General features: G+C 38.1%; 2 protein-coding genes across 6 annotated transcripts; one reads left to right on the top strand and one right to left on the bottom strand.

Moving 5' to 3' along the window:
• Window positions 1-193,679: 193,679 nt before the first annotated feature.
• LOC120516625 (cytochrome P450 1B1) lies at window positions 193,680-199,775 on the top strand. 2 transcript variants are annotated; one of them, XM_039738417.1, is made up of 3 exons: window positions 193,680-193,951; window positions 195,667-196,692; window positions 198,719-199,775. In XM_039738417.1, the coding sequence occupies exons 2-3, from the start codon at window positions 195,674-195,676 to the stop codon at window positions 199,254-199,256; spliced, it is 1,557 nt and encodes a 518-aa protein (XP_039594351.1). In that variant the 5' UTR covers window positions 193,680-193,951; window positions 195,667-195,673; the 3' UTR covers window positions 199,257-199,775. The 2 variants fall into 2 exon arrangements, with proteins under 2 accessions (XP_039594351.1, XP_039594349.1); XM_039738415.1 differs by having other exon boundaries at window positions 193,681-194,060.
• A 23,287-nt stretch (window positions 199,776-223,062) lies between these two features.
• LOC120516521 (regulator of microtubule dynamics protein 2) lies at window positions 223,063-453,085 on the bottom strand. Of its 4 annotated transcripts, none has more exons than XM_039738249.1 (11): window positions 453,050-453,085; window positions 370,538-370,989; window positions 311,067-311,265; window positions 309,079-309,181; window positions 303,128-303,188; window positions 262,996-263,071; window positions 250,233-250,310; window positions 237,660-237,758; window positions 235,465-235,518; window positions 226,274-226,354; window positions 223,063-223,929 (listed from the first exon to the last, which is right to left on the bottom strand). In XM_039738249.1, the coding sequence occupies exons 2-11, from the start codon at window positions 370,978-370,980 to the stop codon at window positions 223,876-223,878; spliced, it is 1,248 nt and encodes a 415-aa protein (XP_039594183.1). In that variant the 5' UTR covers window positions 370,981-370,989; window positions 453,050-453,085; the 3' UTR covers window positions 223,063-223,875. The 4 variants fall into 4 exon arrangements, with proteins under 4 accessions (XP_039594183.1, XP_039594181.1, XP_039594180.1 ...); XM_039738247.1 differs by lacking the exon at window positions 453,050-453,085 and adding an exon at window positions 435,732-435,832; XM_039738246.1 differs by lacking the exon at window positions 453,050-453,085 and adding an exon at window positions 385,089-385,185.
• Between the last annotated feature and the right edge of the window lie 123,631 nt (window positions 453,086-576,716).

The following is a 576,716-nucleotide window of genomic DNA, read 5'->3' as shown; positions in this document are numbered from 1 at the left end:
CTTTGGCAATTTGGCAAGTACTTGCTGGATTAAGCATGTTATGCTCCTTGCTATGTAGCACAGATTGGGTACTGACTGGGACAGACTGTAAGTATATAACGCTGATGTCTTGCATGACAGACATTATGGGTGTTAGATGTATAGAAAGGAGCTCAGTAGGTGCAGTGAGAGATAAGAGTATTGTGGATTCAGAGTATAATTTTTATCTCAGAGAGTAGTAGATAGAACTGCTACCTCACAGCTCAAAGTGAATGAAAAGAGGTTCTGTCATCATTAGTCATGAGCTTGAATGCAATCACAAGTATTTGCAGTCAATATAAGACTTCTATTCATATTTTGAGTGTTTCTGTTCATGAAAAGACATGGAGTTTAACAATCCAAGAGTACCTTGGAAATGAACTGTTATTGTTTTGAATTGAAAGGAACATTTAAAGAGGAAGATATAGTAGAAATTAGAATGTTGAAAAGAGCATCTACATATGCTTTATTATATCTTGCATACAGTATAATCTTGAAAGTACCAGGTAGATTTCTGTGAGAAGCTCAAATTTCTTGCTCTTACCTTTACTCCCTTCACTAGGTCAAAATCATAGGAAATGAGATAAAATGAGAAGAGATGGGCTTGTCTTCATGGCAGTTTTCTTACCTGCAGAAATTCAACCTGAATGTCTGCTTCAACAAGAAGATAAATGCCCTAAAAGAATGAGCCCTGTCCGCACCATCAAAACAATTCAATTAATTCTCAGTGCACATACAATTAAATTCTCAGTAAGTGGGCCACTTGTTACAAATGAAACCTCACGACTGCTTAAATAATTTAATGATTACATCTTGCCTGAAGAAGGGGCCTGAGTTGCCTTGAAAGCTTGCATATTGTAAACTTTTTAGTTAGCCAATAAAAGGTGTCATTTTGCTTGGCTTTTCTGTACAGAATATAACAAATTGAAGTACGTTTACATAGTCTGTGCTTTTTGAATATTTCTAGTTACCCTTTATGAACTGGATTAAGGGAGTTCAAGGATGGATGCGTTTAGAAAGGCTTCTTGTTTAATAAAATGTTGAATGAATTTAGCCTCAAACATTGGAAAAAAGTGCAGCTAGAGAGCAGAGTCAGACATCACTGATTTTGTGATCACTAACTCTGCCTTTGCAACTTTAGATTTTTCAAATAAAAAGAGAAATCTGACAAAATGATGATTTTTGTATTGGATGAACACATTATGTTTGATGTATAAAAAAAAAGAAGATAACTTGTTATGGGAACTGCAAAGAAACCTAATTTCTGCAGCTTCTACTCACAATCTCAGTCTTTCAGCCATTACCTACAGCTCATGACCATAGCTGAGGTCAGGTCATGTTTAGGTCAGGTTGGGGAGCTTGCACTGGTACAGCATTTTGCTGCACCCACCACACGATAAAACAGCTCGGGATCCCTGTTGGCAACCCCCCATGCAGACATGCAATCCAGTCCCCGCCCCTGGGAAATGACCATCTATCTGCTGCAGCCAGGAATTACATGGGTGTCTCCTTTGCCAGGTAAAGCTGCTTGAGTCCTCAATAATGAAGATGCAGCTAGCCAGATCACCCTTGCAGAATCACACCACGTGCTCGTAGTGCCGTAACTGACACTTCCTCACAATGTACTCCCTCACAATGCAGGTAATGCGCCTCACCCAGGACTCATTTCATTTTGGTTAAACCAGCAGTATCCAAAGATTCAACGAAGAGAGACAGTACCGAAGGAGTCCAGTCTCAGTTCACTGGTTAACATCCATGTCTCTCAACCATATAGCATAATAGGAAGCACCAGGACTCTAAAGACCTGGACCTTCATCCTTTTGCAAAGATATCAGGAGCATCACACAACCCTTTCCAGCAACATCATGACCCCCTATGCGCTACCTTTCTATCTACTGACTTTATGGGAAGAGTCACCAGTGACATGAATGTCACTGCAGAGGTAAGCAAACCTCTCAATGAGGTTGACATTCTCTCTGCAGACAGACACACTGCTGATGTATGTAACCAAGAGGTCATTAAAGGCTTGTCTTTAGACTACGCTCCTTCTTCACCACCACGGATTGGTACAGCAGCCACAAAACAGCTACAGCCAGTCCAATTCACTTATTAATTTGATGTTCCTTTTTACCATCACTTGTGAACAACATCGAGAGACACTTTAATTTTTCCCCAAAGGGTAGCTGTTCCCCACCTCACCTGAAGAGAGCAATTTACTCTTGCGAACAGAGAGAGAACCATGACTTTAGACTTGGAGGTGCTGATCCTCATCCCAGCCACTTTGCACTTAGCAGCAAATTGCTCAAGTGCATGCTGATGGTTACAGTCAGATACGGCAAGGAAGACAACATCATGTGCAAAAAGCAACAACACTACTTCTAGCCTCCTCAAATGGATACCCTGGTATACTGGCTACTGGTATTCAGAGATGGCTGTCACTGCATTCATATAGGGAAAGACTAGCATGAATAAGCAGCCTTGTTACCCCATTTTCCTGCAGCACCTCCCACAACACATAACAAGATGTGCGGACCTCATTAGAAGAAATTGTTGAGCAATGGAAGGATCACTTTGCGGAACTCCTCATCTCATTGGACATACCCTCCTACCATGATGGATCATTGGACACATATAGTGGAAGCGGAGATCCAAACACTTTTGTCACAGTCACTATGGCAGCATGAGGATTCCATGGTAGTAAGACTGCTGGGGTGGATGAAATCCGACCAGAGATGTTGAAGGCACTAGATGTTTTCATTATAACATGGTTAAAGCATCTACTTAATGTCACATGGAAGGTGGGTAAAGCACCTTGGAATGGTAGGCTGGTGTGGTGGTCCCCATATTCAAGAAGCGTGACCTCCTCAGCCTCCCAGGTAAGGCACATAGAAGGAATACTCCATCTGATGTTAAAGGAAGAATAATGTGAATTTTACTTTTATGTAAAGAAGTAACAAATTAAGTACAATTGTTTCATGTTTTGTTCAACACCATTGATGAAATGCAACACATGTTAATGAAAGACGACACAGGGAAATGTAATATTTTAATAAAAGATTTTTACAACCCTTGTGAGCAGACAAGTAGAGCCTTGTCAAATGCCATCTAAATGCTAAAAGTAATAAAAATAATTTATGAACATTAAAAACTATAATGGCAGTGTATTGTAGTATAAACTTGGTTTGTATTTTAGTAAACATTACCAAAGAAAAAGTTGAACTGACACATTTTTTGCTTCTTACCTTCTTTCGTTTTGGAACCTATACTGCAGGAAGTAGTTCTGGACAAATTGGAGTTGAAATCAATGCACAAAAATCAGGTCAGTGAAAGATGTGAGGAGACAGTGAGGGTTTAACAACAAGAAGATGCAGAATTGTACATCTCTGGAAAGGGTGTGAAATAACAACCGAGTAGATACACAGTCTTCTTTTGGCCAAACCTGACTTATACAAACTGGTTGAGCCTTTAATTCACAATTCTGCAATGTTCTCAGGGAAGTTTGGTCCTCAGAGACAGTCTTATTGCCAGCAATGAATTCCTACTGACCTGGGAATGATTGCTAATTACGTAAGGGCAGCACCAGAGGTAGTCCTGGGTCAGACCTTAAAAGGGCCTCCTCTTCGCAAACCAGGTGAGCCTGGAATTGGAAAGAAATCAGAGAAAAGACCACATCTGAAGTGAAGGAATGGAGGCCAGACTTAGAGAAAAAGGGTATGGAGGGGTGACAAAGACAATTGTGGTTAAGCAGGCTAAAGGATCATAGCGTTTATTGTTTTTGCTTGTTTAAATTCCTTACTAATTATCTTTTATAAAAACTTCTCTTGTGTTACCTTTATTATGTCAATAACCCCTTTTGTTGTCTACACTCTGGACATGCCTAGAGATTGTGCTGGGTATGGGATCTACTCAAGAACAAACCCCATCACTCACAAAGGTTAGTGGTAAACTTGCAGAAGTGTATTTATAGTATGTATCGAAATGTTAATTTTGTTTGTTTACTTAGTCAGAATTAACTCAATAGAAATATAGCAAAGGTAGGGTGCTCTTTTTCTTTTTAATACCTTTGTTAAAATATTGTTTTATAATGTGATTGTTTTAGTATTTAACAAAACCCATAATCAATATACAGTGGTACCTTGGTATACGTCTGCTTTGGAATAAGTCCAACTTGATATACGTCCTGTTTGGACATGAAAAATTTTGCTTGGTATACGACCTTTGTTTGGAATACGACTCGCGTGCTAACCTTGTTTACCTCTCTCGAGACAAAGCCACGACTGCCCACGAGCATTAGTGCGCCAGTTGCTAGCATTCAGTGAACAACCTGCACTATAACTCTCTGTGAACTTTCACTTGTGTGTGGTATAGCAGGTCCACGGCTCCTGTCAAAGTCCAGCTTTAAAATAAATAATCACCGCGCTCACAGCTTGGTGAGGGGGCGTGGTGGTTATGTGGCTGAAGGTTGTCAGGGCGATTCGCAATGTGGGTGTTTCTCACCAAAGTGCACTTGTGAGGGAACCGTCCGCATTCATGATTGTTCCTGGGGCTGCTGATCTTGATAAACAGATGCGCGAGTCGGCTAGAAGGGGAGTAAAAAGAAAGAACGGATGGGAGGTTGAGTAAGTGAGTGAGAGAGAGAGAGAGAGAGCGAGCGAGCGAAGTAGCTGAAGTAGGCAGAGTTAACGTCAGCTGCAAGTAGGGCGACTCCCCTGTTGGGAAGCAAGGGGGCCGCCAGGTAAAAAGGCACCGGGCTTCTTCTTGTTTTTTTTTTTTGTTTTTAAAGAATACTTCTTGCTCAATTTTTACTTTGTTGTTTTTAAGAAGACTTTTTTCTATTGTTTTTAACCTCCACGTTTCACTTCTGATTTTATGGATTATTTATTGGAACTTTGGAGACTGCACTTTAATTTGAACACCTTGTTTTGTTAATTGTTTTAATAAAAGCACTTTGCACTTTTTCACCATCCCCTTGCTTTGTTGTTACCGATGAGGTTAGCAGCGAGGCACATTACCGACAGTGTAGGGTTCAAGGGTTCCCCGGCAGCAGATGGGAGCATACAGCAAATCCCCATCGTCACAACATGATTTTGTGTTTTTTTCATGTAAATTTGAATTGATTGTTGAAAAGTATGAAGGTGGCATGCGTATCCGGGACATGGCTGTTGCATACTGTTTGCCGAGAACGACGGTATCTACGATTGTGAAAAACAAAGATGTTGTCAAAAAGTAAAGTGAGGTAAAATTTTCATTTATTTCATCTAATTGCTTTTGTACTTATGTATTTTAGTATTAAGCAGTGTTTAAATTATTTTATACAACCCCATCAATGTATAATATGCCAATAGCAATAGGATTTTTTTTTTCCATGGGAACGGATTAATCATTTCCCCATTATTTCTTATGGGAAAAATTTGTTTGGTATACGTCCTGTTTGGTATAAGTCCAAGGGTCTGGAACGGATTAAGGACGTATACCAAGGATCCACTGTACTGTAATATAAGATGATTTCTGTTAATGTATGACCATTTAAATCAGTGTGTTTGATAAGTACTCATTCACTCCTGACAATATAAGTGAGCCCCCCACCCTATCCCCCTTTATCAGGTAATGTATGTGCCACTGTTAGTTTCCATTTCATAAACAAAATCAAGTCATCTTTTTATCTTTTCTGCTTAGATATTTCTTTCCTCTCAATGGTGGGATTATATCCTGTTTTTTGAAATTTTGTCCTTGTATATAAGAGGTGGTAGCTCTTTAGTGCCCATCATTGTTTTCTTGTTTACAGTCAAATTTGATCTTTTACATCAAGCAAATTAATTTTAGATATTTTTTCCAATATTCTTTCCTTAGCAGATTGTTTTATATAGCCCTGAAGAAGCAGGCTTTTAGCCCTTGAAATGCGTTGGCCCCGCCCCCTTCCTCAGAAATTATGAGTAAATGAAAAAGTGAAAGTCAAGTTCTGCTATGAACACAAAGGACTTTCATGTTTCATGAGTTCTCAATTGCAGAAAATTATATTTTTTCTTCACTTAGTTTGTCAGTTTTTTGATTCAGGACTTTTTTTCTTTTTCTTTTTTCATATTACTGTTGTGTTATAAATATGTATGTGTTATATATTTACATTAACTAATTGAAAGATTAAATTATTGTATCCTACACTCTACCACTTCTTTGTTGCTATCTTTATATTAATGTATGCTTGATTTAGCTTATTAATTTTTTGGGATTCCCTGTATTTTCACATTATTGCTTTTATTTATTAATTTTCTATTTATTATATTCATATTTGTTTATGTCATTAAAGTCTTGATTATTGTACCTTGTCTTTGCACATTTATTTGAATGTATTGTTTTTGAATTATGTCTTTGATATCATCGTGAGGAGTTGTAGCGCACGGTTTGATGGCTACTCCAGTTTATAACGGGAACTGAAAAGGATGGCTGCGAGGGCTCTGAGTGCAGAAAAGGAGGCGTTTGTTAGAGTAATCAGCAAGCTAGAGACACACCATCAATGTTCTAGTGACCCATGTCTTGTGATGGAACGGTCCTTATGGATGACGCTGCCGTTGTGACCCACTAGGCTAGCTACTTTGAGCAGCTGTTTAAAGCTGATCCTCTAGCTAGGACATTGGACATCTCGGGTTCAATGATTCTTGAGGCTGATCCTCATATTAGCTGTGAACCACACAGTCTCACTGAGATTGCACAGGTGGTGAGCCAGCTGAGGGTAAGGAATGCTGCAGGGATCTGTGGTATACGGAATGAACTTCTCCAGGCTTGTAATAAGGTTGTCCTCCTGGGATTGTGAGCAATCTTTTTTTCCATCTAGGAGACGGGTGTCATCTCAACTGACTGGAAAACAGGTCTTGTCATCCCAATTTCGAAAGGGTGATTACCTGGGTTGTGGCAGCTATAGGGGGATAACACTGCTCTCTGTGCCTTGTAAGGTCCTTGCTAGGGTCGTTCTTAATAGGATCCTTGATCACTTGCTCACCTACCAGCGACTGGAACAGTCTGGTTTTACACCTAAGAAGTCTACCATCGACCACATCTTGGCACTGAGAGTTCTCATCGAGCACAAACACAAATATTGCTAGAGTTTCTTTTCGTAAAGTGATTGACTTGGTTGATTGAGCTACCCAGTGGGACCTCTTGAGACTTCATGGGATCCCCCTGAAGTTGCTGGATTTCATGACCGGCCGTACACTATTACTGTGAGAGGTGTGCAGAGTGGAGGCAGAATTTTTGTGTTTTTCCCAGTTGATTCTGGAGTTCGTCAGGGGTGTTTTCTTGCTTCTACCCTGTTCAATGTTTGCATGGATTGGGTGTTTGGCAGGGTCATGGGGTCCAGCAGTCTCTTGGCCATGGAGCCCCTGTAGATTTTGTTTTTTTTTTTCCTTCAGCTCTCTGGAGTATTTTTTTTTTGTTTTTTTCTGCCTCCTGGCCATCAGACCTTATTTTATTCTTTGTTACTTAATATTGTCTAATTTTATTTTTATATTTTTCTTTTTTCTTTCTTCATCTTGTAAAGCACTTTGAGCTAAATCATTTGTATGAAAATGTGCTATATAAATAAATGTTGTTGTTGTTATTACCTGCATTGTGAGGGAGCGTCAGTTATTGTACATCAGTCACTATGGCCATGTAACACGTTTCCTTGGGGATGATCCAGCTTGTAGGATCCTCATTGTTGAGGAGCTGCACAGTTGGACCAGGACAATGTGACACCCACGTAATACCTGGCTGTGGCAAATAGATGGTCCATTTCCGGCAAGTGGGACTGGACCATGTGTCTGTTTGGGGGGTTGCCAACCATTATCCCAATTTGTTTCGTTGTGTGGGGGGTGTGGTAATGCACTGTACCAGTGCATGCTCTCCAACCTGACCCGACATCTTATAATTTTGCCATCTGCTACAAAATATTACTTTATATTATTATCTATGTAAATCCCTGCTTATAACTACTATCATTAGTAATAACAAGTCTTCATTATAAGCAGAATTTTAAACTTCTTTGATAGTGTATTTTGATAATAAATGTTTATGTAAATGTTGGAATAAACCTTGTAATGCATATATTAATAAAATGAATTGCATCTTTCATTCCAACAGATGGTGCATCTCAAACCTTAGTACTGCTATTGTGAATACTAGGCCAAATGCTATGCATTTATGGCAACAGGCAAAATGACACTATAATTTAATAAAGGAATATTTAAATAGAAAATAAAAAAAAGAATGATAGCCGGGGTACAAATTCCATTCAAGTGAATTAAACATTCTGGTAATCTACCCATGTTAATGTAGCAAAATGAAAGTGAGAAAAAATCATGTAAACAAATTACACATTTCATTAACAGCATTAAAGAGGGTATGCTGCCCTCCCAGGACTCAGATTTCAGACCCTGTATCTTTCTGTGTGACAGTCAGTTGGCTCCAATGGGGTTAGTGCCTCATAATAGCTTCACAATACAATAACACGGTCCATCTTGAGAGGAACTGCCATTTCTCTAGAATTATAAATAACAATGCTAGTAATCCCAGAGTCTTATTCTCCACGATTGATCATCTGCTAAACCAACTCAATGGAATGCCTCCAGAATACTTCCAGTGAAACTTGTGAGGCTATTGCTGTATTTTTCAATCAAAAAATTAATGATATTAGAAATAATGTAGTACATCTCCCCAATACTGCGCATCCTCTTAAGCACCAGTATTCCGTTATAAACAAATTACATTCTTTCACCAGGATAGATTTACCTGATTTATATAAAATAATTTCTCAACTGAGACCCTCCACCTGTGTCCTTGACCCAATACCAACAGGTTTTTTCAAAGAAGTATGCTATTTATATAAATAAATGTTGCTGTTGTTGTTTATTTATTTCATACCATTTTTGTCTTCGCAAAATGTCCTTTATTAAGTTAGTGCTAGTTGTACACTTTCTTTGTTTATACCCAATTACGACTGCTAATGAAACATATTTATTTTACCTTAATTTTAGTTGACTTTCTTTTTAATGCTCAAGCAATTTGCTTCTTTTTTCTTAGTTACAGGTCAAACAATAATAAGATCCAAAGAGTGCTCAATGGAGTTTGTTCAGTTAGCAGCAGTAGTTGGTCACCAATTAAGAAAGTTTCTGAAATAAAAACCTGCAGCTACCGCGGCCCCTGAGTTTGACAATCCTACCTTGAATGATCCTTGTGCAGATATATCCACTAACGTTCTGAATAACAGAAAACCTTCTAGTTCAATATCTGCCAAGTACACAATACAAATCTTTCATCAATTTCACATATATCTCATTTAGAAATGTCTAAAATGTCCTCAGGGCAAGGTCCAACCTGTGAGCATTATCATCTAGCACCAGCATCGATTGGCCATATGTTTTTGGAATGCCCTAAACTAACAAAATTTGGGGCAAAAACCTTTGCGTATTTCTCAGATTAACTAGTAATAGAAGTATTTGGTGTACTAACAGATGGGATTAGAATGTTTAAGGAGAAATCAGTTGTTATATATTATACCACACCAACAACAACAACAGCAACTTTTATTTATATAGCATATTTTCATACAAATAATGTAGCTCAAAGTGCTTTACATGATGAAGAAAGAGAAAAAAAGACAAAGTAAGAATTAAAATAAGAGAATACTAATTAACATAGAATAAAAGTAAGGTCCGATGGCCAAGGAGGACAGAAAAAACAAAAAAAACTCCAGACGGCTGGAGAAAAAATAAAATCTGCAAGGGTTCCAGGCCATGAGACCACCCAGCCTCCTCTAGCAATTCTACCTAACATAAATGATCAGTCCTCATTGTATTCAGGGTTCTCATGGAAGGAGTTGATGATGACGGTCATGTGAACTTCTGGCTTTTAATCCATCAATGTGGGGACATCACGGTGCTTTGATTAGGTGGTGGTGGTGCAGATCGCCACCACAGACAACCGGAAAAAGAACAGAAGAGAGAGTAGGGGTTAGTATGGATTTTGGGGCCACCATGAATAGTAATGATAATTAATTGAATATACAGAGCATCAGGATTAAACTAAAACGAAGCTATGAGAAAGCCATGTTAAAGTAATGTGTTTTTAGCAGTTTTTTTGGTGAATTTCTATTGGCAGGCTAATCCAAAATTTTAGGTGCATAACAGCAGAAGGCTGCCGCCTCACCACTTTTTTTAAGTTTAGCTCTTGGAATTTTAAGCAGACACTTATTTGAAGATCTAAGGTTACGATTTGGAATATAAGATGTCAGACATTCCGAAATATAAAATGGAGCGAGATTATTTAAGGCTTTGTAAACCATAAGCAGTATTTTAAAGTCAATTCTGAATGACACAGGCAACCAGTGTAGTGACATCAAAACTGGAGAAATGTGCTCAGATTTTCTTTTCCTAGTTAGGATTCTAGCAGCTGCATTCTGCACTCGTTGCAAATGATTTATGTCTTTTTTGGGTAGTCCTGAGAGGAGTGCGTTACAGTAATCTACTCGACTGAAAACAAAAGCGTGAACTAATTTCTCAGCATCTTTCAATGATATGAGAGGTATAACATTTGCTATATTTCTTAAGTGAAAAAATGCTGTCCTAGTGATCTGATTAATATGCAATTTAAAATTCAGGTCACAGTCAACAGTTACCCCTAAATTGTTTACCTCCGTCTTGACTTTTAATCCTAATGCATCAAGTTTATTTCTAATAACCTCGTTATATTCATTATTGCCAATCACTAAAATTTCAGTTTTCTCTTTTTTTAGCCTGAGAAAATTACTACTCATCCATTCAGAAACACAAGTAAGCCATTGGGGTCATCAGGTGCTATTGATAAATACAGATGTGTGTCATCAGCATAGCTGTGGTAGCTCACATTATGCCCCGAGATAATATGACCTAACGGAAGCATGTAGATCGAAAAGAGCAGTGGACCCAGGATAGAGCCTTGTGGAAAATCATATAGAATATCATGTGTCTTTTATAGTATAATTACCACAACTAACAAAGAATTTTCTCCCTGCCAGGTAGGATTCAAACCAATTTAAGACACTGCCAGAGAGGCCCACCCATTGACTAAGGCGATTTCTAAGAATATTGTGATCAATGGTATCAAATACGGCACTCAGATCTAAGAGGATTAGAACAGATAAACGGCCTCTGTCTGCATTTACCCGCAAGTCATTTACTACTTTAACGAGTGCAGTTTCTGTGCTGTGATTTGTTCTGAAACCCGATTGAAACTTATCAAGAATAGCATGTTTATTGAGGTGGTCATTAAGCTGCATAATGACTGCCTTCTCTAGAATTTTACTTAAGAAAGACAGGTTAGAAATAGGTCTAATATTTTCAAAAGCAGAGGAGTCAAGATTATTTGTAAATTTATTTTGCTCAACTAGAAAACCCCAATCCACCTTCTATAACTCAGTGGGAAAATTATATTCTATATTACCTTCAATTGAAAAAAAATCTAATTCTCTTTTAGAGGATTTGTAAACAATTCTTTATCAATATAATTTTAAAATAAGCATGTTGGTCCTCTTACACTATTAACATTTTAAATTAAATATAGAGAACTATGTTAAATGGAATCTCTACTCTCCTGATTTTTTGTGGGGGAACCCTAGTGTTGATTTTTGCTATTTTGTGTGTTTTTTGGATTGATTTTGAAGCACATTGCTGTATCTGTTACGTTATTTTTATTTGTTCGATTGAGCTGTATATTGTTATAATGTTTCAATTTTGAATAACAAATAAAAAATAAAACTATGAATCTGTCTTTTTCATTTTGGAGTCAAGGGAAAACAATGCCAGTCAGCAAAGACCATACGATATGGCAAACCACAGCAAAAAAAAACCTGTTAGACATTCTGAAGTTTACAACTGTGATGTCTCCAGAGAAGAGGTCATCAGAAAGTGGGAGGCAACTGGAATCTCCAAAATGAATCTAAATAAACATTAAGATAACTAGAATACTTTCAAGAGAGGACATGCCGGACTGGAAGTGAACTGATGTCTAAGTGCTGTTTTGTTCAGAAGAAATTAATTTGGTTTGTCTATTGTCTCTGTTTTTCTTTTTCCTTTCGTGTACTCTTGCATCACACTGTCTAGGCTTATCGCTCTGGACAATTGTTTTCAAAAGTTTAGTTTTCCTGAAAAGTTTTTGGGGATGATAGACAGCTTCAAGCTGAATATAAATATAATTTCAGATTGACTGTGTAGGAATTGACGGCACGAAGGTGCAGTGGTAGCACTGCTGCCTCGCAATTAGGAGACTCTGGTTGACTTTCCGGGTCCTCCCTGCGTGGAGTTTGCATGTTCTCCCCGTGTCTATGTGGGTTTCCTCCCACAGTCCAAAGGCATGCAGGTTAGGTGCATTGGCGACCCTAAATTGTCCCAAGTGTGTGCTTGTGTGTGTGTGTGTGTGTGTGTGCCCTGTCAAGAGTTTGCGGCCTGTGTTGGATGGGATTGGCTCCAGCAGACCCCCATGACCCTGTAGTTAGGATATAGTGGGTTGGATAATGGGTGAGTGGATGGATGAAGTTAATTTTATTGAATTTAGAGTGTTTAATCTCATAATGATGCTGACACATTATATTAACGTATATACTCGCTTATAAGTCGAAAAATCGATCCTAAATTCAGATCCCGACTTATACAGCCATTCAAAAATACGACACTTAATTTTTTTTTTTTTTACATCTTCTTGCTTCCACCAGTTTCTCAGACACATCGAATTTTGTTGCAGCAGCACAGTTACCAATTTCTTTCACCACTTCAACGATTTTTAATTTAAAACATCGAACGCTTCATTGTACATAAGTAATGCTCTTACGATAAAGGTGCGTGAAGGTGTGAGATACAATAAACAGAAAACAGTGCAATTGTTGCTTCAGAATAGTTTGAGTATTACTGTGTTGTCATGTAGGCACAATACATAAAAAAGGCAGTGTGCTCCGTGGTTACTCTCACAGGTGGGTGCTAGAATATCATAATCTCTTGGACATTATAAAATACAGGAAATTATACGGTAAAATCAAACCCCATCTTATCTGCAGGAGAACTTAGACGTGAGTATATACGGTAGTTAAATTAAGCTAACAATGTCTTGCTGCTGATTTTTATTTATATACACCATCTGTTGCTTCATGTTTCAGGGCTCAACAATAGTTGAATAGCACTAATGTGCAGTGTAATTATGGCTACTAAGAGGGTGGATGGCACATTGGTGCAGTGAGTTACACTGTTACCTCACATATCAATTGTCTTTAATTTAATACCTGTGTTCAGTCGCTGTCTGTGCAAGCTTTATACATTCTCCCTGACTTAGCATTGAATTTCTTGCAGGTACTAAAATTTCTTTCCATATTCACAACGGTATACTGATTAGGTTGATTGATGATGACAAATTGCCTTGTGTGAGCTGACATCTTGTCCAATTTCCATTCCTGCCATATACCAAGTGCTTCTGGGTTCTTGTCCAGCCAACTGTGACTCTGAATTTGTTTAAGCTTGTTTGATAATGAATGTATGCAACAAGAATATAAGTTAATGGATCAAATGTATCCAGACACACGTCCACATTATTAAGGTCTGGTGTTTCAACTTAACCCATCGGGTGCATAAAATCGAGCACATAACCATGACTTCATATGAGATTTTTGCTCTGCTGTTTCTCATGAAGTGGTAGACCTCACAAATGTACAGATTACTGAACTACATAATGTATAAAAATCACTGTGATTTGTTGCATCACTCATAACAGATTCTGGAAGCAGCATCAGCACAAGAACTGTGCATCAAGATGCTTCACAAAGTGGGTTTCCATGTCAGATGACAGATGCATACAAGCTTATGATCACTATACTCAATGCCAAGAATCAGCCAGAGTGGTCTAAAGAATGCTGCCAATGGACTCTAGAGCAGTGGAAAAGTGTTCACTGAAGTGATAAATCACACCTCACTGTCAGCCTGATTGTCCAATTGGGGTTTGGCAGATGCTAGGAGATGCTACCTACTTGCATAGTGCCTAATATAAAATTTGGTGGAAGAGGGGTAATGGCCTGGGGCTGTTGTGGGGCTAGGCCCCACGGTTCCAGTGAAGGATACAGGAAATGCTCCATCATAAAAATACTGGCAATGTACAGTATCTCACAAAAGTGAGTACAGCCCTCACACTTTTGTAAATATTTTATTATATCTTTTCATGGGACAACACTGAAGATATGACACTTTGATCCAATGTAAAGTAGTCAGTGTACAGCTTGTATACCAGTGTAAATTTGCTATCCCCTCAAAATAACTCAACACACAGCCAGTAATATCTAAACTGCTGGCAACAAAAGTGAGTACACCCCTAAGTGACAAATGTCCAAATTGTGCCCAATTAACTATTTTCCCTCCCCAGTGTCATGTGACTCATTAGTGTTACAAGGTCTCAGGTGTGAATGGGGAGCAGGTGTGTTAAATTTGGTGTTATTGCTCTCACACTCTTTCATACTGGTCACTGGTTGTTCAACATGGCACCTCATGGCAAAGAACTCTCTGAGGATCTGAAAAACAGAATTGTTGCTCTACATAAAGATGGCCTAGGCTATAAGAAGATTGCCAACACCCTGGAACTGAGCTACAGAACAATGGCCATGACCATACAGTGGTTTAACAGGACAGGTTCCACTCAGAACAAGTCATGCCAATGTCGATCAACGAAGCTGAGTCCACGTGCTCAGTGTCATATCCAGAGGTTGTCATTTGAAAATAGACGTATGAGTACTGCCAGCATTGCTGCAGAGGTTGAAGGGGTGGGTGGTCAGCCTGTCAGTGATCAGACCATACGCCGCACACTGCATCAAATTGGTCTGCATGGCTGTCATCCCAGAAGCAAACCTTTTCTAAAGATGATGCACAAGACACCCTGCAAACAGTTTGCTGAAGACAAGCAGAATAAGGACATGGATTACTGAAACCATGTCCTGTGCTATGATGAGACCAAGATAAACTTATTTGGTTTAGATGCAGTCAAGCGTGTGTGGCAGCAACCAGGTGAGGAGTACAAAGACAAGTGTGTCTTGCCTACAGTCAAGCATGGTGGTGGGAGTGTCAAGGTTTGCGGATGCATGAGTGCTGCTGGCACTGGGGAGCTACAGTTCATTGAGGGAACCATGAATGCCAACATGTACTGTGACATACTGAAGCACAGCACGATCCTCTCCCTTCGAAAACTGGGCCGCCGACCCCAAACACTTCTCTTAGACAACCACTGCCTTGCTAAAGAAAACGAGGGTAAAGGTGTTGGACTGGCCAAGCATGTCTCCAGACCTAAACCCTATTGAGCAGCTGTGGGGCATCCTCAAACAGGTGGAGGAGCGCAAGGTCTCTAACATCCACCAGTTCTGTGATGTCGTCATGGAGGAGTGGAAGAGGATTCCAGTGGCAACCTGTGAAGCTCTAGTGAACTCCATGCCCAAGAGAGTTAAGGCAGTGCTGGAACATAATGGTGGCCACACAAAATATTGACACTTTGGGCACAATTTGGACATTTTTCACTTAGGGATGTACTCACTTTTGTTGCCAGCAGTTTAGACATTAATGGTTGTGTGTTGAGTTATTTTGAGGGGACAGCAGTTTTACACTGTTATACAAGATGTACACGGACAACTTTACATTATATCAAAGTATCATATCTTCAGTGTTGTCCCATGAAAAGATATAATATTTACAAAAATGTGAGGGGTGTACTCACTTTTGTGACATACTGCATATATATTATATATATATATATATATATATATATATATATATATATATATATATATATATATATATATATATATATATATATCCATCCATCCATCCATTGTCTAACCGCTGAATCCGAACACAGGGTCACGGGGTCTGCTGGAGCCAATCCCAGCCAACACAGGGCACAAGGCAGGAACCAATCCTGGGCAGGGTGCCAACCCACCGCAGTATATATATATATATATATATATATATATATAGTAAGAAAGGTGCTATATTGTGCCCGACCCGACACAGATTTGACACGGGAGGTACATATAACATAAAGAATCTTTTATTTTTTTTCAGCTGGAGGGCACGTCTTCCCCACAATCCCTCCAGCTACAACACAGTCCCAAGCACCAAAACAACACTGCAACACTCCTTTCTCTGTTCCACCACCACTCCTCCACAAGCTTTGTCCTCCTCCTCCCGACTCTGGCTGTTGAGTGGTGGTTTCTGGATCCTTTTATGGCCCACCCAGAAGTGCTCCAGGTGCTTGATCACCTGTTTCCAGTTTCACTCCTGGGTGGGGCTGAAGATTAGTCCAGCTAGGCTCAGGGACCCATGCCGCTACCCCTGGCGGCCACCCCAGATCCCAACAGGGCTGTGAAGGACTCCATTTCCAATGAAGCTTTGCGAGAAACTGAGGCATCACTCCAACCCAGGGGGGTGGCCATCCAGCTGTACACTGACTAGTTGACTAAGCCAGGATTTGGGTTCCAGTTTGGCAAAATGCTCAATGCCAGTCAGTCCTACAAGGGAACTGTTAATGCTGCAGCATACAAACACATTTTAAACAATTGAGTGCTTCCAACTTTGTTTGGGGAAGACTCTTTTCTGTTCCAACATGACTGTGCCCCGTGCATAAAGCCATGTCCATAAAAGACATGAAGGAGCTCAAGCGGCCTGCACTGAGCTGGATCTTAACCCTACTAAAAACCTTTTGGGATGAATTTGAACACAGATTGTGTGCCAGGTCTTCTTGCTCAACAATCAATACTTGATCTCACAAATGTTGTTTTGGTTGAATGGGCCCAAATTCTGAAAGACACACTCCAAAATCTTGTGAAAACATTGCCAGAAGAGAAGAGGTCATTATAGCTACAAAGAGGAGGCAAACTCCATATCCATGCATGTGGTTTTTGAATGGGATCATATTGGTATGAAGGTCAGGTGTTCACAAATTTTTATCATAGCTTATAGACAACTTATAAATGTTTGAAGTTGACCTAACTTCAGGAAAAAGTATGTCGTTGAGATGTAGCATCATGTCCTTTTCACTTTAAAAGATTTGAACCTTTAATTATATAATACTCTGAAACAGACTCTTATATCACTTTATAGCTAAGCATGTTTTGATATCCATCTGAGTAATGCTAACTTTAAAACACTTGGAGATACAGTGCTGCTAGAAAGTATCAATATAATATGTTATGCAATGCATATCATTATGTTCCCAGAAATTCTTACTTAAAGATTCCATTTGCAGAAACATTCTGGTATTAATTGGTGTTTTGTAAAGTAAAAATGAGACACATGAGCCGTGGTGCACTTGTTTGTATCAAAGTGATTCTGTTGTGTAAAAGCTTGCGAAAGCATCAGACGCCTTAATTATTCAAACACAATTCCAACGAGAGGTAAACAATTAACAAAGCTGCAGGAAATTGTTGAAATAAAAGGACAGCCACTAGTCTAAACAAAAACAGAACAAAGTCTGGGATTGTACAGTTCATGCAGTCCCTGGAGTGAAGTGGTGAACATGACAATCTCAACTAAAGTGACTCCTCATTGAAAATTCTTATCCATTCCTCAAATGTTTCTAACTTTCCTTCCTGCTTCTTTATCAATGCTTGCAATCATGCTTCCTACTTTATTGGGACCTCTCCTGAGTTACCCCTCCGAATGTGGGATTTTTGTTAGTGAGTAGAAGAAACCCACACAAGTGAGTGATACCAAGGTAGAAAATAAAAACTCATAGTAACTGGCTGGACAAATGGTGTTTTAGGTATATTTAACAACACCCCACAGTTTCGTCTTAGAGAGTAGTACAGAGCTAAAGAGGGCTGGAGGGGCTCGTTGCAGGTTTTTGGTCATGTCCCTTATGCTGACAGGCTGTAGAAGTGAAGTCAATACACAAAGTACCTTCAGACTAGAAATCCATCCCTTATTGCCCTCCGTGTCGACTGAAAACCTTAATTTCAAGGTTCAGATTCTCAGGCTGTTGCACTGAACAATGCTACTCATTTTGAATGGAGTCTTATGATGTTACTTATTGTAGCTAATTTAAAAGCAATATCACATTTATTTGGGAAAGGTAAACAAACCTAAGTTTGGGCAACTTCTTTTCTAACTATTTATTTTTGAAAAACTTTTAGAACAGAATATTGCTTTAAAACTGGAGTGAGTTTCTGAAATCGGAGCATATTTAGAGATTAACAAGCAAGATGTAGAAATGTGACGTACTGTAGATACTATTTTTTTAGCTTTTCTCAAACAGCCATTCTTCATCTGAGTCAGTATAAAGTACTTCTCTTTTAATCTTGTCTCTGAACGTACTTAACAAAAACCATCACAGGTTGACTTGGCAGTTGTTTCATTAACTGGTGATAATTTTGGTCCTTTGATGGAATAAAATAATTTTTGAAATGCAGTATGAAATATAAATGACATCACAATTTAAAGACCAAACAGGCACAAAACTGGACATCTATAGTTTTAATACAAACACAAAAACAATTGGGCAAGAGGCATAAAAGAAAGCCACACATTTCTAAAAGCAAGTTTGCTGTCATTTACTAAAACATGCAGCAAGAAAAACAAAAGTAGGACGAGAAAAGCAAAGAGAATAAATGTCATGAATATCGCTTGAAGCAAAAGACAACTTGTTTCTCCAGTTTTATTTTTTGTAAGTTTAATTTTGTGTGAATCATTTTGCTTATCACAAATAACTAAACTTATTGTTTTTCCCTGAATTAAACTTTTATCTATTACTAATGTTATCAATTATGTATAATTATTATGACTATATCTACAGTAATCACATCTGTGAAGATTTTGTACTAAATAGAATAAATCAAGAGAAAATTGTTGCGTATCGGCTCTCTTAACAATATGATTTTGGTACTACCATTAAGCACTTTGATCATGAAAGAGACACTTTATAAATGTATTACTGTTATTTCAAAAATGAGGAGAGAAATAAGGAACTCAAAGAACTGGTAAAAAAATGTGCAAACTTCATTTCTGCGAAAATAGAGAAAAGGTATGGTTTCTTCAATCCACATTTGTGGATCAGTTTGTGGTCAAATTTCATGCCATTTTTGACCTTTTCCAGATCTTTGATGTACTGTAGTATTATTAAAAACTGTTGAATGTTTAAGCATAGGGTCAATATACCTGTGGTTGATTTTAAATTTGTGTTTTGTGATGTATAGTACAGTATTATTGCTTCACAGTATTTTATTAATAATAACTCATCTCTGAAATGAATAAAGCATTACATGTTATTTACTTGGACTCTCTCAGTGCAAAGTCTGACTTCTATACAAAAACTAAAAAGGGTTTTGAAAGTCCTCAGCAACCAAACTTGTTTGTAGCCCGAGGCATGCCTGTATCTGAGATAGATGCCAAGATTAAGGAAGGCATTTTTGTTGGTCCACAAATCAGACATGTCATCAGTGAACACAAGGCACTCAAGGATGTTGTTGAGAATTTCCTTGGCAACTACAGAACATCTCACTTCGTCCAGGTGGTTGACATGTTTCAAGCACACACAAGATACACCCTAAATACAAAGAGGACTGTTTCATTTATCTTAGGTAGAATGCCTAGAGGAGGCTGGGTGGTTTTGTGGTCTGGAACCCCTGCAGATTTTATTTTTTCTCTCCAGCCGTCTGGAGTTTTTTTGTTTTTTCTGTCCACCCTGGCCATCGGACCTTACTCTTATTCTATAATTAGTGTTGTCTTGTTTTAATTCTTACTTTGTCTTTTACTTCTCTTTTCTTTCTTCTTCTTGTAAAGCACTTTGAGCTACATTGTTTGTATGAAAATGTGCTATATAAATAAATGTTGGTGTTGCTGTTGTTGAAATACAACAGTATGTGATAGGAAAATGTAATGGTGATTTTTATAATCAGCAGGCCAAAATCCATACAATGCACCCAAAAGCATTCAAAAAGCAAACTTTTCATTGTCCATCCATCCATCCATCCATTTTCTAACCCGCTGAATCCGAATACAGGGTCACGGGGGTCTGCCGGAGCCAATCCCAGCCAACACAGGGCACAAGGCAGGAACCAATCCTGGGCAGGGTGCCAACCCACCGCAGACTTTTCATTGTCCGGCATACAAATACAAATGAAACAGTAATCATTAAATATCTAACACAAAACACCACAATCAAAAACAGAAAAAAGACATTACATTTGTCAGTGGATCGAATGGCTTTGAATCCTGGGTCTGGTTGTTGTCCATGTGGAGTGTGCATATGTTTTGCCCTTGTCTACATTGCTTTTCTTCAGAGTACTCCACGTGTCATACTAAAGAAGGGAGAAGCCTTCTCTGTTAACTGTGTATTGTCTGTAACGGTGTCAGGAGGTGCGGCACTTCACTTGCCTCACAATGCAGTAGTGGAGCCGTGCTTATAAGGTGCTTCTCTGAATTCAGCTCACCCCAATCTGGAAAAAGGCCATGTGAAGAACACACTGAGCTTTGTTGTTTCCACTTAACATTTACCAATTAATATCAGGTATGGCTAGAAGATACATTAACAAGGTACCAGCATATATCAAATTAAACTATTTTATATTTATTTACAAAACCATTTACCAGCATCCTTGTGTAGCAAATTAAATGTATCTGCTATATAATAAAACACTAAGGGTTGTGTGTCCAGTTCATCATTTTTTTTAAATTATTTTATTGATTTTAGTTAGACCCAAGAGAAAAAGAGAGGAGTCAGCAACCAAAGGTACTTTATAAAAGGAGCAAGAAAAGAAGAGTATACTTTTCCCCGAAATGGAAACTTATTTTAAAATGTTATTGATTAGATTCTGCCATATTTTTTAAAAAGTTTTGAACAGACCCTCTAAGTGAGAATTTGATTTTTTTCCAATTTCAAGTAGTATAGAACATCGGTGACTTAAGAGTGGTGGGGTGGGATTCTTCCAGTTGAGCAAGATAAGTCTACGTGCTAGTAGTGTGGTAAAGGAAATTTCAGTTTGTTTGTCCTTCTCCCCTTTTCAGAGTCCACCAAACACAGCTGTTAATGGATTAGGAGTGATTGTGATGCCCAGGCTGTCTGATAGACATGCAAAGATTTTTGTTCAAAATGTTGTTAATTTGGTGCACATATGGCCCAGTGAGGCTGGAGACAGATTGCAATGTTCACAGGTTGAATCTTGTCCTGGGAACATTTTGGACAATTTTAAACGACATAAATGCGCTCAATAAAAGATTTTAAGTTGAATAGCTGAATGCTTTGCACATATGGAGCTTGAGTGTATTCTGTGCATGGCTGCCTTCCACTCCTTTTCTGAAATACTGAGTGACAGATCCTTTCCCCAGTGCACTCTGGGGTCCATCAGAGCAATCTTAATGATCAGTTTGGTGAAATTATAAAACCAGACAGGAGAAGAAAAAGTTGTCTCGAAAATAAGGGCAGAATCTGAAAAGCAAGTATTGCGGCAATGCACTTGAGAAATGGAATGCCAGTGAAGTGAGGTTCAAAAATGCAAACTCAGAGGAAAGGTGCTGATGCTGAAGGATACACATTGGACAACAGCTAGCAAATATTTTTAAATTATTCTATTACCTGTCTTCAATGGCTAGTACAGTATATAGATTTCGAAGGTGGCAGTAAGGAGACCAGGGTTGGTGTCCCGGATTCTCCCTCTTTGAAGTTGCATGCTCTTCCCGTGTCTGCATGGATTTCCTCTGGGTGCTCCTTTTTCCCTCCACTGTTCAAAGACATGCAGGTTAGATGAACTGGCAACGATAAATTAGCCTTAGTGTGTGTTTGGTGGGTTCACTCTGTGGTGGACTAGCATCCTGTCCAAGGGTTTGTTCCTGCCTTGTGCCCTTTGCAAGCTGAGATAGTTTCCAGCTCCCACATGACTAGTCCGGATTACAGTAAGTGGGTTAGAAAATGACATGACAATATAATTTCTATTGTATTTGTCTACTTGCTCACAAGTTTTAATTATTTCACGAAGAACTCTTGAGAAGATTACTTTCAACAGTGACATTGAATTGAAACTTGTGTTCTCCCCTTGTTTCAGTAGATAACTAACAATTCGAATTAAAAGTTCCACTTCCAAAAATAGTGTATAAAGGCAGAATAAAAGTATTGGCAGGTTAACCTATACCTAACATACCCCTCTCTCTCTCGCTCTCTCCATTCTGTTATTTTAAAACTAAAAACAATTTATTTATGAATTTATTTAAAAAGACTAACAGTAAAGTGGGTTACACCTTGAAATACAGAAAAAGAATAAGAAGAACAATTTGTGTGTTTTTACATTGTTTCACTAACAAATGGTTCCAGAATGTCTGGAAGAAGTATACATTCATGGGCATTGTACTTTGGTTTGCATAGCATCTCCTAGCAGACACATATGGTATGTACATTTACACCCAGGCAGAAAAGGGAGGATTAAACAAAAAGAAAATAATAATTTTTTTATAACACTTTCATTCGCACACACTCACAATAAAATAACATTAGAGTCCAGATTTATAATGGTGATTAAGAAAAGATGAGTAAAGATTAACATTTCAAAGTTGTTCGTTACTTGTGAAAATTGCAGTTGTCAGTCATAAAAGGATACAGTGATAAGATAAAGGATATACTTTCAACCATAATAATTTGTATCTAGTAAAATAATTGTATTTAACTAGGAGACAGGCATACATGATAAGACTGAAATAAGCAGTGCAATAATCTGCGACCCTGAATGGAATATTGTAGATACAGAAGATGAATGAATGATTTACTATTTTAGACTTCTACCAATAAGAATGTAAATATAAAAAAGTAAAGCATGATTTTGAAGTTAAATTATGTCAAGCATATACAGTAGAAACATCTAATTTTATTTTTCATTTTATATTTGACAACATACTGTACGTAAGACAATACTATTTAAAACTGTGAGGCAGGTGCCACTGGGTCATGTGTGGATAATTTAGAAGGAACAACAGGCATGAATAAAGTTTTAGGTGACTAGGAATAAAGAAAGGCAGTGGGCACCAGAAGTGCTGACATCTCTAAGTCATGAAGTAGTAATCCTACTTAAAGAAAAAAAAAGTTCAAACAAACACAGTTCTTTTACCAACAACAAACCCTAAGAGTACAATAAAGCTGGCATGATTTGTAAATTCTATAGTCAATCAACTCACATTTTACTACTTCAAAGGTCATGATAGACGTTTATCAGAATCCATTCCCTGTCATACCTTATCACAGGTGGGCTATTGAAGATGCAGACCAAACTGAGTTTCACTGCTATCAGCTCAAAACCAGAAGGCAGAAAGGACCTGAGCTACTCTATTTGCAGGTTTTGAAAAAACCTTGCATGGCCTGATGCATTCAAGTTGTTTTTGATTCAATCTAATGGAAGGATAGCAATATGGCAGAAACACTTCAAATCCATGAGATCATACCACCAGTTATCAGCACTGAAGGTAGAGTGTTTTTGTGGGATAAATTGTGTTTTAATGGTGTGTCACAAACTTTGGGTGTGAGACCTCCAAAATGCTACACAAAAGGCAGGCCATGACCTTCACCAGACTTCCCAGAGGAGGCCCCCCCAAGTCCAGTTTACTCCAACTGCTGGTTTCAGGCAGTTATACTGAAGCTGTTACTTATATTTTTCTGTTGTTCTCTCATTCTTTTGCTGCATGTGACAGGTTGTGTTACAGTGTCATTGGAAGCTGGCATGTTATACTGTATATATACTGTATATTCTTATATATAATTTGATACTATCCGTATGTATGGTGTTCGCAGCAATACCTCGAGCAGCCACAAGAGCAGCGGCATGTAGACTTGCTAATGCGACCACACGTACACAACGAGTACAACAAACGGATGAACAGTGTACGGCTACAAATGCTACTAACGCTGAAAGAAATCGTGCTAATCAGACACAAAGGACAGATGAAGAACATGCGCTACAGAATGCTACTAACGCTAAAAGAAATCGTGCCAGCCATGCACAAGCGACTGAAGAAGCTTGAGCAGCCACAAATGCAGCACGGGTTGAAAGAAATCGAGCAGCCCGTGCCTTGTGGCAGTCGAAAGGTCTATTTTAACCACAAATCAGTGCCATGATAACAAAATCATTTCAAGGACTTAACAAAACAAATAATTCTTTGCAGAGAAAGTATGGATTTCACAAACATTGAATTTGTAGCCCGATTCCATCCTCCTTTCTCTATTCCACCACCACTCCTCCACAAGCTTTGTCCTCCTCCTCCCGACTCTGGCCATTGAGTGATGGTTGCTGGCTCCTTTTATGGCCCACCCGGAAGTGCACCAGGTGCTTGATCACTTGTTTCCGGTTGCACTCCCAATTGGTGCTAAAGATTAGTGCAGCTAGGCTCAGGGACCCATGCCGTGCCCCCTAGCGGCCATCTCAGATCTCAAAAGGGTTGTGAAGGACTCCATCTCCCATGAAGCACTGCGAGAAACTGAGGCATTACTCCAACCCAGGGGGGGCGGCCATCCGGCGTCCAGGGGAAGGTACTGCACCATCCAGGGCTGCCCCCCCGAATACCCATCAAAGGGGCGTATATATATAAACTTTAGTTTTACACATTTTGAGCAAGCAACTGGATAACAGATGTGGATTATGCAACATGAGATTTTTTATAGATGTTTTTCACATCATTTCCCATTGTACATCACTGGTTATTGAGTTCTGTTATGCCATTAACTACTTTCTCTCCATTCTACAAGAAAAAGTGAAATTAAAGGTTTTTCTTAGCCACCATTACAAAGTACATTGGGTCAGTAACATATCAAAAATAAACTGCAATTACATGATTCAAGTTGCTTTTCATTGAATTCTTTTTTTGTTTTTGATCCATCCATCCATCCATCCTCTTCCGCTTATCCGAGGTCGGGTCACGGGGGTAGCAGCTTAAGTAGAGAAGCCCAGACTTCCCACTCCCCGGCCACTTCTTCCAGCTCTTCCGGGAGAATCCCAAAGGCGTTTCCAGGCCAGCCGGGAGACATAGTCCCTCCAGCGTGTCCTGGGTCTTCCCCGGGGCCTCCTCCTCGTTGGACGTGCCCGGAACACCTCACCAGGGAGGCGTCTAGGAGGCATCCTGATCAGATGCCCGAGCCACCTCATCTGACTCCTCTCGATGCGGAGGAGCAGCGGCTCTACTCTGAGCCCCACCCGGATGACTGAGCTCCTCACCCTATCCTTAAGGGAAAGCCCAGACACCCTGCGGAGGAAACTCTTTTCAGCCGCTTGTATTCGTGATCTCGTTCTTTCAGTCACTACCCATAGCTCATGACCATAGGTGAGGGTAGGAACGTAGATCGACTGGTAAATTGAGAACTTTGCCTTACGACTCAGCTCTTTTTTCACCACGACAGACCAATGGAGAGCCCGCATCACTGCGGATGCCGCACCGATCCGCCTGTCAATCTCACTATCCATTCTTCCCTCACTCGTGAACAAGACCCCGAGATACTTAAACTCCTCCACTTGGGGCAGGATCTCTCCCCCAACCTGAGTTGTTTTTGATGTAGTTATTAATTACAGTATTTACTATTAAGATTTAAATTATAGAATGTAAGTATTCTGCACATTTACCCATTAATGTTCTGAATCCATTTACATTTGTTTGGCTGACACCTTCATCTAAAGCAGCTTATGACATTTGAGATACAATTGGTTACATTTCTATTCTTTTTCCATTTGGATCATAGGTGCGTGAAGTGACTTGCTTTTTATCACACAGTGTCCATGGCAGAATTTGAACTCACAACCTCCGAGTCAGAAAGTCCAAAGCCTTATCCACTAGGCCACATTACCTGCCCATACCCAGGGATGACTTGGATATTTTCTTATTTATTTCCCTCCCCTGAGTTGTGCTTTTTATCACCATTTCATGGAGTTGCTTGCCATGTTCTTTGCATCTTCATTGTGCAGGTTACACCACCATACCGTTTCACCACAAGTTGGAACTTCCACATTCATGTGCATTTATATATCAATTAATTGAAACCCCACACAGGTAATCTCCATTGATTGACTAGTGATGTGACTTCTAAAGCCAATTGGCTGCACCAGTGAGGATTTAGGTGTGAATACTATATGAACATTTAAGAGACTTTTTCTGTTGATCAAAAAAAGCCAACTTAAATTCACTGTTATTCAATGTTGTATAACAAAATGTGAAAACTTCAAAGAGACGAATACTTTTATGGGCACCACATGATCATTACCGAAACAGTTATCCCGTTCCTGCACAAAATATCTGCATATTCAAGCAGAAATCGTAAAAAAAAATACTTGATATGTATGAGAAATGGACATCTGGCCACACATCCCACCTCATTTGTTATGCGACTGGGCCTAAAGGAAGCACTTTAGAGTACAATTTCTTGTGCGTGCACAGACTCAATCCTTTCCGAAAATCCTGATGACGGATGAGCTGTGTGTTATCTTAGGCAAGCTGGATGTTGTTTTTCTTACCTCAGGGTGGCCCTCTTAGCTGTCTTGTTTAAAATCTTAACATCGATCTGCTATTGTACAGTATATGGCCTGGAGTTAGTGGCGTGCTGAAGACTTAATATCATCTGAGAACTGAAGCAGAACACCTTCCACCACACAGTGAGAAAATAAATGTGTAAAGGAAGTAATTGAATTGCATCCCTCTTAGTGATATTGAGTCTAAGGAAGAAGAAAGGGACAAATAGAATAGGGACTGTCCTCTACTTCATTTCATTGTGCCTTTCATTTTAAAACAGCATGATCTGAGTATGTGTCAGTATATGATACTAAAACTTTAATACTGAATTAAAGAATTTTTTTAACAGAAAATAGTAGCCAGGACCTGCCAGCTGAGTGTGTGATGGAGACAAAACAAAAACTAATACAAGACATACATCAGGCTTTTTTAGCTTATAGTAAATAAAAAGACAGCTTTAATTTTTTTTCATAATGTAGCCTAAACAACCTGACATAAACAATTGAACTGATAAGGGTAAGGGCCCATTTATGAGCACGTTCTTATCAAAATATGATATTGTGGGTTTTATAGCTTAATGAGATGAGCCAAGCAAATGCTTTCAGATGTATTAATACTGCACTACATAGGTTTGAAATTATTAATAATTAAACTACAGAATGCTTTTATTTTCAAAAGACCAAGCAAAGGTCTTGCAGCGCAATTGTTTCTTTATGCAAGCATTGTGACTTGCTGGCTAAAGAGTTATAGCAGAAAGACCAAGACAGCAGGCACCATTCTCACTGATTCCACAGATGATCCTGAGTGAGTCACACCAGGCAGTGCTGCTGCCTCATAGCTCGAGAATCCCATATCGTTCACTGTTTTCCTGCATTGCCTGTTTCCTGCTGGTGCCATCTATGTCACAAAAATGTGCAAGTTACGTGTCTGGGCACTGCTGTGGGTGTGTTAGTGTTAATATGTCTTATAATGATATGGCAACCTCTACAGGGGTGCACTGCAAGCAGCATCCCTGTAATTCTTTATGAATAAATGCATTTTTGAAAGTGGAAATAATGTATTCCTAAAAGCCATATCACATTATTTAACTTTTCCAGTTTTATTTTTCTGTCATAGGCTTCGTTTACATAATCCGAATGAGTTGTGATACCCACTTGTGTAGTTCGCCATATGACTCAGTCGCATTGGTCTCAACTTGCCTTGAGAAAATCAGATATATTTAATTTTGCCTTAAGTGTTAGGGGTGAGTTCTGTGTGTGCAAAAACTGAAACACAATCAGTGTTCACCCAGAAATATAGGGTGGTCCAGATCTAATTATGTAATTTTCATTACGCTATAACTTATTAAGTTTATTACATAGAAAATCACCCGAAAAATCTCGGACCATCGAGAAGTGTGCGAACTGATGACATGAAGAATCGTCTTCGCGCCAAACTGGAATCGTCCCCGCATAAATCAAAGTCATCCAAATGATCTGGACCTGCATAATTAGATCTGGACCACCCTGTACAATAAGGGGGAGTCAAGCTAAAGTTAGAAAATGGGATTTATTAGAAACTGGAATGAACCTTAACAAAACTGATAATGTCATTTCTCAATGTAGTCTCCACCCTTCTCAATGCACTTGCGCCACCTGCCTGGAAGTGCCAGGATTCCAGCAGTTGGGTCTCTTTTGGCAATAACGGGCTTTCAAACCAGCAACCTTCTTGATACCAGCACAGTTTTCCTCCATGTATTTATGGCTGGCTTTGTGCACAGGGGCACAGTCATGCTGGAACAGAAAAGAGACTTCAACAAACTATTGCCACAAAGTTGGAGCCACATAATTGTCTAAAATGTCTTTGCACACTAGCATTAAAAGTATCCTTTACTGGAACCAAGGAGTCCAGCCCAAACCTATTAAAACAGCCCCAGACCATTATCCCTCCGCCTCTGAACTTTACAGTAGGCACTATGTGGTCCATAAATAGTTTTCTCATGCCATCCACCAAACCCATATCCGGCCATCAGACTGGCAGATAGTGAAGCGTGATCCACTTCTCTAGAGAATATGTTTCCACTACTCCAGAGTCCAATGGCGATGTGCTTTACAACACTCCAACTGAAGTCTGGCATTGCACATAGTGATCTTAGGCCTGCGCACAACTATTTGGCCATGAAGGCCAATTTCATGAAGTTCCTGGCTCACAGTTCTTGTGCTGTTTTGCTTCCAGGAGCAATGTGGAACTCTGTTGTGAGTGATGCAACACAGGAGAGGTGATTTTTATGCGCTTCAGCAGTCAGTGGCCCCACTGTTTGAGATTTTGTTGCCTACTATTTCGAAGGTGTGCTGTCGTTGTTCTTCATAACAGTGACACTTAACAGTTGACCAGGGAAGATCAGAAACCTTACATACTGACTTGTAGCAAAGGTGGCATCCTATGAGAGTGACATGATTAATGTCACTGAGCTCTTCAGTACAGCCCATTCTACATTAGTACTTGTCAATGGAGATTGTATGGCTATGATTTTATACGCCTGTTAACAATGGGGACTAGGGAATCCATTCCCAGATGGGTTTATCCATTCCTGGGAATTCAGGAATCCCACATGTCATTCCCAGGAATCCCGGTCTCCCGGGGATGACACAGTGCATGGGCATCTCACATGTGAACGGTTTTAGAACGACCAACACTAATTTTTAATAAAACTACTGCAATATGTTGACACCAATAAAAGACTAACCTTATCTACAAGCAGTTCATGCTGTCATATAAGTACATGTACGTATGTAGTTCAAGGGTGCCCACACTTTTTTGGCTTGCAAGCTACTTTTAAAATGACCAGGTTGAAATGATCTACCTACATTAAAAATTATATATATATATTGTGACAGAGGGGTCACTATTGCTCTCTTGAATCCTTGTCCAAGATGCCAGACACCAGATAAAAGTACAAAAGTAGACTTTATTTATACTGCACAGTGAACAAAGCACCCTCTCCTCCACAATACTCATTAAATAAATTACAATAATCACAATAAACAATCCTCCACTCTCAGACACGTTGCCACCCTTCCACCCAGCTCAGCTCGCCGTCTGGGAGCTCCCACAATCCTTTCATCCTCCCTGACCCGGAAATGTTCCAATCCGCAGTCCATATGATCTCCTATTACTTCCGGGTCAGATTAAAGTTCTTTTCTTTACCCCGGAAGCACCTCATTACCCTTGTCCATGTGACTTGGATGTACTTCTGGGGCATAAGGCAAAAAAACAGTGCCTCCTAGTGGCCCCCATGGTATCCAGCAGGGCTGTGCATAAAGACTCCAATGTCCAGAATTCCGTGATGGTCTTCGGGGCACCTCCATGCTGCAGGGAGGGCTCCACCTGGAGGCTTGGGGGTATTGGCCGGGATAAACGGCCGGCCATACACCACAATATATATACAGTGATCCCTCGCTATATCACGCTACTACTTTCGCGGCTTCACTCTATCACGGTTTTTTTCTCATACACGCTTACGTCACTACGCATGCACTTTCTGAGAACCTTTATCTAAGCCCTACGATGGCTCCTAAACGTGCTGCTTTTTCTAAGCCTTCTGAAAATAAAACTAAGCGCTGGAGGAAGATTCTTACTATCCAGGAGAAGGTGAAACTCTTGGATATGATTAAAGATGGCAATACCCTATAAAAACCTCCTCACGCATATGAAAAGACAACGCCAGCAACTGCCTATCAAGATGTTCTTCGGCTGCACACCCAGACACCCACTGCCTACTCCTAGTACTCCTTCAACGGAAGAGGACAACAACGCACCTGCTGAAGATACTGCACCACCTCTGAAGACTCTCCTACTGAGGTTGTGCCTTCATAGGTTAGTGGTTGTGTGTAAAAACTTTGTGTATTTGTGTGCAATTAAATGTATAGTACAATAATCTACTATATAAAAGCGTTCGGGATTGTCCTTCCGTCCCGTGAGTGCAAAGCGTAGCGGTATTCCGCTTATTACAGACTTACTACTTGTGGCTTGAGGTACGAAGCGACGAAATGTGAGCAGAGATCTGGTGCTGTCATTGTTCCCTTGCTTTTGTGCGCGATGCGCTGGAAAAATAGACAAAATTATGTCTCTGGAAATAATTAATGTTGATGGAGTACAAATGCCTCACCGCATAGTAAATATCAGGGGAGATGGTGCTTGCTTATTCTCATCTATAGCTTATTTAGTGCATGAAACTCCGTCTTTAGCGGTACAGATTTGGGCTGACATTGTACGACTTTGGACAGGCACTTGAGGGGATAAAAAAAACTTAGGTTTTCGGGAGATGTTATGAATGGGCACTTTGATGTTCTCATTCCCTACACTTACATGCCTGATGTACACATGGAGCGCACAAAAATTGAGGATAAAAGTCGGTCGCCTTAAAAGGCGAGTGCGCCTAGTAATATGATATTTGTAACGTCTAATATATCTTATTTTCTCTTATTTTGTCTAATATATTGGGTAATAGGAGTGTAATGGTGACTAAAGGGTGTTATTTCATGCCTAGAGGGCTCTAATAATGTTAAAAAACGTATTTAGAAGGTCGTAAACAGGTTTTCTATACTCTAACTGCAAAAATATTCGATTTATAAATAAAGAATCCTACTTCGCAAAAATTCATTTATCACGGTAGAATCTGGAACGGGTTAACCGTGATAAACGAGGGTTCACTGTATATTGCATAGTTTTACTGCCAAATAATGCAAAGAGTATGCAACACGTGTTTCGCCCTTTACGTTGTGCCACTGTGTGTGGTTCGTTTATTTGACAGCATGTAGATCGGGGTAATTATATTCATGGCATTCGTAGCCTGAATCACGATCTGATTGTATGGGTGGTTACCTACCAGGTAACGCTTGTGTTGGCAAACATCCGCCATGGTGCCCTCTTAAGTTGTGAGAAGCTGCGAGAAGCAGATCATAGAATGTTGCAAAGTTTTACTGTCAAATAATGCAAAGAGTATGCAACACATGTTTCGCCCTTTACATTGCACCACGGCGTGTGGTTCGTTTATTTGACAGCATGTAGATTGGGGTAATTATATTCATGGCATTCGTAGTTTGAATCACAATCTGATTGTATGGGTGCATGTGGGATGATCAGTGTGTTAGAAGAAAAGAGATCTCAGACTGGCCGCCCTGTATGTCAATCAAGTGGCAAATGCCATAGGTAGGATATATGATAGACTAACGTTTCAAAAACATTTTTTTTGAATGCAACACGATCTACCTGATCAGAAACTGATACACTTGTTCTAAACAACTCCCGCGCTTGCCGTTGCTCTGAAACGCCGCCGTTTCAGCTTTTATCAATGCATCCAGTTTCTTGTCATCATTCTTTGATGGCAAGTTTCTTGGCACAAATAATGCGGATGCAACAGACTGACGCATTGCAATTTCAAGTTGCTGTTCAAAGCTGTTGTCTGAAAGACGTCAATGAAGTCTGCCCTGTCCCGGCATTCATGAGCTGCAGAGTGCAGACTCTTCCTAGTCCACTGTACTCAGTCTTAGTAGGAGCCAGGAGACTGACGACTGCTGCTGGTTGACTGAATCAATCTGCAACACACTACACCGTGGGCCAAAAAACCGTGCCACTTAATTATTTTCAACTATAACTCTGTTATTTCTTGATCGATTTTTACACTTTTATACGCTATATATGCAAGCTTGGCCATTCCCGGTTTCACGGGAATTACAGCAGTTTCATTTCCGGGAATACGAGAATGAAAATGTCCGGGAATGGATTCCCTAATGGGGACAACTAAGACACCTGAACTCAGTAATTTGGACGGGTGTCGACCTACTTATGATCATGTGGCACGAGACATACTCAAGAGATGAAATGAGCAACTGCAGTCATCAGGTTTGACATCCACTCAGAATTGAATCTGTATAGTTTCGATATCAGCTTAAGTTACTGAACTCCTCTGAATGTTAAGCCATGCATCTACTTTCTTACTTTTTTCTGCTATTATTCTAACTGATTATTTCTTCCTTTTTTAATCATGATGAGGTTAAGTGCTAACTCTAAAATTAGCCCGTTATGAGTTGTGAAAGTTATTATTACTTGGCTGACAGCTTTGTAAAAGGTGATTTACAACATCTGAGATACAATTGGTTACACTTTTTTTTTTGTTTTTTCCAGTTAGAGCACAAGCAAATGAAGTGACTTCCTTGGGGTCATGCAGTGTCACAGTGGAATTGAAAACACAACCTCAGGGTTTGAATTCTAAAGCCTTAACAACTACCCCAAGCTGCTTGCAGATTGGAGTGACTAGTATTCTATCCAGTTTAAGCTGGGGTTCACTGTGACTGAGAAATGGAAAAACTGGGTTTAAAAGCAGGGTGGTTAAATAGAAGGTAAAAACTTAAAAGAATAAAGCAGCACTAATGTTTGAAAGTCAGGCATCAGGCTAGGAGATGAACCCAGGTTTCTGGATCTGTGAGACAGCAGTATTAAACACTCAAACCACCACAGGTTTTTGTTTTCACTTCTTTGTTTAAGTAGTGTCTTTTTAAGACTATTTAAATTTTATTTTTGTAAATTAGAAAGATTTAATGATTCGGCTTTTATTTTTTTTTAATTGTACGAGGAATATTAGATTTGTGGTTTTCCTACTAGGCAAAATTGTCATCACATTTTTGTAAGCGTCCTTTTCACAGGATAAACCATGCAAACAAATATAGGTCACTTCCATACACTATCTGCACAACTAGGTTGGCTTTTAGACATTTGTTTGGTTTAACAGGATTAATGGACATGCACTGGAAGCCTACTTTGTCAAGCTGAACCTCCGATTTGTTATCACTGAAACACTTCCCTGTTTACACAATGGAAATGAACTAATCATTAAGCTATCTCTTTCCACTCAAGCTCAGAAGAAAATAGCAGTTGCGTGTCATGACACTGGAGGTGAAAAAAGTTCAAAGCACATCAAGAGAACAAAGGCACAAAGTTAACTCCTGCTATGGTGTGACTCCCTGCTACCTTTGGGCTCCGTCTCGCTCTTTCACATGCTTGCTCAGGCTGTTCGTGAGAGCAGGCTGGCTGGGCTGGGACAGAGGAGGAGTCTCTCCGCACGCCATGGCTTTATGGCAACAATAATTCTTCCGCAGCTCATTTTTCAAAGGCACCTTCTCGGGTTTGGCAAGGGGAAAAAAATGTAAACCTGACAGTATGAAAGAGTGGTGTCATTAAATTCAGACTTGTCTGTGTGTAAAGTTAAGTTTAGTTTGCTTCACGGCATGGCTTGCTGAGGCTCACCTAGAGGCGCAGCCTCGCAGACTTTTAAACAAGAGCACCTGGAAGATATATTTCTTTTAAATTACTTAATCAGAGGAATGTTTTAGCATGCAAAATTGATGTCAATATAGGGTTACTTAAATTGGTATAATTAAACTGTGCCCAAGCATGGACTGGCATCCCCTGTGCCTAATGCTGCTAACATAGGCTCTGCAATCCTATGATAAAAAAAAAATCAGGTTCAAATAGCAGAAAAAGAATATTAGTCCTTTTTTCTGTTAACTCAACCTTTATTGCATTTACTAAGGGCTCAAGATAAGAGCCATCCCAGAATGAAGCACCAGGCCTTTCTTAGTGTGCTTTCTCATATTTGGTAAATTTAGAGTTACCTGTCAGCATTAAAATCTAAAACTAAACAATTGCAATAGTAGAAGACTTGAACGTGGGGGTGCACTTATTAAACAAATAATGCAATTATGTCTATGCATAAATCCATTGTTGAAGTCCACTTAATCCATTGAGCTTATCTCAGCAGTATCAGGTACAGGACAGGAACTAACCCTGAATGGTGTGCCAGTTCACTGCAGGGCATTTTTACAGATATAATAAAGTTTAAATAAAAGACAGAATTATGCACTAGAAACCCTGTAAAAACGAAATGCTGAGAACTAGAATACCCTGCAAAATATGAACTGCTAGTGAAATACTCTGACCTGCAGACCTAAAATAAAGATGGTCCATATAGAGAAGCTGAAATTTTCCATTTTGGCGACACATTCTTTTGTTTTCACCATTAAAAAATACAGTGTCATGAGTGATCGCATTGATGATCTAACTTTCCTATTACTGCTCTTCAAACAAACATCGACCTAAAGCAATGTTTCTTAACCTCTCTGGTGTTCTTGATGAATCAAGCGTGATCGGAGGTCCCCCTTGGTCAATTAAACCTGAAATGAGTGCAGTCATCAGAGCGGGAGGAGGAAGGTGTGAGTGGTTGATATCGAGCGAGAGGCAGCCCGCCACACATTCTTTTGTCTTCAACATTAAAAAATACAGTGCCACATTGAGTGCTCTTCAAAGATGTAAGGATGTAAAAGCAATTCTCTCTCATATGGTCAGAAGTTTCAACTATCTGATATTGATCGCGATGGTCGCTCCGCATTTGTGTACAGGGGAGTTCCTGCATTGTGTATTTTAGACTTTTGTCTTGCAAACCTATCAACCATCGTGTTTGTCTGTTGATGAATTACTGTTGTGGTCTATGGCCGGCTTCTCATCACAGCCAATACCCCCAGGCCGCCAGATGGAGCTCTCCCTGCAGCATGGAGGTGCCCCAGATGCCAGCAGGGAATCATGGACTATGGAGTTTTCCCTTACAAACCTGCTGGATACCCTAGGGGCCAACAGAGGATGCTGCAGGGAGGCATAGAGAGTCATATGTGCCCTATAACCTGGAAGTGCGCCATATGCAGAGCAACAGAAGAAGTGACGTACTTCCGGGGTGAAGAAAGGGACTTTTTATCTGACCTGGAAGTGATAGGAGATCACATGGACTGAGGATTGGAACACTTCCAGGTCAGGGAATGTAAAAGGATTGTGGGAGCTCCTAGGCGGTGAGCTGAGCTGGGTGGAAGGGTGGAAATACGTCTGGGACTTGGAGGATTGTTTATTATTATATTTGTGAGTAATTTAATGAGTATTGTGGAGAGGAGGGTGCTTGGTGCACAGTTGTTAATAAATAAAGTTAACATTTGGACTTTTAGTTGGTGTCTGACGTTTGATCGGAGGATTCGAGGGAGCAATAGCGCCCCCTATCTGTCACACTGTATATGCAGGGTTCATTCCTGTTTGCCAGTGTGGGTGAGGATCTCATCTTCTTATTATTCCTCATTCTTTGTCACTTAACTTCCTTTTGTGATTTGCCTGATGCTCAGCAGATGTTGCTGCTGTTCTTTTCCTTTCCATCATTATGGTGGTTATTGCTTGGTTTTGTAATCACTTTGCCATAAACACATGACCATGAATGAGTTTGTTGTCTTTTGTTGATTTTTAAAAATGCTTGATGTTCACTGATCAATAAACACTATAGTTACATTTGATAATGAATTCTGAATATGTTGCCTCCTGTGATGTGATTGAAACTTAGCAGATGTTACTGCTGTTCTTTTACTTTCTTTCTCTTATGGTGTTCATCGTGTAATCAGCCTCTGCAATTTGCTTGACATTTAGCAGATCTTCTTTTTTTTCTGCCATGTTATTAAAGTGACATAAACACAATTCCAGTTTTCTTGAGAGCCTCCCCGGGATCAATGGGTTAAGACAGTGGATGAGTGGATTGGATGGATGATATATAATACACAAAATATCTGTCCGTTTTTCTCTCAATCTTTCCTGGTCAAACAAAAAGAAACATATTCTTTTTCTCTCTTGATTTCAAGTACAGAATTGAGTATATAATTAGGTTTCTGGGGTGGCCCAATGGCTAATACCGCTGTCTCACAGTTTCAGATCACTGTATGGAGTTTGCATGTTTTCCCTGTCTGTGCAGGCTGTTCCTCCTGCAATCTATAGATGTGGAGATCAAGTTACTTTCTGAATTTTAATCTGGTCTAATGCTGTAATTCTCAACCGGTGGGCCACACAGCACCAACCAGAGGTCCGTGACAAGGTTACTCAAATAAAAGTAATTAGAAGGTGAGCATAAATGCAGTCGTCTCTGCCTCTTAACCAGCATGGTAGCCCTGCAAGTAAACAAGCACCAGTTTCGTTTTTAAGGGGAAAATGTGATTAGGGTGAATTTTTAGGGACAGCTAAACTTGTGGTCAGAAACTGTGACCCTGAATACATCCAATAACAGGTAGTATGGCCAGATCAATATCACAGTGTGTTGAATGCAGCTAGCTCAAATAGATTGTAGCAAGAAAGCCTTCACGATAGAAGAAGATCCTCTCCTACCTAGCACTATGGACATGCTTTTTCTTTTTTTTTTTTGGATACTGTCTGCCAATTAATATCCTTCTTAGTCAAAATTTGCCAAATTTCAGGGTTTTCAAAACAGACTGTCACAAAATCGAAAGCCAGGAATAAACTAAATGCAACAATGAATGCTACCCAGCATGTTAGCCTCACATTCATTGACCAAAAACTTGATCTCATCATTTCTCAGAAGTAAGCTCAGGTATCTTAATGAAGGTTATGACAGATAGGGGGTGCTGTCGTCCCCTTGAACCCTCGGATCAGACGCCAGACACCAGATAAAAGTCCAATAATTTATTTTATTCGGACAATACAGTGCACAAAGCACCCTCCACTCCACTATACTCATAAATTTACAATCAATAATCAAACAATAATCAATCCTCCACTCTCCCAGACACATTGGTCTCTTCCTCCCAACTCAGCTCATCGTCTGGGATTTCCCAGAGTCCTTTAAAGTCCATGACCCGGAAGTGCTTCTGAGCCCTCAGTCCACGTGATTATCCAGCACTTCCGGGTCAGGTAAAAGCTCCTCTTCTTCAACCCGGAAGCATGTCATTTCCTCTGTCCATGTGACTGGGACGTACTTCCGGGTTGTAGGGAAAAAGCAAATCTCTGGTTCTCCCTGCAGCGTCCCCTGGCGGCCCCGAAGTTTTCCAGCAGGGCAGTATAGGAAAACTCCACTGTCCATAATAACCTGCTGGAATTCGGGGCACCTCCATGCTGCAGGAAGGGCTTCATCTGGCGGCCTGGGGGTATTGGTCATAGTCCACAAGGTAAAACAAACTATAATTCAGACATTAACAGTGGCATAACATTTTCTACGACTACGAAAAATGTAACCTTTTGGGCAGGGGTCCCTAGTTATCTGAGATGGTCATAAGTGGGTCTTAAGATGCACAAAATGCTGAAAATTAAGGACCTAATGTGAAGTGAGTGTGGGTGAATGTGTGTGGCTGTCCTGTGATCAGACTGGCGCCCTGCCAACCACTGGGTTCCCACTTTGCCGCTGATGTTCCTCAACACCCCTAAATTGGCTTAAGAATTTCATGGGTGAATGGATGGGTTTCATGCAGAAATAATAATTCATCACATTTAAATAGTGCTTTTATTGCTACTCAAAGTGCTACAGTGGGTGGGAAGCCACTTCAACCACCACCAATGTGAAGCATCCACCGAAATGATGCAACAGCAGCCACTTTGCACCAGTATGCTCACCACACATTAGCTGTTAGACGATGAGGCAGAGAGCCAATTAGAGACAGGGGATGATAAGAGGCCAGAATGATATGGCTGTGATTGGCAAATTTAGCCTGGACATCATGATACACCCTACAGGAATCTTTTATGACCACAGAGAGTCAGGACATCGGTTTTACGTCTCATCCAAAGGACGGCACCATTTTTACTGCGCTAGGACAATGGGATCCACACACTGACCACAGGGTAAGCGACCCCTGCTGGTCTCAACCAACACTTCTTCCAGCAGCATCCCAACTTATTTCTGGTCGGTCTCCCATCCAAGTACTGGCTGGGCCCAAACATGCATAGCTTCAGGCGGATGACCCGTTCTGAAGTGCATGTGGTATACGTAGCTGCTGAAATGAGAAAGCAGTGACATTTTAATAACCAGGAAAAATATCCAAAATCACAATTACAAGTATACTACGGTGTGTGATCTAATGGTTGATAAGCGTGACTTAACAAAGAGGCAAACCTCGATATCTTTAAGAAAATTATTAAAGTTTTATGTGCTAAAAATGCACAAATTACACATTCTTGTGCTGTTCACCACGTTAAAAAAATGTTTGGAATCTTCCTCATCACCAAAAAATCCCCTGCCATGGTCGAGTGGAGTATGCTGATGCGATAATGGATAGATGTGAACTTGCTCTCTTAGCCCTATAAGACAAAGCGTTATAAATTAGCACAAGATGGATAAGCGGTTGGCTTTTGACCCAGTGCGGGATCCATAATCTGTTCGAAGACTATACTTTTGAGATTACAGAAAGTCAATTTATCATTTCATTTTCTTATCCCCTAGTTTTCTTCCAGTGGATCGCCATGAGGCCACCATGCGTCTGACTACAACAACCCTGCAGGTCGCTGCCTTGTAAGACGACCTTACGGGTTCTGCACTGGCTGTGGCTATACTGCACGTCTTCTTCATCACATTTCTAAAACAACAGGAAATAAATGCGGGAAGTTGAGCCCCGTCCCAGCCGGAGAGCTGCACTGATTTTTATAAGAATGAACGCAGAGAGTTCAACGCGAGTGTGAATGTCGCGTCCGTTGCGTGTGCCTCAGTGTGTGCGTGCTTGCGTGCGAACCGGCGTGTGTACATTTAAGACAATCACATCAGACAAGCTGCTGCTGCGGCGGCTGCTTCTTCTTTTTCCTCCTCATAAACCTGTCTAATCCAGTTTGACAAGTTTGCCGCAGCCAGCTACACATTGCCTTACAAGATTACATAAGATGCTTGAAATCCTAACAAAAAATTTGAAAGTATGTTGACATTCGCTGCTTGATGATAATGCTGCTCATAGCTTTATCAATGAAAAAAGTGCCTTTTTATGACCCTGCTGCGCAGGCCTTTGAAGTGTAAGATAAACAGAGACGGTCGAGGGTGTGTAACAAGATGTGATTTACCTTCATAAAACTGAATGCAACGTTCAAATAATGCAAAATCAACAGCACTTGTAACTATTTGGAAGACTTCTGGTGAGTAATGTGTGTACAGATCAATTACGCTTTGAAGTTTAGAAGGTTCCCAGTGCATTCGATTTAGATGATTAGTGACACACTGGATCAATCATTATGAAAATGGTTGACTAGACAGTTGGAAAGACTACACCCTTAAAAATAATGGTTATTAAATGGCACTTTATGGTTCTCTACTGTGTTCTGTGGTTCCACCTAGAACCAATGCTTGACAAAGAACCATTTCAATTTTAGGGAGGGTTCTATGCATCTGAACTGGATTCTTTGTGCGTGGTGCTTTTAAAATTAGGAAACCATTGGGATTTCACAAATCTGTTACAATGTGATCATGGTTATTTATTGTATGGAGGCTGCTATAGATCTAAATAAATGAAAGTTCTTTCTGGAATTGTTGAGAACCAAAAAATGGTTCCCTATGGCAGGGGTCCTCAATCACAGTCCTGGAGGGCAGCAGTTGCTGCAGGTTTTTATTCCAGCTACCTTTCTAAATAGAAAGCAGTCCATGCTGATAATGAAACTTGGTATTGAACTATTTAGCTTGTTAATGCTTGTATTCATCTAAGAAAAAATTTAATTGCACTGTAGAGTTTCCTTCTGTGAGAACATTATCCATGTATTTTGTGGACCAGAATAGATTTAAACTTAATGGTCCTTCCAATTCCCCTCTCATTCATTTCAAAATAATTTTTTATCACAGATACTTCATGGTAAGTATGTTATTAGCTGGAGAGCTTCTGGTTTATTGGTTATCTGCATCTCATTATTAACTAATGTCTGATTAAGAAAACAGGCAACAATTAAAACTTAAATGCAGCTGCTAAAATCTAAAATAGGTAGTTAAGGGTTCTGAATGGTAACAGGCAAGAGAACTAAAAAACATTTTACTTCCATCCATCCATTATCCAACCCACTATATCCTAAGTACAGTCTGCTGGAGCCAATCCCAGCCAACACAGGGCGCAAGGCAGGAAACAAACCCCGGGCCGGGCGCCAGCCCACCACAGACGTATTACTTTAGTGGTAAATAAAATGGTTCTAAAGTGAAATTGGTTAAAGTGAAAATCTGCAGCCATAGCAGGCCTCCAGGACTGTAATTGAGGACCCCTGATCTACAAAGTAACTAAAATTTGTCTTTGATGACCAAAGGCACTAACAAGGCAGAGAGTTAAACACCAACTTTCATTATCAGCAAGGACTGAGTTCTAATTAAGACACTGGCTAGAATGAAAACCTGCTGCCACTGCAGCCCTCCAGGACCTATGGCATCACTCTGAAGAACCACTCTGGCACCTTTATTTTTAAGAGCGTATGTGACCAAGAAAGAAAGCAAGCCTTAACTTTGTGTAGATGCCTTCCTCTTATTTTTACTCATCCTCATCCCCTTCTCAAAATGGTATATACTCACTCAGTAAATTCTTAAGCACACTATACTAATATTGAGTAGGGCCCGCTTTTGCTCACAAAACCAATAGAGCCTAGCTGCAGACCTCCAGAGCTCCATTCCATTAAGGAGGTTGTCGCTTTATATTATAAGTCAGTGATAACACCTGGTTACACTATGGTTATGATTATGTTTGGGGAAGGGTTATCTCACTCAAGTCAAGTAAACCAAGAGACAAAAACACTAAACTAACTTGTTGTCCAACAAAGCTACTGAATCACGCTCTGCAGCTGCCCTTCTCCTTAAAACAGCCTTGATTCTTCATGGCATGGATTCCACAAGATGTTAGAAACAAGTTTCTTTGAGATTTGGGTGCATGTTGACATAATTGTATCACGCAATTTGTCAGCCGCACATTCATGCTCCAAAGTTGATTGGGTTCTGACTTAGTGACTGGGAAGGCTGCTAAAGAACTTTTAACTCATTGTCTTGTTTATGAAACCAGTTTGGGACGTCTTTTGCTTTGAGACATGGTGCATAATCATGCTGGAAGTTGCCTTTAGAAGATGGGTAAATAGTGGCCATGAAGGGATGCACATGGTCATCAAGAATACGCAGATAATCTTTGGCATTCAAACAATAATGGACTGGTATTAGTAGGCCCAGAGTGTGAGAAGAAAACATCTCCCCACACATTACACCACAACCACAAGTCTGGACTGTTGACTCAAGGCAGGTTAAGTGCATGGATTTATAGTGTTGGCACCAAATTCAGAGACTCATTTGTGTGCCTCAGCAGATTTATCAGACCAGGCTACGTTCAGTTTTGGCAAGCCTTTGTCCACTGTGGTCTCAGCTTGCTGTTCTTGAATGAAAGGAATGGAACCTGATGTATTCTTCTTCTCAGACCAGTCTGGCCATTCTCCTCTGACTCCTCAAATCAATGAGGTGTTTCTATTGGCAGAACTGCTGCTCAATGGATGTTTTCTTGTTTGTCTCACCATTCTGAGCAGAGTAGACTATTGTGCATGAAAATCCCAGGAGACCAGCAGTTGTAGAAATACTCAGACCAGCCTGTCCGGTACTAATAATGCACACTGCGGTCAAAATCACTGTGATCATATTTTTTTCTCATTCTGGTGCTTGATGTGCACATTAGCTGAACCTCCTGACCTGTATCTGCATGACGTTATGTATTGCACTGCTGCCACATGATTGGACAATTAGGTAATTGCATGAATAAGCAGTTGTGCAGGTGGTCCTAATAATTTGCTCAGTGAGTGTATATGGCAAATGTGCTCTACTGTAAATCACAAGACTGTGGGTTCACTTCCTGCCATGTTACTCCCTGTAACCAGCCAGCTCTCTAATTTTTGGAATATGGAATTATTTATACTGCTTTCTGCTTCATGTAGTTTAATTCTTCTGATATTTCCTCTAATTCTATCAGTTTGTCCTTGAAAATTGACAATTGAGGCACTTCTAAATAGACCCATTCATTTTTGTTGACTATATTCTTAAATAAAACTAATCACAGACACAAAACTCTTTTCAGATTTACAAATATAATACAATGACAAAGCCATCCATGACTAAAACATTTATAAACATAAGTTCCCATCTATTTGATTTAAAAGGAACAGACTTGGCCAAACTTTAATAGAAATCATTAATAGAAATCACGCTAACAAAAGATCTGGCTAACATAAAACTAGTCGAGCTGGAAATGGAAGAAAAGAAAATAAGAATTCCAGTTATCAGTGTCCCTGGAGAAAATAAACCCCTTGGAAGATCTAAAGATATATTGGATGTGTGCAAACCACAAGAAATGCCTATACAGGTGAATGAGTCTGCTTTTCTAATCTCACATCAGCTTCACAGAATACCAAAGCTTTCCTTACAGTCAGAGTTTGTGGATACAGGCAGGGCTGCTACTGACACTGCTGTGTCCATTTCTTTTGCATTGTAAAAGTTTGGAAAGAGGACCATGTCTGCTGCATTATAGCATTTATTAGGACACAAACCAGTGGTGCAGCTGCTACACAAAGTGAGTTTGCTCTTTAGGTCCCCATATAGGTCTGTCTTTTGATGTTTTCTGCACAGTTTTTATGTACTAAATAAACATGTAAACAAGAACAATAAATAAAGAATGCTCGTTTTCAAAGCTGTTTCATACCAGTTCTGCATCAGAGCAGCATCATGCAAAATTCAACTCTGTATAAAGCACCCTTCTATTGAAGCACACTATATCCTAAAACACTATATGGTCAAAGGTTTGTGGGCACCTGACCATCTCATCTAAATGAGCTTACACATTCCATTCCAAAACCATGGACATTAATATGTAGAGACCCCCAATTCGCTACTGCGGCTGTTACAGCCAAGATTTGGAAGTATGTCTGTTGGAATTTCAGCCAATTGGCCATTTGTGAGGAGAGGTACTGATGCTGGGAGAGAAGACCTGGTTTGCAACTGCGGTACAAATTCTTCCCAAAGGTGTTCAATAGTGAGTGTTAAGGCCAGGGCTCTGTGAAGGCCATTCAAGTTCCTCCATGTCTTTATGGACCTGCCTTTGTTCTAATGGGTACAGTCATGCTGGAACAGAAAAGTTGCCACAATTGTCTAAAATATCTTTGTGTGCTATAGCATTAATAAGTAAACTCTACCTGGATAGCGAATGGAACAGGATTCAAACCAATGAGATAGCAGCACTACCCGCTGTGCCACTCTGAATAACTATACAGTAAGTTTGTGTTATAGCTGTCCTGTGGTGGGCTGGCATCCTGCCCAGGGTTTGTTTCCTGCCTTGTGCCCTGTGTTGGCTGGGGTTGGCTCCAGCAGACCCCCGTGACCCTGTGTTAGAATATAGCGGGTTGGATAATGGATGGATGGATGGCTATGTTGCTTAAAGTGGCCATATCACAAAAACACTCGGATTGTGGAGTAATCTTTTTAATCTGTTCTGAGATCATTTTCAGCAAAGGTTAACTAATTTAGTGATATTTCTCAACTATATTTTTAGTTATGAACTCTCATAACACTCACTGGTGTTTCTGCATTTAAGGCTAGTCAGGCACAGTCCCACCAGATGTTATGCAAAATAAGTAATAAGCTTCCCTCAGTAGTTTAACTTATTGATTAAAATGCTTATAACAGCTTTAAATGTTGTATTTGTAGGCATTTTTTCAAAATTTTTATCATATTATTATTGTTATTACTTATCTAGGAAAATATTGCTTCTTGTGTAGTATATGAAATTTGTCTTCATGCCAGTGTGCTGCAAGCCTGTTTCCTGCTGTGGGCCTGGACCAGTTACCCCTACAGTGATCTCTTTACCACTTCTGGTTCAAGTCTTACTCAGTTGGGGCAATGGGGCACAAGCCAGTGAAGAATTATGGAAGGTTCAGTACCATTTATGTTCTTACTGTAAAGTTAGCCACAGTAACTAAAAAAAAAAACATAAGGAGATCAATACCAGGAATGTGTCATTGACAAGGCATTAGTCTACACCTTGATTTTCACCCAACGAGGAAGACCACATTAAATTTGAAAAATCCACTAAGGAACTTCCATGGTGTGGAACTTCCACTTTGTGGAAAAGATGCTAACAGTATGAAGCTCCCGTTTAAAAGAAGTGAAGAATCCTGGTGTCAAAGGAACATACAGTATGTGCTTGTAGAGGATTGTTTTTTTCTTGCTCTGACCAACAAACTCCTGGCCCCATGGTGGTTAGTGCTGTTGGCAGATGTCTAGTGTGCAGTTCGAGCCTGTGTGTTCTTTCCATGTTATTGTGGTTTGTCCTTTTTCATGCCAATGGTGTTTGATTCTAAACATGCAGTGTTTTTGTTTCAATTTAGATATTTCATAGCCAACAGATTTTCCCCAGCAGCAGGAGGTTGTGAGGTTGTGGCCTTTTTTTTTAAGAAGTGCAATCTATATTCTTTTTTTGTCAGATGATAGGTGTATTGAGGTTTTGTTAAATAAAAGTTGTAATATTTAATTTGTAGTGTATCGAACTATTATTATAGGATTATTTAGATAAGATGTAGCTTTTAAGTGAATAATTGTGTAAACAAGACTCTATTGTAAAACTCATAGGAGAAAGCTAATATTATTTTTTACTGTTATGACTATTAGATTGTATATGTTTAAGCTCAGATAAATTAACCAGTGTGTATTTGTTTGTAAGAAGATATGAAATACTGTAGGTGTTTGGGACCTTGCCATCAACATGTTTAGATATCCCATTTAGCTAAAAGTAGCTTCACTGATAAGTAACAAGGCCATTGGAAATTATTGTCTGGTTTTGGCTAATGCACCTTTAGAAAGTCTTCTATGATCAGACACCAAAGCTGCCTATAAAAGAATGGATTTGAAAAGCATTGTCAGAGACATCAGAAGAGGAGAAGAGAGACCAAGCATCACATCTGGTCTGTAGCAACCAAAACCCAATTAGTCACCTGACATGAAGTCTGCTGTGTGACTCTGATTTGAATCCTTCTGTAATCCCAGCAGGAGCAGACTTCCGGCCTTTACTGGGGTATGTCATGTAAAATCCTTTCAGGGTATCCAGTCCCTGTTAGGAATAGTTCAGGCCTGTAGTGGTGGAAACTGAGAGCAAGATTAGTCTCAGTCATTGTCAGTGTATTCAGAGGTTCAGCCCTTGTAGTGGAAAACTGGATTGGGTACAGTATGCAGCTGCCACTGCTAAGGAACTCATATTGTACCTTAGATATCTTTTCAGGGGTTGAAAAATGAGAACAAAGATTGGCCTGCGCCACCACCACCTACTCAAAGCTTCATGATGCTCCAACAATGATGGACGGATTAAAAGGCAGAAGTCTACGTGACCATCATCATCATCAAGCCCTTCCGTCAGAATCCTAAATCCAAAGAGGACTGTTTCATTTATGTTAGGTAGAATGCCCAGAGGGGACTGGGCGGTCTCATGGTCTGGAATCCCTACAGATTTTATTTTTTTTTCTCCAGCCGTCTGGAGTTTTTTTTTTTTCTGTCCCCGTGGCCATTGAACCTTACTCTTATTCGATGTTAATGTTGATTTATTTTGTTTTATAATTGTATCTTTCATTTTTCTATTCTTTAATATGTAAAGCACTTTGAGCTACTGTTTGTATGAAAATGTGCTATATAAATAAATGTTGTTGTTGTTGTTGTTGTTGTTGTTGTTGCCTCAGCAGCATGCAGCCTGCCCTTGTTGAGGCTTCCAAATATAACTAATGCTGGGTCTGGAAATTCCAGATTGGCCATGTATAAGTATGACTGCAGGGGGTGCATGTGTGAGTGGCTTCCACAAGGGACTGCTTTGTTCCCAGTGCTGCCAGGATCGACTCCAGCCCCCTGAATTAGGTTAGTTTGTAATTTTCTGTTATTTTAAAAATGCCATTGACTCTGCATTGAGAAAAGAAGGTTTGGAAAACAAATGCATGTTTAAAATGTAGACATTAGACTGTAATGTCTCTGAAGCGTAAGTTAAACCTACAGGTACAGCTGCATATTCCTTCATGATAGTGTATATATTTAAATGTTCTCGTCAAAATGGACCACATGTTAAACTAAGTTTCCTAAAATGTCCTGTCTTTCACGTAATAGTTTAACTATACAGCCTTTGCCTTTTTGGGAAGGTATGTTTTTAGTTACAGACTAATTTACCACATTTATTTTCCGGATAGTAAAAGAGTTTTAAAGATCTCTAACAGTATGGATCTTCATTTCCGTGCCTCCTGTGGCTCAATTATATGAACAGACAGATTTAATATTTTTTCATTATACAAATGCAGAAAAAGAACATCAAAGAAAATAAAGCAAGAGAAACCAAAGTAGAGTTTTACAACAGCAGCCACCTGATCACTTCACCCTGAAGCTTGCGTGTGAAGAAAGACTAACACACTATGTGACGAGTCTAATGAGCTTCCGAGACAAAATTAGGAACCTCGTTTCATGCACTGGGGCACAGGAATTTTGTCGAGAAACAGGAACCATCAATCAACCAAATAAGGGCTGTTGCTTGCTTAACCCCCATATTGAGGAATTCTAATCTCGCAACAGAGAGAGTGTTTGTCTTGATCAATGACATGCATAGCCATAGACAAAAACAATTTCATTGTACTTCTGACATTACCAACGTTAATCATCTGCATCAAATCGTAAGTAGCATACATTCTGCCATTGAGCTCCAGGCTTTAATGCGGCACCTCTTGGCCTTACTTTAAGGGTTATCAGTGCAGCTTGTGTCTTTTGTTATAAAGATAGTTTTCCATTAGTTTATCGTTATATTATCTAAAACATGTTCCTTTTGCCAAATTTCTCCCTGGCATCAGGTTTTAGATTTCAGTTCATACTTTCAGAATGCCACATTGTGGAGATTTGTCAGCACAAAACACAAAACTAAAACCAACTTTGCCTAAGATGGCAGTTAATGGATTCTGATTGCTTTTCCTTTTCCACTTTATAACTGCTGGAAACTGAACATGCTCATTCCAGTTCAAAGTCCCAGACTGGACCCTGTTCTAGTAGCACTGGATACAATCCACAGTGGACACACACACACACACACAATGATACAGTTCCACACAGTTGGGATTAATTCACAGTGACTGAATATGAATCTTTATGAAACATGGGAAAGAACCACAGACACAGGTTCTACAGGAATCTACAGACAGGATTAGGAAACAAACCATGGTCTGTGAAGTCATTAAATGCGTCCATAACTCTTATAGCATTGTTTACCTTTTGAACAATGATGTTAAAAAGTTAGCAAACTCTCCTTGATTTGTAAGGGTTTAATTATCAATATTATGATTCTGTATGTTGGCATAATTTTGTACGCCCCTTTTGTTAATGGCTAATTCCCATTATGGGTTTTTTAATGTGCTGAATCTGATTTTTGTATTTTGTCACAGAAATTGTTTTCAGTAATAAAAAATGATTTTGCCACACTTTTGTCAATATTTTGTTTTTTTCTCTGCACCCAGATTCTGTGTTGCTGTCTTGATAACAGTGGGTGACATTTGCATTTAATTGTTCTCACTACAATTCTTTGATTTAGATTTGGTTATTGACATTCAATAAGAGTTTTTGCTTGTTTATGTGTACTCTCCTGGTCACCCATTTAAGCTTGGTAGCCTTTCCTGTGCAAGGCTGGCACTCAGGGCATATCTAGCAAGACAGCTAGTACACATGAAGACCATGCAGTAGCCTTTACAGAAGTTCTCTCTCTCACTTTTCACTAATATATTTTACAGTTATTGATCTTTTTATTGTTATTAATTAGAAATGTTAATATTTGGTCTCTGGCTTGATACTATGCATTTTTTAAAATGAATTGAAGTTTTAAATTAAACTGAAGAATGTTGCAGTCAACACAGACACGCGTTTTGTGCCCATCTCAACTGCCTTTTGGACAAGCAAACTTGGGAAATGTCAGAGGGTGAGTGCAGAGGATCTTAAGGTTGCCTACATTGATACATCTGAGAATGAAAGGGACTCTGACAAACAAAGTGGGATATAGTAAGTATTCCCAAACAACGCTTGTAGCACTGAATCACTGCCACCTAAAGAGCTCTGTTAGACCTTTTCGGTTGAGCTGCTAGTCTGAAGATGGAAAGGGTTAGTTCAGGTACTGTGACATTTTGGGTGAAGTGAAGGACTGGCTTAAACCTCTTACTTCTAAAATATGGACTACATTCATCTATATAACTGACCAGAGAGATATGTTGTATCGTCCTGGCTGACTCAGTAACAGAAATGATTCACTCTGTACCCTTTTGTTAATAATGAATTGTTCTGAATGCTTGTGACTTCAAACAAGCTTTATTCAAATGTTAATGTCTTTAAATATACTGTAGCTCTGTGGTACAATCTGAGCAGGTCTGACCTCATCTTACTGCCACCTACAGCCCTTTTAATAACAGCAAAAGCTCTCCATTATCCAAGCCAGAGGCTCTTATGTGTGTTTGGGGGGTTGTTGTTTGTTTTTATTATAATGTTTAAATCTATCTATCTATCTATCTATCTATCTATCTATCTATCTATCTATCTATCTATCTATCTATCTATCTATCTATCTATCACTGAAGCATCTCAACAGGCTTGTGGAGTTTTTCTTTTCATCCTGTTGATTTCTAGATTTGATTAGGATCTTTATCTAAGCATTACAACTGAATTTCTGCCTAGTGTGATCTGATGGCTAAATGGTATCATAATCTACTTTGGGACAATCTGGTCAAAAAGAGAACAGATGTCCTGTGGCTGTGTGAAATAACCCTAAATAGTCACCATTCCACCACTGCGCTTGATTGTAAGTATAAGCGTTTTATGATAATAACATATGTTTGGCATTTGCAACAAGTAACCAACTCCATCTCGGTCATTCCTGTTCCAAGGATATTGTCCTGGAAGTCTCTTGTAGTTTATTCCTCTGAAACATTAAAATCCTAACCCATGCTGCTCATCTTGGAGGGAATGGACATTATCCTGGCTACTCATCAAGGAAAACCATTAATTTTCTTTTTTTTTTCTTCTTCTGATGGTACAGAAATGAACTGTAAGTTGACCATGGTTAAAGAGGCCTATAGATTTTTGCATGCTGCTTTTGTATTCTTTGAGATTTCGGTTGATACATTGTCAAAGACTTTGCAAAATGGCCTTCCTAGATAGAGACTCAAACAAAGACAGTCACAATTCAACTACTACTTTCAGGCTTTGACCTAAGCAGGCCCAAAAATGGGAATGGGCTTTTTAATGCTCAAAATGCAAAGAAATTTGGATTTACAACTGTTGGAGGATTTTTTTTTTAAATAAAACAATATATAGACATCTACCAATAACCAGGAATAACACCAAGACTAACTAAATGGCAAAAATATGTACACTATTTATTATTCTTTGTGGCATACCTGCAGTATATTTCTGCTCCTTTCATGAATAAATTGGCTGAGATTGTGATTAGAATACATGTATCTTATTAATGAAGACATTGCAAGGTTGTAGTATTAAGGGTTAAAGCCAGAAATGATCTTTTTATAAACTGCCATTTCTCATTTCCTTTTTTTAACTACTATAGTCTTCTTTCAATAACACTGTAATTACTCAAGATATAAGAAAAAAAACCCTGCACTTTACATAAGCAGAACAACTCTTTATCATCTTGGGTTTTAAGTTGTTGCGGTGAAGGAAAGCATTCAGATAATTACTCGCAGCTAGTGTGTAAAACAGAGGGCAGCCAGACGTGTGGTTTCACAAAGTGGTCAGGTTTAGCCAAAAAATGAGGGGAAACATCTGGATTTCATTGCAGCTCTACACTATGCTTCTGTGGATCTTAGAGACAATCTTGTTTGTGTTTGTGGTGAATTGCATAACGATTGGGCATTTGCTTTCTATTTTACAACCATTATAGATTAAAATTGACAGCATATCATATCTCTAAAGTGGTGTACTTTTCTTATGTGAAAATATACTATATGAAGTGGAATCTTTGTTAACTGAGCTGCACTTAAAACTTACAGCAATTGCTATTCATAGTTTAAATAATTCACTTTATAACAATAACAAATATACAATTATAATAGGAAAATCAAACTATTCATATACATTTTGAATATTTTTGATAGTGAGCATTTTTACAGATTCAAAAAGTTTCTTGTTCACTCGGTGGACAATTTGGCATTATATTTTGCAGAACACTTCTACATATTGTAAAAGATAACAAAGACAAAAGAAAAAGAGTTGGGGTGACACCACAACCCCGTATATTATAAATGCAAAATAATAAAGGCTTTACAGCAAAATAATGTTCCATAGGATTCGAGTCTCAGACAAGGCTAGCAAAGATGTTGACACTTCCTGTTAAGTACAGGCCAGGTAGGAAGAGGCGGGTCCAGGGGGACAGACACAGGAAATGACATCAGAGGTGCTTATGCTGTCAATCATCCTGTCTGTAGAGAAAGGAAGAGAAGAGGTGTTAGTATACACTGCCACCTTGTGGATCACCATTGAATTACAACCACAAGAGCCGTTAAGCTGTCCCCACGGCGCATATGAATGACAATATCTTAACTTCTTACTTTACTGTATTGTTAATTGGATGATCTGTATCTTCCTTTATTTCATCTTAGTTTTACAGTGCTGGTATAAGATAGAATAAAGAGCCTCAAGATCCTGTTTACATATAATATAACTTCCTTCACAATTCACACTTTCTCATTTTTTTTTAACATTTATCCATTAATTTTATGAGCCCGTTTCTTTCTACCTAAAGGTATGAGAAGCTGAAGGTTATCTCAGGAGCACTGATAGCAAGGCAGGAAGCAACTGTGGATGGGGTGCCAGTTTACATACTAATACACCCACATTGAGCAAATATACAGTCACCAAAATATAAGACTTACCAATCTGCTTTTAAAAAGGCAGTCTCTAACCTATGTTTATTCTGTGCTGTAAACTTATCTATCTTAACCCAAATTACATTTACTGCTTCAAAATTACTTTGATAGTATGTGGAAGTCATTTAATAAACATGGATTGAGCAAAAAATATGTACTCAGTATTTTTGTTACAAAAAAAAATCCTCCAGGCTGCTTTATCTGCACCTTAAAATGATCCAATATTTCACTCACACTAAAATTTATTGTGAAAGCTCTAGACCTGATCTCCATCATGGTCCAAACTGGCCAACTCTTTTACCTTGAGACTTCGGCTGTTTTTGATTTTGTTGTCTTGTTATACAGTATAAGAGAGAAGGCACAAACATCATGAACGGTTGGGGCATCTGAAGGCTCACCCTTTATAATTGAAAGCAAAACAAAATACAAGAAAATACATTAGTACACAGTGCTAACCCGTGGAGCGGTGGGGATTTACCATCACCAGAGCCCTTAAGCAGTCCTCTATGCATGCAACAGTACTGCATATATACTGAAATGTATTCAGACCCTTCAAAAGTATTCAGTCCTTTCTTGTGTCACTCCGAATTGTGGCTGGATCATTTCTGTTTACTTTAATTCTCTAGAGCTTGATTCATGCTACAAGTCAGGACAGAAACCAAGCCATGAACTCCAAAGAACTCTCTGTAGACCTCTGAAACAGAATTGTGATGAGGCATACTTCAGAGCAAGAGTACAAAACCATTTCTAAAGCTTTGTGTGTTTCCAGGAACACAGTGGCCTCAATAATTGTGAAGAGGAGGAAGTCTGGAACCACCAATACTCTTTCTAGAGTTGTGATCATGCCAAACTGAGTTCTCTATGGACAACAGCTTCTATCACAGCCTAACATCTGTGCAATATCTTTATCTCAAATTGTTTATTTGTTTTATGCTGTAATTTCATAGTACATTGAGACTGGTAGTGGTTCCTGGCCCTTACAAGCCACTTTTTATTAATTTGCAGCCTTTTTACTGCATCTCACCCTCTAAAATGTGCAGCTGAAAGTCTCCTTTCATTTAAAAATGACACTTGCTTACTTTGACCACTGTACTGTGAAGCTCCTATCTCGCAAGCTGCTGGCTCTCAGAAACCTGTCTTCTGATTGAGTTGTGATTTTGGGTCTACCAGACCTACTCCTGTCAGTTCTCTCCAGTTTCCAAGTTTCTTTTAATGGAATAAAACTGGGCTCACTGACAGCTTGACTTTCTTTGCCATTTCTCTAAAAGAAAGACCTACACTTTAAAGGATTATGATGGTCTGTAAAGATCAGTGCAGTATAGGTATAGATGGTGATGGTTAACCATGGCAGGGTTATCAGAAGTTATTTAGTTTCATATTTATGTCTACGTTTATCCTTGCATTACTTCTGTGACTCTTTATTGAAATGAAAAGGTTCAGAAAATGAATGAATGAATTCACAATACCACCTTCTCTGAGCAAGCACAACATAACAGAAAGCCTTAAAACAACACTGATAAAGCTCATTAATACCAAATGGGAGACCCTGGAGTAAGGCTTTTTGTGCTTTTTTAAGTACTTAATTGGAGTCCCCTGTACTTCATTTTCCTCAAGGCATGGCATGTGAAAAATAAACAGGCTTAAAGGCAGAACATGACTATGGACTTAAAGAATCAGACAGAAAGTAATTCAAAACTAGGAGCTAATTTCCTTACTGCACCTGCATTATCCTTAAGGGCGGACTTGATATGGGGCAGCAAATCAGTGTATACATAGACTAAAGAAAATAAGATTGAAAAAGTCAAGCCAATAAGTACAGTGTAAAAGTTGTTTTTACTTCATATCCATGTTGGGGAAAACAATAAGTAGTGACCAGTCTAGAGAACTCCGGGCATGCCCCCTGGCACATGCTAACATGACAGTTGGCAGAGGAAACATTTTGACGTTCTTCCTTTGTTATGTGTTTCAAAGTTTAGAATTACTTTATTTGAATGACAGATTTTTTTTTTCTTTTTGCAGCAAATGGAAGTCTGTCAGGTTTTCCATAACAATGGGGGATCATTTTTCATTTCTTTGTTTAAGCCCAGGCTCTTGTGAACGTGCTGAATTAAAATGTTATCTAGGTGACAGTTGTAAATGCGTTATACCCTGTCTCTTTTGAGTAATCATTTGTAAATATTAGTTCTCTACCATATGAATTAAATTCGGCAGAATATGCAGATGTCTTTGAAAATGAAAAGCTCACTTTCAAAATTTTAAAACTTTAAAAAAGATAATTACAACAATATATTAATCAAAATTACATTTAGAGTAGCTTTTTCTTCAATTAAAGCTGTATTTCCGTGCTTTTTAAATAACTACTATGAATGCTGGCTGATGAGCACTTAACCTTACCGAAAGTTGTGCTCATTCTAAACTGCTCAAAAAAATTAAAGGAACACTTTGAAAACACATCAGATCTCAATGGGAAAAAGAAATCCTCCTGGATATCTATACTGATATAGACTGGGTAATGTGTTAGGAACGAAAGGATGCCACATCGTTTGATGGAAATGAAAATGATCAACCTACAGAGCCCTGAATTCAAAGACGCCCCAAAAATCAGAGTGAAAAAATGATGTGGCAGGCTAGTCCATTTTGCCAAAATTTAATTGCAGCAACTCAAAATTGTACGCAGCACTTTGTATGGCCCCTGTGTTCTTGTATACATGCCTGACAACATCAGTGCATGCTTCTAATGAGATGACAGATGGTGTTGTGGGGGATCTCCTCCCAGATCTGGACCAGGGCATCACTGAGCTCCTGGACAGTCTGAGGTGCAACCTGGTGGCTTTGGATGGACCAAAACATAATGTCCCAGAGGTGTTCTATTGGATTTAGGTCAGGAAAGTGTGGTGGCCAGTCAATGGTATCAATTCCTTCATCCTCCAGGAACTGCCTGCATACTCTCACCACATGAGGCCAGGAATTGTCGTGCACCAGGAGCCACTGTACCAGCATAGGGTCTGACAATGGGTCCAAGGATTTCATCCTGATACCTAATGGCAGCCAAGGTGCCTTTGTCAAGCCTGTAGCGGTCTGTGTGACCCTCCATGGATATTTGTAATTTTAGACATTCAAGATGGAAAATTTAGGTGCAGAAAATGAATGCCATGGTTTTTTAACCTTTTTGGTAGTAATTATTATTTTTTGTGATAAATCATCATTTGGGTAGTCATAGATTTTAATTTATTATATTTTTGGGATGGATTTATATATATATTTTTACTGGTTTATTAATTTTGTTGCAATTTTGGTAATGCCATTTTGTATTTGGAATTTTGTATTGAATTTTAACACCTTATAACCAACTTAATTGCACTGGGTCCTTGTTAAATATCGGATTGCTTACAAAATTCTTTTGTTAACATATAGGACTCATTGTGTCAAGGTTCCTATCTATATTTCAAACATATTAAAAACTATACATCCTGTCACAGTTTAAGGTCATCTTAAATTTCTTGTCCCACACACTAAATGCAAATCTCTGGGTGATTGATCATTTAGTACTGCAGTTCCCTGATTATGGAACTCCTTGCCTTTATATGTTAGACAGTCTTCCTCAACTGCTGCTATTAAAACTAATATAAAGATGTATATTTTTAAACAAGATTTTATATGCAGAGTGGATCTTGTAATTTTAATTGTTATTTTTCTGCATTAAATATTAATTGTCTTATTTATTACCTTATTTTTTATTTTTGTTTTAACTTATTTATGTACAGTGTCCTTGAGTGTCATGAAAGCTGGTGGTAAATAGAATGCATAATTATTATTATGATGCTTTTTGCATGGCCATCAACATTTTGTGACTGTTGTTGCATGGCTGCAGCCATATTTTCTGTGGTTGTCTTGCCAGTTGCCAGTCATGCAAGACAGAGATCACATGAGGTGTTGCGTCATTGCTCTCTGCCTATAAAAGAGTCACAGAAGACACACTCTAGAAAACATAGTGGTATATAGAGGGAAACAAAACAGTTAGTGTGAGAACCTTTTTGCAACAAACCTTCCACTACACTTTTCTTACGCATACTTGTTTTAATGATTGGGCTAACTCTTTCCCTAACTCCAGCCTGGTTTTAATTAATAATATTAGCTTGTCACTTTTGTACCCACCATTTTATGGTGCTGCAGAAATACTCTTAAATAACAGCCACGATCACCATTGCAATAAGTAGAAAACAGACCTCCTTTATTATAGAATTGGACCCAATATAGCTTACATATCACTAAGTGAATTAACGATGTACAATGAATAATATTGCAGAGTAACAAGGTTCATTTGCATAGCAAAGTCAAGAAATGCACTAATCAGCATACAAATAAATGGTATAATCTGTAAAACACCATATATATTTGTATATCTATAGTTTGCTAAAAAGTTAAACAGATTAACTTATAATTAATTAAAAACATCTTATACAGTATATAAATTCATACAGAGAACAAAATGAAAAGAATTAATTGTCATTATCTCATTGTTTCCTTGGTAAATACGCTGGAAACAAATGGTACAGAAAGTACAGGAAAGGCAAACACAGAAACGCTCAAACTCACAAAGAAAATTTTCCTCATACTGGTCACTCTCTTCCAAATGTTTTTCTTAGATCACCTGGCTTATCTGGGTGCACATAGAGATGATTGTGTGTTGCTGTACCCACCACACGACGAACCACCCTGATTGGGACTTGAGTGCAGAGAGGGGCACCTCAGCACCACATTGTAATACAGTGTAAAGTTTTTTATGGCTGCTGGAGAGCCAATCCGGCCACCAACACCCACATTTCCCTGTAAGTGGGTAAACATAACAATTTGAAAAATTTTGAAACACTTTTTAAGGATCTATTAGATCTTAGTCTTTCAGCATATTCATTTCTTAAGGTTTTGCTGATTTTTTAGATCACCACATAAAGCAAGGGGTTGTTTTCTTACCTCAACACTTTTATTTTCCTTTAATCACCTTTTCTTCTAGCTATTTTTGGGCCAGCACTTTCTGTGTTTTTTTTGTGTTTTCCTAATATTTTCTAAAAAGATAGTTGTGGTTATTTTCCTTTTACATATAATAACTTGCATATATAATCTTAATTTCTATTACACTATTGGTTATCTATCTAATGAATGCTTCAGTACTTATTGTTAGCCGCCTAGTTGTTATTTCTGGTAGGAATCCCTACATGGCCATTTTTTTGAATCAATACTTTTCTTGTGTAGTAGCTTTAATACCTTTCCTTAAACATCTCTATATATATAAAATCCAACATCTGTCTGTATATCTGTCCGCTTTTCACGAGAGGACTACTTAACGGATTTAAATCAGGTTTTTTTCTATAATGTGCTTGAAAATTGCAGTTGATTTTGTGAATTCTCTCATCATGCTATCATAGTTTGCTTGCAATACTGATTTATTTGTGCAAATCTGAGAGAGACGCTGCTGGCCAAAGGGAGTGGAGGTGGGGCCCTCCTCCTCACTCACGTGCCAGCCTCCGTTCGAGTCACTGTAACTCTCACCACGTGTTGGCGCATACCTTCCCTCTGCTTAGTTAGTCACATCTGTTTGATCATCTAGAGATTGTTAAGGAGTAACATTTGACGTTTATGAGAAAGAGATCAGAACTATGTGTGTTTCAGAGGGTAGCTACTGATGGCCAGTGATATCACGGCCAAGTGCTTTTCTCCCCATGCGGGGTACGCTCTCCTGTCAGACCTGAACACAATCAGATACAGTGGCAACATTTGACATTGGAGTGTACCTATAGGGTGGTCCAGATCTAATTATGCAGATCCAGATCATCTGGATGACTTTGATTTATGCAAGGATGATTCCAGTTTGGCGCAAAGATGATTCTTCATGTCGTTATTTCGCACACTTCTCGATGGTCCAGGATTTTTCTGGTGATCTTCTATGTAATAAACTTAATAAGTTATAGCGTAATGAAAATTGCATAATTAGATCTGGACCACCCTATACATTCCACTTGGCTGAAATTACATTTTTATAATTGATTTTTAAAGTCCTGTTTCACTACTACATGGGCAAGGCCACAGGGGACAGCTAGTCTGTTACAAACTGACATTCACACAAAGCATATTCAGGTGCCTCTTGTATAACATGAGCTCTTCATTGCTATATGTATTGACCCCCCAAGCCACATCCTTCTTGTATATTTATTAGATTTTTATACCTGACAATTTTTCAGATCAGTCCTTATTCACTTCCTGGAAATAATTTAATCTATACTGCTAGGGTTGGCTTTTTTCCCAAAAACCTTTCATTTGCTTTTTGCTTTCTGGTTTATAGTGCTTAGTTCATACGTTTTGATAAACATTAATATATCTTTAAAGGCTTATCATATATGGAATGCTAGTGGTTTGTAGCTACTGGCCTTAAGTCAACCAAATTTGTTTAGACTACATATAAGCATATGTCGTTGTAAGAGCCAATCTTAGAAAGCTAATATTAAATGTTAAATTCACATGCGTCAGTCTAATTTCAATAGCATATTAGTTTCTCATAGTTATTCAGATTATGGTATAGGCAACATGAAAAAAAACTTTGCAAGCTATATGGGTAAAACTGAATGTCAATTAAACCATTTAGTCAAATAGTTTTATTGCTAGCATGGACAGTTAGATATGTTTGCAAATAGGAGATTGGCATACAATTTTCTGACTGTGCTTAACATTCTACATGTAATATGACTGTATGACCAAACTTAGAGAGGAAATGAAACAAGATAAATAAGCCTTAAACAGAGCTTCCTTTAAACAAGAACCTTTCTTTTCTTTGTAATATCAATTTTTCTCTATTTTTGTGTGAATTTTTACTAAAACTTTTAAAACAAAGATATTTGGATTGTGGAATTATTTGAACACATGTCAGACTATTGCCTGTACTGTCCTATGAAGCAAATTAAAAGCTCCAGGACTTTGGTAATTTTGGAGAAACGCAGCTACAATTGTGCTACTGTAGATCGGTGGCTTTAGCTGTCCCTACCCATGCCATTGTAACTGTATTTTTCATTAGCTCTAGTCTCTCTTGCTCTGGCATTTCTTTTACTTTTTTCCTATGGAGGTTTAAAAGTATTCTTCCTATCTACACTTTCACATAATGATTCCCCAATATATTCTATGATTTTTCACCTTGGGACAGTACAGGTCTGATTGGGATCTAAAATATCTTTTAAGATCTTCTTAATTAATTCTAGCCACTATAACATTACTCTATATTTTATACTCTTAACACAAAAGGGTGATAGTAAATTCACGTAATAATTCCTTGTTTTCAAACTTCAGAAAAACAATAACATCTAGTTACACTTTCAGGAGGTTATTGTTAATCAATTCCCAGAATATCTGATAGTATCCTCCTGGCAGGGTATCAACTATTGAAGTTTTATTCTTTGGTTATTTCCTAAATGCATCAGTTACAGCATTTCTTGTAAGATTATGGTTTAAACAGTTTCCTTTTGCTGAACTTTGCTGTTTTTTTGTTTTTTAACTAAAGTGGTGTTTTACCTTTTTGTCTATTACTCCTCTTTTATACAATTGACTATAACATTTCTCTATTACTTTTCTTCATTCTTTCTTCCCCAGGCAGCTCTACATCTTGGTCCTTTAATTTTCCTAAAGTATGTGACTACTTTTAGATCTGTCTTTTTTATTGTCTGCTCTCTCTGAGGATTTGGTAGTGTAATAGCATGTGCTCTTTTTTTATTTATTTCAGTTCTTACAGTGATGACAGTCTAGTTTCTTTGGCTGTTGCCACAGGATTTCAGGCAGTTGCTAAACCTAAGCAGTTCAGCCCTATGGAGAGGACATGTGAGCTTTGTAGCCCAGCACTTTGCTAGATGACCCAATTCATTACAATTTCTGCATGTTTCTAGATTGCAATTCAATGCCACGTGTGCTGGTTGCTGTCACATTTTAGGCTGTATTATGTAGAAAATCAGTCTCCTTCCAGTGTCCTCAGCACTGTTGGTGGAATTTGTTTTACATTTTCAGTTATATCTTTCAATAATTTCATTTGAAACTTATTCTAAGTCCCAGTTCCATCCCTCCTGATTACACCATCATTGTTTCAAAGTGCCTTTCTAGTTTTTAATCCTTCCATTGTATCCTTTTCTGAAATTTTCTATTTTAACGTCCTGATATCCGAAATCTACGATTGTCATGTTTTTTTGTATAGTTTGAACTGCCAGGGTTGGAATCTTAAACATCCAATAAAGCCTTGTGCTGAAATCTTTTCCATCCATCTTTTGTCCTTCAAGTAAAACCAATGAGACATTACATGACTTTTTGAGGTGTGGTGTGACCCAACATTTGCCCGATAGACATATGAGCAGCGACAAAATAGCGCAGATTAAAACGCGGCGTCAAAATCGCGCCGACAAAATCATGCACACAAAATCGCGCCGACAAAATCGCGAAAGTTCCATTAAATATGAATTACTAGTTTAAAGCATATATAATAATGTTATTTTAGAAGTCAATATTATGAGAAGCAGCATGCCATCAGCACGGCACACAGATAGTCCTTAAGATCAGCCCTGCATAAGTAGGAAGAATTGCAGCAAGACGTCTTGGTAGTTGAGTGTACTTAGACTTGCTGGCTGCCTGACTGCTGGTAATTCCACTTTGTATACGATACGCTATGCCAACCCTCGACTGAGTTATTTGTTCTCGGCATGCCATCAGCAGTTATAACAGTTATAACTAACCTAGCACATAATGCGGACGTACGCGTCCCACTCTCTTGGCCTCTCTCGCGATTTTGTCGTGGTGATTTTGTCGGAGCGCATTTGTCGAAAACCAGTTAGCAGGTTTGTCGGCACTCATTTGTCCGTCGTGGTTTTGTCGGCGCTCATATGTCTATCACGCTTTTGTCGGTGAACCGATGTGCGGTATGTCCAGATTTGCTGATGTCAGTCGTTGATCTCATCACTGCACCATTTCAAATTACACAACTGAAAATTGTAGCCCATGTCTCATTTACTGATTAAGCACTGATCCTTCAGTGCAGTTGTGATCAACTGTTTTTCTGACAGGTATAGTATGCTGCCTGATGGAGTCAGTACTGTGGTTAATAGCTGTGGTTTCAGGTCAGGTGGATCACTGCCCCCTCATCTCCCAACAAATGGCTTTGTTGTGAAAAAATAAAATAAGTAGTAAACTTTCATTAATAATTTAATATATTACTAAAGTTTATCGGAAACTCAATGTCATAATCACATTTTTCAATTTTTCAATTTTCCATGAAATGCTCAATGTAATTTCTTATTTAGAAAACTATATTGCTTTTTGGAGTGAGTGAAATTTTCTCTGTGTCTGATGCTCCTGGTGTGTTTCCAGGCTACCTGGGTGGACCTTTGGACCCTTCAGTGTTCTAGATATACCTTTGTCATGTATGTGCATATGCAGCCTGAATGTTTGATTTCTGCCTTGCAGCTTGCAGGCTAGATCCCATTTTAAATGTCCCATTGGTTATTTTTTTTGTGATGCTGTTTAAAGGAGGTGTGCAAACTTCCATATCTCTCTGTTTTGGAATAAATAATTGTTTGCATGAATCATTTCACTTACTTATGTACAATATGATTTAGCACTTTGCCCACTGAACAAAAATTGAAAATTTGTGAATACTAATTTGTGCTTCTGCTTTTGATATTGATATATCGTTTAATACCATCCTTTGTTGGTTGTACTGTTTGACAACATGTTGATAGATCTTCCTTTTATGTGATTTGTCATGGCATTATCCTGGTGGTGGTAGACTAATACATGGTGAAATGCAGCATCTTTCCCTTGCTTCCTCACATGAGGCTTACTAGAGGCCCTCTTCTTCATTAACCACCCTCAAAAGTCAATGCTTCTGCTCTAAGCTCCCACAACTACTTCCATTTAGCTCCAAAGAACGTTTTCTACCCTTGTCCTCTGCCTGCACATTCAGGCTGCCAGCAACACCTCACACTATAAGCAGCAATACAATCTGAGAGACACTTTCCTTGATTCTGTGAGCTGATCCAATCCAGTATCCTTCCCAGCCACATACCCAGGCTGAAGGATATAAGTGGATGAGCAGAACATCAGGCTAAAGGATATAAGTGGATGAGCAGAACTTGCAAAATTTGCTGCTTGAATTATTGATTAACTGTCTTTTTCACACTCACACACCCCTACAAACACATACACACATACTCTACATAGTTTCTTAGGGTGGCTCCTGTACTTCTGGCTTTATCTCTTTTCCAGGTCTGCATGGTTCTACAAGGATTTTCATAACAAAAACACTACTGGAAATAACACTTCTCATTTGCGTATCCAATTACTGCTTCCTGTGTGCATGGCATCAATAGGATCTTGGTGTTTTTGGGGACCAAGAGAAAATTTTGGCAAATGGAATTTTCTTTCCTTTATACATTGTTAATTACAGAAGCTAATACACAGAAAACAGTTTAGGATTAGAGGATAATTCTTACACTCAACAATAAAAAATAAACGCTTTTAAGTACTGTGATGGCTACCTCTTAACACACCAAAGAGATTCTGTCTTTTTTGTTCTCCCAATTTTTCTCTTTTTGGTGGTTCTGTCTTCTCCCCTGTTATGTCTCATACTGCCACTTTTTGTTCTGTTAAGATTTATATTAGTACAAGGGTGGGCAGGGCTGAGTGGTCTACCATCAGATATCTTTGAGTGATAACAGGAACCAACAAAGAGATGGAGATTTCTGTCAAATTAAGCAGTTTAAATTCCAATTCTTTTAATGTCTCTTTTATATAATCATTATTAAGCATCAGGTTCAAAATTTTCACAATATCTGTTTATTTCTTTAAATCTAATTTTATGTATGATGCCTGTAATTGGTTTCTGATATATTTTATCTACTATTAAAGTTCTTTTAGGCCTATAATGCCTTGTCAATAAACTTCATTTGCAGTGGATCATATAACCAAAAAAATGAAACCTTGCTCACTTTTACTACTTAATAGAGCTAATATTTTAATTGTATAGAAATGTCTGCCAAATTGTACTTTTTCTCCAGCAGTCTTTTTATTTTACTTAGATTTATGACTTTTAGGAGGCATAACAAGAGGAACAGTATATAAAAATTAGTCATTGAGGTAATTTGTAGCACATGTTACAAATCATGGAACAAGGCAAAAAAAGTCATGTTTATCAGTCACAGACACATTCACTGCATCATTTAGCCTACAAACCTCAGTTTCTGGGCTCGGCTGTGAATTGATTTTCTTTTCTGAATACTTAACAGCCCTTTTGTACTTTTTTTTAAAACAAGAATGAGCAAGGAAAGTCACAATAACCAATAGCGGCTGCAGGTATGAAACTAGTCATTTAATTTAGGTTGAATTATTGCCTGCTATACTGAAATGTCTTAATTCATTTTTCCATTCATAAGGATCTGGCAGTATAAAATTGTTTCTTGCCAAGTAAATATTTGCTTAGATTTGCATTTTGCGGCTTGTACCCTAATAATAGGGTTGCTACTGTAGATTTGTAGATTAAGCACTTTTGGAGACATTTTTCTAAACATGACATACAAAAGACAAATTTAATTTTCTTTCCTTTATACATTGTTAATAACAGAAGCTAATACACAGAACAGTTTTCCATTTTAATAATTAAAAAAGGACATTAAAGGGTGGTTTTCTTTACATTAATTGCAGAAATAGCCTTAAAAGAATCACAATGTCAAAACTTTTGCTTACCCTGCTGAAAGGATTCAAAACCAGCAATGGTAGGAAATTCACTCTACCTGGCAATACTACCAGATTCTTCTTGTTAAGTTAAATTACTTCACGTCCTTGGTGTTAACCCTGAGCTTCTCTCGAGCATAAGAATTCAATATAAAAATTATTAATCTTGAGCATGACGCAGGTTAACCTGTTTTCTTTGCATGTACAGCATTAAGTCTAAATAGCATTTGGGACAACATTCTGCTGCCATCCATTGGAAGAAATAACAGCAAGCTGCCAAAAAACAATCATGATTATTTATATGTGTCCTGCCAAGCTATTTTAACTAATCAGTATTCATGAATGTGCAAACAAAAAACTGTAATACCAGTTTTAGAACAAACTGAAATGGAACTATTACTTGAATCGAGCAATAGTGCTGAAAATGTGACTTGGTCATCAGACGTTGACATGAGTTGTGAAACTGATGCATACAGCACTGCATGATATGCCTGGTGACATCAGTCGCATGAAGCTTCAGCATGAGCAAGTAGCTGTGTGATGAAAAGGCAAAATGGTTGTGATCAGGTGGAAGGACAAGAAAGACGTTACCCTCCAAAGCACTGTTTGCAATGAAACAATTGTCAATATTTGTGTTAGGAGAAATGTAGACGTGTACAAAATCACAATGGGCAGTGTCAATCGTATAGCTGAGGTAGTGACATTCTACACTTTCATATGCAAGCAACAGAAAAATGCAAAAAATGCAAAAAAAAAGTACAGAAAGTAGCACTTTTCTACAGTCCTGATTGCCATATCAGGGTATACATTGGTGACTGTTTTAAAAAAAAGGGCACACAAAGGGTGTTTCCTAAATCTGCATCAGTACAGCAGTGGATGCTAAACATGCCTTTCCTATTGTAATTATGTTGATGTTTTCATCTTTACATGTTTTTGTTACACATAATGACATTTTTTCTTGTTGAAAAAAGTTCTGTTCTTTTGGCTCATTTTTCTGGGGGTAAACATAACATTAAGGAGGTTAAAGGAGGTATAGGACTTTTCTACTTTGCCACCAAGTTTGCCCTAATCTTCAAAATATCAACTTAGAATCAGTGCTTAGTAATCATCCAATTTGAGGAGGATGTGACAGATAGGGGCGCTGTCGTCCCCTTCAACCCCCAGACCAGACACCAGACACCACATAAAAGTCCAAACTGTTGACTTTTTATTATAATCAAGTGCACAAAGCACCCTCCACTCCACAATAGTCATAAATAAACACAAATAGCAATCAACAATCAAATCCTCCACTCCCAGACGCGTTGTCACCCTTCCACCCAACTCAGCTCGCCCGTCTGGGATCTCCCACAGCCCTTTATAGTCCTTGACCCGGAAGTGCTTCTGATCCCTCAGTCCATGTGATCATCCAACACTTCCGGGACAGGTGAAAACTCCTTTTCTTCAACCTGGAAGTACGTAATTTCTTCTGTCCCCGTGACTGTGACATACTTCCGGGCTGTATTGAAAATATAAATCTCTGGGCCTCCCTGCAACGTCCCCTGGTAACCCCGATGTTATCAAGCAGGGCTGTGCATTAAAACTCCATATACCATGATGCCCTGCTGGAATTCGGGGCATCTCCACATCACAGGGAGGGCTCTATCTGGCGGCTTGGAGGTATTGGCCGGGATGGACTGCCGGCCATATATCACAAGGACTATCCTTTATTTTCATTGCTGTTTACAGATCAGGATGCATCTATGACTGCTAAGGTGAGATGTCCTTCTTGAAAAGAGGAATCTTGCTCTTTGCTTATGGGGGTTAAGCAGCTACACCAAGTGTAGCAATCTAATTACATTGGAGACTGGTTCAATAACAAGAGTAGAGGCAATACTGACTTTGCCCAACAGATTAGAGGTGTGATGGCATTAATGTTTTTGCTGTCAAAGAGGGTGATAATGGAGAGGAATCTAAGTCCTTAATACGTTATTTACTGCTTGGCCTGCATGCCCATTCCACAGTTATAGTTATGAGTTGGGGATGATAAGTGAAAGAATTAAATATTAGTAGGCAGCTATGCAGATCTGTGATAGACTGAGGCACTCATCAACACTCTGTTCCTGATTAATCCAGTTAGAGTAGTTTGAGTTTATAGTTGGGATGAATCTGGACATTTCCCAAGGAGACACAGGATTGTTAGCATCTCTCAATTGACTTGGGAGGACCTTGGAACTACCTTGAGAAAACAGGACTGTGCTGGAGTTTTGTCAGAAATACTTCAGCCGTTACTAGCACTAGTAAGTTAAAAAAAGAGGTACACTATTTATTTAGCTTAATTCAATTTAATGGTTAGTAATGGCACCTTGTAGCTTCAGGAATTGTGTTCAACATGCAATTAAAAATCTCACAAAATAAAAAATGTCCAGCCTCACCTGTCCACCGTGAACACAAAAGTTTTAGACTAAACCTTCACCAAGCTGTAGGTTCAACCCATAGTCTGTTGGGCCATTAGGAGCACAATACCACAGGACCTAAGTGCATGTAGAGAATTATAGGGATGAAACAGTTGAACAAGATACAATGGAGCTAAACCATATAGATACTTGTAAGTAATTAGCACAAGTTTATTTTTAATATGTAAGGAAACAAGCAGCCAGTGCAGATGATAAAGGACAGGGGTGATGTGCTCCGTATGGATGGTAAAATGTCTGAACCTTATTAAGCTGCATTCTGGATATATTGCAATCTAGTTATGCAAAGAGGCTGAATGTAACTAAAGAGATGAATCCGTTCATTATCAGGGAGCAAGAGTGACTGCGTAGTAAGACAGGAATAATTGCAAGGAACCATTAATCAATGTTTCTTGAGCTGAAAAGATTAAAAAATAATAAAGTGATTAAGCTTTTTTTTCAGTTGGGGAAATTTTCTGAGTATCAAAGCACCAACATCACTGGTGCAGGCAATGGTCATTTCCATGGCTTATTTATTACAGGAATCATCTTAGTAAAGGTGTGAGGTCAGGCTGGAAAAATAAGTGAACTCTGCGAAGAGAAACTAAACCAAAAGCCTACATCCATTTAGAGAAGACGGGTAACCAGGAAACCAGAGCCAGTCTTGCAATGGATTTTTGTAATTTAAAATGAAATCCCTATATTCGAGAAAATGAGTGAACACAGGTAGGTCAGATTGAGATTGTTCTATGAACTATATCTCACCTTGATGATCTGCAGACACTTGAACTGTGCAGAATATTTATGACAAGACGTGACTAGAAACCAGTCCATTGTGCAACAGTCTGTTTATTTTGGGCCTCTTCCTGCTTAAAGTGAAGAAAGGCATGCCGCACTTTATCCAGCTGTAGTTTGGCTTGACCAGGAGTATATCATTTTATTATTACATTTTTTGCCTGCAACTTCTACATTGTATATCATTGTTGCTGAGAGACTTTAAGTAAGAGATCTAGGATAATGATAACATAAAATCTTTCCTTTTTATGTCTAGACATCAGATTTCAGACGAAAGACTTTTGTGGGTTATACCATCTCTGCCTTATATTATAATCCCTTTAGATACGTAACACTTAACAGCTTGTTTTTAGCCATATTTATTCTGAAACACACCTAATCATTAAAGCAAGCGGTACAAGCACAATCTTACACTAATTATTGTTTGCCTTGGGACCCCACCCTTGTTCATGCTTGTTTACTACCTTTTCTATTGTGGTGTTTATTCATTTTGTATACTATTTAATTAATATTGCAACTTGAAGACCACTCAAAAGTGTCTTTAAGTCTTTCAGGATCTAACACCATTAAGACTATGTAGTTTTAGAGAACAGTAGACAGGATGGTTTGTTAATCACAGTAATGCACACAGTAAAATTTTTTTTTTTTTTTTTTAATACAAAAGTGACTATTGTAAAATAAAATTTAAATTTAAGACTATAGAATAATAAGAAACCACATTGCTTTTGTTTCCTAACACTTTTGATGAATACAAAAATCAAATTATAAAAGAAACTATTGTGGGAAAAAAATAGACCAATGAAAACTATGTTTTAACAACATGTGGTTTAGTTTATTTATAAAGTTTTCTCAGTCTAAGTGAAATGATAAAATTATTGGTTAGGTGTCAAAACAGTTAAGTTAGTGGTGAAATGTCATTGTAATGTGATATACTGCATATTACAGTGAACACAAGCATGATATCCTTAAGATGGTGCTGGCTATTTGTTAGTGTTCTTGACATAAAGGTCACATTCAAAACAAACAAAGCAAACGACACACTGCTTACGTCAAAGTCTGCTATTTCCCTAATTTGCTGCTGAATACACAAACTGCAGATAGCATTAGTTTAACTCAGTCGGTTTTACTGTCTCCATAGTACTAGGGTGTTGTACCGTGTTAGCCATTATGAATGTAGAGAAAAGCCAAACAAAATGACACCTTTTATTGGCTAACTAAAAAGATTACAATATGCAAGCTTTCGAGGCAACTCAGGCCCCTTCTTCAGGCAAGATGTAATTATCTTTACATCTTTTACATCTTGCCTGAAGAAAGGGCCTGAGTTGCCTCTTTTCTTTAAAAATATGTTAAGAGTGAATATGTTAATTTTTAGAACAAAAACAAATATTTGAATTTTAGTGTAGCATACTTCTAAAGAGATGATCATTTAGTTGTTTTACTTCTGAAATTAATTTTTACAAGAACAGGTTATTCAGTCCTGCTAACTAACAAATGTAAATGTCATTGTAAACAGAAGGTGTAGGCAAGTGAGATGTTAATAACATCTCCAGTATGGGCACAGTATATTTATATTCAACCTGCAATGTTCTTGTTAAATATGTCTTGTCAGTGTTAGCAGAAATTCTGTCCTCTTAATAATCTAAACAATCCTGTAAACAGCACCACTAGTGACTCTCAGTTCTTCTTGTTAGAACTAATTTTCTATAAGCAAGTAAGCCAGAGACTTAGTGGAAAAATACAAATTAGGCACCTAACATGGGAGAGGTGGCTTTTCAATTTAAAATCTTGATGCTCTTTAGATGTGCTTCTGTCTTTTGAATGGAGTGTTTTTTAAAAGTGGTTTATTTCAACAGTATTTTAAAATATATGTAATTTATGAATGCTAAAATATATGTATTTGAGACATTGTAAGCCTAGCACCAGGTAATTACATAAAGCACATCAATTGAAATTGTATTTGCTATTTAAGATAGTGTTTGTTGTTGATCAGCTTGGGTCCCCATTGAAGCCCATTGTATCAGAAATGTTGTGAATATTTTAGAATTAAAGAAACATTAACAAAGATTAAATCTTGCAAATACGATGCTGTTGTTATTTCTGACCATGCACCTATGATCTTGGAGCTAAAATTACTAAGCCCCATGCACTCACCCCTCAGATGGCGCCTCAACCCGCTTCTATTAGCTGACGAGAATTGTACTGAATTTATATCCAAACAAATCAAATTCTTTCTAGAGACAAATACATCCCCGAGATCTCTGCAGGAATACTCTGGGAAACTCTTAAGGGTTTCTTAAGAGGACAGCTTATCTCACATCTTTCCCACAGAAATAAATCCGAGGCCAAGAAAGTAGCAGAGATAAAAAGCGAAATTACTAAAATAGATGAAGAATACGCCAGACTACCAAGCGAGACTCTACATAGGAAGAGGCAGGCTCTACATTCAGAATTAAACCTCTTGACAACTAAAGAAACTGAACAACTAATTTACAAATCCAGACATCATTACTATGAACATGGGGAGAAAGCTAATAAGCTTTTAGCTCAACAAATTCACAAGCAAGAAGTACACAACGCAATCTCGGTAATCACTAACACGAATGGAGATAAAATCATCGAACACAAAAATATAATGCACACTTTCAGAGACTACTATAAATCCCTATATACTACTGAGTTTAAAGAAGACAATACACAATCTAATGCATTTCTGGATACATTACAGATACCACAAATAGACGCTTCTAGTGTGGAGGAACTTGATAAACCTCTGGCGTTATCAGGATTACTAGATGCTATAAAGTCACTCCAAGGTGGAAAGCAGCAGGCCCTGATGGCTACCCTGCAGAGTTTTACAAGAAATTCTCCGCTCAGCTAGCTCCCCTCCTATTAGCAATATTTACAGAAGCCAGAGATAACCAATCTCTTCCACAAACCTTTCGCCAAGCACTAATCACTGTCTTTCCAAAACAAAATAAGGACTTATTACAATGTGCATCATACAGACCAATTTCACTTCTGAATAACGACGTTAAAATACTCTCTAAAATCATAGCTAGAAGGATGGAGAAAGTGCTCCCTCGTAATATCACAAGACCAAACTGGATTTATTAGGGGCCGACACTTATCTTCAAATCTTGACGCCTGTTTAATGTAATATACTCACCAACTAAATCAAACACCCCAGAAATATTATTATCATTGGATGCAGAAAAAGCATTCGACATGATTGAATGGAAATACCTTTTACTACATTGGAGAAGTTTGGGTTTGGCCCAACATTTGTGCATGGATTAAATTACTGTATACTAACCCAGAAGCTTCAGTTTGCATCAACAACATTTGCTCAGACTACTTTAAACTAGAACGTGGCACTAGACAAGGATGCCCTTGTCACCGCTGCTGTTTGCATTGCCATTGAACCACTGGCAATACATTGTCGAAATACTGATCAGATAAAGGGGATTAGCAGAGAAGGACTGGAACAGAAAATCTCATTATATGCAGATGACATGGTACTGTATATATCGACCCAGAAAATTCTGTGCCTGCAGTCTTAGCAGCACTCACAGAATTTCAAAATCTCTGGTCTCAGAATTAATCTGAATAAAAGTGTACTCTTTCCAGTGAATTCTCAAGCATATAATATTAGATTAGACACCCTACCTTTTATCATTGCAGAACAGTTTAAATACCTCGGGTAAACATCACAAGTAAACATAAAGCTCTTATCAACAAAATTCACGTCTGCATGGAAAAAATTAAACAAGACTTGCATAGATGGTCAACCCTTCATCTCACACTAGCTGGAAGAATTAACACTGTTAAGATGAATATTCTTCCTAAGCTCCTTTTTATTTCAAAACATCCCAATATACATTAATAAATCATTCTTTAAGCAATTAGATTCAACAATAACCTCATTTATTTGGAATTCAAAACATCCACGCATCAAAAGAGCGACCCTACAAAGACAAAAGGCAGAAGGTGGCATGGCTCTACCTAACTTCCAGTTTTATTACTGGGCAGCAAATATACAGGCGATAAGAACCTGGACACAAATAGAAGAACATACACAGGCTTGGACCGCAATAGAAGTAAAATCCTGCAGTACTTCTTTGTATTCCTTGCTCTGTGCTCCAATAAACACACGTTATCGGCAATACACTAATAACCCAATTGTGCTCCACTCACTTAGAATCTGGAACCAATGTAGAAAGCATTTTAAGACGGAGAAGCTTCTATCTGTGGCACCTCTGCAAAGAACCACCTCTTTCAACCTTCACAAACATATGCAGTTTTTAATATCTGGAAAAAATTTGGAATTAACTTGCTTAGAGATCTTTATATAGACAACGTCTTTGCATCCTATGAACAATTACATTCCAAATTTAACATTCCAGCTACACATTTCTTTCACTATCTTCAAATCAGGAACTTTGTTAAACAGAACCTTCTAGATTTTCCTCATCTTGCACCCTCATCCATGCTGGATAAAATATTGCTCAATCTCAAGGACTTAGACTCCATCTCTACAATATATAAAATCATTTTACAATCCCTCCCTTTCAAAGATCCAAGAGGACACTGGGAAAAGATCTCTCAATTAAAATATCAGAAAAGGAGTGGAAAGTAGCAATGCAGAGAATTCACTCGAGCTCCATATGCGCAAAGCATACAATTATACAACTCAAAATTATATATCGAGCACATCTGTCTCGACTAAAACTCTCCAAAATGTTTCCAGGGCATGATCCAACCTGCGAACGTTGCAACCAAGTCCCAGCCTCACTAGGTCACATGTTCTGGGCCTGCACCAAATTAACATTATTCTGGACAAACATGTTTAATTACCTCTCAGACAGCCTTGGACTCACAATCCCTCCTAACCCATTAACCGCTGTGTTTGGGGTTCTTCCCGATGGGTTTAAAGCGGAGAAAGACAAACAAATTGTGATTGCATTCACTACACTTTTGGCACGCAGACTTATTCTCATAAACTGGAAGAACCCAAACTCTCCTCTTTAAGTCAGTGGGAAACGATGTGTTATATTATTTGAAATTGGAAAAATCAAATACTCAGTTAGAGGATCTGTACAGACTTTTTCAAAACATGGCAGGATCTAATCAGTAATATTTTAAAATAAGTTCATAAAGCACAGAGAATTTATTAATTTAGGTATGTTTACAAGCCTTAAATTTTACGCCGTTTGGCTTGCTCTCTCTCTCTCAGGGGTGGGGATCGATCTGTTCTTAACTCAATTCTTCTTTTTGTAAAAACTTGATTGCTTTGTATGGATTGTAATAAAATTTAAAAAAAAAGAAATAAAGAAACATTAGGATAGGAACACTTTTACATTTTTTTTTTATAATTTATTTAAAGGACAATGGTTTTATAAGACTAGATTTAATCCTGCATTATCATACATTTCAAGCCTCACATTTATTCATTACTGGATAAACAAAGATCTGAAATAACAGCAGTTGAACTGAATTATTTAAGATGAGAAATAGGGAAAACAAAAAAGACATGCTAAGAAATAAAAGAATGCAGGAAGAACCAGAAATGCAAACATTCATGGAAACCATAGACATAAAACAGCTACAGTGGTATTGATATACTGTATAATAAGGATGAGTGAAACAAAGTATACCAAAAAAGTATTTGAAATGAAGGGTGAAGGAAAAAGACAAGATCAAGAGGGGTATGTGAAGAAAACGTCAAAGAAGTAACCAGAAAGACAGGGCTAACCATGGAACAAGCCTGGCAAAAGATAGGAAAAAATATCATCTTTGGCTCAAGACCCCGACACTGTAAAGTAAAATGGGAGAAGATTAAGTAAGTAAGTACACTTTATTATTCACAGTGGCTGGCATACTTTTTTCATAGAATACAGCTAATATACAGTTCTAATTATATTGAAAACCTAATTTTTTTTAAATGTTTAGTATCCTGAAAAACTTTTGGTGATTATGATAAGAAAGTTTCAAGCAGTTCACAAACATAATTTTTGATTGATTGCATCACATAATAAATTTTGAGAAACATGAAATACATTTTTATTGAATTTACCCTGATTAATCACATAATGTTGCTGACACATTGCATTAGTTCAATTAATCTAAAAATATTGTGCTACTGATTTTTAATTTGTACTCAGGAGTTCTCATTTAAGTGTGTAACAATAGTCAGCCAGCACTGACAGATTCTGCATGCCATGAGTGCAGAAAATGAATCTTTAGTGACATTTTGCACTTCACAGTTTTGTATGACTGAACCATGTTGTCAGCCAGCTGGATGTAGTTTGGCACTCTGTAGTTGCCAAGAATGTTCTCTACAACATCTTTGAATGTGATTTCCTCGAGTCTCACTAGCAAATCTTTGAACAGTCTGTCATTGATGACATATCTGATTATTTATGAACCAACATAAATGCCTTCCTTAATCTTGGCATCAGTTATTCTTGGAAATATCTGTCTCAAATTTTGAAATCCTTCACCTTTCTTGTAAGTCACCTTCACAAAATATTAATCGTTCCAAGTTTTTTATGAAAAGAATGTAAAATATCTTTCTTTTTATGCTTGCAGAGGGGCCAGTTCTTTCAAAAGTAATGAGACCCTTTTGCATGGCTGTCCCATTCGCAAATCAAACAACACTACTTGTTATATCCAAGCAACATTCCTATTAGCAATTCCACTACTTTTAGATCACCAAAGCTGTTCCATTTGAGAGTAAATCATAAAAACAGACAATTGCAATAGACAAATTTAAAGGTGGTTTGTGTGTTCTGAAAGGCTAAAATCTGTAAGATCCACCTGAAATTGTTCAGGAAGCAAAATCTTCACTGTTTAGTGTTATGCATACTTAAGTCCCCAGATAGTAATCACTACTTCTGTCTTTTCTTTTTTCAGTATCCTGTAGTGGTGTCCTGTGCCACGACCACATGGCCAAAGTAGTTTGCGGCCATCTCCAGTGAAAGATCCTACAACTAAAATAATGTCTATTACATCAAATTGTTAAGGTTGCTGCATTACATCTTGATATTAATGAATAACTTTGTCAAATGTTTGTAGTGTAGAACACACAGCTTGTCTTTTGGCCTTTAATCATTAAAGGTTTACTTTCTTCATCATCTGTGCTTAGATGAAAATTTAGTTTTTGCCTCTTACCTTGCTATTTCCCATAATACATATTTTCAGATTTGCCTTTGACCTTTGCCACTGCGGCCATTAGTGTTTTTTCTTTCTCTTGTAATTTTTCTTTTGAAATTTCTAATGCACTTTGAGTTAGACTTCTGTATGAAAACATGATATTAAAAAATGTTGGCATTACCTGCACTAGAGCTTCCATGTAGCTTCCTTTCTGTCTCTGAAGCATCTTTAGATTTGCAATTGCCAAGATTGTCATCATAACTGGCAAAGCAGGTATTGCACTACTCTGACATATCTGGTGGCGCAATGTAATGTCTACATGATACAGATAATTTATCTAGTGATTTTTTTTCTCACTAGATATTTTTATTTGCAAACCAAATGACAGACACATGCAGAATCAATGCATTTAAATGCTTTCAGATGGCAACTAAGTGCCCCATTTATTGTGTAAATGGCATAAATCTTGCCAGACTTTTATGAAGGAAAATATAGAATTTTGCTGCAAATTCAGTTTTATGCAGAGGTGGGTAGAGTAGCCAAATATTGTATTCAAGTAAGAGTAGCGTTACTTCAAAATAATATTACTCAAGTAGAAGTAAAAAGTAGTCATCCAAAAAATTACTCAAGTAAGAGTAAAAAAGCACTTGGTGAAAAGACTACTCAAGTACTGAGTAACTGTTTGAACATATTAAATTACAGTACCCCTCCTCGATCGCGGGGGTTGCGTTCCAGAACCCCCCGCGATAGGTGAAAACCCGCAAAGTAGAAACCATATGTTTGTATGGTTATTTTTATATATTTTAAGCCCTTATAAACTCTCCCACACTGTTAACATTATTAGAGCCCTCTAGACATGAAATAACACCCTTTAGTCAAAAGTTTAAGCTGTGCACCCTGACAAGACAGAGGTAACAGTTCTTTCTCACAATTAAAAGAATGCAAACATATCTTCTCTTTAAAGGAATGCATGTCAGGAGCAGAGAATGTCAGAGAGAGAGAGAGAGAGAAAAGCAAACAATCAAAAAATCAATACGTGCTGTTGGGCTTTTAAGTATGTGCACCGCGATAAAGCATCCGCAAAGAAGGGAGCAGTGTGAAGGTAGTCTTTTAGCATTTTTTAGAGTAGTGCCCGTATCTTCTAGGCAAACAGCCTCTGTGCAAACAGCCCCTCTCACACCCCCTCCGTCAGGCGCAGAGAAAGTCAGAGAGAGTGAGAGAGACCGAGAAAAGCAAACAATCAAGCACCGCGCGGGAAGCATATCATATAGCATTGAGGAATTTTATTTAATACGTAATACGTGCTCTGATTGAGTAGCTTCTAAGCCATCTGCCAATAGCGTCCCTTGTATGAAATCAACTGGGCAAACAAACTGAGGAAGCATGTACCATAAATTAAAAGACCCATTGTCCACAGAAATCCGAGAACCAGCGAAAAATCCGTGATATATATTTAGATATACTTACATTTAAAATCCGCAATGGAGTGAAACCGCGAAAGTCGAAGCGTGATATAGCGAGAGATCAATGTATTTATTTTTTAGAAATGTTGTAATAAGACAGACAAAAATATAAAATAATGTGGAAATTCTGCTATTTCCAAATAATAAAATAAAAAGATGAGTAAAAATAAATAACATCTTTACAAAATAAAGATGCACAAATAACACAAAGTTCCAAATCTCAATTTTTCACGACAAAGCTTTTGAAGCCAATAGCTACAGTAGGTAACATGTATGTCTGAACAGTGCAAACTACTTACAGTGACAAAATATACTGTACACTGACAGTATAATATTGTATATTCACTTTGTGGTGTAGCAGGTCCGTGGCTTCAAAAAAAAAATTAAAAAAAAGGCCAGTTTCAAATCCATAAAGCCGTGTCACACTCCGTGGGTACAATTGCACTACCGCGGGAAGTTAATGAGGTAGTTGGAGCGAGTCACACCTGCACGTGTAGGTGCGATCATTCCTATTGCTTCATTGGCTTCCTGTGGTGTGTGATTAAGGCCCACAGAGATGGGAGTGTATATATATATATGGGTCAGCACAACAAAAGAAGGGGGAATCAAAGAAAAGGAGAAAAGAAAAGAGCCAAGACAGAGGTCGGCTGAAAGGAGCTCATGGCTGCTGAGTCTCCGCCGGCTACGAGAGCAATGGGTGAGCCAGAAGAATGAGAAGGAGGTGGGCTGAGATCAGGAGGAGTTAGTCTGCATTTTAACCTCAGATTTTTAACAGATTTATTTCTTGATTTTTTTATCCTTACTTTTCACAATGATTTTTATGGATTTATATATGTGCTGTTTTTTAGAACACTGCACCATTGACACTTTTGTTGATTTTACTTTTGTTTTGACTGGTTTTTAATAAAAGCACTTGAGTACTTTTTCCACCATCCTCTGGCCTCATCAGTGAACTATCCTCATATGTCAGCTCATCTCAGTCATAACTATCGACGGTGTGGGTTCAGCAGACTCCCATGTGGGAAGAGGGAGTCAGTAGGGGACCAGCATCGTTACACACTTGCTCTCCAAATAGCACAGCTAGTAGAAAATAACATTAGAACAAGGCAGCTTGTGCACGTACAAGAAGTCTCACTTTACCTTGACTGTCTGTGCCTGTGCATGTTTGGTTAAAATGTGCTTGTTCTTCACTCAGTGACGTGATGGTTGAGCTTCAGAGGGAGTTGGCTCTCAAGGTTCTTGCAGTGAACAGGAGCTCCGCATGACTAAAAAGTCTCTCGCAGGCTGCAGACGCAAGAAGTTTGTGTGCGGGCATGTGACTGCATGGCTACGTCTGATTGGTTAAACGGAGTCATGTGGTTGTTGTTGCTACGTCTGATTGGTGAAACGGTCATGCAGTAGATCCACTGGCGACTTCTCTCTGGCAAAAATATAGTGCAATGTATAAAAAGTAGCAAGTCGAGTGTTGCCCAGTGTAGCGGAGTAAGAGTAGCGTTTCTTCTTTTTAAATGTACTCAAGTAAAAGTAAAAAGTATGGTGCAGTAAAACTACTCTTAGAAGTACAATTTTTTTAAAAAGTTACTCAAGTAAATGTACCAGAGTAAATGTAACTCGTTACTACCCACCTCTGGTTTTATACAAATTGTTTCACTCATTGCCAGCACAAATCTTATGAAACTTTAGGGGACATTAGAAGAAGCAAATGGGTGAATGAATTCTTCAGCAAGTCTCATTTGTGGTAATTCAGTTTAGCATAATCAGTGCCTCCTTAATTAATGGACATCCATCCATCCATCCATTATCCAACCCACTATATCCCAACACAGGCTACCACTGAGCTACCGTGCCGCCCAACAACCTTTAATTGTAACAGTTTTTTATTATGGAAATGAACGTATTTTTTTATTGATTACTCTCATCATATTTTTCAAGGATGTACATCCTTCATGACCTGCCACTCCCAAATTAAACTAGATAATCACAATTTCTTTGACATCTTATAAAGCTACATCCTGTGTATAAAATTAAATGTTGTTATTGTTGTCTTTAAACTTTTCCACATTTCCTTCTGTAATATAGATGAGTATGCACAGCTCTTCAGTCTTTTACAGAAAATAACCTTGGTATCAAATTATTTAATGGCCTGCTGTTCACAGGAAAACTATGCTGTGGAATTGCTATAGATAATTTCAGGCACACAAGAAGTAGTTTATTTGTGAAGCACAGATGACCACGTTTGGGCAGTTGTCTACTTATAAAAATATCTGAAGCAACTGCTATTTTTTATTTTAGTATTTGAATGATTTGTTTCAGTACAATACACTTATGAAGTATTACAATATATAAGTTGACAGCACCATTCACATGTTCTTTTAATCTACTAGTCGAAGTTTATTTAAACTTTATATAATTGTAAAAGTAATAACCAATATTGAAGTTGCAGGTAATTTTTTCAATACTTAAATGGTGTCAGATAAAGGATTAGTGTTGGGCAGCTGTGTTTATCTACCTGCCTGATGTTCTGTTTGTTTTTATAATATTTAATTCCTAGTAGGCAAGAATGTGGAATGTCCCTGTTTTGCCAGAAAAAAAATATGTTTAATTAAAGTGGTATCAAAATTATCAGAGCGGAATGTTTTCTTTATGACTTTTTGATTATTGTAAACACAAATGAGTGATGACTGATATTACATAAAACATGAAATATAAATATTAGTGAAGGTTAAACCTAGAGTATATATTCATTTAAAGGAAAAGACGTTAACTAAACACACTGGCATATCAGTGATAGCCTATGTTTAGCTGATATACTGGAATTAGAAAACTGGGTTGGCTTCACTCAATGGTAATAGAGAAAGATCCGTTATCAAGGCATTGTTCAATGAAATACTTGCCTTAATTATAACTCTGAAGCTACTTTATTTATTTTAAAAATAAGAAGCTACACACTAAAAGACCATGCTCTTGCTAGTGCCCTGCTATTTTTTTATGCGTAAACTAGCTGTGCTACCTGTCTAAGAAAAGTTAGACCTTAGTGTTAATGCTTGCAGTGCACCATCCATTGAAATGTATTTTGTAATGCATGCAGTAATGAAATGCATTGGCACATCACAAATCTTTATAATAATAAAATGCCTTACTACAAATGTTTGTGTTTTGACATCTGTTGACATGATAAACACAATGCATATGTCTCTGTTATATGCCATTTGGTATGGGATTTTTGAAAGTAGTGATATTGTTTTTGATGCACCATCTGTTGGAATGACAACTGCAAAGCATTTTATTACTAGATATGTTCGTAATAAACTCATTGTTGGAATGTCAGAGACAGCAACTGGAAAGACAAACAGATGCACAGACACACAGCCACTTGTCCTTTTATTAAGCTGGATGATGATATCTACAAGATAAATACATACTCAAGGAAGCTTGATAAAAAAAGTTCATGAGATTATTATGTTGATGTTGGAAATGTTTTTCAGAATTAAGATGTTATAAATTATGACTGAGATTATGCCAAGATGTTATGATTATATTATGCTAATAATCGCAGACTTACAGCTAAGCAGATTGTGTTTTGTCAGCTCCCATATTAATAAAGATATTGGCCACTTGGCCACTGTGCACTCCCTGGTGAACACATGAATTAGAATATTCAAGAAGGTCAGATCGTTCTTTTCCTGGTTAGGTCTGTTAAGCTTCCTAACCCTACTTCCTTAAAATAGATGCAGCAATATAGATAGAACCTGTAAAACTGGCAGCAACATTATAAGGAGTGTAAATATTGAGTTGAAATTGCAAGACTTGATGTAGACCTGGTTAACCTTTAAAACTCGACAAACACTTGCAACATGCAGTTTAATGCATAAATGTACTGAAAATTTCCTACAAATTAAAATAAAATTTAAAAAAATACAGACAAAAGATGGCACATATTGACAGGCAAAAAGCAAACTTTGCCAGTGATATACAGAAATAATTTAAAAAGCTAGACACTTCTTCTAAAATTATTGAATATAAAGAAAAGTGTATTACAACAACAGCGCTGCACTACTGAGACCTCATCTGGAGTACAAGGTGTAGATCACCTGTCCAGAATACAAAAATGATAGAGTAACTGAGAAGTGCACCCCTGGACTACTCTGACAGACCAAAGAAGCTAAACATTTTTAATTTAGAACATAGTACTTTATGGCTCCTCTTTACACCTGGTAATAAAATACATTTTTGGTAAGCTGACTGTGATTAGATAGCACCTGATAACATTAAAACCAAGCGTAAATGCACTTGTGAGTGGATCCCTCAGAAGTGATCAGAAACGAATAGTAATAATTTTTAACATGCTAATGCATTTTCTGCCATTATTTATTAACCATGCAAGTTGAAGATGAAAGTGACCAGAGATTTCAGTCTGAGTGTGATGTTCAGACTAGCGATGCATTTATTGTAAGGTCTAAACATAATATGTAGTGTATGATTAAATAACATCTGGATTCACTCCAAATACAAAATGCATGTAAAGGGGGCTATGTGATGACTCAATGCAAGTGTTCTACAGTCATTTCTCAAAGACATCATTAAAGTTAATCCAGCTGAGTTCTTTTAAGTAGCGAATCATATACTCAAGAATACTAATTAAAATCAGTTAAAAGTGTCTTCTAAATCGAAAGATGGGTGTATTTTACACAAAGGATTGTGTAATCAATCTGCTATGTAATAAAATGCTAATGTCTGAAAGTGTGTCCAATCCCTCATTTGGTTTATGACTTTTTAAAACAGTCAGATTTATAAAAATTATTTTTTTAGGCAACCAAATAGGTTTAATTAACTTTTTTGTTTATAAAATGTCTGATGCTCTTACACAAATGCTGATGCTAATGACATTTCTTAATACTGTATTATCTGAGAATGTATGTATTTATTTATAAAGCACTTTAAAAACAACATCAAGGCTGACCAAAGTGCTGTACAATAAAAACCCAACATATCAGACACACAAAACCAAAGGGTAAATGAAACAGAAACACATAAACACATAAGAACTCTTAATAATTCTTAATAAAAAGTATACAGATAGCCAACATATCATACTGGGTTAAAAGCCAGAGAGTAAAAATGTGTTTTTAAATAGGATTTAAAGGCAGCTAGCGAAGGAGCCTGCCTAACGTGCAACGGTAAATCGTTCCAGAGTTTTGGGGCTGCAACTGAAAAAGCTCGATCACCTCGGAGTTTGCATCGTGCCTTGGGAACACGTAAAAGCATCTGGTCTGCTGACCTGAGAGAGCGAGACGGTACATAAGGGTGCCACAGTTCTGACGAATAAAGAGGGGCACAACCATTAAAGGATTTAAAAACAAATACAAGGATCTTAAAATGGATTCAAAAACGAATTGGAAGCCAGTGAATGGAAGCCAAAATTGAGGTAACATGCTCATGCTTTCTTGTACCAGTTAAAAATTGAGCAGCAGCGTTTTGCAACAGCTGTAGGCAAGCAATGGAGGCCTGGCTAATTCCAAAAAGAAGTGCATTGCAGTAATCTAGATGAGATGTTATAAAAGCATGTATCGCTGTTTCAAGGTTGCGCTTAAACAAAACAGACTTGATTTTTGACAGCCGCCTTAACTGGAAAAAGCAAGATTTTACCACTGCGTTCACATGGCTATCAAGTTTTAAAGTGGGATCCATTTTCACACCTAAATTTGTGATCATGGATTTCTCAAATTGAGCCACAGTGGAAAGGTCAATGCAGGGGGTCCCGCTGGTGCTATTGGGTCTAATTAGCATGACTTCTGTTTTGTTCTCATTAAAATTTAGAAAATTTAATGCCATCCAACTCCTTATGTCAATAAGGCAATCAAGCAGGGGCTGGACAGAACACAGACTTTGGCACTTCAGAGGGAAATAAACCTGACAATCATCTGCATAAAGATGAAAGGAAATACCGTGTTTCCGAAAAATAGTGCCGAGTGGCAGCAGGTATAAGGAGAACAGAAGAGCACCCAGGATGGAGCCCTGTGGTACTCCCCAGGGGAGAGCAACAAAGGTGGAAGTAAAATCATCAATACTGACACCAAAACTTCTATCTGAGAGATAGGATCTAAACCATTGGAAAGCTAAACCTGTGATGCCCACCCACTGCTCCAGCCTGGAGATGAGGATCTCATGGTCTATCGTGTCAAAGGCAGCTGATAAAATCCAAAAGCATAAGTAGTACACAGTCACCAGAGTCCACTGTTAAAAGAATATCATTAAAAAACCTTAAGAGAGAGGACTCTGCTGTGGTGAGTTTTAAACCCAGACTGGAACACTTCCAGAATTGCATGTTTGTCCAGAAAGGTCTTCAGTTGGGTATAGATGACTTTTTCCAAGAGTTTGAACAAAAAAGGTAGTTTAGAAATAGGCCTAAAGTTAGACATAACAGAGTGGTTCAGACCCGTTTTTTTTCAGCAGTGGTTGCACGACAGCATGTTTAAAATTTTTAGGCACCACACTAGAGTTTAAACTACTATTAATAATTGTAAGAATAGAAGGACCTCCTTAAGAAGTCGAGAATGTTTATTCTGGAGAAGTCATATTTTTGTTTGATTATATTTTTGAGCAAACATGTAATAAATGAATTGTATCTACATCAGGGACTATAAAGCACTGTAGCTATGGTGTTGAAGCCTCAGCTATTGTACAAGCAGAAAAACAATGATATACATACTCTACTAACAACATTATAATTAAGCCGTAAAATAAAATGATACACAGGATTTACTGTATGCCATACTGCTCTTTTTGTTTTCTTTTCATGTCTTTTTTTATTTAGTACACTTCTAATTGGTTTTACATATCACATAATTTAGTATAATCATTTATTTTTCATTGATTGTTATGTATCTTTTTATGAAAATACTGATTGATTACATCTTGCCTGAAGAAGAGACCTGAGTTGCCTCGAAAGCTTGCATATTGTAATCTTTTTAGTTAGCTAATAAAAGGTGTCATTTTGCTTGACTTCTCACTACATATGAAAATACTGGAGTTCATCTGGGTTCAGAGCTAAAGAAGAGGTAATTTTCAGTCCCATTCCTTCTGGCTTCCATGTGGTAATGCAAACTGAGACCAACACTAAAAATGATTGCTTTTATACACTGTTATACAAATCTCATGTCCTTTTCCATAATGGGGTCATGACATCTACTGTGATAACCTACTAAATGCATACCAAAGTTGACTGCGTACTGCAGATGCTGCACATATTACAGGACAAACATTCAAGATCTGACATTGTCTAATCTTACTTTGTCTCTATAGCCTTGAAAGTTAATGATAAAAACATCTTTAATACTTGAATCACAATACATATTATTTCTTTGGCTACGCTATTCAGATTCAAATATTTACAATACAATACAATACAATACAATAGAGTTCATTTTTGTATAGCCCAAAATCACACAGGAAGTGCCGCAATGGGCTTTAACAGGCCCTGCCTTTTGACAGCCCCCCAGCCTTGACTCTCTGAGAAGACAAGGAAAAACTCCCAATAAAAACCTTGTAGGAAAAATGGAAGAAACCTCGGGAAAGGCAGTTCAAAGAGAGACCCCTTTCCAGGTAGGTTGGGCGTGCAGTGGGTGTCAAAAGTAGGGGGTCAATACAATAAAATACACAGAACAGAACAATTCCTTAATACAGCATAATAATAAAAATTTTAGAAGTACGGTTTAACAGTAGATGATATGACATAATTAGGATCTTGATATTTTTAGAGTCCTGGAGACCTCATCCATCTAGCTGCCTCCCCATTTGGCCATGCCACGGCTGAAACGTTGCTCCGATGAAAGGACCCCTTTTTCCCATGATTCCTGTGATCCTCCATCAGGGATGACTTTACCATAGGCAGGCAAACAACTTGGCAGGTGGGCCGTGGCACCAATGGCCACATTTGGGTATTTCACAATCAAAACTGAATTACATTATTAATTTATTTTGATTGACGCCTTTCTCCATTTGAGATACTATTGGTTACATTTCTTTTCCTTTTCCATTTGGAACACAGGCAGCTGAAGTGAATTGCTCATGGTCACACAGTATCAGTAATGGGAGTTCAACCCAGAACCTCTGGATCTGAAGTCCAAAGCCTTAACCACTACACCGCACTGCCTATATTAATTAAAGATAAGTTTCCTTGCATAAAGTGATCCCTCGCACGCAGCGTCAATTTCACCAATTGAAGTAAGAAATACTTTTTCACTTTGTCTTCCAGGATTGACTAATAAACTTTTTCATAATACTGTGGAGATTTAAATGTTAATCAAAGCATAGTCTCTCGAGAAAATAACATGACATCATAAAACCTGGTGGAGGCCAGCTTGTCCTCTAACTGAATGCAAGATGCAGCAATGTTGCAAATTGCAAATACCAGCTCTTTAATTATGGAGCAGTGGGGGAACACTTAAGTAGCATTTGCTGTACAGACATACTATTTAGTAAAGGTGTGTTAAAAGAGACCAACGTGAAGCTATAATGGGAAGTAGGCAATTACTCAAATTGTTAGTCCTCATGTTGACAATTCAGAAAAGAAACATGCCTGAAAAGTATCATAGAGTGCCTTTTGTAAGACATTCGAAAGACATTTTCAGGAAAATGGTGTGGTACATTGTCAATAATACGCTATATTTGCTACTCCTCTACTTCACACATGAGCCTTTTCATTACACGTTTTGAATTTAATTAATGTTTCTGACACATGAGCACAGTTTTCATACAACAATAACACTGCTGGTAAAGTAAAAAAAAAAATGCAGTGTCATTCTTGATGAGCAAAACTTCACTAAAAACAGAATGTTGTCCTAAATATTCAGACCTGAGTTCCACAATTATGTGTAATACTTTAAATATAATGTAAGTAAATGTAAAGAAGTACAGTACATGTAAGAAGTAAACATGTTAGGTTTCAATACATAATGGGAGGACTGAAAACTGAAAGTACATCCTAAGAGAAAGATTTAGGATTTGTAGTGGACTCGACACTCTCAACTGCCGGACAATGCTCAGAAGCCATTCATAAGTCTAACAGAATTTGAGGTTATATAGCACAATGTGTAGACTACAAGTCCAAGGAAGTTATTCACAGCCTTTATAACACACTGGTTAGACCTTACCTGCAGTTCTGTGCACAGATTTAGTCTCAAGGCTGCAAAAAGAGAAAAGCAAAACTGGAAGAAGTCCAGAGAGAAGTGACTAGGCTAATTCCAGGGCTACAGCGAATGAATAATGAGGAAAGATTAAAAGAGCTGAGCTTTTTCAGTTTAAGTAAAAGAAGCTTAAGATGAGACATGATTGAAGTGTTTAAAATTATGAAGGAAATTAGTACAGTGTATCAAGTTTGTTATTTTAAAGTGAGTTCATCATGAACACGGGGTCACAGTTGGAAAATTGTTAAGGATAATTTTTCGCACAAACATTGGCAAGTTTTTCTTCATACAAAGAACCATAGACACATGGAATAAGCTAACAAGTAGTGTGGTAGACAGTAGGAATTTAGGGCCTTTCAAAACCTGACTTGATGTTATTTTAGAGGAATTAAGTGGATAGGACTGGCAAGCTTTGTTGGGCTGAATGGCCTGTTCTCTTCTAGATTGTTATAATGTTCTAATTATCGAGTAGAGAAGCTCTACAAGAATAAGCAAAGATTTTTGTAAAAACTTTCTTAGTCTTACAGCTAATACAAAAACTATCATGTCACTCCATTGACTGTCTTCACAGTCCTATTCTTCTGTCTGATAAAATATGCCATGAGAGATAGAAAATATAGGACAGCATCTTAAGCAACATTAGAGATGCCATGATGACTATTCTGGTCAAGATAGCTGAGCCAGAAAAAGGTAATCCTGCCTGTTAGACGACTGTCACACGGACAAGCCATGGGAGAAGCTTGTTGATTATAAGTAGGCAACAAAGACTAGGAAATATGTAACCAGGCACTTCTTTTTTGTTTCCACTAAAGTAGAGAAAGACTTTGGGAAACATTGATGTGACTTCCACCCCTCGGATGGAATCTCCATTCCCTCAGCCCCAGTTCCATTATAAACCAAGAAGCCACTGGAAGATGATGTTCATTTCAGACTGTGATCCACTTAAGGAAAGATTAACTATGAAAGAATGGGAAAAGCCAAAGATATTGTTTGTGTTTTCCATGGTGAAGGGACCTTTTTCAGTTTATTAAATGGGGATTCTGTTATAGCACCCCAACAACTGGACGCTGTCTGTAAACTCTTTCTAACAAAGACACTTTCTTTCATGACAAAAGATCAGTGGCAAAGGCAGGCAAAGGCATATTACAGGCAGAAGAAAGGAGCTAAACAGCATTATGGAGGAAGCAGAAACTGTTTTTGATGCATTTCTGTTTTTTCTCCTTGGCTTTGATTTAGCAAAATTCAAAATTGCATGGAAGGATATTTTCTGTCACCTAAACTTATTATATTTATTCAAATACTGCACTCTTCAGGAAACTTAAGGCATTGAAATAATTCACAGTACTTGTGCTCTGATGGTTCCGAATGACCTCATGGCTTTAGATACTGGTGGCCCATTAACAGACATGGTTACGTTATTTAATGTTGTACATTACTAACAGATTTACCTATGGGTCTACTTTAACTCTTTACGCAGCTGTAACCCCAGACTATACAATAACTGTCACTTATGAAAATTTTACTTTGTCCGTGCATAATAAGGTTTGAAATTAAATCAGATTATCTTAATTTCAGACAAAAAACATAAAAAAAAACAGTTTTTAAATGTGCAAGTGACATTTTCACTTATAAATACTGTCAAATTGTAATACTGTAGCACAGGGGTCCCCACCTCCGGTCCTGAGGGGCCCCAGCTGCTGCAGGTTTTCATTCTAACCCTTTTCTTAACCAGTGACCTGTTTTTGCTGCTAATGAACTTGTCTTGAATTCATTTTAATTGACTTACTCTTGAAGAGTCAGACCCCTTAATTGTTTCTTTTTTCCTTAATTAGCAGCCAAACAATAATGAGATACAAAATGAGTCAAAACAGGACCAGCAAACTGTTTCCATCATATAATATCTGAAAGTAAAGAAAGATGAAGGTCCCACGAATGTTGATCTGCTCAGGGCCCCTAAACATTTTACCAGTACTCTTAGAAAAGAGAAAATCAACTATTTCAGAAATCTATTCTATTGTACAATGAAAGCAGCCACAAGCTATTGAATTAAAGAATGGATTTAATTAACAACAAGAATCAGCATTTAATTAATTGAAGTGAAATTGGTTGGAGTTTCAGGCCCTGACTTAGTTGGTCTTCTGTTGGCTCACTCACTTCACATTTCATTTCTGTTTGGCTGCCATTTAAGGAAAGAAATGAATCAATTCTGAGAAAAAATGAAGAAATTCAGGGGAACAAATCTTTCAAAACAAGATTTAATTAATTAAAATTGATTCAAAAGAGGCTCATTAGCAGCGAGAGCAGGTCACTAATTAAGAAAAGGGTTAGAATGCAATCCTGCAGCCACTGGGACCCTCCAGGACCAGAGTTGGGGGACCCCTGCTGTAACAAGTACTAAATTGAGGGAAATGTCAATAGAATTTCTGAGGTGAGCTAGAAACATTTCAAGGCAATTTTAATTATTTCCTTTTCTTTCCCACTGCTCCTGTTTTAAGGGTCACAGGAGCTGCCACCAAAACAGAAAAAATAAATAAATAAAAAACTGTAGATAACCAATAACCTAATCTATCCTGCTCCTAACTTTCTTCTTCTCTCTGTCTGTTTGTAATGCCTATATATATGTATAAGTTTTTCTCTCTGCTTCTTCAACCCCACTCTCAAGACAGCATCTGTACACCAATTATTAAGTATAGTAAATTGCCCCTATTGAAGTAAAAGCAGTAGAAGCACATATTGAAAGCAGTCTTACTATATGTTAGGAATGCATGCTATGAAAGCAGAAACAAAAATAATAAGGTTTGGGGGAGCTCCGGGTATCCCGTTCAATTGCTTCAACAAAAATAGGTAAATTGTAATAAATCAAACATAAAACAGAAGGGATAGCTCCACCATCCTGGGTATTACCGTCTGGACTTGATAAGGTGTGCTTCTGGGGAAAGATCTATCTTCTCCAAAAGCTGGTCCCTGAATGAATGCTGACTCCCAGGTCTGACTCCATTGATACAGCTGGATGGGTGGAAGTTGCAGGGTTTCTGGGTTCATGATGGAAGTGATGTCATGGTTCTTCCCATGCCTCATCTTCTGCTTTACAGAGGGAAGAGAAGAACATGTGAACAACCAAACAACCGTGGGCTCTTGAATTGGGTTACCTCCTCGCGGTTCTGAAGGCACTCTCCTAACATACATGCTGGACAATGTGGTTCCATACTGCATTGGCATGAGGTCAGAAGAACTCTGCGCTGATAGACTTATAGGTGTTAGTCTCTAAATCGAAAAGAACACGCCACTTTAAGTATGAGGCAAAGGGGCTACTGACTGAAAGTCAGTACTCTGTCTCTTGGAGGTTAGATTCCAAATTTCAATTGTTGTCATCTGGTCAAAGGTTCAAGTTTCCAAGGATATAAAGCAACTAGTTTAAATAGTCTTTCATTCCAACTGCTATTAATCTTCTAAATAAGTTCAATTTTAATAAACATTTACAGCCTTATATCATAGGATGAACAGCATTTTTATTATTTCTTAGTCAAGTGTAAATGTTGGTTTCATTTTTATATCTAATATGTCTGATCTAATGCTTCACCCTAAGTATTATTGTTTTGTAGTAAGTTTACAAGTATGTTTGATGGTTGTGTTCTTCATTGATGTTTTTAATGTTATGCTGCGGTCTGCCAGTAAAACCAGCTGACAAACCAAATATCCATCTTTGGACATAAAATCAAATTGAATTCACTTGAATTATTTTAATTAATACAACATGAAAGGTATCTGAGAGACCTGTCCTATCTAGGGATACCAGGTTTTAGGAAAGTAAAAACATTAGGGACACCAGAGAATGCATTGATTGGTGAGGTGATTTGGGACTTTGCTATTTGACACCAGGATGGGTTTAAAAAACTGTCTCCATCCAGACGACTGTTAAGTTTAATAACATTTAGAGTCAGGTGGAAAATCTTGGTAATGTTTACTGAAAGGAGGAAGAGATGACAGGGTCAAAAGAGAGGAGCCAAAGGTGTTCTGAGATACCTGGGAGGAGGCCGAGCATATGAACCACCCTACCAGATAGACAAGGGTTAAAACCATTTAAATTAAAACTCCCCAATGTTTTAAAATGTTTCTTGTTTTGTTCAATGTTTTCATATTTGTGTGCTCCCTTTGTTAATTTCAGACTTGTGTGTTTTATATTTAAAATTAATGCATAAATAAATTCTAATCCACAGGATCATTCTAAGTCAAATTGGAGATGTCATGATGCTACCTACTTGTCACACACTTGTCACAAACTCGACAAAGAGCCATAGAAAGGTTTGGGGCAGCCACCCGTATATTGTTTCCTTGCTGCAAAATTGAACAAATTGTTGTAATGATGTGTACAGATCAGAGACCAGAACAGAACTGATTTGCTGGCACCAAGATGGTGCTTTTAGGACAGAGCGGAGGAAGTGAAGTCATCTCTGGGCCTGAAACCGGAAGTAGCGCCATCGGGGACTGGCAGAATTTCCTGTAACTGGTCTGCAGATGAGTGACAGAAAGAGTCAGTGCACTCTGCCACCCCCCAGTCCAGTAGGGAATTACTCTCATTCAGGCCCTTTAGCTGCCTCCCATGCGCATGTACGTGACTCACTGTATTTTTAATACTACGTTATAAAAACCTTACTTCTACTGTAGATAACTAAATACTAGTTGCCCTTTTTTCTAATATAACACGACATTCTTATATCAGCCTAATACAATTCCTGAGCTCCTATCCCAGCAATAGTGAACACAAGGCATGAACCAGCTTTGGACAGGATGCCAGTATATTGTAGGACACACACACATACACCCACAGGTTCAGATAACAGTGTCCAGTTAATCGAATCTGCATGTTATTGGAGTTTTGGGAAGATAATCTGACAATAGACAGGAAAATCTACTGAATAATGGAAAAAATGTGATAACTCTACATAGACAATGGCCAGATGTAGTGTATGGTGTGGTGTTGGATCTTTGAGGCACCAGCATTATCCATTTTGTCACTGTGTTATCCTACCTTTGGTAATCTATACTAATAAAAGGCAAAGCCATCACTGACTCACTCAGACTCACTCACTCACTGACTCACTCACTCACTCACTCACTCACTCACTCACTCACTGACTCATCACTAATTCTCCAACTTCTCGTGTAAGTAGAAGGCTGAAATTTGGCAGGCTTATTCCTTACAGCTTACTTACAAAAGTTAAGCAGGTTTCATTTTGAAATTCTACACATAACGGTCATAACGGTCGATAACGGTCGACAACGTCCGCCATGTTGAACTTTCTTACTTATGGCCCCATCTTCACGAAATTTGTTAGGCGGCTTCCCTGCGCTAACCGAAACCGATGTACGTACTTATTTTGATGGTATGACGCCACTGTCGGCCGCCATATTGAACTTTCCAACGTCACTAATTTTCAAACTTCCCGTGTAGGTAGAAGGCTGACTCCATCTTCACGAAATTTGGTAGGTGGCTTCCCTGCGCTAACCAAAACCGATGTACGTACTTATTTCGGTGGTATGACGCCACTGTCGGCCACCATATTGAATTTTCCAAACGTCACTAATTCTCCAACTTCCCGTGTAGGTACATTCTTTACAGCTTACTTACAAAAGTTAAGCAGGTTTCATTTCAAAATTCTACTCATAACGGTCATAACAGTCAACAATGTTCGCCACGTTGAACTTTCTTATTTATGGCCCCATCTTTACGAAATTTGGTAGGTGGCTTCCCTGCGCTAACCGAAACCAATGTACGTACTTATTTCGGTGGTATGACGCCACTGTCAGCCACCATATTGAACTTTCCAACGTCACTAATTCTCCAACTTCCCATGTAGGTAGAAGGCTGAAATTTGGTACTTATTTTGGTGGTATGATGCCACTGTCGGCCGCCATATTGAACTTTTCAATGGTCTTTGTTACTTATGGGCCCATCTTCAAGAAATTTGGTACGCGGGTTCCCAACGCTAACTGAATCCTACTTACGTACATATATACGTCCATAGCCTGCAGCTCGGTCACCGTGTGAGGCGGCGTTGGGTCCCCCATCCCAACGCCTCCCACGTTGTTGGCTACCTGCCTATATAAGGCCGTCCGTCGCTCCAGTCTCTACATTCCCTTCCTTGCTTGGCCACAGGATTCAATTCTCCCTGCTGATAACTACAGCCATTTTATTTAATCCACGGCTTCTCCGCTGTTTTATTGTTCATTTATTACGATTATAGTTATTGTGTAGGTATTTTAGACTTACTTTACATTGTTCAGGTACCCATTTCCTTTATCATTCCAACCGTACCCCCATTAACATGTCTATCGAGGTGATCACCATCGATCAAAGAACTGTCACTTACCGAGTGGTTTCCATGCCCGGAGATACCACCTACCTTTTCTATTCTCTTTGTTACATATTGCACGGCCATATCAGGCTCACTCTTGATATCCAGAGGAACATTGTGTCTTATGTATTGAATGACTGGGACAGGTTCAAGGTGTGGACTGATGACGGTACAGGAGATAATTATACTACACAGGAGCACTATAAGAGTGAAATGCTTAAGCACTTCACCTATGCATCTGCATGTGGGTTGATGGCTGCCGCTGAATTGTTCGGTTATCGCTTTCAAGTGTACCGAAATGGCCAAATATTTTACACCTTTCGACAACCGCCAATGCCTCTTAAACATCTTAGATTGACAGGTGATGATTTCAGTAGTGGACACTTTGATGTTTATGAATGTTTAAACTCTCAAAAGCTGGATATGAAGTTATCGATGAAACTGGTTGTATACTTACAACACTTGACAGATGCCGAATGTCTCTTCAACACAAGTCCTACAAATACTGTCGTAATTGAAACAAACCATGAAACTCAAACCGATTATGACAGCAGCAATCCAAGCTGTGAAATTTGAAACAAGATTACTGTTCATATTGCCAACTGTACGTTGCATGCTCAAGAGTAAGCTCAGCGCACAGCTTGGTCATATTACAACTGGAGGGTCGTACTGACAATGTGGTATACAAAGAGATCCTTAACAAGTAATTATTGTTATATTTTCCCTCAGTTTAAAAAGGTTTAATTTTCTTTTTAATAAAAATTTTAAGGCAGTACTTCGCCGCTGCGAAGCGCGGGTATTTTGCTAGTTTATCAGATATATTATTTTTATGAGTCTCCAGTATTAATGCAGAAATTACCAGGGTAAATTAAAAGTTAATTCAGTTTGAAAATGATGCAGTTACCGCAACAGATACAGTCGAAGGTGACTCAATACAATATGTTTGCAATGGCTTATGACTAGTTCAGACATGCATAGCACAGTCTCTGCCAATAGTCTAGCTGAAGACAAGGTCAAATGAACATGCATGCTCCACTGCTTGATTGCACCATTGTTGAACAACGTGTCATTGTTTTGTGCAGAAATTCAAAGAAATATGTAGGCTTGTTTCGGCAGAGGAGTAAGCTGTTTGGTTACCCTTCTTGCACAAAACTTTATGGTACCCCAAGTCATTATGCACTATGGCATGTACAGATCCAAATGCACAGTAACAGGGGACAACGTAATCTATTGGTCTTCTCTGATGAAGGCATTCACCATATCGATGTGGGCTTGTGTGCATAATGTTGAAGGACAACCAGATTGAGCTTCGTGGGTGACACTTGTTCTTCCTACTTTAAACCTATCTACCAGACATAAACTTTTCATTGAGGTATGCTGTTTTCACTTCCATACTAAGCCAACATTTTTCGGTGAATTACATCATATTTCACTTCCTCTGCCCTAAGAAGTCTCACTATGCACCAGAGTGCCCATGTTCATTTGCCCTTGGCTTTAACTAAACTAATCATCGCAAACACGTTGTATTGTGTCAGCTTCTACCCATTACTGTTACTGTATAATTTTCAAATTCCCTTTACTTTTTGATTTTTCCCCTCTGTATCCAGCAGTGGGTGTTAGCTCCCTCGTTGGAATGATTTCTTTTATAGTTGCAGCGTGTTACATAACCCGAATCTATATAGATATGACAGGCGATACCCCTCCCTTAATGATACGGCGGTAAGAAATCACATAGGAGAAATAATGTAACTTTGTTTAATGATGGCTTACTCTGCCTAACAGACGAAGGAAGCCAATGGCAAGAACCCAGTTTGGTAGTGGGGGCCCGATGTGTAGAGTCTGCCATTTTTGCTGCTGTGTTGGAAGGATTTTCAGGATCGGATGACATTATCTTCCATTCCTCCATCGGCTTCAAAGGTGTGCCAGGCAATGTTCCGAGGCTTTATACTCTTTCTTCATGTGCAGGCTCCCACTTAGGCGAATCATGCCATTCCAAACAAGGCAAAGAGGATACAATTTCATGCTGAGTTTGACACACAAAAATAGTATACAATGTCCCTCAGTATATCTGTCCATTTCGCAGTTGTCCCTAACTTGTGTTGTCTTAAAATACTTGGCTAGCAGTTCTTATATGGTGAACCCCTGTGCTAAATCTGGCTCTCTGTCAAATGTGCATGTGAGCAGAAAGAATAGTAGATTTATCTATACTAATAAAAGGCAAAGCCCTCACTGAGTCACTCACTCACTCATCACTATTTTTCCAACTTCCCGTGTAGGAAGAAGGCTGAAATTTGGCAGGCTCATTCCTTACAGCTTACTTACAAAAGTTGGGCAGGTTTCATTTCGAAATTCTACACGTAATGGTCAAAACTGGAACCTATTTTTTTGTCCATATACTATAATAGACTTCTGCTCGATGGCCATGGGAGGCGGAGTTACACCTCCCACATAATTTAGTGCCTGCCCATATAAGGCCGTCCGTCAGCGGCAATCCAATAGAAACACTGCCGCTAAATATTCACGGGTGAAGGACTGTGCTTATGCAGATGGAGATGAGATGGTCAGGGTGGTGTTTGGCAGAAACTCAGCGAAACAGCGAGAGAAACTTTTAAGTGCCAGGTCTTAGCTAACATTAAATACAGCCGTGGACATCGCACGAGATGGCACAAGCACAGCTGGGAACCTTCGATGCATGTACACCGAGTGGCTCATGTGAACTGATGCAGTGCACAGACAAAAAGCAACAGTTCCAAAGAGTGCTGAACAAAAACCGAATTACACAATTGAGAAGGCAGCAAAAAAATATGAACCGTGTGACACATACAAGCATATTCATAAGTACAGCTACTGCGGCAACAAAGCACACGGTGGAAAAAGTCAATGTCCCGCTGAAGGAAGACAGTGTAAAAAAAAACCCTTGCATGCAGTGTGTCATGTCTCAGATAAAGAGGAAGACGAGCTGTTTATTGATGCAGTAATACATAAACAAATACGAACCTGATTGAAAGAAATAATGATAATCAAATCCTTGATGACAGCAACACTCCTAACACTCACAAAACAATTACTGTATATTGACACTCATGTTACATTATTTTTAAAATGTTCCCTTTTCTTTTTCATAACTTCTTTAACACACTACTTCTCCGCTGCACGGGTATATATATATATATACCCCGATCTACATACTCTCAAATAGACAAACCACACGCCGTGGCGCAATGGAAGAGGCTTCGCCTCTAGCTCTGAGGTTCAATTCCCGAGAGGGGGTGCACTGAGTATGTACGCCTGATGACCCCAAAATTAGGGCGAAACAAGTGTTGCGTACTCTTTGCATTATTTCACAGTAAAACTATTTCAATATATATATACATACATATATACACACACATACATATATATCAGCGCTTTCCGATTCATTTTACCCTCGCATCCCCTTGGTTTGAGACGTATGAAAAAATATGCGGTTAACGCAGAAAGACAGATCCCCAATTGAAGCTTCATGAATAATGGATACTTTATTCGCCATCAAAGATTGTTTTGGTAAAGCCATACTCAGTGTACTCATTAGATGAACGGTAAAAAATTTATATATATTATAAAAAACTTATTGAGGCACCCAGGCGAAACCACAATAGCACGCGGGCTCGATGTAGTGCGCGTCAACTCGATCTGAATTGAGCGATCACATTCGAAAAAATATATCTTTTCAAGTTCTATTTAGTCGACACAAATATCTTTGGTTGGAATGTAAGGCGAATTTACTCTTTACATTTCTATGGTCAAGAAAAATGTATGCAATGATGCCTATATTTAACTTACATTCCTACCAAAGATATTTCTGTCGACTAAATAAAAATTCCTTATATTTAAAATTTAAATAGAACTTGAACAGATACGATAGTTCATATATATATATATGTGTGTGTATGTGTATATATGTATACATATATATGTATGTATATATGTGTGTGTATATATATATATATGTGTAGATGTGTATATGTATATATGTATGGATATGTATATATATGTTTATATGTGTGTGTGTGTGTATATATATATATATATGACAGCAACACTCATCATTCACAACAGTGACAAAACAATTACATTGACAATCATGTTATGTTATTTTCAAAATGTTTCCTTTTCTTTTTCATTACTTCTTTAACACACTACTTCTCCGCTGCAAAGCACGGGTATTTTGCTAGTAAAATATATTTGCACGGAGCACAGTGACATTTTAAACTTATAAACCCTCATACATCAGAAAATTCACTTTTTCCCTTTAGCATTTTACATCAGCTTAATATCTGGCTTTTTATGCTCATGATATTTTATTTCTAATTTATGCTCATGATGTTTTATTTTTAATTTATTGCTATGTATTAGGTTCTTTTATTTCTGTAGTATTTTTGTAGTGTTTACATCACTGTGCTTTATCATATATTTGAATAATCTTATATTACACTTATTTCTTTAAATTGTATTATTTATTGTATTATTTATTCCATTTATAGTATCTTGTAATGTGCATGGTAAAAGGTTATATATAAAATAAAGTTTGATTAATCAATTAATCCAGTGTTGCTGAAGCATCCCCCAAACTCTGAATTAGTTTAAGCCAGTATGAGAATAGTATTTTATGATTGATTGAACCCCATAATGGCATTATGGGTGCATTTCAATGCATTTATTCCAGTTTTGCTCATTACTATCTCACATAGCAATACACTGCTATACACTGTAAGTTTAGAACCATTATAAAACATATAAAAGGTATCTATGAATGTGTCAGCCATAGGTCTCTCTGTTTCATTGTTAAAACAATACCTTTTTACACATGTTTACATTATTTATTTTTCATTTTGTAAACATAATTCAATATTTCATGGGATTGGTTGACTATTGGCATCATGACCATCAAGGAAACTGTAACCTGTAAATTACTTACATTTCCTACACCTTTACATGGAGCAGTGTTTCCCAACCTCAGTCCTGTGGGCACGCTGTGGCTGCAGGTTTTTGTTCCAACCAGCTTTTGTTTTTAATTGGACTCCTGGGCTAATTAAGTGATGTGTAATTTCCCAAGTTCTGTGTTTTGGGAACAATATACAAATTAGAAAACTAAGTTTGGTAAATATATATATATATATATATATATATATATATATATATATATATATATATATATATATATATATATATATATATATATATATTAAAATGTACCGACCTGTTATATAGGAATAATGTATTTTTTCCTTTTAACAATATTTTCATCTTGATTTTCATTCTACTTTTCTTGGTGTTCTAATTGTTTAATTAATCCATTATTTACTAATTAGTGGATCTGATGCAGCCTGAAGTAGTTGCAGCCTTTGATTATTCAGTGTTGTTTGCCAGCGTGTCTGCTCTGCTCATTTTTATTGTCATTAATAAGATACAATGAAGGGGAGAACCTCCACAGAGAAAGGGCAAAATAGAAAGAAATCAACAAAAGAGAGTTAAGCATTTAAATCTATAGCAAAAGCAGAAATATTTCTAAATGTCTTACAAATCTACAAATCATGCTGCTGTGCTTTTCTGAATGTCGAATAAAAGGAAAATAATACCAGACAATTAAATGAGCTCAGTGTTATCAGGTGTTGTCACTGATTAGGAATCTGGTTTGAACAAAAACCTGCAGCCACAGGGGGTCCCCTGGACTGAGGTTTGGAAACACTGGCATGGAAAATTATTCAAATTTGTATTTACATGTATGGTTTTTCATAGTTTATCAGTAGAAGCAGTGGTTTTTATTTTATTTATTTATGTTTTGCTAAACGAATAGCCAATTGCTTGACACCTGATATGACTTGTATTTGCAGTACTGCTCTGTCCGTCTTCCTCAAAGTTACCTGAGCAGTGCTGAAATGCACTTTCATAAGACTAAGAATAAACTCCAGACAAGGATTTAACAGGCATTTTCTAAAAACCACTGATATTATTGAAATGCATTTTTGGGATATGGGTGGAGAGGAAGCAATTTATTTTTGTCTGAATGATGAGAAATTCACAATACATGGCAGTACGTGTGAGCTGCTCTAGAAATCTGCACGTTCTGAACAGCAAACCTCTTTTTTGGGGTCGGGGTTTCAAAATCAGGATTTCCTTCATCAGCTTGTTTCATTTTTTTGGATATAAATTCCAATTACATTATGCATTGGGTGATGAGAGAAAGCAGAAATAAAACCAAAAGTGAATGCATAACATGAACACAATGGTAAAAGTGTCCACAAAAAGTAAATGAGAGTTTTGTTTTATATAACAATGGGTTTCAGGGTAAACAATGAGGTACAGGAAGAAAACTATACAAGGCTGTCACGCCACCACTGCGTTCATGCTTGCTTACTTTAATCCAGATTGTAATATCAAACAATCTAAAAGCTAAAGGGGAGTAGCATGGCTACCTCACAGTTTCAGAGTCATGGATTCTAATGTTAATCTTTGTCTATGTAGATTTGTTGTCCTTGTGGTTTTTCTTTGGATAATCTTTATAACTTCCATATTTCGAACTTGAATGTGTTAATGCAGCTCATTTTGCGACATTAAATTGAAAATAAATGAACAAGTGTGTGCTCAGTAATGGACTGGCATCAATGGACTGGTCTGCTTTGTATTCAGTGTTACAGGACAGGCTTTGACTACTCAAAGTCCTGATACTGGATTAAGTGAGTGAGTAGATGGATTAAAGTTACAAAAATGTCCAAATCTGAACAGTTATTTCTGCTTGTATTGTCATGCACCTCACAACAATCATGTTAATTTTTTTCCCATATCATTGTTTGTAAACACCCAGTTTGTTAATTTAAATCATTTTTATATTTTTCTTGTGTCAAATGAAGTCTTACATCCACTGGATCACGGAAGATGTATCAAGTAACTAAGACATTTGGGAAAGGTGAAAGTGTTCAACCCAACTTTGAATCTTTGATCTGATGATAAGATAAATGTTGAAACAAAAAAGAAGCTGGAAATAACTGATGTTATTTCCAGTGCCACAGCAATTTGCTCCATATCTTCCATCTAGTAAATACACAAATATCTGCCATTCAGAGTATGTTCTAGAACAGTGGTGGGCAATGTCGGTCCTGGAGGGCCATTGTGGCTGCATGGTTTCGTTCCAACCCAATTGCTTAATTAGAAACCAATGATTGCCAATTTCAGACATTATTTAATTTGATGGCTTGTGTGGGGGGCGGCCGGGTCCCATGCCCGGCCGGGACGCCCCTGCTGCATATGTTCCAAGGAAGCAACCATGGGCAACTAAATACCTCCCCTGGGATGCTTGGTGGCAGCCTCCCTGGCCGGCGGTGTTGCCTCAACCTCCCGCAGGGCTCCATGGGAGATGGAGTCCTCAACAGTCTGGTTGGGAGCTGGGGTGGCTGCCAGGGGGTGCTGCATGGATTCCACAGCCCAGCTGGACAACTTTTCAGCCCCACCCGGAAGTGCAACTGGAACCAGGTGGTCAAGCACCTGGAACGCTTCCAGGTGGGCTATAAAAGGGCCAGCCACCACCACTCAGTGGCCAGAGTCGGGAGGAGAGGACGAAGCTTCAAGGGAGGAGTGGTGGTGGTGCCAGAAGGGCGTGTGTTGGTTTCATTAGTTTGTGCCTATTTGGGACTGTGTTATGCCTGTGTGGTTCACGGGGAAGATGTGCCCCACAGGTGAAGAAAATAAACATTTTGTGTTATTTTATACGTGCCTCCCTGTGTAATCTTTGCCGGGTCGGGCGCTATATAGCAGTATTGTTACACTTGGTAGTCTGCAATGTTAAGTTCTTATATTGTAAATTGTTTCCTTTCCAAGGATATCATGATGTGAAGCCTAAAAGGGATAATGTTCCGTCTATCACATTTTTCTTTTAAGTGTTTTATTAACTGCGGTGGGCTGGCGCCCTGCCCTGGGTTTGTTCCTGCTTTACGCCCTGTGCTGGCTGGGATTGGCTCCAGTAGACCCCCATGACCACGTGTTAGGATATAGCGGGTTGGACAATGACTGACTGACTGACTGTTTTATTAAACCAAATAGTGCATGATGAATCCACATTGGTGTAAATGGAAACAAGTTGGATAGAGAACTGCTGGCTCTTTTGTTGTTTGCATCTTGTTGTTAATAGGGAGCCATTAAAACAATGAATGCAGCTATTTGAGACTGAAATAATGTGTTAAGGGTGGAGAGCCTTAACAAGCAAGAACACTAAAATGAAGCATCAAAATGTCACTTGAGCAATAAGAGCTTCATCATCAATAATTGACTTCTCATTAAGAAATTGGTTTGGAACAAAAACTTGCAGCCACTGCAGGCTTCCAGGATTGACATTACCCACCCCTGTTCTAGAACAAGCATCGTGAGGTTTGGTACTGAACCCCCTTAATCAAAAACCACACCAACGTTTTAGGTTCTGACAATATCTGTTCACTTTATTAATTGATTCTACAGAAAATGTGCACAGTTAGAGATCTGTTGCCCATGAAAAGGTTACATGTTTTTGCAACATTTGTATAAACTGCTTTATTTAACAGATTTAATGTATTCATTTTTTAAGTACCCCGTGACCCAGTAGCTAGGGTATAGCGGGTTGGATAATGGATGGATGGGTGGATTTTTTAAGTAAGGTGTCACACACGTGTGCATGGGAAGCAGCTGAAGGGCTTAGACAATACTGTTTATACATCTGCCCGGGGGGGGGCGGGTACACTGACGCTCTTTCTGAGTTCTCTGCAGGTCTTACCCGGGAAATCCCACCAGGAGCCGCCATTTCCAGGAAGGACACATCACTTCCGGTTCCGGCCCCCAAGGATGATGTCACTTCCAGTTCCGGCCCAGTGGACGACATCATTTCCGCCCTCTGTGCTATAAAGCTCACTGCCTTTGCTTAGGCAGGCAGTTCTGTTTTGGACTCTGTTGTTGTTGTACCTACTGTTACAATGCCTCAAAGACTTTTGCAGCCGGGATACCGAATTAAACGGGTGGCTGCCCCAAACCTTTCCACATCTCTGGTCTCCGCTTATTACAAAGGAAATGTATCTTTTAATAGCAATTATGTTTTTGGTTAACCAGATAATCTGTTAATGATACTTGAAATAAACCTTTAAGATCTTTTTTACATATAGCACCATCTAACACAAGGTTTACTGGTGCCACCGTTTTTTAAAACAACACTTTTCTCAACTCCTAAGGCATTTTGTATTTTATTTATTGCTTGATTCATTATTCACCTTGATTTAAAGTTAGCGACATTAAAAAAAGAATATTTAACATTAGATATGTAAATATTAAACCAGTTTTTGAATATTCTGCTAACATTTAAATTTAAATCCCATGCTACTTTCTAAAATGATACACCTTTGACTTAAACAAATACACAATCTAGTAACACACTGCATTTGAAGCATTTATTGGATATTGGTAATAACAAACATTATTTTGAAATTTATGTTAAGACAAAGGCATATGCAGTTCTAAAAGTGAAATAATATCTTTAGCTTTACCTCTCTGAAAGAATAAAACTGCATATGCATTCAGAAAATTTAAAATAACAAGCATTCATGTTCAAAGCTTGTAAGAAGTTAAAAACATATGCTGCCTGATATCTGAAGTTAAACATGAGCAGACTTGCACACTGTCATTGCTGGGTGGTCTTTCAATCAACACCAGATGATACTGGAAATTCTGTTGGCATTTCTATCAGATAGCTTGCAATTTGGTAACTATACCCAGTACAGCAATTTGGGGCAAACTGTACATGTTTGTTTAGCATGCTTATGTGGTTTTCTGAATCTAGTAAATGACAAAAGAAACAATATTTTACACTAAGATCTCATATAAATACAAGGCAACTTACAAATGAGTGAAACAATTCAAATCATCAACCTCAGTTTATTATCTTATCTCACAGGTCCATTTTCAAAGCATCTCAAGCAGTTGCTTTTTAAAAGAATATGAAGTATCAGCCTTAGTAACGTGACTGAGATGTTTAATAATGTTTCATAAGAATGTGTGCATTCTTCTTCATAGTGCTTTTTAAGGAACTTTCTTTTATTTAATATCAGAACATATTCTACAGGATTTACCTTACTCATACATTAGAAAAATGTGATAATGTACACCAGACTGCCTGAGGCCTTCTTTGTCCCTGGATGCTCTTTTCTGTTTCTTTCTTTTTATATTTTTTATATTTTTACTGAAGGTCTCTGTTAATAAATATTTGGTTTTGATTTTTAATAAAAATCTTTGAAATTATTTTTAGTTGTTTGAAAACGATACAAATAGCTAGGGGCTCCTAAAGGCAGGGTAATATAAAATATAAAAATAGTCCCATTTGTGAATACCACCTGTTCTATGTTTTCCATTCCTAACTGATATTTATCAACAACCATATTATTTATACATATTGAGAGAAAGACTAGAGAAAGACTAGGTAGACAAGACGTGATCTTCACGTGAAGATCACGGAAGACACTTAAAAGACCTGCGAGACGAAAGAGACTGGCCACGGAGCGTCTCGCGGACCTTAAACATTAGACTTTGTGCCAAGAGATTGACCCAGGACCGTGTCTCGTGGGACATAGAACATGAGATTCTTGCACGACACGCCCTACTTACAACCGATATCAAAAAAGACGAAGGGGAAGCAAAACACTCAGTCGTGTTAAGGCTTTGAGCACACACAGATCCAGGGCTCTCAGTGCATATAAAGCATGTAAGGACAATACATTATAGATAAAACATCGACGACTAAACGAAGAAGAGCAACGCGGAGAAAAGAGAGTCAAAAGCGTTGGAGAGAAAAAAAATGCAAAAAAGAATAATCGAGGTGCAAATTCAGAAAATAAGGAAAGTAATAATCAGCCCGGAACTAGTGGAATTGAAAAAAAAAGAACGTCTAATTGGGATCAGAATTAAAAGACAGAGAGTAAAAGACAAAGTACAACTTCATAAAGACGTTCAAAAACGTTGGCGCTATACACATGCAGAGCGAGTTAGAGATTATGAAAGCAGTGGAATTCGAAAGGCTCAAAAAAAAACGATTGCACGATAAATATGCAGAGAAAGGCAAAGAATATGAAAGCAATAAAATTCGAAAGTATTGTAGCATCCCAGCCAGGTTGAAGCCTTTTTTTTTTGAGTGACTGTTAGGTTTGATTGAGGGAGGGCAGCAGGGTATTGATTGATGCGGTAAGGTTGGGTCCCGGGATGGGAGGAGGGGTTGGAGAGGGTGCTAGAAGGTTGTGTTTGGGGTTACGAAGTCGGTGTTCTTTTTCTTGATTGTTTAAGTAAAACTTTTGTGAGACTTTACTACGTCTGTCTGTTTCTTTTTTTTTACTTCTCTTTTCAAGCTGGACGCGGATGTCGCTACAGTATCAAAAAAAGATAGTAAAGATTGCATTAGCACAAACAAAAGGAAATTATTACTCGAAAAAAGGGAAAACAATCATGGTGTAATTGAAAAAATAGCAGGACAAAGCAACGTCAGAAATAAAACACAAAGAGTAGAAAACAAAGTAAAACGTCATAAAAAGGTTAAAAAACAAGTGGGCCAAACACATGCAGAGCAGGTTATAGATAATAAAAACAGTGGAATTCAAAAGACTCAAAAAAAAACGTAGGTGCGAAACACATACAGAGCAAGATACAGAATGTGAAAGCAGAAAAAAACAAAAGTGTCAAAACGAAGAAAGTAAACATCGCATTAGCGCAAACAAAGAGAAATTATTATTCGGAGAAATAACGAAAAGGTGAATAGAGATCGAATATATGGACAAAGGTGATATGTCTGAAATATGTAAATATTGTAAGGCTTTGAAGTTTAAGTCAGAGAATTTCAAAAATGGGGTTGGCCTCACATCCATTTATTGGTTACTTTGCAAAAAAAAAAAAATATTAACTGTTGATGATGTAGATCATTTTGTCTGTGCTGAAATTCCAGAGAAACCTATCCTGAATTATGGTACAAAGTCATTAAACACATGTCTTACGGACCTAATTTAAAGATTCAGCATGTTGGGTCTCAAAAGATTCCAAATATTGTTTTTAAAGAAGTTCTGAAATAAAAGTGAAGCTATGAAATAGCAACAATTCAAAGAAAAAAAAATCTTAAAAGTGTGTATCTGGAAAACCAAACACGGGGGTTGGTGAGCGAAGCAAACCTGTCATGAATTTACTCTGGTCTTTGCATTTGCCTAGTCACTTGCCCACTGCTAACAATTCAAGTGGTGTTATTGTGAGCCATTTTGTATTATTTTGGAACATGTTAGTATTATTTTGATTTTTGTTTATATGTATTGTTGTTTTTATGTGTTTGCCATGTTGCTTTGTATTCTGTATTTTCTATGGTCACTGCTATTTTGTGACATGGTTGCATGGTCACTACATATTATTTCTCCAATGATCCCCTTGGCTAGTCACATCCCATAATATTGGAGGTGTGATGATGAATGTTGTTAGTGCACATGCCCCGCAAGTGTGGTGTGTCATGGATGAGAAAGAAGATTTTTGGAGTGAGTTGGATGAAGTGATAAACAGTGTACCCAAGGGACAGAAAGTGGTGATTGGAGCGAATTTCAATGGGCATGTTGGTGAAGGGAAAAGAGGAGACAAGGAGGTGATGGGTAAGTATGGTGTCAAGGAGAGGAATGAAGAAGGTCAGATGATAGTGGATTTTGGGATTTTGCTAAAAGGTTGGACATGGCTCTGGTGAATAAGTATTTTAAAAAGAGGGAGGAACATAGGGTGACGTACAAGAGATTACATCCTATGCAGAAGAGCCAATCTGAAGGAGATTGAAGACTGCAAATTGGTGGCAGGGGAAAGTGTAGTTAAGCAGCATAGGATGGTGGTCTGTAGGATGATGTTGGAGATCAAGAAGAGGAAAAGAGTGAGGGCAGAGCCAAGGTCCAAATGGTGGAAGTTGAAAAAGGAAGACTGCAAGGTTGAGTTTAGGGAGCAGGTGAAACAGGCATTGGGTGGCAGTGAAGAGTTACTAGACATTTGGGCAACTATAACAGATGTAGTAAGGGTGACAGCAAGCAGGGTGCTTGATGTGACATCTGGACAGAGGAAGGAGGAAAAGGAATCCTGATGGTGGAATGGAGAAGTACACAAGAGTATATTGAGGAAGATGATGGCGAAGAAGAAGTGGGATAGTCAGAGAGATGCAGAAAGTAGACAAGAGTACAAGGAGATAAGGTGCAAGGTGAAGAGAGAGGTGGAGAAGTCTAAAGAAAAAGCATATGATGAGTTGTATGAGAGGTTGGACACTAAGGAGGGAGAAAAGGACCTGTACCAATTGGCTAGACAGAGGGACCAAGCTGGGAAGGATGCGCAGCAGGTTAGGGTGATAAATGATAAAGATAGAAATGTACTCACAAGCAAGAAAAGTGTGTTGAGCAGATGGAAAGAGTACTTTGAGAGGCTGATGAATTAAGAGAACGAGAGAGAGAGAGAAGGTTGGATGATGTGGAGATAGTGAATCAAGAAGTGCAATAGATTAGCATGGAGGAAATAAGGACAGCTATGAAGAGGATGAAAAATGGAAAGGCCGTTGGTCCAGATGACACACCTGTGGAAGCATGGAGTTGTTTAGTAGAGATGGCAGTGGAGTTTTTAACCAGATTGTTTAACGGAATCTTGGAAAGTGAGAGGATGCCTGAGGAGTGGAGAAGAAGTGTTCTGGTGCCGATATTTAAGTATAAGTGGGATGTGCAGGACTGTAGTAACTACAGGGGGATAAAATTGATGAGCCACAGCATGAAGTTATGGGAAAGAGTAGTGGAAGTTAGGTTAAGAAATGAGGTGATGATTAGTGATGATTATTGAGCAGCAGTATGGTTTCATGCCAAGACAGAGCACCACAGATGTGATGTTTGCTCTGAGGATGTGATGGAGAAGTATAGAGAAGGCCAGAAGGAGTTGCATTGTGTCTTTGTGGACCTGAAGAAAGCATATGACAGGGTGTCTTGAGAGGAGCTGTGGTATTGTGTGGTAAGTCAGGAGAGGCAGAGAAGTAAATAAGAGTTGTACAGGATATGTACGAGGGAAGTGTGACAGTGGCAAGGTCTGTGATAGGAGTGACAGATGCATTCAAGGTGGAGCTGGGATTATATCAGGGATCGGCTCTGAGCCCTTTCTTATTTGCTATGGTAATGGACAGGTTGACAGGAGTCTCTGTGGACTATGATATTTACTGATGACACTGTAATCTTTAGCAATAGTGGAGAGCAGGTTGAGGAGACCCTGGAGAGTTGAAGATATGCTTTGGAGAGGAGAGGAATCAAGGTCAGCAGGAACAAGACAGAATACATGTGTGTAAATGAGAGGGAGGTCAGTGGAATGGTGAAGATGCAAGGAGTAGAGATGGCGATGGTGGATGAGTTTAAATACTAGGGATCAACAGTACAGAGTAATGGAGAATGTGGAAGAAAGGTCAAAAAGAGAGTGCAGGCAGGGTGGAATGGGTGGTGAAGACTATCAGGACTGATTTGTGAGAGACGGATATCAGCAAGAGTGAAAGGGAAGGTCTACAGGACGGTAGTGAGACCAGCAATATTATATGAGTTGGAGAGAGAGGCACTGACCAGAAAGCAGGTGACAGAGATGGAGGTAGCACAGTTAAAGATGCTAAGATTTGCACTGGGTGTGACGAGGATGGATAGGATTAGAAATGAGTACATTATTAGAGGGTCAGCTCAAGCTGAACGTTTAGGAGACAAAGTCAGAGAGGCGAGATTGTTTTGGTTTGGACATCTCTCAGAGGAGAGATGCTGATTATATTGGGAGAAGGATGTTAAGGTTAGAGCTGCCAGGTATGAGGAAAAGAGGAAGGCCTAAGACGAGGTTTATGGATGTGGTGAGAGAGGACATGCAGACGATGTGTGTAACAGAACAAGATGCAGAGGACAGAAAGATATGGAAGAAGATGATCTGCTGTGGCAACCCCTAACAGGAGCACCCGAAACAAGAAGAAGATTTGACTTCTTTACCTTCCTTTTCATTTGTTTTTTAATACACAGCCCTCTCAACTGCTTCCCTTTTCTTAAATGACAGCCAGACAAAAATTAAATGTGAAATTAGCCAACAGATGACCAGCTACTTCAACCTCTAACCAATTTCAACCCAAACCAGTTTCTTAATTAGCAAATGATTCTTGCTGTTAATTAAACACATTATTTAATTCCATAGCTTGTTGTTACTCTCATTCAGCCACACCAGGGATTTTGAAAATGGTTTATTTTCTTTTTTAAGAGCATTGTCAAAATATTTTGCTAAACTTATTTTCAAAAATTGTGTGTTAGGCACAGGTTAGCTGCTCCATGTGCTGGCTCACTTTGTATTTCATTACAGTCGGGTTGTTAATTAAGGAAAATTTGAAACAATTAAGAAGTCTGATTCTTAAACAGCAAGTCAATTAGAATTAAGCCAAATGTTAATTAGCAGCAAAATCCAGGCACTGATTAAGAATATGGTTAGAATGAAAACCTGTAGCTACTGCACCCCTCTGAATCGTAGTTAGGGCACTCCTGAGCTACAGCTTCAGGGTCATCTGGGACTGAGAATCCTTTGATAGCTTCTGGTATTCCCATACTTCTGAGCAACCTTTAAATGCTCAGGGCTCCAAAGTGGACTGCTTGCTTTCTTGCGTGTTCAGCCCTGAGCATGTTTGATATAAGTATTAAAGAGTCTGTAAATGTACATATAGATCTTCTTTAGAAAGAAGGTTAAAGACACAACGTTTTGGCTGTTCCTGCTTTACATTTCAGCATGAAAATAACCTTTTTTTTCTATATACCTCTTAATGTTTTTATAATGCTTTCTTCATAATATACTTCTTAATTGTTTTCCAGGGGTATTATTTCACTAAAGTGTTAACTTTTAAGGTACCATATTAATTACAAACTAACAAAAAAAAATTGCTTCTTTTTCACATCCTAGGTTGGAATGTTTTGCTATTCCTGGCCTCTGTTTGTATGATAATATCTCTAAGCTTTCTAAAAAATATTTCCTTATGTGAAAAGACATCTCTGAGATAAATGCTACTAAGTTTTCTGGCTAGCCTGGCGTGTCAACTATTTATTTACATTTCTATAGATTTAAAAGTGATGAAAACTTGTGTCTCAGAAAGTTCACTTCTTTAAAGACAGTTTGCCACACTTGAGAGCAAGGATTATTAATAAGTACTAAAGAAAAGTACAGCAAATAATGTCAATCCTTAGAATAAAAAAAATGTAGGGGATTTACATGCAAGTCAAACTTATTTGATCAAAACAATATCCTGAAGCAGAAAAGAAGGATGTGCTTGCACTGGACTAATGTACAATTGATTATAAGGGAAGAAAGCATCTGTCCCTCTAAATGAGTTATTGGTTGAAGAAATAACAGAGGTGACAAAATAATTTGGCTTGTGGTTTTATGTCCAGTGTAAGCACATTCAAGATTTGAAACATCACCATACATTACAATAAATAATCAATGATCATAAAATGTTAATTTCATTGTCAGTGACTAAAATTTATAACAGAACAATATAAAAGGAGGTCAATTTATCATTTTCCATCATGGGCAACAGACTGCTTCCCTATAGTTTAAATAACAAGGTTAATCCATCCATTCAACACCAACTCCATTTAAGACAGTTATGGGTCTTGGATTCAGAGTCTGTCCCTGTCACAAAAGGCAGGAATGAACTCTGGTGAAATGAACTTGAAACATGCAGATGTAAACTAAGGATACATACAGTATATTGTCATGTTGGTCGAACGTGTTAAGTCCTCCAAAACCAAAATTATACTCAGTGTATACCCAGAAATCAATTTTTGATTGCAAATCATGATTTTTGAAGTCTAAGGTTAGTAGGATGAAGTCAAATAGCTAATCTCTTCATTCAATTTACTTTATTCGTATAACACACTCTTATTTACAAAAAAGAGTCATTATGTTTACACATGCTAACGAATATAAAACAGTAATTGAAAGGTACATAACGATGCATCCATAAACTGTAATTAAAATGTAATAAAAATTATGCAAACAGAAAACCCAGATAACATAAGATCTTGCAATTGGTAACATAAGAGAGAAAATACATGATGAGCTGGAGCTTTGTCAGTGACTTCTGATGCCTAAGGTACCAATCACTCTGACACCTCATTCCATGGCCTGCAAAGAAACATTCACTCTATAGTAGTGCAATTCCTGTAGTAATTCCTGTACAGCAATAAAATGTGTCTAGTTTGTTGAAAGAAATTTTGTTTGAAAAGAAATAGCAGTTTATCTTTTTACCTGTTTTTGAAAGTTTATTGTATTCTTTTGAGATGCTCGAACATATTCCAGAACTTTTAACATAAAAACAAAGAAACGAAAAACAAACAGTATTGCAAATGCCCACTGTATACTGTAAGTGTGTCTTCCACTGATTGAAACAGTGCTGGAAGCCTTCTTGCTTGAGGCTCTTCACCAGGCTTGCTGTTTTTGTCTTCACTCATCCACTGAAGAAAAATGTGTTCCTTTCTGGTCACTTTTGATTTTCGGGAATAAGTAAAAATCACAGGGAGCTAAATCAGGTGAATAGGGAGAATGATTGAGGAATGTTTTTGTCAGTGAAAAACTGCTTTACGGGAAAAGAGAAAATTCGTGAGAAATTTGTTGATTCGCTGTTTGATTTTCTTCACCCGACATTATCGCGGCAACTTGTGTAGCGATTGTTGTGCAAATACTGTCTGGGCTATTCACAGGATATACCTAGCCAGTTGGTGGTTTGAGAGGGCATGTAGGAGGGGATATAGTTCTATGATTCACATCCAGCCAACCCCCAGACAGTTTGCCAGGAAAGCCCCAAGCCCAGTTCTGGTTATTTTTGTGTCTCACCTCATAGACGTATATATCGTCATATCCAAAAGGTTGCTGCATGTCTTTCAAAGACTGTTTTGAAGGGAAAAGTGATTAAGAGGGGAAAGTGATTATGAAGATAACAATTAGGAAGAATTTCTCTGAGCCCACCTTTGACCCACCACAGACTCCACCTCTTCTGGTCTCTAGGCTGGTTTCCAAGATGAAGATCCAATGAATGGTTGTCTATTGTGTGACTGGATGAAGAAACCCTCACTTTTTTGTGTTGTCTTTTTCCTTGCTCAATGGCAATAAATGGTTAGTCTGTTTTTACGCATTCTTGTATTCTCTTTCTTTATCTCCTGCAGTTCTGACAGACTGCCTCTGGAGGATGTATAGAGTCTGTCTCCAGCCCTGAAATGGATTTACCCCATTCAGTCTGGACATAATGAAAATGGGTAGTCCTCGGAAGATGGCAACTCATTCTGGAACCAACCAGTAACGGAGATGGAGCTTTCATTAATGAAGCATATTGCTTTAAGCTTGTCTATTTGGCCGTAGTTCCTGTGCACCCAAAAGCACCAAACATGTTTTTTGTTATTTTTTATGGCTCAATGCTGATGATTAAATTGGGCATCCTGAACGGTGCCCTAACTGTTCTTGATGGCTCTCTCACAGTAAGTGCACCAGTCATAAAATGCAAAAGTCTTAAGGTATTTTAATTCACAAGAATCTTTGTCCTAGAAGGTTATTTTATGTGTTCTGCATTAATGTGTTAATAAAGAGTGTATTTTAGAGTTTCAAAACATTCCTTCTGCAAAAAGTAAAGAAATACAGTATGATATTTTAATGTCCTGAAAGAAACAAAACAAAACAAAACTAACATAGTAAGAGACAACTTTTCAGTTAAAAAATTAAGTTCCTTGTAGGCATGTAATTGATTCAGCAAATATTAAAGAAAATGTGTGCTAATGATTAATGAGATTATGTGTAAGTTGAACCAAAATGATTAACTGAAACGTCTGTGAAGGGACATCCATCCTAAAAAGCTGAGATTGTAGAATACGTGGTAGTTTAACCTTCAGATTTTACACCATGGCAAAAGTGAATATAGTGATAAGACACAAGGTGGTCCATCCTCCATCATCAAGTCTCTCCCAAGAAGAAATGTTGGGGCTTCCATGTGTTTCTAGATGTGCTGTCCAAACTCTTCTGCGGAAGCATAAACAAACAAACAAGGCTGTGGACTAGAAATGCAGTCATTGGTCATGGAGTTTGAGTGCAATAAATAAGAAATACATCAAGCTTACTTCCCTTTGAAATTAGAGAATGACCAGCACTGCTATCAGCTCAGAACTGTCAGAAATCCTGGTATACCCATCTCTGGTCTGGAGACATTTTATCAGAAATGATCTTCATGGAAAGCATGCAACAAAAAAGTCATTCCTCCAAGTCAGAAATAAGCCAAATGACACAACACAAGGACTAGGGTGCAGAAAAGTGGCAGCAGACGATTTGACTGATATGTCAAAATTTGAAATTTTTATTCTGACAGAAGGCAGTTTGTCCACTAAGTGGCTGAAGAATGGTGCATGGCTGAATGTGTGCAGACAATTGTGAAGCACCAGTAGTTCACTAAAGTTTTGGGGCTACATTTCCAAAAATGGAGTTAGTGATTTGATCAAAACTGTATGTATCTCTAAACACTCGATTATGTAAATCTTGACTTATGGACGTTTTTGTAAAATAAAGAAAGCATTAAGTTATTATAACCATTGGTGAAAACATCAGGGGTCAGTAGCTGTCATCAGAATAAGCTGCAGATTCCACTATATCCAGTTAACAAATCCAAATTAATTGTGGCAGGACATATTTATGTGAATGTGCGTAATCAGTTGTGCCAGTACTATTTTGTTTTATTTCTACATATATATTTTTGTTGTACAAGGAAGTTTTGTCTAACAAGGCCTTAACTGTATTATGTCATTTAAAAAACTGATGACAGGAAAATTGCATTTCTTATCTCTTATTGGAACATCTTTGTAGTCAGGTAACCAAGCAAACATGTAGCTTTAGTTTGTTTTTAAACAATTCATTGCTGCTCCCAAATGAAAACAACATTTCATATGTCCTCCTAAAATAGCAAATTTACCATTGCAATTAATTTTTTGTATCTTCATGAATAAATTATATCTCTTTAAAGAATTGTAAACTAAAGTTACGTTTTTTTTCAACAATAAGTACACAGTTCAATCAATTACTAAATAGATTAATATATGCAATGTCTCCAAACTTTTTAATTATAATATCTTTATGGTACTTAAAGTGTATTTTTATTGTTACCTCTTTTTATTGTAGAATACAAATAATTTATTTGCTTATTTTTTTAAATATTATTAGCAAGGTCCATCCATATGCCTGTGGTAAAATAAGCTATATTTTCTTATTTTAATTTCTTTGCATAATAAAACTAATAATCACTAATTATACCACAATTACACTATTTAAAAAAAATCCACACAAAATGATATTTTTGCACATTTGAACAAATTGTGTTTTACACGTTGTGTGCGTACACCATTATGCGATAAATGATTTTTCATATTGGGGTGTTTGCTGTTGTTCTGTATTGGTCACCATTGGGTCCTGCCCTATGAAAAACTTTCTTATGGTTCTTCTTCTCAAAACCACAAGATTATAATTTTTTTTTACCGTCACTACAAAAAAACATGGGGTAAGTAACACATTAAAAAATATATATTTTTTGGATGGAGTATTTCTTTAAGCTGTTATTGTTTTATATATGTACTTACTTTGTATGCAATTAAGAATCAACTTTTCTGAAAGTGTAAAAATATCATGTAATCAAAAGCCTACAAGCACTGCATTGATTATAGTGTGCAACAGTTTATTGATAAGCCTACTTTAAGTATTACAAAAATAACTATATAAATACCAAGAATTTAGGCTCAGACAAGGAAATGTAGTTTTACTAAATATTATAAAGTTTCATCGCTTTGCTTGTTATTTGGCCCATGCAAATTCATTTTTTAAAAATGTAAACTCTTTTAATCATGAATACATAATTTGAGAACAGTCAACTTAATTATCACATGCCAGTGCTTTTAAAGAAATTGTGTGCTTTAATCTCTGTAGTTTCAAGACTCTGTGTGGCACTTTAAGAACTCCATATGGGAAAACCCACCTGTAATAAGCTAGGCATGTAGATACTGTAAGACAAAACAAACCTGATAACTGCAGAGCAAAAAAAAGTGATGCAGTTGCAGGTGTGCACCATTGTACGTCGAAGTAAATGAGTCATAGCTAGTAGAAAGTACTTGTGAAGCAGAGATGTTCAGTTTCAAGCCTAAACTGCTGCAGAGGCCGAAGGTTGTTGAATCTTCAAAGCAGGCACTGCTTTGTGTCTTGTATTTCACTTAATATTTAATTTGCCTCTTATTTACCAGCTTCTCCTCTCAATACATGGATTATCATATCTCAGCATCTTACTCCTTCACAAAACGGGTAAGAATATTTGTCAAGTTTAGTGTTTTAATACAGCCCTAAAGACTCTTATTCCATTTGAATAGCTTCTAAAACAAAATTAATTTCACAGAACTAGTACACATTTGGTTTGCTTTTACTTAAATGTAAATGGACATTTGGTGACGGGGTCAAAAATCTACTGCTGAGTTAAGTTCAGACACTAATTCTACAATATTCAGAATGCCAAGGAAGGGTGATGTTGTTACAGGTTCCAGGCCTACTGCTTTAGTCCAGTTTGGAGTAGTCCATATCCCCATATCCTTTAAAAACAGTATGACCTATGTCCAACAATATCAGCTGAAGAAACTGTTTAATTTAACCAGAATATTTGCATTCTGCTCTGTTTAGTCATAGGACCAGGTCTGTAGATTTATACAATTTTTGCACAAGTAGTTTTTAAGATGGGTGGCACGGTGGCGCAGTGGGTAGCGCTGCTACCTCGCAGTTAGGAGACCCGGGTTCACTTCCCAGGTCCAACTGGTTCTAAATTGTCTCTAGTATGTGCTTGGTGTGTGTGTGTGTGTGTGTGTGTGCACCCTGTGGTTGGCTGGCGCCCTGCCCGGGGTTTGTTTCCTGCCTTGCACCCTGTGTTGGCTGGGATTTGATCGAGCAGACCCCCGTGACCCTACAGTTAGGATATAGCGGAATTGATGGATGGATAGTTTTTAAGATACATTATACTATACATTTTTACACAAACACATTACAAGAAATTTACAAGTGAAAATAGATGACAGCTTTTTGGCCCTACTAGTGCTCATGGTGGATGATGAAGAGAAAGAAATGAACACACACACACACACACATACTGCTGAACTGCAAAAGTCTATTTGAATGCTTTAACAATCTATCAATGTAGCTGGTTTATTTCATTTAAACCAATGTGTTTAGTTTCAAATGCAACATTATTTAAGTTGTTAATTTTATTCAGTTTCCTTTTTACTCTACATTTTATTTGTCCACATTGTACATCATAATATATTATTCTAGAGTATAATTGCCATTGAGTGATTTCCTGTTGTATCACTAAAGTGTAATTTATAGGACCATTCGGTACAGACAGGATGACAGGATGCATGTAATTTTTCAATCACAACTCCTTATCTTCATTGCAAATAACCTGCTTTATAAAAACCAACTTTTTGAAACTTACATTTGAACTTTTAATAAATGGTCTTAGTAAAAAGTTTATTTTAATGCACTAAAGCATTAAAATAACAATGTTCATATTGCTAAAAAGTGACTTTGCATCCTCACTGGATAACATGTAGCTCATTTAAGGTGATTTAAGTTAAAAGCACTGCAGTACAAATATTGATTCCGCGGAGACAAGGTGGCGCGGTTGGGGTACAAAACACCTGACAATGGAAGTGCACAAAACATTAAACGACAGATTTTAAACATAAACAAATCAATCAATAAAAAGAATAAAAGAGAACTGCCTCTAATGAACAGTTTAGCTGCAGGTTCATAAATCGTGTCAAGCAAACGAGAATTTATAAATTCCATTACAGTCTCTCACTCCACAAATTTCGAAACACCAACGTCGACGCTAAACGCCATTCGAGCACTGTGATTGGTCAGACTGAAAAGGCGGGCGCGCCTCAGACTTTTGACGTTCACGTCACGTACACTACTTACGTATTACTGGTTTTCACGGAGTGTGTTAGTACGTACGTAGGCAACGCTTATTTTCAGTTTTGAAAGGCTTATTAATGCTCCATTATATTTTTATAAGTTAATAGTCATCGTACTAGGAATTGTTAATAAGTTGTTATGGTAACAGAATTAATCTTGTAAACTATACACAGGGCATCATTTACATCTCGTAATCCCATATTGCACAATCCCAGTAGACGCTTTAAGTGTTAATCAGCGTACTGGATATACTATAAAGGTTAATAATAATATTTATACTGTTGATTCAATAATATACGTTAAATTGATAATCATAAAGTAAGAGACGCTGTTGAGTTAACAACAGTTTTAAGTATAAATGTGCTGAAGCTTCAAGGCAGTGAAGGTGGTGTTTTGCGCTGTTCTGGTTTCTTCTGTTGATATCTCAGAAGTTCTGAGGCTGGCCCTCTTATAGAGGCAAAGAAGGGGTTTGTTAATTAATTAACTGATTAATTATATTATATGGTCAGTTTAAGATATCTTTCGGTAATTTCATGAATTAGGATGTATTTTTATTTATTTATTTTAACACATCAGTGTTCCTCTTTACGTGATCCCATATATATATATATGGGGATACCTTGATTTCATTAAACTAACATTATTACGTTTAATCATTTAATGGGTAATGGAGGGGGATGGTGTATGCTTTTAAAACGTCTACACACGGCCTGTTTTTTAATGTGCATAAAACATAACCAATTTTTAATAAAGAATATTTTTAAATGCAACATTTTAAACATTTTTTGGCATACTCATTTAAAAAATGATAAGACACCTATTTACAAAACCGATGTATGCTTCCATAATTGGAATGTAAAACGCGGAATGCACTGTAGCAGTCGTGCATATCATTACAGTTTCCTTTCCTAGGAAAAGAGGCCAGCGTTATCATCCTGATGAATAAGCTTCCAAAGATGTCCATCATCATTAGATTCTAGGAAAAACAGAGCGACAGAACAGAGGCTAAGCTGTCTTCAAACACAAAGTGACCCCTGACCTTCAAACAAGGGTGACTTCAAATCGAAAAGAAAAGTCAAGCTTCAGTAACATTTAGTGATGGATTTTGTTAGGGTTAAAATAGCAACACTGCTGTCATGCAGTGATTAGATCTTATTAAGAACCATCAGCCGTAGTGATGAACTCTCTTATTATAAATGTTTTTTCCTACTTTAAGTGATTTATTCTTCAACTTCCACAGAGGATTTTTTGAGCTTGCTATTTACATTAGGCAGCTGTTGCCAAGTCTGCATAGCTTTTGATTCTGGTCTCATTTGTGCTGCTATTGAGGCCCATTGAGGGATTTCTGCTTTGTCAGGCAATGCCATCATTAAGAATCCTGTAAAGAAATCACTTTTTAATATGTTGACTGTAGGAGTCATTTGTTGTTCTTTTATATTGAATGTCTGTCCAAGACAAATTAAATTATGGTTCTTTTCCAGAACATGTAATCATTTTGGAATGGTATCATTTTGGTTGTATTGTTCACTTACAAATACTGTTTTTCATTTTTTCAGTCTTGTTCATTTTACTCACTAATGTTTTGCACACCACAAGATCAATGTAGCATTAAAGATCCATTTTTAAAAGGCTGACAGCATATCTTTAAGGTGAAGCATGAGTTAAAATATAGTGCTCACAAATACTGGTTTATAGGCCTTTATTGGTATTTTATAATTACTCTTTTTTAAAACCAGTATCAAAACTAGGAGGTAGAACTATAAGGAATGCCAATGTATTTATTAGGTATAAATCAAATGTACACATTTGACCTTTAAAACGGACAAGTGCTTTCCAGTTTTTACAGACCAAACTTTCCATCATCAAATAATAATTATTATTATTAATCCTTATTCGCTCATTCACAGTTAATATTATATATGCAGCAGAAAGAAAGCCGAAGGGAACTTTCTGTACCACTGGTGCAACAGAAGCACAGCACTGCGGTTGGTTACATGCCAAGTGGCATTGCCCCATTTTGTTGAATTGATCGAAAGTGACTGAGACGCTTTCTGCAAAGGCACAACCATTATCGCACACAAAAATCTTGTTTGAAGGCCTATTCAGAATTCAGATGAAAATGCCCTTTTAGTGTCAGAAAGGAAGGACGACGCCTTCACGGACTGCTGACTACGCTTCGGCAAAGTGCTTTGCAACAGTTGGGCAGACAATAAAAAAAGTTTTCTCATTCGGCAGCCAATCCGCTGAAGTCATTAGGTTATTTCAAACCAATATACAGTACACTCATTAGTATAACTTTTTTTAATCTTATTTTTTTTTTCTTCTATTGTGTCACATGCACTAATATTTCCTGGGAACTATAGAATACCAGATGGTATTTGAAGTCATGGGTCACTCCACACTAAAGAAGAACAAAATTGTGTATTCACCATATATGCCATCTGTACAAAAATATTTTTTTCTAATTTGTCCTGCCTACTGAGAGCCAATCAACATTTGTTTTGCCTTATTGGACAACCATCAACACAACCGGTTTCATCTTTTCTAGTGGGAAGCAATTAGCGTGTCAGGAACTGAATGGATAAATCCTGTTTAGTAGCCTTTACTTTAAAAAAAGTATGTGTTCACATCATTAAAATTTACAAAGAATATTGTTGGGAAAAAAGGCAAATGACCCTTTGCCTAATGCTGAGAAATTCCAGCAAGCTAGGATTGTAACCCTTTATTAACAGAAAACAGAGAAGAATTAATTTAAGGTGCATTACTTGCTGCTTGAATAAAAAAAAAGTATTTATTAAGATAAAATGCACATTAAATCATGGTGAATGTTGGCACATCTGCCTCTCAGTTTAATTACCTGGGGTCTATTTAGCTGAATTCAATTTATTTTTGTTAAGTGTACTTCAACTTATGAGCATAGCATACTCTAAAGTAAGTATACATAGAATATGACAAAAGAAATTCAATATAAGAAGTTCAATACATACAAAACATAATGAAATTTATATATACAGATTTTACTAATCTAAATTACTGTTCTTTGTAATGTCAATGTGGAGTTTGTACTTTTTTCCTTGTATCTACACCAGTTTTTCGGTATACTTTGGTTTCCTGCCACATCCCCAGCAGTGCATGTTAGATTAACTGGTGCCTCTAAATTGGTCCAGTATGCTTGAGTGTGGGTTTGTGCATGAGTGGACTTTGCAGAACACCATTGGACATCAGACATTGTTTGCTGCTTTGTACCTGTGTCTTGTACTGCTATGACAGAAGCTACTGTTCCACAATCATAAAATGGAAAAAAGTACTTGGAAAATGGATCAATTTATAGTTCTTCATAGTGCTGTTTGTGTTGTTTTGTAGTTTCAGAAAGGAGAATGCATGAAATAAGATAAAGCTTTACAAAAAAGGGCCTCAAATTTTATAACTAGACAGCAAGCTGAAATTTTAATTAATATTGTCAACTAAGCTGTGCTCATGTTTTTTGTTTTCATATAGCATTTTTTGTTTTTTGTTAACCTCATTTTTTTCTCCTTTTATTCTCCTTTTATTCCTGTAATTTTCTTTTACAGATTGTGAATAACAAATGAATAAATAATAAAAAAAAAACAGATGGGACCCAGTGGCAGATATTAGATATAGCAAAAGGAAGTAAAGTTGTCATATAAATTAAGATGAAAATGACATGTTGTTTTAATTGCCTTTCTCTTTATTTCCATCATTTTTTATACTTTAAAAGTGGTTGTAATAAAATAGGATATCAACATATTGTTAAATCTTGCCTTATTGCTTGATCCAAAAGTGAATCTCTGCTATAAGTAGCAGTTCCTTGTTTTTTTTTTTTGCCTACTGTGCTTTTGAGCTGCACGCTTAAATTCCTGGTAGTAATTTGTTGTGGCTTGCTTTTTTATTTTATAGAGTGTTGTATACTGACCTTTTTCCATCTCAGCCCTGTTGATTCTTGCCCCCTAACAATCCCCTGTCTCTAATTGGATTTCTCTCTCTTACAACTTCACCACCTAATAGCTAATGTGTGGTGAGCTTATTGGCACAATAATGGCAGTCATTTCATCATCCATGTTTGTGTTACACATTTGTGTGGTTGAAGTGGTTCCTCTCTGTCCAAGCACTTTGAGTAGCTAGAAAAGAGCTATATAAATGCAAATAATTAATGAATTATCCCAAGCATAGCTATCCTTTTGCTTGATTGTGTTGCCTTCCTCAGAATATGTTTTCAAACCATGCTGTACTTGTCTCTCATACAGTGTCTGAAGCTCAGTCAATAATGTGCACAAAAAAGGTCATGGGAGATAATCAGCAAGGTACAGTTGTGCTTGAAAGTTTGTGAACCCTTTAGAATTTTCTATATTTCTGCATAAATATGGCCTAAAACATCATCAGATTTTCACTCAAGTCCTAAAAGTAGATAAAGAGAAACCAGTTAAACAAATGAGACAAAAATATTATACTTGGTCATTTATATTTTAAGGAAATTGATCGAATATTACATATTTGTGAATGGCAAAAGTATGTGAACCTTTGCGTTCAGTATCTTGTGTGACCCCCTTTGCAGCAATAACTGCAACTAAACGTTTCCGGTAACTTTTGATTATTCCTGCACACCGGCTTGGAGGAATTTTAGCCGATTCCTCCGTACAGAACAGCTTCAACTCTGGGATGTTGGTGGGTTTCCTCACATGAACTGCTCACTTCAGGTCCTTCCACAACATTTTGATCGGATTAAGGTCAGGACTTTGACTTTGCCATTCCAAAACATTAACTTTATTCTTCTTTAACCATTCTTTGGTAGAACGACTTGTGTGCTTAGGGTCGTTGTCTTGCTGCATGACCCACCTTCTCTTGAGATTCAGTTCATGGACAGATGTCCTGACATCTTCCTTTAGAATTCTCCGATATAATTCAGAATTCATTGTTCCATCAATGACGGCAAGCCGTCCTGCCCCAGATGCAGCAAAACAGGCCCAAACCATGATACTACCACCACCACCACCACGCTTTACAGATGGGATAAGGTTCTTATGCTGAAATGCAGTGTTTTCCTTTCTCCAAACATAACACTTTTCATTTAAACTAAAAAGTTCTATTTTGGTCTCATCCATCCACAAAACATTCTTCCAATAGCCTTCTGGTTTGTCCACGTGATATTTAGCAAACTGCAGATGAGCAGCAATTTTTTTTTGGAGAGCAGTGGCTTTCTCCTTGCAACCCTGCCATGCACACCATTGTTGTTCAGTGTTCTCCTGATGGTGGAATCATGAACATGAACACTAGCCAATGTGAGAGAGGCATTCAGTTGCTTAGAAGTTACCTTGGGGTCCTTTGTGACCTCCCCGACTATTACACGCCTTGCTCTTGGAGTGATCTTTGTTGGTCGACCACTCCTGGGGAGGGTAACAGTAGTCTTGAATTTCCTCCATTTGTACACAATCTGTCTGACTGTGGATAGGTGGAGTCTAAACTCTTTAGAGATGAGTTTGTAACCTTTTCCAACCTGATGAGCTTCAACAACTCTTTTTCTGAGGTCCTCAGAAATCTCCCTTGTCCGTCCCATGATACATTTCCACAAACGTGTTGTGAAGAGCAGACTTTGATAGATCCTGTTCTTTAAATAACACAAAGTGCCCACTCACACCTGATTGTCATCCCATTGATTGAAAACACCTGACTCGAATTTCACCTTCAAACTAACTGCTAATCCTAGAGGTTCACATACTTTTGCTCCTCACAAATATGTAATATTTGATAATTTTTCTCAATAAATAAATGACCAAGTATAATATTTTGTCTCATTTGTTTAACTGGTTTCTCTTTATCTACTTTTAGGACTTGAGTGAAAATCTGATGATGTTTTAGGTCATATTTATGCAGAAATATAGAAAATTCTAAAAGGTTCACAAACTTTCAAGCACAACTGTCCTCTGATACAGCATGTTAATCAATAAAGAAAACATAAATTACTCCCAAAGTAATTGCATCATAACTGAAATAATAATGTTAGAGTTTAAATGTATTAAAATGGTGTAACTTTTTTCTACATTTACCTATATACACTATATTTAGAAACCATCCCATTTGAATTGTTATTGGTAAACCATGTACTTCTGTTCACATGGTGCTTAATGGCAGGGGTGTTTAAAATACTTCTCCATGCATGGCACAGTTTTGATTTTATTTCTGAATTGATCGGTTTAGCACAGCAGGTATCTTTGGGAAGAAAAAAAATAGCATATCAACTTGCATTTTTGTATCTCTTTCATCCCCTAGTTTAGTGGCTGCAGCTACAATTAGATTTTGATTTAATAACTAATTGAACAACTTATGTACTGAAAAAAATAGCTGATTTGTAGTTAATCTAAAAGATTAAGTATTCTTATGCACCAGAAATATTTTAGAGATTATAACTTGATATTGCTTTTAGTAAAGGTGTGTGAGGCTAAGACAATCATTTTCAAACTAGACACAAACTTTAGCATATCTCTGAGCCAAATGAGCACTGGTTTAACAGAGTACTGCTATATGTTCTTTATCTACTAAGGCTACCTTCTTTTTATTGATTCATATGTATGTACTATATATAACATCTACTACATAATAAAATATACAACTCAAAAAAGTTAAGGAAACACTTAATAATCACAGTCTAACAACAACTCAGTTAAGCTTCTGGGATACCAATCTGTCCAGTTAGGAAGTATAAGCGACTGTGAATGAACTTCACTTTCTTTGCTGAAAATGAAAGTGGTAACAGGTGCACTGGAATGAAAACAGCAAGACATCCCCCAAAAAAGGGAATGGCTTGCAGGTGATGGACACATACAATTGCTCTCTCCTTATCCTTCCTTACTGATTCTCGTCTAGTTTTTTGTTTTGCTAATGTCCTTGCCACTACTGGTAAGCATGGGGCGGTAACTGCTGCCAATTCAGTTTGCACAGGTAGTTGAGCCCTTTGCAGGATGGCACATCCATATGAGCCACTGCAAGAAGATTTGCTGTGTCTCCCAGCACAGTCTCAAGAGCATGGAGGAGACACCAGGAAATGGGTTTTTACACAAGGAGAGCTGGAAAGGCATACATCCTGCAGCAGGACTGGTATCTACTACTTGTGTGAGGAGGAACAGGAGGGGCACTGCCAGAGCCCTACAAAATGACCAGCAGCTGGCTACTGGTGTGCATGTTTCTGACAAAACTGTCAGAAACAGACTCCATGAGAGTGCCATGAGGGCCCAACATCCTCTAGTAGGACCTGTGCTCACAACCCATCACCGTGCAGCTTGATTGGCATTCTCCAGAGAATACACAATTGGCAGCTCCACCATTGGCACTCAGTTCTCTTTACAGATGAGAGCAGGTTCACACTGAGTGCACGTGACAGACGTGAAAGAGTCTGGTGACACCATCATGAACATTATACAGCCTGCAACATCATTCTACCAGACTGGTTTGGCGGCAAGTCAGTGATGGTCTGGGGAGGCATAACTTGGAGAGTCTTACAGACCTTGATGTGATAGGCTATGGTATCCTGACTGCTGTTAGATACTGGGATGAAATCCTCAGAGCTAGTGTCAGACCTTACACTATCACAGTGGGCCCCGAGTTCCTACTGGTGCAGGACAATGCTTGGCCAGTGTCTGTAGGTATTTCCTATATGACAAAGGCATTGATACTATTGACTGGTTGACACTTTCCCCAGACCTGAATTCAACTGAGAACCTCTGGGATGTTATGTATCAGTGCATCCAATGCCGCCAAATGGTTCCACAGATTGTCCAGGAGTTCACTGATGTCCTGATCCAGGTCTGAGAGGAGTAAACCCTAGGGCACCATCCACTGTATCATGAGGAGCATGACCAGGCGTTGTTGGGAGTGCATACATGCACGTGGGGGCCATACACACAACTGAGTCACATTTTGAGGTGCCGGGATGAAATATATTCAGATTAGATCAGTCTGTGAATTCAATTTTTGAGTTTGATTTTGGGTGTGATGTTGAATCCAGCCCTCAATGGGTTGGTGATTTTGGTTTCCATTGACTGTTATTACATTATTTTGTTCTCAACAAATTACACAGTATTACTCAGTAAAGATTTTCCACTTGAATTTTTTAATCATTGAGATCCAATGTGTGATTATGTTCCCTTAATTTTTTTGAGCAGTGTATATGTATATAAGGTATTGTGGTTTAATGTAATCACTGTTTGCTTTGCATGACTCATGTTCTTTCAGAGCTTGAATGTGCTTTTCCTATAGCTAGTCTAGTTTCCTACCACTATTGATAGACATGCAGTTAGAGGAAATGAGAGCTCAAAATTAGTCTAATGTGGTAGTGTTTAATATTGAACTTGATTGTTTTTGCATTGGTGGCACAACAGACACTAGAAAACTTAAAGAAAATGTAGCCTTGTTTGATTTTTTTAATTTTGATGCAGATTTCTGACTTTAATGTACTTCAATGTGTATAACTTCACTCTTGAATGAAATCACTTCTACTGACTTGTGCATTTCTAAATTTCAGTCTTACAGCTTTCCTATTATAAAGGATTTACACAATAGTTTCTGATGCACACCTTCACTATATTAATACCATGTCATGCTGCTCTTTCCAAGTATTTTTAGAACTCTTTAGAAAAGTCTTACTGCAAGACTCCGTCAGGGTTTACTTCCAAATAGCACTTGAAAACTCAACATTGTCACCTTGCACGTTTTATTTTTTTACTCTGTTAGGTTTAAACTATAGATCCAAGCAGTATACATGTAGTTTATTTTGGCTTTCATATTATGCTAGGTTTTATTTCAATAATGTGATTTATAATATAGTTGAATCATACAATTCTGAGCCTACATTATGTTATTTTGTCACTTTGAATTGTTTTGTTGTTATATTTTGCACAGCTTCATTGTTACTACTAAAAGGCAAACAAATGTACTTTAGGTTCAGGTATATGGCTTCTGTACTAGTTTTTCACTTGAATTATTTATTTCATCTTACACAAAAATGTGCACAGTGGAGGAAAGGAACAAGTCATCAATATTTTTTTTATAAAATGTCCAAGTGTTTTAGTGACAGATGATGCAAAAAAATTTTCAGGACCATACCTAGCATAGCATAAAGCCTGAAGTTTTAAATGAGCTTTCTCTCAGAAGTCAAGCTGTGATTAAGTACATGTTCGTGACTTTAAAACATACTCCTTTCAACCCCTGAAGGCAGTTTTTTTTTTTCTTCTAGGGTTTTTTTTCTGTCTTCTTCATTGGACAGACATGGAATATTAGATAAGCTAAATAACACACCTTTTCCAACAAGAGTGTGAGTAACTTTTATCTAATTGCTGGCATAAATCATCATATTGTTGAGAAAATGTAAAAACATAACTGCTTTAGTGAAGTAGTCTTTTATAAACTTTCTTGCCCTTTTTAAAGACATCTCTCTATCGATTTGCCTTTTGTTTGATCAATCCTTTAAGCAAACTAATAGAGTCCAGTGCTAGCTTTTAAACAACTGAGTTCTCAAGAAAATGTTTACACAATACTGTATTTAAATTACAAACAAACTGAGTTTCTGGAGTTTCTGTCATTCTGTCTATTAAGCCACTAATAACTGGGTTCACTGACAATTTTAAATTGGCACAGTGTGATACCCATAAGAGTCTGCCTAGAAAAGGACTGGCATCTAAAGATTTGCTCCTACTTTGAGACTGAGTTGGACTCTGATTAACTATGTTAGAAATAACACAGATTACAAAAATGAACGGCTGGATGTATGCAATCTGCTCCTCCGTATAGTTAAATTCTTGACCTTCTGGAATCAATAACATACATGTACCCTGTAGTGTATTTTTTTTTAAGTTACAGTGTATTTTTGCTTTCTGCAGTCCTGTAATTGAATAAGTGTTTAGAAAAGAAATTGATGTTTATGCAAATTGTGGAAAGGCAGTTACAATGTCTTATGCTGCATTTTTGTTATAATTAAATCAATGTGTAAAAATAATTATATAATTTTAATAACAGAAAATATACACAGAAATAATGAAAATCGGTTAAAACTAATTTCAAGCAGTATTCTTACAATTATACCACAAATTACATTTAATTACCTGAACTTAATATTAGGTTTTACATTGTCAAATGTGTGTATCTAGGAATTATGTTGTGACTAGCCACTGTAGAACACACATACCTCTAGTTTTACATATGGAATGAATGCCGCATTGCAGAAAGGGCTTTTGTTCTTTCAAGATGAAATTTTAAAGTCAAATGTGGTTACTGCATATTTCACTACAGTAAATTACCAGGTCCAAATTGAAGTTTTCCAGTCTTTTTCTGTTTTCCCATGTTTATGTTGGAGTAGGTTATCATGTAGACTGTGATATTGTTATTAAACTCTACATTAGATATGTTTTCTCAAAATGATCTACAATGAGACCAAAAAAAATTAGCCTGAAAAATTCATTATAGTTTTTTGTTTTTTAATGCCAAGAAATTTTGAAGCAACCATCATGCATCAGGAAAATATGAATTTATTTCTGATCAAATGTTTGCTTCTACTCATCATTACAGAATAAAGTATTTTCCTGTGATTGGAATCATTTTTCTAATACAGCATCCCTTCTACTGAAAGTTAAAAGTGCTCCTGTTTGATTACATCTTTAATACCATTTCACTTTTGCCATTTAAGCATTTCAGATCAAAAGTGTATTGTATGTGCCACATGCAAGCCAGTTTAATTTTGTATCAGTTTTTAATATAAAAAAAACAAAAATATGTTTGTTGTTAGATTTTTTTTTATAATTTAATAAAAAATGTAAATGACACACAAACTCTGACACTGACATTACAGTATGCCCTTTTGTCTATACTAAGTAAACCTGTTTAAGTTATCTTAATAGCTAGACATTGTTCAGTTGTTTTACTGAAATTTGTGTCTTTATTGCCAGTTGTTTATTTACCCTTTATGTGTTAATGCAAGGGTTTTGAGCATGGGAAAGGTGCTATATAAATGCAATGTATTATTATTGTTATTATTATTGTTATTTTGGAAGCTGGACTTTATTGCGTCCTCCCTGCGTGGAGTTTGCATGTTCTCCCCGTGTCTGCGTGGGTTTCCTCCGGACAATCCGGTTTCCTCCCACAATCCAAAGACATGCAGGTTAGGTGGATTGGCGATTCTAAATTGGCTCTAGTGTGTGCTTGGTGTGTGGGTGTGTTTGTGTGTCCTGCAGTGGGTTGGCACCCTGTCCAGGATTGGTTCCTGCCTTGTGCCCTGTGTTGGCTGGGATTGGCTCCAGCAGATCCCCGTGACCCTGTGTTCGGATTCAGCGGGTTAGAAAATGGATGGATGGATGGACTTTATTTCAAAGTGTTAATGTTGTATTTTTAATCATAGACAAGGTTAATGATATATGTGTTGATTTTATGTGTTTTGCAAAGTTTGTGACTACATGTTTTAGTATAAATTTTGACACATTATACAAAAATATACTTTTCTGTATGTGTTTTGATTGTATCTTATCATTAGTTTATAAGGTAGATCTTATTTTTTCATTTCATTTTTGTTAGTGTTAAATTAAGTATAGCTTTTTAATTATAACCAAACTATGAATATTTCTAGGTTGTATTTTACAGTATGTGATTTAGCAGTTTTACTTGTGAGGTTTATATACAAATGTTGTTTGTGTTTTATGTTATGTTATATTTGAATACATATTTTCTACATAATTTTGATTCAATGATGTTTTGTTTAAATAAATTTCTGTTTTTTAAAATCTGTTGTCTTTGTAATATTGTATGTCTGGTTATTCTTAAGAATTCTATGTTTTGTATTGTTAATGAGCCCCTGAGGATTTCATTTTTTAATTGTAGCTGTTTACTCTTTCATTAAAGCTTACTGAAATAGAAACTGTTACTACCTATTAGAAAATATCTCAAATAAAATTAAAATCATTGAAGAAACTTTGAAAAGATGTTTTCTTTTTTTTGATCAAGTATCTTAAGTCTAGTATAACCAAGTATAATGCATGAAACAGGTGCTGATTAGGGGCAGTTGCCGATTGGTTACTAGTATATTATACAGTATATGCTATATTTCAGCATTCAAAATATATTAGCTCAGATTAGTATTCATAAGATGCTAATAAGCAATAGGAGTGGATGTAATTACTAAAACATTGCTGATTATTACATACTGTACAACTCAATTTACTTTTATTGTAATCAGAAAAGTTAGACATTTATAACACAGTGAATCAAGAGACTAGACAGCAGCCAGTCACACAGAAACCATTAACAATCAGCTTCTGAACATCGCATGTGCTGTACATAAATAAGTACATCACCTTCATATATTCAATCAATATTTTATGTAATTTATAAGAACGAAACCCTGTTTTCTTCACATTTCCTAAGGCAGGAGTGCCCAATGCGTCGATCGCAAAAGCAGTGTAGGTAGATCGCGTTGCATTCCAAAAGAATTTTTTTAAACGTTAGTCTATCATATATCCTCCCTATGGTATTTGCCACTTGATTGACATACAGGGCGGCCAGTCTGAGATCTCTTTTCTTCGGGTCATCCCGCGCGATCAAACGCGCGAGCTACTGCAAAACTCCGGCTATGATCTAGTTAGCCTTCCAATTTATATCGACTAAAGAAGGATTAAAAAAAATGTTTGGGGAGGGTATGGGCTGGATGTGGAATTGGAAGAGGATTTTTTTTCTCACAATGTCACAATTGAAGTGCGTTTGTCTGATCTTTTAATCTATCATTGCTATTCCAAAGAAGGAAAATGTGGAAAGGCACTTTCGAACTGTTCATAAAAACTACAAAACTGACTTCCTTCCGAAAAGCGATCTGAGAAAGAGAAAGGAGAGGGAACTAAAATCGCAGTTAATCGGACAGCCGTCCTCCGAAGCTCCTTGACTGCTTTATTCGGCTCTACTTATTTATGCGAGTCAGCCTTTTCTCACATGACGATTATTACATCCAAATACTGTAGTGACCATAAATGTACAGTATTAAATTGTTATTGTGCCATAAAGGTTATTCAGTTATGCAAGGTACAACAACATATATATAGCATAATATATATATATATATATATATATATATATATATATATATATATATATATATATATATATATATATATATATATATATATATTTTAATGTAGGTAGTTCATTTCGACCTGGTCATTTTAAAAGTAGCTCGCAAGCCGAAAAAGTATGGGCACCCCTGTCCTAAGGATTAGCTGCTGAACAGTATTGAGGTGATGTTTAAAAGGCATCATCATGATAACAGGAAACATAAAAAACTGTAATACATTATATCAATAAGTACTTGTCAGGGAGTGAACAGGACAATAGCATTATGCATATATTTATTTTCTGCAAAATGTATTTTTGTTTTGACTAACTTTGAACTCAGTAGAAAAAGGACATATAATATATGAGGTCAATTAATGTGCATTTTCTAAAGAGTTCTCATTATAACAAAGCTAATTTATCTCTTTTAAAATATTGATATTTGGAGTGGCACTTTCTCACAGCTCCATAGAACTGGTTTGTTTCCCATTGTGGTCACTGTCTCCATGGAAATTACATTTTTTTAACTTATTTTAATTTCTGTTTGAGTAGGTTTGTCAGTACTACTCCAGTTTTCTTACACAGTTCAATGATATGCATCTTGAATTAATAGGTAATTTTAAATTGACCTAGTATAGGTTTATCCAATAATAGGACTGTTAAGATGTGGCTTTCCATTACTGTCACAAAAAATTAATTCAGAAAATGAATGGGTAGGCAGATTAAAGTCATGAAATTTTGCCATGGATTGCCTTTGCTTTTTCTGGCATTCCCAGCTGTGCATTTTGTGTTCTTCTGAGCTTCATTGATTAAAAGATTTTTTTTTTTTCTGAAAACAAATCTTTTTATTTTATGAAGATTCTTTCTTGCCTCTTTTATTACTAACCAGGGTTTTCTGATGATATTTCCCCTTTAATGGACATTTTGAGTATTTCTGGGACTTTTGTGCTTTGTAATTCTCGAGTTTACGACAGCCAGTTTACCCAAGATGTGCATGTCAGATTAATTAGCTGTTTTTATTTTCCCTTAATAAGTGAGGTCCGGTGTTTATAAGTGAGCTCTACATTGAACTAATGTAGTATCCAAGATTACTTCTTGCCTTGTGCCCAGTGCTATTAGAATAGGTTCTTGCTCCATGTTTTTATGGCCCAATAAATGACAATGATGAATGAATAATATTTAGTTGTACCCCACTTTTACAGTTGTTATAAGTTTTATATTTTTGTTCATTGTTTACAATGTTTCTGTGTGCCATGGGAGAAGATTTCTGTTCATGTGAAAGTGCTTTTGAAAAAAATAGTTATTTAACAAGAATTTTAACATATTGTCTTATTGGTTTAATTACAGATCAATCATAAAAAGACAATAATTAAAGAATACCGATAAGGTTTGAATTAATATCATCATCTTATCCTTGTAAAAGTGCAAATGTTGTATTTGCTAGAGGATGTATATTTACTGTTTTAACATTATAATAAGGAATAACAGGTTACATAAGCATTTAGTCTACTGTAAGCTCCTAAAATAGTTAAAATAAAAGGTAAAAAGGAAATGTGCTAAGTTCTGCTTCACTAATGGCACAGTTAATATAAATTCAAAAAATATATATTATCAGAAGTTAAACTAATACCAGTTTCACAAAAAAGAGCATGCAATGTTGAGACTTACTGTGTATAACAGAGAAGCTGGCAGGCTTTCATGTTTTTATGTAAAGAACAAAATAATACTTTAGTATTGTACAGAATGTTTTGAAAAGGAGATGAGCACCGAATGCCTAGTCTTCACTGATATTTCCAGTTCTGTTTGGATATGGTAAATTGCAGAGTTGGCCAGAGCAGCTCAAACCAGGAGTCAAATAAAACTACTGTAACTGTAAATAAACATAACTGAAGCAAAAGTGTTCATTCCAAAATTTACTTGAGTAAAAGTAAAAAAACTTTACTTTTTAAGTTAGGCTTTTAATGTACTGAAACAATAATAATATTGTTTTAAACACTTTAATAACATACAGTATATTATGTATTTTCAAGTGGAATATCTAAAAGAGTAATTGAATATAAAACTAAAACAACATTTTTAAGTACTGTTTATGTATTTTAAAGAAATCGACTTATTTTTAAACTGCTTACATATCTTTTTAAAATGCTCAGCAGTGTAAAACAAAAAATACATCTGTATCAGTTTTAAACTAAATGAGCTTTGACATGCTATGATTAGCATACAACTTATTCCTGGTCCTAAAAAAAGAAATTTTAACTGCATTTTTTCATAAAGATATTGCTAGTATTCTATTGGTAGCACCACATATATTGATTGCCCGCAGAATCCTTGTTGAATCCCTTTTCTGATTTGGGGTACGTGTATGTATATGTGTGTGTATTTGTGTATGTGTGGTTGTATCCTGCAAAGGACTGGCATTGCATCCAACTGAGAAAATCCTTCTAGCTTTAAACTGGGCCAGTGTGCTTTGCTCCACAATACATATGCATATATATCTCTATATATAAAATCCAACGTCTGTCTGTCTGTGTACTTTTCATAAGAGAACTATTTAATGGATTTAGATCTTTTTTTTCTATAACTTGCTTAAACATTCTGGTTGATTTTGCGACTTCTATCATCGAACATAGTATTGTAGCGATTTATTCACACTAACCTGAGACAGAAGCTGCGGGCCGAGGGGAGGGGGAAATGTGACGTCACGAGTGGGGAGCCGAGTGGGGCACCAGCCTCCGTTCGAATCACTGTATCTCTGGCCACGTTTTGGAGCAGACCTTGCCTCTGCTTAGCTAGTAATACCTGTTTGGTTACTGATTTTTAAAGTCTGTCCTGATTCACTGCTGCGCAGGCGGAGCTGCGGGGGACGGCTAGTGTATATACTGTATATCTATACTAATAAAAGGCAAAGCCCTCACTGACTGACTGACTGACTGACTCACTCACTGACTCATCACTAATTCTCCAAGTTCCCGTGTAGGTAGAAGGCTGAAATTTGGCAGGCTCATTCCTTTCAGCTTCCTTACAAAAGTTGGGCAGGTTTCATTTTGAAATTCTACGCGTAATGGTCATAACTGGAAGCTATTTTTCTCCATTTACTGTAATGGAGTTGAGCTCGAAAGACGTGGGGGGCGGAGTTTCGTGTGACATCATCACACCTCCAATGTAATCACATGAACTGACTATCAACGCAGTACGTAGAAAACCAGGAAGAGCTCCAAAAAGTGCTGAAGAAAGCATGCATTATATAATTGAGAAGGCAGCGAAACAATAAGAAGCGAGTGAGTGACACATACAACCATAGGTTGTAAGGTGTAAACCTAAAGTTTAAATTAAGTTCACAGACAGGCTGCCACTGGCGTTTGTCATGCCCATGGGTAATGCGGGATACAAGTTTAATGAGAGGACGCAGGATATAAACGAGAGTTTTGATCACTTTGTAACTAAGTTAAAATTGCACGTGAAGGGCTGTGCTTATGCAAATTCCAAGAGACTGTGTTTGTGGGGGATTGACAGCTAAGGCGGGTGGGGGAGTCATGTCATCATCTTCCCTCTCATTCACCTCATTTCACTCTGAGCTGAGCTCCGCAGCTAACGCACGCAGTGTTACAGAAGTGACTTTGTGACGCTGCCACCAAATACTCACAGAAAAATCCACAAGTTAATACACACGCTGTCTCTAGAGTTTCTCCACACTGAATCCTCCAGGCACTACTTACAAAAGGTTACATTGACAATCGTGTTACATTATTTTTAAAATGTTTCCTTTTATTAGCACAAACACAGCTGAGAAGCTTCGATGCATGTGCTCCATAACGCGTTAAAAAATCACACATTTAATCACACTTTGCAATACAAGCAAAGGGGAACTTCTGTCAATGCATGATTTCCTGGTACACTGATTACATTGATCAGCGCTTCCCGATTCATTTTACCCTCGCACCCCCTTGGTTTGAGAAGAAGTATGAAAAAATATGAGGTTAACACAGAAAAACAGATCACCAATTGAAGCTTTATGAATAATCGATTCGCCATCAATAATTGTTTTGGTAAAGCCATACTTAGAGTAATCCTTCTTCCATTTTATAATTTTTCCGCCACTAGCCATGATTAAATGAACAGTAAAAAAGTAAGAGCGAAGCGAGGGTGACTTATTCAGGCAGGCAGGCGACGGCTCAATAGCTCGAATTTGGATATAAGTAGGTTCTATTTAGTCGCCAGAAATATCTTTGTTAGGAATGGAAGTTGAATTTAGTCTTTAAATTTCTATGGTAAAGAAAAAGTTATGCAATGATGACTAAATTTAACTATATAAAGTCAAAAGTTTTATATATAAAGTCATTCCCGAATATATAAAGTCAAACCTTGATTATATAAAGTCACTGTCGGTATATATAAAGTCAAAACTTGAATATATAAAGTCATTCCCAAATATATAAAGTCAAAACCTGAGTATATAAAGAAGGCGTTGGAATATTCTGAATATATAAAGTAAGCGCTGGAATATATAAAGTCAGCGCTTTATACAGTGGTATGAAAAACTATTTGCCCCCTTTCTGATTTCTTATTCTTTTGCATGTTTGTCAAACAAAATGTTTCTGATCATCAAACACATTTAACCATTAGTCAAATATAACACAAGTAAACACAAAATGCAGTTTTTAAATGATGGTTTTTAGTATTTAGGGAGAAAAAATATCCAAACCTACATGGCCCTGTGTGAAAAAGTAATTGCCCCCTTGTTAAAAAACAACCTAACTGTGGTGTATCACACCTGAGTTCAATTTCCGTAGCCACCCCCAGGCCTGATTACTGCCACACCTGTTTCAATCAAGAAATCACTTAAATAGGAGCTGCCTGACACAGAGAAGTAGACCAAAAGCACCTCAAAAGATAGACATCGTGCCAAGATCCAAAGAAATTCTGGAACAAATGAGAACAGAAGTAATTGAGATCTATCAGTCTGGTAAAGGTTATAAAGCCATTTCTAAAGCTTTGGGACTCCAGCGAACCACAGTGAGAGCCATTATCCACAAATGGCAAAAACATAGAACAGTGGTGAACCTTCCCAGGAGTGGCCGGCTGACCAAAATTACCCCAAGAGCGCAGAGATGACTCATCCGAGAGGTCACAAAAGACCCCAGGACAACGTCTAAAGAACTGCAGGCCTCACTTGCCTCAATTAAGGTCAGTGTTCACGACTCCACCATAAGAAAGAGACTGGGTAAAAACGGCCTGCATGGCAGATTTCCAAGACGCAAACCACTGTTAAGCAAAAAGAACATTAGGGCTCGTCTCAATTTTGCTAAGAAACATCTCAATGATTGCCAAGACTTTTGGGAAAATACCTTGTGGACTGATGAGACAAAAGTTGAACTTTTGGAAGGCAAATGTCCCGTTACATCTGGCGTAAAAGGAACACAGCATTTCAGAAAAAGAACATCATACCAACAGTAAAATATGGTGGTGGTAGTGTGATGGTCTGGGGTTGTTTTGCTGCTTCAGGACCTGGAAGGCTTGCTGTGATAGATGGAACCATGAATTCTACTGTCTACCAAAAATCCTGAAGGAGAATGTCCGGCCATCTGTTCGTCAACTCAAGCTGAAGCGATCTTGGGTGCTGCAACAGGACAATGACCCAAAACACACCAGCAAATCCACCTCTGAATGGCTGAAGAAAAACAAAATGAAGACTTTGGAGTGGCCTAGTCAAAGTCCTGGCCTGAAACCAATTGAGATGCTATGGCATGACCTTAAAAAGGCGGTTCATGCTAGAAAACCCTCAAATAAAGCTGAATTACAACAATTCTGCAAAGATGAGTGGGCCAAAATTCCTCCAGAGTGCTGTAAAAGACTCATTGCAAGTTATCGCAAACGCTTGATTGCAGTTATTGCTGCTAAGGGTGGCCCAACCAGTTATTAGGTTCAGGGGGCAATTACTTTTCACACAGGGCCATATAGGTTTGGATTTTTTTCTCCCTAAATAATAAAACCATCATTTAAAAACTGCATTTTGTGTTTACTTGTGTTATATTTGACTAATGGTTAAATGTGTTTGATGATCAGAAACATTTTGTGTAACAAACATGCAAAAGAATAAGAAATCAGGAAGGGGGCAAATAGTTTTTCACACCACTGTATATTCTGACGCTGACTTTATATATTCAGGTTTTCACTTTATATATTCCAGCGCTGACTTTATATTCATTCTTTAGACTTTATATATTCAGAAAAAAGTTTTGACTTTATATATTCCGACAGTGACTTTATATATTCAAGTTTTGACTTTATATATTCTGACGCTGACTTTATATATTCACAAAATCAATGTATTTGCTTGTTTGACACCCCATAGTATATGTGTGTGTGTATATACAGGTATGTACACATGTATGTGTATATATATATATATATATATATATATATATATATATATATATATATATATATATATATATATATATGCCAGCAACACTCATGACAATGACAGAATAATTAAATTGTCAATCATGTTACGTTATTATTAAAATGTTTCCTTTTCTTTTTACTTCTCCTCTGCTGCGCTGGTATTTTGCTATATACTTATATATATATATATATATATATATATATATATATAGTAGATATACAGTATATCTATATATATATATATATATATAGATATGAGAACAACACTCATATCAATGACAAAACAATTACATTAACAATCATGTTATGTTTTTGATAACTTCTTTAACACACTACTTCTCCATATATATTTGCAGCTGGAGATCATGTATCATAAAGTAGTTTTTATTTCTGAGCTTTCAACCCCTGCCAGGGGTCTTCATCAGAGGATAATGCTTAGACTTAGAAGAATCAAAGGCAGTATATAACAAAAATTATGTTGGGGTGGGGGTATTGCGGGGAGCTGGCTAAGTCAGTGTGATCAGGAAGGGGGTATTGGTTGAAAAGTTTTATTTATTATGAATTTGTTCTTAAGTTTGCATATGCTGGATTTATGTCCAAGTGTCTGTTGATGGTGTTCTTATTTGATAGCCAAGATTCAGCCAGCTCTCTGGCACTTTTAGTACTGGCTTTAAATTTTACTTTGTACATTGTCCCAGTTAAATGTATGTCCTGTCAAAAGCTCAGGAATGAAAACTAATTTATGATACGTGATTTATTTTCTTCCTTTGTGGATCTCCTGTTGCAAATACGCAAACCATATCACAGACCAGCTCATCCATATATGTATATATATGAATAAATATATTGTGGTTATTGAGCTATTGACAGCTCCTCACTTCACAATCTCACTTAGGTGGAGTGGTCGCTCTCAGGCTGAGGATCTGCACTGGTATCTGGAAGGTTGCCAGTTTAAATCCTATTAGTGCCAGAAGGGATCCTACTCCGTTGGGCCCTTGAGCAAGGCCCTTAACCTTATAATTGCACCAGGGGAGCTGTACAATGGCTGGACCTGCTCTGTGCCCCCAAAAAGTCATCCAAAAAGTGAATTTTCCCCTCTGTGGATATTACGGTGTATTAATATTAGTGATCCATTTGCACTATCCGGTCTCCTTTCAGTCCACACACAAACATGGGGAAAGCATGCAAACTCCATACACACCCTAGGTTAGGCTAGGTGTCAAACCTTTGCTTCTGACCCAGTGAAACAGGAACACTAACTCTGCACAACCAGTCTGCCCAGTTTAAAACAGTAGTACTAAATAACCTGATTAAAACTAAACATTTACATGTAATATCAGTTAGGTTGAAAGTATTGATTGCATGCTATTCACCTGCACAAACACACACATACATGATGCTACTGTTGGCAAGCAGGCAGTATCACAGCAATTTTTTTTTTTGTGTCATGGGAGAAAGATTCCATACCCTTCTCCAAATTGTAACTTAAGTAAATAACAAATAGCTTCTGCTCTTTAATCCACACATTATGATATTCAGTGATCTTTTTTATATTATCAGTCTAAGTCTCTTTGATAGCTAGATAATATATAATATAAAAAACAATTATGATTAATTTAGAATATCAAAATCAGACACTAGCATTCCCTTCAAAACTTTAAACTATATTTTGCTATAACAAAGTTATTGATTTAGTGATGTTATTTGCTTACCTTAATTTTGAAGTGTTATTTAGAAAACATGAAGTGTATTTGAAAATTGGAGATTAAAATATTTCCACCTCTTTTGGTGTACCGGGATTATTACATTTTTGGTCTACATTTGAGGCTGGGTTGTTCACTTGAGCAAATTATCAACTCTTCCTTGGCTCTAATTTTGTAACCACTTAATTGGATCCCTGAAGAATGGGTAGTGTGTTTTAAAGCACCTTTTCCTTTAGGTTTGGTCAGCATTTTGATTTGCTAACTACTAGTCATTTGTTACTGACAGTCAATTATGACCAATAAAACCAAAAGAATAAGTCATCAGAAATTAATGCTACTTTTCATTCGTATCAGTATTTCTAGGGAGAGGAACTGAAAATGACCAATGAAATCCACAAAATAAGCCAAGTGGTGGAAAAGAGTTGGCTGTAATTCTCTATTGCAGAAGAAACATGATAGATAGATGAAGTAAAAGTACATGCTTTTGTTTACAAATGAACACCTTGTCCATGGGAAAGGCACTATATAAATAAAATGTATTATTATTATTATTAAAGTAATAATTAATAATTAAGTAATAAGTAATAATTATTAAAGTAATAAAGTAATAACACCCTTTTGGGAGTCCCTGGAGGGGGTACTAGAGGGCATACCTTCTGTGGACTCCCTCGTACTGCTGGGAGACTTCAATGCTCACTTGGGCAATGACAGTGAGACCTGGAAGGGTGTGATCGGAAGGAATGGCTCCCCCGATCTGAACCTAAGGGGTGTTTTGTTATTGGACTTCTATGCTCGTCACGAATTGTCCATAACGCACACCATGTTCAAGCATAGGGGTGTTCATATGTGCACTTGGCACTTCGTCGGACTTGTGGCCACATGTCTTGGACACTTGGGTGAAGAGAGAAGCGGAGCTGTCAACTGATCACCACCTGGTGGTGAGTTGGCTTCGATGGTGGGGGAGGATGCCGGTCAGGCCTGGTAGGCCCAAACATGTTGTGAGAGTCCCCTGTCAGAAGTAGCTTCAACTCACACCTCCGGCAGAACTTCGACCATGTCCCGAGGGAAGTGGAGGACATTGAGTCCGAATGGGCCATGTTCCGTGCCTCTATTATTCAGGCGGCTGACCGGAGCTGTGGCTGTAAGATGGTCGGTGCCTGTCGTGGCGGCAATCCCTGAACCTGTTGGTGGACACTGGCGGTCAGGAATGCCTTCAAGCTGAAGAAGAAGTCCTACCGGACCCTTTTGTCCTGTGGGACTCTGGAGGCAGCTGATAAGTACCGGCAGGCCAAGTAGAATACGGCTTTGGTGGTTGCTGAGGCAAAAACTCGGGTGTGAGAGGAGTTTGGGGAGGCCATGGAGAACGACTTTTGGACGGCTTTGAGGAGATTCTGGTCCACTGTCCGGCGTCTCAGTAGGGGAAAGCAGTGCAGTGACAACACTGTATATGGTGGGAATGTTGCGCTGCTGACCTCGACTCGGGACGTTGTGGGTCGGTGGGGAGAGTACTTTGAAGACCTCCTCAATCCCACTAACATGCCTTCCAATGAGGAAGCAGAGCCTGGGGACTCAGAGGTGGGCTCTCCCATCTCTGGGACTGAGGTCACAGAGGTGGTTAAAAAACTCCATGGTGGCTGGGCCCCGGGGGTGGATGAGATATGCCCGGAGTTCCTCAAGTCGTTGGATGTTGTAGGACTGTCTTGGCTGACACGTCTCTGCAACATCGCATGGACATCGGAGACAGTGCCTCTGGACTGGCAGACCTTGATGGTGGTCCCCCTCTTTAAGAAAGGAGACCGGAGGGTGTGTTCCAACTACAGAGGGATCACACTCCTCAGCCTCCCATGAAAAGTCTATTTGGCGGTTCTAGAGGCGAGGGTCGGTCGTATAGTCAAACCTCGGATTCAGGAGGAACAGTGTGGTTTTCGTCCTGGTTGCGTAACAATGGACCAGCTCTACACCCTTAGCAAAGTCCTGGAGGGTTCATGGGAGTTTGACCAATCAGTCTACATGTGTTTTGTGGACTTGCAAAAGGCGTTCGACCGTGTCCCTCGGAGAATCCTGTGGGGGGTGCTCCGGGAGTATGGGGTACTGGACCCCCTGATAAGGGCTGTTCGGTCCCTGTACAACCGGTGTCAGAGCTTGGTCCACATTGCAGGCAGTAAGTCAAACCCGTTTCCAGTGAGAGTTGGACTCCACCAGGGTCGCCCTTTGTCACCGATTTTGTTCATAACTTTTATGGACAGAATTTCTAGGCGCAGCCAGGGTGTTGAAGGGGTCCTGTTTGGTGGACTCGGGATTGGGTCACTGCTTTTTGCAGATGATGTTGTCCTGTTTGCTTCATCAGACCGTGATCTTCAGCTCTCTCTGAATCGGTTCACAACTGAGTGTGAAGCGGCTGGGATGGGAATCAGCACCTCCAAATCTGAGACCATGGTCCTCAGTCGGAAAAAGGTGGAGTGCCCTCTCAGGGTTGGGAGCGAGATCCTGCCCCAAGTGGAGGAGTTCAAGTATCTCAGGGTCTTGTTCACGAGTTAGGAAAGAATGGAGCATGAGATCGACAGTCGGATCGGTGTGGCATCCGCAGTGATGCAGGCTGTCCATCGGCCTATCGTGGTGAAAAAGGAGCTGAGCTGTAAGGCAAAGCTCTCAATTTACTAGTCGATCTACGTTCCTACCCTCACCTATGGTCATGAACTATGGGTAATGACCGAAAGAACAAGATCGCGAATACAAGCAGCTGAAATGAGTTTCCTCCGCAGGGTGTCTGGGCTTTCCCTTAACTCTTTCAGTGCTGATGTTGACTTTTGTCAAAATTCAGGAGTAGAGGACGGTAATCAGTAGTAAACTGCAACAAAACTTACCCTTACGTTTTAGTTTGACTCTCTTTGCTAGAAGGAAAGTTACATGGCTTTGTTGATTTAACCTTTATTCCCTATGCGTACGTGAGTAACAAAGAGCAAACAACCTCTAAAATGGCACTGACATCTGGCAAGAGACTAAAGTGAATGTGCAAAGCAAAATACTCCATGGACGTTTTACGGAATTTTGTTGAATAGGACTCTGACTCGTTGGACTCCGAGTTTGAAGTAAGTGATCTGGAGATGGATATCAAAAATGAAAGTGAGGTACCAGCATCATCTGATTGGTCCCCAGCTAATTGTGGCACTGAACACTTTCATGTAGCTGATGTGCCTACAGCAGTGTTTGCCTGGGAAGACCACCACTTACGATGACAAGCGGTACAAACCATATTGTGTCACATTGCAACTGCCACCCCCCTACTGTGCGAAGACAGCCAGGCAGCTGGTCCACCGTGCATTCCTGCTGACCATCAAGGTGACCCAACGCAGTCACTACTGCCAGAGATGCCAAACATGTGCCAACAGCAGCCACAGCATATAGCAACAGATGTTTTATATTGACTTATGGGTGAAACCATTGCTTTGTGTGCTTTTCAGAAAACTGAGTTTTTTGGAAAAAATATTCAGCCCTCAAAGAGTTAAAGATAGGGTGAGAAGCTCAGTCATCTAGGAGGTGCTCAGAGTAGAGCCGCTGCTCCTCCGCATCGAGAGGAGTTAGATGAGGTGGCTCGGGCATCTGATCAGGATGCCTCCTGGACGCCTCTCTGGCGAGGTGTTCCGGGCATGTCCAACTGGGAGGAGGCCCTGGGGAACACCAAGGACACGCTGGAGGGACTATGTCTACCGGCTGGCCTGGGAACGCCTCGGGATTCTCCCGGAAGAGAGAAGTCTGGGCATCTCTGCTCAAGCTGCTGCCCCTGTGACCTGACCTCGGATAAGCGGAAGAGGATGGATGGATGGATGGATTATTATTAAATGTACATAGGTAAGAATAAAAATAATTGTTGCCAAAAACTACTCTAATAAGTACACTTTATCCAGTAATGTACTTAACTGCAAGTAACAGAGTAAATGTATTATATCATTAACCACCTCTGATCGTGTTTTCATTCTTTGACTTGTTAAATAAAATACTTATCATGGTGTTTATTGTTGCTTCTTATTACTGTAAATAAATATAACACTGGACAGCTTTTTTTTTTTTAGAAGTTTTGCTTCCTGAAAAAAAAGTGGTGATTATGATAGACATCTACTAGCTGAACATAAGTATAATTTCAGATTGACATAGCATGTAGGATTTGTAGAAAATTAAATGAACTTTTATTAAATTTAGTGTGTTTAGGTGCTTATTGATGCTGATGCCTTGCATTAGTTCAGTTGATTTTAAAAGATTTTGCCACTGATTTTCATTTGTATTTAGCATCTGATGCTTCTTGTTTAAGTGTCCAACAATAGTCTGCCAGCGCTGATGGATGCCACTTGCCCTAATACAATTTTTCCATCATTGCACCATGTTCTTCACTGACTGCTTCAAGTTTAACAGGAAAGAATTCCAAGTGTAAATACAGAGAATAAATCTTTAGTAACATGTAGCACTTAATGGTTTTGAATGTTTGAAGCATGTTGTCAACCAGCTTGATGTAGCTGGATAGTCAGGAGTTGTCAAGTAAATTTTAAATAGCATCCTTGAATGCCTCCTATGTGATTTCCTCTAATCCCATTAGCTTATTTTCAAATTGCTTGTTACTGATGACATGTCTGATTTGAGGAGCAACAAATATGTCCTCCTTAGTCTTAATCTTAGTTGTGGACGTATCTATCTCAAATGTTGAAATCCTTCACCCTTCTTGTTCATCACCTTCACAAAATGTTTCACAAGTCCAAGATTTATATGAAGAAGAGGCAGAAATATATTTATTGGATTAAAAAGTGGTTTATGTGTCACACTTTTCTGTCCTTACAGTAAGGCTAGTTATTAGAAAAAAAACACACATTTTTATTCTAAGTTTACATGCAAACTACAACATTAAGTGCTTTGGGTGAGAACAGTTTTAATAATTGTCATATTTCCTGCCACATCCTTTAGATATGTGTATTAAATTAATCATTAACTAAAAACTGGTCTTGTATGAAGATATATTGAAGAGTACATGCAGGCTCACTGGCTTCCCATTTAAGATTGCGCCTACCTTGCATCCATTACTGCGTAAGTAGGCTTCAGCAATTGACAACATTATAACTGAAAAAGCAGATTAGGAAAATAAGTGGTTTACTTTGTTCTAGGCTTATGCAAACTAGGCAGGATATCATCTGTCATTTCTTACATAAAATTTACAATTCCATCAACAGTTGTTAGGCTTTTGTGTTTTGAGTACCATACTTATTCATAATACCAACTAACACAAATATCTCATAATTTTTTACAAGGTTTTGACAGAGTTAGCCTTCTCACGTCAACCTTTACAACAAATTTTAATTAACTAAATAAATATTCTGAATAACTATACAAATTATTGTTTTATATTTGTTACATATGTCTAATTTTACTGCTGTCCTATTTTTATTATTGGTTACTTGGCAGGTACCTTCAGACAAATTAACTTAAGTGATTGGCACACATTCCATTTCTTTCCATATTGTAACTTGAGCAGAGAGCAAATTAAGTGACTTGCTAAATAACAGTGAGTGAGAGGAGTGAACCATCAATCTTATGGTTTAAACACCAATGCTTCAGCCACTAAGCCACACCACATCATATTTTATAGTACTTAGAAACCAATTTGTTACATACTCTACAAATAGTTCTATTATTTTAATCACTTTAATTAGTACTTAATATTTGTTTGATTAACTTGCATGCATGATTATATTACCTTACTTGAATTAATTAAAAGTGTAAAAAGTTAAATATATCTTTGTAAAAGGGCAAAGGTCCAAGTCTTTTGAGTCATGGTGCTTCCTGTTTTGCTATATGGCTGTGAGACATGGACGATATCCAGTGACCCGAGACAAAGACTGGACTCCTTCTGTACTGTGTCTCTTTGGAGAATCTTTGGGTATTACTGGATTGACTTTGTGTCGAATGAGCGGTTGCTCACATAGTCCCTAATGGAGCAGATTACCTGCATTGTGAGGGAGTGACAGTCACAGCACTGTGGTCATGTGTTGCGCGATTCCCCTAGGGTGATCTGGTTTGCAGGATCCTCATTGTTAAGGACCCAAGCAGCTGGACCAGGCCAAGGGGATGCCCATGTAACACCTGGTTGCGGCAGATAGATATTCATTTCCAGAGGGTGGGAACGCACTGTGTGTTTTCCTGTTGGGGGGTTTTTGCCAATAGGAATCCCGAGCTGTTTCATTGTGTGGTGTGTGCAGCAACACGTTGTATCAGTGCATGCTCCTCAACCTGACCTGACCTACAGTATATAAACAATTATAGAGAAAAAAGTGTATTAAACACTAGGTTATATAATTTGTTTATTAATAATGCAACAGCTAATGGGATTTTGATTTGCATTTTAGCTGGATTGCAAGTTCAGAGATTAGAAAGCCCTTGAGTGGTCATCTGAGTGTGGCTACAGGCTGAGAAAACTCAAGTAAGCTTCCTTTTAAATGAGCCGGAAAAAGGGGAGCCCAAGTAAAATATACACACCTGCTTTTAATTTTAACAACATTATATTCTTAATTCTGTTGCCTGATCGCTACAAAGATTTGTAATGCTAGTAATATTTGTTCTCTATGCATTGAACTTTATTCTTTTCAGGTTTAATTTAAGATGTGTACTTAATATATAATGTTTCTTGGCACTATCCAAATTTAAAGTAATGAGGTAGAACATCAAAAGAAGTACACTCATGTCCAATCTTAGATCCTTTCAGCAGTAATGATGTACTAAACCAGTAGTGTATCAGTGAGTAAAACTGAATTAAACAGAATCTCTGTAGCATAAACTTTCTTTTTCTCTCTTTCTTTGTTTCTTTCTTCCTTTAAAATACATGTATAAGAGTTCAGAGATTTATTTGCACTGATGCTCTGTTTAAGAAAACATCAGTTAAATCAAGATTGCATTTAGAAATACATATTTTTTTCAAAAGTGTGGCTGTGTTTTAGTTTTCAAACTTTTAACATTTTAGATATTTAGACAGTTGTAAAGACAAAAATTCTTTATAATACTGTATGAACAATATACGGTAAAATCATATCTTTGACTTACTTTGATTTAATCCTTTATTAAGGGGTGTATCTGACAGATAATGCGTCCTGGCTACAGCAGAGGAAATCTGTATGGCTATTAGGTTACTGAATATGTCAGTAAATATAGACAGGAATTGTATCTATAAAGGTAGGTGGAAGCTATAGTAAAACTGCTTATTATGCATTTACTATTCATTTTAGTCAAAGTTAATATGAAAATTATAAATTTGAAAACAGATGCATCTGAGAAATTTTCTTTATGTACTCTTAAGAACATTTTTATATACTGGAGTCTAACAATAGCTGCCAAGGTGCCCTTGTATTTTTTAGTTCTGACTTTTTTATAAATAGCACAGGCAGGCTTAAAAGCAGTTAATTCTATTAATAAGGGCGGCACGGTGCTGCAGTGGTAGCACTGCTGCCTTGCAGTATGGTGACCTGGGTTTGCTTCCCGGGTACTCCCTGCGTGGAGTTTGCATGTTCTCCCCATGTCTGCGTAGATTGCTTCCGGGTGCTCCGGTTTCCTCCCATGGTCCAAAGACATGCAGGTTAGGTGCATTGGCGATCCTAAATTATCCCTAGTGTGTGCTTGGTGTGTGTGTGTGTGTGTGTGTGTGTGTGTGTGTGTGTGTGTGCCCTGCGGTGGGCTGGCGCCCTGCCCTGGGTTTGTTTCCTGCCTTGTGCCCTGTGCTGGATGGGATTGGCACCAGCAGACCCCGTGACCCTGTGTTAGGATATAGCGGGTTGGATGATGAATGAATGAATTCTATTAATTTTCTAAAACTGATAGGTTTTATCAGTTTTATATCATTTATAATGATATAAATTCAAGTACATCATTATGAGGAGCTGAAGCCTCAACTGGCATGAGTGATCAAAAGACAGGAAACTATCCTTAGCTGGACATTAATTCATCACAGGACATTCTCTCTGTTGCTCACACACATACATACATGTTCTCATAGTGTCACCAGTTAAAATAAAATATACACTTTTTGGAATGTGTGCAGAAAACAGTAACCAGAGAAAAACCCCAACAAACACAGTGAGAATTTTCAAATTCCAGACAGGTAATGGCTGGGCTAGGATTCAAGCCCAGTCTGCTGTAAGTCAAACCCATTAACTATTGACCCACCATTATAATTTCAAGCAAATTGATATATTACATATTTTCCACTGATACAGCTAATTCGTAGTATCTGAACTATTAGTGATGTTGTCAACTGATCTTTTTTTTTTTTTATTGTTATTGGTGCCAATCCAATTTAGGACCCGTTCATGCACACACTCAAACCAGTCCAATTTGGAATTAACAATTGAACTAACACAAATAGCTTTAACCTTGGTATCATATTATTGCTAGGGCTGCAACTAATGATTATTTTGGTAATTGACTAATTGTTCAATTTTTTTCCCCGATTAGTCATGATTATTTCATGCCTGACTATTTTGATGCCTGCGACTTGTGGTTGCACATCCTGTTCTGGGCTCCAGTGCATGTCTTACCTCATCTGCTCACGTCTGTCCACCTGTGAATGTCACCCTGATATCTCTGCATTATCATGATTAAAATTAATAATAATAATAAAATTAATAATTAATAATAAGTAAATCAAAATAACAACCAGTGAAACATATGAATTTGAAAACAATCAAATGTTTTATATTAGTGTGACCATAACAATAAAAAAGAAATACATTAAACAATACAAACTAAAGTGCACATAGTCTTTAAACAAAAAAAGTGCATTTAACTAAACCAAAAATGGCCACTGGTGTCTCTTAAAGCCCAAAAGTTTAAATAAAGCTTCAATACAAATAGAATAAAACAGTAATGTACAGTTTATAAAAGATTCATAAAGTTCATATATTCCTGATTGCAGTGCAATGGACTAAAATATGTAACAAGCTAATTACTGATATACTCCAAAACGCAAGTTACATAGTGTTAGTTAGAGATGGTTTACTAGTCATATGAACTCAAAAATTATATGAAAAAAGAAGAAAAAATAAACAAGGACGGCTCAGCTACAGGCTGAATTGTGAATTTCCCCTTGGGATTAATAAAGTATCTATCTATCTATCTATCTACTCACTTGTTTACTATAGCTCCAATCACGTTAGCAAACATAACTGAAATTCTATTCACTTAACCTTTAAACCACCACAACTGGCTAAAGTCGGTTTACAGTGTAATTTCGAAGATGTGGCGACATACATTCATTGATCTCCGCAAGCAGCTAAAGTTGTTTCTCAGTGCAATTTGCAGCACGCCGGAGCCGAGTATATTTGGCGATGTATATTCATTGAAAGCTGCAACCGGTTGTAGTCGTGTCTCAGTGCAATTTGCCAGAACGCAGAGGGTGAGTATATTCGGCGACGTACATTTGTTGAACCCCGCAACCGGCTATATTTGCTTCACAAAGCAATTTGGCAGCTCACCGGAGCTGATCAGTTAGTGCCATACATTCGTTGAGCAGCCAGCTCATGAGCACTGCCGGCCCTGGCAGAACTGCAGCACCAACGTCTCTGGGATTCAGCTGTGTTGCTCTTGACGAGCCTGCAATCATCAGCATTTACCTCTGTGTGTTTGTATGCCGCCAGTTCAAGCGCAGTTGGCTCGGTGATTTACTGAATTTCTTCAATTGGCTTCAGTTGCACCTTGAACATATAATAATAGATTGCTGCAATAGTTTTATTTTAGTTTTTACAGTTCTTTTGCAGTGTGTAAAATGATCAGTATTGCAGTAATTGTGATGCTCTTTGCATGAAAAAAATGTGTTCCATTAAAATTTCACATTTTCTTTGTGAATTGTGACATTTACTTTAAAACTGCAGCTAAAAAGTATTTGGCATCTAGGGGTGCATTAACCCCCAAGTATGTGTTGGTTTAAGGGTTAACTATCATTGTTGAAACCTTGATATACACATTATAGTACAAACATCAATGTTAACACATGACACTAACTTTACTCGCTAAAGCTTACCTCTCAAGAGACGGCAGCATCAAAGCTCCAGGATGCTTGCGTTTTAGATGCTCATGCATTGCGGTGGTGCTGTCGTGAAAAGAAAGCCCTGCTTTGCATAATCTGCATTCAATTTTGTTTTTCTTTTTCAGTGAAGTGTTCCCACACTTTAGAAAGTTTCTGTCTCAATTTTTTTCCATCTCCTTCCCCCTCCTCTATCCGACTTGCCATTGCAACCACGTTTATTTTCCTCTACACTCTTCTTCTCAGATGTTCTTCTTCTTTTGTAGGACTGTATGCAGTCTTGACAAAGAATAACAAACGATACTGCCCCCAGACGTTCATGTAGTGCATTGCAGTTTCAAAAACCAATGTGGTTCTTTGTGACTGGAGCCTCTATTGAAAGTTCTGTTTATGGCACGTCGACAATAAAAAATCCGCGTCGACGATTTTTTGTATTCAACGTCGTTGATTACGTCGACTAATCGTTGCAGCCCTAATTTTTGCTAGGTATTATGGCTAAGGAGCCTATTATTATGTTGGCACTTACAGTTGTTAGGGTAAGAATAAATAAAAAATAGCTTACTCTCACTGCCTCCCAGCCCTCCCCAACATACTGCCTTTACTTAAGATTACAAAATGTCCTCAGAAGTTCAGAAGCAGTGTCTCTTTGACCAAACAGTGAACTTTGTAAGATGGAATGTCAAAGGTCTCAATAACGATTGAAAGAGAAAAAAATAGTATTTTCTTACCTAACAGGCCTAAATTCCAAGATAATATTTTTACAGGAGACTCGCTAAATACATAAAGGACCAGTTTTGATTGCAAAGAAATTGGATTGGCCAAATCTTTCACTATACAAAGAAAAGTAGAGGTGTGGGAATCTTAATATATAAAACAACCTCATTTGCAGTATCGCATGTAGTATATGATCCTAAAGAGCAATATGTCATGATGATGGGTAATTTATTTAAATCTAAAGTAATTTTGATAAATATCTATGCACCTATTGCAGATTATAGAGATTTCATTTCAGATGTGTTTGCATCTATTCCCAATATGAACACTAATAAAATTATAATGGCTGAAGACTTTAATTGTGTTTTAAATCCAGGCCTGGATAGGTCTTCAACTGCAATGTCGATAACATCTAATACTGCAAAAACAATCACGTTTTGTAATGGATCATGACTTATCAGATGCATGGAGATTTTTAACTCCAAACACGAGCATATTCCTTCTTCTCATCAGAACATTATAGTTATTCAATAATTGATTATTTCTCTATATATAGTAATTTATTGCCCCTGCAGTGGGCTGGTGCCCTGCCTGGGGTTTGTTTCCTGCCTTGCGCCCTGTGTTGGCTGGGATTGGCTCCAGCAGATCCGTGTGACCCTGTAGTTAGGATATAGTGGGTTGGATAATGGATGGATAGAATTTATTGCCCATTTATTTATTCTTGCAAGTACGACACTATTATTATCTCCGATCACGATCATGGTGGAGCTTAAATCACAATGCCCTACACCAGGGGTGCCCAATGCGTTGATCGCAATCGACCAGTAGATCGCAAAGGTAGTGCAGGTAGATTGCATTGCATTTCAAAAAAAAAAAATTTTTAAACGTATCATATATCATCCCTATGGCATTTGCCTCTTGATTGACATACAGGACGGCCAGTCTGAGATCTCTTTTCTTCTAACACACTCGTCATCCCGCTCGCACAATCAAGTGTACGAGCTACTGCAAAACTCCGGCTGTGATCTAGTTAGCCTTCCAATTTATATCGACTAAAGAAGGGATTTAAAAAAAAATTGTTTGGGAAGGGTATGGGCTGGATGTGGAATTGGAAGAGGATTTGTTTCTCACAATGTCACAATCGAAGTGATCTTATCATTGCTATTCCAAAGAAGGAAACTGTGGAAAGGCACTTTCGAACTGTTCATAAAAAACAACGAAACTGACGTCCTTCCAAAAAGCGATCTGAGAAAGAGAAAGGAGAGGGAACTAAAATCACAGTTAATCAGACAGCCATCATTTTTCACTCAGCTGAATTCAAAAGCTCCTTGACTGCATTATTCGGCTCTACTTATTTATGTGAGTCAGCCTTTTCCCACATGACAATTATTAAATCCAAATAATGTAGTGACCATAAATATATTGAATTGTTATTGTGCCATAAAGGCTATATAGCATTTTGAATGTAGGTAGATCATTTCGACCTGGTCATTTTTAAAGTAGCTCGCAAGCTGAAAAAGTTTGGGGACCCCTGCCCAACACATTCATTTCATAGGTGGTATCTTAACCCTCTGTCATTAGGTGATGAGAACTTTACAGAATTCACTTGCAAACAAACTGTTTATTTTTTAGAGACAAATGTATTCTCTGATGTCTCTGCAGGTTTTTAAGAGGACAATTTATTTTGTATGTTTTCTGCAAAAATAAATTGGAAACAAGTAGACGGTAGAGTTAATCAATGAGGCTACCAAAATAGATCAAGAATGCGCCAAGTCTCCAAATGAGGTGCTTTATAGGAAAAGAAAGGTTTTGCCATCAGAATTTAACTTCTTGACAACAAAAGAAACCGAATAGCTCATCTTCAAATTACATCATTACTTTGAACATAGCAGTAAGGATAATAAGATCTTTGCTCAACAAATCCACAATTCACAATGCAGTAATAGAAATTACCAACATAGATGGAAAAAAAAAATCATTGACCATATGAATATTACTCACAAATTTAGAGAGTACTATAAGTCCTTATATTCTACTCAATTTAAAGAAGATAAGACACAACCTCATGAGTTTCTTGATGTGTTACAAATACCACAGATAGATACTCTTAGCGCAGAGGAACTGAACAAACCTCTGACACTCTCAGAATTGCTGGCCACTATAAACTAATTCTACAGTGGAAAAGTTAGCTCCACTATTATTAGAAACATTTATAAGAGCTAGAAACAATAAAATTCTACCTCAGACTTTTCACCAAGTATTAAATACTATCTTTCCAATAAAAATAAGGACTGATTGCAATGTGCATCATATAGATCAAATTTACTTCTGAATAATGATACTTTCCAAAGTTATAGCTAGAAGAGCTGAGAAAGTGCTTCCTTCTGTAATATCATAAGATCAAAATGGATTTATTAAAGGCAGACACTTAACTTCTAATCTTTGACGTTTGTTTAATATACCCACTGATAAAATCTAACACACCAGAGATATTATTATCTTTGGATGTAGAAAAAGCATTTGACATAGTTGAATGAAACTATCTATTCACCACATTTCATGAGCCTTTATATGTATTAACAGCATTATTTCAAACTACTTCAGACTAGAATGTGGTACTCCACAAGGATACCCCCTATCACTATTGCTGCCATTGGCCATTCACTTTTGCTTAATGTATAAACAATGCATAGTCACAAAAATGTTTTGTACGCCTGTTTCCACAGTCACATTGCGATGTATTAAAACTAAACTTGGTGTAAAGCCACACACATTCTTACGCCAACTGAAACCATTTCATACATAAGTTTTCGGTTCGGTTTTGCAAACTGGCGGCACCCAGAGTGAAAGCAGTGCTACTGTTCCTATGTGGTTTCCTTTAATTTTTAGATTCACATCCTGACGCAGCTTTATCAAATACACTGAAATTAACCTCATATTGATTTTTAGTTTAAGGCATCTGATTGTAATCAACCTGTAAGCATATAGTGGTGCACAAAATGGCCAAACTATTCCAAATATCACAGCTGCTTTAGTATTGTTACTCTCAGTGCGCCACTCAGGGTATTTTAACCTAATGTATCTGAGTGTGGAATCACTGCTCTACAGTAGCTGATCGGAAAGAGGATTATTGGGATACAGCATTTAGCACACACTGCCTCAGCCATGTACACAGTCTATTTGAACTCTTGCCATACCGCAAATGCTTCAGAGCCGTTCCTGTAGGGTCCTCACGGTTCAGAAACAGTCTCGTCCCAAGAGCTCTAAATGCACTCAATCTTTCCATCAAGTGCTCCTGGTAGAACTGCTTGTACTTATAAGTACAATCACTTCACTGTAAACTTGCACTACAGTGGTAATATTGCACAACCTGAGCCACTTTATAAAGCACATATTTAAATGTGATGATGACTGGCTTCTAAGTCGATTTAGATTTCCAAGCATTATCTTCATGGAGCTTTTGATATCATTTTTAAGATGAAATGCAGTAAAGTACATACATCCATCCATCCATTATCCAATCCGCCATATCCTAACTACAGGGTCACGGGGGTCTGCTGGAGCCAATCCCAGCCAACACAGGGTGCAAGGCAGGAAACAAACCCCAGGCAGGGCGCCAGCCCACTGCAGGGCACGCACACACACATACACCATGCACACACTAGGGACAATTTAGGATCGCCAATGCACTTAACCTGCATGTCTTTGGACTGTGAGAGGAAACCGGAGCACCTAAAGGAAACCCACGCAGACACGGGGAGAACATGCAAACTCCACGCAGGAAGGACCTGGGAAGCGAACCCGGGTCTCCTAACTGCGAGGCAGCAGTGCTACCCACTGCGCCACCGTGCTGCCCCAAGTACATACATTATACAGATACATGTTTAACTTCATTTAAATAATGTATACTGTTCATAATTAAATGTGAAGGCGCGGTTGCTCGGTGGTAGTGATGAACTGACGCCCTATTCAGGGATTGTTCCTGCCTCATGCTGTATGCTTGCTGGGATTGGCACAATCCTGGATAGATAGATAAATGGGATAATTAAACATGTTCCTTAAAAGTTTTAAAGAATCAGCGTTCTAAGCTGCGCCAGCGTGGCCCCATGTTTAATACATGCTTTAATTCTTATCATGAAAATGATATCAATTATACATCTTAATATTTAAATTGTTCAGCGAGCTGTAATATCATGAATGTAATGTATTCTGTGTCCTGTCGGTGTAAGAGAAAGCCTGTTTAAGAAACACATAGTGATTCACACACATAGAGCACATTGAAGAACACATAGAATAGAAAGCATTTAACATGCTAGTTTAGTTACGATGGGATTTGAGAAACTAGTACATTAAATGATTTTAAGATGAAGTTTATCACTTTCTACTTTAATGACAAAATAAACTATGTAACTAAAGTGGTAAATTTCGAGATTAAAGTTGACATTTCAAGCTTCTTTTTCAATGTGTCCCTATTTTTTTTTTTTTTTTTCTGTACCCTAATAAGCTTCCATATAACACTCAAATGGTAGGCTACAACTCGCCTTTTCATGACGACTTTGATATGTTACCACTTCTTTTTTATTTCGGCACTGTGCGACTTTCTAAACTTACTTTCAGGTTTCTCTGTCACTCTGTGTCACCCGATCAATTTACTTTGTTGTTTATACCACTGCTTAAACCAACAAATAGTACATTTTTCCTTGCCTCCACTTGGTGTTTTCTGAAATTCTTCTATTTTCACCGTGCTTTTGCCATTGTTCTTTTCACACAATGCTGAACTTAAGGGTCTATTTATATTGATTTGCATATTCAAAGATGCATAATTCTGGGAGGAGTTGGGGTGGGGCAGCAGGCGCGTGCACGTGCGTTACATTTCATGCTGACCAAGATTTATGTAGCAGAAGAATGTGGAAGTTGACATATGCACAGATTTATGCATTTGGATTTTTTTGTGTGTATGCACATTTCTGTTTTTGTCCGCACACCATGTTTTAGTGTGAATTCTATGCATGGCGTTATACATGAGGCCCCTGAACATTGACACCAGTTGATGAACATACACAAGCCTGGTCTGCAATAGAAATAAAATCTTGCTGTACTTCTTTTTGTGCCCTGCTTTGTGCCACAGTAAATACAAATTATTATCAATATACCAATAATCCAATTGTCCATTAATCACTCGGAATATGAAACCAATGTAGGAGGCACTTCAACGTAAAGAAGCTTTCATCTGTTGCATTTGTGCACGATAATCACCTTTTTCTACACCCTCAAAACAATACAGTATTAAACATCTGGGATTAAAATATTTAGAGATTATTGTATATAGATAATGTCTTTGCATCTTGTGAACAATTACATTTTAAATTTAACTTCTATCAACATAATGTTTCTAGTACTTTTTAAATGAGAAACTTTGCTAAATGAAAGTTGCCTAATTTTCCACAACTCCTACCCATTTTTATTCCAGAAGAAATACTGATAAGTCTTAAAGACTCAGACAGCACCTCAATAATATTTAAAAAAATATATTAAAGCATTTATATCGGGGAAAGGGATATTCTCCTTTCTTTGTTGTTTTTAAAGATTTGCTGTTGGCTCTCCTGTCTTTCTCTTGGGTGTGGGTTGAATTCTGGTTTAAGTTCAACTTATTGTTTTCTTTGTTGTATAAATTACACTTGTTCGTATGGAATGTTATTTTCTTCAGATAAACCTAATAAAAAAAATGAAGGTAACCTTTGGGGATATGAAAAAAAAAACGCAGACATGGATAGAAAATGTAAACTCAACACTAACACAGGATTCAAACCCAGGACTGTGTATCTGTAAGGTGACAGTACTATCCACTGTGCCACTTTGCTAAACCGTATATATATATTATTAAACTGCGGAAGCCCATATACAGTGTCAGTGGTTCTGTCAATAATAATGTTAAAAATAATAATGTTAATAATAATAATCTGTTTCTAAGAAACTTTTACAAACCAATTATATGGACTTAATGATGACAGTGACTAAATTAGTTTGTCTTAAAAATTAAACTCCAGAGTGGAATGTACAATTTATAACCACACAAGTACTACTGTGTTGAACTTAGTTTGACCCCTGATGATATGAATATGCCATTTGCAGCATGAGTAACGTTTCACTTAGGCTGTCTGAGGATGAATTGTAATCCTACTTGGAAAGGGTTTAGCAGTCATATGATGTACTACTACACTAGACAAAAGCTCAGAGGAGGTGGAATGTGTTCCAAAGAGAATTATTGATGATAATGTGAATCAGGAATATAAGAGACCAAGACTACTAGCCTAATGTTTAATATGAAGGATTTTTAATGATCAAAATTTAAATTATAAAATTTTTTTAAAGATTTCTCAGCAATTGCAGTTGCTTTAGAGCAGTCGTTCTCAAACTGTAGGGCGGGCCCCCCTAGGGGGGGTGCGAAGATGTGAAAAAAAGAAAACAAGAATCAAAAATATGAAAAATACATCTATTGAAACCAAAACAAATTAACTTAAACTACATTCTGATGCTAGAAAAATAAATATAGAGTTAGATAAATGTCGATAAAAGTTAAGTAGGCATAATAAAATATACATCTATGATATATCATTAATTAAAAAAGAACAAATTAGTGGGCTCCTTTCAAAAAAATGTTAAGGGGGTGCGATTAAAACTGTTATGAAAACTCGGGTCGCAAATACTTAAAGGCTTGTGAAACGCTGCTTTAGAGTATTATGCTACTTAATTCTTATAAACACGCCAGTCTTTATTTTATATATCTTCTATATTATTAAGTGCTATTTTGTACTGCATTGTTGCTTTGTAAAATGGAAATGATAATAAAGACAAACAATAATAAAGGCAGAGGTTAACTCTGTTTAATTGCTAGACTGTACCAGCAAAAGCAACAAAATGAGGTCCTGCGAGGGTGGGATAGTTTTTTCATTACAACTGGATAGGGGAAAGCTAGACATGGTATGAAAGTGCTTCCAGACTTGCTCCAGGCAGTGTTTTCCCATTCTTAATAGAGAAACAGAAATTGTAAGAACATCTCCTCCATTCCCTTACCAACCTCCTGGTGTTAAGGACACTCCTCATAAGACTCACCATGCTTCTCTGTTCAACACCCTAAAGTAACTAAAAAAAAATGCTTTAAATATGTAAAACATGAAGATGTTTCCTTTTTCATTGTTTTGCTTGTGATTCTAGTCATCACTTCTAGTTCTTTTGTCAGACAGCTTCCATTTGTTCCCTGGGATTATTCTTACCATGATGGCAGTGTATCTGTCAGGGAATGCTAATTCTGTTCAAGAACCAGGTTATGTTGGGAATTCACTGTGGATAGGTACAGTATGCCCATATACAGTACCATCTCATATCCACAAAATGATCACAACAACAAAGACCAGACACTGCATAAAAGTAATTTTCAATATAGCTTATTTTAAATAATCATTCAGCATACATTCCATGTCAGCCTTTGCCACAAAACCCCTTTTGGATATTCAAGATTAACACAGCAATCTGATGAGATGCTATTGTTGCTCCAGCCATTAACTTCCCCAGTTTCTGTTGGAATGTGCAGAAATTTAGAGATTGGGAGGGTATGGAGGCTTCAGTTCATTAGTCCCAGAGTTAAGCAGGTCAGTGGTTATAGTGCTCCATTGTGTCTAGGGTACACTGATTTGTGGGAGTTTCAAGTGTTATGGTGTGGTAATGCTAGTTGTAGCTTTTATATAATATTGTTTTGATACAATAAACCAGTCAGATTTTAAATTGGTTCTTAAAGTTGAAAGCCCCCACCAAATATTTAGCATACATTTTTGTCTGCATTGATCCCCCATATAATTACAAAAACAAACAAAAAAAAATGTACAAAGATGAAATGGCTTTTCAGACAAAAGGATGTAGTCTAGGTTTATATGGGATCCAGGTAGGATGAGGTGGGTCCAGGAGACCGTATGAAGGATGTGATTTTAGAAGGAGAACAGGTGTCAGTCTTCCATCTGGCAAAGTGAGGAGAAGAAAAAGGCAGTAGGCAACAGTGCCAACACCTGGTCGAGAGGAGAACTACAACCATCAGAGCTTGTTAGCCGTCCACGAAATACATGCATGTCAGAACTGTCAAGGTATAACAAACTGGCAAAAAACCAAAAGTAAAGGATAAAAATATTTAATCTTCTCTTTAGTTTGTTTTTTCCTATTTACAGTTAAACTGGGGTGATGCAGTGCTAGCACTGTTACCTTGCAGTGAGGAGACCTGGGTTTGCAATCCCGGGTCCTCCCTGCATGAAGTTTGCATGTTCTGTCCATGTCCGTGTAGCTGTCCCCTGAGTACTCTGGTTTCCTTCCAGAGACATGTAATTTAGATGGATTGGTGATACTAAATTGGCCATAGTGTGTGGGTGGGGTGTGTGTTCGCCCTGCGATGGTGTGGCACCCTGTCCAGGATTTGTTCATGCCATGTACCCTATGCTAGCTAGCATAGCCTCCCCATGACCCTGTTCAGGACGAAGCAGTTTAGGAACTGACTGATAATTAAACTGCCTGCATGAGATCATTTGAAAAAGAAGAAATATTGCAGTGCAATAAGATATTTCAGCTTTATTTGCTCTAATTACAAAAAGAATCTTGTTTAACAACATTGCTTTAATTTTTTTACCCAACATTGTTGGAGTATGTTAAATTTATATCTAATTTAAATCTGTTTCTTAACTTAAACTACAATGGGTATCAAAATCTACATTTTAATAAATATGTCATCTTTTCATCCAAATTATGATTTACTTCACTTTTTACAAGCTAACAAAGGCATAAAAATAAAAAATTCTGGTGATTGATCATTACAAAAGAATTAGGCCAGGTTTATACTTCACATGACGCATGCTGCAGTGGACACTCCTGCTACGCAAGCGTTGTACTGTTTATACTTGTGCGCGTACTTTACGGAATTCTGGAGGAATCTACCATGTGGCAGTGCGAGATATCATCATGGTGAGAACAGGTTTGGCTTTGCTGTGTTGTGAATTGCCTGGAACACCCATTAAATTCCGAGGACACCTTACTGCAATATCTCTGAAAAGGATATTTAATGATTAAATCCATCAATCCAGGGATTTGTCTATTCCAGCAAGAATTGGGCACGAGGCAGAAACAATCCCTGGACAGCGCATCAGCTCATCGCAAGGTGAATACAAGCACTCACATACACTAGAGTCATTTTAGTGTCAGTAAATCTACATGTTTTTGGAAGAAAACCGGAGCACACTGTGAAAACCCAGAAGGAAAAAAGGCAAACTCCAGGCAGAGAATACCAGTGACGTGACTCCCTGCGAGACAACAGTGCTACTGCTCCGCTTCCATGTCACCCCCATGTGTGTAATTATTAACAGTATTTATTATTTAAACGTAATTAACGATTTATCTGTAAAATGTAACATACCTACTTTAATGTATTTCATCATGAAAGTGATATCATATATAAATCTTACGATTCTAAATGTGCAGAGAGTTGGAATATCACACATTTAATGTGTTCTATGTGGTGATCTATTGCTCTTTGCCTCTGCTGTCAGGTCCAGAGGAAGCCCTAGAAAAAAATGATGGCACAGAAGATGGTATGTGAGACTTTTAAAATGTATCATGTCTTTACGATCGGGAATATGCAACGCTTTAATATAAAATCACCACAAATGCATTTGTATGTCGGCATTTTGCTTCACCACATCGAACCATTCGTCAAACATCGAAGTGCACACATTAATCTCGTTGGATCCGTAAAGCGGCTTTCTGTCTCAAGTAGGTAGTAAACAGAGAGTCTGATGTCACATTGCAACTTTTAGCACACTGTGCCCCCCGACTTTTTGCTGGTACTACAACTCACGCACGCATCACATTAATTTCTAAGGACCTGCTCAGAGGATGCGTCAAATAAACGCAGGGAACGCGTGGCACCCATGATGCGGGCGTGTACGTGTTCTGAGCGTGAAGTATAAACGAGCCCTTAGAAAGCACACAAACAAGTAAAAGGAACGTTTTTAAGCTTAATACCTTATAGGTTTGGATGTTTTCATTTTGCAGAATGCTGAATATATTTAGTTAAAACATTCATTTATTCAGGATGCAAAAAAAAAAAACTGTATAAACCAGTAAAATAATAAATAAAATATAAGATATCAAAGACATTGTATTATTTTGATTTATGTTGATGAAAATAGAACAGAAAGTAATACTGAAAAGGCAAAATACACATAAAAAGAAGGGAAGAAGCAGAAAACAACTGTTTAATAGCTGTTGGAGCAGGCAACGTTGCAGAAAGAAATAAAGATTCACATAGTTGCACAACTCCAGTGAAAGTTTCTCAGTGATTGTTTTGTAAATAACCCCATCTACTTGTTGAGTAGGATCTTTAAAGCAGTACCCTAGGATATTAAAGAGCGAGTGGTACCATCTGTGCCAGTTCTCTTTGTCTGGGTCATTGTCCTCTGGTTTGGAGGAGGAAGAGAAAAACATTTAAAAGGCTGTACTACACAAAATCCTTATCCAATACATCCATTAAATCGGTCCCCATAAAAGCTACACTATACCCATGTGTTTAACAACAGTGCAAATATATAGGAGCCACCGAAAGTCAGTTTAGCTGTGTACAACGCCATGTATCTGAATTATATTATTATTGTGATATGGTTATTGTCTGATTATAAATGGAGTTGAAAACACAGTATGAACATTTTGCCATATTTGCACTTACAGGTATTTGTTCTATTATCAATTCAATTTTGAATTGTTTTAATTTTCAAATGCCAACATAAAGTGCTGTCAGTCCTCATATACTCCAAAGTTATTTCCCATCCTGAGGCATAATCTTTAAGCAATTAATGCCAACTGCTTCAAGGACTTAATTTTCTAGTGTGGGGAACAGATTTATCAATTTGACACAACATGTACTTTTTAAGCATAGTGACGTCATTGTTTATTGCCTTCAGGTTTTACAACTCATATCTGACTAGACGGTGTTTATTCCTTTAACCATTCTGTAATTATGATTGTTGCTTAAGCAGATCATTTAAGAGCCAGGTTCTTTCCTAGAAGAGATAAGGCATGTCGTTCACATTTATGCACCTTGGCAAACTGACTTAGCACCTGTACAAAAGGTGATATCACCACAACAAAACTGTTGTTACAGCTGCAAGTTTGCCCTTTCATTTGGAATTATGCACAACAGATACTTGTAAACTGGAAAACTGCAATTATACTAAATTGTTTCAAAATTAAAGATGGGGGATTTTTTTTAATTTTATTTATTTTGATATTTTCTTTTTTAGTGGTGCTTATTTTGTACCATTCAGCACTAAAGAAAAAGTAAAACACTGGCACAAAGGAAAAACTGGAAATGCATATAGTATTTAATTTAACCTACTTTATATTCATAGTGTAAGCAGATCACATGATACACTGCATTGGCAAATTGTACAAGTATGACTTTTTGTATCTATAATTTTCATATACAAAAAATAAATCTAGCATTAAATAAAATGAGGTACAGGCATCGTTAGATCTAATCATTTGGGCAGTTTTTTGTCCATGTGGCATTTGCTTAATCTTAAATGTCTGCACAAGTCACCCTACAGACATGCTGGGTTTCTGTTCATATCCCCAAAGAAAGGCTAATTAGCTGGTTGACAGTTCATATTTGACCCAGTCAGGGGAGTGAGTTTTGATATATGCGTACTCTGAATTGTATTGAGTATGCTAATATTATGTTTTGAATAAGAATATGACACCCAATACAGTCATGGGGAGAGTGTGCAAACTCCATATGGACAACAACTGTGCACTTGATTAGAGCCTAGCACACTGAAACTGTGAGATAGCAACACTACCCACTACACCAAAATTGAATTGATGTTAGATTAAATTTATGCATACAAAAATTACAGATATAAAATAAAACTCAAATTTTTACTTACAGTGTTGATTATATAAAGTACTATGGGATTTTTTTACGCTATGAATTAGTTAATACTAGCTAATATTTTTACAAAAGATTGTTGTATTACTAAGTGACTGGTCAAGCTGCAATTATACAGTATACATTAAGCAAAAGGTTGCTATAGTGGGGATCTCATGAAATCATTTTAGTGGAAAACCTGGGGGAATGAAAAGGAGGCTACAATGTCAATAACAGCAGTTTCTGTTCTTGTTCCAAGGCAAAAGGAAGTTCCTCCCAATGAAATTTGACATCACTCTAAGGTTTCCAGGCCCCACCTGTTCTGCTCCAGCAAACATTAAAAAGAGATGATGACAACCAGTTCTGGTTTTTTGAGCAGCTGTCGCCATTTGGAACATATCTGTGTTTAACATTGTACTGTTTCTAAATGGAAAGAATGATCACCTTTATTTTCCTTGACTTCCCATTTGAATTTATTATTTTTCTTTCTTTAAATTGACTTTCCTTAGTTGGAACTCCAACTCCTTCTGATCCATTTATGTCTTTAATCTTACTCCCTCTCTCTCTCCCTCCCTTTCACTATACACGCACACACTCACACACACACACACATTTTGTTGAGGCCATACCAGTATTTTCCTTTATACAGCAAGTGCAGATTTCACTAATGTAAATATTAACCTGGTTCACTAATAATGTATGTCCCTCTTTTGGTAATGACTAGAGAGGCATACATGTTTATGCACTGTTTGTATTACAAAAAAACCATTAAAATAGTGGGATGCCAGTGCCTGGTCTGTCTTGATTGGCATCAGGTCTTGTGATACCCTCTAATATGGTTATCATCTGACAAAACACAGGAATATAGATTTAAATATTAAACAAAATGAAAGCCTCTCAACAACACAGAGCCTAGGAAACTATTATGCTCATGAACTGCCCAGCAAGGCCTCATTTTTAGAATCAAACAGTGCTAAGGTGAAAAAGGACAAGCCACAATATGACAGAAAGAACATGCAGACTGCACACATTACACAACTTTAACTCCAGACCCTGGGGCTATTAAGTAGCAGCAGTAACTGCAGGGCAGCCAGTTTTTTACTGATCAGTAAGAGATGGGCAAGCAATGGAAAAAAAGATTGTGTACATACTTTTTCTTTCTGCACCAGGTCTCTGCACTTCTTTGAAGCAGGAGAATCATTATGCTGGCTTCCTACCCACTCTGCTCAGTAGTGGATGAACATCAAGATTACGATCAGATGCATTCTAATAAGTGTAATGTCATGTGCTTGATGTCTCTTTGACATTGATCTGCTTTCTATTTTTTTTCTTCAGATTACCATGGTTAGTTTTAAGGAACCAAATGGTACTAACTTATACCTTTTCCCTTGTATTCAATGCCTAACTTTGACAGGGAAGATCTCAAACTAGAAGTACAAATATGCAGTTCAAAAAATACAGAGAAAAGGGGGCTGTTGTGTTCTCCATCACTAAACTGGAATTTTAAGTTGCACATAAATTCACACAAGAGTAAATCTAGAATGTTGCAGGGCCAATACAGCTAGCTTCTCAGCAGAAAATAAGTGTGCAGCACATATACTAGTAGTAATTAAGTCCTTCTTATGTATAATATAATGAGTTGCTGTATAGGAGCAGAGTCATTTAGAGAATATTAATGAAATTAAAATTTTATACTCCCATGTAAAAAAATTTGCAGGATCAAGTCAAACATTTAACCTAATAAAGAACTATGCTTTGTTGATGTAGTCATTTTAAATTATAGAATATAGAAGTGAGCAATTGTAAAAACAAATAAAATAAAAAAATGTTATTGTGCTGCTAGAAAATAAAATAATATACTGTATATAAAAATGCACATCTTAATACATAGGAAATTTCTTACATATTTAGAATAATGTTGGAAAATATTTTTCAATGGTAAGACGTGATTTTATGTTAATGAACAACTTGTGATAGCACTTACATAATATTATTCAAGATATATTTTTGTTTACAAAACATTAAAAGATTTAGATAAAAAAAGGGTACTTGTCATACATGCTACCATCAGTTCTCTGGATTCTCTTCTCTTGTAATGTTAAAGGACAGCAGTTTGGGAGAATATATATTTAAATAACGTTTAGCAGTAGGAATTTTGTATGAATTAAAAGATCACAGTGGCACGCCCATACATACTGTATATTTCAATAAAATGTGATGAGAAATGCACAACCTAAGCCAACCAAGCATTATTCAACATAAAACTGAACATTACTTACAGTAGGCATATTTAGGCTGTTACTTGTCTTAAATGTATTTCCCCAACATATTAGTAACACTGAGTGAAATTCAAATTCTGAAATATATATAAAAAAAAAAATAATGACAGAGAGCACAGTATATCTGTCTGTGTGGTTCTCATTATACCAACTGCTTCTTTGATCTTAATTCTCTTCATTTAAGCTGTTACTGAAATACATGTTGTGCCTTTGAAGAAAAGAAATGAACTGACAATGAAGCATACCAAAAAGGTTGTTTCAAAACAAGTAACAGCATTTGTCATAAAAGTAATACAAATTATTTTACGTTGAAAATGTTAAGCTTGCTGTAGTTTTTGTTTTTTGGCTGACTTTAGGTTTCATCATAAAAATATGTTATTCTAACAACAAATGTAAATAATGGGACTATGGTAATTCAAAATCATGTTACATAATTTCTTTTACAGGATCCACTATCTGTAGGAAAAAACAGTGATATTACGTAATTGCCTAATTTTACTATTGGCAACCTAGTGTTTTAAAGTCCAATGCCTTAGCTACTAGACCATACTGAACAACTTATAATACAGGTTAGAACTCATTACTATGCTGTTCCCAAATGATAGTAATAGATATATAAAATATTGGTTATTTACTACGTTTTGTACTGTATATAGCTGTATGTGTACCAAGCTGTCTTAGGTAATAACCCTGCCTGTTTAACACCATTGATTTCCTGAGTTCAGTGGTTTACTATATTTATTATTATTACTATTATTATTATTAGTAGTAGTAGTAGCAGTAATAGTAGCAGTATTTATGTTATTTTGAGAAACATTATTTTGTCATACTAGATACGTCAATTTATAGGAGCTTTTGCTCACTTTTTACACAAGATTAAACTGAAAAATATTTCAAAATTGGTACTAAGATATCAATACTTAAAAGGAAAAAGAGTATCACTATCAGCCTACTCCATAATTTTTTTAAAGTAAAAATTCTTCATTTAATAAAATATAGTATGACTCTCCAAATGCAAAGCAGTTTCTGCATTTCTTTAGTAAAATATTTGTAGTGGTGCACAGTTTCAGCACCCAGCAAAGAGAACAGCACCATATCTATACAGTAGAATAAAGTCTAATGTTAATCTTGAGAAGTAATTGAAAGTATCAACTTATCTAACATAATCAAAACGTTTTTATCTCAAGAGATAAATTATTCAATGTGCCAGTTCTGGGATAGTTTATATTTACAAACCAAAATGTCAGGTGTTTAAAATGCCACTGCGTCCATTATATCCACATCTGGTTAAAATATCTGAATAACAGCAATATTATAGATAAAATAAAACTTTAAATATTGACACATAGATTTAAGACATATACAGGGTAACACTTTACATTTTTTTCTTCTATTTGCTTAAGTAAATATTATATAACTGCCCACTCAACACATTTAGTAATTGTACACAATTTCACTATTTTAGAACCACATGAAAACTGAAGTTTGTGACTATTATGTAATCAATGGATTCATTTTCCAAATGTTGAATGACATCATTTGCTCTTTGATATATTAATTATTATGAGTGCAAATACAGTAACATTATACTAGGATTGGACTGGTAAATTATATCAAGGTACCTGATTCTATAATATAAATCTAACTATAATATCTAGTAAATAACCTAATATTTGGAAAGACAGCATGGAATTGCAGTTGTTAATACTGCAACCCCATTTCTTCAGGCATGCATGTATAAATCTTGATTCACTAACAGTTTTTCTGAAGCTTGCACTTTTTACACATGTCAGCCTCTGCTTTCTTTACTTTCCTTCCACATCATTATCATGTGCACATCAGGTTAAATGGTCCAGTGTGTAAAAGGGTGTCTCCTGCAGTGAACAGGCATCCTGTTTAGAGCTGGTTCCAATAGGCTTCAATTCTCTTTGGCTCGATAATTTAGGAGAAGGTTGAGAAAAGAAGTTGATGAGAGGCATATTAAAAACACAGAAATGGTTTACCTTAGTCAGTAATTTTACAGTATATACATTAGATCATATGTAATTGTAACTGTATTATACTCTTACAATTACTACTGTACATTTCTGTCATCCTGTACTCGGTGAAAGATGATATTCAATATTCATTATTCCATATATATTCATTTTCTTTAACCTACTTCATCCAACACTGAATCAGAAGGATGGAAATATATAGCCTTTTCCAGGTCTGATAAAGCCAGGTATGGAACCACCTCGGAATTGGGTTGCCATTATATCAGAGGGTACAATCATTCATGTGCCTACAATCATTTTTATTTGGTTAGATTAACATTATCATTTAGCCTAATATGATAATAATATGATGAATAGGAGTAACCAGACATAGAAACATGGACAGTGTGTAAACTTCACAAAGATATGACCAAGATCTAAATTAAACAAAAGCCCTTTAGGCAGTAATGTGTTACATCTCTACTCATTTTCTAAATAAGAGTATAAAATAATATACTGTATACATTCATAAATGAGAGTAAGAAGACATAGTAACCAAAATGTTTTTAAAATAAATTACGTTTCAACCCACAGATACAGTGACAAAATATTTCCTTTCAAATCACATTTTTATACATTTCTAAACAGAACCTTTTTTTAATATTGGAGTTTATGTCGTTTGGTATTTACAAGACAAAAAAGCACGACTATTACATTTATTAATAAACTAGTGATTTTATTTTAACTTTCATACATTAAATTAAGTTCCTTGACCATGGGAAATGTGCTGCATAAATAAAATGTATAATAATAATAATAATAATAATAATAATAATAATAAATTATTATTATTATTAGCAAAAACAATCAAAAATGCATTTAACTTCAGTGATACATAAACCTTCTACAGTCTGGCTAATATTATTCATTAAAAACCTCAACAATTCAGAAAACTTTGGTTTGGTAAAGTAACCTGTGGTTCTGTGTTTGCAACATCCATTTTTAATCTGCAGGAATATTTTTTATACCTTTATATCTTATAATACTTAATAATAAGATGCTTTATATAATTTTGTATATCATGAAAAACATATCACATCACACCCTGTGTATCCTAGGAAATGCCTTGCTATGAGAACACATGAGCTGAAGTGACTGTAAAATATCTAATTCCTGAACTTTGTGGAATACACTACAATGATCTTTTATAAATTAATGGTGTAGATAAACTGGCATAAATGTTCATTTAGCTAAAATCAACAGAGATGAACATTCTGTTTTACCACTAGTAAGAGTGATGATTTCTACATTCCTACTGCTGTACATGAGGAATGTTACAATTACACATGACCACCACAAGAACTACTGTATACCATCATGAACTGTAAATGCACACTTCCTACCAGGCATTCATTAATTCTTTAACCTCCTTTTTCCAACACAAGGGAGGAAAGCCTGTAATGACCAAAATAAGTTCATGGTCAGAACCTTAAAAGGACTTTTAAATGCACATTTACTCACACTTGATCAGTTTCGAGTTGTTTGCCAAAATGCTTAATATGCTCTGAGCTTCTACCAGCAACAGAATATGATACAAATTTGTGTCAAAAGAGCTATGAGTTGTAACAGCAGTCCACAGATCTGTTGGTAGCATATGTTTCATCTACATGCAACCATGTGTCACTGCTACATACAAAAGGTAAACTGATATTTGGAAAGAGAGAGGTTGGCAGCATGTGCTGGTAGCATGTTTCCACACCCACCACACAATGAATCACTTGGATTGGGACCCGAGTGCACTGGGTGACACCTCAGCACCACACTGGAACAGTGTGAGGTTTTTCTTTCTGGTGGCTGGAGTGCCAATCTTGCCACCAACCCCCAAGTTTTCCCTATAAGTTAGAGGAGCTCCTTCGAGGGTTGGATGCAAATTAACATCATACCCAGGACGAAGCAATTGCAGGTTAAGGGCCTTGCTCAAGGGTCCAACAGAGTAGAGTCACTTCTGCCGTTTATGGGATTCAAACCAGCAATGTTCCTATTGTTGGCACAGATCCTTAGCCTCAGAGCCACCTCTCCACCCTAGTTGGAAAAAAAAGGATTAAAATTGTACCATATTTCCAAATAATTTTCTTTATACATTTTTTATGTTGTCCTGCAGGATTTTAAGGGTCTAAAGGCAGAGCATGGATCTCTTATTCAGAGGTCATGTCTAGCTAATGAGTCTTCCCACATAAACAGAAATTACAAGACATTGCCAAGGTACTTTGTCATGGCAAAGGCTGGGTTGTGAAGCTGCACCTTAAAAACGTCATGCTATTCCAAAGTCAATTTAGTCACCCAGCCACAGTCAAATATACCATGCCAATTTAGAGTTACCAGTCAGCTTAACCTACACATCTGAGAAAGACGTAACCTCACACTAACAGAGCGTGCAGACTTTAATTGAGCCATGATTTAAGGTTTGTCTCCTAGAAGTAATGCACCATTTTGCTTCCATCTTAAAAGACTTTGTAATAGAGCTTAGTTTACAGACTAACAATAATCTGTATAATAAATTCAAGAAAGACACCTCACTGAAAAAATATACATTTTAATAAACATGTAAAACAGTTGCACATTTGAGAAATTTTCTGTCATCTCACATTGTATATATATAATAACATATGTATAAATATATAAATTATACAGTATATATATATATATGTCTTTATTGATTGTCTTAACAAGGAGAAGAAAATAAGGAAGAGGGCAAAAGGTTTTTAGATAGATAGATAGATAGATAGATAGATAGATAGATAGATAGATAGATAGATAGATAGATAGATAGATATTTAATGCTGCTTTATGTAAAAGCTGTACATGAGCATGTTTGCTGGTAAAGAACCAACATAAAAATAACTGAATTGGTTTGAAATTATTGGAATCATGTTTTGTATGAAAGCAAAGTAGTCCAAAAAGAATGAACAATTATCTACCTAGACCAAACAAGCTACATCAACTAAAAATAACACCAGCACCCACATACTTTAGTATTCAATTTCTATTGAAGATAATGCTTATACCTTTTTTCAAATACGTAGGTTTGTCGTCAGATTACAATACGTGCAAGAAATGAACAAACAGAAAAAGAAGGCTGTACACATAATCTTTGACCCCGAGTTCAGTTGTGCAGAGTTAGATTAATACTTAAATAATGTGCATAAAAGTTAAACTTTTTAACAGGCGAAAGCCTTGTAGGAAAAGAAAAAAGAGCGAATGCCTTGTAGGAAAAGAAAAACAAAACATAAACCTTTTTAAACCGGCTTTTTGTAATCAGTTATAAGCCTTCAAGTTTAAATTGAGCTTTAAGTGTAAATTTAATGCCTTTATTTTTATGCAGACCTTTGCATTTCCTATTTCACTCTTGAAAGGTGCTTCGCAAAACAAACAATCGTAATTAAGTCGAAATAAACTTAACAAAAGTAAAGCACTTTGTGTTTTTTAACCACCTCCATAAAGGGAAAAGCAGTAGCTAATTAGAGCACTAAGCTGGTAAAGCCCTACCCCCTACACCCAGGATCAGCCTTGCAAACCCCCACCGCCTTGACTATCTTTGACCCCCTCAATCCCCCGAGGGGCGGGTGTTGTTTGGATAAGGGGCTCCTAAGACTTGAGTGTGTTAGAGGCTGTAGGATAGCAGCGTTGCGTGCGGGCTGCTCCGGTTGAAAGCTGCGGTGGGCTGGAGGTCAGACACTGCCTCTGCCCTCTCGGCTCTCATTACCACAGGAGCCTGGAGCTCTCGCACGCGATCGCATTCACACTGCACGCAGCCAGCCTCAAGCACCGCTAGGTCCTAGCGCCGTCTACACCTAGCTTGTCAACTTCTTTTTGTAGTCCCTGTTTCCAAGTGAGCAAGCGATTCGAGTACGAAATGTCTCAAAAATAATGTTGACATGTCCGAATTATAATTCGAGCCTCACAAGTAAAGAAACATAAATAAATATACAGGATGTTGCTAAGCTAAAATGGTTGATACATATTGTATTGCCGATTACTTAATTGCATTTTACTGTATTACTGATTGACTTTATTTTATTTTATGCATATATATTAACGAACTTGTTTATGTATCAAACTTACTTGAGCTTGTCTCGCATTTTACTTTAACCTGTGCATGAACCTACAATTACCTGTATTTGGTTAGATTCACAGTAAGGTATCGCAGAATGATGGCGAAACACTGCGACGAACTTAACATCTTAACAAGTGATAGTTTTCAGATGTACACCCCACATGTTTCATAAAATAATCATGATAAAGTTCATATGCTTCAATGATTATTGCTTTGGGGGACTGAACTGTTTACTAACCCAATATTCTAACCTACTGTAATATAACGGCCTCTGAAGTGTATGCATTGTTCACGAAAACAATCAAATAAAAATAATTCAAGAAAGGAAAAAAAATCAATTCATCACGTTTTCCCCTCGCTGAAACGAAACATTTCCATGTTTAAATCAAAACATGTACCGGCTATTTCTAAGTAAATCGAGATGGGGCCTGCGCTAAGTCATCGACTTCCATTACAGTAACAAATGTGTATACCTTGATAAGTTATTAAGCTACTGGCATATGCACATTTGTAGGCTAAAGATAATAAAATCTTCAAAATTAAGTTCGTTCAAATTTAAATTTTGAAACTTAATTCAAGTATCTATTTCAGTAAATTTAGTGGTAACAATTAATGCCAGATGTTGCGTAAGAAGATGATAATACTGATTTCCATGACAGCTATATATATATATATATATATATATATATATATATATATATATATATATATATATATATATATAATAGCTGTCCCTTGGTTTCGTTTATTGCTGGCGACAGGACATCAAAGAGAATTGCGTAAATGTAAAAATACGACGAAAAATATAAAACTAGGAAAGTACATTATTGTTTAATTACACAGATACAACAAAACGTTTCCTTCTGCAATTTATAAATTTACAGTCTTACATTGCGAGAACTCGTGCTATGTGTATAACGACCAAACGTGTACAAGATGCATAGGCAAACAAACAAATCAATTGGTCAAAATAATTTGGTATTGTAACATTTGTTTCAAACGAATGTGGAAAAATAGAACCTCTGCATACTCGAGTCTTCGCTAATTCGTTTGCTCACTTTATTAGTTAAGCACTGTCTCATGCAGACAATGCCTTTGTGTATATGTGTGTGTGTGTGTGTGTGTGTGTATTCGATTAATGCGTAGGTTTTTTTTCCTTCTAAAAAAATGTGTAACCTTTCCTTTTATATGTTGTGCTTTTCCACCAATGCCCACATTGCAAACGACTTATTTTTGCAAAGGCTATGGCGATAATTGTAATATTGAATATCAAAGCAAAATTATTTTATGCCAAGGTAATAACAAGCAAAACTTTATAAAAAGAATTATGTATTACTGAATTTTTTGAAATAATGGAATTATTTTATTTTTCAGTTATACCAAGAATTTCAAGTGTTTTTTGTTTATCCATCTACTATAGCATTATGTTTGTGGGCTTGCAATAACGTGCAGGTAATTTAGTATTTGCTTTTAATTAACATTTATTTCTCTCATTTTGTGTTTATGTCAACATACTATTTAAATTGTAATATAGTATTGCAATTTATTTTAAGTAGTTCTTTGGAAAATCGTTTATCAAAAAAGTTCATTCTCTTTTATAAACCATACTTTATAGAATCCAGCTCACTCATTTGTATGACTCTGTTTTTGGAAAAGTGTATTACTTAAGGCTATATTATTTTATCATCCAGACAGTTAATTTCAAGTTTTAAATTGTAAAATGTGGTTGCACTTTGCAATGTAAACTGGAAAGGAAACAAATGCACACGACAGCCTTGTGTTATGAAAGAAGTCATTCGGGTGAGGAGCTGCTTCATGTAGTAGGTTCATCAGTTATAGGATAGAACAGTCGCCTGAAGGCGAGCATGACTGATACTGCGGCCTCTTTGTTCGTGTAAATCCACTGAATTTCATTTTCCAAAAAAGCAAAATGAAGGCATCCAGTAACACTCTTAAAATTAAGGCGTCAGAGTGTTCAGAGCGATGCCATAGGGGAACCAGTTTTGGTTCTCAAAAGATCTATCCGCATGAAGGTTCCAAAAAGAATCCTAATTTATTTATATCTGTAATTGACTCAATGCTGTAGATAACTATGGACAGATGGTAACAGACCTGTAAAATTATAATGGCTCATGATTTCAAAAGGATTCTTCCTACATTCCTACAAACAATAAGGCTAAATTCGGGTTTTCTTTGTGTCCTGTTAGGTATTCTGACAAAATTTAAGATTTCAGTTTTCTTTCCTGCATATTAGGAAAGTTTTCAAAGCAGAAAGAACCACGTTTATATGCAAAGAACCCTTTCCATAATTAAATGGTGCTCTAGTTCTGGGAACCACAAAAATCAATAAAGAACCTTAAAATGCCATTAAAGAGGGGTTATTTTTAAGAGTGTTATACCTTAATAGCCAAATAGTCGAAAGTTTTGCCTCGCACAATTGTAAAACTTTGTAATACTAACAACTGATCGTTGTGGTTTAATATTATCCTTACTTTTGTAGTGTTTACGGTACATGACAAATGTGTAGTGTCATTTCAACTGCTTGTTTATTATTAAACTATTTAATTAAAAGTGACACCAGTTAGTACTTCTTGGTTGCATGTCATTTTAATACGTTTATCATTTTCTAGGTGACATATTATCAGGGAATCATCCATCCATTATCCAAACCGCTGAATCCTAACACAAGGTCACGGGGGTCTGCTGGAGCTAATTCAGCTAACTCAGGAACAAACCAGGGCAGCAGCCCACCGCAGGACACACACGCACCCACACACCAAGCACACAGTAGGGACAATTTAGGATCGCCAATGCATCTAACCTGCAAGTCTTTGGACTGTGGGAGGAAACCCACGCAGGCATGCAAACTCCACGTAGGGAAGACTCGGGGAAATAAACCCAGGTCTCCTTACTGCGAAGCAGCAGCGCTACCACTGCACCGCCCTCAGGGAATCATTCGTTCTTCAATTCTTGATTAGAAGGTGTACTAAATAAACTCATTCGATATGGCTGTTTTTTATGTCTTTTTTATATATTTTTGATATCTGTAAAACATATTTTTAAAAAGACAAAAACGTTGGTTGATTATTTTATTTGCCTTTTTTTCTTAAGGAACTCTAGTCAGCTTCAGTTTAGAGGCGTAATGTTGTTTGACTATAGGTAAGCCCTGATTCACTATATTTTGGTATAGGCTGCTGAGTAAATTCACATAAACCTATCTTTAAAGTCGATAAGCAATCAATAGATATCCATATGGAAGAGAACCCGATGTGTCAAATTTCGTTAATGCATTCTATATTGAATTTGCTTTAAAATATTATGAGCCATTTTTCTTATATTTTCACATTATATGTAATGAGAAGTCAAGCAAAATTACACCTTTTAACGGGCTAACTAAAAAGATAATACCAGCTTTTGAGGCAGCTCTCTTCTTCAGGCAAGATGAAGAAGAGGCCTGAGTTGATTCGAAAGCTTGCATATTGCAATATTTTTAGTTAGCCAGTAAAAGGTGCCATTTTGCTTGACTTCTCATTACACCCATAATGGCTAACACGATGCAACACTCTAGTACTATATATGCACTCAATTACATCCAATAGTTTTTTCAATTTTTACACACTGTTTCATGAGCTAGGAGCATATTGAACATCAAGGAAGTTATTTTGTGTTTTTATTCCATACAATGATGTTTATCCTTGTGACCTATAACGACGATATGTTGCCTTTTTGATTGAACTTGCAAGTACAAATATTTCACTGTAATCTGTATACATGATTTCAGATGTTTTTGTATTTGTCAGATTATTACTTTGTAATTTTTTTTACCTAAGTTTAACTCTATAAATATAGTTTTCAATGGTTTTGCCGCTTATAAAGTTATATATATATTTAATATGTTTCTAACATACCAACTCGTATTTGATGCAACAGGCTCACATACCTGAAATCGACCCAGTGTGAATAGGCCCTGTGATTGGCGGTTGCTCAGACCCGTGGTGTCGCCAGCAGGAGTGACAGGCTCCAGCCCCGTGTAATCCTGGTTTGGACTACTTGTGTTCGAGAATGTTAGATAATGTTGTGATGCATGCATGCAGAGCGATGCAACGTCCTGCTCTGCCGTTCTAGATTAACGGAATGTGTCATTTCATTAGTGTGTAGAAAGCCTAACTGAAATGTGCCCATACGTAGAGGTGTTCAGCAAATGCTAAAATGTTAACGTCAACGTTCCATCGTTATGATATTTTATCATGTTTCCTCTTGTCGCGTATCTCGTCCGTAAGAGCACTCTGTAAATCAAGATCAGTATTTAAGGCTTGATTCGATGCTTGACAGAAATCGTTTAAGAGAGGTTAGCGGGCATATTTTAGACCATAGAAGATATGTGCGCTCCAATGGGAAGATAAATATCCGCCTTGAACTCAAATTCCGTTTGAGAAATGTCCGGATAAGTTATTTGGACATCTTCGCTATTTGTAAATCAAACGAGCTTGATGGACAGCATGGTCATTTTTCGTTCCTAAATTTCTTGTGTTGTTGTTACCTAAAATATTAAGTGAGCTTTTATTACTAACGTGTTGCGTTAAAGTAATGTTTGTGCCTGGTTATTAAAATTATTTACTTTTACTTTTTGTTCGTGTTTTTTTAAGCTTCTGTGTAAGTAAACGCTTTCCCCCCATAGATTTTAAACGGCATTCCCACAACCCGTGCTGTCACAATTCCACACTTTTGACGCCAGTGCATTTTAATAGGTTTATTAAGATTGACAAATATAATTTTTTGTCTCATTTAAAGAAAATGCATTTATCGTTTTCTGATTATTATTGCAACTATACAATTATACGGCTCTAGGCATGAATGTAATGTTTATTACTGGAGAATAAAGCAAGGCCGCCAGATACTTTTTAATTTATCAAAGGATAGCTATAGCAGTGGATTTTTTGCAATATTGTCGTGTTCTTCTGTCTACTTCTGCAGCAACTACAAAAAGCTTGAAAATTGTGCAGAATTATAGGCAATCACTAGTGTTAGCTTTTGGTCATGTAGGCTGTTAAGTTGTTATTAGAATAGGAATTGACTTTCAAAGATACTGACTTAACAAGTGCAACTGTTAAACATGTGTTACTTGTATATACAAGACAGAGACTGTATGTGTGTGTGTGTGTGTGATGAGAGAGAGAGAGAGAACGGAGGCTTGTCAACAATTAATTGAGTTTGATTAATGTTTTGAATAATTTAAGACGCAGTTATATGTTATAATCTGGACGCAGACTCCTGTTTTCCTTCGAACATGGACTTTAAAAGCTATTACTTTGACTAAAGAAATGTGGAGCGTGGTACCACAAAAATGCAGTGTCCACTTTTTATTTTTTGCTAGTATCAATAAATTAAATAATTGCATGTTAAAATTAATCCAATGGAATATTCACATTACTTCTGACAGAAACATCAGATGAAGCACAAGTAGAATTTGTTAATTGAGAATATAGTAGTGCAGAAGTCACACAATGGTCTGCGCAGAGTTCTTTAGAAGTTAATTAAGATAGTTGAAATATAAATTAATAGTGATACATAAATTGATTTTCAGTTTGACGATAATTGTATTTTTATTTAGCAGACCTTATCTATCGCATCTATTTTCTAAATTCTGGAGCAGGGTCGTGGGGAAGCTGGAGCTAGTAAGCATCGAGTGCTTAACAAAAACAATCATTGCACATGACGTCAGCCCATCACAGGGTTTCCTAAACTAATTGTAATTTTAGACTATGGGAGGACACGGGAACACCCGGAGGAGATCCATATGTACGGAGAGAGCCTATAAACTCCAAACAGGAAGCACGCAGGACATAAACTATATCACTGTTGTTAGTCATTAGCACTAAAACATAAGTAACATGATAGTTATAATTTCTAACTAACCCTCACCTATTCTGTTTCTCTTCTTGGTACTCAAATGTGGCACTTGGTGCCACGGCCCACCTACCAAGTCGTTTTGCCGCTAAGGTAAAGTCTTCACTGATGGAGGATCTCAGAAATCGTGGGGTATAGGGGTGCTTTCATTGCATTGGCAGGCTCAGCACTGACTCAGCTGTGGAATGGCCAAATGGGGGAGGCAGCTTGATGGCCGAGTTCTCCAGGACTCTAAACAAATCCAAATCATATTATGTGATATCATCTACTGTCATATTCTGCTTCGTACTTGTAATTTTTATTTTTACACTGTATTGATGATTTGTTCTGTTCTGTGTATTGTATTGACCCCTTCTTATTGACACCCACTGCACGCCCAACCTACCTGGAAAGGGGTCTCTTTTTGAGCTGCCTTTCCCAAGGTTTCTTCCATTTTTCCCTACAAGGGTTTTTTTGGGAGTTTTTCCTTGTCTTCTTAAAGAGTCAAAGCTAAGGGGGCTGTCAAGAGGGAGGGCTTGTTAAAGTCCATTGCGGCACTTTTTGTGTGATTTTGGGCTATATAAAAATAAATTGTATTGTATTGTATTGTATAAACCCTGATCTCCTTACTGCAAGGCAACAGAGCTTCACTGCGCCACCGTGCTTCCCAATCCTGGTCTTCTTACTACACGGCAACAGCGCCACCCCTGCACCATCGTGCGGCCCCTCACTGGATATTTTATCCCTTAATTCAGTACATTATTGCTTCACAATGTTAATATATCGTCCAAGTTTGGAAGAGATTATCAGTTATAATGGCATTCATTTGGAGCTGACTTGAAACTGATCAGGTATCTCCAAACCTGTAAATTTCCAAAAGTAACTGATAATTAATAGATTTAATGTTTCATCCTCAAAGATCATACGTTTTCTGCACCATATAATTATAACTAGGTGGATTTCTTATATCTCTGTGTTATTGTATACTAATGACTCTTATATAAGCTGCTCCAGGTAAAGAACAGCATTATTTCTTCAGGGTTGATTTACACTGGGTTTTTTTTTTTGGATGATACAATAATAATAATAATGTCATCGATTAGAGATAAAGATGAAAAATGTCGCGGAAACGAATTCAAGTTCATCTTCACAGCATATAGGTGTTTCTATCGTGAAATTATTTACATTTTTGAGGAAAAAAATGCTGTCTTCACAGCTCCTGTGCCAGCTCCTCGTAACCCTCAAACAAAAAGCAAGTTTTATAGATCGATGAAAAACAGCAGACTATGCACTCACTAAAGCATTTAAATCGATTATTAAATTAAGTTACGATGTCAAGCTAGGAAGATCAGATTTATGATGTCCACTATTTAAGTAGTCAGTTCTGTAAGATAAATAGTTTATAGGGTCATTATTGTCAGGTGAACAGAGTAAAGTGAAATCCTTACTTGCATGTGCTAATCAACATGCAACACGTCGCCACTTTCTGGTGCCATATTAATATGTTGCGATTGCTGATGTGTCATTCCTCAAATGCCACGTAAAAACATCTTAATCTTAAATTGCATGATAATAAAATATACACCTGACACACGGTGTTTTAAGCGACCATACTTATACCATATGGTTTAAGAATGTTTGCATTTTGCTTTAAATGTGACAAAAAGTGACTGCAGGATTTTGAGGTTTTGTGCTTGTGGGGATTGAATTAATTTGTGACAGTATTTACAAATGACCGCAATTTACAACGATGGGATGTGTCGCTGAATATTAGTGATAGCCTACAAATTACAGGAATAGCGGGTTATTTCTGAAACTGACAAAGGACCTGAAAATTTCAGTTTCAGTTTTAATTTCACTTTCTTGATAGTTACACTTTCACTTCTGAGTCCCTCGCTATACAACAGTTACGAATACAAAAAGCAATGAAATTTACAAATAATATTGCAGCAGGAACAGGGACTCATAATGCAACATATACAAATTATTCATATATATAGAATAGATTTAAATTCAAATTATAACTGACAGACAACAATTTAATTTCATTAGAAGGCGTCTGAAAACAGTCGAAGACGCATCAATCAGTCCAGGGCAGATCAAGTGCCTGCACCATTCACACGGAAGGAAGTGATAACTTACAGTTGTGTGACATTGTTTACCTTTGATGTAACATTGTAGTATATACGCTATAACTTTTACAAACAGGAATTAGCGCTGGAATTGTGATTTTACTTTTACGTGTTTTCAAAATGTGTGCACGTTAATACGAACTAGCCGATGTAATTAATTTTAAATGTTTTTTTAAATTCGTCAGGATAATATTTTGATCTATATCATTTTGGTTTATTACCTAAGGGCAAGAAGAAAAAAATACTTCCACACTCATTAATGAAATTGCTCTAGCAGATGAATCACGTTATGTTCGTTTCCAACACTAAGTATTTAAAATTTGAATATTATTGGAAAAAAAAGCTGTAGTTCGCAAGTTTTCCCCGTCATCGCATCAGTTTCCGACTTTATGGGATCAGGTTGGTGATTTCAAAAACTGTTTTGCGATGCTGATTTTAGTATATTCAAATAATCACGTTACTATTTTTTTAAAATAAAACATTTTGTCTAATTTACATTTAATTTTGAAAGAAAAAAATAAAACAAAAATGAATGGCTCATTTTTATTTCCTTCTGTATTGTCAATATGAAAGACTATAAAGAATTATATATTTTTGATTTTATAATGATGTAAGATATATCAAAATTCACAGATTGCAGAGATTTGTGAACTTTATTTTTAAACCTTTCCAATTTTCTTCAGCAAGTTTAAAAATAGCTGCGAGTTGAATATTTAGTGATGTGAAAAATTGGAAATGTGGAGCAGGGACACCATTATTGGATGCCCAATTGGAGAATGTGGCAAAACAAGGAAAACATTTCGAGTCTACTGTATATTTACTCTGTTAGTTGCGTATTCATGTATTTGTGTATCTAATCTAATCTACTCAAATCCTAAATATTCTGCAGCTGTTCTGGGGTGATGTTGATTAATATTGCTGCCCCTCATTTCTAGGTGAGCTTGATCCAGATTCACCCTGAGTGGGTATTCCCTATAGGTACTACAATTACCTTCCGTGTCACAAGGGCCTACTTGTTACACTAATAGGTCATTCTAGACTGGCCTTGTATAGTGAGTGCAAGTGTATGTAAGGGTACCATATGTTGGTATCTAATGTGCTGACTCCCAACTTGCACCTTAATAGATAGGTTTCTTGGTAGTGAAATACATATATTAAAATATAGAGGAATTCTATAATGCAAACCTGGTTTGACTGATACAGGTTTCATTGTGGGCAAGCCAGTGTATGCAACATAAACATTTAACCCATATTTTAGATGTTATATAAGTTGCTACATGTGTACAGAGTGTAATCATGATATTTTACAAAGTGAGTGGACTTACACATCTGATGAAGCAGCAGGTCTGCTAAGATTCTTTCTGAAGGGAATGATGATAAAATGTGTATTTTACTATAATTGTTCATTAAGTGAATGCAATTGACTGTTACACTGTGCACAGCTGTTGCCTTCATTTTGCTGTTGAATTAGGCCTTGTGGCCCTAAATTGGATTAATTAGGTTTCAGATTTAGATGAGAGATGAAAGATACTAATGGATCATTTCATTAAACCCTATTAAATGACTTATAATTAAAATACTGAAACCACATTACAGTAATTAGGTTCCAAAGATGTTATGACTTAAATAACTGAGCATTTTTTTTAAATGCAGAGCAGTACAATGTCATTTGGAAAACAGCTTTTGGGCAAGGTAGAGAAGAAGGCATGAAACTACAGTGGTGTGAAAAACTATTTACCCCCTTCCTGATTTCTTATTCTTTTGCATGTTTGTCACACAAAATATTTCTGATCATCAAACACATTTAACCATTAGTCAAATATAACACAAGTAAACACAAAATGCAGTTTTTAAATGATGGTTTTTATTATTTAGGGAGAAAAAAAATCCAAACCTATATGGCCCTGTGTGAAAAAGTAATTGCCCCCTTGTTAAAAAAATAACCTAACTGTGGTGTATCACACCTGAGTTCAATTTCTGTAGCCACCCCCAGGCCTGATTACTGCCACACCTGTTTCAATCAAGAAATCACTTAAACAGGAGCTGCCTGACACAGAGAAGTAGACCAAAAGCACCTCAAAAGCTAGACATCATGCCAAGATCCAAAGAAATTCAGGAACAAATGAGAACAGAAGTAATTGAGATCTATCAGTCTGGTAAAGGTTATAAAGCCATTTCTAAAGCTCTGGGACTCCAGCGAACCACAGTGAGAGCCATTATCCACAAATGGCAAAAACATGGAACAGTGGTGAACCTTCCTAGGAGTGGCCGGCCGACCAAAATTACCCCAAGAGCGCAGAGACGACTCATCCGAGAGGTCACAAAAGACCCCAGGACAATGTCTAAAGAACTGCAGGCCTCACTTGCCTCAATTAAGGTCAGTGTTCACGACTCCACCATAAGAAAGAGACTGGGCAAAACGGCCTGCATGGCAGATTTCCAAGACGCAAACCACTGTTAGGCAAAAATAACATTAGGGCTCGTCTCAATTTTGCTAAGAAACATCTCAATGATTGCCAAGACTTTTGGGAAAATACCTTGTGGACTGATGAGACAAAAGTTGAACTTTTGGAAGGCAAATGTCCCGCTACATCTGGCGTAAAAGGAACACAGCATTTCAGAAAAAGAACATCATAGCAACAGTAAAATATGGTGGTAGTAGTGTGATGGTCTGGGGTTGTTTTGCTGCTTCAGGACCTGGAAGGCTTGCTGTGATAGATGGAACCATGAATTCTACTGTCTACCAAAAAGTCCTGAAGGAGAATGTCCGGCCATCTGTTCGTCAACTCAAGCTGAAGCGATCTTGGGTGCTGCAACAGGACAATGACCCAAAACACACCAGCATATCCACCTCTGAATGGCTGAAGAAAAACAAAATGAAGACTTTGGAGTGGCCTAGTCAAAGTCCTGACCTGAATCCAATTGAGATGCTATGGCATGACCTTAAAAAGGCGGTTCATGCTAGAAAACCCTCAAATAAAGCTGAATTACAACAATTCTGCAAAGATGAGTGGGCCAAAATTCCTCCAGAGCGCTGTAAAAGACTCATTGCAAGTTATCGCAAACGCTTGATTGCAGTTATTGCTGCTAAGGGTGGCCCAACCAGTTATTAGGTTCAGGGGCAATTACTTTTTCACACAGGGCCATGTAGGCTTGGATTTTTTTTTCTCCCTAAATAATAAAAACCATCATTTAAAAACTGCATTTTGTGTTTACTTGTGTTATATTTGACTAATGGTTAAATGTGTTTGATGATCAGAAACATTTTGTGTGACAAACATGCAAAAGAATAAGAAATCAGGAAGGGGGCAAATAGTTTTTCACACCACTGTATATGTCAAAGATAATGCTTAGGCTCAAGAGACCAGTGAAGAATAAAGGAATAATTCCTGAGATTTAGTAATTAGACTACGCTACAGGTTACCAAATCCTGACAATGAAAACAACACAGTTTTGCTTAAATAAATAAGTTACTTAGCAGCAATGGATGTCAAAGATGGTATGCTCAAAATCCTGCATTTAACGTAGAAGTCATCCAAAAGCTCCCCAACCCTTTAACTTACCAAATAGTAGTAATACCTATACACAATATGTTCTCTGAAAACAGCCTAATTAGAAGCTGAAGAAGCAACAGTTTTTGCATAGCATATTCTTTTCTGAGCTATGTCTTTGACTCAACATATTATTCATATCTGTTATTTTGCACAATTAATATTGTGGTTGTCATCCTACCCATCAATTACTAATCCTTTTGCATTCTCTGTTTCTTTGTGGTTTCCTTCTATGGCGCATGGTCCCATACCTCTTTTGACGAAATTACTTCCTCTTGTTCATAGAACATGATGTCCAAGTGGTTGCAAAACAATTGCTTTAATGACAAAAAATGCAGTGTCTCATCATCATATGATTCTACCTCAGTTTGGTATATATGATAATTTATTTCTTCATTTAGCAGACTCATTTACTTGTATGTTTTAGTGACTGAACAAAGTGTAAAGTTAAAAGGCAACTAAGAACACTAAAATAGGTAGAGCACAGAAATGTGCTATTACATTTAAGGTCTCTAGTCTGTGACCATCCAGCCAAATATTAAAATGGTATACAGTAAATCAATTGTGAAAACGTTTATAACAAAGTGAGGTGATATAAAACTAAAGAAGTCCCATAGTGCTTTATGAAAAGGTGATAGTAGACTTGAAGCAGTTTAGATTTTCACTAATGCTTCTGCCACAGCTTGGGGGTGAGACGTGAGGAACTGTGTACATTTCTGTTTCTTCTGGAGAGTTCAGGGACACTAGACAGACCGAAGTGAAACTAAAACTGTTTGAAGGGATACTTTGAGAGACCAGAGGCTGGAAATGATTAACAGAGCTTTATGGAAAACAGCAGGATTAGGATACAGTTTAAAGCTGGATCTTTAGTAGCAATAGGCGGCCAGTGGAAAGAGTAAAGCAGAGTAATAGTGTAGATTATGACACCTACAACATTTATTTCCAAAGCACATTTTTATAAAAAGACTTTAGCTCAAAGGGCTTTACAAAAGTAAAAAAAAAAAGTAAAACAAGAAAAGTAAATAAAAAGTAAAAACAGAAAATTCACGGAAGTGACAGTATACTATATAATAACAATTTCAGCAGTCTCTAAAGGGAATCATGGGAAAATACAGAGTGAGGAAAAACAGAAACTACAACTAAGCATGAGTGGTGGAGAAAATAGATGTTTAAGGTTTCTAAGGCCAAATTACTGCCCAATCCTAGATAGGCATTCTTCAGACATTAAAATCTACATATAACAAAATCTTTAGCATAAAAGGCAGCTGCATAGTTCTTAAGCCAGGTAGTGGTGCTGCATAGATAAAATGATCCTTGTGGCAGTGGTTCTTTGTATGATGAGTTGAAGAAGAGATGAGAGAGCCATATTTGGCACCTATGACTGGTGGAGGCGAATGTTGTTAACTCAAGTGAGTCATGCTACAGTCCCAATGTTAAAATGCTCTGTCAGGCTTCTATTGCAATGTCCAGAATCTGAGTTCCAGGAAAGCAGGACCAAAAGTCTTGTGGTTTGATGGTGACAACTTCAGGTTATGAACAATTGAGCCTCCAGAGAGGAGTACGTTTTGGTGGGCTTCAGGCAAGGTGATAGAGCTGAGGGCATCAAGCTGGTTGGTACACATCAGGTTTGTCTGGGGATGGGTATCCTGGACTTGGGCCTCTGCTTATGACACTGATGCTCCTAAACACCGCTGTTGAAGGGAAAATGAGTAAAATAGACATGATGTAGTCTCAATCTTTTTGCCATCTCTTGGCTTTGCACAAATTGTATTGCTGGCCTGGATACGGACAAAGTTGAACCAGAAGTCCATCTAGCATCTTGCATTGCCTGCAGACAAGTTTTCTGTTTGTTCCATTGTGACTGGTGTACAAGGAGCTGTTGAAACTACTTGTCCCAGGTTCAAAACTTTTCAATGACATGGTGAAACTCACACCTGCTGCTGTTCTTTTTGTTGTTCTGACATATGGAATCCATTGTTTAGGTTAGTTCAAATTACATTAAAGTAATCAAAATGGCTGAATTAAAAAGATGAAAAAAATCAACAAGAACTTTCTGTTTGTTGGTGAGGAAAATAAAGATGACATGGTCATGTAGCAAGAGTAGACATATAACAGCTGAGCAACAATATTATGGATAAAATGGAAAAGTTGGGTAGCACTTGCTGGGGGCCCTACCTGCTAGAAATGTAAACGTTTATTCAAAAGAGAGCAAAATGAATAAGGGGTTGAGCAGCCTAGGTGGAATGGAAGAGTTTGAGAATGACTGAAGAGTGAGTCAAGTAAGGTCTGTCAATGACTGATTTTTATGAAGTTGCATGTTTTAAAATGTATCATTTGTCCCTACTGGGTTCTATACTGATTTTTCTTGTGTGTAATCATGTTTTTGAGTAATTGAGTAATAATGTTTTTCTTTATGAAGAATCAATAACATATACATACATATACATATATACAGTATATATATATATATATATATATATATATATATATATATACATATATACACACACAGTGGTGTGAAAAACTATTTGCCCCCTTCCTGATTTCTTATTCTTTTGCATGTTTGTCACACAAAATGTTTCTGATCATCAAACACATTTAACCATTAGTCAAATATAACACAAGTAAACACAAAATTCAGTTTTTAAATGATGGTTTTTATTATTTAGGGAGAAAAAATCCAAACCTACATGGCCCTGTGTGAAAAAGTAATTGCCCCTTGTTAAAAATAACCTAACTGTGGTGTATCACACCTGAGTTCAATTTCCGTAGCCACTCCCAGGCCTGATTACTGCCACACCTGTTTCAATCAAGAAATCACTTAAATAGGAGCTGCCTGACACAGAGAAGTAGACCAAAAGCACCTCAAAAGCTAGACATCATGCCAAGATCCAAAGAAATTCAGGAACAAATGAGAACAGAAGTAATTGAGATCTATCAGTCTGGTAAAGGTTATAAAGCCATTTCTAAAGCTTTGGAACTCCAGCGAACCACAGTGAGAGCCATTATCCACAAATGGCAAAACATGGAACAGTGGTGAACCTTCCCAGGAGTGGCCGGCCGACCAAAATTACCCCAAGAGCGCAGAGACGACTCATCCGAGAGGTCACAAAAGACCCCAGGACAACGTCTAAAGAACTGCAGGCCTCACTTGCCTCAATTAAGGTCAGTGTTCACGACTCCACCGTAAGAAAGAGACTGGGCAAAAATGGCCTGCATGGCAGATTTCCAAGACGCAAACCACTGTTAAGCAAAAAGAACATTAGGGCTCGTCTCAATTTTGCTAAGAAACATGTCAATGATTGCCAAGACTTTTGGGAAAATACTTTGTGGACTGATGGGACAAAAGTTGAACTTTTTGAAAGGCAAATGTCCCGTTACATCTGGCATAAAAGGAACACAGCATTTCAGAAAAAGAACATCATACCAACAGTAAAATATGGTGGTGGTAGTTTGATGGTCTGGGGTTGTTTTGCTGCTTCAGGACCTGGAAGGCTTGCTGTGATAGATGGAACCATGAATTCTACTGTCTACCAAAAATCCTGAAGGAGAATGTTCGGCCATCTGTTCGTCAACTCAAGTTGAAGCGATCTTGGGTGCTGCAACAGGACAATGACCCAAAACACACCAGCAAATCCACCTCTGAATGGCTGAAGAAAAGCAAAATGAAGACTTTGGAGTGGCCTAGTCAAAGTCCTGACCTGAATCCAATTGAGATGCTATGGCATGGCCTTAAAAAGTCGGTTCATGCTAGAAAACCCTCAAATAAAGCTGAATTACAACAATTCTGCAAAGATTAGTGGGCCAAAATTGCTCCAGAACGCTGTAAAAGACTCATTGCAAGTTATCGCAAACGTGTGATTGCAGTTATTGCTGCTAAGGGTGGCCCAACCAGTTATTAGGTTCAGAGGGCAATTACTTTTTCACATAGGGCCATTTAGGTTTGGATTTTTTTTTCTCCCTAAATAATAAAAAACATCATTTGAAAACTGCATTTTGTGTTTACTTGTGTTATATTTGACTAATGGTTAAATGTGTTTGATGATCAGAAACATTTTGTGTGACAAACATGCAAAAGAATAAGAAATCAGGAAGGGGGCAAATAGTTTTTCACACCACTGTATACTGTATATATATATATATATATATATATATCCATCCATCCATCCATTTTCCAACCCGCTGAATCTGAACACAGGGTCACGGGGGTTCGCTGGAGCCAATCCCAGCCAACACAGGGCGCAAGGCAGGAATCAATCCCGGGCAGGACGCCAACCCACCACAGACACACATATATATACATACTGTATACATATATACAAGTCCATAAATGTTGCATGGTGAATTATTTTCTGTGATTTTGTAAAAGTCATGCTTACTACATGCGTCTAGCTCTTGTTACCCGAAAACAGTTGTTTGTAAAATAATTTGTTTGTATTACGTAATTCAGGATGGAATGGCACCCCATCCAGTATTGGCTTTCACATTGCAACTGATATTGGCAGGATAACGTCCAGACCTTATGACACTGCAGTAGATTTAGTGGCTTTGAAAATGTTAAGTTAGGCCAAGTTATTCTTCCTGGATCAATGAGTACGGTAAACAATGTATTTTTACATCACTCCCAAATCTGGCAGGAAGAAACCACTAAAATATGTTCTTATTGCTGAGAAATTCTTCCAAGTATTCTTTCATATTTATTCGAAATACATCCATTCATGACTTTAAAGAACTTGATGACTGTAGAGCTGTAGCACTCTTTGTCTAGGAATCAACATTCTTAATATTTCTACAGCTTAATGTTAATTTTTTTTGTAAGACATAGTCTTCTTATTAAACAGAATTGTTCATCTTTATGTCAGTTAGGAATATTGTTAATTGGGAAATGTGTTGCAAATACAGTTTACAAGCAATCCTGTTACATACTTGAAAGCAGGGGCACTGTTGTACATGTCAGTGCCTATGAAGGACTGTACTAAATGGGTCCCTCCTTAGCCTCTGCTTCCCAACATACTAGGTATTTAACAACATCATCTCTAACTACAACATTATCAACATTGTCAATGCCCTTTCTATAACATTTCAACTCAAATGCAAATGATTATTAGCTCATATTTGTAACACTGCCCAGTAAATGCAACAAAGCATCCATTCCACATCACGTCACACACATTTAGTAAATAGCAGGTTTTATCTTACTTCAGTAATTTTTGCACAATCAATTCCTAAAATTCAATTGATGCACACACTCCCATTTGATGGACAAAATTGCAAGTCTGCTCAGTCTTTCTTGGTATATCTTTGTGTAAGTACAAGTAAGTAATTTCTAGTGGATCTCAGACCTCTATCTTTAAAAGGACAGCTCAATCAGCAATTGTGAAATAACTAAAATCTGGATGAGGTGGTAGGCCACTTTTATTATTTGCCTGGCAGTAAGGCACTAGAAGCAGGGAGATGAATTGCATAATGGCCGGTTGGTTTCATCCATTATGGATACCCAACTTTTGTAGCCCCATGCAGTTGTCATCACCACTGTTGCCAATATTTTTACTGATGCTGCAGTTAAAGAAATTGTGATTTCTTCACACTGTCCTGGCCCCCAACTAGTCCAGCACACTGGACAAGTGTTCCTGTCCCACTCACACTCCTAAGCAACCCCTACTCCCCCAGCAGTGTCTCTGCTTGTAAGCAATAATAGCAGGCAGCTTTTGATGCTAGGCTTACCAGTAATAGTATATCATTCACAGTTGTACCTACTGCATGAGATCAAGTGGAGCTATCTCTTTGTCTCATGACCATAATTCATAACTTATTGGTAGTGGTTGTTACTGTTGGTCAATTATTTCAGTGTAATGTATCAGTATTCACCAGCCTGTTGGTACTATTTTTTGCACAAAAATAACAGAGCATATCTCAATGTCCATCCATCCATCCATTATCCAACCCTCTATATCCTAACTACAGGGTCACAGGGGTCTGCTGGAGCCAATCTCAGCCAATACAGGGAGCAAAGCAGGAAACAAACCCTGGGCAGGGTGCCAGCCCACCGCAGGGCATATCTCAATGTTCTCAGTCCAATTCTGGATCACAGTAGCCAAAGCTTATCTTAGCAGCAATGAAGCACATGGTAGGAAGCAGCATCGAAAAGGATGGCAGTCCATCGCATGGCCTCAGACTAAACTGAAATATGTTAATTTATGACACAGGCCGTTACTTTGTAGACACTTATTTCACAATGTGTTTCCATCTCAGTAATGATATAATTTTATTATTACTTTATTAATCTTTGACACTCAGCAGTAAAATTCAAAATGTCAGTTCTGCTGGGGGAAAAAAATTGCCTTGCCTTCACGAAAAATACACTGAGCAGTGTTCAAAAGAGATTACAGTAGTGCCTGATGAGAAATACTTCGTTCTCATTATGTTTTTATTCCTGTCACATGGTTATTTTCTTTTATTTTGGTCTGGTGAAATAAATACTGCAACAGGCTGCTGGAATATAACACTGACAGTATTTCAACATATAAGGCATATACTCCAATTTATAGTGTCAAATGAGCAAGGTTTATGTGTTGAGAATTATCCCTCTTTCTCTCACCCACATGTCACTATGATGAAATGTGCTATAAACGAGTGGCTAATCAATACAAAAAACACTGTCATTCCCAAAGCAAATAACATTAGTGGCCAAATATAGAAAGAAGGGAGAATATCAGCTGACCATGGTGTAGTTGTTAAAGAATTTTTTGTATCAGGATAAAAAAAAATCACAAATTTATGCTAATTAACTGATCTAAACCTTAGTTTTTTTATAGTCACAGTTGCCATAGTATGCAATAGTTTTGGACGAATAGTTTTGTCATACTAAATAGGCAGTGTGACATAGTAATTAAGCTGTTCACCTTTAAACCACACTGCTTCTCATTTAGTCTCTGTCTTCACTGAGTGGTCGACAGCAAGTTGCTTAACCTGCCTGTTATTCAACTGCAGGTAACACAAGATAAAGGTGCTACAGTATTTAAATTTTGTTTATATTAACTTCCATAGATAGAATCCAGATTTAGTCATGTGTAAGCTGTAACTGCTCATCATCTTATTATCCCTAAACCTACCCAGAAACCTTTATGCAGTTAGCAGGTGATGGCATGGTATATTTGTGGCATGGTGTATTTTTGCATCAGGGAGATTCAGTGTGTGCAATGAAAAGACAACCAACGTCATTGCTTTGTTAATACCCAGATAAATTGATCCATATATTCACATGATTTTCTCAGTTTCCTGGTTCACCCGTTAGCATTAATCAGAAGGAATCTACATTTATCTGTCAAGACACTGTTTTATTAATGTTCCAGTGTCTAGGTTCTATGTTCTTTGGCTCCCGGCATCCACCTGTTATTTCTCTGACCTGAGAAGAACACGTTTGGCCATACTGTACTACATCAATATGATACACTCTCTTAAGAACCTCTGTTGTACTCAGATCATTGATAACTGGCTATTTTCTGACTGTCAGTTGGCACAAGTCAGGTAAGCTTTCCTCAGCATTTTACTTCAGCAGTCCATTTCCAGCCACATCCTGCCACTTTCAGGATGTTTTTTTTTGTTATTGTTGCCCATTTATGTACCAATAATAACTGTTGTTCATGAACATACTAATTACTACCTCATACTGGCTTACATGTTGTGCACCACAACATTGCATGTAAAGTCACTTCAGTAAATCTTTAGACATATTCATCTCTCTCATAATTGCATACTTTCACCAAAATGGCAGATACTAAATCTAATTTCAATAGAATCAACCTTGCATACAATGCTATCACTTATTGAGCATTCACCAGCTCCCTAAAGTGCAGGCTTACTTAATGAAGTCAATCGGTCAATCTGTATTTTTTACATACTACCTTTCATAACAACATCACAAAGCACTTTACACAAAAAAAGATACATTTCTCAATACACTTAGAAAATTAAATATATCAATTATCATGATACATGTGTAGTCTTAAATGTATATTTAATATACAGTGCATCCGGAAAGTATTCACAGTGCATCACTTTTTCCACATTTTGTTATGTTACAGCCTTATTCCAAAAATTGATTACATTCATTTTTTTCCTCAGAATTCTACACACAACACCCCATAATGACAACGTGATAAAAGTTTACTTGAGATTTTTGCAAATTTATTAAAAATAAAAAAATTGCGAAAGCACATATACATAAGTATTCACAGCCTTTGCCATGAAGCTCAAAATTGAGCTCAGGTGCATCCTGTTTCCCCTGATCATCCTTGAGATGTTTCTGCAGCTTCATTGGAGTCCACCTGTGGTAAATTCAGTTGATTGGACATGATTTGGAAAGGCACACACCTGTCTATTTAAGGTCCCACAGTTGACAGTTCATGTCAGAGCACAAACCAAGCATGAAGTCAAAGGAATTGTCTGTAGACCTCCGAGACAGGAATGTCTCGAGGCACAAATCTGGGGAAGGTTACAGAAAACTTTCTGCTGCTTTGAAGGTCCCAATGAGCACAATGGCCTCCATCATCCGTAAGTGGAAGAAGTTCAAAACCACCAGGACTCTTCCTAGAGCTGGCTGGCCATCTAAACTGAGCGATTGGGGGAGAAGGGCCTTAGTCAGGGAGGTGACCAAGAACCTGATGGTCACTCTGTCAGAGCTCCAGAGGTCCTCTGTGGAGAGAGGAGAACCTTCTAGAAGGACAACCATCTCTGCAGCAATCCACCAATCAGGCCTGTATGGTAGAGTGGACAGACGGAAGCCACTCCTTAGTAAAAGGCACATGGCAGCCCGCCTGGAGTTTGCCAAAGGGCACCTGAAGGACTCTCAGACCATGAGAAACAAAATTGTCTGGTTTGATGAGACAAAGATTGAACTCTTTGGTGTGAATGCCAGGGATCACGTTTGGAGGAAACCAGGCACTGCTCATCACCAGGCCAATACCATCCCTACAGTGAAGCATGGTGGTGGCAGCATCATGCTGTGGGGATGTTTTTCAGTGGCAGGAACTGGGAGACTAGTCAGGATAAACGGAAAGATGACTGCAGCAATGTACAGAGACATCCTGGATGAAAACCTGCTCCAGAGCGCTCTTGACCTCAGACTGGGGCGACGGTTCATCTTTCAGCAGGACAACAACCCTAAGCACACAGCCAAGATATCAAAGGAGTGGCTTCAGGACAACTCTGTGAATGTCCTTAAGTGGCCCAGTCAGAGCCCAGACTTGAATCCGATTGAACATCTATGGAGAGATCTTAAAATGGCTGTGCACCGATGCTTCTCATCCAACCTGATGGAGCTTGAGAGGTGCTGCAAAGAGGAATGGGCGAAACTGGCCAAGGATAGGTGTGCCAAGCTTGTGGCATCATATTCAAATAGACTTGAGGCTGTAATTGCTGCCAAAGGTGCATCGACAAAGTATTAAGCAAAGGCTGTGAATACGTATATGTACATGGGATTTCTCAGTTTTTAAATTTTTAATAAAACCTCAAGTAAACTTTTTTCATGTTGTCATTATGGGGTGTTGTGTGTAGAATTCTATGGAAAAAAATTTATTTAATCCATTTTGGAATAAGGCTGTGACATAACAAAATGTGGAAAAAGTGATGCACTGTATAAAGCTGATTTTTTTGTTTGTACATATGCAATTCCACCCCATTAAACCTCTCTCTGCCAACTTTTCCACAGGCATCCTTATATGTACAAGGGAAGAGCTAGACTGTGTCTCATTCACAAATGTTTCACCCTGGGGAACTTTATTAATTCTGCACTTCATTAGAGAAATGCTCCTAGGAGACAATTTTGTCACTTGGCACAAGCATGCAAAATTTCTCCCCTCAGTGGGTTTAGTCAGTGAAATTTTGGATTGGAGCCAAAATATATCCCCTTGGGGAATTTATTTAGTGATTTTTTTTTCAGCTGTTACTGAATTTATTGAATGATTGCACCTGCACTTTACTCCACCCCAGTCAGTGCAAGGTAGCCATGCTAGTAGGTATTAAATAAGAGAACAGCACAGTGTTCACTTATAGCAGATTGACATTTTTAACACTGTCACATAATTTGGTAGTGGGGTTGATTGGCAAGAAGTTCTTCTGACAAAATGTGCATATTTAACAACCAAACAATTAGGTGATTTCTCACTTAGAATAAGATGTTGCATGGTATTGTTTCCATGATTTCATGAGACACCATAAGGCATTAACAAAACATGAAGATTTATCATTAATGTTATGTGAGGTCCAAAAGTATCTTACAGTGCCTACCAAAATATTCACCCCACTTGGAAGTTTTCTAATTTTATTAATATACAACAATGAATCACAGGTGATTTCATTTGGCTTTTTTGACATTGATCAGCAAAGAAAATGTTGAATGTCAAAGTGAAAACAGATCTCTGCAAAATGGTCTAAATTAATTAATAATATATAACACAAAATAGTTGATTGGATAATTATTCGCCCTTTTCAAAGAAGTATTTAATGGGTTTGTCAGACATGGCAGCCTGTTCAATGTGAAATCTCTGTATAAAAAAACGTGTTTTATGACTCAATGAGGCAGGCTATAATATCTAATCTAAAATATAACAAAATGAATGTTTTTGAAAAGTGATTGTAAACTTTTGGTCTTAATAGACGTACAAAGCATGTCTTCATCTGGATAGCTAACAGAATGAAACTGGCTTTATGTTCTATGCCAGTGTCTCAAACTAGATTTATTCAACCAAGTTTGGTTGTGTTTCTCAAGAACTGTGTGTACTATGCTCATAAATGAATATTCATTCTGATGTGTTATCGTTTGTTTTGGAAAACAAAAATCCATTATTTCATAAATATCACAAAACCGTTAACGTTGTATTATGGAAAATATTTCAACAAATACACATGCTTCCATGTATGATAAAGAAACTTAATTGATGACGCGTGGAGCGCGAATAAGACAAGTATAAAGAGGTGTGTGTTATTTATTTCAGACTGAAGAAAATATGACAAGTATTTTCTGACGTTTTATTCAGAAAATTTTAAAGTGCGTTTTTGTTTTTGGAAGAGCTGGGAAAAGGGGACGCCTGCTGGTAAAGATTGGTCTCTATGCGTCAGTTTATGTGTGTGAGCGTACACATGTCTGCTCTCCGGTAGCAGGGATACGACATGATCGCGTGCAAATGTAACCATAACTTCAAGCCTTCAAGCTTTCTAGAAACTAAACTTTCAGGCCACTGGGACTAACTGGTATATCCAGTTCTTTCCCCTTTCATTTATGTTTCTCTACAACTCTTAATGAAAAGACAAGTGACTCATTGCCCAAAATGGGATAATCTTACATTTACATTCGCCGAAACATTTCTTCACGTTGTTCAACTCATCCACAGACGCATGGTTATCACTTTCCTTACAAAATAAAATAACAATAATAATAGGAAAATCACTCAAAAATAGGCTACATCATTGCTTAATCCTTGTGCTCATAAATGATTCAGATGTGCCTTCCACATCTTACGTCCTTCAACTGGGTTCTTATTTTTGGAATTAGAACTTTACTGACTTTTTATTAGCATGAAACGTAATGGAAGTTCGGAACTCTTCTTCGCCCTGAAAATAGACAAAGAAATGCATACCGTAGATAAATAAATTGTTTGAATAGTGATTCATTTCATATATGTGAAGTAAATTGTAAATAATATTAGCTCAAAATGTACCTAAGGTGAGATAATAGCTACATGCATATTTCCCACACTGATAGAGTTGAACGCCTTCATTACTTCTGCAGATGCACAAATCTGAATCCGCTGAGATGATATTTTGAATGGACTTCTGCACGTACACTAGGTTTTATTCCGAAACTGTATGATGTATTTATAAAGATAGATTCTGCTGCTGCCCAGGTAATGTCTGTGTAGATTTTGCATGACCTCCTTGTCTTTGCGGAAGGCGTCTTCTTACAGCCAGAAGAGTTGGGTTAAATAAACTGAAGTTTCAGAATTGAACAAATGCGTGTCCTGTGAGTAAAACTCACACACTGCCCAGCAGGCTTTGTTCCTGCCTAGTGAAGTGTTGCAGGAATAGGATCTGCCCCCAAACCCCCCTGACCCTCAATTGGATTTAGTGGGTTCGTGAATATTATAATGCTGTATTTATTCATTTATTAAAGCTATGACAATTTTTCATTAGGGCTACGAGTTTTCCCTGCATGTAATTATTAAGTGGACTAAATCTTCAAAATTAATTTATCTGTTAGTTGATATACTGTATTTTATATAGGACTGCACGATGCAGAGTATACCGCATAAATACATACATGAACAAAGGAATAAACAAGCAGACAAATAAATCGCATGCATGCATAATTATAAAAAAATATAATATGCATACATAAATAAATAAAAGCCAGAGCAATTCATTTCTAAATTAATAAACATACAATGAGACGCTTTTATGAAAGTACATTAACCTATATAACATAAACTATATTTACAAAATAAATAAATCGCAGCCATAAAGACTTTAATAGATTCGGATTGTCCGCTATTTTTCAAAATAAAGTGTTTTCAGAAAAAGAGTGAATGCACAATAGATTAGAAGAGACCTGAGAAAGATAAAGAAAACTCGCCTGCTCCTAAACAAGTATTTACACGTGTGATATTCAGGCAGTACATTTATGCACTTTAATATACATCTGGCATGTCCAGCCATCCAACCTTCTATTATTATCTGATACAATAGATCCTGGATGAGTGTCTGGTCAATCACTTACTCATACCTGGAGAAGGTATTCCGACGATTAACTTAATATGCACGTCGTTAAGACATGAAAAAACTCTTAAAATTACAGCAATGTTTCTTCAATGGCAAAGTTACAGGGTTCTATGATTCTTCGTAGAAGCACTGCTTAAAAAAACCTAAAAGCAATCATTGCATTCAGAAAAGGATTAATTGCTTATGAAACTGTTTCTTTAGGCTTCTAATAGGAAATCAAAAATCTTAAATGTATAGTAAGCTACCTAGCAGCATACTGATAGAATAAGAAACACCGAATTAGCTTGTTATTGTATGCAGCAGGTGTCATTTTAAAAATAATAAACCAATTGGTATTCCATAAATAAGTTACCCTTTGATGCCATTTATAGAATCTGTTAGGCACATCAAAATGAATAGATGATTATTTCTAAAACTGTAATTTACTTATTTGGCTGACGCCTTTATCCAAGGCGACTTACAACATTTACGTTTCAACTGGTTATATTTGTTTTTGGTATTCCAATCAAGAGATTTACTTAATATTAACACGGTGTCGGTAGCAGGATTCAAGCCACAACCTCAGGGTTTGAAGTCCATAGCTTTAACCACTACACCACACTGTCTGCCACAAACTGACTCTTTTGACAACATTTCACACGGTGAACCCGGGACGCGAACCCAAGGTGATTGCGCCACCCATGTTACTATCATGTGGATGGTCTATGGCGTCGCTTTGAAGAACAACTTTGGCACCTTATTTTTAAGAGTGATAGTTTATCATAGAGTGTTAATTGACCGGTATTTTAAAGAGTGGAATTATATAAACTTATTTAATTAAATTAAAACAGGTCATTGGTGTAAATAAATGGTGTAGCAGATAACTTCTTAATACTTTTCATAATTAAATGAAATCAATTTTATTAAACTTTATTCATGATTATGCGGGACAATTTCACTTTTTTTTTTTTTAATAAAATGAAATGATGATGGTCGACACAAGAATCACGCGGGGCTTACTGCAAGCCCGACTGACTGTACTGAAACCGCCAAGCTAATGACCTTAACTGCGACGTTCCCTTGAGCAAAACTCTGGAAATGCTTGTGGTCTGCTGTGTTTCAGTGTGAACAAAACTAATCTGGACACGATGCCAAGTGCACTAGTAACCTCTGTTTGACTGTACACGCTGGCACAATTCCAGTGCAGCAGATACCGATTATAAGAATGAGATGGAACTAAACCCGTTTCCGAACAGCTATTGCAATACAGAAAAGGGATATGAATAGTTTTTTTTAGAAAATGTCGCAAAGTACCAAAACTACACGATTTAGTTATTTTTAAAGGATTAACTGTACAGCAAGCACGCTCAGGAACATGGCTAAAGTAAATTAAAAATCAAATAATCATGCCTGAGCAAAACCAGTATGACTATATTTAATCTATAGTGTTATTAAGAAAATAAACGTTAACTCAGTATTCAATTACTCAAAGAGAGGTCGTTTGGGAGAGTAGGAGCATAAAATAATTCAAGGACTTCAAACCTTAACTGTTTAACACATTTTATATTTAGGGTTTGTGGTGGGCTGGTGCCCTGCCTGGGGTTTGTTTCCTGCCTTGTGCTCTGTGTCGGCTGGGATTGGCTCCAGCAGACCCCCTTGACCCTGTAGTTAGAATATAGCGGGTTGGATATTTTTCATAATTTTTCCCTACAAGGTTTTTTTGGGAGTTTTTCCTTGTCTTCTTAGAGAGTCAAGAGGCAGGGCCTGTTAAAGCCTATTGCGGCACTTCTTGTGTGATTTTGGGCTATACAAAAATAAACTGTATTGTATTGTGTTGTATTTGATTGTATAATGGGTGGATGAATATTTAGGGTGGCGCAGTGGATAGCGGTAGTGGATCTCGCGTCCCGTTGCGGAGTTTTACAATCTTACAGTGTCTTTCTTGTTTTTCCTTACACGTCTCCTAAAGCATAGTTTGTGCCAACACGAGTTGGCCCAGTTATTCGTTGTGTTGGATTCTACTAAAACTGGCTCAGGCCCTCAGTGGTGCCGAACACGACAGTCACGTTGAGAATGATTTTATTATTAGGCATGATGCCCTTTGGGAGTGAAGCACTTTTTATGTACTGTATGTGAAGCTTGGGTAAATTGTCTGCTCTTTATCCAGACAGTGCGTGAAGGGTACGTGAAACTCGTTCCATACTTGATCCTGAATCTATGAGGACTACTGAATCTACTAAGACTCTGAATTGGAAAAGCACATTAAAAAAATCGGTCGGTGGGAATACCAAATGTTACATTTTAATTCTGGCAAAATTAGGGAAGTCGAGAATTTCTACCTGTCTTAATTACTTTTCCATGTAATTGTTTTCAGAATTACGTTTTTTTTTTCGTTTGCGCGTATGCGTTGTCAGATTAATTGGCGATTCCAAACTGGACCCACGTGTATGCGAGTGGACTAAGAGATGACTTTTCATTTAGTGCTACAAGGATGGCTCCAGCCTCCCATGACGTTGGATTCAATGAGTTTGAGAATTTTATTTTGCAGTATTCTTGTGTGTGGTCAGGTGGAGGGAAGAAGCAATGTAAAATTAAATCTGAAAGATTGATTAATTTAGTTGTGCTCTTGCTTCAGTGTGTCAATTTACAACGTTATATATATTTTAAATAAAACAAAAATTATTTTGTTGACAACGTGTTATTATGGCTGTAGGCGTTGTTATTAATTGCTTGTTTAGGAAGTCAAATATTGACGTAAAAGCAGCAAATGTGAACACCTTTTCTGCGCTGAATAGCAAACGCTCAAATCTGCGCGTGTGGACGTTATTTTCGACCCACGCGAGGATAGTAATGAAGGTATTTTATATCGGCACACTTCTTTAAATGTAAAGCACTTCGTCTCCACATTACCTATTGTCATGTTTTCTGTAAAGCTTTTAAACCAGAAACCACTTTCATATGCCTTTCATTCATCCGACTTACAAAACAGGTTGCACTTATACCGATGCCGATCGACCAGTTTATATAAACAGAAAACGGAATCAAATTTCACCTTGGGATAATAGACACCTGATGGATGTTTACAAATTCTCAAATAACGCAAAGTAAAAGAATTTGTCAAATTGAAAAAAAAACAAAAGAAAATTAAGTGTAAAAATTTTTTTTTCAGTGCAAGCATGCTGCATACAGCCGAATGCATTCATTTAAGAACAGACAAACTTATTGAAAGAAAACCCCCAACGAGACGACACCTTTAACTTGAAGTATCGTCCACGCAATCAGAACAACGTATTCAATTGCAAATGGTTCTGAAGCGTCACGTTTTCACAATTTCCACTGCTATCAAGTTTTATATTGTTACCAGCGATTAGCAGACTTTTTGGGGCAATACTGTCTCCGCACGCAATTGCGCTGAGGGTAATCAGAAGCTACTTTTTAACAAGAAGTTTTAAATATTCGCACACGAACACATAGAAAATGCGCGTGTGATGTAATGACTGAGGAGAGAGAGAGAGAGAAAAGAGAGAGAGAGAGAGAGAGAGAGAGAGAGAGAGAGAGAGAGATCTTCAGGAACATACAACTACCCAATAAAGCCGACCGCACAGATCCGATTGTGACGAAATGCGATCCTATTTGTCAACGAAATACTTAAGAAAGATTGGTAAACCTGGGAAGTTTATGTGCAAGCTATAAATACGAAGTGCTCCCAATTTTAAATTGACGAGAGATTTCACTTACTGAAAGCGATGAAGTTGTAACTGGGCATTACCTGGGAAAATGGAGATTACCTTTTAAAGGACTTAGGAAAAATAAAGAATTATTGTCCTTCGCGTGCTAACAGTTATTTTGCACGGATTGCCAAGAAACGTGTTCTTACGCATCTGTTTAACTGCAGCTGTTGAACTGAGGTACAGTGGGGCATTTTTCTTAAATATTCTTAACGGTTTTGCAAGCCTTACTGACCAATGAAAACGAATATCTTGTAGTCAGCTCAGTTGAAACCCAAGAGTATAGAAGGTAAGCATGTCGATTTACGTATACAGTAGCAGAATCTGTTCTAGCATATTGGCGTTACTTGACATTATTTTAACTTGTTTTTATTGCTTTCTACATTATGTATTTATTTATCTAACCATGAGCATAGAAAACACCATCCTATTAGATTAGACGCATTTTGAGCACGACTTGAGTCGGCTGAAATCTGTAGAAATTTGGTAGGTTTGTTTAACCTATACCTACAGTACCTGTAAATAATGTTTAAAATCAGAACATTTAAATTTTGTAGTAGCGTAGGTGCGACGCTGCAATTGAGCAGTGCATAATATTCCTTAAGTGTGAGCACGCATGTCACATATTACTTAGGACAATGAAAACAAGACGATATGTGGAAGCAGTGGCTACTGCTGCCTTCTGATTCTGGGCCGGTCACAGTCTGTGGGGATTAAGGTGCGTTCAGCAAGTTTTATGGCACGTTTAACTCATGTTTCCTGCCAACATCCTAAACTAGTGCCAATTAAATAAATTGGCCTCTTGACGACATCACGGATAGTTCCTAAGTTACAATATTTATATTATCCATCCATTTATCCATCCGTCCATTTTCTTAATTATCTTATCCAGTGCAGCACGGAGCAATTGGAGCCCAAATCAGCAATCTTCTGTCAGAAACAATTTCGATTCGATTTGGTTATTCTTAAATCAGATTATACCAGTTCAGTATCATGGAAGGTCGTTGCCAAAACCAGTAACACTACACGCTTATAACAGGAGACAAATCTAGACAGGGTGGCAGTCCTTCGCAAGGCGCACGCACGCACCAATTCAGAGCTGCCAGTTAACCGAACTTGCACGTTTTGGGGATTGTAGTAAGATAACCGAAGTAAGTTTAGACGTCCACGGAGAGAGCTTGTAACCGCGACACACACAACGTCTTGGATATACTGTATTATATTGTAGCACACTGTATAATCTAATATAATCTTGCAGACGTAACTCAGGAACTAACTGTGGTCCATTACATAGTTGACAATTAACATATATGTATTTTATCATATTATATCATATTACATACGATTAGTAAATTCAGAGAGTAACCTATTAAAAATAAGAATGTGTCAATATATCATCGTTGGTATAATTTGGTACTTTGTACGTTTGATTTTAATTTGCCGATATACTGCATAGGAACTACAAATATGCCAGTATGATGTAGGTTTACACTTATACTGGTAGAACAGAACACCGTTCTAATCATTTTGTAACTTCATGCCAGTGTCTGGGAGTACTGGTTGGTGCGTGAACTCTCAAGACTTAACTAACAGCTTATCTGCCTTAATGCCATTTGCACAACTAGTTTCCTGTGTACTGATTGTTATAAGGGCTAGGTGTCATTTTCAAAGTGACATCATCTGGAGCTTGATCTTTTTTTTCCTTGAAGGCAATTCTTCAGCTGTCTGTGTACACAACTTAGGGGGCGTGTTCATCCATCGCTCTAGCCTTCTCCAAAGAGTGTAATTTTATCCCATTTTCCCAACACTTTGCTATTTCTTTAAACAAATAAACTTGTTCATAATAATTTACAATAATGTGTCTGATTTGGATGATTCTGGTTTGTTCATTGCAGATCCAAAATGATTGTGCGCGTGTTTCAGGAGATCTTCAGGCCATCTCTGCAGACATTTTTATTGGCCTCCATGTCATTTTTGGTAGCCATGCACTTTTGGAAATGGTTTCAGCAAAGGTTCAGATGCTCCAAAAACAACCCGGGTCCTCCTGGGCCATTATCGTGGCCAGTGATTGGAAACGCAGCCCAGCTCGGGAGCCTTCCCCACACCGTTTTCTCTAAAATGGCACAGAAGTACGGAAATGTCTTCCGCATCAAGCTGGGAAACCGCGTTGTTGTGGTACTAAACGGAGAAGATGCCATTAAGGAAGCCCTCATCAAGAAAGGCGTGGATTTTGCAGGGAGACCAGATTTCACGTCATTCAAGGTAATCTCTGGGGGAAAAGGCATGGCATTTAACGGCTACAGCGATCTTTGGAAAATCCACAGAAAGGTTGCCCATTCCACAATCCGGCATTTCTCCACCTGCAATCAAGAAGCGAGAAAATCGTTCGAACAGGGCATACTTAGCGAAATCAAAGAAGTCATAGGCGTCTTTTTAAAAAAAAGTGAAGATGAAAAGTTTTTTGAGGCTAGCAAATTTTTAGCAGTGGCTGTAGCCAACACAATGAGTGCAGTGTGTTTTGGAAAAAGGTACAGCTACGATGACGCCGAATTTCAGTCATTGATTGGCAGAAATGACCAGTTTGCCAAAACCGTGGGGGCCGGGAGCATTGTGGATGTCATGCCGTGGCTACAGAGCTTTCCAAACCCTATAAAGACGATGTTTGACAACTTTAAAACCCTCAACGAGGAGTTTTATGACTTTATCTATGGCAAAGTGGTTCAGCACCGAGCGACCCTCAAAGCTGGCACCATTCGAGACATGACTGATGCCTTCATCGTGGCACTGGACCAGGGGAAAGAGGTAAAGAACGGAGCAGTTCTCGGAAAAGAACACGTGCCTCCAACTGTTAATGACATCTTCGGAGCAAGTCAAGATACGCTTTCCACGGCCATGCACTGGATGTTTCGTTTACTTGTAAGGTAATTTACCTCACATCAGCTCGTTTTTGATAAAGCTACATCACTGTTAGCAGTAGCACATGCATTGTAAACGCCCATATGCCACCGAGAATTGCTAGTAGGCTATCATGTAACGAAACTACAAAGCCGACAGTTTTAATCAACCCGATGTGAACATCTCAAACGGGCAATAGTTCATGTTGTCTTTGACTGATTAACCGGCGCCAAGTAGTAACATTTATTTCAGTTATAAAACACGTAAAACAATTAGCTGCTTCTGGAGATGCTAAATATATCGAATCCCTTTATACCATAATTATATAGAGCTCTCAATAGCAGAATCAACACGTAGGACGCAGTCTTAAAAGAGTCCAGAACACTTGCGGTTTTGGAGACTATCACGTAAGACAGCATTTTATAACATAGTGGCACAAAGAAGACAACCACTTCACATTCTTTTTTCCACAACGGCTTGCGTGAGCGTTGGTAACCACACTTTATAAGTTTTATCAGACTTAGAAGCACAAAACACTATTTTGGAAGGGCGTAATTATATTAATTTGTAATTAATTAAATGTATGAAAAGGAAAGGCTGCTGGAATGAGGATTTAGATATTTTCTATTTAGAAGTTTTTTTTTTTATTTTAAATGATGCATTGAAGAGGAGAATGATGTCCATCATAGGACTATATTCATATCTTGACAGATACATATGAAAAAACTACATAAAGAGAGAGAGAGAGAAGATAGGAGCACACGCTGATACTGCGCTTTGCCGCACCCACTACAGGACTCCCCGATTAGGACCCGAGTGCAGCAATGCGACGGGTGACCCCTCAGCACCACACTAGTTCAGGTGGCATGGAACAGTTGAAGGTTTTTTTTTTTTATGGTGGCTGGAGTGCCAATCCTGCCACCAACCCCCAGGTTCTTCCCTGCGGGCTGGAGGGAGACGGAATGGAAATGAGCGTTTATGCATCATCTATTCATTTCATACAGCGTCTTTCATGTAAAAAAAAACAAATTCAGAAACCTAAAGATGATGTACTACTTTAAACGTTTACTCCCACGAGCACATGTCAAACATATACTTGACATCCACTGCACGCCCAACCTACCTGGAAAGGGGTCTCTATTTGAACTGCCTTTCCCAAGGTTTCTCCCATTTTTTCCCTACAAAGGTTTTTTTGGGAGTTTTCCTTGTCTTCTTAGAGAGTCAGGACATGTTAAAGCCCATTAGGGCACATCTTGTGTGATTTTGGGCTATACAAATATACATTCTATTGTATTGTATTGTACTGTATGTTATCATGTGCGCGATTGTCTGTTCCTTCAGGTGTTATAGAAAATGCCAAGACTGTAACGCATGTCCTTTTAAAGTTTATTGCGCAAGACTTACACTGGCAGTTCTTTTAAATTAGACAAAGTTACTTAATTTGAAAATAAAATGTTACAGTAATGAAAATGTTTTCTTCTGCCAGCAGGGGGCAATGTCTGTTATGTGAACATTTAGAATTTTTTCTTTCTAATTTAACAATGCAGAAAAATAAATTGACATAACAGTCATGTTAAATGTAATTTTAAAAATAGCACAAAATTTGGCTCTTAATCTTACAAATATGCATGCTGCCTCCCCAGTTTCAGAGTCCTGGGTGTATTTTCTCCCCAAGATGTGTGTGACTGCTTATTTGGCACCACTAAAGTGGACCTGTATTAGTCAGCGTGCCCAGCAGGGGACTGGCACCCCATGTTGTGTTGTTTCCATCTTTGTACCGAGTAAACAGAATAATCGCCAGTGTTAAGGTAGCACTTTACTTGTTTATATGGGCCTGCTTTTCCAAGAGTTGATAAATATAAACACAAAGTGCTAATTTACCAGTGATGATTTTATGATGTATTAATGATATACGCACTGGCTACCAGGGTGCCTGAACCAGATAGAAAGGTTTTGTATATGTTCTGTATGTGTGTGGTATGCATCTTTGAAATGTTGAAGTAGTGATATTTTACATGCCTTTTACTAACACATTGTGGTTATCTTCTTCAGGTTTCCAGATGTCCAGGAAAAACTACAAAAAGAGATTGATGAAGTTGTTGGAAGAAACCGCCTACCGTGCATTGAAGATCAACAGAACTTGCCAAATGTTGTGGCGTTTATCTTTGAGACAATGCGTTTCAGCAGCTTTGTACCAATTACAATACCCCATGCAACTACGACTGACACATCTGTCATGGGCTATCACATCCCAAAAAACACAGTTGTATTTATTAACCAGTGGTCAGTTAATCATGATCCCCAAAAGTGGTCCAATCCAGATGTTTTTGACCCAACAAGGTTCTTGGATGAAGATGGAATCCTCAACAAGGACCTTATAAGCAGTGTTATGATCTTTTCGGTAGGCAAAAGGAGATGCATCGGGGATGAGCTGTCTAAAATGGTCCTGTTCCTTTTTGTCTCCGTTTTGCTTCATCAGTGTAACTTTACTGCTGACCCCAATGGATCAAGAACTATTGAATCTTTTTATGGTTTAACTTTAAAACCAAAACCATTTAAAATTGAGGTGACAAGCCGGGTTCCTGTGTAATTCCTCTAAGAGTGTCAGGAAAGAGAATATAGAGCCAGTAAAGCCAACAAAATGGAATCCACAGCTATGAAGGTACAGGTGAAACTAGAAGGCTGCCGAGAGCTAAGCACCAGCCTTTGATTAACGCAGGTCTACCTTATCTCATGGATTCCGTAACTTGCCTTGAGGTGTAATGTTAAGATATGTTGAAGTTCATATGCTTATTTCTTTGTATTTTTTTAAGCACAATTCCTGTTTAGTGAGCATTTTGGCGAGACTGAATTACCTTACGAGTACAGAATAAGGGTGAATTTAAAATGAAATGTTCAGTTAAGGAAAGTCGAGAAATAGAAAAACAGTGAAAATGAACAGTGGACATTTATATTGGAGTTGGACTATTTTCCTCAAAGTGGGGATTTTTTTTTTTTTTTTTTGTTTATCATGCATTTTCAATTTGGACAATTTTAGATCCTATTTGGAAGACATTGGAGTCACCTAAAGCTACATATTCTTAATGGCAGATTTAAAAAAAAAAAAAAATCATAGTATGCTTTGTACTGTACAGAGACAGCATGGAATACTGTAAAAGGTATGTTTATATTTGAAACAGTTTTGTGTAGCAACACAACACGCTGACAAGTTGTCGCTCTCCGCCTGAAGACTTCACTGTGACCTTCCATTATATGTGACATGTGGATGGGTCACAATAATTCACACACCATCTTTGTCAGTTTTTACTTTTAGTAATATAGAACCGGTGCTTCTTTCTTTCTTTCTTTATGAAATGTACATATCAAGAACACATATCAGGGAATGCCAGCCTCTAGGGACATATACGGAAGAAAGATGTGGAGACATTCTCATGCTACACATAGCTGATAAAATAAGAGATGCTCATTACGATCTTGCCATTTTATAACCTACACATAAGCTTCATGAATGTCTACTGTACTTAATAGAAATGTTAAATTTATTTAGCTACTGAAATGCACTGATATATTGGACTTGTGTACTGACAGGGTTATTTTAGGTAAACCATTGCTAATTTCAGACTAACCTGGAGAATGATGAGGATGTTGTTGAGGATACATTAGTGATGTGAAAATCAAATCTAACAGTGAGATACGCTGAGGATGTGGTCACTTTGGTTCTTGTCACAACAACAAGTGATGTGAATTGTATTTATCAATGTATACATTTTATGTTGTGTGTCTTTTTGTGTACACATCTATCGAACAAAATCACTTAACCCATTTAGGGACCAGAGCCTATTCCAAAAGCGCAGGGTGCAAGACAAGAAACAATCCTGGATAGGGTACCAGATCATCCTAGGGCACGTCACAGACAAATGTAGATGTAAGTTGCTTAAATGACTAAGATAAGCTGATAAGACTGAAATTATACATACACACACACATTTTATATAATATATATATATATATATATATATATATATATATATATATATATATATATATATATATGTATGTATATATATATATATCTTAGTCATTTAAGCAACTTACATATACATTTGACTGTGACGTGCTCAGGGATGATCTGGTACCCTAACCAGGACTCTTTAACATTAAGGGTTTACCCAAATTATTTAATGGGCAAAGCCTCTCATCATATGTGATTTTATATATATATATATAAAATCACATATGATGTGTGGCTTTGCCCATTAAGTAATTTGGGTAAACCCTTAATGTTTAAGATTCCTGTTCTCCAAAACTAACACATGGGCTCGTCCTGCAGGGTTGAGAGTAAACCAAGGCGCACTTCTCAGTATGTCTCGTAAATTCAACCACAGGATCCGTTTCTGCTTCACCACATTTGCTATGTTATTTGAAAGCAGCCTACAATTTAATATGTTCTTGCTTGTTTATTGCCACAAGCCTGAATGCTAAATAGTATTACGTTGTTTAACTTTGAATTAATGATTAAACAATGCAGGGAATGAGAGCCGATTTAAAAGTTCTTGCTGCCCAAGGAGACACACATTCCCCTCCGTCTTTACTGCGAATCACACACATTTGAAATTGTTAACCAGTGCTCACAAAGCAGCTTTGGAAATGGTGACACAGTTAATATGTGATTGTTTTCTTATTGGCGCAGGCACACTTCAGTAGCGTCATAAGGCATTATCTTGTAGGCATTGGCACACAAAATATTTATGCTTGATACTTTATCTCGCTTAAAGCCTGCACGCACGCACATCCAATGATGGCATTAATTTAAAAGACCACCCAGGGATGCACGTAATCTCAACATAGCAGCCTGACAGTTGGGTTTTGCTGTGCCCTCAGATTCCAGTTAAATCTTGAGAACACAACATTCGCTGTGCTGATTCAATTCGTGTTGCACGTGACGGATGAATGGAAGTGCCCTCGGTTTTTGATTGTTTGATGGTTATGATGTTTACGTTTGTCTGTATTTCAGTGTATTGCTGCTGACATTAAGAACACAAAGCAGGTGTATTTGATAAACATGAGTGTACTTTTGTGAGTTTAAAGTCGCCTCCTTTACATTGTACAGGATACAGGTTTGGGTTTGTTTGAGGTTTTACAATTCGGTCCCGGTAAGGATTAATTAAACAATGCAAAATCAAATGGAAAAACTCTGAAAGCAAGTAGCTTTGTATTCAATTTTTGCTCGTTATTTATATAAGTAGTGTCTCAGAATACATCAATACAACAGCCAAAAAGGAAGGAGATGACGGGAATCCACTATTACTCTTTCATTACCAAAGGTTTGAAAGCAAAGGGTTTGAATCAGTACAATAGAGAATGGGGAGATGTTTCTAGGTTGCTGTTAAGTAAATGAGTTTCAAGTGCCCACTTTTCAGAAATTTACAATTTTAGTTGGCTGTTAATTAAAAAAATATGAAATTTCTCTTGCTAATAGCCAGTCTTCTCTCATGACAGCTTTCAGAAAAAATAATTTTAAAGAATTAATTCCTTCAGTCATTCACAGACTATATTCTTGGGGTCAAACAAATGAATGCCACAGACTTTGTTTCTATACAAACTTAAAGTATTAAGCAGTCTGCTTTCTAAAATGAGTGGTGATTAGTGGATCGTCCTAATCTTTATCAGAGTTTGCTCTTCTGTTTTTTTAAACCTCCATCAGTTTGAATGCTGTCAAAACTGGACAATTGGCTTTAACCAAAGTTAAGAGAGGAAAAAATAAGCAGGTGTTCAGTCTTGTTAATAGAAAAACTCAAGAAAATGATTGCAATGGATAACATGAGCCATCTGACAAATGAAACGAGTGACAGTTGTTTGTCAAATCAGGAGTCTCAGGTGCCAATAAGTTACCCAACTTGTGTGAACTTAGCCTGTGTCTGTGAATTGCTGTATTAAACTTCACAAGATGCCTAGATTTGAAAACAAGGGAAAAGGGACATAACCTTTGACGTCATTTAACTGTGAAAGGGTCTGCCGCAGGACCAGTCCGTGCCTGATAAATCGTCAAAACTGAGAAGAGTAGAACAACAGCAGTAGATGTCTAAGTAGTGTTATTTAAACAATGTATTTTCTTACAAGCTTACAGTTATCTGGATAGCTGCTATTCTGTTATATTATCAATGTTTGAATTAACTTGCACATTACTTTTACAGTTTTATCATTTATTTCATGTATTTTAAAGAAATCCATAATATATTTTCTATGTCTTATATGTTGTTTGAAATTATAAACATATTTCTAGTGCCAAGCAAGCTAACATTTAGCTTTATTTGTAATCATTTTTTAAATAATAAAGAGCTATTGAAATACACTGTCTACATTTTGTTGTAAAGTCCAGTTAAGTATGCAAATTGAAAGGTCCAGTTTATGAAGTGTCTGGATGAGATGGTCACTAGCACTGTGGCCTCACATCTCCAGCCACCCCGGTTTGACTTCCATTCTAAGCCCCTGGATTTCCTCTCAGTGTGCTGTTTTCTTAATACACCTGAAGAACAAGCAGGTCATGGTGACTGGAGTACGAGTGGACGTACTGACTGGCGGTCTGTGTGAGGTCGACATACTGACCGGCGTCCTGTGTGAGGCTGACGTACTGACCGGCGGTCTGTGTGAGGTTGACGTACTGACCGGTGGCCTGTGTGAGGTCAACACACTGACCGGCGTCCTGAGTGAGGTTGACGTACTGACCGGCGGTCTGTGTGAGGTTGGCGTACTGACCGGCGGTCTGTGTGAGGTCGGCGTACTGACCGGCGGTCTGTGTGAGGTCGACGTACTGACCGGCGGTCTGTGTGAGGTCGACGTACTGACCGGCGTCCTGTGTGAGGTCGACGCACTGACCGGCGTCCTGTGTGAGGTCGACGCACTGACCGGCGTCCTGTGTGAGGTCGACGCACTGACCGGCGTCCTGTGTGAGGTCGACGCACTGACCGGCATCCTGTGTGAGATTGACATACTGACTGGCCGTCTGGTTGGTTCCAAATTCCAACTGAAGCTGTGGAGATAGGCTCCAAAAACAATGGATGGATGAGATACTGTGGCATCTTCACTCTCAGCTAACCGAAGAAGCCAGATGGGCTTTCACGTATGTCTGTGATATTCATACTTTGCTCTTGGTGTGAAGGTAAAGCATTAGGAGAGCATTAGACTTCATGTGTCAACCACTCACTCCAAAACAAATCTAAAATTAATGTTATGGTAGACAATATTCCATCAGCACTTTAAAGAGGCATTTAGACTCCAGTCAGAGTGTCGAGAGTTCAGTATATCAGTCAGGGATAAGCAGACACAGACGCCCAATCCCACGTGTCGAGCTTTATTAATAATGAAGTACTTCTGCATTTGTTTGGTGCACAGTCTCCCAAATATACATAGACATGTATAAGTGTATTATTACATTGCAGTCTTTATATAATAATGCCAGTATTAGTATACACTTGGTATGTGTGTGAATGTGCAGACTAATATCTACCACAAATGTTATATAGCCGGGATGGTGTTGGTGAAGGAACACTTCTCTAAATTGTGATGGGAAGCCCTGTACAAAAAGGAAATATATCGCAACATGCCTAAACATTATGTGGATACATATTTCAGTACAGATAAAACTATATATACTGTAGTTCAAATAAATATTTGAATCTGTCGCCAATCGTCGGATCTGCAGGAGAAATGAGAGGAGAGACATTAGGCGGTAGCGCCCACCTCACATAAACAGTTTTGGGGATTCTGGAGATAAAACTGGAGCATCCAAAGAAAAGCCTACAAAGATACTGGGAGAATATGAGAACTCCACACTGACAATAACCATGCAGGGATTCAAACTACAGTAGAGTCTCATTTATCTGATCTTCGCTTATCCAATATTCTGTATTATCCGACGTCCCACCGCAAAAAAAAAAACGCATCAATCGGCAACAAGAACTGCAAGTTGCTAGCGTGAGCGTAGTCTATTTTTTGTTGCTAAGTTCATTTTTTCAGTTACATTTTTCTGTTGTTTTGTTGTAAAACGTGATTACAGTGGATTATGTGGCCAGCCATCTCTGGCGTGTGTGCGTGTGTCTCTCTCGCATGTGTGCGTCTGTGTGTGCGCCTGTGTGTGCGTGTGTCTCTCTTTTCTCGTGTGTGTGTGTGTGTGTCTCTCTTTACTCGTGTGTGTGTGTGTGTCTCTCTTTCGTGTGTGTGTGTCTCTCTCTTTTCTCTGTGTGTGTGTGTGCGTGTGTCTCTCTTTCTCTCGTGTGTGCGTTTGTCTCTCTTTTCTCGTGTGTGTGTGTCTCTCTTTTCTCGTGTGTGTGTGTGTCTCTCTTTTCTCGTGTGTGTGTGTCTCTCTCTTTCTCTCGCGTGTGTGTGTCTCTCTCTTTCTCTCGCGTGTGTGTGTCTCTCTCATTGTGCGTCTGTGTGTGTGTGTCTCTCTCTTTCTCTCGCGTGTGTGTTGTCTCTCTCTTTCTCTCGTGTGTGTGTGTGTCTCTCTCTTTCTCTCGTGTGTGTGTGTGTCTCTCTCTCTTTCTCTCGCGTGTGTGTGTGTGTCTCTCTTTTCTCGTGTGTGTGTGTCTCTCTTTTCTCGTGTGTGCGTGTGTCTCTCTTTTCTCGTGTGTGTGTGTGTCTCTCTTTTCTTTGTGTGTGTGTGTCTCTCTCTTTGTGTGTGTGTGTCTCTCTCTTCTCTCGTGTGTGTGTGTCTCTCTCTTTCTCTCGCGTGTGTGTGTGTGTGTCTCTCTTTCTCTCGTGTGTGTGTGTGTGTGTCTCTCTTTCTCTGTGTGTCTCTGTGTGTCTCTCTCTTTCTCGTGTGTGTGTGTGTGTCGTCTCTCTCTTTCTCTCGTGCGTGTGTGTGTCTCTCTCTCGCGTGTGTGTGTGTCTCTGTGTGTGTGTCTCTCTTTCTTTGTGTGTGTGTGTCTCTCTCTTTCTCTCGCGTGTGTGTGTCTCTCTCTTTTCTCGTGTGTGTGTGTCTCTCTCTTTCTCTCGTGTGTGTGTGTCTCTCTCTTTTCTCGTGTGTGTGTGTCTCTCTTTCTTGTGTCGTCTGTGTGTCTCTCTGTGTGTGTCTCTCTCTCTTTCTCTGTGTGTGTGTGTCTCTCTCTTTCTCTCGTGTGTGTGTGTGTCTCTCTTTCTCTCGTGTGTGTGTGTCTCTCTTTCTCTCGTGTGTGTGTGTGTCTCTCTTTCTCTCGTGTGTGTGTGTCTCTCTTTCTCTCGTGTGTGTGTGTGTCTCTCTTTTCTCGTGTGTGTCTCTGTGTGTGTGCGTGTGTCTCTCTTTTCTCGTGTGTGTGTGTCTCTCTTTTCTCGTGTGTGTGTGTCTCTCTTTTCTCGTGTGTGTGTGTGTGTGTGTCTCTTTCTCTGTGTGTGTGTGTGTCTCTCTCTGTCTCTCTCTTGTGTGTGTGTGTCTCTCTCTTTCTCGTGTGTGTGTGTCTCTCTCTTTTCTCGTGTGTGTGTGTGTCTCTTTCTTGTGTGTGTGTGTCTCTCTTTCTTTGTGTGTGTGTGTCTCTCTCTTTTCTCGTGTGTGTGTGTCTCTCTTTCTCTCGTGTGTGTGTGTCTCTCTTTTCTGTGTGTGTGTGTCTCTCTCTTTCTCTCGTGTGTGTGTGTCTCTCTCTTTCTTCGCCTGTGTGTGTCTCTCTTTTTTTGTGTGTGTGTCTCTCTTTTCTCGTGTGTGTGTGTGTCTCTCTTTCTCTGTGTGTGTGTGTGTCTCTCTTGTGTGTCTCTCTTTTCTCGTGTGTGTGTGTGTCTCTCTTTCTCTCGCGTGTGTGTGTGTGTGTTCTGTGTGTGTCTCTGTGTGTGTGTGTGTCTCTCTTTCTCTCGTGTGTGTGTGTGTCTCTTTGTGTGTGCGTCTGTGTGTGTGTCTCTCTCTTTCTCTCGCGTGTGTGTGTGTCTCTCTCTTTCTCTCGCGTGTGTGTGTGTCTCTCTCTTTTCTCGTGTGTGCGTGTGTCTCTCTTTTCTCGTGTGTGTGTGTCTCTCTCTTCTCTCGTGTGTGTGCGTGTCTCTCTTTTCTCATGTGTGTGTGTCTCTCTCTCTCTCGCTCTCTCTCTTGCTGCACAGGAAAGCACAGGGAGAAACTGAACGTGTGGAAATCATTGGCAGGCACAAACCGAAAGGGAAACTGGCTTGTTCCTAACCAAGTGTGTGGTTGTGAACAGAGGCAAAAGTTTGGTGAACTTTTTGTTCATAACCCGATTTGTACCTGTTCAGAGGCGTTCGTGAACTGAGCCACTGTATTAGGTTCATAACGTGTAAAATTCTAACATAGTTTGACGTTTAATAGGCTTTTTCTTAATGCCTTCCATTATCCGACATTTTCGCTTATCCAACGTTCTGCCGGCCCGTTTATATCGGATAAGCGAGACTCTACTGCACTGTAAGTGTTCTGCCACTACGAGGATGCAGCACTGACATATAATATTCTAGGCATGTAGACACACACACGGACACACTCACTCACTTGATCTCTTTGCATATATAGTGGGACAACTTCGAGTCAGTGATTAACCTAACATGCATGTCCCTTAGCATGGAAAGAAAATGGGATTAATATGGAGAGAAGATGCAAACTCCACCGACTGACCAGAGCTGGGATTTAAAACGTGGAGCTCTTGAGCTAATAATGCTGCCATCTTCATATAAACTCATACGATACATCCAAGCCTACACTGTTAAACATGCTTCATCCAATTTAACTCAAACTAGAGCAGAATTAGACGTGAAGTAGAATTCAGCCCAGGCAAACACACTCAGAAAGAAACATCTGGAAGTGAATTAAATAAAAGTAGTTTTCAGGACTACTGCATGTATTCTGCACACTTCTAAGTTTTGTTTGTCTTTTTTCTTATCTCTGGTGGTCCCACATTTACTTTACTCTCCACCACTGCACTGAGTTAACACATTTTAAAATGACCCCAAAGCAAAAGGGAAGCGCTTTACGTATTACATCACTTGGGAATGGCTATCATGATCTGACAGAACATCCTGCGCTTTATCAGCGCTGTGGTTACAGCTAAGCAGCAAGTGCGTGACAAATCCAGATAAAGTAGGTTGATTTCTCAACAAGATAAAAATAATTAAAGAAAAAAAAAAAAGCTTCTTTTAGCTTTGAATCAATGAGTAAAGAAAAAGCACATAAAGTTATACTACCACAGAAAAAAAAATAAGTAAATGGGAAAATTATAAAAAGTATATCAGAAACAGACAGTTTGCCAGAAAACAATTAAAAATGAAGTCAAAGTTAAAAAATGTTAGGCATTATAAATATTTGTTGTATAACAGACTAAAAAGAATTGCTCTGGGGCCTACGAGCCAAATGGCACAAGACACATTTGAGGTCAGATAACTGAAAGGAAGATGAAGGCTCATCCATCCATCACTGGCTGAACGTTCTTAATCAAGTTCAGTTCAATGGCAGCACTGGCACACAGCAAGAAATAGCCCTGGAAATGTTCTCAATCCACTAAAAGAACCGTTCATGGGCACTGGCACACATAAGGCCAGTTTAAAGACGTAACTTAATGTGACCGGAAAACCATAAGTGAAAAAAGACCAAGCAGGGGTTCAAATCAATTAAGGCATTCATAACAAGATACAAAACAACGACCTGAAAGCAAACTGAAAATGCTTCCTAACTGAATGTGTCTTAGCAAAATAAAGAACGTATTCCTCCTGATCTGCGCCACCACCACCACCACCTGATCAAAGCACCGTGATGTCCCTACATTGATGGATTAACGGCCAGAAGTCCACATGACCGTCATCATCAAGTTCTTCCATGAGAACCCTGAATACCTTGAGGACTGATTGAGGTCATTGATGTTTGGTAGAATTCCTAGAGGGGGCTGGGTGGTCTCATGGCCTTGGAACCCCTGCAGATTTTTTTTTTTTTCTCCATCCGTCTGGAGTTTTTTTTTTTTTGGTTTTTCTGTCCTCCATGGCCATCGGACTTTACTTTTATTTTATGTTAATTAGAGTTCCCTATTTCTATTTTCTTATCTATTTTGTCTTCTTTCTCTGTCTTCATCTTGTAAAGCACGTCATTTGTATGTAAATGTGCTATAGAAATAAATGTTGCTGTTGTTCTTACGCTTAGCTCAGCATACGCGATGTCACATTTACAATCACAGCAAACGCAGCTCTTGAGCCTAATCATTTTATGACAACGCTAAACTGAAAATGGAACGTTCAGGTTTGAGAACGTCGGTGTTGTGTTTTAGGGCATTTGAGTTGTCAGCTAACAGCTTTATGGATCTCTTCTAATGCAAAAATAAATGAGCTCATATTATTATTATAGTTGTTATTATTATTATTAGTATTATTCTTATTATTGACAGAAATCGTGTTCTACCACAGAAGAAACAAGTTAGAAAATGTATGTATGGTGTAACATTCAGGGGCGTTCGAGGGCTCTGTCAGCACTGTAGCCTTCAAATGACCACAAGTCCCCTGTCAAACCCCACCAGACACACACACACTTACAGTGACAAGTTGAGATTGGCATTTAACGTATCCTAAAACAATGACCTTTTGTAAATCCATGCTTGAGCCTGTAATGGGACTTGCAAATCTGTTCAGTTGTGACAAATGTTAAAGAACAACAGAAGTGAAAAGCAAACTATTACAGCGAGTGACCATTAAGGATACCAGGTGAACGTGGCACTCTGATGGTAAAGTAGAGGGTGACCAGAAGGCCCAAGCCAAGACACTTGTGTAGCATGTATGCCTATGCATGAAGCTCATCCTCATTTGTTTAATGGCTGATTGATTTATCTCAGTAGCATCATCATCATCATCATCATCATGAGAGAAGGGGCAGGACATAGGGAAAAAAAACACACACACACTTAAAAAGGAAAAAAAATGGACACACAGGATTCCAAACAATATTAGAAGTGGAAACAAATAAATGGCAATGCTGTCTGTTTTTGTCTCCTTCTCGTCCCCCTCATGAAGCTGTCAAATTTAACACAAGTTCTTGATGAAGCTTTCTCGTCAAAGCTTGGACTACATTTTAATTTGTATATGACATTGGGGGTGATTATGGGGTTTGGTGCCACTTGGATTCTCATAAATGTACAGTAATCCCTCCTCGATCGCGGGGTTGCGTTCTAGAACCCCCTGCGATAGGTGAAAATCCGCGAAGTAGAAACCATATGTTTGTATGGTTATTTTTATATATTTTAAGCCCTTAGAAACTCTCCCACACTGTTTATAAATATTCTCCGCACAGTTATACAGTAAACCCTTGTTTATAGCGGTGGATCCACTCCAGACAGATAAATGAATTTCCAAGAAGTAGGATTCTTTATTTATAAATCTAATATTTTCGCAGTTAGAGCATTGAAAACCTGTTTACGACCTTCTCAATACGTTTTTTAACATTATTAGAGCCCTCTACACATGAAATAACACCCTTTAGTCAAAAGTTTAAACTGTGCTCCATGACAAGACAGAGATGACAGTTCTTTCTCACAATTAAAAGAATGCAAACATATCTTCCTCTTCAAGGTGCGCACCAGGAGCGGAGAATGTTGGAGAGAGAGTAAAGTAAACAATCAAAAATCAATAGGGCTGTTGGGCTTTTAAGTACGCAAGCACCGCGATAAAGCAGCGCAATGAAGGGATCAATGTGAAGGTATAGCCTTTCAGCATTTTTTACTGGCGCGTCCATATCTTCTAAGCAAACAGCCCCTCTGCTCACACCCCCTCCGTCAGGAGCAGATAATGGGGCCAATCATACGCCTCCCTGATGGTATTGCATGATGGATAAGTATCTGCCTGTATTTCTCAGAGAGTGTGAGAGACAGAGAAAAGCAAACAATGAAAAATCAATACGGGCTGTTAGAGCTTTTAAGTGTGCGAAGCAGCGCGCGGGAAGCATATCGTATATCATTGAGGAGTTTAATTTAATATGTAATACGTGCTCTGATTGGGTAGCTTCTCAGCCATCCGCCAATAGCGTCCCTTGTATGAAATCAACTGGGCAGACAAACTGAGGAAGCATGTAACATAAATTAAAAGACCTATTGTCCGCAGAAATCCGTGAACCAGCGAAAAATCTGTGATATATATTTAGATATGCTTACATTTAAAATCCATGATGGAGTGAAGCTGCGAAAGTCGAAGCGCGATATAGCGAGGGATCAATGTATTGTGAAGACGCTTGTATTGCCAGAGTAACATTTCATTAGATGGGCAGCCTGATAAAACTGGGACATTTTGATATTCTTCAGTTTTTTATTAGGATGGATAGCCTGAAATTGGGACTGTCACTGGAATGTCTGGTCACCCTAAAAAAGTATAGTGAAGGTGAAATAGGGAATCATTATAAGGATGGGTTACTGTAAGGTAAATACTCTGTGCAAAATGGCTTACAAACCACACAGAACTTCAGTCATATCTCGATAACCTTTTCTTTACATTTTATGCTTTTACGATGAGGAAAATCATTTAACGTACCTGTTACAACTTAAAGCAGCCGGTGGGGTGAGGTGCCATTGAACTGTTTCTCTTCTGTTTGCGCTTAAGCCGATGGGAAGATTTTCATAGAGCAAAAACAACTTCCTGATGTAGAGGTTTCCCTGAGCGCATCCATCTTGACTTACTGATGGAGGACTTGCCATCCTACGCGCACGACAACAGCAAGTAACAGCGACGTCCTACCCAAGCATTTAGTCTGCTGGTGTTTCATTAACTTGTACTGGGGATCTGTTTGCCATCAGTAACAATATACAAAAAATACAAGCTGGTGTAACTGCCGTCAAGGTAAAATGGAAACCGCAAACTAATTCATACATGAAGTTGAACGGGACGGTTCTCTGTTTTAATTTACTTTTGTAAATTCTCTAATTCTTTTCAATGGGAGATTTTAAAGCTGTGGACAGCATGATATGCTCAGAATATCTCAATGAAAAATGGTACAGTCTCGACAAAGTGTGCTACATCTCAACAAAATTGGTCCGCGGGGGGCTGAGTTTGGTTCATATGGACAGACAGATGGGCTATTGCATTATGTGTTTCATGCATTATATGCAAATGCACCTAAAAAGACAGAAAAAAACTTAGACATTCAGCTGGGCCACAGCATACGCAAGCCCACCTGCTTTTTTAACCCGCCAGTTTCCTGCTACAAAAAGATACCAGCAAAAAGGATCAGAATGTCAGAACTCATCTGCACAACATGGCTAACAAAGAAGATCAGAAAAAAAGGCAAGAACATCTTAGGACCTCGTTCAGAATTAATAACAGGATTATTTATTCACTGTGCTACTGTGTCTCCTTCATTGGCTTCACTCCTCTCCCTCTCAGTCTATCCCATCTTGATACGCCTAATTCTACCCCGTTTTTCATGACTCGCTCCCAATCATCTCTAATGCTGATATCACGGACCGTCTTTCCCATTCTGCTGTTTTCATTCAGCCTCAAATCTACCTTTCTTCCCTAAACATTTCAAAGCTATAGATTCTCTTCAAGCCTCCCCAGCATCAGACTAACAGCTACTTCGATCTTGAATCGGTCTGGATTCTGACTTCATCACAACACTGAGGCTGCGATTTTTCCAAAACAGTCACTGGCCTCCTCCACAGTGCTAATAAGAGTGAATGGCTACTGTTCACCACAACCTCCTTCTGAAACAAATCAAGAATCAAAGCTTAGAATGACAAGAACCTATTAGTCTCAGATTCCATCTTACTGTATTTTCAGCAACACATTGCCAGTCCTCATCCTGCTCCCTTCTCACTTTCCATCTGCTGATGTTCGGATTTTAGTTTATGGTTATGCACATTCGGCCTCCTGATGTTTGGTTTTGACCTTGGCCCATTTCAGCCATTTAGTTTCTCTCATTCTTTGGTGTTTCTGTTTTCAATGACTTGTGAAATAAAAACCTGGGCCAGGAAGTGTGGATGGATCCTGACATGAAGAGAGTTTTGGCTGAAATAATACAAGTCCAGAAAGACGTGAAGGCATTGCAAAAATAATCTTCTAATATAATGGTTTTCTTTCAGCAATCAGTTTTAGAATTTAAAAACTTGTATCAATGAGCTAACTCCTTATCTAATGCTATTCTCCTAAGTAGTGGTACTGTCAGTGCTTCTTCAATTCTCCATCCCAGCTGCATTTCAGGGGATTTAAACAACTACAGAGAGTTGAAATCAGTGCAGTTTGCACTTTGACCAGCAACCACAAACCTATCTAACTGATAACTCTTGAGTTGTATTCATAATCTCTAGCTGTGATGATAAGCCTCCAGACTGGGCCTCCATCTCCTGCGATTCTAATCACTTGTGCTGCTATTTACTATGAACATTTTTTGAAAAATATTAAAATGATGTGCAATCAACATGGTAGGAGGAATGCAGCTATTAATAGACTACCAGACCGGAGAAATGACACTAGCACTACTCATCTGTATACACTCACCTAAAGGATTATTAGGAACACCTGTTCAATTTCTCATTAATGCAATTATCTAATCAACCAATCACATGGCAGTTGCTTCAATGCATTTAGGGGTGTGGTCCTGGTCAAGACAATCTCCTGAACTCCAAACTGAATGTCAGAATGGGAAAGAAAGGTGATTTAAGCAATTTTGAGCGTGGCATGGTTGTTGGTGCCAGACGGGCCGGTCTGAGTATTTCACAATCTGCTCAGTTACTAGGATTTTCACGCACAACCATTTCTAGGGTTTACAAAGAATGGTGTGAAAAGGGAAAAACATCCAGTATGCGGCAGTCCTGTGGGCGAAAACACCTTGTTGATGCTAGAGGTCAGAGGAGAATGGGCCGACTGATTCAAGCTGATAGAAGAGCAACTTTGACTGAAATGACCACTCGTTACAACCGAGGTATGCAGCAAAGCATTTGTGAAGCCACAACACGCACAACCTTGAGGTGGATGGGCTACAACAGCAGAAGACCCCACCGGGTACCACTCATCTCCACTACAAATAGGAAAAAGAAGCTACAATTTGCACAAGCTCACCAAAATTGGACAGTTGAAGACTGGAAAAATGTTGCCTGGTCTGATGAGTCTCGATTTCTGTTGAGACATTCAAATGGTAGAGTCAGAATTTGGCGTAAACAGAATGAGAACATGGATCCATCATGCCTTGTTACCACTGTGCAGGCTGGTGGTGGTGGTGTAATGGTGTGGGGGATGTTTTCTTGGCACACTTTAGGCCCCTTAGTGCCAATTGGGCATCGTTTAAATGCCACGGGCTACCTGAGCATTGTTTCTGACCATGTCCATCCCTTCATGACCACCATGTACCCATCCTCTGATGGCTACTTCCAGCAGGATAATGCACCATGTCACAAAGCTCGAATCATTTCAAATTGGTTTCTTGAACATGACAATGAGTTCACTGTACTAAAATGTCCCCAAAGTCACCAGATCTCAACCCAATAGAGCATCTTTGGGATGTGGTGGAACGGGAGCTTCGTGCCCTGGATGTGCATCCCACAAATCTCCATCAACTGCAAGATGCTATCCTATCAATATGGGCCAACATTTCTAAAGAATGCTTTCAGCACCTTGTTGAATCAATGCCACGTAGAATTAAGGCAGTTCTGAAGGCGAAAGGGGGTCAAACACCGTATTAGTATGGTGTTCCTAATAATCCTTTAGGTGAGTGTATGTATCTATGTCTATCTATCTACAATGTGTGTACGGATATACACGGCTCACAAAAATTAAAGGAACACTTTTTTTATTGGGCCTGGCATGAAATCAATTAAACCTGTCTGATAATTATCTGGTTGGTTAAGCAGCTGAGGTCATTGTTAATCACTTTCAGTTGTATTGGTGTTCATGGACTTAACGACAGGTGCACTAAAGTGGCAACAATTAGAAAACCCTCAAAACAGGACTGGTTTTACATGTGGAGGTCATTTCAAGTTTCTCCCTCTTGATCTTTTTTGGCTGGTTTTCCACTCGTGCTAGTTTTGGCTTGAGTAATCATCTCTACTGGCAGTATGAGGCGATTCCTTAACCCTACAGAAGTTGCACAGGTTGTCCAACTTCTCCTGGATGGCACATCCACACGTGCTGCAGCAAGAAGGTTTAATGTGTCTCCCAGCACAATCTCCAGAACATGGAGGAGATTTCAGGAGACTGGCTGTTATTCTCAGAGAGCTGGACAGGGCCGTAGAAGGTCCTCAACCCATCAGCAGGACCGATACCTGCTCCTTTGTGCAAGGCGGAACAGGCTGAGCACTGCTCGTGCCCTACAGAATGACCTCCAGAGGGCCACTGGTGTGAATGTCTCTACCCAAACAATCAGGAACAGACTTCATGAAGATGGCCTGAGGGCCCGACATCCTGTAGTGGGCCCTGTGCTCACTGCCCAGCACCGTGGAGCTCGACTGGCATTTGCTCAAGAACACCAGAATTGGCAAGTCCGCCACTGGCGCCCTGTACTTTTTACAGACGAGAGCAGGTTCACCCTGAGCAGCTGTGATAGACGTGAAAGAGTCTGGAGAAGACAAGGAGAACGATATGCTGCCTGCAACGTCGTTCAACATGACAGGTTTGGTGGTGGGTCAGTGATGGTCTGGGGAGGCATATCCATGGAGGGACGCACAGACATCTACTGCGTAGGAAATGGTGCTCTGACTGCCATAAGGTATCGAGATGAAATCCTTGAACCCATTGTCAGACCCTACGCTAATGCAGTAGGTCCTGGTTTCCTCCTAATGCACGACAATGCCCGGCCTCATGTGGCAAGAGTATGCAGGCAGTACCTGGAGGATGAAGGAATTGAAACAATTGAATGGCCTTCACGATCCCCTGACTTAAACCCAATAGAACATCTGTGGGACATTATGTTTCGGTCCATTAGGCGCCGCCAGGTTGCTCCTCAGACTGTACAACAGCTCAGGGATGCCCTCATACAGATCTGGGAGGAAATGCCACAAGACACCATCCGTCGTTTCATTAGGAGCACACCAGGTCGAGCCATCGGTTCTGCTCCCTTTATGAAGCGCAACAGAGTTGACACCCTCACTCCTGTCCTCTCCACCAGGATGAATTGTCAAGACAGACATCTACAAAGCGATTGATCGCTATCTTGTTGTTGTCTTTCATTCGTCTCTCGTCTTTCTTGTCCCCTAACACTAACCCACCTCTCTTTTATTGTGAGCTTATCCCTGTTAATTATGTTGCTGCTCCCCAATTAACTAAATACAAGTGATCAGACATTTTCACATGTGAGCCGCTTAACCACCAGGCTGTGCTTAAAAACAATTAAATTAATTAATTCAATAAAACACAGAGGATATATTATCTTATTTGGGTCAAAAAGAGAGACAAGGGATAAACTACTTTCAATAAGTCCTCCGGGTGTTATGAATATCTTCTAATAAACTATGAACTGGCAAACGCTCCTGCAGTCTTCCAATTATTTATTAATGACATTTTGAGAGATATTGTGAGTATTTACAGGTTAGTAATTAATATATTCCTTTTCTCCCCATTTTTGACCAACACACAATACACATTTGAGAATTCCTTTAAAGGCTTAGTGTATACAATTGTAACATTTTTAGGGTATGAGGTTACTAGAGTAAGAATAAGCTTAGATAAATCTCAAGTTTTGGAGATTCTGAATTGGAAAGCTCTGAATTCAAGACCTGTCACTTCTCCTGTTACCTCACTCACCACAGACCCTCTTGATGCCTACACATTTCTAGCCAATGTACCAGAGCGGCCTTTTTACAAACCTCCTACTGCAAGAGAAAAATGTTTTAGGTTGGAAACACTTTCCCATTACGTTTAGTCACTCTGGGATCTTTCACCTCCCTGAACATATTACATGATACAGTATTTGTAGTGGGAGAATCTGCATTGTAACGTTAAGACTTTGTGTAGGCATGGTAGACTTGTAATCGGCCTTAGATAAGAGCCTAGGACTTACCTCTGGGGTTACTACAACCCATTGTCCCACAAGTCAGATCGTGTGAGGACACTTCTGTAGACTTAATTACAGATCTTCTTCCATCCTCACAAAGACACACAAATACAGTAGTAGTGGGAATTCGATTGTCGAAGATGTCCAAGAGCACACACTTCATTCCTTAAAGATATACAGTATTAATTCAGGAAACTTTTAGATTGGGTGATCTTCCAAAAACCATGTTTTGTAATTGTAGTCCACAAGTAAACCTTACTTCTGGGTATCACCTGAAAGTAACGTGTGAACAGAATGAGACAACAGGTATTTGGAGAAAATTTATAGTGGTAGTATTAGTTTGCCTCCCGCTATTCTCCCAGTCCTGTTTCCTTGTCCTTGTGGCGTGCCTTCTCTCCTCTGCACAATTATCTCCCTAATATCCTTAATCTATTTAGTTCATATGAGGGCTTGTCTGGCTACAAAATCAATCTTTCTGAACAGTACCTCTGCCTTTTAGATCAGAAGTGTTTTCTGTCTCTCTGTCTGTACCACTTGCTAGTAATCAGATACCTTGAAACCAATCTTTCTAATTTGTCACAGTACACTGCGGTGTCAAATTACAAGCATGTAAATGAGTACTGTTCCACAATTTTAATGTTGGTAGTAAATGCAAGTCTAAGGTGAGATAATCCACTTCCCAGCTTTCTTTGGAATTGAAAAAAATACTATTAAGCTCTCCTTACCACACTTAGAAATATGCCATTGGGCATTTACCCTTTGTCCAGTTCTGAGGTCGGATTCCCTATGAACCCAAAGTTCTGGTTGCCTGCTGAATGGGGATAATTCTATCTGTTTTTCAGTCTGGATGTCTGGAGGCGTTATATTGCTTGGTGATATTTTTAATGACTCAAGGCTCAAGACATTCCAGTAGATCCAAGTGTTCTGCTTCATCATCCTTGATCTTTTCCTTGTCTCCCCTTTTATAGCCAGTAGCAGGACTGTACACAGTCTGGAAGCAGATTGAGTCGATGTCACAAAGCCAAATACCAGCCACTCATCTCCCAACAAACTGTACAATTTGTCTAGTTTTCCCATTCCTAACTTGGGCCTGTGAGTCAGGACATACGTTCTTCTGTGGCTATATGGGCATCTTTGATTTCAGATCTTTATGACCCCTCTATCAGGGTTTTAACTTTTTAGTCTGAAATATGGTGATATTATAATCTCTTACTTATTTTGTTTAATGAAAGTTTGACCACAATAATTATCGATTGGTTAATTATTAATCGACTGAGAAAAATCCACCTAATAATAAATAAAACTAGGGGTCGCACTTCGCGCCTTTGCCACTCGCGTATGCGTAAGTGTAAACGGATGTAAAATTTAAACAGACTGTTATTTTCATGGGAACTGTTACATATGCATAATAGAACTATTTAAATTACAGCGAGTAATTAACCATAGATAAAAATAGTAAAAATGTAGTAAATTTAAATAAAGTTACATTTCATGTTATGTTACTATTATTGCTGACAATTCGTCACATGTTGGTTTATTATAAATGCGACCGTGATCTTTCGGATCGATATAGAAATCCAAAAAAACTTCTTTGTCCGTGTTTTGCAGATACATTTCGTGTAAAGCGATACTTATAGACGCATGGATTTGTATCCATTATTGGCTGTAGAATTTTTAATATGTCTGATCATTTAACCTTTTTGATTCTATGTTGCATTGTTTCTCCATGGTCATAAATATAAACCTGACCGAACTGTGATTTGTTTGTAATTAAACTTGTAGTAGCTTTAATTGTTGCAGGAATACAGATTCTCATAGTGTATGGTCCAGAATCATGTAAATCTATGTTTTGAGCATTGAATGATGCGAACACGAAAAGATTATTCTACATTTGGATATTTTGCCTGTAGTGTTTGTGGATTTCACTTTCACCAAACAATACATTTTTTAATTCTCGCGGATACACCTCTTCATTGGGAAGAAACACTACTTTTCCCTGATGGCAACACAAATTAGACGATCTACAAGTCTCCAACTTTAAAGCCAAACAATATCTACATATTTCTTTTCATATAGCATATGTCCATATATTCAATCTCTTTTTGATGTTCTGTTATTTCACCGAGTAATAATTTCCATTTGTTAGCGCTAATGAAATCTTTACTATAATTTTTTTGAGACTTTCGAATTTTAGTACTTTCATAATCTGTAACTTGCTCTGCACGTGTATTGCGCCAAAATGTTTGACCCTCTTTACAACATTCTATTTTGTCTTCTACTCTTTGTCTTTTATTTCCGACCCCTCTTGGACCTGCTAGGTTTTCAATTCCACCTGATCTGGGCTGATTATTGCTTTCCTGTCTGACAAAAGCATTCACACGAATGAGAGTTGAGTGGACCATAGTCTTGTTTAAAAATGGTTGAAAGGAGGGCGTGATTCATGGCAAAAGTCTCATCTTTTGTGACTTGAAAAAATCTCTTCAAAAAAGTCTCATCTCGTCGCAGGATTTTTTTTATTTAATAGAGAGATGTAATTATTGTGCTACTGTAAAGAGCCAAAGTTCCCCTTGGGACAAATAAAATACATGCTTAATTTTGTACATATGTGCTGTATTAAGTAATAATTCATGAATGTGCTAAATAAAGCTGCATTGCATTTTGGTTTATCAACTAGATATAATATCATCTAAATTACAGATCTTCATTTACTATGAAATGCACAACACCTATTAAAGCTTAAAGGAATACTCCACCCACTATTTCTATTTTTGTATATATTTTTTACCCCATGTAGGTTGCAGTGATGGCTGAGAAAATTTTGTAATACTGTATCTTGTTTTCCTGCTGAACAGAGATAATAAAGTTTTTGATACAATAAATGTAGGGGAGTGAGTGAGAATGCAGAATGAGTCCCAGAATAATTGGGGTGCCAACTGGGCAAGGTCCATTTAATTTCAAGCAAAAACAAAACAAACTTATCAGGCACACAATGGTGCTTAGCAAACAAAAGAAAGCAATAGCCTCTTGTCACTGTTTAGCAGCATTTCTGGGTAGAACTACGCTGGAGTCATTCGTGACAGTCGGGGAGATGCTGCCTTTTGGGGATATCGTACTTTTATATCAGCTGGTCCAGAAGGGGTGAGGCTTCTCTGGTTCAGTTGCCCTCAAGGGGCAGATTTTCAGCACTATGTAGGAAAAAGGAGACAAGACTTTTAGTGACAGTGCCCCCTTTGATCCTGGGGTGCTTCCACATACCTTAAGTGATCCTGGAAGGCGACCCTATGCCGCCCATACATGACAAGGCCTATGATGTCCAATGCTGGGCAGCAGCAAACATCATCAAAATTGTACATGAAAAAAATCTCACGTTTCTTGTGTTGCATAATCCACATGTCAAGTCGTCCAGTCATGTGCTCACAACAACCTAAGCACATGTATTTTTACTAAAATATTGTTAAATAAATCACTTCTGGAAATCATTCTTGTGAATAAAAATCCACAACTGATGTATCTCAGGATTCATTCGTGTCAGTCTGTGAAAACACAAGTGATTGGCCCTTCTGCTTATTGAACCACCTTGGAGACGCACAAGTCCGAGGCGTACTCTCTTCCTGATGTTGTTTTTGTTTCCTTTTATTTAACTTTGAATCTTTAGTTATGAACGCCTCTCACTGAACTTGTTAGCCAATGCTGCCCAATGAAAAACTTGTTACTGGGCTGAATGTCCGATCAGTGAATGTGGGGTCAGGCAGGTCTTCAATTCAAATGCTCCATCACTTTTCAGCAAGTTTCATGTTTATTCACAAGAGCATTTTTATAGAAGTTGTCTACTTAACAATATTTTAGTAAAGGTGCATGTGTTTGGGATCTTGTGGGCATATAACCAGATGACTTGATGTGTGGATTTTTTCATGGATGTTTTGATGACAGCATAGACAGCTATTCCGTCTGAAACTATGCCATCTCTCTTCTGGTTTAAAAACATGAAATAAAACATTTTTCTTTGTCTTCACTGCAAATTACATTGTGTAAGTAACATAAATATTTTTGGGTGGAGTGCTCCTTTAATTTGACTGGGGAAAAAAAGAATAATAATAAAAAAAAAATATCTATCAATTTTTCTAAACAGCTGCATATAGCATCTTTCTAAATCACACAAAAAAATTCTATATGGAGTATGAACTGGGCATATGTTCATGAATGAGTAACAATACTACTTTACATAAAATTAAATTGATGGAACATATTCAATAATACATACTGAATAAAGCAATTCTGAGAAATCACTATAAAGTTTAAATAGATAATATCAGGGAATAATAATTAGTTAAACATGTATATACACTAAAAGTGTCAGTCATTTAAACATTACTTAAAGAGTCAGACCTAGACCCACACATACTAAATAATTATAGGCCTATTTCAAATTTACCATTTCTCTCTAAAATACTAGAGAAAGTAGTCGCCAGTCAGCTTCAGTCACACCTTACGCATTACAATTTATTTGAGAAATTCCAGTCTGGTTTTCGCACTGGTCATAGTACAGAAACGGCACTAACGCAGGTTGTACACAACATTCTGATATCCTCTGATGAAGGAAACTCCACTGTAATTATGTTGCTGGACTTAAGTGCAGCATTTGACACCATTGACCATTCGATTTTACTGCACAGGCTAGAAAACGATGTTAGGCTTACAGGCACTGTGCTCTCTTGGTTTAGTTCTTATTTATCAAATCGATTCCAATATGTACAGAAATGTGCTGACAGTACTCCATCATTATACACAGAAGTTCAATATGGTGTCCCACAGGGCTCAGTACTGGGACCTTTACTGTTTTCACTTTACATGCTTCCACTGGGATCTATCATTAGGAAACATAATGTTAATTTTCACTCATATGCAGATGACACCCAGTTATACCTTTCATTTAGATCAAATGAAGTTTCTCCGATCTTGTCTTTAATTAGTTGTGTTAGCGAATTAAAGGAGTGGATGAATGAGAACTACTTGTCTTTAAACACAGACAAAACGGAGAACAGGGAGTGACGCTGATCACAACAATATTCTGTCATCATTTAACTCAGTTGGAATCCCAATTAATTTTACTAAATCAGCCCACAACCTAGGAGTCATCTTTGACTCTAGCATGTCATTTAAAGGCATATTACAAAGTTGTCCAAAACATGTTTCTTCCATCTTAAAAATGTTAGGAAATTAAGGCGCTTTCTAAATAAACAGGATTCTGAGAAATTAATTCATGCATTTATCTCTAGTAGGATTGACTACTGCAATGTGGTGTTCACTGGATGTTCAAACTGTTCTTTATACAGCCTCCAGTTAATCCAAAATGCGGCTGCAAGAATTATTACAAGAACAAGAAAATATGAACACATAACTCCAGTTCTTAAATCCTTACACTGGCTCCCGGTTAAGTTTAGGGCAGATTTCAAAATCCTCCTTTTAACATATAAAGCATTAAATGGCCAAGGTCCGGTTTACTTGTCTGAACTTATCATGACTTACAAACCAGAGTGCACATTAAGATCTCAAGATGCCGGTCTGCTTATGATTCCAATGATTAATAAAATAACAGTGGGAGGTCGAGCTTTTAGTTACAGGGCCCCTAAACTGTGGAATGGTCTGCCCTCTACTATAAGAGATGCCCCTTCGATCTCAGCTTTTAAATCCCGACTGAAGACTCACTACTTCAGTTTAGCATATCCTGACTAGAGCTGCTGAGTAACTGTAATTGGATACCAACCCTCACCTATTCTGTTTCTCTTCTCGGTACTAAAATGTGGCAATTGGTGCCACGGCCCACCTGCCAAGTTGTTTTGCCTGCCTATAGTAAAGTCATCCCTGATGAAGGATCGCAGGAATCATGGGAAAGAGGGGTCCTTTCATCGGATTGGCTGACCCAGTGCTGTTTCAGCCGTGGAATGGCCAAATGGGGGAGGCAGCTTGAAGGATGAGGTCTCCAGGACTCTAAACAAATCCAAACCTTATTACGTGATATCATCTACTGTTAAATTCTGCTCCGTACTTCTAAAATTTTTATTTTTATACTGTATTGAGGATTTGTTCTGTTCTGTGTATTGTATTGTATTGACCCCCTTCTTTTGATACCCACTGCACGTCCAACCTACCTGGAAAGGGGTCTCTCTTTGAACTGCCTTTCCCGAGGTTTCTTCCATTTTTCCCTACAAGGTTTTTTTGGGAGTTTTTCCTTGTCTTCTTAGAGAGTCAAGGCTGGGGGGCTGTCAAAAGGCAGGGCCTGTTAAAGCCCATTGCGGCACTTCTTGTGCGATTTTGGGCTCTACAAAAATAAATTGTATTGTATTGTATATTGATTAGCAGGTAGAAAAGGCCTGCAACAACATGCGCCTGTAAAAATCAAAACAAATAAAAATAAAGTTATACATACTGTACATGATCAAGGAGTTTGAGATTTCATTACATATGTGATGTTTATTTTTACAATTATTATGAAAGATAAAAACAAGACCTTTTGAGATACGTGCAATCACTGTTTTAGACAATAACACACACCAGCTGCCTATTTAAATACACAGTATTTTATTAATGAATATAAACTTGATTTAAAATAATACATTAAATAGCCCTTTAAGATCTTTATAATATCTAGCAACGACTTGTTTTACTAAGAACAAGTCATTGTCATCTCTGTGAAAAAATTCTAAATTATATTCATTTTACATATTATACATTTTCCCCGTAACAAGAATTGTGCGAAACAGAATGTTTACTAGTGTAATGAAAATCACAGCTCAGGTCTTTGGTAACCATACATTCCAAGATAAAATTAGCAGCAAAATTTTAAAGGTTACAAGTATGTTTAGTAAACAAAACTTAAAAAGAACAATAAAATGTCTCATAGTCTCTGTAGAATATTATCTAATATACATAAAAAGAAGGGAGTTACTATTTTATTTATTAAAGTATATAAATGGAAAATTACATTACTATGACTTTTTATAATCGTGATGCAGCTATGTCAACCATAAGTTTTCATAAAATTCCATATAAAAGAGGGTACTGGTTAAAAAAATGTCCATTTAGCAACTTGTGCAAACCTTTTCCTTTAACTGTACCAATTTAAAAAGCTTTTTACTATGTGTTAGGACTAAGTATTCCAAAATACATTTTTAAGTGCTTAATTACAGTGAAAGAAATTCTCTTACAAGTGAAGACCACAGTACCAAAGGATTCCTTACTGGGAATGCCTCTAAATCTTCTCCTTCCATCAGAGCAGGTTCCACCTTATGATTAGAGTTTTAATTTATAGACAAAGTGAAGACTGAATAGATTCCAATTCTTTTTGAGCCTCTTTGTCCTGGGAAATAAAAGTAAACATTCACTAATGCTTTAAGCAAGATAACAATACGGTACGCTAATGCCGTGTTTATTTTATGAAAAACACATACTGGAGCTCTAAAGATATAATCTGAAGATGGCAGCTAAAAGCCAAAACATGCTTGAACATTTAAAACTAGAGAAGAGGTCAAATGAATGTAGTGTGCTATACAACTTTTAAATTATTTTAAGAATGTGAATAAAACAGAATCAAAGAAAAGTTAACAATTATGTCTACAAGAATACAAAATATCTATTGAATGCAGCAATGCTGAAAAATCAACAATTACTTGAAGAAACATAACGGGGCACTCAGATATTTAGTTACACAAATATTTTAAAAGGATAAAAAAATAGATTTGTACGATTTTAAAAATAATTAAAGAAACACCATTATCAAATAAAACCATAACAGAGTCACACAATATGCACAAAATACATGTATTAGTAAAATCACATTTTAAAATAATTAAATGAATAAAATGGACATTTTTGCCAGCTCACCTTTCAATGCCTCCCTGCTTACAAACTTAAAATTTCCCCATTTGAAATAAAATTAGTGTGTTCCATATATTTGTAAAATCCCCACATGAATAAGATAGATTTCCGTCTTCTTCTGATTTATTTTATAAAAGGCAGAGCAGCTAGCTCACACATAGTCTACACATTTCTCCTCCCAGTCCACTGTACTCAGTCTTAGTCGGAGCCGGGAGACTGACGACTGTTGCTGGTTGACTGAATGAATGTGCAAAACACTACACCGTGGGCCAAAAAACTGTGCCACTTAATTATTTTCAACTATAACTCTGTTATTTCTTGATCAATTTTTACACGCTATATATGCAAGCTTGGCCGTTCCCGGTTTCCTGGGAATTACAGCAGAATGAAAAATGTCCGGGAATCCCGGGCTCCCCGTAATCATGAGCACAGGAATGGATTCCCTACTGCCATCCCTTTGAGCCGAAGACATATAATGCAATGACACGCCAACTGAAACATTAAATGCCTGCCTTTGCAAAATCAGAAATATATTTGTCTTATTTAAAATATAATTTTCATTAGAAATAATTCAAACACAAATTATCAACAATGTATTTTTGACTGGTTGAAAATGACAGTTACAGATACAGTATTTATAATTCAGCATTGACTAGTCCGAAAACAAATCAGACATCCAAGTAATGTACTTAATAATATATGCAACTGGGAAATCATAACCATCTCATAACATCTATGGAGCTTTCAGGTCATGATGATGTATCTATTACCATATTGTAACTAGTCAATATTTTTGGAAAAAGGGTTTAGTATTTAATGGCTTGTTGAAATTTCCTTTCCTTTCAACAGTTAGAACTTTGACTGATGAAAATGTACCTACAATTTGACTACAGTAGTCATATTCCGAATTACAGGCATTTGCAATTTGATTTTGACTAGTGGAAGCTGAGTGTCTTTTTCCACTGACTTCTATGGAGCCTTCAATTTGATATCTGTAATTCCATTTTTACTAGTCAAAAATGCAAATTTCAGACATGTAATTACATTCATAAAATGTAAAATATCTCTTAATGGAAAGCTACACAGAAACCAAAGGGAAAACTAATTACAGATCTTTAATTAGAATTTTGAATAGCCAAAATATAATTTCAGATACAGAAAATAGAAACTGGCATGACTAATATAAGACTGAGAATATGAGATATACAGTACAATGTTAAAAGACTTGCTTTGTTTAGTATAAGTTCTATAACATAATTTGTGATCTGATTTGATCAAAGTACAAATTAGGATTTTTGTTCTTCTTGATCTTAGATTTGTTTTACAGAAAAGGAGTGGACCATAAGAAAAAAAAACAAAAACAATGAAGAACCAAAAAAGTAGTCAAAAATAAAAGTCAAAATAAGGTGCAAGCAAAACCAAAATGCAAAGCAAAAAATTTGCACACCAAAACAAAACGCAAGAAGTCTAAATTGCTACTAAAGAAAGAATAAAAATGTACAGTTCGAAACAAAGAACACACCAACAAAAATTTGTTCGGAAATCCAAATGATGTGATGATAGCAATGATAAACATGGTGGTACTCATAAAAAGCACATGCCAAAAGTAACTGCAACTGCAAAACATCGTAACAATCAAAATAAGTAATAAATTCAGTTGTAAAAATTAGAATTGACTGCGGTGGGCTGGCGCCCTGCCTGGGGTTTGTTTCCTGCCTTGCACCCTGTGTTGGCTGAGACTGGCTCCAAAAATGTAGCATTCAATTCTAGCCCTGATGGTGAAAGGTGTGCATTTCAGACTGGCCAGAGATGTTAGGTTTACATACCTCCTTTGAAGTTGACTTCATGGAAGCTGCAGCGTCACACCACTTGAGAGCATTGACTGTTTGCCCAAGGTGTTTGTAACACTGAAAAAACAAATAGCTGACGTCAATGAAAACACACGCATGATACATAAAAAATCAGCACTGCTTAAATTCTTTCAGCTAATTCATTTACATAAATGTCAAGTCAAGATTTAAGAGTTCAAGTTGCCAGTAGTTTCACCTAGGCTTCTAAGCAGTTTGTTCTGTGTGTAATCTATACTAATAAAAGGCAAAGCCCTCACTCACTCACTCACTCACTCATCACTAATTCTCCAACTTCCCGTGTGGGTGGAAGGCTGAAATTTGGCAGGTTCATTCCTTACAGCTTCCTTACAAAAGTTGTGCAGGTTTTATATCGAAATTCTACGCGTAATGGTCATAACTGGAAGCAGTTTTTCTCCATTTACTGTAATGGAGATGAGCTTCAACGCCGTGGGGGCGGAGTTTCGTGTGACATCATCACGCCTCCCACGTAATCACGCAGTACATAGAAAACCAGGAAGACCTCAAAAAAGCGCTGAAGAAAACATGCATTATATAATTGAGAAGGCAGCGAAACAATAAGAAGCGAGCGAGTGACATAAAAAACCATATTCATGAGTTCTGCTACTTCGGAAACAAAGCACGGTGTAAACCTACACTTTAAATTAAGTTCATAGACAGGCTGCGCTGGCGTTTGTAATTTAGTGCCTGCCCATTTAAGGCCGTCCGTCAGCGGCAATCCAATAGCAAACTGCCACGGGTAAATATTCACGGGTGAAGGAATGTGCTTATGGAGAGGAAGATGAGATGGTCAGGGTGGTGTTTGACACAAACTCAGCGAAACTGCGAGAGAAAGTTTTAAGTGCCAGGACTAAGGTAACATTAAATACAGCCATGGACATAGCACGAGATGGCACCAGCACAGCTGGGAACCTTCGATGCAAGTACACCGAGTGGCTCACGTGAACTGACGAGTGCACAGATAAAAGCAACAGTTCCAAAGAGCTGAACAAAACCGAATTACACAATTGAAAAGGCAGCAAAAATATGAAGCGTCTGATAAGCATATTCATAAATGCAGCTACTGTGGAAACAAAGCACACGGTGGAAAAAGTCAATGTCCCGCTAAAGGAAGACAGTGTAAAAACCCGTGCATGCAGTGTGTCAGGTCTCAGATAAAGAAGAAGACGAGCTGTTTATTGATGCAGTAAGAAACGAATCGATGAATGAAACCTGTCATCTTTACAACGATTGACAAACACGGAATGTAACTTGAACACAACACATCCTACAAATACGAACCTAATTGAAAGAAATAATGATAATCAAATCCTTGATGACAGCAACACTCAGTAACACTCACAAAACAAATACTGTATATTGACAGTCATGTTACGTTATTTTTAAAATGTTCCCTTTTCTTTTCTACCTTTTTAACACACTACTTCTCGCTGCGATGACGGGTATATATATATATATATATATATATATATATATATATATATATATATATATATATATATATATATATATATCCCGCTCTACATACTCGAATAATGGATACTTTATTCGCCATCAATGATTGTTTTGGTAAAGCCATACTCAGTGTATTCATTAGATGAACAGTAAAAAAGTAAGAGCGAGGGGGATGACTCATTGAGGCATGCAGGCTGTAGTCTTGCGTCAACTCTATCTGAATTGCGATCACATTTGAAAAATATATCTTTTCAAGTTCTATTTAGTCCATATGTGTCAAACTCAAGGGCAGGGCCACATCCGCCCGGCGTAATTATATCCGCCCGAGATCATTTTATATACTGTACTATTGTTATTAAAGCCCGGTATATGAAGCGCTGGTAACACAATAAACTACAGATCCCATAATGCAGCGCTTCAGCTGCCTTGCCGAACACTTACCGCTTACTACAGTTATTGCGCACTGAGTTTGCACGGCGCTTTGGTGACTTTGAAGAACAAAAAAAGTCCGTCTACATGCGGCTCAAACCTTGTGCATGTTTGGTAGCACATATCTGTGTGAGAAGCTCTTCTCAGTGATAAAGACTAACAAAACAGCACACAGGAGTCGCCTCACTGATGAGCACCTGCAATCCATCCTGAGAATCTCCACAATACAGAACCTCACACCAAACAGAAACGAACTTGTGGCCAAAAAAAGATGCCAGGCGTCCAGCTCTAAAATGACATATGAGCAAAGACAACTGAATGATTTGATTTGTTATTGCACGTAAGAGCGGAGTCAACCGTTTTAACAAACAGCGTATTACACTGATACTGAAATAGCTGTGTGTGTATATATGTAGATATGTATGTATATGTATATATATGTTTATATATGTGTGTGTGTATGTATGTATATATATATATATGTATTTGTGTGTATATATGTGTGTGTATGTATGTATATGTGTGTATATATGTGTGTATATATGTGTGTGTATATATATATATATATATATATATATATATATATATATATATATATATATATATATATATGACAACAACACTCATCACTCACAACAGTGACAAAACAATTACATTGACAATCAGGTTACGTTATTTTCAAAATGTTTCCTTTTCTTTTCATTGCTTCTTTAACACACTACTTCTCCGCTGCGAAGCGCGGGTATTTTGCTAGTATATATATATATGTATATTTATCTGTATGTATGTATGTATGTATATGTGTCTGTGTATGTATGTATGTATGTATATGTATGTGTATATATATTTTGATATGTGTATATATGTAGATGTGTATATGTATATATATATAGATATGTGTATGTGTAGATACAGTATGTGTATATGTAGATATGTTTATATGTATATATGTATATGTATATATGTTTATGTGTGTGTGTGTCTGTGTGTGTGTGTGTGTATATACATATATATATATATATGACAGCAACACTCATGACAGTAACAAAACAATTACATTGACAATCATGTTATGTTATTTTTAAAATGTTTCCTTTTCTTTTTCATAACTTCTTTAACACACTACTTCACCGCTGCAAAGCGCGGGTATTTTGCTAGTCTCTATATATAATCTTCATTTGGATCTTGATCTTTGTTTGTCTGCGAATGAATTAGAAGAAGTAGCACTAGATGGCAGTAGAGAGACAGCTAAAACATAGGCATTGCATTAAGAATCTCCTCCAGACTTATACTACTGAAGACTGTAGTACGCCAGTCACACCTCAAAACACAGACATTCAAACATTGTTGTGCTTTAAATTAACTAAAGAGATCTTCATTTAGATCTTGATCTTTGTCCTCGAATCTCACGCATGTGTAAACCACCTTCCAGTTTAGTATGTTGTTGTTACTCACGGATGTCAACAATGTGCCGGAATAACGAAAGGGGTGGTGGATAGTGTTACGCTGGTTAGCTCCTGAGGCCTGGTTAGAGAATAAGATTGCTGAAGATAAAAGGTACATGCCTACGTAACATATGAATGAAAGAAAGACAATGAATGACAACGTAACAGCACGTTCCGGAAATAATTATTGTTACGTTGAAGCCGGCAAGTGCTGAGCGTCTCATAGATGTACCGTGGCTTGCTCACATGTCAGTGAAGTGATCGCTATTTATGCTTTAAAGAGCCTGGATACCTATGTGTCCCCCTTTTATAACCATTGCTCCGTGTATATTGCCTCACTCTTTGGATTGCCTCAAAGCAACCTGTGAGATTGGAGAAAGGTTGAGAAGACATCGTGAGAGGAAACAATAGCGTTGTGAAAATGAGACGGACTGTGAACGGACAGAAGCAGAAATGCTCTTACACCACCACATAATTACGATTCGGACAGTGATTCCGAGTAGGCCGTTCCTATCAAATCAATATCCAAGGGTTTTCTTTTGTAATTTTGTTTCCCTTGTAAATAATCATAATGTTGTGCGACGAAGGGCCCAATTCACGACTGGCAGCCGCGTTTAAACAGGGAGCCCTTCACAGACAACTTTAACACGCGCAACGTAGTTGGGAGCACATGGCTAGTACATATATATTTCTGATATTTTTGAAAATACTTAATTTAAATCAACTTTCACTGTGTCTTTGATAAATAACATATTTTAAAGTAATAACTTGAATATGTGTTACTTAGTCCTTTAATAATTTTAAATATTTAGTAACACTATTATGTCAATCTTACAATGCAGAAACCAAAATTACACAGTTTTCCGGTCCTCTCCAATCAACATAGAGTTTAACCTAATCTCTCTTTGTTGGCTGAAAATCTCTTTAGCAACTCAGTATCCTATTAGATTATTTAATAGTTTCTGTACACTGTCTAGCTGTGGACACTGATTAGGCCATTAAGAATCTCAAGGCTTGTTCATTATATTTATTTTCTATTTCCAAGCAACCTTATTGTGAAGTTTTATTTTATACTAGCCAAACTACCTGATGCTGCCCTAGTATATTTACAGTATACACTGTAAGTTGTGATGGTAGGAAATCAAATATTACTTGTTTCTTAAATGATGACCATTGCTGGTGGAAATGCTAATGACTGACCATCTATCATTGACAATACCTCTCAGATAAATATCAGTTTGTTTTGCTTTAATGAGTTGAGGATATTTTCATATTTGTGTATGGTTGGGATCCATAATTGTGGTAACCCCTTTGCTGGGCTGAAATCATAACTGGTGCTTTTTTTGTATTTCCTGACTTAGTGTGGTTTCACAAGAAGACGTTGAATAACCTGGATGGCTTGTTGAATAATTGGATCCATGGACTGTGCAAAGCATCTAAAGCATGGGGGCCAATGGAGGATTGGGACTTACGGATAATGCGGCAGGTCTCTGTATTATTACACGAGTCGTCCTCAGTGGTGGCATTAATTAATGTTATACAAACAATTCAATGTTCATTCATTCATCATTGATTTAAAATTGCTACAAATCACTATGCTGTTTTGGTATCAAACCCTAAAAATATAACTGACTCATCATAAATAGTACTTGAATAAATATCTGCCATTAAGAAACAGTAAAAGCTGTTCCCATTTTACCATATTCTTAACAGTGTCTTGGCATGTGCTAAAAAATTGAATTTCATTCTGTTTCATTGTGGCTTATCTCTATTGCACTTAGCAATGGTATGCAGGTGTACATTTGGGTTGGCCTTTTTTTTTTTTTTTAATATAAGGTTTTGCTTTGATAAAAAATGTAGTGTTGTCAGTTGACTTCAGAGCTACTGTCACATGAACACAAAGCAATGAAATTCTTATGTGCAAGTCTGACCAACCCAGAGTAAGACTGCGACTCTCATTGTCTCATGATCTGACTCTGGCACTGTTGGTTATGTATAATAAACATCATAAAATAATTGCAATTTGAGAGCTAAATGGCTAAGCTTCCTTTCTTCTAAGATTTCATAAAATTCACACTAAATTTTGCATCAGTAAAAGAGTTTAGAGTTTGAAATGTTTTTGGGAGGTTAAAAGAAAGAAACATTGGTTGTTACGTGTTTGGCAACACTGTGCACCACATCTGGACTCATATTTCTCAGAAGAGATTCCACATGAAAGCAAGAAGAGATAATCTAACATGGCTAAGCAGATCTGTTTTGGTCTCATTGTGAGTTGTACTATTAGACAAAAGTAGTAATTCATCAAGACAATGAAGAACATGCTGTACCCTGTGGTCTTAGATGAGATCCTGTTTGGCCGGTGCAAAACTTTGTGCATGCTGATACACACTTCTGCTGCCAACATGTTGGCATGGGTTTGTGGGTTGTCACACACATTACAACACCTCTCCACGATATGCCAAATACAATATACTGTATTTTAAGTTAGACCAACGGCAACGGACACTCAAAATTTTGTGAAAATTATTTAAGCCATTTTTGTGGGATTGGGAAACAAACAAACTAACAAACAGATATAAAAACTGCTTAAAGTTTTATGCATATAAATGTAGAAAGTCTCACATGCATTATCGATTTCTATATGTAGAAATGATTCTGACTCCACTGCATATGCTATCTAAGCTAATTCAGTGTAATGTGCAATTAAATAGAATCCGTACTGATTTAAGTTTAATGAATAATCTTTAAAAGTTGTAACATGCCAAAAACCTTTTTAAAATACAAGGTTAAGTAGATAAAACAATACACACTACTTCTACTGAATGCTTTTGGCACTTTCTCCGAAATACTTTGAGCATTTGCTGACTGACTGTTACCACACTTGGATAGATGCTTTTCTAGCTTGTCTGTAATTTATTGGTGATACAAGTTAAACAAGTAAATAAATAACCTTTGACCTTGAGTATTTTTGTATTGGGAAACTTCAAAATATATGAATCACCTAAATATCAATCTTATTTAGTAGTACATAAGAATATTAATCCTTCACATTAAAATAGAATAGAAAACAATTTTCTAAGGGTAATCCAGGCTTCTTAAAAAAAAAAAGTGGCATTATGATGGAATCACAGAAGAGTCAAAATGCATTTCAAGTATAACTGGACAGCAGATCATATGAAGTTTAGTTCAGAAAAAGAATTATATATATATATATATATATATATACACATACACACACACACACACACACATATATACATATATATATACACACACACACACACACACACACACACAGACACTTTCTGTACTTTGCGGTATTATACAGAGACATGCTCAAATCTATGAATTTTGGAATCTTTTTTTAGGAGCTACGACGAATCTGATGCCAAAATGATAATTGGAAATAAGTATTTTATTTACATAATTTTTAAAATGCAAACCAACCTGTTTAATCTTTTGTAAGATTGTTAATCCTATCACAAATGGCATGTGTAAGCTCCATCTTCAATTTAATCTATCCTTTTAAAGCTGTTTATTCATACATTTTAAAAAAAGATACTGTATAGTATCCACTTTCTTATGTTGTTCATCCATCAATTTCACAAGAAAACAACCTGGAGGAGCTGCTACTTTGATACAAGGCATAAAACAATTTATTTTCATTCCTGCAGTATTATTTCTGAACTGTACTTGGAAGCTGAGGATGCCATAGGAAATTACCAGTATTAACTGGTACAGAATATTCACAATATGAATTTAAGTGGGGGTCAACTGGAATCAAATAAATATCCAAATGATGCAACATGGAAAATGTAGCTGAAACCAACACCCGAGTATTTAGCTGTACATGATTGTGTGTACTTGGGTGTGTCTAGTTTCACTTCATTGCAAAAAAAATTACAAAATAGAAAATGGTCACATTCTAATGGGGTTGGCTATGCACATTGAAAGTTTTAATTCGATTTACAGTTGCAAAGTTCATGGCATCCATTCATTCCTGGATTCCACTGATCAACCTCAATGGATGAACACCAGTTAGTTAAAAAAAACTGATCACAAATGACTGGCAATTAACCAACTTATTCATTATTTATACGTCTGAATACTTCATACTAGCAACAGGCTACAATTAAGAGAAATATTTAAGCAAGCATTTGCAGTTAATATGAGTTATTCTGGAGTATCATGATGGTGAGATTAGCGAGTGTTGGAAACATTATACGATTCTACATGGATAGCGTCTTATCGGTCACATCTGATTCCTTTTCTATGTAGCCTTATTTACTGAGCGTTTCATTAACATTACATACACTTAAAACTGCATTACTTTATTAATGCTAACTGAACATATTATCGGTCATCAAGAAGAGCAGATGTTGATGTTGTCACCGCTGAAATGTAAAGAATTTAATTTTTTAAAAATATCTTCAATCACTACTGCTTTCTAGACATGAGCAGATACAACACTAAAACTATAATATCAAATGATACCAACTCCTTTTGTTTTGTTATAAACTGATGCAAAAAGATACTGAGATTACTAGGGGAAATACTGTAACTGATTTGCTTAAGCTGATGGCACATTACATGACTTCTAGTCAGAGCAGATGTTAGAGTTGCTGACAGCAGCTGCTGATTTTGTCACCGGACTATGTCAATTTAATATCACGGAGTATGTCAAATTCAGCGACTGTGCAACGACTTTTTACCACAGTCTTGCTCACCCCTTTTACCGTGTTGCCTGAAGGAGCCAGTGCTGTACGAACTATTAACAAGTACTGCAAATTCAGCTGCAATCTCATCCCCTTTCTCTTATTTCCATTCTGTTGTGGTATGTAAAACACAAGACATCAGATAAACAAGCTTCTCTTCAGTTTGAGAGGTTCAAAACACCTGTGGCTCCTCATTCCTTGTCCCTGCATTTTATGCATTGTACTTCTGAATTGGCTGTCACCTCTCATGCACAACTAAACATTTTGTTTGATTTTGCCAGAAGGAGCCACAGACTTGTTGGACTGAATCACTGGGTATGTCAGACAACACGACTGCTGACTGCCTCTAACTCACTAAGATTATGTAAATGAATTCTACAACTGAAAGTCGCTGGAGAAGTCATTAAATGTGACATGGCCTTTACTTTACAATGAAGACACTGCAGGCCATCTCTGATTAAACCTAGTTTAAACATGGACACAATGCAGTTCTATGACAATTTCAAGGAATAGCAACTTTCTTACTCTAAACATCACACATTGAATTTTAGCATGTCAAGATAATCCCCAGTGGCATTCCTGTAGAATATCCAGGACTATAACTTAAAGAGAACATGAAAAGGAAAGCATTCAACCCAATCTCATTGACAGTAGGTAGACAAGTGAAAGAAACTAAATAAATCCTTACCTTACGTTATCCCATTTGGATTGAGGTGTGGCGTTATGGTAAGTGCTTTATCTAGTTGGGTTTCATCTTGTTTTAATTCCACAGACCAGGGGCAGTGTCATGAAAATCTGTTTTGATTTATACAAATACCTACACACATATTTATAAGGATGTGGGCGCAGTGGAATGAGACTCAGCATTCTTTTATTTTAATAGAAAAAAAAATATTTGTGTTTTTTATCTTTAGGCACTTGTCTCAATAGAAAAAAATGACACGGAGGTACAAGTAATTTTGGTTAGTGCTAGGAGTCCTGGAACCATTTAACCACTCTAATCAAAGTCTCATTATATGTAAATGACAGCATCTCATTAAATCCTAGAAATAATTCCGTTATGAAGAGCTAAGAATCAACTTTCCAAATTAAACAAAGAACTTGCCTTTGCTAAAAATACACAGTTGAACTTGGAATAGTGGGGATGAATTTCTTCAGCCTATAAAAATGAGAATGAAGAATAAAAATGCATAATCTGTAAGGTACATTTTATTAAAGCAATATGTGAAAGGACTTGCTAATTGTACCAAAAGACTGAATAAAATAAAAATAAATACCAATGAAGCCAAGAGGGCAACACTACTCATTTGTTACTGTGGTGTGTATATTTATTATTGGTACATGCACAATGTAATCAATCATAAACATAATATCACAAATTATGACATTTTTGGAAAGAAATTACATTTTTTTCTGTAATTGGTATCATGTTCCATTCATCTTCCCATTTCCCACCACTCCTTATTTCAGGCCTTCAGTCACCGGCCTGGTCGCTGTCGATGCTGAGCCTGCACCCTGGTGGGTTTTCCCAGTTGCTCTTGATTCATCCCACTCTAAATTGGCCTTGCAGAAGTGACTGTGGGTGCATGGATGTGCTCTGAAGTGGCCTGACACCCCATTCAGGACTAGTTTTTGATTTTCGTACCATTACTGGAATACATGGATTCAGGAAATCATTGAAAATAAAAGTAAACAGAAGTTCATTTGTTTTGTTTTTTTTCATGGTTCATACTGTCTTCAGACTTATTCCAGCGTTGCTGCACTAGTCATCTTTGTGAGGGAATATTTGAATGAAAAAGCCTGTCATTCAGGACATTCTATAAAGAGACAGGCAAACACGCACACATAGGTAAGCCCTTTGCAAGTTTCCTTTATTATATATGATAATTTATTTTTTCAACACAATTTATTAACTGAATATCTGCTTAGCATTTTATCCATCCATCCATTTTCCAACCCGCTGAAACCGAACACTGGGTCACGGGGGTCTGCTGGAGCCAATCCCAGCCAACACAGGGTACAAGGCAGGAAACAAACCCGGGCAGGGTGCCAACCCACCACAGGACACAGACACACACACACACACCAATCACACACTAGGACCAATTTAGAATCGCCAGTCCACCTAGCCTGCATGTCTTTGGACTGTGGGAGGAAACCCACGCAGACATGGGGAGAACATGCAAACTCCACGCAGGAATGAGAGGATGAGGTTGTCAGGGTGAAGGTGACCAAATGTCTTATGATATTTTGACAGAGGAAGACATGGTGATGCAGTGGTTAGCTATCCTGCCTTACAGATCCAGACACTATCTGTGCAGAGTTCTCATATTCTCCTCTGCCTGTACAGTTACAGTGAACTCTAAGCTATCTACTTCCTGATAGTGTTCAGAAGCCATTAAGAAGGCAAACAGAATGTCAGGTTATATAGCACCCTGATGTCTGGAGTTACAGTAGGGTCTGCTCAACCTTTATAATGCACTGGTGAGGCCTTCATCTGGAGTCCTGTGTACAGTTTTAGTCTCCAGGCTACAAAAAGGACATGGCAGCACAAGAAAAGGACCAGAGAAGAGCGACTAGACTGATTAAGGGGCTATAGGGGATGAATTCTGAGGAAAAATTAAAAGAGCTGAGCCTATACAGTTTAAACAAAAGAGGATTAAGAGGTGACATGATTGAAGTGTTTAAAATTATGAAGGGAATTAGTCCAGTGGATTGAGACTGTTATTTTAAAATGAGTTCATCAAATACATGGGGACACAGTTGGAAACTTGCTTAAGGTAAATTTCGTACAAACATTAGAAGGTTTTTCTTTACACAAAGAATGATAGGCACTTGGAATAAGCTACCAAGTAGTGTGGTAGACAGTAAGACGTTATGGACTTTCAAAACTCGACTTGATGTTTGTTTGGAAGAAATAAGTTGATAGGACTAGCGCGCTTTGTTGGGCTCAATGGCCTGTTCTCGTCTAGAGTGTTCTATTGTCATGTATGATTGGTCAATTGAGGATTGTAGATTTGCCCCTTATGACTTGGGGGTGTTATGTGATTATGCCCTGTAATGGACTATTAACCCATCTAAAGTTAGGTTCTTATTTGTGCTCAATGACAGGCTCTGGCTCCTGCAGGCCTGAACTGGATAAGCAAGCTAGAAATTTGATAAAAGGGTAATTTGGAAGAGTAAGCAGTTGAATTTTAAATTAAAACACTTACTTTTGAGAACATAAAAGTTATACTAACATGAATGCAAATGTTTTAATGCATAGCAGGAGACGCTTACCTAACTGCAACAATTAAATACCTTATGGAAGTAATGTAGAGCATCATGTATTGTTGCACTAGGTGGCTCTCCAAAAAGGGTTGCTGCTACTTTTCTTTCAAGCCATGATAACTGAGAAACCTGCATAAAAAAGAAACAAAGTAAACTGCATAACAATAGAACATGAACACATTAATCAGCCTGTGACCCCTTAATGAATATAGCTTCACACTTATACTACAAAACGTTCTGTGGAATTAGAATCAATTAGGCTCACTAACTACGTTGGACAACCAAGATTTTACTTCCTGAATGCCACTGGTGTACCTTATGGATCTCAGCCTGCTGAGTACAAAATCACCCTTAAATGTCCCTATTATGATCTCTTTCATTGCAATCACTTATTTTTATGATTTACTGTCATATTATAAAAATTCATATTCAATATAACAACTACAACTGGAATATCTGTGGTGATCTATAAGTAGTAGCGGTGCCACTTGGATATGTAGTTCAGCAAATGGCACAGCCTAGTATGCCCAGCAGGGATAAGAATTCAGAGGGTGTGTGGAAGACAAGGATGTACCCAAAAAACTGTAGTGACGGTTAGAACCAGAAGAACAGCAATCAGTAAACTAAACCAATAATCACTGACAAAATCAAAGTCAGAAGGAGTGCAGAGAGTTCAAAAACCAGGTAAGCAAAACAAAGATATATATATATATATTTTTTTTCTTCAAAGGTTTGAAGGATTTTGGAATCTATGTAGTCAAATTAGAAAACATACAGCTGGTTGACCTTTTATCCCATCACACTGAGAATGGCAGGCCACAACCTCTGTGACGGTCCTAGCAACGGTAATCAACAATAGTGCCATCAGAATGGCACCGATATATAACGGCACAGATCACCAATCAAAATTAAAACTATATTTCAAAAATAAACAAACCCAATGGATGCCTAAGGCTATAAAACCAACAGGACCAAACGATAGTCAAAGTAGGATTCGCTGATATGGCTATGAAAAGGAGTCTCATTACATTACAAATAAATGGCCACTTCATAAGAATTGGGTTCTAGTGCAGAAAAGTATGGCACATTTGTTGACCGCCTTTTCATTTAAAGAGATTTTAAAGATTAGACTATAGTTAGTGAAGATAATGTCCTACAACAGAAAGGAGACAACGTACCAATGCCCAGATATTTAAATGAGTTGATCAAAGTGGGAAATACACATTGATAAAAAGAAGAATTTAATAGGCAAAGAAGCTGATTAAGACCAATTAATCCTGCATGCAGACAATTTATCAGAAGAGTTAAGTAAATTAAGAAAGTGGGGATATCCAAGGAAGTTATTTCCAAAGAACAGTAGCGACAAGTCAAGCAAAATGACTCCTTTAATTGGCTAACTAAAAAGATTACAATTTGCAAGCTTTCAAGGCAACTTAGGCCCCTTCTCCAGGCAAGATGTAATCATTACTTCTCACTACATTCATAATGGCTAATACGGTACAACACCCTAGTACTACAAAAAACAACAGGACATTATCCAAACAAAGATACATTTTATGGCATACTGTACATCATAAGCCACTATTGGAGTAATAAAGCAGTGAGAACAGACAGTGATAGCAAGGTGCTCAAGCGAGATATTAAACAGTAGAAGAATGATTGAACATTCATGTCTGGTTGCCTTAGGTACTGGGAAGGAATTACAGATTTTTGTAATGTCTGTAGGGAAGGAGCAAACTGTACTATTTTGGCCATATTCACAAAGACTTACCCAAACCTCACAGAATTCATGACCTGCCTTAATAAAAATTCCATCCCTTGTCGTCAAATGCTATCCTCTTGTTTAAGGTAAGGAATGCTGCTAAATAGAATAAACTCAGGGCAATCTTCATTCTATGAATAAGTTGATGGATTCTGTCCTTCACTTGGCGAGAGCAGATAAATCCTTATAGAAACATGCAGATTTTATGTGTGAATTATCCTTCGGAGTATTCTTGGTAGACGTTCAGCCTATAACTCTGGTATAGGACAACAGGTGACACACATTTCAGGATCCTCACCCCACTTTTGAAGAAGAGTGATCAGAGGGGGGAAACTGCTGCATGGGTAGGTATTCTCCAGGGATCTGAGTTTAATAGAACATTTTTCTTATGTGTTCAAGAATTGCTTTTGATGGGAACAACTTGTACCTGAAGAATCTTTGTGCTGGCATCTTAAGTCTGATGGTCAGGGTAAAACGGGCACTAAGCAAACTCCTGTCAATCATGAGGAATCCACTGCATCCACTTAACAGTGTCATCTCCAGACAGAGGAGTAGCTTCAGTGACAGACTTTTGTCACTGTCCTGTTCCACTGACAGACTAAAGAGATCGTCCCTCCCCCACACTATGCGACTCTTCAATTCCACCCGGGGGAGTAAATGCTAACATTAATTTTATTTAAATTTTTTTCATTTTTTTCATTTTTATTACTATTTAATTTAATATTGTTTCTTTGTATCAGTATACTGCTGCTGGATTATGTGAATTTCCCCTTGGGATTAATAAAGTATCTAAGTGATGTGTATGTTGAGTACGGCTGGCTATAATCAAGCCCATCCTAAACTCAGTCCGATAACTCTAATTATTCTTTGAATTGAGCTGATGCAAAGCTGGGCACTTACTTTACACACACAGGCAAGTGGCGTCAGAAAGCTTTGTTCATTAAATAAATAAGTAAAAAAAAATGTTTCATTTGCCTGCGGTGGGCTGGTGCCCTGCCCGGGGTTTATTTTCTGCCTTGCGCCCTGCGTTGGCTGGGATTGGCTCCAGCAGACCCCCGTGACCATGTAGTTAGGAAATAGCGGGTTGGATAATGGATGGATGTTTTTTTTGCTCATTCAGGTGGCCTTTATCTAATATAATTTTTTTGCTCAAAGACCTGAAAACATTTAGTGTCAACAAATTAGTTTAGTTAAACATTTAGTGTCAAAAATAGAGAAAATCAGGAAGGAGGCAAATACATTTTCACGGTACCGTATATTTTAATCTTTCAAATACAGAGAGCAGTTGAACAGTATTCTTCATCAGTGACACTGCTGCTGTTCTCCAAAATCTAATCCAGTTATGACAGCAGAATTATTTAGGCATTTATTCTTTTTTAAAGTGGTTGTTCCACTTCTTATCCCATGTAAGGTGTAACTGCAGAATGACAAAGATTAGTCATTAAGTCAGTCTGAATGCTGAGCATGGACATTGTTTTTCTTTCCTTTCATTAATTGATCTTTCGAACATGTAATTACAAGTTAATCATGTACTGACACAGCCAGAGTGATATGAAGAAAGTTTCTGATTTTAAACATGCAGTGAAAAAGTAAACAATACTCATTACATGCCTGAAGCAAAGTCACAAAAATATATGATAATGGTTTGATATAAAGCTGATGGTGCCAGAATTGTAACAATTAGTTGCTTCCTAGAAGACTGGTACTTAACTGGTAATGGCATTGCATCCCACTTGAAACTGAACTGCATCATATCTGCTAGTCTGCTTGCTAGGCCAGACAGCATTCTAATATAACAAAGAACTTTAACAGGAAACTTTTAGTGCATAATAAATACATTTACATTATCTGAGAAAAAAGTCAAGTATTAAGATAAATTATTTACAGTGTATTCAGGAAGTATTCAGGCCCACTTATTTATATTTTGTTATGCTGCGGCCTTATGCTAAAGTCATTTAAAGATGTGTTTTGTCCATTAAGCAACATTCAATGCCACAGAATGACAAAAGCAAAAACAGGATTTTATTTATTTTTTTTAAATGTATTAAAAATAAAAAAGCTGAAATATTACCTTGACACAAGTATTCAGACAATTTGCTATTATACTTGAAATTTGGCTCTGGAGCATCTCATCCTTTTGCTCATTGGTGAGATGTTTCTATTCATTGTTTGTAGTCCACCTGTGGTTAAATCAGTTTATTACACATTACCAGGAAAGGCAAAATGCCCATTTACAGAAGGTCCCACAGCTGACAATGTGTATCAAAGCAAAAACCAAGCCATGAGGTCAAAAGAATTGCCTGCAGGGCTTAGAGACAGGGTTGTGTCAAGGCTATTCTGCCTTATCCAAGCAGCTTTGGGTACAAGGTGGGTACCAACCCTGGATGGGGTATCAGTCCATCCTGTGCCATTACATTTAATAATTGATTCTTTAAGTAAATGTCTGAGAAGTGCACATTACATAAAAGATAAAAAAATAATATGACTTTGTTTGTAAGGCCCACTTTGTTCAGAAATTCAAATAAAGAATATGATCCACTTGTTCAATTTGTTTTTACTAACTTCAATACTCTCTTTCATTCAATGTGAAAATAATTATGCATCACTGCACACCAGCATCTACACCTAACTCTGAAGTTAGAACCCAGACTTTGCCAGTTTATTCTGCATTACAAAAGCTTCCCACAAATAGATAGATAGATAGATAGATAGATAGATAGATAGATAGATAGATAGATAGATAGATAGATAGATAGATAGATAGATAGATAGATAGATAGATAGATAGATAGATAGATAGATAGATAGATAGATAGATAGATAGATAGATAGATAGATAGATAGATAGATAGATAGTTTTTCACACCACTCTATCTATCTATCTATTTGCCCCCTTCCTGCTTTCTTATTCTTTTGCATGTTTGTCACACAAAATGTTTCTGATCATCAAACACATTTAACCATTAGTCAAATATAACACAAGTAAACACAAAATGCAGTTTTTAAATGATGGTTTTATTATTTAGGGAGAAAAAATCCAAACCTACATGGCCCTGTGTGAAAAAGTAATTGCCCCTGAACCTAATAACTGGTTGGGCCACCCTTAGCAGCAATAACTGCAATCAAGCGTTTGCGATAACTTGCAATGAGTCTTTTACAGCGCTCTGGAGGAATTTTAGCCCACTCATCTTTGCAGAATTGTTGTAATTCAGCTTTATTTGAGGGTTTTCTAGCATGAACTGCCTTTTTAAGGTCATGCCATAGCATCTCAATTGGATTCAGGTCAGGACTTTGACTAGGCCACTCCAAAGTCTTCATTTTGTTTTTCTTCAGCCATTCAGAGGTGGATTTGCTGGTGTGTTTTGGGTCATTGTCCTGTTGCAGCACCCAAGATCGCTTCAGCTTGAGTTGACGAACAGATGGCGGACATTCTCCTTCAGGACTTTTTGGTAGACAGTAGAATTCATGTTTCCATCTATCACAGCAAGCCTTCCAGGTCCTGAAGCAGCAAAACAACCCCAGACCATCACACTACCACCACCATATTTTACTGTTGGTATGATGTTCTTTTTCTGAAATGCTGTGTTCCTTTTACGCCAGATGTAGCGGGACATTTGCCTTCCAAAAGTTCAACTTTTGTCTCATCAGTCCACAAGGTATTTTCCCAAAAGTCTTGGCAATCATTGAGATGTTTCTTAGCAAAATTGAGACGAGTCCTAATGTTCTTTTGCTTAACAGTGGTTTGCGTCTTGGAAATCTGCCATGCAGGCCGTTTTTGCCCAGTCTCTTTCTTATGGTGGAGTCGTGAACACTGACCTTAATTGAGGCAAGTGAGGCCTGCAGTTCTTTAGACATTGTCCTGGGGTCTTTTGTGACCTCTCGGATGAGTCGTCTCTGCGCTCTTGGGGTAATTTTGGTCAGCCGGCCACTCCTGGGAAGGTTCACCACTGTTCCATGTTTTTGCCATTTGTGGATAATGGCTCTCACTGTGGTTAGCTGGAGTCCCAAAGCTTTAGAAATGGCTTTATAACCTTTACCAGACTGATAGATCTCAATTACTTCTGTTCTCATTTGTTCCTGAATTTCTTTGGATCTTGGCATGATGTCTAGCTTTTGAGGTGCTTTTGGTCTACTTCTCTGTGTCAGGCAGCTCCTATTTAAGTGATTTCTTGATTGAAACAGGTGTGGCAGTAATCAGGCCTGGGGGTGGCTACGGAAATTGAACTCAGGTGTGATACACCACAGTTAGGTTATTTTTAACAAGGGGCAATTACTTTTCACACAGGGCCATGTAGGTTTGGATTTTTTTCCTCCCTAAATAATAAAAACCATCATTTAAAAATTGCATTTTGTGTTTACTTGTGTTATATTTGACTAATGGTTAAATGTGTTTGATGATCAGAAACATTTTGTGTGACAAACATGCAAAAGAATAAGAAATCAGGAAGGGGGCAAATAGTTTTTCACACCACTGTAGATAGATACTTTATTAATCCCAAGGGGAAATTCACATAATCCAGCAGCACAAATGTCACCTATCTTTCACTGCAGTTATAACTACATATAATCTGTAAAGCTACTTTTGTTGTACAGTAACTTCATGTTTTAACTTGTCAGGTATAACTTCCAGTTCATCCTAGTATCTGTCAGGGCTGCACTTTTTGTTCTTACATTTACCATTCTTGATTTTTTTTTTTGTACATTAGTGTTAAAACATTCAATACTGTACTGTGATTGTTTTTGCTCCGTTAAGTGCTTTGTGACTGAAAATGCTTAGAATGTCAAAACATACAATAAAAATTGATTTATTGACCCTGACTAAATTATGTACATGGAAAATAATTACATAATTGACAATAAACATAGTCATGTTTAGAGACTGTTCCAGATTCAAAGAGTAATTGAAAACTTAAGAATTCTAACGTTCAATTTTCTTTATCCACAAACCAAAATAAAAAAAAAATACCCCACTATAAATAAAACCAAATGTGTCTCTGGAAGACCCATTCTCTGAACCCTCTTACTATCTCGTGAATCCTCCATTCTTTTGCCATGTGGAAAAAGATACTGCAGCATCAAGCCTGATTTGTCAGGTTATGTGACACTTTTTTCCTTCGGGCTGTCTCCTCAGCTCAATATGGCCCCACCATGATCTCCCACCCTACCTCAACATCCTAGATCAAGATCTCTCCCTGCAGTTTATGTAGAAATCACTTTATCTGTTACGAAAAGAGCTCAATCCGTGCCATGACCTTTGGAACTTGCATTTAATCGGTCTCTGTGTAAGTGTGGTGGTTAGCTGTACTGGCACATTGCCTTTGTTATGTGGAAAAGTTTTGTCTGTTTGTGCACAGTCTTGTCTTATTTGCACTATTGTAAGTATTATGGGCACTAAGCTTCGTCATTTCTGCAATAAGATGCTGCAGATGTTCTATCAGATGGTTGTGGCGAGTGCCCACGTCTACGTGGGAGGCAGCATAAAGAAGAGGGACACCTCATGCCTGGACAAACTGGTGAGGAAGGCAGGCTCTATTGTAGGCACGGAGCTGGGCAGTTTGACATCCATGGCAGAGCGACGGGCGCTGAGCAGGCTCCTGTCAATCATGGAGAATCCACTGCATCCACTGAACAGGATCATCTCCAGACAGCGGAGGAGCTTCAGCGATAGATTGCTGTCACTGTCCTGCTCCACTGACAGACTGAGGAGGTTGTTCCTCCCCCACACTGCCGGAAGAAGCTCATTGGGCATCGTTTGGGGGTCTGTAACGCCCAACGCCTGTAACGAGGACTAAAGTTTTTCTAATTAAATATGATAAAGTATCAACCATACGATCGAGTATAAGATATCACAACAAACATTTTATTACTCAATATTATGCCATTGTCCTCACTGTGGCCATTTTGAGGAACTGACGGTGGCAGATTTTAAGATAACACAGGTGGAGGCATTAATTGCAACCCGGGAAGTTACATGTCTTTCTTGCCACCCATGGAGATTTCCCAGGCTAATGATAAAAGTACTCTGCCTCTCCCAGGCACATTGATCTTGAAGAACATGACCAGTAATACTAGCTAATCTGGATGAGGGCTCAACAGAAACAAGATCTCTCTACATTTAACACAGTACTGAAGGACTTCAGTCTTCATATCGGGTCACTGCACAGCATCGATGTCTCACAGCCATACAGCAAAACAGGGAGCACCAGGACTCCAAAGGCTTGGACCTTCATCCTTTTGCACAGATACGGGGAGGGCCACACACCCATTTCCAGCAACCTCATGACACCCCATGCTCTCTCAATCAGTCTACTGACTTCATGGAAAGTCACCAGAGATATAAATGTCGCTGCTAAGGTAAGTAAACAACTCGATGAGGTTGACACTCTCAGACATACTGCTGATGGATGTGCCCAAGAGGTCATTAAAGGCCTGGATCTTGGTTTTTATTCAGGACACACACAAGCCCAGAAACTCAGACTCCTCGCTCAGTCTCTCGAGAGCCCTGATCACAGCCTCCATTGACTCTGCCATAATTACTGCATTGTCAGCAAAGTCAAGATCGGTGAATCTTTCTTCCCTAACAGATGCCCCACAGCTGCTGGACCCAACAATCCTGCCCAAAATACCCAGTTCACGCAAGCATTGAAGACAATGTGAGCACAGCACTCACAGTACCAGTTTACAAGCCAGCCATGATATCTAGCAACTTTGGGGGTCCTGCAAAGTCTCAGGATGTCCAACAGGGCAGCTCAATCAACTGAGTCAAACGCTTTATGAAAATCGAGAAAGGTATAACTGAAAAAGCTAACATAAATTACAGAGTTAACCACACCAAGATGTGTAATTAATAATGTAATATAATGTCAATAATGTCCTGACAATAAGCAGCATAGATTTTAGAGGTGTTTTGTAAAACTATTGATACTGTATATAAACTACTCATTAGTACTTAATAATGTACTAGGCACAAAAAAAAGAAAATCTAATGCAAAATATATGCAAAGACATTGCAAATCTATTCAAGCTGGAGGCAACAGAAGAAAAACATCACTACCTAATGTCAAACACAAAAAAATGGAATTGTTAACCTAATATGGCAACACAAAAAATAAATAATAGATAAATCAGAAGAAATATTATAACTGTTGTCTGTGCTAAAATGTATATTAAAATAAACTGCTCAGAACATACAAAACTTAAATAGAACAATAAAATTGCAAAATAGAACCACTTTGCATGTAAATAACTTATTTAACAGACTCTACTAAACTTTATATACACTGCTCAAAAAAATTAAAAGGAACACTTTGAAAACACAACAGCTCTCAATAGGAAAAAAAATCCTGCTGGATATCTCTACAGATATGGACTGGGTGATGTGTTAGGAACAAAAGGATGTCACATCTTTTGATGGAAATGAAAATTATCAACGTACAAAGGGCTGAATTCAAAGACACCACGAAAATCAAAGAGAAAAAATGATGCGGCAGGCTAGTCCATTTTGCCGAAATTGCATTAACTCCAAATCGTACTCAGTAGTTTGTATGGCCCCCATGTGCTTGTATGCATGTCTCACAAGGTCGGGGGGCATGTTCCTAATGAGACTACGGATGGTGTCCTGGGGATCTCTTCCCAGATCTGGACCAGGGCATCACTGAGCTCCTGGACAGTCTGAGGTGCAACCTGGCGGCTTCGGATGGACTGAAACATAAAGACCCAGAGTTGTTCCACTGGATTTAGGTTAGGTGAGCGTGGGGGCCAGTCAATGGTATCAATTCCTTCATCCTCCAGGAACTGCCTGCATACTCTCACCACATGAGGCTGGGCATTGTCATGCACCAGGAGGAATCCAGGACGCAATGCACCAGCATAGAATCTGACAATGGGTCCAAGGAGTTCATCCCGATGCTTAATGACAGTCAAGTGCCATTTTCTGGCCTGTAGAGGTCTGTGCCTCCTTCCATGGATATGCCTCCCCAGATCATCACTGACCCACCACCAAATCAGTCATGCTGAACGATGTTACAGGCAGCACGACGTTCTTCATGGCTTCTCCAGATCCTTTCACGTCTGTCACACGTGCTCATTGTGAACCTGCTCTCATCTGTGAAAAGCACAGGGTGCCAGTGGTGGACCTGCCAATTCTGGTATTCTATGGCAAATGCCATGAGCGCCACAGTGCCAGGCAGTGAACACAGGGCCCACTAGAGGATGTTGGGCCTTCAGGCCACCCTCATGAAGTCTGTTTCTGATTGTTTGGTCAGAAATATTCACACCAGTGGCCTGCTGGAGGTCATTTTGTAGGCTCTGGCAGTGCTCATCCTGTTCCTCCTTGCCAAAAGAAGCAGATACCGGTGGCTCCTGCTGATGGGTTAAGGACCTTCTACAGCCCTGTCCAGCTCTCCTAGAGTAATTTCCGGTCTCCTGGAATCTCCTCCATGCCCTTGAGACTGTGCTGGGAGACACAACAAACTATCTGGCAGTGGCATGTAGTGATGTGTCATTCTGGAGAAGTTGGACTACCTGTGTAGCCTCTGAAGGGTCCAGGTATCGCCTCATGCTACCAGTAGTGACAGTGACCGTAGCCAAATTCAAAACTAGTGAAAAAACAGATAAGGATGAAAAAGATGAGGAGGGAAAAATGGCAGTGGCCTCTGCCTGCTAAACCATTCCTCTTTTGGGGGCCGTCTCATTGTTGCCCCTCTAGTGCACCTCTTGTTAATTTCATTAACACCAAAGCAGCTGAAACTGATTAACAACCCCCTCTGCTACTTAACTGACCAGATCAATAGCTCAGAAGACTTGATGCTATACTCTGATTAATTAGTGTTCCTTTAATTTTTTGAGCAGTATTATACTGTATATATATGATTCAATACATACAATAAATGAGGGTATTTTGCCAGTTTTTACAATGGTTCAACTTTATCAAACTTTTCAATATTTAAGCATTAAAATACAAAACTACATTTCAGAAAAAATAAATATATTGGGACTTCCATTTTTTGTTTTGTGTGTGTGTTTAACATTCTTTGTAGCACTTTAGTTTACTTTTTTTTGTTGTTCTTTATCTGGCACAAGAATAGTTTGCCAAGAAACCAAGTCATTTGGCATTGCTGTAGAGAGTGCAACTGCATACCAAAACAAGCTTGGTTGATTTTCAAAAGTTAAAAAAGACTCTCAATATGTTGTGTCCAAATGAAATTCTCTGAGGCAGACGGGTTGAACTGAACTGAAAGATGTTGTCCTGGAGGCCCAAACAGGAGTCATTCTTTTGTCGTTGTTATGTGCAAAGCTTACCCTGATGCCATAATGCCAAATTTCCATCACCATCATGCTGAGATGACATCATGGCCAATGACTGGTTCCAGCTTGTGCTGTTACACATAGGAAAATGCCCTGGGCTTTAGGTAATACATTACTGTTCTGGGTGCCATTTTTAAACACCCACCTTTGTTATTTGAATCAGCTCTACTTTGTGCAGTATTGGCTTAGTTATGCAAAGAGGAATCACAAATTCACTGGAAAGCAGACAATATCCAGGATTGTAATCTCAAATCATCTCAGCAGTCAATATAACTTGGAAACCTTAATCCACAATCAGATTTAAAGGGGTGAATATCAAAAAAGATGGACGAAATGAGCAGGGTAAAATACTGTTATAAAAAAATAAAATAAAAAGGGCATAAAAAGCAACAAAACATGCAATAATCACAGAAATTCTTTAATATATGTAAGTATGCAAATATATTTTACTTATGTTTGATGCAATCAATGCACAAGTACCTAATAGTTCCTAAAGGAGCAACTGATTTAGATCTTTTATATTAGTTAGAATGCCTAGTGATGTCTGGGAGGTCTCGTGGCCTTAGAAACCCCTGCAGATTTTGTTTTTTTTTTTTTCTCCAGCCCTCTGGAGTTTTTTTGTGTTTTTTTTCTGTCCTCCCTGGCCATCAGACTTTACTTTATTCTTCGTTAATTAGTACTGCCTAATTCTTATATATTTTTTCTTTTTTTCGTTCCTCATCTTGTAAAGCACTTTCAGTTATATCATTTGTATGAAAAAGTGCAATATACATACTGTAAATGTTGTTGTTGTAAAGCAACTTGAGGCTGAAAAATCTGCTACTGGAGAGTGTCCTCACTTTTCAGTGCAGTGTACTGAGGATGTGTGCCTGCATTTGAACTTTTAAAAAAAATGCACACTAATATAATAAGAGAGATGGGGATGCAAAGTAGGATATTCCTCGAGAGAGAATCATTTAATAATACTGTACAACAATGATCTAATAGAGCATATTCCAAAAAAGGGTCTGAGGCATAACAGTTCCCAGATTAGACCCCCAATAGTTTTATGAATGGTGCCATACCTAAGCTTCACTGTTGCAATATTCATTTTTCAATAATTTTATGTTACTTTAAAATCAGATTAAGAAAACATGTAAATATAATAGGAACTGAGAGAATCCAGCAATGAGAAAAACAAGAGAATAAACCACACTTAGAGTAAAACTGTAGCTGTATATAAGGCAGCACACAAAGTGATTCTTTAATCTTTGGCTTCTCCTCATTTACTTCTCTAGTCACTCACTGTGGGGCTGACTGCAGTTTATTTTGCTGCACTTCATAGACAAACAACAAAATACTGGACAATTTAGATATCTCTATTTTAGAACCTTCTACAGTATTCAGAATGCAGAAGGAAAATAAATGAATTTATTTAAATATTTCAATTTTTGCATAGCAACATCCTATATTTAACGAAAATGTTGTTGTTGTTTTTTTTTTTTTTACTGAGAATTATCATGTTCAGGCTAAGACATGAAATTCAGATAACTTACTGCGTAACACCACCTGCCCAGAAGGTAGTATAGTTGAGGATCCTGAGGTTTCAGTTCTATCGCTTTGTCGAGATGGTCCTGGAAATAGAAAAAAGTTACAGATGTGACAACCGTGTTTGCACGCAACTTGTTCTGCTAGTCACGCACACCCACAAAGGCTCAGACACATGCAAAAAAACCACATGTCTGTTTCTCATGCAGTCTTGTTTAACAGTTCTTTCTTCTTCTTTTGATCTTGTAAACATTTATTATAGCACAGCTACTGGTGACAAGAATCATAAAAGGTAAACAGGGTTAAGGTGAACACGTAAGATTGAGAATTCAACTTGACTTGCTGACATTATATTTTTACCGAAAATATACATAAAAATTGTGTTTCTTTACATGCTTTCAGCAGTGTTAGCATTTTACTGCATATTGTACTGTAAGTATAATTTGTCTGTGACAAAAGAAAATTTGATTTGATGTTATGTCTCTGATATATGGTATTCTAATTATCAGACAAAATCTGGGGCTATGGAGATACAACAGTAGAAGGGAGCATCAACACCACACACTAACTGATTTGTCTATATTAAATCCTCAGATTCTAAACCTACATATATTGTTATCTATAGTTATTCACTTAAAATGCAATATTATGAGATTTTATTCTATATCTAGTAATTAAGGTTAAATTATTAGGACAACATTTGTAGGGCCCTCTGGAATTATCTAACGAGCATTACATGAGTTGACATATGGCCAATATTTATATTAGTTGAGATTATTTATTTTATGTGAGTGTCATAGAAGTGTAATAAGTGGGTTAGTGTTTGAGGGGGTACGCTGAAAAATGAAACTTGTTTGGTTTTAAAAGTCAAATTCAACCTTTTCTGCTCAACTCTCATATATGTACAAATATTTTACAAGCCCTCCAAGCTGTTTCTTATTTATTTATTGCACAAAGTTCTCCTCTTCACTTGAACTGTATCACATTTATACATGGGTATAATACAAATAGGAAGATCAGAGGTTGAACTGAAAATATTAAGAGAAACAAAAATGTTAAAGTATTCCACTAGTTACTGTAAAATGTGATGCATGGCAGAAAGGTTCATTTGGTAACAATGCTAAAATGTCAACACTTGAAAATAAATTTAAAAAGTAAAAGGGTGCAAATTCTGTTGGTGTTTCTGAATTACAGGTCATTCCAATTACTAAGAATTCTTAGCCTTAATTTACAGTCAGTCCACTTTTACATTAATTAATATTAAAGCACTGTCACTAAAATACTACATTTTTTTAGATATTGAGAGGATAAATCCTGTATGACCCCTGACATCTTCTTAACAGACAATGTTGTTAAACCGGTCAAAAAAACAAAAAATGGTTTTGGTCACATAAAGTAATAATATAGAAAGATACACAAATGCATGGTTGTTCCGAGTATTAAAATTTTCTTTTTTTTTTTTTGCTCCAGAAGTCAAATGAAATATATAAAGTTTCAGAATACAGAATCTTTGCAAATGAAAAGAAAAAATATCAAGATATGGTACAACTCATACAAACCTAGTACTGGATGACAGGAAATATGACTGCTTTAACATACGGGCCATTACTAATGCTCAAAAACATTATGGTGCCCTTGAAGTGGCGAGACCATGTATAAAAAGTGTTGTCGGTACTTCATGGTGTAACCGAAATGTATGCAAATACCCTTAAATTAATGTCTACAAAGTGAACTTTAATCACATCTGAATTGTTTGATTTGTTATTTTAAACTGCGGAGCAGATCTGGATAAATCAAGGAAAATATGTCTGTCTCAGATATTGTGGAGGGCACTCTATACCTCAAAACAGTTTTATCAGGTAGGTCTATAGAAGAGCCAAGCAAAATGACACCTTTTATTGGCTAACTAAAAAGATTACAATATGCAAGCTTTCAAGGCAAATCAGGCCCCTTCTTCAGGCAAGATGTAAGGGGCCCGAGTTGCCTCGAAAGCTTGCATATTGTCATTTTAGTTAGCCAATAAAAGGTGTCATTTTGCTTGGCTCTTCTCTACATTCATAATGGCTAACACGGTACAACACCCTAGTACTTCAGGTAGGTCTACAAATAGTTCCTTGGACTTCATGGCTTTTTTTGTCCTGACATGCAGTGTGACTTGTGGGACCTTATACATACAGGTGTGTGCCTTACCAAACAATGTCAAGTCAATTCAGTTTACCACCGGTGGACTCCAATCAAGTTCCACATACATCTGAAGGATAATTAAAGCAAACAGGATGGACCTGAGAACAACCTGGAGGACCACAACAAAGGGTCTTAATACTTAAACGAATAAGAGAGTTCAGATTTTAATTTTTAATAAACTCACAAACCTTTATGAAAACATGTCATTATGGGTTATTGCATGCAGGCTGATCGGCAGTCCATCCACCATAATAAAAGGGTAAGTGTCTGTGTGTCACTCCGGTTGCTATATCTCTGTCATTCCAACAGATGGTGCATCACCAACATTTGTAGTAACGCATTTTATCACCACATGCATTACAAAATATATTCCAATAGATAGTGCACTACAAATGCTATCGCTGAGGCCTACGTTGCTGTCTTGGATAGGCAGCACAGCTAGTTTAAACTGAAATATACAACACAATAAAGTGTGTGGAAAGTGAAAAGACCTGAATACCTTCTAAATCCATTGAATATTTCCTTTACAGTCAGCACCCTCTGCTCAACAAAACAGTTCTTGATTACACTGAAACTTTCAAAAGCATTAGTTGATTTTAAGAGGAACAAAGTCAGTAAAGGGAAATGGAAATGTCTTCACTCATCACTGTAACGGTATAATACCCCACTGAGCAGTTTAAGTAGAATCCACAGGTTAATCAGAACCATTGAGAACCATTTTCACTTTGTTACTTAGTATGATGGTTAATGGGAATTGTTTTAAAATGAGTGCTTCAACAAGAACACAGAGACAGAGATGAAAGTTTGTTAAGGGAAAACTCTGCAGTAATTTTTGGAGCTATTTGTTTACATATAAGACATTAAATATACAGTATATGAAATAAGTCAGGAAACAGTAGAACACTTTGGGAATCATTAAATCTCGCTACTCTGAAAGAGATCCTGTAGATGTCAAGAAATTGATGATATACTCTGGGCTTAATGGACTGTTGTTGACAGTTTCTTTTTTATGTTCTAGTATCTGCATTACCGGTCTTCATCTGGGAAATTTTATAAGGATTTGTAAAAAAATTATATTATTGGCATGCAGTGTGGTGTAGTGGAAAGACTTTGGATTTCAAATCCTGAGGTTGTGGATGAACATGAAACTTCACCTACCTGTGTGTCAATTGGAAAAAACAATTATTTTTCAAATGTTTTAAGTCACCTTGTATAAAGGCATCAGTCAAAAAAAATGTATTATATAATATGGTCACTTGAGCTGCTTACTTTTGAACATGCCACACTCAATTGTCCATAAGTAAAACATTCCTGCCATAGATCAGATACTTGGCTTTTGTTGCATAAAGCATGTACTCAGTGCAGCAAAGATCATGTACATTAGGATAATATAAATAAATAAATATCATCAAATTAAAAAAAACGCTCGTCGGCTAATTTTCTTTCTTCTATATCATAACAAAATTTCAATCAAGGCTGTCAAAGCATTTTTGAGATTTTGTGGTATTTGTTTTTTCTGTTGAGGAGGGTTTAGCCAGAAATACTGATATATTGAAATGTCCTTTCTTAAAGGATATCTACTTGCCTAAATGTACCAACCTGCCAAATTTCAGCTTTTTAAGTAATTGGAAAGTAGTGTTTTTTGTTGATGAGTAAGTGAGTGACTGAATAGGTCATTCAAATTTATATGCAGTATATTAGGGCTGGGTATGGGCACTGATGTCCCGATTGGATTCAATTTTGATTCACAATGTTCCTATTCGATTCAATAATGATTTTATCTTGACTGAATTACTGTGCACTAATATATTCAAAGTGCTGACTTCTTTAGAGATTACTTAACCATATATAAAGAACATTACAATAATATGACAAATTTTTGTAACACTTTATTTGAAGGGTGTCTACATAGTGACTTCATAACATGTGCATAAGCATGGAATGACATTTAAGAAGTAATACTTGATTAGTAAATTAGTAATGAACAGTTAACATCAGTATTTGGAAGATGTGTAACAAAATATAGGGCGGCATGGTGGCGCAGTGGTAGCGCTGCTGCCTCGCAGTTAGGAGACCCGGGTTCGCTTCCCGGTTCCTCCCTGCGTGGAGTTTGCATGTTCTCCCCGTGTCTGCGTGGGTTTCCTCCGGGCACTCCGGTTTCCTCCCACAATCCAAAGACATGCAGGTTAGGTGGATTGGCGATTCTGAATTGGCCTTGGTGTGTGGGTGTGTTTGTGTGTGTCCTGCGGTGGGTTGGCACCCTGCCCAGGATTGGTTCCTGCCTTGTGCCCTGTGTTGGCTGGGATTGGCTCCAGCAGACCCCCCGTGACCCTGTATTCGGATTCAGCGGGTTAGAAAATGGATGGATGGTAACAAAATATTATTGCTTTAAAAAAAAGAAACACAAAACAAAACAACTTTTCCACAGTACTGCGCACCATAATGTAACTAACATATGTAGCACCACATCAAAGTTCACACATATTATGGGGGGAGGTCTTTGTTTTAATACAATGCAATGGCATCTGCTTTATAAAACATCTATATCATCTGGTGAATAATATTATTGGACAATAACCAAATATTGCTTCTTAAATCTGCGGTGGGCTGCCGCCCTGCCCGGGGTTTGTTCCTGCCTTGTGCCCTGTGTTGGCTGGGATTGGCTCCAGCAGACCCCCGTGACCCTGTGTTGGGATATAGTGGGTTGGACAATGACTGACTGCTTCTTAAATAATAAGTATGTTATTCATTAACCTACAGTGGGAAAGTAATCAGACCCCCTTCAATTTTTCACTCTTTGTTATATAGCAGCCATTTGCTAAAATCATTTAAATTAATTTTTTTCCTAATTAATGTACACACAGCACCCCATATTGACAGACAAAAAAAAAGAACTTTTGAAATTGTTGCAGATTTATTAAAAAAGAAAAACTGAAATATCACATGGTCCTAAGTATTCAGACCCTTTGCTCAGTATTTAGTAGAAGCACTCTTTTGAGCTAATTCAGCCATGAGTCTTCTTGGGAAAGATGCAACAAGTTTTGCACACCTGGATTTGGGGATCCTCTGCCATTCCTCCTTGCAGATCCTCTCCAGTTCTGTCAGGTTGGATGGTAAACGTTGGTGGACAGCCATTTTTAGGTCTCTCCAGAGATGCTCAATTGGGTTTAAGTCAAGGCTCTGGCTGGGCCATTTAAGAACAGTCACAGAGTTGTTGTGAAGCCACTCCTTCGTTATTTTAGCTGTGTGCTTAGGGTCATTGTCTTGTTGGAAGGTAAACCTTCGGCCCAGTCTGAGGTCCTTAGCACTCTGGAGAAGGTTTTTGCCCAGGATATCCCTGTACTTGGCTGCATTCATCTTTCCCTCGATTGCAACCAGCCGTCCTGTCCCTGCAGCTGAAAAACACCCCCACAGCATGATGCTGCCACCGCCATGCTTCACTGTGGGGACTGTATTGGACAAGTGATGATGAGCAGTGCCTGGTTGTCTCCACACATACCACTTAGAATTAAGGCCAAAAAGTTCTATCTTGGAGTTTGCTAAAAGACACCTGAAGGACTCTGAGATGGTGAGAAATAAGATTCTCTGGTGTGATGAGACCAACATGTATTTGTGTGTTATGAAACTTCATGTAGACACCCTTCAACTTAACTGTTAGCCAAATTTATTCCTCTATTAGACATTTAAAATTATCTTGAATTAGTTGAAATTAAAGATACATCGGGAAGACATGTGTCTTTCTATAATTCTACAAGTTACATATATCTTCAGTTCCTCATGAGTAACAGTCGCATTAATCAGTTTTCAAAAATGTGTCTTTACAGTTACTCATGAGACAAAAAGTAAGCGTTTTAAAATGAAGATCAGGAGCTGATGCTCGTTGACAGTGGTATTGGATGATTGGAAAATAAAAGATAAAGAACTATCCATCGTGACCGACACTGGACACGTGGCACTAATATGATGCGTACAGTGCAGCTTGTGGAGATACTCACGTCAGCTGCTATCTGCACAAGCTCACTTTGGTATCACAGGCTGCACTGAAAATTCCAACAATACCCCACTTGCTTGGCTGGGTGAAGCAAGTTGCAAACTTTTTGTACCGCAGCAGTACAGCTACCCATGTGTTTAAAGAGAAGCAATGTTTATAGGACTTGCCAACACACAAATTTGTGATTAATGGGGTCATGCGATGAAACATTCATTGGAAATGCTTTGAAAGTTTAAGGAACAACAGCCAGCCGGCCATCTCATCAGCTCTACATACCATGTAGGCAGTGAGGTTGCTCCCACTGTGACTGGCATGCAGCACGCTTGTCTGCAACACAGTCATTTTTAATGTGGTGACATGTGATTGTCACATAGGTATCTGCTGCCATGGATGTTCAGCTATCACAAGTTAGGGCTATTCTCTCCACTGACTTGAGGGACATGGTAATGCTTGCTTAAGATCTTCATAAAGTGTAGGTAAAATAACTTTACTCATTTGTGTTCTGGTTGGTATAGCATACCGCAGTTATAATTGTGGAAAGCCCTCATTTTCAACAACGGTGTAGGGTCTCACATCTTTACAAATAAAATCTGTTATAGATTATTTTTTTGGACACAAGGTGAATTTAACAGAAGCTTGGAGCTACCCGCCATCTCCAGTGTGGATTGTTTAGGCTCCATTCCTTTGGATGTTGACTGACATTACTTTTATGGGCGACGTCAGGATAAATGATTTGTCATATTTGTTGTGTTACAACAATGCTTAAATTCCGAGCTGCGCAGCTTAAATATGGCTTTGCTTTTATTATGTTGTTCTTTACCGTTACACCATCTGAATTTGTAGGAAGTCCATACATCTGATTTAAATGTTGAACGCGCCAATTAAATAGTAAAGTACCTTTTTCTGCAAAAAGTCTTAAGGTGCATTAGTGACATCTACTGCATCGGATGCCAAAATCGAAGATAAGCAAAAAATCTACATATAGTAATTAAACAGCACAAAGATTCAAAAGATTGACTTTGAGAATCAATATCAAATTGATTAAAAGAAAAATAATGACTAATCGGAAAATCAATATTTTTACCCAGGCCAAAAGTATATAGATTTGTAACCAGTGATATAATATGTTTTGGCCCGATGGAAACACTTTTAGGAACACTGAGACATGATAGGATAGAAAAGCATTACAAAAATAAACACACAAGGAAGGAATAATCCTAAGTAGTAAACTCAATACAATAATGGAGAAACAGAAAGCAAACTGCTGCATCACAGGCCTACCTAAACTGGGTATAAAAAATTAAATGGAAGTGTGTATATTTAATTTACAAAAAAAAAATGGAGATTTTAAACAGTAAAAACTGATGCATCAAACAAAAAGTGCTGTAGTCTGGAAATGAGAAGGGACAAAAGTAAAAGGTGTTCCTGACAAGTTTATATTCATTGTGTTCTTTTCAGACATTCAGTTTCTGGAGGAAGAGATAAACAGGCAAGCACTATGGTACTCAAACTAAAGGCACTACATGGAAACTCTTTTACTCATGTTGAGCTTATAAAAGAGTTATTTACATTTTAGGAAAGAAAGTTCAAATAGGCAAATAGAGAATAACCCTCATTTAATTGGAACACAATAATATTTAGTGGGGGTCTGATAAAGGTAAGCGATCTTTAAAAGTTTTGTAAGTAGTAGTAAGTAGTGAGAAGTCAAGTAAAATGACACCTTGTCTCGAAAGCTTGCATATTGTAATCTTTTTAGTTAGGCAATAAATGGTGTCATTTTACTTGACTTCTCACTACGTTCATAATGGCTAACATGGTACAGCACCCTAGTACTAAGGTTTTGTAAGAAGAAAATGCAACATATTTTATGCCGTATAAACCAAACGTCTTTTACTTTGGGGTTGCATGATGGTTTGTCAGTAAAAGGGAAATAGTGCCTTCACTGGAAAAAAATATGATGTTGAGTCAGCTGAACAGACTTCAAAATTACACCTTGTACATCTGTTCTAATGAACATACAAGCATATACAAGCCTTGCTTAATCACTGCATGTGAAGAGGTGTACAGAATGAAAAAAATAACAATGTTTATGAAAACTTTCACATATTTACTAAGACAATTCACTGAAATATGATGCTCACCTAGAATCCCAAATATGTATTATGCGGAGAGCACATTTATAAGCAGTTAAGACACAAAGTTAAATGCCTGCAAATCATGATTTTTTTTTCCTGGGCCAGGAAAGCCTTTGTAAATCACTAACAGCAGACACCTCTGTGTTTTCTGATTACCCCAATGGATCTGCATTGCTTTAAACTTGAGATGGAGATCTCATTTTAATAACTTAAAACAGTACAAAGTGCCTAGTAAACGAAAACCTGACAATTTCTGACCCTAAAATTTGTGTCTATTTTCCTGAAGTATTTTTAATGACGATTTCAAAAAGTTAAAAACCTGAACATTTGTATGGTCATTGAGGTCATTAAAAAGCTATTGCAAAAAAATAAAAAAGAAAACAAATCTAACAACAGACTGTCTAAAAGAAGGTGCGCAAGCAGAGAAGTGTGATAGAAGTCTTCAATGTATTTTTTAGGTGATACATCATAAAGAATAAGAAAAGAGGATAGAAGTTGGTAGGTGCTGAGTATTGTGTGTAAACTAAGTATCTCTCTATTATAAAAAAAAAAAATCCTGGGACGGAGACTAGGGAGATGAGACATGATCTTCTTGGAAGACAATATGACATCCCGCGAGAGACGCTTTAATGTCACGCGAGACAAAGCAGTAAGACAACATTTAAAACAAGCTCACGGACATCTAACCAATCAGTTGTTTGAATGATTTTGGCAGACAGACATCTTGTGCTCTCAGCTCTTTAAACAACAACAAGCGACAAGCAGAACATGCAGCTTGCCAGCAGCAGGAAGCCAGCAGATGATCTGACAGCTTCTCCTTAGTGTGCGTTCAGCCCCACCTTTCACAACGCAAGCGGAAGAGACACGAAGTGGCAAAAGGACAGCTGCTGTACAGGCTTTTAAATGATCAACGTGCAGCGCAACAAAAAGAACACGCAGCTTGCCAGCAGCAGCAGCAGAAAGACAGCAGATGATCCGATGGCATCTCCTTAGCATGCATTTAGCCGCCCTCCCTTCACAACACGAGCAGCGTTATACGTCCTGCGAGAAATATTTAACCACGCCCGGGGCTGGAAATAAAGGACAAGTAAAAGTGAAAATAATACACATGTAACAATTCCCATGAAAATAACTATCACTTTAAATTGTATATCCTATAAACCAAACCCGGGGGTGGGCAAGCGAAGCGAGCAGGGGGCAGAGCCCCCTAGTATATTACAATTTAAATGATAAAAATATTAAATATTACAACTTGCTGACATGCTGTACTTCAAGGACCACTTTGCTACGGTCTCTCGATCTTATAGACAATATCCACAAGATCAGACTATAACCGACAGAGTATACAGCACAACTCTTGCTCCAGGCTTTGGTCTTATCATGTTTGGAGAACTTCAGCTTTCTGCTAGCAGGAACATCAGCATGTGTCACCTAGTTTCGGAAGATGACTAAAAAAGCTGTGACATGTCTGGCGTTCAAACAGAAGAGGTGCACACATGTCACACTCTTTTCAGTTCACCACATTGGTTTCCAGTAGCAGCACATATTAAGTTAAAATCCTTGATGCCTGCCTAAAGAGTAGTCAATGGTTTGACACTTAAGTATATGGAAACACTTGTGAGGCCCTGTGCTCCTTCTCAGCCACTCTTGTTTGCTGATGCCACCTCTGCGTGGCACTAAATCTCAATCTAGACTCTTTTCATGTTTAGTTTCTGGCTAGTAGAACAAGCTGCCCACTTCCATTTGAATTTTGGTCTGTCTCAAAGTGTTTAAGAAATGTTTAAAGACATTCTTGTTTGGTGAATTTCTATCTAACAGCTAGCTGGTAGGTATTGTAACTTGGAATGTAACTTGCAGAACATGTAACTTACCTTGTATTTTATTTTTTGTGAGCTCTACCCTTATGATGATCAATTCTGAAACCTTTCCAGTAACAGTGGTTCCTAAACAGTCCCTGAGACAAATGTTTACTGGATTATGTGACCTCTTTTGTAAGTCGATTTGGATAAAAGTGCCTTCTAAGCAAATACTGTAAATGTAAATGCAAAACTGAGGTCAAAGTGGTTTCCTGAAAAAGAGTTTCTAGTTTCTTAAATTTGTGAGTTGCTGACCCAAGTGGAAGATTTCAAGTACTTTGTTGTACCTGAACCCTTCTGCATGAGTGAGGGGGGAAAGGTGATTATGAAATGGACCACTAAATCAATGCAATGGCAGTAGTTTTGTGGATATAGAACTAGAATGTTGTGGTAAAGTGATTACTAAAGTTCTTGGATAGAGTTTCAATTTACTGATCTGTCTACATCCCCATCCTCACATATGGTCACAAGTTTTAGGTGAATGAAAGAATCAGAGCATGAGACAAGCACCCTAAATTATTTTTGTGGACTAGAGTTTCTGACTTCACTATCTTTGATGAGCTATAAGGATTATATCTATATTTTTAGTTATAGTTTATATAGGTTTAAAGTGTTTTTCATTTTTTTTATGGATTTTGTAATTTCCTGCACTCCATTGTTTGTTCTTTGATCATTTTTTTGTATTGCATCTGATTTTCCCCCAGTTTATTTTCTATCCTTTGTGCATTTATGGAGTTTAGGTGTAACCTAAGAAGCTGATATATACCTCCTGTTTACTTCACTTCTCTTGAGAGGAATTAGCTGTAACATACTTTATATTGTTTGGCTACCTTTTAATTCTCCTTTTGGTACATGGTATGGTTTGGTAGACATTGTTAACTGTACTTAAGCATGTAGGGTCCAGCTAGTACTTGGATGGGAGACCAACCAGGAAAGCTTTGCTTGCTGCTGAAAGAGGTGCTGGTGAGGCCATCGGGAGCACTTACCATGTGGTCTGTGTGTTGATCCTAATGTAGTGACAGCAACACTGTGCTGTAAAAACTGGCAATGTCCTTCAGATGAGATGTACATTTTCTATGGTCATAAAAGATACCTGGACATCTTTTGAAAAAAGTAGGGTGTTACCTATGTCTTGGCTAAATTGGCCACCACAGCTTTGTCCTTTCTAGCTCCCTAATTATCCCATTCCCTAAATGGCTAACGTATCTCTCACACCTTCACCAGTGAATAGCTAATGTGTGGCGAGCATACTGGCACATTATTGGCTGCCGTTGCATCACCCAAGTGAATGCTGGTGGTAGTTGAAGTAGCTCCCCATTGGCTATGTAAAGGACTTTAAGAAGTTACATAAGCCCTATATAAATGTAATTATTATTATTATAATATTATTATTATAATATATTATAATAATAATAATGAGGATTATGCTAAGTTTCACTTTTGATTTAGATTTTTGGCTGTGGCTTGGATTATTCTTGAATTTTGAAGAATAAACTTTATTATAAAGATTTTTTTTTTTCTTTCGTAATTTTAGAGGCAGGGGGTTTTATTGTTCTCTCACCCTTTTGAGGTTTATAAGCTTTAGCCCCCTTTCTTGGGTGTATTTATTCTTAAAAGCTTGCTTCTTGAGTTTGGGGTCAGATTTACTTTGAGCTTGTGTGTCTTACTGGTTCTGCCTGGAGCTGATTTAAGGGATGAGAGTTATAATGTTAGCCAGACAGCAGTTCCTCAAAATAGAACCTCAACTTCTCTGGATTGAGGTGAGCATTCAAAATGCTTTTGGCATGCAATTACAAAGTCCCTGGGCTCACATGGGAAGTTTACCATGCATGGCACTCAGGAAATAGACCTAATGGGCTGCATGTATTAAATCTCTTGACTGATCAGCTAAGAAAAGATTTGTGAGGATAGGATGAACTGGTCTGTCCAGCTCAGTATGATGCCATGTCAGTCATCACCAGGAACATCAGACTGAAAGTGAAGGAAAGTTAAAAGATTTACAAATTAAGATTATATGTGAATTCTTAAATCATTATTATTAATATTTATACTTTATTAGTAAACCATGTATTGGTTAAGAGTTTGTTAATTTAAGTGTAAATTAGTGCCCTTAAATGGCCGTGAAAGTTTAAATGCTTCATTTCTTTTAGTTCTTCATTATTGGAAGCACACATGAAGCTATAATTCTTACAAAAGGGAAAAACTGTGACATGAATTGCAAAAAAAGAAATTCACAAGAAAAAAACTCAGAAGCCCAGCAGTACATTTGATTTATGTAAAGAGGGGCTTGCAATATAATGCTGAATAGTTTTTAATAACAACTTATAATGAAAATATGTAAAATAACAACATATGAAGAATAATCATGAAGCCTTTGACCTACTTGAAAACATTGCATGATTTTTTTTTTAAATATATTTTTTCAGGATACATTCTCAACAGGTGATGCTGTATAAACATGCAGAAGTAATGTGTTGACAGAAACTTTGGCACCTGTAGAAGAACACCCTGGAGGCAGCTTCCTAGCTGGAAACCCCACGTTTATACAGTCTCAATAAAGAGTAAATTAAGAAGTTCAGCTGCCTAAAAGAACTGCCAAACATACCTTGAAAAGATAGCCATTCTTGATTTTATTCTGCACACTCTCATATTCAGACATGTAGCCACACATAATTGCAAACCTGAAAAATTAACACAAGAAGATTAAAAAAAGACAATAAAATTCAAATGTGCTTTGTTGAATGTCCAACTTGTGCAACTGAATATGCATTTTTTTTTCTTATTACAAGAAAATCAACTAATGAAATAAAACTGTAGGACTACTGGAGCTGTAAAAATATCACTTTCTAAGAAATACGTTTCTTTGACACAGTTTCAAACAGTTCTCAACACTTTTTGAGGGATGAACCCTGGAGAGAAAGCCAGGAAATCAAAACGCAATCACAGAAACACACATTATGAAAAAACTTTATGAAGTCTGATGCCACCCATAATCGAGACATAACACCTTAACCATGGAAGTAAACCATTGCAAGTTCAACATGGAAGGGACATCAAACATTAAAGAATGTGGGTTGATTTTTATCCTATCCTTTGGAGATTTATAGTGTTTCTTCCATCATGGACATTGGATGTTCAGTTCCAATTTTGAGAAAATGCAAAATTGGATACTCTTCAAACCTTGGCTTCTCCTTTGTAACCTGTTCATGATAATTACAAATAGAAGACAAGACAAAGTGGACCCTTGGTGGAGGCTTACACACATCGCAAAGGGACTCTAGTTTAACACAAGGTATGCAAACACAACTTTCTCTTCAGGTTTAGGTACTAAAAAGTGTGCAGCAGTTGCCTTGGACTCCTATACTTTTGTATCATGCTGCCATTTGTTTTAAAAATTATTACGATCTAATACGCCTTCTCCATGTCTACAAATCATTTCAAAAATTGGTATGTTGTAAATATTTCAATTATTTATGTGCAGCCAAGAAGCAAAGAAACATTCTTTAAGCTGTGAATAATTTATAAAATGTGCCAATGACAAATAAAGATGTTTGATCAAAACATAATGGGTCAAAGAATAAGAAGTGGAGAATACCAAGGATAAGGACTTTAGCAATATGACTGGTGCAATTAATACATATTAGACAGACAGATATGAAAAGTACCATATGACAGACAGACAGACTGACAGATTTTTCTTCGTCCCCAAGGTCAGGTCAGGTTAGATAGTGGAGCATGCACTGGTACAGCGCTTTGCTGCACCCACCACATGACGAAACAGCTTGGGATCTGGTTAGCAACACCGCAGGCAGGCATGTGGTCCTGTCTCACCCTCCGGAAATTACCCTCTATCTGCCACAACCAGGTGTTACGTGGGTGTCCCCTTGGCCTGGTCCAGCCACTCGGGTCCTCAGCAATGAGGATACTGCGAACCAGATCACCCTTGGGGAATCAGGCCATATGGATGTAATGTCGTAATGGATGCTCCCTCACAATTCAGGTAATGTTCCTCATTCGGGACTCTTCTGGCTTAGATGATAAACAAGCCAGCTGTACCACAGATTTACTTTCAAAGGCATTAACATATAGATAGAGCTGTCCATCTTGTTGGGCCACAGTAATTTGTCATTATAGTGTTGGTAACTGAGTGAATCATTTCTGTTGCAGATTTAATAAAGAGAATGATGTAACTTGTCTCACTAGTCAGTAATGTGGATGGATTCAGTCAGCATTTCAATGTCTGGATTACACATTTTAGTTCTAACTGTAATGTGCTTGCTTTTTTTATCATTGCTTATTCATATACATGTCCAGTTCCCCTCCTACTTTAATTGTATCAGATTAAATCCAACCAGGATAAAAATAGTGTCTGAAATGCAAAGTTTAAGTGCATTCTTCACTGTGCCCAAAATGCAACAGTACCTGAACTCACTGTGAAGAGTTTATCTAATCTGAAACATTTTCAACCTACTGTTATCCTTGCTCCGGATTTTCAGCCCTTTTCATTCTCAGAAAAGATGGCTCCCCGATAAGGTGTAGCATAGCTTCTAGGGTGGCACTGTGTGCAGTGAAACCAGCCCAGTAAAGGAATAGTTAATACTGCATATCGTTAGGAGACCCGGGTTCGCTTCCCGGGTCCTCCCTGCGTGGAGTTTGCATGTTCTCCCGTGTCTGCGTGGGTTTCCTCCGGGTGCTCCGGTTTCCTCCCGCTATCCAAAGACATGCAGGTTAGGTGGCTTGGTGATTCTAAATTGGCCCTAGTGTGTGCTTGGTGTGTGTGTGTGTTTGTGTGTGTCCTGCGGTGGGTTGGTACCCTGCCCATGATTGGTTCCTGCCTTATGCCCTGTGTTGGCTGGGATTGGCTCCAGCAGACCCCCGTGACCCTGTGTTCGGATTCAGCGGGTTGGAAAATGGATGGGTTGATACTGCATATCCCACTTTGTGTTCCTCAAAGTCTTTTACATTCTCAGATGTTGTAAACATTAAAGTTGCCTTCAGATCCTCTATGCTCACCCTATGACATCTCTTATGTTCACAATTCGTCTGAAAAGCAATTGACAGGAGCACCTCCTCGTGTTTGCAATGGTAGGCAAATTTTAAATTTTAAAATCCATTTCAAAATTTATACTGAGAAGCTAGATGCCAGATCACATCTAATTTTAACACTAATAATTAACTAATTTTTAAAAAAAATAATAACCAAAAACAAGTGCTTCTGTAAAAGGCTGCTATCTACACACTGGTGTACTGGTTATTGCTTGTTTGACTAGTCAATTACATTATCTGCTAAGTGCAGAATTCCCTTATATTCATCCTCACAGATCATTTTATCTGTATGCATAATTATACTTTGAAATCCATCCATCCATTATTCAACCCACTATATCTTAAGTACAGGGTGACAGGGGTCTGCTGGAGCCAATCCCAGCCAGCACAGGGCGCAAGGCAGGAAACAAACCCCGGGCAGGGCGCCAGCCCACCGCAGGATATATCGATAACAGCTACTCAAAATATTAACATAAATTTTGTTGAATGTATATCATATCTACTGCCTTTTTCATTAGTATCTTACAATCCGGTATACAGTCTAGTATACACTGCATGTTGGTCTGTACTGGAAAACAGATTATTTTATTTTAAAAAACACAATATTCTTTAAAGGAAAATATGCGCTTGTATGAGTCTGGGAACAAGGAGGCTTCAGTTACTTTTAAAAATATTAAAGCTGAAGTAAAGAGACTTTTTCTGCAATTCACACTGTTGACGTCACTGAACGTGTGAAAATTAAACATTTATTACGCACCTAGTCTATTGCAGGCACCTTGGGCATGTCTCAAACACTGCATTTAAGAAAAATAACTAAGGCGGGCTCAGAAACAATTTTACATGGCCTCAGCCTTGGGAAAATGTAAAGTTAGCGTGCCTATCTCTCTCCTTAAAATAATCATTTTCTTGACTATCCATTCAGTTTGGCGTACGCCCATGTCTGACTCAGTGCTCAGTTATTTAACATTTAATTTGCTGGCATATGACAATTAATAAACAGTAACAAGTAGCACAACAATAAAGTAAAATAAGTATAACTTTCATTTAAACACATAAATTATTTTCTAACATTTCACTAAATGGCTGTGATAATACTCTTATCTGCCTTACACCTTATGTGTACAAAGCAATAGAAATAGATATCTTTTTTTCTGCTGAAAATGCTATATTTCTTGCTGAAGGCTTCTATGTATAAAACCTTTAAGTGCCTTTATAGTGCTTGATAGCATCCTGAAGTAATGGTTATCAATGCCACTTCAGAAGTCCTGAGTCCATGGATCAAATCCTGGTCTCATAACACTGTCTGAAGTTTGGAGTTTGTGCCTATTCTTTGAGTTTATGTTGGCTTTCTTTATAAGTACTCTGGCTTTCTTACCACAAGAAAATCCTATTAGATTAATTAAAGTCTCTAAAATGTATTTCTCTGATAAAACGTAGCTTGTGAAAGTAAATGATCCAAGGTGGGTTCTGCCTTGCATCTGGTGCAGTCCAGTGCACTGTTAAATGGGTTTAAAAACTGACAGATATATGGACTTCAATGCATTTCATTGTATTTGTATCACAAGATGGTCCTGGGCTACAAATATTATTACACAAATAAATCTCTGATCCGCCAAAACAATATGCGCATACACTTTTCTAAGGAAAAATTGTGCATACCGTCATTGGCCAATTACCATTGCATGCTCATTGAGTCTAGCTCTTGTACCTTTTCTTCCCATAATAATTTCCCTCTACTTCTAATCACAAATGGTCACTGTAAAATAAAAAGAGTCATTTGCTTTTTTTAAAGAGATGCTGAAAGTACTATCCTGAAAAATGCAATAGTAATTTGAAGTGGGTTGGACATAGATGTAACCTGGCTCCTAAAATACCATTACATCCATCCATCCATCCTCTTCCGCTTATCCGAGGTCAGGTCGCGGGGGTAGCAGCTTAAGCAGAGAGGCCCAGACTTCCCTCTCCCGCCACTTCTTCCAGCTCTTCCGGGAGAATCCCAAAGGCGTTCCCAGGCCAGCCGGAGACATAGTCCCTCCAGCGTGTCCTGGGTCTTCCCCGGGGCCTCCTCCCGGTTGGACGTGCCTGGAACACCTCACCAGGGAGGCGTCCAGGAGGCATCCTGATAAGATGCCCGAGCCACCTCATCTGACTCCTCTCGATGCGGAGGAGCAGCGGCTCTACTCTGAGCCCCTCCCGGATGACTGAACTTCTCACCCTATCTTTAAGGGAAAGCCCAGACACCCTGCGGAGGAAACTCATTTCAGCCGCTTGTATTCGCGATCTCGTTCTTTCGGTCACTACCCACAGCTCATGACCATAGGTGAGGGTAGGAGCGTAGATCGACTGGTAAATTGAGAGCTTTGCCTTACGGCTCAGCTCCTTTTTCACCACGACAGACCGATGCAGAGCCCGTATCACTGCGGATGCCGCACCGATCCGCCTGTTGATCTCACGCTTCATTCTTCCCTCACTCGTGAACAAGACCCCGAGATACTTGAACTCCTCCACTTGGGGCAGGATCTCTCCTCCAACCCTGAGAGGGCACTCCACCCTTTTCCGGCTGAGGACCATGCTATCGGATTTGGAGGTGCTGATTCTCATCCCAGCCGCTTCACACTTAGCTGCAAACCGATCCAGAGAGAGCTGAAGATCACGGCCTGATGAAGCAAACAGGACAACATCATCTGCAAAAAGCAGATTACCATTACATCCAGTCTCAATTTATTCTTCTCTGATTATCCTTTTCCTTTTACGTAAAATCCCTGTTATTGCTTTCAGCACATGGAATATCTTTCTTTTGCATTCCCATTTAATCCTCTAGACTGACCAATCCTTTCTCATTTACTAAAAATCGTGTTTCTACACTTCACACCTACTGTGTAACTCATCTGTCGCACGTATGCAAATTGGGATCATCCATGCAACAATTCTGAGGTAAGGACTCACAAACTGGCTTCTTGGGAAAAGTGGTCACTAACAGCTTTTTGTTTTGCAACTTCAGCATTGATGATGAAGGCAGTAGAAAGATCAGACTTCTGGTTCAGCCTTAGAAGTCCTGCCTCTTCCGCCCCATGGGCTATTTAAAGAGTGAAAATGCATTTGTGAAACAGAGTGCAAAGAGCGTGGAGCTCCAAAAGACCCAATGAGAAAAGCCTCAGAAAAGAGTATGAGCAACGGTCACAGTTTTGTTTTCTTCATTATTTGGACTTTTTATTTTTATATACTTTGCCACATTTAATGCAATACCAACTGGTTCCTAACCCTTTATAACATTCTTCTTGTTTGCTTATTATTACACAATATTATTACACAACATCATTTGTATTTCCCTGCAGAGATGCTGCATTTAAGACAGTGATTTCTCTTTCCATTTCATCCTTAGTCGACGAATGCTCTCCAGCCTGAAGGATGGTGTGAGTAGAAGTACTTGGAGAAAGGATAAGTACTGCAAAGGTAGTTTGTGGATTACCCTACAACATGTTCTTTTGTCTATAGTTTGTTGTGTATGTTTAACAAATGTTCAATAAACAATTTATTAAAAAAAAAAAAGAGACAAGAATATTTTCTTTTCTGATTAAAGAATTTGAGGAATTCAAATTTCAATAAAGCAGTGGGAGGTGCACTGTATTCAGATCCCTTCACATTTTTGTACATTTTGCTATGTTGCAGCCTTATGCTAAAATCATTTTACCCACACATCAAGCAACACTCAATATCCCAGAATGACAAAATGAAATCAGGTTTTTAGATGATTTTTTTAATTTCTGGAAAAAAATAAAAAAAAAATTAAATATCACATTAACACCAATAATCAGACCCATTGCAATGACATTTGAAATGTGGCTCAGATGCATCCCATTCTATTGATCATCACTGAGATGTTTCTACACTTTGCTTGAAGTCCACCTGTGGTTAGGAAAGGAACACACCTGTCTATATAAGATCTCACATGTGACAATGTATATCCCAGATAAAACCAAGCCGTGAGGATAAAGGAATTGCCTGCTGACCTTAGAGACAGGATTCTGTCAAGGCACAGATCTGGGGAAGGCTACTAAGAAATCACGCAGCACTGAATGATTACAAGAGCAAAGTTGTCTTCATTAAATATAGCAAATTTGGAACAACCATGACTCTTTCTAGAGCTGGCCACCTGGCCAAACTGAGCAATCATGGGAGAAGGGCCTTGGTAGGAGTGGTGACCAAGAACCCAATGGTCACACTGGCCAAGCACCAGGTAACCTCTGTGCAGTTAGGAGGAACTTCCAAAAGAACAATTGTCACCGCAACACTCCATTAATCTGTGCTTTATGACAAAGTGGCCAGAAAGAAGCCTCTCCTTAGTTACAGATAAATGGAAGCCCACTTGGAGTTTGCAAAAAGGTACCTAAAGGACTCTAAGACTGTGAGAAACAAGATTCTCTAGACTGACAAAACCAAGATTAGCATCATGCCTGGAGGACACTAGGTACTGCTCATCACTTGTGCATACCATTGCAACAGTTGAGCATGTTGGTGGAAGCAGCATACTAGAAGTATGTTTTTTTTGACTGGGAGACTAGACAGGGTTGAGGGAAAGCTGAACAGAGTAAAGTTCAGAGATATCCTTAATGAAAACCTTCTCCAAAGTGCCCTGAATCTCAGACTGGTCTAAAGGTTCACCTTCCAACAGAACAATGACCCTAAGTATAAAGCAGAGACAGCAAAGGAGTGGTTTAGGGGCAACTATGTGAATGTCCTTGAGTAGCCCAACCAGAGCCCAGATTTGAATCCAATCAGGCATCTCTGCAGAGACTTGAAAAAAGTTGTTCCCCAACAATCTCCAGAGAAAAATGGCAGAAAATTTCCAAATTCAAGTGTGCGAAGTTTGTCACGCTGAACTCATGAAGAATATAGGTCATAATCACTGCCAAAGGTGCTTCAGCAAAGTGCTGAATGAAGGGTCTAAATATTTGTGTAATTTGGATCTTACAGTGTGTTTTCTGTTTTCTTTTTAATAAATCTGCAAACATTCCTAAAATCCTGTATTTGCTTTGTCATTTTGTGGTATTGAGTGTTACTTGATAAAGAAGAAAAATTAATTTAAGTGATTTTGGCATAGGGCTGCAGTATAATAAAATGTGTGAAAAAGGGATCTGAATACTTTTTGACTCCACTGTAGGTAGGACTGCAGAAGTGTAGACACCAGAAGTAATAGATTAGACAAACAGTGTTGTGTAGAGGCACATTACTTGTAGGACATTTTTTTAAAGATAATAATCGATATTTACACAATGGTTACAACCTGGGCAGTGTGCTCTTAATCATGTGTTAATGAGGGTAAACTATCATTTTAAAAATTCATGTCTGTGGGAGTATTTGAATGTGCCATTAATTAATATACAAAAAAGAAACTTTGCTCTAGCTAAAACATGGTGAAAAATGTTTCTTGGTGTTAGAAGTAGGCCTTTACTTGCTTTTGGCTTGTGTTCAGTTTTCACCAAATACTGAAAAAACGCCACTTTTGGTCACTCTTTACTTTCAAGACATTATAGTTCAATTCCACGTGCAGCTGCAGGATCATCTGTATTTAAATGGTCATATAACAGTCCTTCACCCTGTAAAAGTAAGGTGTTTTATTGTTTAATACACAAGTAACACTAAAGCACTTGCTTTCTTGTTTAAACACCTGTTGTACTCCATGTTTGAATGCTCTGAGCAATCAGGCTAGTAAATGCAATAGACATCTTCAACGGAGATCCTTTGCAAACCTCTTACCTTACAAACATGTGCCACAATCGGATAATGAAAGGAAATTAAACACCATGAAAGTGGTTATAGAAGACAATATTTAACAAAGTTAAAAACAGCAACTCTAATTTGGCATTGCTTTAAAAGGAAATATAATGTGTTCACATGATCTGTGTAAACAGAATCAAAATTGATTACGCGTTGCTAGAATATTTGTTAAGCAACCTAAACAGCAGGATCTCTCTTTGTTTTTTCGTCATTTATGTCATCATTCAATACCATTTAAGGTCATTTTAACCTTACTTTCTAAAGTTCAAGTACAGTGGCTGGTCTTCAAAATCTTATGCAAAAAAGCACAGCTATCTGATTTTAAGTATTCTGGACACTTTGGAAGCAGAGGGAAAAATGCTAATTGTGAAGTTAACCATAGCAATCAAAGTATTATTACTTATCAAAACAGAAAACAGAGATGAAGTCTCAACTGATATTAACATTTAACTTCACTTCTCTGTACGTATTACTTTTAAACCTTGATACAGCAGTGCTAAATGGCAGCAATACTTTTGTTCTTCTGACCTCGATTTTCATGTTGTTCTTTGGCTTTGTAGTTTTGGCATTTTTCAGTCTTATAAATTTTGACCCTTTTCTGTTTTTCCCCTTTAAAAATCTTGTCAGTTTCCCACTGTAACATACACGAGGCAAAATAGCAATTGGATTTACAGAATGCTAATTTTTTAACACCAAGAGATGAGGAATACAATAACACTAATTAAAAACTCTCTACATCATTCACAGACTAGATACTGTAAACTTCAAGATCTTATACTACCAAAGCAAAAATATATAGGGTGTAGGAGGGCCTAGTTTGCTTAAGCAATTGTCTGAATAAATAATTTAATAGTCATAAAATGAATTTTTCATCTTCATATCATTTTAAACAGTATTATTCAGAGAACCAATCAAAGTGCTAGACTATAAAAAATAAACAAAAAGGTTTTATTTTTGGCTTCACCCAAAGCCCAGTGTCCTACAGGCCCTACACAGTTCCCAAAACACACCAAAAGAAAAACATCCAACAACACACTCTTCTTCTTCCACTCCTCCCAGGCAGCTTTGTCCTCCTCCTCCTCCCGACTCTAGTGCTTCAAGTAATGGCTGCAGGCTCTTCTTATAGTCCACCCGGAAGTGCTTCAGATGATAATTAACCTAATTCAGGCTGTACTTCCGGGTGTGGCCGCATTGTGGCCCTGATGTAACCTAGGAGGGCTGCCACCCTGCGTTCTGGGGGAAGTACTGTGCATCCCATGGCTGCTACCACGGACCCAGTGTCAAAGGGGCGTCCTGGCCAGGCATACCTATATATATATATATATATATATATATATATATATATATATATATATTTATATTTATATTTATATTGTGACAGGTGGGCCATGCCCAGCAGAATATGTTCCGGGGGAGCAAGGATGGGAGACCCAATACCTCCCCCTGGACGCTAAAGGGCAGCCTCCCTGGATTGCAGAGGTGCTTCGGACTCCCGTAGGGCTTTATGGGGGTTGGAGTTTGGTGCAGCCCTGCTAGGTTTCGCAGGCGCCGCCAAGGGGTTCTGTAGTGGGAGCCGCTGGGCCCTTCTGGGCAGTTATTTCGCCACACCCAGAAGTGCAGCCGGGTGTCACCAATCCAGCACCGGGAGCACTTCCGGGTGCTTGATAAAAGGAGCCAGTGACCACCACTCAGGAGCCAGAATCGGGAGGAGGAGGATGAGGTTGCGTGGGAGGAGTGGTGGAAGAAGAAGTGTGTGCTTTATTTGGATTGGTGTATTAGTTGCTATGTTTGGGACTGTGTACTGCCTGTGGGACACGGGTAAGACGTGTGCCTACAGGCGAAGAAAAATGAACAGTTTATTTATTTTAAGTGTGCCTCCGTGTCCAGTCTGTGTCGGGTTGGGCGCCTATATAGCATTTTTTCACTATATATACACATGTGCATATAACTTACTTTAACTTGTTGCCTAACTAACTAACTGGAAAATTTTAATGTTTTGTGTTAGACAATAATGCTGAGTTATTTCTGCTTTGCAGAAAAATATTAATATGCTTGAAGGAAAACATAAAATTTCAAATGATATGCAGTTCATTTCAATAAAAAATGTAATCATTCGATTAATTGTGATTAAACTTTTTAATTAAACAGTAAGATCTCTTTATGGGTGCTGAAGTCCTCAGGATAAAGCTTCACCACCAGCCCCTGAGAAGACATGAATCTCGTAAGGACTAAGTATTATTATTGCTATGTACTTTTTTGTGAGGGTCATACTACTTGTAACCAGTTGAGAAGCCACTTGAATGAATTGTCATATGTATGAGCATTTCTTGTTATTTGTGTTTCTTAAGCTGAAATTAATAACCTATGTTACCCCTCTACCCAAAGAGATCCCACTTCAGTGTTTTGTTCAACAACTGTACAATCCCAAAGAAAAGCCTTCATGTTTATTTGACCTTGGCTTCAACTAGACTTTTGGCAGAGTGCTTTGCTGTGCGTGTTTGAAATACCCATAAGCCATCACAAACATGTTGCATTGGGTCAGCTTTTGTCTGTTGCGGTTACCATGTCATTTTATTTACTTCTTGGTTTACACTTGTAATATAAATGATGTTTTCATGCAAAATAGAATTTCTCAGGATCGATTAAAAGTCAAAGTGTCAAAAAAATATATGCCATGCTGCTGTCAAAGTGATAGTTGGCAGGCTTTATGTTTTCACATGAAATGTCTATTTTAGTAATAAGAGTATTTTTTTTGTTTAAATAGCGGAGGATCGGACATGATCAGAAGATGCTTGAAAAATAAGAATGGTCAGAAATAAAAAGGCCAGTACTAGAAACTGCAAAGAAAAAAAAAATGGTTTAATGCCCCACAGGATCAGATTAGTAAGGGTCAGAGTATTTGCAGGAGGCGTGGCAAGAGTTTTGCTTTACTGAAAAGCAGTATAGGCTAGAAACAAATGCAAATTATTTTCACTCATACTAGCATTAAACAGTAGCTAATGCTAAAAACAGCTAGGCGCAGAAAAAAATAACAAACTATCACTTTGATTACTGCTTAGTTTATGTTTTCTCCTGTAAAACATTATAAAGTTTACAGTACATGTATATTTGTATTTCTGTGGGCAGGTTACTCAGTGCAATGGTAATCTATCTGTTTAGTATATAATACTCACTAAAGCCCAAGTTATACAATGTGTGAAAGTTTCTTTGGCTATTACATTTTGTAACTTGCTATAATCTGATAATCTAATCAGTTCTGCCAGCTATAGCTTGTGTGGTAATGTTCTGCTAAATATATACATCTGTTAGTTTTGATTTTAGTAGTTGAACACTGTATGAGGATTTGCAGACCTATTTAAACATAAGTTTATTCTTTTATTTACGTTTTGTAAGCCTATTGTTTTGTTGCGGGAAAATGGTTCCAGGGATTAGAACATAAGTAGGCAAAGAATCAGAGAGAAGAGGTCCAATACTTCTATTTTATTTACTTAATCAACTATAATAATCAAACACATATAATGCAGACATACAAAACAAAACAATACTTACAGACATATAAAAAGACATAGAGCCATCATCCCAGACCAGTAGACTGAGGGGGCCCGCTTGTCAGTCTTGTCAGAGGACCAACTCATTTTGCCTTTCAAATACCGGGCGGTGCGCGCTGTCCCCACAGTTGAGCCTCCAAAGAAACTGAGGGCGAAACCTTCCCTTATATACTAATTGAGCGTCCTTGCCCAAAGCGGCTTACGTGCAAGCAGTGTATACAGAAGTGATTAGTTTCAGCACACACACCTTTCCACGGGACGCGATGTTGTTTTGCACTTGATCCTGATGATGACGACACCTGGTACCAAAAGGCACACAAAAAATAAGAATTGCGTAGTGAAACCCCTTGAAGTGAAAAACAAGTCAGCATGCCCCTTTATCCTGATGGAGACGGCGTCTGGTACCAGGAGGCACACAAAAATACAGTAAAAGCCCCTTAAAGTGAAAAACAAGTCAGCATAACCCTCTGGCTATATTCCCAGTACTTTTCCTTCTTGAAGCTGGTTTTTGCGCTGAGCGACCAACGCCCATCTGCTCTCTTGATCCCCCCCTCTCTTTAGAAAAATCCTTCCATTACACCTATCACACCCATTCACTGTTTGTTTCTATCAGTAAGCACTACACAGATAGATAATCTGATATAAAGACAAATCTACAATGGTTGATTGGAATCCTTGGCATCACAGACTGTCCCACAGGCCAAAACTGTGTATTTCCTTGCTCTTCTCCGATTTAATCCATGGCTACAGTATAATAAAATATACTATAAATTCTATATGACTGTCTATTATGTAAGTGATTTTAATCTTACTTTATTGTTGATAGATAAGATTAATGACAGACAGCGGCGGATTATATACGGTAAAACATTCTTTGATACTGATCCCTAAACATTAAATATTTTTCTTTCAAGGGGTTTTAACTTCACTGCATTACAAGGTGTTATGATGTTTTGATTAGAGCTAATCCTTATAAATTTACAATACTATAATCTGCTAATATTATGAGCCTTGTTTTTTGATGAATAATGCCAAAACTCTTTTAGAGATTAAGTAAAGAAAAAATTAAACTATACTTTTACAAGCACAAAGATTTTTGTATAAATCTACTTCTACAAACTGAAATTTATATACTAATATAACATGCATCACTTTTAGTAGTGAATTTTTATACACCAATCATCCACAAAATTAAAACTACCTTTGTAATATTTTGTAGGTTCCTTTGTGCTGCCAAAACAGGTCTGATGCATCAAGGCATTGACTACACAAGGCCTTTGACGGCGTCCTTTTCTATCTGGCACCAAGGCCTTAGCAGCAGATCATTTAAATCCTGCAAGGAGGGAGGTGGGGCCTCTATGGATCGGACTTGTTTTTTTAGCACATCCCTCAGATGCTTGATCAGATTGAGATCCGGGGAAACCTTGAAGTCAATTGTCATGATCCTTAAACCATTCCTGAACAATCTTTGCATTACGGCAGGGTGCATTATCCTGCTGAAAAATGCCACTGCCTTCAGGGAATACAGTTGCCATAAAGGGGTGTATGTGGTCTGCAGCAAAGTTTAGGTGGGTGGTATGTGTCAAAGTAACATCCACATGGTATTCCAGAACCCAAGGTTTCCCAAAAGAACATTGTGGAGAGCATCTCACTGCCACCACCTGCTTGCCTTCTTCCCATGCATTCTACGGCCATCTCTTCCAGGGTAAACGTCACACATGTCCACATGATCTAAAAGGAAATGGGATTCATTACACCAGACCATTTCGTTTCATTGCTGCATGGTCCAGTTCTGACATTGACATGCCCATTGTAGGCACTTTCTGTGGTGGACTGGGGTCAATGTGGGTTTGTGGTTTTACAGCAGGCCACGGTGCACTGTGTGTTCTGGCACCTTTTTGCATAGTTAGCATTAAGTTTTCCAATTTGTGCTACATTAACTCTACTGTGGGATTGACCCAAACAGGCTATAATTCGCTCACTACCGCATCAATGAGCCTTGGGCACCAGTTCACCAGTTGTCCTTCCTTGGACTACTTTTGGTACGTACTAACCACTGCATACCAGGAACACCCCACAAGACCTGATGGTATGGAGGTGCTCAGACTCAGTTTTCTAGCCATCACAATTTGACCCTTTTCAGATTTGCTCCGATCTTTAGGCTTGCCCATTTTTCCTTTTTCCATCACCTTCAAGAACTGACTGTTCACTTTCTGCGTAATGTATCCCATCACTTGACAGGTGCCACTATAATGAAATCATCAATGTTATTCACTCCACCTAGCATTAGTTTTAATGTTGTGGCTGATCAGTGTGTACAGAACCATAACAATCATGTAAAACCTTGATAATATTGTATATTAAACATTTTGACTAAGATACTGCTAGCTAAATTACCTGCCACTGCCCAGCTGAAAAAGTGGAAAGGCAAAAAATAGTTACAAATTATATATTACCAAACTATGCTAACCAGAGACAGCTTGGGGCCATGACACAAATAGTGAAGGATATCTTTCATTAAAGAAAAAGTTAAATGTAATGAGTGGAAATCAAATACTAGTATAAATGTTTATAAAGAAAGCATGCTGCCAATAATTATTATTGACTACTGAAGCACTGTATATTTAAAATAAAGAATTTCACAATTTTTAGAATTGCTTGTAAAAGACATTTAATGCTAAGTAGGAGACAATTAAGCAGACATTAGCTTCTTTTTCTGCCAACCTGCCAAGGGCAAAACTGAAAATCCATATAAGAAACAACTTATTGTAGCCAGCTAAGAATTAATTCATAATGTTCATTTTCTTCATTACTGTGCCAATTTCTCTCTCTCTCTATATATATATAGGCGATTCTAAATTGGCCCTAGTGTGTGCTTGGTGTGTGGGTGTGTTTGTGTGTGTCCTGCGGTGGGTTGGCACCCTGCCCAGGATTGGTTCCTGCCTTGTGCCCTGTGTTGGCTGGGATTGGCTCCGCAGCCCCCGTGACCCTGTATTCGGATTCAGCGGGTTAGAAAATGGATGGATGGATGGGGATAGATGGATAGATAGATATATATGCACACATATATATCCATCCATTATACAACCCACTATATATATATATTCTCTCTCTCTCTATATATATATATATATATATATATATATATATATATATCTATATATATATAGATAGATATATATATATATATATATATATATATATATATATATATATATAGATATAGATATATATATATATATAGATATATATATATATATATATATATATATATATATATATATATATATATATATATATAGATATAGAGATATAGATATATAGATATAGATATATATATATATAGATATATATATATATATCTAACAGGTCTATCTCTAGATATGGTATGCAATATGTATGATATGGCTGATGTTAAGAACAAAAAGAATAGGATATTTCAACTATCTAATTTGAGAGAGAGAGAGAGAGAGAGAGAGAGAGAGAGAGAGAGAGAAACATTGAAAAAATGGGGAGAGATATTTTAAAACATAATTCTGCTAATGGATTACTTTCACAATATCAGGTATTTTGAGCTGTGAATATGAACTAAAAAAGATAAATCAATAAAAATGGAATAAACACAAAAACCCATTAGTATGTTTAGTTTTTCATCACTTGGCAGACTCTCTTCACCTACCTACTTTTGTTTGTATAACTTCGTTGTGAAACGATGTTTTTAAAGCAAAAGTGATTGGTCAGCAACAATATGCTGATATTGTATGATGACCTAGTCAGTCTCTCAATCAGTGCCGTTTTATTTTCAAAAACCGGGAGGAATGGTCTCCCATCGACTTTGTTGTATAATCAGATATGGGGATGGATATTTGAGGAGTATTTTTATATAATGTACATTAAAGAACCACCAACAATAATCAAATCAAATGAATAATATATTGAACAATTATTATAAAAGTAAAGTTGAATAAATCAGACTCTGCAGCTGCATGAATAAAATAAAAAAAAACATCAAGTATGTGTTCAGGTAAAGTGCCACTTCCGGGTGATGGATCTGGCCCAAAAGTTAATACAGATCTACAATTGTGGTGTAACAACCACATGACGAATTTCATCCTTCTACCTGTATCTAGTTGTGTTTTTGAGTTATCGTATTTATACACAGATACACACAATTACAAAAAACGGTGTTTTTGGACTCTGGGAGGTCTATAACATCAAGATTCATCAAAATATTGAGGTCAATTTTTTTCATGATTACTATACTTTCTCTATATTTCATATTTGAGAAAGTAAAAACAATTTCTCCTGTGCAAAGTGGCAGGTGAATTGCTGTCAACAAAAAGCAGGCACCTGAGAAATAAACTGAAACGTTATTCACTCGTGATTTTTCTGTCCATGTGGTAAACGTTTTGTTGAGCAGCACATTCTGATTTCAGCCGTTTGAATTACATCTTTATACACAACAAGTGCAAAGAAAGGTGGCACGCAAATCGCTTTCTATTTCTCACGCTTTACGCACTCAGCTTGCTCTGTCATTGCAAATGCTGTGTGAACAGCCACCCTCAGTCACCAGCCGCCATTCACTGGATGAATATGTGTGGGCGGCTCGTGGTGGATGACTTTCTGTTTTAAAAACTTACAAGGGTTAAAGACTAATGGCAAGAATATTCATTCAAAAAATGAAAACTAAAAATATTTTAGTAAATTATTATTTTATTTCAATTAGTCTTTCCAGCTACTTTAATAGTTTTGTTTAGTTTTGGTTTTTCATTTCGGTTTGGTTAATTATTTTATTTCAGTTTACAAAAATGTTTTTTTAATAGTACAGTAGTTTCAGTTTTCGTTAACTATAATAACCTTGGTCCCTATCCTGTCTAGGCTTTTTTGAAAGCAGTAGAAAGAAATTCTTTGTTCACCTCACCCTGGAAAAAAAAAAAGCATAGCTGTCCTTGCCCAAGGACAAAGAAGAAATTAACGCACTTTTAGATGGCTAGTTTTCTTTCCTATTGACCCAAGATTTGCCTTCAGTGATGCAGTAGCTATAACCTGTCTTTGGGCAACACTATAACAAATGCTTTGATTCAAACCAGTTTCATAATGGTCTCGTCCGATGCGAGAGATGGACGTCTGAAGTGGAGCTCCGCTAGCAGTGGTGCTATTTTTCATATTATTTGCTTATTATTCTGAGATATCCTGTATTTATTCAACCCGAGAGGGACCGCTACAGTATATGTAAACACATATAAACATGGCCAACAAGAAGGGGGGTCCGAAAGAATCGAAGACTAAAGCTACATCCAAGCTGCGATCAGCAAGCCCTAGTTCGAGATACGGCCTCTCAGAGACAGACCTGGATCAGATGGGCGAAAGTACAGACTCCTCGGGACCACGGTCCGCTACATCGTCGCCGGCTGAGAGCGAAAAGGGGAGCGAAGGTGCGATCGTGAGTGCAGATGTGGATAGCTCGCCGATTGGAGAGGATTACCTGAAACTGGAAAAGGCCGGGAGGTCCGCAGCTTCAGTTACGCAATTACGCGGGACTGGAGCAGCGGGGACACCGGCTTCAGCAGAGTCTGCTGCTTCATCTACGGCACAAGAAGGCACATTTCAGCTATCTGAACTGAAAGTGTTGCTCGCTGAGCTCAGGCAAGATATAAAGAAAAGCGAGAAGGCTAATGAGAAAGCAACGGCAAAGGCACTTGAGAGACTGAAACAGGAATTAAAACAGGAAATCCAACAGGCAAATGAAAGGCTGCGCCAAGAGGTACAACTTGAACTTCGACAGGTGCTGGGTAAAATCGAAGAGCGCATTGAGAAAAACTCAGTTAAACTGAGCACGCTTGCTGATCGATTGGAGCATCTTAGTGAGACATTCACGAATCGGATCGAAATAGCCGAACATCTAGCTGCCTGTGCCGAGGAAAGAGCAGTAAATGTCAGTTGAATGTAAAAACTCGGAGAAAAACTTGGAGACAGACTGGCTGCTTTAGAAGATGGGAATAGAAGGTATAATGTCAGAATTGAAGGCCTGCGGAGAATCGAAAAGTTTAAACCGGTGAAATTCGCAACTGAACTTTTTCTAAAATAATCGGGCGACTTTAAAGCAGAATCTGAGATAGCAGCGGCTTACAGCGTCGCTGATCAAACACCGTCAGACCCGACCAAGATCTTTTATAGTTCGTTTTGAACGATTATCATTTAAGTTAGAGGTGATGGAACTCCTCAGGAAAAAAAAGGAAGATATTATATATGAAGATTGCCACATTCGCGTCTTCCCTGACTTCTCTCCAGCAACAGCTATTAAACGCGCCGCCTTCTATAATATTAAACAGCTGCTACGGCAAGCCAATGTCAAATCGGCCTCCTGTATCCGGCAAAACTGAAAGTGGAATGGCAGGGTCATTTCTATGTTTCGCTAGCAAGGAGGAGGCAGAAAATGAGTTAAGAAAGCTGATCCCGGGACTATTCTGATACATAATTGTGAGTCATGGCGGTAAATGATAACGCTAGGATTAATAATCTACTGTCTGATCTATTTGTTTTAAAATACGGGTTTTTATCAGCATATATTCTCATATTCTTATATTATTATTACTTACTTATTACTTATCATTACTTAGTATTACTAGGGCTAAATGTTTATGTTTTATTGTGCTTAATTACGTTTTCCTCCTCTTTTTTCTTTTCTAATTATTTCATGTGTACCCTAAATGAGACTGTTCAATATCATACCCTTGGTTTGCTGTTATTGCTATTACTGCATTAAGACTTGTTATGCTTGTTTTGGACACATCTTTAACACCATCACCTGGGTTTATTATCTGGGGATATCATCTTAATGCACTAAAATTGATGAAGATTATATGTATATGTGTATGTGTATGTATATGTGTATGTATATATATGTATATATATTAAGTGCAAAATTCTTTTCTTTTTTTTCTTTTTTTTTTCCTCTTTTAAAGACTATATTGGTAACAGATATCTCTATCTTTTAACCTTAAAGCGCCACTGCATGGGGGCTTGATGTGCTTTGGACGTGCTCTGTCTCTGGGTATGTCAGAGGACTGGGACTGCATGAAGTGGGTTTTAGCCTCACCTGGGGAGGCAAAAGGGAGGGTGGGGGTTAAGGGGAAGAGAAAGAGAGCAGGCTTGATCTATATCTAATCTATCATCTCAATCTTTATAATTATAACTATCAACGTAATAATAAGCTGCATGGCAACAACTCTTGGGGGAATAGGAAATTAAGACCTAAACTATTTCACTTCCAGTTAAGACTAATATGACACCAAAAACTCAGAATCAGTGTCTCCATGATGGGACAGTTAACTTCGTAAGCTTTGGACTCACAATCCCTCCTAACCCATTAATAGCTGTGTTTGGGGTTCTTCCAGAGGGTCTTAAAGTGGAGAAAGACAAACAAATTGTGATTGCATTCACTACACTTTTGGCACGCAGACTTATTCTGATAAACTGGAAGAACCCAAACTCTCCTCTTTAAGTCAGTGGGAAACTGATGTGTTATATTATTTAAAATTGGAAAAAATCAAATACTCAGTTAGAGGATCTGTGCAGACTTTTTTCAAAACATGGCAGGATCTAATCAGTAATATTTTGAAATAAGTTTATAAAGCACAGAGAATTTGTTGATTTAGGTATTTTTAAAAGCCTTAAATTTTACACCGTTTGGCTTGCTCTCTCTCTCAAGGGTGGGGATCGATCTGTTCTTAGCATAATTCTTTTTTTTTTTTGTAAAAATGTGATTGCTATGTATTGATTGTAATAAAATTAATAAAAAAAAAAAAAGTTTCATAATGATGTACCAATTCCTTCTCTTAAATGGACCCTTGGTGCCAGGTATTTGGGGTAGGCAAATGATTAAGCCACTCCACCTGATATTCAGGGTCCAGAGGGGTTTGTTTTCCCTTTTGTTCATTTGAACTTTGTGTTCTCCATTTACTATCATTTTCTTGTATGGTTTTCTGCGTTAGAAATAGAAGTGAATGAAATACTCAAACACAACATGGTGGTTCCTACTGCAAAAGAAGAGAGAAGAAATCTTTACATTAACTGAATCCTGAAGGACACAAAAGCCTGTGATTCCGTTTTCCTCATATTGAAGCATCTGGTAGGTCTCTTTGGTGAAAATGTGCATAAGTCTTCTTCAGTTTTGGTTTGTGTTCATCTTGCATGGGCATCAACTGAAAAGCAATCACCCTTTATTCTATGTTGAGATGAAGGAGTGAATATTGTGGATGAGGAAAGACTTGGACAAACTACACTTTTGAGGGATGCAAATCTATGGAAACTTATTCCCACAATAAAAAAGGTGTTATTTCACCATAAACTGCAGCCCTTTTTAAATATTAATTGATTATTTTTTAAAGAGTTGCATTATTTTACAAATACAGTCATATGGGGAATTACAGCTCCATTTAAGACCAGCCATTTGCCTGTATGTCAACCACACAAGAGTACAGTTCATTGCAATTAAGGCTCTATGGGTCTGGTGTGGGTCAACGATATGTGTTCTTTAATTACCAATATGGAGTAACACAAAATGATCTTAAGGTCTCCTTGACTGCATGCCTTGTCAGTAAAAGGGCAGGTAGTGGGAGCCAAATGTATAGGAATTAGTCACTTAGAGCAGTGCCGATCAAAGCAACACTAAAACCCTAGTGCACAAATCAGAAACAAAACAGATGTGCCAGCTCTGCAAAGTGGACTTCAATAAATGCTGTATGGCACTGCCATTCAGTTCTCCAAAGACTGGAACTCTTTGAATACAATGATATGTATTTCTTTTACTTATTGCCATTTTGAAGCTATTTGTTGATTATAGCATAATTACAGGAAGGCAGACAGCCCAGAGACTGCTACCTCTGCAACTCCACCAGTTGCTTCTCTCAGTGCTTCTATGCAGACTGTGTCATTCTATGGCTGGCAGCGCTGCTGCAAGTAAGTGACAAACAAAAGTCATGCGGCCATTGTAGCCTGTAGCGGTGAGTTTTGGCAATCACTGGAACATTATTACCCTATTGTTTTCCTATGGCCCTTGGCCATTAGCATGAATGGCCTCAACTTGGTTCCTGTAGCATTACACATGGATACTTTTGTGTTCTAGTACATTCAACTGAAGTGTACAGTCAAGATAACATTTATAATGGTGCACCAGGTCACGGCATTAGCACAAGTTCAGAACTGTATTTTAAGTTTTAAATATAATAATATAAATATTAATAAATATTAATAATATTATAAATTAACATTTCATACGAAGGGATAAATTAATGGATAATGTGGGGCAATTGGTGCATCCAGGGCAGTTCCCCCTCCCCCCCAAACCCCACAAAATAAGATAGAAGGCAGTGCTCCAATAGCATGGACCTAGAAAGAAAGAAAGGTATGGATGTCGTAGTTCTGTGGAATAGCCCTGTCAGGGTCCTTGGGTGCAATCAATGGGTGCTGCAGGGATAGGGACTCTCTGCTTTAGGGGGCTTGCATCTGACCTGGAAGTGCTTCCACCAGGCTATGCTCCGGGACCAAAAGACATCCCAGGTCTGACATAAAAGCAAGCCGTCCAGCCTTCTCCGGTGAGTCGAGAGGAAGAAGGTAAAGCTCACATGGAGGAGGAAAAGGAGGACTGTGTAGTGAAAGGCTGTGGATTAATCAGTATATTGTGGATTAATCAGCATTTTGTAAAAAATAAAACCATTTATTTTGTAACTGGGACTGTTTAGTGTGGTGTGTCTGAGGTTTTGGGGCTAAGTGGTACCCTTGTTTTCTACAGTACTTATATTTGTAATATCCTAGTTTATAGATTGTAAAAAGGTAATACAGTAAAATTGGACAGCTGTCAATACAATATTTTTGTGATGCTATCATAAAACTTTAGATTGTACTGTATGTAGTTATCACTTTTGACATATCATGGAATGATTTTATTTATAGAAAATGTAATTATTTATTTTGATGTGTTCATGTGTGATGTCATACAGTATTATCTTAATGTTTAATGTTTTCCTGGAATGATATTCATAATTATCCTGATTAAATATACTAAATCTGTATGCACACACATTCTGTAGAAAAGTTACTGGTCTTTTATTTTGGTAGTTTTGTGTAGCAGTTTGCAGATGCTATGTGATTTTGGTGTTATGTGTTTGTCCAGTAATTGGTATTATTTAGTTTTCACTCCTTTCTCCTTATGAAATTATTACTTCCTTATTATGCTGTGCCTTGCCACTAACACATGGGTCTTGAGGTGTTTTCATTCTAAGTCTTTAGATAAAAAAGCAAAACAGTAGGAGAAGGATGTTTAGACTAAAGTGCATTCATCTATCTTTAATTCATGTTTTCATGTTATAAAATAATTAAAGAGAAGTGTTGTGGTTGCATACTTAAATTCCCCCAAATGTCTTTTAGATTACTTGTGATGTTTGCTGCAACTTCATTTGGGCAGGTGATAAGAGTTGGTGTGTCATTTTTCCTCTAAATTTCTATTTATTTTCTACTGTGCTTCCCTTTCTTATGCTGCTCCTTCCTTTGGTTTTTTCTAGATATTACAGAGAAAAGGCAACTCAGGCCCCTTCTTTAGGCAAGAAAACTCAGGCCCCTTCTTCAGGAAAGAATCTTGCCTGAAGAAGGGGCCCGAGTTGCCTCGAAAGCTTGCATATTGTAATCTTTTTAGTTAGCCAATAAAAGGTGTAATTTTGCTTGGCTTTTCTCTACAGTCATAATGGCTAACAGGGTACAACACCCTAGTACTCTAGATATTACAGTATTAGATACTGTCTCTCTCTGATACTTTCTTCACAAGCATCTTCTCATTTACTTTTATTTCCTTTGTAATTCTTTATATATGCATAACATTTGGTCAAAATACACTGTTTTGCAACATTACTATACAAAGTATATTTTTGATGAGCCTTTATATTGCTGACCACTATTTTATATTGACTTGTTGATTTACTCTTCATTTTGAAAGTTCAAAAACAAATTGAGAATAGGTTAATTTTCTTTGGTAAAGCAGGAAAAATAGGGAAGAAATTATCCTCTCAGTGGTAAAATGACATCTGATAGAATAGGATGTTGTGCATCTCCAAATGTAATGAAAATGAAAAATGATACATCTTTTTTATGGGAAAGAAGCGACTAATTAAAATATTAATCTATTATTTTAAAACTGCCAAGTACTATAAAGAAAAGTGTCCTTTCACATCCTCGGTAAATTTAAGATAATAGAACAAGATTGACATCTGAGAAAAATAAATGATGGAAAACCAAACTATACATTAACAAAAACATGTTACAGCTGCTTTCAGAGTGAGCGCTTCCATCATTTTTTCATAATGACGAAATAGTCTAATTCTATAATACATAAATATGTCATATACATTAGATGTGATTCTTGTAACCAAAATAACACTTTAGTTTGTAGTCCAATAGTTAAAAGTGAAAAATGATACAGGCTACTGACCAATTCATATTGGTCACTACTACCTACTTGGCAATACTCTGTCATCCTTTACTAACACAATGAGAGAAACAGAACTAAATAGAATTAAAGAGAACTAAGTAGAATTAACATCTCCTAAGAAGGAAAGCATTCACAGATCACATAAGGAACTGTGCAGGTTGCTCAGACGGTATAAGCATATGCAGGATGCTTATGACTATGTTCCACTGATTATATCATGCTGTACCACAACCTAAAGGAAAAAGCATTTTAGCATTTATACTCATGCGTGTAAATTCTGATGTATGCAAATTTAACAACTAGTGAACAAGATGTGTTTTGTGACTAAAGTTGCACTTTTTTAGCTGTGAATTGGTACACCTAGTGTAGAACTCACTAGGTTTGTCAAATTGAGGATCAAAATACAAAGTCCAAAAGGCATGTATTTTACATGCCTGTGTTTTTTTCATTTCAATGATTTATTGTGTCAGTATTGGTTAAATGCTCACATTAACGTTCTAAGGGTTAAATATCTGAAGATGTTATGAGATCACCTTATCCTGCAACACTCTTCCAACCAGGGTTTAAAACAAATAAAAAGAAATGCTATTTGTCAGATTATTTACAAAGCAGTCCTGTACATAATCAACAAGTTCCTCTATAAAAACTTTCTTGTTTCCTTAATATCCTGCAGCAGAACCCATAAAGGCCACCTGTGCCTTCAATTCAGAAAATAATATTATTTTCATTGGAATTATTGTGGGTAAGCATTTGCACAAATAATAATTAAATAGTGAATCTCTGGAATGAAGCACAGAGTTTTCTCTCATGACTAATTTAGGCTGGGTTAACCCACATTGAGCTATAAAGTCTAATAAAGCTGACACTCTCATGCAGGTAAATACCACATGGATGGCTTCTGCTTATGTGGTTACAAAGCTTGATATCATCTGCAAAACAAACCCTTACCAATAGTAAGATCTAAAGCTTTGCTGTCACGCTTATCCAGGCTCACCGCAGGCACGCAATTAAAGCTACCAGACAATAATTGGAAAAGACTTCTAATATGCAGGGGCACTGCTTTAAGATTTGCAATGATAAGGAAATACATATACAATTAAAAGATGCATTGTATAGAAGTCATTTTTAGTGTTTTGTAAACTGTAACTATTACTCATTGTATTAATACTGAATAATACTTGAAGTTTAAATGATACAGGATTCAGATTAGTCTTTGGAACTGTTAAAAATGTAAAATTAGTCATCGCTCGAAAATCAAAAGGAAATTGGAAACATTTCATCATAGCCTTTGCTGTCTGTCTCACACCAGCTATGTTCTCACCTCATGATGACTAAAAGAAATGAAAAACAAGCAACTACTAAAGTAATCAGAAATTGTATTAACTTAGTAAATGATTCATACTACGACTAGATGATCATTTGAACTTGACAATGATGTGTCATAGGGAAATAAGAGTGATATGTAAAACAGTGGTTAAAAATACTGTCAGTCCAAGTTCTTTAGGGTTAACTGTAGTCGCAGGATCTTCAGAGAGCCCATTCAAGTTCAATTTCAAATTTGCTGTCAATTGTAAATAGTTATACAGCATGACATTGACAGTTGAATGTCTTCATCAAATTAGTGACAGTAAGCAATACCCACAATTTTCAGTGAATGCAGACACAGTGAATACAATAGCAAACATTAAATGAAACAATGCATTAAGCTGATGTGACATTATGCGACTTCTAGTGAGGTTACTGATCTCGTTGCCGGGTTATGTCAATTTACGTGACTAAAAATAACTGGGCAATTCCAATTTAGCAACTGCGTGCCATCCTTGCAGCACAGTCCTGCTTGATCCTTTTTGTGACAGCCAAAACAGTGACGCGTGAAGGAGCCAGTGGTGTACGAAGGGTTAATAGCCACGGCAAGTTCAGCACCAGTCTGGGCCCTTTTGTCATTTTTCCATTCCGTTGTGGTACGTAAAACATGAGACATCAGACAGACGGGCTTCACTTCTGTTTGTGATGTCCAAAACGTCCACATTCCTTATTGCTTATAGCTGCATTATATAAATTGTACTTCTGAATGAGCATTCATTGGTTGTCATCTCTCATGCACACAGAGCCCTCTCCTTTGACCATTGCCAGAGCGCGTCATAGACTAATTGGAGTGAGTTGCTGGGTGTGCCACATTATGTGACTGGCTTCGTAAGAGCATGCCGCCAACTGCCTCTTTCTTTATTTACTTGCGTAAATAAAGGTTACGTAAATAAAGTCTATGACTGAAAAATCACAGGAAAAGTCATAAAATGTGATGTGTCCTTTACTGTATATATTTAAGAAATACTCTTGCAGTTGACAGTAAGAGTTGCTATGGAGCAGCCTTGTAACACAAGAATAAAAACCATCACACTGAATGGTCCTGTAGCATAGTGCCTGTTACATCTGTAACATATTTAATAAAATTGCTTGCCTTTCTAAGGCTCAATATGTTAAAAATGTCTTAGTGCTTTGAAGTCCTGAATAGGTGCCATCCCTGGAAGTAATGCACCTGCTGTATAGGAGCTGGAGAGGACAGGTGGAGACATTCTATCTTTCCCTTGATATATGAGGAAGGAAAGGCATTGGTGAGCTCTCTTGACAACATAAAAGATGTGTTGTGTCCACAGTGATGATGACACAAAGAAATTTAAAGCTGATTGCCCACTTCAGAACATCTCTTTTAATGCTGGGAATACACTGCAATTTTAAGAAACCGTGGGCAAGTGACAATTTATGGTGCATGAGTCACCAGTCATATATGTGCTCAAACTGTACCAAGACATTAAGTCCAATTAACATGCCACAATGTGGGTGCTTCGACTATATGTGTATATGGTCTTGAAAGGCAGTTTTACCCATTGAAAAAAGAAAAAAAAAAAAACGATGGGTGCAGGCTTCACAAAATGTCAACAAAGAAAAGAGCTGCATTCCTGACTCTTGCTGTAATGTGCTCTGAAAGTACCAAGAAAAGAAAAACATGTAACTGGACAGGTGGATGGTAGAGGATATTTTACAGAGAAACAGAGGAACGTTTTTTATGTACTTTACCGTCGTGTGTTTATTTTGAGTTCTTCCAGTAAAGGTTTCCTAAGGTGCTTTTGTCATCAGCCACTTAGTTGTATATGTGTATAATATTTAGATTTTTGAATGTGAAAATGAACATGACAACAGCAATACCAAACGTAAATATACTGAGATTGGTGCACAATGAAATTGGGTTGGGAGAATGCTTACATAAGACAGCTGATCGATTGTATGATAGCCTAACCGTAAGATGAATTTGGGCATCACAACACCTCTCATACTACACATAAACTGATGGCTAATGAAGCTGAAATTTGAGCTGAATCAGAATATCAGTCAGAAACTGAAAATCAGCCTTAAAATCATACAGTGTGTGTCTGACATAGTGCACATGGGAGCGTATATGCCTCCTTCTGTCCAAAGTCTATTACCAACTCCCCTGGCTTTGCTTCCATTAAGGGAAAGATTATTACCCAAGCATACCAGTGTCCTAGAATTCCTAAAACAGTGGTGTAACCTCAGGCCACAGTGGCTGCAGTTTTTATTTCAGCTATTTTCATAATAAGTACCCAATTACTGCTTCTAATAGAACAGACTTCTTTTGCCTTCATTTTATATACTTGCTTTTTAAGATAGATTCAGAACCCTTAATTGTTTTGTTTTCTATTATGTTGCAATGTAAGGCTTTTGTTTCCAAATTAGTCTAAAGCTTGCAAAAGCTAGAAGTTTACCAGATACAGTTATGAACTTGTTAAATAGTAGAAATCAAATATGAGAAAGCAGGTCTTTAACTGGCCATTTTATTAGCTACTTAGAGTGCTAATTTATTTTGGCACAGATAAACAATTATATCAAAGCCTTTAAGAATGATGTTTGATGCTGTGTAGTTGTTGCTCCCAGAAAAAAAGTTTGCATGAGGTGAAATGCACTTTTTCTGCTTTCCACATATTTTTTTACCCATAATGTGATTTTGTGTTACTTAGTCCACTCTTAGACTCTTTGATGTGTCCTCTGCAGATTCATAAGAAAATAGTGACTTGTTCTGCTACCAGAGTTTAAGCGCTGAAGTTCTCATCTTGAAGTAATGTTGCTGCTCAGCCTTCTCAGACTGGGCTCAGTCACTGACACAGAGCTTAAGTTTGGATCACTTCATCTTTGTGCTAGTTAAGAGAGTACAGTCAATTGTTTATAGTTTAAAAAAAATATTTGTGAGGCTTTGGCTCTCTAGAAAGTGGGTGACTTACTGCTAACCAAAAAAGGGTCTTCAGCCTTCTGCTCCAAACAAAATTTACAAAACAACAGGAAGAGAGGCGCTTCCCGTTTCTATGCGGTTTACTTAATCTAATATGGTGGTATATTCTCTAACAATTTTACCATGTTTGATTTTTAAAATTAGGGATGATAATCTTTCTGGAGACATTTATTTGACTTTCATTTTATATTTAGGCTTTGGCACCTGGCTTGGGCTGACCTAAAAAAAACAATCTGGTGTATGGCTTAGTCTTCCCAAAGAAATCCCTGAATTTTCCATCACAATGTTTCATCTTTACCCAATTCTGTCTTTCTCTATTCTGGTAGAACAATGTGCCACTAAAAGACTAGTTAAAAAAGGGCAATGCCAACTTTGTCCTACACTCATCAGTACCAGTTGTGTTTTTATCTTGGTAAATCACCTACCAATATACACTAGAAAGGATGCCTTTGCACCAGGCAGAGACTATGTAATTAAGGCTTAAATGTTTTTCGTTATATGCAAATAGGGGATGAACAGAAAATCTAATAAATAATTATAAAATAAATAAATAAATAATGCATATATATTAGTGGTCACTGGCAGAAAGGCAAGACAAAGACTGTTGTATTAATAATATACAAAATAAAACCAAGCAAGATCAACATGATTTTTTTTCATAAGTTACAGGTACTTTATGTCTCCCCTTTTCCAGATTTCCCAGTATGTCATTATGGTATTAAAGATTTTCTTTATACTTCATGTTGGACATATATTGGTTTGGAAAGACGTCTAGTGGGCTCTATTCAATAACTTAAAACAAAACAGAGAATCCAGATTTGAAGAGATACATGTGCAACATAATTAAAACAAAGAAAAAAAAAAACATTAAAAAAGATATGCATTATTAAGATAGGACATTGTACTTAACTATATACTACAAAAAGTAAAATAATCACTTCTAAATTAAATGTTCTCACATTGCATAAAGACATTGACTACAGTAGAGGTTTGACCTAATATGTGGTTTTACTGTCTTATCTATCTGTCATTATGAACTTGACCTCAAACTGATCTCTAGATTAACCAACGTGCATGACATATGTAATCTCACAGCTCTTAAAATTATTTTCTCAGGCTACATGGCACGCAACTAGGAACATTTTGTACATATATAAAGACAATTAAAAACAGGAACATAGATAGTACAATGTTTAAAATAAGTGTTAGTAAAACGATAATATATAGAAATGTCAGTCTTAAACTGGCAGAGATTGCCACAAACAGCAGACTTTTGTCACAAGGCCATTACATACCAGCAAATATCAGTAGCTACATTATTTACTGTTTATTTATTATTTTAATCATTTGTGTGTATTACATTACAGTATACATGTAGTATTTAGACTACAAACTTAAAAAATGTGCCCTAATGTTAAAGCAATTTGCAATATGTTGAGAGTAAAGTTAGTTCATGGTATCTGGGAGTCTAATCACCTGAACTGAAATCACACTGGAAGTGAACTCCATTGTTTGCTTATGACTTCATTGCTTTCCTTAATTACAAACAATTATTCTGGCACTTGCTGAAAAGAATTGAGTGGTATGCTGTACTGAATATCTTTATACAAGGTTACATTTTATTCCCATCTGAACATAACACATTTACCACATGCTTGCAATATCAATTACATCAGTCAATCGCAAGGATCAATTTAAGATTTCTTACCTCTCAGCTTAACAGAGCAGATATTTACAACTACTGTCTTCCTACATGTTTGTTGTGTTCATTTAAAAGGATTGTGCAATCAAAGAAATCCCTGGATGTAAGAATGCATGATGCATTTCTTGGTGAATTAACACATGTAAGTTCAGAATTTAACTATAGTCCTATATGATCCTATAAACCTAGAAATCTATTAAACTGGAAAGGAATTAACTAATAAAAAGATGCCAGTTTTTTTTATCTTTGTAATGGCAGACAAGAGATGTTATGGTTTATGCCATTGAATGTCAAGTCTATAATACTTTGTGAAGTTCAGGGATATCACTTCAGTAAAGAAAAGACAGACATGATCTTTTATTCATTGAATGCAAAAGAAAAGGCAAATGTAAAGTTGCATCTACGAAATAAGAATATTATCAATTTATAATGTATAATCACGCTACTATGCAATTAAAATGTACATTTCTATGTAAATTACATTAAAACACTTAATTATTTTTACCACATACAATGTCAAATACACAAGGTTAATGAGTCTTATCAGGCCTGATGTCACACTAAACATGGGTGAGAATCATGGAGTGGAATTATTATTTGTGTAGTTTCCATTTCCCTCTTTAATTCTGCTCCTTTTCTGGCTATTCCCTCTCGCGGGCAGAAAGTATCAAAAGGTTTTGACAAAGGACATGGTTGTCTTAACTAACAGACCCCACAAAGACAAAAACAACTTCCTGCTACATGCTACCAGTACTACTTCAAAATAACTCCTATTTAGTTTTCATCTATTTTTAACACCTCTCTTGTCCTTCCATTTTCAAATGCAAGAACATTCCTTCAAATTGGCCTCTTATACTTATTATAATTAAGACAATGCAGGACAAAGTAAAAATCTGTCAGCACATGAAACTGTCTTCAATGATATTTAAGCAGTAAGCACTATGAATTAGGGAGCTTCATCAGTAGCGTGTCAGGTGAAAGAAACATTTTCAGTAGTAACCACAAAGTAGTGACTATTAGTAACTTGCAGTCTAATAGATGCCCAAGTATTCAATCAATAAAAATACAATTTTAATGCAGAAGTCAAGCATTAAATCAATGTTTTTACAAATTACTTTTAATAATGAAAAAGCTTTACGACACTGAGTTAGATAAAGTAGCATTTTCTTTTGACAGCTGATAGATAATTATTTTTCTCTACATACTGAGTTATACTATAAAGGTCACATATATTGGTGATTTCTGCTTAAGGGAATATTGTCTTACACGCGAACAATACACCATGACTCACTGCACTTTAAACCTGTATTAAAACTCACAGCACCTAAAATGAAATAAATAATGCACAAACATATTGACTCTGTTGAAATATACATCAAACTACAAAAAGACATTGGTTTAATAATTAAACACAAAAACTCTTAATTCCAAAATTAAAGAGAAAATACAACAATGTTCGTCGGCAGTAATGGCCATTAAAATTAGAACCAGATCATGGCATATCATGAAAAAAAAAAGGTATAGTTTTGTCAGTTTCAAAAACTTTAATTAATCACCAAAAAACAAATAAGATTCATTCTTGGACAACAAGCTTAACATGGTAAACAGGCTAGAGTGTCCTAGGAATTCTTAAGCTTAATTCAAGTTAATTCAATGATCTCTAACCCATTGTCATTAAATTATGCAGTATCTGGTACTTCTAATAGGGTTACCTTTGGTAAACTGGTGTAAATGGTATGTCATTACAAAGAATACTTTAGATTTCTACTTCCATGATGTTCTCATTAAAACTAATCAAACTTTATTAGTTTCAAAATGTACTTTATTAGAATTTTATTGGTATCAGAAAAACAACATCACTTATGGATTTTTCAGACATCTTTTCTGACTCAAAGACGCAGCATATTTTTTATGAAAAGGACTAGGAAAACACTAGTCAAGGTCAAAATCCTGAATAACCAGAGTTATCACAAAGTCAAAGCAAAAACAAAAATCAGAGTTCAGGGACAAGAATAGAGACAAGAGAAAACATTTGAGAACTGGGAAATCAAAAATAAAGGGCTTAAAAGTTACAAAAGAAGATAGGTTTGTTATTTATAAACTCACATACTAAATGGAAAAATAGATGCAACGTTTAATGATGTAGGGAATTACAGTGACAGCTGGAGAGCTGTGATTGTGAGGAAAATCCTATCCGACCAGAATCAGAATTTTAAATCGTTAGCTTTCTTGTAGTTACAGAAACAACTAGAAACAAAAAGTTGTTCATAAATGCAATAGCTATCTGAGCTTTTCTGCCTCACTCCGCGCTGTCTGTGCAACACGGCCGCAGAGAGCTTAAACAACTCGGCACATCCACATAAAAACAACAAGGGTGAGCTTTCTTGAAGGCTTTTACGGGACATACCTCGCTGTAAACTGAAACATACACAAAAGAAACATACAGGTATATACAGGTGTACATCCAAAGACAATAAATTATTTACAAAGCAATACATAGCAGATAGTATATATTAAACAATAAAGCTTTAAAAGACACTTACAAGGCGAGTGATTTCCACGGTTGGATCGAGACAAAGAGAAGTGCGTAGACAGAGGTCCAAATCACCGCGTATCACAACTAACCAGACCCAGGGGTTTATATACCTTAGAGATACGCTTCGGACATGACCAAAACAAGAGATAAAGGGGTGCCTACGTGAGACACATGGGGTGTATTGTATTTAAATGTTTATTATGGGACCTACGTGCTTTACGTGAGTTTCATAGACATTTATGACACCACTGTGAGTGTGGGACATGACTGACAGTGACAGGCGTGTTAATAAATGACAAGACAAAGGGAGAGAACAGCTCAACAAATAACAGTAACAACTAACAACATGTTTTGAAAATATCTATTGAAAACTGTGAATACCTGCATTTAATGACAATTCAGCTCTCATCTTAGATAACCTTCTTCCCTTCTATGTATTGGGACACATGGGAAGAAAAAAACGGAAAAGTAATCCCCTTAAACAGAAACACTGTTTACGAAATCAGCAGTGCAGGCAGCTGCAATGAACTGTTGACAAAAAGTGCTCGGTGCCCGATTATAGCAGTAGTCTTAGGGCCTACTCTAAAATTTTCTTTTACTGTTTAGCACCCTGTCTCTTTGACAACTTGTAACGCACTCTGAGCTACATTAACTGTATGAAAAAGTGCTATATAAATAAATGTTATTGTTGTTGCTTTGGGCGGGCACCCTGCACAGGGACTGTTCCTGCCTTGAACCCTATGCTTTCTGGGATAGGTTCCAACTTTGCTCAGGGTATTGTGGATTCAAAAAAATGGATGGATGAATTTAGCACCTTACACTAAGTACAGTTTGGTAAAGGGCATACACAAATCCAAAAATATTTATACAGTAGTGAATTTCAAATAGCTGATGTCTAAATGTGTTTAAAAATATAAAATAGCACTTTAGAAAAAAACATAAAATAAAACACAGTTGTCCATCAGCTGCATCCATGTGTGCTTTATAGTTGCCAGGAGGTGTGCCATTTGTCATTTCCTCCCTGGCTTTACTTTTTATGAGAAGAGGATCATGAGTCCTTGCTGTATACAATAAAGTACATTAACCAAAAGAGCCAGACCTAGAAAAATGCCCTAGGAAAACACAGTAGAGGCATCTGAGAAACAACATTAATGTTTAAAAGCATAAATAAATGTGAAGCAGAAAGGTTTCTATAAAACTATCTGAAGCCATAACAGGTTGAGTAAGACTGAAAGGTAGGGCATTTAAATAACATGAGAAAGGAAACCGGATACTTTTATAGACAGTTTATTTTAGGTTAAAGTACCTACTCACCTAAATACTCACCTAACTGGATAATCTGTTTGACAGAATAAACTTCAAAAGCCATCAAACATTAGACACACCCTGAGAGAACATGGAAGTACTGGAAGTACCCCCAGGTCTGGCACAAAAAAAGCCACCTCTGGTGCAATGGGGAGTCAGTGTTGGGAAGCAGCGGACAACACACAAGAAACTGTGCATTATTACTGTGCTGGACTGATTGAACCTTGTAAAGACCTTATTATAAAATACCTTTTATTTTACCTAAAGTTGTGTTTGGGCATCTGGGGTGCCCCTTGGGGCTACACAGTCTAAAAACCAAAAGTTCAAAACCAGTGTAATATTCTTTCCCTATCTAAATCCTGCCAAAATCATTTTTTGTTTTTTATTTGAAGCTTAGATACAAATTACAGTGTGCTGTCATTTTATTATGATGACACTGTGCCCTGTGACCAATAAGAAAATACATTTCAAATAATTGAACCTGATGAAAGCAGTAGTTATTGTAAATTTTTGTTGTGGTTATCCATCAACATCACAAATGGACATTTTAAAAAACAATTACAGTAACTCCAATACTATTAGTTAAAGAACAGAATTTCCGGGCAGCGAGCACACCCTTCTGAATACACTCATCCACTTCAGGGTCTCCTGCCCCTAGTGTCTTCAGGGAGCATGAGCATCAGGCCACATTTGAGCTCACACTGATGTCCAATAAGATCCAGAGCACGTCATACACATAAAGGGCACAGCACACCTTAGAAGCTACTAGCTTGCTAAATATCCATCCATCCATTATCCAACCTGCTATATCCAAATTACAGGGTCACGGGGGTCTGCTGGAGCCATTCCCAGCCAACACAGGGCACTAGGCAGGAAACAAACTGTGGGCAGGGCGCCAGCCCACCGCTGGGCACACACACACACACTAGGGACAATTTAGATTCACCAATGCACCTAACCTGCATGTCTTTGGACTGTGGGAGGAACCCGGAGTACCCGGAGGAAACCCAGGCAGACACGAGGAGAACCCAGGTCTCCTAACTGCGAGGCAGCAGCGGTACCCACTGCGTCGCGTGCCACCCTTGCTAAATATCCATGAACAGAATCTCTCCTCCTGCCAAAGCAGCTCATTGACTGGAAATTTATTTAGGGATTTAACACTGCTCTGTGTCATCCTGGTGCTGCTGCAATAACTTATATACAATTAATAGTGCATTGCATTTTGGGATTATATTTAGAAAAAGATAATTTAATATCAACATTTTAAAAAAACTGATCGCACCAGTCTAACACAGTCATGTTTTTTTACTTATACTTTTACGATATACACTGTGTGCACAATTATTAGGCAAGTTGTATTTTTGAGGATTAATTTTAATATGGAACAAACGCAGTGCTATCAGTCAATCCAAAATGTTAATAAACCTGAAACCTGAATGTTTCACAACGGAAATGTGAGTGTGAACATCATCAGGGGAATACATATGTGCGCACAATTATTAGGCAACTATTAGTGTGCAGATTTATTATGCAACTAAAGGAAAAACGAAAATTTTCCCATCTCACTTGTTTATTTTCATCTGTTATAGTGAGAATAATAAACAAACACCTCAAAATTTACAAATAAACATCTCTGACATTTAAAAAAAAATCAATCAATCAATCAATGACCAATATAGCCACCCTTCTTTCCAATAACAGTCATAAGCCTTTCCATTCATGGAGTCTGTCAGTTTCTTGATCTGTTGACGATCAGCTTTTGTGGAGCAGTGACTACAGCCTCCCAGACACTCTTCAGAGAGGTGTATTGTTTTTCTCCCCCGTAAATCTAGTGTTTAAGAAGTGCCCACAAGTTCTCGATAGGGTTTAGGTCAGATGAGGAAGGGGGGCCATGTCATTATTCCTTCATCTTTAAGGCCTTTACTGGCTGGCCATGCAGTGGAGAACTTCGATGCAAGTGATGGAGCATTGGCCTGCATAAAAATCATGGTCTTTTTCCTGTATCACTGTTTGAAGAAAGTGTCTTGAAAAACTGGCAGTAGGTTTGGGAGTTGATTTTGAGTTCATCTTCAATGCAAAAGGTCAAACTAGCTCATCTTTAAAAATACCAGCTCATACCAGTACCCCACCTCCACGTTGGAGTGGAGCTCTGTGCCCATTACTGATCCACAGGTCCATCCATCTGGTCCATCAAGAGTCACTCTCATCTCATCGGTCCATAAAACCTTTGAAAAAATCTGTCTTCAGATATTCTTGGCCCAGTTTTGACGTTTCAACTTATGTTTCTTGTTCAGTGGTGGTTGGGTTTCAGCCCTCCTTACCTTGGCCATGTCTTTGAGCACTGAACACCTTGTACTTCTGGGCACTCCAGGTAGGTTGCAGCTCTGGAATATGAAAGTACTGGAGGATAATGGGTTCCTGGTAGCTTCACGTTTGATTCTTCTCAAATCTTTGGCAACTAATTTGCGTCTTTTGTTCTCAACATGTTTCTTGCGACCCTGTTGACTATTTGCAACAAAATGTTTGATGGTTCTGTGATCACACACCAATATCTTAGCAATTCCAAAAGTGCTGCATCCCTCTGAAAGACTTTTTCCAATTTTTGACTTTTCAGAGTCAGTTAAATCTCTTTTTTGGCCCATTTTGCCTGAGGAAAACTAGCTGCCTAATAATTCTGCACACCTTGATATAGGGTGTTGATCTTCTTAGGCCACACCCTCCCTCATTACACAAATACACATCACCTGGCGTGCTTAAATCCAATAAGCATTCAAGTTAATACAGCTTGGAGTTGGAATATACGCATTAAAAATGATGATATGGTCAAAATACTCACTTGCCTAATAATTGTGCACACAGTGTATACTCAAACTAAATAGAATGAAGCAGCGATCACGAAAGGAAATAACAAAATAGATCTTGACAAATCATTCTTATTACAAATCACATACTTGTAGTTTGTTGATTACTATATTTCAAAATGTAAGCAATTCTGAACTACTGTAATAATTCAGAAAGAAAACATTTATACAAGAAATCAGGTTAAATGGATTATTGAAGCCACATGCTTTATTTATGAGATATGTGAAATGGGTGGCTGGGTTGAGAAAGATAGAAGTTTAAAATGATTTCAGTACATGTTTTTGTACAAGCAATAAAAATGTGTGGAGTATTGACGAAAACCTTGGAGTCAAAATTAGCTCATATAATATGTGAAAAAGGATGAGTTTAACTGAAATATTTTTATTGCTTGTACCCATAGTATGTTGGCTAAGTGTATGGTGTTAATTAAAGGGCTTCTAAATGAAAAATATTTCTAAATGACTTCATTTAATATTTTTATACTGAAAACAGTCTTGATAATTAAATTTCTATCTGTTCAAGATCTTGAAGAATAGATCATTCTGAGTAACCAACAAGAACTTGAAGGTCAGTTGACCTTCTTTTTAAGGTAGAAACATCCAGTAAAGCTGACTTCACGTTATGTGACTTCTAGACGAAGGGTATTTCAGATTTATCGACTGCAGTTCCTGGTCTTGTCACCAGGCTATGTGTCAATTTACATGACTGAAAATCACTTTGGATGTCAAATTACATGACTATGTGATGACTTTCCAGGACAATTGTGTGCGGTTTTATGGAGCTAGTATTGTACAAAGGCTTTAAATGTATGACGAATTCAGTTGCAATCATGGTCCCCATTTTCTTTTTTTCCATTCTGTTTTGGCATGTAGAACACAAGACAACAGACAGACAAGGTTCTCTTTTGTTTGAGAGGTCCAAAACACCTGTGCTTCTTATTCATCATCACAGTATTATATACATTGTGCTTCCAAAAGAGCATTTATTGGTTGTCAGTTCTCAGGCATACAGATCACATCCATACAGCTAAAGACAAAATAAAATCTTTCAATTCTGTTTGAGCGTATCATTAACTAGCTTGAGTGAGGCAGTGGGTATGTTGGGAAACATGAATGGTGGTAATAGAAGCAACCCGTCAATTGCCTCAAACTCACTAAGATTGTGTAAATGAAGGCTATGACTGAAAATTGCTGGAAAAGTCATCTAATGTGATAAGGACTTTAGGAAGAAATTTGGGTGTTTCTTGCATTAGGTTGTGTTGACTTCTGGGTTAGAGTGCAATCATACCTTAAAACTGCAGTTTCCAGTATATATTATAAAACGTCACACACTTAATTAGGATAGGTAGGTCTGGAACATGAAGTGAATGGATAAACCGTATAACACATTCAAAATGTGGCTAAAATTATGCACAAAATAGATGTAAACCAACAATGAATCTGCCAAAAGTATGACTTCATCAAGGAAAGAGAAATAAGAAACGTAAAGAGTATAAAATCAGATTATGAATTATTGCATACCAGAGTGATGTTCAGTTTCTACAGAAGTGCAACAACATTAAAAAGTAGGAAACATGTGACAATACTGTTACTACCACTCCACTTAAAAAATGATAGATTTATAAATCTACTATAAATAACCGTATAATACCATCAGCTAGGATATTTATTTTTGTGAACTTTTGCTTTGGAAAATTAAAAAAAAAATTCAAAAGGTTATTTGCGTCATAGTCTTTTTCTCTCATTTCTTTAATCCTGCTTTCAGACAGATGTAATCTGCAACTGCTGTGAGTTGACAGGAGTGTCAGTGTATTTGTTTGGATCCTAAGGCATCTTGATTCAAAGCCAAATAATGAAAAGGAAACACAAAACCTTATAAAGTAACTGTGTAAACTCTGGTGTCTGTGAATACTGGTTTGCACCCAAGATTATTTTTTTCCATGTGACTTATTATGTTCTTTAAGGAAGGTGTTGTACGGGTAATAAACACAGACCTGTCATAGCAAATATACTCAACACATTAATCAATGTTGATTAGAAGAAGCTACGTTTCTGTATAACCTGTCCTAGGATATCAACCTACAGCAGATGTTTATGACCACTCTCTTCTAGGTGCTTGTGAAACTTGTGTCAGTGTTTTTGCACATGATACCAAAGCAGATTTTTGGTTAGAAACATAAACCATATGTGGGCAGACGTTGGTCTAGGGCACAGGGTACGATTATCAGCTAGCCTCTTGAAAACCATGGACCACTGGTGGTAAAATGACAACACACAGTCCAAGTAGGTGTGTTTCAAAAGAAAACAATTGCAGTGTAATGCCCTTCAAAATAAACGCAGTCCTCTGCAATGGCACAAGAAATATTCAACAAGAAACAAAAATAAGTGATGGTGAAACTGGCTCTAAAATAAAATGGGATGAAAAAGTTAAAAAAACAAAAAAAACAAACAAGCCTATGAAATAAAATGGGATGATAAAATTAAAAACTAACAATTCTTCTTCCTCCTTGTTTAAATGCATCAAACGTGAAGAAAAACAGCACATTCACAAAAAACACAAAAAAACTCAGTGGAAACATTCAAATATATATATACATGTATTGTAATGGATGGCCGGCCATTTATCCCGGCCAATACCCCCAAGCCACCAGGTGGAGCCCTCCTTGCAGCGTGGAGGTCCCCAGAAGACCAGCAGGGCATCATGGACATTGGAGTTTTTATGCAAAGCCCTGCTGGATGCCGTGGGGGCCACAGGAGGGAGCTGCAGGGAGGACCGAGGGCTTCTTCGTGCCCTGTGACCCGGAGGTTCGTCACAGGAAGAGCGACGGACTTCGGGTTGAAGAAAAGAGCTTTTACCTGACCCGGAAGTGATTGAGGATCACATGGACTGGGGATTGAGAACACTTCCGGGTCAGGGATTATAAAAGGACTATGGGAACTCCCAGACAATGAGCTGAGCTGGGTGGAAGGGTGGCAACGCGTCTGGGAGCTGGAGGATTGTTTATTATTGTATTATTGTGAGTTTTATGAGTATTGTGGTGGAAAGTGTGCTTTGTGCACTGTGGCGACAAAATAAAGTCAACATTTGGACTTTTACCTGGTGTCTGGAGTCGTGGACAGGGGTTCAAGGGAGCGAGAGCTCCCCCTATCGTTCACAGTATGCTCTCTCTGCGAACCTTATTCTCCATACGCCAGAATGTCAAAAGATGACCCCTGCTGGGTTTCAGATGCTAGGCCTGTTTTACCAGGCCAATCTCTCACACTTCTTCCCAGGACAACCAATCAGGATGCTGACATGACATTCCAATGCACAAAGCCTTGTTCTTTGTAGAATTCCTATATAATACAACATCCATCTGGTTTGCAAGCATGGCTACTGGAAGGCAAATGTGCACATGTCCCTCTATCAGGTAGCTTCCTAATCTTACTTCTCTAACTCTATTCAACCACATCATAGTTGCCTATAACTCACAAACAAACAATTTCCACTTCAAGTTGAGCACAAAAACTACTTCTTTACATAATTTTGCATAGTGTCAGGCGCCTTGTATCTCATAACAAATTCAGGTTATACAAGGCTTGGACTTATTCAAAGTAATGCAAGTAATGGTCCAAAATATACATCTACGTTTCCCAAGCTTATGAAAACTCTTAATAAGGTCTAATAAGTCTTCAAAATCAAATCAAAGGGATTGCCACAAAAATGCAAAAACCACGCTCAAATCAAAATAACGTCTCCCATGCACACAAGTCCTTTACACCAGGTGAAGGCTGAACCACAAAGCTAAGTGACAATGGACTATCTAATAGTAATAAAGCATTTGAGAATCCATTTCACAAAAGTAGCCTTTTATTTTTAAAACTGAGTCACCCAAAATATCTGCAAGGAAGGTAAATTAATAAATGTTTAGCCATCCATTGACAAAGAACCTCTAATCCTTTACCTCTATCAAATTTTGCCAATTTTTGATCATAAAACAATTATTTGTTTTGGAATAACAGCTATTATCTGTACATTTACTTAGGTCACAGATTTAATCAATTTTCATTAACCATCTCTGGATTATTTGACAGAAGGAAAATAAGATAACCAGCTATTAAAAGTTCTCATTTAATGAAAAAAACATTTTTTCTAGAATGACAAAAATTACTGCTAAGTAAATATTTTGCACTCACCACTGATGACTCTCAGCGCTAACTGGATCCAACTTAATGGCATGTTCTGCAAATATTTTGCCTGTAAAGCACAATAAGTATTTTAAGCTGACATTAATAAACCGTAAGAAAAATGTTTTATAACTGTATTCTTTTCCAGTTATTTTTAATACAAAATTAAGAGTACAGCCTTACCCTGGCAGCAAAAGATGCAAGGTGTTAAGTTTTCATATACTATACATACAATAAATGCAGTGAATGTAACTTTAATGTTCAGTTGTACAGCCAAAAACGTAACCTAACTCTATCATGTTTTAATGGTTTTCCTATAGTGTACATTCCAGTGGTACAGTATACTTTCACTTGATTACCTGAAACCTCAAAGTCTATGTTTAAGTTTGTCTCTTTCTTCCCATCAAGAAGCAGAGTCTCTGTTGTGACTCTTGCTGCTAGAAAAGGTCATATAAAACTTAATCATGAAACAGATATGTATGGAATACTATATAACTATCCAATAACAAATGTCAGCCACACACACAAAGCCACTGTATATAAAGTACTTTACAATCTCAAAAAGCTGCCATGAAATTTTGAAAAAGGTCAGGTTGTTAATTGATGGTTTGGAAGCAATTACGCTTTAATCAGTTCTTTCATTTTATGGAACTTATTGTAATATTTCGAATTTGGGATTTAATACTGTATGCTTTACAATTTGTCTTGTTTAATAAACTGTGACATTTAAGTCTCCATTATTGTTAACATGTTTTTCAGTGCTTTAAGATATAAAGTATTGCTTCTTTTCTTTTGTATTGCGATTGAAAGTATAATATTAGAGTTGTGTGTTTTACAGGATTAAAAACTATTCCAGGAAACTGCTGTGTAAACCAACTGACCAACCATGGACAAAAATACCTAACAAGAAAGATTAATGGAAGAAGAGAAAATAGATTTGAAAGCCTGTGCACCAGTGAGAGAAAACTTTAACTATGAGGTATATCTATTAATGAATCATTTGTCGGACTTTAAAAACATATTTTCACATTTGGACTTGCCACCATAACATGATATGGCACTTGCCTGGCAACATTGGCACAACCAGTTTATTTCTTTTACACTTCCAGAAAAATGTGGAAACTCTTGTGAGTAATTTGATGTAATTGGGGGAATAAGACCATAATACTAATATTAGAATGGCTTTAGACCTTTTAGTACAGCTCTGTATCCAACCCATATTTGCTGAAAATAAAAAAAATAATGTTGTAGAGTCAGAGGAAATGTTCGCGGACAAAATGGGATCATTCAAGTCCAAGTATTTCCTCAATGTGGCCAGTGAAGTGGGAATAGGCAAACTGAAAAACAGGGCTGTTGTAATGTGCCTTGATTGATATATGGAACTGTATAGATAATTTAAGCAGAAAGTGTCAAATATTCGAGTTTCTGGTGTTGAATTTAATTTCTATTTATTTGTTTTTGAGATATTTTAACCTTGTAAACTTTGATTTTGGGGTTATAGAGAAAAAGGGCTACATTTTTCATATTTGTTTTGTGATCAGAGTTTAAAAAATTGTTTTGATGGAGTTTTGGGCACTATTTTTTACCCTAATAGGAGGCCACCATTTATGTGCTCTTGTTGTTATGATACGAGTTGGTTTATTAGGAATGTGCTTTCAGGAGTCACATCCACTTCATCAGTTAAATACAGCAGTTGAAACCTCATCCTAGGCAGCCATTCTCCATCCAAGTTTGACAGATAACACCATAAAGACTTTTCTCACATTTTCTTCTGATTTGCATTTATTCTGGCAATGACTACACTTTGTGGAAGACCCATATTGATAACGCAATGTACTGTTTATACAAAGCTTTTCCTGTAGTAATGCAATGCAGTAATGTGAGTCTGAAATTTTATATCCCACTAAAACAGTATATTATGTATGTAACCAGATATACTTGTTCTTGATAATATTACCGCATTTCATTTATTCGGTTACAGGTTTTTTTTTTATTAGAAAGTTCTGCGCTACATGTCTTGTCATTGCATATTTTTATTGATTCTAGGAAGATTTGCATTGATTCTGTAATAAATGTGATATTAGTCCTGTGCCTGGGAATTTGTTTTCAGCTGCTTCTGTAAAGATAATGCACACCACAAAGCTGGTGGCCACAGGGAATGCAGAAATAATTCAGAGAAAAGATACACTCCAGGCAAAACTTTAAAGTCAAAGGTTAAAATATTTATAAATGTTGCATCAAAATGTGTGAAAAAAAAAACCTAATTTAACTATGCTTGTGATAGCCTAATAATTAAACACTGTTCCTAATGTTATTTTATTTTTGAGATGGGTGACTATGCGGTGGTTTTAGCATTTCCAGGTGTGACTTAAAACCCCACAAGCCCCCCAACTTTTAAGGCATACAGTAATGAGCTGTCTGACTGGCAAAAAGCTCCCAGAGGTAAATATGAAAAAAAAAAAATTACTACAGAATATATAAAGGTTCTGACAGAATCCATTTAAAGAAAGAAGAATCCTTTTAATGTCAGTATGGACATTAACTAGGGAATATTCTTTTTTTATGGTAGATGCCCTCAAAACAGATATTTCAAGGGGCCTAGAGCAGTGTGAAGTGCTAGGCAAAATAAATTAACTCAGGAAAGCAAGGGTATTTCCTGAAGGCACCCACCTGAGGTGACATCAAGATTTTCTAGGAATAACTCTGATCATGGATGATATTTAAAAGATTTCCCTTGATTTAACTATAGAATGGAAATTAACAGCTTCTCTCCACCAGAGCTTCCTCGAATCTTGACTTCTCCAAGCTTGTCAAGGGTCTCAGGTTGAAGGAAGGTAATACAGGTGTTTGAATATTACGGATAGAGGCACTGGGTGAGAAACATAATTATTAATTCAGCAGCTGTATACTTGGTTTGGAAATTGACATAATAATAATGTAATAAGCAAACCATTTTCTCTCAAGCCTCTGTATTATTTTTTTAAAAATCTGAGCCTATTATTTACAAATGATCTACAATTAACACAAACATAAAGACCAAACCCCTAATTTATTATTATTTTTTTCTAAGCTATAATGTTATTTACATCAAACTGCTGATAGCAGCTTTACGGTGTGGGAAATGCTTTGTAGTATAATTGTAACTGAATAGGAAAAATACTGTACAGATGAGATTACCTCAAAACTGTATGAAAGAAATATGTAAATAACAAAACATTTTCTTTGAATATACTAATAAATTTAGGACAAATAATTATTTTGTTTAGCTGCATTTTGATAATAGGGGTTTAACATAACTTACTGTAGTTTTAATTAATCAATAACAATTAAATGATTTATTAATTCACTTTATCTAAACAGACATGTATAAGATCCTGCAAGGATCAATGATGTATTATTAAACAATAGTTTCCTTATGAAAAGCCAAAATGGGAACAATATGTGATTTCATATACTGCAGTAATTCATCCTACCACTTAACTACAAAAGTACACCCTGCCAAGAATATTTGGCATAAGGTAAAAAGCACTTTATTTCCACACTGACTGAATTACCTTGTGACCTAAAACCAAAAAAAAGTACAGTGCATATAACAAAGAACAATAAGTAAACAAATGCTGCTTTAAAATATATTACTTAGATGTATATAATATCTTTTATGAAACTTAGTCAATTTAACATCCTAAATGATTACTTTTGTTGTCTTTGACAGCTGTTGTTTGGTTGGGGATCTTATCTTCTCTCTAACTATCCGTATACCTAGTCTCACAATAAAAAAAGAACTGTCAGAAATATAACAACCCAGTAGCTGTGAAAGGAACCCACCCCACATGTACTGAATTCAGTTAATCTAATTTCAGGAATGAAATGTCACACCATTGCATTATGGGGTATGGATGCTATCTTTAAAGGATTCTACTGGTTTGTTTACAATGCGGAATGCCAGTAGTAGTGACATACTGTGACAAACCGCAACACTTTAATCAAAGCAAATGGAAATAGACAAAGGAAGGGGAAAGGAGACAGAAGCATACCAGTACAAAATGAATCAGGACACAAAGTAATGCTATTTAAACCATTCGACCTTAACCTTCTTAATGAATAATGAATGAAACATGACCCTCAGTCAAAACTTCGTCAAAAAAGGGTGTCTGCAACAACTGATTTGTGGACCAGTAACATCTTTGGACTGGTTTACCCATTGTGCCTACATGTCATTTGTCGTGAGAGTCTGGCAGCGATTATGACAAGTAAATGATTTACTGTGACTTTGGCGATACCACTCAGCATAGCAGTTCATTTCATCAACTATTTTCCCCAGCAGACTATCATAATCACAATTATCTCAAATAATCAGGATCAACAGGCACCTTTAGATCGGGGTTAACTATTCACATTACCATCACTATCACTTGAGTCTAACAATGGTTTAATTATTTCAGATTGACCTAAAAACTAGCTTTACAGATTCTCATTTGCCATTGTGTCTTTGGCTGAAGTCTCCACCCCTTTCATGAATACCAATGAGTTACCATAGAGCTACCATAAACTAGCAAGAAATAATAGATATAATATATATATTCCTGATTTTTCACAGCATGATGTTATTTCATCCACCAAATGGCAGTAGTATACTATCCCAAGTATTTTTTGAATTTAACAGTATAAAGTGATCCTTATATGTCACCCCAAGTGTGACTCGGCTATAATCATTCTTGCATAGAATTCTGAGGTAGAGTTACACTTGGGGTTAACGCCAAGGAGGTTAGCAAGCAATGTGGATCTGTATGACTTGCCATCCAAGAAAAGAACAAAGCAACCCAACACATTAAATCTGTTCATATTGATTGATACTGTGAATAGACATATTTTGTGCTCATCATTCTTTCATTTGTGAACGCTGGCCCGGACACAGACAGACGGACATCATAATTTCACCACACACCATTTATTTACAATATTTACAAGTCTCTACCGTGCAATCACACACCCCAGTGCTTCCAGCACCGATTCCCCAATGCCCAGGCCACACTCTTGCAGTCTTTGTGCCTTTCTCCTGGCCGCCTCCTGTCCTCGCTCTAGCTCCGTCTTCCTTCCTCCCGACTCTCGCCACGACTGCTGGGAGGCGGCCCCTTTTATGGGAACCCGGATGGGCTCCAGCTGCTTCCCGGCACTCCTCTGCAGACACGCCCTTGTGTGGCAGAAGTGCCGGCTGCGCACCCGGAAGCCGTCCGGGTGTCCCCTGTCATCTTCCCCCCCAGCACTTCTTGGTATGGCGGAAGTGCTGGGCTCCAGGGCTGTTCAGGCAGCGGGGCGCCGCCTGGCGGTAGCCACGGGCCCCTACAGGGCTGGGCTTCCATGCCCCTTACCCGAGGCCACCAACATAACCAGGGCAGACACCCCCTCGTGGTCTGGTGGAGGTACAGGCCCTCCTCCGGTCCTCCTGGGCGTCAGATGATGGTCTGGAAGTGGGGCGCCACCTGGTGGTGACCACGGGCCCCTACAGGGCTGGACTTCCATGCCCTCTACTCGACGCCACCAGCGTAACCAGGACGGACGCCCCCTCGCGGTCTGGAGGAGGTACAAGCCCTCCTCTGGTTCTCCTGGGCGTCCCGGCCGTGGCCACACATTACATCAGTTTGCTGATTTATGAGAAAAGATAACTCTGTTCAAAACAGAGTTTCTTTATTGAGGGTATACATCGTATTGATAAAAACTGACACTTAAGTAATTCCATTGATTTGTCTCAGTTGTGAAGATTGAAAAAATGTTCAATTAATACTTTGAAAATTTATTTGTATAAAAAAGAATAAGATGCATGATTTAATCCAGTATGCTAGAAAAGCAGTAAGCACTACACCAGTCTTCATTATGCATACATACATAAACAATTTTGGCTCTGATGAAGCACAACTACTCAAAATAATATTACTATTATAAGTGAAATATGTATAGCTCACCAGTCTCTGCATAATTCTTTTTGTCCTCACTTTCTGTAGTTGAATCAAACATGTCACCATACGACCGTGCTAATCGCCAGAGAAATGGAACCTTGTCCCCATACTAAAAAAAAAATGAACATTTCAACTATTATCAATTTGGAAAACCACAGTTAAACTTATAAATACCTATACACTTTTTGAAACCATGTAAAAGATGTAAGATTCCTGTACCCTTATATATGATCAAGTAAACGAAATGTAATTTGTGATGAGGTTTCAAAACAGTACTGTAAGCTGCAATGAGATTAGAAAACAGTATTTCAAAGGTATTTACTTTAATTTTGAAAAAAAAGGCATTTTGGTAAATACTGAAATGTTATACATGGTAATGTAACAGAACATTGTTATCATATATTTTACCATGTTTGGCCATATATTAAAAAATTGGGAGATAACTATTTTTTCCAACTTATGTCACTTATTATCGGTACTGTATAGAAAAAAATTAAAGAAGATATCACTCTAAAAAAAGGAAGCACACGCTAAAAACCTCATGATACTGTAAAACTCTTTTTGGATAGTAATGAAGACTAAAACAAAGCATAAAAATTGCTACAAAATAAACTAATTTAAAACTGTATTACACCCTAATAACAATCAAGGAGTTTGTTAGGTTGAATGACATTAAAGAGGAAGATGACACCCAAATGCAAGAGAACATGTGACATGCAGAAAGATTAAACTGGCACTACACTGCCTTTAATAACCAGTGGGGAATTTTCTATAGTTGTGCATGAGGGAAGTGTCTTGCAGAGCATTATTATAATATTGGTTTACAGTGCTGCTACCATTCATTTAAACTGTGATAAAGTTTGACATATTTTAAGTTGACCACCAATCTAAGAAAGCAAATTATGAATCATATCACCCACTTCAGAAGGGACATAATTGGTTACCACTCATAAAGACTACTAAAGCATGAAGTTATTCTAAGAGGAGCACAAAACAGTTGAGTGATAGACAGAATTATTATAAATGAATCAGAGAAGAGAAGGGATTACAAGTAAGAAATTAGATTACTTTTATAATATCATAATATTGGACGAGAAGTGTCCACTAGGTAGGGTAAGTTAATACTTGAGAATTTAGCATTTTGCTTCAAGTGTTTTATTTATTTTTATGTTTATGTTTTTAGTTTAAGCCAGAGTGTGAGGATAAAACAAAATTCAATTTTTATCTCCTGTGTGACCTTCTTTTCAGAGGACTCTTATAACTGTTACTTAGGAAAAAGTGGTAAATAGAAAGTTAAAATTAGAATTAAAAAACAAATCTGATCATTTACAAGAATTTCAACATTTCTCCTCCATACATTACAACGGTTATATACAACTGTTTCTTCATTTTAATCCAGTTCAGAATAGAAAGAACAATAACCTGTCCTGGCAGCTTTAGGCACAAACAGGAATTAGCTTGTAAAGAGTAGCAGTCCATTACAGGGCATACTCGCACACTTATGCTGTACCCACTCATACAGTAATTATGTCGTGAAACATAACATAACTTGGACATCTTTGTGATGATGAGAGAAGACACTAGAAGAACACTCAATGCAAAAAGTAAGCAAGCAAAGTTTCCAATGGAGGACACTAGCTGTATGCTTTAGAACCAATGTGCCACTGTGCTGTCCACATAGGTAAAAATGAATGGTGTAAAACTTAAAAAAAAGAAAGGAAAAAAAAAATCACCCAACAATTATGGAAAAACAATAAATAAATGTTATGTGTTTAGTTCCAAAATATGGTATATGGTTCATTTACACATACAATTCAAGACTGGTGTGGAAGAAATCCAAAGCAATTTAAAGAGCTAATCTGGATACAGCTGCCAAGACTGTAAAATCTCTCAGAAGCAATCATTTTACCTAAGACAGCATTCTTTGCCAAGATAATTAGGTAAAACTACTGATTAAAGAAGGGATTTCAGTGCTAACAGCTACTGTCTCATACCTGATCCTTTTTTTCCAGGAGCATCATAAAGCCTTCCTTCTTCTCAGCCTCAGAACCTCTGTGTAAATTGTCTGCCTTATGGATAAAGAAAGTAAACTCGTCCACCTTATCTAACAAATCATCTTCAGAAAAAGGCTTTACAGCCGCGATAGTTCCTTCATCAGATTCATCTTCAGTATCAGTATGGGCTGTGACATAACTAAAAAGAAAAAAATGATTGAAATATCAATTTTTAAACTAGCCTAATAAAATTATTCACATAGCAAAAGACATATGTGTTTTGATTAAACAATTTTGAAAAATTGTTGATTCTAAATAGTATGCAAACAAATAAATAACAACTGCAATATAACAGTTAAGAATATTTTTATAGTTGTCATTAATCGGTGTAATGCAAAAAGCAGGTTATTATGGTGTTGCTGAGATTTGAACCAAACAGCCTAACAAACAAGCTCTTACAAACTGCGGGATGCAGAGAAATTAGACAAAATTAGACAAAACTTATACATTTAGTTTTATGCATAAATCAGTAAATTATTATTGTAAAGTGCTCTTCTAAGAAATGTTTAAATGTTTATATCCCCTGGATAATGTACAGAAGAAAGAAATGTAATTGAGTTTAAAAATTTCAACCTCAATTGATTTATCTATCTTATCCATATCCAAATAAGAACCAACCATTACTGGCATGATTTCTGGGAGTGGGTTATTTTTTTGTGTGCGTGTATGTGCATGAAAGATAAGTTGTAAAGAGATCAATCAGTTGCAACTAAATTGCTCACTCATATTACAATAACAACACACTAGGATCCTAATGACTTTGTGGAAAATAATTCACAGGAATATGTTTTAATGAATAACATCCATCCATCCATCCATCCATTTTCCAACCAGCTGAATCCGAACACAGGGTCATGGGGGTCTGCTGGAGCCAATCAACGAATAATATGCTTTTGTTATATCAGAAGTGAACCTAAAAGTCCCCCTTTGAAACAATGATCCAAATAACATTTGTTATTGGTTAGCTGGCCAGACTAACAGCTAACAAAAACCCGAGCTAACAGAAATGCCACAAATGCTCACATAAAAGCTATTTACAGCAGTGGTCTGCAGAAGAGCTTTTTAGAATGCACAACAAGTTGGACCTTGGGTTCATATCCTAGGTTCCCCTACATGGAGTTTCCAAAATGCATTAAGCAGCGAGAAAAGTGCTATATAAATGCAAAGAATTATTATTATTATTATTATTACTACTGGGATCTACTCCTGTTGGCTAAGAACAGAATGACAAGGCTACAGTAGACATAATAATCACTATGGATTCCTGAGGATAAAACCATTTTAACTAGTCTTATGAATCTAAATTTATACGTATATACAAACCAGTGGTAGGGTCCAAAGTTGTGGTACACAGTATGATGGATCGATACCGCTTTGCATCAGTACTTCAAGTTAGTTGCGGTTTTGTAATGGTATAGGATTTTCTTGGTACACATTGGGCCTCATTTACCAACTAAGTGTTATTTGAATGCCACAACATACCTAAGCATTGGCGTCAATCTACCTTTATCACATGGTAATTTAAGCAGGATAATCTGACATGTAAGAAAGCATACATCTTCTTCTGCTGGTTGCAAGAAAATTACAGTTTCCTCATCTTACTGCAATAGCCCTCATATTGCAAAGATCTCTTTAAAATGAGAACGAATAGGTTGTTTGCAGCATGAATGTGAGGCTGAAAATCTTGTTGGAAGAGCATAATGCTGCAGAGTTCGCATGTTTGCAGTATCTTATTGATTTAACGTCCAGGAGAATTCTGGCTGTTCAAGGGACAAAGATATGTTAGTGTACTTAATAATATACAGGGGCGGACAAAAGCAGGTTTAGAGTTCTGAGTAGGTGAGGCTGGCAATTTCACCACTTACGAGATTGTATCTACAGTAAGTGCTTGGTGCCATTGTGACATTCATTTGAGTTAATAAAGCTATGGATTTAATAAAGCTATTGTAATAATCATAACCTGCACATGTTTTTCCATATGAACAACTGCAATACTATTTTTTCCTACTCCTGTATAATAAAATAGTTACTGGGTGTACGTTGTAATAAGAACAGAGGTTCACTATGTCTGGCAAAACATCCAGGATAGTTGCTGGTACCTTACTTGGACAGAAATCCAAGGAAACCAATGGACAGCTAGGCTGCTTCTAGATAGGCCAGCATATTGACCTTGTATTTAGAGGACAACAAGCCTTGAAATCTGCCTTGGACTCCTGCAGGTCTGATAGTGACCTCTGAGGACTCTGGAGGCCCCAGGGGAAGCTCTCAGGAGGCAGCCTCAATATGAGATTTGCATCTGAGTCATCCTATTTCAGGCTTACAAAAGGAACCTACGCCTAACCCCCATGTTAGGCGAGTTTAGTGAAAATAGAAGAAGGTGGTCCAGTTATGCTTTGAACAAGAACAAGCACAGACATCAGTGTTAACTCTCTCTAATTTTTTCAACAGGGATGGCTGATGTTTAACTGATAACCTGTCATTTTGCTAGAGATTAACAAGAAAGTGTAGACAGTTGTGCATGGTGGTTCTGCACCACATCAAGTTGTGTATGCTAGCTGCTGCTCAGTTGTTTCATTGCACATTACACAAGAAAAAGAATGCAGATAACAAACATATATCACATTTTGTATTACACCAAGGGCACAGACATTTTACAACAGTTTATGTGCTCTATTACAGTACTAGTGTTTATGCGCTTAAGATATTTCAGTAGATGCCTGGGTTATTTATTTATCTTTGCTTGGCATAGTCATCAATTTCAGAAGCCGTGACAATCAAAATCCTTTTTCAGACCATCGTTATTGGTCTCTTTCTCTCTCTCTCTTACATAGTGAGTTTCTCAAACAAATGGAAAATAAGCAATATGGGGACATGAAGAGGCCTTTTGTTTGATTAGTTATATGCCAAATTAGTTGTGACATACAGAGAAGGGGCCTGCAAACAATTAGGACATGTAAAAAAGCTATTTTACACTGAAGTCTGTGCTAGTTTTAGCAAATTAGCACTGAACAGCAATAAAGAGAGACTACAATGGTGAATGCTCTAAATTGCTTAAATTAATGCATTTCAAAGCTAACGTTAGACCTTCATGCTCTTTCATTCAATTCATATGACACAGTCTCTTTTGTGTCATTTCTAAAGCAGGTACAATTGTAGACATTGGGGTGCTGGAATGTGTGAAAGACACCTGGACAATTATTGCAAGTGTTGGTTTTTATAAGCTCCATCTGAGCACTTGAATTATTTCTTAGTTTTCCTACATAAAACCACGGATATAATTTGAGATCACAAGTCTTTTCTGAAGATTTCAATGATGTAAAAAATACTGTATTAGCATTGTGTACTATTTCTAAAAGATTTTCAAATGTAATTTGAAAAAAAGAACTTTAAGGTATAATATGACTATCATAGTTTCTTGTCAGTAGACAACACCTTTGCAAAAAAATCAAGTTGAAAATAGATTTTCCTTCATCAAGTGACCTAACACCAAGTGAAATGTTTGACATCATCCATTCAAAGTGCAAAAACAGCTCACTTCATACCCACAACTTCAGATCTATTTACATTTTATTGTTAAATAATGTCATTTTGAGCTGTTACTGGCCGGAATTTAAGATGCAAGATGAAAACATAAGTACCCAGAGAATTGCACAAACACAAGTAGAACATACAAGTTCTGCAAAATCAGTGCCAGGCCTGAATTCTGCAACTGTGAGTTACATAAAGGCCTCCCTCAGGGATGTGTTCTACCCCCTCTTCTTTTCTCTGTCTATACAAATAATGTTTCCTGGAGCAGTGCAGCAATGACACTGTATAAAATATGCTGATGACATGGCCCTGGTGGCCCATATGACTGATACCTGTGCACTCTCTGCATATCAGCAGGAGGTCCAGAGACTGGTTCAGTTATTGGCAGAAAATTCACTGGAGTTAAATGTTTCTAAAACTAAAGGAATTGTGTTGTGGCCCCAAAGGACGGGCTCCATCACCGTTGTTCCAGCCACTTAGTATCCAGGGTCAGTTGGTGGAGCAGATTCAGACTTTTAAATACCTCGGGACAGAGATTGACACCTGTCTGTCTTTCATGCAGCATGCAGATGCTGTATATAAGAAGGCACAGCAGCGCCTCCATCTACTAAGGCAACTTTGAACCTTTCATGTTAGCAAGGAGGTTTTAACGCTGGTTTACAGATCACTCATGAATCTGTTCTCACTTTTAATCACTCATCTTGGTACAACTTATTAACTGTTAAACATAGAACAAAACTGTGTCGTGTAGTTAACCAGGCTTCCAAAATAATTGGATCACCTCAAACTCCCCTTTCTGAACTGCACAATCGTGCACTGTTGAGGAAGGCAACCATGATTGTGAAGGATGTCTCTCACCCTCTTTATGCGTTCTTTAGATTGCTGCCATTAGGCAGGAGGTATAAAACCCCATTGGCGGAAGAATGCATACAAGAAATCTTTTGTACCCTCAGCAGTATCTGTTCTGAATCAGATGAAGTAGGTTTTTTTTTTATGGTTTGCTTATATTTGTATTTTTATGGTCTGTCTGTCTAATGAGCGTGTCAAAAGGGAAATTTCTGTTACCCCTTTGGGGCACAGACAATAAAGTCTTATCTATCTATCTATCTATCTAATATTAATGAGAAATTAAAACAAGAGTTATGACTAGTGCTGCTGTGCCTCATGGGTAGAAAGACGGGTTGAAATCACAGCCTGGTTCTTGTCTGTGCCAAGTCCTCATGTTTAATGTTTTCAGGGGTTTTTTTTTCATGTAGTCAAAGGACCCCCAAACATTGTAAAAGGGGGGATAATCATTCATTCGACTTGACTTTCTTATCCTGTCTGTTCAATGTAATTTAATTTTAGCCAGTTAAATATACTATTTCTGAATGTTTTGGTAAAAAAAAAAGGCCAAAGTCACAGAAACTAATTTTTATGGTAAAAGTTAAACCACATTATTAAAAACTCATTTGTCAGTTTCCCAATGTAAAAAGATTTTAAGTGAATTTCTTTGCCTTAAGGAGGGATTGACACCGCACACAGTATGTACTTCTCTTTCCAATAAGTTTGAGTATAATAAAAATGTGCCAAACTGAATTTATGTTTTAGAACCGAGTATAATAAATTAAAGTAGTGTAATAAGAGCTGAATATACCATTAAGAGCCATGATAAAAAAAACCTCATCTACTTATCAATTCATCCATTATTTTTGTAAAACTGCTTATCCAGAGCTTTAATCCCTCAACACAATTATTATTACTGCCATTATTTATTTATCTATCAGAAATTTGTCCTGGAAGACTTAACTAAAACATATTATGGGGCATACACCCTACCCCAGAAGTTGACATGGCATTTTTAAGGTTACAAACATGAACAGGGCATCTCTTTATGATTTCATTATTTCAGTAATAGTTATTCTCTGAAATGAACAGATTGCAACAAAAACTGAAATTGGCACATACATATGTTTGGGACTCCGTCAGTTAACACTTAACAACACCTTCTTTGTTAGATATTATTACGGCTTCAAAACATTTCTTATAGTTTTATAGGATTATAATTTAATATTTCAGACAGGGATTGTTCTCTGACTAATTTTTTTAATTTAGTATTATTTTTTACTTTCTCATATATGGAGTATAGGGAAAGTATTGCAATTGTCCAAATATTCAATGTCGCAATTGTGATAAATCTCGACATTTTAGACCTCCCAGAGTCTAAAAATGGTATTAATTAATAATTAAAATTAATTATGTCCATGTGTCTGTATGTCTGTGTGTATGTGAACATTATAACTTGAGTATGCTTTCACTTAGGTCAACCAAATTTTGCATAAAAATTTTAGGTACAGAACATAGATTTCTATCAAATTTTGGGCTATTTCTGTTAACCAGAAGAGGTACTTTACCGTTTACTCATGCAGCTGCAGAGTCCGATTTATTCAAATTTACTTTTATAATAATTGTTCAATATATTATTAATTTGATTTGATTTGTTGTTGATGGTTCTTTAATGTACATAATATAAAAATATAACCATTGTCTTGCGGTTTACTCCTCAAATATCCATCCCCATATATAAAAAAAGTCTAGGGAAGATCACTCTCGTTTTAATTATTACTTCTCATGAGTTTGTTATTATATAAAATTATTCATATTGTTTTGTTTAAGAATTATTTAGTATTTATACATTGTGCATTTATGTATTTTGTCCATGCTCCTTATTTTCTGTGGGGGAACCCCAATGGGCAGAGACATTATGCCATCACTGCTAATGGACCCATCACCCCTTATATTCAGGCTGAGGAGACAGGTGCCACAGAGATTTCATTGATAGTTGTGGTTAATTTTTGTGAGAACTGTTTTTGATTTCTAGATTATGAATCAGCCTTAGGTTTCCTCATTTTCCTGTTCCTCAATTTTGTTTCTTTCTTGTTTATTTAATAAATTTGCTGAATTTTTAAGATCACTGTTTTGCTTTGTCTTTATAATCCAATGTTCCTAGCTGTCTTTTACCGTTGAGGGCATTTTTGAGCATTAACAGTATTTTTGAGCAATTAAAGCCTTGCATCCATTTTGGATCTGAAGCCTGTGTTTCGAGTTTGGGGCTAGGCTTCCTGGGGTGGGGCCTGATGCTAGGCAGACCTCTGGGTTTCTGTTTATTTTGAGGCCTGCTCACCCTGTTTTGCTATTTTGTGTCACATTAACTCAACAATTAATAGTCTTCATATTCTTATTTTAGGGTTTAAATCATACTTAACACACATCTTCTTGCTTTACATTCCTAGATGTACGTAATATAATGTAATTAATGTTTGAGATCTCCCCACAACTTTCCAGTAACATTAAAGATTTTGGACTGAGAAGGTCATTACAAAACATTAATCTCTCCTTTATGTGATTTTGTTTGCTGTCTTTTCAAAATAGCCCTTATCTCTTACTGTCTCTTCACTTTCTTCAATGAGACATAAGCTTCTGTGATTTATTGCTATTTAGCTGAATCCATTCTTTTTTCCATTGGCACAATATTTATGTGCAATCACCTGCAACACATTTCTAAAGCTAACCAAATTCCCACCATTCTTAGCAGGTGGCAATGTGTTCTCATTTTCAAAATTTTCATCTACTTTTGCCCAAATGCATGTTTTGAGATTGTAGCCAAAAAAAGTTCATTTTTTATTTCAGAAATTCACAGCACTTTGTTCTGCACAGTTTCAAGCATTACTATGTGCAAAAATTAAGTATGATCCTGTTTTTAACCTACACATATTATATTAACTTCTTTTCACTTTGATGCTCAGTGCAAAATGCAATTTGACCAAACTTTAGCATTCAACTGACAAATAGTGAGACAAATTTTGTTTAGAAAAATTGAATCTAAAATTTATTTTACATTTGATTTTGGAATTGGAGAGTATACTGTAAAACTTCATAAAAGGAGATTTTTAGGGTTTGTGATTTTTTTTTCATGTGGAAAGAAAGGAATATTATTCCCTAAATATTCAGTCACACTTCTGCATGTATCTGATTTTTTTTTCAATTACTGTGTAATAGAGTAATGCAGCACACAATAAATCATCATATTTCAAGTCTGTCACTTACATCACTGCAAAGGAGCACAGTCTGCTTCATTTTTAAATGTGACATTCTGCATAATTTTCACATAAAAATACACTACAATGTACTGGTATGCATATTGCTGCATTTTCTCTACTGGAAAGCACACTACATGGGAAGGCTTGCCAATACCTAGTCACTGGCCTTTCTTTTTTCTTGAACCTTACAAATGAGGCTGATAATATGCAAGCTCCAAGCAGTGTGGAAAAGTATCATTTTTGTTTGTGATGACTCTTTGGCACTGTGATCACCTAGACTGACAAAGCAGACATCATACTACCTGAAAGACCACAACACGTTTCACTACTAAACACATGACACAAAATGACTGATATTTTTTTTCCACTAGAGAACTTTTTTTAACATTAAAAGAAAGGCAGACACGTGTTTGAAAATGATCGCAGACATGAACTAAACACCTTTCTTTATATACAAATATTGCTGACTCTGCGCTTTGCTGCAAATGCAAGTTCCTGTGAATAAAGACCTCATCACTATTGGCACTCAATTTACATGTTATTGAAATTCCCAGTTGCAGGGTATAATTGCATTACTAATGTGTCACACTGTAAAGCCTGGAATATATCACAGATTACAAGACTTATTTCCACCAGCTTCTTATCTGAGAATAAAAACTGGCAAATACTGCATGTAGAAAAATCAATTTTAATTATTAAACAAGTCAGAATCAAAACATTAACTTTTGAAATGTCCTTCTGTATGCTTTGGATTACAGAGTTAACATTGTAATAAGGGTACTTTTGTATTTACAAAGGCTTTTCACATGTAGAATCTAATTCTTACATTTGTTTTACATTGTGCATTATATTTAATAATGTAAAACTTTTTCACTATTTGATTTTCGATTCTTGTTCCTGGTCATGTGACCATGTGGTTTCGCTTGTGACTTCATGCGTCACTACAAATATATAGAGGCGATCCCTCAGTGGTTAAACTCTCAATATCTTTAGTGCGTGATAGAATTGAATTCAATTAGGCCCTAATATCAGGTTTTTATTTCTTTGGTACCGAATTGACATGTTTCAACTAAAAGTTTTGTTTTGCCTTCTGATTTTTTCTAGCTCATTTTTGCTTTTTGACTTCTGGTATTTGAACTTAGGATGTTGCAAAGACATAGTCAAAAGGGATAACCCATCATCCTAGATAGATAGATAGATAGATAGATAGATAGATAGATAGATAGATAGATAGATAGATAGATAGATAGATAGATAGATAGATAGATAGATAGATAGATAGATAGATAGATAGATAGATAGATAGATAGATAGATAGATAGATAGATAGATAGATAGATAGATAGATAGATAGATAGATAGATAGATAGATAGATAGATACTTTATTAATCCCAATTATTAATTTTATTAATCCTCTGGTCTTTTTGTGCTCACAATTATCCTTCGGTACCTAAGTATGATTAATTTTAGAGAAGGCACTCATTATGCAGTTAAATGACCACCTAAATAAACCTGCTATTCTTGATACTTTTCAGTCAGGCTTCAGAACAAATCACAGTACAGAAACTGCACTTGTTAAAAGTAGTAAATGACTTGCGGGTAAATGCAGACAGAGGCCATTTATCTGTTCTCATCCTCTTAGATCTGAGTGCTGCATTTGACACCATTGATCATAATATTCTTAGAAATCGCCTTAGTCAATGGGTGGGCCTCTCTGGCAGTGTCTTAAATTGGTTTGAATCCTACCTGGCAGGGAGAAAATTCTTTGTGAGTTGTGGTAATCAAATCTCAAAGACACATGATATCCGATATGGTGTTCCACAAGGCTCTATCCTGGGTCCGCTGTTATTCTCAATCTATATGCTTCCGTTAGGTCAGATTATCTCAGGTTACAACGTGAGTTACCACACTTATGCTGATGACACACAGCTGTACTTATCTATAGCACCTGATGACTCCGACTCTTTCGATACACTAACACAATGTCTTACTGGTATTTCTGAATGGATGAATAGTAATTTTCTCAAACTAAATAAAGAGAAAACTGAAATTTTGGTAATTGGCAATAATGGATTCAGCGAGGTTATCAGAAATAAACTTAATGCACTAGGATTAAAAGACGGAAGTAAAAAATTTAGGGGTAACCGTTGACTGTAATCTGAATTTTAAATCGCATATTCATCAGACCACTAGGACAGCATTTTTCATTTAAGAAACATAGCTAAAGTTAGACCTCTTATATCATTGAAAGATGCTGAGAAATTAATTCACGCTTTTGTTTTCAGTAGACTAGATTACTGTAACGCACTCCTCTCAGGACTACCCAAAAAAGACATAAATCATTTGCAACGAGTGCAGAATGCAGCTGCTAGAATCCTAACTGGGAAAAGAAAATCCGAACACATTTCTCCAGTTTTGATGTCACTACACTGGTTGCCTGTGTCATTCAGGATTGACTTTAAAATACTGCTTATGGTTTATAAAGCCTTAAATAATCTCGCTCCATCTTATATATCGGAATGCCTGACACGTTATATTCCAAATCGTAACCTTAGATCTTCAAATGAGTGTCTCCTTATAATTCCAAAAGCTAAACTTAAAAGAAGTGGTGAGGCGGCCTTCTGCTGCTATGCACCTAAAATCTGGAATAGCCTGCCGATAGGAATTCGCCAGGCAAATACAGTAGAGCACTTTAAAACACTGCTGAAAACACATTACTTTAACATGGCCTTTTTATAACTTCACTTTAACATAATCCTGATACTCTGTATATTCAGTTCATTATAATATCTATTCATAGTGGCTCTAAAATCCATAGTGACCCCTACTCTCTCTTCTGTTTCTTTTCCGGTTTTTTGTGGTGGCGCCTGCGCCACCACCACCTACTCAAAGCATCATGATGCTCCAACAATGATGGACTGAAAGCCAGAAGTCTACGTGACCATCATCATCAGGTCCTTCCATGAAAATATGATGATTTATGTTAGGTAGAATGCCCAGAGGGGACTGGGCGGTCTCTTGGTCTGGAACCCCTACAGATTTTATTTTTTTCTCCAGCTTTGGAGTTTTTTGTTTTTCTGTCCACCCTGGCCATCGGACCTTACTCTTATTCTATGTTAATTAATGTTGACTTATGTTTATTTTTTATTGTGTCTTCTATTTTTCTATTCATTTTGTAAAGCACTTTGAGCTACATTTTTTTTGTATGAATATGTGCTATATAAATAAATGTTGATTGTAAAAGGTGTATCAGACATGCATTGGGATGCCCCAAGAATTGATGCCAGGTCCTCCATTCTTCCCTCTCTAGAATAACTCACCTCATCCAATCCCATGATTTCTCATATCAGTGCTTTTCTGACAATACACAGCTAGACCTGTTGTTCCCTCATGTGTACAAAACGATATCAGCTATCTCTGCATGTCCTACTGATATTTATCATGCACACAGCTTACACACCCCTTTTAACCACACCAAGCAAATATAGAGGATAATATTATTTGTTGGGAATATAACAGGCTAGAGAGGAAAAAAAAACCACAATAAAAATATCAAACTTTTCATGCAGATGACATATGCATCTAACAGTTGAACTAGGGACCAACCACCAAGAAGTAATGCTAACTACCATGCCAACTCTGACTACTTACAATTAGAATGAACTGAAGCCAAGCACTCTTAATTTTCTTTAAAGCCCTTCAAAAAGAAAGTATGGTTTGAGAAAACACAGTAGACAATGAAAGTTAATCAAGCACTATATAAAAGTATAAACATGTAAAAAAAAAAAAAAATCAAGCTTTTATTATACTCCGCACTATGAGAAGGACAGTATATTAAATATACAGACAGCTGTAAACAATGACTATGATGAATTAGAAAGAAAACACAAACTGCTTCAGTAGACTTTGAAAGTCATCAAACAACAATAATACTGTCTACAGCAGCTTTAAAAGGTTTTACCTGTCTTCAATCAAAAGATGAAAGAAATTCAGGAAAAACCTTGGCAGTGAATCGATGTGCGTCACAAGGAGCTGAAAGAACACTTGAGACTGGAAGCTATGATTCTGCACCAATAGTAATAATGTCTGCAGTGTTGTTACTGTATCGCCTTGGGCTAATGCTATGAAGAATTACTGAAACCATTTAAAGGTCCACATTAACCTCAAACTATTGAAAACGATATGCAATAAGTAAAAATAACTTTGTAGAGTAAAAAAACATATATATTCTGCATTAGAGTGTTAAATGAAATATATCAAATATTTACTTCAAACAACACTATACATTACCAGAAATCAACTGAACTGTCATTCAAAAGGTATGCATCCTAATCAACAGTACAAACCACTCGAAAGGGTGAAGGGTGAAATCAAGTTATGAAGAATTGTTATGACATTGCAGGCAAGTGATCTTAGACTCAAAATCACATTTAGACCCCAAGCTTAATTTTCATCATTTTTAGTTTTGCTTTCATGTCAAAGTTTTTACAGCTCCCTTTACCTGCACAATCCTAAACTTAAAAAAAAAAAAAAAGTGACAAACGCAAGCGTAATTTAAAATGACTGAATATAAAATGATGCAGTAGATCATTCCAAGGATATCTTTGTCTTTAGTGAGGATATAATGCCCTGTTCATTTAACAAGAGGTTTCCTAAGGCAATATAATCTCACCAATGACTAAGTAAGAGAACAGCAGAGAAACTATCATTAAGGACGGCAAGCATACACTGATGAATTTAAGAAACAAAAAGTAAACAGAATGGGTGCCTTAAATAAATCAAACTGGATTTCACTTAATGAACAAATTCACTAAATATTCAATTCTACAATGTTTTTTCATTATAAAATATTAAATTTCCATATACCATAATTTATCATTCGCTTCTCTAAATAATCTTGGTTTTGCAGCAAGGTATTCATGCAACTTTTTGTCCCGAGCCAGCTGATTAGCAGTGACTGCTACCCACAGATCATGCATAAAACGATACTGAAATAACAGAAATGTATACCACAGTGAGCAAGTATGCATTCATTGCTCAAGAATGAGACAATCAACTTTGAAATTATCTACACAGTAAGACAATAGGTTTTGTTAAATCTCTTTGGATATGAAACATTTTGAAGCTCCAGAATATTTTCTCATTGAGCTATATTTTGTGTTCATTTATATTTATATCATCTCTATACTGTAAATAAACAAGTATACCCAACCATGGAAATCCATCACACAGCAATTTATGAGCTGTCATAGCGTAAATATACAATTTGATATTTAATTAGGAACGTTCAATTAGGGCTATGATTTTAGGAAATGTTTTTGTGCAATTTGAGACAATTTAGTCGGATTAATAATGATTCCAAATTAGCCTTGTTCGAGTGAGTCCTGTAATGGACCGACATACTGTTCAAAGCTGTTTCTTGCTATGTGCAGAGTGTTTTTGGGATACACTACAGCTCATTTGTGATCTTGAATTAGATTAAGCAAATCTTAAGATGTTACAGTATGCACTTATTATTATATATAGTCAATATACGTGTGTGTGTGTGTGTACGTATGTATGTATGTATGTTCCAGCATCACTTCCGAACAGCTGGAGTGATTTTCATGAAACTTGGTACACATGTTTCTCATTGGTTGACTAAAAATACTATAGGGTGAAATCAACCCTAACCCACCCCCTTCTGGGTAGGTTGGGGGTGATCTTATGGTCTTATATGCATATTATCATCCAGTTGACACTTGAAACGACCACCAGAGGGCAAACTGGAGGTGACTGCCAGCATTCTTTATGTTTGAGCAGCACCGCACCCCTGTTGCTTTTGAAATTAAATAGAGTTGGCCAGTTTTGAGCATCAACTGGATGATAACATACATACAAGACCGTAAGACAAGCACATTAGTGAGTCTTCACTATTTGTTAATTTATTTTTATTTTTAAAATGTGTTTTTTTTATATGCTTCTCAAACAATTAAAAAACAGCTAGAATTCCATAAAAACCTTAGAACTACAAGTTAAGGTAACATTTTTAATAACAGGTACACCTCTCACAGTATATCAGAATTCTGCAGAAAAATCCCTGTTCATCTGAAATGCTGTGTGAATTTGTAGGAGTGGGCTATGCCCAAGGCTGCTTCCCGCCAATTGTACAAGTGTAGCTTGCGATATTCAACTGGCATTGGATTAAGCAGGTTTGAGAATGCTATGTTATGTTACCTTCATAAAACATACCATGTATTTGAGATGAAAACTTCATGAGATGTATGATAAAACTCAACATGTTAAAAAGTCTGTAATTTAGGGAGGAGCATTACTGACTTTCATACTGTATAAAAGTAGGTAACCACCAAACATACAGTACTTTTGTAATGAACTGGTTTTATAATGAAGCTTTTCATAATATGTTTCAATAAATAAATAAATGGTTACACTGAAAGTGGAAAGTTGGTGCTTTTTAAATATACTTGTGTGCACAGTACCAAGTCAATTCACTTCATGCCTGATTACACTCTATCAACACAGCAGCCAAAGTGAAGGATATTTGAGTTTAAAAGCAAAATATACAATATACAGGGCATGCACATACAAGAGCATTGGGTCACTGCCCAAACAGCATACCAGACTACTATACTTCTCATTAAAATGTAGTAAGATACCTATTTCTACTGAGTTGCCACAAAACAATTCAAATTAAGTTGGGCTTGCTACACTTAACATATTTTTTCAGTCAGTCACTAGTGCACCAGACAAGTGCTCATGCTACTAATGTAGCTTATTTGTTCTTGTTTCTGCCAAAATGCTTAATGTATGGTAAACGTCTGTGTATTTTCTCTATGGTTTTGAAGCTCAAAACAGTTCTATCCATCCATATTTATGTACATTGCTGGTGCTTATATTTGTGAAATAAAAATAAGAGAAATGCTCTTATTTCAGTCTGTTGCAGGATTTCAGTGTGTTCTACAAAGAACGGGTGCTTTGTTTGGAGTGGAATTGTGCCAATTGCTGCTGGGATGGGCACTTCCTACCTGTGACTCTGATTTGGAATAGAAAAGAAAAAAAATCTTTGGCAACATGACTAGTATTAAAGGATCAAAATGAATTACTTCAAATATGTCTGTGAATTTCTCCAGTCTACACCTTAAAATACAGAAAAATAATTTTTTATATATGTGTTTTTAGTGTTTTTTTTTTTTAATATGAAAGAAAACATCGTTTAAGACAAAAAATTCAGCAATAAGTTAAAAGAAGTAAATTTTGTATTTTGTAGGAAGGTTTATAGATTTAAAGGGCCATTACTGTCATGTGTTTATGCTCAGAATTATAGATTTGTAGGGTCATTATTGGCATATGTTCAGAGTTCAGCAAAATGCCCACTTGCAGGTTCTAATCGAAGTGCAACATATAACCATTTTCCATCATCATGATTACTGAATATAACAACCTTATCTTGAATAGTAAAAAGTAGGAAACAGAGAATCACTAGTTTGTAATAAAGGCTATATAGCAGAAACGTTGTGTCTCTAAATTTTTTTCAAATCTCTTCTAGTAAGAAGACCAGTGTTTGCACCCTGGGTGCTGCCCTTGGTGGAGTCTACATGTTCTCCCTGTTTCTGGATGGGTTTCCTCTGAGTGATCCAGTTTCCTCCAAAAATGTAATTTAGGTGGATTGGCGATTCTGAATTGGTCTAATGTGTATGTGATGTGTGCGTGTGTGTGCCCTGTAATAGAATGGCACCCTGTCCTGGGTTTGTTCCCTGCCTTGTGCCCCACGCTTGCTGGCATAGACTCCAGCAGACCCCCATGACCCTGTTCAGGATAAAGCGGGTTAGAAAATGACTCTTCCAGTAAGGAACACCCTTGTCCTTTTATTTTTTAATACACATATATGCCGAATGTACATACATACAGTACATTTGTATTCACATAATTAAGTATTAATACAATGAACTTTTTTAATCTAGCTTTTTTCACTGCTGCATTTTAGTTACACTTCAAATAGATTACATATGTATGGAAATATTATTTACTTCTTGAATTTGAAATCTTTATTAATTTCTATTTTTCTCAGTTTTCTATTCTGGTTGCCATAACCAACTAATCAAAGTACTGTGCAACCACCTCTGACACTGAAATCTGTTTAATAATGCCCACTGCATAAAATCTTCTAGGATGAAACTTAAAAACAATTGCAACCAATTCAGTTTATTTATGTTAGGTACAATGCTGAAAGACAGTCTTTTGGCCTTGAAAACTCTGCATTTTTTTTCTTTTTTGGTTGTCCCTGGTCATCTGACCAAAACATCAGACTTACCATTATAATCGCAATAAATCAAGGACTCCACATTTTCTGTTACTTGTATATCTGCATTATTTAAGTATGTTTTGATTTATTTTTATTTACTATTTTTGGTATTTCATTTATCCCATTTTCATTTATTTCATTTATTTAATTCATATACTAATTATTACTAAATTGTTGTTTTTCTATTTTCCTACTGTATTTTTTGTTTAAACTTGTATAAAGCATTTGAAGCCTAATGCCATATATGAAAATGTGCTATAGAAATAAATTGTTTGCTGCTGTTGGAGACATTTATTAGTATTTGTTGAAACAAATTTTATTGATTCCAGACAAAAAAAATTACATGTTTTCTACTTTCTACCTACAGAATGGTTTTGCAGGTGGGAACAAAAGCAGCCAAACCTAAACATGCCTGTGCAACAGGTTGCTTTGCTAAGAAAATGTTAAAACAAATACACATACATGAAACAAGTCTTCTCAACACTTTAAAGTTTAGTAGGCTACTCAAGGATTGATTACTTCTTTATAGATAATAACTTCTTGCCTAAGATTAAATCTTGTAAATACGATGCTATTGTTATTTCAGACCATGCTCCGATGATCTTGGAGCTGAAATTACTAAGCCCCATACACTCTCATAGAGGACAGTGGGTGGTCAGATAAGATTCAGATGAAGAATATTTGCTAAGAAAAAGAAAACAATTATTCATCTCACACTAGCTGGAAGAATTAACACTGTTAAGATGAATATTCTTCCTAAGCTCCTTTTTATTTCAAAACATACCAATATACATTAATAAATCGTTTTTAAGCAATTAGATTCAACAATAACCTCATTTATTTGTATTTTAATTATATAATAAGATAAAGCAAGAACAAAATGATCATGAAACAAGTCTTCTCAGCTGTTTAAAATCTAAACTCAAAATTGACAGACAATATGAAAAATACACTTTAAAGTTTAGTAGGCTGTATTACTTATTTATATTTACTAGGACAGACTCAAAATAAATGAGGAAATGATAGAAAACCTTAAAGCAACTGCACAATATACAAGGATATACTAGGTTATATACATGTATTAAAATTAATTTCACATTTTTAACTGTTTTATAATATACCATCAAACAATATAATATTTAATATTGGCTAATGCAAATATATTTCTCTGCTATGTCCAAAAATGAGAGGATAATTAATTTTGTTATCCTTCAGCAAAAGAAGATTTTAAAAAAATTGGATGATATAATTTAATCTTTACAAGTTAATTTGTAATGTAAAGAACAAAATAAAAATATGTTTTCAAATACAGTTGTGCTTGAACGTTTGTGAACCCTTTAGAATTTTCTATATTTCTGTATAAATATGACCTAAAACAGGGGTCTCCAACTCCAGTCCTGGAGGGCTCCAGTGGATGCAGGTTTTTATTCCAAACCTTTCTTAAATCAGTGACCTGTTTCTGGTTCCTAATTAACTTCTTTTGAATTCATTTTATTTGATTTGCTCTTGATGACTCAGAACCCTGAATTGTTTCTTTTTCATTATTTAACTGCCAAAATCAACAATTTCGGAAATGTCTGCTGTTGCACAATGAGAACAGCAGCAAGCCATGGAATTAAAGAACAGGTTTAATTAACAAGACTCAGCACCTAATTAGCAACTGGTAGGAGTGAAATTGGTTGGAGTTTGAAGGCCTGACTTAGTTGGTCTTATGTTAGCTCACTCACTTCACAGTTCATTTCTGTTTGGGTGTCATTTAAGGAATAAAATGAAGCAATTCAAAGGAACAAAAAAGAAATTCAGAGGAACAAATCTTAAAAAAAAAAACAAGTCAATTAAAATTAGTTTAAAAGAAGTTAATTAGCAGCAAAAACAGGTCACTGATTAAGAAAAGGGTTAGAATGAAAACCTGCAGGTACAGGGGCCCTCCAGGACCAGAGTTGGGGACCCCTGACCTAAAACATCATCAGATTTTCACTCGTCCTAAAAGTAGATAAAGAGAAACCAGTTAAACAAATGAGACAAAAATATTATACTTGGTCATTTATTTATTGACAGAAATGATCGAATATTACATATTTGTTAGTGGCAAAAGTATGTGAACCTCTAGGATTAGCAGTTAGTTTGAAGGTGAAATTCGAGTCAGGTGCTTTCAATCAATGGGATGACAGTCAGGTGAGAGTGGGCACTCTGTGTTATTTAAAGAACAGGATCTATCAAAGTCTGCTCTTCACAACACGTTTGTGGAAGTGTATCATGGCACAAACAAAGGAGATTTCTGAGGACCTCTGAAAAAGAGTTGTTGATGCTCAACAGGCTGGAAAAGGTTCCAAAACCATCTCTAAAGAGTTTGGACTCCACCAATCCACAGTCAGACAGACTGTGTACAAATGGAGGAAATTCAAGACCATTGTTACCCTCCCCAGGAGTGGTCGACCAACAAAGATCACTCCAACAGCAAGGCGTGTAATAGTTGGCGTGATCACAAAGGACCCCAGAGTAACTTCTAAGCAACTGAAGGCCTCTCTCACATTGGCTAATGTTCATGTTCATGAGTCCACCATCAGGAGAACACTGAACAACAATGGTGTGCATGGCAGGGTTGCAAGGAGAAAGCCAGTGCTCTCCAAAAAAAAAACCAATGTTGTTTGTCTGCAGTTTGCTAAAGATCACGTGGACAAACCAGAAGGCTATTGGAAGAATGTTTTATGGACGGATGAGACCAAAATAGAACTTTTTGCTTTAAATGAAAAGCGTTATGTTTGGAGAAAGGAAAAAACACTGCATTCCAGCATAAGAACCTTATCCCATCTGTGAAATATGGTGGTGTTAGTATCATGGTTTGGGCCTGTTTTGCTGCATCTGGGCGAGGACAGCTTCCTTCATTGATGGAACAATGAATTCAGAATTATATTGGAGAATTGTAAAGAAAAATGTCAGGACATCTGTCCATGAACTGAATCTCAAGAGAAGGTGGGTCATGCAGCAAGACAACGACCCTTACACAAGTCGTTCTACCAAAGAATGGTTAAAGAAGAATAAAGTTAATGTTTTGGAATGGCCAAGTCAAAGTCCTGACCTTAATCCAATCGAAAAGTTGTGGAAGGACTTGAAGCAAGCAGTTCATGGGAGGAAACCCACCAACATCCCAGAGTTGAAGCTGGTCTGTACGGAGGAATGGTCTAAAATTCCTCCAAGCTGGTGTGCAGGAATGATCAAAAGTTACTGGAAATGTTTAGTTGCAGTTATTGTTGCAAAGGGGGGACACACCAGATAGTGAAAGCAAAGGTTCACATACTTTTGCCACTCACAAATGTGTAATATTCAATCATTTTCCTTAATAAATAAATCCATCCATCCATCCATTTTCTAACCCGCTGAATCCGAATAGGGTCACGGGGGTCTGCTGGAGCCAATCCCAGCCAACACAGGGCACAAGGCAGGAACCAATCCCGGGCAGGGTGCCAACCCACCGCAGGACACACACAAACACACCCACACACCAAGCACACACCAGGGCCAATTTAGAATCACCAATCCACCTAACTTGCATGTCTTTGGATTGTGGGAGGAAACCGGAGTGCCCGGAGGAAACCCACGCAGACACGGGGAGAACATGCAAACTCCATCGGGAGGACCCGGGAAGTGAACCCGGGTCTCCTAACTGCGAGGCAGCAGCGCTACCACTGCGGTAATAAATAAATGACCAAGTATAATATTTTTGTCTCATTTGTTTAACTGGTTTCTCTTTATCTACTTTTAGGACTTGAGCGAAAATCTGAAGATGTTTTAGGTCATATTTATGCAGAAATATAGAAAATTCTAAAGGGTTCACAAACTTTCAAGGACACCTGTAATACATGCTGAGCCATTCTTCTAAGAATGTATAAACACTTAACCACACAATTACATAATACAGTGCATCCGGAAAGTATTCACAGCGCATCACTTTTTCCACATTTTGTTATGTTACAGCCTTATTCCAAAACTACCAAAATATCCGCGCTTCGCAGCAGAGAAGTGTGTTAAAGAAGTTATGAAAAAGAAAAGGAAACATTTTAAAAATAACGTAACATGATTGTCAATGTAATTGTTTTGTCACTGTTATGAGTGTTGCTGTCATTAAGGATTTGATTATCCTTATTTCTTTCAATCAGGTTCGTATTTGGAGGATGTGTTGTGTTCAAGTTATATTTCATATTTGTCAACCGTTGTAAAGATAACAGGTTTCTGCAATGTTGCAATGTCCACGGCTTTATTTCATGTTAGCTTAGACCCGGCATTTAAAAGCTTCTCTCGCACTTTTTCTGAGTTTGTGCCAAACACTATTCTGTCCCTGACCATCTCGTCTTTGTTTGCATAAGCACAGTCCTTCACCAGCAATTTTAACTCAGTTACAAAGTGATGAAAAGTCTTGTCAATACCCTGCGTCCTCTCATTAAACTTGTATCTCGCGAATATCGTATTCGTCTTAGGCATGACAAACACCAGCGGCAGCGTGTCTATGGACTTAATTTAAACTTAAGGTTTACAACCTGCTTTGTTTCCGCAGTAGCTGCACTTATGAATATGCTTGTATGCGTCACTTGCTTCATATTCTTTTGCTGCCTTCTCAATTGTGTAATGTGTTTTTTGTTCAGCACTCTTTGGAGCTCTTCCTTGTTCTCTGCGTACTGCGTTCACAGTCATTTCACGTGAGCCACTCAGCGTACTTACATCAAAGGTTCTCAGCTGTGCTTGTGCTATCTCGTGCGATCTTATTTAATGTTAGCTAAGACCCGGCACTTAAAATTTTCTCTTTCAGCACTTTCGCTGAGTTTGTGCCAAACACTAGTCTTTCCCTGACTATCTCATCTTCGTTTGCATAAGCACAGTCCTTCACCCGCAAATATTTAGTGGCAGCGTGTCTATTGGATTGCTGATGATGGACGGCCTTATATGGGCAGGCACTCAATTACGTGGGAGGCATGACGATGAGGGACGTAACTCCGCCTCACATGGCGACCGAGCTGCAGGCTTTGGCCGTATATATATGTACATAAGTAGGTTCTAGTTATGACCGTTACGCGTAGAATTTCAAAATGAAATCTGCCTAACTTTTGTAAGTAAGCTGTAAGGAATGAGCCTGCCAAATTTCAGCCTACTACCTACACGGGAAGTTGGAGAATTAGTGATGAGTCAGTCAGTCAGTCAGCGAGTCAGTGAGGGCTTTGCCTTTTATTAGTATAGATGAATTAAATTCATTTTTTTTCCTCAGAATTCTACACACAACACTCCATAATGGCAACGTGAAAAAAGTTTACTTGAGGTTTTTGCAAATTTATTAAAAATAAAAAAAAATCACATGCACATTAGTATTCACAGCCTTTGCTCAATACTTTGTCGATGCACCTTTGGCAGCAATTACAGCCTCAAGTCTTTTTGAATATGATACCACAAGCTTGGCACACCTATCCTTGGCCAGTTTCACCCATTCCTCTTTGCAGCACCTCTCGAGCTCTATCAGGTTTGGATGGGAAGCGTCGGTGCACAGCCATTTTAAGATCTCTCCAGAGATGTTCAATCGGATTCAAGTCTGGGCTCTGGCTGGGCCACTCAAGGACATTCACAGAGTTGTCCTGAAGCCACTCCTTTGATATCTTGGCTGTGTGCTTAGGGTTGTTGTCCTGCTGAAAGATAAACCATCGCCCCAGACTGAGGTCAAGAGTGCTCTGGAGCAGGTTTTCATCCAGGATGTCTCTGTACATTGCTGCAGTCATCTTTCCCTTTATCCTGACTAGTCTCCCAGTTCCTGCCACTGAAAAACATCCCAACAGCATGATGCTGCCACCACCATGCTTCACTTTAGGGATGGTATTGGCCTGGTGATGAGCGGTGCCTGGTTTCCTCCAAACGTGACGCCTGGCATTCACACCAAAGAGTTTAATCTTTGTCTCATCAGACCAGAGAATTTTGTTTCTCATGGTCTGAGAATCCTTTAGGTGCCTTTTGGCAAACTCCAGGTGGGCTGCCATGTGCCTTTTACTAAGGAGTGGCTTCCTTCTGGACACTCTACTATACAGACCCGATTGGTGGATTGCTGCAGAGATGGTTGTCCATCTGGAAGGTTCTCCTCTCTCCACAGAGGACCTCTGGGGCTCTGACAGAGTGACTATCGGGTTCTTGGTCACCTCCCTGACTAAGGCCCTTCTCCCCCGATCGCTCAGTTTAGATGGCCGGCCAGCTCTAGGAAGAGTCCTGGTGGTTTCGAACTTCTTCCACTTACGGATGATGGAGGCCACTGTGCTCATTGGGACCTTCAAAACAGCAGAAATGTTTTTGTAACCTTCCCCAGATTTGTGCCTCGAGACAATCCTGTCTTGGAGGTCTACAGACAATTCCTTTGACTTCATGCTTGGTTTGTGCTCTGACATGAACTATCAACTGTAGGACCTTATACAGACAGGTGTGTGCCTTTCCAAATCATGTCCAATCAACTGAATTGACCACAGGTGGACTCCAATGAAGCTGCAGAAACATCTCAAGGATGATCAGGGGAAACAGGATGAACCTGAGCTCAATTTTGAGCTTTATGGCAAAGGATGTGAATACTTATGTACATGTGCTTTCTTAATTTATTTTTAATAAATTTGCAAAAATCTCAAGTAAACATTTTTCACATTGTCATTATGGGGTGTTGTGTGTAGAATTCTGAGGAAAAAATGAATTTAATCCATTTTGGAATAAGGCTGTAACATAACAAAATGTGGAAAAAGTGATGTGCTGTGAATACTTTCCGGATGCACTGTATTTGATTACATTTTTATGATTCTGCAATATTACTTTTACTTTCAGGAACACTAGGAACAAAGTGTATCCAATAAAGTGAGTGTCACAAGGAAATACACACGGATAGATGGAAAGTGTATGCATGTAATTTATAAAAATTACATAAAATAAATAAAATTAAATTAAAATTTAAAAAACTGCAAGTACTATTTAAATAAACTATGAATACATGCTGAGTTTCACTCAGACTTTGTTACTTTTGAATGTCATTGTACAGGATATTTAAATGTCTTATGCACTGAAACACCTGCTGTAAAGAGGGAGAGAATGGCATATAATGGGAAAGTGCAAAATAAAATAAAAAAACTGCAAACTGAAGAAAAAGGAATTACAGATTAGAGAGGGATAGTATTTTTGTTTGAGCAGAAGAAAAATGTCAGACATTAAGGTTTTCATAATACTGTCAAAAATGTGTCCCGGATCCATTCAGGATTCATCAGAGCAATCTTGAATTCAATCAGCTGAATGTACATACAGTGTCAGTGGAAAATGGAACCTGAACAGCAAATCTTAACAAATTATCAGTCGATAACACCTGATGCAACACTGATTGAAAAGCAGTTGGAGGAAACTGAGTTCTTGATAGAACTCCAAATAATCATGAGCGAAATGAACCAGCTATAGCAAATACAATCAAATTTAGACTAAAATCCCTTACCATAACCTCTGTTATGAAGCAATCCCAGCTGAAAGAATGAAAACATACCCTGAAGTATCTGTATTTGAGTTAATGCATTATCATTGTTAATGAATCATTACTTAAAAAGAGTTATGGAAACAAAACAAATAGTGTCAGGAAGTGTGATTTGCATGTCATTCGGTGTTTGACCTAAAAAAATTTTATTTGATTTTTAAAGTCCAAAAATGTGGCAATATCATAGAATACTGTAACAGAAGATAAGATCTCAGCGAGTATAAACAAAAAAAAATTACTTGGTCAGCAATTGGCTCTTAATTAAATAACTGTGGGATCTCAGGATAAAATTCTAGTCTGATATGGCCTTTAAATCTTGTAGTCTATAACTTCTAAAGTATAAATAGTTTTGTACCAAGGACCAAGTATAGGTAAGAGCTATCTAAAACAGATAATGAGTAGTGAAAAGAGACCAAAGAACATATTTTACTTTACCAAAACAAACAAAGATACCAGTAAGGCTGCTAAACTACAACAGAACAAGTCAGCTCAGTCCACCTAGCACTATATTAATGACTGATCACAGTGCAATAACAAGTCGATTTCAAAGTGAGCTATGACTACAAAATGCTAAACTACACCATTAAGGTAAACTCAGCAAGTGACTCCACCACTTCAGCCAAACTGGTGTTGGCTACAGTCCTCATGATTTAAGGAGAAAGAAAATGTGGCAATTATAGCACAGCAAATTATGCTTCTAGACAGCTTGTTTAAGATGGTACTCCATTATAAGCTGTGTTTACAGAGTTCTGCATGATAAAGTAAACTACTTCAAAACAAAGGATAAGCTAATATTTGATAACAGTTAAAGGTTTTAAATGAGCATATCAATTAAGTAATTCTGTATTACTTCACTAAACTGAAAATAAATGTTAATAAGGTGAGAAAATGCATTTTTGTTAATGACTGTTAATGTTTTCTGACGTATTCAAGGCTTTCAAGTGTTATTTTTTTAAGATTAAGATGGAATTGCATAAAGAATTACATGTTCCTGCATGATACCACAAAAGAACATGTTGACAGCTTCTGGGCTACATAGCAGATATCCAGAGATTTACAACCTTTTGATTCAGAAGAGGGAAATGAAATACACTGTTTTGACAAGTAAACACAAAATAATGTGAAACTGTTTGTCTCATACCTACATCACACGTTTACATGTACAGGCTCAGTTGACTGACATCCTGCTTTTGACCAGTTCTTGCCTTGCAAATGATGTTGCTCAAGAGACCTAGTGTAGACACCTGTACCTCTTCCATTCTAAAGTTTCATAATGCATGGAGTTACGTATACGAACCAAAAAAATAGATGCTGTCATCGACCCCTAACTAAGCTAAGGAAGCTCTACAGTAAGGTAGTGTGTCCTGATAATATTTCAGTTCAATCTCTGCTTGCAGTATGCTGCTTCAGTTATTACTCACAGTCACACCTTATACATATTGCACATACTTTGTATGTACGATATTTATTTATAAATACACACATACATATAGACACAATTATTGGCATTCCTGGGAAAGATGAGTAGAAAGGGTTAAAAAAAAAAAAAAATCACATTTTAGTGAATTACCTAAATCAAACTGAAAACATAGGGGACATCTAAACTTTAATTGAAGTAAAACAGATTATATGAAAAATATTTGCTCATCAAGAAATAATATTGGATAATGGATGGATGGATGGAAACATTATTTCGGGGTGCCAATAATCATGACAGAGGCTCCAGGTTAATAAATAAGGAAAGAGTTGCCAGAAGCTAACTAATTGGGTAGTAGGTCAAGAAGGGAAGGATTGTGGGGGACACCAAGCCAGTGTCTGTATGTCTCCCAGAGTAATAACTGGCAATAGGGAGGCATACCACATTATATGTGCCCTCTTACATGTTTTGTGCACACCTCTGCAAGAGTGACTGAAAATAGTAGCTTTTTAAGGCAACCTTGATGATAAAAACATGGTCAGTAGCATGCCCGTAAACTTGTTTGGGGCTTATTTAGTTGTAAAAGCCCTTCTGATTATGATCAATTTGGACTTATAGGCTTGATTGGTAGGAAGAAAATGTTCCAGCTGGTGAAAAAAGACGGTAAAGGTGAGAAGGTGAACAAGGAGGTGGCAATGTATTGTGGCAGAAAATTGCAATACACACCCTGATAGTAGGAGACCTATATTGTTTTTAGGTAGGTCCAGTACCTATTTTGTGGTAAACATTTTGATACTTTATTTCTGCATATACAGATTCACGAAAAAAACACAAACATATTTTTATTGTTTAGTCTAATTGGCACTTTTTGCTACATTTGAGCTGTATCCAAGTACCCCCTAAAAACATGTCTATAGGTTTATGTATAGAGGCTGGTATATATTTTCCTAAACTGTCTGCATTAAACAGATTAAATAAATGTACAAATGAACAGATTCCTGTGTAAATAGGTAAAAAGCAACAGATACTGTATAACGTGAGAATCTGCAGAAAAGAACAAATGATGCTAATTAGTAAATGGCAGCATGATATTGTTTTCCATTAACAAGAAATAAGGCAATTTCATATGCAATACAGGTGCATATTATATATCCCTACAGTAGAACACCACAGAAATATACAAAGAACAAAGAGACTTGTTGAAGAGTTGTTTTCATTAGAAAAATACTACATCATTTTTAGAATTTTCAAGAGAAATATCACTAAGTAGAAGCATACATTAAGTAAAAATGTGCAAATGTTTTAAGGTAATTGTCAATGTGGAAGTTATTGTGCCACAATTACTTTTACAAAGTCATCGGTCTTGCCAGCAGCGAATGCATTTCCTGAGATTTCCCCGGAAAGTGGAAATGAAGGAGAAGCTGCTGTTGAACTTTAACCGCTCAACCATATAAGAATGTTTTAGCATACTGTATCTCAACATGGTATGTTGGCTGCACAGCAGCAACAGGAAAGTTCTGGAGAGGGTAATATCCATGGCAGGAAAAATCATTGGCTGCTCTCTGTCCTCTCTGCAAGATATCTCCAGTGCCCAATGCCTCAGCAGTGCCAAGAAAATCATTAAAGACCCTTCCCATCCAGGCCACTACTGTCCTGTGGTAAGCAGTACAAGAGAATTAAAAGTAGAACAAAAAGATTTGCAGATAGTTTTTATCTTTGGGCCACCAGAACTTTAAATTCTAGAAACTGGTAGAACTATTATAATTTTTTTCCTGTATGTACGATGATTATTTTAGTGGATAACAATTTCTATCCAGTATTTATTTATGTATGTATTTATTTGTCATAGGATTTTATGTTGTTTGTTTGTCATTGTTTGTTGTACTTGCACCATTTACAGATGTAGCTTTTACAATTTCATCGTACTGGTACAATGAAAATAAAGGCTTTCTTCCTCCTTTCTCTTTCCAAATCTTAAAATAGTCTTTATCCAAGGGCTCCGTATCCATGGCCTAGAAGGAGTACTGAATGTGCATGTTGTTACAGTTAATCACATGAAACCTATTCTACCCTTAAACTCAAATTCTTGAATACTGCAAACATATTCCTGTTAGCCTCTTTCTGGGTTTACTCTGTGGAATAGAAATGAAATGAACCTCAAATGCATTTGCTAGAAAGGTTATTCCCCTGGCAGCAAGCTCACTTGCTAAAGAGTATGCTATTATTATGGCATTACTTCTTACTAAATGACTCCTAAATTGAGCAAAGTAGCAACTCTTTCACAGAATATATAGTATCTTTTGTTTGTCCATTAATCATTACTGAAACCTTACTGATAAATATTTAGGGACAAAGAAAGCTCTTACCACATACATAAAAGAAATATAACATACTTGCATTAGATCATATGTTTGAGTATATTCAACATGTATTTCATTTCTTAGAAAATTATAACTAATGTTGCAAATGTACTTTGAAACTTTAAAAATGAAGTGAAATTAAAGAATACGTTTGATAAATAGATATAATTAAAACTTGCCAAAAGTGAACAGCAGATAACACATTTAAAGTCCACGCATCTATTCCCCCTTTCTCGGGGTCCACGTTCATCAATATACCTGTAAGTCTACAGGGTGCTACGAGCACATTCTGACAGCATTAAGCACAAAGCAAGAATCAGTACTAGACTGGATGAAACTCACTAACAACTACAAGCACACATCCAATTCCAGGTCTCCAAATAATCTAACACACTTTTACTAAAGTAGGGTTTACAGATACTCCCTACTTTAGAGTATAATTTTAAATGTTGGTTTATATCGGTATAGCCCTTTTTAATGTGCAGTATGTATTTAGACTTCAGTGTAACGAGATTAATTCAGACAATTTCATACATTCCCTTTTAAATAGATCAGTATCCACTATCTGAAAGTATTTACACTGAAAACACTCCATTAAAATTGCAGTCATGGTCATCATTCTGAGGCCGGGGTCTGTAATTTTACCAGTATGGATGATGCATCATATCTCTAAAAAGATCATCATCTGCATGAAGGAGTATCGAACTCCGGTCCTGTAGGGCCGCAGTGGCTGCAGGTTTTCTTAATTAGTGACCAGTTTTAGCTGTTGCTCAACTTCTTTTGCCTTCGTTTTAATTAACTTAACTCAGGCCCCATAGTTGTTTCTTTTTCCTTAATTAGCAGCCAAACAATAATGAGACACAAAACAAGCCACCACATAACCAGATCACCTGTGCACATCACACAATATTTGGAAATAAAGAATGGTGAAGGTCTCAGTAAAGTTGATCTCCAAGGGCACCAAAACATTTTGACTATGTCAGTCAGTCATTGTCCAACCCGCTACATCCTAACACAGGGTCACAGTAGTCTGCTGGAGCCAATCCCAGCCAACACAGGGCGAAAGGTAGGAACAAATCCCAGGCAGGGCGCCAGCCCACCACAGGGCACACGCACACACACACACCCACACCAAGCATACACTAGGGACAATTTAGAATCGCCAATGCACCTAACCTTCATGTCTTTGGACTGCGGCAGGAAACCAGAGCACCCGGTGGAAACCCACGCAGACACGGGGAGAACATGCAAACTCCACGCAGGGAGGACCCGAGAAGCGAACCCTGGTCTCCTTACCGCAAGGCTAATGTTCTTAGAAAAAAAACAAGACATCAAAAGTTGTGGAAATGTCTGCTGTAGCAGAATGGGAGCAGCAAAAAGCTGTGGAATTAAATAATGGGTTTAATTAATAGCAACAATCGGCTTCTCGTTAAGAAACTGGCTGGAGTGAAATTGGTTGGAGTTTTAAGCCCCAATTTATCTAGTCATCTCTCAGGTCATATAATGTCTCATTTCTATTTGGCTACCATTTAATGATGAAAATGATCAATTCATAGGACTGAATCCTTAAAAAGAAGGCTATTAAACTGAAGGGAAAAGAAGTTAATTAGCAGTGAAACGTGGTCACTTGTCAGGAAAAGGGTTAGAATGAAAACCTGCAGCCACTGTGGTCCTCAAGGCTTGGAGTTCGACAACCGTAGTTTAGAGCATTTATTGTGTTTCTACTGCTACAAACACAGGTCTTTCTGGTATTAATGTATCATTGTGATTTCAGAAATGAGACATCAAAAAAGATTTAATTGTTAAAGCTTTACAATAAAGACTACTATTAATCTGTATATACAGGGAGGTTCCTTTTTAAAAGCAGATTCAAGCATCAGTACAGTTTCAGCAACTGTTTTCCCTGAGCAATTTAACGCAGACTCGCTGAATTTTATGATCACCCATCACAAAAATCGCACCAATAATAATAAGCACCAAGAAAAACCAACACGGAAAACAATACAAACAATGCGCCATTTGGTAGGCTGCCACAGAATACTGTAAGTATGCTACACCTAATGGCGAAATTCGCAGCTAAGTCTAGATTGTCCGCAAGGTACAAATTCTGGTTATTTTTGGATACCCCCTCATACAGTATATTATATTGTAAATAGCAATACTAAAATTGGATAGATAGCAGATACTGAGCAGACAGAAAAAAACAATCCAAAAACACTTGGACAGTCTTCAGAACCGCGCAAACATTTGGAAAAAACAGCTTAACGAAGAAAAAGAACGTCAGTTATAAAAACAAGGGGGAAGATGCAGCATCTCTCATCATCTAAGCAATGTTCTGTGATCAAAAATGTAAAAAAAAAAAATTAAGTTATAGCATTAAAACTGTTAAATATATATCATGGGGTGTTAGTCTCAGACTACATAAGGTGCTAATAAAACAGAATCTGGAGTACTGAATTCAGTTCTGCTTACCTCACTACAAAAGATATGGCACTGTTTGAAGTTGTGCAGAGGACTGGAACCAAGTGTATCCCAGTATTTAAGGACATGTCCTAATCTGACAATCTCAGAGAATTACACTTTGTTAGCCTTGAGCACAGAAGAATATGCAGGGAAGAAATACAGGTCTTCCAAATTCTTAAAGGCATCAATAAAATAGATCCAGCAGAATTTTCTTAATTAAATGATAGATCAGTTACTCAAGGACACCCATACAAATTAAGGGGAGTCATATTTAAGTCTGAAGCTAGGAAGCAATTTGTTTATAGAGACAGAATGCATTCTTACAGAGAAATGATTTCTGCACTCAGAGGAGCTGAAAAACAGCTTTGGCAGAAAAGTAGGATTTACAAAAAGCTCAAAACTTTAAACATAGAAGAATTAATTATATTTTACATAAGGTGAAGTTCTAATGGTCATTTTCTGGAATTTTCACATGCATTAAAGAGAAGTCTCCAAACTATTGGATACTTTTGTGTGTGCATGCATTGTGAACAAACGCAAAATGACATAGGACACAGAAGGGCTTGGGATGTTTACCTTGGGCCTGACAAGCTTTAAGTCACCAGCTTGAAATGGAAGTAGGAGAACCAGGAAGCGGGACAAGCAGGAAGAACACAGCCACCAAGAAGACCCATACTGTGAGATGCAGCAAAGTAACCTTAAGAAACTCAACAGTGACACACCCTCATCATCTTCAACAGCTCCTGAAATATTCAGATTGAATGGTGTCACATCCATTTGTTTTTGGTTTCTGTGTTTGGCACATTTAAGCATACAGTATCAATGTTAAGTACTATAAAGACTAAATAAATGCTTAAATCTGCCCCTACTTCCCTTTTTGCTCTATACAGCCACCTGAGTATAGAGGAAAAAAGGAGATAACCTGTAATAGGGAAAGAGAATCATACCAAATGAGTGTAAGGATAACAAAATAAGAGTGGGTGGAGGACATATATGTGGATCTACATAACAAATTATTTCATTCCTGTGCTCAGGTGCTTTATGTTGGTACCCCAAAGCCCAGAAAGTGTTACCAACACACTTTATTAAACTAAAATTAAAACTAGAATTGTGATAATTTGGAACAAACTACCAAGTCATGCAATTGAAGAAACCTGTCATATCTCCAGTTCTAATTCATGTTTAATGTTCATTCTTGATTCTTTTATTTATGTCGATAAACCATTTTTTTAACACTAAGAATTGGGGGAATCTGGAAAAAACTACCAGGACATGTAGTTGAAAAAGAAAGCTGTCATATCTCAAGTTCTAATTTAAGTTTGTTATCACTTTTGTTCATTCCTGATTCTTATTATCATTATTTATGCTGGTTATATGTATCATTCTTTATTTTTTATATCATCTATGTGTTTAAACTGACTTTATTATGTTACATGTGTTTTGTGGGTGGTCCCCCAAGAGGAGGGCCCGCCTGCCTATCACCTGCAGCAACTGCCCTCCACCTGATAAATGCAGTGGATCTTTCACAGTACCTGGTAGTTCATTTTGAACACATTTAGGAGTGTTTGGAGAGTTATTGTGATTTTTCCTGTGCTTGTGTATTTTGTTTTGGGGTATTTTGAACTTGTGCTCTACTTTTGGACTATGCCTTAGATTCTGTATTGGGATTTTGTTCACTTGGCTTGCCTTATGCTACTTGAAACTTCTTTAAGCCTTTTATGCTCTTTGGAGCTTTACGGTGTAACAGAGCATTTAGAATAAACTTTTTATTTTATTAAAATTCTGTGTTTGCCATCATCACAACTTGGGGTTTGACAGTAAAAACCTGGCAGGGATTTTTGAAAGTGTTTATGGAACTTAAATGCTTTAGGACTCCTAGTTCAGGACAAAACTTTGACAATCTTTAAGATGTAGCTGGATGAGGTATTGGGAAAGCTTAAAAAATAAGCTTGATGGACTGAATCGTGCCATACTATATACAGTAAATCTGTCATTTTACATTAGTAAATCAACTGAAGACAAAAGAACACACAACTTTCAAACTCTATACAAGGCAAAGCCTTCTCATAATTGAATCTACCTATTTTTTCTATTGTGTAGGCTCCTGGTGATTACAATAGAACACTAAGTTGTTCATTGTTAGTTGTAAAAAATTCACAGTATTAGTTTGTAATACAATATTTTTAACGAGTGCAATCAGGTAGCTATAATGTGAATTTTCAGTAACAGTAATGTGCACCTCTGTTGTTTAATTAAATGTAATTAAACTACTGTTTTTGAATTATTTATAATTACAATTATACTGAATTTTGATAATCTCTACGGTTGCTGCTTTTCTTCACACAGTTGAAGTGTTATTTTGGAATTTGATCAAACTTTGCTTTATTCCATTTAGTGTACATTACACAAGGCAAAACTTCATGTCATTATAACGTACAATGAAGTAGGTTCTTTGAAGTTCACTGCATGTACAAATACAACATGAAACAAACACACTAAAATGGAAATCTCAAAACAAAGCTAAACCAGTACAACAGTTTTACATAAACCCAAGATAAAATAAACAGCTTTACTAATAAGGAGGAACCAAAGTGTGCATTGAAGTATTTGAAGGCCAAGAGTGGCCTGAGGCTTGCCTATTCAACATCACAGATGTGTATAACAATGTCATACTATTGCTAATCTAGCTTTTTTTTTTTTAAATATATTAATACCTTGGCTTTGTTCCGAAAGCCATAAAGCTACCTGTAACTTAAGGCATATTTAATATATTGTTGATACAAGCCTATCATAAAGTGGTGCTTGAAAGTTTGTGAACCCTTTAGAATTTTCTATATTTCTGCATAAATATGACCTAAAACATCATCAGATTTTCACGCAAGTCCTAAAAGTAGATAAAGAAAAACCAGTTAAACAAATGAGACAAAAATATTATACTTGGTCATTCATTTATTGAAGAAAATGATCTAATATTACATATTTGTGAGTGGCAAAAGTATGTGAACCTCTAGGATTAGCAGTTAGTTTGAAGGTGAAATTAGAGTCAGGCGTTTTCAATCAATGGGATGACAATCAGGTGTGAGTGGACACCCTGTGTTATTTAAAGAACAGGATCTATCAAAGTCTGCTCTTCACAAGACATGTTTGTGGAAGTGTATCATGGCACGAACAAAGGAGATTTCTGAGATTTTATGAGTCCACCATCAGGAGGACACTGAACAACAATGGTGTGCATGGCAGGGTTCCAAGTGGAAAGCCAGTGCTCTCCAAAAAAAACATTGCTGCTCATCTGCAGTTTGCTAAAGATCACGTGGACAAACCAGAAGGCTATTGGAAGAATGTTTTGTGGATGGATGAGACCAAAATAGAACTTTTTGGTTTAAATGAAAAGCGTTATGTTTGGAGAAAGGAAAACACTGCATTCCAGCATAAGAACCTTATCCCATCTGTGAAACATGGTGGTGGTAGTATCATGGTTTAGGCCTGTTTTGCTGTAACTGGGCCAGGACAGCTTGCCTTCATTGATGGAACAATGAATTCAGAATTATATCAGAGAATTCCAAAGGAATATGTCAGGACATCTGTCCATGAACTGAATCTCAAGAGAAGGTGGGTCATGCAGCAAGACAACGACCCTAAGCACACAAGTCGTTCTACCAAAGAATCATTTGTTTATCTGGTTTCTCTTTATCTACTTTTAGGACTTTACTTACTTACTTTTGCAGGTCTTTGGAGGTGATCTGTGGGTTGTCTGAACCATTCTCACAATCCTGCACATATGCCACTCCTGTATTTTTCTTGGCCTACCAGACCTGGGTTTAACAGCAACTGTGCCTGTGGCCTTCCATTTCCTGATTACATTCCTTACAGTTGAAACTGGCAGTTTAAACCTCTGAGATAGCTTTTTGTGGCCTTCCCCTAAACCATGATACTGAACATTCTTTGTTTTCAGATCTTTTGAGAGTTGCTTTCAGGATCCCATGCTGTCTGTCACTCTTCAGAGGAGAGTCAAAGGGAAGCACAACTTGCAATTGACCACCTTAAATACCTTTTCTCATGATTGGACACACCTGTCTATGAAGTTCAAGGCTTAATGAGCTAATTCAACCAATTTGGTGTTGAAAGTAATCAGTATTGAGCAGTTACATCCATTCAAAATCAGCCAAATTACAAGGGGACCCAAATTTTTGCACAGCCAGTTTTTCACATTTGATTTAATTTCATACAACTAAATAATGCTTCGCTAAAAATCTTTTGTTTTGCAAACCTTTTCATATTATATATATATATATATATATATATATATATATATATATATATATATATATATATATATATATATATACTGAACTGAACAATCCCGTCAACCAGTTAGTTTGCACCACGATAGGAGAATGAACTAATGTTAATAAATTGAGCTTTCTTTGACAAAACTTGGGTGATTGACCGTCACCCTCTTTCCCTAGTTCAAGCTTTTCTTTCCTTTCTTTTCTGAAACCCAGAATATGGCTTCAACATTTCAATTTAAGCAAAATGAAAACACATCTAATGTTGGTTGATTTTACCACTCTACCAATAAGGTTGAGGAGGACCAGAATCAACCATTCAGGCTAAAAGCAAAAGGGTAAATATAATACCTGGATTGCTACTTTTGGCAAAAAACATTACTTTCTAAGTGAAAAGTATTTTTTTTTAATTTAATTTCAATACTGATTAATAAAAACTGACAAGATTGATATTTCTGAGGGCCCTTGTCAGTCAGATGACTTTAGAACCATCCTAACTTCAACACCCCTGGCAGAAGCCCTGAACTGCACCTCCAACTAGTTGTTCTTCCTGCTCCCTGTGGGTCTCATTCCTGTCACCTCAATCATGGTGCACCTCTTATCCTCTGCCAATGGCTCAACATAACCAAACCTGTTGTCTTCACACCTAGTTTTTCTTTTAACCCAGCATTTTCCATACTCTCTGATCTATTTTTATTTTTTTTTAGCTTTCTTTCATGTTTCAAATTTGGTGATATCTCATTCGTACAACATACTGCTTCTCAAAATGTATATATAAAATATAAGATAGCTATACTTATTGAAAATGTACTGTATACTAGTAAGATCACACACAATTAAACTGAACGACAGAGACCATTATGAGTATTAGGAACTCCAAGAGGATTTGAAAACTTCTTTGCTCTGAAGCATTAAAATGAAGGTATCTGCAGAATTTTCAGTACTTTTGGTCTATTTTAGAAAAATGATCAGCCCCTGCATAGGTCAAGTCATAACCAGATAAACTAGTTTTATTTTTTATGCTACCTATATCATTTCAAGGGTCATTTCATATTATTTATCACCCAGAAAAAAATATTTTCATATTTATCTCTGTCACTATCTATGCCATGCCATGCATATAATCGGAAGTATTTACAAATAGAAAATAAATTATTCCCACGGAGCATATCTAGTTAAAAAAATTAATTTGTTGTGGTATATTTCAGCCAACTTGGTCTTGCCTTAGGGTGAAGATTTCTACAGTGCATCCAAAAAAAATAAGAAAACCTCATTAATCATAAAGTAAAAACACTAGTTCTAGCCAATTAAAAACACAGGCTCAACAAAATTACTCACAATTGCCAGAACCTTGTTTACATTATGTTTCATGTTTGGGCAATAAAAATAATAATCATTAAAAAAAGGAAAACATTTAACTGACAGATACAGTACTGTACATGTCAGCATGAAATTATAAACTGGCTTCATTTATAAAAAGCACATTTATAAAATAGGCATAACAGATAATTCACTATTGGCAAATGCATTAGTGCATTGCTATAGACAATCTGGGCATCTTAGAAGAGCATTTCAAATTACAACATTCATGCAGGAAAACACTGAAGAACCTGTTTGATTAATAGCTTTAAAATTTCACCTGGAAACTAACATTATTAAATATTCTTTAATCTCAACTCGACTTTTATTATTGGCTCTGAGCATTTTTCAGATCTTTAAGGCAAAAATCTGAGCTAAAGTTATTTATTAAGTTAATACAATAAAAAAAAAATACAAGAAACTAGTAAAAATGGTGATGAATTCAAGTAGATGAATCTAAAATTCTTAGCAGAGAATGATCTTGATTAGCCATATCCTATTTTAAAAGTTTATGGGGTTGTTATTGTCACATGGACAGAGTATAGTGAAATTTTTACTTGGATGTGCTAATCAACAAGGAACACATCAATACGCCATGATTAGCAAGTATAACAGCTTTACCTCAAAACTTCTGTCTATGGCTACAGCAATGAAGAGATTTTTCCTAAAAAAGCAGGACAGAAAATGTTGAAGATGTAATAATGATATAATAAATAAGCAATAAAAAATAAATGTGAAAAAGCATAAGAACACACTCAGCAAAGTTCAAAATGGAAATGAATTACTATTTTAACAAAGGACATAAGTCCTCATTTCACATAACAATGTGGCCTCTCAGGTACCTCAAAAGCCAGATTTTCCACTTTTCTTGTTTTTGCTATTCTTAGACTTTATAAAGGAAATGTCTGCTAAATACGCAACATTTCGCACATGCGTTCTCTGGTAAAACAGTCTACAATGACAAAATATTGGACATATACCACAGTGTTAACCTTATATAACATTATATTCTACAAATCATGATATTAAATTATGGACAGTACCCTCAATCAAGCTAGGAACAGTCCTCAGAAATCCTTCTTCTTCTTCTTTCAGCTGCTCCCGTTAGGGGTTGCCACAGCAGATTATCTTTTTCCATATCTTCCTGTTCTCTGCATCTTGCTCTGTTACTCCCATCACCTGCATGTCCTCTCTCACCACATCCATAAACCTTCTCTTAGGCCTTCCTCTTTTCCTCTTGCCTGGCAGCTCTATCCTTAACATCCTTCTCCCAGTTGTCACGCATGCGCGTGTAGGAGGTCGCGGACGGATCCTAAAACACATCGAAGGGTGTTCGCCGGTGGGGAAAGGCGGGGTACTAACCTTGTTTCTTTGTTTTACAGAATCAAAGACACTCCGCCATAAGGCCTGACCGCACTACGTATACTTCCGCCCTCCCTCCGCCATCTTTGATGACGTCATGCCTTCCCATCATTCCTCACTTCTTCCCAGCATTCCTGCACTTCCGGCTCCTCCCCTATAAAAATGGCCACGACGCACAGTATGGCATCGCACATGAGTTGTTTATGTATGACCGTATTTTTGTGTTCTGAAAGCTGGAGTGTCGACAATATAAGGGGCCGGAAAACCCCAAACCTTTTTGTTGTCTGCTTCTCAACTTATTACATTGGCGTAGCCGGCAGGATTATTGTCCGAGGGAAATGTCGGAAGGACAAGACCTGAACGCAGTTTTACAGGGCATGAGCGCCCAACTTGGGGCACTGCAACAGTCACAGGCCGCAACTAACCGGGAGTTGGATCTAACAAGGGCCCAGCTGGCCGAAGCCCGGAGAGCTATAGCGGAGCGTCCGCGCCATACACCGCCACTCCTGGTACCCATGACGGACTCTGATGACGTGGAATCATACTTGGGGATCTTTGAAAGGACGGTCACCCGGAACGAGTGGCAGCGGTCCGAGTGGGCGTCCATCTTGGCGCCCTACCTGAAGGGACCCGCGCAGCGCGCCTATTACGACCTCCCCGAGGAAGAGGCCGCCAAATATGATGTTCTTAAGAAGGAGATACTGGCCCGCTACGGCATAACACTGGGCCAGCAGGCGGCGGAATGGAGAACCTGGCAATTCGACCCAGAGAAGCCAGCCCGAGCGCAGGCATTCGAGTTCTGGGGTAAAATCGGGAGGTGGCTACGGCCAGAAGGCCCCCAAGCCAGGAAAGTGGTAGAACAAGTGGCCTGTGAAGGCTTAGTTAACGCCCTACCTAGTTCTCTCGCCCAGCAGGTCCGGTCGCATCCTTACAAGGAAATGTCGGGTCTCCTAGAGGTATTAGATCGTCAACTGGCGGTCTACCGATCCGGGGGAGCCCTCTCGACACGCTGCGGAAGCGCCGCAGAAAATTAAAGACAAGCCGGCCTCCCCACGCTGCTACAAGTGTGGAGAAACCGGTCATCTACTGCCAACCTGTCCCCTCAACACATCATCAGAGCCGATGGACTGCACCTGGGCTACGAAGGAAAGGTACTGTACTCCGTCTCACCCGCTGGCAAGTCCGAATACGGGAGTGGTGTTGCTTAATGGGCACTCGGTGGTGGCTTTGTTCGATTCCGGCAGTAACATTACCATTGTTTCTCGCCGTTTTGTCTTACCGCGACAATGGCTCACAAAACATTTACAAGTCACTTGTGTACACGGTGAGACCAGAACGTATCGATCCGCCCAGTGTTACGTTACCTGGAAGGGGCAGGTGTCCAGTATGACGGTCGTGGTGTTGCCTAAGCCTCCCTATCCGGTAATCTTGGGGCAGGACTGGTCCAAAATTAGCTGCGGTAGGATAAACACCGCTCCCAAAGCCTCCTTGGGTCTAGCCATGAGGGGACGAGGTGCCTTTCCAGCGATCTCCACGCCATGCACAGGGGCAAATCAAGATGGCACAGGCGTGTCGGGAGTGGGCTCTCGAGCGACATCCTCTCACCCGGAAGTAACTGCCGGGGAAGGGACAAGCTGGGGGACACTTCCGCCAAACCCACACCAGGATCCGTTAAGCGACCTGGATCATCAATTTTGGTCCACGCCTGCGTCCTTTAAAAGAGAGCAGTGGAATGATGACTCCCTCAGGTTTGCCCGGAATGCAGTTGTTCTTCCTGGTAGCACGAATGCTGATGGTTCCATGCCACGCGAGCCCTTCTTTGTGTTAGAAAATGATCTGTTGTATCGGGTGGCAACTCACGAGGGTGAGGTGCGGAAATTGTTGTTGGTGCCACGTACCTTCCGGCGGGAGGTGTGTGAACTAGCACATGCTCACCTCTTAGGCGCCCATCTGGGGGCCGAAAAAACATTGGAGAGGGTTAAACTCCGCTTTTATTGGCCTGGGATAAATGAGGAGGTCCGGCGTTTCTGTCAGTCCTGTCCGGAATGTCAGATTCGCCAGATTCCGAGGACGGGCCGTGCTCCTCTTGTCCCTATTCCTTTAATAGATGTCCCGTTTGATAGAATTGGGGTAGATTTAGTGGGACCCCTGGGACCCTTAAACCGTGGCTTTAAATATATATTAGTCATGGTTGATTATGCGACCCGATACCCGGAGGCGGTTCCCTTGCGCTCCGCTACTACAAAAAATATCGCACGGGAATTGGTTAATTTATTTTCAAGAGTGGGTATTCCTAAAGAAGTCCTCACGGACCAGGGTACACCATTCACTTCGGATACTTTCAAGGAAGTTGCCAGATTACTCAGGATAAAGCACCTGAAGACGTCTGTATATCACCCCCAAACAGATGGGTTGGTTGAACGTTTTAACCAGACGCTCAAACAGATGCTCCGTAAGGTAGTTAGCGCCGATGGCAGGAATTCGGACCAGCTCCTACCGCTTGTCCTTTTTGCCTACAGGGAGGTACCCCAAGCGTCCACGGGTTTCTCCCCTTTTGAATTATTGTATGGACGACAGCCCCGGGGACTTTTGGATATCCTAAAAGAGGGCTGGGAGGCAGAACCTCTGCCCTCCTCAAATGTACTCGAGTATTTGGCGCAACTGCGTGACAAGCTCGAGAAAATTAAGCCAATCCTCAAAGATCACGTGACTCATGCACAGGCAGCTCAGGTCCGGTGTTACAACCGTAACTCAGTCCTCCGAGAGTTCCGTCCGGGGGATCGAGTGATGGTACTCGTTCCCACATCCCATTCTAAATTGTTAGCTCATTGGCAAGGGCCATACGAGGTTAAAGAAAGAAAAGGATTGGTCGACTATTTGGTTCCCCAACCTAATCGTCGTCCAACCGAGAGAATCTACCATATTAATTTATTAAAACCTTGGAAAGACCGGGAAGAGTCTCCCAACGTTAGTAGGTCCCTCTCCTTATTCGCTGGCGGGAACGCCCTTAACCTCAGTAAAGAGCTTATCCCTTCACAACGGCAGGAGATTATTAACACTGTCCATGCCATCCCTGAAGTGGTGAGCGAGACACCGGCCGAACCAAGCTGATTGCGCACGATATAATCACGGAACCCGGGATGATCGTTCGGGAGAGACCCTACAGACTCCCCGAGGCAAAACGCGCCGAAGTGGAATTGGAGGTGCAACGGATGTTGGATATGGACATAATCGAGGAAAGTAACAGCCCTTGGTCTAGTCCAATCGTCCTCGTCTCCAAGCCTGACGGCTCATGGAGATTCTGTAATGACTTTAGACGTCTGAATCAGATCTCCAAATTTGATGCCTACCCGATGCCCCGCATTGATGACCTTCTGGAGCGGCTGGGTGCCGCCCGATACTTGACTACCCTCGACATGACCAAACTGTATTGGCAGATTCCTTTAACGGCATCCGCGAAAGAAAAAACAGCCTTTAGCACCCCTAGCGGGCATTGGCAGTATAAGGTCCTCCCATTTGGGCTGCACGGGGCACCGGCTACCTTTCAACGTCTGGTGGATAGAGTGTTGAAGCCCCACCAGTCCTATAGTGCCGCCTACCTCGATGACGTAGTCATCTATTCCGGCACCTGGGAGGAACACTTGTCGCAGCTCTCAGCTGTCCTCGCGACATTGGCTCACGCCGGCCTCCGCATTAATCCCCGAAAATGTTTCTTTGGCTTACAGGAGGCCAAATATTTAGGGTACCTAGTGGGACGAGGACAGGTGAGACCACAATGCTCCAAAGTTAAAGACATCTTAGAATGGCCCCGTCCGAATACCAAGAAACAGGTGCAGGCTTTCTTGGGGCTTGCGGGGTATTACCGCCGGTTCGTACCCCGTTTCTCCGAAAGAGCAGCACCCTTGACTAATTTGACAAAGAAAGGTGCTCCTCTCCACGTGGTATGGACCGATATGGCAGAACATGCATTCAGTGACTTAAAAAAGGCCCTAACGTCAGCGCCTGTATTGCGGACTCCGGATTTTGGAGCTCCGTTCATTCTCCAGACCGATGCTTCGGACACAGGCTTGGGTGCCGTGTTAAGCCAAAGTATCGATGGTGTTGAACACCCCGTAATGTACCTGAGTCGGAAACTGCTGGACCGGGAGACCCGGTATGCGGCGGTGGAGAGGGAAGCCCTGGCCATAAAGTGGGCTGTGACTTATCTCCGGTACTACCTGTTGGGTCGCGAGTTCACTCTGGTGACTGACCACGCCGCGTTGCAGTGGATGTCCTTACATAAAGAGTCGAACCCGCGAGTCACTAGGTGGTTCTTGGACTTGCAACCTTATAAGTTCACGGTCACTTATCGCCGTGGCGGCCTTCAGGCCAACACCGATGCTCTCTCCCGTATCCACGACCTCTCGGTTCGGTCCGCCCGTCCTGACGGTTTCGGGCTGAGGGGGGGGTCATGTCACGCATGCGCGTGTAGGAGGTCGCGGACAGATCCTAAAACACATCGAAGGGTGTTCGCCGGTGGGGAAAGGCGGGGTACTAACCTTGTTTCTTTGTTTTACAGAATCAAAGACACTCCGCCAGAAGGCCTGACCGCACTACGTATACTTCCGCCCTCCCTCCGCCATCTTTGATGACGTCATGCCTTCCCATCATTCCTCACTTCTTCCCAGCATTCCTGCACTTCCGGCTCCTCCCTATAAAAATGGCCGCGACGCACAGTATGGCATCGCACATGAGTTGCTTATGTATGACCGTATTTTTGTGTTCTGAAAGCTGGAGTGTCGACAATATAAGGGGCCGGAAAACCCCAAACCTTTTTGTTGTCTGCTTCTCAACTTATTACACAGTATACCCAACATCTCTCCTCTGCACATGTCCAAAGTTACACAATATTGTCTCTTTGACCTTGTCTCCCAACTATCCAACTTGAGTTGATCCTCTAATGTCCTCATTTCTAATCCTGTCCATCCTCGTCACACCCAATGCAAATCTTAGCATCTTTCACTCTGCCACCTCCAGCTCTGTCTCCTGCTTTCTGGTCAGTGCCACCATCTCCAACCCATATAACATAGCTGATCTCACTACCATCCTGTAGACCTTCCCTTTCACACTTGCTGATAACTGTCTGACACAAATTACTCCTGGCACTCTTCTCCACCTATTACAGCCTGCCTGCAGTCTCTTTTTCACCTCTCTTCCACAACCCACATTACTCTGTACTGTTGATCCCAAGTATTCAAACTCATCCACCTTCGCCAACTCTACTCCTTGCATCCTCACCATTCCAAAGACCTCCCTCTCATTTACACACATGTATTCTGTCTTGTTCCTACTGACCCTCACTCCACTCCTCTCCTCTCTACAACATATCCCCACCTCTCCAGGGTCTCCTCAACCTACTCCCTACTTTTGCTAAAAATCACAATGCCACCAGCAAACATACACTTTAAAGAATCTCAGTAGTGAAATTCACATCGTGCTGGTCCTCTCTTTCCACACTAACACTCTCTCTCTCTCATCCAGGTCATTAAAGAATTTTCCCCATTCTGCAGAATGATCCTGCTACAGGACACTCATCCGATCAACCCTGATTTCTCCCTTAATATCCTTCTGTTAATCTCCCAATTTAGACAAACCTCTTGTCCACAGCACACTTCACAAAGGAAAATACCAAATTCCCTGCTTAGCATTTTCCAATGTAACAGGAGACTCTGTGACATTCTATAAATATGTCACCAACAATACCAATGTGTCTGGATCCTCCTATAAATTCAATATTAAAAGATGGGACTCATGCTAGTCTAAAAATCAAATTGTCAGCATTTCTTGGAGGAAAGGTCCAACCATCTACATAAGTGAAACAGGCAGATAGTTAGGAAACTCCTTCAGAGAACGTGTTTGATCTGTTGAGATCAAATACCTTTCAAAGTCTACTTTAAAACCTTGATCTGTCCGTTTTTGTGGTTTCATAGGATTTTACAGACACCTTTCAAAAAAACAGAAAAAGCTAAGGTCATTCTTAACCTTGGATTTCTCCAGGTCTTAATGACTGACACACTTTTATAATCACTCCCTTCATCTCCTCTAATGACAGCTTTTGACACCTACTCCCACCTTTCACTCTTTTCATCTTTGTTCCCTACTTCCCCTCTAATGTAGATAACTTGTGTTTTTTTTTTCCATATATACACCTAATGAAGGCTACAGAGCTGAAACATTGTGTCTTTTACCTTCTTGTCTTTTTGTATTATTTTAATAATCTTTCATTTTTCTTGCAAATGCACTCTGATACAGCCCTTCACTAACACCATGATGTTAATTAACCCAATACTGCATATTGCATTGTATTACAAAAATGTTATGATTGCTAACTTGGAGAACACAAAACGGTTTATGTTGCATATCACTGAGCATATTTTGGCAAAACTGAATGCAAGGGAGTAAACAATCCTTGAAACAGCACCAGTTCTTCGTAGAGCGGGTTTATAGAGTCACCAACTAAAAAAATGTGGACATCTATAAGATACAGGAAAAAAATTGTGTTTTCATAGAACAGCCCAAGATGACATGGGGATAATATGAAAACTTCACAGTGTCTGAGTTGGGATTTAACCCAGAATTCTGGAGATACAAGTTAATGGCATTAATTAGCTATAGTGCCATCATCCCATCCACAAATGATTATCTCTGACAACTTCTGATGATCCCTAGAAGGAAATGCACCAACACCGCTTCAATATTTGTCATCTGTATATCTGTTTTCCTTTCTTAAAATGTGTACTTGTGCTAAAAAAAATGTAAACTATTAACAAAGGCATAGCCAATGGGGAATGAAATTTTGGGCCCCATGAAATATACAGTAAATACATGGGTGGAATTTATGGCTCTTGATTTAATCTTTTGCCTTGAGTTTCTGATATTCCAGGTCTTCCAATAATGAAGGCTAAGCTGTCACTTATACGTCTTTGTCAGCCACTTGTGAAACGACTGACCCATTTCTCAGATGTAATGCACGCTAGCTAATTCCTCTATAAAAAGCTTTCTAAACCATGGCTGGCTGCCAGTACTAAGACACAAATTCACATAGCAAACATTACAAAGACTACAGCATACTGTATTTTGAAAGACTAGTCTTTATTCCAAGGAAGCAGAACCAAATCAGTGGAATCACTTTTATACTGAAAACAAGAAATGAAGTACAGCAGCTACTAAAAGCATTATATGCATGTGTATGTCACTGAATGCAACCCAGAAAAACAGGTTTATACTGTTCTTAAAAATCTATTTTTTGCTTAAATGATAAACATTTCCTTACTTAAATCTACTGAAAACTCGAATGAACAACGAATGAATATTTAATAGATTCCCCTTCTCAAAATTCAAAAACATAATTTTTTCCAAAATACAACTTTAGACAGACAAGAGTCCTAACAAAACTTGAATGTTATAGAATGTAAGATTTGCATTGATAACAAATGTAAAAGTTGCTTCTGTGAACTAGGAATTTCCCAAATGCAATGAGAGATGCCCCACGCCTGGACAAACTGGTGAGGAAGGCAGGCTCTATGGTAGGCACGGAGCTGGACAGTTTGACATCTGTGGCAGAGCAATGGGCACTGAGCAGGCTCCTGTCAGTCATGGAGAATCCACTGCATCCACTGAACAGTGTCATCTCCAGACTGCTGTAACTGTCCTGCTCCACTGACAGAATGAGGAGATCATTCCTCCCCCACACTATGCGACTCTTCAGTTCCACCTGGGGGGGTATGTGGTGTTATGGGTCCACAGCTCGTTGAGTAAAGGCCATTTTTAAATAAATAATCAATGTGCTCGCGGCTTAGTGAGGGGACGTTGGGCCATAGTGGGCCGTGGGACGATCCGTAGGGTGTGGGCGTTTCACCTAGTGCACAGGTGAGGAACTGCCCACATTCATGATTGTCCTCGGCTAATGCTGCAGCTGCTGTGGCCCTCGTCATTTTAAAAAGAAGCGCGAGTCGGTTTTAGGGGGAAGAAAAGAAACGTTCGGGAAGAGAGAGAATCGATCGGAGAGAAAGGAAAGGAGAGGACGGAGGTTACAGGGAGCGTGGAAGCAAGCGGTGCAGGAGAGAGACGGACACGCTGAGCGTGTGGTGAGCGCGGCGATCGAGCCGTGGGCAGCTGCGAGGAAGCTGGGTGTTAGGCCGACACCCAGGTGTTTGTGTAGATGTCGCTCCCGCTGAGCGATCTGGTAGCGGGAGTGACAAGGTGAAAGCGACGAGCCGCAGAAGGCCGCGGAAAGGCAGCGGAAGTCGGGAGGCTTGGTGGTGGAGTCCCCAATATGAGCGACCTGGCTATTGGGGTAATCAAGTCTCGGGGACTGGGATGAGTGCCATACCGGAGTCAGGGATCGGGAGGTCTCCAGTCTCATGCGTGTGTTGTAGGAGGGCAGCTGCAGAGAGCGTCTTGCCTGCTGCTTGGCCCAAACGGGATTAGCAGGTGAGACGCTAACAGAAGAGCACCAGATTTGTTTGATGGTTTTTAAGACTGCTTCCTAAAAGAAGATTTTAACCTCTCGTTTTTAAGGATGTGCTTTTTTCTCTTTATTGATTTTAACCTCCACGCGTTCTTTTTATGGATTATTTATTTAATGAATTTGGAAGAACTGCACTATTTATGGAACACTGTTTTTGTTGGTTTTTAATAAAAGCACTGTTACACTTTCTGCCTTCCCCTTGCTCAGTAATTTGCCTCCATTGACTAGCTCACTCGGCAACATTATCGACGGTGTTGGGTTCAAGGGTTCCCAAATATCAAAGGGAGTGTGGAGCCTGAACCCACATCGTCACATTTGGTTGCAGTGGTGGGATATCCCCAGCGGTGGGATGAGCTAGCAGTGGAGGCCAGAAGAGGAGACAGAGCAGCAAGCGGGATTGGTAACTGACTTATGGAAGAACCCACGCACCCAAGCCGGAGGAGGACATTTTAAGGACTGAGCTTTTAAGTACATTTATTTATTGCTGGTTTTTATTTGTCTTTTAAGGTTCTTATTCTTTTAATGTCCTGTTTTATGAAGGGGGCTTGGGTTGGTTTGTTTTAGTGGGATTGTTTTAGTGCTTTTATTGTTTTAGTGCAGTGTAGAGTGGCCGAGCTGTGGACCTGAGCTCCAGTTGCATTGGGTTGGCAGTGGAGTGGAGCCTTCCCATGCAACTGGAGTTTTATGGGGGGTGGAATGTGGTGTTATGGGTCCACAGCTCGTTGAGTAAAGGCCATTTTTAAATAAATAATCAATGTGCTCGCGGCTTAGTGAGGGGACGTTGGGCCATAGTGAGCCGCGGGACGATCCGTAGGGTGTGGGCGTTTCTCACCTAGTGCACAGGTGAGGAACTGCCCACATTCATGATTGTCCCTCGGCTAATGCTGCAGCTGCTGTGGCCCTCGCATTTTAAAAAGAAGCGCGAGTCGGTTTTAGGGGGAAGAAAAGAAACGTTCGGGAAGAGAGAGAATCGATCGGAGAGAAAGGAAAGGAGAGGACGGAGGTTACAGGGAGCGTGGAAGCAAGCGGTGCAGGAGAGAGACGGACACGCTGAGCGGTGGTGAGCGCGCGATCGAGCGCGTGGGCAGCTGCGAGGAAGCTGAGTGTTAGGCCGACACCCAGGTGTTTGTGTAGATGTCGCTCCCGCTGAGCGATCTGGTAGCGGGAGTGACAAGGTGAAAGCGACGAGCCGCAGAAGGCGCGGAAAGGCAGCGGAAGTCGGGAGGCTTGGTGGTGGAGTCCCCAATATGAGCGACCTGGCTATTGGGGTAATCAAGTCTCGGGGACTGGGATGAGTGCCATACCGGAGCCAGGGATCGGGAGGTCTCCAGTCTCATGCGTGTGTTGTAGGAGGGCAGCTGCAGAGAGCGTCTTGCCTGCTGCTTGGCCCAAACGGGATTAGCAGGTGAGACGCTAACAGAAGAGCACCAGATTTGTTTGATGGTTTTTAAGACTGCTTCCTAAAAGAAGATTTTAACCTCTCGTTTTTAAGGATGTGTTTTTTTTCTATTTATTGATTTTTAACCTCCACGCGTTCTTTTTATGGATTATTTATTTAATGAATTTGGAAGAACTGCACTATTTATGGAACACTGTTTTTGTTGGTTTTTAATAAAAGCACTGTTACACTTTCTGCCTTCCCCTTGCTCAGTAATTTGCCTCCATTGACTAGCTCACTCGGCAACATTATCGACGGTGTTGGGTTCAAGGGTTCCCAAACATCAAAGGGAGTGTGGAGCCAGAACCCACATCGTCACAGGGTAAACGTTAACATTATACAAGGTTATTGTCTGTCTGTTATACCTTCATTGTTATCACTCTTTAATTTAATATTGTTCTTTATCAGTATGCTGCTGCTGGAGTATGTGAATTTCCACTTGGGATTAATAAAGTGTCTGTCTATCTATCTATCAAGTGCTTATATTTGCATTCCCTAACCTTAAAAGGATTCTAGAATAAATGTTATCCAATAACAGTATTTGTGTGATTTCACCCTTTCTGATCCAAATAGCACTTATCCCTTTACAACTGCAAAATCAAAAAGTAGAGAACAAAAAGAGATTCAAGAGAGAGATTCAATAAAGAAAGAAAGAAAATGAATGAATCATTGCAGAACTGGTGAGAGAGAGAGAGAGAAAGAAAGAGAGAGGAAAGATCATGGCTGAACTGATGAAACAACCTGGAGCCTAGTGGTTGGGATTAACTGAAACAAATACAGTACCTGCATATAAGGAATCTAACTGGGCAATGGAAAATCAAACTAAAAGGCGAGGATGCGACATCATTAGTTCTTACACAAAACAGCAAGCATTCCCGGAAAGACACATCTTGCATAAACAAGGTCTCTCCAAATCAGACGGGAGCTTCAAGATGCATTATTGTAGCTCCTATGAAAAAGCACAAGGGAATAGCAAGGCTGGGGACCAGAAGCATTGTGGCCAGCCATGGAAATACATCAAAATGACAACCCTTTCAAACAGGAAGAAGTCCACTATTTCTAACATCTCAGAACTCACAGAATACCACTGGAGGCTAAGTACAAATCTCTACAGTCCTGTGAAGTACTGTGAGTAGTAGTCTTCATGGAAAAGCTGCTGCCAAAAAAGCTATTCCTCTACTGTAAAATGGAAACAAAGCCTAAAGACTGCACAATACCATTTTATTTTGCTGCAGGGCAATGACCCCACATCCACAGCCAAAGGCAAAAAGAACTATCTTCAGCCAAAAATAAGAACAAGGAGTTGTGCAGCAGATGGTATAGTCCCTACAGGGCCCTGATCTTCAAATTATCAAGGCTGTCTGGGATTACCAGGAGAGACAGAAGGAAGTGAGACAGACAAACCCAGCAGAAGAACTGCGACAAGTTTTCCAAGATGCTTGAACTAACAAACTCTTTTCTTATAAAAGGCACAACAATGTACCTGAAATGCAGTTTTAAAGGTCAAGTTAAATATTAATTTGATTTAGTTTTTTTACTACTTACAGCTTTTTACTTGAGTAACTTACATGATATTCAGAAATTTTTAATTTACTTATTTTTGAAATTATCTTCACTTTAAAGTATTCTTTTACATGCGCACAAGACTTTGCAGAGTACTGTATATGAAGATCAATTCTGCCTGAAAGCCTGAAAAAAGGTTCCAAATAACCAATCTTAAAAACATTTCTAAACTGACATTAATGACTGAATTCCATTGTGGTTAAGTTGTTTCTAATGGATAGGAAACACCTTTTTTTACAAGTAAGCAAAATAGCTCTAAAGAGAATAAAAATAAATGCCGGCAGGTGCTCAAATATACTTATGATGTTGACCATTAACAGACGTAGCAGACAACGCTGATGATAACTAATTCTGTGTTCATTACCTTGACTTTGCCCATTTCCATTTTCTAACTTATTAAATTCTGTGTCATTTGCATAACAATTGTAAAAAAGAAAATGTATTTAGAGTACTTTCAAAATCAGATCAAATCAGCACTGTTGATTTACAGTAAGGAGACCAGTATTCACATTCTGGGTCCTCACTGCGTGGAGTTTGTGTTCTCCCCACGTCTGCATGAGTTTCCTCCCATTGCTCAAAGACATGCAGGCTGGGTGAACTGGCGACACTGAATTGGCCTGTTTTTGTGTACGTTTGCCCTACAATGGACTGCCACCCTGTCCAGGGTTTCTTCTTGCATTGTGCTCTATGGTAGCTGGGACACGCTCCATCTACCCATGAGGCTGCAAAGAAAGAATACACAGTTTCTCTGACCCTGGTGGTCTGGATTAAGTGGAATAGAAAATGACCTGACATGACTTTCAGAATCTTCATGAACATTTGTTTTAAATTACAGAAAAAAGACTAACGTTCCACCCTTGAAAAATTAAAGGTATTATATCTTTACCACAATTTTAAAAGTTTGGTTTATATTCATTTTCATTTCACTGCCAATCTTATATCTGTAATAAAAAATAAAACGCAAATTAAACCTAATCAAGCAATATCATTTAAGTACCTGACAGAAGCCTAGTTTCAACTATTTTACAGGCAAAGAACAAGCTTGTACAAAAGTAATTACAGGGCGGTAATTTCCAAAAAAAAAAAAATCATCAGAGTACATATATTACATTTTATATGAAATAAAGAAAAATGTGAAGATTATCTTGTATATGTGATAGGAGTGGAGAACTGTGGATTTGATCAATGATAATTACTTTAGTGGACAATGTTTTAATTTAAACTTTGTGTAGGCCAAATGTTTTGCTTTTATCAAAATGCAAGTGTTTTATTTAATAGTTTAGGCTGCAAAGAAAGAATACACAGTTTCTCACTTTTAAACAGGCCTTACAATTATTTCCAAAACCAAACCAAGTATATTTCAATTACAGCAAGCTTATTTTAATTATACCTTACAGTACAACAAAATACATCTGTTGTTAGCCCCACTGTTGGAGAATTTTTAAAAAGTTCCTGATACAGTAACATTATGCTGCAGACACAAATTGCTAAAAAAAATGTCCACAATAAACAATAAAAAGCAAAAAATATGCAACATTATCAAATTAAAAAATAAATATTAGGTATCAGCATACCATATGTGTAAAACAATACAAATAACCACCACACAAACCAAGAAACTAAGCAGTAGAAATGTCAATAACAATAAATCAGTAGTGCAAACTGACTGGTGGTGTACATGCTTTTTTGAGTGTAACCAATGACACAGGCCTGATCAAGCAGTTGACTGTGCAAAGGGATAAAAACAGTGACCCTGATGTTTAATCTTAGGTAACAATATGTAATTTGCTAGATAAAAGGAGGAGAAACATTATGTTGCTAGATTCCAAGAGTTCTAGATGAAAGAAATAACCTGAATTAGAACCTTGCCATCTGCCGCATTGCAGCTACCTCAAATGGTGATGCAGCTAATTAGTTTGTCTGGTAGAAGATAGTAAAAAGTCTATTGAAATACTTTGGTCTTCTCAAGCCTCCTCAAAAATGAAAGTGTTTTGGAGTCTTCATAACAAGTTGGGTGTTGTTAAAGGTTCCACATCCTCGTTTGATGTTGGCCCTTTGGAAATTAAAGCACTTCACTCTTTACAAAACAATCACATTACTGTCAATAGCAGCATAACCCCCATTCACATTTTCTGAAATCAATGATCAGTTCCTTTGTTTTGTTGACATTGAAAGACAGATAAATCATGCTAAACTATCAGTAACAAATGTAACCTTTTCCTTATTGACAATCAGATGGGCTACCATTTTCTAATTTCAAAAGCCTGAGGTCTGTTACTCAGGTAGCCCTAGATTCAGTTACATAGAATTGTGATTAAACCAAATGCCCTAAGTTTCCATAACTAGAGTCTAGGGTATAATGAGGCTGAAAGGCCAGCTAAAGTCCAAAAGGGACTCTGCTCTGTTGGTCCCTTGAGGAAGGCCCTTAACCTGCAATTGCTGAGCACTTTGAGTGATGAGAAAAGCACTATATAAATGCAAAGAATTATTATTATTATTATTATTATAAAGTCAAGTGTAAAGTGCAAGTGTTATTTTTTTATCAGCATTGGTCAGTTGCTGTGGATGGCTGTTGAAATTTTGGCCTACACAGATTTGCTTGTTTGATTGGCAATCTGGTATTATGAACCTAATAGACACTTTGACCAATTTTCAAAAGATTTCCTTGGCATTGCAATAATGGTAACTTTCTTAATACTGATAGGATCTGGAAGCTGTTCAGTACATGGTCCAAGTGCATGGCAAGAATGATGACTGGACATTACAGTTTAGAAGTGCTCACTCTCATCTGAGATTTCCTTACTTTGTCTGTGGTAAAGTGAAAATTTTATAATCTGGAGATGTAATTCTTCTGGTTATTTGTCCATTCTTTGATTTGAGAAAAAAAGGCAAACAAGTCCCCTGGATTCATCATTAGGCCTTGCACCAGGAGACTATGCTTACATACCTTGTCCCATCATTGAAATTGTAATCTATTCTTATTTCATAGCTCTTCTTCTTTGCAGTTTTGATTCCAGTTCTGAGAACATTTCTGGTTGCTCAAAGTAGCTACTTGTTGTAAGATTTAATTACTGCATCACTGAGTAAAACCTTAATTTCATTTTTAATTCATGGTTTTCTTTTATAATGCTGTGGTTACAAAATTGTTACTACTTTTCTTAACATCTCTAGTAACTGATTATGATTTTTTTTTTCTGTTCCAGTTTATGTCCCTTCATTATAAAAAGCAACAAAGAGATATGGTATGACTGATACACATAGGGGTGGGATTTAGCTTTCTACCTATTGTTGGTATTACTAATATTCTCCCACTTCTTGGAAAAAAGACATATGTAGATACAAGTTTCAGAAAACCCGTAGCAGATTTCCTTCATTACAATCAAGACCATAGTCACTGCTGGAGTTGCACATCCTTGCTTGCTAATCATCTCAGATAGGAATGTAAACAGTGGCAAATAAAAACTACAGCAAATTTTCTACTAATTGAACATAATTTTACTGTAATTATAGTAATCCCTCCTTGATCGCGGGGGTTGCGTTCCAGACCCCCCCGCGATAGGTGAAAATCCGCGAAGTAGAAATCATATGTTTGTATGGTTATCTATAATAATAAAAGGCAAAGCCCTCACTGACTGACTGACTCACTCACTCACTGATTCATCACTAATTCTCCAACTTCCCATGTAGGTAGAAGGCTGAAATTTGGCAGGCTTATTCCTTACAGCTTACTTACAAAAGTTAAGCAGGTTTCATTTCGAAATTCTACGCGTAACGGTCATAACGGTCGATAACGGTCGACAACGTCCGCCATGTTGAACTTTCTTATTTATGGCCCCATCTTCACAAAATTTGGTAGGCGGCTTCCCTGCACTAACCGAAACCGATGTACGTACTTATTTCGGTGGTATGACGCCACTGTTGGCCGCCATATTGAATTTTCCAAACATCACTAATTCTCCAACTTCCCGTGTAGGTAGAAGGCTGAAATTTGGCAGTCCCATTCTTTACAGCATACTTACAAAAGTTAAGCAGGTTTCATTTCGAAAGTCTACGCGTAATGTTCATAACGGTCAACAACGTCCGCCATGTTGAACTTTCTTATTTATGGCCCCATCTTCTCGAAATTTGGTAGGAGGCTTCCCTGAACTAACCGAAACCAATGTACGTACTTGTTTCGGTGGTATGATGCCACTGTCGGCCGCCATATTGAACTTTTCAACAGTCTTTGTTACTTATGGGCCCATCTTCAAGAAATTTGGTACACGGGTTCCCAACGCTAACTGAATCCTACTTACGTACATATATACGTCCATAGCCTGCACCTCGGTCACCGTGTGAGGTGGCGTTGGGTCCCCCATCCCAACGCCTCCCACGTTGTTTGCTGCCTGCCTATATAAGGCCGTCCGTCGCTCCGGTCTCTACATTCCCTTCCTTGCTTCGCCACGGGATTCATGTCTCCCTACTGATAACTACAGCCTTTTTGTTTAATCCACGGCTTCTCCACTGTTTTATTGTTTATTACAATTATAGTTATTGTGTAGGTATTTTAGACTTACTTTACATTGCTCAGGTACCCATTTCCTTTATCGTTCCAACCCCCATTACCATGTCTATCGAGATGATCACCATCGATCAAAGAACTGTCACTTACCGAGTGGTTTCCATGCCCGGAGATGGCACCTACCTTTTCCATTCTCTTTGTTACATATTGCACGGCCATATCAGGCTCATTCTTGATATCCAGAGGAACATTCTGTCTTATGTATTGAATGACTGGGACAGGTTCAAGGTGTGGACAGATGACAGTACAGGAGATAATTATACTACACAGGAGCACTATAAGAGTGAAATGCTTAAGCCCTTCACCTATGGTTCTGCATGTGAGTTGATGGCTGCCGCTGAATTGTTCGGTTGTCGCTTTCAAGTGTACCGAAATGGCCAAATATTTTACACCTTTCGAAACCGCCATTGCCTCTTAAACATCTTAGATTGACAGGTGACGATTTCAGTAGTGAACACTTTGATGTTTATGAATCTTTAAACTCTCAAAAGCTGGATGTGATTTTATCGATGAAACCGGTTGTGTGCTTACAACGCTTGACAGATGCCGAATGTCTCTTCAACACAAGTCCTACAAATACTGTCGTAATTGAAACAAACCATGAAACTCAAACCGATTATGACAGCAGCAATCCAAGCTGTGAGATTTGAGACAAGATTACTGTTCACATGGCCAACTGTAAGTTATATGCTCAAGAGTAAGCTCAGCGCACAGCTTGGTCATGTTACAACCGGAGGGCTGAACTGACAACATGGTATACAAAGAGTTCCTTAACAAATTATTGGCATATTTTCCCATAGTTTAAAAAGGTTTAATTTTCTTCTTAATAAAAATTTTAATGCAGTACTTCGCCGCTGCGAAGCGCGGGTATTTTGCTAGTTTTTATATATTTTAAGCCCTTATAAACTCTCCCACACAGTTTATAAATATTCCCCGCACAGTTATACAGCATAAACCCTTTGGATTCTCTTAGATATTAGGTAAGATTCATTGAAATTATGTATGTAAGCACACTGTTTATATACAGTAAAAGCTAAATAGTATTTTAAAGATATAAAGTGTCTCCAATATCATATATGTTACAGCCATTACGATAGACAGGCCACCAGCCATAAATATGTACAATGCAAGAAAAATTGTATACAGTAAATGTGTGTACAGTGACACTAAATGTACGTACATGTACTAAGTACTGTACGTAGAAAATTAATTATAGTTACTCACCAACAATGACACGATGACTTGTCCAATAACGAGGAGTTTAGTTTTACTGCACAACAAAGGAGAGCGTTACAGCTCTTCTAAAGGAGCCTCTTCAGGCAACTGTATAACACCGCCGTTGTTCTTCTTCCAGCAGACTTCAATCCAAATCCCTAAAGCAGATTCCATCCAGACTACTGCCTTATTACATCCACTTACAACTCGTTTTGCACCCTGTTTAAAAGGACATTGTGGCTGTAGATCTTATATTCCTTTCCTACTTTTTAAATAAAAAGAATCGTAGCCTCATTGATGCCGTAATGGCGTCCTACAGCGGTGCAGCTTTTCCCTTCCTTCAAAATATCCAAAACGTTTACCGTTTCGGCAATCATTAACATCTTCTGTTGGCGCTTGGGCACGGCCCCTGAAACAGTAGCAGGAGCAGATCGTTTTGGAGCCATAATGAAGGGCTTGACTATGCACAAAGATAAACATAAAAGAGCACAAAAGTTAACTCTTTACACAGCGAAACACGTTGATGCTGAATGAGCGAGACAAGACTTCCTGGTTAATGCCGCGGAATCGAATTCAGCGTTCAGTCGCTGAGCCATTCAGCACACAGGAACTTAAGTGCGTGCTCTGATTGGGTAGCTTCTCAGCCATCCGCCAATAGCGTCCCTTGTATGAAATCAACTGGGCAAACCAACTGAGGAAGCATGTACAGGAAGTAAAAAGACCCATTGTCCGCAGAACCCACGAAGGAGCGAAAAATCCGCGTTATATATTTAGATATGCTTACATATAAAATCTGCGATAGAGTGAAGACGCAAAAGTCAAAGTGCGATATAGCGAGGGATTACTAGTACTACATTTTTATACTATGCACCCCCATCCCGCTGGATACGATGGTCAAACCTAAAAAAAATGTATATATATGTTGCATAATAAAATTCACCTTCCTTTCTGACAGTATAACAGTATAGGAGTTTTTAAATCCATGATGCGCCCATAGGGTCTATTTAGAAATTGCACATTTGCAATGAGCAAATTGTGCTCTGTGATCTGTTAATGTCTGGTTGGTTCCCTTGGGATGCCATCTGTTTTTTCTGGACTTACAATCTGACAACTCTCTAACTTCTTGTTCTGAAGTACCAAAGACAACTGCATCAAATGAAGTAGAGTGAAGAGAAGTTTAAGCATTGTGCTACAGTCATGGATGGTGTCTAATGATCATAAATATGCTGAGCATTATGTGTCAGCAAAGTAAGAATATTAATATAAATAATAATTAAAGAATAGCACTGTATGAGCGCTAGCAGGGTGGTGCACACATTTGCACCGATATCCTATCCAATGGACAAAACAAAATATGGAATTGCAATTCAGATCAAAGACCATTAAATGCACTTAACTAGGAAAATACTAAATAGCATTTTTCTTTTTGTTTCTTTTTTCAGACTCAAGGCTATGATCAAGCAAATACAATTCCTCATAACTACTGCAAATGAGTCACATCTAGAAAGCATGTGTGCCAAACATAAGAGACGATAACAAAAGTAGATACAAGTGTCACACAAAAAAACAACATAAATGTACATGTTCAGAGAAAATTACTATTTACATTAGTATCCACAAAAAGACACATGGAAATTACAAGTTAAAAGATATTTTAGAAAAAATTGACAACAATTTAACATTTACATTTTTAAAATCAATTTTCAGAAATCAATGTCTAAAAACTATGTTGGTTTGGGTTTTGGCTTTGACTAGACCTTGGCATCATGCTTCTAGACTATTTAAAATTTAATCTAAGCTGTAATACCAATGCTAAGTTGGACTACAGCACTGGAAAGAAAGAGATACTATTGAACATTTGGTTGCCCATTATTATAATTTACCTCCATTATTTACTGATGGTAAAAGTTTAATTTAATGTTTTGCTATTGTAACCTGTTAGGAGTTTCTCCTGAATTGAACTAATCAATTCAATTATACAGACAATCAAACTAAAAGGTGATAACAGACTGAATCAAACTACAAGAAAATCAAAGAATTATGCCCCCATCTATTTTTAACAATTTATTTTTAATAATGTAAGAGAAGAAATGACAATGCACTTTAATTATGTAGTGTATGAACTTCCCTCCCAAAGCATGGCTTCCAGACATACTGAATAAGATTACTCAGAAACTGTTGAAAATGCTGAAAGTCATTCCTGCACTTGCTGAATGAAAATAAAAATTTAAGTGCTCCATAACTTTAAATTTTCTGAATATTATGATTGCCTCCTCTGATTTAAGGATGTGGAAACATAAACTAATAGATATTTTTTGCTTCATGGTTATTTTTTGTGCTTTGGATCATGCTGTGTATAGACTTAACAAATAACCAAACACAAATTTTACGCAAGAAGCTGATGCTTTCTGTATCAATTTATTGCTTTATGCAATAATGTGCAAAACAGTAGTTTATTAATTTTTGGGTTAGTTTTGCCAGTATAAAATATATGAAAGCTTTAATGCCTGATGACATTTTGATGCTCTCCATTTAAATAAGTGTGAGAGCAAAAGAAAAAGAACATAATGTGGCTCTTCATATGAATATGCCCTGTGATGATCTGGTGCATTGTTCAGGGTTTGTTTTTTCTTTGGTGCCCATTTCTGCTGAGATAGGTACCAACACCCCAAAACGCTCCACTAAATAAGAAAACTGTATTTTAATTATAATTAAAATAGTAAATAAATAGTAAAAAACAGCAATTAATGAACCTTTGATTAGGCTCAGAAATACCTTTCTTCATGTATCTCTGTGTATTAGTGTTTTAGTCTTTAAAGTAAAATAAAGGTTTCATATAAAGTACACTCGGGCTCATCTTGGCTAGACAGCTCTTTGACTTGTACTAGGCTGCTTTTATGGGGAAGACATCACTCATTCTGTGTCCCATGTAATATGCTACATCTGACTTCCACACAGCAGAAGCCCTCCACTGGGATCATCTTTTTAAACAAAGCTTTACTTTGTTCTGTTACTATGATGCATCATTTGCACAGAGCCAGAGATTGCCAAGAGAACTGGATTCAAACAAGAGTACATTTTTCAACTCGTCGACATGCTCATTTCAAGTGAAGGATGTGCCTATTTTAAAAAGTGGATTGCAGGTCACATCTAAGGCTAGTTAAGGCTTATGATCATTGGTGCCGGAGCATGCCCTTCATATGGAAAAATTTCAGTTTGTAGTCAGAATTAGCATTAGATAGCATGGCTAAATCTGATATAATAGGTTTGTGTCTGGCCCAAACAATGTTTGTTTTGTTTTTTTTTTTTGGTTTTTTTTTGCAATACATAGGCAATACTTTTTTTTGGCTACAAAACAAAATCAATGGAAATGCTGTTTCACAGACAGGCTGAAAACCAACTGACAGTTATAACCTATTCACGTAAATTAGGCTTGCTGTATTACATCCGAGTACAGTGCAATGTTTTAGATGAGGCATGACATCTTCCTCCTTCAATTGGCTATGTACTTTTAATACAAGTTGGACTGTGCATACAGTATATGCCCTTGTTTCAAAACAGTCCCCAGGCTGATGCTACTCGATTATGTTTGACCTCTTTTTAAGTTGCTTTTAATAAAAGTGTCTGCTCCATGAATAAATGTAAATGTAAACACAAAAAGCAACAGATTACTGTTCCAATCCCCGGTTTTTCTGCAGACAATAAATATGGACAATGGGATTTTACAAAATAATTATGCGAGTTACTTGGTTTAATTAAGGCAAGCATTAAAAGGACCGAGTCTACATATTAAAAAAAAAAAACTACAATTGTGTTTAAGAATAGGATACATGCTATTGTTAGTCAAGTTTGAACACTTAACAATTTCACTTGCTTAATGATTGCAGTGTGACTGGATTCATTTTGGAATTTATGTTCCAACACTGCAGTATTTCTACAGAAAAAAATAACACATTTTACTTAACTGACAAAGATTCTCCTTTCTGAAGAAATATTCTTAGACTAGTTCTAACTGCAACAGGACAGAACAAGCATGTATATGTAAATATACACCTCCATATCATCTGCAAAGAGCATCATTAACCAGGCATATTAAAAAAGTGATTTTCGCAACATTTTTTTTATCTAACCATATTGCCTCTCCATGCTATTATAACTGGACATAAACACTGTAAAGAAAAGGAAGACAGAATACACACTAGAGTAAAATATGCATAACTAAATTTATTTATTACAGTTACCCAACATGATTTGCAGATACAGTATTAGTATATACACAGTATTCTACATATATTTATATTTTTTAGCAGCATACACTGACTAAGTGGTGGAGACTGAACTAGCAACTTCGTTCATTGCTGTTTAATTCTTCAACCGCTGACCACACTACTGTAATTGCCATTAAAATATAATGCAATAGTATAGTAATGGAAGCAACAGGAGGCAGTGCACATGGAGTAAATGATGAAGGAGACAGGAAAGGATTAACACAACCTCATTTGCACAGGTGGCACACACGACAGTAAAAGAAGTCAAGCACAGAGAGTGAAAAAGATATGCTTAAGTTAGAATCATGATATGAAATGTCTGCAATAAGAATTTGATGAGTGCAATTTGTAAATAATTGGAGAAGGTCATCAATTAAAATACTTACCCACTTTATTGCTTATATCATGTGGTCATGTCAACCTGTTGTGTTATCTGAGCCCCTTATTCTTGGTCTAGGTTACAAGGTACTAGATCAAGTTCAATGTTTACCCACATTTAGGTAATGCATTAGTGTTAGGCAAGATACAGGGTCTAATGCCGTGAATACTCAAACACAGCCATACAGATATGAACAAGGCAAGTTAAAATCATTAATACACTTAACAGTATGTATTTGGCCTTTAGAAATGTAAAACCTGTGTAAACACTGGGAGAACATTCAAATTTCACAGATTAAGAATACCCAGCCTAGAATCAAGCTGGAGTACAAACTTCATAGGCCAGCAAAACTGCCTCTTGTGCAACATTTTATTTAATATTCAAAAATAGTTTTCCTTCGGTAAAATAATTGGTATTACAGTATGGACTTTCAAATGAGATATACAAATAATCTGAAAGACATCTGAACTGTTTTTATGCTTTTTAAAAAAATAATTCAAAATGCTTGATGAATACGAGTATTACCTCATTTCTGATACAATTCACAATTTTTACTTGGCACAGTGACCAAAATTGTTGTTTCAAAGGTCAATTGACTTTTGTTTCAAACAGTACACTTTTGTGCCATGTAATGGACTAAGTGCGATGGACCCATGATACCAAGAAAGGAATCTGACAGCCTGCAAAACTGTATTAGAATTTAAAAGGATGGAATGGATGCTTGAATATTGTAATGAGGGTAATTTTTCAAGAGTAATTTAAATTATTACATTGACTCTTAACAGCTTTATACACTTACCCGTTTTCACTTTCTGCATCCTCTGAGCTCATGTAATCATCTCTAAACGTTCCAGCTTTTTTTCTACGACTTCCTCTATGCTGAGGACTGGCTTTGCGAACTCCCTTCTGAAAGACTTCTGCACAGACATGCTCATTCAGCCTGGGAATTGCTTCTTTAAGGCTTCTCACCTCTTCTTTCAACTCTGATACACATGCAATCAGAGCGTTCAGTTTTTCTAGTACCTCAACTGGTCTTGCTTGTAGAAGCAATGCTGGTCCTCCACTTGCACCATCTACATGCGCCAGAGAATGTTGATCTTTATTGTTGCTAATACATAACTGTGGGGAATACACTTTTTGACTAAATATTCCATTCCTCTTGAACCACATAAAAGCCAAGGTTATTCCAGCTGCTCCGGCCATCACAGTCAACACTGTAACTTTGCTGTTTGATTCTGACATCCTGATTGCCTACAACAGCAATAACAGCAATAGTATTATTATTAGCAGTACTAGGATATATACTGTCACGTGTACAGTGTACAGTGAAAGCCCTACTTACAGTGGCTGTTCAAAAACAAAAGTTAGCACTTTCTGGCAATATGATAAACAGGATAAACGTGCATAAATTAATTTTATTTAATAGAAAACACAAATCAGGCCACCTGATGTGTTCCTTACTCCTGTTTCTATGCTCCAATTACCTGAAACCTTATGGAGAGAAAAACTCATTCATCTCTTCAGGGCTTGAACAGAATTGATATTCTACTATGGCAGGTGACACTTAACTTTCGGTCATAATAACAATGTTTTGTATTATATATGAAGAATATTCATAAATCTGATGGAAAGAATTAAAAAATGTTTTTTTTATAACTGTAAACATAAAATAGCAATATAAAACAAAATTTGTAAAACATACATGTTTTTTTTCATGTGAATCACTGTTTCTCTTTTTTTCCAACAATATTATAAGAATCAACAGAAACCAAAGGTTAACACCACATATAAAAGTGAATCTACACCTGTAAATCAATCCTTTTAAGATGAAAAAAAACCCAAAGAACTCTTTAAGATTATAAGACATAGAAATTAACTCTTGTTTACAGGAGATATAAGTAAGGGAGGCATCAATTTCCTAGAAATACAGATCACTCAAAATTAATTTCAGAAGTGGACAAATGCCGAGTATAAAATAAATAAATGTATGTTATATACCTTTAGGAAAAAATGTAGGTATATTGTGCATATATAATGAAGTGTGCAGCAAATCAAACTAAACGTTATCAAAAACGTTTAGGATTTGCAATGGGCCAATTAATTTTCCTCATGAACTGAAGTGGTTAAAAACAAATTCTAGGTTCCAATGTGCACTTTGTGGAGTAGAAGCTGATAGAGGCTATATTTATTATATGTAGTGCACTTGTGTGGAAACATCTGGAATACTGTAGGCAATTGTGGTCCCTGTGTTATAAAAAGAGCACAACTGCACTGGAGTACATCTGAAGAGCACCTGGACCTATTCCAGGACTGTACTGGTGAAGTCCGAGGACAGATAGTACCATGAAATTTAATCCTTTCATTTTAAACAAAAAGAAAATAAAACACCAAGTTGGCAAATATGGATGATGGTGCCAGTGGTCATTGTGTGCGGCTTTTCCTGGCAATAGCTGTAATCATAACAACCTTAGCGGCACAGATAAGACTCCTCCATCCCAGAAATAGTATCCATATTCTCCGGACAATACCCGACATGTTGAGTGATGCAAATCCTCCATCATATTGTGGATCTGTCCATTAATTGTCTTCAACTGAGTCATGGCCCTGAGGGTGGAGGTTAATCATCACTAGATATCCAAACCATCTTAGGTGCCATATTTTGTTTCAAAGTAACATTGGCTCTGTTTCCAGATTGTCAGCTCCCCACCCTATGATGGCAAGTATGCCTTGTAACCCTGCAAAGCAACCTTGTTTCATCTCCCTATACCTTTACTTAACTATTATTATTACTACCCAAAGCTCGAACCAATAGCCGTGGATAATGATACAAACTGAACATTTACTGTAACCGAGGATTTGGCTGCATCTTTGCCACCAATCTCAGGTATAATTATTTTAAAAACTACTGCAGCAGTACATATTTTGTAAAATATTAAAATCTTCAAATAATCTCTGCTCATGAGCAAGATCACAAGACATTTTAACTACAGACAACCAGAACCTCGAAACCACTCCAGTGCATGCTGCACTCTAATCATTACAGCTCACTAGCACATCAAGTTAAATGTACAACATCATCCACAGACAACAGATCAGCAACCCTCACATATTCAAGCTGACACTCTACACGCCTAGAATGCACCTGGACATTCCTATCAATGTACATCATAAGACAACCATTAAAAACCTCTTATCTTTTCCAGACATTTTTAGTTACATACTTCATTTACAGAAGGTCAGCAAGCCAGGGATAGTTGCAGTACACTCCCATGACAATCAGTTGTGTAGATTGACATTCTCAGTGACCGAGTCAGACTTGATGGTGACTCAATAGTCTTAAATCCTATGGGTGGGCTTATGTGTGGGCAAGAGCTAACAACATTCAGGCACTCACCCAGAAGTACAATGTATACAATATAGTCCCAAAAAAAGAAACAATGCGGGTGTTTTGGATTGTACAAACAAAAGAGATGCTCATCTACCTAATGTCTCCTGTTTATTGTACCACAACAGATTTGAAAAAGGAAAATAAAAGTGCTGAACTTGACATTCCTGAAAAGCCTTCATACAGGTACCTAGTTAGTTAGTTGTCAGCAGGTAGAAAGCTTGCAATATTATCTACAGTATATATAAGTCAATGTGTGTATGTATGTTCCAGCATCACATCCGAACGGCTGGAGCGATTCTCATGAAACTTGGTACACGTTTCTAAATGGTTGACTAAAAATGCTGAAATCAGCCCTAACCCAACCCCTTCTGGGTAGGGGGGAGAGGGGCGATCTTACAGTCTTGTATGCATGTTATCATCCAGTTGACACTTGGAACAACCACCAGAGGGCGAACTGGAGGCGACTGCCAGCATTCTTTATGTTTGAGCACCACCGCACCCCTGTTGCTTTTGAAATTAAATAGAGTTCTACGTGTACAAGTGTGTGTGTGTCTGTCCGGCCCGGAAGTGAGACGTAGAGTCGGGGTGATGGCTCCAGATTTGAGGATACGCAAGCAAGGCCAGCACACCGGTAAAAGGAAACCTCTGAAGAAAGACAGTCGCTCAGCTGCTAATGCAGAAACGATGCGAGCACATCGGCAACATGAATCCTAATAGCAGAGAGATGCCCAGAGTAGTTGTGATGATTTCAATATTTTCTAGGGTACCGTGCTTTTAACAGTATGGGCTTACACAGTTAATTTATAGCAGGTGACTGCCAGCATTCTTTATGTTTAAGCACCACCGCACCCCTGTTGCTTTTCAAATTAAATAGAGTTGGCCGGTTCTGAGCATCAGCTGGATGCTAACATACATGCAAGACCACAAGACAAGTACATTAGTGAGTCTTTATTGTTTGTTAATTTATTTTTAAAGTTGTGTTTTTTTTTTATTCTGGTTTTCTCAAAGAATTCCAAAAAAAAAAAAAAACACTTTATTTTCCTCCGGGCAACACTGGGTATTTCAGCTTGTGGAAATATAAAAAACTGTACTGAAATTTCATCATGGAGTCATGTAATTTGTCATTCCCCTGAAATTCCTAGTTATACGATTCGACATCCTCATGGCAACAAGTTTCAGCAACTGCAGTTGAGAAGTTTATATGTCTTCTAGTCAGAGAGACCATTAATGTGCCGCCAGCTTCAAATGGACTCAAATATCAAAAACGATTTAGGATTGCATCAGTATACCAATATTGGAAAAGTAGTGAAAAACCCAAGGATGCTTAGTTATCCATTATTTCCTTCTGAACCATTTTGGTAACAGCACAGATATCTGAAAGCTGGTATGGAAGCCGAAGTCAAAAGTTTAGTGGCAGTCTAAGACTAAAATTAATAATAATTCTTTGTCTGAAAATACTGGCAACAATGACATGCAACGATAGCTCTGAAAATCCATACATTTACACTTAAATTCTTCACCTTCTGCAAGATATCTCATGGCTTCTTCACATAAGCGATCTAGCACCAAACAAAATGTGCAGTCTGCTTTGGAAAATGTCCACAAACTCCCAAATACCTTTGCAAGGATAAAAGATTTGTCACTGTATTCCACAGTCAAGAAGGAATCTGCATTGCTTCTCCTTGCTCTGGAGTTTAATTACTTACTGTAGTCTTGTTTCCAGCACCAGAGAATGTTTCCTCACCCTTGCTAAAATCAGAGTAGGCTACATTGCCCCTACAACTCTTTACTTTACTGATGAAATGTTTCTTCAGATACTTGTTGAAGATGGCCAAAAGTCAATTTGAATAGCTTCACTAAACTCGAGCCACATAAGAGCCTTTGTTATAGTCAACACTATAAGCTATTGTCTTTTTTACTTTACCACAAATCAAAACGTTTAACTGCTGTCCAGTTTTTTTATTTTAGTAAAGTATAAATAAATTCTTTCTAAATTGAGAAAAAGCTTTGGACCATTCTTCGTGAAGAAAATCAGATTTTTACAATTTTACAATTAAATACGACACACTTTTACCACCGAGTTAAGGAGGGTGGGTTATGATTCTTATTGTATGAGTAAGATGGTACAATAAAAGCAGTATTTTAATAGGTTATAATAGATTTTAAATGACAGAATGTTCATTCATCAGATGTTATGTTAAGTAATGTTGTTAGAGGGTTTGGAGTTATTATGAGTCCAGAACTATCTATTAAATAAATAATGATTGTTTTCCTAATATCACCAAAGTGTTGGACAGTGCCAAAACATAAGACTTAGCAAAGCCGATACTTGATGGCATTGGTCACAGCTGTGCACTGGTTCTGTTCATATTTTGGATAACTTTAGTGTAAGCAATGTAGAATGTTTATCTAAACTTTGCAAAAACTGATAAAGAATTAAATTTGTGAGATTCTAACTGAAATATTCCTTTCCCAATTAGGGATGAGGTTTTTGAAATAAATTGGTCAAGTCTAGAGATGTTGCCTGTACCTTCATTGTTACTAGATAATGTAGTTTGAACTGTAGATCTTAATGAAATATTAAGAAAGTTGGATGAGCAATAAAATATTAAATACAGACAAAAAGTCTCTGAATACACCATAATGTACTTACTGAATGCAACTTACACTGAATATTGTTTTGTTTCACACCAAGTAAACGTTTGAAACTGAATACCTATGCAAACAGCATATTTTCCTTTTTTCTTCTTAAGATGTTTTTTCTAATGTAAAACAATGTCACATTATAAAAAAAAAATAAATAAAAAAAAACTAATTTTAAGTTTCAGGGTTTTCAGAAAAAAGTATATCACAGGGAAGAAAATAACAGTGCGGCATTTGTTATTCAGCAAAATTAGAGACTTGGTCAAGGTTTTGTATACTTTTGCAGGGCACTGTGCGTGTGTTTATATATGTATATAAGGATGTTTTGAACAAATATAACTTTCAAAGAATATTCATTTTAACAATGTTAACTCTCCCAGCTAATGTGAGACACATGACTTTTGTGATCTGTAGGGGAGCTCTTAATCTGTATCCAAACCCAGAACAACAAGAGAAGCCAACAAGTACAAAAATAACGTTCAATTATTAAAAAAAAGATAGAAGAACACCCATGGAGTACAACAAAGCATCATATGAAGAGACAGAAAACAAATCTGACAGCCCTACTGGGTCTAACTAAACAGACTGTTCTACTCCATCTGTCAAAAAAAAACAAAACCTCCATGCTCTCCTTCCAAACAATTAACTGTAGTTTAATTTCCTCCCACCACATGAAACCTTGTCCTTTTTCGCTCCACCCAACAGTTCAAAGGGCTTCTCGCCATAGCCAGGGATCACTTCTTAGTCTCTTATGGAAATGACTTCTAGGATCAGGACAAGTTTCAGGAACCCTTGAGGTTGTTGTTCTAAAACTCCTTCTAGTAAACCAGGAGGTAACTGTTGTCCTGAATCCCACCTACTGTACTGGTTAAACAGTAGCAGTGAACAACATAAGAGGCTTATCGGCCAACATTTAGCGCACTGGTGAACCTGTTTATCAATAACAGTCCCCCAGTATCCTTCTACTATTCAAACAACCTTTAATGGTGCTGTTCTGCCTACAAAAACATATCCACACATGTAAAGACTGCACTGGCAGCTACTACAACGGCAATTTACCATCTGAATCTAAACTGCCTGAAAACACCTGCAAAACGAATACCAAATGGGTCCATACCTCCTCTTAGCGAATTGTTTAATAATATCAATCAAGTTGAATAAAAAACTGAATATGAATGGATCTCTCAAAGTTTTGCGACAATGAATCCTAGATATCTGAACTGAAGTAAGACTATTAAACAGATACAATTCACTCAGACATGCAAGAATACTCACCCGGAATGACATACTGTACTCTTATTCAAGCTCATGTTAAACCCAAAAATTCTAAAGTAGATGATTCAGGATTTATCAATTCCTTTCCTTACAATCCCCTGAATCTTGGATTATTTGTGGAGGAAAATAACTACGGGTTGGATAGAAATAGCTTTGATGATATCAACCAGCCATGTCTGGATTTGCACTCTAATACAAAATTGTTATTATTTATTATATAAGAAGAGTCGTCTAGGCTGGACAAGAATTGTTTATTCCATGTGGAGTCCATTCAAAATTTGCACAAAACAGTGAATAAATGAACCCAAGTCAATCTTTTTTTGTGCATCTAGAGACAGCAAGTCCTCTGTAGGCTTAGATGCCGAGGGGTAAATATTACACTGAGCAATCATAGGAGATGTGATAGCAAATGTTTGTCTTAAAACACACCCAATTTGATCTTGTGATATTATAAAAGGAAGTGCTCTCTTTGTTCCTAAAGTTTTTATCAGAAATTCAAAAATGTAGGTCAGTACAGAAATGTATATATATGATTCAGAAAATTGACACCAGGTTTATTATTCTTGGTAGTATGTTTTATTCTCTTGCTTCAATAAACACAAGGATAATTTAATACATAGCTTTTAATAGAATTATACAGGATAACCATTTAGGACTGTAGCTTTCCCATTATGAAACTTGAATTACTTGGAATCTCTTCAAGTCCAAATCACTGAGCTACGGCATTTTGAGTTTATCAAAGGAATCTTCAGTATGAGCCTGCTGTTCATTTCATTCTGTCATGCAAAAAAAAATCTTATAATTGTCTTAAAATGTTAGCTAATTCTTTCAATTAGTAGAACTGCACTTGTTTAGTGTTTGTCAAGTTATAATTTTAATAGTCTTTTCTCAATGCTCATAATACAAATGGTGTGAGCTAATTTGTAATAACGCTGTTTCTTTAGTTGTCAGTAAATCAAATTCTGTATCTAATGACCTACAGTAACAGATACGCAGAGGCCTGAGATAAGACCAGACAAATCCGATGAACTAAATGACAGCAGCCCAAATGAACTATGGCAGCAGTGGGCAATACTGACTAAGTAAAAGCTCTTAATCAATGATTAACACCTACGTTAAAAGAAATGGAACTCTGCTGCAACCCTGATAAGGTAATGAAAAACTAACTTAAATGAAACTGGACAGTTAAAAAAAATCCAATGTTTGGTTAAAAAAAAAAAAAAAAGCTCAAACACCATTGAACTAACCTTATAGAATATATTTTTTAAATGATGTATAACCTCAAAAAACATCCACAAATTGATAAGACATATATTCTTGCTGGGTAGACAGTTTTATCAAAGAGGCATTTACGTTTATCGTACAAAGTTAGTGTCCATGGTGGCACAATATATGACCATTAATTAAACTACTTTTGCCTGAATTCTAAGAATATGCATATTTGTATGTTGTGCTGTACTGCAAACTGAAGCTGGTAATCGCTGTTCAGGGTTATGAGATGTCAGAGTTTATCCTAGTAAGCTGGGCGCGAAACAGGGGCCAATGCTAGGTGACACATCAGTCTCTTACTGGATAGTAGAACAAATAAGCAATAATTAATTTTGTATCCTTAATAAAAAAAAACTCCACAGCAACATTTTTACAAAAACACTTCTTTAAACAACAAAATCATGGGCTTAAAAACTCTAGGGTAAATTACAATGATGGAGGGCCTTAACTGCAACATTGCGGTTCCTGTTCATTTAAATAGCCATTGAGCCACAGTACAAGGTCTGCATGCATATTATCATCATCATCATCATCATCAACAGCAATGCACATTATGTTGGATAATGTGGTAAAGGTGTCATATAACCATGTAATCTGTTTTTTGGAGAGAAAAAACAAAACAAAAAACAGACAACTCGGCAAACAAGCATTCAAATTTCAAGCAAACAATCCAGTTAAAGTGGCACAGCATGAATGCCACTGTTGTTTGTTTCTTGCCATTTCTCTAAGAGTCCATACCCAAAGATGCCTTGGTTCCCTGCTTGGTAGGTAAAAAAGCACCTGCAGCTGCCAGATCTTTGGTATTCTCCTAGACGGCGCATTGCAGACCTCATTTCCGCCTGAGATCCCGCCCCTTCCTGTCCACAAACCCAAGCATTCATTCTGTTGATCGATCAGTCTGTATTCTGACTCAGTCCTATACGACTATTCACTGTTTTGCTTGTTGCTACAGTATATGGGGTGGACTCCTCCAAACCTTTATCTTTGTTGCTTGTGTTTTCTTCACAATCTATACTAATAAAAGGCAAAGCCCTCACTCACTCACTGACTCACTCACTGACTCATCACTAATTCTCCAACTTCCCGTGTGGGTGGTAGGCTGAAATTTGGCAGGTTCATTCCTTACAGCTTCCTTACAAAAGTTGGGCAGGTTTTATATCGAAATTCTACGCGTAATGGTCATAACTGGAAGCTGTTTTCTCCATTTACTGTAATGGAGATGAGCTTGAACGCCGTGGGGGCGGAGTTTCGTGTGACATCATCACGCCTCCCACGTAATCACGCAGTACATAGAAAACCAGGAAGACCTCAAAAAAAGCGCTCAAGAAAACATGCATTATATAATTGAGAAGGCAGCGAAACAATAAGAAGCGGCAGTGACATATACAACCATGTTCATGAGTTCTGCTACTGAAACAAAGCCCGATGTAAACCTACACTTTAAATTAAGTTCATAGACAGGCTGCCGCTGGCGTTTGTAATTTAGTGCCTGCCCATATAAGGCCGTCCGTCAGCGGCAATCCAATAGCAAACTCCACTAAATATTCACGGGTGAAGGACTGTGTTTATGGAGAGGAAGATGAGATGGTCAGGGTGGTGTTTGACACAAACTCAGCGAAACTGCGAGAAAGTTTTAAGTGCCAGGACTAAGGTAACATTAAATACAGCCATGGACATAGCACGAGATGGCACCAGCACAGCTGGGAACCTTCGATGCATGTACACCGAGCGGCTCACGGAACTGACGCAGTGCACAGATAAAAGGCAACAGTTCCAAAGAGCTGAACAAAACCGAATTACACAATTGAAAAGGCAGCAAAAATATGAAGCGCCTGATAAGCATATTCATAAATCCAGCTACTGCGGAAACAAAGCACACGGTGGAAAAGTCAATGTCCCGCTAAAGGAAGACAGTGTAAAAAAACCCGTGCATGCAGTGTGTCAGGTCTCAGATAAAGAAGAAGACGAGCTGTTTATTGATGCAGTAAGAAACGAATCGATGAATGAAACCTGTCATCTTTACAACGATTGACAAACACGGAATGTAACTTGAACACAACACATCCTACAAATACGAACCTGATTGAAAGAAATAATGATAATCAAATCCTTGATGACAGCAACACTCAGTAACACTCACAAAACAAATACTGTATATTGACAGTCATGTTACGTTATTTTTAAAATGTTCCCTTTTCTTTTCTAGCTTTTTAACACACTACTTCCCTGCGATACGCTGGTATATATATATGTATATATATATATATCCCGATCTACATACTCGAATAATGGATACTTTATTCGCCATCAATGATTGTTTTGGTAAAGCCATACTCAGTGTATTCATTAGATGAACGGTAAAAAAGTAAGAGCGAGGGGAGGATGCAGGCTGTAGTGCCAACTCTATCTGAATTGCGATCACATTTCAAAAATATATCTTTTCAAGTTCTATTTAGTCCATATGTGTCAAACTCAAGGGCCACGGGCCACATCCGCCCGGCGTAATTATATCCGCCCGAGATCATTTTATATACTGTATTATTGTTATTAATGGCCCAGGTATATGAAGCGCTGGTAACACAATAAACTACAGATCCCATAATGCAGCGCTTCAGCTGCCTTGCCGAACACTTACCGCGTTAATCAAGTCTAGCTTATGATGCTGCAAGTTATTGCGAAGCTAGCTCACGATGCTGAGAGAAAAGTTGATTCTGAAAATAGAGCCTTTAAAACCGATGGGAGGCTGAGTATATGTTTACTGAACCCGTGTGTCTCATTTGTGGAGCTAATGTGGCTGTAATTACAGAATTTAATCTAAGACGGCACTATGAGACAAAACATCAGGGTAACCTGAATGCAATGCAGAAGATACAGAAAGCAGAAGAATTAAATAAGAATCTGACACTTCAGTGGACGTTTTTACCCGTGCACAATCACAAAGTGATTTCAAGTGAAGCTGCTTTTATGGGAGACACAAATGCACCAGTGCAACTTTCCCCTCTTTCCCTGTTGCCAAGTAATGTTAAACCAAGTCGTCACTACGGTGTTCCCAAATACGCACTTTGCTGATAAACTGAGCGCACTGAGTTTGCACGGCGCTTTGGTGACTTTGAAGAACAAAAAAAGTCCGTCTACATGCGGCTCGAACCTTGTGCATGTTTGGTAGCACATATCTGTGTGAGAAGCTCTTCTCAGTGATAAAGACTAACAAAACAGCACACAGGAGTCGCCTCACTGATGAGCACCTGCAATCCATCCTGAGAATCTCCACAACACAGAACCTCACACCAAACAGAAACGAACCTGTTGCCAAAAAGATGCCAGGCGTCCAGCTCTAAAATGACATATGAGCAAAGACAACTGAATGATTTGATTTGTTATTGCTGAAAGGAACACATTTTATTTATATTTCCAGGTTTTGTTATGCAGCATGTTCATATTTGAATTTGTATAATTTTGACAGGATATATTTTTATGGAGAGCAAAATCTTTTGGGATATTTAAAATCTAAGTTTATTTTTTATATAAAATTACATAAGAGTAAAGAAATTTGAATGTTTGTTCTTTAAATGTTTACTTTATTTCTAACTTGTATAATTTAGACAGGATATATTTTTATCCATCCATCCATTTTCTAACCCGCTGAATCCGAATACAGGGTCACGGGGGTCTGCTGGAGCCAATCCCAGCCAACACAGGGCACAAGGCAGGAACCAATCCTGGGCAGGGTGCCAACCCACCACAGGACACACACAAACACACCCACACACCAAGCACACATTAGGGCCAATTTAGAATCTCCAATCCACCTAACCTGCATGTCTTTGGATTGTGGGAGGAAACCGGAGCGCCCGGAGGAAACCCACGCAGACACGGGGAGAACATGCAAACAAATATTATAAGTTGTTTAAGGTTTGAGTTGATTTATTCAGGAATAATATTCCTGTCTGTTTTTACCATTCCTACCAAAGATATTTCTGTCGACTAAATAAAAATTCCTTCTATTTAAAATTTAAATAGAACTTGAACAAATACGATAGTTCATAATATCCACGCAGACTTGCACGTAAGAGCGGAGTTATCCGTTTTAACAAGCAGCGTATTGCACTGATACGAAATAGCTGTGTGTGTATATATGTAGATATGTATGTATATGTATATATATGTTTATATATGTGTGTGTATGTATGTATATATATATGTATTTGTGTGTGTATGTATGTATGTGTGTATGTATATGTATGTGTATATATGTAGATATATATGTATGTATATATGTGTACATGTATAGATATGTATATATATATATATGTTTATGTGTGTGTGTGTAAATATATATATATGACAACAACACTTATCACTCACAACAGTGACAAAACAATTACATTGACAATCATGTTACGTTATTTTCAAAATGTTTCCTTTTCTTTTTCATTGCTTCTTTAACACACTACTTCTCCGCTGCGAAGCGCGGGTATTTTGCTAGTATATTATATACTAGGAATGGCATACTGCACGATAACGTGCAGTGAATACATTTTACTTGAGAATTCCAAGTTTTCATCCTCTTTCTCTGTACATTTAGCATTCGTTTGCTCAGAGGTTGATGCGCTTGCTGCTTCCTGAGCAGCTCTTCTTTTCACCACCCTAACCCCCCGCTTCTTCTCTTCTTCCATCGACATCTTTTCAGCGAAAACTGATTAAGTCAGCGTTCGTGTTGCAATTGCTTAGTACATTTTCTTAATTTTTCACTTAAGCTGGCACTTAAGTCTTCAATCTGCCTCAAGAAAGATTTAAGATATGAAGAGGTAGGGATGAGAACGGCACCCGTACATGTGCGCGACACAGCTGCCCTTCTGTCCGCTGCAGAGTTTTGATTCTACAATAAAATAAAATAAAAATAAAAAGAGGAATAACCTTGGAGGTCAATCATCACCCTCAAAGCGGATAGTAGACGCCACATAGTATATGTATACCAAATTTCAGGTCAATAAGTCAAATGGTTTGCGAGCTACAGGGGATTTCAAATCCTGGACAGACAAACAGACAGCTACAGAATCAAAGATTCAAAACTGACAAATGAGATAAAAGCAAACTGAAAACTGAATGCACAATGTTCTCAGCCAATATTTCTCCTACTTGCAACACAAAGTAATTGCCAAATTCCACATTCTCATTTTTTCAGCTTTAATGATTTGTTTCCTAATTTAAATAGAAAACAGTTTGTGATTGCTCATCAACACAAATATGTAGTGAATAAATTATTCAAGAAGTGTTTTTGGATTAATCTGAACAACCTAATTTTACAATTTTTCCCCCCATCTTGAGGAAAATGTCCATTTTTACTTGCCTAACTTGTGGCTACATTGAAAAGTATGTTGCCCACCTATGCTCTAAACCCTGATAGCTTGCCGTCTATTATCTGGACATCCATCCCTGTTTGATTCTCTTTTTCAGCCAACTGCACAACTTACGCCACTTTTTGCCACACTTACTTTACATCACAAGACATATTTGCTGGTAGTGAAGCATGCAGTGTCAAGACAAAACATGGCACAATGAAGCATCCGACACAAATTATTTAGAAAAAAACAACATGTAAAAATAATAAATATCCAACAGGACTAAACAAATGAATTATCAGATATAAATATAAACTTGTAACGTATACCAGACTGGGCAAATAACAATCAGATGATACAAGCAGCTGAACTAAAGAAAGGTTAGGGGTACTTAAGTTTCATAAAACAATGCTTTTTTTCACCTTTCCACTTCCTCACCCAAGCAACAGTAGGAAACGCAGCTCATATTTTGAAATAATTTTGACACAGCATCTAAAGTTTAATACCTATATGTCCTCATACATTTTACAACTCTTCTAACAGTCAGAAAACAACTAAATTTATTGTATAAACAATGTTTTAACACAGACAGGAATTATTGAGATAAATTAATTACAAATGTACACAAATGCCAGTGGCATTATGAAAATGCCTTTCTTTATACCATAAATTGTCCACTTATATTTACTACAGAACAAAAATAACAATAAACTCTTTCTCCAGTATCGAATTTACGGACATGAAGCACAATTTCAAACTGCATTAATAAGGCCACTTGTTTTAATACAACAAACTTAAAATGTTCTGCCATTGGATCATTTTTATTCTTTTACTACATTTCAGTTTAGTAATGTAACTTTTTTTTATACAGTTTTGTAAAACTTTCAGCCGCAATCAGTGAATAAAGTATGATTATTATTGCCGATAATCGACGACAGAGACGTGAATGTGGATGGAAAGAAGTGTATATTAACACATGTGATACCAACTAACGAAATCTTATATTAAATTAAATTAAAATTAAATTAAATGTGGAATCACTGCAACACTCATTTGGTTCAGTAAGACAGCGACAAACCAGACACGAAGAATTTTAAACAGGATTATCGAATCAAGATAAGATCCCGAAGATTAGAACTCTAAGTGTCACTCCAGGGTCAAATAACGTCTTTTTACCAACAAATTCTAAATGACACAACTAAAGAGTACTTTTGGTTAACTAAAAAAATCGTAATAAAAATAATAAAATATAAAGCAATCACCTCTTAAAGAGATTGATTTATGTCTTAAACATAATAATGTTCGAATTTTTCCAGTATAATCAAAATGTGAACACTTACACAACTATTTTGACTTAAATCTGAAAATATACAATCACTGTCTAATTATCAAAGACCCCTGCCCGTCGCGCTTGCTTCTAATTTCGAGCTGACCTGTTTTTCTAGTGCAGGAATGCCGTGGATAAATTTGACAGCTCCTCGTGCAGCGGTGTAAATCTTCCGCCCGCTCAATCACATCCAGGCATGAAGTTCCGCGTTCAGATAAACCCTGTCGCGGCAATCAACGAATGGGGAGTAATTTTGTCATTTCGCGTCACCCTACATAGCCAGCCCCCTTGGAGGCAGGAACAAGCGTCGACATTCATTCATAAAGTCACATCTAACGTTCGAAGTACAGACTGCAGGTTGACAGGCAACATGACAAGCGTGGGCGAAGAATTCTTTTCCGTTTCTTATGTAAATCCTCTGGAATGGTAAATGAATCCAAAGGAAATCACACCTGTTACACTAGTCTAGCCTCCATACTTTTTTATGTGAATGAAAGTTAAAGAAGTGTGCAAATTATGACTTTCAGAACAGACTTAAGCCAGATGTTTTGGTGGTGAATTTATTATCCATTCACCAGTTCCCTAAGATCAGTTTCCAGCAAGGCAGAGATAAGCCTAATGGAGAACATTAGCCTGGTATACACTTTCACACATCTCACACTTAACAGCCACACACAAACTCTGTTGGGATGAGGGGAACTGTCAGCTGCCAAGATATTTCAGCACACTTGCAGCCTGAATGAGGAACTTTAATGTGAAATTATGAGCAACTATTTGTGCATCAAATGTCTACCTGGAACTCAGCCTGGTCCTTGGCTTGAAGTGTTTCCGTGAAATGTTGAACAGAAAGATTTGTAACAATTAAATGTAAGTTTTTTTATTAGTTGCACAGTTTTTAATGTTGTTACTACAGAGATCCAGCATCTTAACTTTGAATTCAGCTCCTGATTGCTGCCTACAGTCATGTGAAAAATGTAAAATGAAAATGTTCTATCAGTCCATAGTAGCTAGTGTGTTGTTCTATGCTGCCATCCCCTTGGGAAGCAACTCAGACGCAAAAGATGAACAATGCTTGAACAAACGTATTAGGAAAGCGTGCTCCATCACAGGATTTACCCTGGACACACTGGAAGCTGTTGTGGAAAAGTGGATGGTGGCAAAATTGTGTGTTATCATGAAAAATCCCCTCCATTCCCTCCAGGAGGTGTTCACTTAAAGAGCTTTTAGACACAGCCTCATTACACCACTGTATCCCAACAAGACCCTCTGGGGATCTTTTCTGCCTAGTGTTGTCAGGCAATTCAGTGCTTCCTCCTCCAATTCTTTAAGTTTGTTTGGAAGTCAATGCACGCTATACATTTATTGATTGATTGATTGATTGATTGATTGATTGACTAATTGTCGTGTGAGTCTGTATCATTGATTTTTGTGTTTCTGCTGCTGTATGCATCAGAATTTCCCCTCAAGATTAATAAAGTTTATCTTAATCTAATCTAAAATGTTTTTCTTTCTTAACATATGTGGACATATCAAGATTTGATCTTCATTTAAACAGTATCTTTAGATAAAAATTATGTAATAAAAATAATGAAAATTTCACCTTGCAATAATTTACTCAACAAAAAATAAGCAGATCTGTTATTTCCATCTCTGGAAGAAGTAAACACACTTTTGGCAGTAATAGCTGGCATTGCCCACTCAAGTCGATGTTTTCTAAAAATGTCTAGCACTCGCTGACATCAGCTTGGAGAAAGCTTATCCCACTCAGCCATGCAGAATTCTTTCAGCTAGAAGATGTTTGAGGGATGTCTTGCATGCACAGCCTGTTTCAAATCCCCCACAGCATCTCCAAAGGGATTCAGATCTGAGCTTTGACTCAACTATTCTAGAATGCTCCATTGCTTCTCTTTCAGTCATTCTTTGGAGGGTTTGTTGGTATGTTTAGTATCATTTTCATATTACAAGGTCCACATTCAGTTGCACTTCAATATTCTGACAGATGTTCTTACATTATCCTTAAGCACACTTCTGGTACAATGAAGAATTCACAGTGGATTAAAAAGAGAGACAAGAAGGTTTGCTTCATTTGCCAAGGAATCACACTCCTTAGCCTTACTTGGAAAACCTGGGCTACTTGAATGGAAACTCAAATCCAGGTAAATTTCATTGTAATTGTGAAACAGTGGACAAACTCTGTGTGTGTGAAAGGGACAGGGGTGTTTGCCATTCCTGTCCACTTGGAAAAAGCTTTTGACCAGTGTCAAGACTGTTAAGTGTGGGTGATAGGCTCTGCTAAAAGTGCATCTCTTCCTCTGTTCATGACTTTCATTGATAATAATAATAATAATAATAATAATAATAATAATAATAATAATAATGTAATGTGCATGTCATTTATGTAGCACCTTTCCCATGCTCAAGGAGCTTAAAATAAAATTACACATAGTTTCTGCATAGAACAGTAAACAAACACAGGATATACCAAAGCATTTAATAGAATAAAAGAAAGAATAAACAAGAGTAAATTCAATACTAAAAGAACTGCCTGAACAAATCACATCCTTTGTGATATAACACACAGACAAATTATCCTGAGCATTTGGATAGAAAGGTAATCTGAAAGAAGAGACAGAGTGTTAGGTTAAGGTAAAAGCCTTCCTGAACAGATGAGTTTTAAGTTGTTTTTGAAAACAATGACTGGAGTCAGCTGATCTCATTAATTTTGGGAGGTCATTCCAAAGTCTGGGTGCTATACAACTGAAGGCCCTGTCACCCATAGAATGCAGGTTAGTGTGGGCACAACACAATTGCCAGAATCAGAGGCTCAGTTAAGTTGCTAAGGTATTAAGGTGTAGCCAGAGAGTGAAAGTTAACACTTTGAAAATCTAAGAATTGAATCTGTGCTTGAAAATGATTTTGTCTAGGTTTTACCAGATTGTGGTCTCTGGTGCACACTGGAATGGTTCTCACCTGAGTGTTGTGGACGCGGCACGGGCACAGACAGGCAGACATGTTGTTAAATCACCACCACACGTTTATCTATACTAATAAAAGGCAAAGCCCTCACTGACTCACTCACTCACTCACTCACTCACTCACTGACTCATCACTAATTCTCCAACTTCCCGTGTAGGTAGAAGGCTGACCCCATCTTCACGAAATTTGGTAGGTGGCTTTCCTGCGCTAACCAAAACCGATGTACGTACTCATTTCAGTGGTATGACGCCACTGTCAGCCGCCATATTGAATTTTCCAAACATCACTAATTCTCCAACTTCCCGTGTAGGTAGAAGGCTGAAATTTGGCAGGCTCATTCCTTACAGCTTACTTATAAAAGTTAAGCAGGTTTCATTTCGAAATTCCACGCATAACGGTCATAACGGTCAACGACGTCCGCCATGTTGAACTTTCTTATTCATGGCCCCATCTTCACAAAATTTTGTAGTCGGCATCCCTGCTCTAACCGAAACCAATGTATGTACTTATTTCGGTGGTGTGACGCCACTGTCAGCCGCCATATTGAACTTTCCAAAGTCACTAATTCTCTAACTTCCCGTGTAGGTAGAAGGCTGAAATTTGGTACTTATTTCGGTGGTATGATGCCACTGTCGGCCGCCATATTGAACTTTTTAACGGACTTTGTTACTTATGGGCCCATCTTCAAGAAATTTGGTACGCGGGTTCCCAACGCTAACTGAATCCTACTTACGTACATATATACGTCCATAGCCTGCAGCTCGGTCACCGTGTGAGGCGGCATTGGGTCCCCCATCCCAACGCCTCCCACGTTGTTGGCTGCCTGCCTATATAAGGCCGTCTTTTCTTCCAGTCTCTACATTCCCTTCCTTGCTTTGCCATGGGATTCACGTCTCCCTGCACCCATTTCCTTTATCATTCCAACCGTACCCGCATTAACATGTCTATCGAGGTGATCACCATCGATCAAAGAACTGTCACTTTATCGAGTGGTTTCCATGCCCGGAGATGGCACCTGCCTTTTCCATTCTCTTTGTTATATATTGCACGGCAATATCAGGCTCACTCTTGATATCCGGAGGAACATTGTGTCTTATGTATTGAATGACTGGAACCGGTTCAAGGTGTGGACTGATGACAGTACAGGAAATAATTATACTACAGAGGAGCACTATAAGAGTTAAATGCTTAAGCCCTTCACCTATGGTTCTGCATGTGAGTTGATGGCTGCCGCTGAATTGTTCGGTTGTCCCCTTCAAGTGTACCAAAATGGCCAAATATTTTACACCTTTGGACAACCGCCAATGCCTCTTAAACATCTTAAATTCACAGGTGACGATTTCAGTAGTAGACACTTTGATGTTTATGAATGTTTAAACTCTCAAAAGCTGGATGTGAAGTTATCGATGAAACTGGTTGTATACTTACAACGTTTGACAGATGCCGAATGTCTCTTCAACACAAGTCCTACAAATACTGTCGGAATTGAAACAAACCATGAAACTCAAACCGATTATGACAGCGGCAATCCAAGCTGTGAGATTTGAGACAAGATTACTGTTCACATGGCCAACTGTACGTTGTATGCTCAAGAGTAAGCTCAGCGCACAGCTTGGTCATATTACAACCGGAGGGCCGAACTCACAATGTGGTACACAAAGAGATCCTTAACAAATAATTATTGGTATATTTTCCCTCAGTTTAAAAAGGTTTAATTTTCTTTTTAATAAAAATTTTAAGGCAGTACTTTGCCGCTGCGAAGCGCGGGTATTTTGCTAGTATACAATATTTAAACAATAAAGTCAGTACACACACAAACCCCCACAAACTCCTGGCCACTCAATGCCTTCTTTTCGGGCCATCTCCTCTCTCTCTTCTCCTGCCTTGTCCTGCCTCCACCCTACTCCAGCCTCGAATGAAGGGAGACGGCCCCTTTTATTCCACCCCGGATGGGCTCCAGGTGTTTCCCGGCACTCCTCCCTGGACACGCCCCAGTGTGGCGGAAGTGCCGGCTGTTCTCCCGGAAGCTCTCCGGGTGTCCCTGCTCCTCTTTCCCCCAGCACTTCCTGGTGTGGCGGAAGTGCTGAGGTCCAGGGTCCTCAAGGCATTGGGGCGCCCCCTGGCGGTGACCACGGGTCCCTACAGGGTTGGGCTTCCAAGCCCTCTACCCGTGGTCCCCAAAGCAACCAGAATGGCAGCCCCCACGTGATCCAGGGCGGGCGTAGACCCTCTTCCGGTCCCTCAAGGCGACCCGGCTGGGTCGTTGCCCCTGGCATCCCTGACAGTGTAAAACAGTCTAAATGAGAATTATCACCTCCAAACATGGCATCATGTAAACAGTGGTATGTTCCTTGTATGTAAGAAGTAAGTTGCTACCCTATGTAGTGGATTTTAAGTACCCCAGGGTCTTTTCCAGGAGTAAGTTTAACAGTGACTGTGACATTTTCCAGTGGGTTCTGACTGAAAAAATGACTTTTTCACTTGCCTAAATTGTTTTTGGGCAGTGTTGTTGGCTCTGTAATCAGCAATATGGGAACACAGAGTTGAACCGCTGCTTCTCTGAGTCAAAAGGAGACAGTTAAGGTGCTTTCAACATTTAGCTAGGATGCCCCCTTGGTACCTCGAAGAGGACAGTGTACAGGGACTTACCCACTTGAAGAAGACCAAGGGGACAGACCCAGGACCTAGGATATAATCCCAAGGAAAAGTTATATCTCTCAACTCCCTTGGGAATGTCTGGGCATTCCCCAGGAAGGAGTGGAGTACAATCTTGGGCATAAGAAGCCCTTTTAGCCATACTCAGTGTTGCTCTTCAACAGGGAGTGCAGAATGAAAATGAAATTGATGACAATGATAATATTACAGTATTGTTAATATTTAATGGAATTCTCAGTTTCAAGACAACTAAGCTATGTTTTTATTGTTCTGAATTCTTTAAAATCTTACACAGTAAAATAAGAATACACTGCTGTCTAAAATTTGCACTTCAACAGAGTACAATCTAAAGGGAGGGCAAAAGGACAAAAATACTGGGGCACTAAACTCTGGCAGATAACTTGGAAAAAGGCTTTTCCAATGATGTCTACAGGCACAGTGCCAAAGCTATGAATGAAATTTCGGCTCCATCTTTTGTTTCCAGGTTTCTCCCATAATTAGACTGCTGCATGATCAGTGCCGAAGGGCAAAATATTCCAATGAGGGGTACCAAGGACAAACCACACGTGAAAGTATACAAGACGAGGGGCAGGGGTCAGGTCTCATTAATAAAGCTGTGAAGAAAGATCAACACTCTAGTGCTACTATTGCAGGGGAACACTTAATGGAGATTCTGTAAATTGCTCCAGGTTCCAAAAGACTGGAGAATATCTGAAGATGAAAATGATTCGTAATAACTGTGTAAAGAAAGTACATTAAATTGATTGTGTTCCATTTTTGAGTTTCAAGAAAATGTGGGAGGTTCAAGATCATGCTGGATTTTTAGAGAAGATTTTAAAATGCCAGGAACCCAGCATAACATAACACACTCAGATGTGTGTAGGTGTGTGTAATCCAACTCAGAGCTTTAGGGGTAGAAGCATGTCCTGGCACCCTCAAATACAAGGCTGTAAATAAGTCTGTGTGTAGCATCATCACAGACTATGGCAAGACCCAAACTGGGCAAATGCGTAGTCATCAATTACTCCACCATCAAAGCATCACACGATACAGTATATTGATTGTTAAACAACAAATATTCTTGCTTATAAATGTAAAGTTGTAAGGGTACTTGCTGAGTTTCTCAGGGAAAATGGAAATTGTCCAGATTAAAAACTGTGATGGATGCTGTGACTAAAAATCTGCACTTATGAGAGATACAAATACAAACCGCCAGCTATTTTGAAGGCATAAGAAGAGAAAAAAAAATTACAGGTGTAGAGCAAACCAACACATTTTTTTCAAAACTGCTTTTTTCACTTAAACTGAAACAGTAGTAGTAGTACTGGAGAAATTCCAATTTCAAACAATGGGTTCAGCACACCTATAATGTACATCAATTTTTTTATGTGGGAAGATTTTGGTGCAGACTGGTGTAACTGGGATATTGTTTATGTACAGGAAAAAATTACACATCATTCTCAGATTTTCTGAATCTTGTTTAATTTTTTTTGTCTTTAGACTATACTAACAATATCAGGTGCAAGGCATAAAGAATTACTGGTTGGAGTTCAAATCTATCCCAGGGCTCGCTCACCTACATTCCCACATTCACAATGGGCTAATTTGGATTCTCCAATGAACTAATGGGGGCCTCTTTTGAAAAAAAAAAGATATAAAACCGTAACATTCATAGCATAACATAAGACATAGCAATCATAATCCATATTGACAATGACTGGGTGTGGAATGTGAACTCAGGATTATTATTTTCCCCTGCCAGATCTAAAAGGGTGCTAGTTCAAATCCTAACTTCTTTGAATGGAATCGAAATTGTTACCTGTTGTAATCCATGTTGGGAATAGTCTGTAGAGAAGAAGGGAACAATCAAAGTCTATATTATTTTGTTGGGTGATTTTCCTGCACCTACAATTGCAGTGGGCGGCGCTGTGGCGCAGTGGGTAGCGTTGCCGCCTTGCAGTTAGGAGACCCGGGTCCTCCCTGCATGGAGTTTGCATGTTCTCCCCGCGTCTGCGTGAGTTTCCTCCAGGTACTCCGGTTTCCTCCCACAGTCCAAAGACATGCAGGTTAGGTGCATTGGCGATTCTAAATTGTCCCTAGTGTGTGCTTGGTGTGTGTGTGTGTGTGTGTGTGTGCATGCCCTGTGGTGGGCTGGTGCATGTGTTGACTGGGATTGGCTCCGGCAGATCCCCGTGACCCTGTAGTTGGGATATAGCGGGTTGGATAATAGATAGATGGATGGATACAATAGCAGTTTGTGGTGAAGCACAGTTTCATATTCTGAAAGAATAGCTTAGCAGGAATTCCTGAAGTAAAATGCTCTTGTTTGTTGCAGGTTAGAGGATGAAGATGGATATTGTTAGGTCGGGGTTATGTTTTACATCTGACTCTTGTTTTAGCATCTCTTTCTGGGTCGTAATGGATAACTAATCACTTTCCAGTGCTTGGCATATGCGTTATTTGTAAGTTGCTTTTCATACATTGCCTAAACAAATGTATTTTTATATAAAAACATGTAACCTTGAAGTCTGCATTAGTGCTGTACAAGCTCAGAAATAATCTGTTGTGAAAACAAGGGTTTATTAAATATAATAGTAAAATAAATGTACATAATGCTGAACTGTATATTAGTGGTTGACTGACATACTGTATGTATTAGGCTGTTTTTGCATTGCATTTAACATTTACATTAATGAGTTTTCTTTGCCTACCCATGTGTTTGCCATTACAATCCGGAGTGAGCAAGGCAGAAACACAATTCTAAGAGCCCACAAACATACCCAGCAGCAGATAAGTGGACAGGTTCTTGCTTTTACTGTATATTAACTTGATGACTTACCTCCACAGCATCTTTCTTGACGGAAACAATTTTCATTCACAATATGTTGCTGTTTGTGTGCATTTAATTAAGGACATGTTTTTAAAAGACATCCCGATGAAGGAACATATTGTAGAGAAATGAAAAAAGTCTGACAATGAAAATTCTTTCTGACAGCTTGTGCACATGGCATAGTATGCTGAATAAAAGCAAACTGTGATTTAAACAGTTATTACTACATATCATCATTAGTAAGTGCATTACCTCATCTCTGGCAGCTCACATCTACCTCCACCCATCACTGGTCTCTGTGAGCCTTTATCAATGCACCTCTCTGAATTCAATCCATTCTTAAAATAATCACAAACTACAGATGCCTAAGGCAATAAGTCAATGAATTCATTTATTGGGCATGTAGAATATATCCACTAAGCTTTTCCCTTAGGTAAACTGTAGGAAGGCACTGTTGTTTAATGTGTGCCAAACATGAAAAGTAGTTCAACACAATCTTCAAGGCTTTGAATTTCCAATGTGATTTTACACAGAAGTCTTTATAAATTTAGTTGGGTGTGCAGCTGTTATTAGCATAGGCTTCTAGAATGTCTGTAATGGCTCTAATTGGCATGCTAATAGGCATATTCAGGAAGACATGCTGTTAATTAAGACTAATTGATGTCCAGATATACTCAGCTGTGCTAGCATCTGGAAAGCAGAAATGGAGTACAATTGGGAAAAGAGCCTAAAGAAACAGAGTGCGAAAATAAATGACCTACAGTGGCCAGTAAGGGTAGCAATCGACTTTATAGTCTTCTGGTCAATGCTGGGTGAAGGTGAGAACACCTAATGAAAGAGAAAGCAATGTGTGGCAGTTATGTCATTTCTTAAAATCTCTCTCTATATAAAATTTTTCATGACAGAACTACTTAATGGATTTAGATTGGGTTTTTTTTTTCTATAATTTGCTTCAACATTCAGGTTGATTGCACGAGTTCTCTCATCGTGCTAAGTATCACAGTTTGATTGCAGGAGCAATTTATTTGCGCTAATCCAAGACAGAGGCTGCGGGCCAAGGGAAGCCCTCCTTCCTCATGCGCCAGCTTCCGTTCGAGTCAGTGTACCTCTTGTGATGTGTTGGAGCGCACCATGCCTCCACTTAGCCAACTCTACTTGTTTGCTTATTGATTTTTAAAGTTCATCCTGTTTCACTAACATACAGTCAGAGCTGCGGGGGACAGCTAGTTGGTAATATGAAGCACTTATAAGGAAGAGCATCATCAGCCTTATAGTTTAAAGTCCAACTGCTTAGAACGTATCAAAAATATGGCATACCATAACATATTCGGGCGGCACGGTGGCGCAATGGTAGCGCTGCTGCCTCGCAGTTGGGAGACCCGGGTTCGCTTCCCGGGTCCTCCCTGCGTGGAGTTTGCATGTTCTCCCTGTGTCTGCGTCGGTTTCCTCCCACGATCCAAAGACATGCAGGTTAGGTGGATTGGCGATTCTAATTTGGGTGTGCTTGGTGTGTTTGTGTGTGTCCTGCGGTGGGTTGGCACCCTGCCCGGGATTGGTTCCTGCCTTGTGCCCTGTGTTGGCTGGGATTGGCTCCAGCAGACCCCCGTGACCCTGTATTCGGATTCAGCGGGTTAGAAAATGGATGGATGGATGGATAACATATTCAGACCAACTTAACTCAAGAGTTGTGGGAACTGAGGATGCTAAAGCCAATTCTTGGCAGCATTAGGCAAAAAGGAAGAAATCAGTCATGAGTGAGACGTGAATACTTCACATTGATTACTGAAACACACAATCACATGGGACTACTGTACAAGTGGCAACTAATGTTACATACACATCATTGGAATGGGTGAGGTAAACTACACTAACCAAGGAAATATCAGTCTAGACACAGAGAAAATCTGCAGACCTGATATAGCCAGAGACCTGCCGTGAGGTTAAGATCCAGAATACTGGATCTATTAGGCAGCAGCACCACCATGAATGCTGTTTTGTTGTAATAATACTTATTGAAAATTATCATGCAGTTCTCAGGACCTACCCTGAAAATTGGAAATTATAACATTTGTGCAGATTGCTTTGCAAATAAACAAAATTTGCCCCAATGTTATGGCATTTACTTTTTGTTTTGTATAAATTCAGTGTATACAACCTAATACATTCAGTAGCACTCCCCCAACACTGTCTAAAAATAAATGCACCATTTTACATATTTTCTTGTGCAAATGTCATACATTTCCAAGTCCAGTACGGGACTTAGAAAAGTATGAAAATAGTTTGCTTGAAGACCCACCCACCTCAAAGGCCAAAATACTAAGAGAAACACATGCTGACTAAAGTCGATGTCAAATTATGCGACTTTTAGCTGTGGGGCATTACAGACTTAATGATTGAAGTTGATGAACTTGTCATCAGACTGTTTCAGTTTAAACAACTGACAAACTCTTAGCATGTCTACCTCACTGACTGCATACCTGCATGTTTGATGTTGTTGGAGCGAGCTGCTGTGCATGCCACTGAATTCATCAGAGCATGGCGCCAACGTCCTCACTAAGATTAAGCCCATGAAGGCTATGACTGAAGGCCACCACAAGTGTTGCATAATGTGACATCTCTTTAACCTTGTGTCTGCACAAGGACCCAGGAAAGGAATTAAATACATGAGTACATTAGAGGGTCAGCTCAGGTTGGACAGTTTGGAGACAAAGTCAGAGAGGCGAGATTGCGTTGGTTTGGACAAGTACAAGGGCTCAAAAGATGATGCTGGGTATATTGGGAGAAGGATACTAAGGATAGAGAAACAAGCAACAGCAAAAGAGGAAGGCCTTAGAGAAGGCTTATGGATGTGGTGAGAGAAGACATGCAGGTGATGGTTGTAACAGAGCAAGATGCAGAGGACAGAAAAATATGAAAGAAAATGATCCACTGTGGCAGTCCCTAACAGGAGCAGCCGAAAGAAGAAGAAGGGCAGATCACTAGCAGTCCTGACTATCTTAATCTATTTTATGATGTCTGGAAAATAAGAAGAACAAGGACTTTTTGTGAGCATATACTGTAAGTACAGTAAGTCATCCATTTTTTCTCCTCTTCCTCTTACTATTTGTTGATGATTTTAGGCCTAGGTCCTTAACAAAGAAATGTACATTTAAAAAAGTATATGTACATGGACAATAAAGACAGTAGCTTACTAGCAGGGAGAAAGGTTGACCATGCTAAAAGGTAAATCGCAAAACTGAAAAGGAGGACAAGCAGAAGTGAACAATTTTGGTAAAGTAGATTTGTTGCTGCTTTAGTAGTGATCACAGAAGCTAAATTGCAGTACTCTGAAAATCACTTTGATTCTGAAAACCACTGGAATCTGTTTGAATGTGTGAGCTTTTGATATCATACTGTGATGGAATTTCTGCTGCCCTCCATAAGAAAAATGTGTGATGAGAGTCAGCCATTGATCCTAGGATGCTTCAGAAATTGTGAAATTTTAAGAAGTGAACTTTGCTTTTTGTCTAAAAGAACACTTTAAAATACATACATACATAAAGTAATGCAATTGTTGATGTATTCGGCTACATGTTTGGAAAGCTTGAGATTTAGAAAAGAAAATTAGCAATTATATTTTTATGTAATTTTGAGACATATCCTGTCAAATATTCTTCTCTAGGCTGTTTTGTATTTTATGGAGTGCTGAGATCATTATTCATTCCTTTTGAATGTGTGTGTGATCATTATTTTATAAAAGACATTAAACATATCTATAATTTTGGGAATAGGGGAAAGCCACAAAATAATTTTACACTCCAGACAGCAAAGTTTATATAACTGCTGGCAGAAATATGCTACAATGACGTACATGTACTGTTTACATAAATTCATTATAACTCAGGGGTGTGCTATTTGTCTCTTTAATTGCCAGACTCATGCCAAGAATTGAGATGTACTGCCCTGTGGCATTACTGCAAGCAAACTAGAAGCAAATGAAACAGGAAAGCAGAGGGGTGCTGTACAAAAACAGGCATGTCTCATCTCGACCTAGAGTGCTGCATGTTGGAACAGTGTGTTTGTAATCATAATGTCTAGATCACAAGCTAATGAAGGGATGTGAATGTGTGGCTGCAACTGGAAACTATTACATTAGTAAATACTGCATTGCATTCAATGGTTTTACTAGAAAGCATTATAGCTTTTAAAAAAGAAAAAGAAATATTGCTCACTTTTTAGGATAGTAGTTGCAAAAAAGTAATATTTTTACACTCTTAGAAGTCATTAACATATATGAAGGTGGCAAACATCAGCAGCATGATCAGAATGGCACAAAGCAAAGGGAACCCTCTAGGCCAAAGGCAATTAGCCATCCTAACAACAGAATAGGTCTTGTACATTTCAGTTCTGGAATGCCTGGACCACTAGGATCTTATATGCTGTCTGTGTATGCTGGGCATAAATAACAAATGATGCATTGAAATTGATGTCCAGCCAACACCAGCACCTGATCCCTCCCATTATGGAGTAAGGAAAGCTACAGAGCGTTAGCAAGAAAATCTAATGACCGATTGGAAAGGCACATGATAATAAACAAGATGAAGTGGGATCATGTTTTTTCATTAAAGGTCAGAACTTGCAGGGTTCATTCTTAAATTTCAAGCCTTTTAAATAACATTACACAATTCGTAATTAGCAGAAATTGAACCAGGTCGGACCTTTACTGCATGGACCTGAGGAATTGCCTAGAAGGCTTGGGCCTTTAAGGGCTAGTGAAGGCTTAGTGTTTGGTAGACGGAGTTTTAGGTTGATATCTCAGCATCAAAAGTAGGGCATCTACTGACCCCACTAAAGACCCAATGATATTAATGCTGCCTCATGACTAGATGTTCTTTGGGTCTGGTAACATGAAGAAACTTTGGGGAAAAGCTCAAATGGCAGGAATAACTGGCCAACACTGAGAAAAAGAATGAGTAGGAGAGAGACAAGAAATGCAATGGTACGTGTTCAAGTGGGCAAGCCACCATAGCCAGCATACAGGAATGCAACAGACATGAGATGTGTGGGATTTTGGTTTCCATTCTCTATATTTGTATTATAGTCTCTCTTTGTTCATTCCCTTTGTGTTTATTTGCTTAATAAACACTATATGAGTACCTCTTCCAGTTACAATATTTTGTAAACACAATGTTAATCTGTCACCTCAAGAAATAGTCCCTTACCCTTTTTATAAATCTAGGCACCTTATGTTTGGACTAACCAACAATGCAATTGGTGAAGTAGTAATTCAACAGATTTGAGCACAGAAAATCCATAGCTGAAGTTGCATTGTAGTGATTGAGAGCTGGGGTGGAATAAAGGCAGCTATCCTGACTTAACTGAGTGCTTAATTGAGTACTCGATTGTCTTGCTACAATACTGTGAGACTCTTTGAGCAACATCGCATTTTTTTAAATCAATGAGTTTGTCCCTAAAAAATTTGATTTCCAAATGCAGTTTATTAGTTTTATTGAATTGTTATTATTATTAAAGTGTACATGGAATAATTTCAGTTTATCGGTACATTGATAAAATCTGCTTGAACGTTAAACATCCATCCATCCATCCATTATCCAACCCGCTGTATCCTAACTACAGGGTAACGGGGGTCTGCTGGAGCCAATTCCAGCCAACACAGGGCACAAGGCAGGAAAACAAACCCCGGGCAGGGTGCCAGCCCACCGCAGGAATGTTAAACATTAAACTGAAAATTTGGTTACATATATTATCTTTTGAAACTCATAAACTTTGCACTGAGCGGCTGTACTCTTGCTGTTATTCAAGTCCTTCCCCATCCATCAAACACAAATTACAGAGGTACACCTAAGATTTGAATTATTAATTTTCTGTCTCTTTAATGCATCAACAAAACAATTACATGAGAAAAGTACTGAAATAATCCTTTGATCCATTAATTAATTAACAAACCTGTTTAATCCAGTTTGTGATTTACTAGAGCAAACTTTGTCACAGACATGCATATCAAAACTCACAGAAAAAACAATCCATAAAGAAACAGAAAGAAAGTGGTAAAAAGAGATTGGCCATGTTGTGACCTGAACCCACAACTGCAAAGATACCTCATAAATAAATATAATATATAAATATACATATTATAAATATAATAAATAAATTCAGGGGATTCCAAAGTTTTTTAAGACATTCAATTTCTGCACACTTTATTGTGGTGTATATTTAATTTTAAAGGGATAATTTACCAGTTTGTTCATCAATCTACACTGAATGACCCAAAAATGTCAAAGAGAAAACAGGTTTTCAGAAAGGCTTGTTAATTTATTAAAAAAATCACAAACTGAAATCTCTTACTTCTATAAGTATTCCGACTCTTTGATATGACATTCCAGATTGTGGTTGGGTGTTTTAAGTTTCCTTGAGATGTTTCTAGGATTGGACTACACCTGTGGATAATTGAATTGATTGGACATTTAGAAAGGGAGACACCTGCATTGATAAGGTCCTACAATTCACACTGCACGTCCGAACAAAAACCGAGGTATGACGTCTAAGAAACTCTATGTAGACCTCCACAATCAAATTATGGTAAGGCATAGCTCTGGGCAAGAGTATAAAACCATTTCTAAAGCTTTGAGTGTTACTAGGAGCATTGTTATTATTGTGAAATGATAGAATTTTAGAACCAACAGGGGACTTCCAAGAGTTAGCCATCTGGCAAAACTGAAAAATCAAGCAAGAAGGGCCTTCATTAGAGAGGTGAGCAAAAACTCAATGGTCACCTAACAGAACTTCAAACATTCTCTGCTCGGATGAGAGAATCTGTAGTAAGGATGACCATCTCAGCAATGCTCCATCAGTCTGGTGTTTATAGCAGAGTGGGGTAGAGTGTCCCCACTTTCAGTATAATAAACGGCATCTAAAGGACTCAGACAACCTGAAGTTAAAGGTTCTCTGGTCCGATGAGACAAACATTTAAGTCTCTGGGCAGAACTTCAAGCATTATGCCTGGGGAAGATCAGACGTTGCTGATCACCTACCTTATAACATCCTTATGATGAAGCATGGGACAGCATCATGCTATGCGGTTGCTTCTCAGTGGCAGGGACAGGAGGGATGGATGAATGCAGCCAACTACAAGGAGGTTCTCAGACTGGGGTAATGGTTAGCCTTTCAGCATGGCAATGAGCTGAAGCATACAATGAAGACATGGCTGGATTGGCTTTAGCATAAGTCTCTTAGTGTTCTTGAGCGGCGAAGCCATTACCTAGGTTCAAACCCCATAGAATGTGAAGAGACCTAAAAATGGCAGGTTACAGACACTTCCCATCCAGTCCAACAGAGCTTGAGAGGATCAGCAGGAAGAATGGGTTAAACAGGCCAAATCCTGGAGTACAATGCTTGTTCAGAATTGACTTTAAAATTCTGCTTATGGTTTATAAAGCCTTAAATAATCTCGCCCCATCTTATATATCGGAATGTCTGACACCTTATATTCCAAATCGTAACCTCAGATCCTCAAATGAGTGTCTCCTTAGAATTCCAAGAACAAAACTTAAAAGAAGTGGTGAGGCGGCCTTCTGCTGCTATGCACCTAAAATCTGGAATAGCCTGCCAATAGGAATTCGCCAGGCTGATACAGTAGAGCACTTTAAAACACTGCTGAAAACACATAACTTCAACATGGCTTTTCTATAACTTCAATTTAATCTTAATTTAACTTAATCCTGATACTCTATATGTTCAATTTCCTCATAATAACTATTCATGGTGGCTCTAAAATCCGTACTGACCCCTACTCTCTTTTCTGTTTCTTTTTCCGGTTTCTTTGTGGTGGTGGCCTGTACCACCTCCACCTACTCAAAGCTTCATGATGCTCCAACAATGATGGACGGATTAAAAGGCAGAAGTCTACGTGACCATCATCATCATCAAGCCCTTCCGTGAGAACCCTAAATCCAAAGAGGACTGTTTCATTTATGTTAGGTAGAATGCCCAGAGGGGATTGGGCGGTCTAATGGTCTGGAATCCCTACAGATTTTATTTTTTCTCCAGCCGTCTGGAGTTTTTTTGTTTTTTCTGTCCCCCCGGCCATTGAACCTTACTCTTATTCGATGTTAATTAATGTTGATTTATTTTGTTTTATAATTGTGTCTTTCATTTTTCTATTCTTTAATATGTAAAGCGTTTTGAGCTACTGTTTGTATGAAAATGTGCTATATAAATAAATGTTGTTGTTGTGAGCTACGGACTTACTTAAGAAGACTTCAATATCTGCCAGAGGGGCATCTGCAAAGTACTAAGTTAATGATCTGAGTTTAAAAAATTTTTAATAGCTGTGCAAATGCTTGGCTAATATTTATATAATAGTGTTATATATTTATGTAAGAGACTGGAAATAAATGTTATGTTCAGCTTAATTCTAGGTTGTAAGCTGGTAAAAACATTCATATTACTCATTGCCTTGTTTCCATGCTGGTACTTTACACAAAAGAATAAGCAACAAAAAAGCAGGAACTTCTAAGCAGTGATGTAGTATGTGAGGAGCACGTGATTACGTCTTATTATAGTGTCTTCCTTTGATGAATTATTGTGCTGTGTACAGCACTTATTGCCTTGTGGGTGAACATACTTTAATGGATTACATCAGATAAGAAGTCATAGAAAACAAATGAAAAGCTATAAACAAACCATCAAACTGTGGTTTGGGACCGATTATGTTACTTCTACAAATGATTTATTGTTGTTACTGAAATTTATTTGATAGATGTCTTTACTCAAGGTGACACAGAAGGTCTGGACACATTACAATTGTACAATGCCTCTAAACTACATTCACCATTCTTGAGCTTTTTCATATTTTACTGTTTTACAACACTTGGTCACAGTGGATTTAATAAGACTGTTTAACGCTTATTATCAAAAAAGATATCTTAATGTCTTAGACAAAATAAATCTCTATAGATTGATCTGAATTTATTACATTTATTAAACACAAAATAATAGATTTCCTAAATATTCATTCCATTCAAGTCAGCATTTAGCAGAGGAATCTTTGGCAGTAATTACAGCCTTGAGTGTCTATCAGTTTTACACATCTGGGCTCAGGCTCTGGCTGTTCTGTCTTAAATGAGAGAGAGAAAGATTTTATGACAAAGACTGAGAGCTGCAAATGCCTGTAGAAGGGGCCTGAGTTGCCTCAAAAGCTTACATATTGTAATCTTTTTAGTTAGCCAATAAAAGGTGTCATTTTGCTTGACTTCTCACTACATTCATAATGGCTAACATAGTACAACACCCTAGTACTATAGGCTTCATTATTAATGCACATAGATGCAACAGTGACAGAAAAACAGGAAGCAGTTCACTTCATAGCACACAAACTACTATCCACAAATTGTATTTATTTTTTTTTAATATAAACCAGTTAGCAGTGGTGCAGCTGGTGTGACTGATGCAATATAACTGACAAAGGCAAGGCAGAATTTAGAAATGTATTTTATTAATACAATATCTATCTAGTTTTTACTTGAAGTTGTATATCTCAGAGTGTAACTGTCTGTTTATCATGCATTGATATACAAAGTAAGATTTTATCAGTTTTGAATAGAACTGATCCATCCATCCATTATCCAACCCGCTATATCCTAACTACAGGGTCACGGGGGTCTGCTGGAGCCAATCCCAGCCAACACTGGGCGCAAGGCAGGAAACAAACCCTGGGCAGGGTGCCAGCCCACTGCAAGAATAGAACTGATGTGACCGCTAATTAAAGGTAATGTGCAGGTGTTCAGTTATCAATTTGCTGTGTTGAACAATATTTACAATTAGCATAAGCTAAGATTTCTTACGAATAAATAAGCTCAAATACCTAACTAAGTACAAGCAAGGCAATTTGACACAAAAGGCAAATAAAGCAAATTAGAAAGTGGCGTATAGTCCTTCCTTGATATATTGGGGAAGGTAAGATTTCTTTCAATTAAGATGTCACATCTCATGGTGAGTTACGTACCATTCAGGTACTGTGGTTTAACTTTTTACTTCAGTTGCTATTTTAATGCAGAGCAGATTTAATTTGATACAATCAGACTGACTGGAAACAGGGGATTGGACATCATGTGAATGAGCAATTGTGTTAAAACAACCACATTACAACTAAAACTAAAATGTGTAATGTATGATATTGGCTGGAGGAATTTGTACACTTTACGGCCCAGGGAGATAAGTCACATTATCCTCATTAATATTTTCCTTCCTCCTCCTGCAAACAGGTACTCAGTATCAGAAATGATTTGTTCTGTTACCAAATCTCTAATGATGAATCATTCCTCTCCTGGAATGGTAGTGATTTCAACCACCGGAAATTTAGAAGGAACAATCACAAACTTCCATCAATATGTGCCATATTCCACTCATAAATACAACAAGCTGGACATACTTTATTTTAATTTTAGATGTCTTTAAATGTAAACCTGTAACTCAACTGCAACAATCTGATTCATTGTACTTCAGCCTACAACCTATTATTAGACAGCAGCAGCTCCCTTATTGTTAGCCAAGCTAGAAGCTGTTACTGTATATGTGCTTGAAGATTTGTTATAATAATTTTATTTTTCGTGGACTTCCGTAAAGTCTTAATTTCCTCTTGGGGACAAAAAAGTATCTATCTATCTATCTATCTATCTATCTATCTATCTATCTATCTATCTATCTATCTATCTATCTATCTATCTATCTATCTATCTATCATATAATGCCTATGGTAACAAACATTACTATGCAATGTATTTACTTACATTCTATTTATATTAAATAAATTGTGTATTTATTTATTTAGCTTCTTATTTAATGTAACTTTTTCATCAAGAGCTTTTTAATTTTTCCCCACTCTTACAGCATCAAGTCAGTGCCAGAAATTAAATGACCAGCCTTGTTTTGTTTTTGTGTTTCAGTCTTGAGATGATTGTTTCTTCCTTTTTTGCTTGTTCCCCATCAGAAGTGCTTTCCATAGATCTTATATTTTTTTTCAAATATTGTTATTTAGTTATATCACAATGTTCGTCTGAAAATTGTTCAGCTGTCTTCACCACCATTTTGCTTTGTTTTACAAACACCACCAATTGTTTCTCCTGTTGTTAGGTCAACAACCTGTGTTGTTAGGGGTGGTTCCACGAAGGTCATGACCTCCTGATTATAATGCAACAGGTTAAAAGGTCATCCTTTTCAAGCATTTCCTCGTCTGTGTTTGCAGATAAAAAAACATTTTTGTTAAATGCATTTATATTCTAAACTAATAACTTAATAGTTTTTCTTTGTTTTAAGCTGATCCTTTGCTAGCAATTTTTTAAAAGTAGTTTCTGCCTCTTGCTTTTATTTTGATGCTTAATTTGTAGATCTCTCAGTTTTTACCCTTTTCTGCCTTCTGGCTACATCTTATCTCCTTGTCCTACTCAGAGGTATGATTGCTAGTCCCACTACCACAACTGCAATTAAATGGGGTCCTCAGCGAGATCCCAACACTTCATGCTGTCTTGTCCCATTTTCTTCACAATGTCTTTACAGCATGTTTTCAGCATCTCCTCCTACATCCAAAAGACATCTTGGTGTTTGTGCTCTGTATAAGAATGGTACCACACTTAGGGTTGGTTTCTTTATTGTATTTTGAACTGCATGAAGTGGAATCAATAATGAATGGATGGATGGATGTCTTTATATTATTAAATTTAGCTAAACTTTGCCACTTTTTTTCAATAGCATTTTTACATATTTGATATTCTGGTAAAATTAATAAATAATAAAAAAAAAGTGTTGGCACAAATATATGCCCTAACCATATTCCTTACTGAACGCCCCAATTTTTTTTTAACAAATTGACAAAGTATTAACACACTGTTATACTTTATAACTCTTTAAGACATATTTGTTTCAGTATTTAATAATGGCTTGCTAATCATAGCATTCTGTAGGTCTGTCTTGTATCCAGTGAGTCTTAGCGCTAAGATGATTTTACCAGAATCCTGTAAATTAAATGGTCATGGTGATTGAGAAATAGGATTTATATTATTAAGAGAATTTGTGTATATTCAAGTCATATCATTATTGATTATCTCATGGATGTTCTGATCTATTATAAATATTAGGTCCCTAAATTGGGTTTGACTTACTTCTGAAAGGAGTTTCTTTGTGCTTCATCTAGGTACTCTTATTTTTTCCCACAGCCCAAAGATGTGATTTTGTTTTTGTCTTTTGCTGCACTAAACTTTTAGTTTTATATTGTGTCCAAAATAAAACCACTCTTTTTGTGTCAGCTGAGTTCTTCTAAATTAAAAACTCAATATGCTAATCTACATGGGAATAATATAAATTAGTAGGCTTCCAAATTTGGATCAGAGTTACTGGCAGACTTTGCAAATCCTTTTTATGCCTGTTTTCCAGCCCCAGAAAAAGCATATGTCTATGTAGCTTTAAGTAAGTTTTGGAATTTATTGATGTTTAGTTTAGTGCTTGTACAACAAAATTTATGTCTACGTTCTTGGCATTAAGTCATATTTGTGTTTTGCAATCTTTTCTATTTGAAAATTTCATAAACAGTATATCAAGGTGCAGCTGAGCAAGAGAGAAATGCCAAATGAGATGTGTAGTTGTTTTATTATTTACACATTCTTTTTTCATCCGTTTATTTATTTCCAGAACTTACTCCGTCCATTAAAGGATTGAGGATAATCTAAGCCAGTCCCAAGAGCAACTATGTCAAGACAGAAGCCAAACATTGATGGGGTGAATGTCCATTGGTGGAAGGCACAAGGCTAATGTATAGGCGGGAGTTAACAAAGCACACTCATCCCTGGGATGTATTGATGTTAAACTGTATCACATAAGAAATGCAAATTACACTAAAGCTTAATGTGATCTTGAAGCATACCTCCTTAACTATTAACTATTATGCTTTGTTTTTTTAATATTTTATTTTTAATGTAAACATACACTACTACAACTTTGTATTTTTAACACTGAGTTGTATTTTTTCCATTTAAGGTTGCATTTTCTGCATCTGATTAACTCTTCTTAACTGTTCTGTAGTGTTTTGTATATACTAATGTCTTCAGAGCATAGCATGTAACTAACATAATATTCTCAAACCTGCTTAATCTAAATGAGTTTTATGAGGTATGAGAGCCTATCCTGGCAGCAGTGGTTTCAAGGAAGCAATTAGTCCTTGAGAGGCCACCAGTCCATCACACACACACACACACACACACACTCTCACAGTGACACATGGGTTAGTTTGTGATTGACAAATAATTTAACTTGTACTTCTCTGGAGATGTGGGAGGAAAACCAAAGTACCTGGAAGAAAACTCAAAGAAACATGGGGAGAACATGTACAATGTTCTCCCCATGGACATGGGCAATAATCTGGCAGAAGACTTGAATCCAGGACACCAGAATTGTCATATTTTGTTGTGGTTGGGTCCTATGCTGATCCTGTCCCCCCCACCCCTTTATACTGTTTATTATGTAGACCTTAACAGAATATCACAAATGCCATACTATTACAACACTGTCCCATACTCTAGCTTAGCATGCCCCCCTTTTTTTTTACGTCTGTAATACTGGGCAATTCAATAGAGTACCAGAACATGAAGGTTTACAAAGTTACGCTATTATTAAGCATTATTTAAATAGATAGTACCACAAGGAAAAGTAAAATAATGTGTGAACACCATATAACCTGGTACTGTGGAAGTTTAGTTTTTCCCAGGCAGCCCATTTTTTGCATTACTTGGAATTTCAGCAATGAGTCAGAGCTTTCGTGGATTGATTTTATGCTCTTTCTTTCTTCTGTCTGATCCGTTTTTTAAATAATAATAATTCATTACATTTATATAGCACTTTTCTCATTGCTCAAAGCGCAACCACTTGTAAAGCTAATCTAGGTATGATGTGGTCATCCTGTCTCCAAGACAAGTTTGCCTTTTTATAATTAAATGTTTTCACTCAGAAAAGTGCTTTTAGACCGTAGACTCAAGAGGCTATAGTAAGGCATGCTTGTGTAAGTTAGAAGCAAGGGAGTACAAAGCGCTCTTGTGCCATCATCCAAAGGTCATTAAATCAGCTGCTTTAGCTCACATTTCTGACATTATAAATGGGAGCCAACAGCACAGCATGAGTTTATGACTTAGAGACAGCTTTTGAAATTATGCATGCACCACAATATACAGTAGAAGAGTTAATTGCACTTTCTACTTAAACTAATTATCATCAATATTCAGGTACTTCTTAAGCAAACATGATAGCATTACTGGGCAAAGTTCATTTTCAGTAGAAAAGCACCATGATAAGCTGCTTTACAATAATGACTATTTATAGCATAGAAATAAAATAAGGTACCTTTTAAAAGTTCACTTTTTAAGCATTACAAGAAAAGTTCTTTTCTTTCTAGAAAATTTCTGCTTATTTCTCCAGCATGGTAGCATTACTAAACGTGGCACTACCTCATTATAAATAATTAACTTGAAAAGCAGAAGCAATCAGCCACATGTCTTAATATGTACCAACCTGTCAGCTGGAACTTAGTAAGCCCAGGGGAAGTTGGGCGGATTCAAAGCACCTAGAAAGTTTACAACTCAAGGAAATATTCTATACCAAGCTTGTGGAAGACTAAACATTTACATAATCAGTGAGGGATGTCAGGAGGTGACAGTCTCAGTACTGCATATTTGGTCACTGACGTTAACATGGTCATGCGTCTTACCATTGCTAAAAGAGGATGGCGGCCATGATAGACGTCATGGGCTTATGTTAATCTCCTGGGTTTGTACATTTCATCCAATCGCGTCATAAAATCAGACTGTTAATTATTTACAGGTATCTTGCTCCTTTATATGAGATTATGACAAATGTTCACAAATTATAACACAAGAATGAGGGAGGGTAGAGGCTCTATTGTTTTCATGGTGAGACAGGAAAGTTAGGCAATAGCCCATAATTTGGGTTCCTTTACATTATATAGTTCAGAAGTGTACATGAGGCACAATTATTGGTATTCAGTTTATTTTTATCTGATACATAAACCAAAGAAATTTTAGTAGTTTTTGTTATGTATATACAGTATAGAAAGGCACCCTCCTGCCATCGCTCAACACCCAAACTAAATGGCAAGAATATATTTAATATTAAGTGACAGAGTAAAGGAAAACCTAAAGTTACAAAGGAACAAGAAAAAACAAGAAAACCTGTCCCTCTGGGCCTTAATATACAGACATTAGTCATTTTTTGATTGTTTCATAGGTAGCTTGTTTGACCGCCTACCTCTTATGTACCATTAAAGTATATAAAACTCATCCCCTGAATCCAGATTCCCTGTAGCTTTGACTGAAGTTGGCTTTAAAACACTTTCTGGAGTCACTGTTCCTACAGTGGCAGTTTCTCAGACACAGTGCTGGGGTACATAAACTGCTGAACTCAGCTGAAGCAGTCGACAGTGGGATATTTAGCAGTTTAAAGGACACAGAAGATATTTATAAAAGACAGAATCTTAAATTATACAATAATGTCATTTCATTTTCTAACTCACTCAATCCAGATCAAGGCTGCAAAGTAGGAACAAACCCAGGACAGGGCGCTGGTCCATCACAAGCCGAAAACACACATATACACACACATGCACACACACACGCCAAACACACATTAGGGCCAATTTACCATCACCAGTTCACCTAACCTGCATGTGTTTTGACATCAGGAGCACCCAAAGGAAACCCACACAGACATGCAGAGAACATGCAAACTCAAAAATTGGTGTCTTACCCACTTAGTCCTGAACAGGGTCACGGGGGGTGCTGGAGCCTATTCCAGCTAGCATAAGATTCAAACGAGGAACAAACCCTGGACAGGGTGCCAGTCCATCACTGGGCGAACGCACACACTTAGGCCAATTTAGTACTACCAATCCACCTAACCTGCATGTCTTTGGACTACAGGAGGAAACTGGAAAAAATCCAAGGGAAGAACATGCAAACTCCATGCAGGGAGTACTTGGGATGCAAACTCTAGTCTCCTTCCTGCAAAGCTACCGCTGTGCAACTGTGCCACCCATCATACAGTAATTATTTTGAAAATCTGACTTAATATTTAAGGTGGAGTTACCATTTGTTAGTTTTTTCTGAATCATATTATTCAAGTTAATGGCCATGTGAAGAAAGAACCAAACCTTGCCACTTCTGGCAGTCCATTGCTGAGCACAGAGATTTATCCATCAGTCCAATTTCGAACCCAGTTCTGGGTCTCAAGCACCCAGTGCCTATCCCAGCAGTTCTAGGTGGAAGGATAGACCAATAATGGAACAAATCTTCACAAAATGTCTCTGGGAGTAGGATATGAACCCTGGAGCTGTGAGGAAGCAGCACAATCCACTGCATAGATTTAAACTCGGCCAGTTGAGATTTGTCAGTTTAGACTTGCCAGTTAATCTGGTTGCATGGTTTTGGATTATGAAAGGAAACAAGAGACTCTGGAATTTAATTTCACAAACAAGAGAATCAAGCTGAGGTTCAGTGCTATTAACTGTGATAGCATAACTCCCTGAAGTTAACGTGGTTTGATTCAAAAGTTCAAGCAAAGAACACAATTATGAATAAAAAAAAATTCTGACTGTCTCAGATCGTTCAAGTTTAAAAAACAATGATTTTTATTAATTTCTTACTTTTGTGGTTGGGGTGGGGGCTTATTTACATGTAGTTGAATAGCGTGAAATGTGGTTTCTTGTTCTTTGTAGTTTTTATTTTTACAATCACATTTGAAAAATGTTGAGAATTGCCCTAGCTTTAGTGAAATTAATCAAGAAAACATACAGTAACTAATTTATTAATTCATTTATCATACTCCAATGTATTCTGTATCTCTTGATTTTGTAAGTCGCCTTGGGCGACTATGTTAATAATACTTCTGATTGCGTTATCTGGAAACACTTTAATGAAAGCATGTGTGCAATCACTTGGGCCAATGATGTGTGGAAGCTCAGAAATGTAATTGTTGTAGTGTAATAAAACATAATTTGTTGTTGGTAATTAAATATTTATTTGACATTATAATTTTCTTACATAGCATATTGGAGCTTCAGAGTCCTGGGTTTAAGTCACAGCTGTGATGTTGTAAGTGATGAGGTTAAATGATCGTTCTGTATCTGCTTGAGTTATCCTCTCAGTGCTCTGGTTTCCTCTCACATCTTAAAGATTTGCAGCTTAGATTAACTGACCTACTGTAAGTGTGTGTGCAGCTAACACTCAGTCCACAACTCGTCCCTGCCTTGTGGTTGAACAAGTAATGGCTCCCAAACCCTGAACTGAAAGCAGGCTCAGTGATGGGTTGTTGTATTTTTGCAAGCTTCAATTGATTATACAGTGGAATGTATTAACTGTGTTATAACAGTACAGGATAAAGTAGGAGGTATGAATTTGCACATTCTCCCCAAGTCTGCATGAAGTTTCTTCCAAGTGCTCCAGTGATTCTCAAAGACATAAGAGTTAAGTTGATTAGAGTTTCCAAATTCTGTGTGAGTGTATCTCCATCTGTGGGAATATGAATTGTCCCTGCAGGGGACTTGGCACCCTCTCATAGCCTGTTTCTTGCCTTATACCTCGTGTTGCCTGGAAAGGTTCTGACCCCCATAACCGTGAATTGAATTAAATTACACACTTGTGTGGCCTCACCTGGAGTACTGTGTATAGTTTGGGTCTCCAGGTTACAAAAAAGACATAGCAGCACTAGAAAAAATCGGTAAGAGTGACTAGACTGATTCCAGAGCTGCAGAAGATGAATTATGAGGAAAGATTAAAAGAGCTGAGCCTTTTCACTTTAAGCAAAAGAAGATTAGGAAGGAGGCATGTATAAAGTGTTTAGGAACAAGACTGTTATTTTAAAACTTGCTGTGTGAGCCCGTGCTGTAAAAACCACAGGGTCATAGTAACTATTGAAATCGGCAGAAAAAAAAATTGAGATGTAGAGATGTCAGGTTGAAAGGAACTACTCTGGGCTTCTCTCTCCCAGAAGATTTTTCGTTTTACCGACATGCTCACATCGCTTGTGCATTAGTGGCTGAGTGACTTTGTCTTTCTTTGGAGGTTTCGTTTTGCCGATGTGCTGGCCTCGCTTGTGTATCCTCAGAGGTGGAACCTTTACATAAACTCCACCTCTCATTTCTGGGCCGGATAGACAGACACACACACTTCCAAGCGTAGACGTTTATATATAAGATGAGGTCATCAAGGACACAGGGACAAAGTTGAAAACATTTTGAGTGTAAATTTCACACAAATGTTAGGACATTTTTCTTTACACAGAGAACCATAGACACATAGAATAAGCTATCAAGTAGTGTGGTAGACAGTAGGACTTTCAAAACTAGACTTGATATCATCTTAGAAGAATTAAGTGGGTAGTACTGGCAAGCTTTGTTGGACTGAATGGCCTATTTGTGTCCAGATTGTTTAATAATTCTAATGTTCTAAACAAGCCACAGAATAATGTGCTATTCTTGATTTTTGATTTTTGTTAAAAATACTTTTATATTGTATATTTGTGCACATATTCACACTATACATTATTAATAAATGATGCTGAAACTTGCAAATATATGATTTAAGTACACCTCTCATACAGTTTTCTGAGGATCTTCTCTGTTTTTATAAAGCTTAAAATAATTTGAACTCCCTCCATTTGTGCATGGCTAATCCTGTCAGGCATCTGATGAAATCTATTAATTTTTCAGAATATTGCTTCTGTAATCTATTTGTTGTAAGCAAAACAGCTTACTGATGCTTACCAAATGCCAATTATATTTAGATTGTTGGCATAGCTTGGAGGCCAGAAAATACTATATAACAAGTGTTGTTTAAATATATTACTAAAAATATATTTTTTATTATTTTTTATCTCAATAGTTATCCAATATGACTTACATATTACAAGTGCAAAGTTTTATTGTTTATCTAGTCATGTGTAGCTTTTATTCAGGCCAGCAACATTTCTTTCCGTAATGGGAATATGGCAGAAACCATCTGTTGTGATTGTGTGAAGGTTGAGATGCTCAGTGTCTTGCAAAATCTAAATGTTGTGAAGTTGAAAGAGAGCTTGGATGCAAAATTATTATGTAATGCCACAACAGACAGACAGAACTCTTTGCTGAGCGTGTAGAGAGAACTTCCTACAAGATTTTCTTTCAAGTTCCAACCTGGCTGGTGCATCTTCAGTACTGCCTTCCTTTTTCATTGAATCAAGTACGAATGTTCACAACCCTGCATTTGATCTTTGTAATATTGGTTTTTTAATAGATGGTCTTTTTGTCTTCCATGTAAATGAGCTGATAACAGAAACACACTTTTTTAAAAAAAAGTACTTATTAATAATTATAGGAATACTCTGAAATAAGAATAACAATTTTGGGAGGATATTCACTTTAACTATATTAGCTCTGCCTGATAAGGAGAGGTGAAGAGTTGACCATCTATTGATATTTTGACTAGTGCTTTCCATCAAATTATCAAAATTTTGTTTAAAAAGATCTTCAAGCTTCTTTGTAATTGTAACTCTCAAATACTTAAAACTGTTTTGAAGCCTTCTAAAATAATATCACAAGTTATGACTTTACTGGAAAAAGCTTGTTTTTTCAGATTAATTTTAAATCCAGAGATTTTATAAAATTCATTTAATATCTCTGTTATTGTCGACAATTATACACTGGGTTAGTGATAAAAAGAATCATATCATGTGCATAAAGAAATATTTTTGTACTATTTCTTCACTTATAATTCCCTTTATTTCTAAGTATTGCAGTAGACAACTGTCCAGTGGTTCAACAGCAGTTGCAAATAGCATTGGAGATAGTAAATAGCCCTTTGGTTTCCACATTCTAATCCGAAATAATCTAAATTTATGTTGAATATTGTTTACCTGGGCAGCACGGTGGAGCAGTGGTAGTGCTGCTGCCTCGCAGTAAGGAGACCTGGGTTCACTTCCAGGGTCCTCCCTGCGTGGAGTTTGTATGTTCTCTCCGTGTCTGTGTGGGTTTCCACCCATGGTCCAAAGACATGCATATTAGGTGCATTGGCGATCCTACATTGTGCTTGGTGTGTGTTTGTACCCTGTGGTGGGCTGGCGCCCTGCCCGGGATTTGTTCCGGCCTTGCACACTGTGCTGGCTGAGATTGGCTCCAGTGGACCCCCTTGACCCTGTGTTAGGATATAGCAGGTTGGACACTGACTGACTGACTGACTATTGTTTACCCGCACAGAGGCTTCTGGTCTTGAGTAATTTATTCCAGGCAACAATATCTTAACCAATCTCGAATTTGTGCAAAGCAGTAAACAGAATCCCCCTTCTACTGAAAGTATTTTCTGCATCTACAGACAATAAAACTTCTAGGAAATCAGTTGCTGAGGGAGTGTACAGTATATTCAACAAAGAGTGAACATGTGATGATTGTAGCCTGCTTTTAATTAATACTGTTTTGTCTTGTGAAATTGATATAGGGAGCACTTTTGCAATATTTTTGTAGGAATGTTTGCAAATGCCTTGACATCATTACTCAATAATGAGACTGGTCTGTAAGATGTACTTTCAAAAGGGTCTTTATTTTGCTATGGAAAAACAGCGTTTGATCATTTATGTGGGGTAATATGTAGAATATTGTGATCTTTTGCTTCCTCAAACATAGCTAGCATTAACAGAGCAAGTTTAGGAGATATTGTTTTATATAATTCTGCTGGATAGCCATCTGGGCCTGTAGCTTTCCAGTTTTTATAAGGAATTTATAGCATCTTAAATTTCGGTAAACGTTAGTAGCTTGGCCCATTTCTCTACAAGCAGTGTGATAAGTTTTGCCATTTCTAAATTAAAGGTATCAATATGACCTACCATTTCATTACACTCTGACATGTATAGAGATTTATGATATTCCTTAAATATATTAGATATCACTTTATGCTTGCTCAATTTGTCCCTTTCACATTTCTAATCTTTGATATCAAATTTCACACTTTTCATGTTATGTATTTGTTAAATTAAAATCTTGTTAGCTTTTATTCCATACTCATAATAAAAGTTCCAGGACTTGAAGATTAGTTGTTCTGTTTCACATATGGTTAAAAGATTCAATTATTTTGTAGTGGTGGCCTCTTTTTTACATAGTGTGTCATTGAATGAGATTACATATTTTTCATCATTAATTCTGATGACCATTTAGTTTTCACTTTTTTTTGACGGGATTATTGCTGTCTTTTTAAATAATGCAGCTGCCGCTCTTGCTGACAGATCAAAAATAGGGTCTAGTATGCCTCTGAATTCCCCCACTATTTGGAATTTTTGTGATCTCGGATTAGGAATTGGCCCTAAAATTTGGATCATAAATTCTTTATCATCTGAGTTTTGTGCGTAAATGTTGAGTGGACCTATTTTAATTTAATTTAAGTTCCCCCTCACCAAGATAAAGGTATTTACCTGGTGGATCAACATTTAGAATTGCACACACAATCATGGGGCAAATGTGAAGATCTCACACATAGACCATTTGCTGATTTGAACCCTTATGAGGTAGCAACGTTAACCTCTGCACCACACTCCGACCTCTTTTAATGATATATTTGTAGTATTAAAGCAATAGCAAATTAAATAACCTTTCCTAGATCATATAGTGGTGAGATTTAAACTGACAGCCTTGTGGTTTATAACCCCAACTTTTATCCACTGGGCCATCCTACTAGCAGCTGATTCTACAAGTAACAGGCATATCTGTAAGGCAAAAACATTGTTTTTCTTTTATTAACCACAATTAGAATTCAGATTTCTTATGGGAACACAGCTGAGAAATATTACGTACCACCATGATGGGCATATTAAATTGACTTTGCTACCTGAAATGTACAAGTTTGTATGTTTGATAGGTATCAGTGCTTGCAGCTATCGGTTATTTCCACAATTATACAGCAAAGAAAGTAAGATTTATTGCAGTTTGACATCTTCTTTTAATTGAATAAAATCATTTTAAACCACATTACACAGCTGTCAGCAGACTACCTAGCTAATTTGCCAGAGGTATGAACCTGGCAAAGGTTATTAAATATAAAATATATTTTCTTTAGAGAGTTGTAAACAGTTTTTTTAACAGGCATAAGAATAACAATTCAAACTATGGCACTGACTCACTGAAGGTACTGTACTCAAAGTTCCTTTTGTTTAATGCAGCATTCAGATAAAGGCAACAATATAACAGCAATTATTATTTTCTAAAGTATTGAAGATGACTCTTGTATCAAATGCCCATATAGTCAGTAAAAGTGTTTATGTTTTACATCCAGGAGTTAATGTTAAAATAATATTTTTATATAGCTGCCACTGAGAACAGGCAAGCTTTAGTTTGTGTACAGTTTTGCTAAATGGAAACTAAAATTAGTTTTGAATTTGATTTTGCAATCGTGAAATTCTAATTCTCACTAAGGAGCTTTTGAAGGTGTGTTGGGGTGCAGGAAAACCAGAATATTATTTCCTAAAGCATCATTTGCACTTTCATGTTTACTTGTATACCTTTGTAAAGCTGTGTAAAGCATGTAATCAGTACCACAATGGAGAAATCAATTCTGTTTTGGCCTCTCATTCACATCACCATGAAGGAGTGCAGTATGTTTTTATAAAAAGGTGACATGCTGCATATTTTGCTCACCAAAATGCACCATCATACACGTCTGTGTTTCCTCCACAGGAAAACACAGTACACAAAACATTGTCATTGACAATGCGCACCTCATTAAATATGGCAATGGCCTTTTCTAGTTGAGGACACAGTATGCACACTTCAGGTGCTTTTTGATTTTCTGCTAGATATCTTTATTTAAATACTAAGTGACAAACAAACTCATGTTGAGTTAATTCATGGAAACTCTTTCTGGCCGGAATTCTTTTATCTTTTGTGAATGGTGTGAATTTTGCTTGAAATGAAATGCAATTTATTTTGCCAATTTTTTTTGTACACCAAAACCCTGAGTTTCTCAGAAAATTACATTTTGTGTGATTTGTTCCATTTATTACAATTTACCAGGGTAGATAAGTTTGAGGCAGTTAAGCACATGAATTCTTATGTTGCTCATTATGTTAAAAATTCTATCAAATGCAAATACCCTGGCATATTTGTCTTTGATTGTAGCCCATTTTTGGAAATGGCATTTGAATGGCATGACCAAGTATCTTTGCCGGACCTCAGTGTTTTAAAGAGATTGGTAGAGTAAAGACATGAAAATATCAGAATATGAAGATATTCTGAGGGGAATCCACAGTAACAACAACAAAAATAATAGTAATAATAATAATAAATACAACAACCTGAATATTGATATTAGCAGCATGTGGAACTGTAAATCGAGAGTTGTGTCAGCTATAGCAAGAGCATTAGGTGGGTTCACCAACAAAAGCGCGATAGACATATACGCCCAGACAAAACTGCAACGGACAAATGAGCGCCGACAAACCCACTAACTGGTTTTCGACAAATGCGCGCCGACAAAATCGCCACGACAAAGAGAGAGGCCAAGAGAGTGGGACGCATACATGCGCATTATGTACACATTATGTGCTAGGTTATAACTGTTATAACTGCTGATGGCATGCCGCGAACAAATAACTCAGTCGAGGGTTGGCATAACGTGTCGTATACAAAGCGGAATTACCAGCAGTCAGGCAGCCAGCAAGTCTAAATACACTCAACTATCAAGACGTCTTGCTGCAATTCTTCCTACATATGCAGGGCATGATCTTAAGGACTATCTGCGTGCCGTGCTGATGGCATGCCGTGTCTCATAATATTGACTTCTAAAATAAACATTATTATATATGCTTTAAACTAGTAATTCATATTTAATGAAACTTTCGCGATTTTGTTAGCGCGATTTTATCTGCGCGATTTTGTCTGCGCAATTTTGTCCACGTGATTTTGACGCCGCGTTTTAATCGGCGCTATTCCGTCGGAGGTCATATGTCTATCGCGCAAATGTCGGGTCACAATTAGGTGCATTGATGAAAGGATTTAATCAGAACCTAAAGAGGCCACCCATCAGCTAAGGAAGTGCAGAAGATCACACTTATTGGCACTGCATAGTTCTTTCATAAGGTGCTTAGGTAAATCATTTTCATCTCTTGTTGAGCTCTGGACTTGCCAGCAAACCGCCAAAATCAAGAAGAAATAAAAGTAAAAAAAAAAAACAATGAAAATAAATGGTAATATAGTTTATTAATATTTGTACATTTTAATGTATCTCAGTATGAATATTTATTCCTTTTCAAGGTGAAAAAATGACAAATCCTACTAATTCAAGAATAAAAAAAAATATTTGAATGAGATTGTGGCAGACAGCCAGGGCTAGGGAGAGAGTATCCACAAGGCGTTACCTTACCTAGGACACTAGATGGCAGCCCTTCTGGGTGGCTGTGACACCACGGATTAATGCAGGGCACGCTGGAGGTTGGAGTTTCATGCAGTCCTGTTGAGTTCCATAGGGGTCTCAAGGGGGAACTGTGGAGATGGCAGAGCCCTGCTATGTGGGGCTTTCACCTCACCTGGCAGTGATTTCAGACTTTGCTAAGACCCACCTGGAGTGGAGGCAGAAAAAGAAGAAGGAAAGAAGGGACTGTGTATTTGGTGTGTGTTTGGTGCATTGTACTGCGCTAAGATATGGAGCGAGGGAAAAGTGCTTCCCCACTGAAATAAATGTGTGCTGTGCTGGAACTTGTGTCTATACCTGTCTGTGTCGGGTTGGGGTGGCTGTAGCGCCATATTGGTGGTGGTTCACACCATATTCAATATTCAATGTAATTAAATATTATAAAGACCTTTGTTAGGCTGGTCCTGAAACAACTACAACCTCTAGTTATAGATCACCTTAGCCTTATATCACTTACAAACTAAGCATACATAGGAGTAGGGCACATTTTATTCTAGGTGCTACACAGAGTCTACTCCCCCCACCAAAAAAGCCAGCACCATGATCATAATCATGTTTGTAGGTTTCTCCAGTTTTTTTCTGCATTATACACCTTCTAAGGTTAAGGAATAAGCTGAAGGCAAATATGGTTAGATACCTGCATAATAGACTATTTAGCATTAGAAGAGCAAGATGCATTGCCAGTGGAGATAAGGAGGTGGAGAGGTATACAAGTGAGTTGGAGGACTTTGTATTGAGGCAAGAGTTCCTAAGATCACTCACTATCATGGGAGGTGAAGTTGTCACAGGTTTATAAATACTCATGGGTCCATATAAGTAGTGTGAACTGAGTGGACAACACAGAAATGCTAAAGAAAAAGGGCCAGCATACTCAACTCTCCTTTTTGAAAAGACTAGGGTCCTCTAATGTTTGTTACTATTTACTAGGAATGTTCTATCATACCATAGTGGCCAGAGAAGTATTCTGTTCTATGGTCTGCTGCTCAGGGGCAGGGAGATGCCTGAATAATTGGATCAGAAAGGTGAGCTACACTCAACCACTAGTGCTGGACTCACCAGAGGCAGTGGCAGAACAGAGAAAGACGCAAAATTAGAGGCCATCATGACTAATGTCACAAATACTCTCCATATCATGTTGCCTCAGTGAGTATTTGGTCACCTGTTCAAAAACGAAGAAAACGTTTATAATACAAATAGAACTCAACATCTGAATGTAATGTTTAATCCTTTACAATTCAAAAGCTAAGAACCTCTACCATTCAAATACTCATTTGCGTTTAAACACGTTCCATTTTCATTCATGAGAGGGTTTTCTGGAGGTGGATTATTTTAGTAAAATATATGCTTTCGGGATGTTGTAAGCATATGACTGGATGACTTGCCATGGATCATGCAACTTGAGTTACACAAGATTTTCATGGACATGTTTGATGTGATTTGGTGTTGTCTGCCATTGATCACTAGATGTCTATGATATTATAAACTTGGTTATCTCTGTTCTGCATGAAAACATGAGATTATGTTTTTTACAAACACTCATGGGGTAACATATAAAAAATATAATTTTTGTGTGATGCATGTCTTTATACACATTCAATTTCCGTACTTTAGCACAAAAAGTATTCCAAAACTTGAGTGAATCATTTTATATGCAAAGTAAAATGGTAAAATGTAAGATAATGGAGTGCATTGCAGTGCTTAAACTTTGTACCTGGCTAAAAGTGTTTAAAGACCAGAGCTGAGAAAGATTTAACATGGTCTCTTCGGTTTAGAGATAGGACAACTAGCCTGAGTCTAAGAAATGTACAGAGACTTTGTAGAATCCACTGCCATAGATATTATTCTGCCTAATTAATACACTTAGATGTCCTAACAGAGCATGTGGTATTGATTTTATACATGTTTTTTTAATTTTAAGATTTTTTTTCCAACAATTACAGGTATACAATGAAAATGAAAAATGACAAAAGTTATATTTCAGTGCCTGGCCGGACTGCAGGCCTAAAAACTGCAAATTTGCTCAACATCTTTTAGATAATGGATTTTCTTTTTTGTGAGTGAGACAAAATGGTAGAGTCATTTTCTGTCTAGGATGAACGTATTTCATCTGGTAAAAGAAAATGTCTACATTTTAACTTGAAAAACTAAATTTGTTCTTAAAGATTGTGTGTTCTGTGTGCATTAGCATTGTCTTTAAGTACTGTATATTAAACTTCCATTAACCAATGTAAGCACATCTCAAGACACATTCAGGTTCAGGAGAATTATAAGTTCAGATTTTGTGAGGTATCATGAAATTGCACGTGTTCAGATCTTCTATTACTGTTGGCTCTCCTTTTTTCTCTTACTGAAAATTAATTTTGAAACTGTTCCTACATGTTGCATTAGAAGAAGAGGATTTACTAATCTGTAAAAGTTTTTGAAAAGTGGAAGAAGTATGCATGATCAAGTTACATTCACAGAGTAGTTTAGAAATGTTCTGTTATCTACTTGGCAACGATTCTGAGCTGGAAAAGTACATAATTCTAAACGTAGCATCAACAAAACCAGCAGAAAAATCAAATTTGAAACTAACCAAGAAAAATGGTAAAGAGACATGCAAAATGATTGTATAATGTTGGTTAGGATTCACTGCAAATGAAAGGCAGAATATACTGTATAAATATATTGTCAACGAAAAACAAACATGTCAGGTTTTCACCACCCTGGCAACATTTTCATGTGAAATGTTGACTTTATAATAACTGTAATAGATCAGTAATGTTTGAAAAAAATGAAGAGAAAGCCAAGAGCAAATATTTCAGACATAATTGGTCAAAGAGGGGGAATTTTAGTTGTCGACAATCTGTGTAGATTTTAGTTTTTGTAGAAATCAAGTAAGTGACTGTGAATACACTCTTCTCTTAATTAGCTTTACTCATTTTCAGTTTCATTGTTCAAAATGTTTTACTTTAATAAGATATATTACAACAGACCTGTATTGCATTGTTATGTTTAAAGATCATATTTATTGTTGTGGGACATCTATTTAACAGTATTTAAAAAGGGCCTAGTGAAATTTGGCCATGCGCAAGCATGTTTGATACAAAGTACTCTCCTTCTAAGTAGTATAGTGTTGTACCGTGTTAGCCATAGATTGATACAGGAGAAAGTAGGGTGAAGTTACAATAAAAGGTGTCCTCTCAAGGTGTCATCCCAGTATGGACATCCACAGGGGTACATGGGAGTTGGAGTCTGGAAGTGCAGCCCTCTCATGGTCCCTGGGTCCCGGTTGAGGGCGCTGTCAGTGAAGGACCTCCTTGGTTTCCAGAAGTGCTTCCAATAAAACACACTATAGCACCAAAAGCATTCCCAGGTCCAGCTTAAAAGGAGCCAGCTGCCTCCATACCCTGACTCATCCAGGCAACATCCCAGATAAGGAGTAGAAGGACAGAATGAACATTGAGTTGCTTTGTAATTGAGGTTTGGTTATTTGTGCACATTTGGTGATTCATTTTGTGAACTAAAATCTTTTATTGGATAATATCGCGTTTGAGGTTGGTGTACCAGCAGAAAAAAAACAGCAGACCCTGGGAAAACATGCCAACTCCAAAAAGACAGTGATCATAACCACACTTCAAATCCAGGATACTGGATCCATGCCCCTACATCTGTCTAAGCTTCCAAATAGAGTAAGTGATCTGTCTAGATATTAAAATCTAAATTGAACTGCTGCCTACTTTGGCTCAGATCAGTTTCTGGATGGTTTAGCTGACGGTTATTACTGGGAACCAGGTTTGAGTAGGGAGTCATTCATTTTCGCAATGAAGGTGATGTTTGATTATCTCTGGATCTTTTGATCCAACATTGATACTTTTTGCAAGATATTTCTGAGCAGTGTCTCACAGGTTGAATCAAATGATAATAATGTCTTCTGATGTCTTTTAAGAAGGCATCAAAGCCAATTTTTAGCTACTGAAAAATGAGTTCTGATATTATATATCCAGACACCAGTAAATACTTAGAAAGGAAATAGGAAATAAACAGTTACCTGATATCAAATCTTTACAGTAATCCTTAACTAATTTAGTCGTGGCTTACTGATCAAGCTGGTTATAGTAAACTCTCTGATTGGTGCACCACCATTTCTCCTTGACATCATACCCGTGCATTCCTATGTTTAAATATTCTGACCAATGCATGTAAAATTTTATCTACATTACAGTATTATCTCAAACAGCTATAGCTTTTCAAATTTGACCTAATTTTGTTGAATTTAATAATACAAACTGTATCACATTTGGAAAACCCCAGGTTATGAACTGGAGTGTTTGTATAATAAGGGGCAAATTTAGTAAGAATGCAACTTTTTAAAACAAACATGAGGTCAAGATTCAAATGTCACCAAAGTGGTATTATCTAATATTCTGCCATGTTCTTGTCCAAGAGTTCATTTTAAAGTGAAAAAGCACCCGTTGTCATTGTCATATCTGTCTGTATGTCTGACAACTTCTTGTGTTTAAGCCAATTTTTCACCCATCTGCACACAATGAGAAGAAATTCCACCTCTTTAAAACTGATCACTAATCAACCTCTTATCTAGTAACTAATCCTAAGTATTATGAAAATCAGGATACACAATATCATACAGTATGTAACCATCTGATCAAATTTGTTTGTTACTTCTTCATAAAATTATAACAGACTTGTGAAACATATCCTCCTGCATCAAAACCCTTGATGGCTGTTTCCTAATGCGCCTCTGTATTCTAATTTTTTTTTCCTAATAATTGCTTCCATTAAGTAATGGAATTCAGTACATCATGTTGGCTATTTTACTGTCTTTACTGATTCACCAGAATTGAAAGATTTCAGTCCATTTTTGTTATACTAGTAAAATACCTGTCAAAAAATGATCAAAAAAAAAAAATTAAATAAAATGCTTGCTCCTTCACTTTTTAATTACTGAAACACCTTCTATTAGCAACAATTTGTGTCAGCATTACAAAATCTTCTTTAGGAGTCTGCCTGGCATGTCCTGAATAGCAGAGCTGACTCTCCTGAGTAGTTTATTGCACACATATTGCAGTGACTTCATTGGCCATGCAAATAACCCGATGTGACTGGCAAAGCAGCAATGTCCTCTGTGTTTCATGTGTTTTCCTTAACTAGTTGCATTGTTTATCTGAGCTTTGCACCTCCAAGATGGCAGGATGAGAACATACCTTCTGCATTCAATTTGAGTGATATGTATAGAAAAATACATTTATAAGGGAGGGACAGAAATTACATTTTTTAAAATTCTCATTTAGTATCTAACTAGGATTCCCTGCAGTTGATGGTAGTTGCTGGAAGGTGACAACCTCATGAGAATATTATTTGTTAACGTACTACAGTATACTTCTTTTGTGTCTGTTGAAAAATGCTATAAGATATTCACACATTTTTCCAGGAGAAGGACATCTATTTGCAACATCAGATAGATAGATAGATAGATAGATAGATAGATAGATAGATAGATAGATAGATAGAAATGAAATGCACTATATGATAGATGCACAAGTGCACTTCTGGAGTCCTCCTTAGGCAAAATGTTCCCACATCATTAAACTGTACAAAAAAAGACCTAAGCATCGTCATTGGCTGTCGTGAATCAGAAAACAAGCAGGAAACCGGTAATAATTTTGTTGTTTTTATGAATATGTTTAGTCTTTCATGTGCTCTTAAATAAATAATACCCACATCCTCTTTTTACATCCTTGACATGAGCCACTGATGATTCTCAGTATGAATACTGGCCACTGACCTGATCACACTGTTTCAGCATGTCTATAGCAAGTAGCTGGATTAAAGCTAAACTGACACTTTTTTATAGGTTTCTGTTACTGGATTACATGCAGCACCCAGTTAAGGGTTTGCATAGCCAAATAACCGGGTTACTCACAGAGAAATCTGCGTGGGTCAATCTGGTTTCTCAGAGACCAATAACCCAGTTTTTCTAACCAGAATAAAGATTTACAAGGCATTTTAGAAACCAGGTTTCTGTGAATAAGCAGGTTATTAAAACTACCAGTTTTTGTGTTGCTCTCTCTATTGAACCCCTATTAATAATTAAACTTTTGAAACTCCATAAATTCTGTACGGCAAATTGTATTAACTGTAATATACATGCAAAATTTCATGAGCATCCACTCTACTGCTATGGAATAATGCGTGGTATCCCAAAATTTCTTCTGTGAATGTAGAAGGAAATTTTCTTATATTAGCATAGAGAATAGCAAATTAACATAAAGAGCCATAAAAAGTAATTAAAAACTTCTAAAACATTCGATTAAGCATAGAATGTTAAGCAAATAATATAGGTCAAGCATTATTTTTAAGCTTACAGCAGAAATTACTAGTTTGGGAACGTACAGGGAAAAGAACTAAACATGATGTACAGAAACCAGTTAGAACAGGCTAAGAGGTTGAGAATACCTGTGTCCAAGGCTAGGAAGCTAAAGAAACGATACCACAGATACAACATGGCTATGGTAGGCACGTAAAAAAACCAACTGGGCTAATGAATCAGCAGAATGGCAACAAAAGGCTTTTGCTGTAAGCAAGGTCACACTGATGTAATGCATGAACGAAACACTAGTAAATTCAGGCATTAACAATAAATATAGAAGAATATATTAGGAATTAACTTTAGTGTAGAAATTAAGGCAAATCAAGTATGCCAAGCAAATGATTAAATGAAAGCATATACTATATTTCTTTTTAATTAAAGCTTAGCTTTAGGCCACCAATATAGCATAGCATGAAAGGCTAGAAAAGGAAGTGACACCATGAAAGACCAAATCTATACTAATAAAAAGCAAAGCCCTCACTCACTCACTCACTCACTCACTCACTCACTCATCACTAATTCTCCAACTTCCCGTGCAGGTAGAAAGCTGAGATTTGGCAGGCTTATTCCTTACAGCTTACTTACAAAAGATAAGCAGGTTTCATTTCGAAATTCTACATGTAACGGTCATAACGGTCGATAACGGTCGACAACGTCCACTTTCTTATTTATGGCCCCATCTTCACGAAATTTTGTAGGCGGCTCCCCTGCGCTAAACTTCACTGGATGTGAAGTTATCGATGAAACTGGTTGTATACTTACAACGCTTGACAGATGCCGAATGTCTCTTCAACACAAGTCCTACAAATATTGTCATAATTGAAACAAACCATGAAACTCAAACCGATTATGACAGCAGCAATCCAAGCTGTGAGATTTGAAACAAGATTACTGTTCACATGGCCAACTGTACGTTGCATGCTCAAGAGTAAGATCAGCGCACAGCTTGGTCATATTACAACCGGAGGGTCGAACTCACAATGTGGTACACAAAGAGATCCTTAACAAATAATTATTGGTATATTTTCCCTCAGTTTAAAAAGGTTTAATTTTCTTCTTAATAAAAATTTTAAGGCAATACTTTGCCGCTGCGAAGCGCGGGTATTTTGCTAGTATGGAATAAAGAACATCTGCCTAGTTGATGAACCAATCAAGAATAAGCAAAACAGAAACTGGAGTGAACAATAGACAGAATGACAAGGTGCAGAATGAGCTAATCGAACATGGTTAAAATGATAAGAAATTGTTATAAAAACTTCAATTGGTGCAATTTTCAGGGCTCAGCTCAATTTGGCCATATTGGGTTGAGTCCTTGTTGGTTTTTGTGTTGATTTATTGCAATAAAGTTTTAAAACTCTGTCTGTCTATCCCGTGTCCTAATAGCATTTATTTTCAGGTAAAAAGGCTTCTGGTGATGAATTTTTCGCCACGACATGAACTCTATGCTTCCCTTAATTGACGACAATAGATCTTGTATACGTTGCTTTATTTATGCTAAATTTTACACTGCTAAGTAGATACGGCCATTCATTTTTTGGAGCACATTTTTCCATTGCAGGTGTTGCCTTGTAGCAATGGGCATAGTGCAGGAACTAGCCCTGGGTGGTATGTAAAGGGACACACACACACATTCACTGTTCTCACTCATTTTGAGCAAGTTTAAAGGTGCCAATTAACATCACATTTTAAGGCTGAGATCATAAGACATGCCTGCAACAGGACACTTTTCTTTAACTGGGACTCTTTATTGATGGTTATAAAAATGCTACTTACATCATGGTATACCTAGCCACTTATTTAAAATTTTAAAATATATTTAAATGGTGCATGTTCTCTTTGGTAATTCATTATTTTTTTTTCAATTCTGTATTTGCATTTTCATTTAATGAAAAAATCTGAGATTATAAATTGAAAACCAACTATCTATAAGTCGGGTCTTGAAACCCGAAAAATCGATCATAAAACCAGACCCCTACTTGTACGCTCATTCAAAAATGCAACACTTAATATTTTTTTTTTTTTACACCTTTGTGCCTCCTCCAATCTCACACCAGTTTCTCAGACACATTGAATTTTGTTGCAGCAGCACAGTTACCAGCTTCTTTCACTACTTCATGATGTTTAATTTAAAACCAGCTTCATATTTTCTTCTGATCGAACGCTCCATTGTAGATAAGGGATGCTCTTACGATAAAGGTGTATGAGGGTGTGAGATACAAAATACACAAATCAGTACAAATGTCGCTTTGGAATAGTTTGGGTATTTGGGCAAAATAGAGAGAGAGAGAGAGAGGTTAGGAGAACACGCTGATACAGCACATTGCCGCACCCACATAAAAAAGAAAGTATGCTCCGTGATTATTCTCTCAGGCGGACGCTAGCATATCATAATCCCTTGTATAAATAGCGTATGCTTTCCACATTCGACTTATACAACTGACATTATAAAATACCAGAAATTATACTGTAAAATCAAGTCCCTGACTTATCCGCGGGAGAAGTTATCCGCGAGTAGGCCTATATAGGTACTGTAGCTGTAATCTTTATGAGAAAGGGGTGCTCTCCATGTTTCAAGCATGGCAACTGTCCTACTCAGTTTAAAATTTGAATTACACCAAAGGTAAATTTCTCAGATACACTTAAACACAGATTGGACATTAGAACATAGCAGCTGTTTTTGTCTATGCCAATTGTTTTGTGTAAAGTTACATGCAGCCAGACGCGGGATACGACTGCAAAAAAGTAACAAGGTGACTGATTCTTTAGCACATTCTGCGCATTGCCATTTTAAGGAGATGTCACACTCAGCTAATGGCCTGAAACACAGTCTGTTAGAGGTGGTAGGGAGTTCATTCCATAGTGTTCAAGAACCTTAATGAGGTGGGTTTTGGATATTCAGATGTTCTCATTTCAAACTAAATAAATGGAACAATCGAGAATGTTACTTAATTAGAATAAGAATCACAATCACTTTTATTTGCCAGTGCTCAATGTACAGGAATTTAACTTGGTAGCTTTGGAGCTGCATATGCAATATATAAAACATATCATCACATGCAAATAACTTAAATAACAGTTATTAGCATGTGATGATATGTTTTATGATATGTTTAACTTAAATAACAAGTTAAACAACATACATTGTAAACATTTGAAGATTAGTGCAGTAAGAAAGGAGACGTTCAAATGAAAGTGTGTGTTTGTATAGTGTGTATGCACATGCGCACACAACTAGGTACTATACATACACACTGTCACATGTCAGAGTATCTCCTTCCGTGCTCACCTAAGGTATGTGGTACCCCACAGGAAAAGACAGGGGTGCTATCGCTAACAGTGCTGTCTCCCTTTTCCCTCACAGCCTTGAGAAACTGCCCTTTGAGGACAATGGAGCCACACCCCTTCTGGTCAGGATGGTATAAAAGGAGTGACGCTCCTAAGAAATGGCGTCTCAGTTCAGACCTGATGAGCCATGAGGAAGGTCACACAGATACCTCAAAGCTTTTCACACAATGGCAACTTGCCAGTCCTTATTGTGCCATCTACAGTAGCGCTCCTTTCTGTTGAAGATTTATTTTTCTTTCTGTGGCAACATATTAAATGGAGTTTTGCCTGGTTGGCACCACAATTTTGGTCTCACCTAGAGTCATCCTTCACCCTGCTACAACACCCAGACTTTTACAGAGTATATAAAAGAATGCATTAATGAGTGTTGTAGGACAGGCTAAATGACTGTGAGGGCTATGGCTCTGGGAAAGAAACTGCTGGGTGAGATGAGTCAGTGGTGGTCTTATGGATCTAACCAGTAGCTCCAGTTTGCTTTTGGCTCACTGGTTATCAACATTAGTTGCATACCCTTTATATAGTTGTTTTTGTGTTTAATTTTCCAGGTGAACTATCATTGCCTGCCATATCAAATCATGATAAGCACTTCACTACTGCACCCCCCTAATGTTTGGCTACTGAAATGAAATTGAAGATTATTGCTTATCACCCACCCTGTACCAATGATGCAGGTATAAGTCAAAACTTGTCCATGAAACAATCTGCCAACTTTAAATTTTTCCAAAATGAGTACACTTTTGCCAATTGTTGCCTCTTACTCATCAAACATACGGTAGTCTGATCCTCTGCAACTTTAGCTATTATTCTTTAAGTGCTTGTAGGCATACATTCTTAGTTTAGGAAAAACAAAACAAACTTTCTTTTAGAGAAAATGAAACACTTTTGTAGCCTCAGTTCTTGTAAAAATGAAAAACCAGCTGCTCACCCAGCCATTTCTTGGTATTACAAACCCAAAACAAATCTGTGTTAAGGACTTCACTAAATAATAATAATAATAATAATACATTTTATTTATATAGCACCTTTCCAATGCTCAAGGCACTTACAGAATATAAGAAAGAACGGCAGGGTATACGGTATATAGCATAGTACAAACCAAATAAATAAATAAAGAAGATCACAACAGTAAATTCAGAGAAAAGCCTAGCAGACAACAGAATTGATGGTCTAACACACACACACAGGTTACATGAGCATCTTGACAGAGAGGTAAACTGAGAGAAGGGGAATGAAGTCAAGAAGAGCTAAAAGCCTTCCTGAACAGATGAGTTTTGAGTTGTTTTTTAAAAGAATTCATGGAGTCAGCTGACCTGATTAATTTCGGTAGGTCATTCCAGAGTCTGGGCGCTATACAGCTGAAGGCCCTGCTTTCACCCATGGAGTGTAGATTAGTGTGGGGCACAACAAGATTGCCAGAATCAGAGAGCCTTAGTGGGCAGGCAGGCGGCCAGTGATGGAGAAGGTCACTGATGTAGTTTGGCGCGAGGTTATTTAAGGCTTTGTAGGTTGTTAGTAGGATTTTATATTTGATTCTGTAAGACACAGGGAGCCAGTGAAGACGGAGCAGGATGGGTGTGATGTGCTCGCTGCTGCTGGTTCGAGTAAGGACTCTTGCAGCTGAGTTTTGAATAAGCTGGAGCTGTGATATAAGATTAGAAGGGGCACCTGCCAGCAGCGAGTTACAATAATCTATGCGGGATGTGATAAAAGCATGGACAAGTTTCTCAGCATTAGAAAAGGAGAGGAAGGAGCGAACACGGGATATGTTACGGAGGTGAAAGTAAGAAAGTTTCTTAATGTGGCTTATGTGGGCGGAATAAGAACGGGAGGAATCAAAAATGACACCAAGATTCTTAGCAGTAGAGGCAGGTCTGATGAGACCACCGCCAAGATGGACTGGGAAGGAGCTCATTTTATTAAGTTGCACTTTAGTCCCAATTTGCAGGAGTTCAGTTTTGTTGTTCTGCTCCATCCAGGTTTTAATTTCACTAAGGCAGGTTGTGAGCTGAGAAAGCTCTGATGAAGCTCCACTTTTAACATTGAAGTAAAGTAAGTACAGTAAGTCATTAGATAATATTAGGTAAATGAATGGGTGGAAATAACTGGTCATTGTTAATTATTCCAACAATAGTAATACATATTAATAGTATTACAACAGTAATATAAAAGTATTTTCTATATCTGCTAGAAGGAGAGAGGTTATATTTAAAACATCTAACCATTCATGTACGTATATATGCATTCACTAAATCAAAATACCAGTTAGCACATGTGGATACAAATAACTGCAAAGTAAATGCAAAGTTAGCACCTGCTTGTTAACAAAATAGTCTGCATTGTGTATTCTTTACAAAACTAAATAGCATACAGCATATTCTACACTCTCTTCATATCTTCAAACAAGCCCACAGCATTTTTTCAGTGCTGTGAAAACTGGCAAAATGTCTTTCTAATTTTACTCCCCCACAATATTTGAACAGTGCGGAGACAGCCATACACAAGTTTCTTTATTACACATTGCTGTCTGGTGCTGGTTGCACTTTGAACATCAAATAATTCATCCATGAAAATTGTGCGAATTGAAGGATGTTCTTGCCTTGGCATTTTAATTTAATTTAGGAAAACAGATAAATTGCCAGGAAGCATTAGACACATTTAAAACCAAGTCACATTTTATTTGACCAAAAGAAAAAAAAAAAGCTACAAAAATTATTTTTTTCAGGTTATGCTCTTCTCTGTTTATACTCAGTTTATTAAGTGAGGCCATATATCCCTCTACATTTTTATCAGTCTAAACTATTTTTATAATGCATTATTCCTAGTGTATGACTGCTTCTCAGTGATGATCTGGACAGATATAAAAGTGAAATACAGTAACAAAAAAGAAATATAGCTTTTACAATGCTTTCAGAAAGCTTTGAGACTCCCCTTTACTTTTTTCATCTTATTATGTTTCAGCCTTATGCTAAATTGTCATTTTCATTTTTTCCCCACATCAAGCAACACTCTATACTATACTACAGAAAGACAAAGCAAAAACAGGATTTTAGGAATTGTTGCAAATGTATTAAAATTAAAAAAAATGAAATATCACATTGACACAAGTATTCAGACCTTTTTCTATAACATGATTCTACTGATCATTGTGGAGAAGTTTGAGTCTACCTGTGGTCAGTTCAATGGATTGGACACAATTAGAAAAGACACATCTGTCTATAGGAGGTCCCACAGCTCGACAGTGTGTACCACAGCAAAAAACAAGCCATGAAATCGAAAGAATTTCCTGTAGAGCTTTAAGTGACAGGACTGTGTCAAGGAACCACTCTGGGGAAGAGAGGTGACCAAGAACCCAGTTGTTACTCTGGATAAGAGTTACAGAACCTGTGTGGAGATGGGAGAAGGACAACCAGCACTGCAACACTCCACTACAATACATGAAAATCCACTTGGAGTTTGCAAAAAGACACCTAAGGGGACCCTTGGACTATAAGAAGCAAGATTATCTGGTCTGATGTAACCAGGATTGAACTGTTTGACCTCGATTCTAAGCATTCCAACAGCGAAGGATCTTGGTGGCGGTGTCATGCTGTGGGGTTGTTTTCCAATGGCAGGGACTGGAAGACTAGTCAGGATTGAGGGAAAACTGAATGGAGTAAAGTACTGAGATATCCTTAATGAAGACTTTCTCCAGGGCACTCTGGACCTCAGACTGGGCCAGTGGTTCACCTTCCAAAACCCTAAGCATAAAGCAAAGACATTACAGGAGTGGCTTAGGGTCATCTCATTAAATGTCCTTGACCAGCCCGGCCAGAGCACAGACTTGAACCCAATTGAACATTGCTGGAGAGATACGAGAATAGCTGCCTGCCAATGGTCTCCATCCAATCTGACAGAGCATGAGAGGATCTGCAGAGAAGAATGACTGAAAAAAAACCAAATTATGGTGTGTGAAGCTTGTTGTGTCATACTCAAGAAGACTCCATGCTGTTATCACTGCCAAAGGAGCTTCAACAAAGTACTGAGTAAAGGGTCTGCATACCTGCGTCAGTGCGATATTTCAATTTTTTATTTTTAATAAATTAAAAAAAGTATACAATCTTGTTTTCACTTTGTCATTTTGGGGTATTGAATGTTACTTGATGAGGGCAAAAGGCTGTAACATAACAAAAGGTGAAAAACCTGAAAGGATCTGAACACTTTCTGAAGGTATTGTATATCTAATGCAAGTGCCATATACAGTATCTGCTGACCTGCTGTCGTAAGTCTCATTCTTTATCTATCATTGACCTTTTCCTCTATCTTGAATTTTAGGTCACAGCTTCATCTTACTTGATAGTCTTAACCATTGCTCTTCCGACTTTAAAATAAAAGCACATTGAAGTGTCATGCCCAGGCACTAAATCTGGAAGAAAGCTTTCTTACAAGTGAATGATTAACATTCACGTGAAAGAGAGCCCCTTGAGAAACTAAGAAAATTCAGGTTAGAGAAAGGTGTTTTATCCCAGTAGCTGTGGTGAGAAGAGGGGTGCTGAGTGAAAGAGCTCACAAGAACAGCCACAGTTAGGTTTGAAGGGAGACCAGAAGATGGAAGCAATGCAATGTCTAAAGTTTTGTTAAACTCAAAACCAGAGAAACAGAGAAAGACAGAGCCAAAGCATTGTTTAGAAGATGCAGTGAAAAAGATATTCACAAAAGATTGAAAGATAAGGTTTGGAGGAATCTCAAGGTTTAGTCACAAATGTTGATGACAGCAGCTCCATGTCATCACGATGTATAAGTGTTTGACAATGAGATCGTAATGCACGTTGAAATCACATGACTGCTCCGTCACGATATAGCTGAGCTGTAGTCGATCCAGGAATGCACAAAATGGCAGCCAAACTGTGAAATAGATAGAATATAAACTTGTGGCACAAATGCTTTGTAATTTTAAAAATATTAATTTTAAATCAAAATGAAACAACGAAAAAATGAAAAACATGTGAAACTCCTGCTAAAGAGTTCAATAGTGGAAAAATTATAACAGTTATCTCCGGATGACCTGCTATATACAGGAATTGTAGGTAAGCAAAAAGTCTCCTTGGTATGTAATGTAAATTTTCACTGCTTGTTAGGGGAAACATATAAAAGCTAAGAAAACAGAAGAAGATGTGAGAACGAGGGACATAGGGACAGTGAGAATGTTGTGTGTTGTTGGAGGTAAGCAGGCTGTCATGACTTGACAGTTTGTGTGAAGCCATAAGTAGGGCAGACAGTCATGTATTGTTTTTGGCTGCATGCTTTTCCCTTTTTGATTTTGCCATTTGAAATGAATTCATTAATTTTGCATATTTTGCAGTCTGTTGGATACTTTGTTTTGGAATTTGGTTAGGAAGTAAGGATAATCCACTAGGGATGTTCTCTACTCTTCTTCAACGCTGTGAACGAACGGTCCTTTGGTGGATTTGATTTCCTCAGGTTTCTTTTGTTCTTTTGTGTGATTCTAGGCTCGGTCTTTACCTTCAGCCAATAAATATTAAAATTCACATCAAAAGACACAACCTGAATGAAAAAACACAGAAAATGCCCATTTTGGAAGAATAAAAAAAATACATGATTTGTCATTCATAAAATGTGGGCAAAGTTCCTTGAGCCTAGAAGAAAAAAAAATCTACCATTATTACAATTCTAAAGTAATTGGTTGAATGCAAATTAACGTCCTGGAAAGACAAAACTGATGTAGTTTCAAGAACATCAGATACCCAATAAAATCAGATCAGTGAGGGTCTTTACCTCCTGAAGACAAACCTCAATCAGTGGGACTGGTTAGGAGTGTTATGTCTGGCCACTAGTAATAAGCAAACCTCACTGAATTCACTTCACCTTGAGTTCGGCGAAATGCCAAAATGTTCAGGAATTCCAGTGAAATCGGTAAATGAGGAAGGGTAAACTAAACCATTCTTGAGTTGATTTATAATGTGCAATGCTTTTTAAATGTCCATGAGGGCTAGGGAAGTGTTTACCAACTATGCTGGATCGATTGTTGTGGTCAACAATATGATCTGAGCAATGAGACAATGGTGCCAACCAGTACATCACTATACCTCCCTCAGGTAAAATACTCCAAGTCCTTTATCTCTCTCTTCATCTCCTGAGCTCCTATCACTATGACAAACTAACACCCACATGGCCTGTGATTAAAGGGATCCGCATTACAGTTTATGTACTTTAGGCGGTCCAGGCCCTTTCACTGCCTGAGCTGTACTACATACAAATTGCATTTTTCTTAAAATTCTAATTATGATCAATGAATGTTCCCCTCAAATGAAAATAATGTTTTTAAACAAATGTGGGGTAAAAATCCAGTTAGAGTATCTATTGGGTAGTGACATCGTGCATATATATTGTAAACTATTCACTCATGCACAAAGCAGATTGGGCAGTGCCATTGAGGTGCTTACAGTACGCATGTGTGAAATTTCTGCCCATGTGTTATTCAAATCAGGCAGGTAACACAGATCAGGTAGTGACCTCCCAATCCAACATGGCTGCTGCAACTCTGTGATGTGACACTGATCACACAAAGCATCATGAGGCACTGGGAGAAAAAAGTTAAACTAAGCTGACCGCACAGCAAGTTTTCAAGGAAAAATCTGGAGAACAAGGTCACAGACAAAACCATCTAGTTGGCTGCAAAAAAACCGCCTTGGCCAATTTCGCCGATCGGCCCTGCTGGGCACCTCTGCCTATCACAAGAACTCCAGCTGCCACTTTCATTTGTAGAATACAATGAACCAGCTCAGCTTCTGCCTGACAGTGTTCATAATGCATCAGGTTTACTACACAGTTTCAGGAGTCTGGCATTGCAGTAACTCCTGGAGCAGGGACACTAGGGTCTATGAGAAGCATTCATCTGACATGTTACCTCTAGGACCTAGCCTACCACCGGCCCCTGTCCTTGTCTCTCACATGAGGCGGCTGCTGCTAAGACCGTAATTTATTACAAATGCAAAAGTGCTCCAAAGCAATCATCGAATTGCATATTAAATCTATTTTCATATTCATTAGGTTCAAATTGGTTATAGTGCTTACCATGAAGGGAATAGTAAATACTGACTGATTATTTTTAGCAAAGAAGCTTGTAACTGGTAACTGAAAAAGCCCTGTATCTGCACCTTCTATTAGCATGCAAGCAGGGTAAGAACATTGTGAATCAGAGATACTGGTTATACTGGATAGACCATTTTATTAATGCAAATTATTTTATTCCTGAGATCAAGCTACACTTGTACTAAGCATTACAAGTCACTATGATAAAAATGAAATGAGTCTTGTTTCAGAATGTTAGATCAAGGTCAAAGGGAACATTTCTCATTTATCTTGGAAACGGCACCAAAATATATTTTGTCATAAACAAGGGCAAAGTGTAAAATAAAGTACAGCTAGTGAGTTGTTTAGTATGTATTCAACTACGAAAAGCAAAAAAGACCTAAATTATTACCAAAACAATTTGTCAGTTTTAACAAAAAAATTATGAAATATGAAATTGAAAGCTGGAGGATGGAAACATGCATGCTTGAAGTAATAGTTCTTAGAATGTTTGCATGCTCTGGACAGAATGTAATCATTTACTACAAGTGAATTCAAACAATTAAAACATGCTATCTTTATAACTCCACCCAAAATGCCTCGAGCTGTCTCAAAGTACTAGCCTGGTAAAGTCATTTAAAGGCAGTTGTGTTTTGTTTTGAATTATTTGTAATAAAGGGAGAAATGCATTTTTTAACACAGAAAAACAATACCACCATTCTGGAGCTTAGTACAAAACAAACTCAGTTTTGTCCAAATTTAAACATGCGTGAGAAATACACTTTTGTACTCTTTTAAAATTGCATAGCTCTATATCCAAATGTGCCTACATAAAATAAAAATTATACAGAAAATTTAGTTTAGCATTACAAAATTCTATAATAGCAAAACAAACCAGTCACTAAATCAATAGAATACGCACAAGTAAAGCAAAGCTAAATAAAAACAAAACATATACATATATTTGATAAGAAAAAAATAAGCTTCACTTATAGTGAGAGAGAATAGACTAAAACATAAACACCTTACCTGATCTTCAGATAGAAATATCTGGAACTTGTACCTAATTTATTTGTTGTAATATTTAAGAGAACAGCCTGCTCTCTGCTTTTGCTAATAAGTTAACACACTAAAATTTAGCCTTCAGTTGTCAAGGTCCAGCCTCCCTGAAACGTTTCCTATTGGTTATAAGAGGAATGCTGTAACAGAGCTCACTTAGGCTAATCAAGTATATAATATTTTGTGCCTGCTTTTACATATCTTTGCTTGCACAATGTATTTTTGAATGACATATAAGAAACAATAATTGTCAGCTGAAAAAATAGACATAAACATGGACAGGTATGGAAAGATTAAAGGATACAGAATCAACAGGAATAAAAAAGAATCTAATGTGGTGAATAAAACTTCTGCCTTTTGGCTCCAGATGCCTAGTTTCAGATCCTACACTCAGCATTGTCTGTGGGTATTTGCACATTGGTAGGGTTCATGCCATGTTTAAGGAATCAGGATGGAAGAACTTTTGTATTCTACAACCAAAAGTGAAAGCAGCTTTGAACAGCTAGCAGAATTGTACCTCCCCATAAGTACATACCTTTTATGATTTATACCTAAAATGAGCATATGATTAAAATGTGTATTTTTCAATAATCTGAAGTGATGATTCTGGTGCGCTTACAGGGAAATCCTCTTGCTTTGCACCCAGTAAAGTCAGTGTAGGCATGAGGATGGAACCCTGGGTCTGCCAGGCTGTTTTGGTGGCCCCCGTTTTTCATAAGGTAGACAAGAGAGTGAGTTCCAGTTAGTGAAGGATAATACCCCTAAACCTCCCTGAGAAAACCTTTGCACTAAGAGTAATGTGGATTCCTACTTGGCTGTGGCACAGTGGGCCCTCTTTACCTTTGCACAGATATTTGAGGGCTCTTGAAGGGTCATTTGAATGTGTCGATCCTGTTGTGCTTTGTGGACTTAGAAAAGATTACTCCATAGTATCTTGTGATTCATGCTTAAGGAGTATGGAGCTTTTGGGCCACTGCTCCATGCCATCCATGTTCTCATGCTTTATCAAGGATTTGTTCCTTGGCTTATGTTTATTGTGAACCAGAAATTAATAACAGAATTAGCAGAGTAAATTAAGTCTTTGCCATGCTGAAGAAAATCTAGAGATCCAGCAACTTGAATATTCACACTAACATCAAGATATTTCAGCAGCAACATCCCCAACGTCCTTCTGTATGGCTCAGAATATTTCACCTCCATGGAAAGAAAATTCCCTGTACTGAATACTGGGGATCTTCTGGCTAAACACAATCTCAACCGTGCACCTCAAGAACAGGACTCGAATGGGACCCATCTCAAAAATTATATAGTTGCATCGATGGAGATTGCTGCATTATGTCTGCCATCCAACACCCTTGAGATGTGTCAAGAACTTGATTGGAGTCTGCTTGTGGAAACTGAATTGATTCAATATTGTTTAGAAAGGCACACACTTGTATATAGAAGGTCCAACAATTCACACTGTTTTATAGGGCAAAAACCAAGCCTTGCAGTCCATGGAACTCTCTGTAGACCACTGTGATTAAATTGAGGGCTATAAAACCTTTTATAAAAGTTTGAATGGTTGGCGTGAATCAAGTAATCGAATGGTGAATCACATACTCAAGGACATCAGCGGAAATTAAGGGGAAGTGCATTTAGAGCCAGAAAGCACTCAAAGAGGTTGTGGGACTCTGAAACAAACGACTGAGACATGTAGTTGAAACAGAAACCTTGATAACCTGAAGAAAAATCTGAATGAGATATTGGAACAGCTTAGCTATTAATTACAAAAATAGGCTTGACAGACTGAATGGTCTCCTCTTATTTGTCAGATTTCTTGTGTTCTATGTTCTTCGCATGCATCCTCCTCCTCCTATGTTCTTCTGAGTGTTCATAGGAGCACACTGGCCTCAATAATTGTGAAATGGAAGAAGCTTCAAACCAATAGGACTCTTCCTATAATAGGCTGTCCAGTCAAACAGAGTAACCAGGCAAGAAGGGCCTTGGTCAGGGAGATGAGGAAAAACCCAATGGTCACTCTAACAAAGCTTCATAAGTCATATTTATTTCCTCCTGCATGGCTACACTGCCAGTGTAACATTTCATTAGATAGGATGTCCAGGGCTTGAAATAATCATACTTTCAGAGTCAGACTTTTATAATGTGGTCACTTTTGAGGTCATTGTGTGGTAGCCTTAGTAAGGGTGCAATAATTCGGCATCATCTGTTGCCTTTTGATTTTTGAATTGTCTCTTGTCCATTACATGTTTATGTCTTGTGTGAGACACAATTACATCTCCAGAAATCTATTACTGATAAGTGTTTGGAAGAACATTATGTTGATAGATAGATAGATAGATAGATAGATAGATAGATAGATAGATAGATAGATAGATAGCTGGTTGTCCACTGGGATTGGTTTATTCCTTTAAGGAACAATGAATGGTAGGCTCAGCTCCAGAAATATATGCCTACACACATTGCTAAATGGCAGTATCTCTGGAGGCTGGGAGTTATGCTCCCTGCTTTAATGAACTTCCAGTTTAAACAGAAGCACTTCCATCATGCTATGCCCAGGCACCAGAAATACTCCAGAGTACTGGATAAAAGGAGCCGCTCGACCTGATATGATAAGTCAGAACTGGGAGTATTAGGGCAACACTGGTGGGAGGTAAAGGAGACTAAATAGGAAGAAATCTGTCTGGTTATTTCTGATTGACTTTGTGAAGAAATGAATTAATGATAATTAAATATCTTTTATTTTAACCCATGGCAGTGGGCATGTCAGTTGAGTCTGGGGTTTGGGGCTCAATGGCGCCCTCTGTCCTTCACAACAAATAGATAGAACTTTATTTGTCCCCATTGGTAAATGTGGCCTTTTTAACAGATAGGAATGAGTCACACATGATATGATCAAACAGTTGGGTCAATGTTATTCATTTTGTTTAATAAAACAATGAAGCAAAAGTGTTAATGTCATTTGAAGCACTCTGTCATACTTTAGATATTAAAAGTTTTACTACTCATTTCGCAGGTTAGAACATTTTTGGTATTCCTTAATTGTAATTGCCTTGAGGCAACCTGTCATTTCTGGGCAGTGACACTTTAATTTCAAGGAATATTTTGAAGTCATTCAATAGGTTAATAGATGGAGTTATGGCAAAACAGATTTTGTTATTTTAAAGAGGTCGTTAGTTTCAGTGACATGCATGCCTCTTTTACAATCATGTAAGTAAATAAATTTAACAATACAACATACTTGACATAATATTTACGCTTTGATATTACTCAATCGTCTTGCCAAAGCAATTGTTCACTTTTTGATCATATTTCTTAAACTGATTGCAGACATAGTTGTAATGTAGAGGGGAAGTTGAAGGAAGCAGAACAGAGATATGGAGATTAAGCGATATGACTGTGGCCAAGGGGTGTGTCATAACTACATGGTACCTACATTACACATATTAATGTTACTATAACTTATGTACACTACCTAATATCTTGTAGTAATTTTTATACTTCTCCTGTCTAGCTTTTTTGTGTGTGCTTTAGCTCTCCTTCTTGTGTTAACCTCAAGCCCTGAAGAAGGCTCTCGTTTCAACGGAGTTCAGTTGGAAAGTAATGCCTTCCCTAATTCACAAAGCAAAGCCACATTGTTTCCTAACCTTTTAGCCGTTACGGTGAATTGTAAAATAGAACCCTGTTCCAAAACCTAGTTCCTTAATTACCTGCATGAGCAAGAATTTGGAAATAGTGCAAAAGGGCTTGTTAACCAGCTCTTTAAAAAGAAGAAGAATGAAGCATATCTCAAAAAAGTACATTATGCATTAACTTCAAAGTCTAAAACCCCTTGGTAGACTGGTGGCTCTGAGGCTGGGGATCTGCACCGGCAATCAGCAGGCTGCCAGTTTGAATCCTGTAAAACGCCAGAAGTGACTCTACTCCGATGGGTCCTTGAGATAGGCCCTTATCCTGCAATTGCTTTGTCCTGGGTATGACGTTAATCTGCATGCAGCCCTCCATGTAGGCCCTCCAACCTGCAGGGAAAATTTGGGGCCTGAATTGGCACTCCAGCAACCGTAGAAAACATCACATTGTTGCGGTGTGGTGTCCACGGATCCCAATCCAGGTGGTTCGGCATGTGGTGGATGCATGCTCCAAACCTCTCTCTCTGTCTGAAACCCCATAAAGTAACCCCTAAAAAGATGTGCATTACTCAAGGACTCACATAAAGGTTCTTTTGCCTACCCACTGTTTATGTGGTGATTAAAACTGTAGTTAAAATAAAATCTCGACAATTTGTGGTTCCGTCAGTGGGCTGTGAACCTTTGGATTGGATTTTGTATAGAGTACTTCTTAGTACATTGATTATAAGTTGCAGGTGATGTCAGACATGAGGGCATGGAGATCACAACAGGGGTCTATGCTGGATGAATACGGGGAAAAAATTAATTGTGATACTGCCACTAACTTTTGTTCCATCTGTGTCCTTAGAATGTAGGAGGAGAAAAGCCCACTTAGGTGACTTCTATTGCTCCAGAAGCCATGCCCCTCCTGGTCATATCCCTATGTAAACTGAAGCCCCACTGGGAGTCGGCATTCAATTGCAGATCATCTTCTGATGACCACAGAGCTCTGAGCCTCTGAAGACCTTTTTGACAAAGTGCTCCAAAATTAAACAGGACACCCCACAGGACCCCAAACCTCCTTTTCTTGTTTTCGTTTCACTTTACATTACGTATTATTGTTACAACTTCATACAATAATTTTATTTCTTTTTCAGTGGTAGAAATTTAAAAGAAGGTTCTTCTTAGAGCTAAAGCAGAAAATGCATCAGAGATATTAGAGAATAGAGCTAGGGTCGATACAAACTGTGTTAAATCAACTGCCAAATATAAGGGTCAAGACTAGAGTGAAGTCAGGAACAAAATGAGTCACAACCAGAAGTCTTTCTCTAAATATTTTCAAGTCTGTATGAAGATTTAAAGTTTGGACATGTGCTATTGCAGGCAGACATCTTTACTATGATGGCAGCCATTATATCACAGACATGTACATGCATAACATGCCTAACAGCCACACAGCATCATAACAATAGATAAAAAAAGGTAGGATCCATGAAGAGAATTGCACAAAATGGTGACATGATGTAATTAAAATAATTTTAATAAAAATCATTGCCAAATTTAAAAAAATCAAATGCTAAATATAATTAATAACATGCTTCTGACACTATTATGGTAGTGTTGATCTTGATTGACCTAAAACATTTACAGTATCTGATGAAAGGAGAATGAGCTGAAAGTGAGCATGCCCTCCATTATTCTGATGATCTGATATTATCAGGTTTCTATGGACTATATCAGATCGAGGTTTAAGGTTCAAATTTAACTTTATTCATCATCTGACGCTACACACAGCGGTGCAAAGCAGAAAGAAGCTGCATTCACCAGCCAGATAATGTGCAAGAGTATAAAACAAAAATAACAACCAGAATAATAAGATTAAAAAACAGTGAATTGCTAGCGTATTGCACTCTGTTAACAGACTAGCCCTGTATTATCAGGCTAATCACTTTTTAATTTGGACTCACTTGGACGCTTAACACCAACCAGCTGGTCAAGAGGGCTCAACAGCGGCTGTACTTTCTGAGAAGGCTGAGGAAATTTGGTACAGTATGTCAACTAACATCTTCGGCAACTTTTACAGCTGCATTGCTGAGAGCATCTTGACCAGCTGCATCATCGTGTGGTACGGCAACACTACTGCTATGGACCGTAAACGCCTGCAGAGAGTAGTAAAGACTGCTGAGAAGATCACCAGGAACCCACTGCCCTCTCTGCAGAGCATCTACAACTGCAGAGTCTGCAGGAGAACTGCCTCGATCCTCAGGGACCCCACCCGGGACCCTACCCACCCCCAACATGAACTGTTCACACTTCTACCCTCAGGCAGGAGGTATAAAGGCATGAAATGCAGGACTTCCAGGCTAAAGAACTCTTTCTTTCCCAAAATAACTGACTGGAGTTTATAACTGTGGTTCACATCATTCTATCTACCTCACACAAATGTATAAGACTTGTCCATCACACACCTACTGGCACATTACACTTTATACTTCTATTCTGTTTTTATACTTTATACTGCCTCTGTTACATATTATCTATCTGCTACTTATTATTTATGTTTACCTTTAGACTTTGGTTTTGTCATTTGGTGTGGACAGCAAAGAAAGAATTTCATTGTACAGGGAAACGTGTTTCCTTACTGTGCACATGACAATAAACTTTGAACTTGAACTTAATAGTCTAATGGCTTGTGAGACAAAACTTTCATGAAATCTGGCAGTTTTGCACAATATACTTCACTACTGCTTGCTAGAGGACAGAAGGACACACTTTCATATTGTATGGGTGAGTGTGGTCTCTGATAATAACAGTGGCCATATTTTGGCAGGATTTGCTGCAGAGTTCAGTCACTTGTCACTGTTTAAATCGGGGTCGGAGAGATGCATTGGGTCTAGCAGAGATTATTTGTTATTTCCACTCACAGAAACTTCCGGCTCCTGATTGACCCCACAGTGGGGCTGTTGACAGAGAGGAGAAGGCTGTGGGATGATCGACAGTAATCTCCTTTGTTTAATCATCATTCAGGGTCAAGTTATTGTTCTTACAACAGCCCAAAAAATGTTTCACCTCTTCTCTGTAAGCCATCTCATCAGCACTATTGATGAGGCCTATCACTAATTGTTGTCTGGGAATTTAATAATGTGGTTCATGCAGTACCTGGTGTAACAGTCATGGGTTACTTTTGTGAAGAGTAGTGGACTCAAAGCACAGCCTCGGGGGGCAGCAGTGCTCAGACAAATAATATTTGATGTATTGTTTCCAACTTGGACTGACTGAGGTTAGGGTTAGGCATTAGGGTTAGAGTTAGGTTTCTGTAAGGAAGTCTAATATCCAATATTCCAAGCCCAGTAGAGCAAGCTTGAGGTGCTGAGGGATACCTGTATTAAATACAGAGATGAAGTTTGAGAATAGCATCCACATTATACATGTGTCAACCCTCCAGGTGTGCCAAGCCCAGGTTGAATCTAGTGGCTATGGCATCATTGATGAATCAATTAGGATAGTCAACAAACTGGAGGGGTGCGAGTATGGGGGAGATTCTGGATGTTATGAGAGCCTAGAGCAGTCTTTCAAAGTACTTCATCATAATGGGAGTGAGTGCTATAGGATGGTTGTCATTGAGGTACGCAACAGTTGACTTCTTGTTGCTGGCACAATAGAAGTAAATGTGAAACATGATGGAATGATAGCTTGGTTTGGGGAGGTGTTGAAGATATCGGTGACTATGTGTGTTAGTTGGTCACTACCTTCCCTGAGCACACCACCATGTCTGTTATTATCCAATGTTACTACATCTTCTTGGTTACAGTTAGAAGTAAGGAACCTGGTTTGATTGTTGTTGGCTGCGATACACGTTCCTGGAGAACAGGCAACAGGCTGCACATTTTTCAGTGTCACTTACAACAGTCAGGCAGTCATTTTCTAACCCACTTAGTCCTGAACAGTGTCGCAGGGGATGCTGGAGCCTATCCCAGTCAGCACAGGGCACAACACAGGAACAAACCCTGGACACACATGTACACACACAGATAGAGTATATCTGGGCCAATTTCGCATCGCCAATCCAATCCACCTAGCCTACATGCCTTTGGACTCTGGGAGGAAACTGGAGCACCTGGACAAAACCCACAAAGACAAAGGGAGAACAGGCAAAAACCTCAAATGCCTAAGCTTAAAACAACATTTAGTTAACCCTTTAGTTACCTTCAGTGCTTTTCCTTATGTTTTAACAATTCATTGTTACAACATCATTTAAGTATATACTTGTAATAGACTACAACAGATTATATATTAACTAAAGATTCTGTACCACTTTCAGCACTGTTTATTTATTAATTTCAGCATAAAGGCTGTTTGGAGTGGTGGCTAAAACTTTGGACTTTTGGACAGTTCAATTCCTGCCTTCAGCTCAATGTGTAGACCTCAGAAGGTCATTTAACTTATTGGTGCTCCAGTCGTACAAAAAAATACAAGTTATTGTGATATTATAAAAATGAATATCAGCCAAAAACAGAACAATTGTCTATTGGTCTGACTTAGACCAGCTTGGTCCTCTGCATAAGCCACGTCGGCCCTTTCACTTACCATTGCTAGTTATATTTTTGCCCTCTGCCCTGTTTTTGAAACATTTGTGCCCCTTTTGAAAGTGATAAGCACAGCACATTCATACTGCCTGTCCTGACACCCGCTGGCCTGTTGTGTTTTTGGTCATGGCTACACTCCCACTGATTTGCACACACACACACACACTATTTATCATTACATCTAGACCTATATGAAGCTGCCACTGACTGGGCAGTTGTGCCCAATAAGGTCTGTGATTATTACAGATTATTATGTCAATGTTTTAAACTTTTTTTTTTTTTTATTCACTTTTCCCATTTGGCAAGGAGCTGAAGTCTGCCTTTGCAGCAACAAAGACAAAGCACAAAGCAAATCTTTTATTAAAAGAAAGAATGCTTCCCTTTTTTATTATTCAAAGTGCTGCACAGTAATTTGTGGCATTGACCTAATCCATGCTAGGTCACAGCTGGATTGGTGTCTTAATCTTTTGCAGGAGAACTGACTCAAGGCTGCAAGTGATGTGTTACTGAAATGATAATTCCAAGGGCTTCGGCACTTTTCAACTGCAAGTGGATGGGGGATGTGGGCTGGTAACAATAATACTTATTCAAAGATCTCCCAGTTGTTGATAAAAGAAACTGTACGGTACCATCATATCATCCGGGAAGACTTCCTCTCTTCAAACATCATATTCATGCTACAGTGAATTTCACAGACTGTGTGGGAAAAGCCCACTTTTTAAAATCTGATAGCTTGGCAGCCTATTGTGTGACAGGAGAACAGACATCTTCAGACAGTGTGAAAACAAGAACAGAAGACCTTCATTTTGCTTTTATTTGGCATTGTTTATACACTGCACATTAACAATGCTAAAGAATTAAACATAATATACCAAGTGTTTTTGGATTAGTGTGTGATTGCAAATGCAATATACTTCTTACACATTGTAGTATCAACTGTCCTACCTACACTTTACACTTTTTAGTGTTATTTCTTTAAAATGCATGAACAATACCATACAATACAATACAATTTATTTTTGTATAGCCCAAAATCACACAAGAAGTGCTGCAATGGGCTTAAACAGGCCCTGCCTTTTGACAGCCCCCCAACCTTGACTCTAAGAAGACAAGAAAAAAATCCCCCCAAAAAAAATCTTTGTAGGGAAAAAATGGAAGAAACCTTGGGAAAGGCAGTTCAAGGAGAGACCCCTTTCCAGGTAGGTTGGGTGTGGAGTAGTGTCAAAAAGAAGGAGGTCAATACAATACAATACACAGAACAGAACACAAGTAATCCTCAATACAATATAATAGTAAAATAAAAATATTACAAGCACAGAGGAGAATTTAACAGTACATGATATCACATAATACAATTTGGATTTGTTTAGAGTTCTGGAGACCTTAACCATCAAGCTGCCTCCCCCTATTGGCCATTCCGCAGCTGAGACAGCGCTTGGCCAGCCAATCTGATGGAAGGACCCATCTACCTGATGATTCCTGCAACCCACCATCAGGGATGACTTTACTATAGGCAGGCAAAACAATATGGCAGGTGGACCATGGCACCGAGTGCCACATTTGAGTACTGAGAAGAGAAACAGAATAGGTGAGGGTTAATAAGAAATTCTAACTATGATGTTACTTATGTTTTAGTGCTAATGACTAACAACAGAGTTGCAGTCTGTACAGTTAATCAGCAGCTCTAGTCAGGATATGCTAAACTGAAGTAGTGAGTCTTCGGCCGGGATTTAAAAGCAGAGACCGAAGGGGCATCTCCTATAGAAGCAGGAAGACCATTCCACAGTTTAGGGGCCCTGTAGCTAAAAGCTCGACCTCCCACTGTTATTTTAGTAATCCTTGGAATCATAAGCAGACCGGCATATTGAGATCTTAATGTGTGCTCTGGTTTGTAAGTCATGATAAGTTCAAACAAGTAAGCCGGACCTTGGCAATTTAAGACTTTATATGTTAAAGGGAGGATTTTGAAATCTGCCCTAAACTTAACCGGGAGCCAGTGTAAGGATTTAAGAACTGGAGCTATGTGTTTGTATTTTCTTGTTCTTGTAATAATTCTTGCAGCAACATTTTGGATTTTGGAAAATAGGGACAGGATCTGCATGCTGGTTAGCAGTGCTGATGTGCGTTCTCCCCTATGTCTGTGTGAGATGTAGTAATGTTAGGCCATTCAAAAGACGTGTGTTTTAGGTTAATTAGCAATTCTAAACCGCCACCACGTGAAAGAGTGTGCCTTGTAATGGATTAGGATCTAGTCTCCAAAAACCTTGAATTTAATAAAGCAGGTTGGACAAAATAAGAATGTAAAAAGACGGGACAGGAATGTTTAGTTTACGCAGGGCTGAGGTGTTATTTTACCTTGTAGTACAGGATTATCTAAAGAGGAAAAAGAAAATATGGTGCAAAAGGTACCGGCACTGGGTTTTTTTGGTGTCAGGTTTGCTAACTTGACAGCATCATTTACATCCTATTTTGTTTAGCTTCTGTTTAGGAGCTTTGTTTATATTTTGCTCACAAAGCGCCGTGTACCTAGGACGTCACCATCTTTATTGCTGTTGCAATCCGCATGGCCTCTATATGCACATGCTGGTGTGTGATGTTACCTTGCTGGAATACAGAATTCATCTCCATTTCTTTCAAAAAGGAAGACTTCTAGCAAAAGAAAAACTTTTTTTTCAAACAATGTTTTCCTTTCTTTCAATTTCAGGATAATGTGCTTGTGTTTTTTTTTTGCCCTTCCAGTTAAGATGCAATATATACAGTATAATCAAAATCTATACAGTATATAAAGCTACGTTTGTAGTACTACGATGTTGTACCGTCTTAGCCATTATAAATGTAGTGAAGTCAAGCAAAATGACACATTTTATTGGCTAACTAAAAAGATTACAATATGCAAGCTTTCGCGGAAACTCAGGCTTTTCAGTTAGCCAATAAAAGCTGTCATTTTGCTTGACATCTCACTAAAAAAGCTATTTAAATCTAATGTAAAAACGTTTGCATGTCTTTGGGTAAAGTGTTGACTTAATCCTTGTAATATGTTGTCACTGTTTAGATCAGTCTATAAAATAATGTAATTTATGACAGAGTTTTTCAGAATAAGTAGTAGAGATTACTTTAAGGATAAAAAGCAAAGTTTCAGTGAGACAGAAGTGAGGATCATTACACTTAAAGGAATACTTCACCCAAAAATGATGTTTATTTTTCCATATGTTACTTAATGTCACTGGCCTCAGCTCTGGGCCAGGTATAAGTCACTGTTGCTACAGGGGGTAGTCACAGCGCTATGATGCCAAGAGGAGTCTCTAACCATGCTTTCTTTTTTTATTCTCATTTATCCAGAGGTATATTACTTCTTCAATCTCTGTCTAGATTAATATGATGATCAGTGAAACAATGGTACTGTACATAAATATTTCCTTTGCTGGACAATAGTGTAAACACATTATCTTTGATTAAACAATAGCATTGTAGTTAGCTATCAAGAAGTACATATACTGTACCACTGTATGCTGATTAGAAACCAACGTCCCCAGGCGGTCCTGTATCACAAAATTGTATGTGGATGAGATACCAATCAAAGCAGTCTGATCTTCAAAGCAGGTGACTCTTTTGCAAGACAGGTAAATACAGTATCTATGTCCTGCAGATAGCCATCAACAATAACCTGTTATAGAATTATTCAGGAATTTTGCCTCTTCACTTATCCCAGTGGCTATTGCCCCTTCATCTCTTGGTTTTTACATTACATTTATTATTTACATGTGTTTTTCCTAAAAGCAACACACAGAAATGTTCTTTTCTTTAAAACACCAATTTATAGCCTATTACATTAAATTTAGATTCTTGACCAATGAACGTAGTACTAGGGTGTTGTATCGTGTTAGCCATTATGAATGTAGTGACAAGTCAATTAAAATGACACCTTTTATTAGCCAATAAAAGGTGCAGTTTGACTTGACCAATGAATGAGAGGGAGAGGCAGATCTCCCATTCTAAAAGCCAATACCATGTGACTTGCGTTTCCTGTTTATTGGTCTGCTCTGATTTTTCCCTAAAGTGTATATTTAACAATATTACAGCAAAAAATGTATGCGTTTTGCATTTTTTTTAGCTGGATAACAGACATGTGGATTATATGACATGAGTAACATGACTTTTTTTTTCCATGTGCATTTTTCATACAGCATTGGTCACCATTGGCTTCTATTACATCATAATATTTTTAATCTCCATTCTGTATAAAAAGTCGAGATTGCAATTTTGTTTTCACCATTAGTACAAACTACAGTACAGTACAGTAGATTTGGTAACATATAAAATTAATCATTTTTGGTGTGAGTATTCCTTTAATGACAAAATAGCAAAGGTTCATGTATACAATTGGTCAATGCCATACCACAATCACAATAAGGTCTTTTGATAAACTAAATGTGATTAATATAACTTATAAACAGGCATCCATTATCTTAAGATTGATTTACGTTCCTGCACTGTTGACACAATTAATATGTTCACATCTCAATAATTAGAGGGGAGAGGTCACATATACTCATATTCATGTCCTGCTTTTTCTTTAAGCATTTTAAACAAATTTAGTGGCTTTGCTGTTATTGTCATGGTGCTTAAGGTGATACACTTCTGCTTCTGGTCCTCAATCCATGTTGCAAGGAGCTTTTCTATATCAGCTCTACGTCCCTTTCACTGCTTAGTTAATATTGTAATGACTCAGGGGGTGCGAGACTCACTGACAGCTATGCATTATGGTCAATGGACTCTGTTTAACTGGGGGATGTGTCTGAAGTGCTCTCTGAGTGCTTTATCTGTACCTCTACCAACACAGATTGTAGAACCGCCTTAATGTCCTGTTTCTCCTGTTAGTCCCGCCCCCTTGGACAACATTGGGTCAAAGGTCGGAAAGCTCAGACACTTCCTGGTTGTCTGAGATTAAAGATATGATTTGAAAAGACTTGGTTAGAGAGGTATTTGTTTTTTTGATAAAGATTCTCTGTATGTGTTTCCCTAAGAATTTTTATTTAGTGTTTACGGTAAAACATGTTTTATTGATTTTAATATATTTCACCTCTGAATCTTTCATTCAGAAAAAATCTGTATTTAGCTTCAAAGCACAGAACAAAAGAATTAGATATAAATTGAGTCTTCCTGAAATATATGACTTTTAATGTATTAAAAAAATGAAGGTATGGCAGTAGGACACCAGAAGAAATCAAAGATACTCAGATATAAATTCATTTAATTGAATACTGTTGGGGTGGTTCTCAGTTCCGCTTGATGTTATATTAACAAATATTACTTTGAAGAGGTGGGGAGGGTGGGTTCAGTTCCTCCTCAGTATCGTATAGAATCTGAGTGTTTGTTGGTCAGGGTCTGTAATGTTTAAGAAAATGTGTCCCACCCCAATTGTGCCACCTGAGTTAAATGTTAGAGTGGCCTGCACGTACTTGTCATGTTTCAGCCAAGGGTCCTACCCTTGTTGGAGTTCAAATTCCTTTTTTAAGCCTTTTTTGTTCATTTTTTTCTTCATGTTAATTTTGTTGTTCATGCTTATTGTTTTTATAATTATGTATTCTTTGTCAGTATTGTTGATCATTTAGTTTGTGTGTATCTATGTATTGTCTGTTCTGTTCCATGTGTTTTGTGGGTGGTTCCCCAAGAGGCAGGGCCGCCTGCCTATCTCTGTCAAGGGGTAGCCCACAGCCCTATATAGACTGAGAATACAAGCAGTCCCTTGCGGTTCATTGAATGCCCTGGAGTTGGTGAGTTTCTCTTTTGATTATACTGCGTTTTCATCTGGATTTACTGGATTTTTGACCTAATACTCTGCTTCTGGGTTTGTGTGTTTGGGACTTGTTTATCTTGGATTGCTTATTGTTTCAGGTAACTCCTTTTGCTTTTATGCTCCTCAGAGCTTATTTTTATCACATAGCATTGTTGTTGAAAACACATCTTTTATTATAAGAACCTGTGTTTGTCCTTTCATGACTTTTTTGGGGACTTTTTGTGCTAAGGAATCCCAAATTAAAGATCAATGTAGGCACTAATTGGGGCTCTTGAGGAGTCTGAGTGTTTGGGCTCGCGAGTATCCTGAATAAAAACCAAAATCCTGGCCTTTAATGACCTCTTAGGCACAGCCATCAGCAGTGTGTCTGTTTTCGGAGTGAGTTTTGACCTTGTCATGAGGTTTACTTACCTCGGCAGTGACATTCATGTCTCTGGTCATTCTTTCTATGTTGTCAGTAGATGGATTGTGTGATCAGAGGGGGGGTCATGGGGGATGGGTCATGAGGTCGCTGGAAAGAGGTGTGTGGCACTCCCGATATCTATGCAAAAGGATGAAGGTACAAGTTTTTAGTGTCCTGGTGCTTCCTGTTTTGCTATATGGTTGTGAGGCATGGATGCTATCCAGTGACCTGAGACAAAGACTGGACTCCTTCGGTACTGTGTCTCCTTGGGCACCACTGGTTTGGCATTGTACCAAATGAGACACATTACCTGCATTGTGAGGGAGTGTCAGTTATGCCACTATGGCCATGTGGAGCGATTCCCCAAGGGTGATCTGGCTAGCAGGATCCTCATTGCTGAGGACCCAAGCAGCTGAACCAGGCTAAGTGGACACCAATGTAACACCTGGCTGCGGCAGACAGAGGGTCATTTCCAGAGGATAGGACTGGACCGCGTGTCTGCCTGGGGGTTGCCAACCAGGAACAAAAGCTGTTTCGTTGTGTGGTGGGTGACTCAATGCATGCTCCCCCTCCTGACCTAACCTGACCTGAATCCCCAATTCATGACAATAATGACTGATGTTCAACATGCTTGCATTTAGCTTCTTAAATGCTTAACAAGAAGTGCAAGTGGGCTAGTGAGTTATGGTCACACAATTATTCAAAAACATTAAAGAAGGCACAGGGTCCTACAGTTGTTCACCTATATCAATGGTTCTCAAACTGTGGGGCGGGCCACCAATAGGGGGACGCGAAGATGTGAAAAAAGAAAACAAGAATCAAAAATATGAAAAATACATCTATTGAAACCAAAACAAATTAACTTAAACTACATTCTGATACTAGAAAAATAAATATAGAGTTAGATAAATGTCGATAAAAGTTAAGTAGGTATAATAAAATATACATCTATGATATATCATTAATTAAAAAAGAACAAATTGGTATTAGTGGGCTCCTTTCAACAAAACGTTACGGGGGCGCGATTAAAACTGTTACGAAAACTCGGGTCCCAAATACTTAAAGGTTGAGAAACACTGACCTATATAAAGACTTCAGTCAGTAGAAGGAGACATACCTTGTAAGAAAAAGACTGTGTCTTTACAGAGGATTCTCTCCCTGAAAAATTGATTCTTTTTAATCCCACAGCCTACTGTTAACCCAAAAACACACACTTGCAGGCTAAAACAAGAATCAAAGAAAAAAACACTTAAACATTACAGAAAAAACAGCACTCAACATGATTCTGAATGATGATTTAACTTCTTGACATCAACAGCTACAGTATTACGTTAAAGGATGTCTGTTCATCATCATTATCATCATCATCAGAGTAAAAGTCCTTAGCACATCAAGATTACTGATGAGTTTCATATCTGTTATTGGAGATCTGTGCTCTTTATATGTTTCCATGATGTGATAAATGACAATAAGACAGCACTTAGATGTTAGCCATTGTGATTGACAGACAGTAGCTTGTATGTAATGGAGACATCAAGCTGCAGCAAGGTGTGGTAACTACTCTTTTTATATTATTTAAATTAGTCCCACTAGCAATTCAATTCCATATACACACTCTTTTTCCTGTTTTTCTCTGTATCCTGGCAGGTCCTTGACTTTTAGCTCCTTATTGTTCTGAAATTTATCTCTGGATGTTTACATTTGAAAGGGAGATTAACATTCCTATTACAAGCTAAAATACTGCTAGTTTGTGTGGATAAATGCAACGCAAATCTATATAAAATATGCGCTGTAAATAGCAAAAATGACAGGCCTTATATGTCTGTGTAACCATTTAAAGCATAAATGCAGGATATATACTAATTATAAATTATATTAGCAGTGCATTGCATAGACAAAGAAAGTAAAATACATTGGTATAGATTGGGTAATGTTCTCAAAAGAGAAAAGGAGGTGTATACCTGGAGTGTCACTATTAAAAATCTTCTTCCAAAATAATTCCTTACTTAATGTAGTTTAGCCTGAATACTGTATATTAATGACAAACTTTAAAGACTTTGTTGATATTTGTCTTCAGTATGGCCAAAAGTGTACCATGATTACCTAAGAGAAGGTCACCGTGTGTTAGTATATATTTATACACTTCCAGCCAGACTTATTAGCAATTGATTTAATTAATTGCTATTTCCTTTATAGCCTTACAGGCAGCTTATGAAGATTTACATTAAGGCTTGTGTGTGCCCTGTATGAAACAATACAACTACAAACAATAAATTCTATACAGGAAGGAGAACCCGTGTGAAATTCAAAGAAAACAGCCTGGAATTGTGCCACCTAGGCGGACATGTGCGTATAATGAAATCTGACAATGTTTTACAAGGATTACATGTAAGTCCTGTCTTTCCCACTGAGTTGAAAGAGAGTCTAACAGCTGATGGTTTTTACTAAGCTGTACAAATGCTGAAACTGACACTTATTCGACAAGGCCATCTGAATATTAGGAGCGATTGTTTAGGATTTATTTATTTAGCTGGAAAAATCTGAGCATGTGGTTGCCTAGTAAATGTCAGCTTAAAGGTAATGAGGGAAAGTTAATATACCTTCCGTGTTCTTACAGTAAGCTTAGTTTGTCCAGTGAATATAAACCAGATCTAGCATTTTTTAAAATGAATTAAGTGCATCAGCAGATAAGAACCCAAAATGATAAACTACTATTTGAGTAAAGAAGACAATCATACAAAGTTGAGCTAGCAACACAAAGTTCTGTTTTTCCTTGAGTATGTTGTGCTAAGCCCTCAGTGCTCTCTATGCCTGAATTTGTTTGTAGGACAACAATCCAGTCTTTAAGCTCAGCCATGCTTAACCTTTGACAGCTGACAAGATGAGACACTTACTGTAAATCAGGACAGCCAGTGTCACAGGTTTTCTGGTCTTGTCACTTTCCTTTAAAATGAGGTCAAGTTAAAATACATTTACCTCTTTTAAATGGAAGTAAACAGGACTTTGAACTTTGTCCACAATACAAAGTGCAGCATGACAAACAAACAAGCACTTGTTAACCTATAGAGAGAGAGCACAGGTTACCCACAGGAAATCCGTGACAGTTGACTGTGACTCAATAAATAAATGGTCAGTTAAGGTTAGTAAAGTTTATGATCTTCAGTAATCTATCTCAAGCGCTACATGTTCAAGTCATTGTTTTGTATTTCACAATTAGGCTATGGTTAAAATAGAACCAAAAATATTATTCCCTTGGAGGGATACCCATCCATCCATGCAGTCCTTCTATTGTGATGGCAACAGGGTTGAGCAAGGGAACATCATCCGTCCTTGCCAGGATGTCAGTCCATCCATCACAATATATATAGAGATTAAAACTGCATTTGTGAAAAAAATGGTGGTATGAAAAATAACTTCACCAAAGTAAAAATCCTGTAACGTTGGAGAATTTGTCTTGAGAGGCAGAGACAGTCACACCATGCAGCCTGCTTGTGTGGCAGAGCTTTGGCTGAGATGCTCTCTTTCACAAAAATTCATTGGGCTTAGGCCATCTAAGGTTTGGAAGTGAGAGGGTGTCAGTATAAGCACTTGCTGATGTTATAACTGTATAAAACACGATATGAATTAAAAAAAAAAAGAAAAGAAAAAACATTAACATTTCCTGTTAAGTTCAGATACCTACTGAGTGAGATATAGGTGGGCTTTTTTGTTTAGAATTTTTGCCATGACTTAAAATTCTGCTTGCTTCTCCAACCAGTGGTCTCATATTTCTGAAAGAATTTACTCGATCCAAACTTTGCTGTGGTTTTTGACCACAGTTTTGTCATCTGGTAAGGTGATATAGCCTACATGGAAAAATGGTAAGTCCTAAAAGTTAAAAGCAGATTTAATGAGCAGGAGATATGAAACAGGGTCTCCGGGACTGTTGCGAGTAAATGAAAAGATAAGAACATAAAATGGAATTGTAGTTAAGTATCATGAAAAAGGGCAAAACTGGGAGATAAAAATAAATTGAGTAAACAAAGCACTAGGGAAAAAACAAAAATCCAAAGTCAAAGTGGTAGAGGGAATCAAAAACCTGAAACGGACATAGCACTTGGCCTACTTGAAAAGAAAACTAACTGACACTAAGAGATCTCAACTGAAGGATACTTTTTATTTCCACTGCAACCATATTTATAACGGAGAATCTGAGGAAGTCATCGAAATCCGGAATCACGGTCAATCAAATCACATAAATAACAAACATAATACAACAAAACAGGCAAATATGTGCATTATAACAAAAAATTTCGAAAGTTCTAAAGTTGTCCAAAATTAATTTTCTAACGAAATCTATCAAAACTACCAAACGTTTTTCACTTAAGCCAAACTCTTAGGTGTACAATACCACATGCCACCATCTTAAATAGGTGGTCCATAACTACATCATCTGTCCTATGTATTCCATGTCACATGACAGGCGATAGTTGTCATTGCTATAAACAATATGGCCTTCTCATGGAAATCAAATAGAAAATGGCAAAACAATGTTAGTATAGTGACATTAAAGTTTATTAAACTGATTACGAAGATCTGTGGTGGGCTGGCGCCCTGCCTGGGGTTTGTTTCCTGCCTTACACCCTGTGTTGGCTGGGATTGGCACCAGAAGACCCCCATGACCCTGCAGTTAGGATATAGCGGTTTGGATGGATTATGAAGATTAACATTATGGTTCCCAGATAAGAACTGCAACATTAGGAAATTTACTTTTATTAATCAAAGTACAAGATGAAGAGCAATAAAGGGAGATTGTTTAAATGATAGATGATAGATTCTCTCTCATTTTTATTGGGTAAATGATGACAACTCCTTGCTGACCAAGGATATTTTTTGGTACTTATTTTGTAACATTTTCCCTTTTTTGTATTTCTGAACTTTTACTCTTTTTAATGTTACCATTCAATCCAAAGTTTTGCTTCAGATTTTGTCTTTTTTATTTTTGCCAGCTTTCCTTTTAGAACTTCTCCTTTGCAGCCGACTCTGCACTTTTACTCTCAGCATTCATTGAGAAATTGCTGTTACATAGCTGCTTCACGTTCTGCTAATAATTTACTGGGGCGTTCGTGTAATTGATGTCAGTAGGAACAGGCTTCAAAGACTTCAGCTGACGTCAGACAATACCGATAAAACAGCGCCAGGTTAGCCAGCTGTGTGAGTTCTTTTCTTGCACTTTTCAAGCACTTTTGCCATTTATGTGCTGATTTTTTTCATGTTATCTCAAATCTTTCAGTTCTTTCTTGATTTTTTTGTTGAAGTGTGTAACAATGCTGACTTTTTTGCTATATTTACATACATTCATTTAAACGTATTTTAGCTTTAGCTACAAGGAACATTTTGGAATAATTGAGAATGATTTGTCAGCTGTAGGACCAAAAACAAAGCAAGATAGAACCAAAAGTCAAATACAAAGTCTTTCATGCGGTATAACTAAGCCCTTGCCAGAATGACTGAATCATTTATTTGGCTAATTTTTGTAAACAATATTTGGATAAGATGATACAGAGAGCAGCTACCACACCCTGATGTTGTCTACTACAATAACTTGACATCTCTGTGTTTTTTTGTTGGAATCCATCAAGCCACTGAGCCTTTGGACTTTTCCTTTAAACAAAGTAATCTGGACACACCTAATGAGCCAAGACCTCAATCAAACATAAGATATTTGTACAACATTTTATTTTCTCTATTGGATCAAAGACTGATAATGTGTTGCCCTTCTGTTTTGAGAATGCAAGAAAATAACCTACTTTGGCAGGTACCAAAAATCTGTAAGAAAAATCCACGTATCAAAAAATATTTTAAAACTGTATACGCTCACTTAGAAAATTCTTAGGAACACTATAGTAATACTGGATAGTGTGTCTTTTTGCTTTTAAAACAGCATCAGTTCTTTGTGGCATGGATTCCACAAGATATAGGAAAAATTCCTTTGAAACATTCTTCTAAAGGCTCCTTCATACTGGAAATATGGAAATATACGTAGATGGGTAAACTGTGACCATGAAGAGATGCACGTGATCAGCAACAATACTCCAATAGGCTGTCCCATTCAAGCGATGATTGATTAGTATTATTGTGTCCAAAGTGTGCCACAAAAACATTTCCCACATCATTCCACCACCACCACCAGCCTAGACTCTTGATACAAGACAGGTTGGTTGCAAGGATTCATGCTGTTGGTGCCAAATTCTAACTCTACCATCTGTGTGCCTCAGAAGAAATGAAGATTCTTCAGAACAGGCCACATTTTCCAGTCTTCAACTGTCCAGTTTTGGTGAGTCTGTGCCCACTGCAGCTTCAGCTTTCTGTTTTTTGACTGACAGGGTAGAACCCAAAGTGGTGCTCTGCTGTTGTAGCCCATCCACTTCAGAGTTTGATGTGCTGTGCATTCCGAGATACTTATTCTGTTCCCTATGTTGCACAGAGTGGTTCTTTCAGTTACCGTTGCCTTTCTGTCAACTCGAATCAGTCCTCTGATGTCTCTCGTCAACAAATAATTTCTGTCTGCAAAAGTGCCACACCATTCTGAGTAAACTCTAAATACAATTATGTAGGAAAATCTCGGAAGATAAGCAGATACAGTAATACACAAACCAAACCATCTACCACCCACATTCATGACCTGATTGAATTCACTCAGATCACATTTCTTCCCTCATTCTGGTGTTTGATGTGAACATTAACTGAAGCCCCTAACTTGTATCAGCATGATTTTATGTACTGCACATTAGTTTCTGTTTCATTTTTTGGCAAGTAAACTCCTTTTGCCAGTGTGTTTTGCACTTTAGGGCACAGTTTTGTTTATGCTTTTCAATTTTCTTTTTTGACTGATTTAATATTTACCCTTTTGGATTAGTTTTAAAAAAGTCAGTTGCTTGCCTAGCCTCATAATGTTACGCAAGCAAAGCAATTCTTTGCGGGCTTTCCTTTAGGTTGCTGTTTTAGCTCTTCCTTTCCTTCAGGTTACTGTTAGGGTAAGTTAGGGATTATGACATCATAATCATATGGCAGTAAAAGGTTACATACCAGAACGTTCAAGGGAGAAACAGCACCAGTGCTCTCTGGTCTAATGTATGAATATCATTCTGAAGGAAACTCCACCAGGGTCCCCAGGCTCTCCGATAACATGTACTGCTATCATCACATTCGAAACTCAAAATACAACGGAGTACCGGCACTTATTTGTTAATACTTCAGGCACTGACTATTGCTACTAAAAATATTAAGATTCCCTGTGCTGGATTCCAAGTTGGAAAATCTGCTTTAATCCAGTTCCAGATTGAGGGGGGTGATTGATTGGGGGCATAACCTATCCCAGGACCACTGGTTGCAAAGCAGGGGGCATCCTCTAAACTTTCACATAGAGCAAATTCAGCTACGCTTTTATATGAGAGGAAAACCAGAACACCCTGGGGGAAAACATACACAGACATGGGGGAAATGTGAAGACTCCATTTAGACAACATTCAGATGCTGACTTCAAACCCACCATGCTGGGTTTGTGAGGTGAGGTGGTAGCTTGATCCACTGCACTATTCCCCCTGCAATGTAAAACACATGCTTAAGTAAATTAAATTAAACAAATGGCTGTTCCCGGATGTCTTTCAGCACTATGTGTGGTGCTGCATGTCCTCCCTGTGTCTGTGTGGGTTTCCTCAGGTTAGTTTAGTGAAGATTAAGGTGAGTGATGATTCTAAAATGCCCCAGCCTAAGAGATCGACTGGGTCCTGTCCTTTGTTTCCTGACTTGCGCCCAATGCTGTTGGGTTATGTATCGGAATAAGTGGACAAGAATGAATGAAAACATTTAATATTATCTCTGTTAATTAGAAGAAGAGAACTCTTTCTAATGAGACTTCCTTTTAAATGTCTTGTAACAGTTATTGAAATAATTGCCTACAATATTTACACTAATTTAGCCAAAGAAATAACAAGAATAACTCTGTGTTTCAGAATATATGTGTCATCGTTTGGAGAGCAGGAGTCTATGCTAACAGTTACAATTATAGTCATAGTTAAGATTTTCTGTGCCTTCTTCTACATTTTTCTTTTAAATTCGGTCCCCACTCTGTCCTTCTTTGTATTATCTCATCCTTTTTTATGTAAAAAGTAATGGCCACTCATTATAATTATGAAATGCAATCCTCTTGTGCAAATTAAAACAGATCTACTACTACTATGATTTCTACTACCATTACTACTACTACATCTACTCTCTTGCTATCTGCTTTATTTCAATGAGAAGGTTGTTCTTGTTTGCCTTAATAAGAATAAGGAACTGTGGAGTGTTTTTTGACAAGGTGACACTCATATCATCTTTGACATCCAATCTATTTTGACTTTTCCTTTTGATAGAAACATTTGCTGAAAACCCTGATTCACAAAGGTATGTAGTATGTAGCAAAGGGAATCAGAGCACTTGTAGTTCACTTTACCAGACAAGGGTAGGCTTGTGTCAATGCACAAGAGAATTCTGTAAGCCTCAATTATTTTTCTCGTACGCCATTTTTCTCACAAGCATATAACTCACGCATTAGGCTTCGGCCTAATACTTGCGAGAAAAATAACGATGAGCGAGGTAACGCACGAGAAAAATCACGTGAGAAAGTTCACGCGAGAGAAATCAATAATACCAGTGCTGTTTAGTGAAAATAAATGTTCATTTTTATCTGATCCTCATAGATCCCCTGAAACCCATCCATGGACCACCTAGGTGTCCACTAACCTCAGGTTAAAAGCCCCTGCACTATATCAAACTAGAAAAAGGAATTATACTTATAAAAATGTTCATTTTGCTGTGTCAGACAGCATGCAGCTAGCACATTATTTTGTTTTGTTTTCTGTTTCTTTTCTCAGACATCCTCAGGTGGGCCAGGTGCTGGCAGGTTGAGGATTTCATTCTGTTTCTTTTCGCTTTTGCTCCCTTTCTCTGAATAGAAAATTATTTACAAAAAATAAAGTCAAAATGAGAAATATTCATTTCTTTTCAAATTATTTTCATATTTTGTTTTATTTTTTAAGTTTACTTGTCTCTTTGAACCTAACCGTTATTCCTATAGGCGGCCACTCTCTCATTTTTTAATTCATCACTATTCTGACTCAATGATAATTTACATTTAGAGAGGAAAGCAGCATCGACTGTACTTGTGTGATGGATAACGTACGCAGGCTCACACAAACCAAGCAAATTGTTACAGCGCCACTTGACTTACATGAAGATTCATGACTGATAAACGAGCATACAGGAGGCGGAAAGACTCCCAAGTGCTACATAAAACTTCAGCTGTGTCGAAATAACAACCTCGGGTTATGATACTTAACCACAGCTGCTTAGGTATCAGTTTTCCCTCTTAAATAAATCACAGATTAAATAATCAAACTGCTTAGTGAGGCTATTTTTCATGTCTTAATAGCAAGAAACTTTGATTCAGAAATGAGTACATTTTGTTGTCCGGATAATATATCATTATGATCTAATTTCTGCCTTTGATTGCCTTTCTTGATATCATTCAGAAATGAAATATATATAAAAGCCTTAGAGCAAAAAGCTTAAATAAAAAGTGTGTATAAGGAAGAGCAGTTCCCAAAGCAGATAATCAATTAAGGTGTATTTCTTGTTTTGCAGGATGCCAATCTAAAACTTTAAACTTGTAGCTATTCATGTGCATTTGCGGCCCCCCACGTTTTGAGGTAAAATGCAGGCAATTCTTCATTAATATTCTGTGTGCAATCTCTGCTACCATTTCAGTGCTTTTGATTATTTTTTTCGCCATGACCTTTTGAATTTAACTCCTAGAAATCAATAACCCCCACTTTGTATTCTGAAGAAGATACATGCAAGTCAAAGATCTCCAAAAACACTACTTCAGTTCATTAAAGCACTGGACTTTAATTTGTATATCCCCTATCACCCTGCACATGGTAATGATTCACAGGCTTGGGTCCTTCACCCCATGACCTATCCCTTGCATCACACGCATTTCATTTCAGTTACCTTTCTTGTGCTTTATGCTCTCACCATGCTTATTGTGCCAGTGGAATATGGTTTTGTTGGGCACCATGCAACATTTCTCTTGGATTGCAATGTGCTCCACACCCAATTAGAAGTCATCTGTAAGGCATTTGTGTTAAATGGTTTCAGTGAATTACTGTTTGGCTATGTTTGTTTATTTATTTGTTTCTATTAACCAGACAGCCATTAATCTTGATTCAACCAATCCATTGTGGGGATGAATGGAAGCTCTAAATTGGTCTGTCTACACTTGTATCCGTGTAGATTCTTCCATACCCCAAAACACGCAGGTTAGGTTGAGTGAGAAATCAGGTCAGTATTACTGCAATGGTAACCTACCCTGATTTATATATGTCTGTCCTGAAGATCTAACTAATTATCACCTTATAATAAATTAAGTTTGTAAGAGCCAATCTTAGAAAGTGAATGCTTAATGTTAAATTATTTTTAAGTGTTTGCTTAATTTCTATTGAACATCAGTTTCTTATAGCTGCCTAGAATATGGCATAGCCTTTTACCCCAAGTAAGTTAACATGAGATAGAATTTTCTTGGCTATACCTGTAATACAATTTGTTAATTAAGTCAGTTTAGACTGATAGATCCATTTGCAGTTTGTAATTGGGATAGGCAAATGGTTTTCTGACTGTTTAATCATGGTTCGACTTTATGAGCAAACTTAGAGAAACGAAACAGATAAAAGTCATAAATGGATTTTTTTTTTTTTACTTTGCAATACCAACATTTTCTCTATTTTGTGTTTTGCTTTGAATTTTTACTAAAGAAGATATTTTGTCTAGGGAATCATTTCAACACGTCACATTTTTGCTAAAATCCCATGAAGCAAACTAAAGCTGCAAAAATTGGGTAACTTTGGGTAAACGCGGCTACAAAGTTGATTCCAAAAATTGCTGAATGTGTAGATGATGTAGAAATCAATACTTTTATATTCTTAGCAAAATGTACTCATTAGAACATTAGAACAATCTGGACGAGAACAGGCCATTCAGCCCAACAAAGGCCGCCAGTCCTACAGTATTCACTTATTTCTTGCAAAAAAACATCAAGTCGAGTTTTGAAAGTCCCTAAAGTTTTACTGTCTACCACACTACTTGGTAGCTTATTCCAAGTGTCTATCGTTCTTTGTGTAAAGAAAAACTTCCTAATGTTTGTACGGAATTTACCCTTCACAAGTTTCCAATTGCACCCCTGTGTGCTTGATGAACTCATTTTAAAGTCACCGTCTCGATACACTGGACTGATTCCCTTCATAATTTTAAGCAGTCAGGTCTCCTCTTAATCTTCTTTTGCTTAAACTGTAAAGGCTCAGCTCTTTTGATCTTACCTCATAACTCATCCCCTGTAGCCCTGAATCAGCCTCGTCGCTCTTCTCTGGACCATTTCTAGTGCTGCTATGTCCTTTTTGTAGCCTGGTGACCAAAACTGCACACAGTACTCCAGATGAGGCCACCAGCGTGTTATAAAGCTTGAGCAGAACCTCCTATGGCTTGTACTCCATACATCAGGGTGCTATATAACCTGACATTCTATTAGCATTCTTAATGGCTTCTGCATACTGTCTGGAAGTCGATAGCTTATCTTAGATATAAAGCTCACAGACTCTGTGTGTGTGTGTGTTTGTGTTTGTTCTTTATACAATTCCTCAACCCTGCTCCAATCTGATCAAAATGTTGCACACATATCCCACTTTTTCAGGAAGCAGTGCTGGTCAAAGCCAATATGAAGCCCTTTGTGGGGGATGAGAGAACCCCTTATTGTCTTTAGCATGCACCCCATGAGTTACCAAAATGATGCCCCTTAGGTGTCCATAGCATGCATGAGGGGTTTTGAGGATCAGGGTGGGGCGAAAGCTCCAAAGAGCTCAATGCCTGAGTTACATAAATGGTGCCCTTCAGGTGACGGCGTTCGATGTCACCTAATGGACTGACAGGCTCTGTCAGGAAGAGACCGTAGACTACTTTGGAACCTGAGATTTTGGCTCTGTGGTTACCTAAGGTCGGAAGGGGGTCTCCTTTTTGCCACAGTGAGTTTTACGGACTGTGCCTTCTTCTGCATTTTGACCTCTGCCATTAATTGAATTTATTTCACTGCTCAAAATCTGGGAAAAAGCATGGTCCTGTATTCAAGTAAAGTGATTTATCAAACATAGTTATCGTCTGAGGAAAAATATTTCTTTTGAATATTATTCATGTTTATTCATTTTATTTTTACAAAACTATGTCTCCTAATAATAGGACTGCAATTGTTAGAGAGTCTTCTGCCACCAAATAGAATATTTAGATAGTTCTCCTTTAAAATTACTTACCCGAGTCTTGATGATAATAATGCACGTATGACAGATGGTCATTTTTAAATTTTGTACAGTATTTCTTTTAAATATTCATTAAATATTCTCATTTATAAGTGTTGTATTTACATACGATCATCAGGATTAACCTGGAATTAATTGGAAAACAATGTTTTGTTTCTCAAAATGAAATAGAATCACCTCCTTTGTAAATAAATCTTATTTTGTCTTGTAAATATATTAACGTTCGTTATTTGTAGAAATACCTTTAAAAAACAGAAAACCAAAGTTAAGAAAAATGTGTTGCATGGCCAAACATAACAAATATCTGTACTGCTCCACCCTGCAACTGCTTCTACAAATAGGTAGCAATGGCTTTTAAACTTGTTCAGGCATTAACCGATCTGCTCTGAAGATCTTTGACTAATTCTTTGTTCTTTTTTGATGTGCCCATTTAAGAGAAATCAGCACTAAGGTGCTTCCCTGTTAAAACACTTCCCTCTAAACCACCTCCCTAGATATTATCACAGGCATGGAATCCCTACTGCGTGTTGTCCTCTTTCAAAGCACAAGCCCGCATCAGTTGCCACACATTTTCCATTCCGCTTGACAAACATTTAAATAGATGGTTCATTATACTGAAGAGAGGCAGGCCGTATTAAAGGGTTCTATGGAAAATAATTTCTGAAAGAATGCACGTAGGGACTAAGGGGAAACTCCACAATAACAAGGACATTAATGGAAATTAAAGAGGGTCACTTTATTCTGTACCTCTATAATGAAATTACGAGAAAGATGCAGCAAATTTTTTCAATCGTCATCAGCCCAACTATCTCCAAGGCCAGGGTAGTCTAATTCAGGGTCAATGATGATTTAACCCTAATGGTGACATGTTTCCAGAAAACAAATGCCTTGGAAATGTTTTTAAGAAGAATGTAGAAGAATCAAAAGAAATGTTAGCGGGCTCAAGAATATACTGTCACAATAGGTTTTAGAAGGTACTGTTGTTGATTTTTGTAATGTGGTTTACAGTTCATAAAGGAGCTGGTCACAGACTTCAGGAAGCAGGATGCAGGCCACAATTCCATAAACCTCAGAAGGGACTTGTAGAAAGGCCTAGCAGCTATTAATATGTTGTACTCACCATTATCAACAATGTTAAGTTGGCACAATGCATCTCGGCTATCATCATTAAGACCAACCAACAACTTCACTACTTCAGATGTCCGAATAAAACCCAGATGTCTCCGTCAATGACCACCTCGCCCACCGCCCAATTTCTGTGGGCGCACATTCACATTAAAAAATGATACTGCCTTGCACATGCTTAGGTCTGGATCACAAAATGGGTGGTGAAGTTGGCACAGAATATTACTTATGCATAGTTCCCTTCTGTACTATGAGGGTAAATTAAAAAGTAACGGGAATTTGAAAATTGTGCGGTAACTACAATGGATAGAAGCTGATGCGATACAACACATTCGCGATGGCTTATGGGTAGTAAATATGCACAGCGTGCCACTCTGTTGTTTGTCTAGTTCAGGGGTTGGCAACCTTTCAGCGGTGTTGTACGGAACCTATGTTACAATGTTATTCCGCGTGCCGACATAATTCTACAAGTTTTGTTATATATATCATCAAAATTGGTCCGATTGTAATGGGCTTCAAAAATATGTACTTTTGAATACCATTCTAACTAGATCTTATATTATTGCTCATTCAGTATTTTAAAATACATAGGATAATATGTGAAAAGAATGTTTTGTCAAATTTTTTTATAACTACATTCAGTAGCTTTATTTTTGGTTCCAATTATTTGACTAACGTAAGTAATTTGTTTCTTAAAGCCAGAATTGGCCCTTTTTATAGCTTCACTTTTCTCATCAGAGTTTTTAAATGTGGACTGATGTTTAGTTTGATAATGTCTTTGTATACTTGACGTACGACACACAACACTTTCACAGCATAACACACACACAGCACGATCCTTTTGTTGTATAAGTCTTGAAAAGAGCAAACATCACATTTTTGTCTTTTATGAGTCAATTTATGGCAGTAAATTAATTAATAATAATGAGGTTTATTTTAAAGTACCACAGCCTGCACTGAACACGTTTTCCCTTTACATGTGAATCGCCTGCGCAAAACGTAGGTGGGGACGTGCAGAGTGAACGCATGTGCTGTAATTAAAATATAATAACAAGAGGTTAGTTTTAACGTTCTATGGCCTGCACTGAACACATGGTTTCCATTTACTTGTGAGTCGCGTATGCAAAATATAGGCGAGGGCGCGAATGTGAGCGCTGTAATTAAAATATATTTTTTTTACTATATTTCAATTCAATCAGAGTGCCATTGAAAATCATAGGTCATAGGTTGCCGACACCTAGTCTAGCTGAATGCAAGGCCAAAGGGACATGGACGCTCCACTGCGGGACTGCACCATAGTTAAACAACATGCCATAGGGAGATTTCTTTGGGCATAGGGAGTTAAACCTACTGAAATTCACCAAAGAATGTTGGCTCAATATACAGTAGAAGTGAAAACAGCATAATTCAACAAATGACATGATGAATGCTTTCATCAGAGAAGACTGATAAATTATGTTGTCCACTGTGGATGCACATTTGGAAACCAGCTATCTGCACATGCCATAGTGCATGATGACTTGGGGTAACGAAAACTTTGTATAAGATGGGTAGCCAAACAGGCTACAATACAATACAATTTATTTTTTGTATAGGCCAAAATCACACAAGAAGTGCAGGAATGGGCTTTAACAGGCCCTTCCTCTTGACAGTCCCCCAGCCTTGACTCTCTAAGAAGAGAAAAACCCTTGTAGGGAAAAAATTGAAGAAACCTTGGGAAAGGCAGTTCAAAGAGAGACCCCTTTCCAGGTAGGTTGGACGTGCAGTGGGTATCAAAAAGAAGGGGTCAATACAATACAGTACAATACACAGAACAGAACAAATCCTCAATACAGTATAAAAATAAAAATTTTAGAAGTACGGAGCAGAATTTAACAGTAGATGATAACACATAATATGATTTGGATTTTTTTGGAGTCCTGGAGACCTCATCCATCAAGCTGCCTCCCTCATTTGGCCATTCCACAGCTGAAATAGCGCTAATCCGATGAAAGGACCCTTCTTTCCCATGATTCCTGCAATCCTCCATCAGGGATGACTTTACCTTAGGCAGGCAAAAAAACAACTTGGCAGGTGGGCCACATTTGAGTACCAAGAAGAGAAACAGAATAGGTGAGGGTTAGTATCAAATTATAACTATCATGTTACTTATGTTTTAGTGCTAATGACTAACAACAGAGATGCAGTCTGTACAGTTACTCAGCAGCTCTAGTTAGGGTGTGCTAAACTGAAGTAGTGAGTCTTCAGCTGGGATTTAAAAGCTGAGACCGAAGGTGAACCTCTTATAGTAGCGGGCAGACCATTCCACAATTTAGGAGCCCTGTAACTAAAAACTCAACCTCCCACTGTTATTTTATTAATACTTGGAATCATAAGCAGATCGGCATCTTGAGATCTTAATGTGTGCTCTGGTTTGGAAGTCATGATAAGTTCAGACAAGTAAGCTAGACCTTGGCCATTTAATGCTTTACATGTTAAAAGGAGGATTTTGAAATCTTTCCTAAACTTAACCGGGAGCCAGTGTAAGGATCTAAGAACTGGAGTTATGTGTTCGTATTTTCTTGTTCTTGTAATAATTCTTGCAGAAACATTTTGGATTTTGGAAAATAAGGACAGGATCTGCATGCTTGTTAGCAGTGCTGATGTGCATTCTCCCTTATGTCTGTATAAGCTGTAGTAATGTTAGTCCAATCCAAAGATGTGTGTTTTAGGTTAATTAGCAAATTAACATTATGTTTCCTAATAAGAGATTCCAGTGGAAGCATGTACATTGAGAATAGTAAAGGTCCCAGTACTGAGCCCTACAGGACACCATATCTCCCTTCTGTGTATAATGATGGAGTACTGTCAGCACATTTTTGTACATATTGGAATCGATTTGATAAATTAGAACAAAACCAAGCGAGCACAGTGCCTGTAAGCCCAACATCATTTTCTAGCCTGTGCAGTAAAATAGAATGGTCATTGGTGTAAAATGCTGCACTTAAGTCTAACAGCATAATTACAGTGGAGTTTCCTTCATAAGAGGATATCAGAATATCGTTTACAACCCACGTTAGTGCCGTTTCTGTACTATGACCAGTGCAGAAACCAGACTGGAATTTCTCAGATAAATTGTAATGCGTAAGGTGTGACTGAAGCTGACTGGCGACTACCTTTTCTAGTATTTTAGAGAGAAAGGGTAAATTTGAAATAGGCCTATAATTATTTAGTATGTGTCGGTCTGGATCTGATTTTTTAAGCTATGGTTTAATGACTGACACTTTTAGTGCATCAGGTACTGTGCCATGCAATAATGAACTACTGATAATAGGCGCTGCAAGAACATCCGTTGAAATTTTTACTAGTTTTGTTCACACTTGATCTAGGGAACAAGTAGTGGGCTTCATTTTAGAAATTAAAGTTAAGACTTCCTGCTCAGTTACAGGATTAAAATTACTAAAGTGCTGAATGCAATGTCAGACAGGGTCTGCTAGGTAGGTTACTGATGTGCACATGCCAACATCATTTAGTAAATTTCAGCTGAGTGTCTTAGGCCGAGAGCTGCATTGTAAGTGTTTGAACTACCCGTAAACCATTGTGAACATGTTGCATTGTGTCAGCTTCTATCCATTGTGGTTACCGAGGGATTTTGAATTTGCCTTTATTTTTTAATTCACCCTTGTATAATATGCACTGATCTAATAAGAGCAACATTATTATTGAAGAAGTCAGCATCTTGTGCAGTCACATTTCATCCTGCTCCATTCAGCACCCTTATTAATAACACCAGCAGATTCAGGGGAGGTTTTTACTCACAGGTCATACGACCAGTGGCACAAAGAGGGGGTAGGCAGAATATGTGATACATAGAGGTCCTTGGCCAGTGGGGCTGAAGTGTCCCAAAAATACCTGTATCCATAGGGCCATATATGAGCTAAAGTGGAAATGCATTGACAACATGTAGTCATGGTATTCAAACCCAGGAGGCTAGATCAAAGAAATCACCAACCACTGCACCACCAAACATTAACATATAATAAATAAAAAAAATAAATAAAACACACAAGAATAAACTTAGGTGTTTCTGGGTTTCTGCCTTTTTAACAAAGAATACTGCAACCAGCAGAATAAGGGACCACCTACAGTTTATCAAAAAAATTAAAGAGCAATCAGTGGCAAAATGAGATGTTCTGATGTCTCTCAATCTGGACTGGTACAGTATATGGTTTGATGGTTTCCTGTGTTCATGTAGTTTCCTTTTAGGAAATTGAGATTCCACTCACAATCCAAAGACCTCGACCAGTGGCTCTAAATTGGCCTAGTGACAGTAAGCGTGAATGTGTGCCATGAATTTGTCCTGCAATGGACTTGTCTCACATTGAGGTTTGTAACTTCTCCTTGCTGAAATAAACTCCAGCACCCTTACAAACCTAAAATTGGATTGAGTAGGTTCTGTAAATTTTATGAATAGTTTATGATATAGTTTATCCGAGCAGCACAGAACACATTATTCTGAATGGTAGCTCTGCTGGTCTTTGCACAAATGTAATAAGCTGCACTTTATTATCAGGAATTCATGGCTTTGTTAGAATGGAGCTGTCGTCCAGTCCAGAAAAGAAGGAATTTCAACACTTAAAATGATTTAATTCCAATAATGCATTGCATTCATATTGACTGCTGGAAGCCATTGCAGCATTTCCTTCAAAACACATCTGCCTCTTAAAAACATGACAGCACTGATTCTGTATACTGAAAGTCATTGCACTCCTCTCCAGATCGTTTGATGATAAAGAGCATATTAAATGCGATTCTTCAAAACAACAATCAATTTATGTTACTGTATCCGGCATATTTTAGAAGAAATATGTATTGTGGGTTTCCATTTGGTTGGAATATAAAATTCTCTTGCTGAAAAGCACTTAGCAAAACTGAACTTGGCTCAAGTTTCTGAAAGACAGTTTCCAAACAGATCCGGTCACTAATTTACTCTCATAACAAATTTTGCATTAAAAGAGAACAAATCTCTACAGCTGTCTGTCTTTTATCCAAAAGCGCTGTAACAAATCCAAGAATCGGAGATTCAAATACACCCGGCATAATAAGTCATGCAATCATTTGGCATTTTGAGAGCCGTTAAGTAACTTTGTTCATAAATCTCTATTTCGAAAACTGAGAAAAAAAGATTATGAAATTATTTTGTAGGACTTAACTTATTTATTTATTTTATTTATTTATCAGACCAGATTGGAGCAGGGTTGACTTATTTTTATTTTTTATTATGTCTTCTATTTTTCTATTCTTCATGTTGTAAAGCACTTTGAGCTACATTTTTTTGTATGAAAATGTGCTATATAAATAAATGTTGTTGTTGTTGTTGACTGTATTATATAAGAAGGCAGCACAGTGGATTTATAGATTCAAAAACCTGAGTTTAAATGTCGTTTTTCTTGTCATTGTTTGTGTGGCGCTTACACATTCTTCCTAGACTGGCATGGGATTTTCATGATGTACTCAGATTTTTCCACTAGATCCCCAAAGACTTGCATGTTAGTTTATTCAGAAATTTAAAATTTTTAACTTAAAAGGGCACACTTCAAACTTTGACGCTGCCACTCTCATTCTCTCCTCTTAAGTGAGCTAAAGTAAGTAAGTTAAAAAACTCATCTTCTCGTGCAGTAAGGTTTTCCACTTTGACTTTTCAATAGTAACTGCTCTGTGAACCTAAAATGACCAGTCTGATTACTGCATGGCCAAGTGCTAATAGTAATTGTTTTGAATAATGAAATATAAAAATAATAAATAAATAATAAAGACACAGAAAACAAAATGAGTATCCTATTTTCTGATGTCAGCGGCCATACCAGTTGAACTTCAGAACAGGTAATCCACCTGAAGCTAAGAATGCTTGGACCTGACCAGCACTTGGATAGGATGACCATTTAGGAAAAGCTTTAGCCGCTGCTGAAAGAGTTGTTGGAGAGGCCAGCTGGGATGCTTCCCCTGTGGTCTGTGGGTGAATCCCAATTCCCCAGTGCAATGAGGGGGAGAATGGGCTGTAAAAATTGGTGCTGTCCTTCAGTTGAGACATAAAACTGAGGTCCTCACTCTCTGTGGTCATAAATGGACCCTTTAAATAAAGACTAGGGTAATTCCCAATATCCAGGCTAAATTACCTATCCCAACCTGGTTATTCCAGCCCCCTAATCACCACCCTGTTCCTTTTTGCCTAACTATCTCTTTCACCCCTTCATCATATACAGTAATAACTAATGTGTAGTGCATACTGGCGCAGAAATGGCCATTGTGGCATCATTCAGGTGGATGCTGCACATTGGTGGTCGATGGAGTGGCTTCCCCGTTTTTTATGAAGCACTTTAAGTGTCTTGAAAAGCATTATTTAAATGCAATGTCTTCTTCTTCTTCTTGCCTGCTTATTCACTATCCATTCTACATATTGCTCTACAGCTTTAACAGATAGCTCTACAAAACAGTGTGAGAGACAGGAAGCTGGTTAATTTCTGTCACTGTCATTTTTCTTTCAGATATAAATGGTGCGTAATGGAAAACTGGTTTCTTATTCCTCTAAGGTAAGCTACTCAACTGAAACAGGAATGATAATTCTCTTTTAAAATGTCTCCAGGTGCAAAGTTTTCTTTACCTCCTTACCGACCCAAAAAACCCCAAGGCATTATGTTTGGCATAGAAAGTGTGTGATTGCCTCGATGCATACAGAAATCTATCAATAGTTAATGGATGGAAAGAACAGACCCCAGAGTGAGCCAAACACCCCCCAACCACCCACACACCACAAAATGCTGAGTTTATGTTTGTTGCATTTTTTCACTTGCTACACAGGAATTCATTCATGTCACACTCACAGCTGTGTTTGGCTTTGCCAGTGAGCTGCCAAATACTTCACTTGTATCGGGATGTCTGGTTGGAATGTGCTTCTCACACAAGTGACCCATGAAACCAAATCTGTGCTTTAAAATATATTTTTGATATAACTAAGCGAATTCCTTTCATATAGAGATAAAAATATATTTAAAAAAAACAATAAACAGGATGTTTTGTGGCTAACATAGAATGTAAGAATGCTTTTTTGAAGTCAGTCAGTCATTGTCCAACCCACTATATCCTAACACGTGGTCACGGTGGTCTGCTGGAGCCAATCCCAGCCAACACAGGGTGCAAGGCAGGAACAAACCCCAGGCAGGGCGTCAGCCCACACACACACACTAGGGACAGTTTCAGGATCACCAATGCACCTAACCTGCATGTCTTTGGGAGCTCTCGGAGGAAACCCAAGAAGACACGGGGAGAACATGCAAACTCCACACAGGGAGGACCCGGGAAGTGAACCCGGGTCTCCTAACAGTGAGGCGGCAGCGCTACCACTGCGCCACTGTGTCACCCTTTTTTTGAAGTTTTGACTTTAATATGTTGTGGAATGTGTGACACCCTGGGTAAGGACACTGTCATACAATTCCTGACTTGGGGTGTCAGTAGACGCGACCGAGCAACCAGGGGATGGAGTAAGAGAGGCTCAGACTGAAAATGACTATTCAAAAACAGGATTCCGCTTTATTCCAGCAGTGTCCAAGCTATTTTACAAACAAATGTCTTGCAAAAAAATATTTACAAAGTCCAATGAAAAGACACATGCAAAAAGAAAAATGAGTGCAGGTTTTATTCATAACATTTACAGTGGTTTCCAAATCAAATGTGAAGAAAAGAACAAAACAAAACAAAAAAACTCTTCCACCTTATTTGTCCAGCTACAAAATGGATCACGAAGGAAAGGCTGAAAAAAAATGATCAAAAAAAAAAAAAAGAAAAACTAAGCACCTACTATATACACAAAGAATGGTATGTACCTCCACTACTCTGTTAGACAAATCATTAGCACAGATCTACATTAAAGCCCGAAGACCTGGTCAAAAGACGACCCTTGGAGTTCGGACCCTGGTTTTATACTGCAAGCCCTTTTGACCATCCAATCTGCTTTTACGTTACCTACGGACTTCCAATAAACAGTCACGTCAGGATGTGCACCATTCAACAACACCTGCTCAGGTGTAGTCCACCCAATTTAAATGTCTGAACCCGTCTATCTTGGTGACTTTTGGGCTTCCCATTCAGCCTCATTCAAGTGAGTACTGTTTAACTTTCTCCCTCTTTCAATTCTATGCTTTGCCACATATGTACCTTTGCCAGCTACTTTCTCTATCCTTCTGTCCTGTTTCTCTGAATTTAAATATTGCACTTTCGCCCTCTTGCCTGCGTACCTCCATACTCGTCCACCAGAAACTGTTAGTGCACTCAAAAAATGGCCTCAGATGTTTGCCTCGGTGTCGGCTAGTTTGAGCCCCACGGCTTGCTCTCAGAGAACCTGTAGGCCTCCAGGCAGCCCTTTGAGCATCCCTGCGCTCAAACCACCTTTAAAAGTTTGTATCACTGCCATGTTAATCTGTGAAGGGACGCTAAAATCTCCATCCATCCATCCATTATCCAACCCGCTATATCCTAACTACAGGGTCACGGGGGTCTGCTGGAGCCAATCCCAGCCAATACAGGGCACAAGGCAGGAAACAAACCCCAGGCAGGGCACTAAAACAGGTAAATGAAAACTTTATTTCTTTAACATTCTGTTTTCCAAATGTGCGTGACAAGCCAAGCGGCTGTCTCTATATTTGCATTATTTACAGCCACTGAACTTGGCTTATCACTGACTCTGAATGACTGTGAAGGATTATAAAATAACATCCAACCTTATCAAACCTGCCCAATCCATTTCAGAGTTGTGGCAGGTTGGAATCTGTCATCAGATGACAAATTGGAACCAACCCTGGATGGGGTGCCAGTCAGTTACTGAGTCTATTCATACATCCTCACTCACACAGAGTCTCCATTTAAAAGAAGATGAGAATCTTTGAGAATGTTATACACTATATGGCCAAATGTATGTAGACACCTGACCATCACACCTCTATGAGCTTGTTGGACATTCCATTCCAGAGCCATGGGCATTAATATGGAGTTGACACCCTTGAAGGTATAATAGCCTCCACACTTCTGGGAAGACTTTCTACAAGATTCTGGATTTTATTTTTTGGAATTTGTGCCCATCAAACCAAAAGACCATTTGTGAGGTCAGGTACTAATGTTGAATGAGAAGACCTGGCTCAGAATTTACTGTTCCAATTTATCCCAAAGTTGTTTCATAGGGTTTAGACCCAGGCTCTTTGCAAGCCACTCAAGCTCCTCCATGCCTTTATGGACATGACTTTGCACACAAGAACACAGTCATGCTGGAATGGTTGCCACAAAGTTGGAAATGCACAATGGTTTAAAATGTCATTGTATGCTATAGCATTAACAGTATCCTTCACTGCCAAGAGACCTAACTCAAACCCTGAAAAGCAGCTCCAGGCCATTATTCCTCCTCCCCTGGACTTTACAGTAGGCACTATTCAGTCCAGTAGGTAGTATTCTCCTGGAATCCACCAGACTCAGATTCATCCAACCAACTGCCAGATAGTGAAGTGTGATTCATCACTCCAGACAGCATGTTTCCACTGCTCCAGAATCCGATGGTGGCATGCATTACACTACTCCAACTGATGATTGCCATGTTTCACAGTGATATTATTCTTCTGCGCAGCTGCTTGGCTATGAAAATCCATATTATGAAGCTCCAGATGCATAGCTTTTGTGCTAGTGTTTTTTCAAGAAGAGGTTTAGAGCTCTAGTCTCATGCAACAGAGGATAGTTGCTTTTTATGTGCCATGTGATTGAGTATTTGGTGGCCCCACTTTGTGAGTTTGAGTGGTCCACCACTTTTTGGCTGAGCTTTCATTTCATAATAATAGCACTTATAGGGGTAGATATAGTAGAGCAGAAATTTCTTGTACTGGCAAAGGTGGCATCTTATGACAGTGCCATGGTTAAAGTCACTGAGCTCTTCCTTATGACCCATTCTACTGATAATGTCTGTCAATGGAGATTTAATGACTATGTGCTTCATTTTATGCACCTGTTAACTATGAAACACCTTAACTCAGTATTTGGAGGGGTGTCCATATACTTTTGGCCATATAGTATATATTTACAAGACATCATTATTATGAACACGGAGAGAAAGCTAATAAGCTCTTAGCTCAACAAATCCACAAGCAAGAAGTTCACAATGCAATCCCAGCAATCACCAACATGAATGGAGATAAAATCATTGACCATAAAAATATAATGCACACATTCAGAGACTACTATAAATTCTTATATTCTACTGAGTTTAAAGAAGACAACACACAATCTAATGCATTTCTAGATACATTACAGATACCACAAATAGATACTTTTAGTGATAAACCTTTGGCGCTGTCAGAATTACTAGATGCTATAAAGTCACTTCAAAGCGGGAAAGCAGCAGGCCCTGATTGCTACCCTGTAGAATTTTATAAGAAATTCTGCACTCAGCTAGCTCCCCTCTTACTAGCAACATTTACAGAAGCTAGAGACAATCAAATTCTACCTCAAATGTTTCGCCAAGCATTAATCACCATCTTTCCTAAACAAAATAAGGACTTATTACAACGTGCATCATACAGACCAATTTCACTTCTAAATAATGATGTTAAGATACTCTCCAAAATCTTAACTAGAAGGATGGAGAAAGTGCTGCCTTCGGTAATATCACAAGATCAAACTGGATTTATTAAAGGCCGACACTTAGCTTCCAATCTCCGACTCCTGTTTAATGTAATATATTCACCAGCAAAGTCAAACACCCCAGAGATATTATTATCGTTGGATGCAGAAAAAGCATATGATGTGATTGAATGGAACTACCTTTTTACTACATTAAAGAAATTTGGATTTGGCTGAAATATTTGTGCATGGATCAAACTACTGTATACCAATCCAGAAGCCTAAGTTTGTATTAACAACATTTGTTGAGACTACTTTAAACTAGAACGTGGTACCAGACAAGGATGCCCCTTGTCACCACTGCTATTTGCAGTCACCATTGAACCACTGGCAGTTCACTGTTGAAATGGTTATCAGATAAAGGGGGTTGTCAGAGAAGGACTTGAACAGAAAAGTTCTCTATATGCAGATGATATGGTACTGTATATATCAGACCCACAAAATACTGTGCCTGCAGTCTTAACAGCACTTACAGAATTTCAAAAGATCTCTGGTCTCAGAATTAATTTGAATAAAAGTATGCTCTTTCCAGTGAATTCTCAAGCACACAATATTAGATTGTACACCTTCCCTTTTATCATCGCAGATCAGTTTAAATATCTAGGGGTAAATATCACAAGTAAATATAAAGCTATTTATCAACAAAATTTCACCATCTGTATGGAAAAAATTAAGCAAGACTTGCATAGATGGTCAACCCTTAATCTTAAGAATTAATGTTGTTAAAATGAATATCCTTCCTAAGCTTCTCTTTTTATTTCAAAACATTCCAATATACATCAATAAATATTTTTTTAAGCAATTAGATTCAACCAAAACCTCATAAAGTATATATTCTGAACAATATGACTGAGAAGAGGAGGGGCCACCGTGATGTGGGCCTGTGTGGGATGCAAAATAGAATGCTCCAAACTGTGGGAGGTGGAGCCTTCCGGACACATACCATCCAGTCAATTCCTGAGCATTGTTAGGGCAGGAGAAGGTGGGCTGCCCTGTACAAATTTGTTGCTAAGAGGTCCAGGGACCGCATCTGTCCCATAGATTATAAAAAGAATCAGAGACTGGTCATGAAGACAAGTAACAAATCAATGCTGACATCAATTTCTCTGAAAAGTCAAACAGGAAACTCATGTGAAAGGTAAAACTGTGATGTCCAGAGCACTGGCACTTCTACACACTCCTGTAAACTCCAGACATCTGTAACATTCCTGAATGGTCCAATGGTGGAAAAATGCCAGCCCAGATTCAAAAAGCATAGTCAAACATTCTTTATTTATGGTGCTAGAAAAACAAATCCAGTGCCATGCACTTAAAATAAATACAACGTATGTGGCTGCCAGCATGCACATATGCACACGCCTCTACTTTCAGGTAACTTTAACACTTGCGGCATTTTGCTTACGTGCGCTTACTCTTTTCCTGCTGGTAACCATGCTGCGTCATCCGCGGACCTCCTTCTTGTCAGGCACAAAGTAATGTCGGGTTGTTGGAGTCCTGGCAGTCAAAGATTCAAATGGGCACGACAAGACTTCTCACTCTGAAATTGAATGGCCAGTGACACTTCCTCCTGTGGTGCAACTTCATTTTGCTGCCCCAACTGTTTTCTTCTGAAGCCTATATGAGCTGACCTCACAGGTAACTGCACCTTTAATAACTAACTATATAAAAAAAAGAAAAGCTATAATTTGTTATTGGTTATTGTACTTTCCAAAATGAGTAATGAGATATGGTCATAAGTCAAAGCTCCGAAAACTTCAATATTACATGAATGCAGCAAAGAATCCGGGATAGTTAAACACACATTAGGCCAATTGACATGATCGCCATAGATTTTTCCCGCAGGTAAAAGCAAGAGGATGAAAGTGTGACCATTAACATAAGTTAAGGTTTAAAAAAAGTGTCTACTTCAAACAGGAGATAAGCCTTGTCTTAATAAGGATATTTAGATTTAAAAAATGACTCAGAAAGTTTAAAGGCATGATATTGGGGGATATTAAAGACCCCTTCAATTATAAAAATAAATATACATATTAAAAAAATAAAAAGTTACTGTAGACCTGCAAGCTTATCATGTATTACAGGTAAATTAATGGATGCAAGTAAAAAAGAAGATATGCAGAACACATGTCAAGTACATATGTATTAATGGACAATCAATATGGGTGTAAGAAGGGAGATCGAGTTAGCTGAATTAGTTAACCAGAAATTTCAGCCTAGGGTGCTTCATCGGAAAGCTGACATTCTTAACAAACAACTGTATTTTATACTTCTTAAACAAGCCTTTTCTAATTTTTAAGTAAAAGTACAGACAGGGTTTTACTGTGACCTTAGGCCGCGTCATAAACTGATACGTCAAATGAAAAGCTGCAATGATAAAGCATTCCTGCATGTGAAAACTAAGACATCAAAAGAACAGAAGCAATAAATAAAATTAATGTTCAAAGAAATAAAACACAGAAAAATTCCCCTAAAAGCTTCCAAAGAAATTTAACTTGCTGAGAATCATTACACTACAATAATGTTAGGAAGCAATAAAAGTGTTGGATTAGAGTGGTACATACAATATACTTTATCTTGCATAATGGGTGTCCAAGTAGGGGCTAATACGGCAGACAGATACAGGTGCTACAAGACAACAACAAAAACAACAACATTTATTTATATAGCACATTTTCATACAAAAAGTACCTCAAAGTGCTTTACATAATGAAGAATAGAAAAATAAAAGACACAGTAAGAAAATAAAATAAGTAAACATAAATTAACATAGAATAAGAGTAAGGTCCAATGGCCAGGGTGGACAGAAAAAACAAAAAAAACTCCAGACGGCTGGAGAAAAAAATAAAATCTGTAGGGATTCCAGACCATTAGACTGCCCAGTCCCCTCTGGGCAAATGTGGGCCACTGAGCACAAATACAAATATGGATATAGAGCACTAGAAGGGCAAACAGACAATATGCCAGGATGGTGGATGAAATACCAAAGGGGACCACCCCGTGTTCAAGGATGGTACAGCAGAGGTAGTAACTGGTTGGTGGCAGCAGGGTGGGGGGATTCATATTCATTTCAGGTCAGTTACTGCTGTAAAAGGTAATGAGAGTTTACTGTCTCTTTATGGGGGCCAGTGGAGGAATTTCTAGAAGGGATTCTAGATGGCATCAATAAACCCTGAAGTACTTAGAAAGTCCCATATAATAGTGACCTCTGGCTGAGGTTTAAGACCCATTCCACTTAATACTCAAGTGAACTGTGAGTTGATGGATGAAAGAAGGCAAAGGACTAACTGGCATGAGGATGTGATGCCAGAACACTGAAGGAGAAGGTATACAGTAACAGTGAAAAATTGAGCATTTTTGTTTGGCACAGAAGTGGAAAGTGGGTCATCCACCCCATGTATCATATAGGAAGATGATCTCTATAAGCAGCTTCATGTTGGCTCAGGGTTGTCGTTTTCTGTTTATTTTGTACTTCTTTCACTTATATTTTATCCCTCCTTTGTGTGTTTGATTTTTAGTAAAGACACCCTGCTTTTGAAATTGTGTTCAATTCTGCTTTCATTTTGGGTTCAGGGCTGGCTTTAGTGTTTCCCCTCTTGGTCATATTTGATTTTTAATCAAAAGTTGCTGAAGTACCACATAACAGACCATTGTCCAAAGCAAAAACAATGGAAGTTCAAAATGTGGTGCACAGATTTGAGTGTAAAATTGACTTAAATACACAAAGAAAAAAGTTAAGGAGCAACTTTCTTTTTTTAGAATTAGGCATATTAAAAGCTTGAACAAAAAGCAACATTTTGGTAATGTTTGCAGATAACAGTAAACTAGCCTGAATGAAAGACACTCTTTATGAGTAAAATCATTTGAGATAGACCAGGGCAGAATTTAGACTTGGACAGATACGTGAGAAGTAAAGTTTATTATAAGCAAATTTGAAGTCTTGCACTGGGAGTTAGTTTACTGTTTCAGTTTTACCTTGAGAGTGGTTACTTGAACTTGTATATTTTTTGTTTTACCTCTATAGCAGCCAATCCTAACAGCAAAATCCTGCAGTCATGTGGCTGCAGTATATGGAATGGGGTGGGATGAGATGTAGGCGGGGCTGGATAACTTAATATTACCATACTGTTCTGTCTCTGCCAAGATTCCCCCATGGCTTTATTGTGTCATCTTTGTTTATTATTCATTTTTGTGTTTGTGCAGCTCCTTTTGTCTTTTCTGCTCTGTGGGGCTTTCTTTTGTTATAAAGTATTTTAAAAACATACATCCTTCATTTTATAAAGATCCTGTGTTTGCTCTTATATTTAATGGTAAACCCCCCCTCTAGTGGGGAATTTTGGAAGTGTTTTCAAGAATTATATGCATTGGGACCTTGACTGATAATAGATATAAGTAAGGTGCAACATTAGATGTGTATGTATTGTAAAAGACTCAACAACAGGCAGCACAAAGGTTTGGGGTTTTCCGGCCCCGTATATTGTGGACAATCCACTATTTCAAAAGGTCAAAATTATATAAACAAAAACAGTTCATATGAGCGGCGTCGGTGGCCATTTTATAAGGGAGGAGCCGGAAGTGGAGGAATGCTGGGAAGGAGGCGTGAGGGATGATGGGACTGCTGACGTCAGGGAAGATGGCGGAGGAAGGGCGGAAGTGGACGCAGTGCGGGAAAGTTCCTATGGCGGAGCGTCTTTTGTCCTGGAAAACAAAGGAGAAAGGTTAGTACCCCGCCACTCCCTGCCGGCGAATGTCTTTCGATGTGGCTTAAGGTCCATCCGCGGCCTCCTACTCGCGCATGCGTGACAGTATTTATTTGCTAATAATGATATTGTTTATGTAATTAATATAGTAGTTATCATACTGACTATTTATTCATTAACATCCCTTACTGTACGAGAATGCAGTGGTAGATCTCGTTATATGCTAACAATCCAATATCTTATGTTCGGATACAGTCAACAATTTTAGCTTGGGCCCAAACCCAGACTTTAAATCTCCATCGAGTACTTCTTCAAAAATAAGTGCATGTTTAGGAAATTTAAACTCCAGTTAGTCTCAGATCATCCATAATTATACTGCTCAAAAAATTAAGGGAACACTTAAATCACACATCAGATCTCGATGAATGAAATATTCAGGTGGAAAATCTTTACTGAGTAATACTGTGTAATTTGTTGGGAACAAAATTTTGCAACAAAGGTCAATGGAAACCAAAATCACCAACCTACTGAGGGCTGATTCAACATCACACCAAATGTCAAGTCACAAATTGAAATCCCAGGCTGATCCAACTTGCATGAATTTCATCCTGGCAGCTCATAATATGACTCAGTTGTGTGTATAGCTCTCCATGTGCCTGTATGCACTCCCGACAAACTCTGACCAGGATCCTGATGAGACAGCAGATGGTGTCCTTGGGGATCTCCTCCCAGACCTGGACTAGGGCATCAGTGAGCTCCTGGACAATCTGTGGCGGTACTTGGTGGTATTGGATGCACTGACACATAACACCCCAGGGGTTCTCAATTGGATTCTGGTCTGGGGAATGCACAGGCTAGTGAATGGCATCAATGCCTTTGTCATCCAGGAACTGACTACACACTCTGGTCATATGAGACCAGGCATTGTCCTGCACAAGGAGGAACCCAGGGCCCATTACACTAGCATAAGGTCTGACAATGGCTCTCAGGATTTCATCCCAGTACCTTACAGTAGTCATGGTACTGTAACCTATCAAGTCAAGGTCTGTATGACCCTCCAAAGTATGCCTCAGTAGACCATCACCGACCTAGCGCCGAATCATTATTGCTGGATGATGTTGCAGGCTGCATAATGTTCACCATGGCATCTCCAGACTCTTTCACATATGCCATATGTACTCAGTGTGAACCTGCTCTAATCCTGGGCCAATGGTGGAGCTTCCAATTGAGGTATTCTCTGGTGAATGCAAATCGAGCTGCTTGGCGATTGGCTGTGAGAACAGGTCCGGCGAGAGGATGTCATACCCTCATGTCACATTAATTGAGTCTGTTTATGATAGTTTGGTCAGAAACATGCACATTAGCTAGTGCTCATTGTAGGGCTCTAGCAGTGCTCCTCCTGTTCCTCCTCTCACAAAGGAGCATATACCAGTCCTGCTGCTGGGTTGATGACCTTCTATGGCCCTGTCCAGCTCTCCTCATGTAACGGTCTCTTCTCCTGGTATCTCCTCCATGCTTTTGAGACCTTCTTGCATTGGCACGTATGGATGTGCCATCCTGGAGCAGCTGGACTACCTGTGCAAACCTGAATCAGCTGCAGGGACTGCCTCATGATACTAATGGTGACAAGGACACTAGCAAAACACAAAACTAGAGAACAATCAGTCAGGAAGGATAAGGAGAGAGCAAATGTCTATAGCCTCCATCTGCAAATTCATTCCCTTTTTGGGGGGGCATCTTGCTGTTGCCTCTTCATTGCACTAGTTGTCACTTTCATTTGCACCAAAGCAGGTGGAGTTCATTCACAATTGCTTATGCTTCCTAATTGGACAGACTGACATCCCTCAGACTTAACTGACTTGGTTAAAACTGTAATGATTATCAGTTCCTTTATTTTTTTACTAACAATATGATGTAAATCTTTGCATCACTTCAGTTAGAATCCACTGTCTGTGAAAGCATTTTCACACACATGATATTGTAAAATGGTATTAAATACCATATTTTGTGTACACTACCCGTACATTTAATTACATTGCATTATCATGGTTATTTTTGAATATGACTCACTTTTACAAATGCATGTAATAAACACAAAAGTGACAACAAATTCTTTGGTGAAGGGACTAGAAAATATGAAAATTCTCCAGCTGTCAAACTAGCTACCCAAGTCTCCAAATGCACCTGAATGTTACGCCAACATCTTGTCACCCAAGCTGATTTTCAGTGACTCTGACTCTCTTATTGCAGTTTCCCATCTGCTTATCCCGTCCAGAGCATCAAGCCACAACTCTGTGGTCAGTTTCACATTCTTTCGAGGCATTGTTTGACATGAAACACTTTCTCTGTTTTTTGACTGTGATGAGTTTCCAAGACTATTTTAGATCTGCAAGAACAGGATGTACTGTAGCCAAGTCCAGTTTAAGTATACAGTGGTTTAGACATTTAGTTACACCAACAGTAAATATTTCTTTATATATCAATTTATAAAAACTGCACAGCCAAATGTGCTTAATTCACACTATGTTCTCAAAATAAATGTACCAGAATATATTTTTTGATCAAAATGCTAGTTTTTAAAATAGAAAGTGGCAGAAAGCTCCTTTTATATTTCTCCCCATCCACAGAGAAAACTAAACAATCCTACTTAAGTGTGGCAAAAGACATTGCACTGTAAACCACCAAACTACTGGTTCAGTCTCTGTGTCTGATTCACTGTGAGACACCAGGCTGGTCATTTAACCTAATGTACAAAATCAGGGTAAATGAGAAAATGCAATTTCTCTCTTTCTCTTTATATATTTACTGGTTATCATTTGTAAAATGGAAACAAACAAAGAAGATGAAAGGTTGGGTCACCAGAGTCTGCCCCATTTATCAAAGTAGTTGAATGAAAAAGACACAGGCTGGGATGACATTGGATTGTTTTGTTCCTTGACTGGTCCACAAACGACAAAGACTTCCACTGGTGGGGAGAGACTAGAAGGTGCAGGACAAGGAGCTGGGCTTATGGCAATGTTGTGTTTCTTCTGATTGGTCAGCGAAAGGGAAAACCGTGAGCTTTTGTAAGGCTTTCAGATGCTTCTCCCATGTACTGTACACTTTGGATCCCATAAGAGACACACATGTGCAAGGTTTGTGTGTTTTTACGAGGGACTAAGGACAATTATAGATGGTGTCATACAGTATATAGAAGGTTTGTTTGTCTCTTACATGGATTGATTCAAGGGCTGCAAGGGGAAGGATTGTGAAGCAGCACAAGAGTGTAAGGGTTTCCGCTTCTGCCCTAACCCTTGAAGAACCATCTAATTAGAAGACTTGTGATGTCACCGCAAGCTCTGCATCTACTCCCATCATTTGGGTCTCTTCATCATAAAACTCCATCCAGCAGGCCTAGTTGATGACCAGCTATGGACCTGAATAATATGGTGTTGCTGTTTTTTTCTTTGACTTTTTTGGCGTTAAACAAGGTAGCCCATGGTGCATCAACCCTTTCTGCCTTTTTATTTCACTCACAATGGCATTATTTTGGAACTTTAATTTTTTTTAACTATTTACTGAAAATAGAAACTTTAAAATACGTTTGTTTTGAACAACACTGTCTGTACTTCTGTAAGTAGAGTCCGGGTCTCTTGGTGTGATAAGGTTGTGATGACAATGAAATAAATCCTCACAATCCCTTGTGACTAGTAGGGGATGTGGCAGCACCCCAAACACAACCAGGCACAACCACCACAACACAAGTCCCAGTACAATAAAGTATTTATTACATAAAATACCTTACCAAAACGCATAGAAAATCACAAATACTACGATTCACTCTTTTCTTCTCTCTTCATCCACTCCTCTAGGTGAGCTTTGTCCTTCTTCCATCTGACTCCAACTTAGCTTCTTTTATCTTGGTCCCAGGAGCACTTCTGGTGCTAGGGCATAGCCTGTTGGAAGTATTTCCAGGTCAGAAGCCCCACAATGTAGGGATCATGGATCTCTGCAGCAGCCACTGGCAGCACCCACTGAACCCAACAAGACTGTGCAGGTAGAGTCACCCAGGGATGCTGCCACCTAGTATTTTGGAGCAGCATGTAGTCCTGACAGGTTGTCTCCCCTTGTATTTTGGAGCAGCATGTAGTCCTGACAGGTTGTCTCCCCTTGTCCTTGCATCACACCGGCCTCCTGGCTGGGTATTGCTCCTTGGTCCAACCATACTGGGACCCCAGCGTACTCACTTCCATTTTGGTACCTTTTGCATATCTGCTGGCCAATGCAGAATGATCCTCACCTTCCTTTTCTTGCTTCTGAAAGGCGGACTTCCCATTCAGGTAAAGAATTTTGCCCAATCCCAGCCCGCCCATATGCGACATCCATCACATCCTACTTTGTTGGCCTGGTTCTTAAAGATCTAGACCTATTATAAGTTAGTCTCTTTTATATGACAATCACTAGAATTATTTCTAGGGCCCACGATTTACTGCGGCCCGTGGAATTTAACGACACCCCACGGAATTTAGGGTTTTGCAGCGGTAAAACACCATGCCGCGGAATTAACCTAACTGCCGTGGAAAATAGCAAATCTGAATGAAAGCTCACCATTTGAGGCATATTGATATTAGTATGATTAGTTTTGATTACTTCTTTAAGTTCTTTCTTTAGCCTATTGCATCATCTCATTAACATCTCGTTCGTTGCTACTGAAATCGAACACAGTGGAGCTACAGTCCAGTTAAAGAAGCTGTCAGCGTTGCTGCAAAGTACTGATAAACTTAATGAGCTGAGAGCTGAACTTGAATTTGTTTCTATTCACTGCCAGCCAATTATGAACACTGACTTTTTTTGAGGCACAGTCTTGCCTGAAATCGTCCGGATTTCCAATTGCAACCAGCAGCTGTGAAGATGCAAAGCACAATGCTGCTGCTAAACTTGAAGAATATTTTGTGGGAACCAAACAGCCAGCAATAGACCTATTCAGATCTGTGAGAATATTTGATCCATGACAGCTACCACTCTTATCGAAGAATTTTGCTGATCTTGCACAATCAGTGCCAACAATGATGGCTGCAGCAGATGAATGGCAAGCTTATCTGGACATAGCACCTGGTGAAGTAATTCCAGCTGATATCACTGCTTTTTGGCGTGCCTTAGAGGACAGACTCTTGCTAAAGTTTACAATGCACTGCCGATCTCTTCTGTTGATGTGGAACGTTCGTTCTCAAAATATGGATCGGTGTTGTCACCACTGCGATATTCTCTGCCACAAGAAAACCTACGAGCTTACAGTGCCATTTTCATCAACAATAAATAAACAATAACTTTAGAAACATTATTCGACAGTTTGTTGAGAATAATATTATGTCTACATATGTTTCAGCATCGTTTGCCTAAAGCAAATCTGTGGATTAAGATGTGCGGATGTGAACGCTTTGATATACCTATTTGATTAGTATTACGAATTATGATTGATTATTATTAAGGAAATAAGAATAAGAAAAATTGCATTGATTTTGCTTGGGTTACGAATTAGTCTTATGGAGTTCTGGTTCTGCATTTGCTGTGCCACAGTACGCTTGGGAATTTAATAAAACATGCTGCGGAATTTATGATTTCTTGCCGCAGTAAATTGTGGGCCCTAATTATTTCTACCACCTCAATTATATCTTAATTAATATATGTAGTTATTCAACATTATAAGACTAGACTAGTGTTACTGAGCTAAATCCAGTCTCTAATTAGATCTATGCAATCCTGTTCTTCTGCTCCACTTTTTGCAGAGTTTGACAGTTAATATTTTGATAATTTAAGCCCTAAATCCTTCTGTAAACTTTCTTTTTGCCTGCTATTAAAAGTTGCTGAGAGGCCCTGTAAGACTTTCCCCATTTTATTGTAACTTTCCATTCCGTTTCCTAGTGTAAAAAACAGGACACAAGACAAGATGAAGGGATGTGGCACCTTGAAGGCAAACTCCATATAATTGATGGAGAAAAGCAGCAAAAACAATTGGTAAATGCCATAAAGTCTTTTCAAACAGCTGTCAAAATCACGACTGGCACAAAATGGTGGTGGCACCACCTAAGAAGAAGAAGCCAAACTGGAAGGGTTGGAGCCAAGGAACCACAACCTGGAAGTGATATCATAGGGACTGCTAGTCATCTGATCTGTAGGGGAGAAAGGAGGAGAAACATTAGGTAACAGCGCCAACCCTTGACTCAGGTGAAATTACAATCAGATAAGCCTCTAAGTTGTCTCCTAAGTGCACTTGTGTGACACTAGTTAAATATGAATATCCCTGTTAATATACAGTGTGACGGGCGGCCAGGTCCCATACCCAGCTGGGACGCCCCTGCTGCATATGTTCCGGGTGAGCAATCATGGGCAGCTCAGTACCTCGCCCGGGGTGCTTGGTGGCAGCCTCCCTGGCTGACGGTGATTCCTTAACCTCCCACAGGGCTCCATGGGAGATGGAGTCCCCCTCAGCCTGGTTGGGAGCTGGGGTGGCTGCTAGAGAGTGCTGCCTGGATTCAACAACCTGGCTGGATGAGTCTTCAGGCTCACCCGGGAGTGCAATTAGGACCAGGTGGTCAAGCACCTGAAACACTTCCGGGTGGGCTATAAAAGGGGCCAGCCACCACCAGTCCATGGCCAGAATCGGGAGGAAAAGGACGAGGTTGCCTTGGAGGAGTGGTGGTGCCAGAGGAAGGATTGGTTTGTGTGCTACTGTGCTTGAAGTGCTTTGGGACTGTGTATTGCATGTGGGGTTCACGGGGAAGATGTGCCCCACAGGTGAAGAAAAATAAAAGTTTTTGGGATTTTACACATGCCTCCGTGTGAATATGTGCCAGGTCAGGTGCCTATATAGCACCTTATTCGCAACAGATAATCACCCTTTTGAAGAAAACTTGGGCAACACGCCATAAATCAGTTGCCCATCCATCACTGGGCTAATAATCAAACTAACATACACAGTTCCTGATTAAACTCCAGAATCACAAATCTAAAAGATTTTGGCACACAGAACAAAAAATGGAGACCAGGGAGGGAACCATATAAATTGCAGAGTTAACCACACAACAGGCCCGCCGCCAGAAATATTTGGGCCCCAGACAACTGGGTATGTGTGGGCCCCTCTGCCTTCCCTCGGGTCCCCACATGCCAAAACCTTCAAAAACGTATACAAAATGATCGAAATGTAGTTTATCCGACAGCGACAATGCTGCATTTATGAATACCATACTTGATGAGTTAAGCCTTCTCGAACATCAAAGTTTGACTACGAGAAGGAAACCCAGTGCTAACGGAAGCTCGTAGTGCAATTGAAACAATACATTAATGAGATAGGCCTATGTATTATCTAATGTGTAACGGTACAATTATACCAATGCAATGAATAGGAGTAACATCTGAACATTTTTATATATACTAACGGTTAGGGTTATCTACATGGTGTACAATCAGTATGGTAACTTGCTGTATCAAACTTCAAAGTTTTCAAAAAATCCGGGTGATCTAGAATCTTTAGTGATACAAACAAAACCAACGCACACTCGTCACTGCTTTAAAAGCAACAATAAACACCCAAGCGAATGAATTATCAAACTACGGAGACGGACTTTTGCTACACCATACACGTCAACATCCACAATAGTGCACAACAATATCGCTGTTGTATTCAATTACAGCAGCGAAGTCAATCCTTTATCCACGTACCCTGTACAACAAACAGACTACTCAACGTCAAGCTCAAGGACGTCGGTGTCAGCTCTCTTTTGTCTTTGAGAAGCTTGCCGCTGCCGGCCCCCTTTGACAAGCGTGCTTCACACGACACGAGCACGATATCTACTTGCGTGGAGCGTGTGGCTATTAAAACACTCACTTGTATTATTGTAAGCTAAACGATTTAACTTTTCTATTACGTGTAACTTGAATAATTGTCCGAATATATATCTACGCGCACAACATCAGCATAAAAAAAATCAAGCGTGAAGGAGCCCCCTTCCGTTAGGGCCCCGGACCAGCATCCCGTTTGTCCCCCCCTGGCGGTGGGCCTGTACACAAGCTTATTCTATGCAAGAGAGACGCCAGAGTCAAGGTATAATGATGCAGCAAATCTATGTGCTGTGCCATCGTGTTGCTCTTTTTACCAAAATACCGTATATACTTGCAGATAAGTTCTCCCGAGAAGAAGGGTTTTATAGTATCATTTCTGGTATTTTATAATGTCGGTCGTATAAGTCAAATGCAGAAAACTCATGCTAAAGGTCCAAAAGATTATGACATGCTAACGCCCACCGGAGAGAGTAACCACGGATTACACTGACTTTTTTTTCTATGTGGGTGCGGCAATGCGCTGTATCAGCATGTGCTCCTAACCTCTCTCTCTCTCTCTCTTTTGTATCTACATGACCACACGGTAATACCTGAACTGTTCCGAAGCAACGTTTGCACTGATTTGTGTTTTTTGTATCTCACACCCTCATACACCTTTATCACAAGAGCATCCCTTATGTACAATGGAGCGTTCGATCAGAAGAAAATATGAAGCTGGTTTTAAATGAACTCTTTCAGGGCTGATGTTGACTTTTGTCAAAAGGAGGAGTTGATGATAGTAATCAACTGTCAACTTTGACAAAACCAACTGTTATGTTTTAGTTGGAGTCTTGTTGCTAGAAAGTAAGTTACCTTCATTGGTTTTGACCGAGATTTCCTACACTCCCATTAGTACCAAGGCACAAACAATGGCAAAAATGGCCCTGACACCTGCCGAGAGATCCAAGTGGATGTGTAAAGCAGAACGTTTTACCTGTAATCTCTAAACTGGATTATGACTTGCCAGACTCTGATTTTGATACAAGCGATCAAAGACGATTGTAAGTTTCTGGCTTCAGCTGATTGGTCCCCAGCTATTTATGGTGCTGAACATGTTCAAGTAGCTGACACTCCTATGGCACTGTTCACCTGGGAGGACTGCCACTTAACAATGACAAGAGGTAGAAACCAGATAGTAATGCACGGCAACAGTGACTGCTGCTGCTGCCCCAGCCACGCGAAAACAGCCTGGCAGCAAGCCTGACACACATTCTTGGCAAACTGGCAGCCACAGCATGCAACAACAGATATTTTATGTTGATGTTTTGTGTGACGCCATTACTTTTCAGAAACCTATGTTTTTTGGAAAAAATATTCAGCCCTCAAAGAGTTAAACATCATTAAGTATTGAAAGAAATTGGTAACTGCGCTGCTGCAACAAAATTTGAGGCATCTGAGAAACTGATGTGAGATTGGAGGAGGCAAGAAGATGTAAAAAAAAATGTGTCGCATTTTTGAACGGGCGTATAGTTCAGGGTCTGATTTTATGATCGATTTTTCAGGTTTCAAGACCCAACTTATACGTGAGTATATACAGTATGCCATTTTTTTAAATTTTATACATTTTGGTGTTTTGGTAGTGATGCCTCTTGTTATGTATTTGTTACTTTTTTCCCGAGCCTAAAGAATCTTTTTCTTGCACTTCTCATTTTTCCTAACCTGCTCTTTCTAGATTTACTTTTATTTTGCCTCCCTGTTTTCCCGTATTGCTTAAAGCCTTGCTGTTTAGTTTTGGGTAATCCCTTCAAGTTTGACACTTTTCATCTGGGAAGTAGAAAAACGAAAGACTCACTCCTCAATCCTCGACCCAGGCTCACTGAACAAAGCCAGGGACTGGGATTTGCTTATCAACCTCAGCCAGAAACTCATCTTTCCAGCAGAAATGGCCAGTACCAACCTAAGACCAGACATGGTCCTACCATTTAACTCTGAACGGAGTGTCTTCATCATTCAGCTAACAGTCAGTCCAAGGGGAGGATTCTGTAGATGAGGCTCATGAGGGAAAGAGACTGCAGTACATCAGTCTTACAGCAAAGGCTAAAGATAGAGGCTGGAAAGCAAAGGTGCATCCCAGCTGAAGTCGTTTGCAAGGGCCTTGTTGTCAACTTCATGATGAGGCTTTAGAAGGAAGTGGGCATCACAGGGCAGGTCCTCAGAAAGGCAAAGAAATCACCCTCTGACACAGCTGAAATGTGCAGTCACTGGGTGTGGTTAAAAGGAAGGGATAACATTTGAGCTCCCCAATGACAACTAACAAACATCAAATAAAATGCTATAACACAAATACCGGGGTCTAACCAGCCTGCAACGGGCCTGCCATTAGTGTTTAAAAGTCCGAAAATTCCCTGTTTTGTTACACAACTGAAGAAGTATCTGAAATAGAGTAACTTCCTAAAGAAAATCAAGCCCACTCTACGATCAGGGTAGTGCTTAAACATAGGGATTGTAACAACTACTCCTATAAGTCAACCATGACCCTCACGTTCTTTTCATTATGGGCACCACCCTACTGTAGCTCTGTTGCTAAGAGGAGGATCTCGGTTGCCAGGCCCTGCCCCCAGAAGTTGTGTTATGTGACACAATAAAAGCAACACCATTCCAACATTTCTTTGGATTTCTGGCATTCGATCTAAGCACCTGATTTCTCGACTTTGATTTTTAATTTGATTTGGCTGTAATGAAAGATAAGCTTGTGTTTCTGGCTTTGTGTTTTAACTTAAGTTTCATTTTTATGGTTTATTCTCACCTTGTTCTGGCAGAACACCCTCAGAACTCAAATATTTGCATAACATAGAATGGGGAGAAAAAAAAAAAAACAGCCTGGTGTTCCTGCTTTTATTCTTTCAACAACAACAATCAATTGTACTTTGTTACTCCTTTCAGTCAGACTTAGCTTGATTTATATTTACAACCAAATTATTTCCTCTTGTAGCACATATCACACGAAAACCTTACCCTCATAGCTTTAGAAAAATAATTGTTCTGACCTCCGGTCTCCGTGCATCATCCAGGTGTTGAATCTTTAACTAGGACAGCTATTAAGAATGACAGAAGTCACCGAGAACAGACGTACCAAAAGTATGAAAACAAGTTACGTGCCTCTTTATCTACCAAACAACAAAACTTCTAAACTGTAACAAAGCACTGTTTTATTGCCAAAGTGCATCAAAGTACCTTAACATGTAGGTCTAATATACAGTACACATTAGTTTAAACAGAATGCTTAACAGGAGTTCAAGATTGCATATTCACTGTACATATATATTGTACATACACAGATACTGTGTCACAGATAAAGCTCTTAGAGTCATTGTGTCATTTTATAAACACACTAGCGACTGGGAGCCCGATCAAATCGGGCTACAAATTCTACGTTTGTGAAATTCATACTTTCTCTGCAAAGAATTATTTTTTTTTTAAGTCCTTGAAATGATTTTGTTATCATGGCACTGATTTGTGCTTAAAATAGACCTTTTCTGACAATGTAATAAAGAGCTCAGCTCTTCGGAGCACCTCATTTGATTTTTTCTGGCAAACAAATTTTCAAAACAAACCGTATTTTACAACTCTAATCAGAGTCGGAGTAATAATTATGTTGGCATAGTCATTTTAGATCTGAGATCGGCTAAAATTTAAACAATGACCGTTGTTAATAGCCAGCCGTCATTACTCAATTTTGCCAATAGATGTCAGAAGGACGGATGCCAAAACCGAACTGCCCAAAGATAGATTTTGATGTACCAAGCAAATGGCGATACGTTCTAAAATACTTACAGTTCTGGAGCTGTCGAAGGGTTTAAGTCAGTTGACGATGTTAGTCCTGGAAAGTACGCTCCACCAAACCAACGTTCCAAAAACCAACCGAACTTACCATACTCGGCTGTCCAGCTGCGTCACTGAAGCATTCGAACATTCTTAGCCAATCATGCAATACTGCGTCCACGTGTTTCATGTTATGTTCTAAATACAGAGGCAGAGTCCCATTGCATGGTTCTAACTTGTATTGAGTCGAGGTATTGATGCGAACACCATACATACGGATAGTATCAAATTATATATAAGGATGTATAAAAATGGACAGACAATTATCATTAGCCTGAAAAAAGAGCTCAACTGCTGCAAAAGCTTTATGTTCAAAACCGCAAAAGTTTCCTTCATTTATTTGTTCTTAAGTGGACAGAACTGGGAACCTACCTTTTATGATAGCTAATATTTTATAACATTTTTCTGAGCGGTCTAATCATTTTTTGGTTTTGAACATCAAATATACATTTGTTTTCTAGGTGTAATTTTGTTTGAGCCTTGCTGATTTTGTTTATTATAATGTTTTCAAATAAACACAGCTCTATTTTGATTAAACTGGCATGAGGTCTCGCTGCCATGGGACACCATCCCAGAAGTTGTGCCATATTAATTCAGACAACAATTCAGAATTTTATTTGTTGATTATTTAACTGAGGGGTACCATCATCATATTTATAAATGCAAGGTCCTGGTCACATGATCAGCTCCTGTGTCACAAAAATAACATAACGGGAATAAAAATAAAAGCAAAATGAAAATATTCTATGACATCGTAATGCCAAATGCAAGTTTGTTAACCAGGAAAAGGTTTGTTGCAAGAATCACACCTCAACAGTGTGTTTATCCTAATCTTGGATACCCTAGAAATGTACACAATGACCTTTATACCGTCGTTCTATGCGTCACACATTCCAGGAGCATTCCGGGAAGATTGGCGTAACAAAAAAATAAAAGTAACTTTCCAAAATGGCATTGCAGCATAACATCAAATTTACTCTATGTTTCCAGAAACCCTACTAGATGAAATCAAAGGACAGAATTGAAATGTTCAGGTAATCAGATCTCAAATTCTTTGTTCATATAACTTCAAGAAATCTCATAAGAGTTTTATGAAATCATAACATTTACACGCAAAATGTTTAATTTTTATAATGCGTAACAACTCCTTCCATTTTCTAAAAACTCACGTTCCCTGTATATAATAACTTATAAGCCACAGATTCAAGTTTTTTTCAAAAATGGATAATTGTGAGTTATAGTGCCATGTAATTTTTAATTTGCTATATTATCAGTTCTAATTGAAATATCTAAAGTTCATAATACAAACCTGATACTAAACTGCTGAAAAAAATTAAAGGAACGCTTTGAAAACACATCAGATCTCAATGGGAAATAAATTCTGCTGGATATCTCTACTGAAAGGAGCAGATACCGGTGGGTCCTGCTGATGGGTTATGGACCTTCTACGGCCCTGTCCAGCTCTCCTAGAGTAACTGCTTGTCTCCTGAAATCTCCTCCATGCCCTTGAGACTGTGCTGGGAGACACAGCAAACCTTCTGGCAGTAACATGTATTGATGTTCCATCCTGGAGAAGTTGGACTACCTGTGCCAGCTCTGTAGGGTCCAGGTATGGCCTCATGCTATCACTAGTGACACTGACCATAGCCAAATGCAAAACGAGTGAAAAAACAGATGAGGAGAGAATTATGTCAGTGGCCTTCACTTGTTAAACCAATCCTGTTTTGGGGGTCATCTCATTGTTGCCCCTCTAGTGCACCAAAGCAGCTGAAACGGATTAACAACCCCCTCTGCTACTTAACTGAGCAAATCAATAGCCCAGAAACTTCATTGACTTGATGCTCTACTTCGATTCAAGAGTGTTTCTATAATTTTTTTGAGCAGTATATTTCATGCAAAGTACATTTTTGTAAAGCAAATTTTGAAGTAACACATGAATGTCGATAAATAATTTCTGTCCAAAATTAATCGCACAAAAACTGAAAAGAAACATCAGTGTTTTTCAAAAGCATCTACTAGAATCAAATGTCTGTTAGATTTTTAATAGAGACCCAAAAACCTACATTCCCATTGTTTTCATTCCTCTTCTACCAAAAGATATATTTAATACTCAAAAATACTTTCATCATGCGAAATAAACAGTAAATTTAACACAAATCATAACATTCATTGATAAAAAAAATGCTTGAATTGTTTTTAAAGAGTTGGCTTGTTTACCACAAAAAGAGAAAAATGTTTTTCAGACATAGTTTCTTCAGAAAGGTTGCCTTTTTTTAAAGACAAAAAGCGTTGTGTTATGCAAGCTGCTTTAAATAAAAACCACAGCTTCTTTTAACACCAGTGCCTGGAATTTGACACATTCATTCTCCACACTTTTTACAGTTTTTAGATTTGGTCGTATTTACACTGGCATTTGGCCTTTTGCATCATCAGTCAGTAAATAAATCTTTCTTTTGTGTATGATATTTCATATAAAACACAAGCATCTTAGGCCTTGAAAGGACAAACAAATATAATTGGAAAAGTCACAAAATAGCAATGTGGAATAAATATTCATTTAAATAAAATATTAATAAGACGGCGATGTACAGTAGACACACTAAAGAAAGAACCTGCAAAACCCTGAGGGTCAGCACATGAGATGTCAGCTCACAATGGTTACCTTATCTGGAGTCATTTGTAAATCCAAAGGCAGTGGGTGAGATGCTTTTCAATGTGAGCAGAGATGGTGCTGGATGACATGTGTGGATGGTGTAAAATTTGAAACCAAATTTAATCACATCTACCTTTCTGCATTTAAGCCTTGAAGGGTAGAGATTCTTTTCAAATGCTTATTTTTTCTGTTTTTGAAACAGTTGATCATAATTTGTGAGAGACGGATTTCAGCAAGAATGAAAGAGAAGTTCTACAGGACAGTAGTGAGACCAGCTATGTTATATGGGTTGGAGATGGTGGTACTGACCAGAAAGCAGGAGACAGAGCTGGAGGTGGCAGAGTTAAAAATGCTAAGATTTGCATTGGGTGTGACGAGGATGGACAGGATTAGAAATGAGGACATTAGAGGGTCAGGTCAAGTTGGACGGTTGGGAGACAAAGTCAGAGAGGTGAGATTGTGTTGGTTTGCAGAGGAGAGATGCTGGGTATATTGGGAGAAGGATGCTAAGGATAGAACTGCAAGGTAAGAGAAAAAGGGGAAGGCCTAAGAGAAGGTTTATGGATGTGGTGAGAGAGGACATGAAGCTGATGGGTGTGACAGAACGAGATGCAGAGGACAGAAAGATATGGAAGAAGATCATCCACTGTGGCAACTCCTAACAAGTGCAGCCGGAAAAGAAGAAGAAGGTATTGTTGATCATAATGGAAAGATGCACAGTATATTTAGATCAACAATGTGGGATAGTGCAGACAACTGGGGAACAGCCAGAAGGTCGAATGAAAGAATGGAAGTTCAAGAGATAAAAATGCTGTGATTAATGTCCTGGGGAGAAAGTAAATTTGGTAGAAGCTGTAGCCGCCTTAGTGTTATATTTACCCATGGTAAAATGAGTTAAACACATTGCAATTGTTTCAACAAGGAAATATGTTATTACACATAAAAGAAACATGTAAATGCCAAAACATCAAGAGAAGTAAAGCAGGAAAGGTCTGTCTAACGTTAATTGCAGTACTGATGCAGATTTAGTACACGTCCTTCGTGTGATGCTTTGAAACAGTCAACAACGCACAGCCTGAAGTTGCAGTTGAGGCAATAGAGAGAGGCGTGTTTCTTTGTGCAATTTTTAAAATATTTTTTTGTTGCTTGTGCTTGAGAGGGTAAGAATGTCAGTGCCTGATCTGCATGATCGATGTGGCCCATTGTGTTGTAGGCTACCACGACACAAGGCTTTGTAACTTCCACATTTCTCCTGACATGAACGTTGACAGTGATAAGGAGGCTGATGTGTTTCTTGTTCTACCATTTAATCGCAATCAGTTTGCCTTTTTGCCACACGGCTACTTGTATCACGGTGAACCTTCAGATGACTGAATTCATCAGGCATACTACTGCAGTTTGGTCATACAGTGCTTCATGCATGAGTTTCACTATTCTTGTCAACGTCCGATGGCCAATCCACATTGTCATCACTATTGCTTGACTCAACTAATGGTTCAGTTTCAATTTGTTCTAAAACTGGCTTTACAATTTCTAATTTACATTCTATTGTGTTTTGGTTTTAGGCTCCTCTCCACTTTTGAATATAATCACAAAATTACCATAAAGTGGCAGAATTCATAGAAATATTCATGATTTTTTGTAGCATGATGTTATTTCATCCACTAGATAGCAGCTGAATGCTGTCCCAAGAGTTATTTGCGCTTAACGCTGCAAAGCAGGTCATTAAACATTACCCAGAGTCTGAGTCAGGCTTATTTGAAATGCATCTGGAAAGTATTCACAGCACATCACTTTTCCATATTTTGTTATGTTACAGCTTTATTCCAAAATGGATTGAATTCATGTTTTCCTCAGAATTCTACACACAACACCCCATAATGACAACGTGAAATAAGAATAGAATAGAATAGAATTTCGAGCCTAAATCACCCTCGGGGCTAGCACAAAGGAGTTTACAGTAAGGGGGTATGGTGGAAGATGATGGAGGGAAGACTGCAGTCAGTGAGCTGAACAAGTTTGGAGACCAGAAAAAAATGGTTGGCTAAGGAGAGCATTAGAAATGGAGCTGATAGGAGATGGAAAACCAGATATAAAGATGTGGCAGAGATGGATATGCAGGAGGTTTGATGTAATATGGAGATGGCCAGAAGTAGAAACAGAGATACATGTCCAACGACACCAGATAAGGGAAAAGCCAGAGGGAATGAAGATAGTGATATCTTCAAATCACCATTGTCAATTTGTTAATCACGTGTTGGACAAAATATGCAAACAAACAAATCTGACATTTATAAGCTTTCCTTTTGCAAAGGCACAATGTGTAACAAGGATCTGATCGAACCTCAAAAGGTGCATTGCTTCCTGAACAGTGATGACCCAATTAGCAGTTTCATTCTGCACAGTTTTTTGAAATTGCCCCTAAAATTTACTTTGCATGCGATTCCTGCATTTAGAGAGGTGAAGTTGTGTAACAGGGCAATAGGCACAGAATATTAAAAGGCTACAGCCACTTTGTTGTCAGGCGCAATGACTAGTAAATAAAGACTTAAAATACCAGAACACCTGGGAAAGTGGAATGAAAACCTTGATGATGAAAATGATGATAAAAGTCATAAAAAATACAAGACAAAAACACTGAATGATCTCTATATGACATGAATAAATGCTTGCTACATTATAGTAAAATATACCAATTATTTGATTAGTTGTTTTAACTTTTAGTATGGTCTGTTATGCTACAAGCCTCTCTCTATTCTTTCAATATGCTTGTGTAGCAAAGTGTAATCTGTCATTTGTAATTTTGTTTTGATTTAGTTATGAATTTCCCCCAAATCATTTGTTGTTGTAAATAGTTAGTAGCATACTGATCATATGTTACAGTATGGGCGCTGATAAATGTTACACCTCCACTGCATTTCTTTGCTCAGCCACCATGCTGATGCTGTAAGGGGTAAGTGGTGTTTTCAGCTCTTCCCAAATGTTTTTTTTTTTTATTTGTCATGTATATTATTTGGAAATGTTCGCGTGTATATTAAGTCATGTATATTTTTCCAAGCTCTTACGTATAGTTTTTGCATGTTTACTTTTGGAAATAAGGAAAAGTTAATGGCTATTTTTTAGCCTGGTGAACAGCATTTAACTGTAATTTAGTGTTGTATACAATATGACCATGTATATATTTTGGGTTTTAATTTTTATTTCAAATTGTATTTTATTTATTTTGTATTAACAGTCATGTTTATAATATTTAATAGGCTTAGGGGAGAAGCTGTTCCTGTTCTCTTTTCTTTTTATTTCTGGAAAAATATACTATTCCATTTTTTTGTTAAGAATATATAAGATTATAAAGTTAGACTATTTTATTGTGTAAAGCTAAGTATGTTGTAAATAGATTTCTCTGGAAAATCTGAATAATATATTGTAAATAGTTTTATATATAATAAGTTAATTTTGTTATTAAAGAAAAAAAAGAAGCACGGTGGATGCTGTAAGGAGCTTAGGAGAGAAGCTATTGTGTTGACGCCCTGTTCTCTTCTCTCTTTGTTTCTGGAAAGAAAAAAACTTCTGTTTCGCACCTACGTCCCTCTGACTTGACTGTGCTTGACAGAATCCAGTTAGCTACACTTGTACCACTTTCACCAGCAGATGGTACCTGGACCAGCCCAGCAACACGAATGTGCATAAGCAAAATTATATCATGTTGGAAGCATATGTGCAAATCTATAAGGTGCATTCTTAATACAGATTCACAAGAATTTGACACAGTCTTTTTTTAATGCACGACTTAGTGCCGTATGGAGAGCACAGAAATAAACTAAGAAGTACTCACCAACTTCCAAGCAAATTCAAACTGTACTGCCAGAAACTGTGGAGACCCTCCAGATTTATAGGGCAGAGGGCAGTTCTTGTTGGGGCCTCTTGGGACACCACTCTCAAAACACATGGAACATAGCAAAGGCAACTTATATACATAGAGAAAAACAAAACTAAAGAATGATGTACATGAACAACATAGATCAAAGAATCAAAAATGACCAAAAGAAACATAAAATATGAATTTGAACCCCAGTCAGGAGAGGAGCCCTGGTTAAAACATGACAACATTATTTCAGCCTCAGTGACAAAAAAAGATAGTTGCTGAATGTTCTGTTTTTCACATGCACAGTTTTGCTCTGGCATATGCCATATACTGTAAAAATGTATTTTAATTTATCTAATTCCTTGTAATAGTGCCTAGTGTGGATGGTGATGTTAAAATAATATGGGATTGTGTGACAGTGCAGGCAGGCTCCACACTCCCAGTTGCTGTAGGAAGCCTCTTGAACCCGCCATCATCTGTAATGTAACAAAGGGATGAGCCAGTGGATGAGGACACAACACACAAACATAGCAAGGGGTAGGTGCAAAATGATTAGTGCTTTATTAAAATAAATCCAAACAATGTGTCCCAAACAGTGCAGTGCTCTATCAGTCAATAAATAAATAAATAATTCATAAAAACAGAACAAAGTGGAGGTTAAAAAACAATCCAATAAATGATCCATTAAAATTAGGTTAAAAATTCCCAGACAGGGCACTGTCCTTTCAATCTCCATCCCGTTTCATCCCTTTTAAAGCGGACATCTCTTCTGCTAAACCCAAACAGGACCTTGCAGTGGTTCAACGGACCTTCCATGCTTGCTCCTAGGCTTGGACCCCTGCTATCTTCTGTGGCCCTATGTTGAGCCTCTGACTCCCACTGCCAGGCTGATGTCCCTGTGGTCCATGGCTTCCTCTGCAGGACCCCTCACTGAGCCTTACCATTCCACTGCAGTCCCTGCTGCCTTTCTCCCACCCTTACGCAGTGTCGCTCCAACTGAGCAGCACATCAGTCACTCCAACTCCTAGTTCACTCAGCTGGAGTGGCTTCCTTCTGCCTTGAGCATGAGCTGCACACTCACTTTTGGATGTCCTCCCAGCTGCCTGCCTTCTCTCTCTTGCTGACTTGCATCGACACTCTCCTGTTTCCTGCCTGCTAATTTCGCTCTTCTTTCTTTCCTTCCATCCTTCCCTCCTTTAACCTCCTTTCTTTCTTTTCTCCCTTCCTCTCTTGTGCCAGCTCCCCCTTATATGCCTCCATGGGTGCAATGCTATAATCATGCACCGCAGAAAGCCGATGAAGCAATTGAGACAGACCGCACCCTCAGGTGTAGCCCCAATTTCTTCACCAACCTCCCACAGCTGTGCGAACACATACACCAACGGAGAATGAGCCATGCAATTCAATTACTCATTTAAAAATTGACTGGCTGTTCAGATCGGTTTAAGCTGTGTCATAGTGGGCAAAAAGATAACCTGCTAAAATACTCGGATTCCACTTTTTTACAATTGCTTTATGCCACCTTTATAAACTGGCACTTTTTTTAAACTGATAATTAATTAAAGCAATGACTTTAGAACAAAACTAACTCATGTTACTCATAGGACTTTTTCTCCCTCAGTCTAAAGAAATGCTATGCGGTGGACTGGCTACTCTAAACTGGCCCATTGCACGTGTGCATTGCATCAGTGCCCTCCAACAGACTGACTTCCTTTTATCCATTGCTCCCGGGTTGGATATACAGCTACACTTGACCTTGATCAGAAAAAAACTAGCAGGTTAGCATTTTAAAAGCTTTAAACTGTACATTTCAGTCATAAAAAGGTCATCTGAAATGGACTTATGAGAGTGTTAGTAATGCAGTGTTACAAGCCTGGGGCAGCACAGAGGTTTTAAATGACAACAGTAACTTGGAAGCAGCTATTTGGCTCAGAGCAACCTGTGAGACAGAAAGGAAAGGTGGTGAAGGATCTTTTTACCGACTGCCATAAGCAATTTTTGTAGCTGCTGTAAGTTCCCTGGCAGAGAAAAACTGGCAGCGGCAAGCTGTGCACACAAAAGACGGCATTCATGAGTGGATTCGCTCTGATAATGCAGGGAAACTAGAAGCTTGCTGAAATCATAACACAGCTCTTGAGGAAATTAATTAGTTTAATCTCTCTGTTTTAGTTTTTCAGTGGGTGTAGCTTTCCCCATGATGAGAGGACTTAAAAGCACATGCAGGTCACACAGAGGAGCAAGGACTAATCTGTGTTTTTTTCATTCGTGAGTATGACACCTGCAAATAGTCAAACAGCAGCAAACAGATGGATATAAATTTAACTTTGGTAGCTCTAAAAAAAAGGGTCATGGCCGTTGAATTTTAATGATTTAAATCATTTCCAACCCTCTAACTGAACAGTCAAGCTGCCTACCTCAAAACTCTGGCAGAAAATAACCTTACAACAACGGCTAATCTATTGCAGAAGACACTTACTTAACCTAACCTGTTTAATTGTGTAATGTGGGGGAACATCAGGGTAAACCCATGCATACATGGAGAGAGTCTGCAGTCTAATGTGCAGTTCATAATAGGGCCAGTTTCCTGGAACCTTGACATAGTAGTGCTAACTACTGTGCCACTGTGACCCCCCCTAGCATTAATTGGGTGCATACTGCACACATACAGTAGCCCATGCATACATCTGGAAACCTTCTTAATCCAGTAAACGGCCTGGAGTCTGTCAGGACTAGTCTAACGGGGTAACTCGCTAAAAGTCTGTAGTGAACAGTGGTGAAATCGGCTTCTGAAAAGGCTCCAACAACAAGGTTTATTTCAAAAAACCCGCCCTCAGTTTTCTCCAGTCTTTGCACTTTAAAGTTTTGGGGTTGCAGTGTCCCACTTCCACGCATGTATTAGAAAACTACAGGAAATAACTGTGAAATGACGGGAGAGAAAATAGAAAGGTCAAATTACTAACATATTTAATCATGTACCACGGGCCCTCGTGTAAGACGTGCACCCTAATTTTTACAAAGAAAATCGCAAAAATCGTTTTGCCCTGTGTATGATGCGCGTTGTGATTGTACAGGAAGCGTTGAGAGAGAGAGAGAGAGAGCGAGAGCGAGAGAGAGAGAGAGAGCGAGCGCGAGCAAGCAAGCAAGCAAGAGAGAGAGAGAGCAAGTAAGTAAACAAGCAAGCGAGCGTGAGCAAGTGAGAGAGAGAGAGAGAGAGCGCGCGTGAGCAAACAAGAGTGAGAGGGAGTGAGAGAGAGAGAAGGCGAGTGAGCGAGCCCAAGCAGAAGATTACATTTCCTCGTGTATGACGCGCACCTGATTTTCTAATGCTAATTTTCAGGAAAAAATGTGCGCGTGGTACATGCGTAAATATGGTATTATGAATTCAAGACCTCAGCAGTACAGGGGCACAACTGTGCCCTTCCAGGTTTGTGGTAACAGTTTGGGGAAGGCATTTTTAGGTTCCAGCATGACTGTGCCCCTGTGCACAGAGCCAGTGTGGTAAGAAGAGACCGGGTGGTGTTTAAATGAATTCATTTATTATTGGTTTTACTGGATTTCAAGCTGAGCCTGGTGGCTTAACCATCGACAAGTGGCATAAATGTGAATGTTAATTGCAAAGTGGGGATGTGATTAACTAGTGGTAGCTGGGGTTGGCTGTGAGATAAGGGAGACAGGTTAGTGCTCAGATGAGACAAAAGAAAATAAAACAAAGACAACAATATGAAAGACAATAAGAAGAATGAATATGAGAAATGGAGAACAAGTGATCGCTTTGCAAACATCTGGCTTGACGAGATTCCTGGGGTTGAAAAGACAGAACAGACAGCACACTCTGAGCACTTTAATTCTTTGTTTTCTTAAATAAACTTCTGTTACACTTTTGGATTGAAAGCCTTTATTGTCTCCTGTCTCGCCATTGTCCATCTCAGTATCCGACTACTCATGTCCAAAAGGAGATCAGGGCACAGGCCTGCAGGCACAGGTCATTACAGCCAGGTCCACAAAGACCAAAACCCAGTGACCTGACCTCAGCCCTATTGGGATAGCTTAGCTATTGGCCAAACAAATGGGATAGATGGTCTGAAGGGTCTCCCACCCCCATTTGTCAAATTTCTTATGTTCTTATATTGAGCATCTTTGGGATGAACTTTAGTACCAGTTACAAGTGAAGTGTTCTGTCCAACATCAATGCTGACCTCAAGCTCTTTTCGCTGAATGAACACAAATTCCCATAGACGCACTTGAAAATCTTGTGGAAAGTATTCTCAGGAGAACGGAGGCTGCTTTAGCCACAAATTCCTTATTAATGCTTATAGTTTTGGAATGGAATGTCCAACAAGCCATATAGGTATGATGATCAGCTGTCCACAAACATTTGACCATCTAGTGTACATATTGTTGTATTTTAGCATGGTGACATATTATTATTAGTGATGAGTGAAACAGCGTTTCGGTTTGGAAAACAAATTGCAAAATAAATTGGTTTCCCTTCCATCTAAATGCACTCATTAACATGAGAAGAAAGGCATTTAATTTCTGTCTGTAAGCATATTCAGGCATTAATTCCACATACATCCACCTGTCATTTAGCTTTTACATAAAGATCTTTAGTGGAAAAAAGAAAACCAACGACACTCGAAGTGTCCATATCCTCAACTAGGATGAGGTGGTTGCTAGATAACAGCGGAGGAGTGGATTTTGGCCGCAGCTGACTTATTCTTGACTTTTTTTCTGTGAGAATAATACAATAATCTACATGTTTCTAGGGAATATATGCAACATGTCACATTTCTAAAAAATATACTTCCCACCATTGTGGCGATGTGAACAAGAGGCATAAATAGAATTGATTTTACTGGTGCGGTATGGATTATATGCTTTATGCAGCTGCAGAAAAGATCACAAGTAAAGACTGAAATTTGAATGAGGTGCTACAGAGCAGTATTAATTTTTTTCCACCCAAAAACATCCTTTAAAACACCAAAAACCTGTTGTAAAATCTCTCTTTGAAACTTGTATTTAGTGTCAGTCTGATAAAACTCTATGTGAATTGAAACCTGAATGTTTAACTCATCACAAGCTGTCATAACAAATACCGCTGCTAGTTTCAATACCTGGGGCCCTCCTTCAGTTCCCTGCTTTGTGTGACATTTATATGTTCTCCTCATGCTGACATAGGCTTTTATCTAGGCATTCAAAAACACACACGTTAAGATAATTGTTTTATTCAGACTACCCCTGTGATTATAGGGTGGCCTATAAAGACTGGTGCCCCATCAAGGATGGACATTTGTCTTGAATCTGGTTTTGCCAAGGTATTTGCAAAAGCAAATTCTGAGGCCAATGTTGGGTTAAAAAAACGATTGCATGTATTTTTGACTTTAAAGCAATTAAATCTGGCTTGGATATTATGTTTCTAAGAGTCTTTCATGTTTCTGCATCAGCTTTGACAGTTGATGTGTTATACACGATAATACAGTAAATGATCCTGTCTCGCATATCTGGCTTAGTGTTCCCTTTTTTTATTCAAATTTCAAAATTATATTTGGACTATGTAAGGACACCAGAGCACCTTAAGTAATCTATCATCACGAGTAAGTAAGCTATCATCATGACTAGCAGAGCTAGGGAGAACTCAACAGGAGCAAATAAAGCACACCTCTTACATGACATTGTGTGGGTAAATGGGTGCTGTACTTGCTTTACAAATGCATGAGGTGCCCTATAAGCATTTACAACCTAGTGCCACTAGCAGAAGGGCATACCCTGCTGCACCGTTCCCTCAAAACACCTCAAATGTAGTCTCATTTGAGACTGAAATAGAGAAGGAAGACCCAGAGCTGCCTTTAGTATCTGCCCCTTTGCATGTCCTCTGAGGTGTACGAGTTGGTGCGATCAGCAGTGTCACCTCACTCTTGGATTAATTAGTGGGGACTGCTGAGCTCAGAGATAATTCCAAGGGTAGCCTGGAAATGATGCTACCAAAGATATAAAGTCAGAAGGTGTGCAGCACATGTGACAATAATCTTGATATATATGTGAGGTCATAGGGGGTTGTGGAGCTCACTGTCCTCAAAAGCACAGCAAGAGTTGGCAACTCTACTTAGTGAGTCAGGGACTGCTGTTGAATTTTTAATTTCTTCCGTGTTCTCCCTTTACCCATCCTCACTGATGTGATATGATCATTCTAGTTACTGTTTGGCACATTAGAAATTTTACTCTGAGCTTGAATGGACCCCAGGGGCACCAATCTTGCAATAAATATATACAGTGCATATAAAAAGTATTCACCCCTTTGAAAGATTTCACGTTTGATCACAAGGGATTCGGTTTAACTTTTTTTGATGCTGACCATCAGAAAATGACTTTAATGTCAAAGTGAAAGCAGATCTCTGCAAGGTTATATAAATGAATTAATTATAATAATAAAGTATAAAATAATTGATTCCATAAGTCTTCACCCCTTTACCATTTACACCATAAATCATTAAACCTAATAATTAGTTCAGAAGAGATCATCCATCTGGGTTTGCGTCAACTGTGGTCTTAGAGTAGTTGTATCTAGAAGGTCCAGCTAGTGGTGAGTCAGTAACCTACACAATGAAAACAAATGACCCTTACAAGCAACTCCATGAAAAGATAATTGAAAAGGACAAGTCAGGGGACAAAGATGAGAAACTGGCAAAGTCACCGAATAAGCTTTGGAATTCAGTTAAATCAATCATGAAATGGAAAGAGTGTGACTCAGCTTTAAATCTGCCTAGACAAGGCTATCCGTAAAAACTGAGTGATTGTGCAAGAAGAAGATTAATGAGGGTGGCCATCAAAGGTCCACTGAGAACTCTGATGGAGTTACAAGTTGCAGTGGATGAGACTGGAAAGACTGTGCAGGCAGCAACTGTAGCCCGGGTGTTTCACCCATCATATGTGGCAAAGAGAAAGCCACTTTTAAAACACACACACACCCAACATCTCGGCTAGAGTTTGCAAGAAGGCACATGGGAGATTCTACATTTAGCTGGAAGAAGTCCTGGGCTCTGATGAGGTCACGTTACACTGCACAATAGCATGGTGGTGGTAGCATCAACCTGTGGGGATGCTTCTCTGCAGCAAGCCCTAGGAGGCTTGTGAGCATAAAATGAATGCAGCAAATTACAAGGAAATCCGAGAGGTAAACCTGATGCAATTTGTATGTAACCTGCACCTTACGAGAAGATTTATTTTCCAGTATGACAATGCAGACAAAGTTTGAAGCCAAAGCTACACAGGAATGGCTGAAAACCATCAATGTTATTGTCCGGGAGTGGCCGTGTCAGAGTCCAGATTTCAATCCAGTTGGGGATCTGTGGCTGGACTTGAAAAAGGCTTTTCACTCACAATCCCATAACAGAGCTTGAGCAAGTTGTTCAAAGAAGAATGGGGAAAATGGCAGTGTACAGATCGAGAGAGGACTTCTGTACAAAGACCGATTGGCTTCATCGGTGATGATTTAGTTGTGCCACTACATATGTAATCAAATATGTCATGTTTTATATTAGCAATTAATTTAGATCAATTTGCAAGAATCCCTTCTTACTTTCGCATTAGATAGTCTTTTTCTGTTGATCGGTGTCACAAAAGCCAAAAATTAAATCCACTGTGATTCTATGTTGTATAAAATAATATCTGAAATCCCCCAAAGGTGAATACTTTATGTTGGCGCTGTGTTCATGTATTTTTAAACTTTATTCAGTGTAACCCGGGTTTTGGGTCTAATGTGATTCTCCTGATCCCAGCATTTCCGCCAATTCGGCTTTGCTCTCTAAGAGTCTGATGTTCTTCGGCTTGATTTTTTTTCATACAGGATGATTCAAATTGAACCTTTCCTGCGCTTTTAAGGATGTCTGCTCTTCTTGAGTTTTTTTTTGTTCTTCTTTTCAAACCAGGTGCGTCAGAACAAGAATTGCTCGGGGCAGTAAAGTAGGTTGCACAAGTTCATGAAAACCGATATGACCTACTTTGAATAACGTGCAAACTGAAAGGTACTCAAAAGGAGATTATATAATCCTTTCATCTGTTTACATACTAGTCAACAGTCCTGCCAGGAAAAAAATGAAGAAAAGAAGAAGAAAAAAATCAAATGCTGTATTGTAAACTTGGCTCAAATTCCAGTTACCTAAATGATGATCATGTGCCTTGCCTCTAACTTGATATAATGCAATGATGGTTTAATAAAGTATAAGAACAAAAAGAGAAAAAAAAAATACAGTATATGCCAATCTTTTATTAAGAGCCACGTGACATGGGGCTTAGGGACAGCAGTGATTAATACACTCGCCTAATTGTTCAGCTCCTGGGATGTTTAATTTATTTTTGCAGAAGCCTTTAAGAAGTATTAGAGTTCACTTTATGTAACATATATGGATGAACAGGTAGCAGAGAAGGACATTCACCAGCTTACCATTTACATGTCATTAAATCTGATTTATTAGAAAGCAATTTCATATTACACTCGGGAATTTTGTCAGATCTGTGGATATACTAATTTGAAGATAATGCCATTATTCATTCATGCATTCATTTTCTGATCCTGCTTATTCCAATACAGTGTTGGGTTTTTTAGAGTTCATCCTGACACTATTAATCACAAGGAAGGATGAGTTTTGACTCCATCACAGGCCACATTTACTACTCTTGCTCACTCAAGGAGGGCAGATTTAGAGTTACTTATCAAACAAACCTGTAGGCCTTTGGAATGATAAAGTTGCCTGGAATATTTGGCAAAAATCCACACTGAGAACATGCAAGCAGTGTATGGCAGTGAAGCAGGGTTTCTACTGATGTGAGACAGGAGTGTTAGGCCCTACATTATCATGCTGCTCAGTATTTAATTGCATTTTATTGAGAGATGGGTACCACAATAATCATAATAATTCATTTATTTAGTGCATTTCAAGGTACTCAGAGCACTTTACACAGTGAGTGGGGAGCCACCTCAACCACCACTAATGTGCAGCATCCACCTGGATGAGGCAATGGCAGCCATTTTTGCACCAGTATGCTCACCACACATTAGATGTTAGGAGGCGAAGGGGTGAGAGATAGTTAGCCAGTTAGAGACAGGGGTTGATCAGGGGGCCAGAATGACCAGGTCGTAGTGGAAATCACAATACACCCTGCTCTTTACAAAGGATGCCCAAGGATGTTTTATGACCACAGGGAGTCAGGACCTCTGTTTTACATCTCATCCGAAGGATGGCAACATTTTTACAGCACAGTGTCCCCATCAGTGCACTGGGGCATTGGGATCCACATTTAGACCACAGGGTAGATACCTCCTGCTGGTCTCCCCAGTGCCTCTTCCAGCAGCAACCCAAGCTTTTTCCTGGTTGGTCTCCCATCTAAGCATTGATGGCCCGAACATGCTTATCTTCATTGTTGATATCGTCAACAACGTCGTTGTATGGCTTGATCTGAAGTGCATGTGGAACAGCTGGTGACAATCAACAATGGTTGATGTATAGGAGAAACAGTCCATTTTCATTACATATAGAGGTTATGTTCCTGAAAGCGCCCATGGATACAGATGCTGTGGATGCTGAAGCATTGACCCTATGGGAAAAAATGAGTTAGGTTCTGGTGGGATGCCAGCTTTTGGGGACAGTAGGGAGAAACGGGGTCTGGTGGATGCACTAGCTCTCTGCTCTCTCCCTTCAATACTCTGTAATGATCTTTCTGCAGGTTCATCTACAAAAACCTTGTTATGACTTTATTTCTTTTATAGTTAAGTTTCCTTCACTTCTAGGTGCTCTATCAGAGGCTGCAGGCGACTGCAGCTTTGCAATCACAAGAACCTCACTAAACCAACCAATTAGGAGTAGCGACAAGCAGTGTGTACATTGGGCAGGGACTTGGTTTAATGGATTTGGTTTAATATTTATAGATTTTATGGACTCTACTTTTACTGGGAACAGCTGAGTCTGTGGATCGCGGGACGAGACCTACGAACATTTCTTTGTACCTGGCGATCTATGACCTCGGGATGGTCTGTCTCCGTGATTTTACTGCTATGCTGATCTGCTCCCGATTCATTTTACAGTACTCTACGACTGGGAACTGATCTGATGAGCTCATTGTGAGCTCATGACTTGCACTTATTCATGGGGAAAGATTGTAATCCCTGGTCCCCATCACAAATTTGGTTCAATGGCTCACCCACACCTCTTAGTGCTGGGAAGACACATGTTTTTCAATTCAGTGCAGCACAAGTGAAGCTCCATACATCCAATGGCATCACAGACTTGTTATTGTTCAGACTCATGTTTCACTGCTGTGGCCTCTCCGATTTTTTCTTCTACTGCACAGGGCCACAAATGGGCACGAGTAGACCAAGGGTGTCTTGAAAAGGGCTACACTTTTATAATATCGGATAAGGAAATCCTCTGGAACAGAATCTGCAGATAGTAAATATAAAATGTATTTTAAACTGCTCAGGTAAGAAGACTTTTGACTTCTTAGTCTGCAGTCTTGTCAATGAAGAGAAGTGTATTACATGCTAGGGAAGCTGGAACACTAAGCAGCACTTTGGAGGTTTTTTTTATTTTTATTTTATTTTACACTTTTGCTTATATAGCTGGGAATCTTAGGACTCTGACTTTGTGCCTTCTGATGATGCCAGTGCAAGAAGCATTTTCAAGTGCTTTCATGTGAGAAACTGCAAGAATTAATGTCAACTTGCTGTGCTACCAGTGTATGTGTGCATGTGTGTGTGTGTTCTGTTTGGGTGGGACAAGGACAGAGTTGATAGTAGAGGGGCCCCCTTTAAGCAGCTGCTGTTTTAGAACTGCCAAATAGTTCTTGATTTCTTGCTCTATCCCTACCTTACTTGAGAAAACATAACCAGCATCTTAAAAATTTAGTTTGTAATGAACGAAGATTTAAAGCAGCCATGATGATTCTGTGTATTGCTTCATATATGCTGTTATTGGTTTTAATGTACAAGTAAATGCTTAAGTGTAAGTGTATTTGTCTGATTATTATTATTAGTGTAGCTGAGTGCAGGATTGCCCATTTCATGTCATACTGCAGTCTCCTCAGCACACTTACAGTACTCTTTTGCTGGTAAAACTGGATGGAAGTAAAGGTTTGGTAATAAAAGATGGTCCCATTAGCAGTCTACCATTAGATATCCCAAGAGTTTAATTTAGTGTATATAATAGAGGCAGTTACACAGGTAAGAGGTTAAAGGTAACATTTGTATATAACTGATCTTAAGCAAATTAAAAGTGCCATCTTAAATTTCTTGCTTTAAAACCTGAAAATACCAAATCAACTACTGTCACACTCTTTAGCAGGTGAGGGGACGCTGGCGCAGCAAGTTGCTGCTGCTCCTCCCTGTTAACAACACTTTTCGCAAAATTCGCCTTAATTCTACACTAATTCTACACTTTCCATGCTTGTTTTATTTCTTTTATTGTACGTATAGCTCGTGGATACAGCCAACTTGAATTGCATGGATTTGGCTTAATATTTATAGATTTTATGGACTCTAATTTGACTGGGAACAGCTAAGTCTGTGGATCGCGGGACGAGACCTACGAACATTTCTTTGTACCTGGCGATCTATGACCTCGGGATGATCTGTCTCCGTGATTTTACTGCTATGCTGATCTGCTCCCGATTCATTTTACAGTACTCTACGACTGGGAACTGATCTGATGTTCATACTAACCTGGCTTATGGCTCCGGGGCGATCACCCCTGAAATTACCAAGCGTTACTGTTTGTGGCTGTGTATTGGAACCTCCAAATCCTGCTACCTCCTCCTGCTATGCTTTCTGCTGCTTTGCTATCGCCGCTATCATCTCATCTACGCCACCACACCTGCCTGTCCTGCCGGTTTCGCTGTGCTGTGATGCTTCTACACTGCTTTTCAGATAAGTATTGCCCAGTATCATGCTAAAATACTCTCATGACAAACGCCTTCTTATTAAACAGTTTGTCCAGAGCAAATGGTCTGACTGGAACATCCTAAAAGACGCCGGTATTTTGCAGCGCCCGAAATATATACATCGCGGGTCAGGTCGCCACCACCGCCGGGCTGCGAATGAAAAGACAACTGGCAGCATTTGCTCAGGAATAAGCCTTCCTTCTCATGGCCCTGGAAATAGAAGTGTCAGTGTGCCAAATTTACATTGTGTGGAAATAAACCCTGATCACGGCTCTGTGCAAAAAGATGCCTCATTAACTAATATTGCACTGTTTAACTCGAGATCTCTTAATGGCAAAGCATTGGTGCTGTCAGAACTCATCACTGACACCAAACTTGATATACTGTGTTTAACGGAGACTTGGCAAAAAACAAACGAATTGACGTCTCTCATGGAGGCGACTCCACCTGTTTTCACTTTCCATACTGAACCTCGCAGCTCTAGACAAGGTGGTGGGCTGGCGGTAATTATCAGAGCAGACTTAAACATCAAACGAATCCCAATTGACTGTCCACTGTCTTTTGAGTGCCTGGCTCTTAAACTAATAACGGAAACCGGTCCTGTCTCACTCATTGTTCTTTACCGTCCCCCAAAATACAATGCATCCTTCTTATCTGATCTGATTGAACTTTTAACCCACCTTAGCTCTTTCTCTCAGAGAATTATCCTTGATGATTTCAACATCCATATTGACACTACTACATCTAAACTGAGAAATGAATTGCTATCCTTACTGGACTGTTTTGACTTGACACAACATGTTGATTTTCCCACCCACTCTGGTGGTCATATATTGGATCTGATCTGCACTTCTGGACTATCTGTTGCCAATATTTACAGCACTGATTTGGGACTCTCTGACCATAAAGCAGTATTTTTCACTGTCTCACTGCCTTTCCCTCCTCTTACCTGTAAATGACAAATTTCTTACAGAAACCTTAAAAATATCTGTCCCTCTATCCTTTCTGGATCCATTTCTGATCTTTTACTGTCTACCGTGCACATCCAGGCTTTCTCTGACCACCAAAGAGCTTACAGAGAAGCACTAACTGCTGCTAAGAACACCCACGCTGGCAGAATAATAGAAAGTGGCCACGATAACCCAAGGGTTTTGTTCTCTGTAGTTAATAAATTACTTGAATCTGCATCTAGCCCTATACCTCTTCTACTGAAGTCTGTGAGGATTTCCTCCACTTTTTCCGTAACAAAATTAAAGATGTAAATAATTCAACTAACATAAATACATCATCTGTTTATATCTCTCCCTGTTTTCCCAATCCATCCAGCTCCTTCTCTAAGTTCTCACCAGTCACATCTGCGTTTGTTAATAACCTGTTTTGTAAGATGAGGCCGCCTACTTGTGTACTGGACCCCATCCCCAGCACACTACTTAAATCCTGCCTTCATGCCATAATCCCGACTGTTACAACAATAATAAACTCATCCCTTGACATTGGCTCTGTGCCGCTCACTTTTAAAATCACTTCTGTAACCCCAATGTTAAAAAAGTCTGGTCTTGATGCTGACAATCTTAACAATTTCCGTTCTATTTCCCACTTACCTTTCCTGTCAAAAGTTCTTGAGCGTGTTGTAGCCTCCCAGCTCACCAATTCCTTAACCTCTAATAACTTGATGGAACCCTTTCAGTCTGGTTTCAGGGTGCAGCACAGCTGTGAAACTGCTCTGCTACAGGTAACCAATGATTTGCTTATGGCAGCAGACTCTGGACAAACCAGCATATTAATTCTATTAGACCTCAGTGCAGCATTTGACACTCGGTCAGACATGACATTCTACTGTCCAGAATGGAGAACATGCTGGGTATCTCTGGCACTGCCCTCCAGTGGTTCAAGTCCTATCTGACTGATAGGCAAGAGTTTGTTAGTCTTGGCAACAGCAGATCCAGCTCAGCGCCAGTCACACAAGGAGTTCCTTAGGGCTCTGTCCTCACCCCTCTTCTCTTCTGTATTTATATGCTTCCCCTTGGCCATATTATCTGTAGCTATGGACTGGGCTATCATTTTTATGCAGATGATACTCAACTCTACTTCAATGTTAAAAGTGGAACTTCATCAGAGCTTTCTCAGCTCACAACCTGCCTTAGTGAAATTAAAACCTGGATGGAGCAGAACTCTTTAAAATTAAATTGCAACAAAACTGAACTCCTGCAAATTGGGACTAAAATGCAATATAATAAAATGAGCTCCTTCCCAGTCTATCTTGGTGGTGATCTCATCAGACCTACCTCTACAAAGAATCTTGGTGTCATTTTTGATTCCTCCCTTTCTTACTCCGCCCACATAAACCACATTAAGAAACTTTCTTACTTTCACCTCCATAACATATCCCATGTTTGCTCCTTCCTCTCCTTTTCTAATGCTGAGAAACTTGTCCACGCTTTCATCACATCCCGCATAGACTATTGTAACTCGCTGCTGGCAGGTGCCCCTTCTAATCTTATATTACAGCTCCAGCTTATTCAAAACTCAGCTGCAAGAGTCCTGACTCAAACCAGCAGCAGTGAGCACATCACAATCATCCTGCTCTGTCTTCACTGGTTCCCTGTGTCTTACAGAAATTAATACAAAGTCCTACTAATAACCTACAAAGCTTTAAATAATCTCGCACCAATCTACATCAGTGACCTTCTCCATCACTATGTGCCTGCCCGTCCACTAAGGTCCTCTGATTCTGGCAATCTTGTTTTGCCCCCACACTAATCTACACTCCATGGGTGACAGGGCCTTCAGCTGTATAGCCCAGACTCTGGAATGACCTACGAAATTAATCAGGTCAGCTGACTCCATGAATTCTTTTAAAAAACAACTCAAAACCCATCTGTTCAGGAAGGCCTTTAGCTCTACTTGACTTCATTCTCCTTCTCTCAGTTTTACCTCTATGTCAAGATGCTCATGTATCCTGTGTGTGTGTGTTAGACCATCAATTCTGTTGTCTGTTAGGCTTTTCTCTGTCTTAATCTTCTTTATTTATTTATTTGGTTTGTACTACGCTACATACTGTATATCCTGCCATTCTTTCTTATATTCTGTAAGTGCCTTGAGCATGGGAAAGGCGCTATATAAATAAAATGTATTATTATTATTATTATTATGAGTGTTTGGGGGTCCCCCGACAAGCTCAACTGAGGTAAGCACTTTCACACCTTCTCTATCGCTAACAGCATCCATTCCGTTTTTCACAGCCCCAAGAAGATGTCTGGTGAAGGTACTTCTGCCCAGCTGTGACATCCTAAGCAAGCCATGCCTGTTCCGGTAACTCGGCCATATAAAGTGGCAACAAAGGAAGTTGAAGAACACCCAGGACATGAACTCTGATTGCCGACCAGGACCCAAATCTGTTAAGTGCTACAAAGCCAAGAGAGAAGAAAGAGCCGAAAGCGCTCTTGGTTGAATCTGAGTTAGTGTCTTTTATGTTGGGCATCACACACTCATTTTGCTTTTTCTTTCAATTTTTGTTATAGACAAATAGGGAAGCCCTACATTTCTTCCTGCTACTGACTGATTTCTTGCTACTTGGTTACATGATATTAAAGAAGGCTGCTGTTTTATGAAAAAAAGAAAAGAACCAAAGAAATAAAAAAATTAAGAAATCAAAGAGGTTCTAAATATAGTCACACTGATTAGCTGGAAGAAATAAAACAGAGATAATGATTGTCAGTAATCAAGGCAATCAATTATCGAACATAAATATTATATAGTTTCAATGCTTACAAGGAAAACTGGTTGAGAAGATGGGATAGGACCAAAATAAACAATAGTTATAAGCAGAGGCCAAAAATATCCCAGAACTGTAAAAAAAACTTTATTATACAACAGCAATTCCATTTTAGTCATCATCAAAATACTGTAACCACCCTCGAAAAGCAATACACTTGTTCCAGTGCTTCTCTTATCCCTGATAACATTTCCTGTATTCATCTTTGTTTCCTATCAATAGATTTTTAATCAGCAACATTATACTGAACTGTTGAGACATCAGTTTGAAATCTACCGAAGAAAAGGCATAAAACTGCATTTTGCACCATGACAGCATACCTCCAAAATCCACGTTGTCATTGCAAGAGTTTTTGACCAAAAATGATGTGGTTGTTGCTTTGCACGTTCCTGAATTTACCAGACACCGCTCCCTACGACATTTTTTTTAACCCTAAAGTTTAAATTGAGACTTAATAAGCCAGTAAAAAATTTGCAGGGGGCTCTAGACACGGAAACAAAACTCTTTATTAACAAGTCCTTTAATGTCGAAAAACACGATCATTGTTGTCTGTTCGATGTGACCTGATGTGCTTTGGCACTTAGTGAATCATTTCTGTTGCTGAGTCAGCCAGGATTATGAAACATCCTTTCCTGGGCAGTGAGATAGACAAATTCAGTCAGCATCTCAATGTCTTGATCACACATTTTAGTTTTAATTGTACTATTCTCCCTTTTCCCACTATTGAAAATTCATAGAAATCTCCAGTTCCCCTCCTGCTTTTTCCACTAAGTCTGATGAAACCTGTTCTGTAATAAAATAGCTTCTGAAATAAGAGATGTTGGCCCATTCTCAACAACCCACAAAATATCATAGCACCTAAGCTTGCTGTAATTCACTATGGAATATAACAGTTCGAAAACGTAATATGAAAGCAATAGAACATATCTTGTTATATGAAGTCAAGCCAGGTCTGAATCCTTTCCACCTTACTTTTATCCTCGCTCCGGGTCTTTGTGTCTTCCATCTCCAGACGAGCTTGTAACGTTTATCCCTGTTCTGGTTATTCACCTTTTTGTCCTTTTCTGATAGGCCATTACGGGGCTCTTTAGGTGGCCGTAATTGCAGTGATACCAGGTAAATATCTGAACATTTAATAGATCCCACTTTACATTCCTCAGAGTCTTAAAAATTTTCAGATGTTATAGATGTAGGCAGCCATCAGGTGTTTTATGCTCACCATGTGACATTTCTCAAGTTTGCAGCTTGATATGGGCCAGATTAGGTTTAGGGTTAGGTGGGTGTCAGACTAATTAAGGAGTCTTTAATGGCTGAATGTTAAGGTGAGAGCGACTGTGTGTTGTGATTGGCTGGAAGCCCTTGTTCCTGGTTGGATTAAGTGGACTGGACGATGTATGGATTTTGGTTTAATATAGTTCTGTGTGTAACACAGATTGTCCATGTGTATAATAACAAAGAGTCAATCACTCGATCAATCATTTAGTTTAAACAAAAAATACAAATTAATCCTTTGTATATGTAGACTCCTTGTTCAATGCTGGTTCCTGCCTAACCCCCAATATTTATCCCCATGTCCCTGAACACGAGAAAAAAAATGAATGGATGAAGCAATACAAGCCCTTTGTACCCAAGTATTAATTTAGATCTCTAAATGACAAACAAGTACAAATAAACTCATCAATTTATTAAATGAATCTCTTTAACACAGCACAGGCTTATGTGGAGCTAGAGTCTATCCCACTAGAATCAGACTGGACAACTCCATCCAAGTAAACAGTTAACACATATAGAAATTAATAAAAATTAATGTGTTGAACGATTGATTGTACATGGTTTTGCCCAGAAGGTAAAGTCCAATTTTTATGTTAACAACAGGAAAGGAAAAAAAAATCCCGTGCAAACAGGATATGCCAACGTACTTATTTGTGGAATGCTTAAATCCTATAATTTAATTTGAATCACTTTTTTGTGCCATCTTTTAATTATATGATACTATTGGTGTAACTTGGAAAAAAAAATCACCCAACCAAACATGCGCTGGCTTAGTCTGTCACTGGAGCTGCAGAAAAAAGGATTTCTTTGTTCCCGCTTTCATCTAACTTTGCAAAGGGAAGGAAAGCAGTTTGTCTTTCTGTAATCCTTCCCACAACTTTTTGTCAAATTTCTTCTTTTTCTTGCGTTAGATAAAGGGGATGATGCCTTAAAATAGACCACTTGGTGACGTTGCTCCAAAAACACACAAGAGGCCAGTGAATTTCAATATATTTATGCTTTATGGTGGGAAAGATGAACAATATTTGCAGCTCTTTTGTTCTTCATTATCCACTTGATCAAATTCTGTGAGATTGGACATACCAAGAAAACATTTGTGAGATCCATCAGCACAGTGGTTAAGCCACATACTTTGGATTCTTAAGGGTGACTAATATTTCCTGAGTGTTTTCTTTATATTTATTGGTAACAGTTTCCTATAAACTTCAAGTAATGAAGGTGACTAATTCTCTAGAGACGCATCACCACCTACAAACACTGTAGACAGTGCACTTCAAAGGCTACTTAAAATGTGATGCATAACTGATATGGAATGGCAAATTTTGATAAATTGATTTACTTTTACAAATTTCATCGATTTCATTTTATCAATAAAATATCTTCATTTTAAGTCAGCAAACTGCTTGAAGTTGCATATTGGATAATTGTCCAAAGTTCATTTTCAAATCCCACCCATCCATAAAACAGAAGTTTATACATCAGTGTATCTTTCCTCCTTGTGCATTGATAATAATTTTATGGAGAGTGCTGCCAACTTCAAATGTGAATTAACAACATCAGCAACAATTTATTTCTTGTATCGCCCAAAATCACCCAGGAAATGCTTTAATGGGCCCTGTTTTTTGACAGCCCTCCAGCCTAATAGATGCATCAGCTAAGTGGGCTGGGACAGGTTGTATCTTGTCCAAGACAGGAGGTTGAGTCGAGTGCAGCTGTGGCACAAATTGAGTGGGACAGGCTGGAACCTTTCTGGGAAAACGTACAGTAGTGCATCGCGATTTTGTCTGCTTTGGCTGAATGAGAAGTGAGGTGCATACAAGCGACGAAACAAATTGAAAAGTGCAAACATGCGCCATTTAGTGGCTGTGGTTGAGCATAACCAGAGCGGACTGCTCCACACACACACACACACACACACACAGGTGTTTCGTTTATATATGTCTAATAATAGTTGCAAGATTTAAGAAAAGACAGTGTGTTGTTGTCAATAAAGAAATCATTTATGAGTAGGTGTGATGCAAAAAGTACAGAATAGATTATTGTCTGTATTGAGTGTTAGTATAGAAACTTCCTTGCATCCAAAATCGTAATATTTTTTTAAGAAACGTAATGTAAGGGGAATTTTGGATAATGATTTCATAGATGAGGACAATGGACTGATTTAGAGATGCTGTAAGTTGACCAACCTTAAAATTTTATTAGTACACAAATTAAAGAGTAAATAAATTAAATTTGACATAAATTTACTCTGTAACCACAAAGGGGCATCAGAGAGCCCCAAGCCACAGACACAGCAATACAACACAAAATATATGAATAAAATAAAAGACTTTTATTCTTCCCTAAAAAACCTTTCAAACAACTTCTCCAACAATTAGCCCCAATAATGAAATTAACCTACAATAAATCAGTAATTCTTTATCCTTCCATCCTCCAGTTGAGTGTTTCCCACTGCCTCCCGACTCGTTTATGTGTGGCAGTGTGATCCTTTTTAAAGTGGACCTGGGAATGCTTCCGGTGCTAGGCTGAATCGTCCAGGAAGCACCTCTGGGCCCTAAAGAAAATAGGGAGGTCCTCCCCTGACAGTGCGCTCTATTAGCCCATAGGGACTCCCACAGGGCTGAATTTCCAAACTCCATCTCCCAAGCACCCTTACAGTTGTCCCAACAGGGTTGTCGTATGAGGACCACAGCCTCCTAGCGTATGGGGGGTGTAACCACTCTCGATTCTCGGTTTTTGCTTATACATTTATTAATTCACTAGCAAAATACCCGCGCTTCGCAGCGGAGAAGTAGTGTGTTAAAGAAGCAATGAAAAAGAAAAGGAAACATTTTGAAAATAACGTAACCTGATTGTCAATGTAATTGTTTTGTCACTGTTGTGAGTGATGAGTGTTGTTGTCATATATATATATATATATATATATATATATATATATATATATATATATATATATATATATATATTTACACACACACACATAAACATATATATATATACATATCTATACATATACACATATATACATACATATATATCTACATATATACACACACATATATACACACACACATATACATACATACACACACATATATACACACAAATACATATATATATATATACATACATACACACACACATATATAAACATATATATACATATACATACATATCTACATATATACACACACAGCTATTTCAGATCAGTGCAATACGCTGTTTGTTAAAACGGTTGACTCCCGCTCTTACGTGCAATAACAAATCAAATCATTCAGTTGTCTTTGCTCATATGTCATTTTAGAGCTGGACGCCTGGCATCTTTTTTTGGCCACAAGTTCGTTTCTGTTTGCTGTGAGGTTCTGTGTTGTGGAGATTCTCAGGATGGATTGCAGGTGCTCATCAGTGAGGTGACTCCTCTGTGCTGTTTTGTTAGTCTTTATCACTGAGAAGGGCTTCTCACACAGATATGTGCTACCAAACATGCACAAGGTTCGAGCCGCATGTAGACGGACTTTTTTTGTTCTTCAAAGTCACCAAAGCGCCATGCAAACTCAGTGCGCAATAACTCTAGCTTCGCAATAACTTGCAGCATCATAAGGTAGACTTGATTAACGCTTAAGTGTTCGGCAAGGCAGCTGAAGCGCTGCATTATGGGATCTGTAGTTTATTGTGTTACCAGCGCTTCATATACCCGGGCCATTAATAACAATAATACAGTATATAAAATGATCTCGGGCGGATATAATTACACCGGGCGGATGTGGCCCGCGCCCTTGAGTTTGACACATATGGACTAAATAGAACTTGAAAAGATATATTTTTCAAATGTGATCGCGCAATTCAGATAGAGTTGACGCAAGACTACAGCCTGCATGCCTCAATGAGTCATCCTCCCCTCGCTCTTACTTTTTTACTGTTCATCTAATGAATACACTGAGTATGGCTTTACCAAAACAATCATTGATGGCGAATAAAGTATCCATTATTCGAGTATGTAGATCGGGATATATATATATACATATATATACCCGCGTATCGCAGCGGAGAAGTAGTGTGTTAAAAAAGCTAGAAAAAGAAAAGGGAACATTTTAAAAATAACGTAACATGACTGTCAATATACAGTATTTGTTTTGTGAGTGTTACTGAGTGTTGCTGTCATCAAGGATTTGATTATCATTATTTCTTTCAATCAGGTTCGTATTTGTAGGATGTGTTGTGTTCAAGTTACATTCCGTGTTTGTCAATCGTTGTAAAGATGACAGGTTTCATTCATCGATTCGTTTCTTACTGCAACAATAAACAGCTCGTCTTCTTCTTTATCTGAGACCTGACACACTGCATGCACGGGTTTTTTTTACACTGTCTTCCTTTAGCGGGACATTGACTTTTTCCAATGTGTGCTTTGTTTCCGCAGTAGCTGGATTTATGAATATGCTTATCAGACGCTTCATATTTTTTGCTGCCTTTTCAATTGTGTAATTCGGTTTTGTTCAGCGCTCTTTGGAACTGTTGCTTTTTATCTGTGCACTGCGTCAGTTCACGTAAGCCACTCGGTGTACATACATCGAAGTTTCCCAGCTGTGCTGGTGCCATCTCGTGCTATGTCCATAGCTTTATTTAATGTTACCTTAGTCCTGGCACTTAAAAGTTTCTCTCGCAGTTTCGCTGAGTTTGTGTCAAACACCACCCTGACCATCTCATCTTCCTCTCCATAAGCACAGTCCTTCACCCGTGAATATTTACCCGTGGCAGTTTGCTATTGGATTGCCGCTGACGGACGGCCTTATATGGGCAGGCACTAAATTACAAACGCCAGCGGCAGGCCTGTCTATGAACTTAATTTTAAGTGTAGGTTTACATCGTGCTTTGTTTCCGAAGTAGCAGAACTCATGAATATGGTTGTTTATGTCACTCGCTCGCTTCTTATTGTTTCGCTGCCTTCTCAATTATATAATGCATGTTTTCTTGAGCGCTTTTTTTGAGGTCTTCCTGGTTTTCTATGTACTGCGTGATTACGTGGGAGGCGTGATGATGTCACACGAAACTCCGCCCCCACGGCGTTGAAGCTCATCTCCATTACAGTAAATGGAGAAAAACTGCTTCCAGTTATGACCATTACGCGTAGAATTTCGATATAAAACCTGCCCAACTTTTGTAAGGAAGCTGTAAGGAATGAACCTGCCAAATTTCAGCCTTCCACCCACACGGGAAGTTGGAGAATTAGTGATGAGTCAGTGAGTGATTGAGTGAGTGAGGGCTTTGTTTTTTATTAGTATAGATACTGGCTGGGTACGAAAGTAGTTTCTGGTCCTGCCGACCACTTTGTCTGCATTGTTGTACTGGCCTCCCATCCAGGTAATACAGTATATTCTTCTCCATCTCATCAGGGATGTCTGTTCTCCTCTCACAACTCTTATTCTGTCTATGAGAGTATGCATCATCCATAGTCAATTATTTTCATTATAATCTGCTGTCTATATTAATATAACAATCTCAATAATCAGGGATCACTTTAAATGGAACAAACAGAAAACAGGTTTGTATATTAATATTCCATTTTCTCCACTTCTTTTGTTACATTTTGTGCAGATACACTGTCCACAATGATTTAACCCCTTATTTCTTTTCATTGCGTGATTCAGGCCTTTAACATTCCAAAGTCTAAATTTAAGAGGTTATCTGGAAGTGTCTGTTATTTCTGAAAGTCACATTTGCTGTTAATATTTGAACTTGCATGCCTTCTTGCTGCTGAAAATTTACTGTCTGCGAACAGCAGACTGCTTTGATAAGACTTGCAGTAACAGTATAAAAAAGAATGGCCTGTTCTTGAAGCAATTGGCAAAAAACATATTTGATTAAAAAAAAAATGTCCATGCTAACTGTTCTTACCAATTTCACCTCATTTCAGATAAATAAGTTTAAAAAAGAACAGGAATATTAATTCAATCCTTTTAGCCCTCCCCATCTACTAGATTTCTTGTCTCCCCAAACATGGAGCTGACTCTGCCTTTTTTCTGTCATTTAACATGCTCCTCATAGATGTGCAGGAAGCAGAGTGAAAACTTACCCGACAGACTTCTTGATGTTTGCCATCTGATAATTTAAATGCCAAGTGTGATCACAAGCCAATAAAGCAATAAAATACTGCTAGAAGAGGCATAAGAGAAAGAGTGTTGTGAGAAAAAAATATCTAAAGCAGAGGGTAGAGGCCTCCAAAAACTTACTCCTCAGTAAGTAATGCACATAGTAGTCCATAACAGTGCTTGGTTAGTTAAGAGAAGGTAAAGAGTATTTATTTGTAATTCAGAGTGCATTACAAAACAAGGGCAAATGTCCTCAAAATAAATAATAACCTGACCAGGACATCACTGGTCAGTCTTAGGAATAGACCTGAACTAAAGTGACTTGGCCCCAAACTCTAAAGGCAAGTGCAAACCCAAAATGGAGCTCAGGATTTTTTTATTAATTTATTTAGATTATGAAAAATGAAAGATAAACAAGAAAGGCAAAAACTAGGCAACAGGGTATGCATAAAACGGTAACCCAGGGCAAGTAAGACTAGTCTGAAATCCAGAAAAGGTAACCACAAAGACAGATGCAAAAATTCAGTAACCAGAAAAATCCAAAACAATACTCATAAAAATGCTCCACAAACCACAATGGCACTCTGAGGGACCAATTCTTTTAAACTGAATTTAAAGGCTGAGGGTGGTCCTTCAGCAGTGACGTCTACAGAATACAAGGAGTATAATGAAAGAACATATAAATACAATACTTATAAAGTAAAAAATTAAACAAAATTTTATTAAAGAAAACATCATTTTATACATCCGTTAAACTTAAAATTTTAATGTCTAAATTAGCCAAAGTGTTCATAAGAAATGTAATGATTTCTTCATTAGGTAGAATAGATAACATGAATAGTTGTGTCAAACGTTTGAAATATTTAAATGTGTGCTTTAGTTTGAATGTGTAAAGTTTAAATACTGTATTCTCTATTGTAATAGAAATGTGTTTTATATCTTCTGATAGAGGTCCATAGTAGTCTAGATCCCTAGTAAAGAATCAAAAATCAGCAATAACATCTTAGTTGTAATCACTGACCTTGAAATAGTCTAAAACAATACTGCACATGCTTAGATTTAAAATCTGTCATTTTTAACTTTCTTAGAGGGCTAATACCATTGGTAAAGAATCAAATTTAAAAAATATCTAATTCATGATAAGCCACAGCAAAAAAAAACAACTCTCTACATGCCTATTTTACTGACCTGCATTTTTTCTGCATTTTGTGAAAAGAAGTAACTTTGACCCCTCACATGCCATTAGGGGGTGAATCCCTGGGACAGTAGATGTGTCATGAACAACTTCAAGTCCTTCTGGTCATTTTCACTGAAGACACCTATTGGTTTACTCTTTGTCATAATGGGGGCATTTCCTGCACATGGTGCATAAATTGTCTAAAAAGTAGGAGTTTTCACATCTAGAGAGCAAAAAGTCCTAAATGTCCTAGCCTTGATCTACTGTATTCATCACCACAGTTGTATTGCAGAGGTCTAAAGAGAATTTCTTGGACTTCATGGCTTGGTTTTTGTCCTGACATGCAGCGTGAATTGTTTGACCTTATTAGCAAAGATGGGTGCATTTCTAACTGACGTCCAATTGATTTATTTTGCCACAGACGGACTTCAGACACATCTCAATAATGATTAAAGCAAACAGGACACAATTTGGACTGCCACAGCAAGGGGTCTGAATATATTTACACTTTGTCGTTATGGGCTATTAAATGTACAGGGTGGGCCATTTATATGGATACACCTTAATAAAATGGGAATGGTTGGTGATATTAACTTCCTGTTTGTGGCACATTAGTATATGTGAGGGGGAAAACTTTTCAAGATGGGTGGTGACCATGGTGGCCATTTTGAAGTCGGCCATTTTGGATCCAACTTTTGTTTTTTCAATAGGAAGAGGGTCATGTGACACATGAAACTTATTGGGAATTTCACAAGAAAAACAATGGTGTGCTTGGTTTTAACGTAACTTTATTCTTTCATGAGTTATTTACAAGTTTCTGACCACTTATAAAATGTGTTCAATGTGCTGCCCATTGTGTTGGACTGTCAATGCAACCCTCTTCTCCCACTCTTCACACACTGATAGCAACACCGCAGGAGAAATTTTTGTTCAGTGATGAGGCAAACTTTTATGTGAATGGTGAAGTTAACAAACAAAACCACCGCTATTGGTCTGACACTAACCCACATTGGATAGATCCCTCCAAGACTGTTGGAACAAAAAAATTGATGGTATGGTGTGGTATATGGGGTACAAAGATAGTGGGGCCATTCTTCATCAACGGAAACCTCAAGGCCACTGGATATGCGAAATTGCTACATGATGATGTGTTTCCCTCTTTATGCACTGAAGCTGGCACGTTCCCTGAGTTTTTCCAGCAAGATGGTGCACCACCACATTATGGGTGTCAGGTCCGAGCATTCCTAGATGAACAGTTTCCTGGAAAGTGGATTGGTCGTCGTGGGCCAGTTGAATGGCCCCCAAGGTCTCCTGATCTGACCCCCTTAGACTTTTATCTTTGGGGTCATCTGAAGGCAATTGTCTATGCTGTGAAGATACGAGATGTGCAGCACCTGAAACTACGGATACTGGAAGCCTGTGCTAGCATTTCTCCTGCGGTGTTGCTATCAGTGTGTGAAGAGTGGGAGAAGAGGGTTGCATTGACAGTCCAACACAATGGGCAGCACATTGAACACATTTTATAAGTGGTCAGAAACTTGTAAATAACTCATGAAAGAATAAAGTTACGTTAAAACCAAGCACACCATTGTTTTTCTTGTGAAATTCCCAATAAGTTTCATGTGTCACATAACCCTCTTCCTATTGAAAAAACAAAAGTTGGATCCAAAATGGCCGACTTCAAAATGGCCACCATGGTCACCACCCATCTTGAAAAGTTTTCCCCCTCACATATACTAATGTGCCACAAACAGGAAGTTAATATCACCAACCATTCCCATTTTATTAAGGTGTATCCATATAAATGGCCCACCCTGTAGATTGATGGTCAAAAATGGCTAATCTATCTATTAAAATTAAATAATACAATACAATCAAGTATGAAGAAAAGTAAAGGGGTCTGAACACACTGTAATGAGAAAATGGGAGGTTGAAACTAGAAATTACTGGTAATGAGATCTTCTTACTTGACTTGTCACTGCGCTCAATGATCCAGTGAATCAAAGCTCTTCACAATGATAATGGAGTGCTGACTTACAGTACCGCCTCATGAGATCACATCTAGGCATCCATATTACAAAAGACACTAAGGATATTAGAGAAAGTTCAGGCTAAAGCTACTATACTCGAATTTGTGCTGTATAAATTAGATTACAGGGTTTTCATCTTTTCATTTTAAGCCAGCAGATATTTTAAGATAGAGCAGAATCAGGCAGAATAGCAAGTGTTCAACAGCAATGTTAGAACATGGTTAGAAACGTGTTAGGGGCAAATGTTGGAAAATGTTTCTTCATGCAAAGAATCTTAGACATATGGAATAAAATACCAAAGAGGCTGGTGGGGAGTAGGGGCCTTCAAACTTTGTTATTTTGGATGATCTAGTTGAATGGGAAGGTAATGCTTTTTGGGCTGAATGGCCTGTTCACAATTGTTCTAAACTTTAAAACTATGATGGGTGTAAGAAAAGTAGACACCTGTCAATTAAAAAAAAAAAAAATACAAGAAAATTAAGCAATTGGTAAGAAATGTTTCTTCACACCAAGGACTGTAGATGCATGTGGCAAGTTATGAACCGTTGAATTTCAATGAAAGGCCATGGACACTTTCAAATCTCAAAACTCATCAATATTTTGCAAATAGTAGATAAATACAAGGTGTTTAGCTATGCTTGGCTGAAAAGCCTCTTCATGTCAAGACTATTATATTTTTCATGCATTATAATTTAAGTAATATCTTCTACTTTCCTAAGACTTAAGGTAACATATTCAACATGTACACTGGTAGTCTGCTGTCTTTATTTACTAAATACTGGATTGGTTTATCTGACTGAAGCTTGGGTCTACTCAGTTTGATGTGGCTTCCAGCCAGTTTTGTTTTCTTCTGCTATAATGCCAGTAGAAAAGTAAAGATTAGGTCTACGATTTATGTGAAATAGGTGATGTACGTCAAGACAAGAATAAGATAAGGTCAAGATTCCATTACAGAAACATCTGAAATAATTTCTTTGATCCCCTTAAATATCAAGAATTACTGGACATACCAGTAACACGACTGTTAACAAAAGGTCATTTTTTTAGTTTTTGCATCTCTAGACTTTTCAGCACAATGTGCATTGTAGGAGGAACACTGAGATCATCTGTAGTGACACTCCCTGTAAATTTGTATGCACCTCAGTGGGGTTAATTAGTTATGAGAAAAAATATAACAGATATTGTCACTAGACAACAAATCAAGTCATAAAATATTGATTGAGAAATGTGCAGGGTGTAGAACGAAATGCAGTTAACTCTTGTCTCTCCAGCATGGCCAAGCTGGGAGACCATTTTGGAAAAAGTTGGGTTGCTGCTGGAAGAGGTACTGGAGAGGCCAAAATGGGGGACATACCCATAGTCTGTGTGTGGATCCTAATGCCACAGAGCACTGACAGAGACATTGAGCTGCAAGCATGGTGCTGTCCTTTGGATGTGATGTAAAACCAAAGTCCTGATGCTCTGTGGTCATTATAGATCCTTTGTCATCCTTCATAAAGAGCAGACTGTATCCCGAAGTTAAGACTAAATGGCCCACCATGGCTTAGTCATTCTGGCTCCCTAATCATCTTCTGTCCCTAACTAGCTATCTCTCTTACCCCTTAAACTCTTAATAGCTAATGTGTGGTGAGCATCCTGGCACAAAATGGCTGCCTATATCTAGGTGGATGCTGCACACTGGTAGCAGTTGCGGTTGCTCCCCACTCACTGTGTAAAGTGCTTTGAGTAGTGAGAAAAACACTATAAAAATATAAACAATTGTTGTTTATTGAAGACTCAATTTTGCGAAAGAAGCATGTCAGGTTAACTAATGATCGGCCATGTATGAATGAGTATGGTTATTTGCCTTCCAGTAGACTGCCATCTGGATTGTATCTGCCCAAAATGACTTGGATAGGCGTTGGTTACTCAGATTCAGAAAATAGACACATGGATTGTGTCATAGATATGGCCATTAATGATTCTTTTTGGCTAGAATTTTGTGAGTACGCAGAAAAGAAATGGAGGTTCTCAGCAGTTCCCTAATCGGCAATTTTACAGTCACAATGAAATGTTGACTTTCACCGAGCTCCCATACTTTTAAAGCCTACCTCTGCTCCACCCAATAGTTTGGTGAACAAAAGTACTTCTCCTCAAGAACGTGACCATCTATTATCCCAGAGGTAATTGTTGCAGACTGTTCAACTAAGAGAGCGATCAAGTCTAATAAAATCACTCCTTGTTCTATTCTATTTACTTATTTACCCAGCAATAAATAGGATCCAGATGAGTCCTCAAATTTGATATCTTGCAATGCCTTATGAGGGAAAAGACAGAGATATTTTTAAAATAAAGATCAGAAGGTAAAACTTTAGTCACAAAATGAGCAAAGGTCAAAACACAGGCAAATCACTAAACAACGACGTAGTTGCACAAATTCTGAAACTAACAGGACTATAACTAATACAGACACTCTCATAGTTTTTAGGTTTCTGTCCAATCTCTGATAATCAGGAAGTGCATTACCCCTGACCTTTATACCCTCTATTCAGTGTCATCAAAGAGCATGACCTCAAGTTGTCCTGCACAGCAACACTGCTAGTGACCGTACAGAAGCTAAGTCTCAAATGGCTGCGCCCACAAGAAACAATAAGGCCTCGCAATAAGACATTAAATGTTTTACAGTTTTAATGAAAATCCTCAATAAAAAACAAAGGCTATGCAATAAATGCTAATTAAATCTATAAAACATTAAGGAAGAAAAAAGAATCATAACATTTTTTTTGTCTCCACTTTGTTCTTCACATTGGAAATATATTTTTGCCGCAATAATTGAACATAGCTTCAAATTTCTTACAGCACAAAGATGACATGGTTAGTTATATTGGTTTGGGAGCCTTCCAGGTCACATATGGCCTTATAGGGTTCTTATTTAATTCAGGGACCCTATAACCCTTGTAACTTTCTAGAGAGGTCAGAATTTGGTCAAAAAGCAAAAGTGCAGCATCATCTGGGGTCACTAGAGAGAGCACTAAGCATATGGCACCAGGGCGTCAACATGACATGTGGATTCCCAGACGTGGTTCCTGGCCAGGCTTTGAGTGAAGAATGGAGGCTGTGACAAAAGCTCAACTGCTGGAAAGAAAAGAGGCTAGACTGTGAAGAAAGAGTAAGGGTGAAAGAAAGGCTAAAAGGGAGAGCTTGACATGTGAGCCATTAAGCTGACCAAACTCACTATGTGGTAGCTGGACATTGGGCACTAAGACTGACTACTTTTTTTTCTTTTATACATTTTTGTTCTACCTGTTTTATCTATTCCTTATAAAAAAATGCTGCCTGTTTTGGCCTCCGTGACTGTAGATTGGGTTTTGGAGACAGCTAAAAAGCACTCCCTAGTGGCCAATATACAGTATATATTATATCTGTACTGCATAATACCAATAATGTTCATTTTAGATATGTTATAACTATTAGTATCTCTCAACACGCTCTATTAGAAATATTCTCACAATTCTTTGTCCAAATGTGCTGCATTATACTTAAAACTGGACTTCAGTCAATCTCATTTTGTTTTCAGGTTTCTTATTTTTGGAATGTAGCGTATTTTGCTATTTCAGTAATGGTAATTTTACAAAGAGTTGTTTAGTTCTAATTCTTACAAAGGACACTCTGCAAAAACAGAGACTGAATGTCTGCTAAAATAAAAGTTGAGCACTATAATCTTCAGTCATCCTTTAAAAATACAAATCAGAAGATGAAAACTCATACTACCTTCTAATCCTACTCTTTAATCGGCTTTCTAGCTTTGTAGGGGTTTTAACACTTAAGATAAAAAAAAAGAAAAAGAAATCATTAGGTACATAAAATGTCACGGACAACAATTTTTGCAAAAGAATGGCACTTGAGAAGCAACTCAGAAATCTGGTACATAAAAATGCTCTCTGTTTTCTTATGACCTACTTTTATTCAAACATGGCACAAAGCTTTTGTTAGAAGTTAGAAACTCTGATGAATACTAATGCACCTATGTTATTTTCTCCCAGATTAAGGATAACATAAACACCTCCTTACGAAAAAGTGCTGGCAGCAAAAAGGCTATTTATTTCCTGGGTAACATTAGAGCTTCTCTGTCTGAGGGGATTTTATTTGTATGGCTTAACACAAAGTTGAAATACACAGGTTGTTAAGTGATATAACCAGAGTATTGTAAACATGGAGCATTCGGAGACCCCTATAGCATAAATGAGGAGTTAAATTAAATTGACCAGCATTAAAAATATACCTGATTTATTATTACTACAAAAACACAGCATAAAAAAAGGATGCTGGAAGAATAAATGATGTCTTTCTAACTGAGAATTAAGCAAAAAAGTTAAAACTTTGCTGTTCTTTTATCTTTGTGCCATCTAGTGGTGAATTTCTGTAACTGCCATTATCAAAAGAAAAGGCTGCTCTAAACCAGCTTGTATTAAAGCGTTGCAAGTCAGGTGGCTTCAGTCTTTCAAAAGTTACACCGTCTGAATCAATAAACAGTGCAATGAATGATGCAGAAAAGCAAAATGCATACTGTTATGTGTCAGGCTATATATACACACTCATGTGTACTGTATCGAGATTTGTAGCTAGAAATTCACAAAGGAAGAAGATAAGTCTCATATCTTAAAATAGTTTTTTATTCCTAAGCTTTCAACCCCTATCATAAGTCAGCATCAGAGGAAAGTGATATAGCAAATGAGGAGGTTTGGAATAATAAGGTGGGGTTCGGAGGGGGTTGGTCATAAAGTCTTATTTAATATGTGGATGTTCTTCTCTTTAAGCCTGCAAATGCTCGGTTCATGTCCAAGTGTCTGTTGATGGCATTTTCATTTGAGAGCCACGATTCAGCAGGGTCTCTGGCACTTTTAGTATTAGCCCTGAATTTTATCTGTACCGTGTCCCAGTTAAACGTGAGTCCAGTTGAATTTGTATGTGTGTATATCAGAAACCATGGGTCCTTCCTTCTAACAGCATTGCGATGTTCTTGTACACGTATTATGAGTGTTTTAGATGTTTGTCCCACTTGTACAGCTGGGTATTCACTGCATGGTATACGTTATTCCTTGTCTCAGCTGCTGATTTCTGGTTAATGCCTGATCTGGAGAGGATGCACGCTGTACATTCTCATACACCACAGTGATAAGGAAGGCTGTGCCAGGTGGAGTGGGGCTTAAGGTTGTAGTCGAATGTTTAACATATGTAAGCTTAAACAGAAGAACATTCACATATTAAATATGACTTTTTGACCAACCCTTTCCTAACCTCACCTTATTATTCCACTCTCCCTCATACCCACCTACCCCACATTCCTTGTTTGCTATATATTGAATGTTGATTCCTGTATGCCTAATCATTTTCCTCCGATGATGACTCCTGGTAGGGGTTGAAAGCTTAGGAATAAAAAAACTATTTTGAGATACGCAACTGTGGATTTCTAGCTACAAAGTTGCAAACCTTTGCTTCTAATATCCATATAGCTTTGGCATATTCTGTATGTATTCTATATGTCTATCTGTGTTTGTCTCTCACATTCTTACACACATACTGGTTGGGTTAATTGGTGATTCCAAAAGTGATCTCTGACTGTCTGCATGAGTGGGTCTTGGTGACTTGCCCAGGGCCTTTTTCTTCCGTATGTTCACTGTAGTTAGGATACACTTTGACCCACTGTGACACTGAATAGGATTAGGTGGGTTTAAGAATGTCAAATGTGAAAAATCTATGAATATATAACCAAATCATCTAACCTACTTATTAATTTCTGGGTACTGTCAAGGCAGCCATGAGTGTGCCAGTCTATCACAGGGCACACTTATGCTTAGTATCCAAGGAACAGCAGGCACAAGGAATACTTGTATGTCCAAACTTCACACAGCCAGACCAGATTTTAAACCAAAGTCTTTGGAGGTAGGTGCACCAACCACTACTTCACTATACCACACTGCACACAATATCATCATCATCAGTTGGCTACATTTCCAAGTTACACAGGTGACTCTACTCTCCCACCCCCTTTAGATAGATAGATAGATAGATAGATAGATACTTTATCAATCCCAAAGGGAAATTCACATACTCCAGCAGTAGCATACTGATAAAAAAACAATATTAAATTAAAGAGTAATAAAAACACAGGTAAAACAGACAATAACTTTGTATAATGTTAACGTTTACCCCCACCAGGTGGAATTGAAGAGTCGCCTAATATGGGGGAGGAATGATCTCCTCAGTCTGTCAGTGGAGCAGGACGGTGACAGCAGTCTGTCGCTGAAGCTGCTCCTCTGTCTGGAGATGATACTGTTCAGTGGATGCAGTGGATTCTCCATGATTTACAGGAGTGAAGGACCCAATATTAAGATGGGAACCACTTTTTTCATATCATCCAAAACTACCTTCAAACACATTAGATCATTAGAAAAATCTACACGAGAACAGGCCATTTAGCCCAACAAAGCTTGACACTCCTATCAACTTAATTGCTCTAAAATAACATAAAATCTAATTTTGAGGGTTCCTTAAATCCTACTGTCTACCACACTACTTGGTAAGTTACTGTATTCCATGTGTCTGTGTTTCTCTGTGTGAAGAAAAACTTCCTAATGTTTGTGCAAAATATTAGGAAAGAACATCTTCTTGGGCATTATCTCCTCCACCTCCATCTTGGTGTGCCTCCTCAACTAGTCATCTTCCACCTTTCATTTCACATATCTAAACTTCTAAAGTCTGTTTCTCTGTAGCACAACACCTATCTCCTCCACAACCTCATTCATCTTACTGTAACACTCTACACTTGCACCTCATTCTCATCTTCTTTCCAGCTTTGCTTCATATTCCACCCACAACGGCCCGCCTCACTTCCATAAAGCATATTATTCTTCACACAGCCTTCTTAAACTCTTCCTTTCAATGCCAGAGATGCTTCTTCAGAAGTCCAAACAGGGGACATCTCCTGAAATTTCTTCCATGCACCTTTCACACTTGCTGCCTTGCTGTCACTTGGGTGACTGCTTGCCTGTCTGGACTCACAATGCCAACTAAGTAACACCACTTCCTTTCTTTTTCCAAAACAACATCATTGCTGATATCTACTAGCTGATACCTTTATAAATACCATACCCTGTGATGGACCTGGCACCCTGTTGTCCATGGATTGTATTTGCCTTTCATGCAATGCTGGCTGTGATAGTAAATATATTTTTGTTTTTATATATTGTAAAAAGAAGAAATGAACAGGTTTGGTGTTCCTGAGGATACCCTGTTTAATAGCCAAGTGGTTAAATGAATGACGTTGTCTTGATAGCTCCTCAATCTGTTGAAGGTTTCTTTTGATGGAAAGGTGCGTTGTTTTTAGAAGTGGGGTCCACAATGAACAGGATTCTTCCTGTCTGGCCTACAAAAGTGGAAGGGTAGGGCTAGTGATGGCAAAAGTGGAAAAGATTTCATTAGTCCTTCTCTGGGTGGTTCTCCTCCTCTATAAAGGAAACAGAAATAATGTCAGTGATGGTGTCACATCCAAAAAGTGATGGTGTCACATCCAAAACTTCATCTGTGGTTTTGTGGTTTTAGACACAGACACTCACTATGTTGGTGTTTGTGACAATTTATATGTGTATATGATGTAAAAATAAGCAAAACAGACAGAGGAAGAGTTGGCATCCCATGATAATCCCTGTTTAATGTTGAGGACGAAACAGGAAAAAAAATCAACAAAGAATTGTTAATGCGGTGTGACAAAACCACTAGGGGACGTGCCAGCCAGCCAACCCGACACAGACAGATGCAGGAGGCACACTTATAAAAACAAATAAACGTTTTTATTTTTTCTTCACCTGTGGGCAACATCTTCCCTGTTTCCCACAGGCACACAACACAGTCCCAATGCACAAAGAGCACACCTTAACACGCTTCTTTTTTTCTTTTTTTCTTTCTTTCTCCTCCACTCCTCTCCGTCATGCTTTGTCTCCCTCCTCCCGACTCTGACTCCCGGAGTGGTGGCTGCTGGCTCCTTTTATACCTCACCTGGAAGTGCTCCAGGTGTTTGACAACCTATTTCTGGTTGTACTTCCGGGTGTGGCAGAAGAATTGCCCACATGGGCTCAGGAACCACTGCAGTGCCCCCTGACTCCGACTCCCATGGATCTCTGCGGGAATCCGAGGCACCACTGCCACCCAGGGGGCTGCCATCTAGCTTCCCCAGGGAGGTACTGTTCATTCCCTGCTTGTTCCCCATATAAAGAAGAGCCATCCCAGCCGGGCAAGGGCCTTGGCCGTCCGCCACAGCGGACATAAAGTGGTCATTATTAGGAGATCTCTCAAACTCACAGTATAACTGTTAAGACAAACTGACTTTATTTTCCATAATTACCCTCACTAAATACAGGCTTTTTACCATAATACAGATATTATTCATCCTCTTCCTCCCACAACCCAGGTGAGCGTTGTCCCTACTCCATTTTCAACTCCGACTCACATGACTGAGGAGCAGAGGCCAGACCCAAGTGTACCTCCAGTATGTCACTGACCCACTCCAGAAGGGCTTCTGGGCCAAACAATGAGGGCAGGGATGCTGACTTCCAAGATCCCTTGAGAAGCTCCATACATCTTCAACAGGTCTGCCCACCCCAACTACACTTCCCTTGCAGTCCTGCTCAAGTCCAGCCCAGAGTAATGCCAGAAGTGTGCTGCCACCTAACAAACTGGAGAAACTGGCCATCGTCCACTGCCCATCCATTATAATGGCTTACCATCTGGGACAGATACCACCAACCAGCAAGTCACAGTCTCCTTTACTGTGCATTGGGAGCTATGCCCAACACAGTCACAGAATGTGGGCAGTTTGTCTAGTTTCATTGCATGCCATTTATCTCATTTCAGGGTTCATTTCTCCCTTTCACCTGATACTACTTGGACACGACAAGACATGACAATTGGATTAAGTGGGTTTACTTGATGCATTAAGGAAAATCAAATGAAATCCAATGATCCAATGAAAGTAGGTCAGGGGTGCCGAACTCCAGGCCTTGAGTGCCGTAGTGGCTGCAGGTTTTCATTCTTACCATCTTCTTAATTAGTGACCAGTTTTTGCTGCTGATTACCTCTTTTAATTAACTTGATTTAAGTCCCATAGTTTTTTCTTTTTCTTTAATTAGCAGCCAAACAATAATGAGACACAAAACAAACCACCACATGACCAGCTCCCCTGTGCCCATCACACAATATCTGAAATTAAAGAGAGGTGATGGTCTTGGTAAGGTTGACCTCTTAGGTCACCTAAACATTTTGACGGTGCTCTTAGAAAGAACAGAAAAACAGCAGTTTTCAAAATGTGTACTGTGGCAGAATGAGAGCAGCAACAAGCAATGGGATTAAATAACGGGTTTAATTAACAGCAAGAATTGGCTTCTCATTAAGAAAGTGATTGGAGTGACATTGGTTGGAGTTTGAAGCCCCAGTTTAGCTGGTCATCTGTTAGCTCGTTTCACATCTCATTTCTCCTTGACTGTCATTTAATGACAGGGCTATTAAAGTGATGGGGAAAAAGTGAATTAGCAGTGAAAACTGGTCACTGATTAGGAAAACGGTGAGAATGAAAACCTGCAGCCACTGCAGCACTCCAGGCCTGGAGTTCGCCACCCCTGAAGTAGGTATTGAATACCAGCATGGGGCTATAAATTGCATTTTTATTTAATCTTCAGAAACACATGATTATGCAAGGTTCAGTTTATTGTAAATAGGCAAGTGATCATCATTGGTTGTGATTTGTTTCGAGTGCAAGAAGGTTTTTTGTGTTTATGACTGGCATGTGCAACAATGCAGTAAAGTAATATAGTAATGATATAACTTAACATATTTTAAAGTTCCATGTACTCTACTCATAAGTTTAAAACCATGGTCCCAAGGCGACTGCTTGTTGCCTTTTGCACCAGTTTCTTCATCAGAAGCTAATTTATGAAGGATCTGATTGTTTAACCGGATTATCTGTTTTATTCTTGGACAAATGCATACTGAACTAAATGCTTAAGTGAGAGACATGGGTGCCGCAGAGGACCCCACAGAGTAGACTTTGGAGACTCCTAATCAGTTCCGAAAGATAAGCACTCCTGTAGCATACTTACATGACGGAAACGTGTAAGAAGTGTGTGTTTTGAATTTGCATTTCCCTTGGCTTTCACCGCCGGAGATCGAATCTAGAACATTACGTGACAAATAGCACTGGCCTCACATATTTTAGGATAGATAAGCATCAGCCACACATTAACAAACACACTTTAATTTTTCTACTTCACACGTAGCAAAAAGAATGTTTTAGATAATTATATTTTTTTCAGTGATGATAAGTCTCAGTCAAAACTTTTAAGGTCAGACATGGGTTCAAAACATCCATAAGACTTCTACTCAGCCCTATAAGGAAATGATTAAAAATGACCATTTGTAGTTTACATTCCTCACTGTTACAAAACAAGCAAATCTGTTACATATTAGGAAAGGAACCGCTATGTGTCAAACAGAAAATAAAAAGGAATATGTTTTCCAATAGCTCGACAAATTGGATTATGTTTGAGATGAAACAGAGGATGTTATTAGATTTTATTTTTTGGTTTAAAAAAATTAAAAAATAAACAATAATAGTGCACTTTTCTGCTTTACTCTCATATCTACAAACATTTGAGTCTTGCACGGAGATGGCTGTGTAGCCTCATTTTTTTAAACAAATGGTGCTAGTTACATATGGCAAGATACAATGTACTGTACAAGACAGTTCAAACAACACACACAGTATTAGCAGGCTCTCATATAACAGAAGCAAATTAGAAATTACATTAAACAATTCATTACTTCAGTCTGTGTTCATAATCTAACAAAACATTCAGATTTTTAGAATATTTGGTGTTGGCCCAAATGATTATGAGCTGGCACAGTGGTAGCGCTGCTGCCTCACTGTAAGAAAGACCAGGGTTCACGTCCTGGGTCCTCCCCATGTGGAGTTCACGTGTTCTCCCAGTGTCTATGTGGGTTTTGTTTGGGTGCTCCAGTTTCCTCCGACTGTCCAAAGACATGCAAGTTAGGTGAACTGGTGGTGCTGAATTGGCCCTAGTTTGAGTTTGGTGTATGGGTTTGGGTGTGTTTGCCCTGTCATAGAATGGCGTCCTTTTCAAGGTTTGTTCCTGTCTTGTGCCCTATGCTAACTGGGATAGGCACAAATCTTTGCAAAGATGTCTAAGTTAATTAAAAATATAAAACATAAAATAATTGGCACTTGATCTATCTATCTATCTATCTATCTATCTATCTATCTATCTATCTATCGTGCCTTTCATTTCTAGCTAGGGATTTGCACTGGCAAAGGTTGCCCGTTCGAGTCCCGTAAACACCAAAAGTGACTCTACTTTGTTGGGCCCTTGAGCAAGTCCCTTAACCTGCAATTGCTAGGTCTTGGGTATGACATTAATCTGAATCCAGCCTTGCATGTAGGCCCTTCATATAGGGCATATAGGGTTGTGATTTAACATGGACAGAGTATGGTGAAATTCTTACTTGTGTGTACTGTCAACATGGAACAAGTCTCCACTCTCTTACACAAAAATTAGTGAGTATAACCACCTTACCTTGAAACTTCTGCAAACAGGTATTATGACAGGTACGAATTATGACAGTCTTGACAATAGTAATTCTAAAGATGTGTCAGAGATGGAGACAATACTGTGAGGCCAGGTAGCTGGCAGGCCACCATCTGGGACAGGTACCACTCCATGGGTGGGACTGGAGAGAGATGGAATTCTTATTGGGGAGATGTTGCCTTTAATTCCACTCACTGTCATGTCAGCAGAGAATTTAAAAAGGGACCAGTGAGCAGTACAGGAAGCTGTCTAGAGCGTGAAGTATAAGTAATCACAGCGCAATAAACCAAAAAGTGTAGAGAGGAGTACTGGGAAAATTTATTTCAGTTTTTTATTTTAAATATCACATTCAAACTACATTGAAGCACTTTTGGCAGCAGTTATGGCCTGGAGATTTCATGAGTCTGACATAACACCCATTCACATCTGGACTTGGGGATTTTCTGCCATTCTTCTCTATAAATCATCTCTGGTTCTATCAGGTTGAATGAAGACAGACAGTGGACAGTGGGTTTCTCTGGAATTGTTTGATTGGGTTTAAGTCCAGGCTCTGACCGGACCTCTCAAGAAGATTAACATAGTTGACCTAAGTCGCTTCTGTGTTGTCTTTGCTTTTTGCTAGGGTCATTGTCCTGTTGGAAGGTGAATATTCAGCCCAGAGAGCTCTGAAGCAGGTTTTCTTTAAGCATATTATTGTACTTTGCTCCATTTAGCTTTCCCTTAAACCTGACTAGCCTCCAAGTCCCTACCACTGAAAAACAACCCCAAAATATGACGCTACCACCACCATGCTTCATCGTTGGAATGGCATTGCACAGGTGATGAGTGTTGCCTGATTTCCACCAGAGATAACACTAATCTTGGTTACATCAGAATAGAGGACCTTGCTTCTCACAGTCTGAGGGCACTTCATGTGCCTTTTTGGAAATACTAAGTGGGCTTCCATGTGTCTTTTATTGAGGAGGGGCCCAGATCAGTGGAGTGCTGTAGTGATGCTTGTCCTTCTGAAAGTTTCTCCCATCTCCACACGGGTAATCTGGAGTTCAGCCAGAGTGACCACTGGGATCTTGGTCACATTTCTGACCATGACCCTTCTCCCATGACTGCTTAGTTTGACCAGGTGGCCAGCTCTATGGAGAGTTGTGGTTGTTTGAAATCTTCCATTTAAGAGTTATAAAGGCAGCTGTGCTACTTCAATGCTGTAAGACTATTCTGTAGTCTTCCACAGATCTGTGCCTCGACAAAGGCAATTCCTTCAAACCCATGGCTTTGTTTTTGCTCTGATAAATATTGTCATCTCTAGGACCTTTCCTACTCATGTCCAATCAAGTGAACTAACCAAAGATGGACTCCAAATAAGATGCAGAAACATCTCAGTGATGATGAACAGATTGGGATACACATGAGCCAGCTTTCAAGTATCATAGCAAAGGGGATATTTCAGTTTTCTAATTTTAATGCATTTGCAAAAAATTCTAAAATCTTGTTTTCTCGTGTCATTCTGAGGCACTGAGTATTGCTTGATGTGAGGAAAACATGAATTTAAATGATTGTAACAGAACGCTGCAACAAAACAAAATGTGAAATAATTGGCGATTCTATAGTGCGGAATTTTAGAATTCCGAACTATGTTAAACTAGCAGTTAATGTTAAATGCCTCCTAGGGGCAAAGATTTCTGACATAGAGGCCGAATCGGATTGTATCTCAAACAATGAAGTATCAACCTTGTTGCTGCATGTCGGCACTAATGATATTTATTTACAGCAGTCTGAGGTATTAAAGGGGAACTTCATCTCTCTATACACCAAAGCTAAAAGAAAATGTCAGAATTTAATTAAATCTGGCCCCATACCAAGATTATATAGAGGGAATGTGACTTATAGCAGATTGAGTTCCCTTCACTGCTAACTAGAAACCTGGTGTGCAAATAAAAGCATAGCCTTTATGAACAATTGGGTTGATTTTTGGGAACTGCCCTCCTGCCAGGTTGTTCTGCCTGCTAAGATAAATTCATCTCTAATGGAGGATCGCAGGAATTGTCGGGTAGAGGGGTCCTTTCATCGCATTGGCTTGCCCAGTGTTGACTCAGCTGTGGAAAGGCAAATAGGGGGAAGCAGCTTGATGGTTGAGGTCTCCAAGACTCTGAACAAATCCAAATCGTATTATGTAATATTATCTACTGTTGAATTCTGCTCTGTACTTATAATATTTCTATTGCACTATTGTATTGTATTGAGGATTACTTGTGTTCTGTTCTGTGTATTGTATTGTATTTACCCCCTTTTCTTGACAACCACTGCACACCCAACCTACCTGGAAAGGGGTCTCTCTTTGAATTGCCTTTCCCAAGGTTTCTTCCACTTTTTCCCTAAAAGTGTTTTTTGGGAGTTTTTCCTTGTCTTCTTAGAGAGTCAAGGCTGGGGTACTGTCAGAAGACAGGACCTGTTACAGGCCACTGTGGCACTCCTTGTGTGATTTTGGGCTATAAAAAAAATAAATTGTATTGTATTGTATTGAAACAAGTGAAGGGGTTTGAGTATTTACTGAAGGTGTTATAAATAATTATATAACTTTAATGCTGATATTTATTGCTTGAGTTTTTTTAATTGTCAATGTTTTGATTAGTGGTCATATTCTTGTGGAGGTCACCGGTGACCCCTTTATGTGGCAGTCTGTAATCAGGGGTAAGATTAAGTCAATTTAGAGTCACCAATTGCACATGATCAGGATGTAAACTACCCAGAGGAAAACCCATGTATACATGAAAGGCATTTGTCAACTCCACAGAGACATCAGCTTGACATGGGATTTGGACCGAGGATGATGAAACTACTTTACGTAGAAGAATGCTCAACTGCTGCACCACCATGCTGCCCCAGAACCTGAGGGGTTCTTCTAGGCATTTAGGCTATTAAGGCTATTTTTTGGAACCCAGAGTCACCCCTGCCAACCATGTTAAAAATGATGTCCGTTAACTTGAACTTGCTGTAAGCTTCTTGATCATTTTCTGTGCATGTTGGCTCAAAGTCATCTTACATAATCCAACAATCTCATTTACTCTGCATTTTATCTATATTTTACATGCACTTAGTAAGCAAGGATTTATCTTTGGAATGTATTCAAGTATTTCCAGTTATCTTTAAGAATTTCTAACAAACAATGGATTCCAGTGCTGCTTGCGGGGAGTTACAGGGTCAACTGATTATGCGCTGCACTGTACTGCTCCAAGTGCTTTTACTCATTTAATTAATGATAATTAGAAGAAAAAGAAAAATAAGGAACACTATGGCATCTTAGACAGACCCATCCATTAAAGTGTTGGAGTAATTTGGAGAGAGCTAGACTCTACTCATAGCTAAATGTGTATCCAATGCCTTTTTTTGTCAATGTAACTTTCAAAATAAGTTGAATCTGTTTTTTGTACTTTATTATTTTTATATTTTCTGTCTTTGTTCTTTGGCTATTCATATTTTTAATGCTACTGCTATGGTTATAAAATTGGCACAATGGGGTATTTGTTATTCTGCTGCTTCATAGCTACTGAGTTCAAAACTTGGCCCAATTGCTTTCTTTATGGAGGTTGCAAATTTAGAGTGGGTTTTTATTGGAGATAAGCACAATGTGAGTGAGTATGGATATTTGCGAGAGCAGGCCCTGTGATGGGCTGGCACCCCAACCAAGGCTGGTTCTCCATTGCTTTTAGGGATGTTTGTAAAGGCTCTGGCCCACCACAACCTTAAATAGGATTTAGTAGGCCAGAAAATAAATGGATGAATGGATAGAACCATTAAGTACATCCACAAATCTTCCTAAGCTGCTTATATAAGGCAGGGTTGCAAGGCAGCTGGAGCATATCCTAGCAATCATAGGGCAGGAACAACACCTGGACAGGATTGCAGTCCATCGCAGGGGCCGATATAACAATTTTAATTCATCTAACCTGTATGTCTTTTGACTGTCAGAGTAAACCCATGTGGACACATGGAAAGCATGCCAACTCTATACAGAGAACATTTGGGACACTGGCCTGCTTACTCCGTGACTGTGGCACTACTACTATGCCACCATGCTGCCCTTCTGGTGTCTTCAGAGAGTATTCTGAACCCTTCACTCTTTTCACATTTTGTTGTATTGCAGCCTTATGCTAAATTCATCCATCCATCCATTTTCTAACCCGCTGAATCCGAATACTGGGTCACGGGGGTCTGCTGGAGCCAATCCCAGCCAACACAGGACACAAGGCAGGAACCAATCCTGGGCAGGGTGCCAACCCACCGCAGTTGATTAAACTAAAAAAATGAAATATTCTATTGACACAAGAATTCAGATGCTTTATTCAGCACTTCACTGAAGCACCCTTGGTGCCGATTACAGTCAGAGGAGTCTGTTTAGGTTTGATGTAACAAGTGTATTTTCTATCTCTTAAGCTCTATCAGGCTACCTAGAGACTGTCTATAGACATCTATTTTTAGTTCTCTCCAGAGATGTTTGATTAAGTTGAAGTTTGTGCTCTGGCTGGACCACTCAAGGACATTCACAGAGTCAACTCTAAGCCACTCCAGTGCTGTTCTTGCTTTGTACTTGGGGTCACTGTCCTGTTGGTAGGTGAACCTTCAGCCAGTCTGAGGTCCAAAGTGCTCTGGAGCAGGTTAACATTTGTGCTTTGACCCATTCTGCTTTCCCTGAAGTCCTTCTAGTCTCCCAGTCCCTGCTGCTGAAAAACTACCATATGGTCCTGTCACCACCATGCTTCACCATCAGAATAGTATGGCATAGGTGATAAGCAGTGCCTGGTTTCCTCTAGACAAGACACTTATCTTAATTTCATTAGACCAGAGAATCTTCTTTCTCATAATCAGAGACCCTTTTACCTGCCATTTTACAAACTCCAAGTGGGCATCCATGTGTCTTTTACTAAGTAGAGGCTTCTGGCTTGCCACTCTGTCATAGAGCCCAGATCGGTGGTGTGTTGCCATGCCTGTCTTCCAGAGCTGACATTTAGAATTGAGGACAAACAGTTAATCTTGGTTTCATCTGACCAGAGAATCTTGTTTCTCATATTCCGAGAGCCCTTTATATACCCTTTTCACAAAGTCCAAGTAGGCTTCCATGTGTCATCTGGCTACACTGCCATAAAGACCAGATTAATGGAGTGCTGCAGTGGTGGTTGCCCTTTTGGAGGTTTCTCTCATCTCTACACAGGTTGTCTGGAGCTCAGACAGAGTGATCATCATGTTCTCAGTCTTACCAAGGCCCTTCTCCTCCAAGTCTAGCCCGGTGGCCAGCTCTAGGAAAAGTCTTGGCTGTTCCAAACTTCTTCCATTAAAGGATTTTGGAGGCCACCATGCTCTTGGCAACATCCAGTGCTCCACAGTTCTTTTTTTTTGTGGCCTTCCCCATATTTGTGCCTCGACACAATCATGTCTCTAAGCTCTGCAGGCAATTCCTTCGACTTCATGGCTTGGTTTTTGCTCAGCTGTGGACCTTCTACAGACAGGTGGGTGCCTTTCTTAATCATGTGCAATCAAAGCAGTTGACCACAGGTAGACACCAAACAAGGTGTAGAAACATCTCAGTGCTGTGCAATAGAGTGGGATGCACCTGAGACAGATTTCATGTGTGACAGCAAAGGGTCTGAATGCTTGTGTCAGTGTGAAATTTCAGTTCTTTACTTTTAATAAATTTGAACAAATTCCTAAAATCCTGTGTTTGCTTTGCCTTTCTGGGGTTTTCAAGTTCTGAATGAAAAAAAAAGCGAAGGGTTTTGAATAATTTGTGAAAGCTCTGTAGGTTTAAGTAATGTAACCAGGTTGTTCTGTCTGGCATTATTTCTCTTCACTTCAGTTTTTTATGGTTATATAAACACATTTGTCTATTTTGGATGTTCTTTTTTTCTATCATAACCCTGAACTATTTCAAAAATAAACTGAGTGCTTCAGTTTATGCTAAAGATTTTAATACATATACATATTTGAACGTATTTCAGTGGCAGGCTTCCATGTTGTTTGAAAGTCTGGTGCAGTGCAGTCATGAAAATCGCCAACCTGAATCATAAAACTCTGAAGATAAATGTACAACAATATAAGACACTCTCCTCTCATGCCTTTTCACTGACGTCAGTATATTAACTCTGCCAGGCTTGGTAGGATTAAACAAATAATGGTAAAATGCCAACATTGTAGTAAGTGAAATAACCGTGCAGCTTAACGCTAGAGCAGTGGGTGGTCCGGCTTCATCCCTCATTTGACCCCTCAGAAGTAAACACACATGACTAGCAACTGTGCATGGCTGAGGTGTCGTCTTAAGCAGAAGTAATCAACAGATGTCACTGTTGCACGTTGATTTTTCCCAGTTAAGAAAAGATTTGAGAAAAATGTTAGCTTCCATTTAAACACATTCATTATGAAGCTTAAAAAATGTCTCTTAAGAAGAAACTTCATTAATGCTGCTTAAAAATATTTTCTTACTAAAACTGCATAGCTTTCCATGTCTTTGTAGTCTGTCAAAGGAAATTATTATGGGTAAAATTAATATTACAAAAATAAAAGACAAGTTTGGATTCTAGTTTTCAAATCATTTTTAAAAAATAAAAATCACTAGAAATTACTACTACAATAAAAATAAAATAAAAATCACTATAACAAGTGAATGGTCATCTCCAGCACTTTATAAATTAATTATAAATGTTCTAAAAGTCTGCCACTGAAACACTAATCATTATGTTTCTGAAAAGTCCCCATTCTGATGTCTTCACAGGTTTGTGAAGAAAAAATTTTTCTAGCTGTGCAGATGTTAGCAGACCGAAAAAGTGTCGGCCTCATACATTCCTTTCTTCATAAAACAAACATTATTATTTGTTTATATTGAAAATAAAAGCTCTCAAGAACATTCTACACAGAATATTGTTATACAGTGACAGCAGAGGGCACCGGAGACACTTTTTCTTGTATTTCTTTAATAGTTTGACTTGTGGATTTGTGTTATGAAACTTTTTTTTTCTTTTTTTATTTAGGATGTGCGAGATTTACCTTATTGACCACTGAGAGTTCTTAGCATGCTGTAGTGGATAAGCTGCTGTATTGAATGTGTATGTGATGAAGACCATGGAGCGGCTGCTGCTTCACCACCTGAGGTTACAGGTCCCTCACGCCCTCGACCCTCTGCAGTTCGCATACCAGGAGAAGGTGAGAGTGGAGGATGCCATCATCTATATGCTACACGGATCCCTCTCCCACTTGGACAGAGGCAGTGGTGCTGTAAGAACTTTGGACTTCTCTAGCGCCTTCAACACCATCCAACCTCTGCTCCTTAGAGACAAGCTGACAGAGATGGAAGTAGATTCATACCTGGTGGCATGGATCGTGGACTATCTTATAGACAAACCTCAGTATGTGCGTCTCAGGAACTGCAGGTCTGGTGGTGAATTTTAGGAGGCCCAGGCCCCTCATGGACCCCAAGATCATCAGAGGTAACTGTGTGCAGAGGGTGCAGACCTATAAATATCTGGGAGTGCAGCTGGGTGATAAATTGGACTGGTCTGACAATACTGATGCTCTGTGCAAGAGAGGACAGAGCCGACTATACTTCCTTAGAAGGCTGGCGTCCTTCAACATCTGCAATAGGATGCTGCAGATGTTCTATCAGACGGTTGTGGCGAGCGCCCTCTTCTACACAGTGGCAGCATAAAGAAGAGGGATGCCTCCACCTGGACAAACTGGTGAGGAAGGCAGGTTCTATGGTAGGCACGGAGCTGGGCAGTTTGACATCTGTGGCAGAGCGACAGGCGTTGAGTAGGCTCCTGTCAATCAAGGAGAATCCACTGAATCCAATGAACAGGATCATCTCCAGACAGAGGAGCAGCTTCAGCAACAGACTGCTGTCACTGTCCTGCTCCACTGACAGACTAAGGAGAACGTTCCTCCCTCACACTATGTGACTCTTCAATTCCACCCAGAGGGGTAAACATTAACATTATTCAAAGTTATTGTCTGTTATACCTGCATTTTTCTGGGCTCATGAGTGCAGCAGACTTGATAGAAAGGTAGTAGAGATGAAAGGTAGGACCCTTCCAAAATTCATGACAAAATGGTCACCATTTCACTTCATGCCAATATGCAGATACACCCAGGCCAAGCTGCATAGCTTTGCGAGTGACCCTATAAACCTATTAACCTCTGACTCACTGTGTAACCCAAAGCAAATTACTTAACTGTTCCGGGATAGGCATTGGCCCCACAACCCTAAATGATTGATACACATTTGAGAATGCTATGTTTTTTAAGTGAGTTATGTTAAGTTAATGTTATGTTACTTTTTTTTGCATCCCCATAAACACATAAATCCACTTTCTGTAGTTCATTGTCTGGACCAACTCCGCTCCTGCCACATAGAATAACAAACATCCAGTCCATTAAGCTAAAATAAAGACCCTCCGAGGAGGTTTGTAGTTTCTAATTGATATAACAGTTCATCTAAACATACCACAGACATGTTAAAAAGCAGCCACTTCTTGATTAACCAGACTAAGAATGGTCCAGGTAGCAAGATACCAGAGTGATTAGCCCTGCTGTCTTACAGGTTCACAAAGCAGGGGTTCAGTTATTGGCTTCATATGCACATGTATTTTCCTCCCAAATCTCAAAAATGTTCATGTTCATGCTAGCTCGGAATGAATGAATGACAGAGTAGTTATGAATTGTTATTTTGTCCAGAGACGGCTCCTGTGTTGTGACCAGTGCTACTACAATAAGCTTCTTGCCATTGTATCAAATAAAAATGTGAATAAGACGCCCTAATAAATGGAAATATATTTACCACTAATTACAAGAAGTTTGTTTCTGTCATGGAAGAACATTTATATTCAGCTGCTCTAATAGTTTTCAAATAGCTAATAACCTACCCATCCAGACTTCAATTAGCAAAAGCAGGTGTGATAACCGTGAAACAGCACAAACATGTGAAAGTTGTAGTCTGGTCACTGCGCGAATACTAAGTGAGAGTAGTGGCATGTTCTGACCCAAGCTGGTTAGCCCACTTTAAAGTGAGGCCTTTCCTGATAATGCAGTGCATGTCACAAGATTCAACCTCGTCTCTGGCTGATCCTGAACTTGTGTTTCCCTCAAGTGGCATGATCAGGGTTGAATTTAGGGTCTTATCGCCTTTCTCTCTATTAGACATCATTTTGTGTAACCATTGCTAGGGTCGCATTTTGAGGGGTGTGGTCTTCGGGGTCATGACCTTGAGTTCATCAGCACTGTAGTAAAAAAGGTCAACATTTGCACCAAGCTTTATCTGATCCGTGGATAAATCCTTTAAAACTTTAAAGCAAATCTACTCTTTGTTATTGATATTCATGTTTTTCCTGGTTTTGACTTCTTGCTTGATTTTTGACTTGATACTTGCCTCTCGTCTGAGTTTCGGTCATTTTGTTCATATTTTATTTGTTTTGGTTTGCCTTTTCCATGCATCTGTTGGTTTGATTTAAAAAATGAGTTGTTTCCCGCTGAACTAGGAAAGCAAGGAGTGCTAGCTTTGCAAATAGGCCAGGTTGGATGTTGGGAAATGCACTGTGGGCATGGTCATTCTGCTTACAGTGCCTCCTTAATGGCCAAATAATGACTACAAAATAACCATCAACCAAAACCAATCACAAGTAATAATTTTATATATATTTATTTTATTAAAGAAATTACAGTCCACAACAGGCTTTGCTGGGAGACCCTCCATCCATCCATTTTTCAACCCGCTGAATCCAAACACAGGGGTCTGCTGGAGCCAATCCCAGGGCAGGAACCAATCCCAGGCAGGGTGCCAACCCACTGCAGGACAATTTAGAATCGCCAATCCACCTAACCTAAATGTCTTTGGGAGGAAACTGGAGCGCCCAGAGGAAACCCATGCAGACACAGGGAGAACATGCAAACTCCACGCAGGGAGGACCTGGGAAGCGAACCCAGGTCTCCTAACTGTGAGGCAGCAGCGCTACCACTGTGCCACCATGCCGCTGCTGCTGGGAGACTCTCATTGAATAAAGGCAGGGTACTAGTTGCTGCATAGCTCTGGATCCTGCCACTATCTATCCTTCTTCCTGTGCTACCTCAGATGTTCCGGATGAGCTTGCAGTTATCTTGTCCAGGTGCCGTGAGAGCATGTAGAAATTTCAGTGATGCTCTGAAGGTTATATATTCGAAAGTCCCTGGGTTAATCTATAGCCCATCTGGGATCCAGCCTTTGTGGGATTCTCAAGGGTGAGGCAACACTTTTTTGTAAATTTAAAATAATATTGTTTAGGTACAATAATCCAATCACTAACTAGGAGCTCTACAAATCTCTAGAAGCAAAGACTTTTCTAAGCGCGTCTCCTGCCAGTATCCTTAAAATATTTTCTCAAGACTAATACAGCATAATAGTTAAAGAAAAAATTGGGAGTGGTCTCCCATTGACTTTCTCATATACTCAGATATGGGGATGGATATTTGAGGAGTAAACTGCAAGACAATGACTTTATTTTTATTTTAAATACATTAAAGAACCATCAACAACAAATCAAATCAAATTAATAACATATTGATCACTTATTATAAAAGAAAAGTTGAATAAATCGGACTATGCAGCTGCATGAATTAAAGGTAAAGTACCACTTTTGGTTAGCGGAAATAGCCCAAAAGTTGACAGAAATCTACATTTTATACCTAATACTTGTATGCAAAATTTGGTTGACCTAACTGAAAACATACTCAAGTTCTTATGTTTATTTACACACACACAGAAATAATTCCAAAAATGGTATGTTTGGACCCAGGGAGTCCTAAAACATCGAGATTCATCAAAATCTTGAAATGGAATTTTTGAAGGATTCCAATACTTACTCTACACTTCGTATACAAGAAAAGTCAGGGAGGTCTAAAACTTTGAGATTCATTAAAATCTTGACATTGAATTTTTGGATGATTACAATACTTTCCCTATAATTCATATATGAGAAATTAAAAAATAAGAAGACATAATAAAAAGGAAAAATGAGCAATTTAACATATTCATAATTAGATAGACATAAAACATATATTGTATGTGAAAGAATAATATTTCATAAGCAGGTTGTAAAGAGGAAACAACAACGTCAAAGGGTTGGGGTACCACCGTGGTGACCGCATATAATTGAAAGGTAATTGTATTGACGAACACACAACAAGTTGTGGATAACACCTTTTCAGACAGGAGTCCAGAACTGTAGCTGCCTCAAGATGGTCACATTTCTGGTCATATGGGTTCCAGGCAGGAAAGGGCGGGTCTAGGTGGGCAGATAATGGAAGTGATGTTAGTAGCAGGACTGTTGTCGATCTTCCATTTTGCAAAGTGAGGAAGAGAGATGGCATTAGTACCCAGTGCCAATCCCTATTTCTCCATGTGCATGCATGTGACAAGGTTTATTATACGAGTTTAAAGGCCACAGTGATGCCCTGAATATTGATTGATCTTCACTGCTGTCTACAAAATGCCATTTAATCAGTACAAGCTGTAAAAATATAAGTCATATGTTGGTCACTCTTGCTAAAATAAAAAAATAATATGTTAGCAAGGAATGATGCCTCATAAAATAATGATAGATTTGATTATGGGTGAATTATAGGTTTAATAGCTTTTCCTCCACTAGAAGGCACTGCCCTCATGTTATGCTATATCAAGAGGTGACAAGATAATGCAATCCATCTTCTCCCAAGATGCTGCCACCACCATGCTTCACTGTGCAGATGGTGTGTTTATGATAACATTCAAGTGTAACGTGATATTTAGTCTGATGTAAAAGAAAAAAAAAATTCAGATTAAGTGCTGCCTCTCTCTGAGTTTTTAAATATTTTTGTTTATTTTTTTTATTCTGTGGGTTTCAACTCATGCTGCCTATTTTGACCTAGATTTCCATCTCAAGTTTTGGCTTTGTTGTGATGTTCCTGTCTTCTCTGGTTTTGACTGTTCTTTGGCTTTTTAACTTCACCTTTACTCCTGATTTCTACTCACATTTACTTCCTAGCCTTCTAGCCCAACAGTAACTTAAGCATAACGCCTCTTGACTTTGTACTTTACACCTCATGATTTATAATCTAACATTCTATTAGATCTCTTTATCCCTTATGCACATTTGATGTAATGTAGATAGAGATGACTCCCTTTTCTACTCCTAAGGTGTGCTTTCAAGTTTCAGACCTCCCATTGTGCATTCATTATTTCCCACATGTAGTATTTTACATTTTCTTACATTAAATTTCATCTGCCACAAATCTGCCCATGCCTGTATTCTGCCCAAGTCCCTCTATAATGATTTAGCCAAATCTACATTATCTGCCAGTTGGCATCATCTGCAAACTTAATCAGCTTATTGATTATCATCCAGATCATTTATTTTAAAAAGAGCAGCACCCCAGCCCTGACCTCTGCAGGACACCAGTCTTAAAATTACATAATTCTGAAAATGTTCCCCTCTCCATAACCTTGAACTCCCACTTCCTTTCCTTTAAATGTATCATACAATTCAAGAAAAGTACAAAACATGACTGTAGAAGATCGAGGTTAATAATAATAATAATAAAACATTTTATTTATCTAGTGCCTTTCCCATGCTAACAGCGATTGTAACCAAAGAAATGCAGACTTAAGTCTGGATAAGATATTTTAAGACAATAAGTGCCTCACAGGTGCTGAAATCATTTTTTTCTTCTGTTATCCATAAATAAATTGTCAACAACCAAATTAGGTACACTTGTCAATATTAAAAATAATTTTATCCTGTTGCATGAAACAAGCAATTCAGTTAATGCTGCAAAACATGCTTATCTATATTGATATTTCGATATTTCACACTGAGGTCTTGCTTTCTCTTATTTTCTGGCTCCATCTTATTTGATCTTCGTATTTTTAGTTGACACTTTCTAGCCTTTTCAGCAATGTTTCTTTGTAGCAGATAACCAATAAATTTACAGTAAACTTTGTTGAACTTCCTTACCTGAAGAAAAATGTAGCAGTAAATGCTACCAAATAGAGTCATTAAGGTTGGAGAGCTAACATCCCTTGCACTAATACTTCTCTGCTATAAAAATGAATTACTCCCAGATTTCTGGCTCTTCGGTTTCAATGGCCCAAATGATTAGATAATTGCTTCCAATTTTGTAAGGAAATGGTGCCAAAAGTTCAGGTTTATATGTACGGAAGCTGCATTTTTTATATTAAAGTTAATTTATATTCAGTGTTTTCAAGCCATGTCAGTTTCAAGTTCAAAACATAAATTATCCAATTCTGTTTCTTTGTGACTAAATTAAACATTTATTTGCCAACACTTGCAGTACTTACTGTGTGACCCCAAACAAGTCACTTAACCTGCACATGCTAGAATTAAAGAAATATGGAAACAATTACAGCACTGTCAACTGAAAGCTGCTTTTAATAAAAGCATTCACTAAATAAACAAGCATAAGACTGTAAAACTGAACATGACATTACTGAGAATAGCAGCTTGTAAAATCACTTTCACTTTTGATTCTCGGTTGTACAATGGCCCAGGAGGTAGCATTTCCTCTTTCCTGGTGGCTAATACCACTTAAAATCCATGGCAAGTAATATTTAGCTTTCTAGTGCATATATTTTTTTCCAGTTGTTTGTGGATTTCTTCCAGGATTCCATATTCCTCCAACCATATAACAACTGGTTCTTAAGTTGACTAGCAACTCTGAACTGGGCCAGTGTGAATAAACGTGGCCTTTGCTACCATTTAGGGGTGTTCACATATAATGCAAGAAGCACCTATTGCAATAGTCATGTCTGTCTGTCTGTCTGCAGAATCTCCCTGTGGAAAGATTTTCTCAAAATATGGCACACTTCTACTTCAAATAAATTTGTTAGGAAAGTTCAATATCTTGAACAGTTTGCGCTTCATAAAGATTTGAAACATCAAACACTACCATTGAAAAGTATTTCACACCCTTCTAGCTTACAATAGAAAAACATTCTGTGGGATTTCAGCTATGAATTACTTTAATGTATCAATTTTATCTTAACAGTAGTTACACATACTTGTCCATTTTCCTCTATTACTTGTCCATCAGCCATGGGATAGTGGAACAGTCAAAAATAAATAAAAGAAACAAGCAGAGGTCAAAAGCCAGAAAGACAGATGAATACGGAGAAAACGAAATCACAGAGGGGAAACCGAGAGAAGTGGAAAAACAAAAGCAGAGTGAAGAAACCAAAAGAAATGACTGTCACCTAACTGCCTGATTTTTGTACCAAATTCAAGACTACCTAATGGACAAAGGCTTGTTTATATCCACTGAGGGATACCAAATATTGATGACGCAGCTGTATTTAACCTGGAGAGAATCGGTTTGACTCCCAGGTAACTGGTGGTTATGAGAAGGTTCCACCAATCAGAATGTGTAAAGGACTGAAGTGCTGCTGTAACCATAACCACGAGACAGAAATTAATCACGTGACGCATCAGTTTCATGTATTTTGCAGTAATGTGATGCGTAAATGCTGAAAAGTTAAACAATAGAAAAGTTAATAAAAAAATATACGTATATATATATATATATATATATATATATATATATATATATATATATATATGAACCAAGACAATTTGCTGATTATTATTGTAAAGAACCAGTAATATCATCTTACAGCTAAAAATTGTTTGAACTAATTCATTGTAGAGGAAATGTGCAGCTTTATTATTCTTTAAGGTCAAAATTCCAACAATAAAGCAAAAGAACAGAATATATTCTAGGGTTAAAAGACAAGCCAATGTTCAAGAACCAAAACTAAGAAAATGAAATTCCCTTACCAAAATAAACTGAATGATAAGCAAGAAGATTGACTGGAAAAATAGAATGCAAGGCATAGTGCCCCGCCATCTTAAATAGTTGGATACTCAACCTTATAACTAACAACCAGTAACAGGGACTCAGCTGTGAAAATTGAATAGAAAATGGTGGTGCAAATGGCAAAAGGTTGCGCAAAATGATGACACTGTGATAAAATGTAAACTAAATACAGTATGTTACAAACAAAATATTACTGTTCAAAAACAGCTCAGATTATTCAAGACAGAAATAGAAGTGTGAAAGTTTACAGGGTCGCTGTTTTGTGTATACAGAGTATGGTGAAATTCTTACTCGCATATGCTAATTAAACTGCAATGTGTTGCCACTCTCCAGTCCCACGATTAATGAGAAGAACTACAGTACTTTACCTCAAAACCTCCTGGTGTCCTTACCTGAGATATTACAGAACACATTTGTCATAACCGAGGAGTATAATGAATGGCAGACAAATATCTTGAGCACTCAAGAAAAGAAGAATTGTTATCAAGTATATCAGTGGGATTCTACACACTTGTGCTCTTACACATTCCTTTTAGAGTTTAGATCAAGTCTTGTTGTTTTATTCTGCTACTAATGATTTTTTTGAAGCTGTCACATTTATATTTTCTATTCAGAACTGCAGAATGTTCATGCCTCTTTTGGAGCTAGTGTATATAGGCAGTTGCCCACACTGATTATGCAGATTTGGGGATTACAGCAACTTATTGTGAGCCTGATGTAAGGCATCTATATTTACTCCTCAGAATTTTTTTCCACTCTTGACAGGTTGATTTGTTTCCCTGTTACTGCTGAATCATTTTGATGACTCAATAGCTGGTTTTGTAAATAACAAAATCTAAAAGAATTATTTTTTATTTTTATGGGTTGCTGGGAGTGCCACAAGGCAGTGAAAAACATGTATTTTTAAACTATGGCCTATAGTGTGAGGTTATGCTGCTCTTTCTGTTTCTTCATGTTTCAGTTTTCATTTTGTTTAATTTCGTTTTTCAATAATTCTAATCAATGCATCCCATTGAATTGCATTCTTATCAATGATGTGTGCAAGAGTTTAATAAATACTGTGATATGCTTTTACACACTGACACCACCATTCTCATTCCTTCTGAGTACAATGTGTTGGAGACTCGCATATTTCTTTGCTTTTCCAGCTTTCTGTTGGCTTCTGGATTGATTTAGGAGCCTGCACTACTTGTGGGTGAACTTGGCAGTTTCCTGTATGCCTCCCTTTCCAGTGGTTTCATACATAAACACCACATTAGTCGACACTGACTGAAATAGGACTGGGTGGGGAAGGATAAACTCACATGTGGGATGTTAACTGTGTTTTTTAGCACAAGGAAACCATATCCCCCACCAGTGGAATGGAAGCTGAATATTTCTCAACATACCAATGGTTGCTTTGGCTTCTCCGCCCTTTGCTATTTTTACAGCTTGAGATAAAACTACACATCTTGGCTCATTTGATAAAGGCTATCATGTACAAATATCGGAATGAACCAGGGATCTGCTTGCCTGTAGCATTATTATGGAAGCGGGAATGCTAGGCCTAAGATATTTATCTGAGTAGGTTACATTTTCTTTGCACGCTAATGTTCATTTGGTCTGTAATTAGTCACAAAAATGAAAAGTTTAACATACTGTTCAAGTCTTGTACTTTGAGGTTAAAAAAACAGTAGGGAATTATGTTTATCTCCTGGGGTGGTTACGTTTAAAACGCTCCTTTCATTAACAGTTTCTTTTTCTCCTTTTATTGACTTTAGGACAGAAACATTTTTTTTTAATCTGCACATACAAAATATAATTTTAAATTCCATTTACATGTACTTTCTTAGCAGATGCTTTTATCCAAAGTGACTTACAAAAGAGGTTAATATAATCAAGTAAATAAGAGTCTGAATAAGTGTTACATGACAAGGTTAAAAAAAGGATTATCAGAAGAAAAATGTAAGCAAGTTACAATTCTTAGATTACAAAGCAGAAATTCACCAGACAATAAGGTCTTCAAATGCTTCTTAAACACATTTAGAGAGTCAGAATTTCAAATGGAAGTAAGCAGCCTATTCCAGAAGCTAGGCACTAACCAAGAAAAGAGTCTGGATTGAGATTGGATGGCATGCAGAGGTGGAATCACCAGACGCCATTCATCAGCAGATCTGAGGAGTCAAGAAGGTTAATACAATTGCACAAGTATCTCCATAAATGTAGTGCTGACCTATTGACGACTCTGTAGGCTGTACATTCAATGATTTGAACTCAATATGTGCTAAAGGGAGACAATGAATTGATCTGAAAAGAGATGTGACATGTTCCAGACCCGGTTGGTTGAATACCAGATGTGTCACCGCATTTGGAATCATCTGCAGTGGCTTGGTGACACATGCCACTACTCCTGCCAGAAGAGAACTGCAGAAGTCCAGATGAGACAAGACTAAAACCTGGGCCAGGACTTGTACTGCACACCCTGTCATATACAGTCTGATCTTGCTGATGTTATACAGAGCGAATCTGCAAGACAGAGTGAAAGACAGCTAACCATTAATCACGATATTGAACTTACTAGTAACAGGTTCAATGCAGGAATGAACCTTGAACAGGATGCCAGTCCTTCCTAAGGCCCATTCAGGAGCAGGTGCAGTTTTGGCAGATTTTTTATTAGGAATTTAATTTGTGTCTCGGGACTGTGGAATAAGTAGAGTTTTTCAGAGAAAATCAAGTTGAATATGCTTTGACATGGCAAAGGGCCTGGAAGTTTTAGATAGATAGATAGATAGATAGATAGATAGATAGATAGATAGATAGATAGATAGATAGATAGATACTTTATTAATCCCAAGGGGAAATTCACATACTCCAGCAGCAGCATATTGATAAAGAACAATATTAAATTAAAGTGGAATTGGGGTGGAATTGAAGAGTCACATAGTGCAGGGGAGGAACAATCTCCTCAGTCTGTCAGTGGAGCAGGATGGTGACAGCAGTCTGTCGCTGAAGCTGCTCCTCTGTTTGGAGATGATCCTGTTCAGTGGATGCAGTGGATTTTCAATTATTAACAGGAGCCTGCTCAGTTCCCGTCGCTCTGCCACGGATGTCAAACTGTTACTAAAGAACCTGCCTTCCTCACCAGTTTGTCCAGGCGTGAGGCATCCCTCTTCTTTATGCTGCCTCCCAAGGACACCACCGCATAGAAGAGGGCGCTTGCCACAACCGTCTGATAAAACATCTGCAGCATCTTATTGCAGATGTTGAAGGACGCCAGCCTTCTAAGGAAGTATACTTGGCTCTGTCCTTTCTTACACAGAGCATCAATATTGGCAGTCCAGTCCAATTTATCATCCAGCTGCACTCCCAGGTATTTATAGGTCTGCACCCTCTGCACACAGTCACCTCTGATGATCACGGGGTCCATGAGGGGCCTGGTCCTCCTAAAATCCACCACCAGCTCCTTGATTTTGCTGGCGTTCAGTTGTAGGTGGTTTGAGTCACACCATTTAACAAAGTCCTTGATTAGGTTCCTATACTTCTCCTCCTGCCCACTCCTGATGCAGCCCACGATAGCAGTGTCGTCAGTGAACTTTTACACGTGGCAGGACTCCAAGTTGTTTTGGAAGTCAGGTGTAAGAGAAGCATCCTGATGACAGTGTTGTGAAGAGTCATGTAGAAAACTTCCAAAGTGTTAGTAGAGAAAAAACAAGCTAAATTACACCTTTTATTGGCTAATTAGTGAAAGAAGGGGTGACAGAACCTCTGCTCATCATTGCTGTCCCAGAAGTGATTTGTTTTTCTTCTCACAATATCTGTGGGCTTATTTTTCTGCTCTTCTAATTCCATACTTGTAAAAACAACTTAGGGTCTGGTGCCAGTAACTTTATGTGATCTTACATGGTCACATTTATATTAAGTGAACCCTTAATTAATTAATTAATTATATGAGTCCATTTGATTTGTTTTAAATTTCTTAAATTTCCTAACACTTTTTTCCAAGAATTCTCCCTGGTTGCACTCTAAGTGATGTAATCAGTGCATTATATATATAATTTATATATAATTTATACATTATATATGATATATAGGGTGGCACAGTGGCGCAGTGGAAGTGCTGCCGCCTCACAGTTAGGAGACCCGGGTTCACTTCCTGGGTCCTCTCGGTGTGGAGTTTGCATGTTCTCCCCATGTCTGCGTGGGTTTCCTCCCACAGTCCAAAGACATGCAGGTTAGGTGGATTGGTGATTCTAAATTGGCCCAAGTGTGTGCTTGGTGTTTGTGTGTGTCATGCGGTGGGTTGGCACCCTGCCCAGGATTGGTTCCTGCCTTGTGCCCTGTGTTGGCTGGGATTGGCTCCAGCAGACACCTGTGTTTGGATTCAGCGGGTTGGAAAATGGATGGATGGATGGATATAATATATATATTGTGACAGTTTAGGGCTTTCTCGCTCTTTGAACCCTCAGACACCACGTCAGACACCAGATAAAAAGTCCAATAATTATTTATTATAATAATAGTGTGCACAAAGCACCATCCCCTCCACAATACTTCAATAACAATAACCACCAAATCACAATCCTCCACTCTCCCAGACGCTTAGCCACCCTGCCTCCCAACTCAGCTCAATTGTCTGGAATCTCCCACAGTCCTTTATAGTCCTCGACCCGGAAGTGCTTCTGAGCCCTCAGTCTATGTGATTATACAGCACTTCCGGGTCAGGCAAAAACTCTTTTTTCTTCCACCTGGAAATATATCATTTCTTCCGGTCCCGTGACTTGGAAATACTTCCGGGCTATACGGAAAATATAAATCCCTGGGCCTCCCTGCAGCGACTCCTGGTGGCCAACATGGTATCCAGTAGGGCTGTGTATTACGACTCCACTGTCCATAATTCTCTGCTGGCATTCGGGGCACCTCTATGCTGCAAGGAGGGCTCCATCTGGCGGCCTGGAGGTATCGGCCGGGATGAATGGCTGGCCATATCTCACAATATACATACAGGAAAATTCACTCGAAAGAGACCCCGAATATTCTGTTGTAACTCCCGTTAGGATGAAGCACTTTCAACCAAAATAAATACACTATATACCTTGACATATGTGCAGTCAATTGCATTACATGTGATGCTGGAAGCGCTCGATGTTCCTGAACAATTCTACATTGCATGTTTTCCTTCAGATCTTCCACAATCTTTCATCTTCAGCTTGTTCTGGTAGACTTTTCCTTTGCGCATACCTCAAAGGAAGACGTCTGGTGGTGTCAGATCCGGTGACCGTGGTGGCCAAAGCCCCTTTGAAATTTTACCCTGTTGCCGAAGAAGGACTCAATTTCTGCCATGCTCCTTGCCGATGTGTGACACGTTGTTCCATCTTGTTGGAAGTAACCTTCTGTTAACTCACAATTATCCAGTTGATTCTGCTAAAATGAATTGGTAACCTAATAGGTTTGCACCTTGAAGATACGCTGCTCAATACTGTACACCATCATCCTAATCAGAAGTCGAGTGACTGAGTGAAGGGGTACAGGCGGTATGCACCTAGAAGTTGCAAACGGAGGTTAAATTTTGCAATGGCTGTCCAGCACCTACCTCATCGCTCCGACACAGGGGCATCCCGGCTTGTTCGAAGCTCCATATACTGAGGAGCACATTGCACGTTGTTTCGTTCAGATTGCTTCATTCCTAGCAAAAGTTATTACAGAAAATTTGGGGCCTCTTTCAAGTGAATCTCCCTGTATATGTATATATCTATATATATCTATATATATATCTATATATATATATATATATATATATATATATATATATATATATATATATATATATATATATATACAGTGGATCCTTGGTATACGTCCTTAATTCGTTCCAGACCCTTGGACTTATACCAAACAGGATGTATACCAAACAAATTTTTCCCATAAGAAATAATGGGAAAATGATTAATCCGTTCCCATGAAAAAACAATCCTATTGCTATTGGCATATTATACATTGATGGGGTTGTATAAAATAATTTAAACACTGCTTAATACTAAAATACATAAATACAAAAGCAATTAGATGAAATAAATGAAAATTTTACCTCACTTTACTTTTTAATAACATCTTTGTTTTTCACAATCATAGATATTGTCGTTCTCAGCAAATGGTATGCAACTGCCATGTCCCGGATACGCATGCCACCTTCATACTTTTCAACAATCAATTCAAATTTACATGAAAAAAACACAAAATCACGTTGTGACGATGCAGGTTTGCTGTATGCTCCCATCTGCTGCCGGGGAGCCCTTGAACCCTACACTGTCGGTAATGTGCCTCGCTGCTAACCTCATTGGTAACAACAAAGCAAGGGGATGGTGAAAAAGTGCAAAGTGCTTTTATTAAAACAATTAACAAAACAGGTGTTCAAATTAAAGTGCAGTCTCCAAAGTTCCAATAAATAATCCATAAAATCAGAAGTGAAACGTGGAGGTTAAAAACAATAGAAAAAAGTCTTCTTAAAAACAACAAAGTTAAATTACAGCAGGAAGCATTCTTTAAAAATAAAAAAAAAAAACAAGAAGAAGCCTGGTGCCTTTTTACCTGGTGGCCCCCCTGCTTCTTTCTTTTTTACTCCCCTTCAAGCCAACTCGTGCTTCTGTTTATCAAGATAAGCAGCCCCAGGAACAATCATGAATTGCGGACGGTTCCCTCACAAGTGCACTTTGGTGAGAAACGCCCACATTGCGAATCGCCCTGACAACCTTCAGCCACATAACCACCACGCCCCCTCACCAAGCTGTGAGCGCGGTGATTATTTATTTTAAAGCTGGACTTTGACAGGAGCCGTGGACCCGCTATACCACACACAAGTGAAAGTTCACAGAGAGTTATAGCGCAGGTTGTTCACTGAATGCTAGCAACTGGCGCACTAACGCTCGTGGGCAGTCGTGGCTTTGTCTCGAGAGAGGTAAACAAGGTTAGCACGCGAGTCGTATTCCAAACAAAGGTCGTATACCAAGCAAAATTTTTCGTGTCCAAACAGGACGTATACCAAGTTGGACTTGTTCAGACGTATACCAAGGTGCCACTGTATATATATATATATTTATATATATATAAATATATGTATATATATATATATATATAGGCACATCATTTACGCTGTACTCAAGATTGAATAATCTTTGTTAAATTACCTTTAATTGTTTCTTAATGCTTTTCAGGTTTAAGACTTATTTTTCTGAACTCTCGAATAAGATTCAAGTTTTACCCACTCCTATTTCTGATGATAGATCGGTTTGTTTCCTGAATTCTGAAACTTATGTGTCTCTGGTTTATGGTTTTCTCCTGGGGCCTCATGCATAATGCCGTGCAAAGGATTCACACTATAACATGGTGTACGGACAAAAGCGGAAATGTGCAAATTTTTCATATCCCATCGTAACTAAAGTACCACATTAAATATTTTGTTTTGTATTTGATATTCTATGTGTGTGAATCACTAAACTGGCTTTCTCTTCCTCCGACAGGACACCTCCATTACATTTACAAATCCATTACATTTGTCATATTACAGCTCTCTGATTAATTAAAATACTGAGATGTATACTTGATATAATTTTCATGATGATAGGAGTTAAAGCATGTTATTAAACATGGTGGTGCAGTGATTGTTCATGCCTTATGCAAGATGGTTTTTAGAATAGTTTGGCCATTCTGTGGACCATTATATTGTTACAAGTTAATTACAATCAGATGTATTAAACTAATGAACAGTATGCGGTTAATTTCAGGGTATTTATAAAGCCGGGTCAGGGATGTGGATCTAAAAAAGAAAAGGAAACCACACTGGAACAGTAGCACTGCTTTGACGCTGGGTGCTGCCAGTTTGCAAAACTGAGCGGAGAACTTGCGTACGCCAGGGTTGGAGCTACCGTGAAAATGTGTGTGGCTTTACGCCATGTTTAGGTTTTATACATCACGATTTGAATGTAGAAATATTTGTACACAACATTTTTATGCATACGAACCTTTAATACATGAGGCCCCTGGTCCTTTACAAATAAAAATCCCCTAACTGTCTTTTAGGTTGAATCAAAACTGGCAGTAACCATGAAAAAACCAGTAATCAAAATGGTTTTGCAATGTCGTAAACAAAATAACGATAAATATGAATAAAATCAACGTATACACAAAAACCAAAACAAATATAAAAACTGTAAAAAAAATCTATAAAAACAAAATATTCTTAACACATAAGGCAGTATTTAAGGCCGGGATTGGCTGTCCTGGCAACCCTTTACCAGATTAAGTGTGCTTCAAAAACAGATGGATGGAAGAATACATGGAAGAATTTTTTGGGAATCTCTCCTCCTTTTTAAAAACACAATGCTTCAAAGTGTAAGATGTAAGATTTGAGTTTAGTCTTCTTTAAAAATAAGGCTTCTGTTCAGTCTATGAACAGAAAAATTTGTTACAAAAGGTTAATTATGGCAAAAGATGTTGGAGAATTCACTGTCAAAGTGCTACATAAAAGAAATGAGCTGAATGTCAAAAGAATTTATTACAATTGTTTAACAGCAACAGGAAGACTTAATGAGGAGTGTGTACTTGTGTAGTTGACTGTAGAGTTTAACGTATTCAGTTTTCCTATTTTGTTTATTCAGTTCTTCATTAATTGTAAAATCTCATTTTTTTTCACTGATCATATAAAGGGTTTTAGAGACTTCACTCTGAGAAACACTAAACAGAATTTTGAAAATGCTCAGCACTAAATGAGATTAAAGTTTTAGTCATTGGCTATTAAACACAGCCATGGCGAAGCATCTGGAAAGCTGCCTCAGAGGTGATTTTATTTTCATCACAGCCATATCTGAGGAGCTAAAGCTGTAAACTCCTTGGAGGTAGGCATCCACATATGTTTTGCTTTGGAATTTTTCCTTGCAAGATTTATTTGAGGGATACGTGACAAGAATGTTTTCTCTGCAGAGCAGGGATTCTGTCCTCCAGGAGAAATTCAAACCACTTGAGTAAACTGTCAGGGGATGCTTGACCCGGCATTAAATTAATGATGTTAATCAATCACTTATGAAAATGTGTTAGGTGGAATATGTAAAATAGATTGTGACCGCCATTAATGTACACACCTGACATCCTCAACTATACCAGACAGAGTTATCAATCAAATGAAGGATTTTTTTTACATTAATACCATCTAAGGCTAGTTTATAATAGCATATCATGATTGCACATAGAGGATTGTGGTCACTGGTGGCCAAGCGAGGCTTGAAAGCTACTTGTAAGGTACTTCAAATAAGTTTAATTAGTTTAATTGATTCATCAGAGAAGCTGCAGAGATGATCAGCGCATCTGTTTTACTTTTTAAGCTTACAGACTTTAAGATATGAGATGGTGTTTAAGAGTAGTCATACTACAGCAGCTCTTTTTAAAGAACCATTGAGGAGTGCAAGTAAAAGGCTGTCACCTTTATTCTTCCTTGCATATGCTAATCAATGTGCAAAATGTCAGCACTTTCCAGTTCCATCCGTGATGCGCCTTTCCTGTGTGGGCCTTATGTTACATATTAGTAAATCTGAAGGGGTGGATCAAGAGATAGTAGAAATTGGGACTGCTAGAGACATACAGAATGTTCAGGGCATCCCAGTCACTAGCGTGAAGCCAGACTAGACAGGAGCTAGGTGGAGATATTGTGCTCCAAACAAAGCAGCTGATTGTAGACTTCCAGAGACTTGGAAAGGATTTTACATCTATTGAAATCAATAGGGTTGCTTTTGTTATGATTAACGACACACAAATCAAATTCAAATCAAAAAATCGAATTTCATTTTTCACATACAATTATGCACACAATTCTAATTATAGAGAAATTCTTAGTTACAGAAGCTCAAAAATATAAATATTATAAGAAATAGCAACCCCCAAAAACTGAGAAGAACGTCTGGCTTGGATAATAAGAGGGTTGCTGCCATCTGATAAGAGCTGTGGTCAGATTTGCCCCATTGTACCACAGGTTTACATTTGAAGGCGTTAAGATTGTGCATTATTATAACTGTATCAATGAAATATGCTGATAGAAGTTTTTCCTTCCAAAGATCCCTGGTTAAAGTCATCAGTAATCTCGAGTCAGAAGGATTTATCAAAAAGGTATTGGTAACTGAGCGAATCATTTTTGTTGCTGACCTAATAACCTCTAATCCACGGGTGTCGAACTCCAGTCCTGGAGGGCCGCAGTGGCTGCAGGTTTTCATTTTAACCATCTTCTTCATTAGTGACAAGTTTTTGCTGCTAATTAACTTCTTTTGCCTTAGTTTTAATTAACTTCACTCAGGCCTCTTAGTTGTCTCTTTTTCTTAATTAGCAGCCAAACAATAATGAGACGCAAAACAAGCTGACATATGACCAGCTAACCTGTGCCCATCACACAATATCTGAAAATAAAGAAAGGTGATGGTCTCGGTAAGGTTGATCTCTCAGGTCACCAAAACATTTTCACAATGTTCTTTCAAAAAACAGAAAAATCAACTGTTTTGTAAATGTCTGCTGTTGTAGAATGAGAGCAGCAACAAGCCATGGAATTAAATAACGGGTTTAATTAACAGCAAGAAACTGCTTCTCATTAAGAGATTGGTTGGAGTGAAATTGGTTGGAGTTTGAAATCCCAGTTTAACTTGTCATCTGTTATCTCATTTCACATCTCATTTCTCTTTGGCTGTCATTTAATGAAGAAAGGAATACATTTAGAGGACTGAATCCTTAAAAACAGGGCTATTTAAATGAAAGGAAAAGAAGTTAATTAGCAGTGAAAACTGTCAATGATTAGGAAAAGGGTTAGAATGAAAACCTGAAGCCACTGTGACCCTCCAGGCCTGGAGTTCGCCCCTGCAATCATTATTTTAGAATTAGATAATTATTAGGTAGTTCAGATCATATTGTGCTCACTTTTTACCAATGCTCATTCACATAAATCTTTGGTCCCTGTCCTGCCCTTTCCAATCGTATCATATGTAACCCAAACCATTTTAATTAAATGGCATCTGAAATATGTTTAAGCCCATTTTCCAGTGTACCTATAATGCCACAGTACCTGAACTCTCCATGAGGTGTAACAGTTGACTTTACTTACTGAGAAGCAATCATAGATTCTTCATTATATGAAGGAAGGCCAGTTTTGCAACCTTTCCTTCTTAATTTTCTCATTTCAGATTTTCATTCTTTCCATCATTACACAAAAACAGCAAAAATGATGAAAAATACTTATAACAAATGCAGCACTTCTACCACTCTCCTACACCAATAAAAATCAGGAAAGGAAAACAAAAAAAGCTCTTGTACCAAAACATGGACTAGAGATAAAGAAAAAGGATGTCTCCATCAAGATTTAAATAAAAATCTATTTAAAAAAACTATATGTGAAAAAATACAGAAGAAAAACACACTGTTAATTTACCCTTCACAACACTCAAGGCGTTTAACACACTCACCACCTTCTCGTTTTCTAGCACTCAGAATATTAAGCTAGACACTAACCCAGTCAAAAGATGACCCCTTGTGTTTATTTCCCAGTTTTATATAAGAATGTGGTGAACAATCCTCGCCGACACACATCTGTTCCCACCTATTAAGTTGCACTCATTTCCCCTCATCCAGCAACTATCCCGCTTAATGCAGTCTCAGTCGGCATGTGTTCCCTAGGGTTGCTGTACTGTACTCTGTCTCACTCTCTCATGGTTGCACAACCCTCTGGTAAGGGCTCTCAAATTCTTGCAGATTTTTATTTTAAATTGGCAATGCACAGTCACAATGCCCTCTTTCTTTTCTGCAGTGATGGGATGTGAACAGGCAGTTGGCTTAGCCTGCCCGGGTACTCAGATGATTCATATGGCACTCCGTTAATCAAACACATACATTACCGTGCAGCTGTGAAGCTGCATCCTCACTAGAGATTTTACACACCTCCTGCTTTTCTAAGGTAATGGCCTCCTTCCATATATCTATTTACAAAATGAAATTAATGCTATAAATAGTTTCACTTGTGACAAGTTTTTTTTTCCACGGTACAAGGGTACCTTACAGGTGCAGTCATTAATATAGCGGAAGAAGAGCAATGGGGAGAACACACATCTCTGGGAGATAAGAATGCTGATTATATGGGAGCTAAAGGTGAGTTTCCCCAGTTTGACCTGCTGCTTTCTATTTGTCATTTCAGGTGCCTCAGTTTTTCTCTGGACACCTTCCTATATACAAGATGTTCAATACAGCCCACTACTACAGTATCCAGCAAGCAATATTGTAGCATTCTTGTCGTATTAACAGACAGCATTAGATGTCATTCACATTATGATCTCGCAGTGTTTCACCCATGACCAACCCACAATTCTGTGTGCATCTGCACTACCAGTCAGTTTACACCACCGACTGCAGCTCTGTCCATTCATATTGTCTGGTTGTTTCATGTTCTGTCTGGTACACATTTTGTAGTTATATTTAAAATTTATATTCTTAATTTGATGATATTGCCTAACAATACCAAAGTCATGCTCAGCTTAAGAACATGAGGGCCTTGTCAATCACTCTTGGTGATGATCTCATCAGACCTTCTTCTTCTGCTAAAAGTCATGGTGCTCTTTTGATTTCTCCCTTTCTTATTCTACCCACATTCAACACATTAAGGAACATTTTTATTTCCAACTTCAGAACGTATCCTGTGTTTGGTCATTCCTTTCCTTTTCCAATGGTGAGAAACGTGTTCCTGCTTTTATTACATCTGGCTGCGTCTACTGGAACTCCCTACTGGCAGGTTCCTCTTCTAACCAGTCATCACAGCTCCTGTTTGTTCAGGACTCTGCTGCAAAAGTCCTGGCCCAGACCCACAACAGTGAGGACATAACAGCCATCCTGTTCCACCTTCACTGGCTCCCTGTGTCTTACAAGATTGAGCATACCATTCCACAAATAAACTATAAAGCTTTAACTGGCCTTGCACTGAACTACATCAGCCACCTCCTCCATCACTACCCACCCTTCCGCACGCTAAGGTCCACTGATTCTGGCAATCTCGCTGTGCCCCAAACTAGTTCTATGCATGAGAGGCCTTCAGTTTGTATAGCGCTAAGATTTTGGAAAAACCTCCCGAAATTAATAAGATCAGCAGACTCCATTCATTCTTTCAAAATACAACTTACAACTCATTTGTTCAGGAAGGCATTTAACTTACCTTGACATTCTGACTCTTCTTTCAGTTTAACTTCTCTGTCCAGATTCCCATGAATATTTGTGTTTGTACCACAAATCATGTTATTTGTTTGTGTTTTTCTGGTAGTATATGTATTTTTGTATTTTATTTTTGTTTATTGTAGCTTTTCTATTACAATGCTTTGTATGTTTTGTATTTATCTTTAGAAAGTGTGATATTGGCCCGGACACCACCAGTCGGAAGCCACATCTTTATAAAATTCACACATTTATTACTTGCTAATAAACTCAGGTTTACAGTCCCAAACACAGTACATAATGCTCACAGCAATAATCACCACTCTATGGGCTTCTTTCTCTCAGTCCTTGGCTGCCTGTCTCCTCCTGAGAGCTTCGTCCTGCTCCCACTCCCGACTCTAGCTCCTCAAGTGTAAGAGGGCGGCCCCCTTTACTACTACAGGTGGCTGATGACGGCCTTCCAGCAGCACTTCCTGGTGTGGCGGAAGTGCTGCCCTTTGCCCCACAAGCACTCCGGGCGTCCTTGGCAGATTCGTTCGCCATCTTGCCTGGTGTGGCGGAAGTGACAGTTTTCCAAGTCCCCCGAGGTTTACACGGGTGGCCACGGGTCCCAATGGGTTAGAAGCTTTTCTTTCTTCTCTCTCGTGGTCCTCTCCTAATCCAGGGTGGTTGTCCCCTCATGACCTGGAAGCTATTAATGCCTCCTTCCGGTCCTATCAGGCATCCCAGCCGGGTAAGAACCACAGACATCTGTGACAATAGATTGATAGATAGACCTCTCTACATCTTATATTTCTGAATGTCTGACACCTTACACTCCAAATCGTAACCTTAGATCTTCAAATGAGTGTCTGGTTATAATTCCAAGAGCAAACTTAAAAGAAGTGGTGTGGCGGCCTTGTGCTGTTATTGTCCTAAAATCTGGAATATCTTGCCAATAGGAATTCGTCAGGCTAATACAGTGGAGCACTTTAAAACACTGCTAAAAACTCATTATTTTAACATGGCTTTCTCATAGCTTCATTTTAGTTTAATCCTGATGCTCTGTTTATTCAATTAATTATTATGATTCATGGTGGCTCTAAAATCCTCACTAATCCTTACTTTCTCTTCTGCTCTTTTTCCGGTTTTCCACCTAATCAAAGTACTGTGCTGTCCCTATATTGATGGATTAAAGGCCAGAAGTCCACATGACCGTCATCATCAAATTCTTCCATGAGAACCTTGAATACAATGAGGACTGATTGAGGTCATTGATGTTTGGTAGAATGCTTAGAGGGTGCTGGGTGGTCTCACGGCCTCAGAACCCCTGCAGATTTTATTTTTTTTCTCCAGTCGTCTGGAGTTTTTTTTTTTGTTTGTTTTTTCTGTCCTCCCTGGCTATCGGACCTTACTTATATTCTATGTTAATTAGTGTTTCCTAATTATAATTTTTTTTTATTTTGTCTTTTTTCTCTTTCTTCATCATGTAGAGCACTTTGAGCTACATTGTTTGTATGAAAATGTGCTATAGAAATAAATGTTGTTGTCCTTACCAGGTTCAGAGTTTTTATTTAGACATGTTTACACAAGAAAACAGGAAATGTGCCTTCTCAGTTGCAACTAATAACAGTGGGAAATGAAATGAAACAAACAGATACAGGACATGTTTAAAACAGAAATTCTAAAATATTTACATCATTTGAAAAACAGATTCTTAGACAGATAGATAGATAGATAGATAGATAGATAGATAGATAGATAGATAGATAGATAGATAGATAGATAGATAGATAGATAGATAGATAGATAGATACTAAGGTCTGAACACACACCAACATGACTAAAAGACCAGAAAATGAAAAATAAAGAAACCTTCTTACTTGTGTGTCACTGTCACAGTGAGGCATTATGCAGGAGTTTTGCTGTTGGTATTGTCACACGTGTTTTAGAGGAATACCCTCCTGGCTCATCACAGGTATGCAATAACCCATTGGGATGAGAGGAGGCACCGCCCTTAACAGACTCATCTTTTTTTCTCCTCTTCTGCAGCAATGAGAAGATGCTCCTTGAGGGAAAATAACACTGCCCCTTTAGTAGCCACTCTATAAACATCTGACACCTGCTATCGCCGTCTCATCTAGACACAGAATCAGTCAAAAGACAGAACTCCCTGTGACAGACTTGCTCTCAAGGGCTAAAGCTTTCTTCTTATAGTCAAGAAGGCTGCTTATTTTGCTTCCATTTTGTGCCCTCGAGTACTGATTTTTGATTTATATGTTTAGAGAATTTAAAGGGGCAACTCCACTGGCACCCATCCAGAGTATAAATGAGCCCTCAGAGCATTTCTTCACGCACTTCTGCTGAAAGTCCTCAGTGTTAGTGTGTCAGAGAAAGGATGTGCAGCATCGTTCATAATGGCACTTAATTTTGTTTTAATTCTCTCCTTTGCTACGACCTCTAGAGTGTGTCCCATAAATAAGCCCACCCTTTTAATTAGCTTGTTGATTTGGTAGGCATCTCCTGAAATGATGTTACCAGCCTAGTACATCACAGCGCAGAAAATCGCACTGGCCATCGCAGAGTTGTGGAAGATGTGAAGGTTATCACTTCCCACATTAAAGGATCACAGTCTCCAAAGAAAGAAGAGCCTGCTCTGCCCTTTTCTCCTCTGTGTTCCAAGAATAATCCAACCTGTCACTAATGTCTACGTAGAAGTCTACGTGACCATCATCATCAGGTCCTTCCATGAAAACCCTAAATACAAAGAGGACTGTTTGACTTATGTTAGGTAGATTGCCCAGAGGGGACTGGGCGGTCTCGTGGTCTGGAACCCCTACAGATTTTATTTTTTTCTCCAGCCTTTGGAGTTTTTTTGTTTTTCTGTCCACCCTGGCCATCGGACCTTACTTATTCTATGTTAATTAATGTTGACTTATGTTTATTTTTTTATTGTGTCTTCTATTTTTCTATTCATTTTGTAAAGCACTTTGAGCTACATTTTTTTGTATGAATATGTGCTATATAAATAAATGTTGATTGATTGATTGATGTGGACCCCCAACTACTTTTAGGAGTGGACCACCTCTTCATCCCCTCCCTATGTCACTATTTAGCATTTTATACAGATAATTTATTATTTGTACCCAATGTTGTATATCCCCACTTGTACTTTTTGAATTTCTGAGAAGTACGCAGAACATGAAAAGGCATTATATAAATAAAATGTCTCATTATTATTATTATTTTATTTATTGGAATTGTCTGCTGCTTTTATAACGATCATTGTTTGCAGCAGCTGTAATTGTCATTGTACAATTTAGCATTTTTCACTGCATTTCTGATGATTCACCTCCAAGGAGACAAGAAGCAAATATCTCTTATTGCATTAATAGTAAAACAGAGTACAGTGAAATTCTTACTTAAATGTTCAACCAACATGCAACATGTCACCACTCTCCCAGTCCATGTTGGAAAGAATATACAAACATACTGTATTTTATTCAATAAAACGCACAAATCAGCTAAAACTGACTTTCTTCCTGATTTCATATAAATTGCTTTCTGTTCCTGAAAGCTTGTGAATAAAAAACAAAGGAAAAACTCAATATCTAAATGTACTTTACAGTGGGAAGGTATAACCACATTAAATTCAATTAAAATGAATTGAAGATCTATGTACAAGAATGAAAGAGAAAGATTTGATGAAAACGAACCATGGACCCTAAAACAGCCATATAAAATCTTACTCATCCAAAATGTCCCAAGTAAGTATACATCCATTATCTCATCTCATCTCATTTTCCGAGACTGCTTTCTCTGGTGAAGGCCGCAGTGGCAGCAGGCCAAGCAGATCAGCCCAGACTTCCCTGTCCCCAGCTAAGAATTCCAGCTCTTCCTGGGGAAGTTCCAGGCATTCTCAAGCTAAGCCAGTCGAGACATATAATCCCTCCAGCGTGACCTGGATCTGCCACAGAGTCTCTGCCTAGTGGGATGTGCCTGGAACAGCTTTAGTGTCCCCAAGGGGTAGTCACCAAGTGTGCATCCTTATGACAAGCCCAGGCAAACTCAACTGACTCCTTTCAATGTAGAGGAACAGCAACGCTACTCTCAGGCTCTTCCGAATCGCTGAGCTTCTCACTCTGTGTGACTACCCAGCGACCTTGTGAAGAAATCTCATCCCTTGCACTTACAATCTCATTCTTTTAGTAACCACTTTGATGTTGTGGTGAGGTTTGATCAGCTTAGGGATACCCAGAACTATGTTGTGGTAGGGTCTCCTTTGGTGAACAGGTTTGGGCTGAAAGAACAGTTCACAATGACCCTCATGGCAGTGCACTTCAAGAAACATTATATCCTGTCTTGAGGTAGGGTTACTGAGACCCACTTCTGGAGCAAGACTTGGGGGTGCCATTCATTGGTGTAGGTGCCTGGTGGTCAGATATTGTGGAGCCCTCTTGTTTGCGCACCACTTGCAAGACGAAGGAGGAGGGTTAGATGCGATGCCAGTTTAATGAATGACCCAGACAGACTAGTCGCTGGAGTTATCCATTTTTTCAATTACACATTCAGTTGTTTGAACCTACATCCAAATTCTGACTATTGCTGCCTAACTCTATGTAAAATAAAAACTTGATGGAAGGGAAAAAAATGTAAATGTATAGTATACCAAGAAAGTGTTAGACTTTTAGTACTAAAGAAAAAAGAGTCAGCAGTTTGTTCAAAGAATGCTGATAAGCTATCATGTTCACCAACTTGTAAATGACACCAAGAAATGAGATTCTGTGCCTCCTCTCTGTGGAGCACTAACATAATTTGTGAGAGTTACTCCCAGATCAACAAATGGCCGTAAACTATATTAAATGTCATCATTCATTCTTTGATTTAGTTGGGTCATAGTGAGGTTATGTTTAGAGTGCTGTTAGCGAGAAGACTCTTCACAGGCACCATGCCTAGTGAACAAAGGCTTCACATATGTCGATAGTGTTATAGATGTTGAAAAACATTTGTTTAAATTTTTTTTTTTTGTCATTAAAATATATCTTAATCAACTCTTATAGTGCTTAAGTTACCTCTCAGGTCTTTCACTTTTAGTGCTATCTAATGACGATGGCATACTGTATTTACAGATTTACTGCAATAGCCATAGTAATTACAAACATCTTGAAGGCCACTGTGACATTTCCACACCAGTTATCACAACACATTTGCTTAGTAAAGCAGCTAACGTTGAAGTTGAAGTGATGAGCAGAACCTGTAAGTTGTTGTTTCTTCTTTCCTCGAGCTTAATCTATGCGGCCAGTGTGCCAACAGCCTATTTATTTCTCTGATGTTTACTTTAGGAACTTCATGAGTTCAAGCACTCGTAATCACATTCTTTAGTTACATTCCATCAAGATCTGGAAAAAAAGAATGAAAAATAAAAACAGCTGTGATTCTCTTTCTTACTTCAAATGGTATTTGTGAATTTACTGAACTTCATATTTTTAGTATTTAGTATACAATGAAGTGAGTAAAGGCAGGGTGCCAATACTGCAGGAGGAAGCAGGTCATCACATACCATTCAGTAATATTCTGAAACCCTCTTATTCTAATTAATGCCCACAAAGGCCAAAGCCACACCCAACAACACTGAGTAGTAATGAGTGATCAATGCTAAATTCACTTCGCTTCACGTTTGGTGAAAAATGCTGAAATATTTGGGAATTTTGGCAAACTTGGTTAAAATTCATTAAAGTCAACGAGGAAGGAGAAACTGAGCTAGTCTGAAGTGAATTATAATAGTTTAATGGTCTTTTAAGTGTCTCTGAGGACCATGGAAGTGCCCACCAACTATGCTGGAATGATTATTGTGGCAAAAAATGTGAGTTTTGAGGCAGCAGTGTTAGCCACTGTGCTACCGTGGCTCCCTGATGTAAAATTATACACCAAATTCACAGTACTCCAAGTCCTTTATCTCTCTCTGGATCTCCCGAGCTCCTATCACTATGACTAGCTAACATCCACAGAGCCTGTGATGCAAGGGATCAGCACTATGTACTCGGAGGGCTGTACCTCTCACTACCTGATCTGCACTACATTTGGCATGGAGCCTTATTACATTCTTAACCCAGCAATGAAGACACAACTTTCAATGAATCTATGCAGAAAATGAAGTATTTTCATAATAGTCTCATTATGGTCAGCTAATGTACCCCTCAAATGAAACAGTGCAGGTCATAAAAGACATTCTCGAGACACAATAATCTTATAACACTGGTAACAGGAAATGATTTTGATTATATTTCCCATGTAAAACACTTATTTGAATATGTCTGAAAAACAACACTAAAAAGCTTGAAAAACACCAAACAAACCCTGGAAATGTACACCGCTCAAGTGTGAATGGGCCTTTAATGTAAGTAAAAAAGAGTGATGAGATCCGAAAGCGTAACACCATGGCACAATGATGTCATTTCAAATTACAACAGCTGGATGCCCCATTGTTCCATGTAGGGTATAAGGTGATACAACGTTTAAGAAAGAAGCTTTCCAGACAGGCCCAGAATAATTTCAAGGCTATGGTGTCCATAGAGAACAGTCCCTAATGGAAGGAGGACAGGGATAAAATGTTGTTGTTTTGAAGTTCAGATTTCACAATCCCATTCAGAAGAAATCAGTAGAGATCTCCAGAGAGTGACCAACATAAATCTGTGATGACTGATGTCTTTTTATTTTTTCTCTAATACTTGATTTTTGAAAAAGTTTTCAATACCCACTGACTGAGTACAGTGTTATAAAAGGAAAACAGACACACTGCAGTAAAGATGTAGGGGAAATGAAGTCTGTGACCATTTAAAAGATCAAGCATCAATCTGCATGGAAGACTTTGTGATTTGTTACAGTCAGGTTGTTTGATTTGAGTTTGGCATAAATCATTACCGGCTGTTTTGATGATGCAAGTCCAGCAAACCAAAGTAACTGAGATGAAATGGGCCATGTAACGTCAACCCACCCCAACACATCATTATCTAAAGACTTGAACACAGATGTTATCTGTTGAACATGTGGTCATTTGAAGATAAAACTTCACAACAAATGATGTGGTAATGTCTTCTTGTTTTATTATCTAGAAGCACAATACAGGTCATCATGTAATGAAGGCTGGCAAGAGCTACATTCAAATTTTCATTTGTAGATGTCACTGTTGTAACATAATAGAGCATTCACAAGTTCATAAAAGGCAGTTTTCAGGGTAGTAACCAAATCTAGAATACCTGCCAGCCCATTACAGGAGCCATCAAGCTGCGTACTCACTTTCACAGTAACAAACTAATGTCTTGTGTTACGATTAGGAGTCAGGACTATAGAGACTCCTTCCAATTCTATATTTAAAATCAGGTTCAGCTTCTGGAAGTAGAGAGATGGATGGTGAGATGTTATATAAGAAATCATTCTGTGAGGTTGAGAGGTTGGACCCAATATGGTTGAAGAATCAGTAACGAACAATAACACCATCTTAACGACAGGCACGTAGGTATCGCTCCCATCATCGTTCCCAATACATCCATCCATTATCCAACCCGCTATATCCCAACTACAGGGTCACGGGGGTCTGCTGGAGCCAATCCCAGCCAATACAAGGCGCAAGGCAGGAAACATACCCGGGCAGGGCACGCACACACACACACACACACACCATACGTTATTGAAATAAAGATCCACAATAATTCATTCAGTGTCGGACATGCTATGCTATATTTTGAAGGATTGACCTGAATCACACATAAATGAGGGTTGTGAATAAAAAACATTTAACCGATTTGAAGATGAAAACCAGATAGGAAATTCTGAAACTGTTAGCACCTAAGCCCCAACCCCAGGCCATGCCCCCGATCATAATATGCTTTACAGAGAAAACAAGATTTCAATATAGCTTCCTTGTCAAATTTCATATCGACACTATAACTCAAAACTGCACTACTGACTCAGGCCAAGTATTATCAATAGTAAAATGGCTTCTGTCAGACCAGGTAAAACTGACTGCGGAAGCATTCCTGTCATGATTTGGTATGATTTTGAGGTAGGTCCTCAAATGCTGTTGGTGCTTTTTCCGTCATTAGGTCTGCTTCCAGCATAGCCTCTGAGGTCAGGACGCATGTGTAATCGACACAATGGCATAAAAAGATGGCTATGGTGCAAATCCTTATCTGATCTGCACACACCAAATCTCTTTCATACTCATATCTCTTGTATACTTTCAGTTTTGACCCTGTTGTTCTCTTGACCATGATTATGAACTCTCATATTTTTCATTTTTTGATTTTAACATGCATCTTACCATTTTTGTTAAATAGTCTGCCAGTTCACTGACATAACAGTTTGTCATCGGTCCTCTTCAGTGTACACAATGAAAACTTCTAAATACAGTAAGTATTCTGCACTAGCACTTTTTATAGTATACTCATAGACACAACGGTGAGGTTATAGTCAGGCAGCAAGCAAACAAAGGAGAGAGAAAGCTTAAAACTGACATACTGGAGTGCAACATGAGCACCCTGTGCTGCTTCAGCAATTTTAACCATTGACAGCTTGGCTTGCAGCTGGGCTGATTTATCTGGATACAGGTAGGTTGTTGGTGTGCAGGACAATTTATTGATCTTCCTTTTAAAATAAAATTGTGAACATTTTTTAAACACAATGTGACATTTCTTCTCAAATAAGAGTCTCTCACAGACATAAAGGTTTGTCCGTAGGACAAAGAAAGAAACGTACACATTGTAAGTTGATCGAGACAGTAAGTATTTGAGACAGTAAGGATTGTTACATACAAAGATGGCGTCTATATACAGACAAACAAACAAAATGGAGACAGGAAGTGAGTTGGCAGGAGATGACAGTCGAAGCTGTAGGATGGAAGTGACATCATCAAAGATGGACCAGACGTGATTTGGAATTGGTAATGATGTCATCAGGAGGAGCCGGAATTGATGTCATTTGAAGAGGCCGGAAGATACGTCATCTGGGTTGGACGGATGTGACGTTGTTTTATTTTTCTTCTTTTTGCCTGACGGGAAGAAAGAGAGAGAGGCACCGTTACTGTATATCAACCCTTATTCTCGCGATATTTCACTCACCTTTGAGCTTACCGACTGTATCCTAAGCGCACGTGTGTGAAACACTGCATTAACAAAATGAAACATTTGTGTTCCTATGGCTGTTTCTAATGGACCTGTGACCGGGTTGAGTTTCTCTGTAAGCATCAAGGAGCCAGTGAGTGCTTTTTGTGTTGTTTAAGTACTTTAATTTACTTTATAATAGAGTAATGTGAGACTACAACGTCAGAAAGATACATTAAGTGACATTTATTGTTTCACAAGTTTACTTTAGCGTACCACTATCTTACACTTCTACAACCTTTGTTCCCACAAAAATAAGCAAATTTCACTTTTAGGGATTGGCTGTTTTCTCTCCCTGTGATTGAGCCTTTTGAGTTATATACAGTAGATGTATGTCTTCCACACGTCACTTCTTAGCATTTGCTGTAATGGGTGATCAGTGCACATGTGTTTAACCTAAAACTAGTGTACACTGCACTGTTTAAATAGGTCGTATCTAATTTAAAAATTGGTGTCTTACCCACTTAGTCCTGAACAGGGTCACGGGGGGTGCTGGAGCCTATTCCAGCTAGCATAAGATGCAAGAGAGGAACAAACCCTGGACAGGGTGCCAGTCCATCACTGGGCGAACGCACACACTTGGGCCAATTTAGTACTACCAATCCACCTAACTTGCATGTCTTTAGACTGCAGGAGGAAACTGGAGCAAATCCAAGGGAAGAACATGCAAACTCCATGCAGGTAGGACCCAGGGTATGAACCCTGGCCTCCTTACTGTGAGGCAGCAGCACTACCACTGTGCAGCCCTAGTTTAAAAATGTTTAACCCAAACCACCGTTCAAATCTCTTTTACTTTATTCCCTTTCAAACAAGTTTAAAATAGTCTAAAGTACTTAAAAAGACAGAAACATTTAGAATTTAGGAGCGACAACCTGCCCCTTTGTGCTTGCTGTGATGTTGCCGTCCAGTGTGAACCGAGCAAGAGAGAGAAAGGCATCCTAAAAACAAACAGGATAATTCTTGCTGTACATGTGAGATCCCACCTCACCATGTTAAAGAGTGAAGCATCTACAGCATCTTTATATATACAGTAATCCCTCCTCGATTGCGGGGGTTGCGTTACAGAACCCCCCGCGATAGATGAAAATCCGCGAAGTAGAAACCATATGTTTGTGTAGTTATTTTTATATATTTTAAGCCCTTATAAACTCTCCCACACTGTTAACATTATTAGAGCCCTCTAGACATGAAATAACACCCTTTAGTCACAAGATTAAACTGTGCTCCATGACAAGACAGATGACAGTTCTTTCTCACAATTAAAAGAATGCAAATATATCTTTTCTTCAAAGGAGTGTCTGCATCAAGAGCAGAGAATTTAAGAGAGAGAGCGAGCGCTCGCAAAGAAAAGCAAACAATCAAAAAATCAATACGTGTGCTTTTAAGTTTGCACAAAGCACCTCAATAAAGCGGCATTTTTAAGAGGAGCATCAGTATCTTCTAAGCAAACAGCCTCTGTGCAAACAGCCCCTCTGCTCACATCTCCTCCATCAGGCGCAGAGAACGTCAGAGAGAGAGTGAGATTAAAGCAAACAATCAAAAAATCAATACGTGTGCTTTTAAGTTTGCACAAAGTACCGCAATAAAGCAGCATTTTTTAGAGGGGCGTCAGTATCTTTTAAGCAAACAGCCTCTGTGCAAACAGCACCTCTGCTCACACCCCCTCCGTCAGGTGCAGAGAATGTCAGAGAGGGTGAGAGAGAGGCAGAGACAAGCAAACAATCGAGCACCACGCGGGAAGCATATCTTATAGCATTGAGGAGTTTTAGTTAATATGTAATACATGCTCTGATTGGGTAGCTTCTAAGCCATCTGCCAATAGCGTCCCTTGTATGAAATCAACTGGGCAAACAAACTGAGGAAGCATGTACCATAAATTAAAAGACGTTTTGTCCGCAGAACCAGCGAAAAATCCGTGATATGTATTTAGATATGCTTACATTTAAAATCCGCGATAGAGTGAAGCCGCGAAAGTCGAAGCGCGATATAGCGAGGGATTACTCTAATACGCTACCGTGGCTGTCCATTTGTCTGTCCAGGATTTTGAATCACCTGTCGCTTGCAAACCATTTGACCTATTAACCTAAAATTTGGTACATATACTATGTGACGTCCACTATTCGCTTTCGGGGTGACGATTAACCTCCAAGGTTATTCCACTTTTTATATTTAATTTTATTTTATTGTAGAATCAACATGTGTACGGGCGCCGTTCTCATCCCTACCACCTTTGCCTTCACTTCCCCAACCTCATCATTCTTTAGGCAGATTGAAGACTTAAGTACCGGTTTAAGTGATAAATGAAAGGAAACAAACTGAGTAATTGCAACACAAAACTGACTTAATCGGTTTTAACGAGAAAAGATGCCGATGAAAGAAGAGAAGAAGTGAGCCTCTAGGGTAAAGAAAAGAAGAGCTGCTCATGAAGCAGCAAGCACATCAAACTCTGAGCAAACAAATGCTAAACGTACAGAGAAAAAGGATGAAAACTATAAGTCAAGTGTATTGACTGCACATTATGGTGCTGTGCACCGTTACTGGTATAAGCATAAAACATGAAATAATTTGAGGAGCCTTTCAGCGTTCAGCATAACACACTAAAGCATGATGAAAATTAAACATGAAAACTCTGAGCTGCTCTAATGTAACATTAAATTCAGAACTCTGTGTAAATGGTTATGATTCGTTATCCTAAACATTAACAGCCATAACATAAATTATCCGTTTAGCTTGTATTCCAGCCCGCACAAGGTGGGAGATACACTTGGGCTCATTGGTCATAATTTTACACTCATGCAGGAATTGAAGGTGTTGCCATTTCTCAGTTAAAAAGTGTTTAAGCCTTGTAAATTGCAAGACTGAGAATTTTTATTGTTTTGTAATGACAGTCTTTGTATATAAGAGTTAGAAGCGGACTTCTTTAAATTAACATGTAACTGAAACTAAATATTTATAAAAGCAACTGACGTTAAATATACAGTACAGACTGGTGTAAACAAAATGGGAGCTTATAACAGTGGGCAGCCTTACAATTTAAATATTTCAAAATGAACGCATTGGCTCAGACATTCATTTAGCATCTACACCAGTAAATGTTTGAAAATGCAGTAAAAGTAAAAGACGCCTGACAACTTTCCCTTACAGATTTAATTAGAATGGGTGGAGGAAAGTGAGTTCTTGGTCTGCCTGTCATTGCACACAAGTCAGCTGAAGTTAAAGTGCCCATTTAGGACAGCTTTGGGAAAGAGATTGCTACTTATTTTGTTAAATTTGGCATCACACTTCCCTCCCTTTACATTCCCACATCCCGCTTCCCAGGACAATATGTTACCACATTGTTTAGAAGAGTACAAATCTAGCATGTAACCTGCTTGGACTGGAAAGATTTCCATCTCAATCTTACCAAAGAAAGAACCATAATTGTCAGCTCAGATGGTTGTGTGAATGGGCAGTTCCTGCATGCTTGAAATCTCTTTCAGCAGCTGCAGCTGACTTGGAAAGGAAATCAAATAGGAAGAAGCATATGATTCGCAAATATAAATTATAACACAGCAGTGACAGTGAATAGCAGTGAATTTTGGAACATATTCATTCATCCTCAGCATTCATTTATTGGGTTGTGCCCATCCTGGCAGCATTAGATGCAAGGCAGGAAGCAGACCTGGGTCCATTTCAAGGTACACTTCCACACACAGCCCCACATTGGCTGATTTACAGTGATCAATTAATCTAACCTACATTTTTAGCATACATGAATAGCAATGGGCGGCACGGTGGCGCATTGGGTAGCGCTGCTGCCTCACAGTTAGGAGACCCGGGTTCGCTTCCCAGATCCTCCTTGCGTGGAGTTTGCATGTTCTCCCCGTGTCTGAAGTGGGTTTTCTCTGGGTGCTCCGGTTTCCTCCCACAGTCCAAAGACATACAGGTCAGGTGCTTTGGTGATTCTAAATTGTGCTTGGTGTGTGCCCTGCAGTGGACTGGTGCCCTGCCCAGGGTTTGCTTCCTGACTTGCGGCCTGTGTTGGCTGGGACCCCCGTGACCCTGTAGTTAGGATATAGCGGGTTGGGTGATGGATGGATGAATAGCAATGTCTTGATAAATGTTTATGAATATCTATTTTGCTTGATCCAACAAGGTCTATCCAATTCACATCATGCACCAGACAGAAGCCAACCATGGAGTGGACACCCATATATTAAAAACAGATTCCCTGTTCAGTCCGTGAACTGGCAGATAATCTTTTGAGCAAAAATTGGAAGAGGCATATAAAAAAACAAAACAAAAATATAAAGCAAAACAATACCGGAGCCCAATACAAGGAACAATAATTGTAGTCAAGCGAACAAGTACACGTGAACAAAGAC

Source organism: Polypterus senegalus, chromosome 16 (assembly GCF_016835505.1).
Source record: "Polypterus senegalus isolate Bchr_013 chromosome 16, ASM1683550v1, whole genome shotgun sequence".
Lineage (NCBI taxonomy): Eukaryota > Metazoa > Chordata > Cladistia > Polypteriformes > Polypteridae > Polypterus > Polypterus senegalus.
This window is presented reverse-complemented; position numbering and strand designations above follow the sequence as displayed.

Bases quoted from the DNA above. Each gene is read 5' to 3' on its own strand.
- LOC120516521 (XM_039738249.1), bottom strand. From the start codon at position 370,980: ATGTCAGAATCAAACAGCAAAGTTACAGTGTTGACTGTGATGGCCGGA. The intron at 263,072-303,127 runs GTGAGTGCAAAA...TTAATTTTTCAG, and splicing joins AGCGCTGAGAGTCATCAGTG to GTTTGCAATTATGTGTGGCT. The intron at 235,519-237,659 runs GTATTTAATTGT...TCATTTTTATAG, and splicing joins CTCTACATTACTTCCATAAG to GCTGAAGAAATTCATCCCCA.
- LOC120516625 (XM_039738417.1), top strand. From the start codon at position 195,674: ATGATTGTGCGCGTGTTTCAGGAGATCTTCAGGCCATCTCTGCAGACA. The intron at 196,693-198,718 runs GTAATTTACCTC...TATCTTCTTCAG, and splicing joins ATGTTTCGTTTACTTGTAAG to GTTTCCAGATGTCCAGGAAA.